Source organism: Pseudophryne corroboree, chromosome 4 (genome assembly GCF_028390025.1).
Source record: "Pseudophryne corroboree isolate aPseCor3 chromosome 4, aPseCor3.hap2, whole genome shotgun sequence".
In the NCBI taxonomy this organism is placed as follows: domain Eukaryota; kingdom Metazoa; phylum Chordata; class Amphibia; order Anura; family Myobatrachidae; genus Pseudophryne; species Pseudophryne corroboree.
Window position 1 is genome coordinate 563,933,478 of NC_086447.1, and position 576,716 is coordinate 564,510,193.

The 576,716-nt window shown below is 47.4% G+C and overlaps 3 protein-coding genes across 10 annotated transcripts in view; 2 read left to right on the forward strand and 1 right to left on the reverse strand.

Annotated features, from left to right (window-relative positions):
* The window catches only part of CCDC28A (coiled-coil domain containing 28A), a 70,383-nt gene extending 52,281 nt beyond the window's left edge, over window positions 1-18,102 (forward strand). For both annotated transcript variants that reach the window (XM_063917438.1, XM_063917437.1), the window contains exons 5-6: window positions 8,902-8,924; window positions 16,768-18,102. In XM_063917438.1, coding sequence (XP_063773508.1) covers window positions 8,902-8,924; window positions 16,768-16,822 — 78 coding nt within the window. In that variant the 3' untranslated portion in view covers window positions 16,823-18,102. The remainder of the gene's footprint in view (window positions 1-8,901; window positions 8,925-16,767) is intronic.
* Window positions 18,103-49,244: 31,142 nt separating this feature from the next.
* Window positions 49,245-306,977, forward strand: ECT2L (epithelial cell transforming 2 like). 2 transcript variants are annotated; one of them, XM_063917439.1, is made up of 23 exons: window positions 49,245-49,332; window positions 56,699-56,889; window positions 78,080-78,192; window positions 83,688-83,850; window positions 95,220-95,472; window positions 125,472-125,605; window positions 157,535-157,662; window positions 165,730-165,868; window positions 165,955-166,123; window positions 167,009-167,137; window positions 181,974-182,066; window positions 185,149-185,334; window positions 187,410-187,513; window positions 191,308-191,418; window positions 207,079-207,165; window positions 209,713-209,927; window positions 211,644-211,791; window positions 212,700-212,773; window positions 216,144-216,300; window positions 216,678-216,743; window positions 257,212-257,300; window positions 262,569-262,741; window positions 306,777-306,977. In XM_063917439.1, exons 2-23 carry the CDS (start codon window positions 56,707-56,709, stop codon window positions 306,899-306,901), a joined length of 3,039 nt encoding a protein of 1,012 aa, XP_063773509.1. In that variant the 5' UTR covers window positions 49,245-49,332; window positions 56,699-56,706; the 3' UTR covers window positions 306,902-306,977. The 2 variants fall into 2 exon arrangements, with proteins under 2 accessions (XP_063773509.1, XP_063773510.1); XM_063917440.1 differs by lacking the exons at window positions 262,569-262,741; window positions 306,777-306,977 and adding an exon at window positions 257,789-258,112.
* A 22,643-nt stretch (window positions 306,978-329,620) lies between these two features.
* REPS1 (RALBP1 associated Eps domain containing 1) overlaps window positions 329,621-576,716 on the reverse strand; it is a 403,472-nt gene continuing 156,376 nt past the window's right edge. For 2 of the 6 annotated variants that reach the window (XM_063917444.1, XM_063917441.1), the window contains exons 7-20: window positions 564,599-564,662; window positions 545,740-545,894; window positions 538,801-538,919; window positions 530,528-530,608; window positions 526,899-526,986; window positions 515,289-515,390; window positions 500,155-500,227; window positions 446,061-446,179; window positions 415,821-415,885; window positions 391,212-391,394; window positions 390,914-391,003; window positions 356,729-356,868; window positions 342,046-342,151; window positions 329,621-330,905 (exon numbers count right to left, since the gene is read on the reverse strand). In XM_063917444.1, coding sequence (XP_063773514.1) covers window positions 330,837-330,905; window positions 342,046-342,151; window positions 356,729-356,868; window positions 390,914-391,003; window positions 391,212-391,394; window positions 415,821-415,885; window positions 446,061-446,179; window positions 500,155-500,227; window positions 515,289-515,390; window positions 526,899-526,986; window positions 530,528-530,608; window positions 538,801-538,919; window positions 545,740-545,894; window positions 564,599-564,662 — 1,454 coding nt within the window. In that variant the 3' untranslated portion in view covers window positions 329,621-330,836. The remainder of the gene's footprint in view (window positions 330,906-342,045; window positions 342,152-356,728; window positions 356,869-390,913; window positions 391,004-391,211; window positions 391,395-415,820; window positions 415,886-446,060; window positions 446,180-500,154; window positions 500,228-515,288; window positions 515,391-526,898; window positions 526,987-530,527; window positions 530,609-538,800; window positions 538,920-545,739; window positions 545,895-564,598; window positions 564,663-576,716) is intronic. The other 4 variants (XM_063917443.1, XM_063917442.1, XM_063917447.1 and 1 more) reach the window with 4 other exon arrangements.

Sequence of the window (576,716 nt, forward strand, 5' to 3'; positions counted from 1 at the left end):
GATTCCGAGTTACTTGATGTGGTCAGGGCTTTGAAAATTTACGTGGCCAGAACGGCTACAGTCAGGAAAACTGAAGCGCTGTTTGTCCTGTATGCATCCAACAAGATTGGTACCCCAGCTTCAAAGCAAAATATTGCTTGCTGGATTTGTAACACGATTCAGCAAGCGCATTCTACGGCTGGATTGCCGTTACCAAAATCGGTCAAGGCCCATTCCACTAGGAAGGTGGGCTCTTCTTGGGCGGCTGCCCGGGGGGTCTCGGCACTACAGCTGTGTCGAGCTGCTACTTGGTCGGGTTCAAACACTTTTGCAAAATTCTATAGGTTTGATACCCTGGCTGAGGAGGACCTCATGTTTGCTCAATCGGTGCTGCAGAGTCATCCGCACTCTCCCGCCCGTTTGGGAGTTTTGGTATAATTCCCATGGTCCTTACGGAGTCCCCAGCATCCACTAGGCCGTTAGAGAAAATAAGATTTTACTTACCGGTAAATCTATTTCTCGTAGTCCGTAGAGGATGCTGGGCGCCTGTCCCAAGTGCGGACTTCTTCTGCAATACTTGTATATAGTTATTGCTTCAATAAGGGTTACGTTATAGTTGCATCGGTCTTGCACTGATATGTTGCTTTCATACTGTTAACTGGGTAGTTATCACAAGTTATACAGTGTGATTGGTGTGGCTGGTATGAATCTTGCCCTTGGATTAACAAAATCCTTTCCTTGTACTGTCCATCTCCTCTGGGCACAGTTTCTCTAACTGAGGTCTGGAGGAGGGGCATAGAGGGAGGAGCCAGTGTACACCAGGAACTAAATTCTTTCTTAAAGTGCCCATGTCTCCTGCGGAGCCCGTCTATCCCCATGGTCCTTACGGAGTCCCCAGCATCCTCTACGGACTACGAGAAATAGATTTACTGGTAAGTAAAATCTTATTTGCTCTGACGTCCTAGTGGATGCTGGGAACTCCGTAAGGACCATGGGGAATAGCGGCTCCGCAGGAGACTGGGCACAAAAGTAAAAGCTTTAGGACTACCTGGTGTGCACTGGCTCCTCCCCGTATGACCCTCCTCCAAGCCTCAGTTAGATTTTTGTGCCCGAACGAGAAGGGTGCATACTAGGTGGCTCTCCTGAGCTGCTTAGAGTAAAAGTTTAAATTAGGTTTTTTATTTTCAGTGAGTCCTGCTGGCAACAGGCTCACTGCACCGAGGGACTAAGGGGAGAAGAAGCGAACTCACCTGCGTGCAGAGTGGATTGGGCTTCTTAGGCTACTGGACATTAGCTCCAGAGGGACGATCACAGGCCCAGCCATGGATGGGTCCCAGAGCCGCGCCGCCGGCCCCCTTACAGAGTCAGAAGACAGAAGAGGTCCGGGAAATCGGCGACAGAAGACGTCCTGTCTTCAATAAGGTAGCGCACAGCACCGCAGCTGTGCGCCATTGCTCTCAGCACACTTCACACTCCGGTCACTGAGGGTGCAGGGCGCTGGGGGGGGGGCGCCCTTAGACGCAATAAAAACACCTTAGATGGCTAAAAATACATCACATATAGCTCCTGGGCTATATGGATGCATTTAACCCCTGCCAGTTTTTCCTTAAAAAAGCGGGAGAAAGGCCGCCGAGAAGGGGGCGGAGCCTATCTCCTCAGCACACAAGCGCCATTTTCCCTCACAGCTCCGCTGGAAGGACGTCTCCCTGACTCTCCCCTGCAGTCCTGCACTACAGAAACAGGGTAAAACAAGAGAGGGGGGGGGGCACTAATTTGGCAGATTAATAAATACAGCAGCTATATAAGGGAAGAACACTTATATAAGGTTATCCCTATATATATATATATATATATATATATATATATATATATATATATATATATATATATATATATATATATAGCGCTCTGGTGTGTGCTGGCAAACTCTCCCTCTGTCTCCCCAAAGGGCTAGTGGGGTCCTGTCCTCTATCAGAGCATTCCCTGTGTGTGTGCTGTGTGTCGGTACGTTGTGTCGACATGTATGAGGAGGAAAATGGTATGGAGGCGGAGCAATTGCCTGTAATAGTGATGTCACCCCCTAGGAAGTCGACACCTGACTGGATGGTCTTATGGAAGGAATTACGTGATAGCGTCAGCACTTTACAAAAAACTGTTGACGACATGAGACAGCCGGCAAATCAGTTAGTATCTGTCCAGGCGTCTCAAACACCGTCAGGGGCTCTAAAGCGCCCATTACCTCAGATGGTCGACACGGACACTGACTCCAGTGTCGACGGTGAGGAAACAAACGTATTTTCCAGTAGGGCCACACGTTACATAATCACGGCAATGAAGGAGGTTTTGAACATTTCTGATACTACAAGTACCACAAAAAAGGGTATTATGTGGGGTGTGAAAAAACTACCCGTAGTTTTTCCTGAATCAGATGAATTAAATGAGGTGTGTGATGAAGCGTGGGTTTCCCCCGATAAAAAAACTGCTAATTTCTAAAAAAATTATTGGCATTATACCCTTTCCCGCCAGAGGTTAGGGCGCGTTGGGAAACACCCCCTAGGGTAGATAAGGCGCTCACACGCTTATCAAAACAAGTGGCGTTACCGTCTCCTGATACGGCCGCCCTCAAGGAGCCAGCTGATAGGAAGCTGGAAAATATCCTAAAAAGTATATACACACATACTGGTGTTATACTGCGACCAGCAATCGCCTCAGCCTGGATGTGCAGTGCTGGGGTGGCTTGGTCGGATTCCCTGACTGAAAATATTGATACCCTGGACAGGGACAGTATATTATTGACTATAGAGCATTTAAAGGATGCATTTCTATATATGCGAGATGCACAGAGGGATATTTGCACTCTGGCATCAAGAGTAAGTGCGCTGTCCATTTCTGCCAGAAGAGGGTTATGGACGCGACAGTGGTCAGGTGATGCGGATTCCAAACGGCATATGGAAGTATTGCCGTATAAAGGGGAGGAGTTATTTGGGGTCGATCTATCGGACCTGGTGGCCACGGCAACGGCTGGGAAATCCACCTTTTTACCCCAGGTCACCTCTCAGCAGAAAAAGACACCGTCTTTTCAGGCTCAGTCCTTTCGTCCCCATAAGGGCAAGCGGGCAAAAGGCCACTCATATCTGCCCCGGGGCAGAGGAAGGGGAAAAAGACTGCAGCAGGCAGTCTCTTCCCAGGAACAGAAGCCCTCCCCTGCTTCTGCCAAGTCCTCAGCATGACGCTGGGGCCTTACAAGCGGACTCAGGTACGGTGGGGGGTCGTCTCAAGAATTTCAGCGCGCAGTGTGCTCACTCGCAAGTGGACCCCTGGATCCTGCAGGTAGTATCTCAGGGGTACAAATTGGAATTCGAGACGTCTCCCCCTCGCCGGTTCCTGAAGTCTGCTTTACCAACGTCTCCCTCCGACAGGGAGGCGGTATTGGAAGCCATTCACAAGCTGTATTCCCAGCAGGTGATAATCAAGGTACCCCTCCTACAACAGGGAAAGGGGTATTATTCCACGCTGTTTGTGGTACCGAAGCCGGACGGCTCGGTGAGACCTATTTTAAATCTGAAATCATTGAACACTTACATACAAAGGTTCAAATTCAAGATGGAGTCACTCAGAGCAGTGATAGCGAACCTGGAAGAAGGGGACTATATGGTGTCTCTGGACATCAAGGATGCTTACCTCCATGTCCCAATTTGCCCTTCTCACCAAGGGTACCTCAGGTTTGTGGTACAGAACTGTCACTATCAGTTTCAGACGCTGCCGTTTGGATTGTCCACGGCACCCCGGGTCTTTACCAAGGTAATGGCCGAAATGATGATTCTTCTTCGAAGAAAAGGCGTCTTAATTATCCCTTACTTGGACGATCTCCTGATAACGGCAAGGTCCAGGGAACAGTTAGAGGTCGGAGTAGCACTATCTCAAGTAGTACTACGACAGCACGGGTGGATTCTAAATATTCCAAAATCGCAGCTGATTCCGACGACACGTCTGCTGTTCCTAGGGATGATTCTGGACACAGTCCAGAAAAAGGTGTTTCTCCCGGAGGAGAAAGCCAGGGAGTTATCCGAGCTAGTCAGGAACCTCCTAAAACCAGGCCAAGTGTCAGTGCATCAATGCACAAGGGTCCTGGGAAAAATGGTGGCTTCTTACGAAGCGATTCCATTCGGCAGATTCCACGCAAGAACTTTTCAGTGGGATCTACTGGACAAATGGTCCGGATCGCATCTTCAGATGCATCAGCGGATAACCCTGTCTCCAAGGGCAAGGGTGTCTCTCCTGTGGTGGTTGCAGAGTGCTCATCTTCTAGAGGGCCGCAGATTCGGCATTCAGGACTGGGTCCTGGTGACCACGGATGCCAGCCTGAGAGGCTGGGGAGCAGTCACACAGGGAAAAAATTTCCAGGGCTTGTGGTCAAGCATGGAAACGTCATTTCACATAAATATCCTGGAACTAAGGGCAATTTACAATGCCAAGTCAAGCAAGGCCTCTGCTTCAGGGTCAGCCGGTGTTGATCCAGTCGGACAACATCACGGCAGTCGCCCACGTAAACAGACAGGGCGGCACAAGAAGCAGGAGGGCAATGGCAGAAGTTGCAAGGATTCTTTGCTGGGCGGAAAATCATGTGATAGCACTGTCAGCAGTGTTCATTCCGGGAGTGGACAACTGGGAAGCAGACTTCCTCAGCAGACACGACCTCCACCCGGGGGAGTGGGGACTTCACCCAGAAGTCTTCCACATGATTGTGAACCGTTGGGAAAAACCAAAGGTGGACATGATGGCATCCCGCCTCAACAAAAAACTAGACGGATATTGCGCCAGGTCAAGGGACCCTCAGGCAATAGCTGTGGACGCTCTGGTAACACCGTGGGTGTACCAGTCAGTGTATGTGTTCCCTCCTCTGCCTCTCATACCCAAGGTACTGAGAATCATAAGAAGGAGAGGAGTAAGGACTATACTCGTGGCTCCGGATTGGCCAAGAAGGACTTGGTACCCGGAACTTCAAGAGATGCTCACGGAGGACCCGTGGCCTCTACCTCTAAGAAAGGACCTGCTCCAGCAGGGACCCTGTCTGTTCCAAGACTTACCGCGGCTGCGTTTGACGGCATGGCGGTTGAACGCCGGATCCTGAAGGAAAAAGGCATTCCGGATGAAGTCATCCCTACCCTGATCAAAGCCAGGAAGGATGTAACCGTGCAACATTATCACCGTATTTGGCGTAAATATGTTGCGTGGTGTGAGGCCAGGAAGGCCCCTACAGAGGAATTTCAACTGGGTCGTTTCCTGCATTTCCTGCAAACAGGACTGTCTATGAGCCTAAAATTAGGGTCCATTAAGGTTCAAATTTCGGCCCTGTCGATTTTCTTCCAGAAAGAACTGGCTTCAGTTCCTGAAGTTCAGACGTTTGTCAAAGGGGTACTGCATATACAGCCTCCTTTTGTGCCTCCAGTGGCACCTTGGGATCTCAATGTAGTTTTGGGGTTCCTAAAATCACATTGGTTTGAACCACTCACCACTGTGGACTTAAAATATCTCACATGGAAAGTGGTAATGCTGTTAGCCCTGGCTTCAGCCAGGCGTGTCTCAGAATTGGCGGCTTTATCCTATAAAAGCCCTTACCTAATTTTTCATACGGACAGGGCAGAATTGAGGACTTGTCCTCAATTTCTCCCTAAGGTGGTTTCAGCGTTTCACTTGAACCAGCCTATTGTGGTACCTGCGGCTACTAGGGACTTGGAGGACTCCAAGTTGCTGGACGTAGTCAGGGCCCTGAAAATATATGTTTCCAGGATGGCTGGAGTCAGAAAATCTGACTCGCTGTTTATCCTGTATGCACCCAACAAGCTGGGTGCTCCTGCTTCTAAGCAGACTATTGCTCGTTGGATTTGTAGTACAATTCAGCTTGCACATTCTGTGGCAGGCCTGCCACAGCCAAAATCTGTAAAAGCCCATTCCACAAGGAAGGTGGGCTCATCTTGGGCGGCTGCCCGAGGGGTCTCGGCTTTACAACTTTGCCGAGCAGCTACTTGGTCAGGGGCAAACACGTTTGCTAAATTCTACAAATTTGATACCCTGGCTGAGGAGGACCTGGAGTTCTCTCATTCGGTGCTGCAGAGTCATCCGCACTCTCCCGCCCGTTTGGGAGCTTTGGTATAATCCCCATGGTCCTTACGGAGTTCCCAGCATCCACTAGGACGTCAGAGAAAATAAGAATTTACTTACCGATAATTCTATTTCTCGTAGTCCGTAGTGGATGCTGGGCGCCCATCCCAAGTGCGGATTGTCTGCAATACTTGTACATAGTTATTGTTACAAAAATCGGGTTATTATTGTTGTGAGCCATCTTTTCAGAGGCTCCTCGGTTATCATGCTGTTAACTGGGTTCAGATCACAGGTTGTACGGTGTGATTGGTGTGGCTGGTATGAGTCTTACCCGGGATTCAAAATCCTTCCTTATTGTGTACGCTCGTCCGGGCACAGTATCCTAACTGAGGCTTGGAGGAGGGTCATAGGGGGAGGAGCCAGTGCACACCAGGTAGTCCTAAAGCTTTTACTTTTGTGCCCAGTCTCCTGCGGGGCCGCTATTCCCCATGGTCCTTACGGAGTTCCCAGCATCCACTACGGACTACGAGAAATAGAATTATCGGTAAGTAAATTCTTATTTTTATAAAACCATTAACACAATGAAATAAAACTCCCAGAGATTAGCTTGCTTTTAATTACATATTATGTTTTAAAGTATTAATGTAATGATGATGAATGCTAACTACAAGTATTGAAGAATAACTCAAAGCAAATAATCTTTTCATCAAGAATGGTCACTAATGCAGTGGACTTGAACTGTAAATGTTAAAATTAATAATAGTGCCAAATGTGTTTACTGGCCGAGTTCAGCACTGGTCATATTATTAAGCCACTGGTCGCATCTTCCAGAATCTGAAATGGTGTACTGAAGTGATAACTTGTGATACATTTCGGTCGCTGCTGATGTGACTGGAAGTGACGTGCCTAGTCTCACTGTCAAGAGACCAGAAATGAAGCGTTTACGTTGCGGACTACTGGACTCCTTGAAAATGGACATTATTCAGCACGGGTTGGAGATGCGTTGCATTCGCATACTCTCGACGCGCGCTGTAATGCGCGAGCGCGGGCTGGCATCCGGAAGGATGAAACTGCAACATGATTGACAGCGGCAGGTGTCATGTGGGCATCGACTCAGCATTACTGGGGGCGGTGTGGGGAAAACTGCGGTGGGGCGGTTTTTCGGTCTGTCCACCCTGCGCTTGCTTTCGCAGCCAGGCTGTGGAGGCAGGGGGCTTCCAAAATTCACATTGCAATCACATTGCTGCCGCGTATTTGCATGCTGGGTGGCATTGCCCTGTGCTGGGCGGCCCCCAGCACGTGATCGCAGCCAGTTGCGGTTTTGCTAAAATACTATAACTGCAATTGAAGCTCAATATGGTCCAAAAGCAGGCACTGTTTTAGCTGTGATTAAAAAAAAACTGTAATTATTAAACTGGGGGGGGGGGGGGAGCATTAAAAAAAAAAAAATTTAAATATATATATATTTTTTATAGATAGATGCATATTCTCCGGAATATAGATTCTTATAAGACTTTTAGGTTTTTACAACATAGTAATAGTCGCACCCACATTCTGTTCGGTATATAGCATATGTTGTGTTACAGGTTACTAGGGATCTTCATATTTTTTTTGCTGTTTTTAATTATTCTGGACAAAAAAAAAATAGCGTGAACAGGCTGCTAACAGTTGCATCTTATGTAAGACAAACAAGTGCAGCAGATCTTGTTACTTGATATTATAACAGTGATCTCCTGTTTTATTAGCTGCTAGTACAGGTTGAGTATCCCATATCCAAATATTCCAAAATACGGAATATTCCGAAATACGGAATATTTTGAGTGAGATAGTGAAACCTTTGTTTTCTGATGGCTCAATGTACACAAACTTTATTTAATACACAAAGGGGGTCATTCCGAGTTGTTCGCTCTGTATTTTTTTCTCGCAACGGAGCGATTAGTCGCTAATGCGCATGCACAATGTCCGCAGTGCGACTGCGCCAAGTAAATTTGCTATGCAGATAGGTATTTTACTCACAGCATTACGAGGTTTTTTCTTCGTTCTGGTGATCGTAGTGTGATTGACAGGAAGTGGGTGTTTCTGGGCGGAAACTGGCCGTTTTATGGGTGTGTGCGGAAAAACGCTACAGTTTCTGGGAAAAACGCAGGAGTGGCTGGAGAAACGGAGGAGTGTCTGGGTGAACGCTGGGTGTGTTTGTGACGTCAAACCAGGAACGACAAGCACTTAACTGATCGCAGATGCCGAGTAAGTGTGGAGCTACTCAGAAACTGCTAAGAGGTGTCTATTCGCTATTTTGCTAATCTTTCGTTCGCAATTTTGATAAGCTAAGATTCACTCCCAGTAGGTGGCGGCTTAGCGTGTGCAAAGCTGCTAAAAGCAGCTTGCGAGCGAACAACTCGGAATGACCCCCAAAGTTATTAAAAATATTGTATTAAATGACCTTCAGGCTGTGTGTATAAGGTGTATATGAAACATAAATGAATTGTGTGAATGTACACACACTTTGTTTAATGCACAAAGTTATTAAAAATATTGGCTAAAATTACCATCAGGCTGTGTGTAAAAGGTGTATATAAAAACATAAATGCATTCTGTGCTTAGACTTGGGTCCCATCGCCATGATATCTCATTATGGTATGCGATTATTCCAAAATACAGAAAAATCTGATATCCAAAATACTTCTGGTCCCAAGCATTTTGGATAAGGGATATTCAACCTGTAATACATTTCATAGTAGACTATTTTAATTGGTGATATCATTATTATATGAATTTAAATTGTTGGTGTTGTTTTAACTACTTTCTCATTTTTATTTGTAGCTGGAAGAACTCAATTCTTCTATGTATCCTTTTTTTTTTGTTATATTTGCCAAACCTTATTGTGTCACATTTTATGTATTGTAGAGTTTAGCAGTTCAACGGTTCTTTTGATTTGGCAGAATACTGCCATTTTACCTTTATAAAAACCTCAGAGTAATTTAATCATTTTTATCTGGACCTATTAAATCGGTGCTGTATCCCGTGCAATAACCCTCAGAAGGTGCACTTTGCGCAGAATCTGTGGGTTAATGTGCTTTACCCCACAGGAAAAATGCAATACTAATTGAATAGCTCCACCCATGAAACCAACAGCTTTACCCGTGCGGTAAACACTGCAGATAACTGAAGCTGCCCCTTTGTGTACATATATTGCTAGCACTTTGAAATAGTACACACCATGGACCCTATGCCGAGTTGGATGATTATCAGGGCAGAATTTGTCTACAGACTCAGTACACTGTACACAGTACCCACACTGGCAAAAACAGCCTTGAAACGGGTTTCTCTCCATTTTAAGCACCAGATTACCTCAGCCAGTATAAAAAAAGCAGGAAGACTGTGCGCCATAGAAGGGGTGGGGCCTTCACTATGAGAGGATCCAGCAGCTCACTAGCACCATTTTCCATCTGCAGTGGACACAGATGCTGACTGACAGGGACACGCAGCTCCTCCGGAGAGACTCCAGATTATCTCGGCGGTACCAGGGGGGTCATAGCATGGGGGGAGAGATTATTAGTGTACTAAGTCCCCTATCAGGGTACTTAGTCTGCGACTCGGCTAAGCTTGGAATTAGCAATAAGGGCGCGGTGGGGGCTGGCTCCAAATAACACTGTGTCTCTCTGAAGGGCTCTTTGTGGGTTAATTGTTCTTAACCTTTTCCTGTGTGTGAGTGTGTGTGCTGTCACAGTTACATTATGTCAGGCAAAGAGTGTGTTTCTTGTACAGCGGAGTGTTCCTCTTCCCCAGGGGGCTCACTACTGGGTACTCAGGGCAGTGCACCTTCCCAGAATAGCGGGGCTGAACCGGAGTGGGTTAGTTCCATTAAGGGAATGATCTCAAATATTTCTACAAAACTATCCTGCAATGAGAAAGAGACTCAATACTTAAGACAGACTGTGGATGAGTTTATGAACAGAGACTCGGTCCCCAAACCAGCATCTCAATCCCCTCCCATTTGTCCGATCACTGGCCCTTATCCTGCAGTCTGACTCTGACGCTGATGGGTCAGACATGGAGGAGGGTGAGGTGGATTTGGAGGGGGGAGGGTGCTACTCTGTCACAGGGAATGGAGGCTCTTATAGAGGCTATCAGATGTTCTGCAAATTCCTGATAAGGTGTCAGAGGAGTGTGAGGAATCTTATTTTAATGTAAAAAAGAAGTCCTCGGTCACTTTTCATGCCTGTTTAAAGAACCGTGGGTTAATCCTGATAAGATATTTCAAATCCCTAAAAGGTTGCTCTCATCTTTTCCCTTTTCTCTGGAGGATAGGAAAAAAATGGGAAAATCCACCGATAGTGGACGCATCAGTGTCTAGGCTGTCACGAAAAAATTGTATTGCCTGTTCCTGGTGCAGCCTCCCTAAAAGATACGGCTGATCTCAAAAATGAGACTACACTCAAATCATTGTACACAGCTGCTGGGGTGGCCCAGAGACCCACTATTACATGTGCGTGGATCACAAAAGCCATTTCTAAATGGTCAGGTAACCTAATTGAGGGGTTGGATTCCTTGTCTAGGGGGATGTTGTTTTACTCCTGCAGCATATACAGGACTCTGCAAGCTTTATGGTGGAAGCCATAAAAGAGATTGGTTTGCTTAATGCACGCACCACCGCTATGGCAGTGTCAGCACGCAGGGTCTTGTGGCTACGCCAGTGGACTGCTTATGCGGACTCCAGGAAAGGCGTGAAAGGCCTACCATTCACAGGAGAGGCCTAGTTTGGAGATGAACTAGACAAATGGATCTCCAAAGCTACTGCGGGTAAGTCTACGTATCTTCCTTCTGCAGCTCCCCCAGCCAGGAAAGTTTATTCAGCTTCACGTTTACAGTCCTTTAGGACAGCCAAGTTTAAGGGAAAATCCACAGGTGCCTCCAGAGGCGCAAGAGGTAAACCACGCAAACCAGCAACTTCAGGTGCTCAGGAACAGAGCTCAGGCTCTGATTCCTCAAAGCCTTCAGCATGACTGTGGAACGCGATGCCTGGAGGGCTGTCAGGTGGGAGTCCGACTAAAATTCTTCAGTCACATCTGGTCAAGTTTGTGCCGGGATTCCTGGGTCATAGATCTTATTTTCCAGGGCTATAGACTGGAGTTTCAAGAGCTTCTACCTCACATATTCTTCAAATTAGGCTTACCAGCTTCACAAGAGGCAAGTATAACTTTACAGCAGGCCATCCAAAAACTGGTACAGACTCAAGTCATTGTTCCAGTTCCAACTCATCTGCACAACAAGGGGTACTATGCCAACTTGTTTGTAGTACCAAAACCGGACGGTTCGGTACAACCAATTCTGAACATCAAGTCCTTGAGGTTCAGTTCATAAAAGTGTTCAAGTACAAGATGGATTCTCTGAGAGCGGTGATCTCAGGTCTGGAGGAAGGGGAATTTCTAGTGTATCCTGATATCAAGGATGCGTACCTTCACATTCCGACCTGACCGCCTCATCAGGCTTGTCTACGGTTTGCACTGCAGGACTGTCACTACTAGTTCCAGGCCCTGCCATTTCATCTCTCCACGGCACCGAGGGTGTTCACCAAAGTGATGGCAGAGATGATGTTTATACTCTGCAAGCAGGGAGTGAACATAATTCTGTACCTGAACGATCTTCTGATAAAGGGGCCGTCCAGGGAGAGGTTGCTGGACAGCATTGGTCTCTCAACCAAACTTCTCCAGGATCACGGGTGGATTCTAAAACTTCCAAAATCTCACCTGGAGCCAACACGGAGGCTTCCATTCCTGGGAATGATACTGGAAATGGAGTCACAAAAGATGTTCCTTCCGTTGGAAAAGGCATTGGTAATCCAGTCGATGGTTCGGAATGTCCTGAAGCCAACCCAGGTGTCGGTGCATCTGTGTATTCGCTGTTTGGGGGAAATGGTGGCCTCTTACGAGGCACTTCAATACGGAGGGTTCCGCAAAGACCCTTCCAGCTCAATCTGTTGGACAAATGGTCCGGATCGCATCTTCACATGCACCAGAGGATCCATCTCTCGCCAAAAGCCAGGATCTCCCTTCTGTGGTGGCTACAGATTTCTCACCTCGTCGAGGTTCGGAATTTAGGACTTGATCCTGTTAACCACGGATGCAAACCTTAGAGGTTGGGGAGCAGTCCCCCAGGGGTGCAGTTTCAAGGAAGATGGTCAAGTGAGGAAGTCATCCTTCCAGTCAACATTCTGGAACTCAGGACCATATACAACGCCCTTCTACAGGCCTCTTCTCCTATTCATGATTGGGCCATTCAGGTCCAGTCGGACAATGTGACGGCAGTGACATACATAAACCGACAGGGCAGAATGAAAAGCAGAGCAGCAATGTCAGAGGTGTCAAGAATTCTCTTCTAAGCAGAAAAAACGCTGTGGCGCTGTCAGCGGTCTTCATTCCGGGAGTAGACAACTGGGAAGCAGACTTCCTCAGCAGACATGACCTGCACCCGGGGGAGTGGGGCCTTCACCCGGAAGTGTTCAGGTGCTTGACACGTCGGTGGGGCTATCCACAAATCGACATGATGGCCTCTCGTCTCAGCAAGAAGCTCAAGCGGTATTGTTCCAGGTTGAGAGACCCACAGGCAGTGGCGGCAGATGCTCTGAAGACTCCATGGGTCTATCAGATGGTTTACGTGTTTCCTCCTCTTCCTCTGATCCCAAGAATTCTAAAAAGAATAAAAAGGGAAAAGGTTCAAGCAATACTCATTGCTTCGGACTGGCCAAGAAGGGCCTGGTACGTGGACCTTCTGGAGATGCTCCTTGAAGGTCCGTGGCCTCTACCTCTTCACGTGTATCTTCTGCAACAGGGCCCGGAAGAGGGATCCCTAGCAAAGTTATCCTGACTATGATCCAAGCCAAGCCTGGAAGGGGGTAACGTCTAAACATTACCAACGTTTTTGGAAGAAGTACATAACTTATTCTGCGGCGGAATTTCACCTGGGACGTTTCCTGCTTTTTCTGCAGGCACGTGTGGATGTGGGCCTACGTCTGGGCTTCATAAAAGTCCAGATTTCGCCCATGTCCATTTTCTTTCAAAAACAATTGGCTTCTCTCCTTTGAGGTCCAGGCATTTTTGAAAGGTGTTCTGCGCATCCAACCTCCCTTTGTGCCTCCCACGGCACCTTGGGATCTCAATTTGGTACTGCGGTTCCTCCAATCGGAATGGTTTGAACCATAACAGGAGGTGGACGTAAAATATCTTACGTGAAAGACTGTCACACTGTTGGCCTTGGCTTCAGCAAGACGTGTGTCGGAGCTGGGGGCTTTGTCTCACAAAAGCCCATATTTAATTTTCCATGTGGACAGAGCTGAACTCAGAACTCGTCAGCAATTTCTTCCGAAAGTGGTGTCTGCGTTTCACATCAACCAACCTATTGTGATTCCGGTTATCACCGACACTTCTGCTACTTCAAAGTTTTTGGATGTTGTGAGGGCTTTGAAGGTATGCATAAAGAGGACAGCTCGTCACAGAAAATCTGACTCGCTGTTCGTTTTCTGTGATCCCAATAAAATTGGGTGTCCTGCTTCAAAGCAGACAGTTGCATGCTGGATCAGGCTCACTATCCAGCATGCTTATTCCACGGCAGGTTTGCTGGTTCCAAAATCTGTACAGGCCCACTCTACTAGGTCGGTGGGTTCTCCCTGGGCGGCTGCCTGGGGTGTCTCTGCTTTACAGCTCTGCCGAGTGGCTACTTGGTCTGGTTCAAACTCGTTTGCGAAGTTCTACAAGTTCGATACTTTGGCCTCTGAGGACCTTCAGTTTGATCAATCGGTTCTGCAGGAACTTCAGCACTCTCGCACCCGGTTTGGGAGCTTTGGTACATCCCCATGGTACTAAATGGAACCCCACTATCCTCTAGGATGTAAGAGAAAATAGGATTTTAATTACCTACCGGTAAATCCTTTCCTCGTAGTCCGTAGAGGATACTGGGTGCATGCCCGATGCTTTGTTCTTCCTGCACTGTTATTTAGTTAAGTATTGTTGGTTCAGCTGTTGCTGTTCCTGTTTAAAGTTGGGTTAGCGTAGCTTTCCTCTGTTTGTGTGTGCTGGTTCGGAATCTCACCACTATCTTTATCCATCCTTCTCTCAAAGTATGTCCATCTCCTTGGGCATGGTTTCCTAGAATGAGTCTGGTAGGAGAGGCATAGAGGGAAGAGCCAGCCCACACTATCCAATTCTTAAAGTGCCCATGGCTCCTAGTGGACCCGTCTATACCCCATGGTACTAAATGGAACCCCAGTATCCTCTTCGGTCTATTAGAAAAGCATTTACCGGTAGGTAATTAAAATCCTATTTTCGGAGTAGCCCAGGACTTACTCAGCCGCTGCGATCACTTCAGCCTGTCCGGGACCGGAATTGACGTCAGACACCCGCCCTGCAAACTCTTGGGCACGCCTGCGTTTTTCCAACCATTCCCAGAAAACAGTCAGTTGCCACCCACAAACACCCTCTTCCTGTCAGTCTCTTTGCGATTGGCTGTGCGAATGGATTCTTCGTAAAATCCTTCGCACAGCAACGATACGCTTTGTACCCGAGCGACGCGCCTGTGCATGCGCAGTTCTTGCTCTTGTTCCATTGCAGTGCATGCGCAGTTCTGACCTGATCACGGCGCAGCGAAAAAAGCTAGCGTGCGATCAGGTCTCAATCACCCCCTAAGGGCGATATCCTATTAGCTGCGGTACAATACCGCATCTAATGGAATCCCCTGGGGCACTTATGCAAAGCAGAATCCCCGATAAGCAACCCCAGGAGACAGTTTTTCATCCAATAACACATGGGTCCAGGAACTTATCATGGATCCCTTGTGTTACTGGGCAATATCTGGTAATTTATCGAACCGTTAAAAATGGGCTGTAATTGTATAGCCCGAAAGTTTTTTGTTTTGTTTTTTTTCCGTTCGGTAAAGTACCGCATGTAATAGGATACCACCCTAAGGGGTGTATTCAATACCAGACAGGTCAGTATTCAATGCCGGGTTTGGCCCGTTCTGAAAGTAGCAATCCAACTTTCTTTTAAAGTCAAATTGACATTGTCTGAAACGGGGCTAAAACCTGTCTGGTTTGGCTGCGCTTCCGACAGCCAACGTGGATTCCGACAATTCGGGAATTCCCTACTTGTCAGAAAAAAGCTGGCGGCATTGAATAGGTCGGAACCCCTTCCGACCTATACCTGTTGGAAGCTGCCGTCTTTGCGACAAGACGGCAGCTTCCGACAATTATTGAATACACACCTGTGTGTTTATACTAGAATGTATCACCCTTACCTTTTGGTGTAACTTTAATCTACTGTTACACATCACCATATTATTCTGTCAAACACTCTCTTGACAAAGTACTATCTCATCAAAATCCTATGAGAGAAGAGACTCTGTGTTTACCAGTTGTACAATTTTTGCTGATTTAAAAGAAATTGTCAGCTTCTATTTAAATATGAACAGGACTTGTCTCCTTGTCTTCTGATGTAACTGAAATGAGCTACTGATACAGTATCTTCATCACCGAACATTTTGTGTTCCTAACTAATATATTTCACCATTGGACCAAGTGCATCCTCAGCTTGCACAATAGTTCTTATAACTGGACAATTTGTGTCTTATAGAAAAGGTAATAACTATATATGGCAGAGGTTCTCAAACTCGGTCCTCAGGACCCCACACAGTGCATGTTTTGCAGGTCTCCTCACAGAATCGCAAGTGAAATAATTAGCTCCACCTGTGGACCTTTTAAAATGTGTCAGTGAGTAATTAATACACCTGTGCACCTGCTGGGTTACCTGCAAAACATGCACTGTGTGGGCTCCCGAGGACCGAGTTTGAGAACCTCTGATATATGGCATAGGTCTACAAACTCGGTCCTCATTACCCCACACAGTGCATGTTTTGCAGGTCTCCTCACAGAATCACAAGTGAAATAATTAACTCCACCTGCAGACCTTTTTAAAATGTGTCTGTGAGTAATTAATACACCTGTGCACCTGCTGGGTTACCTGCAAAACATGTACTGTGTGAGGTAATGAGGACCGAGTTTGCAGACCTATGATATATGGAATTTGTTGGTGCTTTTAACATATGTGTATACTTTGTGTTGATTGGGCAGACTAATCATTCTTCATGGAGTCTGGATGCTCCTTTTTTCCCGTTATCACTATTATTATTGTCCTTCACTAGTATAGCACTGTAATTATGGAAAGCAACTTGATATTTTTTATTTTAGTAATGCACAGGTATTCATATACACTATCTTCCATTACTGGGTTTACAACATGGACATAGCTATAGTGGGTGCAGGGAGTGCCATTGCTAAGTGCACTAAGGTTATTATGTTGCCTACCATGTTCCCAGATTGCCCATTAAGCACCGTGTGGCATAATGTGAACTGGTGGAACTGTGTGGCATGTGTACTGGCAGCAGTACAGTATGGCATATTGTTAACTTAGTGCACTACAAAGTGCCCTAATGTGAATGGTGGTATAACACTGTATGGTATAATGTGAACTAGGGCACTTTTTTCCAGTATGGGAACCACTGCATAGCCTATATTTTAAATGGCCCCTCCTGGTTGGCACTACATATGTTATTCAGTGTAATATTGGAAAACTGCCCCATTGTTAGTGAAATTTGCTATAATCATAATCTTTACTGACCAGCCTTAACAATATGAATCAGACAAAAGCTTCACCTGGCAGATGTCCAAGATATCCCAAAAACTACAGCTAATTGAAGACTCTATTGCCTAGGACTGTTTTCTGACTTTACACATTCTCATCTTCAATACCTCATACTTTTACATTTGTGAAATAGATTTTTATGGTTTTGGCGTTTTCATTTCCAGGTTCAGAAAGTTGGGGTAATGTGGGCTGATAACTGTGGCATAACAACATCCTTGATCTGAGTGTAGTCAAAAGTGTTTGTGGATTAAGCAGTGATCCTGTAAATGTCCTCCTGTCAAATGGCTTGTTTAAAACTAATGCAACTTTTTTTTTTTTTTTCCTCGACTGTTCTGAAACCCAATTATTTCCATTCCTCTCATTATTTTGTGGTGAATAAGAAATGACTTGTCTACATTGCCAAGCAACTGCACTGGAACAATCTACTGCAGACCTGGACAAGCTGTGCTCTCCAGGTGTTGTGAAACTACAAGTCCCAGCATACTGAGCCAGCTGGTAGGTGATCCTGGAATTTGTGTTTCACAAATCCTGGAGAGCCGCTGGATATCCAGGCCTGATCTACTGTGTAACTTGTCCAAATATGGGAAGTTTTCACAGTTTGTTGAACTTGATGCTTTTATTATTATGTTTGTTATGCTCCAAAGCTATTGCCTTGTTATTAATTACGGTGGCATACACTGCCCAGCTTATTTATCTTCATTGTTTACATGTTGACAATCAAAATGCTACTGAGTTTAATGTATATTCTTGTGTATGTTTACTTTTTAAACAAATAGTTCTACGCATAGCTTGTGTATGCAGGCTAAAAAGTATTTTTTTTTTATTTTTTTATGTGATTTGCTCCTAACAGCAGTTTTGATACTGTATGTTTCATTTTGTGTTAAAATATACTAATATTTGGTGAAATTACTCTATATCATACTGGCCAAATAAATTCAAAATACATTGCGAAAAGTGTAAGATTTAAATAAAAAAAAAAATGCTTTAAGTTGCATATCCTTTACTGCAGGTGCTGTTTTAGTAATGGGGGAAAAAAGGTAAGATCAATGGTTGTGATACCTATTTGGATCCCAGTCATAGTTCTTCTTCATGTGATGTACAATATATTTTACAATAACTGCTACATTGGTCACAAAATAAAACCAATAATTTTTCATTCTTGGCTGAATGTTTTGTTTAAAGTGTTGGTCTTATGTTGTTACTATGTGATGTCAGTGCTTTGTACTCTATCTTCAGGTACATTTTAGGATATAAATGAACAGCCTAACATATGCCAACATGTATACCAAAATTATACATGCAGTTTTCTAATAAAATCTGATATTTCAGTTTCCATGTGATACTGTGTTAACTAATATTTAGTTGCTGTTATATATTATGTTGTAGAGATACAGCTGTAGGTTCATTTTATTTAATAGAAAAGTAAAAAAAATGTATCCATCTATATTTATCATATATTTACAACAGATTGACTGGAGGCCATTTTCACGCCTTAGGGGTGTATTCAATAACTGTGTGAAGCTGCCGTCTTGTCGTAAAAGAGGGCAGCTTCCAACAGATTTCAGTCGGAAGAGGTTCCGACCTATTGAAAAAATGAATTTTTTTTCCGATAAGTTGGGATTTCCTGACTTGTCGGAAAACACATGGATCGTCGGAATAGCCGCCGTTCCGCGTGCTTCTGTCGGAAATGGGGCCAAATCCAACAGGTTTTGGCACCCTTTCCGACAAACTCAATCCGACTTGAAAACAAGTCGGATTGAGGTGAGGATACGGGGAGCGGTGCGGCGGGATACGGGGAGGAGAGGTACCTTGCCTGGCCATCCCCCGGCCGGGCACCTCTCTCCCTGCAGCACCTTCCCCCCCCACCCCACCGCTGCAGACGCTGGCAGCTCCCCCTGCCTCGCTGACCCAGTCTCTGCCTCGCTGACCCAGCCAAGACACTGCCCTGCTGCTATGACACTAGGCCTTGGGATTGTCCACGTGGCCTTTCCCAGCTGGGATCGCCAGCTTGCAGGTGAAGGAGGAACTGCATCCATGTCGCTCGCTCCGGCTCTGATCACCCGCTGGCAGGAGGAGACGCTGGCAGCTCCCCCCCGCACAAATCACCGCCGCAGATGCTGGCAGCTCCCCCTGCCACCCGCAGCCATCACCTCCCCCTGCCGTCTGCCCCCTCCACCGCAGCTGGCAGTGCACCCGGCACCCACTGACAGCAGCGGCAGGACAGGACCCCAGGTACGGCCAAATCAAACAGTCTGATTTGGCTCAAATCCGACAGTCTGATTTGGATGTCCATTGAATAGCCCTTGTCGGATCCATTCCGACAAAATGCATGTCGGAATGGATCCAACACTTATTGAATATACCCCTTAGTGACTTGTGGGTATTTTGTAGCTTTGTAATTAGACAAATATTTTTTTTTAAAGAGTAATTATGTGTCTTATACTATAACTGCAAATGCTCATCCTCAGTATAACAAAAAGAAGAAAAAAAATCAGTCTATATGTAGAAAATATAGTTTGAAAATCTGGCATCCTATTTTCGGAAGCTCTCCAGATGTTTTATGTTAATATACAATAATATATAATGATATAAAATAGACAAGCTCTGGGTTTTTGTTTTTGTTTTTTTTGTGTGTTTCATGGTAATGACAAGTGTTATGTCACTTCTCCAGTCCACATGTGTTTGTGTTACTGCCAGGGCATGCCATAGGCATTTTGATTTCAGGACCAGCAGTGCTAGTGACAAACATCTGCAATGACACATCTGGAAATGTAGTTGTAACGTACAGAATTCCTCTAGGAATTTATTGTAAAATGTAATCTCAAATTTCACTAGAAATGGGTAAAAAAAAAATAGATTTTTTTTTTTTTTTTTAATGTCTCAGTTTAGTAGCTTATTTATCCTCAACATTCTAGATCTCTGGTCTAGTAATTGGGTCCTCTCTGCTTATTTTTGTAGTCAAATTATTTTATTTTTTTTACAAGGTTTATTTTGTCTATATACTATCTGCAGAGATTCTATAGAACAAAACATCATAAACAAACTAAAGATTACCATATCTAATAAACTACACCACCTCCCCGAAGGAAGTCATTTTGGGGATATATTGCAAAACTTGTTCCTGTTTGGCTTTCTTAAACTTTACTGGGAGCTGGAACAAAAACTATTTTATTTATTATATACACTTTTTTTCATTTTCTCTTAAACTGTGTCACTTTAACAGAATTATAAATATAAGCATCTGATAATAAAGTCCCAAATGTATATATTGTGCTGCTATTCCTTTGAACAGTGATTTACAAAATGTGTTCTGTATTACTTGACCAATCATGCTAGTGTTAAGAACCAAGGTGTGTATTTCTTAGACTTCACATATGTTGACTGTATTAAACATTGCAGGCCAAGAACAACAAATACATCATAAAGTGTTCTATGATCAACCCGACCACAAAGTTATTTATGCAGGACATTATAAAAATGTTGTACACTTGTTGTCTTAATCAGCTTTGTTGTATTTTTTTTTTTTTTAATAAAGATGTTTTTTTTTAATAATAATTCCTGCACTTCAGTAGGTTTGTCGCCCATGCACATTTGAAATAAAATACCCATAATGTACATGTCTCCAGCTGTTTTTCAGGCTTATGTAGAAATGTTTTCTTTTTAAGTTGCTCAGGATCCACCAAGACATCAGGTACAAACTTGTATTTCTGAATTAGGCCCCTGTTCTGCCTTCCCAGTAAGGTTAACAATAAGAAAAAGATGCTGCAAATGTATATTTCGAAAAGGTTAATGTAAATAATTATTATTGTGTTGTGATCGGGTGGGGGTTGGAGGGTTTGCAATATATAGGGGTTTTTAACCACTATTACAGTACTTGCCAAAAAAGTTATGCTTTTGGACAGTTTTTGAAAATGAATAGTATAGCAAATTTTAAAGGTCAGTTATACTTGCAGACAATGTTACTTAATTTGTTGGGTGCGGAAATTTGTGGGGACTAGTTCCTACGTATAGTTCTATATACTACCCTTATATTTTCCCTGAAAATGGTGGTTAAAGTAATAAACTATAGAGTTCAGTATGTTACATTTTAGAGCAGCCATTAATAGGATTTGAAGACAGCTTGGATAATAACATTGACTATCTGGAACAGTCATGGCCTGTTCTTTGGTCGCCTTTGTAGTAGCAGATCGGTATGAAATGCCGGCGGACAGGATCCTGGCTGTCATCCTGACAGCGGGATCCCATCTGCCGTAAGGCCGACAGCAGGGCGAGCGCTAGAAAGCCCCTTGCAGGCTCGCTGCACTCGCAACAGGTTCTATTCTTCCTATATGCGTGTAGTGGACACCCACAGAGGGAGAAAAGCCTGTCGACGACAGCGTTTCCACCACTAGTCGGGATCCCGGCGTCTCCATTGTGACCGCCGGGTTCCCGACCAGCTGTATTTTAACCACTTCCCTGTAGTACTACAGGAGGTAAAATAGGAAATGTCTTTAGACGCTGCCTGTGATATTCACTGTGGTAGATTTTTTTGGGAAGGTTTTTCTCTAGTTCTCAAATTCCTCTTTCAATAATACTTCTGAATTGCATACTGTAACGTGGATTAACTAAATCAGGCCTGGACAGGCTATGGCTCTCCAGGTGTTGCGTAACAGCAAATAGCAGATAAGTGATAGAAAGCAATATATGCTATCTGGCAAAGCATGATAGGGCTTGTAGTTTCACAATGAGCGGCTCATGTTATCCAGGCCTGAACTTAAATGATCACTTTTGATCTATTGATAGATATGTTTAATTAGCTTTTTATATTGTCATGACAAAGAAGGGCCTTAAGCATTGGTCTGAGGGTTTTTAAGGTAGGTACACACTATCAGATTTTTTTTGTCAGCCCGATAATCTATTTTTCAGGAATTTGTAGGCACCATAATCTGAGCTACACGCTTGAAGATTTATTTTTTTTTTTTTCCATTACCAGTTTTCTACCACGTGACACTGCATTTGCTTATGTCCGCCCACGAGGCGGATGACATAGTGACATTAAAACATTGGAAATAGGGGCAGATTATTAAGAATGCACATACTGCTCGATATCGGGAGATTGTGGCCGAGATTTTTGGTTTAGGACGACAGATCGCAAAATCGATCGTGTGTGTGGGCAAGATTATCCAGAATTATCGGCGAAACGATCGTTCGTACACACTATACGATAAATTAGGCCAATGTCCCAATAATTAGCAAATCGGCCCAATAATTGTATAGTGTACTTAGCTCCTTCTGTGTTTGGCATAGTACCGTATATACTCGAGTATAAGTCGACCCGAATATAAGCCGAGGCATCTAATTTTACCACAAAAACCTGGGAAAACTTATTGACTCGAGTATAAGCCTAGGGTGGGAAATGCAGCTCTACCCGTACACAGGCTCTCCTGTGTGTCTCCGGCGGCAGCGGCGTGTTAAAGGAAGTGCAGGTTTGTGCACTTCCTTTAACGCACACCCTGGGGACACAGGAGAGCCACGCGCTGTGCTCTCCGTGTCCCTCCTAACGCTGACTCGAGTATAAGCCGAGGTGGCTTTTTCAGCACAAAAAAAAAAGTGCTGAAAAAGTCGGCTTATACTCTAGTATATACGGTATATATTATTTATAAAGGATTTTTCATATCTCTGTCCCTAATTCTGCAAATTGATATATGGGTGAGTGTTAGTATGAAGACTACTTTATAAAGTAACTTTAAGGCCAAAAATGTTAATACAGTGAAAGGCAACTTAAAAAGGTATGGTATTCTCCTTTTACATAATTTTTCAAATAGCTTGAATCCTCCTGAACAGATAAGTAGCAGATCCAAACTCCCCTTCTTCCACGAGGGCTCAAATGAAAGCAAAATAGTACAACATAGTATAATCCTGATTTCTCTTACGTCCTAGAGGATGCTGGGGACTCCGTAAGGACCATGGGGTACAGACGGGCTCCGCAGGAGACATGGGCACCTAAAAGAACTTTCTAGTATGGTGTGCACTGGCTCCTCCCTCTATGCCCCTCCTCCAGACCTCAGCTAGATCTTGTGCCCAGAGGAGATAGGGTGCATTACAGGGAGCTCTCCTGAGTTTTCTGTAAAAAGAATTTCTCTGACGTCCTAAGTGGATGCTGGGGACTCCGTCAGGACCATGGGGAATAGCGGCTCCGCAGGAGACAGGGCACAAAATTAAAAGTTTGACCACTAGGTGGTGTGCACTGGCTCCTCCCCCTATGACCCTCCTCCAAGCCTCAGTTAGGTTTTTGTGCCCGGCCGAGAAGGGTGCAATCTAGGTGGCTCTCCTAAAGAGCTGCTTAGAATAAAAGTTTGTTAGGTTTTTTATTTTCAGTGAGTCCTGCTGGCAACAGGCTCACTGCAACGCGGGACTAAGGGGAGAAGAAGCGAACTCACCTGCGTGCAGGATGGATTGGCTTCTTAGGCTACTGGACACTAGCTCCAGAGGGACGATCACAGGTACAGCCTGGATGGGTCACCGGAGCCGCGCCGCCGGCCCCCTTACAGATGCTGAAGAGAGAAGAGGTCCAGAAATCGGCGGCTGAAGACTTCCCAGTCTTCTTAAGGTAGCGCACAGCACTGCAGCTGTGCGCCATTGCTCTCAGCACACTTCACACCGCGGTCACTGAGGGTGCAGGGCGCTGGGGGGGGCGCCCTGGGCAGCAATGTAATTACCTTTACTGGCTAAAAATACATCACATATAGCCCCTGGGCTATATGGATGTATTTAACCCCTGCCAGGATTACAGAAAAAACCGGGAGAAGAGCCCGCCGTGAAGGGGGCGGGGCCTATCTCCTCAGCACACAGCGCCATTTTTCCCACACAGATCCGCTGGTGGGAAGGCTCCCAGGCTCTCCCCTGCACTGCACTACAGAAACAGGGTTAAAACAGAGAGGGGGGGCATTTTTTGGCGATATTATTATATATTAAGCTGCTATAAGGGAAAACACTTACTATAAGGTGGTCCCTGTATAATTATAGCGCTTTGGTGTGTGCTGGCAAACTCTCCCTCTGTCTCCCCAAAGGGCTAGTGGGGTCCTGTCCTCTATCAGAGCATTCCCTGTGTGTGTGCTGTGTGTCGGTACGTGTGTGTCGACAGGTATGAGGACGATGTTGGTGTGGAGGCGGAGCAATTGCCTGTAATGGGATGTCACCCCCTAGGGAGTCGACACCGGAATGGATGGCTTTATTTATGGAATTACGTGATAGTGTCAACACGCTACAAGGTCGGTTGACGATATGAGACGGCCGGCAAACCAATTAGAACCTGTCCAGGCGTCTCAAACACCGTCAGGGGCTTTAAAACGCCCATTACCTCAGTCGGTCGACAGACACGGACACTGACTCCAGTGTCGACGGTGAAGAAACAAACGTATTTTCCAGTAGGGCCACACGTTACATAATCACGGCAATGAAGGAGGCGTTACATATTTCTGATACTACAAGTACCACAAAAATGGGTATTATGTGGGGTGTGAAAAAACTACCTGTAGTTTTTCCTGAAATCAGATGAATTGATTGAAGTGTGTGATGAAGCGTGGGTTACCCCCGATAGGAAGTTGCTAATTTCAGAGAAGTTATTGGCATTATACCCTTTCCCGCCAGAGGTTAGGGCGCGCTGGGAAACACCCTCTAGGGTAGATAAGGCGCTCACACGCTTATCAAAACAAGTGGCGTTACCGTCTCCTGATATGGCCGCCCTCAAAATCCAGCTGATAGGAGGCTGGAAAATACTCTAAAAAGTATATACACACATACTGATGTTATACTGCGACCAGCAATCGCCCCAGCATGGATGTGCAGTGCTGGGGGGGTTTGGTCGGAATCTCTGACTGGAAATATTGATACCCTGAATAGCGACAATATTTTATTGACTATAGAGCATTTAAAGGATGCATTTTCTTTATATGCGAGATGCACAGAGGGATATTTGCACTCTGGCATCAAGGGTAAGTGCGCTGTCCATTTCTGCCAGAAGAAGTTTATGGACGCGACAGTGGTCAGGTGATGCGGATTCCAAGCGGCATATGGAAGTTTGCCGTATAAAGGGGAGGAATTATTTGGGGTCGGTCTATCGGACTTGGTGGCCACGGCAACAGCCGGAAAATCCACCTTTTTTACCTCAGGTCACCTCCCAACAGAAAAAGACACCGTCTTTTCAGCCTCAGTCCTTTCGTTCTCATAAGAACAAGCGGGAAAAAGGCCATTCATATCTGCCCGAGGCAAAGGAAAGGGTAAGAGACTGCAGCAAGCAGCTCCTTCCCAGGAGCAGAAGCACTCCCCCGCTTCTGAAAAGTCCTCAGCATGTCGCTGGGGTCTTACAAGCGGACTCAGGTCCGGTGGGGGGGTCGTCTCAAGAATTTCAGCGCGCAGTGGGCTCACTCGCAAGTCGACTCCTGGATCCTGCAGGTAGTATCACAGGGGTACAGATTGGAATTCGAGACGTCTCTTCCTCGCAGATTCCTGAAGTCTGCTTTACCAACATCTCCCTCCGACAGGGAGACGGCGTTGGAAGCTATTTACAAGCTGTATTCCCAGCAAGTAATAGTCAAGGTACCCCTACTACAACAAGGAAAGGGGTATTATTCCACGCTGTTTGTGGTACCGAAGCGGACGGCTCGGTGAGACCTATTCTAAGTCTGAAATCTTTTGAACACTTACATACAAAGGTTCAAGTTCAAGATGAAATCACTCAGAGCAGTGATAGCGAATCTGGAAGAAGGGGACTTTATGGTGTCCTTGGACATCAAGGATGCTTACCTCCATGTCCAAATTTGCCCTTCAAACCAAGGGTACCTCAGGTTCGTGGTACAAAACTGTCACTATCAGTTTCAGACGTTGCCGTTTGGATTGTCCACGGCACCCCGGGTCTTTACCAAGGTAATGGCCGAAATGATGATTCTTCTTCGAAGAAAAGGCGTATTAATTATCCCTTACTTGGACGATCTCCTGATAAGGGCAAGATCCAGAGAACAGTTAGAGGCCGGTGTAGCACTAACCCAAGTAGTGCTGCAACAGCACGGGTGGATTCTAAATTTTCCAAAATCCCAGCTGAGCCCGACGACACGTCTGCTGTTCCTAGGGATGATTCTGGACACAGTTCAGAAAAAGGTTTTTCTCCCGGAGGAGAAAGCCAGGGAGTTATCCGAGCTAGTCAGGAACCTCCTAAAACCAGGAAAAGTGTCAGTGCATCAATGCACAAGAGTCCTGGGTAAATGATGGCTTCTTACGATGCGATTCCATTCGGCAGATTCCACGCAAGAACTTTTCAGTGGAATCTGCTGGACGAATGGTCCGGATCGCATCTTCAGATGCATCAGCGGATAGCCCCGTCTCCAAGAACAAGGGGGTCTCTTCTGTGGTGGTTGCAGAGTGCTCACCTTTTTGGAGGGCCGCAGATTCGGCATTCAGGACTGGGTCCTGGTGACCACGAATGCCAGCCTGAGAGGCTGGGGAGCAGTCACACAGGGAAGAAATTTCCAGGGAGTGTGGTCAAGCCTGGAGACTTCACTTCACATAAATATACTGGAGCTAAGGGCAATTTACAATGCTCTAAGCCTGGCAAGACCTCTGCTTCAGGGTCAGCCGGTGTTGAACCAGTAGGGCAACACCACGGCAGTCGCCCACATAAACAGACAGGGCGACACAAGAAGCAGGAGGGCAATGGCAGAAGCTGCAAGGATTTTTCACTGGGCAGAAAATCATGTGATAGCACTGTCAGCAGTGTTCATTCCGGGAGTGGACAACTGGGAAGCAGACTTCCTCAGCAGACACGATCACCACCCGGGAGAGTGGGGACTTCATCCAGAAGTCTTCCACATGATTGTGAACCGTTGGGAAAATCCAAAGGTGGACATGATGGCGTCCCGCCTCAACAAAAAACTGGACAGGTATTGCGCCAGGTCAAGAGACCCTCAGGCAATAGCTGTGGACGCGTTGGTAACACCATGGGTGTACCAGTCAATGTATGTGTTCCCCCCTCTGCCTCTCATACCCAAGGTACTGAGAATTATAAGGCGAAGGGGAGTAAGAACGATACTCGTGGTTCCGGATTTGCCAAGAAAGACTTGGTACCCGGAACTTCAAGAGATGCGCACGGAGGATCCGTGCACTCTACCTCTAGACTTACCGCGGCTGCGTTTGACGGCATGGCGGTTGAACGCCGGATCCTGAAGGAGAGGGCTCCGACGGAGGAATTTCAACTGGGTCGATTCCTACATTTCCTGCAAACAGGATTGTCTATGGGCCTCAAATTGGGGTCCATTAAGGTTCAAATTTCGGCCCTGTCGATTTTCTTCCAGAAAGAATTGGCTTCAGTTCCTGAAGTCCAAGCTTTTGTCAAAGGAGTACTACATATACAGCCCCGGTTGTGCCTCCAGTGGCACCGTGGGATCTCAATGTAGTTTTGGGATTCCTCAAATCCCATTGGTTGAGACACTCAAATCGGTGGATTTGAAATATCTTACATGGAAAGTGACCATGCTACTGGCCCTGGCTTCGGCCAGGAGAGTGTCAGAATTGGCGGCTTTTTCGTACAAAAGCCATATCTGATTTTCCATTGGGACAGGGCAGAACTGCGGACGTGTCCTCAGTTTCTCCCTAAGGTGGTATCAACACCTGAACCAACCTATTGTAGTGCCTGCGGCTTCTAGCGACTTGGAGGACTCCAAGTTGTTCGACGTTGTCAGAGCCTTAAAAAAAAATATATATATATATATATATATATATATATATATATATATATATATATATATATTTCAAGGACGGCTGGAGTCAGAAAGTCTGACTCGCTGTTTATACTGTATGCACCCAACAAGCTGGGTGTTCCTGCGTCTAAGCAGACGATTGCTCGTTGGATTTGTAGCACAATTCAACTTGCGCATTCTGTGGCAGGGCCTGCCACAGCCAAAATCTGTAAATGCCCACTCCACAAGGAAGGTGGGCTCACCTTGGGCGGCTACCCGAGGGGTCTCGGCATTACAACGCTGCCGAGCAGTTACGTGGTCAGGGGAGAACACGTTTGTAAAATTCTACAAATTTGATACCCTGGCTAAGGAGGACCTGGAGTTCTCTCATTCGGTGCTGCAGAGTCATCCGCACTCTCCCGCCCGTTTGGGAGCTTTGGTATAATCCCCATGGTCCTGACGGAGTCCCCAGCATCCACTTAGGACGTCAGAGAAAATAAGAATTTACTTACAGATAATTCTATTTCTCGTAGTCCGTAGTGGATGCTGGGCGCCCATCCCAAGTGCGGATTGTCTGCAATACTGGTACATAGTTATTGTTACAAAAATCGGGTTATTATTGTTGGAAGCCATCTTTTCAGAGGCTCCTCTGTTATCATGCTGTTAACTGGGTTCAGATCTCAAGTTGTACAGTGTGATTGGTGTGGCTGGTATGAGTCTTACCCGGGATTCAAAATCCTTCCTTATTGTGTACGCTCGTCCGGGCACAGTATCCTAACTGAGGCTTGGAGGAGGGTCATAGGGGGAGGAGCCAGTGCACACCACCTAGTGGTCAAACTTTTAATTTTGTGCCCTGTCTCCTGCGGAGCCGCTATTCCCCATGGTCCTGACGGAGTCCCCAGCATCCACTACGGACTACGAGAAATAGAATTATCGGTAAGTAAATTCTTATTTTTGTTAGGTTTTTTATTTTCAGGGAGCTCTGCTGGCAACAGACTCCCTGCATCGTGGGACTGAGGGGAGAGAAGCAGACCCACTTCTTAAGAGTTAAGGGCTCTGCTTCTTAGGCTACTGGACACCATTAGCTCCAGAGGGAGTCGGAACACAGGTCTCACCCTGGGGTTCGTCCCGGAGCCGCGCCGCCATCCTCCTCACAGATGCCGTAAAAAGAAGCCAGGTGAGTATGTAAGACATAAGAAGACATCAGGCGGCAGAAGACTTCAGATCTTCATGAGGTAAGCGCGCAGCAGGAAGCTGTGCGCCATTGCTCCCACACTTACACACACACATGGCACTGATGGGTGCAGGGGGGGGGGGGGGTTAGGCTGCGGAGGCAGTAAACTAAGGATCCCCGCCATTTTTTTCAAATTCACGAGCGGGACCGAAGCCCGCCGCGTGAGGGGGTGGAGCTTGATCCCTCAGCACTAACCAGCGCCATTTTCTCCACAGAGGCTGCAGGGAACGCTGGCTCCCCGGACTCTCCCCTGCTGAGCAGCAGAGGGCTGAAAAAAAGAGAGGGGGGCACATAATTAAGGCGCAGTGAGTGGAGAAATCTATATATATATATATACATACATACATACATATATATATATATATATATATATATATATATATATATATATATATATGCGCTCTCTGGGGGGTTTTTCCCCTGGGTCAGTTGGCGCTGGGTGTGCTGGCATACTCTCTCTCTGTCTCTCCAAAGGGCCTTCTTTAGGGAATTGTCCCCTTATAGTTATATCCCAGTGTGTGTGGGGTGTTGGTACGTGTGTCGGCATGTCTGAAACGGAAGGCTTATCCAAAGATGAGGTGGAACAGATGAGTGGTGTGTCTCAGTCGGCGGTGCCGACTCAGGATTGGATGGATATGTTAAATGCTAGTGTAGCTTCACTGCATAAAAGACTGGACAAAGCAGAGTCCAGTGCGTCGGCAGGTAATCAATCTACGGATTATACCGACTCACAGGACCCGTCGGGGTCTCAGAAACGTCCCTTCTCACAAATATGGGATACCGACACGGACTCTGATTCCAGTGTCGACTATGATGAAGCAAGATTGCACCCCAGGGTGACAAAAAGTATTCAGTGCATGATTATTGCAATAAAAGATGTTTTACATATCACTGATGAGCCCTCGGTGCCCGACACGAGGATACACATGTTTAAGGGAAAGAAACAAGTTATAAACTTTCCTCCTTTCCATGAAATTAATGAGTTATGTGAAAAAGCATGGGAAACTCCAGATAAGAAACTGCAGATTCCCAAAAGGGTTCTTATGGCGTACCCTTTCCCTACACAGGACAGGGTACGTTGGGAATCCTCTCCCACAGTGGACAAAGCCTTAACACGACTTTCCAAGAAGGTGGCGCTACCGTCCCCTGACACAGCGGCCCTCAAGGATCCTGCGGACCGCAGGCAAGAGACTACACTAAAGTCTATCTACACTCATACTGGTACTTTGCTTAGACCGGCAATTGCGTCGGCATGGGTATGTAGTGCAGTAGCAGCTTGGACGGATACACTGTCAGCTGACCTTGATACCCTAGATAGGGATACAATTTTGTTAACATTAGCTCATATTAAGGACGCAGTCTTATATATGAGGGACGCTCAAACAGACATTGGTTTACTGGGTTCAAGAGCCAATGCTATGGCTATTTCGGCAAGAAGAGCCTTATGGATCCGCCAATGGACGGGGGATGCAGACTCAAAAAGGCATATGGAGGTTTTACCTTACAAAGGTGATGTGTTGTTTGGGGACGGCCTCGCGGACCTGATCTCTACAGCTACCGCGGGTAAGTCGACCTTTTTACCTTTTGTTCCCCAACAGCAAAAGAAACCCCCACAATATCAGATGCAGTCCTTTCGGTCGCATAGATCCAGAAGAGGTCGGGGCTCCTCTTTCCTCGCCAGAGGTAAGGGTAGAGGCAAGAGGACACCTGCTGCGGCTGGTTCCCAAGAGCAGAAGTCCTCCCCGGCTTCCGCTAAGTCTACCGCATGACGCTGGGGCTCCCCTGCGGGAGTCCGCACAGGTGGGGGCACGCCTTCGACTATTCAGCCAAGTCTGGGTTCAGTCAGACGTGGACCCTTGGGTGATAGAAATAGTCTCCCAGGTCTACAAGCTGGAATTCGAAGAGGTGCCCCCACGCCGATTTTTCAAGTCGGCCTTACCAGCTTCTACCCCAGAGCGGGAAGTAGTGCTAGCTGCAATTCAAATGCTGTGTCAACAACGAGTGATCATCAGGGTTCCCCTGAGCCAACAGGGAAAAGGGTATTATTCAACCCTATTTGTGGTTCCGAAGCCGGATGGTTCGGTAAGGCCCATTTTAAACCTAAAATCCCTGAACCTGTACCTGAAAACCTGAAAAGATTCAAATTCAAGATGGAATCGCTCCGAGTGGTGATAGCCTGCCTGGAAGGGGGGGATTTTAGGGTGTCACTGGACATAAAGGATGCTTACCTTCATGTCCCCATATATCCCTCTCATCAGGAGTACCTGAGATTCGCGGTACAGGATTGTCATCAGTTTCAGACGTTGCCGTTTGGGCTGTCCACGGCCCCGAGGATTTTCACCAAGATAATGGCGGAAATGATGGTGATCCTGCGCAAGCGAGGAGTCACAATTATCCCATACTTGGACGATCTCCTGATAAATGCGAGATCAAGAGAGCAATTACTGGAGAACGTGTCACTCTCAGGGAGTGCTTCAACAACATGGGTGGATTCTCAATCTACCAAAGTCACAGTTGGTTCCGACAACTCGACTACCGTTCCTAGGCATGATACTGGACACGGAACAAAATAAAGTTTTCCTCCCGTTGGAAAAAGTCCAGGACCTCTAGAACATGGTCCGAGAACTACTAAAGCCGAAAAGAGTGTCAGCTCATCAATGCACTCTGGGGAAAATGGTGGCAACTTACGAGGCCATTCCCTTCGGCAGGTTCCATGCAAGGACGTTTCAATGGGATCTTCTGGACAAATGGTCCGGATCCCATCTACAATTACATCAAAAAATAACACTGTCCCCCAGGGCCAGGGTGTCTCTTCTATGGTGGCTACAAAGTGCTCACCTTCTAAAGGGTCGCAGGTTCGGCATTCAGGACTGGATCCTGGTAACCACGGACGCGAGCCTCCGAGGATGGGGAGCAGTCACCCAAGGAAGAAATTTTCAGGGACTATGGTCAGACCAGGAGTCCTATCTACACATCAACGTGTTGGATCTAAGGGCCATATACAACGGCCTTCGACAAGCGGAGAATCTTCTTCGTAACCTACTGGTTCTGATTCAATCAGACAATGTCACAGCAGTAGCTCATGTGAACCGCCAAGGCGGGACAAGAAGCAGAGTCGCGATGGCGGAAGCCACCAGGATTCTTCGCTGGGTGGAAAATCACGTAAGCGCTCTGTCAGCTGTCTTCATTCCGGGAGTGGACAACTGGGAAGCAGACTTCCTCAGCAGACACTATCTCCATCCAGGACAGTGGGGACTTCATCAAGAAGTCTTTGCAGAGATAACGGGTCTCTGGGGAGTTCCTCAAATAGACATGATGGCGTCACGCCTCAACAAGAAGCTTTGGAGGTATTGTGCCAGGTCCCGGGACCCTCAGGCAATAGCAGTAGACGCTCTGGTAACGCCATGGGTGTTCCAGTCGGTCTATGTGTTTCCTCCGCTTCCTCTCATCACAAAAGTGTTGAGGATCATAAGACGAAAAAGAGTACAGACAATACTCATTGTTCCAGACTGGCCTCGAAGGGCCTGGTACTCAGATCTTCAGGAGATGCTCACAGAAGATCCTTGGCCTCTTCCTCTAAGAGAGGAACTGTTACAGCAGGGGCCCTGTCTGTTCCAAGACTTACCGCGGTTACGTTTGACGGCATGGCGGTTGAACGCCGGATCCTAGCGGAGAAGGGTATTCCGGAGGTGGTCATACCTACTCTAATAAAGGCTAGGAAGGAGGTGACGTCAAAACATTATCACCGTATCTGGCGGAAATATGTCTCTTGGTGTGAAACCAAGAATGCTCCTACAGAAGATTTCCATCTGGGTCGTTTTCTCCACTTCCTACAGACAGAAGTGGATATGGGCCTAACGTTAGGCTCTGTTAAAGTACAGATTTCGGCTTTGTCAATATTCTTTCAGAAGGAATTGTTTTTTTTCCCAAAAGTCCAGACTTTTGTAAAAGAAGTACTGCACATCCAGCCTCCTTTTGTGCCCCCAGTGGCACCATGGGACCTGAACGTGGTGTTGCAGTTCCTTAAATCACACTGGTTTGAACCCCTTAAAACGGTGGAGTTAAAATTTCTCACCTGGAAGGTGGTCATGTTGTTGTTAGCCTTGGCATCTGCGAGGCGTGTGTCAGAATTTGGCGGCCTTGTCTTACAAGAGCCCTTACTTGATTTTTTCATGTGGATAGAGCGGAATTGAGGACTCGTCCTCAATTTTTACCCAAGGTGGTGTCTTCATTTCATATGAACCAACCTATAGTGGTGCCTGTGGCTACGAGTGACTTGGAGGATTCCATGTCCCTGGATGTAGTCAGGGCCTTAAAAATGTATGTAGCCAGGACGGCTAGAATTAGGAAAACAGATGCATTGTTTGTCCTGTATGCTGCCAACAAGATTGGCGCGCCTGCTTCGAAGCAGACTATTGCTTGCTGGATCTGTAACACGATTCAGCAGGCTTATGTTACGGCTGGATTGCCGTTACCACATTCAGTAAAGGCCCATTCCACTAGGAAGGTGGGCTCTTCTTGGGCGGCTGCCCGGGGCGTCTCGGCATTACAGCTTTGCCGAGCAGCAACTTGGTCGGGGTCAAACACTTTTGCTAAATTCTACAAGTTTGATACCCTGGCTGATGAGGACCTAGCATTTGCTCAGTCGGTACTGCAGAGTCATCCGCACTCTCCCGCCCGATTGGGAGCTTTGGTATAAACCCCATGGTCCTTACGGAGTCCCCAGCATCCTCTAGGACGTAAGAGAAAATAAGATTTTAAACCTACCGGTAAATATTTTTCTCCTAGTCCGTAGAGGATGCTGGGCGCCCGTCCCAGTGCGGAAAATCTGCAAGACTTATATATAGTTATTGCTTACATAAGGGTTATGTTACAGTTAGAATCGGTCTTGGACCGATACTGTTGTTTATTCATACTGTTAACTGGTTAGGTGTATTCCAGGTTATATGGTATGATTGGTGTGGGCTGGTATGAATCTTGCCCTTAGATTAACAAAATCCTTTCCTCGTATTGTTCATCTCCTCTGGGCACAGTTCTCTAACTGAGGTCTGGAGGAGGGGCATAGAGGGAGGAGCCAGTGCACACCATACTAGAAAGTTCTTTTAGGTGCCCATGTCTCCTGCGGAGCCCGTCTATACCCCATGGTCCTTACGGAGTCCCCAGCATCCTCTAAGGACTAGGAGAAAAAGATTTACCGGTAGGTTTAAAATCTTATTTTCTCTTACGTCCTAGAGGATGCTGGGGTCCACATTAGTACCATGGGTATAGACGGATCCCTTGGGAGCCATGGGCACTTTAAGAGTTTAATAGTGTGGGCTGGCTCCTTCCTCTATGCACCTCCTACCAGACTCAGTTTAGAAAACTGTGCCTGGTAGAGCCGGTCACAGTTAGGGGAGCTCCTTGGAGTTTTTCCAGTTATTGTTTTTCTAAGAGTGTTAAGTACAGGAAGGCTGCTGGCAACAGGCTCCCTGCTTCGTGGGACTTAGGTGGGGGAGTAGGAACCAACTCTACAACTTACTGGTTCTCTATCTCTGCTGACAGGACACTGAGCTCCTGAGGGTGCTGATTGCAAGCCCACAAGGTGACCGCTCACTCCCGCAGCACGCCCGCCACCCCCCAACAGAGCTAGAATATAGAAGAGTGGTGAATATGATGCCGGTGACCCGGTAAGTGGGACGCCAGCGGGAATGGCGGCAAAAGGGTGTGAGCGTAGTACTTAATGTGAGGGGCACCCTGGGCCAGTGCAAATACCCTACACTGGTCACATATACTAACGGGCTAATCTCACTGTTAGCAGCTAAATCACCTCAGGACAGTATAATCTGTGAAAGTGGGAAGATGCGCCATTACAAGGGACGGGGCTTCTCCTCAGAGCAGATCCAGCACTCACCAGCGCCATTTCCTCCCTGCAGATCACACTGAAGAGACGCTGACGGGGAGTGCTGCCCTCCACATAACTCCAGCATACCTCTGCGGTACCAGGGTGTTATAGATGGGGGGGGGGGGGAGAGAGTGTAATAATCACTGTTTAATCTATTAAGTTTATTCAGTCAGCGCCGGCAATTTAATGTATTAACTGCCTACTGGGGCACTGTGTGGCTGGCTGCCTATACTCTGTCTCTCTGAAGGTACTCTGGGGAAAACTGTCTGCATTTTTCTGTGTGTGTGTGTCTCACATAAACATGTCTAGGAACTCTGTGTCTTGTGCTGCACAGTGTGTATCTTCTCCCGAAGAGTCTATTCCATGTACTCAGGACTGTAATATACTGTCTCAGCCTTCTGAATCCGAACCCCCATGGGTGGATTCTATTAGGGGAGTGATATCCCAGATTTCATCTCGGATAGCTCAAAATGAGACTGAAACACAGGTTTTGAGAAAGTCTGAGGTTTTGTCATTCAGCTCCCACTACCTCATCAATGACTCCAATTGTTACCCTAAAAAACGTGCTCTTGCCCAATTAATGCAAGCTGACACGGATACTGACTCTGATACAGGGGGCGGTGATGGGGATATGCATCCCTTGCTAAGGGGGTGCAACTCATGATTGAGGCTATTAGGGACATTTTACACATTACTGATAAGGTACCTGAGCAAGTAGAGGATGCTTACTTTACTGACAATAAGAAATCCTCCCATACATTCCCTACGTCTAAGGAACTAAACGCATTGTTTGAAAAATCCTGGGAAAACCCAGAGAAAAAATTCCAGATCCCAAAAAGGGTTCTCATTGCTTTTCCTTTCCCTGAGGAGAGGAAAAAGTGGGAAATCCTGCCTGTAGTAAACGCTTCTGTTTCTAGGTTGTCAAAGAAGGTAATTTTACCTGTCCCTGGGTCCACCGCTTTAAAAGAGCCGGCTGACCGCAAGATTGAGACTACGCTCAAATCACTATACACAGCTACTGGTGTAGCTTTAAGACCCACTATTGCCTGTATGTGGATTTCTGAAGCCATAGCAAAGTGGTCAGGCACATTACTAGAGGAATTGGATTCTATGGATAGAAGTGACATTGAATTGTTTTTATGTCACATACAGGATTCTGCAGGTTTCATGGTGGAGGCCATGAAGAACCTTGGCCATCTTAATGTGAGGGCTTCTTCCATGGCTGTCTCGGCACGTAGGGGACTCTGGTTGCGCCAATGGTCTGCAGATGCGGAATCCAAGAAAAGTGTGGAGAACCTGACCTTCACAGGTCAGGCTCTGTTTGGGGAAGCATTAGATGTGTGAATCTCCACGGCAACTGTGGGTAAGTCAACCTTCCTTTCCTCAGTAACACCGCCGACTAGGAGATCTTATCCTACGTCTACTATGCAGTCCTTTCGGAACGCTAAAGTTAAAAAGTCCAAACCCCCTTCCACTTTCTTTAGAGGAGGTCGGGGGAAATCCCGAAAACCTGCACAGACAGGTTCCCAGGAACAGAAACTTGGTTCTGCTTCCTCAAAATCCTCGGCATGATGGTGGACCTCCCAGCCTGGAGATCGGGCAGGTGGGAGCAAGACTAAAAAATTTCAGTCATGTCTGGGCGTCATCATGTCTAGACCCCTGGGTACAAGATATTGTTACCCAGGGGTACAGACTGGAGTTTCAAGAACTCCCACCTCACATAGTCTTCAAATCAGGCTTACCAGCTTTGCTGACAGAAAGTGCTATCCTACAGGAAGCCATTAAAAAATTGCTAAGGTCAAATGTCATTGTTCCAGTTCCACCTCACCTAACAAACAAGGGTTATTACTCAAACTGTTTGTGGTACCGAAACCGGATGGTTTGGTCAGGCAAATATTGAACCTAAAGTCATTGAACCCTTATTTGAGGGAATTCAAATTCAAGATGGAGTCTCTGAGAGCGGTGACCTCAGGTCTGGAGGAGGGGGAATTTCTGGTAACCCTAGATATCAAGGATGCGTACCTTCACATTCCGATCTGGCCACTTCACCAGGCTTATCTAAGATTTGCGCTGCTGGACTGTCACTATCCGTTCCAGGCATTGCCGTTTGGCCTCTCCGTGGCACAGAGGGTGTTCACCAAGGTCATGGTGGAGATGATGCGGGTGTGAACATAATTCCTTATCTGGACGATCTGCTGATAAAAGCATCTTCCAGGGAGAAGCTGTTAGAGAGCATTGCTCTCTCAACTCAACTACTCCGGGATCATGGATGGATCCTGAATCTTCCAAAGCCGCATTTGGAGCTGACAAGGAGACTGTCCTTCCCGGGGATGATCCTCGACACAGAAGTACAGAGGGCGTTTCTGCCGGTGGAGAAAGCGTTGGTGATACAAACAATGGTACGGGATGTCCTGAAGCCAGCCTGGGTATCTGTTCATCAGTGCATTCGCCTTCTGGGGAAGGTGGTTGCCTCCTATTAGGCTCTACAGTACGGAAGATTTCATGCACGGTCTTTCCAACTGGATCTCCTGGACAAATGGTCAGGATCTCATCTTCACATGCGCCAGAGGATATGTCTGTCACCGAAAGCCAGAATCTCGCTCCTCTGGTGGCTGCAAACTTCTCACCTACTAGAGGGCCACAGGTTCGGGATCAGAATTGGATCCTCCTAACCACGGATGCAAGTCTCAGAGGTTGGGGTGCAGTCACCCAAGAGAAAAACTTCCAAGGAATGTGGTCAAGTCTGGAATCCATCCTTCCGATAAACATTCTGAAACTAAGGACAAAAAGACTTCTACAAGCGCCGCATCTTTGAAAGATCAGGCCATTCAGGTTCAGTCAGACAATGTAACGACAGTGGCCTACATAAACCGTCAAGGCGGAACGAAGAGCAGAGCTGCAATGTCAGAGGTAACAAGAATCATCCTCAGGGTGGAAAAGCACGCGGTGGCGCTGTCAGCGATCTTCATTCTGGGAGTGGGCAACTGGGAAGCAGACATGCTCTCCATCCAGGAGCGTGGGTCCTACACCCGGAGGTGTTCGTGGAGGTGACAAGTCATTGGGGTGTACCCCAAATAGACATGATGGCCTCCCACCTCAACAAGAAGCTTCGGAGTTACTGTTCCAGGCCGAGAGACCCACAGACAGTGGCGGTGGATGCCCCGGTAACTCCGTGGGTGTTCCAGTCAGTGTATGTGTTCCCTCCACTTCCACTCATCCCAAGGATTCTCAAACTAATAAAAAGAACAAGAGTTCAGGCAATCCTCATTGCGGGACTGGCCAAGAAGGGTTTGGTACGCGGATCTTTTGGAGTTATTGCTGGAAGATCCGAGGCCTATTCCTCTTCGCAAGGTCCTTCTGCAACAGGGGCCGTTCGCTTATCAAGACTTACTGCGGCTACTTTTGACGGCATGGAGGTTGAACGCCAGATATTAGCTCGGAAGGGCATTCTGAACAAGGTTATTCCTACCCTGATACAGGCTAGGAAAGGAGTAACGTCTAAACATTACCATCGGATTTGGAAAAAGTACGTGTCTTGGTGTGAATCCAAGAAGTTTCCTACGGTGGAGTTTCAACTAGGGAGGTTTCTCCTCTTTATGCAAGCAGGTGGGGATGTGGGTCTGCATTTGGGCTCCATAATAGTCCAGATTTCGGCCTTGTCCATTTTCTTCCAGAAACAACAGGTTCAGACTTTCTTGAAAGGGGTTCTGCACATCCAGCCTCGCTTTGTGCCTCCTAGCACCTTGGTATCTTAATGCGGTGCTGCAGTTCCGGCAGTCGGATTGGTTCAAACCTTTACAGGAGGTTGATGTCAAATTTCTTACTTGGAAGGCGTTCACACAATTGGCATTGGCATCTGCTAGACATGTGTCGGACTTGGGGGCATTGTCCTGCAAGAGCCCCTACTTGCTTTTACATGAAGATAGAGCTGAGCTCAGGAGGTGTCAGCAATTTCTTCCGAAGGTGGTGTTGGCTTTTCATATCATCCAACCTATTGTGGTGCCAGTGGCTACTGACTCCTCAAATACTTCAAAATCCTTGGATGTTGAAAGGTCTTTGAAGATTTATGTGAAGAGAACTTCTTGTCACAGAAAGTCGGACGCTCTGTTTGTCCTTTATGATCCCAACAAGGTTGGTTGTCCGGCTTCTCAGCAGAGATTCTCGCTGGATCAGGTTTACTATCTAGCATGCTTATTCTACGGCAGGCTTGCCGTGTCCAAGATCTGTTAAGACCCACTCTACTCATAAAGTGGGTTCTTCCTGGCCGGCTGCCCAGGGTGTCTCGGCTTTACAACATTGCCGAGCAGCTACTTGGTCGGGATCGAACACGTTTGCAAAGTTCTACAAGTTCGATATTTTGGCTTCTGAGGACCTAAAGTTTGGTCAGTCGGTTCTGCAGGAGCCTCTGCGCTCTCCCTCCCATACTGGGAGCTTTGGTACAGCCCCATGGTACTAATGTGGACCCCAGCATCCTCTAGGACAGTGATCTCCAACCCGTAGCTCGCAGTAGTATTTTCGGTAGCTCACAGAGCACATGGGCTTGGGCAGTCATTGGCACTCCTCCTCCCTTCATTTTTAATATGGTGCCGGCCATCAGCCAATCAGAGCTCGTGGACTGGCAGTGGCGGCACCTGATTGGCTGCCGGACCGCAGATTTTGATTGGCTCACTTACAGGCACCATATTTTAAATGTCCGCCGCCACTGGAGACTGTCACCCTCACCGCAGCCGTTCTCCGGACTTCACAGGAGAGGTGCGCGCTGGGCTCTCCTCCCCTTCCATCCGTCATACAGGAGGAGCAGCATCGGCGGCAGTAGAAGAAGCCAGCAAGGGTTAGCACTGTGTGGGGCACTGTATCGGACACTGCGGGGAAGGGGGGGGGGCAATTTATCTGGCGCTGCGGAGAGCATTTTAAATGGCACTGTTGGGGGCATTGTGTCTGGCACTGCTGGGGGGCATTATTGGAATATCCGGCACTGCTGAGGGGCATTATTTGTGTGTCTGGCACTACGTGGGGTGGGGGGGGGGGGGGGGGAGCATTACTTGGAGGTGTAAGGCCTCACCCACTTTTGCAGGAATGCACACGCATTGGGGGGAGGGGGTAGCTCCTTCAGAGGTTTTATTTTCCGAAAGTAACTCACACCCCAATTAAGGTTGGAGACCACTGCTCTAGGACGTAAGTAAAAAATAAGATTTTACTTACCGGTAAATCTATTTCTCGTAGTCCGTAGTGGATGCTGGGGACTCCGTAAGGACCATGGGGATAGACGGGCTCCGCAGGAGACATGGGCACTTTAAGAAAGAATTTAGGTTCTGGTGTGCTCTGACTCCTCCCTCTATGCCCCTCCTCCAGACCTCAGTTAGAGAAACTGTGCCCAGAAGAGCTGACAGTACAAGGAAAGGATTTTGGTAATCCAGGGCAAGATTCATACCAGCCACACCGTATAACTTGTGATAAACTTACCCAGTTAACAGTATCAACCCCGATGCAACCATAACATAACCCTTATTGAAGCAATAACTATATACAAGTATTGCAGAAGAATTCCGCACTTGGGACGGGCGCCCAGCATCCACTACGGACTACGAGAAATAGATTTACCGGTAAGTAAAATCTTATTTTCTCTAACGTCCTTGTGGATGCTGGGGACTCCGTAAGGACCATGGGGATTATACCAAAGCTCCAAAACGGGCGGGAGAGTGCGGATGACTCTGCAGCACCAATTGAGCAAACACAAGGTCCTCCCCAGCCAGGGTATCAAACTTGTAGAACTTTGCAAAAGTGTTTGAACCTGACCAAGTAGCCCAGGCCTGGCCAACCAGTGGCTCTCCAGCTGTTGTAAAACTACAAGTCCCATCATGCTTAGCAAAACTGTAGCAATTAGGGAAGGCTAAAACTGTGGCAGGGCATGCTGGGATGTGTTGTTTCACAACATCTGGAGAGCCACAGGTTGGCCAGGCCTGAAGTAGCCGCTCGGCAAAGCTGTAAAGCCGAGACCCCTCGGGCAGCCGCCCAAGAAGAGCCCACCTTCCTTGTGGAATGGGCCTTAACTGATTTTGGCAGCGGCAATCCAGCCGCAGAATGAGCCTGCTGAATCGTGTTACAGATCCAGCGAGCAATAGTTTGCTTTGAAGCAGGAGCACCAAGCTTGTTGGAAGCATAAAGGATAAACAAAGACTCTGTTTTCCTGACCCTAGCCGTTCTGGCTACATAAACCTTCAAAGCCCTGACCACATCAAGCAACTCTGAATCCTCCAAGTCAGTAGTAGCCACAGGCACCACAATAGGTTGGTTTATATGAAAGGATGAAACCACTTTCGGCAGAAATTGTGGACGGGTCCGCAATTCTGCTCTATCCGCATGGAAAACCAGATAGGGGCTTTTATGTGATAAAGCCGCCAACTCTGACACACGCCTAGCCGAAGCCAAGGCTAATAGCATGACTACCTTCCACGTGAGATATTTCAACTCCACCGTTTTGAGTGGTTCAAACCAGTGGGATTTCAGGAAACTCAACACCACGTTAAGATCCCAAGGTGCCACTGGAGGCACAAAAGAGGGCTGAATATGCAGCACTCCCTTTACAAACGTCTGAACTTCAGGTAGAGAAGTCAATTCCTTTTAAAAGAAAATGGATAGGGCCGAAATCTGGACCTTAATGGAACCCAATTTTAGGCCCAAATTCACTCCTGACTGTAGGAAGTGAAGGAAACGGCCCAGCTGGAATTCCTCCGTAGGGGCATTCCTGGCCTCACACCAAGCAACAAATTTTCGCCATATACGGTGATAATGTTGAGCTGTCACGTCCTTCCTAGCCTTTATCAGTGTAGGAATGACCTCATCCGGAATGCCTTTCTCTGCTAGGATCCGGCGTTCAACCGCCATGCCGTCAAACGCAGCCGCGGAAAGTCTTGGAACAGACAGGGGCCCTGTTGCAAGTCCTGTCTTAGAGGAAGAGGCCATGGGTCCTCTGTGAGCATTTCTTGGAGATCTGGATACCAAGTCCTTCGTGGCCAATCTGGAACAATGAGTATTGTTCTCACTCCTCTTTTTCTTATTATTCTCAGCACCTTGGGTATGAGAGGAAGAGGAGGAAACACATAGACTGACTGGAACACCCACGGTGTCACCGGGGCGTCTACAGCTATCGCCTGAGGGTCTCTTGACCTGGCACAATACCTCTGTAGTTTTTTGTTGAGGCGGGATGCCATCATGTCCACCTGTGGCAGTTCCCACCGACTTACAATCTGTGCGAAGACTTCCTGATGAAGTCCCCACTCTCCCGGGTGGAGGTCATGTCTGCTGAGGAAGTCTGCTTCCCAGTTGTCCGCTCCCGGGATGAACACTGCTGACAGCGCGCTTACGTGATTTTCCGCCCAGCGAAGAATTCTGGTGGCTTCCGCCATCGCCACCCTGCTCCTTGTGCTGCCTTGTCGGTTTACATGAGCCACTGCGGTGATGTTGTCTGACTGAATCAGAACCGGTTGGTCGCGAAGCAGGGTCTCCGCTTGACGTAGGGCCTTGTATATGGCCCTTAGTTCCAGGATGTTGATGTGAAGGCAAGTCTCCTGACTTGACCACAGACCTTGGAAATTTCTTCCCTGTGTGACTGCTCCCCACCCTCGGAGGCTTGCATCCGTGGTCACCAGGACCCAGTCCTGAATGCCGAATCTGTGGCCCTCGAGAAGGTGAGCACTCTACAGCCACCACAGGAGAGACACCCTGGCCCTGGGGGATAGGGTGATTAACCGATGCATCTGAAGATGTGATCCGGACCACTTGTCCAGTAAGTCCCATTGAAAGGTCCTTGCATGGAACCTGCCGAAGGGAATGGCCTCGTATGATGCCACCATCTTTCCCAGGACTCGAGTGCAGTGATGCACTGACACCTGTTTTGGTTTTAGTAGGTTCCTGACTAGTGTCATGAGTTCCTGAGCTTTCTCTATCGGGAGATAAACCCTTTTCTGGTCTGTGTCTAGAATCATGCCTAGGAAAGGCAGACGAGTCATAGGAACCAACTGCGACTTTGGAATATTTAGAATCCAGCCGTGTTGCCGTAACACCTCCAGAGAAAGTGCTACGCTGATCAGCAACTGCTCTCTTGATGTCGCTTTTATGAGGAGATCGTCCAAGTATGGGATAATTGTGACCCCTTGCTTCCGCAGGAGCACCATCATTTCCGCCATTACTTTGGTCTCTCCACGGCTCCGAGAATATTTACCAAACGGCAACGTCCGAAATTGGTAATGACAATCCTGTACCACAAATCTGAGGTACGCCTGATGAGGTGGATAAATGGGGACATGAAGGTATGCATACTTTATGTCCAGAGACACCATAAAATCACCCCCTTCCAGGCTTGCAATGACCGCTCTCAGCAATTCCATCTTGAACTTGAACCTTCTCAGGTACATGTTCAGGGATTTTAAATTCAATATGGGTCTGACCGAACCGTCCGGTTTCGGGACTACAAACATGGTCGAATAATAACCCCTTCCTTGTTGAAGGAGGGGAACCTTGACCACCACCTGTTGAAGATACAATTTGTGAATTGCAGTTAACACTATTTCCCTCTCGTGGGGGGAAACTGGCAGTGCCGATTTGAGGTATCGTGAGGGGGCATCTCTTCGAATTCCAGCTTGTATCCCTGAGACACAATATCTATTGCCCAGGGATCCAACTGGGAGTGAACCCACCTGTGGCTGAAATTTCGAAGACGTGCCCCCACCGGGCCTAGCTCCGCCTGTGGAGCCCCAAGCGTCATGCGGTGGATTTTGTGGAAGCCGGGGAGGACTTCTGTATCTGGGAACTAGCTGTGTTGTGCAGCTTCTTTCCTCTGCCCCTGCCTCTGGCAAGAAAGGACGCACCTCGGACTTTCTTGTTTTTCTGTGAACGAAAGGACTGCATTTGATAATACGGTGCTCTCTTAGGCTGTGAGGAAACATATGGCAAAAAATGTGACTTTCCAGCAGTAGCTGTGGAGACCAGGTCCGAGAGACCCTCCCCAAATAATTCCTCACCCCTGTAAGGTAAAACCTCCATATGCCTTTTTGAGTCGGCATCACCTGTCCATTGCCGAGTCCACAGGACCCTTCTGGCAGAAATTGACATAGCATTTATTCTAGAACTCAGTAGACTAATGTCTCTTTTGAGCATCTCTCATATATAGGACAGCGTCTTTAATATGCCCCAAGGTCAACAATATAGTATCCTTGTCTAAGGTCTCAAATTCCTCAGATAAGGTATCCGTCCATGCTGCTACAGCACTACACACCCAGTCCGACGCGATCGCCGGCCTCAGCAAGGTACCCGAATGTGTATAAATGGACTTCAGGGTAACCTCCTGTTTGCGATCCGCAGCATCTTTGAGGGCCGCCGTATCCTGTGACGGCAGGGCTACCTTCTTGGATAAGCGTGTTAAAGCTTTGTCCACCTTAGGGGAGGATTCCCAGCGTAACCTGTCCGTTGGCGGGAAAGGATACGCCATAAGAATCCTTTTGGAGATCTGCAGTTTTTTATCTGGAGATTCCCAAGCCTTTTCACATAACTCATTTAGTTCGTGTGAGGGGGGAAAGGTTACCTCCGGCTTCTTTTCCCCATACATATGTACCCTCTTGTCAGGGACTGGGGTTTCCTCTGTGTTGTGCAACACATCCTTAATTGCTATAATCATATAACGGATGGATTTAGCCAATTTAGGCTGTAACTTTGCATCATCGTAATCGACACTGGAGTCAGAATCCATGTCAGTATCTGTGTCAAAAATTTGGGATAGTGGGCGCTTCTGAGACCCTGACGGCCTCTGCGACATAGGATCAGGCACGGGTTGAGACCATGACTGTCCTGAAGCTTCAGCTTTTTCTAACCTTTTATGCAAGGAATTAACATTATCATTTAAAACCTTCCACATATCCATCCAATCAGGTGTCGGCGGAGACACCACATTCATTTGCTCCCGCTCTGCTTCCACATAGCCTTCCTCATCAAACATGTCGACACAAGCGTACCGACACACCACACACACAGGGAATGCCCTTTTTGAAGACAGTTCCCCCACAAGGCCCTTTGGAGAGACAGAGAGAGAGTATGCCAGAACACACCCCAGCGCTATAAACCCAGGAATAACACAGTAACTTAATGTTAACCCAGTAGCTGCTGTTTATATTGATTTTTGCACCTAATTATGTGCCCCCCCTCTCTTTTTACCCTCTTCTACCATGTATCTATAGGGGAGAGCCTGGGGAGCTTCCTCTCAGCGGAGCTGTGGAGAAAAAATGGCGCTGGTGAGTGCTGATGAAGAAGCCCCGCCCCCTCAACGGCGGGCTTCTGTCCCGCTTAAATATGCATTTTCTTGGCGGGGGCTCATACATATATACAGTGCCCAACTGTATATATGTGTACTTTTGCCAAAAAGAGGTTCCAAATGCTGCCCAGGGCGCCCCCCCACCCCCCTCTGCGCCCTGCACCTTTACAGTGACCGGAGTATGTGAGGTGTGTGTGAGCAATGGCGCACAGCTGCAGTGCTGTGCGTTACCTCAGTGAAGAACAGAGTCTTCTGCCGCAGATTTCGGAGTCTTCTTGCTTCTCATACTCACCCGGCTTCTGTCTTCCGGCTCTGCGAGGGGTACAGCGGCGTGGCTCTGGGATCGGACGGCGAGGGTGAGATCCTGCGTACGATCCCTCTGGAGCTAATGGTGTCCAGTAGCCTAAGAAGCAGGACCTAGCTTCAGAGAGTAGGGCTGCTTCTCTCCCCTCAGTCCCTCGATGCAGGGAGTCTGTTGCCAGCAGAGCTCCCTGAAAATAAAAAACCTAACAAAATACTTTCTCTCAGCAAACTCAGGAGAGCTCACTGAAAAGCACCCAGCTCGCTCTGGGCACAGTATCAAACTGAGGTCTGGAGGAGGGGCATAGAGGGAGGAGCCAGAGCACTCCAGAACCTAAATTCTTAAAGTGCCCATGTCTCCTGCGGAGCCCGTCTATCCCCATGGTCCTTACGGAGTCCCCAGCATCCACTAGGACATTAGAGAAATAGGATTTTAATTACATACCGGTAAATCCTTTTCTTGTAGTCGGTAGAGGATGTTAGGCGCCCGCCCAGCGCTTCGTTTTCCTGCATTGTTACTTGGTTAAGTACTGTTGTTCAGCCGTTGCTGACTTGTTTGAAGCTGTTTAGCTTGATCCTTGTTATGTGTGAGCTGGTGTGAATCTCACCACTATCTGTATTTCCTTCTCTCGAAGTATGTCAGTCTCCTCGGGCACAGTTTCTAGACTGAGTCTGGTAGGAGGGAGATAGAGGGAGGAGCCAGCCCACACTTTTAAACTATTAAAGTGCCCATGGCCCCCAAGGGACCTGTCTATACCCACGGTACTAATGTGGACCCCAGCATCCTCTACGGACTACGAGAAAAGGATTTACCGGTAGGTAATTAAAATCCTATTATTACTTATAAGCAAATGGTAAAGATGTATATTAGGACTCCTACACGTAATGAGTCTATACAAATTGGTGGACTAAAATGCATTTAGAGTCCGTGTACTACTCCAAACGTTCATTCTACCAGTTTTCATTCACCAGATGATAGTGGATATAGTCCTCAGGATAGTGTAACACTGTTTGTTGTTAAAACATTTAAAAACAAAAAATTCATACATAATCGAGTAAAATCATGGACTCCTACCAGATTTTGAGTCTACACAAACAGGTAGACATAAGGCAATATGCTGAGAATAGAACCAGGTATCTTGGATACAGATGATGAAAAGGCAGATAGGATCCCAAAGTTCTCACCAATGCATTTTGATGCCATATGGCAGTGATTCTCAAACTGTGTGCTTAGGTGCCATGGGCTACTTGCAGGGGTGCCCCGGGTTGGTAGTCCAGGACCAGTTCTAATTATTTACGGTCCATGTAATAGGCACAAAATAGTGCTTGTGGCTTCCAATAATAAAATGTGTACAAACAGAAGTGAATTCTATCCTTCCCCACATAACTTACACTTAAAGCCCATACACACGGTGAGATTCGGGCTATGCCCTATTGTCACTATGCGACAGGGGCTAGATCAGGACATAGTCAGTATCGCAAGCACACTCAGTATGTGCTTGCGATACTATGTGCGATTTTGGCTAAGTGTAAATTTTAACTCTCTTCTACAGAGATAGTCAAAATTGACTTGCCTGCACAGTCTATCTATTCTTGCGATGCTGACCGCGCATCGAATCGATATCGCAAGGTGACTTTCACCTTGCGATCTGCACTAACTTTTCTTACGATTTTGACAATATAGTCAAAATCGTAAGAAAATATCTCACCGTGTGTACACACCATAAGGATGACCTATAAACACAATTTACTTCATTTAATATTTTTTTTCTGAATTTCTCAAGATACTTTTGGCCTAAGGGTGCAGTGAAAAAAATTCTGATACTATAGGGCCCCGTGACTCAAAAAGGTTTGGGAACCACTGCCATAAGGTATAAAAAGATATGGTAGGATCCTGCCTTTTCCTCTGGAGCTGTTGTAGAATGCCTTTTATTGAGGCAGCACCATGCTTACACAAGAAATCATTCAACTTGTGGCAGGTTGATGGTGGTAGAAAATTTAATTGATGTTCATAGACCAGTGGTTCCCAATCAGTGTTACCAGGCCACCATAATGGTCCAAGTTTTAAGGATAACCATGATTGAGAACAGGTGACTTAATTAGTTAGTCATTTTTATTAAACCATATGTGCTCCCCCATGGATAACCTTAAAACCTGGACTGGTATGTGCTTTGAGGTTCATGTTTGGGAACCACTGTACTGGAATATCATATAAATGCCCAATTCAGTTCAGACCTGAGAGGTCTATGGCATATGGATAACCTCAGTGTCATGTTGAAACCATTGGATGGCTTCACCTGCCCTATGGATAGGGCAGAAGTTCCCAAACGCAGTCCTCAAGGCACCCCAACGGTTCAGGTTTTAAATGTATCCATGCTTGGCCACAGGTGACTTAATTAGCACCTCAGTCAATTTGATTTAACCATTTGTGCTTGAGCCATGGATATACCTAAATCCTGGACTGTTAGGGTGCCTTGAGGACCACGTTTGGGAACCTCTGGGAAAGGGGAATTTTTCACCCTAGAAGACCCGTCCCCACACGCACCCATCAGAAAAACAATTCTAAGTACCAGCACTTAGTAGCAGTAATCAGCAATAAGCATTAACTTTGCCTTCTAAAGAAACAACTAAACCCATACAATATCTGGAAAATGTTTGCTGCAGCTTTACAGAACCACCAAATCTGTCACATATGTAAACAAACAGAGGGATGCAGAGATCTTTAGGTAGATGCCATTTGTGCACTTTTCCGTTTATTGTGAACATGGTGAAAGATTATTCATCTGTGAATATCGCCTTCCTTCATTGTTCAGTAGTCCAGTGCTTTTCAAATCCAGTCCTCAAATATCCCTGACTAGTCATGTTTTACAGAATTTCTTTAAAAAACAAAAAAATAAAGATGAGTAAATACAGTCTAGACTCTACATGGTCAGTCTTTATTTCACCTACTTCCACAGAACCGAAATCCCGAAAATATGACTTGTTGGAGGAATTTGAGGACTGAAGTAGTCCATTGCCTGTGCTCTATGCTTCTCTGATTGCGCACGTGATGACCATTGTATGCACTGCAAATTATGATATTTTTGCAGCTCTTGCTGGGCTGTTTGGATTTCACTTGCTACTTTTACCACAGGTTGGAATTTGTAGTCCATGTGACTTTGGGTGGAATTCAATTGTGACGCACACTGCCCCCGGAGTGGCAAGCTGAAATGCACGAAAAGTGACTAGTTTGGGTGCCCAAACATCACTTTTCGCGATCGTGCCCAGCACTTTGTTCGGGTTTAGCTGCTTTCAGCACGAAAAAAACAATTGAATTGCACCCGCAATCTCCCAATTGCCCAAAGTGAATACAATTTGTTTTTGTTTTGTACTATCATGAAATATGCAGATGCCCTTTGCAGAGGATTTAATTGAGATTTTTTTTTTAGTGCTAACGATCACCAGTCTTATATAACCAGAGGTTCTCAAACGCAGTCCTCAAAGCACCCCAACTGTCCAAGTTTTAAGAATATCCATGGCTTAGCACAGATGGTTAAATCAAATTGACTGAGGTGTTAATTAAGTCACCTGTGGCCAAGCATGGATATACTTAAAGCCTGTACTGTTCGGCTGCTTGAGGACCTCAGGGTTTTTTGTGGCCTGATGTGAAATGAAAAAAAAAAAAAACTATAAAACGTACACTCTCCATGGCCAGAAGTAATTTGGGGATCATGTGACAATACTGTAACAAACCACCTCTGTTGCAGTAACACTAGTTATCAAAACAAAGCGGCATTTAACTAAAGCTCTTCCCCCAGTGTACAGCCTTTCCTTTTCTTCTCTTGCACGTATAGCTAAAGAAGAAAATAAAATAAAAATATATACTGAGTCTCCCTGCAAACCTGTCAAATTTTTAATACACTAAAAAGCTGCTGGAAAAGTTGTCCTTTCTGTCGCATGTTGCATGCAAAATATTTGCACAGTACTTATTATAAATGAACTATGCTTCTGAATCTGAATACCCTGACAACTCTGTCTTGTAATCAAAGCTAGAATCACACCAATAGCACCCGACACTGGGGCAGGGGGCGTGTCCTACGTCACCTAGGTAACAGGATGCGACCCGCCCCCTGTAAGTACACAGAGCTCTGAGCGAGGTAAGGCTGGAAGTGGCAGGTCATGTACGCAGGCACAGGGCGCTGTGCAGAAAGGGTAGTGGTATGGGTGCAGTTACACGTAGCTTGCATGAGTTCTTTGGCACTCACTAATTGATTAATATGTAGTATTAGTACAGGAGTACAGAACATGACTATTGTACTTTATTGGCTGTGTAAAGTACAGGAGATGTGTTCAGTTCATGTGGTTTGCGCTTGTATTTGTAACATTAATCATATGTTCGTTCCACAGAAATAATGTTGCTAATGTTAATGAGGAATAAAAGGCATATTGGCAGATTTAGAAAGAGGACAGTAAAGACCTGACATACAGTGGGCTTTATAAAGTACGCGAATAAACCAATAACAGAAGGGCAGACTAGAAAGAGACATCTACTGGTTATAACTTTGTTGTTCTCCTGTAAGAAAAAACTTGCATACAAAAAGTATCAAACTAATAATGTGTCACTGAGAGCTGGAAACCCCTTTTCTAACTGCCTAATCATGGCTGTGCGGCTTCTGCCTCCTTTAAAAATATGTGTCAGTAAGAAAAATGTGTGGGGAAATTGTTAACCTTGCTGTTAAAATTCTGTGAGCTCTAAGTACACAGCATGCATACCCTCCAACTGTACCTTTTTAATAGGTACAGTACCTTTTTTTGATGGTCTGTACCGATTTTTAGCTATTCAAGCTTCCATTGAAAGTATAGGAAAAGGGACGTGACCACGCCTCCTTTACCCGTGGCCACGCCCCTTTTACTACTTTGTACCGTATACCGTGCCAGGTATATGACCCCAGTGCCAGATCTGCCCCCCACAGTGCCAGGTATATGCCCCAAGTGCCTGCTCCCCCCCCCCCCCCCCGTGTTGGAGGGACACGGAGCGCATCGCGCGTCTCTCCTGTGACCCTCCTGGCTCTCCCCCGGCTGGTCTAATAAAGGAAGTGCCGGTTCGTGAGCAAATCAGAGCTCACGAACGGTACTTCCTTAGACCGGCCGGGGGAGAGCCAGGGAGGGACACAGGAGAGACGCGCGATGTGCGTTCCGTGTCCCTCCAACACAGCAGGGAGGGAGAGGAGACCGCAGATTGACATGCGGACGCTCGTCCGCATGTCAATCTGTTCTTAATCAGTGGCGCCCCCGCAGCCCCTCGCCCCCAAGCCACCGCGAGGACTGCGGGGGCAGTAGTTAAGCCACTGATATACACTGCTCAAAAAAATAAAGGGAACACTAAAATGACACATCCTAGATCTGAATGAATGAAATATTCTTATTAGATACTATGGGGCAGATGTATTAACGTGGAGAAGGCATAAGGAAGTGATAAACCAGTGATATGTGCAAGGTGATAAAGGCACCAGCCAATCAGCTCCAATATGTAAATGAACAGTTAGGATCTGATTGGCTGGTGCCTTTATCACCTTGCACATATCACTGGTTTATCACTTCCTTATGCCTTCTCCACGTTAATACATCTGCCCCTTTGTTCTTTACATAGTTGAATGTGCTGACAACAAAATCACACAAAAATTATCAATGGAAATCAAATTTATTAACCCATGGAGGTCTGGATTTGGAGTCACCCTCAAAATTAAAGTGGAAAAACACACTACAGGCTGATCCAACTTTGATGTAATGTCCTTAAAACAAGTCAAAATGAGGCTCAGTAGTGTGTGTGGCCTCCACGTGCCTGTATGACCTCCCTACAACGCCTGGGCATGCTCCTGATGAGGTGGCGGATGGTCTCCTGAGGGATCTCCTCCCAGACCTGGACTAAAGCATCCGCCAACTCCTGGACAGTCTGTGTTGCAATGGATGTTGGTGGATGGAGCGAGACATGATGTCCCAGATGTGCTCAATTGGATTCAGGTCTGGGGAACAGGCGGGCCAGTCCATAGCATCAATGCCTTCGTCTTGCAGGAACTACTGACACACTCCAGCCACATGAGGTCTAGCATTGTCTTGCATTAGGAGGAACCCAGGGCCAACCGCACCAGCATATGGTCTCACAAGGGGTCTGAGGATCTCGTCTCGGTACCTAATGGAAGTCAGGCTACCTCTGGCGAGCACATGGAGGGCTGTGCGGACCCCCAAAGAAATGCCACCCCACACCATTACTGACCCACTGCCAAACTGATCATGCTGGAGGATGTTGCAGGCAGCAGAACGTTCTCCTTGGCGTCTCCAGACTCTGTCACGTCTGTCACATGTGCTCAGTGAGAACCTGCTTTCATCTGTAAAGAGCACAGGGCGCCAGTGGCGAATTTGCCAATCTTGGTGTTCTCTGGAAAATGCCAAACGTCCTGCACGGTGTTGGGCTGTAAGCACAACCCCCACCTGTGGACGTCGGGCCCTCATACCACCCTCATGGAGTCTGTTTCTGATTGTTTGAGTAGACACATGCACATTTGTGGCTTGCTGGAGGTCATTTTGCAGGGCTCTGGCAGTGCTCCTCCTGTTCCTCCTTGCACAAAGGCGGAGGTAGCGGTCCTGCTGCTGGGTTGTTGCCCTCCTACGGCCTCCTCCACGTCTCCTGATGTACTGGCCTGTCTCCTGGTAGCGCCTCCATGCTCTGGAGACTACGCTGACAGACACAGCAAACCTTCTTGCCACAGCTCGCATTGATGTGCCATCCTGGATGAGCTGCACTACCTGAGCCACTTGTGTCGGTTGTAGGGAGGTCATACAGGCACGTGGAAGCCACACACACTACTGAGCCTCATTTTGATTTGTTTTAAGGACATTACATCAAAGTTGGATCAGCCTGTAGTGTGTTTTTCCACTTTAATTTTGAGGGTGACTCCAAATCCAGACCTCCATGGGTTAATAAGTTTGATTTCTATTGATAATTTTTGTGTGATTTTGTTGTCAGCACATTCAACTATGTAAAGAACAAAGTATTTAATAAGAATATTTCATTCATTCAGATCTAGGATGTGTTATTTTAGTGTTCCCTTTATTTTGTTGAGCAGTATGTGTATATATATATATATATATATATATATATATATATATATATATATATATATATGTATATATATATATATATATATATATATATATTGTCAAAGTCGAAAAATATTGCAGTACACACATCACGTACAAACTATGCACAGATGGCCTCCGTGCGCGTACTTGCTCTGCTGTGCGGGCGCATATTCGCAATTTGCGTATGGTCGCTCCCGCGGTCCTGCGTATTAGCGCGTGGTATGAGTACAGTAGAGTTTGTGAACGCATGGAAGGCTATCAAAACATATTACATATTTAATCCAAATAGTGCACAATGTACACATAGTTTCCCTGCACCACATCAGAAAGTAACAGCAGTTTAAATGGTATCAGAACAAAGGGATTCACCTTTACAGGATAGGAGGGGACAGAACAAGGTGGTGTTTGGTATCCAGCTGAAGGGTATTTTAAGGGTAACATTCCGGTGTTCGTTTGAGAAAGATCGCATGTTCCTGCGGATAGTTATGTGCAGGAGCAGAATATAGATATAAACTGTATTTACTGTACATTATGTATGCGGCGGGAATCCAGAGGAGACCACCCACAAGAGCAGTTGGAAAAGACATCGCCTACCTATTCAAACCGACCTATGACCTCTCCTGTACTGTAAATGACCATCCCTCTGTCCAATGGACAAAGAGATTACAGTATCCATTGTGTTATGTTTTGGATGAATTGTATAAAGAGAGCCTGCAGCAGGCCTGGTCAGACACAAGACTCACAATGTTATCTATCAGATGACGGAGGACAAGACTGGGTAGCGCGGCGAATCCACTCACGTATGTAACATTGACTGTAGCCATTATTCTGTTGTATTGTATTGTTTATATTGTAACCCCCTTTCAGCAATAATACGCTGTGGTGTCGGAACCCAGTGGTTTAGCCACAGACTGGTGTCATGTCTTTCTTTCCCTGCTAAGGTTTAAAGTGTAATAGCATCACACTGCATTGCTGAATAAGGTTTAAAGTGTATTAGTAGTGCATCACATTGCTGTATAAGGTTTAAAGAGTGTTCATTGGGTGTACATTGTACCGTCAGCGCGGCGTTTGTACGCTAAGTCTGTACACAGCACGGGACTTTGTACGCTAATAGCGTACAAAGTACGTAGAGTGTGTATTAAGTACAGCGGCCGCAGCGGCTCCATGGTAAAGTGTATTTAAGGTGTGTTTAAGGTATAGCTTTCATTCCTGCATATAAAACGGCATTGTCAATATATATATATATATATATATATATATATATATATATATGTATACACACACACACACACACACACACACACACACACACACACACACACACACACACTTTTTGTCTGTTTTTGGGAGCATCAGGTGGAGTTAATTATTTTAATTGTGATTCTGTGGAGAGTCATGGAAAACATGTACTGTTTGGGTCTTGAGGATCTAGTTTGAGAACCAATTACCTAAATAGGATGTAAAATAAAAAATAGGCAAGTAGTGTAATGTCGCTATGTACCTGTGCACTTGCTGAGTGACCTGGAACCCTGAACTGTTTGTGGCCCTGAGGACCGAGATTGAGAACCACTAAGTTCGCACAATTGTGACTCGAGTCCAAAATATATGTGGATTTTTTTTCCATTGTACACATAGGTGCACAGGGAGTGCCTGGTGCGCACATGCACCTCCTAATGTCCGGCACCCCACACACGCCACGCCTGCTACAGAACCCGCTGAGACCTGGACTTCTGCTCATTGCTGCACTCACTGCGCCTCCAACCACGCTGCGCCTGTGCCCGCCGCGGACGCTATACAGTATACTGTATATCCAGCCACACGAGGAGGGAGGGGGCTGATGTTGCACTTTGCGTTGCGATGTGACATGTTGATGTCACACTGCGCACCCTCCATCCCCGCCCGCGCTCTCAATGCACTGTGTGTGTGTGCCCTGACCCTGTGGCAATGCGCCACTTGGGAGGACTTGGAGCTGCTGTCGGACCAAAGGACACATGTCAGTGTCACTGAGGCAGTAAGTCACCACACACTGTGTGCTGCAGGAGAAAGAGGGGGGGCCAGGCCAGCCAGGGGGAATGAAATGATATATATATTTAAGGCAATACATTATGTAATCCCCTTTTTGTTTTTTTGTTTTATATATATATATATATATATATATATATATATATATATATATATTAGAGTGCACCTATAGTCTATAGGTGCCCTCAGGAAACTACTGAATGCTTGGCTCAGCTAGTATATATATGTAAACCTTCTTTTCTTTTTCTTTTTTTTTTTTTTCATGAGTGTACCCACAAATCTAATTTCTTTTAGATTTCATTCTTTTCTGTTTTTTTGATGAGAGTGATGATACTCATACCGTGTGATATAATGTGTATCATAATGTGAATTTTCGGCTCATACTGTGTGGCGTAATGTGAATTTCGGCTCATACCGTGTGGTGTAATGTGAATGTGGCTCATACTATGTATCATAGTATGAATTTTCGGCTCATACTGTGTGGCGTAATGTGAATGTGGCTCATACTATGTATCATAGTATGAATTTTCAGCTTATACTGTGTGGCGTAATGTGAATTTCGGCTCATACCGTGTGGTGTAATGTGAATGTGGCTCATACTATGTATCATAGTATGAATTTTCGGCTCATACTGTGTGGCGTAATGTGAATGTGGCTCATACTATGTATCATAATATGAATTTTCAGCTCATACTGTGTGATGTAATGTGAATTTTGGCTCATACCGTTTGACGTAATGTGGATCATACTGTGTGGCATAATGTGAATTTCGGCTCATACCGTTTGGCGTAATGTGAATGTGGATCATACTGTGTGGCATAATGTGAATTTCGGCTCATACTGTGTTGTGTAATGTGACTTTTGAATAATACCGTTTGACATAATGTGAATTTTGGCTCATTCTGTGTGACATATTACAAATGTTGGTTCATACTGTGTGACATAATGGGAATGTGGATTATACCGTGTGACATAATGTGAATTTCATCTCGTACCATGTGACATATTGCAAATTTTGGTTCATACTGTGGCGTAATGTGAATAAGGGGCACTACTGTCAGTAGCTGGTGAGCATGGTGACGTGTGACAAATGCTGGTGTCCTACGGCGGAGGGGTCTGAAGGCATAGAAAGAGGCAAATGTGGCTCTGATGACACATGTGTACATTTTAAACTTTAATTCTGTTATATTAAAACTCAAATGTTCGTCCCCTAAATCTCCCGTACATTTCAGAGTGGCCCACTCAAAATCAGGGTGTAGGTGCTGGGGTGCAAGGGGGGGGGATGCTTACGTACCTTGGCCCGCCACTATCTAGTTCCGCCATTGAGTCAGGGATAGGTTGGGGAAGTGTAAGCCGCGATAGAGTGCATCCGCAGCTAGGACTCACGGTTATGCTGTAGCGGACAGTCAGTGCTGGCTGGTGGACGCACCATTATGTTTTATTTTCTTTCTCTGGTGCGTATTATATCTACTTTCTTATTAGGATCTACAGAGAAATTAGATTAAGCCACTGATTTTACTGAGAGAATGTAAAATGGTGCTAGACACGCCCAAAAGGCGGTGCTAGACCCGCCCCTTTCCCTGTAATAAAATTAGCTACGCATGCCTATGATTGTTTACATTCACATCAGTCCATGCCCATGTGGAGAATCTGTATATCGTATGAACACATGTGCACACTTTTTTGTCAGAAGTCATTTAATCTTTCAGTATGTTTTTTGGATTATGGGTTGAAACCAGATAACCTGTGTAAACCTACTAAAACATAGAGGCTTCGCATACATAGGGAGTATCCTATACATTGCGCCGTCATCCACTGCATCCTGCAGTGTGTATGGGCGGCGCAATGTATTATGCCGTTGCATTAGGCCAGGTACACATCAGAACGGCGGCCAATGATCGGGACGTTTTCCATTCGTCACGGACCATCCCCAATTGACCATACACATCAGATGATTTAACAAATGATGGAACAATGTTGCTCTGTCCTTTATTAATATGCACAGTGCCGCATGTGATATCGTCCGGTTGGCCGCGCAGCACGGCCAGCCAGGAGTTATTGCATGCAACCCATGTGAGCGCGCAATCAAGCGTACACATCAGATGTGCCCATATTGGCCTGATGTGTAACCATCCCTAGAATTCTTCATTCAGTCACTGTTTCCTAATATCTCATACATACAGAGTATTGCACTGTGGTGTTTAGGGTTTATGGAACTGTGATTATTTATGTAAAGCATGGGCGGATCTAGTTGATGTATTGAATATGCTTGGCAGTTTAGTCATTGCAGCATACAGTATGTAGTACATCCTATACCACATGAACTTTTTCATGACGTCACATGTATTTGTATTTGTAAAGCAGACACTATGACCAGTTCTCGGAGACACAATCCTCATAGTGTTAAACGCTGGCAGCTGGAAAGTATGGGGATCCAAGCTGGAGAGACAGACCTGTCTATGAGAAACAGCACTCCGTTAGATCAGACTATGAGCAGTCAGACACGCTTTAGTTCCTGGACACCAATGGCAAGCACATCTTTCAACAAACAGGTAAATGAACTATAATCTAAATGTGAGATATTGTAACTTGCAGATTGTGATCACAAAAGAGAGACGTTCACATTAACCATCAATTTACATCAACTGCAAAACTCTACACTGTGAGTAGACCATTTAGTCTTAATAATTTAAATGACAGAATTTAAGTGTGCAGACATTAACTGACAGATTGGCAGACTTGCCCTGCAGACAGGGACGTAATAAATATTTTTCTACCGCCGTAGCAAATGTTTGTAAGGACACTTTTGTACCAGACAACTGTGAAAAATGTATACAACACATGGAACTTTGACAGGGAAGATGGACCGCCCTCAGTCCTGGGCCCCATAGCAGCTGCACTCTCTGCATCTATGGTATATTTACACCATTGCCTGCAGAAATATACTGAATAGACAGGTTGCTTCATACAAGGGAAAGGCCAGTGATGTTACTGCAGCTGAAATGACTTTAGCTTTTTGACTTAATTCATATCCTAATAAGTAAAAGTCTAGAGGGACTTCTGCAGTGTGTAATGCAGTGGGGATATAATACTTGGCTTATAACAGAGCTACAGTCAGGTTAACAATGAATAATATATGTTTCCCCTTTGTTCCTGTCTGGAATTTTAATTTGGGTTTAGATGTCCTTTAAGGTGAACTTGAAATTAAAGTTTTCATAAAGCCTTTCAAATAACATTAATATTTTGGAACATATTCTAAAGAAAATCACTTAATTTTCTGTAATTTAATTAGTTTATGACCGAATGCAGGTAGATACAATTATGCAATAATCCACTTTCAGCACCATGCTATTATGTAAATAACATTACAAGAATGAAAAAGGTAACAATAAAAAAGTACAATCATTAAAATAATAAGATTTTAAACCTACCGGTAAATCTTTTTCTCGTAGTCCGTAGAGGATGCTGGGACTCCGTAAGGACCATGGGGATAGACGGGCTCCGCAGGAGACATGGGCACTTTAAGAAAGACTTTGACTCTGGGTGTGCACTGGCTCCTCCCTCTATGCCCCTCCTCCAGACCTCAGTTAGAGAAACTGTGCCCAGAGGAGATGAACAGTACGAGGAAAGGATTTTTGTTAATCCAAGGGCAAGATTCATACCAGCCACACCAATCACACCGTATAACTTGTGATAAACTACCCAGTTAACAGTATGAACAAACAACATAGTCTCGGTCCAAAACCGATGAAACTACAACATAACCCTTATGTAAGCAGTAACTATATACAAGTTTTGCAGAAGAAGTCCGCACTTGGGACGGGCGCCCAGCATCCTCTACGGACTACGAGAAAAAGATTTACCGGTAGGTTTAAAATCTTATTTTCTCTAACGCCCTAGAGGATGCTGGGACTCCGTAAGGACCATGGGGATTATACCAAAGCTCCCAAACGGGCGGGAGAGTGCGGATGACTCTGCAGCAACGATTGAGCAAACATGAGGTCCTCCTCAGCCAGGGTATCAAACTTATAGAACTTTGCAAAGGTGTTTGACCCCGACCAAGAAGCAGCTCGGCACAGCTGTAGTGCCGAGACCCCTCGGGCAGCCGCCCAAGAAGAGCCCACCTTCCTAGTGAAATGGGCCTTAACCGATTTTGGCAACGGCAACCCTGCCGTAGAATGCGCCTGCTGAATCGTGTTACAGATCCAGCGACCAATAGTCTGCTTTGAAGCAGGAGCGCCAATCTTGTTAGCCGCATATAGAACAAACAAAGCTTCTGTCTTCCTGACCCTAGCTGTTCTGGCCACATAAATCTTCAAAGCCCTGACCACATCAAGGGACTCAGAATCCTCCAAGTCACGCGTAGCCACAGGCACTACAATAGGTTGGTTCATATGAAAAGATGAGACCACCTTAGGAAGGAAGTGAGGACGAGTCCTCAATTCCGCCCTATCCACATGAAAAACCAGATAGGGGCTTTTATGTGACAAAGCCGCCAATTCTGAAACTCGCCTTGCTGAAGCTAAGGCCAGCAACATGAACACCTTCAAAGTGAGGTACTTCAACTCCACCGCGTTGAGTGGTTCAAACCAATGTGACTTAAGGAAACTTAACACCACGTTAAGGTCCCAATGCGCCACCGGAGGTACAAACGGGGGCTGAATATGCAGTACTCCCTTCAGAAATGTCTGAACTTCAGGAAGAGAAGCCAATTCCTTTTGAAAGAAAATGGATAAAGCCGAAATTTGAACCTTTATGGACCCTAATTTTAGGCCCAAATTCACTCCAGTTTGAAGGAAGTGAAGGAAACGGCCCAAATGGAATTCTTCCGTAGGAGTTTTCCTGGCCTCACACCAAGAAACATATTTTTTCCATATGCGGTGATAATGTTTCAATGTCATGTCCTTCCTAGCCTTAATCAGGGTAGGAATGACCTCCTCCGGAATACCTTTTTCCGCTAGGATCCGGCGTTCAACCGCCATGCCGTCAAACGCAGCCGCAGTAAGTCTTGGAACATACAGGGCCCCTGTTGCAGTAGGTCCTGTTGAAGAGGAAGAGGCCACGGATCTTCTGTGAGCAACTCCTGCAGATCCGGATACCAAGTCCTTCGTGGCCAATCCGGAGCAACGAAGATTGTTCTCACTCCTCTTCATCTTATTATTCTCAACACCTTGGGTATGAGAGGAAGAGGAGGGAACACATAGACCGACCTGAACACCCAAGGCGTCACCAGGGCGTCTACCGCCACCGCCTGAGGGTCCCTTGACCTGGCGCAATACCGCTTTAGCTTTTTGTTGAGACGGGACGCCATCATGTCTATTTGGGGCAGTGCCCACCGACCCACGATCTGTGCGAAGACTTCCTGATGAAGTCCCCACTCTCCCGGATGCAGATCGTGTCTGCTGAGGAAGTCCGCTTCCCAGTTGTCCACTACCGGAATGAACACTGCTGACAGTGCGCTTACATGACCTTCTGCCCAGCGAAGAATCCTGGTGGCTTCTGCCATTCCCACCCTGCTCCTTGTGCCGCCTTGGCGGTTTACATGAGCCACTGCTGTGACATTGTCCGACTGAATCAGAACTGGCTTGTTGCGAAGTAATGCCTCCGCTTGACGTAGAGCGTTGTATATGGCCCTCAACTCCAGGACGTTGATGTGGAGACAAGTCTCTAGACTTGACCAGAGACCTTGGAAATTTCTTCCCAGTGTGACTGCTCCCCAACCTCGGAGGCTTGCGTCCGTGGTCACCAGGATCCAGTCCTGAATGCCGAACCTGCGGCCCTTTAGGAGGTGAGCACTGTGTAGCCACCATAGGAGAGATACCCTGGCTCTGGGATACAGGGTGATCATTTGATGCATTTGTAAATGAGACCCGGACCACTTGTCCAGTAGGTCCCATTGAAAAGTCCTCGCATGGAACCTGCCGAAGGGGATGGCCTCGTAAGATCCCACTATCTTCCCCAGGACACGTGTGCAGTGATGCACTGAAACCTTTTTTGGCTTCAATAGGTTCTTGACCAGAGCCATGAGCTCCTGAGCCTTTTCCATCGGAAGAAAAACCTTTTTCTGGTCTGTGTCCAGAATCGGGCCCAAAAAGGTCAGACGCGTTGTAGGAACCAGCTGTGACTTCGGAATATTGAGAATCCAGCCGTGTTGCTCTAATGTCTTCACAGACAGTGATACGCTGTCCAGTAACTTCTCTCGAGATCTCGCCTGTATGGGATAATTGTGACACCCTGCTTGCGCAGGAGCACCATCATTTCCGCCATTACCTTGGTAAAAATCCTCGGGGCCGTGGAAAGCCCAAACGGCAACGTCTGAAATTGGTAATGACAGTCCTGTACCGCAAATCTCAGGAACGCCTGATGAGGAGGAAATATCGGAACATGAAGGTATGCATCCTTTATGTCTAGGGAAACCATCTTGAACTTGAACTTTTTTAAGTACAGGTTCAGGGATTTTAAATTCAAAATGGGTCTGACCGAACCGTCCGGTTTCGGTACCACAAACAGGGTTGAGTAATACCCCTTTCCTTGTTGCAGAAGGGGAACCTTGACTATCACCTGTTGAAGATACAATTTTTGAATTGCATTTAACACGAACTCCCTCTCTGAAGGAGAAGCTGGCAGAGCCGACTTAAAAAACCGTCGAGGAGGCACCTCTTCGAATTCCAGCCTGTATCCCTGAGAAACAATCTCTAGTGCCCAGGGATCCACCCGTGAGTGAACCCAGATGTGGCTGAAAAATCGAAGACGTGCCCCCACTTGAGCTGACTCCACCAGGGAAGCCCCAGCGTCATGCGGTGGATTTTGCCGACGCAGGGGAGGACTTCTGCTCCTGGGAACTAGCTGTGTGCAGCTTCTTCCCCTTGCCCTTACCTCTGGCAAGAAAGGACGATCCCCGTACCTTTTTGCCTTTATTTAAACGAAAGGACTGCATTTGATAATGAGGCGCCTTCTTTGGTTTCGGGGGAACATAAGGCAGAAAATTAGATTTACCTGCTGTAGCAGTAGAGACAAGGTCCTTGAGGCCTTCTCCAAACAACTCTTCCCCCTTGTAAGGCAACGACTCCATATGCCGTTTTCAGTCGGCATCCCCCGTCCACTGCCGGGTCCACAAGAGTCGCCTAGCAGAAATAGACATAGCATTTAGTCTAGAGCTTAGTAAACAAATGTCTCTTTGAGCATCCCTCATATATAACGCAGCATCTTTTATATGCCCTAGGGTCATTAAAATGGTATCCTTATCCAGAGTTTCAATCTCTGCTGATAGGGAATCAGTCCATGCTGCGACAGCACTACAAACCCAGGCCGATGCCATAGCCGGCCTAATAATAGTACCAGAATGCGTGTAAATGGACTTCATGGTAACTTCCTGCTTGCGATCAGCAGCATCTTTGAGGGTAGCAGTATCCTGGGATGGCAGTGCTACCTTTTTTGATAAGCGTGTTAACGCCTTGTCCACCTTAGGCGAAGATTCCCATTGTATCCTGTCCTTTTGTGGGAAGGGATACGCCATAAGAATCCTTTTGGGAATTTGCAGTCTCCTGTCTGGAAATTCCCAAGCCTTTTCGCACAATTCGCTTAGCTCATATGAGGACGGAAAGGTGACCTCAGGTTTTTTCTCTTTATACATGTGTACCCTCGTGTCAGGGACAGGGGGTTCCTCCGTGATATGCAAAACCTCTTTTATAGCAATAATCATATAACGAATACCCTTAGCCACTTTTGGCTGTAATTTTGCATCCTCATAATCGACACTGGAATCTGAATCCGTGTCGGTATCTGTGTCAGTGATTTGGGATAATGTGCGCTTCTGAGACCCGGAAGGTCCCGGTGCCACTGGGACAGGCATGGTCTGACTACCTGCCTGTTCCCTAGCCTCAGCTTTGTCTAATCTCTTATGTAATAAATTTACATTAGCACTCAAGACATTCCACATATCCATCCAGTCCGGTGTCGGCGCTGCCGATGGCGACCTGACATTCATGCACTCCCCCTCCTCCTTAGGTGAGCCTTCAGCGTCAAACATGTCGACACACACGTACCAACACACTGCACACACACAGGGAATCTCTTTTCTCAAGACAGGTTCCCCCTAGGCCCTTTGGAGAGACAGAGAGAGAGTATGCCAGCACGCACCCCAGCGCTATAACCCAGGAAAAAAACACAGTATGTTCCTTCCAATAGCGCTGAAACACCTGTATACCGCCAATTATGTGCCCCCCCTCTTGAAAACCCACTGTCACCGTCTGTAAGCAGGGGAGAGTCCGGGGAGCTTCCTCTCAGCGCTGTGCTGTGGAGAGAAATGGTGCTGGTGAGTGCTGAGGGAGAAGCCCCGCCCCCTCGGCGGCGGGCTTCTGTCCCGCTCAAAATATGTAAAACATGGCGGGGGCTCTTTTATATACATGTACAGTGCCCAACTGTACATGTATATATCTCTGTTTGCCATAGGAGAGGTTTATATTGCTGCCCAGGCGCCCCCCCTGCGCCCTGCACCCTTACAGTGACCGGAGTGTGTGAGGTGTATGGGAGCAATAGGGCACAGCTGCAGTGCTGTGCGTTACCTCAGTGAAGCTCACGAAGTCTTCTGCCGCCTTTGAAGCCTTCTGTCTTCTCATACTCACACGGCTTCTTTCTTCTGGCTCTGTGAGGAGGACGGCGGCGCGGCTCTGGGACGAACGTCCAGGACGAACCTGTGTTCCAATCCCTCTGGAGCTAATGGTGTCCAGTAGCCTAAGAAACAAGACCTTGCAACTCAGAGAAGTAGGGTTGCTTCTCTCTCCTCAGTCCCTCGATGCAGGGAGTCTGTTGCCAGCAGTGCTCCCTGAAAATAAAAAACCTAACAAATATACTTTCTTAGCAGGAAACTCAGGAGAGCTCCCTGCAGTGCACCTGTGAGAGGTGCGGCTGCGGTGTGGTGGTGCCTGCTGCCGAGCAGGTGTAAATTCGGTACTCACCAGGCGCCGCTCCCTCTCACCTTCAGGTACCTAAACCTTCAACGGACCTGGCAATCTTCAATCGGATCCGGCGATTCCCTCTCGGAGCTGACCGACGACCGAGCTGAGGAGAGAATAGTTTACCTTAAAGGGGGGTATCGACCCTTCTTCCACTGAAAAAGGGGATACCTCAGGGGTGACCGCGACCTTCACCGGTTGGGTGAAAGGTCATCACCGGCACAAAGCCTCAGCCACCCAGATTTCACACACTCGCGCTCTCGCACGTAGTGTGATGAAAAGGATTCTCACGTCCGTGAGCAATCCCGACTCCGGCGCTCGGGGACAGACAAGGGACAAACGTACACGGATGCTACTCACCGTCACAAGTCTTGTACTCCGTTCTTCTCCACTTACAGGTCCCTGGAAGGAGGCAAAGAGAAACAGCCGTGCAGGGCCAAGAACTACCCTAGTGTGCGTCCGCTACACTAGCTACATAGACAGAGCCCTCAAACTAGCTCGTGTGAGTGGTGCAACACAACTATGCACAACTTAAACAAACAGACACTTTGCCCCGCACGGTAACATCATACATCACAATATCGGAATACAAGATCACACGGTGCTGTCCCTTTAAATCCCTACCTCTGGAAAGGGGGTGGACGCCGCACGGCCGACCCACCTCCTGTACCTTCCCTTATGTGGGCCCCAGGCTTGCCTACCTAAATACCTCAGGGTGGCCTGGGCCTAGCGCCCAGTGCCACCTGTACTCACCTCGGGGGTCTTATTCACTGGGCCTAGCGCCCCCCTAGCTGCACACAGGCCGGAGGCCTGATTTCACCCACGGGCCTAGCGCCCGCCTAACCTGTCACACGCGGGGTGACCTGGTCCTAGTACCCAGCGTCACCTTTAGATATCCCTAGCTGGCCAAAATACCCTAGGGCCTAATGCCCTCTAATGCCCCACAGGCCTATTGCCTGATATGCCCCCGGGCCTAGTGCCCGCCTAACTGGTGCCAAAGGGAGAGGGTGGCTTGGGCCTAATGCCCAAACCACCTAATCAAATAATGGCCCCCAATCTCCTATCTGCGCCCAGGCCTAGTGCCCGAATTGTGCCCTCGGGCCTAATGCCCGTCCCTGGTGGTCGAGGGAGGAAAAGGGGAGGGGGAAGGATAGCCTCACTGAGGCCTCACCTAATCCGGGGGTCTCCGGCACCCTCTTCTGCCGCTGACCCGTCCTGGCCAGCGGCGCCTCTGCCTCTTCTCCGCGTCCAGCCGCCGCTGGACATCTTCTTCAAGGGGCCTGGCGTCTTCTGGCCTCTTCCGCGGCCTCGGGACCTCTTCTTTCCACGGCCGTCGTCTTCTTCCCGTCGCGGCGTCTCCTCCGCTCACCCGCGCGGTCTTCTCCCTCCGAGTCCCGGACGCTTCTCTCCCGCTCTTCGGCGCGCTTCTGCGCCTCTTCGGCTCCCGCCCGGCGTCTGACGTCAGATGCCGGGGGCGGGGCCTATGACGCGGCGTGCGCCGATTGGCTCGCCGCGTCCCTCTCTGATTGGCTGCCGCTCCGGGAGCCGCGATTGGCTCCCGGAAGGCGCCAACATTCAAAGGCCTCCGCAGCCTCCGGTCCGGTGCAGGGAAAAGGGTAGTCCCTGCACCGGACACCCGCCGCCGCCACGCACCCAGCGCTGGGGACAGACAAGCTGCCCCAGTGCTGTCCCCAGCCAGCAACAGCACCACTGATGTGCCCACAGGGCACATCTCTACATTTCCCCCCCCCCCTTTTTCCTTTGTAGTCCCTACAAAGTTCCTCACGACGTCCATTGTCCGCGGATCAGGGAATTCCGAGGTCCCTCCGGCGAGGTTGTGTTCGAGGGCCCAGCCTGGACCGGCCGTGACCCCACACCCTTCCTCCTCCAGCTCCGGGTTCCTCTTACGTCCTGACCTCCATCGGCGGATCCTCTGGGGGAGTGGCATCTCCTCACGGTCGCTCGACGTTGGCCACCATGGGGAATCTTCCTCAACGGGGACAACAGTCACCCACTCTTGACCTCCGATATCGTCTGTGGCTTCGTCCCTGTATTCCGGGTGTGGTATCGACCACCACCCAACAGCGGAATCCTCCGGGGCATCCGTTTCCTCCCGGGCAACAGCCACCATATGTCGCATTTCCTCGTGGGGCATCTCCAAAGGTCCTGTGTCTTCCTCTGGAACGGGTCCTCCCACGGCATCACGATCCTGTCCCCGTACGTCCGTCCATTTCGGCACTCCCGGCAGGTACTCTTGCTCCAGGACTATCTCCTCCTCTTCACGGAGGGCATTCAACTGGGAGCATGACTCCACCCGATCCTGCCAGTCACTCTCGTCGGCGCTTCCGATGCCAGAGTCGTCCTCCATCTGTTCTGGGAGGGATTCGTCGGCGGACAGCTCACCGTAGTCCGAGTCCTCCTCCGATATCTGGACTGGGGTATTATTTTCCTCCTCAGCGTACTTAGTCCTTTACGCTGGCACCTCTGTTTCCTCAGCGTACTCCTTCGCTTCCGCTGGATTCTTTACTTCCTCAGCGTACTCCTTCGTTTCCGCTGGCATCTCTTGGTACCCAGGACACTCCTGTTCCGCACGTCCTGGTCGTGGACGGTTCCATCGCGGGGAGATTCCGGACGTCACAGTCACTGGGTCTTCACGCTTTTCTTCGCAGCGTGGTCTCTTCACCTCCCAGTCGTCCACCTCCGCCTTATGCGGGAAAGGATTCTGCCTTACTGGGGTCACTTTCTTGGGACAGAGTAGGTCCGCGGCATCTTCCCAGGGGCACTCACTGGCCGCATGTCCTGGTCGCCGACACTTCCAACAAGGGAGGGCAACTGCCACCTCCTCCAAGACGGGTTCCTGGTCCACCTCCTTCACTGGGGAATCTTCACCCGTTGGTTCCGGCTCAGAGGAAATGGGCACCTGCAAACTAACTTCAAGCAAGGCCTTCCGCTCCATTTCCCTGGTTTCCTCCTCCCATCTCTGGGCGCGACCATCCGCAATCATCCGGTCTTCATTCCACGGACAATCGGGAAGCGCATGTCCTCTCGCCTCGCAGAGCGCACACACAGGCTCTGCAGCCACCCGGTCCCAAAGTTGCTGACGAGACTCCGTCATCTGCTTCACCGTGGCCTCGTAGTCCGTCCTGTCTTCCGTCCATGGACATTCCAGGAGCCGATGTCGGGGATCTCCACAGCTTTCACACCGGGGATCAACCTCGTCTTCGCTCAACTCTTCGTCCCAGGGACAACTGTTGTGCTCATGCCCATAGTTTCCGCAGAGCAAACACCAGGTCTCCTTCTTCGCTTGGCCCTTCTGACGTCTTCGGTCCGCTTCCTGGACCACCTTCTTTGGGGACGTCTCTTGCCAAGTACACTCGCCGACAAAGTGCCCTGTTTGCCGACATTTCTTGCAGGGCGTCACAGCGGCCTTCTTGCGCCCCTTCTCCCGGCGCTCTTCCTTTCCACGCTGGACCGACCGCTGCACCATCTTCAGGAGGTCTGCCCCAGACACCGTCACCCAGTCGTTCTGGTCCGCACGCTTCCGTGGGTGAGTCTGTTCCGGAGCCATCCGCAGGGAGGTCTTCTTGGTGGCGTTCCACATCGTGTCCGTGATCCGGTCTCTCTGATCCTGCTGACTACGCGAAGTGTAACAGGTCTAGACGATGATGTAGTGCCTGCTGCCGTGCAGGTGTCGTCACTCCACCCACCTGTGCAACTCCCGTCACCGACGATGCCCGAAGCGTCAGGGGACTCCGCCTTCCTGACCTATCACCAGCGTGAACACCACCTTGCAGGGGGGTGATGCGGAACCTAGGAAGAAGGAACGAACCGGTTGAGACGTGCGTGTCGGCCTCCGTCCGGAGTACGGGGCACGTCAGGGGTAGCAGCGACCTTCACCGGCTGGGCAGAAGGTCTTCACCGGCCAGCAGGCCTCAGCTACCCAGTTCTCACACACTCGCACGTTGTGTGGTGAGGGGGGGTCCTCACGTCCGTGAGCAGACCCCCGACCGGTTATACGGGGTGATGACAAAACAGACACAGAGTAATACTCACTCCCGACTTGCTGGTCACCTTGATTGTCGCGCCTCTCCACTCCTGTTGGGGCAAGAAGAGCAGCCTCCCTAACTACAGGCTACACTAACGGCTAACAACAACTACAGCCAACTACGCCTGCCTGAACAAACAGTCTATGACAACTGAGGCTACTGGTTCTATCCCAAACTAGCAGAGACCGGACTAATTAAACACATTCACTAACCAGCAAGCCAGTAGAACAATTTCCCCGGCCCAAACGCGTACCCCGACTAACCAGTCCTACCTACCAGATGCTGGACACTGGCCACTGCCTTTTGCTCTCAATGGGGAATGGGGGTCCAGAGCAGACGGTTGCCCACTCCAGACGACCGGGGGATGGCGACGTGTGGGATGGGGACGTTACTCCACACTTCCGAATCCCCTGGAGTATACACCGCGTGGAGCCGGTCGGCTCCCAACACCGGCCACGGATCCCTCGGAAGCTGCCGCACAGCCCACTTCCAGCCGATCCGGGCCGGTCCACACAGAAATTGCCCCGGGTCCCGTGTACGGCAGTAGGCCTGGGAGCCTGACTGAGGGCACAGGCCGGAGGCCTGGGTGAGGGGCACAGGCCGGAGGCCTGGGTGAGGGGCACAGGCCGGAGGCCTGGGAATAGGGCACAGGCCGGAGGCCTGGGTGAGGGGCACAGGCCGGAGGCCTGGGAGTGGGGCACAGGCCGGAGGCCTGGGAGTGGGGCACAGGCCGGAGGCCTGGGAGTGGGGCACAGGCCGGAGGCCTGCCTACCGTGGGCACAGGCCGAGGGGGCCTGATTATCCCTGCAGGCCTAGCGCCTGTCCCTGGTGCTCTAGGGTGGACTCAGAGGTAGGTGGAGGTGGCCCAAGGCCGCCTACCTGTCTCGGAGGGAGAGGCTGCAGCGGGGAGCTTCGTTAGCTCTTTTGCTCTCCACACGCTGCAGCACTCTCCGCCGGACTTCCGCCGCTGGTCGCCGTCCTCCGCCGACACCTTCCGCCTCTTCTTCCTCTCCGCTGACGTCTTCCTCCTCTTCTTCCGCTCCGCCGCCGGATCTTCTGTCTTCCGCGGGAGGTCTTCTTTCTTCCTCAGGAGCTCTTCCTTCTTCTCCGTCCGACGCTCGACTGACTCTTCCCGCTCCGCAGCGTCTCTTATATGACGCTGGGAGCGGGCGGAGCTATGAAGCGGCGAGCTCCAATTGGCTCGCCGCGGTGGGCCCTGATAGGCCCGCCGCGGCGAGCTCTGATTGGCGGCCAAGGCACGAGCCCTGATTGGCTCGCGCTTGGCGCGCCGTTCAAAATCAGGCGTCGCGATTGGAGGGGCTTGAATCCTTTCGGATGCAAGCCCCTCCAGGCTAGGGCCTGCCCGCCGCGATGCACGGCCGGAGGGGGCAACCCCCTTCACATCCCCCCCCCCTTTGTCCTTTGTGGTCCCCACAAAGCAAGAGTCCGACCAGACAAAGTTTGGATCCGCGTAGCGAGGGCCCGGGACGCCCCTATTTGGACGCTGAGAACGTCTTGGCAAGGGGGAGGTAACTACATCGGCTGGGGGCTGAGTCTCCGATGCCTCCTCCGGCTGATTCTCCTCGACTGGCCACCACCATTCTTCGTCTGGCAGGGGGGCAGGAGCTCCCCAGGCAGGGGCCCCAACTCCATCCTCCTCCACAGGGGACTCGGCTTCACTAACCGGATCCAGGAAAGGACAAGGTCGCAGTTTACTCCGATGTAACGTGCGCAGGCGTCCCGTTCCGTCAGTAGATTCCACTTGATATACCGGACCACCCGGGGCCAAGCGACGGCGAACAAGGTATGGGGTAACCTCCCACCGTTCGGACAGTTTCCCCCCCGGGCGGACCTCTCGCACCAACACTCGCTGGCCCACGGCCAGTGGCCCAGGTTCGTGGGACCTCACAGGTGGATGTTGGTGGTCTGCGATAAGCCGTCTAGCCAACTCGTGGGCCGTCTTCAGCCGCAGGCGGTGTTCCTCGACCCATTCTGCGGGGGCTAGGGGTGTTTCTTCTTCAGTCCCGGACAGTTGTAAGTCGTGTGCCTCCCGCCGTGGTCGACCGAACAACAAAAAAAAAGGGGAAAATCCAGTGGTGTGATGAACTCTGTTGTTATAAGTCCAGACCAGTTCCTGCACATGCTCGGGCCATCGCTGCTTCTCAGCTCGTTCCAACACGCGGAGCATCTGCAGCAGAGTCCGGTTAAATCTCTCGCAGGCTCCATTTCCCTGCGGGTGGTAAGGCGTCGTGCGGGACTTTTGAACGCCATAACGCTGGCAGAGGCGTTCCATCAGCTGCCCCTGGAAACAGGCCCCTTGATCCGAATGGATCCGCTCGGGACAACCATACTGCCGAATGAAATGTTCAATGATCGCTTGTGTTGCTGACTCCGCAGTTTGATTTCGGGTAGGGACCACTACCGTGAACTTGGTGAAGTGGTCAGTCATTACCAGGGCATACTGGTGTCCACTTACTGACTCCCCGATCAACACGTAGTCGATCATCAGCATCTCCAGCGGCCGACTGGTCCGGATCGTCTGGATGGGCACATGCTGTTCCTGTGGCTTAACTACCGCACACCTCTTGCACTCGCGACACACCTGGTCCACGACCGCTTGCAGCCGGGGGGCGAAATATTGGCGTCTCAGCCAATGGTATGTTTTATAGGGTCCCAAATGGGCCCCCTGCTCGTGCGCCTCTTCCACCAATGACCGCACCCTGACTTCCGGCACCACCACTTGCTCAACAGTACGCATTTCCTGTTCCAAATAGCATTGCCTCCGTAGGGTACCAGCACAGACCCGCAATTGGTCCCAACGACGCACCACCTTCCTACAGAACCCGGTCAGCCCATCCTGCTCCCGTCGAGATGGCAGATGACCCCTCTGTATCCACTGTCGAATGAGGTCCAAACCTTCGTCGGCCTGCTGTTCCTGTGCCCAATCCGTCTCCGTGTACCTAAGTAAGGCAGTCTGAGCGTTCTGTCGACACAACTCTCCGCCCACGGGCTGCCGCACACGAGTTAGATCCGGCATTTCTTCTCCGCAGTCATCTTCTTCCCCACCAGGCTCGGATTTCCACTGGGAAGCGAGACAGGGCATCCGCGTTGGTATTACTCTTCCCCGATCGATAGCGAATCTTGTAGGAGAACTTGGCCAACCTGGCCACCCACCGTTGCTCCAAGGCACCTAACTTGGCAGTCTCCAGGTACGCCAAGGGGTTGTTATCCGTAAAAATATCCACGTGAGCGGCGGTCAAGTATTCCGCAAATTTCTCGGTTACGGCCCACACCACTGCCAGCAATTCCAACTTGAAGGAACTGTAGTTGTCTGGGTTCCTCTCGGTCTCTCGCAGGCTACGACTGCCGTAAGCAATCGCCCGCTCCTGCCCATCCTGAACCTGAGCCAAGACCGTGCCCAACCCCTGCAGACTTCCATCCGTGTATAAAACGAAGGGCTTCTCAAAATCTGCGTACCCCAACACCGCAGCTTCCGTGAGACTTTCCTTCAGTCAGTTAAAGGCCAGGTTCTGCGCTTCTCCCCAGGTCTCCAGGGTAGCTTTCTTCGTGGTCGCAATCCCTCGAAGCAAGGCATGTAGGGGTTCCGCGATCCGGGCAAAATCTTTGATGAAGCGTCGGTAATACCCCACCAAACCCAGGAATGCCCGCAGTTCCGTGACAGTGGTAGGCACCTTCCACTCCTGAACTGCCGCCACCTTGCTGGGGGTTGGGTACACCCCATCGCGAGACACCACATGCCCGAGGTACTCCAAACTGGATTTCAACAGATGGCACTTCCGGGGCTTGAGCTTCAGGCCGTACTCCTTCAACCGCTGGAGAACCATGTTGAGTCGAGCAAAGTGCTCCTCCAAGGTCGCGGCGAACACGATGATGTCGTCCAAGTAAATCAGCAAGGCCTCAAAATTCAAGTCTCCCAAACACCTCTCCATCATCCGCTGGAACGTGGCGGGCGCATTGTTCAACCCAAATGGCATGCGACAAAATTCGAACAACCCCATGGGAGTAACGAATGCGGTCTTCTCCCTATCCTGTGGGGCCACCGGTACTTGCCAGTACCCACTGGCCAGGTCTAAGGTCGAAAAGAATTTTGCATTGCCCAATGCGGCTATGGACTCCTCGATCCTAGGGAGAGGGTAAGCGTCCCGGACGGTGCAACTATTCAACTTCCGGTAGTCCACACAGAAACGGATAGTCCCGTCCTTCTTCCGGACTAGGACTATGGGTGCAGCCCATGGACTTTTACTCTCCTGGATCACGTGGTTGTCCAGCATCTGACGCAGCATGTTCTTTACTTCTTGGTACAACCGGGGCGGTATCAGCCGATACCGCTCCCGAACAGGGGGGGCGTCTCCGGTGCGGATCTCATGCTGCAGGTCCTCCGTGTATCCGAAATCCTCCTCATGCCGGGAGAACACTTTCTGCCGATTCCAGAGCATCTGGTCCAGCTTGGCTACGTCCCCGGCCGCGCACTCTTCCAGCGACACGTCCATCTGTGTTCGGATAATCGTACCGTTCCACTCGGGGCTGGCCCCCTCCTGCTCCTCCACTCGAACAGACAACGCCCATGCCTCGGAAGCCTCCGGCTGTAGGGAGAGTTTTCGCATCCCCTGAATGCTACCCTCGTGAATCGCCACCACCTGAGCAATGACTGTCCCGGCCGGGACTCGACAAAGCTGGTCGGTGAGATTACAAAGACGGACACCTTCCCCCCCGGTCACCACCGACACGGTGCGTGCCACCATCACTCCAGACCCTACCCCCAGCACATCAGTGGGTTCTACCATCACCTCCATGCCATTTAGGCTCTGATGAGTCCGTACCTCTAGAGGGATCAGGACCTCTTGGCGAGGGGGCAACTCCAGGCGCTGGTGGTGACCAACCTTCAGAAGACCCAGGTGCTCATCGATAGCCCCTAGGGCCCTGGCCCCCCGTCGTCCCACCTGTTGGAGAGCCTGCTGCACAGGACGCCGGACTCCCAGACTCTTCCAATATCGTGGCCCATTTTCCTGGAACAAGAGCTGATCGAGATGTCGGAGTACGTTCATCCCGAGGATCACCGGGCCATGGCTCAGCCCCGGGCTGCTGACTACCAGCAGCCCCTTCCTACCCAGCTCTTGACCACAAACTACCATTTCCATCCACACCACCCCCACCACGGGGATGGGTAGGTTATTAGCCGCCGTGAGGGTAATGAAGCTCTCAGACACCTCACTCTTAAGATGAGCGTAGTGCTCAAGGAAACAGGCCTCGGAAATGGTGGATACTTGAGAGCCGGTATCCAACAGGCAGGACTGATCTTTCCCACCAAGGCGGCTGACTACTACGGGACACTCTCCTACCAATTCAGCCTGTTCGTTAATGGCTGACTTCCCCTCATCGCTCTCCCCCACGGGTGGTCCCGTTACCGCGAGGGAGGTCAGTTTAACTGTGCCTCCGGGATCGCTTCGGTAGAGGTCCGGGCAATATGCCCGTACCGATGGCAGCGGTAACAACGAGGGCCCCGGCCCTCTCCAGGACGGCTATCGGGTCCCGTGCTTCATCCACGGGGCCGTCTGGTGTCCCTCTCACGGGACCGGGACTCCGTACCCTGTTGGTCACGCCGGTACACCTCATCCCTCAGCTGGGCGACCTCTTCCCTCATCTCCTTGGTCACCCAGAGGAAGATTTTTTTCAGGTCTTGCACACAGGTCTCTAATGGGTTGGTCTCCCTGCTAGCCACTGGCGCGGAGACCGGTTGCACCCATTGGGGAAATACAGCGTGTGGTCCGTAATTGGCATTGCGGTCCCTGGCTACGGCGTCGATTTACACCTGATGGAAGGTCAGGGTGTCATCCTGGGATATCTTATCCAGCATAACCTGCCTCAGGGGCACATTCCTGAGTCCCATGGCAAACTGATCCCGCAATATCTGACTAGTGTTGGTGAGTGCCCCAAACCCATCGGGATCCTTTCGACGTACTTCTCCCATCATCTCCTGGAGTGCGTTGGCGTACTGGGGTATGGACTCGTCCTCCCTCTGGAACCGGCCAAACAGACGCTGCCGGAGGGTCCCCGCCGAGGAGGTGTCCCCGTAGATATCTCCCAGGATAGTGTAGATCTCCTCCAGTTCTTCGCGTTCATCGTCGGGTCGTAAAAGGATCGTCCGACGAGCCTCGCCTTCCAGAGAATTCAGGGCGAGGGGCACCTGCAGGTTGTCGGGCACCCGGTAGATGAGGAACGTCGCCTCTAATCGGGCCTTCCAGTCCTCTAAGGTCATATTACGCCCGTCGTAACGGGGTAGGTGAGCGAGGGCTGGTCCGACGTTGAGTCGACGTGATGACCTTCGTCGCTCGTCGTCCGTTCCCCTCCGGGCCACCTCAGTGGAACTGGCGTTCGAGTCTCTCCGAGTGGGTCGTTTTGGCTCATCTCCCCACGGCTTCTCGGCTGTGGGTAGTGACTGGTCTCCGTCCATCCTGCCGACTACGCCAAGTGTGAGAGGTGCGGCTGCGGTGTGGTGGTGCCTGCTGCCGTGCAGGTGTAAATTCGGTACTCACCAGGCGCCGCTCCCTCTCACCTTCAGGTACCGGAACCTTCAACGGACCTGGCAATCTTCAATCGGATCCGGACACGGCGATTCCCTCTCGGAGCTGACCGACGACCGAGCTGAGGAGAGAATAGTTTACCTTAAAGGGGGGTATCGACCCTTCTTCCACTGAAAAAGGGGATACCCCAGGGGTGACCGCGACCTTCACCGGTTGGGTGAAAGGTCATCACCGGCACAAAGCCTCAGCCACCCAGATTTCACACACTCGCGCTCTCGCACGTAGTGTGATGAAAAGGATTCTCACGTCCGTGAGCAATCCCGACTCCGGCGCTCGGGGACAGACAAGGGACAAACGTACACGGATGCTACTCACCGTCACAAGTCTTGTACTCCGTTCTTCTCCACTTACAGGTCCCTGTAAGGAGGCAAAGAGAAACAGCCGTGCAGGGCCAAGAACTACCCTAGTGTGCGTCCGCTACACTAGCTACATAGACAGAGCCCTCAAACTAGCTCGTGTGAGTGGTGCAACACAACTATGCACAACTTAAACAAACAGACACTTTGCCCTGCACGGTAACAACATACATCACAATATCGGAATACAAGATCACACGGTGCTGTCCCTTTAAATCCCTACCTCTGGAAAGGGGGTTGACGCCGCATGGCCTACCCACCTCCTGTACCTTCCCTTATGTGGGCCCCAGGCCTGCCTACCTAAATACCTCAGGGTGGCCTGGGCCTAGCGCCCAGTGCCACCTGTACTCACCTCGGGGGTCTTATTCACTGGGCCTAGCGCCCCCCTAGCTGCACACAGGCCGGAGGCCTGATTTCACCCACGGGCCTAGCGCCCGCCTAACCTGTCACACGCGGGGTGACCTGGGCCTAGTACCTAGCGTCACCTTTAGATGTCCCTAGCTGGCCAAAATACCCTAGGGCCTAATGCCCTCTAATGCCCCACAGGCCTATTGCCTGATATGCCCCCGGGCCTAGTGCCCGCCTAACTGGTGCCACAGGGAGAGGGTGGCTTGGGCCTAATGCCCAAACCACCTAATCAAATAATGGCCCCCAATCTCCTATCTGCGCCCAGGCCTAGTGCCCGAATTGTGCCCTCGGGCCTAATGCCCGTCCCTGGTGGTCGAGGGAGGAAAAGGGGAGGGGGAAGGATAGCCTCACTGAGGCCTCACCTAATCCGGGGGTCTCCGGCACCCTCTTCTGCCGCTGACCCGTCCTGGCCAGCGGCGCCTCTGCCTCTTCTCCGCGTCCAGCCGCCGCTGGACATCTTCTTCAAGGGGCCTGGCGTCTTCTGGCCTCTTCCGCGGCCTCGGGACCTCTTCTTTCCACGGCCGTCGTCTTCTTCCCGCTGCGGCGTCTCCTCCGCTCACCCGCGCGGTCTTCTCCCTCCGAGTCCCGGCCGCTTCTCTCCCGCTCTTCGGCGCGCTTCTGCGCCTCTTCGGCTCCCGCCCGGCGTCAGATGTCAGACGCCGGGGGCGGGGCCTATGACGCGGCGAGCGCCGATTGGCTCGCCGCGTACCTCTCTGGCTCCCGCTCCGGGAGCCGCGATTAGCTCCCGGAGGGCGCCAACATTCAAAGCCCTCCGCAGCCTCCGGTCCGGTGCAGGGAAAAGGGTAATCCCTGCACCGGACACCCGCCGCCGCCACGCACCCAGCGCTGGGGACAGACAAGCTGCCCCAGCGCTGTCCCCAGCCAGCAACAGCACCACTGATGTGCCCACAGGGCACATCTCTACACACCCATCTCCTCTGGGCACAGTCTCAAACTGAGGTCTGGAGGAGGGGCATAGAGGGAGGACCCAGTGCACACCCAGAGTCAAAGTCTTTCTTAAAGTGCCCATGTCTCCTGCGGAGCCCGTCTATCCCCATGGTCCTTACGGAGTCCCAGCATCCTCTAGGACGTTAGAGAAAACCCACTTAACATTTTCACTAGTCAACTAAAGATACTGTTTTTTGTTTTCTCTTTTTTACTAATTATTATTTTTTGGGTTGCCTTGATTTCATGAAGAGGTCAGACAAATTAGGAATTAAGAGGCTGATTTAGTAGGGTGTAAATCCATTTGCAGCACCATAGATATGATGACTTGTAGCTATACTTTCAGTTAAGTATATCTTGTGCTTGTGTCCACTTGCACTTGCAAAAACAGCACATTCACTTGTAACTTCAATAGAGTAGGGGTTTGGAGACTTAAGTAAACCACAACCCTTTTAGGAGATGCATCTTTGTGTGTCCAATAAGCCTGGTGCATAGTTCTCAGTTGACGTGGTAATGGGCTACATTTTGGCATTGGACATACCTTTGAACCAGATAAAGTTAAACATACCAAAGTGCTACTTACCTACTTAGCATTTTTACCTTAACTCTAACTTCCTAAGTATATGATTGTTCCACATGTATTGCAGCTGTTTCTTCCTGAAACCTCTCTTGCATTATGTAAGTTACATAGGGGGAGATTTAGCAAAGCTTTGAGAGATATAAAGTACCAATCATTTTGCTCCTGTCATTTTTCAAACACAACCTGCAAAATGACAGGAGCTGCTTGGTATTTTATCTCTCTCCACTTAAAGGTCTATTTACTAAGCCTTGAATGGAGATACAATGGATGGAGATAAAGTACCAGCCAATCAGCTCCTAACTGTCATTTTTCAAACCCAGCCTGTGACATGGCAGCTAGACAGTGATTGGCTGGTACTTTATCTCGGGATACGGTCATTACTTTATCTCGGGATACGGTCATTAGGTCGACCACACTTAGGTCAATACTCATTAGGTCGACCACTATTGGTCAACATGCACTAGGTCGACATGAGTTTTTCACATAATTTTTTTCATTTTTTAAAACTTTTTCATACTTTACGATCCACGTGGACTACGATTGGGAACAGTAACCTGCCCGAAGCATGGCGAGTGAACATGGCGCACTAATTGCGGTTCCGTCACTTTCCGAAGAAAACGACATCAAAAAAAGAAAAAAAAACCTCATGTCGACCTTTTTCCATGACGACCTTGTTCATGTCGACCTAATGACCTTGTCGACTTAATGCATGTCGACCAATAGTGGTCGACCTAATGACCCATGCCCCTTTATCTCTGTCCACTTTATATCCATTCAAGGTTTAGTAAATAGAGCCTTTAATCTCTCTTCAAGCTTTGATAAACTTCCCCATAGCAGTGTCGGACTGGAGCATGAAGGGCCCACCGAGGCATGCAGTGGTAGGGGCCATACTTGCCTACATTCTGGCTGCTCTATGCGGGAGAGAGCAGCCAGGTCGTCTCAGAGGGCGGGCAGGGGAGGCTGTGACGTGGATGAAGGGGTGGACCGGAGGCGGGACGGGGGTGGAGTGGGGGCGGAGTCACAATGACACTGCCTTTAAGCCACGCCCCCACCCTGTAATGCCGCGATCACCGGCATTACACTGCAGGGGGCGTGGCTATGATGACGCGATTCAGCAAGAATCGCGTCATCAACTGCCCGGACCGCCCACTTTACACACTAAGTGGGCGGACGGGCAGGGGGACCCCGCTAATCGGGAGACTTGCCTGCTCTTCCGGGGGGCCGGGAGGGTCACCCGATTTTCGGGAGCCTCCCGGCCATTCCGGGAGAGTAGGCAAGTATGGTAGGGGCCCATGCTTAAAGGTGTGGCCAGCCTCCACAGGGGGTGTGGCCAGCCACCACAGAGGTTTGGCGAACCATTAGAGAGTACCTGGTCCTTGATAATTTATATAGTAAGTACTGCTAGTGCATGCATGATAATGTACCAGATTAATAACAGCAATGTACTGTAGAGAATACACCACAGTCCTGTGTAGTATAAGGTAACATATGTATAATGTATAATTCAAGTGCACAGTCTGGAACTTGATCCCTAGAGGAGGAGGGCCCCCAGGCAATGGGGCCTACCGGGGGTTACCCCTGTACCCCTGTGGGCCAGTCCGACCCTGCCCCATAGTATATATAATATAGTTATACACAAGTAACCAGCATATGTTTTGCAATGATAAGATGATATATAACTTTATTTTGCATATCTTAGGTATGAATGAGTAACATTCACCACAGTGAACATTCTGGCCCCAAGTAGACTAGATAACCGACAATACTCTTTTCTCATTGTCATATGTGCCTGAAACATAAGTTAGCAAAAGAGTTACCCCATTATGATCTTTAACACTTTCTTCTTCACAGCTCTTTCATGAGAGGGTTAATCTCATAGGGCACTGGTATGACTTATGGACAGACAAGCAGCGCAAACAATTTCTGCATTCTATTTTAACAAGGAGCAGCAGGTCACAGCTGAAGTAAGTGTGGAAACTGCTTTTTGGAGACATTGCGGTCCCATACTATTGCATGATGCGTGGATTGCACCAGGGCCAACTTAATGTATAGGCACACTGGACAACTGACCACGTGGTGGTGGGAGTGTGAGGACATCTGCCCGCTGTGTTAGTGCCTCCGTAGCTTCTTGGGATGCAGGTAGAAACTAGTGCCCAGCTGTTCTGATTGTGATTTATACACGCATTATCTGCCTGCCTCCCAGCCTGCAGCCAGACAGTTAATGACTGTCAGCATGCTGATTGGTGGATGACTGAACTAATCCACCAATCAAAGTGCTGACAGCCATTCACTGTATGGAAGCATGTGGAGAGGGTAATCTATGATATTTTCTTAATTTATTCCATGCAATGCTGTTAAGCAAGCCCTGGATTGCACCCATTTCTCATGCATACTATTCATATTAGTTTCTCAATGGTTTGTCAGTGATGACCTGTAAATGTCTGTTCATGGTAACATCTGTTTAGTATTCAGCTGGCTGCTTCATGAATTGGCCCTCCCCCTTCTAATAGAACTCTGTGCAGGGGTTAAAGTGAGCCAGACTGGGGCGGAACTGTGTTCTATCAGTTCCATTTGGAGACTGAACCAGTTACGCCTCCTCCAGCCTACCTAAGCTAGGATGTCAGCCCGGCGCCGCAGGCAGATGAGATTTTGTTACGAGTGAGCGCCTGGCTCCTTCCCCACAGCAGCAGCCAGAGGCAGGAGTTCAGTTCCTGAACTCTGGCTTCCGGCTCATGCAGTGTACACTATGGGAGAGACGTCCTGACTACAGGGGGCATTGCTTCTGGTGGCACCTCTAATGGGGGCGCTACTACAGGGGGCACTACTACAGAGCTTGCCATGACTACTTTGGTGCCCTAGGCAACATTTTGTCGGGTCCCCCCTCATATGGGAGCTTTTGCGCGTGCACATGAAAAAGCGGCATGGCTCCTCACAGTAAAGGTGCGGTCTCGTGGAAGGGCATTATGGGGATAAGCATATAGTAGTGGGGTGGAGCTAGGGGGTAAGGGTACAGGATAGAGTGCATGGTTAGGGATAGAAGCACAGTAGTGGGAGTAGTGAATGCAGGGTCAGTGGGGTAAGGACACAGTAGTGGGATATAAGGCTTCATAGGGCGGGATGTACTAAGCGGGAAATTAGGTAAACCCCCGTTTACTGCATTTTCCTAATGTACAAAGACCTGGCCACTGGGTCAGCGCTGCGGAGGGGTTTGTCAGCTTTTGCTGGCGATACCCTATAGAAGCCTATGGGCTTCTTTCCGCAGCGCTGTGTGAGGGATCTGATCAGATCCCTCCCAGCATGCCCTGCAGCCGGCCCCGTCATTCTGCACATGCGCAGAATGACAATACCCGGAAGTCAGAGAGATGCCAGGGATCGTGAAGGACAGCTCTTATCGGAAGAGCTGTCCTTCGCAATGCTAGGCGCATATGAAAGTACATATACGCTTAGTATCGTGCCGATGGGCAGCGATGTCACATAGCACATCCCGCCCATAGTGAGGTTTGAAGCAGCATAGTGCTGTGACTATAGTATGTGGATGCAATTCTGTGGGTGGTTTACAGGACAGGCAGAATATTAGGGTTCCAGGGAGAGCGGGAAGCTGTAGTGCATTATTGGCTGATAATGTAGACAGGACAGATAATGAGAGTGCAGGGAGAATATAGTACAGAGAGGTGTGTACGCACAGAGAAATAGAGATAAAGAGGAACAGAAAGTGACATACAGCAGTCAGAGAACAGGAATAATAGGAGACAAATAGGAAAGATAGCTTGGAGTAAAGAGCTATATAGAGAACAGACTGTGGAAATAAGAGGTCACAAAGGGAGAGCTGCAGCGTGGTTTGAATAGATGCAAGGGCAGTTTGACATGGTGGATGTGGATGTTAAACCCGCCCACTAACCCACCATGCGGGGTCCTGGGAATCCGTGCTCTACGCTTCTGCTCCTCTCCGGTGGTGCTCTCCCAAAGTATACTCTCCCCCTTCTGGTACCTGGCTGCAGTGATTTGTCTTAGAGTCCGCTGACCAGGAGGAGGAGAAGGAGTAGAGTGCTTTGGTCTGACACCTGTTGAAGCTACACTTAGCAGCGTATGTCTTGCAAGACGGCCCGCATCATGCAGCGGGATATTCTCCACCGGGCAACTCTAACTCTGTGACAGGTGCCGGTGGGTTGACTGCAAGTGCATCACATATATATTCATACACTTATACACATTCATGTAGTTACATACATGCACACATATAGTACATAAATTTATATAGTCACACATACAATTGTGTGTGTGTGTATATATATATATATATGTGTGTGTATATATATATATATATATATATATGTGTGTGTGTATATATATATATATATATATATATATATGTGTGTGTGTGTATATATATATATATATGTGTGTGTGTATATATATATATATATGTATGTATGTATACACACATACACAGTGGGGCAAAAAAGTATTTGGACAGCCACCGATTGCAAGTTGACCCACTTAAAAAGATGAGAGAGGTCTGTAATTTCCATCATAGGTACACTTCAACTGTGAGAGACAGAATCTGAAAAAAACAAACAAAAAAAACCCAGTAAATTATTATTTTTAAACAATTTACTTGTATATTCTTGTGGAAAATAAATATTTGGACACCTACAAGCAGCAATATTTGTGGCTCTCACAGACCTGTTACTTTTTCTTTAAGAAACTCTTCTATTCTCCACTCGTTACCTGTATTAATGGCACCTGTTTGAACTGGTTATCTGTATAAAAGACACCTGTCCACACCCTCAAACAGTCAGACTGCTACCTCTCCACCATGGCCAAGACCAGAGAGCTGTCTAAGGACACCAGGGACAAAATTGTAGAGCTGCACAAGGCTGGGATGAGCTACTAGACAATAGGCAAGCAGCTTGGTGAGAAAGGATCAACTGTTGGCACAATTATTACAAAATTGAAGAAATGCAAGATCACTGACAATCTCCCTCGACCTGGGGCTCCATGCAAGATCTCACCTCGTGGGGTATCAATGATCTTGAGAACGGTGAGGAATCAGCCCAGAACTACACGGAGGGACCTGGTCAAGGAGAGAGCAGGGACCACAGTCACAAAGGTTACCATTAGTAACACACTACGTCGTCATGGATTGAAATCCTGCAGCACCCGAAAGGTCCCCCTGCTTAAGCCAGGACATGTCCAGGCCCGTCTAAAGTTTGCCAGTGACCATCTGGATGATCCAGAGGAGGATTGGGAAAATTTAATGTGGTCAGATGAGAGCAAAATCGAACTTTTTGGTATAAACTCCACTCGCCATGTTTGGAGGGAGAAGAATAATGAATGGCATCCCAAGAACACCATACCCAATGCTTTTGGGGCTGCTTTTCTGCAAAGGGGACAGGACGACTGATCTGTATTAAGGAGAGGATGGATGGGGCCATGTATCGTGAGATTTTAGGCAAAAACCTCCTTCCCTCAGTAAGAGCATTGAAGATGGAACGTGGCTGGGTCTTCCAGCATGACAATGACCCCAAACACACTGCCCGGGCAACTAAGGAGTGGCTCCGTAAGAAGCATTTCAAGGTCCTGGAGTGGCCTAGCCAGTCTCCAGACCTTAACCCAATAGAAAATCTGTGGAGGGAGTTGAAAGTCCGCGTTGCCTGGCGACAGCCCCAAAACATGACCGATCTAGAGAAGATCTGCATGGAAGAGTGGGCCAAAATACCTGCCACACACACACACACACACACACACACACACACACACACACACACACACACAGTCACACACAGTCACACACAGTCACACACAGTCACACACAGTCACACACACAGTCACACACAGTCACACACAAACACAGACACACACACACACACACACACACACTTATAAACATTATAAATGGTGCCCTCCCCTTACCTTTACACATCACCTGGCAGCAGACTGTAGTTCATACAGGCGGCTCTGATCCTCCCTTTAGTTTCCCCCATTGCCCAGCAGCAGGCAGTGACTGCACACATAACCGTGTAGCCCCGCCACCTGATTGGACTCCCCTCTCTTTAGTTTGACTTTGAACAGCTTGCACGCTGCAGCTGTCTTCATACTGTAGTATGCCCAGGCTGCCCAGATGCCCCTAGGCTTCGCAAATGCCCTAGGCAATTGCCTATTGGCTAGGGCCGGCTCTGCACTACTACAGTGGGCACTACAACTAGGGGCACTACTACAGGGGGCATTACTATGGGGTCAGTATTACAGGGGGCATTTTTACTGGAGGCACTACTAGAGGGCATTGCATAAGGGCCACCATTCCTGGGGGAACTACATAAGGGGCACGGCTTATTGAGACTGTGTTAAGTGCATTCAATTACATTTAGGAACTATTAACAAGAAATAAATCGCTTAATTGCTTTACTAATAGGTCTATGTGCTATATATGTAATTTTTAAAAACAACGTTTTTTATATGTTTATTAGGTAATTATGGAAATATCCATGTGATTTTATGGTATTGCTATATATGTCTGATACATTTTTGTGAATAAAAACCCTATAATATTGGGACAGCACTTTCTAGTTTGCTTTTTTGTATATCCATGTGTTGAGGGTCAGCACCTCAATTTTGAAAGTGGCAGTCCCTATTAGAGGGTAAAATAATTAAAGGTAATAGGTGCATTAAGTGACAGACAAGCGCTTTCTTTATTGACTATTGTAAAAGAGGCACTACTGCTGTGGGCACTGTGTGTGTTGGGGCACTACTACTGTAGGCATTGTATATAAGGGGCACTAATGTGGGCATTGTGTATAAGGAACACTGCTGTGTGTCATAACATGAATAAGGTACACTACTATGTGGTGTAATGTGAATCAGGGGCACTATGTGCGGTGTAATGTAAATAATAAGAATGTGCTACTGTGTGGCGTAATTTGAATTGGGGCTACTGTTGTGTGATCACACCCCTTTTTTAAGACCATGCCTTTTTTCGTGGCGCATGGAGTCCCTTTGTTGAATGAGCACGGGGGTTGAGTTCCACCACTTCTCTAGAAAGCTTTAATCACTGACTAATTCAATAGAGATTGGTAACATCAATGTCCACGATGCATGCCCCTTAGCCATAAGGTACTGGTTGCCAGGGCTGCCAAGTGATTGGTTATGTTCTGGTACTAGGAGACGTGGCCACACACCGTCAGATGCACATACTAACAAAGGTGCTTTAAGTCTCAAGTCCATGCGCTGGACTTATTATATATGGCTCAATCAACAAAGTTGTCCATGTAAATTTATTTTGAATCAAATTAACTTTCAGATGGAAGGTAATATGAATACATAATAATGGGAGTCATGCATTATTTGATATGGTTTAACATGCTTTACTGTCTTAATGGGAAAATAACAATTTTGTAATTCCTGTTTCAATTTACTTTTGTAGTAATATCAGACTTACTAATAATTGTCCATTTCCTCATAGATTTGTATGGAGTTGCTTTACTGAGGAGGTTCCTGTTGCCAAATTAGACTTTACCACAGTTATGCCCAGGTTTCTCTCTCTGTACATTATGTCCTTCCTCAGTCCTCATGAACTTTGTTCGGCAGCACAGGTCAGCTGGCACTGGAAGTTCCTCTCTGAGCAGGTATAGTGCTACATTCTTCTTGCTAATCACATAAACATTCTCCAATATGGACTGCATTTGTTTGGACTGGTCAGGGGCGGCAGAAGCTCTGTGGGTGTGCTAGGTGGTCCCCACATTGCAGAACGACCCGTTCTCTTGCCAGGCAGGAAGGAAGTGGAGACACCATCTTCTGCTTCCTTCAGTTTGTGATTACGGTGCTGGGCATTGACATCATAGTCCTGTACCACTCTCCCAGCCTATCAGCAGCCAACATCTCCATGGTGGAAGTTTCCCAGGCTGCAACTCCTTCATATCAACAGCCACCGTTCCTTGTGGGGTGCTGCAGGGAAATTGTAAAATTGTATGAGTAACATTATGTTACACATCCAGTGTTATAGGCGTGCCATAGATGACCACAAAAGTTTGCCTCATGGTAGTTTCAGCCCTATGACTGCTATTCCATTCTGATATGTTTTTGGATGAAGAGTATAATGCAATAGTAATAAAAATAGCAGTACACTTTCAGAAATGTCAATCACAACTGTGTTTAGGTGAGTGGTAACTAGATGCTCTGCTACTACTCGGTTTACAACTGTGCCCAACATTTCTTGCCAAAGACAAAATACAGACAGGAGTATATAGAGAATGTCATGTGTGACTGTGGACTAAAAAAAAGGTAATCTATGAAGTACACCCAATGTGCCTACCTGCTGTCTACTCTCAGGTAACATCTCCACAAACTAGAAGTGTCCCTCGAAGCATTGTGCACAATTGTAAACTTCACTGGAACGTGCAACAACCTTCACTTTAGAGGAGCCTCTTTCTTTAATTAAACATCATTTTATAATTATTGCTTGATTTAAATTAATAATGAAAGTGAGAGGATATTTGAACTGTTTTATTATATGTGACCATTGTATGTAAAGCTTTAGATTACATTAAAATAAAAAAAATATATCTATAGTATACATAAGCGCTTAAAAGGAACTAAAATTACACTACCCTGGTTATATAATTAGTGTCAAGGTGTCCTCCATCTCCGTTTTTATCGTTTTTATGAATATTAAAATGTTCCGATTTCCGGTTCCGGAGCGGATGAGAGCTGCAGGAGCCGTCTGAGCTCCGTGGCCTCCCCAGCCCCAGCTAGGCCGCGCGCCGCGCAAAGTGCACACCAATCCGCCTGGACCCCACCACTATTGAGGGGAACCACTCTAGCTCCTGATGGAGCATTATCTGGCCGCCCCAGACGTGGCAAAACCTTTAAAACAGTGCGCCTCCAAGACACAAGGGGACTCCAAGATGTATGTAGCATATAAGTGCAGAACATGATTCTGTCAGCTCCCCTGATTGTCCCACTGCTTCAGTACATACAGTGCATTCTGATCCCCCTGCACCAGGCTTGCCTACCCTCCCGCATTTAGTGGGAGGCTCCCGATTTTTAATTGAGCCTCCCGCTACCCCGCAAACCTTGCTTTGCCTCCAGATTTTCAGGGTCTGTCTGTACTGCACATGTGCAAGTCCAGAAATTCTGGGGGCAGTGCTTGCATGGAAGACGTCACTGCCGTTGTTGTGTGTAGCTTCGTGCAGAAGCAGTCTGAGCAGAGGCTCTTCAGTGTTCTCGCTGCAGCCGTCCTCAGTGCTGCAGGTAGAGACTGGATCCTGCCACAGGTAAATTACGGTCCAGGATGTGCACTGTTAGAGGCCCGAGAGAGGGGTGGAAGGCTTAGCAATGCAGGGACACGCCGTGTTAGAGAGGCGCTCTTCCTGCTCCGCAGTATTAGCTGTTGAAGGACAGCGGTGTCAAGACTCTTCAGTGCTGATCCCCCCGACTGGATCGTCGGTCCCCATCCCCCTCCCCCCCCACAGAAATGAGAAGTTTTCTCATTGGTACAGGCTAAGGCAGCAGTGCCAGCCATCCCACAGCTGAGGCCCCACCCCTCACAGAGGCCCGTCCCCTCTGCGTCCTGTGATTTTTCCCCCTCGAAGTCCACACCATACTATGAGGTTCCACTGAACCGTTACGGTACAGGGCTCCTACGGGTAAGAGCTCATTGTTAATACTCACCATTTCCATTGTATGTAATTAATTATTTATTTATTTTAGATGTGAGTTAGGAAGGTTACCATTCAAGTGGGTGCTGTAGGTGGGAGGGATGACGCTTCAATCAGTCCCAAAATTTTGTGAAGAGAAGTTGTGGGATTAGAAACAAATAATAGCATATCATCTGTGAAGAGAGCGAGACGCAGGTCAACATCACCAGCTCGTATACCGGAAAAGTTCCCTGACTGTCTCAGAGCGATCGCCAGGGGCTCCAAAGCAATTGCAAAGAGTAGAGGTGAATGGGGACACTCCTGTCTGGTACCCCTGCCGATATCAAATGCTTTTTCAGCATCTAGGGAGAGTATGAAGGGGAGGTCAATGGGAGGTAAGGTATTAGCATAATATATTGCTATGAGCACCCGACGAACATTAATTTCAGAGTGTCGCCCTGCTATGAATCCGGTCTATGTATAATATGGGGACGTAGTGATTTAATGCAATCTGCCATGATCTTGGTGAGCAATTTGTAGTTGAGATTCAGGAGCGATATGGGACGATAGAAACCAGGGAGTGAAAGATCCCTACCAGGTTTCAGGAGAACTTTAAGGATAGCCGTATTAAAGTGGGAAGGGAGAGATGGGGAAGTAAGCAAGGTATTCAGAACCTGGACCAAGGTATCACCTAAATGAGGGAGAAGGATTTTATAGAAATCAGCACTGAAACTATCTGGGCCGGGTGCCTTGTCACGACTGAATTGACCAATAACCTGCTTAACTTCCAAAAGAGTAATAGGATCTAGAAGAGTCTGGACCATGGTCAGTGGAAGATGTGGAGTTGGAAGTGTGTCCCAGAACGTTTGGGGCCAGGGAGAGCCATCATGGGGACACAGGGAGGAAGGATTCATAGGGGTAGTGTATAGTTCCTGGTAAAAGAGTTTCATCACTTCAGAGATTTCCTTATTGCTAGTAGTAATAGCACCCGAAGAGGTGCGTAATGGGAGAGTGACCATTGGGAGGCGGGTGCCATTGAGTGGATTAGTCAATAATCGACCTGCTTTATTACCAAATTTATAATATCTATAATTCACAGAGAAAAGATATCGATCACCCATAGATTTCATAAATTCATCAAAATGTGTTTTGGCTTCAATGTATAATTGTCTAGATTGGGGGGTCAGGGAAGCTTTGTACTGCTGAAAGGCTGCCGTCAAGGACCCTTGAAAATCCATGTATTGGGAGGCATATTGTTTGTTCACGTTGGAGACATAGGAAATAATTTCACCTCGGAGGACTGCTTTCGCTGTCATCCAAAATAGGATGGGGTCACTGTCCAAATGGGCCAAATTATTGATCCTGTAAGATTCCCAGGCGGATTCTAAGCGTTGTTGGAATTTGAGAGATCTTGCAAGGTAGGAGGAAAATCTCCACAGTTTGGTGGAGGAGGAGGTGTCTGGAAGGTGAAGGGTGGCCGTGACTAAAGCATGGCCTGAGAGGGCTATTGTCTCAGTATAAGAATTCGTGACTTGTGGTAGGCGGTAGTGTAAAAGTAAAATATAATCTATCCTAGATAGAGTGTGATGAGCAGCGGATAAGCATGTATATTCCTTGTCGATTGGGTGAAATGCCCTCCAAATATCTACTGCCTGCAATCTCTCCACTAACAGGGGTACCCCCAATTTTGGTAAAGTAAGAGAACGAGTAGGTGTGTGAGAACAGTCTAAGTAGGCGGAAGAAATCAAATTTAAGGCACCACATAAAATTAGCGGGTCAGAAAGAAGTGGGGTAAATTTCGCAAGTAGTCTTTGAAAAAAGGACTTGGAGTACACATTTGGAGCATATACATAACATAGTAGGTAGGATCTATCCTGGATCTTAATCGAAAGAATGACATAACGGCCGTTGGGGTCCATGATAGTGGTGGTTATGACAAAGGGTAAATGGCGTTTGCTCAGAATAACAACCCCTCTAGCTTTAGAATTAAAAGAGCTTGAACCCAGTACTTGCCAGTTTAAACTGTTCAGTTTTGTAATCTCATCTGGCGTTAGATGTGTTTCCTGAAGAAATGCCAGGTCCACATGCTGCTTAGTGAGATAAAGAAGTATTTTACGTCTTTTAGCTGGTGAATTAAAACCACCTACATTCCACGACCCCACTTTTAGATCAGGCATTTACACAGAGGAGAGTGCAAAACAATGGTACCAGAACCGTGTGCAAATAAAATCAGTACAGAAATTTGTCCCAGCATAACGTAAAAGGGGGGGAGGGGGGGACGACGACAATACAAAGGAGAGAGGGGTTGGGAGGAGAGGGGGACATCAGCACATGTTGACTGTTAAGCATGAGTAATGGTAATAACAATAAAAGTAAGTATAATACAATTAAACTAGCCATAATCCTCCAGCTAGCAGACATGAAGGAGCGAGATAAATGCATGCAGCCCCTACACAGGTGCTAGTGACCGGATAAATGGGTAGGGGGCTCCGTCCAGCCACCCCGCTGTGGAAATAAACCATTAAAATAAAGGCAATAGAAATATTAACATTGCAGAAATAGGTAAACGGTGCTCCGGGAGGAGCTGCCAAGCACTAGCGCAATAAAACTAACATTGAACAAGAACAGTAATCCAAGTTGCCTGTGAAGAAGTTAAATGAGAATCATATCAGGGATATGAAAGTATGAAAAATAAAAAATTGAACAAGCATCATATCAGGGTTTGAGAGAAGCATATAGCTTGTAACCCATCGGTCAACAGGATGAGAGGTCGCAAGGAGATAACAGAACTGGCGAGAGAGGTCGGACGTCTGAAACTGTGGTCAGGACAGTAGGGAGCGAGACTCCTGTCTCACACAGGATATATAGGTGACATCAATTGAATAAACTAATGCAGGCAGTAGAGGTAATAGCGTTGCAACAGGAGAAGCCCTTTTAAGTGGATATAGTGGGTGGATCAGATATGTCAGAGTGATCCGCGTCAGCGTGATGGTGTAGGTAGGCTGTGGCATCCGCTGGCGACAAAAAGTCTTTGTGAGAAGTCCCCTCATACAGGCGTAAGCGGGAGGGGTATAACAGACCAAACTTGCGGCCCTCTGATACAAGCTGCGAGCATATGGGTGAAAAGGCTTTCCGGGCCCTGGTCAGTTCCACAGAGTAGTCCTTAAAAATGAAAAGCTTGTTTCCTTCCCATTGAATATTTTTCACTCTACGTGAAGCAGACAAAAACGCCACCTTGCGAAGATAATTTAGGCAGCGAAATAAAGTTACCCGCGGTCGCGGTCTGTTAGGAGTAGGAACAAGTCCCACACGATGGACCCGCTCGATAACCAGATCCTGACAATCTTGCTCTATACCCAGGAGGGACGGGAGGGTAATTCGTACTAAATAGGCAAATGCTGTGCCTTTTACAGATTCAGGTAGTCCCACCAGCCTTATATTCTTTCTCCTCGATCTGTTTTCGATATGGTCTAATTTATTCCAGATTTGGTCATTTTCAGACGTCAGAGATTTTACAGAATGGTGCAGCCCTTCTATATCATGGGAAGCAGCATGCATCTGAGATTCAATAAGAGTGACTGCTGTGTGAGGTGCTGCAGTTGCTGTGTGAAATCAGACACAGCCTGTAAGAAAAGGGGGGCCGTAGTAGCCCTAATTGCGTCTACAACATCCCCATATGTCACAGGGGCGTATGGTGCACGGCATACCTGGGAGGCAGGTGTCCCTGTGGCTTCAGCAGCCTTTTTCTTGGGTGCAGGGGAGAGCTTGTCAGCGCCAGCATCTGGCGCCATATTGCCAGCCGCGTGGCGCTTCTCCTGTCCCGCTGAGGCACCAGCGGGAGGCTGTGAGGCTGCAGCCACAGGCGTCACAAAGCGATCCATAGCGATCGCGGAAGATTCAGATCTGGTCCCGGGAGCTATGGAGGCTGAGTTCAGCCTAGAAAAGGTGGGTTAGCGGGTTGGTGGGGACGGAGCTCTCACTGTGTGCCCCCTATCCCATGAAGACCGGAACCAGAAGGCGGGGTGGTTATTTTAATTAAACGACAATTGCAGGTTGACCTCCACCCCGCCCAACCGGACCCTGATGATAGATTTTTAATTGTTGATGTTACTATTAATGCCACTCGCTTCCTTCTTTGTACTGTCTAGTCGGGAGGGGGGGCGCTAAGGGGTCACGTGCCCCGGGTGCCGGATTTTAGGGGGTGAGGCCAGGGACCTCTACCCGGCTCCCGCCTAAGTCCGCTGCTTCTCCGCCGCTGCGATCTGCCAGCACCTGCGAACACACGACACCCAGGAGAGCAGACGCCAACAGGGCAGAGACGGTAATTATGGCGCAGGCAGGAGGGGTTTGATTGACCCCCCCATGCGTGTCGACTCATTGCCAATGCCGCCCATGGCATACTAATCGGACACGGGCTGTGATCGGGATGCGGAGCTGCTGTGGAGTGAATATGGAGGACGCAGCCGCAGGGCAAAATTAAATATTGAGGCCTTGGTAACAGGAAGTGCCCAGCGCCTCCGTCCAGTCCTTCCCCACTCCCCCTGGGCTGTGAGGTAGGGCAGCGACCAGCTAGTAAACAGGTAGAAACGTCCCAGTTGCTCTAAGTGTGCTAGCGAGAAAATATTTGTCATCGCCACACCACTGATCCTTCTCTTCATTCCCTTCTTACATTAGGATTCGTGAGGTGTGTGTGTTAATGAGGGGTACTACTGTGCATTGTAATGAGAATAAGAGTGCACGACTGTGTGGTGTAGTTTGGAATCTATTGTTATATTTTTAATTTTTATTTACATTTTATTTTTATTTATTTATATATAATATTATTAGTATTATTATTAATTTTGTATTTTAAAAAAAAAAAATTTGTGTGTGTGTGTGTTGGGGGCTAAATTTTTGCCTTGCCCTGGGTGCCGGAAATCGTAGTTTCGGCCCTGCTACACACTCCAGGTAATCTGATACCACCCCATTTGAAAAATAGTGTGCTCTTTTGTGACAAATATGCAGCTTGGATTTCTATCAACAAACGGCTCAGTAGAGATTTCACTAGTACCCCCTACACTACATTTTTGGGAAACCCTAAATTTTCTCCTGATCTTGAAAATCCCTCGTACCTCACCTGGAAAGAAAAGGGTATCTCCTCTATCCGAATATATTTGATCCAGGAGGAACCATATACCCCTTTTCGACCCTGGTTACCAAATATACCTTATCTAACCGTCACTTTTTCATGTACCTACAAACTCGTCACTTTCCACAAACATTACCTCCTGCGACACCACTAGGGATCCTCTTGAGTCTCTCTTGCAATCAAACATTCTCCTTGGTTATCGGATACAAAATCTATATTCCATCCTTCTTGCTTCTAGGTGAGGTGTACTACAACCAGTGGCGTAACTACTGCCCCCGCAGCCCTCGCGGTGGCTTGGGGGCGAGGGGCTGCGGGGGCGCCGCCACTGATTTAGAGCAGATTGGCATGCGGACGAGCGTCCGCATGTCAATCTGCTGTCTCCTCACTAACCCGCCGCTGCTGTAAGGAGGGACACGGAGCGGAGGGCACAGCGCGCGCCTCTCCTGTGTCCCTCCTGGGTCTCCGGCGGGTCTATTAAAGGAAGTGCCGTTCGTGACCTCTGATTGGCTCACGAACCAGCACTTCCTTTAACAGACCTGCCGGAGACCCAGGAGGGACACAGGAGAGGCGCGTGCTGTGCCCTCCGTGTCCCTCCAACACAAAACAGTGGGGGGGCACTGGGGGAGCATATGTGGCACTGAGGGGGCATATATGGCACTGGGGGGGTGTATGTGTACCTGGCACATGGGGGGGAGCTATATTTGGCACTGGGGGTATGTGAGTACCTGGCACTGTTGGGGAATATCTGGCACTGGGGGCATATATGGCACTGGAGGGGTATATCTGTACCTGGCACATGGGGGAGGGCTATATTTGGCACTGGGGGCATGTGAGTACCTGGCACTGTGGGGGAATATCTGGCACTGGGGGCATATGTGGCACTGGGGGGATATATGTGTACCTGGCATATGGGGGGGGCTATATTTGGCACTGGGGGCATGTGAGTACCTGGCACCGTGGAGAAATATCTGGCACTGGGGACATATGTGGCACTGGGAGCACAGCCCTAGCAACAAGCACTACCCCCTAGCAACGAGCATGACACCCAGTGCATGAAACCCCTGGCAATGAGCATGACACCCTGAGCATGAAAACCCCTGGCACCGTGCATGGAACCAAGAGCATGAGACCCCTGGCAATGAGCAGGTAATTTAAAAGTAATTAGAAGCATTACTGTAGGACTTAATGTGTAATGGGCATTGCAGTGTGTGGCATAATGTATCACGGACATTGCGGTGTGTGTCATAATGTGTCACAGGCATTACGGTGTGTGGCATACTATATCACGGGCATTGTGGTATGTGGTATAATGTCTCAGGGTCATTGCAGTGTGGCATAATGTATAACGGGCAGTGCGGTGTGTGGCATAGGGTATAACGGGCATTGCGGTATGTGTCACAGGCATTACGGTGTATGGTATACTATATCACGGGCATTGTGATATGTGGTATAATGTCTCAGGGTCATTGCAGTGTGTGGCATAATGTATCACGGACATTGCGGTGTGTGTCATAATGTGTCAGGCATTACAATGTGTTGTATACTATATCACAGGCATTGTGGTATGTGGTATAATGTCTCAGGGTCATTGCAGTGTGTGTCATAATGTGTCACAGGCATTGTATGTGCTATAATGTTTTAGGGACATTGCAGTGTGTGGCATAATGTATCACGGACTTTGCGATTCCTGTCATAATGTGTCACAGGCATTACGGTGTGTGGCATAATGTGTCGGGGGCATTATGGTGTGTGCATATTGTGTCATGTGCATTACTGTGTGTGGCATAATGTCTAAGGGCCATTGCAGTATGTGGCATAATGTATACTGGGCATTACTATAAGGAGGAAAAATTACAAATAATGTAAGGGGCATGAATCAGGATTATTTTTCTTTCCTGTGGTGGCTAACGTCTGGGCGTGCAGGTTGCAAAACTGGGGTATAAGGTAGTCTTTTCCTGCAATGCCACGCCCCTTTATGTGAAGCCATGCCCATTTCAATGAAGAATTTTTTGGCTTGGGGGAGAAAAATTTCTAGTTACGCCACTGACTACAACAAAAACTTTACTCAAAATGGTTGCTTGAAATACCTGATCTTCCTCCTCTACCCGATTTATTGCATAAATTGCCTTTTATACATAAACACCTACGATCGGCGGCTTTGCAAGAAACACATCTTAAATTTTTGAATAGGGCATATGTATCCCCGAAAAAACATTCTTATTTTACTCTAGCTAGCTCTGGCTGCTGTTTTAAATGCAGCATGCCTAGTGCTACATACTACCATAATTTTTGAGGATGTGGGAAGATAAGAACCTTTTGGGACAAGTTGTTGAACTTCATTAATATTACCTTTTCACTTAGATTGTGTAAACACCCTGCTGCCTGTTTATTTTTATATTTCTTAGTGTGGGACTTAGGTCCACAGAAAAAAAGAGATTATACCTGCGCTCACAGTTATACTTACCATTGCTAAGAAACTAATTCTTAATCATTGGATACACAAACAATCTCCCTCTATCACAGAGATGAGAGCAACTTTGTTTAATACAATAGTTTATGAGAGACCGGCTACTGTTCCCGATGTGGAAAAAGGGGCTCCTAGATTTGATAAGAAATGGAATACTGTTATTCCAAGCTTTGGATGATTCGGTCCAGCTCCGAATACAGAAAATATTTGAAACAACCACTTGGTTTTTGCTACGTCAAATTACTTAATGTTTTGTCTATATGGCTTGCATTTGTCAGAATCCTCATAATAGTCTGCTCCTTGGGATTGTATACATGACCCTCATTATTACTTTTGATGTTAATTGGACTGGAGGGTGGTCTTCAGTATGCCGACTGTCGGGATACCGGCGCACAGTATACCGGCGCCGGAATCCCGACAGCCGGCATACCGATACTTTTTCTACCTCGTGGGGGTCCACGACCCCCCTGGAGGGAGAATAAAATAGCGTGGTGCGCCACTGTGCCCGCAAGGGGCTCATTTGCGCTCGCCACGCTGTCGGTATGCCGGCGATCGGGCTCCCGGCGCCGGTATGCTGGTCGCCGGGAGCCCGGCCGCCGGCATACTATACTACACCCTGGACTGGAGGTGCTCAGTGTCTTTGTCTTGTGTCTTCCCCCTCCCTCGCTTCTCTTCTTCCTCTCCCCCCCCCCCCCCCCCCATTTACTAATTCTGTATAGTTTTTTTTTTGTGTGTGTGTTTGATTGACAAGATTGTTTCTTATTACCAATGTTGGTTGACTAATCAGTCTTTTCTGTGCCTGTTCAACGCAACAGATTGCCTCTCAATTCGTATTTACTCGGTTTCAATTTGTTCAAATCTCTTATTCAGTGACTGGGTTTGTATAACCTTATATTCTATGTATATTAACTGAGACATTACACCAATGACTCTGATGTACAATTTTATTGATCTTTTTGTTACAATATACAGGTCATATTGTTGTCATGATGTACGTTCTAGATGTGAAATATACAATGCATCTCTGCTGATATTATTTTTACAACCAATGTTATTTCCCTTGTAAAAATCTTGAATAAAATGTTTTGGGGAAAAAAAAAAAATGTAACATGTTCCACCATTGTAAATGTATTAAAATGTCATTATTATTTTGTAGTTGACAGATGCAAAACAGATCTAGTGACATTCATTCTGTCTAAGTAGATGTCCCATAGATCCTGAGAAGCTGAGCTGCCTATTCATGAAACAATGTCCTACTGTGGTCCATAGTAACTAAACATAATGATCTTCTATATAAGATCCCAGTGGTTCCCAAACTTTTTGAATCACGGCGCCCTAGAGTATCAGAATGTTTTTCACATGCCCGCTAGGCCAAAAGTTTCTGACTGAGAAATTTAGATAAGAAATATTAAATTAAGTAAATTGTGTTTATAAGTCATCCTTAAGTTCAATTATGTAGTGAGGGACAAGATTTGCTTCTGTTTGTCCACATGATTGGCAGCCACAAGCACTAGTTTTGCCTATTACATTGACCATAACTAGTTTGAACTGGTCCTGGACCACCAACCTGAGGCACCCCTGCAAGTGTCCCTCGGCAGCCATGGCACACAGTTTGAGAACCACTGTAATATCCTATAGCTGTGTGACACAGTCACTGACAACAATATTGCATCTAACTTACCGTAAACCTATCCAGTCAGTTATTGGTTACTTTTACTGTCACTAAAAGATTAATGTAAATGTTCCCTGACATAAATTACACAGGATTGTCTGTGGATGCCGAAGTGCACAAAGTTTGGTTGGTTTTTGCCATATACTCCGCCAGACAATGAGTACGGAGCCTGGAAGAGACACTATATTTCCTGTGCATGTAGCCTAGATTATCTGACTCCGAGGGAAGCTGCTGAGACATATGGCACATTAAACGACCCTAAGGAAGATAAAGCAGAGCTTGAGGAAAGGCTGCAGGAGAAATGGCTACGCAAGATGCTTCGTGAAAGGCTGTCGCTGTATAAGAGTGAGTAGTGGTGTGCCTAGATCAAACTTCACAGACATTGCATGCATACAGATGTGTCTACTGACATCTAGCCTCCCTGCACGTTATACAGCCCTTCTAGTGACTTGGTAGCGCCGAGCGTCTTATTGTGCAAATTTTTTCATTAAAATTAATCTTATTTGCAAAAAAAGACACCTGACACTAATGGAATTGCACGGGACCTGTCAGCTCACTCATGCCAGGCTTCTCCCACTGCGTGGCATACTGAGGCAAGATGTATGAGGACACATCTGTATTAAGCTTTTTTTTCCCATCAATAGCTTTTATTGAAATTTTGACCCGTTGGACACGGAAGGGGGGAGGGTACAGAACAAAGAGAGGGGAAGGGAGCAAGGAGTCAACAGGTACAGTCACATAGAATATCATATGAACAAACAAGGTAACTGTCCACATATATGAAGCGAACAAAAACATTTTTACAAAATAAAAAAAGGCATGGTAACAGCATTGAGAATAGGCTAGTATAAAGCTAAAAATTGTTATCCTGCACTGGATGTTCAATATCTATGAAACATTTTTTACTGAAAACCAGCTACTCTTATTATTGGAGATAATCCTATCTGAGTCATAAACAGGCTGGAGGTGCTCCTGGCATTATGAAAAAAACTCATGTTCCAAAAATATTGTGGGGACTAGCCCCAAAGAAAATTCCTTTTTTGGAGCACTCTTTTGAAATAATTAGTGGTATAATATATAGAGGGTTAATGAATGATATTAATATTTAACTTTTATTTCTTACCAATCTAAAATAAAGGGGAGAGTGTTCAACCACATCTAATGTCTGACACTGAGGTAAGTATCACAAGTATTCAGTGAATGTCCCTATCTCCCATAATGTCAAATCAAAAATGAACAGTTGTGTTAATGCTAGTGTTAAATCATAAATAATGGAATCACAGCATATTTCGTATATGTCTCTAGGATTATTCGTCCCTATTTTAACGCACTCTCTGTGTAAACATACATTTATTGCCTGGTTTGATTATTTGAGAAAAAAAAGGGGATTTAATGCACTTCTTGGAGTGGCATTGGATTGAAATCCACTCTTTGGTAACACTTTTTACATATGAGCCATCACTTTTACTAGCTCAACAGTGTTCCTAACCACATGCTCAGCTTAATTGAAACTTCGTTACCATATCGCAAACTGTTGCAAAGCTGAATATTATCAAAACACTACAGTTACAGACAGATACACTGTATGTTTAACTTTTATCTTCCAGATTTACACTCCTCCTTAGAGTGGATACCGTGCTTTAGTCATGTGATTCTAATAAATACAGATCATAATTAACATTCAGTTAAAATATCTCTAAGCGTTTTTTCACACAGTTCTCATGTGGCACATCACTTTATCAACCCTACAGTATCCCTGAGCTCATTCTCAGCTCAAATTGGAACTATGTTGCCAATGGCAATTGCATGCCAGTAATGATTTCTCCCCACTATATTTCTAAATCAACCCACACACGGCCTCACAATTTTATAGAGACACTTAAACCCTTCACATATGATATATTGCACTGGGACATGTCATTGCCCATAAGTATTATAGAATATCATCTCTCTCACAGACATATATCTCCTTATCAAGTTTCACTAAAAGCATATCAACCCGCTACTTGACACATGAGAAATCATATATTGAATTTTTAAGTGTGGATTGTATTAGTCATTTGTATGGTAGGTAGAGTCTCTACCTACCATACAAATGACTAATACAATCCACACTTAAAAATTCAAATTGAGGCCTCAAATATTTAAATAAGAGAGGTGCACCTATGGTCTTAATTGACCAAATGTTTCTCAGACCGATCACACTGGTATAACGGTGAATGATAAGGAGACATATTGTCCCTCACCGCATACCATATGCGATTTAGTCCAGATATATGATTTCTCGTGTTAAGTAGCGGGGGCCGTGTGTGGGTTGATTTAGAATTATAGTGGGGAGAAATCATTACTGGCATGCAATTGCCATTGGCAACATAGTTCCAATTTGAGCTGAGAATGAGCTCAGGGATACTGTAGGGTTGATAAAGTGATGTGCCACATGAGAACTGTGTGAAAAAACGCTTAGAGATATTTTAACTGAATGTTAATTATGATCTGTATTTATTAGAATCACATGGCTAAAGCACGGTATCCACTCTAAGGATGAGTGTAAATCTGGAAGATAAAAGTTAAACATACAGTGTATCTGTCTGTAACTATAGTGTTTTGATAATATTCAGCTTTGCAACAGTTTGCGATATGGTAACTAAGTTTCAATTAAGCTGAGCATGTGGTTAGGAACACGAACACTGTTGAGCTAGTAAAAGTGATGGCTCATATGTAAAGTGTTACCAAAGAGTGGATTGCAATCCAATGCCACTCCAATAAAAGTGTATTAAATCCCCTTTTTTTTTCTCAAATAATCAAACCAGGCAATAAATGTATGTTTACACAGAGAGTGCGTTAAAATAGGGACGAATAGTCCTAGAGACATATACGAAATATGCTGTGATTCCATTATTTATGATTTAACACTAGCATTAACACAACTGTTCATTTTTGATTTGACATTATAGGAGATAGGGACATTCACTGAATACTTGTGATACTTACCTCAGTGTCTGACATTAGATGTGGTTGAACACTCTCCCCTTTATTTTAGATTGGTAAGAAATAAAAGTTAAGTATTAATATCATTCATTAACCCTCTATATATTATACCACTAATTATTTAAAGAGAGTGCTCCAAAAAAGGAATTTTCTTTGGGGCTAGTCCCCACAATATTTTTAGAATAGGCTAGTAGCAATATGACCTCTAACAACAAATCAATAACCTGTTTCAAGCAAGGTATCCAGCTCCCTCTCTCAAATTTGAGTATTCGTGCCAACTGAACCATTTAACTAGAGGGCATTTTGCGTTAATTGCATACAGTAAACCCTGGGTTTCTATTTCAAAGGCATAATTAATTTTACGGATAATTTTGAGGAGAGATGGAGGAGAGGGGTTTTTCGAGTTTTGAGCTATTGCGGCCCTAGTGGCCATCAAGATATGGCCAAGCACATAGTAATCCACCTGTGTGAGGTCCTTTGGAAAGATATGAAAAAGAGCTATGGAAGGAGATGCTTGGAGGGAAATTTTTAGAACTTTAGAAGCGAGAGTAAAATCATCACTCCAGAGGTGACGCAGCATGGGGCACGACCAAAATATATGAAAAATGTCTCCAATCTCAAAGCAATTCCTCCAGCAGAATTTTGTTTGATTAGACCAGATCTTATGCAATTTAGCTGGTGTGAAGTACAGTCTATGCAGAAGTTTAAAATGCATTTCGTTATGGTTATTGCATTTAGACATATTATGTGTAGTAAGATATATCGATTCCCATTGTTTCTGTGTAAACGTACAATTTAAATCCGCCTCCCAAGTTAATTGAGCAGTGGATTTGCCTTGTAGTGTATTATTCTGGCCTACACTGTACCAAAATCTAATGGTACCTCTGCCATTGCTGGATGGAATTTTAGTATATTAGGGAAAGTTAGTAGTAGTGGCCCTGAGGATCTTATCGAACTAGAAATCCAATGTATTATGTGATTATACATAAATATTTCTTTGTGAGGTAGACTGAATTGTCTTTATAATGTGGAGAATGGAGTAATAGTAGTTCCATCGACTGGATCAGCAATGGCGGTAATACCACAGGACAACCAATCAGAGATACTTAAATCTTGAATCAGCCTGAAGAGAGCAGCTAAGGACAATTTACGGCAGGGTAAAGAAATACTTTTTGCGCCAGTTACTGTAGCATCCCATGCTTTGAGAGAGTCTAGAATCGTACGTGGGGCAGTTTGTGGAGATGGGTGTTGTTGCATGGGAGTCCATAGAAGGTCTGAAAGGCTAAAGTGTGGATGCAGTTCTTTCCCCAAATCTACCCATTGTTTCATTCCAGTAGGTAAGTACCAATTGCTTATTTGAACCACTAAGCAAGCAATTTGATAAGCCTTCAAATCAGGCACCTCCAAACCTCACAATTTTCTAGACTTCGTCAGCCGGCTATAAACTATCCCGGGGGGTTTGTTTTACCAAATGTATTGGGTTATTACTGAGTGAACTTGGCTGATAAACCTTTGGGGGACCAAATAGGAGATCGTGCGAAATAAGTAAATTAATTTCGGGAGAATTGACAACCTGGCCAGCCATGATATCTCCAAGCCTCCCCACCTTTTAAGGATCGCTTCTGTCTGAGAGACTAAAGGGGTGTAATTAATCTCAGCTATTTTGGTCAACGTGTTGGGAATGTTGATGCCCGTATATAAAGGTTTTTTGATTAGACTTTTTATATATGTTTTTTATTTGATAAGATGGTTGTCACCTGTGGTGGAAGTAGTATAACGTTTTAAAGACTAAACCAAGCCTCAGAAGTCTGCTATAGGAAAGAGGGCCCATCTGAAACAAGAGAAGCCAATATGACATAGGGGCCTATTTTTTTTATAACAATTGCGGAATATTCCCCCGAAAACATAAATTTTTGAGTATACCTGCATATATTAAGTATATTAAATATTAAGTGTCACACTTATGTTATGAAGGAGAATGAGAGGAGGTTACCAGTGACTAGGCAAGGTGCAAGTTAGAGATAGAGCTATAAAGTACAGAGGAATAGTATTTTGTAGGATTTTGAGAGAGATGCTGTCAGGATCCCGACAGTCAAAATTCCGATGGATCACGAAGGTAAGCAAGGGCGTAGCTACCATAGGTGCAGGCAGTGCAGCTGCTATGGGGCCCAGAGCTGAGAGGGGCCCACATTCCCTGTCAAAGTTACATGTGTTATATACATTTTTGCCATTGGGTGGTATGAAGGGGTCCTTTCAAACTTTTTCCTTGGGGCCTGCAATATATCTAGGTATGCCCCTGGACATGCTCATTGTAGTATAGTAGAAAATGAACTGGAGGACATTTTAATGTTATATAATATGAACCGGGGCACTGCAATGAGGCACAATATGAATGGGGAGCACTATATATCATAATGTGAATTAGGGGTACTGTGCGGCATAATGTGTACTGGCAGCTCTGAAATGTGACATTGGGTGAACTTAAGCACTACTGTTATTCATAAGAAAACTAGGGCACTACTATGGGGCATAACATTAAATAAGGCTCTACTATGGTTCAGAAAATGAACTAGGGCACTATTATAGGGCATAAAATTAACAACTGCTGCAGAGAAGTGTCTCTCTAGCAGCATTGGGACGGGGACCCCTTCAAAATGTTGCTATGGGGCCCAAAAAGTTCTGGCTACGCCCCTGAAGGTAAGTACTGTCCTTGGGGTTAGGTACTAGAGGAGGGTTAGGATGAGGGCGAGGTGGGAGGTTAGGCTTAAGTTTAGGTAAGGATTGGGGTGTTCAGTGTAAGGGTTTGCAGGTGGGTGCAGCAGATGTAAAGCTACAAGAAAGGAAAACTCGCTGTTGTATCTAATATGGATTGAAGCTGGGATAAATGGGATACTTCACTATTAACTAATTATGAGTAATGAGCCAAGAGGTATGCTTAGACAGACTGAATGTTGATTTAGCCTAAAAAATGCCTGTCATCATTGTGTATGTGTCAGAACAGTGGCTTTGTGGTAGGCACATGGTGCAGTAAACTCGTTGGATGTAGGTACGTCTTGCGCATGAGGAACACAGAGAGATGATAATATCTTTAGGAATATTTATTGAAGATTTGCCACGGAAGAAATATTGCAATTGGATTAATCTTGAAACAGTCTAGGTTTGACCAAAGTCTGCACTTATGAAATAACTGGAACAGATGACAGCATGAAGAAGTATTAACTTGAACCGTACTCAAACCAGCGAGGCAACTGGAACTGGAGTCAGAACTAGAAGCGGATATACTTGAACCAGACTGGAACCGGAGAGACAGCTGGAACTGGAGTCAGCCTGGAAGCTGTTATACTTGAAGCGGACTGGATCCGGAGAGACAGCTGGAACTGCAGTACACACAAGTAGACACTGGATGGATTGCTGTGGGACTGGAATAGCAACACACTCTAGAACACACTGGAGAGAAAACGTAGCTCCTGGAATCACAGTACATGTATAAGTACTTAATACTGGAAACTGAGCTGGTAATGCTGCTAGAATCACAATACAGGTACAAGTACTTAGTGCTGGAAACACAGTGCGGGCGATGCTGCTGGAGTCTTAGGGAGTCATTCCGAGTTGATCGCTCGCTAGCAGTTTTTAGCAGCCATGCAAATGCTAAGCCGCCGCCCTCTGGGAGTGTATTTTAGCTTAGCAGAAGTGCGAACGAAAGGAACGCAGAGCGGCTACAAAAATAATTTTGTGCAGTTTCAGAGTAGCTCCAGACCTACTCCTAGCTTACGATCACTTCAGACTGTTCAGTTCTGGATTTGACGTCACAAACACGCCCTGCATTCGGCCAGCCACGCCTGCGTTTTTCCTGGCACGCCTGCGTTTTTTCGAACACTCCCTGAAAACGGTCAGTTGACACCCAGAAACGCCCCTTTCCTGTCAATCACTCTGCGGCTGGCATTGCGACTGAAAAGCGTTGCTACACCTTGTGTAAAGGTACATCGGCCGTTGTGAAAGTACGTCACGCATACGCATGCGCAGAAGTGCCGCTTTTTCACTTAATCGCTGCGCTGCGAACATTTTTCACTAGCGATCAACTCGGAATGACCCCCTTAGTGTAGGTGAAATACTTGGAGCTGAATCACAGTGCTGGTAATACTGCTGGAACTTAGAATCACTGGTAATAAACAGGACAACAGGAACATAAGATGAACACTGGAGTCTGAGCCTGAATACAGCTGAGATAGGGACATTGTTTTGGGCGATTTGCTAGAGCTTTGTCTAGCTCTTTTTATCCCCCCTGCTGGTTATCCATTGGACAGCGGAGCCATGTGACTAACCAATGATTGTGGTTGGAGGACTTGCGATCGGCTGATCCACAGCAACATGGTGGCACCCGTGACAATGGGGGGCCGGAGCAAGGTTCAGGGGTACTGGAGCCAGTGCAGCAGGAGGCAGAATGAAGGGTGCACCGGTAAATCATGAGATGCTAAATGCCAGTTCCTCACAGTATGTGACAGATATATTATCTGGGCAGGTGGTCACTCTTACAGGCTCCACCCTCCCTCCTGAAAATGGGCACCTCCATCCCTGCTGCCTCTTAACATAGACAGTATTGTCAGTTTAATAGAGAGTGTTAGTTTCCGGGATTGGCGCTGGGTGGAGGCTGCGGGAGGGGGATTGAGATTTCTCTCTTCTCCTGCTAATATGCTTCCATAGGCTAAAAGGAGTTTACACCATCTGAAGATGGCATAAACTATTGTGACCAGAGTTTAGTACATAGGGGTCAGATCGTAGTTCCCATTAATAATAATAATGGGGACTTCGATCTGTAATGCTAATTAAGATTCTGCAAGAGATTGTTATGAAATCTCCTGCATTATGCTATTAGTATATATAGCCACAAACCATAATTTTATGCAGAAACTTCAGTTTCTACATAATTTTATGGAAAAAGCTTGATACACAGGCCCCTTAGTGTTAGAGTATTATGGCTAGGGTCAGTGTTTGGATTAAGTGTAAGGATTGGGGTGTTAGTGTTAGGGTAATAGGATCAATTGTGAGGGGTTTGGGTATTAGTGTTACGGTTTAAGATTAAGGGGGAGGGTAGGAGTATAAGTGTTAGGGTATTAGGCTTAAGAGTGAGGGTTAGGGTATTAAGTGTTACAGGTTAGGATTATGTGTAATGGTTAAGGTATGTGGACAGATATTTACGGCCATATCACTGAGTACAAGCTGGGGAGCCATAGGGGAAGATTTAAAACAATCAGAGGTGTATCAAGCAAGTGTTTTGTCTTTTCAGTGTCCCAGCAGGGTGCACAGTAGTTGTGTCCAGGACATGGAGAAAGCAGGTGTTTTGTCCTTTCAGTGTCCCAGCAGGGTGCACAGTAAGTAGTGTCCAGGACATGGAGAAAGCAGGTGTTTGAACTGGAGAGAGGTCAAAGTGCAATTCTTCAAAGTAGTTATACAGTAGTAGAGATTTCAGGTTGACGGTTTTCCTCCTATTTCACTCATACCTGCACACACACAGCTTCAAAGACTGCAAAAACCTCTACATAAAACAAACATTGAGATAGCAGATTACCAACACTTTAGGAATTAAAGTCCCATTTTAGTACACACTAATAACTGGTAATATAAATGATGGCAAACAATCAATATTCAGTTATTAATCTGCACTATGATGGAACTTTAGTAGTCTATTTACTAAGCCTTGGATGGAGATAAATAACCAGCCAATCAGCTCCTAACTACCATGTCACAGGCTAGTTAGGAGCCGATTGGCTGGTACTTTATCTCCATCCACTTTATCTCTATCCAAGGCTTAGTAAATAGACCCCTTAATTCCTAAAGTGTTGGTAATCTGCTATCTCAATGTTTGTTTTATGTGGAGGTTTATTGCAATAATTGAAATTGGGGGAGGGTCTTTTTGCCTTGATTGTAAGCATCGAAAACACATGCATAGTTAGTATTCTTAAGTAGAACGTCCTAGGCGGTGTATTATTAGCATTATCCTTTATTTTTATGGTGCCACAAGAGTTCTGCAGCACCCAATTATAGAGTACATAAACGAATAATCTAAACAAGAAAACAGTGATTTAAGGGGGGTACACACATAGCGATTTTTACTTAATTTCTAAGCAATCTGACTAGACTGCTTAGAAATTAAGCACACATTGCTCCGTGTGTAGGGGTGCTGGAGACTGTGATGTGCAGTCCCGCGCGTCGCTATGACCGGCTCTAGATTTGCCAAATCTAGTTAGGGGGAAGTGAGTGCCTTCCCCTCCCTCGCTCAGTACACTTTGTGCTGTGTGCTGAGCGTTCTGTGATAGATCGCTCAGCACACATCTCCCCGTATGTACCCCCCTTTCTCTTACGTCCTAGAGGATGCTGGTGTCCAGTTTAGTACCATGGGGTATAGATGGGTCCTTTGGGAGCCACTGGCACTTTAAGAGTTTAATAGTGTTGGCTGGCTCCTCCCTCTATGCCCCTCCTATCAGACTCAGTTTAGAAAATGTGCCCGGAGGAGCCGGTCACAGCTAGGGGAGCTCCTAGGTGTTTTTCTAGTTTTATTAGTTTCTTGAGTTCGTTAGGTACAGGGAGGCTGCTGGCAACAGCCTCCCTGCTTCGTGGGACTTAGGGGGGGAGTAGGAACCAACTTCCTGAAGAGTTAATGGTTCTCTATCTCCACTGGCAGGACACTGAGCTCCTGAGGGTGCTGATCGTTAGCCCAAGAGGTGACTGCTCACTCCCGCAGCACGGCCGCCACCCCCTAACAGAGCCAGAAGATGTGGTGAGTTCAGCGCCGGCGTCCCGGTTAGCAGGTCGCTGGTGGGCATGGCGGCACATGGGTGGGAGCGCAACTCTGACAGGCTGCGCTCCGGGAATGCTCAGCAACACACTGTGTAGGCGCTGTGAGGGGCGTCCTGAGCCAGCGCGAATACACCCTACACTGGTCCAGAAGCTAACAGGTGCTAGTCCCGCTGTTAGCACTAACAAAACCTTAGGCCAGTTTAAACATTAGTGCGGGAACCAGTGCGCCATTGCAAGGGGCGGGGTTTCCTCTCAGAGCTGATCCAGCACTCACCAGCGCCATTTTCTCCCTGCAGATCGTAGGAGACGCTGACAGGTAGCGCTGCCCTCCCACATGCTTCCAGCTATACCTCTGCTGTAACAGGATTATAGACAGGAGGGGAGTGTGATAATATAACTAATTACCCTATTAGGGGTAGTTAGTCAGCGCCAGGTTTTTATCATAATAATTGCCTACAGGGGCGCTGTGTGGCTGGCTCCTTATACTCTGTATCTCTCTGAAGGTACTCTGGGGGAAATTGTGGCTGACATTTTCCTGTGTGTGTAAGTGTGTATATCCCACATTACCATGTCCAAGGACTCTGTGTCCTGTGCTGCAGACTGTTTATCTTCTCCTGAGGAGTCTATTCCATGTACTCAGGAATGCAATTTACTGTCTCAGCCTTCTGAATCCGAACCCCCATGGGTGGATTCTTTAAGGGGGATGATATCCCAGATTTCAAGTAGGATGTCACATTCTGAGAGGGAGACGCAATTTTTGAGAAAATCTGTGGAGGGCTTGCAGGCTTCGGCCCCCACTACTTCGTCTAAAAACCCACCTACATACCCACATAAACGTCCACTTGCCCAGATAATGCAAGCTGACACGGATACCGACTCTGATACAGGGGACGGTGATGGGGATATTCAAGGGGGGGGGGGGAAGGGGGGGATGCCTCCCTTGCTAAAGGAGTGCAACTAATGATTGAAGCCATTAGGGATGTTTTACACATTACTGAGAAGGTACCTGAGCAGGAAGAGGAGACTTACTTTACTGTAAATAAGACATCCTCGCTTACCTTCCCTGCTTCTAAAGAGTTAAACTCCTTGTTTGAAAAATCCTGGGAAAACCCAGAGAAAAATTCCAGATCCCTAAAAAAAAATTCTCATTGCATTTCCTTTCCCTGAAGAGGACAGGAAAAAAGTGGAAAAGGTGGTTTTACCTGTCCCCGGTTCAACCGCCTTAAAGGAGCCGGCTGACCGCAGGATAGAGACTACGCTCAAATCACTCTACACGGCTACAGGGGTGGCCTTAAGGCCCACTATTGCTTGTGCGTGGATTTCTAAATCCATAGTAAAGTGGTCAGGCACATTACTAGAGGAATTAGATACTATGGACAGGAGTGACATTGACTTGTTTTTACGTCACATACAGGATTCGGCAGGTTTCATGGTGGAAGCCATGAAGGACATTGGCCTGTTTAATGCAAGGGCTAATTCCATGGCAGTCTCGGCATGCAGAAGACTCTGGCTACGTCAATGGACTGCGGATGCGGAATCCAAGAAGAGCGTGGAAAATCTACCCTTCACAGGTCAGGCTCTGTTTGGGGAAGCACTGGGTGCGTGGATATCCACGGCAACTGCAGGTAAGTCGACCTTTCTTCCCTCAGCAGCTGCACCGGCTAGGAAATCTTATCCTATGCCTACACTGCAGTCCTTTCGGACCGTGAAATTTAAAAAAATCCAAGGGTCCCCCTACCTTCTTTAGAGGAGGTCTGGGAAAATCCAGAAAACCTGTACAACAGGTTCACAGGAGCAGAAACCAGGTTCTGTTTCCTCCAAGTCTTCAGCATGACAGTGGACCTCACAGCCTGGGGATCGGGCAGGTGAAAGCAAGACTAAAAGATTTCAGTGCCGTCTGGGTGGTGGCGTGCTAAGACCCCTGTGTAAAAGATATTGTTACCCAGGGATACAGACTGGAATTTCAAGTACTTCCACCTCACAGATTCTTCAAATCAGGCTTACCAGCTTCGCTGACAGAAAGTACAATTCTGCAGGAAGCCATTCAAAAATTGATACAACAAATGTCATTGTTCCGGTTCCACCTCACCTAAAAAAACAGGGGTTATTACTCAAACCTGTTTGTGGTACCGAAGCCGGATGGCTCAGTAAGGCCAATATTGAACCTAAAGTCCTTGAACCCATACTTACAAGTGTTCAAGTTCAAGATGGAGTCTCTGAGAGCGGTGGTCTCAGATCTGGAGGAGGGGGAATTCCTGGTATCCCTGGATATCAAGGATGCGTACCTTCCCATTCTGATCTGGCCACCTCACCAGGATTATCTAAGGTTTGCACTACAGGGCTGTCACTACCAGTTCCAGGCCCTACCATTTGGCCTCTCCACAGCACCGAGGGTGTTCACCAAGGTCGTGGTGGAGATGATGCTCCTTCTCCGCAAACAGGGAGTGAACATAATTCCATATCTGGATGATCTGCTGATAAAGGCATCTTCCAGGGAGAAGCTGTTGCAGAGTATTGCTCTCTCAACTCGACTACTCCAGGGTCATGGGTGGATCCTGAACCTTACAAAGTCACATTTGGAACTGACAAGGAGACTATCTTTCCTGGGGATGATACTCGACACGAAAGTGCAGCTATGTAGAAAGCGTTGGTGATCCAATCACTTGTCCGGGATGTCCTGAAACTAGCCCGGGTATCTGTTCATCAGTGCATTCGCCTTCTGGGAAAGATGGTGGCCTCCTACGAGGCTCTACAGTACGGAAGATTCCATGCACGGTTCTTCCAGCTGGATCTCCTGGACAAGTGGTCGGGATCACATTTTCACATGCACCAGCAGATACGCCTGTCGCCAAAAGCCAGGATTTCACTCCTCTGGTGGCTGCAAACTCCTCACTTGCTCGAGGGCCACATGTTCGGGATTCAGAACTGGATTCTACTAACCACGGATGCAAGCCTCAGAGGTTGGCGAGCAGTCACCCAGGGGTAAAGCTTTCAAGGAAGGTGGTCAAGTCAGGAATCTGTCCTTCCAATAAACGTTCTGGAACTAAGGGCCATATACAACGGCCTTATACAAGCGGCACATCTTCTGCAAGATCGGGCTATTCAGGTTCAGTCGGACAATGTCACAGCGGTGTCCTACATAAACAGGCAGGGCGGAACGAAGAGCAGAGCTGCAATGTCAGAGGTAACGAGAATCCTCTGGGCAGAAAAGCACGCCTGGCGCTGTCGGCGATCTTCATTCCGGGAGTAGACAACTGGGAAGCGGACTTCCTCAGCAGACACGATCTCCATCCAGGAGAATGAGGACTCCACCCGGAGGTTTTCGCAGAGGTAACAAGCCGGTGTGGCGTACCTCACATAGACATGATGGCCTCTCGCCTCAAGAAGCTTTGGAGGTACTGTTTCAGGTCAAGAGACCCGTCATCAGTGGCGGTGGACGCCCTGGTAACTCCGTAGGTGTTCCACTCGGTGTATGGATTCTATCCACTTCCACTCATCCCAAGGATTCTCAAACTAATCATAAGCACAAAAGTTCAGGCGATCCTCATTGCTCTGGACTGGCCAAGACGGGCTTGGTACGCGGATCTTCTGGAATTACTGCTGGAGGATACGAGGCCTCTTCCTCTTCGCGAGGACCTTCTACAACAGGGGCCATTCGCTTATCAAGACTTACCGTGGCTACGTTTGATGGCATGGAGGTTGAACGCCAGATTTTAGCTAGGAAGGACATTTTCCGAACAAGGTCATTCCTACTGTGATCCAAGCTAGGAAGGGGGTAACATCTAAACATTAGATTTGGAAAAAGTATGCGTCTTGGTGTGAATCCAAGAAATTTCCTACAGTGGAGTTTAAACTGGGACGTTTCCTCCTCTTTCTGCAAGCTGTGTGGATGTGGGCCTACGCTTGGTCTCCATCAAGGTCCAGATTTTGGCCTTGTCCATTTTCTTCCAGAAACAGTTGGCTGCTCTCCCTGAGGTTCAGACTTTCTTGAAAGGAGTTCTGCACATCCAACCACCCTTTGTGCCTCCTACGGCACCTTGGGATCTTAATGTGGTGCTGCAGTTCCTGCAGTCGGATTGTTTCAAACCTTTACAGGAGGTGGACATAAACTTTCTTACTTGGAAGACAGTCACACTGTTGGCATTGGCATCTGCAAGACGTGTGTCTGCATTGGGGGCATTGTCGCACAAGAGCCCCTACTTGATTTTTCATGAAGATAGGACTGAACTCAGAACACATCAGCACTATCTTCCAAAGGTTGTCGGCTTTTCATATCAACCAACCTATTGTGGTGCCAGTGGCTACTGACACCTCGATTACTTCAAAGTCCGTGGATGTTGTGCGGGCTTTGAAAATATATGTGAAGAGAACTACTCATCACAGGAAGTTGGACGCACTTTTTGTCCTTTATGATCCCAACAAGATTGGGTGTCCTGCTTCTAAGCAGACCATTTCTCGCTGGATCAAACTTACTATCCAACATGCTTATTCAACAGCAGGTTTGGCTTGTCCAAAATCTGTTCAGGCCCACTCTACACGTAAAGTGTGTTCTTCCTGGGCGGCTGCCCGGGGTGTCTCGGCTCTTCAGCTTTGCAGAGCGTCTACTTGGTCTGGGTCGAACACGTTTGCTAAGTTTTACAAGTTCGATACTTTGGCCTCTGAGGACCTAAAGTTTGGTCAATCAGTTCGGCAGAAATCTCGGCACTCTCCCTCCCGTACTGGGAGCCTTGGTACATCCCCATGGTACTAAATTGGACCCCAGCATCCTCTAGGACGTAAGAGAAAACAGGATTTTAATTACCTACCGGTAAATCCTTCTCTCGTAGTCCGTAGAGGATGCTGGGCGCCCGCCCAGTGCTTCGTATTCCTGCATTGTTACTTGGTTACGTTTGTTGGTTCAGCCGTTGCTGACTCATTCCAAGTTGGTTAGCTTGGCTTTCCTTTTTGTTATGTGTGAGCTGGTGTGAATCTCACCACTATCTGTGTATTTCCTTCTCTCGAAGTATGTCCGTCTCCTCTGGCACAGTTTATAGACTGAGTCTGGAAGGAGGAGCATAGAGGGAGGAGCCAGCCAACACTTTTAAACTCTTAAAATGCCAGTGGCTCCCAAAGGACCCATCTATACCCCATGGTACTAAATTGGACCCCAGCATCCTCTATGGACTATGAGAAAAAAGCAAATTATACTTATCGATAATTTCATTTCTCCGAGATACTTCATGGCAGCCCTTACTCTTGGGGATTGTATCCCATTCCTAACTTTTAGACAGGGATTTTTTTCCAACACTTTAGGACCACCCACTTTGGGTATATAGCCCTGCTCCTCCCCTTCCTCCATTAGTCTTTTGAGTGTCTCCTGTGACCAGGCTATATTTATACTTCACTAAGGGAGGGTATATTGTAGGCTGCCACGAAGTATCTCGGAGAAATGAAATTATCTGTAAGTCTAATTTGCTTTTTTCTCCTACACTACTTCATGGCAGCCCTTACTCTTGGGATATACCAACACTCAATATAGGGAGGGCAATATAAAAACACAAGAGACGTGTCAATGCCTAAAATTATAATTTGTTTAATTCAATGCCACATCAAAGACACGTTTTCCAAAGTGGGCATCAACAACATCTACCGCATAATGACTAGAGAATGTATGTATGGAAGACCATGTGGCTGCTGCACATATATCCTTCGCCGAGAGTCTCGCCTTCTTAGCCCAAGAAGCTGCCATGGCCCTGGTAGAGTGTGCCTTTAGCTGTTCCGGAACCTCCCGACCATTCTGCTTGTAAATAAACGCCAGGAGTTCTGTAATCCATCTGGAGATGGTCTGTTTCGTAGGTTTCTCACCTTTCCTTGCACCTGAATATAACACAAAGAGATGTTTTGTCTTACGGAACTCTTTCACTCTGTCCAGATACACTGAGACTGCTCTGATTAAATCCAAATAATGCATTCTTTCTTCCTCTTCATTCTGCGGATGCGGGTAGAACGATGGTAACACAATGTCCTGATTCAAATGGAAATCTGACACTACCTTAGGCAGAAAAACTGGATTAGTTCTTAGAACAAGTCTATCTGGAAGGAAATTAAGATAGGGCTCCTCGGACCACAGGGCCTGCAGCTCTCCAACTCTTCTGGCTGAGATAATGGCCACCAGAAATACTACTTTCCAAGTTCGAAATTTCATTGAGATGCCCTGTACTGGTTCAAACGGGGACAACATTAATGAATTTAAAACTAAATTTAGATCCCACGGGGCGAGAACCGACCTAAAGCGGGGTCTTATCCCTTTAATTGCCTGACAGAACTTCTTCACTAGACTCTTGTCGGACAATCTTCGCTCCAACAGGATACTCAGTGCTGCTATCTGGACCTTGATAGGGGATACCGCAAGCCCTTTCTCAAAACCATCAAACAAGAATTGTAGGACCTGAGACGTCTCTGCCTTCTGCGGGTTAAATCTTGAGCCGGACCAGGAAATGAAAGTCTTCCAGACTCTAAAGTAGACCTTAGAGGATACCTTCTTTCTCGACTGAATCGGCAAACTAATAACTTGCTCAGATAAACCCTTGTCTTTCAATAACTGCCATTCAATTTCCATGCGGTCAAATGAAGTTGCTGTAGATTCGGGTGCAGCAATGGACCCTGATGTAACAGATCCGTTACTAGCGGCAACGTCCAAGGTTCTCCTACTGCCATCCTCAGTACTGAGGGAAACCACACTCTCCTCGGCCAATATGGGAGAACTATTATGACCTGTGCCCTCTCTTCCCTGATCTTCCTTAGGATACGTGTAATCATTGGAAACGGAGGGAAAACATATGCTAGCCTGAACTTCCATGGGAGAGAGAAGACATCCACTCCGCCTGACCCTGGAAGATGATATCGGGAGAAGAACAGAGGAACTTTCGCATTGATGTGTGTGGCCATCAGGTCCACCTGTGGCTGGCCGAACTTCTGAACAATCTGTTTGAACACTGTGTTGTTCAATTCTCATTCCCCTGGTATCACTTCTTGCCTGCTGAGGAAATCCGCCACAGAATTGTCTACTCCAGGAACATGTAGCACTGATAGGGACTCGAGATGTCCTTCTGCCCAACGTAGTAAGTTTGACACCTCCTCCATCAACACCTGGCTTCTGGTGCCTCCCTGCCGATTGATATAGGCTACCACTGCTACATTGTCTGAAAATATCCTGAGATGTTTCCCCTGTAACTGCTTCTGGAAATATCTCATCGCCTTCCACACAGCTCTCATTTCCCTGTGCTTCGAAGACAATCTTTCCTCTTGCCTGCTCCATCTTCCTTGGCAGTTCTGCTGCGTCCCCCAACCAACTGCACTTGCATCTGTCGTTAAGATGAGGAAGTCTACTTGACGAACCAGAGGTAGGTAGAGCAGTGGACTACTTTACCGTACTGCTATATATTATATACTGGTGGTCAGCAAAATTATGCACTGTCCTCCTACTACTGCGCACAACAACTAAAATGCACCACAGGTATGGATGGATAGTATACTTGACGACACAGAGGTAGGTAGAGCAGTGGACTACTGTACCGTACTGATATAATACTGGTGGTTACTGGTCAGCAAAATTCTGCACTGTCCTCCTACTATATACTACAATGCAGCACAGATATGGAGCATTTTTCAGGCAGAGAACGTATAATACTGGTAGTCACTGGTCAGCAAAACTCTGCACTGTCCTCCTACTATATAATACTGGTGGTCCCCAGTCCCCACAATAAAGCACACTGAGCACAGATATTTGCAGCACACTGAGCACAGATATGGAGCGTTTTTCAGGCAGAGAACATAGATATTTTCAGCACACTGAGCACAGATATTTGCAAGCACACTGAGCACAGATATTTGCAGCACACTGAGCACAACTGAGAGTACGCTGCACACGTCCTCTCCCTATCATCTCCAATGCACGAGTGAAAATGGCGGCGACGCGCGGCTCCTTATATAGAATACAAATCTCGCGAGAATCCGACAGCGGGATGATGACGTTCGGGCGCGCTCGGGTTAACCGAGCAAGGCGGGAGGATCCGAGTCTGCCTCGGACCCGTGTAAAATGGGTGAAGTTCGGTGGGGGGGGGGGGGCGTTCGGATTCTCTAATCATCTCTAATATATATATATATATATATATATATATATATATATAAAACCTCTGCTTAGCTGTATAGTTTTTTATTAGAACTGTTGTTTTTTAAGTGTTCTTAAATTTAAAGACAATTGCCGACTTACACAGGACTTAAACATATAGCTTTACCTGTGGCAGGCATTGAAACATTGTGATGGGACGTTTGATTTCTCCTTCTCCATTCATTCACAGGTAATTGCAGCGGCGTCACTGGGTTCCCAGGCACCAAGTGTGGCCGAAAAAGACCCCTTTGTGCTACTGAAAAGGGGTGTGGCCTCGAGTGAAGGGTGTGTGGCCTCATAGCCTGAGCCGTTTTTATTACTCTGGGAATCCCTGGAGACGTATGGCTGCACTGGCGGCTTACTACACTGTGACAGGAGCCGAGTGTTGTATGTAATGTTGCAGTGCAGCACCCAGCTCCTATCACTTATGAGAATCCAGCGTTTTGGTATTACCCCTCGGAGGGTGTGGCCCACACTCTCTTATGATGCCACTGCACCCATGCACTGTTCTTAACTTAGCAGATGGGAGATGTCTGCTGCAGCATCTTTTGCCTGTCAGGGTGGTGGCATTCTGAGATGGGCTTTGTTCTTCTATCTATTTTTAAATATTTTCCATGCCCACTGGACTGTGCATGCGTGGGTTTTATTTATTTAATTATGTATGTATTTTTTTCCACTGCGCATGTGCAATCTTTATCTAACTCTCTAACAGTGCATGCGTTACAATTTATTTATTTATTTATTTATTAGCAGTTTCTCATATAGCGCAGCATATTCCGTTGCGCTTTACAATTAGAGCAACAGTTGTAGAACAAAACTGGGCAAAGACAGACAGTCATAGAGGTAGGAAGGCCCTGCTCGCATGCTTACAATCTAAAATCAATCTTCTACCAATCACCTTGTGCTATAAATGCGGACATGATGATTTCGCAATAATACAAAATAGCAATACAGGACTGCAGCGTATCCATCCCTAGGAGTGTGGCTCAGTTTCATACTTTACGATCCACGTGGACTACAATTGGGAACGGTAACCTGTGCCAGGCACAGCGAAGCACCTTGCCCGAAGCATGGCAAGCGATGCGAGCGCAGTGAGGGGACATGGTGCACTAATTGGGGTTCCCGGTCACTCTACGAAGAAAACGACACCCAAAAAATTAAAAACACTCATGTCGACTTTTTTCAGGTCGACCTTGTTCATGTCGATCTAATGCTTGTGTCTACCTATTTTGGGTGTTGTCTTAGTCACTGTCAACCAATAGTGGTCGACCTAGACACTGTCGACCTAAGTGTGGTTGACCCTATGAACCACACCCTCTGGCTTATGGCTGTGACCACTTTTAAAAGCAAAATGTTTTTTTTTCTTTGCAAGGTACTTTTTTTTATGGGATTGTTCCTTTAAATAGCAAACAACTCGGATTAAACAAACAAGGTTCACTCTTGTCCCCTACAAAGTATTTACATGTGTGATAACATTTCCATGGTTCCCAATTAGTCTAGTGATTAAACAGAGTTATCTTAATGCAAACTAAAAGTAACTTGGCAACGCAACCTTTTGACATTTGTGTCACTGTGTACATAACACAAAATGTTGCCTAACCAAGCTGCTTCGCACTATGTAGTACAGTACCAAGCCAAAGCCAGGAAATAAAGCTATCTAATTTCATCTATTTGTTGTCAGTGCAAATTTGTTTTTTTTGTTATTTACTGTTACGCTTACATCATTTATATACACGGTCATAAATTCTGAATGGAGAAGGAGATTAATAAAAAGAAGGGGCCTTGTATACTTGCCTACCTGACCCTCTCCATTAGGGAGAAAATGCTCTGTTCCTGGACTTTCCTGGTAATGTGTGATTGCCATCACCTGTGGTGAGCTAGTTAATTGATAAGAAAGGTGTTTCACCACAGGTGATGGCAATCATACATTACCAGGAAAGTCCAGGAACAGAGCATTTTCTCCCTCATGGAGAGGGTCAGGTAGGCAAGTATGCCCGGGGGCTTGTACTGATGGTGATTAATAATGGATAGGGAGTCAGCAGAAATTTGAAAGGAGTTAGTTTGTTGGTTAAATTGAAGGAACAATGGGAAAGTGAACACCTGAGGAATTATTATTATTATTTAGTTTCTTATATAGCGCAGCAGATTCTGTTGCGCTTTACAATTTGAAACAACTGTAATAGAACAAAACTGGGTAACAGACATAGAGGTAGGAAGGCCCTGCTCAAAAGCTTACAATCTGTAGGGAAATAAGCATTGATACACAAGGGGGGTAATTCACAGTTGATCGCAGCAGCAAATTTGTTAGCAGTTGGGCCAAACCAAGTGCACTGCAGATGTGGCAGATATAACATGTGCAGAGAGAGTTAGATTTGGGTGCGTTATTTTGTTTCTGTGCAGGGTAAATACTGACTGCTTTATTTTTACACTGCAGTTTTGCACATGTTATATATCTACCCCCCCCCCCCCCCCCCATGGTTTTGCCCAACTGCTAACAAATTTGCTGCTGCAATCAACTCTGAATTACCCCCAATGATAGGTGCTGTCTATTGCTTAATTGTCCAGCCAGATTGCAAAGGTTCTTAATGGGCTGTAGGCAGGGCCGGATTAAGGTCTGTGGGGACCCAGGACAACAAACTTGTAGGGGCCCCTATCAATAAGTGATATAATAACGATGTTATAAAGTATATATACATGTACATGTATATATAATATATACTATATAGAATACAAACACAGCACTATGTCTGGCTGCTGTGTGCTACAGCCAGGCACAGTACTGTGTTTGTATAGTGTATATACGTGTGTGTATAATATAACGTGGAATTGACAAGAAATAACACTCAGGTGCAACCCAGGCACCTCAATGCTGCAGGCAGCTGAGCTGTTGCACCACTGGGGGAAGCGGTGGGGGGGTCTAGCGCCACAGAAAACAAAGCAGCTCCAGTCCCAGCCAGTCACTCACCCACAGCCAGCGCCGCTGATGAAGGAGCTAAGAGTAAAATGGCGCATCCTCACTCTCAGCTCCTGGACATCACAGAAATGCCAGCAGCCGCGGCGGTGAGTGAAATCCCGTGAGAGTCTCTGACGTCTGCACTCTGCAGCAGAAGCTCAGTGGACGGAGCTGGCCAGCGGCCGCATACTGGGGAAATCGGCAGGGCAGCTATCAGAAATTGTGGGGCCCAGGACTGACAAAATAGGCAGGCCCCCTCCTGGTTGGGATTAAGGTCAGGGCAAGAGGAAAAGTGTTTGTGAGGGGCACAAGGGAAAGGTAGGTGGTGGGGACACAGTAGATGCAGGCAAAGGTAGGAGGGAAAAGAAAAAAAAATCACACAGGTGACTGATGGGATGCATACCTCCCAACATGACCCTCTCCAGGAGGGACACAATGCTCTGCTCCTGGACTTCCCTCTTAATTTATGATTGCCATCACCTGTGCACAGGCAGTCATACATTGCAGAGACAGCGGTGCAGCGCCAGCGGCATTTCACATAGCCGGCTGTGAGCCAATAGGAGCTTGCGGATGGCAGCCAATCAGGAGCCAGGCGCTCCTGATTGGCTGCCGTCCGCAAGCTCCTATTGGCTTGCAGCCAGCTCCTAATGTGAAATGCCGCTGGCGCTGCACCGCTATCTCTGCAATGTATGACTGCCTGTGCTGCGGCTGCAATCAGCGGCGGTGGTCTCAAAGCAGAGCTAGCGGCGGCAGGCGCAGTGCAGGGGGAGTGCGGGATAGTGGAGGGGGATAGTGTGGCCCCTGGACGACAGTCCCTGTCGCCCCTAGTTGGATCTGGCCATGGCTGTAGGATATGGTGGCCAAGGGTCAAGGAGGATGTGAAAGTGAATAAAAACAAAATATGTGAGGTTATGTGTGGACTGCATAGAGGGGATGTATTTGGGTAGGATAGTTTATGAAGATTATGTTGATGGGTCTGGAATCTGATAAACTTGCCTGAAGAGGTGAGTATTCAGGGAATACTTGAAGGTTTGGAGATTAGAGGAGTATTATTATGTGGGGGACAGAATTTCATAGAGTGGTTGCAGCACAAAAAAGTTGTGAGTGGGAACAGGTAGTGCGTGTGGATGAGAGAGACAGATCTTGTGCAGAGCGGAGAAGTTGGATTAGGAGATATTTTGAGATAAGTGCATGTTGGTGTAATTTAGTCAATAGCCTTGTGTGTAAGTATAAGTATTTTATATTGAATACAGAAGAAAACAGGTAATCAATGGAAGGACATCAGGAGATGATAAACAGTTGGTGAAGAAGATCAGCCTCACAGCTGCTTTCAAAATGGATTGTAGTGTCGATAATCTATTTTTGTGAAGACCAGTAAAGAGACTTGCAATAATCAATGCGGGAGTTAATAAGTGCATGGAATATAGTTTTTGCAGTGTTTTATGTAAGATATGACTGTGTTTTGGTTGTTTTTTAGATGCATGTAACATGGTTTTGAGACCGTTTAAATGTGAGGAACAAAGGACAGTTCAGAGTCAAGGATTATACCTAGGCAGCTAGATTGTATGGTACGGTTTATTGTCGAGTCATCAACAGTGATAGAAATATTAAGTTGGTAACTACTATTGGCTGGTGGAAATATAATCAAATCTGTTTTGGAAATATTAAGTTTGAGGTGGCGAGATGATATCCTAGGTGAAATGACAGAAAACCATTTAGTGATGCAGACCAATACATATGGTGACAAATCTGTGGAGGATAGGTAGATTTGAGTACCATCTGCGTGATGATACTGAAATCTGAAAGAGCTGATTAGTTTGTCAAGAGATGTGATATAGATATATATATATATATATATATATATATATATATATATATAGAAGCGTGAGCAGAGATGACAGATTGAAAATATATTTGTTTGGCTGTGTCCAGAGCAGTGGTGATTTTCCCTTTAGGCACATGAGGCACGTGCCTAGGAGTACCACTTGTTGGGGAGCAGCTCTTGGATGTTTGTGTTAGTACTGTCAGTCCGAAATTCAGTAACTACTACATATTTCTACTTTACTGTGCCATACACTGTCTTGAAGAGTAGAAACAGATAGGACATGTAGAGACTACCCCTTTATGTTGTCCTACTTACTAAATATGTATACATAATTAGAAATAAAACAAAAAGCCATAGTTATTTTTTTTTATATATATAACGAGTTTTATGGTAAGAACTTACCTTTGTTAAAACTCTTTCTGCGAGGTACACTAGGCTCCACAAGGAATGGACAATGGGATGTAGAGTAGGATCTTGATCCGAGGCACCAACAGGGTCAAAGCTTTGACTGTTCCCAGAATGCATAGCGCCGCCTCCTTTATCACCCCGCCTCCCTGCACAGGATCTCAGTTTAAAAGTTAACCAGTCCAATGCAGTAGCAGGAAAAGAGACGACAACGGTTAGTAGCCACAACACCGCATTCTCACGACAGGAGACGTGTCAGCGACTAATGCCATACCAACCCAAAGAAGCTAAGTGAGTCAGGGTGGGCGCCTTGTGGAGCCCAGTGTACCTCGCAGAAAGAGTTTTAACAAAGGGAAGTTCTTACCATAAAACTCGTTTTCTGCTGCGGGGTACACTGGCCTCTACAAGGAATGGACAATGGGGATGTCCTAAAGCAGTTCCTTATGGAAGGGGACGCACTGTAGCGGGCACAAGAACCCGGCGTCCAAAGGAAGCATCCTGGGAAGCGGCAGTATCAAAGGCATAGAACCTTATGAACGTGTTCACAGAGGACCACGTAGCCGCCTTGCACAATTGTTCACGGGCCGCACCACGTTGGGCCGCCCGAGAAGGTCCAACAGACCGAGTAGAATGGGCCTTAATGTGATCAGGAGCAGAGAGACCAGCCTTCACATATGCATGTGCAATCACCATTCTAATCCATCTGGCCAGAGTTTGCTTGTGAGCAGGCCAGCCCCGTTTGTGAAACCCAAACGCAACAAAACGAGAATCAGATTTCCTAATAGGAGCAGTTCTCTTCACATAGATACGGAGAGCCCGTACCACATCCAAAGACCGCTCTTTGGGAGACAGATCAGGAGAAACAAGTGCCGGAACTACAATCTCCTGATTAAGGTGGAACGAAGAAACCACCTTAGTTAGATAGCCGGGACGAGTCCTAAGAACCGCCCGGTCACGGTGAAATATCAGTTATGGGGAACTACAGGACAAGGCACCCAAATCCGACACTCTTCTAGCTGAAGCAATAGCCAGCAGAAACACCACCTTAAGGGAAAGCCACTTAAGGTCAGCTGAACCAAGAGGTTCAAACGGAGACTCTTGTAATGCCTCCAAAACCACCAAGTCCCAAGGAGCCACAGACGGGACATAGGGCGTGTTGCGTATCCAACCTCCCTGAGTAAAGGTATGCACATCAGGTAAGGTCGCAATTTTTCTCTGAAACCACACCGACAAGGCAGATATTTGAACCTTGAGGGAGGCCAGACGCTGGCCTAAGTCCAGGCCCTGCTGAAGAAAAGCCAACAACTTGGCTATACTAAACTTGGAAGCGTCATAATCGTTAGATGCGCACCAAACAAGGTAAGAATGCCAGACCCTATAGTAAATCCGAGCCGAAGCCGGTTTCCGGGCCCGCAACATAGTTTGAATGACCGCCTCAGAAAACCCTTTAGCCCTTAAGACGGAAGCTTCAAGAGCTACGCCGTCAAAGACAGCCGGGCTAGGTCCTGGTAGACACAGGGGCACTGAACGGGTATAGTACGGCTGACCGGCGGTCTCCTGACCGCCGGTCAGCTTACCGACGCCGGGATCCCGGCAGCATACCGACGCCGGGATCCCGACTGTCGGTCAGCTGACCGGCGGTCACATGAATACCACCCCCCTGAACGAGGAGGTCTGGGCGTTGTGGAAGTAGAATTGGACGCTCTGACGATAGGCCTTGCAGGTCTGAGACCAGTGCCATCTGGGCCACGCTGGAGCTATGAGAAGCAGAATTCCTTTTTCTTGCTTGAACTTCCGAATTACCCTGGGCAGGAGTGACACCGGAGGGAACACGTACGGCAGCCGAAACCTCCACGGTACCGCCAGCGCATCCACGAATGCTGCTTGAGGATCCCTTGTCCTTGCTCCGAAGACCGGAACCTTGTGATTGTGTCGAGACGCCTCCAGATCTACGTCTGGAAGGCCCCACCTTTCCACTAGGAGTTGAAACACTTCTGGATGGAGGCCCCACTCGCCGGCATGCATGTCCTGATGACTGAGAAAGTCCGCTTCCCAATTCAGGACTCCCGGAATGAATATTGCCGATATGGCCGGTAGATGGCGTTCTGCCCACTGTAGAATCCGTGAGACTTCCTTCATTGCTAGGCGGCTTCGAGTGCCGCCTTGATGATTTATGTAAGCCACTGTGGTGGCGTTGTGCGACTGTACTTGAACAGGACGGTTCTGAATTAAATGCTGGGCTAGGTTCAAGGCATTGAAGACCGCCTGCAACTCCAGAATATTGATTGAGAGGAGGGACTCCTCCTTAGTCCACCGCCCCTGAAGGGAGTGTTGCTCCAGCACCGCACCCCAACCTCTTAGACTGGCATCTGTTGTCAACAGGACCCAGTCGGATATCCAGAATGGACGGCCCCTGCACAGTTGTTGGTCCCGGAGCCACCAGAGCAGTGACAGACAGACCTCCGGAGTCAATGAGATCATTTGAGACCTGATCTGGTGAGGCAGGCCATCCCATTTGGCTAGAATCAGCCTCTGGAGAGGGCGAGAGTGAAATTGAGCGTACTCCACCATGTCGAATGCTGACACAATGAGGCCCAGCACCTGCATCGCCGAATGTATCGACACTTGCGGACGAGATAGGAAGCAACGAATCCTGTCCTGAAGTTTCAAGACTTTCTCCTGGGACAGAAACAACCGCTGGTTGTGAGTGTCCAATAGTGCTCCCAGATGCACCATGCTCTGAGCAGGGATCAGGGATGACTTCTTCCAGTTGATGAGCCACCCGTGGGCTTGCAGAAACCGTCACATCTAGATGACGCAGGTGAAGTTCTGGGGAATTTGCCAGGATTAACAAGTCGTCCAAATACGGCAGTTTCCTGACCCCTCGAAGGCGGAGTACCACCGTCATCACTGCCATGACTTTTGTAAAGACTCGCGGAGCCGTTGTTAAATCAAAAGGTAACGCCCGAAACTGGTAATGGCAGTTGCCAATCGCACATCTCAGGTATTGCTGATGAGACACTGCTATAGGAATATGCAGGTAAGCATCCTGTATATCCAGGGAGACCATGATGTCCCCAGGTTCCAAGGCCAGAATTATAGAGCGAAGGGTTTCCATCCGAAACTTGGAAACCTTCACAAACCTGTTCAATGCCTTGAGGTTGAGAATGGGCCGGGAGGACCCATTCGGTTTCGGGACTAGAAACAGCGGAGAATAGTACCCCCGGCCCCTCTGCGCAAGAGTCACCTGTACTACGACTCCTGTATCCAGGAGGGTCTGTACCACCGAATGTAGAGTGTTTGCCTTTGTCTTGTCCAACGGGACATCTGTCTGGCAAAATCGATGAGGGGGTCGGTTTTTGAAGGCTATGGCGTAACCTCGAGTGACGACTTCCCGTACCCAGGCATCTGAAGTGGTCTTCAACCATTCCTGGGTATACCTTAGAAGCCGGCCCCCCACCCTGGGATCCCCCAGAGGGAGGCCCGCCCGTCATGCGGCAGGCTTATCTGTCTTGGAAGCTGGCTGACGGGCCGCCCAGGCTCTTTTGGGCTTCGGCTTACCAGGTTTGGAAGTGCGGGTCTGCTTGTTGTACGCCTGACCTTTTGCTTTACCTGAAGGACGAAAGGGGCGAAAGGAAGTACCTTTAGCCTTCGACACAGAAGGAGCAGTACTTGGCAGACAGGCAGTTTTGGCAGTAGCCAAGTCAGCCACAATCTTATTTAAATCCTCCCCAAACAGAATATCTCCCTTAAAAGGGAGTACCTCCAGGGTTTTTCTAGAGTCCAGATCCACAGGCCAGGATCTCAGCCACAATATCCGGCGAGCCAGGACTGACTTAGTAGAGGCCTTGGCTGCCAGGATACCGGCATCAGAAGCCGCCTCTTTAATATAATGAGAAGCTGTGACAATATAAGACAAGCATTGTCTAGCATGGTCAGAGGAGATTTCAGCATCTAACTCCAAGGCCCATGCTTCAATGGCCTCTGCAGCCCAAGTAGCTGCAATAGTGGGCCTTTGTGCAGCACCCGTGAGGGTGTGAATCGCTTTCAGACAACCCTCCACACGTTTATCCGTAGGCTCTTTTAGAGACGTGACGGTGGTGACCGGTAGAGCTGAGGAAACCACCATCCTAGCCACATGTGAGTCCACTGGAGGAGGCATTTCCCAATTCTTAGACAGCTCCGGCGCGAGGGGATAGCGAGCCAGCATCTTCTTTTGAGGCACAAACTTCGTACCCGGGTTTTCCCAGGGTTTCTGACGTATATCAATTAGGTGGTCAGAGTGAGGTAAAACTTGTTTAATCACCTTCTGACGCTTGAACCTATCTGATTTCTTAGGAGGAACGGATGGCTCGGGATCATCGGTAATCTGTAAAATTAACTTAATAGCCTCTAAAAGATCAGGAACATCCACATGTGAACCACCCTCCCCATCAGCCGTATCTGAGTCAGAACCTGTGGGGTCAGTGTAAGTGCCGTCTTCATCCGACGAGGTGTCAGTGACAGCAGTGGATTGTGAGGAGACAAGCACTCGCTTAGAGGACCCCTTGGACGTAGGCGAGCGACGGTCAGACTTTTTAGTAGTCAGGGACTGGTTCAATTTCTTTATTTGAGCAGATAAATCATCCGCCCACGGCGGGTTAACTGCAGGGACCACAAACGGTTGCACCGGCATTGGGGGTCCTATAGGGGGTGTTAGTTTATGAACTAGCATATGCAGAAGCGTGGAAAAAGCGGCCCATGGCGGGTCATTATTTGCCCCCGTTGCCACCATCCCACTGGGGGGCAAGGAGCCCCCAGAACCAGAGCCCAAAGCTGCTATATTCTCCTCATAGGTATCTGCGGCTTCAGCAACACCGGCGGTGTGTTCAGCCCCAGAACCGTTACCCTCAGAAGCAGACATGATATAACTTGCAGTATCAGGTAACACCGTACAATTTGTCAGCAGCACAATACCTCTAGCCCAAACCCCTGCGCAGTGTAGTCAGCACCAGCAGATATAAAGGAGAGATATGGTGACTAAATCACAGAGAAAAATACGTAATACAGTATATCTTTGTGAAAATCCTATATTAAATAAAACCTGACGCACCAAGCCCCCTCAAGTTATAGAATATAGGGATAGCAGGTTGAGTGAAAGACACGAAATGGACACCACTCAGCTATCAAATGCACACACAAATAGTCAGTCTATACAATGCAGAGGTTATTACTAACAATAATACTGCACTGGACTAGCTTACACAGCTATATAACAATAGATATAACAGTACACAGTAAGAACTGGATGTATATCTCAGGGTAATTGTACTAGGAAACCCTGACTAAGTGCACTCTTTCTTAACTAACACTGACTAAAAAAGGCAGGTAGAATACTTGAGTGTCTTGTAAAGTCACAGCACTGACAACCAGGCGGCTTTACATAGGAGGATTTGCCCAAGCATTCCCAGGAACAGTGAACTGAGGGATAATGGCGCCGCAGACACTGCCAGGGAGTGAGGGAGAGACAGATATGCAGCTCCAGGGCGGGAACATTTGCAGAAAATGGCGCCCTGGGGCTGGGGGAGGGGCTTCAGGTCCAAGCTCTATCCCCCTGCTGGCAAAACTACCGTGTACTGCGGGCTCTAATAAAACGGTTTATAGAGAAAACATGACCTGTCCCATGCCCTGGTGATCTAGTGGGATCGCCTGTACTGCCACAGTGTCCACTGCCAGCGCGCTCGGCCCGCCTCCCACTGACGGTGCCGGATCGCAATAAAGACCGGGTCCCGCAAGCGGGACCCACTTACCACTTCCCGAAGCGCGGCCACGCGATCCCGGAGAGCCCCCGTCGTGTTTGCCTGACAAGAAAAAAACCGGAGCCTCCTGCTATAGTTACCCGGCAACCAGGGCTCGGGAGTGTACAGCGCCGCTGGGGAGAGCCGGTGCTGCAGCCGTGAATGTCCACTGACATGTAACACTGCTGCTGCCCTTGAAGTCTTCACTTTTTTCCTCAGGAAAAAAAGCTCTTCTTAGGGCTGCCTGGAGCAGCCCCTCTGTTAAGTGCCTGCTACTGCAGCACCAACTACAAAACTGAAATCCTGTGCAGGGAGGCAGGGTGATATAGGAGGCGGCGCTATGCATTCTGGGAACAGTCAAAGCTTTGAGCCTGTTGGTGCCTCGGATCAAGATCCCACTCTACACCCCATTGTCCATTCCTTGTGGAGCCCAGTGTACCCCGAAGCAGAAATATAATTAAATGAGGGCTTATAGCCAGTGAAAATAATAAAATTGGCAGAAGAGGCAGCCTAACCCCTAGGATTTAGGGTCACCCTAACCCCTAAATACACCCCATGTCTCTTACGATAGGAGTGGTAGATAGTCGTATATGTGAGGAAGTCACTTGGAGTAAGAGATTTATGCCACTGTTGTTGTTCTTTACGTGAGAGTTTTTGTAGGTGTCATGTTCTAGAGTCTGGTTCTGGTCTCAGGAGAAGTGAATGTAGAAATTGCAGAGTATAATTGTTGCAGAGAGGTAAATAGTTGCTGAAAATTAATAGCATTAAAAGCGCAATCTTTTTATGTGGTGGTCAGTTTGGGTGGTCAGTTTACTAATTTTTTTTATTGAATCAATTTTTTTTTTTTTATACAAGTGCTGTGGCTTTAATTTAGACAGTGCTGAACAATCTTTCATCCTAGTGACAGAGAGCATCATTGAGACTACCATACAATACAGAAAGCATCCTAGTGAACACCATAAAATAGCATTCTAGTGACATCCATAAATATGAAGAACAACTTAGTGACCACAATACAATACAGAAAGCATCATACAGACTGTGGTACAGTACAGAAAGTATGCTAATGACTGCCATATGATGCAGAGAGCATCCGAGTGACTGCCATACAGTACAGAAAATATTTTAGTTATATATTCACACAGCTACTTACCTGCCTGATGTACCATACTCCAGTCTTTTCTTTCTGCTACAACCTTATGTATTGGCAGCGCTCACTGAGGACCAGTCATACAGTGGGTACCACTGGCCTTTCATTATTTTCTATCCCCCTCCTCGTTTTCACTCCTTCATCCTTTTCTATCATCCTCAGTCGTGTTACCACTTAAAACTTCTCTCTCCTCCCCCTCTTTCTTTTTCCTTCTTTATTCATGTCTATCCTCCTCCTCTGCCATTATTATCTATCCCTTCCTCCATCATTCTCTGGAAAGACATTGCAACCCTGTTTTTCAGGAGAGCTCATTAAGACCAGACCTCCTTGGATGAGTGGAGAATGGAGATCAGCTATAAAATCCAAATTAGCATTATCAAACTCCATGAGCCTCTCCGACCAGAGTGCTGTGCAGGCTACACTATTACGGTTCAAGGTGAGTGAAATCTAAGTCTATGTTTTATCATACTTTGAAAAAAAGTCACTTTCTTTGTACACGTTTTTTTCACTGACTTTCCCATTATGCAGTGAGTACATATAATTATTGTTGAACTGAGATTGACAATTGATCTTTGCCGAATCTTAAGTTTTATAAGCAAATAGCTGTATTGCTTCACCAAGTATATATGTACTCAGTAAATATATAGCAACATAATAGAGTGCAATTAGGATGGGGCGGCATCCTGACCTTAAAAGAATAAAACATCTTGGATAAATAATTAGACTTATCTTTTTTGAAAACCAACAACACATCTATCCATTCCGACATTAGTCATAACCTTTTTCCTGCAAAACAGTTAGACATTTATGTTTTAATAACTAAAATCTACACACTGCAGCCCAATTTTTTTTCAAGGTAACAACTGAGCATGACCTTATAATGAAATAATTATAATTAGTTAATAAAACTTACACTGTATTATTTTAGGCTCAAATGTAAATGAATTTGGTATCAGGTAGCAGAAATGGGATAGTTTAACAATTTTGTTAATTGAATGACATTGTTGTACTTAACAGCTGCTTCTGTAACAAACTGTGCTATTCCTTCTGCAAATACATTTCTGTGCATTGTAAAGGCCATATTAGGGCCGAAACTAGCGTTTTTGGCACCCATGGCAAGGCAGAAATTTTGCGCCCCCAACCCCACCCCCCTCCAAAAAAAAAAAAAAAAATGCTTTATAACAGGTATAGATAAGAGTAACAACCTCTGTAAATATAGGTATAGATGATATGGGGTAGCAGTATGTGTGACACCCTCTGTGTAATATACTGTATACTGAGTACAGGTGACACCCCTGTATAATATATACACCCAGTACGGATAAGAGTGAAACCCCCTGTACATACATGTATAGATGAGATGGGGTAGTATACTGTATGTGACACACCCTGTATATATGTACCAGGTAGAATGACACCTCCTGCCCATTTCAGAGTGGGGGAGGGGGCACACAAAGCCCTGGCCCCGGTGTGAGCAGGGGAACGCTGATGTTGGCAGGATGCCAGTAGATATCTATTGTATGGGGAATACAATGCCGGGACCCAGCCTCCCCTCATTTACTTTCATCCTGTTCCGGCACTGCCTGAGGGTCCCTCGTAGCCCAGCTCTGACAGGGCCCGGGAGACCCAGTTGTACATGGCAGACCCAGGGGCCTTGGACTTGAAGATGGTGCCCCTCCAGCTGCTGGTACCGTGCCTCCCCCAGTCGCTCATTCCCCCACATGGCACTGAATGCGTTGGTCTATGCCGGGGTCCATGACATTCTCCGGTAGGCGGTGTAGAAGGACACGGAGGGGGAAAATTACAGGGCGCCACCATCTGCCCCCTATGTACGGCCAGAAGTGACCATGATGTGGCCTCTTGCCAGAAGTGGCCAGACCATGGCCCACCCAACTGAGGTGCCAGCTGGGGGTTGGGAGGAGAGCTGGATGGTCCGGGCAGGAGATAGATGGGGACAGTCATTGCATTGTCTGACAGGAGTACCCAAGAGAATCCTTTCACATATAGCTTCTTGGCGCCCCTTCAAATCTGGCATCCGGGGCACATTTATAGATGTACAAGTCACAGATTAAGCAAAATGGAAGTTGTCTCATTTGTACAAATATGGACATCAAATTGATCAGTGCAGTCTATTAAGTAGTTTTGTCTATTCCATTCATTTTGTTTGTGTGATGACACATATTTTGAGCGAATAAGATGCTTGGCGCAGCTGAATCACCCAGGACCTGGCAGGGTGAGGGGAGCTGTGTGGTTTGACTGAAGCCACAGTTTATGAGGACATCTGTGGATGATGCACTTTTTCAGTTTTAAATGGGAACTGCTTCAGAAACCTCAGCTGCGAGAGATTCCATTTAGAAATCACACCATTCTAAACAGGGCTGGCTCCAGACCTACTAGCACCCTGAGCGAAAAATTTAGAAGCGCCCCCTACCTCTCTAGCGCGCACTGCTGGAAAAGTGGGCGTGGCTTCGCAACTTTATATTCTCAAACTCTATATATTTATTTTCACACCCCCTCTACACACACAATTAGCAGCCTTACACATAATGCCCACAGTAGTGTTGCTTACATATAATGTCCCCAGTATAGTGTCGGATACACAAAACATTCCAGTAACATGCTACACTTACACCCCCAACAGTGCAGTGCCAGATGCATATATGCCCCCCGCAGTGCAATGCCAGATACACATTATATGCCCCCAGCAGTGCCATACCAGATACACATTATATGTCCCCACAGTGCTGCCAGATGCACTAATGCCCACACAGTGTTACCAGCTACACATTATATGCCCCCACAGTGCTGCTAGATACACATTATATGCCCCCAGCAGTGGTTCCAGATACACATTATATGCTCCCACAGTGCTGCCAGATACACAAATGAACCCACAGTGCTGCCAGATACACTAATGCCACCACAGTGCTGCGCTGCCAGATACACATTATATGCCCCCACAGTGCTGCCAGATGCACATTATCTGTCCCCACAGTGCTGCCAAATACATATTATATGCCCCCACAGTGCTGCCAGATACACATTATATGACCCCACGGTACTGCCAGATACACTAATGCCCCCACAGAGCTGCCATATACACTAATGCCCCCACAGTGCTGCCTGATACACTAATGCCCCCACAGTGCTGCCAGATACACTAATGCCAAATAAATACAGAAATGCCCCCAGTGCCAGATAACCGGATCCCAGTGCAGCGGGGATGGGCAGTGCGCAGTGTGCTGAGGTCAGGGACAAGCATCCCGAGCTGCTGTACACCCATCCCGGCCTCAACCCCGGGCTCACTCACCGCGATCATGATGTCTGGTCCGTGGAGCGCCCCCCCCCCCCCCTGTTCTCGGCCGCCAGTCATCTCAAATATGGCGCCAGTTCGTGAGCCAATCAAAGCTTGCAGCTCAGCAGCCAATCAGGAGCCGCCGCTGCCAGTGCGCGAGCTCTGATTGGCTGATGGCCGGCACCATATTAGAAATGGGCAGCCGCCCTTAAATAGCCAGCGCCCTGTTCGGCCGCTCCAGTCGAACGTGTCTGGAGCCGGCCCTGATTCTAAAGCACCCATTTAACATAATGGGCTAAGTGTAATAGCATGCAAGCTGCCGGTAGTATGGGACTTTGTGCAAGTCTGCCTGAATTTTTTTTTGTTTATGCAAATTGTGTTTTATTAACAGAGAAAATAAGGTTTTACTCGCCGGTAAATCTTTTTCTCGTAGTCCGTAGTGGATGCTGGGGACTCCGTAAGGACCATGGGGAATAGACGGGCTCCGCAGGAGACTGGGCACTCTAAAGAAAGATTTAGTACTACCTGGTGTGCACTGGCTCCTCCCTCTATGCCCCTCCTCCAGACCTCAGTTAAGGAAACTGTGCCCGGAAGAGCTGACATTACAAGGAAAGGATTTTGGAATCCAGGGTAAGACACATACCAGCCACACCAATCACACCGTATAACTTGTGATAACCTTACCCAGTTAACAGTATGAACAAAGAACATAGCATCAACCAAAGGATGCCAATATAACATAACCCTTTATTAAGCAATAACTATATACACGTATTGCCGAAAGTCCGCACTGGGGACGAGCGCCCAGCATCCACTACGGACTACGAGAAAAAGATTTACCGGTGAGTAAAATCTTATTTTCTCTAACGTCCTAGTGGATGCTGGGGACTCCGTAAGGACCATGGGGATTATACCAAAGCCTCCAAACGGGCGGGATAGTGCGGATGACTCTGCAGCACCGAATGGGCAAACACAAGGTCCTCCTCAGCCAGGGTATCAAACTTGTAGAATTTTGCAAAAGTGTTTGAACCCGACCAAGTAGCAGCTCGGCAAAGCTGTAATGCCGAGACCCCTCGGTCAGCCGCCCAAGAAGAGCCCACCTTCCTTGTGGAGTGGGCTTTCACTGATTTTGGATGCGGCAATCCTGCCGCAGAATGAGCCTGCTAGATCGTGTTACAGATCCAGTGCGCAATAGTTTGCTTTGAAGCAGGAGCACCCAGCTTGTTGGATGCATACAGGATACACAGCGAGTCAGTCTTCCTGACTCCAGCCGTTCTGTTAACATAAGTCTTCAAAGCCCGGACCACGTCCAGCAACTTGGAATCCTCCAAGTCACGAGTAGCCGCAGGCACCACAATAGGTTGGTTCAAATGAAACGAAGACACAACCTTTGGTAGAAATTGCGGACGAGTCCGCAATTCTGCCCTGTCCATATTAAAAACCAGATAGGGGCTTTTACATGACAAAGCCGCCAATTCTGACACACGCCTAGCCGACGCTAAGGCCAACAGCATGACCACTTTCCATGTGAGATACTTTAGCTCCACGGTCTTAAGTGGCTCAAACCAGTGGGATTTCAGGAACCCCAAGACCACGTTAAGATCCCAAGGTGCCACTGGTGGCACAAAAAGGGGCTGAATATGCAGCACTTCCTTAACAAACGTCTGAACCTCAGGCAGTGAAGCCAGTTCCTTTTGAAAGAAAATGGATAGGGCCAAAATCTGGACCTTTATGGACCCCAATTTTAGGCCCATAGTCACTCCTGACTGCAGGAATCGACCCAGCTGGAATTCCTCTGTAGGGGCCTTCCTGGCCTCACACCAAGCAACATATTTTCGCCATATACGGTGATAATGTTTTGCAGTCACGTCTTTCCTAGCCTTTATCAGCGTAGGAATAACTTCATCCGGAATGCCCTTTTCCGCTAGGATCCGGCGTTCAACCGCCATGCCGTCAAACGCAGCCGCGGTAAGTCTTGGAACAGACAGGGCCCTTGTTGTAACAGGTCCTGTCTGAGAGGCAGAGGCCATGGGTCCTCTGTGAGCATTTCTTGCAGTTCCGGGTACCAAGTCCTTCTTGGCCAATCCGGAGCAATGAATATTGTTCTCACTCCTCTTTTTCTTACAATTCTCAGCACCTTGGGTATGAGAGGAAGAGGAGGAAACACATAGACCGACTGGAACACCCATGGTGTTACTAGTGCGTCCACAGCTATCGCCTGAGGGTCCCTTGACCTGGCGCAATACCTGTTTATCTTTTTGTTGAGGCGTGACGCCATCATGTCCACCTGTGGGAGTTCCCATCGATTTGCAATCAGCGTGAAGACTTCTTGATGAAGTCCCCACTCTCCCGGGTGGAGGTCGTGTCTGCTGAGGAAGTCTGCTTCCCAGTTGTTGACCCTCGGAATGAACACTGCTGACAGTGCCTGCACGTGATTCTCCGCCCAACGAAGAATCCTGGTGGCTTCTGCCATCGCCACCCTGCTTCTTGTGCCGCCCTGTCGGTTGACATGGGCCACTGCAGTGATGTTGTCTGACTGAATCAGCACTGGTTGGTCTCGAAGCAGAGGCTCCTCTTGGCTTAGGGCGTTGTATATGGCCCTTAGTTCTAGGATATTTATGTGCAGACAAGTCTCCTGACTTGACCACAGCCCTTGGAAGTTTCTTCCCTGAGTGACTGCCCCCCAACCTCGGAGGCTTACATCCGTGGTCACCAGGACCCAGTCCTGCATGCCGAACCTGCGGCCCTCGAGGAGGTGAGCCCTCTGCAGCCACCACAGAAGAGACACCCTGGCCCTGGGGGCCAGGGTGATCAGCCGATGCATCTGAAGATGCGATCCGGACCACTTGTCCAACAGATGCCACTGAAAAATCCTGGCATGGAACCTGCCGTAGGGAATGGCTTCGTATGACGCCACCATCTTTCCCAGGACTCGCGTGCAGTGATGCACCGACACCTGTTTTGGCTTCAGGAGGTCCCTGACCAGAGTCACGAGCTCCTGAGCCTTCTCCTCCGGGAGAAATACCTTCTTCTGGCCTGTATCCAGAATCATGCCCAGGAAGGGAAGACGCTTCGTAGGGATCAGCTGCGACTTTGGAATATTCAGAATCCAGCCGTGCTGCCGCAACACTTCCTGAGAGTGTGCTACGCTGATCAGTAATTGCTCCCTGGACCTCGCCTTTATGAGGAGATCGTCCAAGTATGGGATAATTGTAACTCCTTGCTTCCGAAGGAGCACCATCATCTCCGCCATCACCTTGGTAAATATTCTCGGTGCCGTGGACAGGCCAAACGGCAGCGTCTGGAATTGGTAATGACAGTCCTGTACCACAAACCTGAGGTACTCTTGATGAGGCGGATAAATGGGGACATGCAAGTAAGCATCCTTGATGTCCAGAGACACCATGAAATCCCCCTCTTCCAGACTTGCAATGACCGCTCTGAGCGATTCCATTTTGAACTTGAATTTCCTCAGATAAATATTCAGGGATTTTAAATTCAAGATGGGCCTGGCCGAACCGTCCGGTTTCGGTACCACAAACATAGTGGAATAGTAACCCCTTCCCTGTTGAAGGAGGGGAACCTTTACTACCACCTGCTGGAGGTATAGCTTGTGAATTGCCGCCAGCACTACCTCCCTTTCCATGGGGGAAGCTGGCAAGGCCGATTTTAGGTAACGGTGAGGGGGCGTCACCTCGAACTCCAGCTTGTATCCCTGAGACACAATTTGTATAGCCCAAGAATCCACCTGTGAGCGAACCCACTGGTGGCTGAAATTTCGGAGACACGCCCCCACCGCTCCTGGCTCCGCCTGTGGAGCCCCAGCGTCATGCGGTGGATTTAGTGGAAGCCGGGGAGGACTTTTGTTCCTGGGAACTAGCTGCATGGTGCAGCTTTTTTCCTCTACCCCTGCCTCTGGCAAGAAAAGATGCCCCTCTGACTTTCTTGCTCTTTTGCAAACGAAAGGACTGCATTTGGTAATACGGTGCTTTCTTCGGCTGTGCGGGAACATAAGGCAAGAAATTTGACTTCCCTGCCGTAGCAGTGGAAACTAGGTCCGAGAGACCGTCCCCAAATAATTCTTCACCCTTATAAGGCAAAACCTCCATGTGGTTTTTAGAGTCGGCATCCCTTGTCGATTGCAGAGTCCATAAGACCCTTCTGGCAGAAATGGACATTGCGTTTATTCTAGAGCCCAGCAGGCAAATGTCCCTCTGGGCATCGCGCATATATAGGACAGCATCCTTGATATGTCCCAGGGTCAGTAGAACAGTGTCCCTGTCCAGGGTATCTATCTCCTCCGAGAGATTATCAGTCCAAGCTGCTACAGCACTACACATCCAGGCCGAAGCAATTGCTGGCCTCAGTAGAGTACCAGAATGTGTATAAACAGACTTCAGGATAGCTTCCTGCTTTCTATCCGCAGGATCCTTTAGGGCGGCCGTATCCTGAGACGGCAGGGCCACCCTCTTAGATAAGCGTGTCAACGCCTTGTCTACCCTCGGGGAGGATTCCCAGCGTAACCTGTCCGTTGGCGGGAAAGGATACGCCATCAGTAATCTCTTGGAAATTACTACTTTCCTATCAGGGGAATCCCACGCTTTTACACATAATTCATTTAATTCATGTGAAGGGGGAAAAGTCACTTCTCGCTTTTTCTCCCCATACATATAAACCCTCTTGTCAGGGACAGGGTTTTCCTCTGATATGTGCAATAAATCCTTCATTGCTATAATCATGTAGCGGATGGCTTTAGTCATTTTAGGCTGCAACTTTGCATCATCGTCATCGACACTGGAGTCAGACTCCGTGTCGGCATCTGTGTCAACCATCTGGGATAGTGGGCGCTTGTGAGACCCTGACGGCCTCTGCATTGTAGGATCAGGCATGGGTTGAGACCCTGACTGTCCCAAGGCTACAGCTTTATCCAACCTGTTATGTAAGGAGCTTACATTATCATTTAACACCTTCCACATATCCATCCAATCAGGTGTCGGCACCGTCGGCGGCAACACCTCATTCACCTGCACTTGTTCTGCCTCCACATATCCTTCCTCATCAAACATGTCGACACTGACGTACCGACACACCGCACACACACAGGGAAGCTCTGACTGAGGACAGGACCCCACAAAGGCTTTTGGGGAGACAGAGAGAGAGTATGCCAGCACACACCCCAGCACTATATAACCCAGGGATTACACTGTACCTTCGTGATGACCCAGTAGCTGCTGTTTGTGATCGTTTTGCGCCTAAATTTATATGTGTCCCCCCTCTCTTTTTACCCTTTTTGCACCTGGATACTGCAGGGGAGAGCCTGGGGAGCGTCTTTCCAGCGGAGCTGTGAAGAGAAAATGGCGCTGGTGTGCTGAGGAAGAAGGCCCCGCCCCCTCAGCGGCGGGTTTCTGTCCCGCTTCTATGTGTAAAAAATGGCAGGGGCTCGAACATATATCCAGTGCCTGACTGGATATATGTGTTATTTTGCCAAAAGGTACCTTAATTGCTGCCCAGGGTGCCCCCCCCCCTGCGCCCTGCACCCTACAGTGACCGGAGTGTGCGGGTGTGCTGCGGGAGCAATGGCGCACAGCTGCAGTGCTGTGCGCTACCTTAAGTGAAGACAGGAGTCTTCTGCCGCCGATTTCGATGTCTTCATGCTTCTGCTGCTTCTGTACTTCTGGCTCTGCGAGGGGGACGGCGGCGCGGCTCCGGGAACGGACGATCAAGGTTAGGTACCTGTGTTCGATCCCTCTGGAGCTAATGGTGTCCGGTAGCCTAAGAAGCGCAACCTAGCCGCAGTTAGTAGGTTTGCTTCTCTCCCCTCAGTCCCACGTAGCAGAGTCTGTTGCCAGCAGAAGCTCTCTGATAATAAAAAAACCTAAACTAAAATACTTTCTTCTTAGCAAGCTCAGGAGAGCCCACTAAAAGCACCAAGCTCTGGCCGGGCACAGATTCTAACTGAGGTCTGGAGGAGGGGCATAGAGGGAGGAGCCAGTGCACACCAGGTAGTACTAAATCTTTCTTTAGAGTGCCCAGTCTCCTGCGGAGCCCGTCTATTCCCCATGGTCCTTACGGAGTCCCCAGCATCCACTAGGACGTTAGAGAAAGAACAATATACAGCTCAAAGGTATAGCATGCAACACAAGAATTGTTGTAACAGGAACTGTCAAATCAATGGTAGACCAAAAATATCAAAAAAACACGAAATCATTGTATGTTAACTTTAGTCCACTTAATTTAAGACAGAGGTTCTCAAACTCGGTCCTCGGGGGCACACACAATGCATGTTTTGCAGGTAACCCAGCAGGTGCACAGGTGTATTAATTACTCACTGACACATTTTAAAAGGTCCACAGGTGGAGCTAATTATTTCACTTGCGATTCTGTGAGGAGACCTGCAAAACATGCACTGTGTGTGCCCCCGAGGACCGAGTTTGATTTAAGACATTAATCTGCATTGTCATCACATATTAATAACAAGACAAGAAACAGAGAGAGGGAAAGAGAAGGAAGAACCGCCATCACCATCACAACCCTAAGATGATGTAGGGGGAGAGAGTAGCAAATAAGTCTTGTATTCCAGCGTTCCCTTAAATTCCAGCCAATCAAACCAGATAGCTGCGAATTGAGATGTGGACCGCTCGGAAGAAGACGTCAGGTCTTCCATTGCCATATAGCAGGGGTTCTCAAACTCGGTCCTCAGGACCCCACACAGTGCATGTTTTGCAGGTCTCCTCACAAATCGCAAGTGAAATAATTAGCTCCACCTGCGGACCTTTTGAAATGTGTCAGTGAGTAATTAATACACCTGTGCACCTGCTGGGTTACCTGCAAAACATGCACTGTGTGGGGTCATGAGGACCGAGTTTGAGAACCACTGCCATATAGTAATCGATTCTTTAAAACCATTTGGCAATAGGAGGTTGTATCTGAGATCTCCAGAAGCACGGAATGGTAGCCCTAGCAGCATTCATTAAATGTCGCAATAGAGAGTTTTTAACCTGAGATAGGGGGAGATCTATTAAGTTAAGTAACCAAAACTCAGGCGTCTCCGGTAATGGGAGTCCCATGATATGACTAGTGATAGAATGAACCTGTTGCCAGAAGGAAGCCATTCCCAGACACTGCCACCAAATGTGGTAAGGAGTGCCATGAGACCGGTTACACCTCCAGCAGAGCTCCGAGACACTCGAAAACATTTAGTGAACCTGATCTGGACATCTATACCATCTTGAGACAACTTTATACTGTGTCTCCAGTACTTGGAGTGAAGGTGAACTAGCAAATGTATATTGAAAAATGCGAGACCATTGATCAGTGGTCAACTCCTTACCCAGCTCCTCATGCCAAGCCGTAATGAACGTCATAGGTCGAGTAGGAGTGCTCGCAAGACATTGTCTGTACAATAAAGATATCCGGTGTCGTGGCAAGTTCTCGGAGAGACACAATGAGTCAAAAATCGTCGGGCTCGATGCCACCGAGCGAGTCGGTATTGCAGTGACATAATGCCGAATTTGTAGGTAAGCCCAAAAAGAGTTAGGGGGTAGACCAAAAGATCGTTGCAAGGCTGCAAAGGGATGGAATCCAGCCGAACCAATCAGGTGACTCAGGCGAGATATGCCGACTTTAGCCCACACTGATGAGGGAGATAAGGAGAGGGGATTTGCAGGTAGGTCTGGGTTAAATAACATTGGTGTTGGCAAGGAGGGGCTCGGGCTAAAAGAGTCTAAGTGTCTAAATTTCTTCCACAGCTTAAGGGTCTGGTCAAGGGTGGGATGTTTTGTACGTGGGATTTTTTTAAGCCAGGGGAGAATAAATGAGGGAGTGCCCACAGCTGTTTCAGCTATTAGTGGCCATTGCTTAGTGTAGGGGAGTCTGGACAAATGTACAGCATAATAATAGCTAAATGATATATAATATCAATATAAAATGAGGTAATTGTAGACCACCTTCCTTACGAGTACGGGGCAGTGTGAATTGAGAGAGTCTGTGCTCCCTTCGTCCCCAAATAAAACGACCAACAGATGACTGCAAAGTAGTAAAGAAGTGAGTAGGTACTGTTATAGGCAAAGTTTGCAGTAGATACAAAACTTTAGGGAGAATTGTCATCTTTACCGTGTTAATCCTACCCAGCCAAGTAAGATGGAGTGCAGACCATTTATTAAGATCTGCAGTAATCTTATGCAGTAAAGGGAGAAAATTTACACGCTATAAATCAGTGAGGTCTTTAGTCAATAGACCTCCCAAATACTTTAGCTGAGTAGGATGCCACTGGAATGGGAACGAATCTCGAATGCCTTCAAGTACTCGTATGGGCATTGAAATATTCAAGGCAACAGACTTAGTAAAGTTTACCTTGAAATTTGAAAGTAAGTTGAACCTATTGAATTCTTGCATAAGAGCTGGAAGGGAAGTCACTGGGTCTGTCAAAGTAGCCAAAAGGTCGTCATCATATAGTGCCAGTTTATGCTCTTGATTTCCATCCCAAACCCCGTGAACATTCGGATTGGCCCGAATAGCTTTCGCCAGTGCCTCCATACAGAGAACGAATATAAGCGGGGACAGGGGGCAGCCCTGTCTCGTTCCGTTTCGTATCACAAACGGTTCGCAAAGGGCGCCGTTCACGCGGACCCTAGCTGATGGTAGCCTATAAAGGGTTAATATACGACTAAGACAGGTCGGACCCAGACCCATGTGCTCAAGAAGACCCTCCATGAATTGCCAGTCTATCCTATCGAAGGCCTTCTCCGCGTCATTGGACAGGAGGACCATATGGGAGGATCCAATCTGAGCAAGGTGAATAAGATCTATAACTTTGGAAGTGTTATCTTTAGCCTCCCGTCCTAGTATAAATCCCACCTGGTCCCCATGAACCACCGACGGGAGAAGGCGGCCTAAATGGCCCGCAAGTAATTTCGCAAAAAGCTTAAAATCGCAATTCAGGAGGGAAATAGGTCGGTAGCTCGAGCACTGGGTGGGGTCTTTGCCCTCTTTTGGGATCACAGTTATATGTGCTTCCAGGGCCTGTGGAGAAAATCCTTTCTCGGTAGAGATAGAGTTGCACGTTTTCAAGAAAAGAGGTAATAAGGATTGCTTAAAGCTTTATAGTATCCGACTGGGAAGCCATCCGGGCCGGACTCTTCCCAGCTGGTGTTGCAGCCAAGGCCCCTTCCAGCTCTTCAATGGTGAAGGGTTGATCCAGAGCATCCAGGTCTGGGTCAGGAAGTCTAGGAAAATCGACTTCTGCTAGATATCTCTGTATCAGGACCTTCAAATCAGAAGTGGCTTGAGGAGATTGATCCTTTCTAAGATTATAGAGAGAGTCATAATAATTTTGGAAGGGATGAGCAATCTGAGGCAATGGATGAACATAGGACTGCAGTCTTTGGGCCCTTAATGCCCAAGCAAGCATAGCACCGGGTTTATTCCCCCATAGTTAAAAATTTATGGCGACATTTAGTCATTCCTAGTTTCGTTTTATCCCACAAAAATGTATTAAGAGCTTGACAGGCTTCAGTTAGTTCTAGAAAACCCCCGGTATCAAGGGAGGATTGTGTTAGGTTCCTGGTGCTCAGAACAAGGGAGATGTTATGAAGTGAGTCCAGAGCACCAGGACGTAATACTGGATTTGGAGAAATGGAACGGGAATAGCCCCTGGCACCCTACCTCCGTTGTTTTACCTGTGTTGTCAATTCACGATTGCAGGACTATGGTTTCTTGGGCCCATGGCAGCCGCGTTTGAAGGGCGGATTAGGTCTGCCCAACTCCGATGCCCCCTCAGGTCTTAAAGAGAGACAAAGCGTGAACTGAGACAGGGTAATAACAAGGGGCCCTCTAACTGAAACAACCAAAGCCAGGGGCTACTAACTAGCCTAAAACTAAATGTATGTGCGGCTTGCCGCCAAAGGAAAAGAACAACAAAGGAAATGCTGACCACACGCCGACACAATACTTTTGTGTACCGGCGGTGACAGCATAAGCAGAACCCTCTGCAAAACACCAATGACAGATACAACCAAGGAATACAGCGGCCTAGGCCGACGGACGCGGCAAAGCCGCTACTCACGGAACCGGTACAAATACTGGCAAACGGACAGGAACCCCCAATGCTGCCGACACAGACTCTCAGAACTGGAGGACAGGCAGAATCCCAAACGACAGACCGGTGGACACCAAGAAGCCAGAAACTCGACCAGGCATAGGCAAAGCCACAGGACTTCAGGACAGGAACGCTTCACGGCAGGACACAGGATCAGACATAGGAATCGACACAGGAAATGACACTCAGGAACCGACACTCAGGAAGCAGCTAGACAGACACTGCTAGACAGGAGCTCAGGAACTGGCAGGAACAAGCTCAGAACTCAAGCACTCTGGAAGACTGGAAACCTAGAAATATCACCAGCGTCTGTGAATTGCACTCAGCCAGCATATAACAGAGAGGCCTAATTAATTATGTCAGAGCAACGGGAAATCCTGGCCTGCAAGACAACTTATAAACATAAAATAGGAATGAACTACTACCTGTGGTTCATAACAGTATCCTCTCCTTAAGGGTGAGATCCGAGCACCCCATGACACCCACGGGGAACATAAACAGAAGTATAACATAAAATACATAACCAAAATGCAAAAATGGAAATGAGCCACAGCCGTGGCTCATAACATTACCCCCCCCCTTGAGGAGGGGTCAAAGGACCCCAAAATTTAGACTATCCAACACAAGGGATAAAAAAAAAACAACCCTGAGACACTGGTCTAGCAGACAAGAAAACAGAAACAAGCTGTAACACCCTTGACGGTGGCCACTGGACACAAGATAAGGGGGGAAAAAAACTTTTTTTTTTTTTTTTTTTTTTATATATCAAGGCAAGAGTAAAAAAAAAAAATTATTTCTTTTTCTTCTTCCTCTTATTTTTACAAAGCTCTTTAGGTCTGACCAAGGTAATTCCCCAAACATTGTCTGAACTGATGGTGCCACCCAGCAAGGCTGCGTTCAAATCAGAGATAGGTTTCTTACCCTTGGGAGCTGAACTTTCAGGCAAAGTACTCCTATTAGAAGAAGAAGACAGAAAAACACATCCTGCAGTCAAAACAACGGGCTGAGACTCTTGTGCCGAGTTTACAGTATTTGGTGGACTCTCAGCAGACAAGACGGGTGACTTAGAGGAACCTGAACCAATTTCTTTGGAACCATATCTTTTAATAACTGCATCACTGAATGCTGGGGTATCCTGAAGAATGGGATCTTCAGCTTTCATTAGGCTGGTCGCCCACTCAAAAGGCTCTCCTCTAAAGGAATATATCAGATAGAGCACTAGGTTCTCTGAAGTGATGCCCAGAAATGGTCTAGACAACATAATGATGTAATAGTGTTTGTAAAGCGCCAGAAATTGGACTAAGTCCCCATCAAAGATTATGGATGTTGAGATATCAACAGAGTCAGGATCTGTTTCCTTCCCATCTGACTGACTAGAGTGCTTTGCTAGAACCTGGTCACTATTGACCTTACTCGAGGCTGAGACTCTCTGAACCCCACCTGGGGCAGTGACTTTCTGAACCCCACCCGGGGCAGTGACTTTCTGAACCCCACCCGGGGCAGTGACTTTCTGAACCCCACCCGGGGCAGTAACTTTCTGAATCCCACCCGGGGCAGTAACTTTCGAAACCCACCCGGGGCAGTAACTTTCGAAACCCACCCGGGGCAGTAACTTTCTGAACCCCACCCGGGGCAGTAACTTTCTGAACCCCACCCGGGGTAGTGACTTTCTGAACCCCACCCGGGGCAGTGACCTTCGGGAACCCCGCTGGGGTCAGCACCTCAGATTCTTTTACTGGGACCGAGCCGTCGGCCTCCCCCACTGGGACCGAGCCATCGGCCTCCCTCACTGGGACCGAGCCATCGGCTTCCCTCACTGGGACTGAGCCATTGGCCTCCCTCTCTGAGTCGATAATTATCGAAACTTCTCCCTGGACTATGACTTCCGGGACTTTTGCTGAAGCTATAACCTTCAGAACCTCCACAAATGCTATGCCTCTTAAGTTCTTTCCTGGGGAAGCGACCTCTAGACCCTTCTTTGAGGCTGCGTCTCTCGAGACCCCACTTGGGGATATTACTTCAAAGATCCCTTCTGGGGTTTTACTTCTCGAGTTCCCTTCTAGAACTATGGTTTCAGATCCCCTTTCTGGGGTTGCGCTTTTCAAGTCCCTACCTGGGGTAACAGCTTCTGAGACCCCTTCTGGTAAGGACACCTGAGCTATAAAATTTGACGTCCCTCTATAACCTAGAGCATCGGGTACCACTCCAGCGCTCAGGGCATCGGGTATCGCTCCAGCGCTCTGGGCATCGGGTACCGCTCCAGCGCTCTGGGCATCGGGTACCACTCCAGCGCTCTGGGCATCGGGTACCGCTCCAGCACTCTGGGCATCGGGTACCGCTCCAGCACTCTGGGCATCGGGCACCGCTCCAGCACTCTGGGCATCGGGCACCACTCCAGGGGTGTGCAACTCTGCTTGAACAGGAAAATCAAGAGAGGAGAGAAACATTCTCTTTTGATTCCTGAATCTATAATGGGGCTCCCTTGCCCAAGGACCCCAATTATAGGACAGAGAGCTTTTTAGTGTGGGTTGTGTGACAAGTACCTCTGCCACAGTAGAGACAGAAGTAGGTCTTGTATCCTGACTCAGCTTGGCCAGAGGGCAAGACTCGTCACCACACTTTGGCTTGCGCAACTCACAGGTCTGCAGATAGTGGCCTAAACCCCCACAATATAGGCATAAGTTTAAGTTTCTGCGACGCAGACGCTCCTCTTCTGAGAGCCTGGGCCGCAGAAAACTTTTAAACCTTTTCTCTTCAATTAAACCAGAGGATTCTCTTGTCACCATACTGTGAACAAGAGTCTCTTTAGAGATAGATGTACTCTCAACGACTTCTGGCAAGATGAGCAAGATTTTAGTCAGAAGGTTTTGCAGTTGCTTTAAGGATTGCTGCAAAACTTCTAGTCGCTCAGGTCTCAAAGCACTGAAAGCAGAGTTCAGGGCTGAGAGAGATGCCTGCAGGGCTTGCATAGTAGACATAGGAGGATTTAAAACTAGACAAGACAAGACAAGGCAATACTAGACAAGGCAAGACTGAATTTTTAAACTAGACAAAACAAGACTGGATTTTTTTTTTTTTTTTTTAAATACCGGATTGGATTCTGCACTCTGAGTTCTAGGACAGGACTGGATTTCTAAACACCGGACTGGATTCTGCACACTGAATTCTAGACAGGACTGGATTCTAAACACCGGACTGGATTCTGCACACTGAATTCTAGACAGGACTGAATTCTAAACGCCGGACTGGATACTAGACTAGACACTGGACTGGGCCAAAAAAGAAAAAAGTTTTATTTCTTTTTTGTGGTATGGCTGGTGATAATGTTAGGTTCCTGGTGCTCAGAACAAGGGAGATGTTATGAAGTGAGTCCAGAGCACCAGGACGTAATACTGGATTTGGAGAAATGGAACGGGAATAGCCCCTGGCACCCTACCTCCGTTGTTTTACCCGTGTTGTCAATTCACGCTTGCAGGACTATGGTTTCTTGGGCCCATGGCAGCCGCATTTGAAGGGCGGATTCAACTCCGATGCCCCCTCAGGTCTTAAAGAGAGACAAAGCGTGAACTGAGACAGGGTAATAACAAGGGGCCCTCTAACTGAAACAACCAAAGCCAGGGGCTACTAACTAGCCTAAAACTAAATGTATGTGCGGCTTGCCACCAAAGGAAAAGAACAACAAAGGAAATGCTGACCACACGCCGACACAATACTTTTGTGTACCGGCGGTGACAGCATAAGCAGAACCCTTTGCAAAACACCAATGACAGATACAACCAAGGAATACAGCGGCCTAGGCCGACGGACGCGGCAAAGCCGCTACTCACGGAACCGGTACAAATACTGGCAAACGGACAGGAACCCCCAATGCTGCCGACACAGACTCTCAGAACTGGAGGACAGGCAGAATCCCAAACGACAGACCGGTGGACACCAAGAAGCCAGAAACTCGACCAGGCATAGGCAAAGCCACAGGACTTCAGGACAGGAACGCTTCACGGCAGGACACAGGATCAGACACAGGAATCGACACAGGGACTGACACAGGAATCGACACAGGAAGCAGCTAGACAGACACTGCTAGACAGGAGCTCAGGAACTGGCAGGAACAAGCTCAGAACTCAAGCACTCTGGAAGACTGGAAACCTAGAAATATCACCAGCGTCTGTGAATTGCACTCAGCCAGCATATAACAGAGAGGCCTAATTAATTATGTCATGCAGCTGCCCTGTTGCATGACTCCAAACTGACAAGATGCAATTAGCAGCCAGGTGAGGCTGAACACATGGGAACAAGCTGCAATTACACAGACTCACCACCGGCAGTAAACAAGAGTATTCTTAAACAGAGCAACGGGAAATCCTGGCCTGCAAGACAACTTATAAACATAAAATAGGAATGAACCACTACCTACAGTTCATAACAGTATCCTCTCCTTAAGGGTGAGATCCGAGCACCCCATGACACCCACGGGGAACATAAACAGAAGTATAACATAAAATACATAACCAAAATGCAAAAATGGAAATGAGCCACAGCCGTGGCTCATAACAGATTGATGCGAGGCCTCCAAAGACGCTATTCGTTCAAGTAGCTGCCATCTCTGTGCCACTCGCTCCTTCTTGAGTTGAGAGCCAAGCTGTATACATCTACCTCGAATTACACATTTGTGTGCTTCACAGATTGTGACTGCACTAACATCTGGGGTGTCATTTGTTGCAATATAATCAGAAATGGCGGAGGTGAGCTTAGCCTTTAAACAAGGATCCTGAGTCAATGCATTATTAAACCGCCATGACCATGGTGTGTTGGGGGCTGAAGAAAGAGCAACAGATATATACACCGGAGCATGATCCGACCATGTAATATGACCAATGGTGCTTGAAGGAAATAAGTGCAAAAATCTATGCTCAGCCAAAAAGTAGTCTGGGCGTGAGTACTTAGTGTGAGGAAATGAGAAGAAAGTGTAATCCTTAACTGTCGGGTGCGGAGTTCTCCATAAGTCCATCAACTGAAACTTACGAAGAAGCCGGCCTACTCGACGGTGGTCCCGTGTCAACCGTTTAGTCAGTGAAGGAGAACAATTAATCCCAGGATCTAAGGACCAATTAAAGTTGCCCCCCATAATCAGATGCCCCTCTTTAATGGGTTCTATTTGCCGCAGTATTTTTGTAAGAAACTGTCTTTGGCATTGAAGAGGAGCGTATATATTAACAAGAGTATAAACCTGATTGTACATTGTGCATTTAACAACCTGGCACCGACCTTCTTCCAGAATTAAGTGAGAAATATCCGTAATCGGGACCCAACGTGCCACTAAGATTGCGACCCCTAGAGATTTATTAAGGGGGTTGTTGTTACAAAATGCCTGCGGATAATAATAATTTCCTAACTTAGGGGAGGCTTGACATTTGAAATGGGTCTCTTGGAGAAAAGCGATATCTATGCGCTCAGCCCAGAGCTCCCGTAGTAATGGGGACCTTTTTCGGGGATATTAAGTCCCTTAACATTGAAGGAACATAGTCTAAGGTCAGAAGGCATTAAAAAGTCTGAGATTGTATCCTACAATAAGTAGTAGAGGCAACATAAACTTACCGAATACGCAGGGAAGGCACAGGATCCGGTTGCATTGGGCACATCGGGCTGCAATGGTGAAAGGCGGAAAAGTCAAGAGAAGAAAGGAAGGGAGAAAGGGCGAGAAAAAGAATAACACAAAAAGAAAATCCAATACAGAGGACATAAGACTATTCAACAACATTAGTACAACTTGTAAAATAACAACAATTTCACCGCCGTTAAGTCACAGAGGAGTTATATCCACGACTTAAGAGCCAAGGCAGGCAGGCGGCAGACCCAACTGGGGCATAGTGGTGACAACACAGCCCAGGAACAAGAACAGAACAGAATATAACTAAGGAGACACAGGAAAGAATCAGCTAACTTCAGTATTATACATCAGAAGTCTCCCCATAATGTAGTAAACGCAACGGGAACAAGTATCTCTGCGTAAACAATCGGAAAGTAAAAACTGAAAGAAGACCATAGAATGCAGCAAATCTAAATAGCAAGAATGGTAGGGGCAGAGAGGGGGTACAATCATTAAAAGGCAATACCACAAAGTAATTAAACTTTAAAGCAATGTCTCTGGTGCGGAGGAGGACCAAAGGTATGGCGTTGAGCTTCCAAGATGGCTCAACCAGACAACAAAGGACCGGACAGAACCGATCAGAACTAGGCTGTCTCGGGTAACTTTATATCAATGAAAAGAAAGCATTATAAATCAGGTTCCAGCTTCGCCATGATCCAAAGGTGACCGTGTCGTACCCCTCTTCCTGTTGCTGACCGGGATCCATGATGGCCGGGGGGCAGGAGGCGTCGGAGGGTCAAAGCAGTGATACGATTGTGTCCAGTCCGTCAAGACAGGTTTGCTCATAGACAGTGCAGAACAAAAATTGTCCAAGTCGTCTGGCGTGTGTAGGATGACCTGTCGACCCTCATAGGTGGCTTGTATGTTAAAGGGGAAGCCCCACCGGAATCGTATACCCTTCTCTTTAAGAGCATCTGTTAGGGGCTTGAGAGATCTACGCTGTTGGAGTGTATACCATGACAAATCAGGGAAGATATGTATCACAGTATCGTTGAATTCCAATCGATCCAACTTGCTGGATTTATTAAGTATCTCCTCCTTTATGTGATAGTAGTGAAGACGGCATATGACGTCCCTGGGAGCCTCAGAGGAAAGACCTTTCGGCCGTAATGCTCTGTGAGCCCTATCAAACAATATGGTGTTGTCCGGTTTTGCATCTATGATCTCATTAAATATTTTTATTTTATTTTTTTTGAGAAATTTTTTTTATTGAATTTTATACTTTTAACAAGATATTCGTAAGGTATACATTACAGGTATCACACATTGGTACATATCGCAGTTAACTGTCAAATAGCGGCAGAATATCTACCTATGTACAACATCGAGTGAGTGAAGAATCAAACAGGCATGCATGCCTATGTATAGAGAGCTGTCAATAGATAGTGTAAAACATTTGGTATGTACCGTAGCTAAGGGCGAAGGAATAACTCTTAATGAAGCATTATAGCTTATAAAAGAAGAACAAAGATTAAACTTAACATTAGAAGTAGAAGAGAAAAGAGGCAAGGAGAGAGAAGAGAAAAGAAGGGAGGGAGGATTGGGAAGGGAGGTAAGGGAGGAATGGTCGGGCGGTCCCAGTCGCCTGGGCAGTGCGTCAGATTATCCTTAGTTGGATAGGGTATTGTGATGGTTCCCATTATCTTATATGGTAGTTAGTGGAGGTTCAGCACCGAAGTGTGACGTCCAGGGTGACCACGTATTGGTAAAATTATCTGGGGTGTCCCGGAGAACCGCTGTAATACGTTCCAATCTATAAGTTTGCCATATAGCATTAATGGTAGCAGGGGTTGTGGGGGGCGACAGAGATTTCCAGTTAGCCGCAATTTGGCATTTGGCCGTATTTAGGATATGCTTAATTAGCTTTTGTTGGTGGCGAAGGGTGTGAGGTATTGGGCGAGAGAGCAGGGAATAGAGAGGTGACATCGGGATCGTCAATCCGAGGACCTTAAAAATAAGTCTATGGACCCTAGTCCAATATCCCTTAATTTGCGGGCAGTTCCACCAAATATGCAGCAGGGTTCCGCGCTGGCCACATTGACGCCAACAGCTGTCCGAGCAGGAGGGGTAAATTGAATGGAGACGCGATGGTACCAGGTACCAACGGTAATATAATTTGTAGGCATTTTCTTTAATTCGGACCGAAATGGAGCTCGTGGAAATTTCCTGCCTAATCTCAGACCACTCATCTGTCGTCAGGGTTTCACCTACTTCCCGCTCCCACGCTACTTCGTGGGGTTCCTTCAGGGGTGAGTTGTGAGCTAATAAGATTTGGTATATAGTTGAGAGTAAGCCTTTAGTTGATCGGCAGGTGCAGCAGAGGGATTCAAAGCTCGTTTTACCTCCCACGGGCGGTGTTCCGGAGGTAGAGGCGAAAAAGTGGCGTATCTGCAAGAATTGATAAAAGGTTGAGCGTGGGAGCGAGAAACGGGATTGTAAGTCGTCAAACGTGGGGAATGTATGTAGAGGAGCGATGTCTAGAAGGAAGAGTGAGTTATGGCTGGTCCAGGAATCAAAAGCTAAGTGGTTCTCCCCTGGCGGGAATGCCGGGTTGTTCCACAGAGGGGTGAGTAGAGGGTGAAAGGAGCGTAGCCGGTAAAGACGTGAGCAAAGGTCCCATATGGCAAGGGTAAATTTCACTGTGGGCAACAGCGAGGAAGCGGGGGGACGGTTATTCGGTCGACACCAGAGCAAGCTGTAGGGGGAATATCTGTGGAGTGTGGTAGCCTCTAGCTGCGTCCAGATTCTGTGTCCAGGATTATCGTGCCAAAGGACACATGTGGTTAAGTGGGCAGCTCTATAGTATTTAAGGAGGTCAGGAACTCCTAGACCCCCTTCTAGACGATGCTTTTGGAGGATTCGCATCTTTACTCTGGGCTTTCGCCCTGCCCAAATAAATCTGGTAAGGTCTGCTTGGAGATTTTTAAGGATTGAGGTGGGGACGTGGATGGGAAGAGTTTGCCACAGATATAACAGACGGGGCAGTAGTGTCATCTTAACGGCTGTCATCCGTCCGAACCAAGATAGGATGTATTTATTCCACTTTGTCATATCGTGTTTAATAGAGGTTAAGAGTCTGGGAAAGTTGGCAGCATAGAGACCAGAGTAGGACTTAGTAAGATAGATGCCCAGGTATTTGAGTTTATCAGCTCGCCAAGCACATGGGAAGGAGGTCTGTAGGAGTCGAAGATCTGGGTCCGCGACATGTAGGGCCAATATTTCAGTTTTGTCTGAGTTAATGTTGTAATTTGAAAACCTGCTGTACGTAGCTATCTCCTCCATCAGATGTGGGAGGGAGGCAGGTGGGTCAGTCAGGGTGAGAATGACGTCATCGGCATATAGAGCAATTTTGTGATTGTGAGCTCCCGACATGATACCAGATATGTTACGGTTCAGCCTAATTCTAGCTGCCAACGGTTCCATAATGAGGGCGAAGAGTAGGGGGGAAAGGGGAAAGCCCTGTCGGGTGCCGTTGCGTATGGGAAGAGGGTCGGAGGAAAGGCCATTAATTAAGATAGAGGCTGAAGGATTCTGATACAGCGAAGTAACGCCTTTATAAAAGGCGCCATGCAGGCCCATATTTAGGAGTGTCTGTTGTAGGAATGGCCAAGCCACCCTATCGAAGGCTTTTTCTGCGTCGAGGGCCACGACTAGCGTCGGGACAGACTTGTCTTGTGCCAACTGAATGAGGTCAATGAGACGCCTAGTATTATCTGCGGCCTGTCTGGAGGGAATGAAACCGACCTGGTCGGGGTGAATAAGGGCGGGCAAGAATGGAGCAAGTCTATTAGCCAAGATTTTGGCGAAAAGCTTTAGGTCCACATTCAAGAGCGAAATGGGTCGATAGTTCTTCATCTCCATCGGGTCCCTGTCAGGTTTCGGAATGAGGATAAGGTTGGCCCTAGTGGTGGCTGCGTCGAATGAGTCCCCGTCTAGGATTGCGTTAAACAGAGATTGGAGCATGGGAAGTAAAGAGGTTGTAAATTTTTTATAATATAAAGCGGTAAAGCCATCAGGGCCAGGGGCTGCGGTGCGGCGTAACTGCTGAATGGCCACTGAAATTTCCTCTGTGGAAATGGGGGCATTGAGTGTCGATATGTCCGAGTCGGAGAGCTTAGGGAGTTTGCAAGTGGAAAGATAGTCTCGGAGTTTAGAGACGTGATCAGTATCTAGAGTGGAAGGGAGATTGTACAAGGATGTATAATAATCCCGAAATTGGGCGGCCATTCGCGAAGGATCAAACGTGGCAGACCCGTCCGCACAGCGTAGGGATACAATGCGATTTTGAGTGCGTTTCGCTCTTAGTTTTTGGGCTAGCAGAGTGTCAGCCTTATCTGATTTCTCATAGAACCTCTGGCGTGCCCATAAGAGTGCCTTGACTGCCTTTTTGGTGAGGATTTGGGATAGCTGACCTTTAACTGCTAGGAGTTTGGAATACGTTTTCTTTCTGGGGCGGCGCTGATGCAGAAGGGTCAAGGCGGCAAGTTCTGTTTCTAAAACTCGGATCCGTTGGGCTTCAGTTTTCTTTTGGGCAGCCGAAAGGCTTATAAGGTAGCCTCGGATAGTGGCCTTATGTGCTTCCCATATTAGGGAGGGAGGGACGTCTGGAGTCGCATTTTCCGCATAATAGTTAGCTAAGGCGGTGGCAATATCAGCTACGGTGCATTTTTTAAGCAGGAGAGATTCATTTAGCCGCCAGAATCTGGTGGGGAGGGGTGAGGAGGATGAGATCTCGAGCAGAACAGCAGAGTGATCCGACCAGGAGATAGGGAGCGTCTGGGCACTGAGGAGTTTACGAGTAGTGTCCCGGTCAACGAACATATAATCTATGCGGGTATAGAGGTCGTGAGGCGGGGAGTAGTGAGTGAAACCCTTCGCTGAGGGGTACAAGGTCCTCCAACCGTCATGCAGGTTATATAGTGATAAATGTGTCTGCAGACTCTTGGCCAGTTTGGCGGGAGTAGAAGCAGTAGAGGCGGGGCGAGATCTGTCATGGAGTGGATCCAGTGTGACATTGCAGTCTCCACCAATTATAGTCATGCCCGTAGGAAGGCGGGATAGGCTGTCAAAAAAGGCTGTATATAGAGAACCCTGCTGCGTATTAGGGGCATATATGGAGGCCAAGATCAGGGGAGCTTGGTTATAGGAACATGGGGGGTCCGAGACAGTATCGTGAACAGTTATAGGGAGGCCTCGACGGATCATAATAGCGGTTCCCCTTTGTTTGGTAGGCATGTTTGAATAATAGACATGTGGAAATTGTTTGCAGGACATAGAGGGGTGTGGGGGTTTAAAATGGGTCTCCTGAATTAGTACCACATCAGACTTTTGACTGTTAAAGAATTGGATGGCCATGGCTCGTTTGGTGGGAGAGTTAAGGCCATTAGCATTAACCGATATAATTTTCAGGGTCATGGTGGGAAGAGCTGTGGGCGACGCAAATAGAGGGACGGGATGGGACCGGTCCGACCATGGGGATGGAGAGGAGGAAAGGAGGAATAGAGGAGGAGAGAGAAGGGGAAAGAGTCTGTATGAGAATACAGAGGGGGAGAACCTTTTCCTGTAGAAGGGCCAGGTTTAACACTAAAAGGAAAAACGCCGTCCTGGCGTATCCTTCGGGGGGGGGGACGTGGCTTTGTGACAGAACGATAAGTAGGGTAAGGAGGAGCATAGGGGAGGGAGAGGTTGTAATAGGAACGACCAAGTGACAGGGGGAATAAAGGGAGCTAGGAGGATCGCATTATTAAGATAAATAGGAGTAGTGTGAGCGGTATAGACATAATGAGGGAGAAGGCTAAAGCATGTAGTGATGTCAGGTACTAAACCAACATCAGTCCTACCAGGAGATTATGAACAGTAACAAATGAGCGCCATGCTAATCATGGGCCAACATGAACAAACATGAAAACAGACTATAGAAAAAAAAATAAAAAAAAATAAACAACTTGACACTCACGTGTAGCCAAGCGGACCGCGCCGCCCATGGCGTCACAGCCAGTCGGCCACGCGGAGGGCCTGAGTAAACACATGCGATTACATAGCAAGTCAAGGTATTAAAGTATGCAGATTAGAGCATTCAGCAATTATACATATCACATTTAACAAGGATTGTATCATGGGGTGCCTGAGAGCAGTCAAGTAGAAGACCACGCCGGGGCCCTTGGGCTCGAGATTAAGGGCGACATCTGGTCTTGGGTTGATTCAGGGAGATCTTCAAAAATGCCGAAAGTTTTAAGTAGGTCAGCTCCTTGTGTTGGGGTCTTGACTATGAAGGTCTTTCCGTTCTGCGTCACTTGCAATAGGAAGGGGAAGCCCCATTTGTATTTTATGGAATGGGCCCGAAGAACTTTGGTGATGTGGGCTAGGTCTCTGCGCTTTTTGAGGGTGGAGGGGGCGAGGTCTTGGAACAACTGTAACTGGGATCCGGCATAAGAGACCGTCGAAAGTCCTCTAGCCGCCAGCATGACTCGCTCTTTGGTGGCGTAGTAATGAAAACGTATAATTACGTCACGTAGTGGTTGGGTCGGAGGCGGTCTAGGGCGGAGAGCCCTGTGGGCACGGTCCAGCTGGAGAAGGGCCTCGGAGACATCCGGCGTTAGTTGCAAAAAAAGGTTCTCCAGATACTCAGGAAGAGAGCTAGAAGCCACACTTTCAGGGATGTTGCGGACTCGGATGTTATTCCGACGGTTGCGGTTGTCCATATCTTCTAGTTGTTCTTTGTATGCTTCCATATCTGCCCGAATATCCGAAAGTTCCTGCTCCACCACCGTTTGAAATTGGCAGACGTCGTCCACTTTGCGTTCAAGTGTATCCGTGCGAGAGCCCAAGTCGGCTATTTCAGATCTAAACTCAGTTAAAACCGATCTCATTTCTGACTGGATCGTTTTCGTAACGATAGCCACCACATCTTGAGTGGTCAGTGGGCTACCGGAGGCGGCGATGTCAGCAGGGTCAAAGGATTGATCAGTTGAAGGCGAGCTCCGGGTGGAGGAGCCGGCCCTCTCCCAAGCACGCAGGACACTAGCTTTAGGTATCTGAGAGTTCTTGCGGTTCTTTTGTGACATTGTAAATGTTGCTTCTCGTGTCAGCGTGTTAGAATAATGCAATATGCACGGTAGAGCTCCCTGTCACTTCGTGGTCGTTATGCTTAAGGAGCCATGGGCTCCATGTGGCTCAGCTAGCGGGGAAGGGAGTTTGGTTTGGTAATATAGTACAGATCACACTTGCGGACCGTTTCTGTGGAGGGCAGGCGGTATTAAGGCTATCTATACACCCGCGATGTAGGACCGCTGTTATCTTTGCGGTTATCCGCCGGGCTCAGAGTGGCCGAGTGATCGTTGGCTCCCAGGGAGCGGCCTCCTCAAATGGTGAGGGGGGCAGCCAGGCGTGTGTGACGGAGGATAGGCCACAATCGTGTTCTGTAAGCCCGTACAGAGCGCGGGGTTCCCCGAGTATGCGGCGCAGGGTGCCGTGGCGCATAGGGCCCGGGAGTCCTGTGTCGCCGTCCCCGGACAAGTCGCTGTTCGCAGGGGTGAGGGAGAGGTATCGCGGGTCCCGCGTAAGGCTGCGGGTCGCGTGGGAACTCCCCCGCTGAGTCGGAGAGCGTGGTGCCCCCGCGTCTGATGGACTCTGCTGCGGGTTGAGGGTATATACTGGGTTCAGTGTATGCAGCACAGGCCAGGTGCAGTGTGTATGCTGCGGGTATATAGGCAAGAGATATGGATCAGCTGCTGGGAGTGTGTAAAGGTCCCTGCAGCACACACATCAACAGCCTGTAGCAACCTGGATAGGCCTGAGAGTGTGCACGCAGGAGTTCCTTATTTATAGCTGTTTCCCCTGTAGTAAGGGCTCACCTCACAGCCCACAAGATGGCCGCCGCCGCTCAGTGAGTGCTCCCAGAGGTCCTCCGTGCGCTCCGTTCCACGGCTCCCGGCGCTCTGTATAGGCGATGGGGTCCCCACAGTGAAAGGTGAGTCAGTCTCCAGTGGGCTATGTGGTCGGAGGCTCGGTCACAGGGCCTCCGTGCGCAGCGTCCCGGCCCGTCGTCAAAATTGAGTCCCCGACTTGGTAGACGTGGGAGGGCCGCAACCCGCGGAGACGGCCGGAGCCGGCTCCCGATTCCGCGGCACCTACCCACGAGTATGGGGATGTTAGGGAAAGGAGAGGGGGTGAGATGGGACTGGGAGAGGGGTGTCTGTGTGTGGATAAGGGACTTTTTGTAGCTCTGTAAGCCGGAGCTCCACACAAACACGTCCACTGCAGTTGCCAGCCAGGCCACGCCCCCCCTCATTAAATATTTTAGTGAGGGCATCGACTATCCCCGGACCTTGTATATCTTCCGGCAGCCCCCTGACGCGTAAGTTGTTTTGCCGACCTCTGTTGTCAAGGTCGTCCTGGCGTCGACACATCGCTTTCAATTCCTGAGCCTGAAGTGCGACAGTATCACGGAGTTTCCCTTGAAATGAGGAGACTTCATCTACGTGGTCTTCCATATCTGAAACCCGATGGGATATTTGAGAGAGATCTGCCTGAAGTACAGAGATCTCAGATTTAACCGTGTCCCGTATCTTTTGTTCCAGATCCAGAAAGTCTCTTTTGGTAAGCAAATCTTTTTTAGTAGGAAGAGAATGCAGATAGGTTAAAACATCAGCCATAGAGGCCTTACATCCCTGGTCAAGCGGCGTAGAGTCGGCTCCCGCCATCTGTATAGCGTCGTCAGGTGAGCCAGAAACAGAGGATGATGAACGAGCGTCCTCGCTTTCTAAGTCCGGTTGAAGATAGCGAAACAGATTAGATTGTAGAGACTTGTCACCGGGTTTCTTAGCCGCAGAAGATTGCCCTCCTTTCTTAGTTTTCCCCATCTGCAGACGTTTTACATAATAATATACAGTGAAACAGAGGAAAGTCACAGTAGTGGATCATCAGCATTCCATATCCATCTTGCAGAGTTCCCGCTGCTTTAAGAGTGTCCCAGGCTATGACATCAGCCACCAAACCCCATGGTATGCGGGTGATTCAGGGGGTCATGGCATAGAGCAAAAATAAATTTCAAGGCATTAATGCTGCAAAGGTGAGGTCTGAGTTGACTGTGAGTCAAGTATATATTTATCAATCAGAGTATGTACACAGACAGCAGGCACCACTGGGAGCAGCTAGAGGAAAATGCAGCTAAAGCCCTGAAGCAGCAGAAAGTGTGTAGGTAGGGAGCTGAGGTGAAGGCAGAACAAGCAGGGCTGCTGTGAGGAATCACTGCCTCTGTATTGGGAATATGTGCTGCTGGAAGCAAGGTAAGATGGCAGCCACTGTGAGGACATGCAGGGAGATCAGCGCAGTGTTCCTGGCGGGCCCAGGCCCTTAGGAGGATTCCCCTCCATTGTGAGGTACCTGATGGTCTGCAGGAGGTCTCCGCTGTGTGGGGAGTGTGTGGGTTGTCCATGGGCCGCTTCACGGGTCCCGCCGCCGCGCCCCGGAGCTCTTCGTCGGGCCACCTCCAAACTTGAGGCCCCGGCTTCAGGACAGGAGGTAGGCCACGCGTTCGCGGAGGCTAGTAGCGGCGCCCGGCTGCATGGGGCCGATCCACAGACTACCCAGGGCCGTAGGCAGACCTCAGGAAGGCAATGGAGATCAGAGGGAGCAGTAGGAAGGTAGTGTTTAGGGCAAGATATGCAGGAGCCCCTCTGCTGCACGTCTTCACGAGACCACAGCCAGGCCTCGCCCCCCCAGCCGGTATATTTAAAAGGGTAGCAACAGCACTGTGGCTCCTTCTTTGTGATTATTTTATTGAAGAGAGGTAGGCTGGGCTGTGTACCCGGGTGGGATATGAAAGAAGGGGCCAAGGGAGAGCCCTCCACAGCGTTGGTGGAAGCTCACCTCAGGTGCAGAGAAAGTCATCTTCCAGGAGTCCCAAGGTATCCTCCAAGGGACACAGTGCGGCAGCCAGCAGTTATTAGCAGACCCGAGTCCTCCTCTCCCTTCAGGGCCTCTGCAAGAAGGGGATCTAACAAGGGAGCTCCGTTTAAGATGGCCGCCGGGAGCTGTGGAGTGTCATGCCTGAATTTTTAAAGCGACAATCATTTACAAGTTAAAACCAGGTTGTTCCATTTCTGGAACATTTTTCAAGCAGGTGTTTGGCAGATTGGACTTCGTTTATAGCAAACCCATTAAACAGTGGTTATCATGGGGCTTCTGGGTTTGTGAGTAATGTCCCATTGACGTATGACATCTTTGAAATAGAATTCATAAACTATATGGCTATTCAGAGTTGTTGTGCTTTTCCATGAGCCGCAAAATGTATTTTTAACATGTTGATCGCAATTGTACTTGTAATGTTGGGTAGATAGTCCACCTCAAAACAGCCAGAAAATGAATCCACCAATACAAATTTCTCTCCACATCTCCACAATCAAAGATGTTTACAGCAACAATGGACCAGGGAAGGTCAGGCACGTTGTGGAGATTCCTTGGCGTGACGGGCTCAGGGAGAATTACAGGAAGCACAAGCAGCCATGATACACTCAATATCAGCTGAGATGGAAGGCCACAACAGAGCATCTTTGGCACTGCATATGGAACCTTGGCATTCCACCCCATGTGCACCTAATAATTGTGCAAACCATGGAAAATCTGGGAAATTACATATCATTGTTCCCCATTAGGTGGATATCATCAAAGAAGGTGAGTTCATCATGCTTGGCACAACTTAGGTCATGAGCAGGGATGGACTGGGGCAAAAAAAATCAGCCAAGCATCGTGTCTGTGCACCTACAGAAATGGGGGCATGGCCACACATTAAGGCACGGCCTGCTGGCCAAAACAGAAAGATGAGAGGCAGATCTGCTCAGCCAGGCCTCCAGGTGGCTGAACTGGCCTATCAGGCTATCGTCCTTCTGGCATTTGCTAGATGACCAGACCGGCCATGGTTGTGAGACAATTCCCAAAAACTTGAAGGCCAAGCATCAAGAACAACAAGTAATAAATGTCATCATTCAACATAGCTGCATGGAGCTCCTCCAAATGCATGGAGGACCATACATCCAGCTCCATCACATTAAAAAAGGCGAAAGCATTGAGCTTGTTGTGCTGCATGCAAACAGCACCCAGACCCTGCTAAGAGGCATCCATAGATATACAGTGCATCGGGAAAGTATTCACAGTGCTTCACTTTTTCCACATTTTGTTATTTTACAGCCCTATTCCAAAATAATAAATTCATTTTTTCTCTCAAAATTCTACACACAATATCCCATAATGCCAACGTGGGAAAAAAGTGTGTTTTTTTTTTTTTTAAGATTTTTGCAAATTTATTAAAAATAAAAATCTAAGAAATTACATGTACATAAGTATTCTCAGCCTTTGATCAATACTTTGTTGATGCACCTTTGGCAGCAATTACAGCCTCAAGTCTTTTTGAATATGATGCCACAAGCATGGCACAACTATCTTTGGGCAGTTTTGCCCTTTCCTATTTGCAGCACCTCTCAAGCTCCATCAGGTTGGATGGGAAGCGTCTGTGCACAGCCATTTTCAGATCTCTGCAGAGATGTTCCATCGGATTGAAGTCTGTGCTCTGGCTGGGCCACACAAGGACATTCACAGAGTTGTCCTGAAGTCACACCTTTTGATATCTTGGCTGTGTGCTTAGGGTCGTTGTCCTGCTGAAAGATGAAATGTCGCCCCAGTCTGAGGTCAAGAGCGCTCTGGAGCAGGTTTTCATCCAGGATTACATAAAATAGTGCTCTATATAATCAGATATAAAGAGGTAATCAGGTGCAACTATTAGCTTTAGCTAATAAAAACAGTTTAGTACTCTGGATAAGGAATGATGATTTAAATAAAGTTTTAGCGCTCTCTGTATATATTTATATACATATGTTTTCTTGTTTCATCCAGGCTATCTCTGTACATTGCTGCATTCAGCTTTCCTTCTAGCCTGACTAGTCTCCCAGTTCCTGCTACTGAAAAACATCCCTATAGCATGATGCTGCCACAACCATGCCTCACTGTAGGGATGGTATTGGCCTGGTGATGAGCGGTGCCTGTTCTCCTCCAAACATGACGCCTGGCATTCACGCCATAGAGTTCAATCTTTGTCTCATCAGACCAGATCATTTTGTTTCTCATGATCTGAAGAGTTCTTCAAGTGCATTTTGGCAAACTCCAGATGGGCTGCCATGTGCTTTTTACTAAGGAGTAGCTTCCGTCTGGCCACTCTACCATACAGGCCTAATTGGTGGATTGCTGCAGAGATGGTTGTCCTTCTGGAAGGTTCTCCTTTCTCCACAGAGGAATGCTGTAGCTCTGACAGAGTGACCATCGGGTTCTTGGTCATCTCCCTGACTAGGGCCCTTCTCCCCCGATCGCTCAGTTTAGACGTCCGGCCAGCTCGAAGAAGAGTCCTGGTGGTTTCGAACTTCTTCCATTTACGGATGATGGAGGCCATTGTGCTCATTGGGACCTTCAAAGCAGCAGATACTTTTCTGTACCTTTCCCTAGATTTGTGCCTCAAGACAACCATGTCTCGGAAGTCTACAGACAATTCCTTTGACTTCATGCTTGGTCAACTGAATTTACCACAGGTGGACTCCAATTAAGCTGTAGGAACATCTCAAGGATGATCAGTGGAAACAGGCTGCACCTGAGCTCAATTTTGAGCTTCATAGCAAAGGCTGTGAATACTTCTGTACATGTGATTTCTTAGTTTTTTTATTTTTAATAAATTTGCAAAAATATATAAAAAAAACTTTTTCACATAGTCTATATGGGGTATTGTGTGTAGAATTTTTAGGGAAAACATGAATTTATTAAATTTTTGAATAAGGCTGTAACATAATAAAATGTGGTAATAGTGAAGCGCTGTGAATACTTTCCGGATGCACTGTAAGTAGCTGAAGATACAGGTAAAAAAAAATCTAAGGATGTTACTGCTGGTTAACATAGACATCAGTTAGAGATAGCAAAATCATGTTGTACATTCCAGCATCACTCTGTGTCCAAGTGCAGATGACGAAGTGGATCTGTAACCTCACTGTAGCTGAGCATGATCTTGGAGAGGTAATTAGAAATGCCCAGAAAATGATAAACTTAGTATGTCATGATTTTGCAAAAGTAGCCTTCAAAGATGTGTGCTCCATGTTAAACTTTGTTAAACTTAACTGAAGTGCATCTGGCGTGTATGAGTTTACAAGGGAAGGGAGCACAAACACATCATTAAGATTTAAAATGCCTGCTCTCTTCTGCATACATTATACCCCAATGTATTTACAATGTTCTCCAATGGACCCACAGAAAGCATTTAATATAAGTAGTAATATATATTTATTATTTTTAGGGACAGAAAAAAGGCTCCGACAAGACTCTGACAAGTCAGCTGAAGGAGGAAGTCTACAACACACCAAGCTTCACGTTGGCTGTGGAAAAGGCGCTTGTCCAACAATCATTAGTCTCTTTGCCGAAAAGGTAGAAATTCAGCAATAAAATGTAGAGAATAACTGAGTCTGTAACCATGCTAGGCACACCTTACTGTTCTGTTCAGAGCAAGATCTTATTCTGTGTTCCCAAGTCACTTGGAACAGGAATATCAACATTTCTTGTTTTACATGAAATGCTTCATCTCCAATAGCATTACATTACCGTTCAGTGTGTTTAATGGTCCATTCCCACTGCTTTAACAAGATTTAACATACAATAGAGTAAAAAAAAAAAGACACTTACAGTAGTACATTTTTACAATAGTTTTACCAATAGAGTTGTAGTGTGACTGCACCAACTGTCACTGGCGTGCGCAGCACATTTTATTAGGGGGTGCACCGTTGGAGAGGTGTGTCTAGCACCGCCTTTTGGGCGTGTCTAGCACCATCTATTGATGGTCCACGCATATAAAATATCCACCCTTGTACCAATCCTAATAAAGCAGATTTATTGTCAGATGTTGTGATATGCACCAAACAAACACCCCTGATGGCAATCGCTGCAATTACACTGCTCCTCCTCAGCCTGGTCTGGCTCCCACTCTCTTTCCCATGCAAGCTGCAGCAGCTTACTTACAAGTCAGTCACTCACTGACAGTTGCAGACTAGTATTGCCACTGCTGGAAAAACGAGTGACGTGTCACTGTTGCTGCCGACCGCCTGCCAGTATTGAACTTGTCTTCCTAAGAGGAACGCTGGCTGCATGTTGCTCCTCATCAGTGGCTGGCGTTGGCATAGCATAGAAGGAGAGAGGTGGGCATGTGGCGGGTGTGACGGGTGGGCGTGCGAGCAGCATAACATAATCACATCACACTGTTTTTGTACATGGAGGTGGAGCCGGGAGTTTGAAAGCCGGTGGCAGTGGCACCCTTGATTGACCCAGGCGTTCAGTCAGTAATACAGTCCTGACAGGGTGCAGCGCGGAGGGGACAGTAATCTGCCTGCTCGGTGATTGCTGCATCAGGCATGTGAGATCGGGGTGCCAGACATTAGGGGGTGCCTGTGCGCACCAGGCACCCCCCCTGCGCACACCTATGACTGGTGGTCACTGGTCAGCAAAATTCTGCACTGTACTCCTCCTATATATTACTGCTGGTCCCCAGTCCCCACAATAAAGCAGTGTGAGCACAGATATATGCAGCACACTGAGCACAAATATGGAGCGTTTTTCAGTCAGAGAACGTATTATACTGGTGGTCACTGGTCAGCAAAACTCTGCACTGTACTCCTCCTATATAATACTGCTGGTCCCCAGTCCGCACAATAAAGCAGTGATAGCACAGATATATGCAGCACACTGAGCACAGATATGGAGAAATTTTCAGGCAGAGAACGTATAATACTGGTGGTCACTGGTCAGCAAAACTCTGCACTGTACTCCTCCTATATAATACTGCTGGTCCCCAGTCCCCACAATAAAGCAGTGTGAGCACAGATATATGCAGCACACTGAGCACAGATATGGAGCGTTTTTCAGGCAGACAACGTATACTGGTGGTCACTGGTCAGCAAAACTCTGCACTGTACTCATCCTATATAATACTGCTGGTCCCCAGTCCCCACAATTAAGCAGTGTGAGCACAGATATATGCAGCACACTTAGCACAGATATGGAGCTTTTTTCTGGCAGAGAACGTATAATACTGGTGGTCGCTGGTCAGCAAAACTCTGCACTGTACTCCTCCTATATATTACTGCTGGTCCCCAGTCCCCACAATAAAGCAGTGTGAGCACAGATATATGCAGCACACTGAGCACAAATATGGAGCGTTTTTCAGTCAGAGAACGTATAATACTGGTGTTCACTGGTCAGCAAAACTCTGCACTGTACTCCTCCTATATAATACTGCTGGTCCCCAGTCCCCACAATAAAGCAGTGTGAGCACAGATATATGCAGCACACTGAGCACAGATATGGAGCGTTTTTCAGGCAGAGAACGTATAATACTGGTGGTCACTGGTCAGCAAAACTCTGCACTGTACTCCTCCTATATAATACTGCTGGTCCCCAGTCCCCACGATAAAGCAGTGTGAGCACAGATATATGCAGCACACTTAGCACAGATATGGAGCGTTTTTCAGGCAGAGAACGTATAATACTGGTGGTCACTGGTCAGCAAAACTCTGCACTGTACTCCTCCTATATATTACTGCTGGTCCCCAGTCCCCACAGTAAAGCAGTGTGAGCACAGATATATGCAGCACACTGAGCACAAATATGGAGCGTTTTTCAGTCAGAGAACGTATTATACTGGTGGTCACTGGTCAGCAAAACTCTGCACTGTACTCCTCCTATATAATACTGCTGGTCCCCAGTCCGCACAATAAAGCAGTGATAGCACAGATATATGCAGCACACTGAGCACAGATATGGAGAAATTTTCAGGCAGAGAACGTATAATACTGGTGGTCACTGGTCAGCAAAACTCTGCACTGTACTCCTCCTATATAATACTGCTGGTCCCCAGTCCCCACAATAAAGCAGTGTGAGCACAGATATATGCAGCACACTGAGCACAGATATGGAGCATTTTTCAGGTAGACAACGTATACTGGTGGTCACTGGTCAGCAAAACTCTGCACTATACTCCTCCTATATATTACTGCCGGTCCCGAGTCCCCACAATAAAGAAGTGTGAGCACAGATATATGCAGCACACTGAGCACAGATATGGAGCGTTTTTCAGGCAGACAACGTATACTGGTGGTCACTGGTCAGCAAAACTCTGCACTGTACTCCTCCTATATAATACTGCTGGTCCCCAGTCCCCACAATAAAGCAGTGTGAGCACAGATATATGCAGCACACTGAGCACAAATATGGAGCGTTTTTCAGTCAGAGAACGTATAATACTGGTGTTCACTGGTCAGCAAAACTCTGCACTGTACTCCTCCTATATAATACTGCTGGTCCCCAGTCCCCACAATAAAGCAGTGTGAGCACAGATATATGCAGCACACTTAGCACAGATATGGAGCGTTTTTCAGGCAGAGAACGTATAATACTGGTGGTCACTGGTCAGCAAAACTCTGCACTGTACTCCTCCTATATAATACTGCTGGTCCCCAGTCCCCACAATAAAGCAGTGTGAGCACAGATATATGCAGCACACTTAGCACAGATATGGAGCGTTTTTCAGGCAGAGAACGTATAATACTGGTGGCACTGGCGTGCGCAGCACATTTTATTAGGGGGTGCACCGTTGGAGAGGTGTGTCTAGCACCGCCTTTTGGGCGTGTCTAGCACCATCTATTGATGGTCCACGCATATAAAATATCCACCCTTGTACCAATCCTAATAAAGCAGATTTATTGTCAGATGTTGTGATATGCACCAAACAAACACCCCTCATGGCAATCGCTGCAATTACACTGCTCCTCCTCAGCCTGGTCTGGCTCCCACTCTCTTTCCCCTGCAAGCTGCAGCAGCTTACTTACAAGTCAGTCACTCACTGACAGTTGCAGACTAGTATTGCCACTGCTGGAAAAACGAGTGACGTGTCACTGTTGCTGCCGACCGCCTGCCAGTATTGAACTTGTCTTCCTAAGAGGAACGCTGGCTGCATGTTGCTCCTCATCAGTGGCTGGCGTTGGCATAGCATAGAAGGAGAGAGGTGGGCATGTGGCGGGTGTGACGGGTGGGCGTGCGAGCAGCATAACATAATCACATCACACTGTTTTTGTACATGGAGGTGGAGCCGGGAGTTTGAAAGCCGGTGGCAGTGGCACCCTTGATTGACCCAGGCGTCCGGTCAGTAATACAGTCCTGACAGGGTGCAGCGCAGAGGGGACAGTAATCTGCCTGCTCGGTGATTGCTGCATCAGGCATGTGAGATCGGGGTGCCAGACATTAGGGGGTGCCTGTGCGCACCAGGCACCCCCCCTGCGCACACCTATGCCAACTGTACTATAGCAGTATTTAGAAATCATTAGTTTAGTTCCCAAGCTGCAGATGTGATCTGCTGAATGCCCTGCATGGCAATGCACCACAGGTACATTTGATACTTCCCTTAACATGTATCTTTAAGGCGACTTGTGCTAAGTTTTAATGGTCCTTTAATACATATGGGAATTATTATAATGCTTTTTTCAACTACAGGTTGAGTATCCCATATCCAAATATTCCGAAATACGGAATATTCCGAAATACGGACTTTTTTGAGTAAGACTGAGATAGTGAAACCTTTGTTTTTTGATAGCTCAGTGTACACAAACTTTGTTTAATACTCAAATTTATTAAAAATATTGTATTAAATGACCTTCAGTCTGTGTGTATAAGGTGTATATGAAACATAAATGAATTGTGTGAATGTACACACACTTTGTATAATGCACAAAGTTATAAAAAAATATTGTCTAAAATTACCTTCAGGCTGTGTGTATAAGGTGTATATGTAACATAAATGCATTCTGTGCTTAGATTTAGGTCCCATCACCATGATATCTCATTATGGTATGCAATTATTCCAAAATACGGAAAAATCCGATATCCAAAATTCCTCTGGTCCCAAGCATTTTGGATAAGGGATACTCAACCTGTATCACCTTCACCAACTTTAAGCAAAATATATTTTCCGATGCAACACACTGTTTTGTCTTATTGTTGCTTTAAACCCACTGGAAGAATCACACCCTCTTAAATAAATACTATGAGTGGATGTTTTATTGTCAAAGTCACCTGCAGTGTCAGAGCGCTGTTCTGGTTTTGTATCAATAAAAGCTTTCCTATCTCTCTTCATTTTTTACTATTCTTATAGCAAATTCTGTTCCAATGAATACAGATCTAGAAACAAACTATTTTATCATTTAACCTTTACAGTACTTGAAAAGATTTTGCAACACAATAATTTAATTCTAGTGAGTATTGTGAATTATCTAACATTGGATCACTCCCGCTACTACGAGTTGCTTTCTTTTGTTTCTGGAACTAGAATCCTTAAAATATTGATGGAATGATAGTGTTTGAAAAATAACTAGACAAAAAAAAAAAGGAAATAAACTGAAATCCTTCAATGTTTATATATACCAAAGAGTTTCATATATTGTAGAAATGTTTTGTTGGACTTTTAATAACATGAATGGCAATCAGATGACCGCCTTCCCAATGGCTTAAGGTAGTTCTTCAACAACAGGTCCTTAACAAAGCTCCATTTATGCAAGGAAATTACCATCAAAACCTGAAATAAAAGTATGATTATTTTAGATTAGGACTTAACTGGAGTAAAGTAGTCAATATATTATTATTATTATTATTACGAAGGCCAATCAAAATTACTAAACAAAATGTTATGCCAGCATGAGAAACAGTACCTGATACAATAGCTGGTTATTTGGAGGCAGAGAATCCAAGCTTATGGTGATATGGGTTGGGTATGAAATTCTGGTGGTTGGTATCCCAATAGATGGGATCCTTACAGCGGAATATCAATGCTCAGAATGCTGATGGATCCTGATAAGTATTTTACCCTACCCCTACCCCTGACCTACCCTTCCTGCAGCCTATCCCTAACCATCCCCTCCTGCAACCTAACTCTAACCTTGACCTACCCTTCCCGCAGCCTATCCCTAACCACCCCTCCTGTAGCCTAACCCTAACACTACCCCTTACCTATCCTTCCAGCAGCCTAACCCTAAATGTCTCCTCCTGCAGCCTTTCCTTAACCCTAACCACAGGGCTTGATTAAGCCTTGGAAGGGGGACGGGGGGGAGGGCGGAGTGTACATTAGATTGTGCAGAACTCTCAACTTGGACTTCCCTCTTAACATATGATTGGTGTCAACTGTGTTGAACTATTGCAAATTTGGCCATTTGTAGCAACATTTCCATAAAGCCACAGACAGACGACACCAACAGATGCTGCAATGTGCTCCTTTGATGTGACTCAGAATCAGGCACACTGTCCCACAGGAGAGCTAAGTTTAGTTTAAAAGTAGAAAGATACACAGAAGAGATTTTTCCCCAGCATTCCAGGAGGCAGGCATTAGCAATACAATTTGAAAACCTATATGGTAGTAGATTAATTCAGAGATTTTAGTTACATATATTTGCAAAAATATGATAAGCCTCCAGGCCAACATAAAGGCTTCTCTGAATCTGGAGGTCCCTACAATGCATGATAACAGTACCCACTAAGGGCCATAAACTTGTGTACTGTAAGGCTACTTGTAAACTTGTTACTATCATCATGTAGCCTTACAGTAGACAATTATATGGCCCAGAGTGGGTACTGTTATCATGCAGTGTAGGGAACTCCATATCAGAGAAGCCTTGACATTAGACTGGAGACTTAAGGCCGGTACACACTTAAGAGATGTGTGCTGAGCGATCTGTCACAGACCGCTCAGCACACATCTCTCCCCCGCGCTCAGCACATTGCGATGTGTGCTGAGCAAGGAGGGGGTGACAGGGGGCCGCTCATTTCACCCAGCGGGTGAAATGAGTGATGTGTTAGATTGTACCTGCATGCAGGCCAATCTAGCACCTTTGATAGCGATGCACAGGGCCGTGCATCACTATCGCTGTGGGGCATACACATCAGAGATCCGTGCTTAAAATCTAAGCAATCTAGTCAGATTGCTTAGATTTTAAGAACGGATCTCTCCATGTGTACCCCCCTTTACCATTATCTACTACCTGTAGTTTTTCACATTTTATTGCTAATGCCCCTGGGTGAGCTGGGGAAGATCTGTTTTGTGTATCTTTCTAGTTTAGAACAACACCTCCCTTTCAGCACCTGGGGGTATTACTAATTTGATTGAGCAGCTTTCATTTTATATTTGTTTAGTTTAAAGGTCAGTGTACACTTGGATGAACTACAGACAAGAATCTTAACTTGAGTTCATCCGTCCACACTATGGGGGTCATTCCGAGTTGATCGCTCGCTGGCTACTTTTAGCAGCCGTGCAAACGCATTGTCGCTGCCCACTGGGGAGTGTATTTTCTCTTTGCAGAAGTGCGAACGCTTGTGCAACAGAGCGCCTGCAAAATCATTTTGTGTAAAACAAGACCAGCCCTGTAGTTACTCTCCGTGTGCGTTGATTCTAACGACGGAGGGACGGCTTTTGAGGTCACACACCCGCCCAGCGAACGCCCAGCCACGCCTGCGTTTTTCTGCCATACCTGCGTTTTTCTAAGCACTCCCTGAAAACTGTTAGTTGACACCCAGAAACGCCCACTTCATGTCAATCTTCCTGCGTTCGGCCGTGCGACTGGGATGTTTGTTACACTCTGTGCAAACCCATGATGCTCATTGTACCCGTACGATGCGCCTGCGCACTGCGGTGTATGTACAGAAATGCAGATTTTTAGCCTGATAACTGCACTGCGAACAACGGCATCTAGCGATCAACTCTGAATGACCCCCTATATTAGCAAATTGTGCACTAAAACACAATGTGCTATTAAGTCAGTTATACATTTTGGGCCAGATTTAGAGTTGGACATAAGTCCTGTACCCAACCATAAAAATGTACTTGATCTTCAGCACATACCTTTACGTGTTGAAAAATAGTATATTTCAATGGATGGCCATATGAAAAGAAAGGAATGTGCTGTGCATGGCTAGTGCTTGGACACTGCACAAGGCCTTTATCTGTTAAATCCCCAACTGTATCTTCTATAATGTATATAAATATGGTGTGAGTAATGCATTCAGCTACATTTTTTAATATTTCATCCCATGTTCTGGTCTGGGAACCGTTAATCAATATCTCACCAAGTAAACTACATCAGTCCATCTAGAAATACAAGTTAACAATTTACATCTAATTCTAAGCACAGTGCCTGTGCCCAAACATCTGTGCCACAGTGTATCTTGCAGAATGTGAACACTTTACAGGTTTTTAAAGTTTGTTATAAATGGTAAATATACACATGTATCATATATATGATCAAAATAATAATAAAACAAAGTGTTACCTAATTTCCGATAAGGCAAAAGTATTCCAGTCTAGTCTCCTGAAGTATGAAAGCATCCAATACGTACTACTCTGATCACCCGTACTGATATCTGTAGCATTATTTGTGTGTTATAACTTTTCCCTGCTGATGTTTTCAGGCCAAGAGCAGCTGGAGATAATGCCCATACAGCTACATCTACCAGGCAACGTAGCAGTCTCCGCTATCAGTATACACAGCCCTGTAATTCCAGTCACCTTCATCTTGTGTTGATATCGTCCCACATACCGGCCTATGAGGTTCATTCTTCTACATATATCTAACTGCTGTGACTGTCAATATTCAGTGTAAATGTCAGTAAACTCATCCCGACTTGTTTCTGCAGGTGGTTCTTGATAGTGTAAAACCCGGTGTGATTCCTGTCGTATATGACTTCAGTGGGATGACGCCTGAAAGTCTACTCTTCTATGTGGAGAAAGCGCTGGATGGGCGTACCGCGCAGAGCATTGGGCTGATCACAGATGGGGATTCCCAGCAGATACACTTATTGCAGAGTTAGGACTGGTGCTGTATTCTCATTATATGGTGATGGGACATCAGGTGGAACAGCTTTGAAGCAATAAGCCAGGATCATTGACACAAGCAATACAGAGTAGAATATACAAATCAGTAGTAATATACAAACATAATCGCAGAAATGGAGCCAGGAGCTTCTACAAAATGTCACCTTTCATTCGGCATCTAGGTGAAAAGAGCAAGGAAACGTTGGGTTGAAATAGCTCTTAGATTTTCTTGATTCATTGCAAGAGGAATGATACATACAATAAGGATCTGGTTTTGCGAGTCTGACAGATACAGATATTAAGAGATCCAATAACAGCCCAGCTATGAATTACAATACCTTGGTTTAATTGTGTCATTTAGCCTAAACTATTATTACAATTTTACAGCTGTTAGTTTGAAATCTCATGGACCATACCTGCAGCACGTCCTGTGTTTAATACATCCACATTACATTATGAAATACTTAAAAAAATGAACAAAGCCTTCTAGCTTCAAGGTAATTTGCTGTGTTTCATGGGTCTAGCAGCGGGAGTGCAGGAGGAGTGGGATTGTGTGTCGGATGAAGGAGACGTGACTGGATCACAAATAGTCATCTTTTTCCATATCCCAGTTGCTGTTAGACATAGGGATCAGACATCGCACAGGGATTCTGGAGAAACCCCTTTTTGCATATCTTCATGAATTGGACCTATTAGAACTACATGACACACTATTTGTATCACAATAATTAGTGACGCACATTTTTATTTATACTGCAACTATATAAATAAATTACTTTTAGTCTTAAAGTACCAAGTATTGTTCTCTGACATGTAGAAAAATATACTACAGTTCATTTATATTTATAAATTTGTTTTTTGTTAACATATACACAGGAGTCATAATCAATTCTCAGAGCGTCCTAAGCCCTGACATTAGAGAGTTTTGGGAAAAGCTGGGGAGCTGTGTGGTGCCAGAGAAAGATGGTGGCCATATTGACGTATTTGTCCCGCTGGCATCTTCAGGTAAGGCAAATCTTATAGGCAGGTCATTTTATTACATGAGGGTTGCTCTAAACAAATATGGCTGCGAAAATGAAAATGATAAACTACATTTATGAAAGAACATGCATCCCAACATTGGTGAATTTATAATTGGGATTGGGTTGTGGCTGCGGAATTGTGGGGAAATGACAGTGTCGTTGTGACAATGCGTGCCATGCAGGCACCTAGATGCCACAAACCGGGACAGATGTGTTGATTTTATGACCGTCATCACAAACCTGAACTGTACCAACAAAACGTTATCTACAGCGTTTATCTTTATCATGACAGCCTGTTAGGTAATTTTAAGAACAGAAAAATGAACACTTAGCAATGCAAACAAAGCTGTGGACTCACTTTGTGTCTCAATTTGCATAAATGGACCAAACAATTACAGTAGGGCACATAGTTTTCAGAAACAAGATAGGTTGCATTTGCAAAGGAGCAATCTACATGGTGAGTAGATTGAAGGACAACCTGCTGAAGGAGCAGGCTCAACAGTGAGACTCGTGGAGCAGAGCAGCTATGTGATTTCATTCAAAATGACTGAATAAAGCAGTGAATAGAATACATTTCCAGATTATTCCCATATTGCAAAGTAAATCTGCAACTGCTCAGAGCTAGCAGAGTGGTCTTGTTCTTTAAGGATCCTAACTTTTCTAGGGTGCATGGCCCCTGATGATTGATTATCCAAATCAGTGAGTTGTGGCAGGAGTATATTAAAATACTAGATTAATATTGCTCTGGGTTGGTGGCGGCTGCCTCGGGTCCGACCCTGCAGTGTTAGTGCACATGCATAAACTGAGTTCACACATGCGCACTGCCAAAGGGGAGGCAATGCTGGAGTGGGTAAAGGGATCCGATCAGTTCTCTCTTCCCACTCCAAATCACAGCCAGTGTGGGAAAACACTTGTAACTGGCTTGCTAGAGGAGGGGAGTCATTTTTAGTCCTGGCACGACCATAATGTGATGGTGCACACTTGCCGATAAAATGAACGATGTTGCTCATTTTCTCCCTTCATGAGCGATGTTGTTCACTTTCTCGGCAAGTGGGTATGCCGGCGACGATGGCTGATGCGTGGCACCACGGGTTGTTAATGACACTGACCTGCAGGAGCTGCATGCACGGCCGGCTGCGTGACGTCACGTCAGTGTGTACAGGTGGAGGCCGACCGCCTGGCCCGGGAGGCGAATCACTAGACGGCGTCGCTCATAGAACGACGTCGTCTACAGTGTATGTAGCTTTTGAGTGGGCCACTTTTTCAATGTGTCCCCATCATTTGGGATACAACAGAAGGAAAATGTATTTACTTTATCTATCTATCTATCTATCTATCTATCTATCTATCTATCTATCTATCTATCTCTTACTTGAAGAGTGAACAAGGGTTTAGGGGAGTCTTTTTACCCCCCTACTTTTTCTGAGTAGTTTAGGGGCTTGAGTCTTGGTGGTAAAATTGTAATATGATAATCAGCATGGGACTGGTTTTACTATCACAGAATAGGGTGTGGTTTATTTTGTCGACATGCTGCATGTTGACATGACCATGTCAGCACTGATGAAATGTCAACATGATTAAAATGTGGACAAAACATCCCTGGCGGTTACTGGTGACTTTCCTAGTCTGGTGGGTCTAGCAGCTCCAGTGGTGTCTCTGGGGTTCAGCGGTGACATCAGGATAACTTCAGACAGAACCTGTAGCCAGTATGACTAACTAGTGCCCTGTGCCCTGCCTTTAGCGCCCAATCGTAACCCTCCCTTCTTTTAACCTAACCCTCCTCTCCCATAGCCTAAACTTGCCCCTTGTGCCTAACCCTAACCCTCCTCTCCCATAGCCTAAACTTGCCCCTTGTGCCTAACCTTAACCCACGTCTCCATTAGCCTAACACTAACTCTCAGCTGCCTGTCTGTACAGAATGTCGGCATTTCAGATGTCAACATTGTTAATAAGTCAACATTCTGTACATGCCATCATGTACTTCATCATGACTATATCCCATCATATTGTGTGTCTTATGATGGTATTTAAACTTTAATTTCTCTGACGTCCTAAGTGGATGCTGGGGACTCCGTCAGGACCATGGGGAATAGCGGCTCCGCAGGAGACAGGGCACAAAATTAAAAGTTTGACCACTAGGTGGTGTGTACTGGCTCCTCCCCCTATGACCCTCCTCCAAGCCTCAGTTAGGTTTTTGTGCCCGTCCGAGCAGGGTGCAATCTAGGTGGCTCTCCTAAAGAGCTGCTTAGAAAAAGTTTGTTAGGTTTTTTATTTTCAGTGAGTCCTGCTGGCAACAGGCTCACTGCAACGAGGGACTTAGGGGAGAAGAAGTGAACTCACCTGCGTGCAGGATGGATTGGCTTCTTAGGCTACTGGACACTAGCTCCAGAGGGACGATCACAGGTACAGCCTGGATGGGTCACCGGAGCCGCGCCGCCGACCCCCTTGCAGATGCCGAAGAGAGAAGAGGTCCAGAAACCGGCGGCTGAAGACTTCTCAGTCTTCATGAGGTAGCGCACAGCACTGCAGCTGTGCGCCATTGCTCTCGGCACACTTCACACCAACGGTCACTGAGGGTGCAGGGCGCTGGGGGGGGCGCCCTGGGCAGCAATGAAAGTACCTATTCTGGCTAAAAATACATCACATATAGCCCCTGGGGCTATATGGATGTATTTAACCCCTGCCAGGTTGTCAGAAAAACGGGAGAAGAAGCCCGCCGAAAAGGGGGCGGGGCCTATTCTCCTCAGCACACAGCGCCATTTTCCTACACAGCTCCGCTGCTAGGAAGGCTCCCAGGCTCTCCCCTGCACTGCACTACAGAAACAGGGTAAAAACAGAGAGGGGGGGGCACTTATTTGGCGATATTAATAATATTTAAGCTGCTATAAGGGGAACACACTTATTTAAGGTTGTCCCTATATATTTATAGCGCTTGGGTGTGTGCTGGCAAACTCTCCCTCTGTCTCCCCAAAGGGCTAGTGGGGTCCTGTCTTCTATCAGAGCATTCCCTGTGTATCTGCTGTGTGTCGGTACGTGTGTGTCGACATGTATGAGGACGATGTTGGCGTGGAGGTGGAGCAATTGCCTGTAATGGTGATGTCACCCCCTAGGGAGTCGACACCGGAATGGATGGCTTTGTTTATGGAATTACGTGATAGTGTCAGCACGCTGCAAAAGTCGGTTGACGACATGAGATGGCCGGCAAACCAGTTAGTACCTGTCCAGGCGTCTCAAACACCGTCAGGGGCTGTAAAACGCCCTTTACCTCAGTCGGTCGACACAGACACCGACACGGACACCGAATCTAGTGTCGACGGTGAAGAAACAAACGTATTTTCCAGTAGGGCCACACGTTATATGATCACGGCAATGAAGGAGGCTTTGCATATCTCTGATACTGCAAGTACCACAAAAAGGGGTATTATGTGGGGTGTGAAAAAACTACCTGTAGTTTTTCCTGAATCAGAGGAATTGAATGAAGTGTATGATGAAGCGTGGGTTACCCCCGATAGAAAACTGCTAATTTCAAAGAAGTTATTGGCGTTATACCCTTTCCCGCCAGAGGTTAGGGCGCGCTGGGAAACACCCCCTAGGGTAGATAAGGCGCTCACACGCTTATCAAAACAAGTGGCGTTACCGTCTCCAGAAACGGCCGCCCTCAAGGACCCAGCTGATAGGAGGCTGGAGAATACACTAAAAAGTATATACACACATACTGGTGTTATACTGCGACCAGCAATCGCCTCAGCCTGGATGTGCAGTGCTGGGGTGGCTTGGTCGGAATCACTGACTGAAAATATTGATACCCTGGATAGGGACAATATTTTATTGACTATAGAGCATTTAAAGGATGCATTTCTTTATATGCGTGATGCACAGAGGGATATTTGCACTCTGGCATCAAGAGTAAGTGCGATGTCCATATCTGCCAGAAGAAGTTTATGGACGCGACAGTGGTCAGGTGATGCGGATTCCAAACGGCATATGGAAGTATTGCCGTATAAAGGGGAGGAATTATTTGGGGTCGGTTTATCGGATTTGGTGGCCACGGCAACAGCCGGGAAATCCACCTTTTTACCTCAGGTCACCTCCCAGCAGAAAAAGACGCAGTCTTTTCAGCCGCAGTCCTTTCGTTCCTATAAGAACAAGCGGGCAGAAGGACATTCATATCTGCCCCGAGGCAAAGGAAAGGGTAAGAGACTGCAGCAAGCAGCTCCCTCCCAGGAGCAGAAGCCCTCCCCGGCTTCTGCAAAGGTCTCAGCATGACGCTGGGACCTTACAAGCGGACTCAGGGGCGGTGGGGGGTCGCCTCAAGAATTTCAGCGCACAGTGGGCTCACTCGCAGGTGGACCCCTGGATCCTGCAGGTAGTATCTCAGGGTTACAGGTTGGAATTCGAGACGTCTCCCCCTCGCCGGTTCCTAAAGTCTGCTTTGCCAACGTCTCCCTCCGACAGGGCGACGGTATTGGAAGCCATTCACAAGCTGTATTCTCAGCAGGTGATAGTCAAGGTACCCCTTTTACAACAGGGAAAGGGGTATTACTCCACGCTATTTGTGGTACCGAAGCCGGACGGCTCGGTAAGACCTATTCTAAATCTGAAATCTCTGAACCTATACATACAAAAATTCAAGTTCAAGATGGAGTCACTCAGAGCAGTGATAGCGAATCTGGAAGAAGGGGACTTTATGGTGTCCTTGGACATCAAGGATGCTTACCTCCATGTCCCAATTTGCCCTTCACACCAAGGGTACCTCAGGTTCGTGGTACAAAACTGTCATTATCAGTTTCAGACGCTGCCGTTTGGATTGTCCACGGCACCCCGGGTCTTTACCAAGGTAATGGCCGAAATGATGATCCTTCTTCGAAGAAAAGGCGTATTAATTATCCCTTACTTGGACGATCTCCTGATAAGGGCAAGGTCCAGAGAACAGCTGGAGGTCGGAGTAGCACTAACTCAAGTAGTGCTCCAGCAGCACGGGTGGATTCTGAATTTTCCAAAATCCCAACTGATCCCGACGACACGTTTGCTGTTCCTAGGGATGATTCTGGACACTGTTCAGAAAAATGTGTTTCTTCCGGAGGAGAAAGCCAGGGAGTTATCCGAACTCGTCAGGAACCTCCTAAAACCAGGAAAAGTGTCTGTGCATCAATGCACAAGAGTCCTGGGAAAAATGGTGGCTTCTTACGAAGCGATTCCATTCGGCAGATTCCATGCACAAATTTTTCAGTGGGATCTGCTGGACAAGTGGTCCGGATCGCATCTGCAGATGCATCAGCGGATAAACCTGTCGCCAAGGACAAGGGTGTCTCTGCTATGGTGGTTGCAGAGTGCTCATCTGTTAGAGGGCCGCAGATTCGGCATACAGAACTGGGTCCTAGTGACCACGGATGCCAGCCTGAGAGGCTGGGGAGCGGTCACACAGGGAAGAAACTTCCAGGGCGTGTGGTCAAGCCTGGAGACGTCTCTTCACATAAATATACTGGAACTAAGAGCAATCTACAATGCTCTAAGCCTGGCAAAACCTCTGCTTCAGGGTCAGCCGGTGTTGATCCAGTCGGACAACATCACGGCAGTCGCCCACGTAAACAGACAGGGCGGCACAAGAAGCAGGAGGGCAATGGCAGAAGCTGCAAGGATTCTTCGCTGGGCGGAAAATCATGTGATAGCACTGTCAGCAGTGTTCATCCCGGGAGTGGACAACTGGGAAGCAGATTTCCTCAGCAGACACGATCTTCACCCGGGAGAGTGGGGACTTCATCCAGAAGTCTTCCACATGATTGTGGTCCGTTGGGAAAGACCAATGGTGGACATGATGGCGTCCCGCCTCAACAAAAAACTGGACAGGTATTGCGCCAGGTCAAGAGACCCTCAGGCAATAGCTGTGGACGCTCTGGTAACACCATGGGTGTACCAGTCAGTGTATGTGTTCCCTCCTCTGCCTCTCATACCCAAGGTACTGAGAATTATACGGCAAAGGGGAGTAAGAACGATACTCGTGGCTCCGGATTGGCCAAGAAGGACTTGGTACCCGGAACTTCAGGAGATGCTCACGGAAGATCCGTGGCCTCTACCTCTAAGAAGGGACCTGCTTCAGCAGGGACCTCGTCTATTCCAAGACTTACCGCGGCTGCCAGGAAGGAAGTGACTGCACAACATTATCACCGCATTTGGAGAAAATATGTTGCGTGGTGTGAGGCCAGGAAGGCCCCCACGGAGGAATTTCAACTGGGTCGATTCCTACATTTCCTGCAAACAGGATTGTCTATGGGCCTCAAATTGGGGTCCATTAAGGTTCAAATTTCGGCCCTGTCGATTTTCTTCCAGAAAGAATTGGCTTCAGTTCCTGAAGTCCAAACTTTTGTCAAAGGAGTACTACATATACAGCCCCCGGTTGTGCCTCCAGTGGCACCGTGGGATCTCAATGTAGTTTTGGATTTTCTCAAATCCCATTGGTTTGAGCCACTCAAATCGGTGGATTTGAAATATCTTACATGGAAAGTAACCATGCTACTGGCCCTGGCTTCGGCCAGGAGAGTGTCAGAATTGGCGGCTTTATCGTACAAAAGCCCATATCTGATTTTCCATTCGGACAGGGCAGAACTGCGGACGCGTCCTCAGTTTCTCCCTAAGGTGGTGTCAGCGTTTCACCTGAACCAGCCTATTGTGGTGCCTGCGGCTACTAGCGATTTGGAGGACTCCAAGTTGCTGGATGTTGTCAGAGCATTAAAAATATATATTTCAAGGACGGCTGGAGTCAGGAAGTCTGACTCGCTGTTTATACTGTATGCACCCAACAAGCTGGGTGCTCCTGCGTCTAAGCAGACGATTGCTCGTTGGATTTGTAGCACAATTCAACTTGCGCATTCTGTGGCAGGCCTGCCACAGCCTAAATCTGTCAATGCCCACTCTACAAGGAAGGTGGGCTCCTCTTGGGCGGCTGCCCGAGGGGTCTCGGCATTACAACTCTGCCGAGCAGCTACGTGGTCAGGGGAGAACACGTTTGTAAAATTCTACAAATTTGATACCCTGGCTAAGGAGGACCTGGAGTTCTCTCATTCGGTGCTGCAGAGTCATCCGCACTCTCCCGCCCGTTTGGGAGCTTTGGTATAATCCCCATGGTCCTGACGGAGTCCCCAGCATCCACTTAGGACGTCAGAGAAAATAAGAATTTACTCACCGGTAATTCTATTTCTCGTAGTCCGTAGTGGATGCTGGGCGCCCATCCCAAGTGCGGATTGTCTGCAATAATTGTACATAGTTATTGTTACAAAAATCGGGTTATTATTGTTGGGAGCCATCGTTTCAGAGGCTCTTTTCGGTTATCATACTGTTAACTGGGTTCAGATCACAAGTTGTACGGTGTGATTGGTGTGGCTGGTATGAGTCTTACCCGGGATTCAAAATCCTTCCTTATTGTGTACGCTCGTCCGGGCACAGTATCCTAACTGAGGCTTGGAGGAGGGTCATAGGGGGAGGAGCCAGTACACACCACCTAGTGGTCAAACTTTTAATTTTGTGCCCTGTCTCCTGCGGAGCCGCTATTCCCCATGGTCCTGACGGAGTCCCCAGCATCCACTACGGACTACGAGAAATAGAATTACCGGTGAGTAAATTCTTATTTTATTTTATATATTGCAAGTCATTTTGTGGACTGTACCAGTATCGGGGAAAGCAGCCTATCATTATTACTGAGTGGTTTAGCTCACAAATGGTTAGGGGACCGGTGTTCCCTAATACACTTTATAGAACAGGGCTGGCCAAACCAGTCCTCGAGATCTACCAGCAGTTCACATTTCTCCGGCTGGGTCCACAGGTTATCCTCAGGATAACATTGGGATATGGCGGAGCGACAGCGGAAATGGCACCAAACAGTCACGAGCTTTCTGGCCTCCCAGGATGCATCGGGCTCCTCCATATAATCCCGCCCACCGACTCAGTCAAATCAGTTTTTTGTTTGGTGTGGCAGGAGCCGGACCATGGTCACAGGGCTGCTGTTAAGGCAGCCTAAGCTTTTGTTATTTTATTTTTATAGTCTTACTATGTTTTGAGTGATCTTTCTTAACAGCGCCTTAAACGCATGCTGGAAAGAGTCGCTCCAACGACTCCCCACCGGGTCGCAACAACGCTTACCCTCGGGTATTAGTGCTGTCTCGACGGGCGTCTGTGTCGGATGTTCTAGCAGGTCCAGCAGACGTTACCAGGCTGTGGCCGGAGCATGGGGGGAAGGTAAGGCATCGATTCCACTTACTAGAGGAATTTGGACACAGCCGCACTGTATTGGAGGAGACTACAAACAGTGGCTGACGTGCCGCCACTCTTAAGTGCTCCAGCGCTATGCTTCAGGGATCATAGGTGCCAGGACTAGGCTGAGGCTGCGATTCTTGGAGTTTATGTCAGCAGGGGGAGTCAGACGGTCTCCTGGTCGCCCCTCCCCCCAGTTCATGACCAGTTTCCGTGCGTCTCCCGTCCATGAACTGATGACCTCACTTCCGTCTCAGACGCTACTACGAGGGTACTCGGTCGCAGCTTAGATGCTGCAATTGTGTACACTAGGGGCCGCCGAGACCAGGTCGCAGACAGGAGCATCTGCATACACTCATCGTTCTCTGAGCGTCTGGGTCCGTTATTGAGTGTCTGTGTGTCTTACCAGTTACCGAAGCGGCAGTGTACACCAGTAGCGTCTGAATCCACTCAGCGTCTTACGGGCGTATTGATCAATTCTGGAAGTGGGGTGAGTATCCCTGTATCCCACTCTAACTGAGTAAGGGTTATACAGTACTAAAATTCTATCTACTTGTTAGTATGAATAGTTAATTTTGGTACACAATGCATATGAGACCTGTACAGTACTGTTGTTTTCTGCATAACATGTCTGAAAAAACTAGTGGTAACGGCTGTTTAAAAAACAGAGGTGCAGTAATTGTACTCCTACATACTAGAAAAGTATTTTGTGGTTGATTTATATTCTCATATGATAATGTCTAATAATTAACATGTGACTGCTAGTGTGATTGCTGACTTTTTTATGTTTGTCAAGTATTGTTTCTGAACCTCAATTCAGGTGCACGGATTGTGGTCAGATTGATATCATTTCTATATCTATATAGGTGATTTTCAGTCACAGAGAGTGTAGCTTTGGTAAAAACGGTTTATTTACCATGTCTGTGAGCGGCAAAAGTGACGAGGATACTTTATCAGGGGCTCCTAAACCCTTAACATGCTTATCTTGTAAAATAGGGATTTTGGATGGAATAGCCCAGTATCTTACTTATGAGGGGTTATGTGCAAACTGTTTTGCGTATAAGCAAACTAAAAAGCAGGCTCTAGTGCAGCAACCAGTAGAGCCACCATGGGGTGTGTTCGCACAGACTTTGTCTATAATAGCAGACAGATTAACACTTGCAGTTCCACCCCCGGGAATAGGTTACACTATTAACCCATACATGCAGCTCCCTTCTTATGGTTTGATGCCAACAGCTTCTACAAGTAGCCAGGCTATTATACCAGGGTAGATACATCCATGTTACAGACTACACAAGATGATACAACAGATGAGGATATATTGTATTCAAATACCCCATATGATGATCAGTCGGAGGGTTTCAGCACAGAGGATATAGCTGAGCTTATTGAGGCCATGAAGGCTATTCTGTGTCTGGAGGAACCAGCTAAGGCAGTGTCAAAATCCTAAAGCACCTGTGTTTAAACGTCCAAAATCGGTTAGGACTGAGTTTCCAGAGTCAGAGGATCTGACGGAAATTATGGAAGGACCTTGGGCTACACCCAATAAGAAGTATAAGATTCTGAAAAAATGGGATTAACATGTGACTGCTAGTGTGATTGCTGACTTTTTTATGTTTGTCAAGTATTGTTTCTGAACCTCAATTCAGGTGCACGGATTGTGGTCAGATTGATATCATTTCTATATCTATATAGGTGATTTTCAGTCACAGAGAGTGTAGCTTTGGTAAAAACGGTTTATTTACCATGTCTGTGAGCGGCAAAAGTGACGAGGATACTTTATCAGGGGCTCCTACACCCTTAACATGCTTATCTTGTAAAATAGGGATTTTGGATGGAATAGCCCAGTATCTTACTTATGAGGGGTTATGTGCAAACTGTTTTGCGTATAAGCAAACTAAAAAGCAGGCTCTAGTGCAGCAACCAGTAGAGCCACCATGGGGTGTGTTCGCACAGACTTTGTCTATAATAGCAGACAGATTAACACTTGCAGTTCCACCCCCGGGAATAGGTTACACTATTAACCCATGCATGCAGCTCCCTTCTTATGGTTTGATGCCAACAGCTTCTACAAGTAGCCAAGCTATTAGTACCAGGATAGATACATCCATGTTACAGACTACACAAGATGATACAACAGATGAGGATATATTGTATTCAAATACCCCATATGATGATCAGTCGGAGGGTTTCAGCACAGAGGATATAGCTGAGCTTATTGAGGCCATGAAGGCTATTCTGTGTCTGGAGGAACCAGCTAAGGCAGTGTCAAAATCTAAAGCACCTGTGTTTAAACGTCCAAAATCAGTTAGGACTGAGTTTCCAGAGTCAGAGGATCTGACGGAAATTATGGAAGGACCTTGGGCTACACCCAATAAGAAGTATAAGATTCTGAAAAAATGGGATTCTTATTAACCTTTTCCAGCTGGGGACTGTTCAAAAAGGGAAGTTCCTCCTAAGGTAGATGCACATGTTGTACGACTTGTGCGTAAGTTTGTTTTACCATTGCCGTCTACCTCACTGGATGATGTCACAGATAGAAGAGTAGATGGTTTCTTGAAAAATATTTTTTCTCTCTCAGGGGCGTTGGTAAAACCAGCTATGGCTTCAGCCTGGATGGCGAAAGCAATGGTAGAATGGGTGGAGAAACTGGAGAGTGGCCTCTTCGCACCTACCAGGGAGCAGGAGTCTCAGCTAGGCTATTTAAAACAACCTGCGCAATATTTGGAAGAAGCAGCAATTGATATGGGTATGATTGCTTCTAAAGCATCAGCCTTAACGGTAGCCGCGTGTAGAGCAGTCTGGGTACGTACTTGGAAAGCAGATGCAGAATCCAAGAAAGCTCTTGAAGTATTGCCTTTCACTGGGAATATTCTGTTCGGAAAGCAATTGACAGATATTCTGGAATCGGAGGCTGAATCCAAAAAGGTCAAGTTTCCGGCTAGTTATAACCCTAAACCGAGGGGGGTCAAAATTTCGGCCGTTTCAATGGCAGGGTAGATCAAAAGGAAAGGTTAAGGCTAACCAACCCCAGTACAATAAATCAGCTAGGGGTAAGAAGCAGTGGGCCAATAGACGGCCAGCTTCCAAACCAGTGCAGAAGCCATCAGTTTGAGGGTATGGGCCTCCGTCTGGAGGATTCCAGGGTTGGGGTTGACTCCTTCACTTTGCACACATTTGGCAGCAGTCGACGACAGATGCTTGGGTGCAGAAGGTGGTATCTCTCGGTTATGGTTTCCCTTTCAAGAAGCAGCCTCCTCAAAGGTTCTTTTGCACCAGCCCGTCTCGTATAGAGTCGAAGGCCAAGGCTCTGCAAGAAGCAGTTCAGAAATTGCTTCAGTCTGGGGTAATTATCCCGGTACCCCGGACACAAAGGGGACGGAAGTTTTACTCAAACCTATTTTTGATCCAGAAGCCAAATGGATCATTCTGACCAATTCTCAATCTCAAGAGGTTAAACAAATACATTTGGGTTCCAAAGTTTCACATGGAGACGTTACGCTCCATAGTTTTGGCCATGGAACCAGGAAATGACATGGTATCTCTGGATGTACAGGATGCTTACCTGCATGTGCCCATAGCACGGTCCCATCAGTGTTACCTCAGGTTTGCCATCCTCCAGCAACATTTTCAATTCCAGGCTTTGCCCTTTGGACTAGCGACAGCCCCCAGGGTACTTACCAAAATTATGGTGGTTATGGCAGCTTATCTCCGCAAGCAGGTAATAAGAATTTTTCCATACCTTGATGATCTTTTAATCCTGACTCAATCCCAGGAGATAATCTTAGACCATCTCCAACAGACAATAGCTTGTCTACAGAGACACGGATGGCTCATAAATTGGGAAAAGTCGTCATTGAGTCCATCCCAACGGATGGTTCATTTGGGGGCCATATTGGATTCAAGTCTACAAAGGATTATCTTACCGGAGAAGAAGATATCCAAAGTACAGGTAATGACCCAGGAATTGTAGCACAGTCAGACAGTTTCAGTCCATGCAGCAATGCGACTGATGGTGTCAACATTTGACATGGTGGAATATACACAATTCCACTCCAGACCCCTACAGCACCTCATCCTAACCAGATGGAATGGAAAACAACAGACAATAAAAAGACAGATGATAAAGCTTCCAGTAAATGTAAAAAGGTCACTAGCCTGGTGGCTACAGACGGAGCATCTAGACAAGGGGAGACCCTTTTGGATAGCAGATTGGCAAGTACTAACAACGGATGCCAGTCTTCAGGGCTGGGGAGCAGTGTTCGAAAATGTTTGGTTCCAGGGAAAATGGACCACGAAAGGATGCCTGCCAATAAATTTGTTGGAAATAAGGGCCATATACATGGCTCTAGCTCAGGCAAAGGACATTCTGCAGGTAAGACCAGTCCAGATCCGTTCAGACAATGCAATAGCAGTAGCGTACCTCAACCATCAGGGAGGAACTCACAGCAAAAGACTGATGGAAGAAGTAGCTCACATACTAAGATCGGCAGAACTTCATCTTCCGGCATTGTCCGCAGTGGTTGTGCCGGGAGTGCTAAACTGGGAAGAGGATTTTCTCAGTCGACACACCATTCAGGAGACCGAATGGGCATTACACCCGGAAGTATTTCAAACTCTAGTAAACAGATGGGGTCTGCCAGAGATAGATCTCATGGCGTCCCGTTGGAACAACAAAGTTCCGGCATACGGGTCGAGAACAAAGGATCCCGGGGCGAGCCTTGTAGATGCACTGTCAGGGTGTTACCCAGGGTGGTGAGGAAAATAAAGCAAGCAAATGGAGCCATAATTCTAATAGCTCTAGCTTGGCCCAGAAGGCATTAATATATAGATCTACTAAGGATGTCCGTGGAAGCTCAAATTTTGCTTCCTCAACAGCCAGATCTAATAGTGCAGGGGCCTTGTTGTCATGGCTGTCTTTGACGGCGTGGCTGTTGAAACCTCTATCCTAGAATCAAAAGGTTTTTCACAACAGGTAATTCAAACCATGCTTAGAGCAAGAAAGCCTTCTTCAGCTCGCATTTATCATCGAATATGGCAGGCCTATATTCATTGGTGTATCGAAGGAGGTATGAATCCAAGATCTTTTAAAGTATCACATTCAACTACCGTTTGTTCCTCCTGCATTACCCTGGGATTTAAATCTGGTTCTTAAAATCCTTCAGAGGGCTCCATTTGAACCACTTAAGAGAGCAGATCTTAAATGGTTGACGGCTAAAGTTCTCTTTCTACTGACAATGGCGTCAGCTAGAAGAGTGTCAGATTTAGGAGCACTGTCGTGTAAGTCTCCTTTTCTGATCTTCTATCCAGATAAAGCAGTTCTCAGAACTAGATCTGGTTATCTTCCGAAGGTGGTCTCAAAGTTTCACCTGAACGAAGAAATTGTAGTCCCGGCTTTTCAGGTATCAGTACTTTCTGCGGGAGAAGCGTCGCTGGACGTAGTCCGTGCATTAAGAATGTACGTGGATCGTACTAGTGCCATCAGAAAGACAGATTCTCTCTTCATTCTCTACGGATTTCACAAAAGAGTATGGCCTGCTACTAAACAGACGCTAGCAAGATGGCTTTGAATGACAATTTCAGAAGCATATTCTCGTGCTGATCTCCCTGTTCCGGCTAATGTCTCTGCACACTCTACAGATAGGGTAGGTTCTTCATTGGCAGCACAGCATGGTGCTTCAGCAGAACAAATTTGTAAGGCAGCCACATGGTCTTCCATTAAAACATTCATTAGACATAATGCCTTGGATACTTTTGCCTCTCATGATGCAGAATTCGGGCAAAAGATTCTCCTGGCTAATCAGGAGCGTCCCCACCACTAATAATGGCTTTGGGAATCCCAATGTTATCCTGTGGATAACCTGTGGACCCAGCCGGAGAAATATACCATTATGGTAAGAACTTACCGTTGATAACGGGATTTCTCCCATGTCCACAGGTATCCACAGGGATCCCACCCTGACGCACCTGATTTGGGGATCTTTACAATCACTAAACCTCTTCCCTCTTGTATGGAAGGGTGTGCATGTGTGTTCTTATCGCCTGAATAGGGTTCTACATGATACTCCTGCCTAATTGCTGTGAAAACAACTGATTTGACTGAGTCGGTGGGCGGGATTATATGGAGGAGCCCGATGCATCCTGGGAGGCCAGAAAGCTCGTGACTGTTTGGTGCCATTTCCGCTGTCGCTCTGGCATATCCCAATGTTATCCTGTGGATACCTGTGGACATAGAAGAAATCCCGTTATCAACGGTAAGTTCTTACCATAACGGTATATTTTCCAGGCCACCTAGCTGGTGCACAGGTGTAGTTATTACTAATTAAGATGTGCTGCATTCATTCCTAACTGACAATTCTACAGATCTCCAGGAGGCCTGGAAAATATGAACTGTTGGTAGATCTCCAGGACCGGTTTGGCCAGCCCTGTTATAGAATTATGCTGGAACCATTCTCTTTTCCCATATAGTTTTGTGCTCTGGTGTCAAAACATTTGTAGATTACTGTATGTACTTTAGTTGACAACATTACACACTGAATGCAGCCTATCCTCATGTTGTGTATCATATATTGCAGAGTCTGGAATGGAAATACTTGAGAATCTGTCTCAGCTTGTTGGTGTCTTCTTCTGTTCCCCAACTGGAATAGCCACAGGCTCTTACCAACATAGTAAGTTTAGGTGGGGTATGCAATGATTTTAGATCATATTGTCATTTTGTTTCCTTGCAATAAGTTGACATTTTCAATATGAGATGGCTTCCTCAGGCAACACATATATTGTCCTTGCTGTGCAATAGTGACTTTTAATCCTTGTCATGAGATAATTTGCACAAAACAAATTATTTGCTACAAAATAGAAAAATACTCTATACATTTTATTACAAAATATGCTATATATTTTTTTTTTTAAACTGCCCCTGTTGATGACAGCAATTAGAGTAACGGTAATCCCAAACAGACTTGGCATGAGAAAGCTTTGGCTAGAGGCCTGAGCTGCAATATTGGGCTAATTCGCTTCTATAAATTATCAGTGACCTTGAAGAATCATAATTATTTTTTATTTATTTACTGCCATATTTAACTCCTGCCCTGAATACGGTGGGAGGGGCTCGTCTTCACATGTACACCAAGACTTTGGCCTTCCCCTAGAAAACAATTACCTTGTCCTTACTGGTCAAGACGACCAGTCGGGACTCCCTGCAGTGGCCGGATCTAAAGCCCCAATCTTGTGTCATGGTCCACTTAGCAGTAGCGTACGTTTGCCCCAGTCGCCCGGAGGAATGATAAAATGTATAAACATATATATATATATGTGTGTGTGTATATTATATATATATATATATATATATATATATATATATATATATAGTGCTTAAAGTGGTCCTGGAGAGGAGGGGGAACTCATCTCCCCCACGACCCCTCCCACTTAGCACGCATGCCACAAAAGGGGCGTGGCTTCACATTGAAGGGGCATGGCCACACAAAAGTACCCCCAATTCAAAATAATGCCTCACAGTAGCACAATCTTATTCACATTGCTGGCACCACATACTAGTGCCCTTTACACACACAATGCCCACAATAGGAGAGCCACTTACACACACAATGCCCAAAGCAGTGCCCCCCTCCTAATTTTAGATTCGATTCACGATATAGCAGTATATGTTGAACAACCTTTGCTCACCTCTCTTATGTGTTCTATGTGTCCCTTCTGCTTTCTTGTTTCCTTTGTCTGTCACTCTCCTCATATGTCCATATCTTCATCCTTTGTTTCCCTTACTCCCTATATGCTCTTCTTTGGACTCAGGGGCTCGTGTGCACCGCACACACTGCACCCATTATAGAAAACGCCAGTGCACACACGCCTCTTTCACTTACACACTCAAGCCTCTTTCACTTACACACACACCTTTCACTTACACACACACAAACGCCTCTTTCCATTGCACAAGCCTATTTCCCTTACACACACACTTACACACACACACACACACACACACACACACACACACACACACACACGCCTATTTCCCTTACATATGCCTCTTTAACTTACACACACACACACACACACACACACACACACACACACACACACACGTGTGCCTTTCACTTACAAACACACACACACCTCTTTTACTGACACACACACGCGCAGCTCGTTCACTTACACACACACTCCTCTCATGTAAACATGCCTCTTTCACTTACACACGCCTCTTTCACTTACACACACACACCTCTTTCACTTGCACACGCCTGTCTCACACATGCCTCTTTCACTTACACACATACGCCTCTTTCACTTACAAACACACATACGCCTCTTTCACTTAAACACACAACTTTCCTTAAAAAAAACACAGACACACGCCTCACTTAAAAACACACACATAAACACACAGTGCTGCCAACATTTATTAAAGACACCCCTGGCACCCCCCACATGCGACACACACACACCGCAGCTTGAGGCAGATGCTGCCAGTGCCTACCTGTGGCTATCAGCAGGACGAAGCTCCTCCATCCAGCTGCGGCGATGGATCAGCGAGCAGTGGGAGACAATGGAGGAGAGGTGCCCCCTTCAGGTCAGGAGCCCGGCAGAAGCCGACTCCATTGCCTCCCACAGTTCCGCCACTGCTACTTATAAAACACACATTTACTAATATTTAACAATTAATATAAAAAAATCCTTCCGTTATTAAATGTGTGTTTTAGCCCATGAAACACAACATCGATTTAGATTTATTTTCATTGATTTGAAATTTAAGAAAATTGGTGAAACTCAACTAATAGTAAATATACCCCTAAGCATTTACATTGAGACAGGAATTATTTGCAAAAAATAAATAAATTCATTATTTCCAATTGGAGGGTTTATTTTTTGTGTGTGTGAACCTACCATAGAAGCCTGCTTTTTGTTGTTTTAGAAAGATTTTACTATGGAAACAAAAACAACAAAGTATTTATTTCTGAACACATTAAGTCTTCTTAAAGAAAACAAAAACAAGGTATAATTTGTGTGGGAATCGCATAAAATAAAATCAGTGATATTAATGTTGCAGAGTGATGAGCGCTAACATTGAAAAATGGCCTCAGCACAGGGGTGGGAGACCCTCAGTAAAAAAACATAATAGTGCTTTAGAGCCTGATTCAGATGGATGCTTTTGCACAGTGGTGCAGATGTTGTGCAAAAATATGCTAATTCCTGCAGGAGGTGTCTGAAGGAAAAAGCACGCATCCTACCGGCATCTCAGATCTGATGCCTGTGCCTGACAATGCAGCATCGGATTGGATCACCATCACAACCATCGGCCGTCTGAGTCAGCCTAAGCTGATTCAAAATGGCCACCTCCTGCTTGCTTTCGTGACCAGTAAATCTGAATCGAAAAACGCTAACACTGACTTTGCCACTCCCAGAAAAACAGGACTGACATGGTCCCTGTTTTCTGGAAATGCAGATAGCACCGCCTCATCCCTTCCCCCAAATGGAGCATGTTGCAGCTTGGGAGCACTGCTTGCGATCTCGCAGGATTCGGTCTGCATGTGCGCAGTCTCACAAAAATGGAAGATGTACGTAAACCATTTGGTTAATGTACATTTCTGAATCAGGCCCTAGATAAAGATGTCTGTCCTAAAAATAAATTATTAAGAAGAAACATGAGGATACTAAGTTTGTCGCCTCACTGTACTATCGACATTCAGCATGTATATGTTTTAAACATCATTAATGTAATGTGCTTATCGTCAGTTCTCAGTGAATGGAGGACTGTACCTGGAAGGAATGAATCCCCTCCGCTTCTATATTTCTGTGATGTGAAACTGCAGGCTTGGTGTAGACTGGCCAGTGTGATGGAGGATGCGCTGCACATGATCAGGAAGCAGATGAAACTGTACGTCAGTGATCTCCAGAGAAATGTATCTGGCAGGATAATAGGTAATGAGACGTATATGAAAATGTACAGAACATAGCTAGGTTTATGTTTAAGGTGCCAGAATTAGACCAGTAATGTAATCAGCATAATGAAGTCCAAAAAAAATAACAACAAGCCAGATTAAATTGTTTTTTTTTTATTTATACAAAGCAGTATAGCCTTAATATTTAATAATCACTATGTGCCTATACTCTTTTCTCATATACTAATGTAAATGGTAATCTTCTGACACTGAATGTATGTAGTCATAGAGAGCGGATTCAAGTGAAAAAGTTGTGGTGCTCTAATGAGCTGTATGGAGATCAGAAATCTAGCTGCTAAGGGGTCTATTTACTAAGCTTTGGCTGGAGATAAAGTGGATGGAGATAAAGTACCAGCCAATCGGCTCCTATCTGTCATTTTTTGAACACAGCCTGTGGCATAGCAGTTAGGAGCTGATTGGCTGGTGCTTTATCTCCAGCGACTTTATCTCCATCCAAGGCTTCGTAAATAGACCTAAGTTCTGGAGGTTTCCAGATCATCCTTAGCATAATTCATGTAATTACACCGTGCTCAGTATTATACCCCTTTTCCACTACAGTAGCACGGGTCGCAGCCGTGTCGCCTGACACGGCTGCGACCTGTGCTACAGCCCCCTACAGACAGCGCTCACCAACCCGGCAATTGCGCCGCCCTCCCATACACAGTGAAAGGGAGCCGTGTCGCCTCGACACGGCTCCCGTTCACACTAGACAGCTAGCCGGGTTGAACACGTGTTCAACCCGGCTAGCTACCCGGGTAGGATTCCCGGATCACTTGATCTGGGAATTTGCCGGTGGACCCTTTTCCACTAGGGAAAAACACGGGTAAATGCGCGCCCCGCGCATTTACCCGTGTTTTAAAAAGCTAGTGGAAAAGGGGTATTAGTGTTGTACATAAAATGAATGTGTTGAAATTGGAGTGTGCTACTCCGCAGACTCCATGTTGCTGCTCCTCCAGGGAAGATTCATTCCCTTTACCAAGATGGGCACTGAGGCTACTGTTGAACATGCGCGGATCCATTTTGAGACTGTGTGAGAGTGCCACAGTGGAAGACAGTAGTCTTCAACTTAGCTACAGTGAGACCGGCAAGTACCTCCTGTTTTAGAGTTTTAATCAAGAAACGCTGCCAAAATATAAATAAAATGTGCAATTATTTTTTATTTAATCAGTAATAAAATACAATAAAAATAACATTGCATAATTCATTTTTTATGCATTAAAGCATATACAACTACTGTATGTCCACATACAATTTCGGCCACAGAAAAAATATATAAAAAAATAGTTCCTTTTATGTACAGCAAATTTGATCCAAACAAGCTGCAATGCTGTTTCTAGCAGTTAGTATGTTAGTAGCATGGCATCCAGCAAAAGCAGGATAGTATTAGAAATCCTGTTATGGATATTACTTTAATAAACTTTTTCCTAAGTTATATACCTTTCAAGTTGCTCAGTTATATTATATGTGATTGACCCTCCAGTTCCCTGGATTGGCTGAATCCGCTTTCCAACCTCTCCGCTGCTAAGAATTTCACTTGCAGTCCAGAGCAAGGTGTTTTGCTCTTTAGGCCTAGAGCAGCCGTCTAATCACCATTTAGCCATGAGCTGTAATCCCAGGAGCTGTAGACCTTTTTCCGGCTGCTTCGTTCAGATGCCGTAGCTGTGCAGCAGTTTAGAAACACCAATAACGCGTTTCCCCGCCTATATACCTCGGTGGCTTCCTCAGATAGTGCTGTTTTAGACTACCCGGTACCTACATACACTCACCGGCTGGTAAGCTTTTGGACACCCTGCTCCTCTCTACCAGTGTGTATAACTGTGAGTACGGCTATACCGTCTTTATTTCCAATAAAATCGCTCTACTGGTTAAGTAACTGAGCTGTTCGTAGTTGTAAAGCAGCCACTATGGTGTAGAGAAACTCTGCTCGGTCCTCATGCCTGTACACACATTTCCGACATGATGTGCATAGGTGGAAAGCGTAGATAATGTGCTTATTATTAGTGATGCATAATGCTCTAGTAACAGACTGTAATATGTTTCAATTCCTGTGTACAGGGCAGTTCATGTATGACGCCATGCCTATGGTAAAGGTCCAAACCAATCATGAAGTTGCTGAAGCTTTAACTGAGGCTTTGGTGGAGCTTTCTAAAGAGAAAAATGTAAGGAAATATTAAATGCACATCTCAGTATAAATTGGACAGCTATTGCAAAGTACAAATTAATTCTGAGCCCATATAAAGTTATAAAGGTCTATCTACAGTACGAGTACAATGTGTATTACCTATTAATGCCGATTCAGCCATTGCTGGTTTAGGTGAAGACTACATGCACAATCTGTATATTTTATTCATACAGATATGCTTTTGTTCATCAAATAATCATGGGTGCGACAGTATATTGCCATTGCTAGTGTGCATGTTCGCGAGCACATGCGGCTATTCGTACCCACAATCCTTAGAAATTGTATTATGCAATCGCAGGTGTGAATAGTCGCACCAGGGCGCATATAGCGTCCATCCAGAAAGTATTCACAGCACTTCACTTTTTCCACATTTTGATGTGTTACAGCCTTTAGTTGCCCATACACCTAAAGATTTATCTATCAATCTGGCTGGTTGGAATGAAAATCTGGTAATGGATGGTAGCAAATGACAGTTGACCATCTGAAATGGTCAGCTGTCAATTGCTACCATCCATTACCAGATTTTCATTCCAACCAGCCAGATTGGAAGATAAATCTTTAGGTGTATGGGCACCTTTATTCCAAAGTGGAATAAATTATTGTTTCCCCTCAAAATTCTACACACAATACCCCATCATGACAACATGAAAAATCTTTTTTTTTTTTTTTTTTTTTAGATTTTTGCAAATTTATTAAAAATAAAAAACTAAGAAATCACATGTACATAAGTATTCTCAGCCTTTTCCATGAAGCTCAAAATTGAGTTCAGGTGCAGCCTGTTTCCACTGATCATCCTTGAGCTTAATTGGAGTCCATCTGTGATAAATTCAGTTGACCTAGGGGGTCATTCCGAGTTGTTCGCTCGTTTTTTTTTTTTCGCTACAGAGCGATTAGTTGCAAACTGCGCATGCGCAATGTACGCAGTGCGCCTGCGCCAGGTAAATTAGCACAAAAGTTTGGTAATTTACTCACGGCGTAACAAAGTTTTTTCATCGCTCTGCTGATCGTAGTGTGATTGACAGGAAGTGGGTGTTTCTGGGTGGAAACTGGCCGTTTTATGGGAGTGTGCGGAAAAACGCAGGCGTTCGAGTTGCAAAACGCAGGAGTGGCTGGAGAAACGGGGGAGTGGTTGGGCAAACGCTGTGTGTTTGTGACGTCAAACCAGGAATGAAAAGGACTGAGCTGGTCGCAATGGCTGAGTAAGTCTGGAGCTACTCAGAAACTGCTAAGAAATTTCTATTCGCAATTCTGCTAATCTTTCATTCGCAATTCTGCTAAGCTAAGATACACTCCCAGAGGGCGGCAGCTTAGCGTGTGCAATGCTGCTAAAAGCAGCTAGCGAGCGAACAACTCGGAATCACCCCCCAAGCATGAAGTCAAAGGAATTGTCTGTAGCCCTCCGAGACATGATTGTCTTGAGGCATAAATCTGGGGAAGGGTACAGAAAAGTATCTGCTGCTTTGAAGGTCCCAATGAGCGCAATGGCTCCATCATCCGTAAATGGAAGAAGTTTGAAACCACCAGGACTCTTCCTAGAGCTGGCTGGCCATCTAAATTGAGCGATCGGGGGAGAAGGGCCCTAGTCAGGGAGGTGACCAAGAACCCGATAGTCACTCTGTCAGAGCTACAGCATTCCTCTGTGGAGAGAGGATAACTTTCCAGAAGGACAACCATCTCTACAGCAGTCATGCCTGTATGATAGAGTGGCCAGAGGTAAGCCACTCCTTAGTAAAAAGCACATGGCAGCCCACCTGGAGTTTGCCAAAATGCACCTGAAGTACTCTCAGACCATGAGAAACAAAATTCTCTGGTCTGATGAGACAAAGATTGAACTCTATGGCGTGAATGCCAGGCGTCATGTTTTGAGGAAACCAGGCACCGCTCATCACCAGGCCAATACCATCCCTACAGTGAAGCATAGTGGTGACAGCATCTTGCTGTGGGGATATTTTTCAGCGGCAGGAACTGGGAGACTAGTTAGGATAGAGTGAAAGCTGAATGCAGCAATGTACAGAGGCATCCTGGATGAAAACCTGCTCCAGAGCACTGTTGACCTCAGACTGGGACGACGGTTCATCTTTCAGCAGGACAACGACCCTAAGCACACAGTCAAGATATCAAAGGAGTGGCTTCAGGACAACTCTGCGAATGTCCTTGAGTGGCCCAGCCAGAGCCCAGCCTTGAATCCGATTGAACATCTCTGGAGAGATCTGAAAATGGCTGTGCACAACGCTTCCCATCCAACCTGATAGAGCTTGAGAGGTGCTGCAAAGAGGAATGGGCGAAACTGCCCAAAGATAGGTGTGCCATGCTTGTGGCATCATATTCAAAAAGACTTGTGGCTGTAATTGCTGCCAAAAGTGCATCAACAAAGTATTGAGCAAAGGCTGTGAATACTTATGTACATGTAAATTCTTAGTTTTTTATTTTTAATAAATGTGCAAAAATCTCAAACACCTTTTTCATGTTGTCATTATGGGGTATTGTGTGTAGAAGTTTGAGGGGGAAAATGAATGGATTCCAGTTTGGAATAAGGCTGTAACATAACAAAATGTGGAAAAAGTGAAGCGCTGTGAATACTTTCCAGATGCACTGTAGTTGCTGCCGCGATTCATGCGTGACCCTTGCTCATGTTACATCACACAGTAGTGTCCCTTACTCACGTTACGTCACACAGTAGTGTCCGATATTCACAACACACCACAACGTATTGCTGCTTATTCACATTACACCACACAGTATTGCTCCTTATTCACATTACACCACACAGTATTGCTCCTTATTCATATTATACCACACAGTAGGGGATGCCGGCTGTCGGAATGCTGATGCCAGAATCCCGACACTGGTCAAAAGACTAGTGCTGGAACTCCGACATAGATCAAACTGCTGGTATCCCGATCTTAAGTGTTAGGGTCAGACTTAGGGGTGGGGAGGACAGGTTTAGGCTGCGGGGGGGAAGGGGGGGTTAGGGTTAGGCTGAGGGGGGGGGGGGGGGAGTTAGGGTTAGGCACCACCGAAGAGCATTAGGGTTAGGCTGCGGGGGAGGAAGGGTAAGGTTAAGGCTGCGGGAAGGGAGGGGTAGGGTTAGGCAGCACCAGGGAGGGTTAAGGTTAAATTGTGAGTTAAGGAAGGGGAGCTAAAATATAAAATGTATCCCTAATGCTCACGCAGCACCTAAACATCTTCCCTCCATCATAGCTGGATTACAATTGCGCAAACTCACTTACTCAAATTATACTAGGCATAGAGATGTTGCATTGTTTTATATAAATCTAGTTAAATGCTATCATCAATGCATGAAATGACCAATAGTTTACATTGTACAGTCAAATGTTTATATACATAAAATATAACAATTGACAGACCGTAGACACAGGCGCGACACAGGGGATGTGGGGGTTGGTGACATCAAATGCCAGCTCCACTGCAGTGACAGGAGCTGGGTGCTACAGTGTGAGATTAGCCTGCAGCATCTGGCTCCTATCACTAACAAGGAGCCGGCGTTGCAGGCACCAGTCCCCGGGGGCAGTCCAGCATCTCCAGGGATGTTGGACACACACCTGAGTGAGGTGATCAGGGACTTCGCACTACGCCATGCTATAGTGACATAGTACCGAGTGTCAACAATCCCGGTGCCGCCTCTGACAGTAGACTCCATTTTCAATGCTTGCCACCACCAAAGACATTTTGTTATATATGTTGCAGTGATTTTTAATTTTAATTTTATTCAGTACCCATTCATTTAACCTCTCTTTTTTATGTTTGTAGGATCATCCATTGGAGTTTATTTCTGGTTTTCTCCTAAAAAAATGTAGCAGGAAGAAAGTGCTCTTGTTGTCAGAAGGAAATACAGAAGACACACTATCGGCATTCCTGAAGGTGAGACCGGGGCGTATATATATGTGTGTGTGTGTGTGTGTATATATATATATATAAATATATATATATAATCTCCCATCATTTCATATAGTCAAAGGGTAACATTGGAGTGCTAACTAACCCTTTGTATCATGGTCAGTGGGAATGTGACAGCACACCCCTCCTGTGTCCCATAGTGGTACAATAATGCTGTGGTCACATGAAAGGGAGAAACTGCTTCCACCATATACTGTATAAGGTATATGACAACATTCAACTGCCTATATCTAACAATTGCATCAAAACTGGCAAATACTAGATTCTGTGAAATTTAAGGATTTCGGTTCTATTTCTTGCCTCAAATGGGATGCAGTTAAAATGCCGGCTGTCGGGATCCCAGCGTTCAGGATACCGACGCTGAAATTCCGACAGGCGACAATGCCGGCAGCCAGAATCCCGGAACACCAGGGCTATTCCCACTCTGTCATGTGTGTCCACGACACCCATAGTGGCAATAGATCCTCGTGAGCCACCGAGCCCGCAAGGGGACTCTTAGCACTTGCCACGCTGCCGGCATTCTGATGGACGGGATGCCACTGTCAGGATATTGACAGCTGGCATTCCGCCCGCCGGGATGACACATGTAACACCCTCAAATATATTAAATAATTTTATATGGTTAATGGGATTGGAATGATATTTTTGACAGTTATGCTGTCGACAGGATGCCGAAGGGAGAATGCTGACGCGGTAGTAATGTTATTTAAAGCATGATAACTATGCCTGCACTGATGATAGTAAAGCATTATGCTTAAATTTATAATGCCAACCATTAAAATGTTTAAATAACATAACTAGCATGTCGGCATTATCCCATCGACATTATGCGGTCAGCATTTTGTCAGCTGAATAAGTGTCGACTTTTTAACAACATCCTTTTCAGATGGGCTATTTTTGGGCCGGAACGCCGTTCCTGAAGGTCTTTTCTAAAATGACGTCACCAGGAATGGCGTTCCAGAACGTCTGCAGCCCGGCCCAGCACTTCCCTGCTGCTGCCTCTGCTTCCTCTGTGTCTGTGAACCTACCTGAGGGGAGGAGAGCGCAGCACGTGTCTCTCCTTCCCCTCGCTGTTACATAGTTGGTGAGGTTTGAAAAAAGACAAGATGTCCATCGAGTTCAACCTGTATCATAATATTATATATCACTTAGAAATATCCAAGGCTACAGCATCTATCAATTAGGAATTTATCTAATCCATTTTTTAACTTATTTAGTGAGTCCACCATTATTACCTCCTCTGGTAGGGAATTCCATATCTTTACTGTTCTTACTGTGAAGAACCCTTTCCTCCGTTGTGTATGAAATTTTTTTCTTCTAACCTCAGGGGGTGTCCTTGTGTCCTGTGTAGCGTTTTTTTGATAAACAGATCGTCTAATAAGTCCTTGTATTGTCCCTTTATTTTATAAATATTAATAATGTCCCCTCTCAGCCTCCTCTTTTCCAGTGTAAACATATCTAACCTTGTGAGTCTTTCCTCATAATTCAGTGCCTCTAACCCCTTAACCAGTTTGGTGGCTCGCCTCCGAACCCTTTCGAGTTCCAAGATATCTTTTTTTATAGTGTGGTGCCCAGAACTGTACACAACATTCCAGGTGTGGCCGCACCAATGATTTATACAGTGGCAGGATTACACTCTCATCCCTTTTCTCCATTCCCCGTTTTATGCATGCTAACATCTTATTTGCTTTTGTTGCTGCATTTTGACATTGCATACTGCTACTAAGTCTATTATTGATGAGAACACCCAAATCCTTTTCAACTGCGGTTATCCTTACATTTTCCCCATTTAATTTATAGGCTGCCTGATTATTCTTAGTCCCAAAGTGCATAACTTTACATTTTTCTATATTGAAACTCATTCTCCATTTCTCTGCCCAGATCTCCAGTCTGGATAAATCATTCCGCAGAGACTCAACATCCTTGTCTGAATTAATTACTCAACACAGTTTAGTGTCGTCTGTGAAAATTGACACTGTGCTTTCTAGGCCCACTCCGAGGTCATTAATGAATATGTTAAACAGCAATGGCCCGAATACTGAACTCTGCGGTATTCCACCAAGCACTGAGGCCCATTCAGAAAACATCCCATTTATCACCACTCGCTGTTCCCTGTTGTATAGCCAATTACTGTACTTACCCAAGTACAAATAGTGTTTTCCACCCCCCCGCTTTCACAATTTGAAAATTAGTCTCTTATGTGGCACTGTGTCATAGGCCTTAGCAAAGTCCAAAAAGAATGCATCCACTGCTTTACCCTGATCAATATTATCACTCACTTTATCGTAGAAGCTTACTAAGTTAGTTTGACATGACCTGTCCTTCACAAAACCATGTTGGTTCCTATTAATAACCTTGGAGGTATCTAAGTACTCTAGTATACTATCCCTTAATATTCCTTCCAGTATTTTCTAGTGATGAGCGGGTTCGGTTCCTCGGAATCCGAACCCCCCCGAACTTCACCCATTTTACATGGGTCCGAGGCAGATTCGAATCTTCCCGCCTTGCTCGGTTAACCCGAGCGCGCCCGAACGTCATCATCCCGATGTCGGATTCTCGCGAGATTCGGATTCTATATAAGGAGCCGCACGTCGCCGCCATTTTTCACTCGTGCATTGGAAATGATAGTGAGAGGACGTGGCTGGCGTCCTCTCACTTTGTTTCAGGGGGCTGCAAAAGTGCAAATATCTGTATTCTGGGGACCAGCAGTATTATAGGAGGAGTACAGTGCAGAGTTTTGCTGACCAGTGACCACCAGTATTATACGTTCTCTGCCTGAAAAACACTCCATATCTGTGCTCAGTGTGCTGCAGATATCTGTGCTCACACTGCTTTATTGTGGGGACTGGGGACCAGCAGTGCCTGAAAAACGCTTCATATCTGTGTTGCATTGTAGTATATAGTAGGAGGACAGTGCAGAATTTTGCTGACCAGTGACCACCAGTATTATATCAGTACGGTACAGTAGTCCACTGCTCTACCTACCTCTGTGTCGTCAAGTATACTATCCATCCATACCTGTGGTGCATTTTAGTTGTTGTGCGCAGTAGTAAGAGGACAGTGCATAATTTTGCTGACCACCAGTATATAATATATAGCAGTACGGTACAGTAGGCCACTGCTCTACCTACCTCTGTGTCGTCAAGTATACTATCCATTCATACCTGTGGTGCATTTCAGTTTTGCACAGTTTGCTGACCACCAGTATATAATATATAGCAGTACGGTACAGTAGGCCACTGCTCTACCTACCTCTGTGTCGTCAAGTATACTATCCATCCATACCTGTGGTGCATTTCAGTTGTGTGCAGTATATATAGTAGTAGGCCATTGCTATTGATACTGGCATATAATTCCACACATTAAAAAATGGAGAACAAAAATGTGGAGGGTAAAATAGGGAAAGATCAAGATCCACTTCCACCTCGTGCTGAAGCTGCTGCCACTAGTCATGGCCGAGACGATGAAATGCCATCAACGTCGTCTGCCAAGGCCGATGCCCAATGTCATAGTAGAGAGCATGTAAAATCCAAAAAACAAAAGTTCAGTAAAATGACCCAAAAATCAAAATTAAAAGCGTCTGAGGAGAAGCGTAAACTTGCCAATATGCCATTTACGACACGGAGTGGCAAGGAACGGCTGAGGCCCTGGCCTATGTTCATGGCTAGTGGTTCAGCTTCACATGAGGATGGAAGCACTCATCCTCTCGCTAGAAAACTGCAGTGCCACTCATAGATGGGCCAGGTGTTTGTGTCGGCCACTTGGGTCGCTTAGCTTAGTCACACAGCTACCCCTCATTGCGCCTCTTTTTTTCTTTGCATCATGTGCTGTTTGGGGACTATTTTTTTGAAGTGCCATCCTGTCTGACACTGCAGTGCCACTCCTAGATGGGCCAGGTGTTTGTGACGGCCACTTGGGTCGCTTAGCTTAGTCATCCAGCGACCTCGGTGCAAATTTTCGGACTAAAAATAATATTGTGAGGTGTGAGGTGTTCAGAATAGACTGGAAATGAGTGGAAATTAAGGTTATTGAGATTAATAATACTATGGGATCAAAATTACCCCCAAATTCTATGATTTAAGCTGTTCTTGAGGGGTTTTTGTAAAAAAAGACCCGAATCCAAAACACACCCGAATCCGACAAAAAATTTTCAGGGACGTTTTGCCAAAACGCGTCCGAATCCAAAACACGGCCGCGGAACCGAATCCAAAACCAAAACCCAAAACCCGAAAAATGTCCGGTGCACATCACTAGTATTTTCCCCACTATTGATGTCAAACTTACCGGTCTATAGCTGCCGGGATAAGTTTTAATTCTCTTTTTAAATATTGGGACTACCTCTGCTGTACGCCAGTCCTTTGGTATCTTTCCTGATGTAATTGTCTCACTGAAAATCAAATATAGGGGCCTCGATAGCTCTGTGTTAAGTTCCATAAGAACCCTGGGGTGTAGGCCATCCGGCCCAGGAGATTTATTTATCTTAATTTTTCTTAGTCTCTCTCGGACCACTTCCTCGTTTAACCAAGTACTTCACAAAGGGTCGCTATTATTGCTTATGTTGTGCACTTCTCCCGTCAACTGGTCCTCTCTCGTGAATACTGATGAAAATAATTTATTCAATAAATCTGCTTTTTCCCTATCATCATTAATCAAGACATCTAGCTCGCCCTTTAGTGGTCCAATATTCTCCTATTCTAGTCTTTTACCGTTTATATACTTAAAGAACTTTTTGGGGTTTGTTTTGCTCTCCTTTGCGATTTGTTTTTCGTTTTCTATTTTGGCTGCTCTGATTTCTTTTTTGCATTTTTTGTTACATCCCCTGTAGAACTGGAATGATTCCGCCTTCCCGTCAGATTTAAATGCTTTGAAAGGTCGCCTCTTTTTATCCATTTGTTCCTTGACCACCTTATTAAGCCACATTGGCTTGAGTTTAGTACTCCTGTTTTTGTTAACCTTGGGAATGAACAAATGAGTGTACTTATTGAGCTTAGTTGTAAAAACATCCCACATTTCAGCCGTATTCTTACCATGAAACACAATTTCCCAATTTATATCCTTCATTGCTTGTTTCAGCAAGTCAAAATTGGCTTTTCTAAAGTTTAAAGTCTTAGTTAGACCCCTATAGTGTTGTTTTTGGAAGCTGATATTGAATGTGATCATATTATGATCACTATTTCCCAGGGTCTCCCCTACTTTAGTATTTGATATTATCTCCAGACTATTAGTTAGTACTAGGTCCAGTGTAGCCATTGGCTCACAAGCTGGCACCATGTTACAAATAACCGCCGGAGACAGGACACATAGAGGGGAATGAGATACATGCACTGCGCTCTCCTCTCCTCAAGCAGGCTCACAGATACAGGGGAAGCGGTGGCAGTAGCAAGAGGCATGAGCTCTACTACTGGGGACTATATGTAACTGGCACTACTACTGGTGGCTATGTGTAACTGGTGCTGCTACTGGGGGCTGTGTGTAACTGGCACTGCTACTAGGGACTATGTGTAACTTGCATTACTACTGAGCTCTATCTGTAGCTGGCACTGCTACTGGGAGCTATGTGTAACTGGCACTACTACTAGGGACCATGTGTAATCGGCACTGCTACTAGGCACTATGTGTAACTTGCACTACTACTGGGAGCTATGTGTAGCTGGCACTGCTACTGGGGGCTATGTGTAACTGGCACTGCTACTGGGGGCTATGTGAAGCTGGCACTGCTACTGGGGGCTATGTGAAGCTGGCACTGCTACTGGGGGCTATGTGAAGCTGGCACTACTATTGGTGGCTATGTGTAACTGGCACTACTACTAGGGACTATGTGTAACTTGCACTACTACTGGGTGCTGTGTGTAGCTGGAACTGCTACTGGGAGCTATGTGTAACTGGCACTACTACTAGGGACTATGTGTAATTGGCACTGCTACTAGGCATTATGTGTAACTTGCACTACTACTGGGAGCTATGTGTAGCTGGCACTGCTAGTGGGGGCTATATGTAGCTGGCACTGCTATTGGGGGCTATGTGTAGCTTGCACTGCTACTGGGGGCTATGTGTAACTGGCACTGCTACTGGGGGCTATGTGTAGCTGGCGCTGCTACTGGGAGCTATGTGTAACTGGCACTGCTACTGGGGGCTATGTGTAGCTGGCGCTGCTACTGGGGACTATGTGTAGCTGGCACTGCTACTGGGGGCTAGGTGTAACTAGCACTACTACTGGGGGCTATGTGTAACTGGCACTACCACTGGGGGCTATGTGTAGCTGGCACTACCACTGGGGGCTATGTGTAATTGGCACTACTACTAGGGACTATGTGTAACTTCGACTATGTGTAACTTGCACTACTACTGGGGGCTATGTGTAACTGGCACTGCTACTGGGGTCTATATGTAGCTGGCACTGCTACTGGGGGCTATGTGTAGCTGGCACTGCTACTGGGGGCTAGGTGTAACTAGCACTACTACTGGGGGCTGTGTGTAACTGGCACTACTACTGGGGGCTGTGTGTAACTGGCACTACTACTGGGGGATGTGTGTAGCTGGCACTGCTTCTGGGGGCTATGTGTAACTGGCACTACTACTAGGGACTATGTGTAACTTGCACTACTACTGGGAGCTATGTGTAGCTGGCACTGCTACTGGGGGCTATGTGTAACGGGCACTTCTGGGGGCTATGTGTAACGGGCACTTCTGGGGGCTATGTGTAACGGGCACTTCTGGGGGCTATGTGTAACGGGCACTTCTGGGGGCTATGCGTAGCTGGCACTGCTACTGGGGGCTGTGTGTAGCTGGCACTGCTACTGGGAGCTATGTGTAGCTTGCACTGCTACTGGGAGCTATGTGTAGCTTGCACTGCTACTGGGAGCTATGTGTAGCTGGCACTGCTACTGGGGGCTATGTGAAGTTGGCACTGCTATTGGGGGCTATGTGTAACTGGCACTACAGGGGGCTATGTGTAGCTGACACTGCTACTGGGGGCTATGTGTAGGCACTACTATTGGGGGCTATGTGTAACTGGCACTACTACTGGGGACTATGTGTAACTTGCACTACTACTGGGAGCTATGTGTAGCTGGCACTGCTACTGGGAGCTATGTGTAACTGGCACTACTAGGGACTATGTGTAATCGGCACTGCTACTAGGCACTATGTGTAACTTGCACTACTACTGGAAGCTATGTGTAGCTGGCACTGCTACTGGGGGCTATCTGTAATTGGCACTACTGGGGGCTAAGTGTAGCTGGCACTGCTACTGGGGGCTATGTGTAGCTGGCACTGCTTTTGGGGGCTATGTGTAACTTGCACTACTACTGGGAGCTATGTGTAGCTGGCACTTCTACTGGAAGCTATGTATAACTGGCACTACTACCGGGAACTATGGGGGTCATTCCGAGTTGTTCGCACGTAGCAACTTTTGCTGGCTGTGCGATCAACTCGACGCCGCCTATGGGGGAGGCATTTTTTTGCATAGCAAGGCTGCGATCACTTGTGCAGCCCTGCTATGCAAAAAAAGTTTTGTGTAGAACTAGACCAGGGTAACAGTTACTTACCCTGTGCGATCGATCCAGCAATGCAGGTCTCGGAATTGACGTCAGACATCCGCCCTCCAAACGCCTGGAAACGCTTGTGTTGGACTCACCACTCCCAGAAAACGGTGAAATGCCACCCCGGAATGCCTTCTCGCTGTTAATCTTTTTACGATCGCGCGAGCAATCGCTTTCTTCATTCTTCTGGTCATTGTCCAGCGATGGCCGTCGCTGGGCAATGACGCACGTGCACATTGCGGCCGCCGCGCAGGCGCAGACCGACCCGTTCGCACCGCTGCGACAACCAGCAGCATGCACACGGGTCGGAATGACCCCCTATGTGTAACTAGCTCTACTACTGGGAGCTGTGTGTAGCTGGCACTACTAGTAGGGACTATGTGTAACTGGCAATAATGGGGACTATGTGTAACTGGCACTACTGGGGGCATTATTTGTTTAAAAAAAATGTTTATACACCAATTGATGACCCGTCCCTTTTGTAGCTCCACCCACATCCCCGCCCACAGTTGCTGAACCTATTTTCCTGCAAAAATAGCACTGCATGATAGTAACATTTGTACACTGCTCAAAAAAATAAAGGGAACACTAAAATAACACATCCTAGATCTGAATGAATGAAATATTCTTATTAAATACTTTGTTCTTTACATAGTTGAATGTGCTGACAACAAAATCACACAAAAATTATCAATGGAAATCAAAATTATTAACCCATGGAGGTCTGGATTTGGAGTCCCCCTCAAAATTAAAGTGGAAAAACACACTACAGGCTGATCCAACTTTGATGTAATGTCCTTAAAACAAGTCAAAATGAGGCTCAGTAGTGTGTGTGGCCTCCACGTGCCTGTATGACCTCCCTACAACCCACACAAGTGGCTCAGGTAGTGCAGCTCATCCAGGATGGCCCATCAATGCGAGCTGTGGCAAGAAGGTTTGCTGTGTCTGTCAGCGTAGTGTCCAGAGCATGGAGGCGCTACCAGGAGACAGGCCAGTACATCAGGAGACGTGGAGTAGGCCGTAGTAGGGCAACAACCCAGCAGCAGGACCACTACCTCCGCTTTAGTGCAAGGAGGAACAGGAGGAGCACTGCCGGAGCCCTGCAAAATGACCTCCAGCAAGCCACAAATGTGCATGTGTCTACTCAAATGATCAGAAACAGACTCCATGAGGGTGGCATGAGGGCCCGACGTCTACAGGTGGGGGTTGTGCTTACAGCCCAACACCGTGCAGGACGTTTGGCATTTGCCAGAGAACACCAAGATTGGCAAATTTGCCACTGGCGCCCTGTGCTCTTCACAGATGAAAGCAGGTTCTCACTGAGCACGTGACAGACTTGACAGATTCTGGAGACGCCAAGGAGAACGTTCTGCTGCCTGCAACATCCTCCAGCATGACCGGTTTGCCAGTGGGTCAGTAATGGTGTGGGGTGGTATTTCTTTGGGGGGCCGCACAGCCCTCCATGTGCTCGCCAGAGGTAGCCTGACTGCCATTAGGTACCGAGATGAGATCCTCAGACCCCATGTGAGACCATATGCTGGTGCGGTTGGCCCTGGGTTCCTCCTAATGCAAGACAATGCTAGACCTCATGTGGCTGGAGTGTGTCAGCAGTTCCTGCAAGACGAAGGCATTGATGCTATGGACTGGCCCGCCCGTTCCCCAGACCTGAATCCAATTGAGCACATCTGGGACATCATGTTTCGCTCCATCCACCAACGCCACGTTGCACCACAGACTGTCCAGGAGTTGGCGGATGCTTTAGTCCAGGTCTGGGAGGAGATCCCTCAGGAGACCAACCGCCACCTCATCAGGAGCATGCCCAGGCATTGTAGGGAGGTCATACAGGCACGTGGAGGCCACACACACTACTGAGCCTCATTTTGACTTGTTTTAAGGACATTACATCAAAGTTGGATCAACCTGTAGTGTGTTTTTCCACTTTCATTTTGAGGGGGACTCCAAATCCAGACCTCCATGGGTTAATAAATTTGATTCTCTGACGTCCTAGTGGATGCTGGGAACTCCGTAAGGACCATGGGGAATAGCGGGCTCAGAAGGAGACTGGGCACTGTAAGAAAGAATTAGGACTACCTGGTGTGCACTGGCTCCTCCCTCTATGCCCCTCCTCCAGACCTCAGTTAGAATCTGTGTCCGGCTCGAGCTGGTTGCACACTAGGGGCTCTCCTGAGCTTCTAGTAAAGAAAGTATTTATTAGGTTTTTTATTTTCAGTGAGATCTGCTGGCCACAGACTCACTGCAACGAGGGACTTAGGGGAGAGAAGCGAACCCACCTGCTTGCAGCTAGCTTGGGCTTCTAGGCTACTGGACACCATTAGCTCCAGAGGGATCGAACACAGGTCCAGCCTCGGTCGTCCGGTCCCGGAGCCGCGCCGCCGTCCCCCTTGCAGAGCCAGAAGCATGAAGATCTTCACGGAAATCGGCGGCTGAAGACTCCGGTCTTCATTAATGTAGCGCACAGCACTGCAGCTGTGCGCCATTGCTCCCTGTGCACACCACATACTCCGGTCACTGATGGGTGCAGGGCGCTGGGGGGGGGCGCCCTGGGCAGCAATTAGAGTACCTTAAAGTGGCTAATCACACATAATATAGCCTAAGAAGCTATATATGTGTAAAATACCCCTGCCACATTATTATTATAAAAGCGGGAGAAGTCCGCCGAAAAAGGGGCGGGGCTATCTCCCTCAGCACACTGGCGCCATTTCCTCTCACAGCTCCGCTGGAAGGACGCTCCCCAGGCTCTCCCCTGCAGTTTCCAGGCTCAATAGGGTAAAAAAGAGAGGGGGGGCACTAAATTTAGGCGCAAATACTATATATATAGCGGCTATAGGGTAAATCACTTGTGTAGTGTAACTCCCTGCATTATATAGCACTGTGGTGTGTGCTGGCATACTCTCTCTCTGTCTCCCCAAAGGACTTTGTGGGGTCCTGTCCTCAGTCAGAGCATTCCCTGTGTGTGTGCGGTGTGTCGGTATGGCTGTGTCGACATGTTTGATGAGGAGGCTTATGTGGAGGCGGAGCAGGTGCCGATAAATGTGATGTCACCCCCTGCGGGGTCGACACCTGAGTGGATGGATATGTGGAAGGAATTACGCGACAGTGTCAACTCCTTACATAAAAGGTTTGATGACATAGCAGATGTGGGACAGCCGGCTTCTCAGCCCGTGCCTGCCCAGGCGTCTCAAAAGCCATCAGGGGCTCAAAAACGCCCACTACCTCAGATGGCTGACACAGATGTCGACACGGATACTGACTACAGTGTCGATGACGATGAGACTAGTGTACATTCCAACAGAGCCACCCGTTACATGATTACGGCAATGAAAAATGTGTTGCACATTTCTGACATTAACCCAGGTACCAAAAAAAAAGGGTATTATGTTTGGGGAGAAAAAGCAACCAGTGGTTTTTCCCCCATCTGATGAGTTGAATGATGTGTGTGAAGAAGCGTGGGCTTCCCCCGATAAGAAATTAGTGATTTCTAAAAAGTTGCTAATGGCGTACCCTTTCCCGCCAGAGGATAGGATACGTTGGGAGACATCCCGTAGGGTGGATAAAGCGCTCACACGCTTGTCAAAGAAGGTGGCACTACCGTCTCAGGATACGGCCGCCTTAAAGGAGCCTGCGGATAGAAAGCAGGAGGCTATCCTGAAGTCTGTATATACACACTCAGGTATTATACTGAGACCGGCTATTGCTTCAGCATGGATGTGCAGTGCTGCTGCTGCGTGGTCAGATTCCCTGTCTGATAACATTGATACCCTCGACTTGGACACTATATTGCTAACCATAGAGCATATTAAAGACGCAGTCTTATACATGAGAGATGCACAGAGGGATATTTGCCGGCTGGCATCTAGAATTAATGCAATGTCCATTTCTGCCAGGAGAGGATTGTGGACTCGGCAGTGGACAGGTGATGCAGATTCTAAAAGGCACATGGAGGTTTTGCCTTACAAAGGTGAGGAATTGTTTGGGGACGGTCTCTCGGACCTCGTTTCCACAGCAACAGCTGGGAAGTCGACATTTTTACCCCATGTTCCCTCACAGCCAAAGAAAGCACCGTATTATCAGGTACAGTCCTTTCGGCCCCAGAAAGGCAAGCGGGTTAAAGGCGCGTCCTTTCTGCCCAGAGGCAGAGGTAGAGGGAAAAAGCTGCACCATACAGCCACTTCCCAAGAACAAAAGTCCTCTCCCGCTTCCTCTAAGTCCACCGCATGACGCTGGGGCTCCACAGGCGGAGCCAGGTGCGGTGGGGGCCCGTCTCCGGAACTTCAGCGACCAGTGGGCTCGCTCACGGGTGGATCCCTGGATTCTACAGGTGGTATCTCAGGGATACAAGCTGGAATTCGAGACGTCTCCCCCTCGCCGTTTCCTCAAATCAGCCTTGCCAACAGCTCCCCCAGACAGGGAGGCAGTGCGGGAGGCGATTCACAAGCTGTATTCTCAGCAGGTGATAATCAAGGTACCCCTCCTTCAACAAGGACGGGGTTACTATTCCACAATGTTTGTGGTACCGAAACCGGATGGTTCGGTGAGACCCATTTTAAATTTGAAATCCTTGAACACTTATATAAGATGGTTCAAGTTCAAAATGGAATCGCTCAGGGCGGTTATTGCAAGCCTGGACGAAGGGGATTACATGGTATCACTGGACATCAAGGATGCTTACCTGCATGTCCCCATTTACCCTCCTCACCAGGAGTACCTCAGATTTGTGGTACAGGACTGTCATTACCAATTCCAGACGTTGCCGTTTGGTCTGTCCACGGCACCGAGGGTATTTACCAAGGTAATGGCCGAAATGATGATACTCCTTCGGAAAAAGGGAGTTTTAATTATCCCGTACTTGGACGATCTCCTTATAAAGGCGAGGTCCAGGGAGCAGTTGTTGGGCGGCGTAGCACTATCTCGGGAAGTGCTACAACAGCACGGCTGGATTCTGAATATTCCAAAGTCGCAGCTGGTTCCTACAACACGTCTACTGTTCCTGGGGATGGTTCTGGACACAGACCAGAAAAAAGTGTTTCTCCCGAAGGAGAAAGCCAAGGAGTTGTCATCTCTAGTCAGAAACCTCCTGAAACCAAAACAGGTGTCGGTGCATCACTGCACGCGAGTCCTGGGAAAGATGGTAGCTTCCTACGAAGCAATTTCATTTGGCAGGTTCCATGCAAGGATCTTTCAGTGGGATCTGTTGGACAAGTGGTCCAGATCGCATCTTTAGATGCATCGGCTGATAACCCTGTCTCCAAGGACCAGGGTGTCTCTGCTGTGGTGGCTGCAGAGTGCTCATCTTCTAGAGGGACGCAGATTTGGCATACAGGACTGGGTCCTGGTGACCACGGATGCCAGCCTTCGAGGCTGGGGGGCAGTCACACAGGGAAGAAACTTCCAAGGACTATGGTCAAGCCAGGAGACTTCCCTACACATAAATATTCTGGAACTAAGGGCCATTTACAATGCCCTAAGTCAGGCAAGACCCCTGCTTCAACACCAGCCGGTGCTGATCCAGTCAGACAACATCACGGCGGTAGCCCATGTAAACCGACAGGGCGGCACAAGAAGCAGGTTGGCGATGGCAGAAGCCACAAGGATTCTCCGATGGGCGGAAAATCACGTGATAGCACTGTCAGCAGTGTTCATTCCGGGAGTGGACAACTGGGAAGCAGACTTCCTCAGCAGACACGACCTCCACCCGGGAGAGTGGGGACTTCATCCAGAAGTCTTCAAAATGATTGTAAACCGTTGGGAAAGGCCACAGGTGGACATGATGGCGTCCCGCCTCAACAAAAAACTAAAAAGTTATTGCGCCAGGTCAAGGGACCCTCAGGCGATAGCTGTGGACGCTCTAGTGACACCGTGGGTGTACCAGTCAGTTTATGTGTTCCCTCCTCTGCCTCTCATACCCAAGGTACTGAGAATAATAAGAAGGAGAGAAGTAAGAACTATACTCGTGGTTCCGGATTGGCCAAGAAGAGCTTGGTACCCAGAACTTCAAGAAATGATCTCAGAGGACCCATGTCCTCTGCTGCTCAGACAGGACCTGCTGCAGCAGGGGCCCTGCCTGTTCCAAGACTTACCGCGGCTGCGTTGACGGCATGGCGGTTGAACACCGGATCCTAAAAGAAAAGGGCATTCCGGAGGAAGTCATTCCTACACTGATTAATGCTAGGAAAGATGTGACCGCAAAACATTATCACCGCATATGGCGGAAATATGTTGCTTGGTGTGAGGCCATGAAGGCCCCAACGGAGGAATTTCAGCTAGGTCGATTTCTGCACTTCCTACAGTCAGGGGTGACTATGGGCCTAAAATTGGGTTCCAGTAAGGTCCAGATTTCGGCTCTGTCGATTTTCTTCCAAAAAGAACTGGCTTCACTGCCTGAAGTTCAGACTTTTGTAAAGGGAGTGCTGCATATTCAGCCCCCTTTTGTGCCCCCAGTGGCACCTTGGGATCTCAACGTGGTGTTGGATTTCCTAAAGTCGCATTGGTTTGAGCCACTTAAAACCGTGGAGATAAAGTACCTCACGTGGAAGGTGGTCATGCTGTTGGCCTTGGCGTCGTTGGCCTTGGACTCGTTCCCAATTCCTTCCTAAGGTGGTATCAGCTTTTCATGTGAACCAACCTATTGTGGTGCCTGCGGCTACTCGGGACTTGGAGGATTCCAAGTTGCTGGACGTAGTCAGGGCCCTGAAAATATATGTTTCCAGGACTGCTAGAGTCAGAAAAACTGACTCGCTATTTATCCTGTATGCACCCAACAAGCTGGGTGCTCCTGCTTCAAAGCAGACTATTGCTCGCTGGATCTGTAGCACGATTCAACTTGCACATTCTGCGGCTGGATTGCCGCATCCTAAATCTGTAAAAGCCCACTCCACAAGGAAGGTGGGCTCTTCTTGGGCGGCTGCCCGAGGGGTCTCGGCTTTACAACTTTGCCGAGCTGCTACTTGGTCGGGTTCAAACACGTTTGCAAAATTCTACAAGTTTGATACCCTGGCTGAGGAGGACCTTGAGTTTGCTCATTCGGTGCTGCAGAGTCATCCGCACTCTCCCGCCCGTTTGGGAGCTTTGGTATAATCCCCATGGTCCTTACGGAGTTCCCAGCATCCACTAGGACGTCAGAGAAAATAAGAATTTACTCACCGGTAATTCTATTTCTCGTAGTCCGTATTGGATGCTGGGCGCCCATCCCAAGTGCGGATTGTCTGCAATACTTGTATATAGTTATTGCCTAACTAAAGGGTTATTGTTTGGAGCCATCTATTCGAGAGGCTCAGTTGTTGTTCATACTGTTCACTGGGTATAGTATCACGAGTTGTACGGTGTGATTGGTGTGGCTGGTATGAGTCTTACCTGGGATTCCAAATCCTTTCCTTATTGTGTCAGCTCTTCCGGGCACAGTTTCCCTAACTGAGGTCTGGAGGAGGGTCATAGTGGGAGGAGCCAGTGCACACCAGGTAGTCCTAATTCTTTCTTAGAGTGCCCAGTCTCCTTCGAAGCCCGCTATTCCCCATGGTCCTTACGGAGTTCCCAGCATCCACTACGGACTACGAGAAATAGAATTACCGGTGAGTAAATTCTTATTTTCCATTGATAATTTTTGTGTGATTTTGTTGTCAGCACATTCAACTATGTAAAGAACAAAGTATTTAATAAGAATATTTAATTCATTCAGATCTAGGATGTGTTATTTTAGTGTTCCCTTTATTTTTTTTGAGCAGTGTATTTTATTGTATGTACTTAGGGGCTTAACTTGTCATGCTTGTTAGCTGCTGAAGAGATCTGTAGTGTAAATGGTGATACTGAGGATTAATATCTTCTTTACATACTTAAAAGAGTTCTCTGCCTTTTTAAATGTAAATCTACCTATCCCTCAGAGCACTTTCATGTCCTGTCCAGAAGCAATAAATAAAAACCACTTTGCCTAAAATCTATAATATAGTGATGGACAAAATAATAGAAAGCATGAGTCATTAGGAAAAGTTTCAGAAGTGCATGTATAACCAATAAGTGAAAGTTGGCAGAAAGCATGTTAGTACCTCTGTGCCTGTGGTGTATATTGCAGCAGGAAGATGCCGGTGACGACTCATCTGATAAAGCTTTTCTCTCTCAGCGTCACTCTGAATCCAGGTTCCAGCAGCTGACATTGCTGGTAAGTCTGTAGATTATGTTTTCGGTTTGGAAATGTAACTCATAATGCCCTAATTTAATTAATTAATTCCATTTGATCCCGTAAAAAACAAACAAAAAACAAACAAATATGTATTAAAGACAGCCACAGCCAATGAACGATGCTGCCATAGAAACGTCCGCTGTCTGAGAGCCATCTAACTGTAAGCCAGTCAGGCATATAGCGCAGGAAACCACACGTTAAGTATTATTCAGGATGCTGTACTGTATGTATAGTACCAGTTGCGTAAGTTCGCCCCAGTCGCCCGGAGGCATGATAAAATGTTGGTGCCCCCCCCCACCCCTATACATATAGGGATATATATACATATAGGGATATATATATATATATATATATATACACATACGCCATATGTAGATATCTGGTACACAGGGTGAACAGTAGCAGCATACTCAGGTGCCTTTCAAAATAGTATAGATACACACACACACACACACACACACACACACACCTCTTTCACTTACACACACATGCCTCTTTTCTTTGCACACACACGCCTTTTTCACTTAAAACAAACACACCTCTTTCACTTACACACACACACACACACACACACACACACACATCTTTTTCACTAACTCGCACGCCTCTTTCACTTACACACATCTCTCATTTACACACACACCTCTTTCACTAACTCACACGCCTCTTTCACGTACACACGCCTCTTTCACTTACACACGCCTTTTTCACTTACTCACAATTACACACACGCCAATTTCACTTACATACACACGCCACTTTCACACAATTACACATACACACACGTGTCACTTTCACTTACACACACACACACACACAAATTACACAAATGCCTCTTTCACACACACACACACAATTGCACACACACCACTTTCACTTACACCCAATTACACACACACACACACACACACACACACACACACACACACACACACACACACACACACATCACTTACACACACAATTACACAAACACACACATGCCTCTTTCACTTACACACACACACACACATACACACACGCCACTTTTACTTACACACAATTACACACACATGCGTCTTTCACTTACACACACGTCACTTTCACTTACACACAATTACACACACGTCACTTTCACACACACAATTACACAAACACACACATGCCACTTTTACTTACACACAATTACACACACACACATGCCTCTTTCACTTAAACACACAACTTTCCTTTAAAAAAACACAGATACACACCTCACTTAAAAACATTCACACACATAAACACAGTGCTGCCAACATTAAAGATATCCCCCCCCCCCACAAACATACACCACACACACACACACACACACACACACACACACACACACACACACACACACACACACACACACACACACACAATGCAGCAGCTGGAGGCAGGTGGTGCCAGTGCCTACCTGTTGCTGTCCCCAGGACGGAGGAAGAGAGAGCTACAGCCGGCCAGCTCTGTTGGAAGTCCTGTGAGCAGCTGTGCGCTAGAGCTCCCCCTAGCTGCAGCCAGCTGTCAGCTGAGCTCTCGTCTCTGTGCATAGATACGAGGAGGCAGCTGCTGCTGCTGCCGTGTCCACAGCTCCTCCGTCCACTCGCGGCGATGGATTGTCGGATGGGAGGCAATGGAGAAGTGCCCCCTACAGGTCAGGAGCCCGGCGGCAGCCGACTCCATTGCCTCCCACAGTTCCGCCAATGTATAGTACAGCGTGTACGTGGGCTCGGAGAATTTTTTTATTTTTACATTTCCCCTGGATTTCTTCTGGATAAGGGGACTGACCACCTCCCATGAGCAGGTGAATATGTAGTGTGAGTGTGCAACAAAGGGTTAAATAATTTGGTGTGTAAGTCCTGTTTTTTAATATATTTTATTTACAGTGGAGGAACAGGTGCCAGCAGACCATTGCCGTCTGGGCATGCTGGCACGTGTGGTCCTCCAAGTGTTGGGATGCTAGGAAAGGCTGCCTGGGACCTGTAGTCCTACTGTAAAGAACAATATTATTTATATTTTTCACACTATGAACTCCGCACCCACCACCATCAGGAGTGTGGCGCATAAAACCAGGTTCACCCTAGACCTAGGGGATCGCAGGGATAGGGGACCTGTTTGCAAACACAAATCTTGGTAAATTTCCGTGTTCTGTGGTTTTCTATGGAAAGTACTTCCAAGTTTGGCCAGTGGTATACTGTATTTTATCATATATGTTTTCATTGTTTTTTCACCTGTATTTGGAAGTTCCATTCGATGCAATATTCCTGTGTTTGGCTTTAGTTTATGTCCATGTTTAAAAAAAGGCTAAACACACCCGAGCATGCAAACTCGCCAAACATGAATCTTTAAATTTACCACTAAATGTTCCGACGATGTCTAGCGTGTATAAAAGTCAAACACAATTCTTAGTAAATTCAGTGTCTATGAAAGTCTTCCTTTAAAATTTCTATATAGAATAATTTGAAAAACAATATTTCGGTAAATAGTAACAAATAATCAGAAAAGTAACATTTTTTGTGAACACAGGATAATAAATTAATGGCTGATCTAGGAGACAAGCGTTCAAGATGTGCTCGAGAAATCCTGAGGAGTGAGAGACAGTATGTGCAAGCCCTAGAGATTGTCAGAGATGTGTATGCTGCGCCGCTGAAATCTGCACTTTCATCAAACCGCGCCATCCTAAGCATCGCTAACATGCAGATCATCTTCTCCGATATCCTCAGTATTTTACAAGTCAACAAGTATGTGCTTTGTTTATTCCATGCTTAAGCTTTAGATATTTAGTTACATTCAGAAACCATATAGGATTCTCACCGATCAGCTTACACTGCTATTCATACTAGCCTATAAAGCTAAGTAGTAATTCCAGATATGGGGGCTAATTGAGGTTGGATTGTAAATCGCGATCCAACCGGAATTATTGCGATTGCCCCGCGGGCGCCCATCCTGCGCTCACACTTTCTGCGGGGGGCCGCAGAAAATGTGACTGTCTCTGCCTGTCAATCAGGCAGGAGGCGGGCGGGGGGGCGCGTCAACACTTTGTTTCCGGGGCGGAGACGGAGCGGTGCGGGGGTGGAGCTGGACAAACGGGGATGGGGGGATGCAGCGTGAACGGGAGCGTTAACGCGGTGGTGGCATGACTTCACACAGCCGCCTCGATGGGTAACATGGCGGCGGACCTCCTGCGTGCGCAGCTAAGCGCCGGCAGGAGGCATCCCTAATTCCTGTGATGAAGCAGAAATTGCGATGTGATTGCAAGTTCGGCTTCATCAAGGTGGGGAGACGGCGGTCAGCATACTGGGTGATCCAAAAGATTGCAAATTCTGCTAATTAGCAGAATTTGCAATCCTTACTGAATTAGCCCCATGGTACTCTTTAAGTCCTACACAGCAGAAACCATAATCTTGCACTGATAAGATCCAGTGGCTCCACAAATAGCAGAGGAAGAGGAGGGGTGGGGATTGGGGGGGACGGGATTAGCACAGTGTATCATTGCTGTGACTGCACCCGGAACACAGCAGTCAGTGTGTCCATTCTGTATCTGTCCATCCCCCAGACTCCTGTGTAACTAGCCAATGGCAGTCTGATGGGCAGGCAGATACAGGAAAAAGAAGCTGACTGCTGTGTCCCCGGTATAGCCAAAGCTGTGATATACTGACCCGCAGATATTAAAAACAATGATAAATGTACTGTAAGGGTTTTGTAGTAACTGACCCCCCTCTGCTATTTGTGGTCTGTGCTGCAGCCCTTGAGAGCAACCTCCCCTGATGAAATATAACAAGAACAAAACAGTCATTTTGAAAGTTGGATTTATAGCTATTCATCTCTGATGACATACATACATGCAAGTAATACCCCTTTCACACCGCCTGAGGTGGGTCGCACCCGCGAGCCTGACACGGGAGCTTCCAGTGTGCGTCCCGCCATCGCTGTAAACAACCCAGAATATTGCCATGTTGGTGACGCGCCAGGGGCAGTGCTTGGAAATCACATGATCTCCATGCGCCGCCTGTCCACACACAGTGAACGGGAAACGGGTTGCAACAGTTCACACCGCACAGCGAGCCGGCTTGAACACGTGTTCAAACCCGCTCGCTACCCCAGTTGGAATACCGGGTCAAGCTCGACCCGGTATTTCAACCCTGGCACCTTTCAGAGTGCAGTGCACATGAACACGGGTTATGCATGTTCATGTGCCAATAACCCATGTTCATAGCTAGCAGTCTGAAAGGGGTATAAGTCAGTGCTTCTGGATCATACTCTCCTGCAATAGCCAGGTGGATCCCGAATCCTAGGTGGTGGTCCTGGCCTCCCGGATGAGTATGCAGGTCTGCATAGTGCATTAGACCCTGTGGTCTAATACACCACAAATTATAAAATAACTTTCTATATAAGAAGTTAAAGTTTAAGATAAATATAACTTTACAACATATTTACCATATTTCATTTTACTTCAGCCAACTGTTGACAGAGTTGACAGAAAGGCTGCAGGAATGGGGACTGCTGCAGTGCTTAGGAGATGTTTTTCTGAAGTTCGGATCACAGCTGAAGACATACAACAATTTTTTCAACAACTACACAGTGATTCTAAAAACTATTGACAAGGTATTAATATTATTATCTTTTATCTATATGGTGCCATAAGGGGTTTGCAGCACCTTACAAAGTAAGTACATAAAGCAGAAACAATGCAAACAAAACAAGAAAAAGGTGTAAAAGGCTTCCAGTACAAAACCTTGCAGAACATGGGATATAAACTATATAAACACTGCTGCACGTGTTGTAGCACAGAAGCAGCACTGGCTGAATGCAACGGCTCGGCGCCAGTGGAGAGATGGTGATGGTAGAAGTCAGGGAGGGAAAAGCACCTGAGGGAAGAGGACCCTGCTTGTGAGAGCTTACAGTCTAAAGGGACTGGTAGACGGAGGTGACACAGAGATGGACAGTGAGAAGAATTATAGAGCAGTGGGTTAGGATGAGAACTGGAAAGCTTTAATTAAGAAGTGCATTTTGAAAGTGTGAGTGAAGCTTTGGAGAGAGGGGAGGAGTCTGCTAGGCAAAGGGAGAGTTCCAGTAATGGGGGCGGCATGGACAAAATCATTGAGACGGGAGGAAGGAGAGGCTGTCATAGGCTGAGCAAAGTGGACAAGAGTTTGTAGGGAGATGACTTTATAGGTGAATTAGAAGAGAAAGGAGAGCCAGTATAAAGCCTGATGAAGATGGGAGAGAGAAGCTCGGAAGATGAGCTTAGCAATAGCAAGTGGGATTGCAGTGGAGAGAAGCGGAAGCCAGACAAGAAGAGGCAAGGCCTTAACTATAATGGGTGCAGGGAGGGCAGTGCACGTGGGCTCATGTGTCCAGGGGAGCCTACACCACACCCTCTGCATCCTTTCAAGATACGTGCCACATAAATCACTGGGACAATGGTGTGGGTGCCATATTTATTAAAGCTTAAGCGTATTTCATGTCAAACAATTGGTAAAAACATATACAGCTATTTATTTTCTTTGTAGTGCCGGGAAGCAATGCCAATTTTCAGAGCCTTCTTAAAAAGACATGACCAGACTGTCCTAACTAAAATGATGAGGTTAGTTCACCATAATCTTGTTTTTTAAAACCATATAAGCATGTTTAATCACTATATTAGTAGTTTTATTGCTGTAGAATTCCAAACAGATAAATAATTTAAATATAAATGCATCCTCATACATCTAGCCTCAATACTGTATGTCATGCAGTGCGAGATGCTGGGGTGAGTGAGCCGCCAGGTCCTGTGAAACTCTGTTAACGTCAGACGTCTTTTCTTGTTGAAAAATTAATCTTAATGCAATACGACTAAAATGCACAAGGAGACTGTGCTGATTAATCTGACATATGACCAGTGGTGGATTTTACTTATGGGCTGCAGGACCCCCCTTCCCAGTAAAATCCGCTACCTCAGGCTCAGGGTCCGTGACTGCACTGGCTTCACTGTGACTGGCAGGGACTTCCTATTGGAAGTCCTACATGTCAGTCACAGACACAACAGGCAGGTGTTTTCTCCCTCTGGAGCTGCCAGACCGGGATGTGATTAGCAGAGAATGTGCTTCCAGTAAGAAGCCACTCCCTGCCTTTCATGTAGCCCAACCTGGCTTCTATGGGCTGCACCTGATGCAGTCCATAGAAGCCGGTATTTTGTGCATGCACAGTCTGGCCGCTGCTTGTGCGCATGTGCCGGTCCCGAGATCTGCCAGATCCAGTGCATAGGTGCTGGGACTCAGCTGACAGGGGCTGACTGTCTCCTCCTGTCCGGTCACCACAGGCTGGTAGGAGCTGTCGCTGTATATGACACTTGTGTATAGTGTGTGACTGAGTCTGCATATGGAGCAGAATAGAATTTGTATTGGAAAAAAACTGCAGCTGCTACATTGTAGCACTTTATATGCAGATTCAGAGACTCAGGGCTAAATTTACTAAAGCTTCTAAAACAGAGAACTTGTGATGTTGCCAATAGCAACCAATCAGGTGCTGTCTATCATTTTCTGAAAGGCAATAGAGAAATGATAGACAGCATCTGATTGGTTGCTACGGGCAACATCACCAACTCTCTGTTTTAGAAGCTTTAGTAAATTTACCCCTCAGTCGCACACAGGTATACATGTGTGTTATATCAAAATAATCAGCACAGGCTCCCAGTGCATCCTAATTGCATTGCCTTGCGGCTAAGACGCATTTTCAGCAAAAAAGATGCCCGACGCTAGAAGAGAGGGTGTTTGGTGTGACTGCAGCAATGTATGAGGGCATAGCTGTATGCAGCATCATGCAGTACTTTCTGGTTTATACCTAGTTGGTCGAGGGTACATCCAATTGCAATGACCCAAATTATGTCAGAACTACCTTTGAGAAATAGAACAATAGGCTTGAAATTATGGAATTACCATTAGTCACCAGACTTAAACCACATCAAGTTGGTTTGGGATTAGCTGTAGAGACTGGCATGGAGCAAGTAAAGTGGTACAGGGTGGTACTGCGTACCATTAAGAAATGAATGGCTGGTATGGCATACTCAAACCTACCACGTTACCGCCCCTCCAGCAGTTGAATATATATAAAATATAAAATATAAAAAATATAAAATATATATAAAAATATAAAATTGAATATACATTTTTGACCACTTAACAAACTTGTGGTATTATTTCTACAATGCAAATCAAATATTTTTCAGGAAGTTCTTCCCAACACTGTTGCAGAAGTTTCTAAAAATGTGTTGTACTTTTACAGGGGTTATGCTCATCACGCTGGGAACTGCTGAGCTGCCCCTAGTCACTCACAGCCCAGTGTCCATCTCACCACCAAGCACAGTGATTTATTCGGCAGCACAGCTAATGGCGTACCGCTCTGTACCACTTTACTTGCACCAATTATTATACTGTGCTTGGTGGTGAGATGGACACTGGGCTGTGAGTGACTAGGGGCAGCTCAGCAGTTCCCAGCGTGATGAGCATAACCCCTGTAAAAGTACAACACATTTTTAGAAACTTCTGCAACAGTGTTGGGAAGAACTTCCCGAAAAATATTTGATTTGCATTGTAGAAATAATACCACAAGTTTGTTAAGTGGTCAAAAATGTATATTCAATTTTGATAAACAAAATGATTAACTGCTTTTCTTTTTTGTTAAACTGCAATTGTTTATTTGTTGGGAGCCAAAAAAATAAATGAAAAAATAATACATTTGCAGCAAAGCAAAACATATTGTAATGCTTGGGATGCAAATATGTATATATATATTTATTATTGCAGGCATAGGCAGATCTATAATGGGGGCAAGGTGTGCGGTGCGCATGGGCCCCTAGGTCCAGGGGGGTCCACACTGCACCCATATAACTATACTACTCAGCCCACCGGAGTCCTGTGGTGGCAGCCGGCACTGCAGACATAACTCACTGAGAAGATGGCCATGGTAGCCTCTTTCCCGGTGATTTGGACATGCGCAAGAGAGATGTCCATGGGAACAAGACCTGCGAATGCGCAGTAGACTCATGATTTAGTCATGAAGCCAGAGTCTACTCTCTGCCAGAGAGAAGAGGCCACTTGCAGCCTGCACGTGGGCCCTCTCCTCTCTTAAATTGCCCCTGGTTTTACGTGTAGCCAACAGATGCTTTATTTTTAGATTTGAGCTGGGCATGCGTCCCTTAAATATTCTGTGCACATTTTAAATCTGCCCCACCTGGAGTGCACCCTGGTTTTGCCAAGATGGGAAGATAAGATGTATAGCACACAGTTTATCACAGGCAACTGCTAGACGATTCTGTGCTGAATACGGGATCCAGCCAGGATCCCAGCAGTCAAAATACTGATGACGGAATCCTGACACAACTCGGAATACCGGTGCTGGCATCCTGACAGAGATCACAACCCCAGTGCAGTAACCATGACCACCAGGATCCTGAGTGAGCGTTTGCTAGCCCGTCTGAGGGTTAGATTTAGGCTACGGGAAGGGGAGGTTAGGTTTAGGCACCACAACAGAGGGTTAGGGTTAGGCTGCGGGATGGGGAGGGAATCTCACCATCGGCATATCATTCCCAACCACTGAATACGGCCTTACCATACTCAAGCTGAGTGACATCTCTAAAGCTGGTCTATGATGTAAGTCACTCACATGATCGGGGAAAAGTTGGTGAATCTCATCTAATGCCCACTAACATATTTTAGATATTTGTGATTAATCTGAACTTAATCCCAACAATGACAGTTGTGAAGCAGAATAGTTCTCCCTGGATTTTGCACTGCCACAGTGGATGTTCTTCTAGAAGATACAACAATTAGGATACATTGCAATTACCCTTTGTGTTTTGTGAATGGTAAAGGAGGCACACATTGGCAAAGAGCCTAAAATGGTCTTGCTGGTACATCCACATTTATGATAACTCTTTCTTTTTGTAGCTTTGTTATTGTCATTGTGTTTTGCTGTAGTTTACAGGAGTTGTTGCTTTTCCCTTCTACCCGCTTTGAAGAGTATGTCAATCTTCTGTATGCTCTTCGCCTACATACACCTCCAGAGCATCCTGATCGTAAAGATTTAAATGCTGCCATAGGACAAATAAAACAGTACAAGGATTATATTGTACAGGTTGGTCTCTTCAATTTTATGATTCATACAGACTTTCAATGCGAATCATCTAAAAATGTTGTTCTAACAAATGTAACTCCTGGGCTTGCACTAATTGCATTAAGAATAACAGAAACATATTTTTACTGATATTTCAGAAATAATGAATATTAACTGAAAATATATTTATTCTGCTCAGTTCATTTTGCCTGGGTAAACTAAAACCTATGCCCTAACCCTTCACGTTGATAACCAGCTAAACATGGCCCAATGGGGAAAACACCATAGCCTGTGTGATGTTTTAATTATTAAAGCTGAATTCATTTAGGTCCTCAATATGATATATACTTCCTTTCACTGTGGTGACTATCTTAACTGTTAAATGTATTCTTTAATAGCTGACGGCTAGTTTGGAGGAAGACGCTGAGCTGGCACACATACAGAAACATATTCAGGGCTGCCCTGTAAGTAATACTGTTACTATTATTCGCTTGTAAATGAATGGATATGGTCTGTGTATGACAGATGAGATGTAACTTTATAAAGTATATGAATTAAGTTAAAAACATTTGTGAAAATAGGTACAGTAATACATACTAATATACATGGTAAATTCATTTTAGTAGGGAAAAAGGTGTTCAATAGGGCATTCAGATGAACAGGGTCAGACATCACCAGATCATGTTGGCACAGATTGTGGATTTACATGTTCTCCTTTTGCATATAGTAGTATATGGATACCCCTTAATAACAGTATATTTTTATAGATGTTTAAGGGGTGTGGATTAAAAGATCTATTTTTGGTATTTTAACTCTAATCCTAACCTTAACTCAAACCTAACCCTCCCCATAGTGCCTAACCCTAACTGTCCCCTTCCGCAGCCTAAAGCTAACCCTATGCCTAACCATCCCCTCTGGCGGCTAAACAGTAACTAGGGAGGCCAATCCCAGGCCATCTTTTTAATCCCGGGATTCGGGATTGAAAAATGCTTAATTTTCGGGATCCCGGGATTGAGTAGATTGTGGCACTAGCAGGCAGCAGCAGGACTCGGTTGCACTCCATCCTTCTCGCTGTTCCTCAGTCCTTATACTGTAGCTCTCTTTTTCCAACCCGCCTTGTCCTTTAATCTATATATATATATATATATATATATATATATTATATATATATTTCTCTGACGTCCTAGTGGATGCTGGGTACTCCGTAAGGACCATGGGGAATAGACGGGCTCCGCAGGAGACTGGGCACTCTTTAAAGAAAGATTAGGTACTATATCTGGTGTGCACTGGCTCCTCCCTCTATGCCCCTCCTCCAGACCTCAGTTAGAATCTGTGCCCGGCCAGAGCTGGATGCACTTAGTGGGCTCTCCTGAGTTCACTAGAAAAGAAAGTATTTGTTAGGTTTTTTATTTTCAGTGAGATCTGCTGGCAACAGACTCACTGCTACGTGGGACTTAGGGGAGAGAAGCAAACCTACCTGCTTGCAGCTAGCTTGTGCTTCTAAGGCTACTGGACACCATTAACTCCAGAGGGATCGAACACAGGGCCCGACCTCGATCGTCCGTTCCCGGAGCCGCGCCGCCGTCCCCCTTGCAGAGCCAGAAGACGGAAGATTCCAGAGAAAATCGGCGGCTGAAGACTCCGGTCTTTAATAAGGTAGCGCACAGCACTGCAGCTGTGCGCCATTGCTCCCACAGCACACCACACGCTCCGGTCACTGGTGGGTGCAGGGCGCTGGGGAGGGGGGCGCCCTGGGCTGCAATTAGTATACCTTACTTGGCAAAATGCACATAATACAGTTCTAAACTGTATATGTGCCTAATCCCCCGCCATAAATAATATTAAAAAAGCGGGAGAAGCCCGCCGCTGAAGGGGCGGGGCTATCTTCCTCAGCACAGCCAGCGCCATTTTCTCTTCACAGCTTCGCTGGAAGGACGCTCCCCAGGCTCTCCCCTGCAGTATACACTACGGAAAGGGTAAAAAAGAGAGGGGGGGGGCACATGAATTTAGGCGCAAATTGTGATAATAAGCAGCTATTGGGGGAAAATTAACTTTGTATTAGTGTATATCCCTCTGTTATATAGCACTCTGGTGTGTGCTGGCATACTCTCTCTCTGTCTCCCCAAAGGACTTTGTGGGGTCCTGTCCTCAGTCAGAGCATTCCCTGTGTGTGTGTGCGGTGTGTCGGTACGGCTGTGTCGACATGTTTGATGAGGACGCTTACGTGGAGGCGGAGCAGGAGCCGATAAGTGTGATGTCGCCCCCTGCGGGGCCGACACCAGAGTGGATGGATATGTGGAAGGTATTAACAGACAGTGTCAACTCCTTGCATAAAAGGTTCGATGACGTAACAGCTTTGGGACAGCCGGCATCTCAGCCCGCGCCTGCCCAAGCGTCTCAGAGGCCATCAGGGGCTCAAAAACGCCCTCTACCTCAGATGGCAGACACAGATGTCGACACGGAGTCTGACTCCAGTGTCGACGAGGATGAGACAAATGTACAATCCACAAGAGCCATCCGATGCATGATTACGGCAATGAAAAATGTGTTGCACATTTCTGACATTAACCCGGTTACCACAAAAAAGGGTATTATGTTTGGGGAGAAAAAGCAGCCAGTGACTTTTCCCCCATCTGATGAGTTAAATGAATTGTGTGAAGAAGCGTGGTGTTCCCCAGATAAGAAACTAGTGATTTCTAAGCGGTTACTAATGGCGTACCCTTTCCCGCCAACGGATAGGTTACGCTGGGAGACATCCCCTAGGGTGGACAAGGCGCTCACACGCTTATCAAAAAAGGTGGCACTGCCGTCTCAGGATACGGCCGCCTTAAAGGAGCCTGCAGATAGAAAGCAGGAGGCTATCCTGAAGTCTGTGTATACACACTCAGGTACTATACTGCGACCTGCTATTGCTTCAGCATGGATGTGTAGTGCTGCAGCAGCATGGTCTGATTCCCTGTCAGATAACATTGATTCCCTTGACAGGGATACTATTTTGCTAACCATAGAGCATATTAAAGACGTAGTCTTATATATGAGGGATGCACAGAGGGACATTTGCCGGCTGGCATGTAGAATTAATGCAATGTCCATTTCTGCCAGGAGAGTATTATGGACTCGGCAGTGGACAGGTGATGCTGATTCTAAAAGGCACATGGAAGTTTTGCCTTATAAGGGTGAGGAATTGTTTGGGGACGGTCTCTCGGACCTCGTGTCCACAGCAACAGCTGGGAAGTCGACCTTTTTACCTCAGGTTCCCTCACAGCCTAAGAAAGCACCGTATTATCAAGTACAGTCCTTTCGGCCCCAGAAAGGCAAGCGGGTCAGAGGCGCGTCCTTTCTGCCCAGAGGCAGGGGTAGAGGGAAAAAGCTGCACCAGACAGCCAGTTCCCAGGAACAAAAATCCTCCCCTGCTTCCACTAAGTCCACCGCATGACGCTGGGGCTCCACAGGTGGAGCCAGGTGCGGTGGGGGCCCGTCTCCGGAACTTCAGCGACCAGTGGGTTCGCTCACAGGTGGATCTCTGGGTTCTACAAGTGGTATCTCAGGGATACAAACTGGAGTTCGAGACGTCTCCCCCTCGCCGTTACCTCAAATCAGCCTTGCCAGCTACTCCCAAGGAAAGGGAGGTAGTACTGGCGGCAATTCACAAGCTGTACCTCCAGCAGGTGATAATCAAAGTTCCTCTCCTTCAACAGGGACGGGGTTACTATTCCACAATGTTTGTGGTACCGAAACCAGACGGTTCGTGAGACCCATTCTAAATTTGAAATCCTTGAAAACTTATATAAGGAAGTTCAAGTTCAAAATGGAATCGCTCAGGGCGGTTATTGCAAGCCTGGAAGAGGGGGATTTTATGGTATCACTGGACATCAAGGATGCTTACCTACATGTCCCCATTTACCCACCTCACCAGGAGTACCTCCGATTTGTGGTACAGGACTGCCATTACCAATTCCAGACGTTGCCGTTTGGTCTGTCCACGGCACCGAGGGTATTTACCAAGGTAATGGCCGAAATGATGATACTCCTTCGAAAGAAGGGAGTTATAATTATCCCGTACTTGGATGATCTCCTTATAAAGGCGAGGTCCATGGAGCAGTTGTTGGTCGGAGTAGCACTATCTCAGGAAGTGCTGCAACAGCACGGCTGGATTCTGAATATCCCAAAGTCGTAGCTGGTTCCTACGACGCGTCTGCTGTTCTTGGGTATGATTCTGGACACAGAACAGAAGAAGGTGTTTCTCCCGGAGGAGAAGGCCAAGGAGTTGTCATCTCTGGTCAGAGACCTCCTGAAACCAAAACAGGTGTCGGTGCATCACTGCACGCGAGTCCTGGGAAAGATGGTAGCTTCTTACGAAGCAATTCCCTTCGGCAGGTTCCATGCAAGGATCTTTCAGTGGGATCTGTTAGACAAGTGGTCCGGATCGCATCTTCAGATGCATTGGTTGATCACCCTGTCCCCGAGGGCCAGGGTGTCTCTGCTGTGGTGGCTGCAGAGTGCTCATCTTCTCGAGGGCCGCAGATTCGGCATACAGGACTGGGTCCTGGTGACCACGGATGCAAGCCTCCGAGGTTGGGGGGCAGTCACTCAGGGAAGAAACTTCCAGGACAATGGTCGAGTCAGGAGACTTCCCTACACATAAATATTCTGGAACTAAAGGCCATTTACAATGCCCTAAGTCGAGCAAAACCCCTGCTTCAAAACCAGCCGGTGCTGATTCAGTCAGACAACATCACGGCGGTCGCCCATGTAAACCGACAGGGCGGCACAAGAAGCAGGATGGCAATAGCAGAAGCCACAAGGATTCTCCGATAGGCGGAGAATCACGTGATAGCACTGTCAGCAGTGTTCATTCCGGGAGTGGACAACTGGGAAGCAGACTTCCTCAGCAGGCACGACCTCCACCCGGGAGAGTGGGGACTTCATCCAGAAGTCTTCCAGCTGCTTGTAAATCGTTGCGAAAGGCCACAGGTGGACATGATGGCGTCCCGCCTCAACAAAAAGCTAAAAAGATATTGCGCCAGGTCAAGAGACCCTCAGGCGATATCTGTGGACGCTCTAGTGACACCGTGGATGTACCAGTCGGTTTATGTGTTCCCTCCTCTTCCTCTCATACCAAAGGTACTGAGGATAATAAGAAAGAGAGGAGTAAGAACTATACTCATCGTTCTGGATTGGCCAAGAAGAACTTGGTACCCGGAACTACAAGAAATGATCTCAGAGGACCCTTGGCTTCTGCCGCTCTGACAGGACCTGCTACAGCAGGGGCCCTGTCTGTTCCAAGACTTACCGCGGCTGCGTTTGACGGCATGGCGGTTGAACGCCGGATCCTGATGGAAAAGGGCATTCCGGTTGAAGTCATTCCTACGCTGATAAAAGCTAGGAAGGATGTGACAGCAAAACATTATCACCGCATATGGCGAAAATATGTTGCTTGGTGTGAGGCTATGAAAGCCCCAACAGAGGAATTTCAGCTGGGTCGATTTCTGCACTTCCTACAGTCAGGAGTGACTATGGGCCTAAAATTGGGATCCATAAAAGTCCAGATTTCGGCCCTGTCTATTTTCTTTCAAAAAGAACTGGCTTCACTGCCTGAAGTTCAAACTTTTGTTAAGGGAGTGCTGCATATTCAGCCCCCTTTTGTGCCTCCAGTGGCACCTTGGGATCTCAACGTAGTGTTGGATTTCCTAAAATCACATTGGTTTGAGCCACTTCAGACCGTGGAGTTGAAGTATCTCACGTGGAAAGTGGTCATGCTTTTGGCCTTGGCTTCGGCTAGGCGGGTGTCAGAATTGGCGGCTTTGTCATGTAAAAGCCCTTATCTGATCTACCATATGGACAGGGCAGAATTGAGGACTCGTCCCCAATTTCTCCCTAAGGTGGTATCAGCGTTTCATGTGAACCAACCTATTGTGGTGCCTGCGGCTACTCGGGACTTGGAGGATTCCAAGTTGCTGGACGTAGTCCGGGCCCTGAAAATCTATGTTTCCAGGACGGCTAGAGTCAGAAAAACTGACTCGTTGTTTATCTTGCATGCACCCAACAAGCTGGGTGCTCCTGCTTCTAAGCAGACTATTGCTCGCTGGATCTGTAGCACGATTCAACTTGCACATTCTGCGGCTGGACTGCCGCATCCTAAATCCGTAAGAGCCCATTCCACGAGGAAGGTGGGCTCTTCTTGGGCGGCTGCCCGAGGGGTCTCGGCTTTACAACTTTGCCGAGCTGCTACCTGGTCGGGATCAAACACGTTTGCAAAATTCTACAAGTTTGATACCCTGGCTGAGGAGGACCTTGAGTTTGCTCATTCGGTGCTGCAGAGTAATCCGCACTCTCCCGCCCGTTTGGGAGCTTTGGTATAATCGCCATGGTCCTTACGGAGTACCTAGCATCCACTAGGACGTCAGAGAAAATAAGAATTTACTCACCGGTAATTCTATTTCTCGTAGTCCGTAGTAGATGCTGGGAGCCCGTCCCAAGTGCGGACTTCTGCAATACTTGTATATAGTTATTGCTTAACTATAGGGTTATTGTTCTGAGCCATCTGTTGAATGAGGCTCAGCTGTTGTTCATACTGTTAACTGGGTATAGTTATCACAAGTTGTACGGTGTGATTGGTGTGGCTGGTATGAGTCTTACCCTGGATTCCAAATCCTTTCCTAGTAATGTCGGCTCTTCCGGGCACAGTTTCCCTAACTGAGGTCTGGAGGAGGGGCATAGAGGGAGGAGCCAGTGCACACCAGATATAGTACCTAATCTTTCTTTAAAGAGTGCCCAGTCTCCTGCGGAGCCCGTCTATTCCCCATGGTCCTTACGGAGTACCCAGCATCCACTACGGACTACGAGAAATAGAATTACCAGTGAGTAAATTCTTATTATATCTATCTATCTATCTATCTATCTATCTATCTATCTATCTATCTCAAACCCGCCTCCCTCAGTCCTTATATCTCTTTCTCTCTCCCCTTCGTCTCTCAGTCCAAATATCTCCCCTCCCCCCAGTCCTTATCTCTCTTTCTACAGCGGGGTACACTGTATTCCACAGGGAATAACATTGGGGTGTAGAGTAGGATCTTGATCCAGAGGCACCAACAGCTAAAGCTTTGACCTTCTTCCCAGGATGCATAGCGCCGCCTCCTCTATAACCCCGCCTCCGTGCACAGGAGCTCAGTTTGTAGTTGGTGTCTGCACTAGCAGCATCTCAACAGCAGGGCTCCTCCTGGCAGCCCTGAAAAGAGCTTTTTCTTTGAAGAAAGAAGACTTCAAGGGCAGCAGCCAGTGTTGGATGTCAGTTTGACATTGCTGGCTGCTGCTCCATCACCTCCCCCAGCGGCGCCGCATACTCCCGCGCCCTGGTTGCCGGGTACTTGCGGCGGAGGCTCCGGTTTCTGTCAGGCACACACACACTTCGCCGCAGCTCTCCAGGATCGCGTGGCCATGTACAGAGAGGAGGTAAGAGGGTCCCCCAGGAGGGACCAACCGCAAACCGCGATCTGGCGCGGTCCGCGTGCGCTGGCGTGGACATTGTGTTAGTACATGGACCCCACTAGACCACCAGGGCAGGGCAGGGCAGGGCACAGGTCGGGTATTAACCCGTTTTATGCGGCCCGCAGTACCTGGTGATGGAAACCCAGCAAGGGGAATGTGCTCCGGCCTGTAGCACCTCCCCCAGCTCCGGGCACCATTTTACATAAATGTTCCCACCCTGGAGCTGCATACACTCTCTCTCCCTCACTTCCTGCTGCAGCCTGGCGCCATAAATACATGCTGGAGCTGTTCTGGGACTGCATGGGCAAATCCTCCTCTGTAAAGCCGCCTAATCCTCAGCGCTGTGCATTTACAGGGCGCTTAAGTATTCTACATACATTTTGGTAGTGTTAGTTAAGAAATAGTGCATTGTGTCAGGGTTATTTTGTACAAGTTCACCTGTGATATACATCCAGTCTTTACTGTGCATTGTTATATCTCTATACATATATAGCTTTACTGGTTATTACTTAGTATTGCTAGTTCAGTGCAGTTGATTGTTTGTCATTATTTCTGCATTGTACATGTGACTCCGTGTGTGTGCATATAGCTTCTGTGATATATCTATTCCATGTATACCACTCCTACTGCTATCCCTATATTCTATACCCTGGGGAGTTAAAAGTGTGTCAGGGTTTTTAGTGTAATATAGGCATTTCACAGGATATACTGACATAGTATTTTTCCCTGTGTGTTCCAGTCACCGCATACCCCTTGGATCCTCTGTTTGTGTTTTACATTGCACAGGGAATCTTGTGGGGTATTTCTTTCTGCATTTCTTGTACCGTGTTGCTCTGGGTATAGCCTCCACATCATGTCGGCTATGCAGGGTGACGATTCGAGGACCGATCCCGCAGTGTGCGGTGCTGACGTCACGGACCCATTAGAGGATAATATTGTAATATTGCAGCCGAGGGATCCAGTGCTGGGGGTTCCTTGTCTCCCCCCCCCCCCTCCCCTCCTCCAGTCAGATTGTAGCAACGGGGGCCCATCAGAACCCACCTTGGGCTACTTTCTCTTTCTTGTCAAAGTCAAAAAATATTGTAATGCATACACCATGTACTAACCCCACACACATGCCCGCTGCGCGTGCACATATCCGCAATTTGCGTATGATCGCTCCCGCATTCCTGCGCGTGGTATGGGTATTTACGGCGGCGTTTGTGAGCGCATAGAGGGTTATTAGAACATTACATATTTAACCCAAATAGTGCACATTTTACACATAGCCACCCCGCACCACATCAGCAAGTATCCACAGTTTAAACAGTTCCAGGACTAAGGGATTCGCCTTTGCATGATAGGAAGGGTCAGACTAAGGTTGGAAGGTGATGTCTAGTATCCAGCTGTAGGGTATTTTAATATAGATATAGACTGTATTTACTGTATATTATGTATGCAGCGGGAATCCAGAGGATACCACCCCCAAGAGCAGTTGAGAAAGACATCGCCCACCTTTTCAAATCAACCTATGACCTCTCCTGTAATGTAAAGATACATCTCTGTGTCCAATGGACAATGAGATTACAGTGACCATTGTATTGTGTATGTAAGTTGTGTATAAAAAGCCCGTTGCTGCCTAGCTGGTCAGAAGACTCTGACCGCTTTCTACCTGATAAGCGGAGGACTGGTCCAGGTTGCGCTTGCGAACCTTCTCACGTATGTACATTTCCTGTAGCCATTATTCTGTTTTAGATTTATCTGGTTAGCCTGTAGTGTATGATTTGTACTGTTTTACCTTTTGAAATTATCCACTGTGGCCTTAGAACCCTGTGGTTCAACTACAAATCGGTGTTGTGTCCTCACTTTCCTGCAAGGGTCTAAAGCGTATTTAACTGTATAAGGTTTATAAGTATTTATAAGGTGTACGCACTGCGGGTACTTTATACCGTCAGCGCTACTTAAGGTTTAAGGTATAATATCATCACAGTGCTTTACGGCACATGGTTTAGAGTGTAAGAATAATCATATCACATTGTACTACTACTATTAAGGTTTAAAGGTTATCAATTGTGTGTGCGCTCGTTGTGCGTACTCTGTACACTCAGCGCGGCGTGTGTACGCCTAGTACGTACCCCGTACGGGACTCTGTACGCAAATAGCGTGCAAAGTGCGTAGCGAGTGTATTCAGTCTAGCGGCCATAGCAGCTCCACGGTAAAAGTGCATCTAGAGGTATAGCTTTATGGTTTAAGATAATATCGACATTATCAATTGGGGGGCATCGTCCGGTTTATCCTCATACCCGCAGCCTAGCAGCTTTACGCAGACTTTATCTATCAGCAAAGGGCGGAAAGGTATCTCACGTAAGCCCTCTCCTGGTTGGTGGATACACTAGTGCTGATTAGATAAGCGTCTGCCCTGCATGGCTTGTAGGGATGCTGGAGGGATCCGTAAGGTAAGAATGCAAAAGCTATTTCTCTGACGTCCTAGTGGATGCTGGGAACTCCGTAAGGACCATGGGGAATAGCGGCTCCGCAGGAGACTGGGCACAAAAGTAAAGCTTTAGGACTACCTGGTGTGCACTGGCTCCTCCCCCTATGACCCTCCTCCAAGCCTCAGTTAGATTTTTGTGCCCGACCGAGCAGGGTGCAATCTAGGGGGCTCTCCTGAGCTTCTTAGAAAAAGTTAGTTTTAGGTTTCTTATTTTCAGTGAGACCTGCTGGCAACAGGCTCACTGCATCGAGGGACTAAGGGGAGAAGAAGCGAACCTGCCTGCTTGCAGCCAGCTTGGGCTTCTTGGCTACTGGACACCATTAGCTCCAGAGGGACCGAACACAGGCCCAGCCTCGGAGTCCGGTCCCAGAGCCGCGCCGCCGGCCTCCTTACAGAGCCAGAAGCAAGAAGAAGTCCGGAAAATCGGCGGCAGAAGACATCCGTCTTCAACAAGGTAGCGCACAGCACTGCAGCTGTGCGCCATTGCTCCTCAGGCACACTTCACACTCCGGTCACTGAGGGTGCAGGGCGCTAGGGGGGGGCGCCCTGAGCAGCAATATAAACACCTTGGCTGGCGAAAATACACCACATATAACCCCCAGGGCTATATGGATGTATTTTAACCCCTGCCAGAATTCAGCAAAAAGCGGGAGAAAAGTCCGCCGAGAAGGGGGCAGAGCCTATCTCCTCAGCACACTGGCGCCATTTTCCATCACAGCTCCGCTGGAAGGACGTCTCCCTGACTCTCCCCTGCAGTCCTGCACTACAGAAAAGGGTAAAAAAGAGAGGGGGGGCACTAATTTGGCGCAGTTTGATAATATCAGCAGCTATAAAGGGAAAAACACATTATATAGTGGTATCCCTGTGTATATATAGCGCTCTGGTGTGTGCTGGCATACTCTCCCTCTGTCTCCCCAAAGGGCTAGTGGGGTCCTGTCCTCTATCAGAGCATTCCCTGTGTGTGTGCGGTGTGTCGGTACGATTGTGTCGACATGTTTGAGGAGGAAAATGATGTGGAGGCGGAGCAATTGCCTGTAATAGAGATGTCACCCCCTAGGGAGTCGACACCTGAGTGGATGGGCTTATGGAAGGAATTACGTGACAGTGTCAGCTCTTTACAAAAGACAGTTGACGACATGAGACAGCCGGCTACTCAGCTTGTGCCTGTCCAGTCGTCTCAAAGGCCATCAGGGGCTCTAAAACGCCCGTTACCTCAGATGGCAGACACAGACGCCGACACGGATACTGACTCCAGTGTCGACGATGAAGAGACGAATGTGACTTCCAGTAGGGCCACACGTTACATGATTGAGGCAATGAAAAATGTTTTACATATTTCTGATAATACCAGTACCACTAAAAAGGGTATTATGTTTGGTGAGAAAAAACTGCCTGTAGTTTTTCCTGCATCGGAGGAATTAAATGAAGTGTGTGATGAAGCGTGGGTTTCCCCCGATAAAAAACTGATAATTCCTAAAAGGTTATTGGCATCATACCCTTTCCCGCCAGAGGATAGGGCACGTTGGGAAACACCCCCTAGGGTGGATAAAGCGCTCACACGCTTGTCTAAACAGGTGGCACTACCCTCTCCTGAGACGGCCGCCCTTAAGGAACCTGCTGACAGAAAGCAGGAAAATATCCTAAAATGTATATACACTCACACGGGAGTTATACTGCGACCAGCAATCGTCTCAGCCTGGATGTGCAGTGCTGGGGTGGCTTGGTCGGATTCCCTGACGGACAATATTGATACCCTAGACAGGGACAGTATATTACTGACTATAGAGCATTTAAAAGATGCATTTCTATATATGCGTGATGCACAGAGGGATATCTGCCGACTGGCATCAAGAGTAAGTGCGCTGTCCATTTCTTCCAGAAGAGGGTTATGGACACGACAGTGGTCAGGGGATGCGGATTCCAAAAGGCATATGGAAGTATTGCCTTATAAAGGGGAGGAGTTATTTGGGGTAGGTCTATCAGACCTGGTAGCCACGGCAACTGCTGGGAAATCCACATTTTTACCCCAGGTAGCCTCTCAACATATGAAGACGCCATATTATCAGGCGCAGTCCTTTCGGCCCCATAAGGGCAAGCGGGCAAAAGGTTCCTCTTTTCTGCCCCGTGGCAGAGGGAGAGGGAAAAGGCTGCAGCAAACAGCCAGTTCCCAGGAACAGAAGCCCTCTCCCGCCTCTGCCAAGTCCTCAGCATGACGCTGGGGCTTTACAAGCGGACTCAGGCACGGTGGGGGCCCGTCTCAAGAATTTCAGCGCGCAGTGGGCTCACTCGCAAGTGGACCCCTGGATCCTTCAGGTGGTATCTCAGGGGTACAAATTGGAATTCGAGACGTCTCCCCCTCGCCGTTTCCTAAAGTCTGCTTTACCGACGTCTCCCTCCGACAGGGAGGCGGTATTGGAAGCCATTCACAAGCTGTATTCCCAGCAGGTGATAATCAAGGTACCCCTCCTGCAACAGGGAAAGGGGTATTATTCCACGCTGTTTGTGGTACCGAAGCCGGCCGGCCCGGTGAGACCGATTTTAAATCTAAAATCCTTGAACACTTACATACAGAGGTTCAAATTCAAGATGGAGTCACTCAGAGCAGTGATTGCGAACCTGGAAGAAGGGGATTATATGGTGTCTCTGGACATCAAGGATGCTTACCTCCATGTCCCAATTTACCCTTCTCACCAAGGGTACCTCAGGTTTGTGGTACAGAACTGTCACTATCAGTTTCAGACGCTGCCGTTTGGATTGTCCACGGCACCCCGGGTCTTTACCAAGGTAATGGCCGAAATGATGATACTCCTTCGAAGGAAGGGAGTTTTAGTTATCCCTTACTTGGACGATCTCCTGATAAGGGCAAGATCCAGGGAACAGTTGGAAGTCGGGGTAGCACTATCTCAGGTAGTGTTGCGGCAGCACGGTTGGATTCTCAATATTCCAAAATCGCAGCTGATCCCGACGACACGTCTTCTATTCCTAGGGATGATCCTGGACACAGTCCAGAAAAAGGTGTTTCTCCCGGAGGAGAAAGCCAGGGAGTTATCCGAACTAGTCAGAAACCTCCTAAAACCAGGCCAAGTGTCAGTGCATCAATGCACAAAGGTCCTGGGAAAAATGGTGGCTTCCTACGAAGCAATCCCATTCGGCAGATTCCACGCAAGAACTTTCCAGTGGGATCTGCTAGACAAATGGTCCGGGTCGCATCTTCAGATGCATCAGCGGATAACCTTGTCACCAAAGACAAGGGTGTCTCTCCTGTGGTGGTTGCAGAGTGCTCATCTTCTAGAGGGCCGCAGATTCGGCATTCAGGACTGGGTCCTGGTGACCACGGATGCCAGCCTGCGAGGCTGGGGAGCAGTCACACAGGGAAGGAATTTCCAGGGCTTGTGGTCAAGCCTGGAGACATCACTTCACATAAATATCCTGGAGCTAAGGGCCATTTACAATGCTCTAAGCCTAGCAAGACCTCTGCTTCAAGGTCAGCCGGTGTTGATCCAGTCGGACAACATCACGGCAGTCGCCCACGTAAACAGACAGGGCGGCACAAGAAGCAGGAGGGCAGTGGCAGAAGCTGCAAGGATTCTTCGCTGGGCGGAAAATCATGTGATAGCACTGTCAGCAGTGTTCATTCCGGGAGTGGATAACTGGGAAGCAGACTTCCTCAGCAGGCACGACCTCCACCCGGGAGAGTGGGGACTTCATCCAGAAGTCTTCCACATGATTGTAAACCGTTGGGAAAAACCAAAGGTGGACATGATGGCGTCCCGCCTCAACAAAAAACTGGACAGGTATTGCGCCAGGTCAAGGGACCCTCAGGCAATAGCTGTGGACGCTCTGGTAACACCGTGGGTGTACCAGTCAGTGTATGTGTTCCCTCCTCTGCCTCTCATACCCAAGGTTCTGAGACTTATAAGACGGAGAGGAGTAAGAACTATACTCGTGGCTCCGGATTGGCCAAGAAGGACTTGGTACCCGGAACTTCAAGAGATGCTCACAGAGGACCCGTGGCCTCTGCCTCTAAGAAGGGACCTGCTCCAGCAAGGACCCTGTCTGTTCCAAGACTTACCGCGGCTGCGTTTGACGGCATGGCGGTTGAACGCCGGATCCTGAAGGAAAAAGGCATTCCGGAGGAAGTCATCCCTACCCTGATCAAAGCCAGGAAGGATGTAACCGCAAAGCATTATCACCGCATTTGGCGAAAATATGTTGTGTGGTGCGAGGCCAGGAAGGCCCCAACGGAGGAATTTCAACTGGGTCGATTCCTGCATTTCCTGCAAACAGGAGTGTCTATGGGCCTCAAATTGGGATCCATTAAGGTTCAGATTTCGGCCCTGTCGATTTTCTTCCAGAAAGAACTGGCTTCAGTTCCTGAAGTTCAGACGTTTGTCAAGGGGGTGCTGCATATACAGCCTCCTTTTGTGCCTCCAGTGGCACCTTGGGATCTCAATGTAGTTTTGGGTTTCCTCAAATCACATTGGTTTGAACCACTTAAATCTGTGGATTTAAAATATCTCACATGGAAAGTGGCCATGCTGTTGGCCCTGGCTTCGGCCAGGCGAGTGTCAGAATTGGCGGCTTTATCCTGCAAAAGCCCCTATCTGATTTTCCATTCGGACAGGGCGGAATTGAGGACTCGTCCTCAGTTTCTCCCTAAGGTGGTGTCAGCGTTTCACCTGAACCAACCTATTGTGGTGCCTGCGGCTACTAGGGACTTGGAGGACTCCAAGTTGCTAGACGTTGTCAGGGCCCTGAAAATATATGTTTCCAGGACGGCTGGAGTCAGAAAATCTGACTCGCTGTTTATCTTGTATGCACCCAACAAGCTGGGTGCTCCTGCTTCGAAGCAGACTATTGCTCGTTGGATTTGTAGTACAATTCAGCTTGCACATTCTGTGGCAGGCCTGCCACAGCCAAAATCTGTAAATGCCCATTCTACAAGGAAGGTGGGCTCATCTTGGGCGGCTGCCCGAGGGGTCTCGGCTTTACAACTTTGCCGAGCAGCTACTTGGTCAGGGGCAAACACGTTTGCTAAATTCTACAAATTTGATACCCTGGCTGAGGAGGACCTGGAGTTCTCTCATTCGGTGCTGCAGAGTCATCCGCACTCTCCCGCCCGTTTGGGAGCTTTGGTATAATCCCCATGGTCCTTATGGAGTTCCCAGCATCCACTAGGACGTCAGAGAAAATAAGAATTTACTTACCGATAATTCTATTTCTCGTAGTCCGTAGTGGATGCTGGGCGCCCATCCCAAGTGCGGATTGTCTGCAATACTTGTACATAGTTATTGTTAACTAAATCGGGTTATTGTTGCTGTGAGCCATCTTTCCAGAGGCTCCTCTGTTATCATGCTGTTAACTGGGTTCAGATCACAAGTTGTACGGTGTGATTGGTGTGGCTGGTATGAGTCTTACCCGGGATTCAAAAATCCTTCCTTATTGTGTACGCTCGTCCGGGCACAGTATCCTAACTGAGGCTTGGAGGAGGGTCATAGGGGGAGGAGCCAGTGCACACCAGGTAGTCCTAAAGCTTTACTTTTGTGCCCAGTCTCCTGCGGAGCCGCTATTCCCCATGGGTCCTTACGGAGTTCCCAGCATCCACTACGGACTACGAGAAATAGAATTATCGGTAAGTAAATTCTTATTTTTTAAAGTCTGTAAATTTCTGTTTGGCGCCAAATGCGCACACAACACACGCATACACCTGTATTTTGTACTTTGCATATCTGCTCGCATTATTGCCATAAGTAGCGATTATTAGATTCATTTTGACCTGTACTGAAAAATTTGTTGCTATTTAGTTAAAATATAGTTAATATTTAAGGAAGTAAGTGTAAGACGCACACGCAGCCTGGCCTAGTTGTAAAGGTTTATACAGAAGAAACTGTGTGTTGTGTTAAGTGAGCGATTATAGTTAAATATCGCTTACATTTATAGAAGTGTGGGATTTGTAGTACTGCGGACGTACGGCCTTTGTACACGTGTCTCGGACAAAGTACGGGACTGCGTACGCAACATAAAGGCATACACACGTGGCGTGTTTACGCAACGTGCGTAAAGGTACGACCGCCAAGTACAAATCACACAATAGCATTGTTTACTTTAGGCGCGAGACAGTAGCCACGCGATAATAGCACAAATTGATCAGTTTCCAATATTTAGTTTAAAAACCTTTTTTACTGTATTACCTCTGGCACTAAGGCTGTTTTATCTGAATGAAAGTTAATTTTCTGTACAGAAAAACCAAAGTGTATATGAGTGAACGAGCGTGAGTGTGCAAACAATAAAGGTTTTGTGGACCCAGGGAATTCGGGATCCCGTAGGAGACCACACCAGGTGAGTGGACACTTGGTGGCGTGAGAGTGGCTTGCTCACGTTAACATTGATTAAAGTACAAAGGAGCAAAGTAGTAGATATCGCAGACCAAAGGTCAGCGAAGGTTGAGAGTACCGCAGACCAAAGGTCAGCAGGGTTTTTGTTTAGAGACCGCAGCCCAAGTGGTTGGCGAAAAACCCATATAGGCCCGTTCAGATACGCTCCGGCTGAGGTTTTGCAGCCTGAAAAACGATTCCATTGGTAGTACGGCGGATAAGTAACAGTTACCTATACGCTGTGCGATTGGACCGCGCATTCGTGGGTGCAATACTTAGCACAACGTGATACCCTTTTACGAGCTTTGCATAATATCGCGGGATCATAAGCGCTAGGTGTAGCATACGCAAACGTGATTTGTGTAACATTTTTTTATTTTATTTTAAGGGAGTTTCTCTGGTCACTCAGGAAATCTCCAACGACAAATATTTACTGGGAAGGGTAAGTCACTCCCATATACTTCCAGTGAATAGAGGTTACACAGGGGCCCTAGGTTGGGTACATTGCCTGCGCTATCAACAGTGTGGGCGTGAGTGGGTGAGAGCACTCGTTAAACTTTCACCGTTGCCTTATATTGAGTATTTTGTTTTTTTGTAGGAATTAGCTGAGAAGGCAATACCTGCAAAATATGGGGGCCAGTTGCTCAAGTAAGGGACGTTCAACCAGGGTTCAGGTTGATGTTCCGCGGCCCAAGGGGTCAGCGAGGTACATAATGTGTGAGAAATATGGATCACACGCAGAGGTTTTATGCAATGAATGGGAACGTATGACTGCGGAAGATAGGGAACCATTCCCTAGGGTAGGCAGTTTTAGTCCAGAGGTGTTGCAGAATTTAAGGATTAGGATATGTCTGTTAAAATCCCGAAAACAAAGGGTCAGACACTTAAACTGTTTACATTTATGGCAACAAGAGGGCGTTATGCAGAGGGAACTAGCTCACGCAGCCGGTTCCAACCCTAGCAGGAAACTGATAGCAACTGCACCACCACCACCGTATATTACAGGGGAGAAAGTGGCTACAGACAATGGCATACTGATATATGATAAGAGTGAACTTGATAAATGTATTAATGCTAACCCGTGCAAGTTGTATCCCATCTTAAACTTCCCTCAGGACTGCGACCAAGAAGATGAGCCCAGCATGATATCGGCACTCTCTCTAGCAGCCACCATACAAGACACACAAGTGGGCACGGCCCAACCAGTAAGAGCAGTAGCAAAGGCCCCTAGCGGAGGTACAGATGAGGTCGTGTCCACAGGTAAGTACGGTACCGTACATTATGCAGAGACAATAGCACCTCAGATTGTAGAGTCAACACAAAATGATGTAATTGAACTAAATCCTGTCAGGGTGATCGCGGTCCCCAATGGGAAGACTGATGTTCAGGGAATCACTCCCATCAGGAACATTGCTATGCATTGTCCTTGGTCCCGGACAGAATTGAGGACAATTATGTCTGAATTTCCCGATCCCAGAAAGGATCTAGCCGCATGTCAGAGGTTTATTAGAGAATTAGGTAACGCCACCGAACCCACAAACAAAGATTGGCGAACAGTGCTACGGGCATGTTTACCCTCCAATATTGACCCTGCGAAATTCATTGCTGATTGTAAATTAGACGTAGAAGTACCTCTCACTGATGAATACACTCAGGAGAATGTACGACAGATCAATCTACAATTAAGAGTATATTTCCCTACTGTTGTCAAATGGAATAAAATCTTTTCCATAAGACAAAAAGAAGGTGAATCTGCTTCTGAATATTTCCATCGAGCACTGCAGGAAATGGCTAGATACACTGGGGTCGAGGACATTAAAGAAAATGTACATCATAGAGAGGTAGGTAGCTGTGTCGGTATTAATGGACGGGTTAAAAGAAACGTTGAGAACAAGGGTACAAACCACTCAACCTAACTGGAGAGGTATTTCGGTGGCTGCATTAAGAGAGTCCGCTATCGAGCACGATCGGAACATCATTAAGCACAGGGAGTCACAGGGGGATAAGCTGATGACAGTAAGTATGAAAGCCCTTACAACGAAGCCGCATCAGCCGAAACCCCAGACCCCTGATGGTAAGTCGTATGTAGTAAAATGTTATAACTGCCAGAGGGAAGGACATTACGCACGGAACTGTAATTATAAAGGCACACATAAGGTATATCGACCCCCTAGACCAGAACATGACCCACAGCATAACACACGTAATTGGGATCAGGGATCACATAGGAGGAGTTATGAGCCACATGCAGGGGAAACAAGAAGGTACCCACCTAGGAGGGACTGGCAGACCTCTGAAAATTCTCAGCTACCCCCCTCACATATTGTATCTGCCAGCGCGCTGCGGGAGGGCCACAATATACAATAGGGGTTAGGCCACACCTGTAGTCTGCAGCCAGTGAAGTTGATTGCTAGCCTTGGAAATGAACCCGAGGTTACAGTTGATGTAGCTGATAGATCACTACCTTTCCTTGTAGATACAGGGACGGCCAGGTCAGTGTTAAATTCAATGGTAGGTATGAAAACCACGGGGAAAACAATTTCAGCAATGGGGGTAACAGGAATAGTGCAACACTACCCTTTAAGTAGACCAGCGGAGATTACGAAAGGGCCTTTGCAGACCAAGCACTCCTTTTTGCTGGCTGCATCGGCTCCGACTAATCTACTTGGGAGAGATTTATTGTGTAAGATGAGGTGTGTCATATATTGTACTCCTGAGGGTGTCGTCTTAGATATACCCGAGAATCACGTTCAGGAAGTGCAGGATATGTTAGACACCCCACAAAGGTTAATGTCACACTCTGCTGTTATAGACAGGTGTCCATCCAAGGTAGAGGAAATTATCTCCCAGATACCGGAATCCCTCTGGACCAAAGATGGACAAGACACTGGATTGATGGCAAATGTAGCTCCTGTAGTAGTGCAAGTAAAAGATGGTAGGATAGCTCCAAAAATCCCACAGTATCCTCTGAAGCCAAAGGTGGAATTAGGAGTGTACCCAGTCATAGAGCGCTTGCTACAACAGGGCATCCTAGTTAGGACGTCCAGCACTGCCAATAGTCCCATCTTCCCTGTGAAAAAGAGTGGGGGGAGGGGTTACAGGCTAGTACAGGATCTAAGGGGGATAAACAAGATAGTTGAGAGCCAATTCCCCGTAGTACCAAATCCAGCTGTCATCCTCATGCAAATTCCCCCTACTGCGAAATTTTTCACTGTCATTGACCTCTGTTCTGCTTTCTTTTCGGTCCCTCTGCACCCTGACAGCCAATACTTGTTTGCATTTACATACAGGGGAGTACAGTACACCTGGACTCGCTTACCCCAAGGTTTCATTGACAGCCCAAGTATTTTCTCCCAGGCTTTGCATGACTGTTTACAATCCTTTCAACCTGAGAGCGGATCAGTTTTAATACACTATGTAGATGACTTACTGCTGTGTTCGGATTCACTCGAGTCGTCCTTGAAAGACACGAAACAGCTTCTGTTTCACCTTTCTAATACGGGACACAAGGTTTCAAAGGATAAGTTACAGTTGTGCCAGACCAAGGTAAAATATTTGGGACATTGCTTGACACAAGGACTTAGACACCTCACCGCTGATAGAATACAGGCGATTCGCGACATGACTCTGCCACAAACCCAGCAGCAGATCCGCACTTTCCTTGGAATGCGTGGGTACTGCCTAAAACTGGATCCCAGGGTTCTCCATGCTGGCTTTACCTTTGCAGGAAATGGTCTCCTCGAACAAACCAGATCGGATCTCTCCAACAGATGAGTCCGAACTGGCATTTGAGAGACTTAAACAATGCCTATCACAGGCACCTGCATTAGGCATGCCAGATTATGGGAAACCCTTTGAATTGTATGGTGTGGAAAGTGCTGGGTGTGCGGCAGGTGTCCTAACCCAGAGACATGGTGATGCCAGCAGGCCGGTAGCTTACGCCAGTGCACAGTTGGACACTGTAGCACGGTCTCTCCCCACATGCTTGCGGAGTGTTGCAGCGATAGCTTTGCTAGTGAGTAAAAGCGAAGACGTAGTGTTAGGACACAACCTGACCATCCATACACCTCATGCAGTGTCAGCCTTACTGAACTCTGCCCAAACAAGACATGTCTCATCAGCACGGTTTACAAGGTGGGAATTAGCACTAATGGCCCCTGTAAACATCACCATAAAGAGATGCAGTGCACTAAATCCTGCAACTTATTTACCAGGTGTGCCTGGACAGGCACAAAGGGTGGAAGATGAGAATGATGGTGAAGGAGGATTTAGTATAGACACTGACACACATGATTGTATGGAATATCTGAACCAAACTTTCACTGCAAGACCCGACATTAGTGACAACCCACTGGAAGGCGTAGATTTTACTTTTTACACTGACGGTAGTTGCCACAGACAGACGGATTCGGGAGACTTGTGTACTGGATACGCAGTCGTAGATGACCGAGGTATCATAGAAGCTGAGCCCCTGGGCCCACCGCACTCAACACAAGTTGCTGAGCTGGTCGCCCGAACCAGAGCGTGTGAATTGGCTAAGGGTAAGTCAGCCAATATATATACAGATTCTAGGTATGCCTTTGGAGTAGTGCATGATTTCAGGGCCCTATGGCCTATGACGGCAGCTGGCACACCTGTAGCGCATGCATCCCACATAAAAAGGCTTCTAACAGCGATACAGGAACCTGACAGAGTGGCTGTTATCAAGTGCAAAGCCCACACTTACAGTCAAGACCCAGTGTCACTTGGTAACAGCCGGGCAGACGAAGCTGCTAAATCAGCAGCCAGCATCCCCATACAAACAGATATCACATCACTGATGATATTCAACACAGTCAATACACAAAAATTAAGTGAAATGCAAAATTTGTGTTCTCCACAGGAAAAGGCAGTCTGGAGGTCAAAATGGTATGGCCAGGAGTCCTCAGGACTCTGGACAGATGGACAAGGTAAGCCAGTAGCCCCCAGAGCATATCTTCCAAGCTTAGCTGAGGCGGCACACGGTCTGACTCATCTGGGCAAAGAGGGTATGTGTAAGCTGGTGAGAGCCTACTGGTGTGCGCCAGGATTCTCTTCTCATGCGGGTAAGAGAGCAATGACATGTCTTATCTGCTTGAGGAAGAATATTGGAAAGTCAATACCAACAGAACCATCCCATATCCCGCCAACAGACGGCCCTTTTCAGGTAATACAGATTGATTTCATACAGTTACCACCCTGCAGAAATTTAAAATATGTGTTAGTCTGTATTGATGTGTTTTCAAATTGGGTAGAAGCGTTCCCCGCTGCCACAAATACTGCTACGTTCACTGCAAAGAAAATTGTGCAGGAATTTGTGTGCAGATATGGTATCCCTAGGATAATTGAAAGCTATAGGGGTACCCATTTTACAGGTGAAGTCTTTCAGGTTATGTGCAAACTGATGGGGATTAATAGCAAGCTGCATACTCCGTACCGCCCACAGGCGAGTGCGAAGGTGGAAAGAGTAAACAGCACTATTAAGAACAAGCTGAGCAAAGTGATGGCTGAAACTGGATTGTTGTGGACAGAAGCTTTGCCACTTGTATTGTACAGCATCAGAACCACTCCCAGGTCCCCCCTTAACCTATCACCCTTTGAGATTCTTTTTGGTCGACAACCCCATGTAATGATTGACCCCCAGGATGATTTGAAATGCAATAATGAGGTGACTGTAAAATATTTGGTTAAGATGAGCCAGCAGCTGAGGAATCAAAACAGAAATCTAAAGCTGGTGATTCCTGACCTACCAAACAGTAATTGTCATGACATTGAACCTGGGGATTATGTAATGATTCGAAATTTTCTACGCTCAGGTTGCCTCATTGACAGGTGGGAAGGACCGTACCAAGTCTTACTAACCAGCACGACAGCATTAAAGGTTGCCGAAAGAGAGACTTGGGTCCACTCGTCCCACTGTAAGAAGGTCGCTGACCCAGAGAGAACCCGTGACAAAGAGCAGAGTGTAGAGAACATCGTATCACTGGAGTGTCTGTTCCGGGAAGGTTGAGAGGCAGGACTGTTGTCACGGCACCTGAGCACGGAGAACTACAAGACCAGAGGCGGTTGTCGCACAAATTTTCTTTTTCCTTTTTATTATTTTATTCTTCGCCCATCACCCTCCTTTCCTCTCCCTTCTTGCTCCCTTTTCTCTCCCCTTAACAAGATGGACTTACCCCAAGAGACTGCATTCCGGGTTTTCCTGTTGACCCTGTTGTTGACCAGAGCAGTCTGTTTCGGTGAGAGTACCAGAGAGGTCGAGAGAGGATCTGGAATGGGTTCTGATGGCAAGGACGGATTTGTAGAATTCCAAGAGCAACACATCCACCGAGCAAAGGCGAGTATCAGAAAACGATCTGGTAGTCAAACTAGGAGGCACTGTGAAGGGTTATTGGCTGAGGAAAATTGTATCTGTAGAAATTGTGAAAACATAGTTGAGGACGGGTGCATCCAGAGATGTCAGTCCAGCCTTAATATCAACATGGACCGTCATCCATTGAGTGATTATCAGTCACTAGTGGATAAGGTTTTAAACCAAACAGAATGCTGGGTGTGCTCACAAGTACCTCAAGGTTAGAGCAAGTCAGGACTAGTACCGTATCCTTTAGCAATAGATGAGGTACTTGAATTACGGGGTGGGAGACCGGTGGACAAGAAATTTAATATTTTTAGACCCCCTAGTTTGAAGCTCCACCAATATCATGTGGATAGATCCTTGGTATGTTTCAACATTTCCAATTCCCGAAAGCCGGGAAATTGGGAGGTGACATGGAATAACCAAACCATGGCATTTTCACACAGACCTGACAGAATGCCCGTAGACTCTGAACTTATACGCCAAATAGCCGACGGTGGAAGGTATTTTCGGTATAGGTATACTCTAGGAAGTAAGACCATGCGGGTTGGAGAAGTATCACCAGGGTACTGTGCGCATATCATACAGTCTGATACGTGTACTGAACAGATGAGAGAACTAGGAATTGGGTTTTTCACTTGGAAAGTTTGCAATATGGTAATGTCATATTCTGTCCCATATGTTCTCCCCGATGATGCCTATTTCATATGCGGGAGGAAGGCGTATAAGTGGCTTGCCCCAAACTCAGAGAGATTGTGTTACATTGGAAGAGTGTTGCCAGAAGTTATGACCATAACCCATAATAAGATGAAAGACGTTCACCGCAGTGCTCAAGCTCCTTACACTCATACTCACTATGAACACATCGTTAAGAGACACATTATAGATGGGACAGAGCACGCAGCCTCTGATTTAATCCACGAATCCACCGGGATTCAATTCCTACTCGCGTTAGACATCACCCGTACCGCCAGAGGAATTATAAATTATAGGTATATCCATGCGCTAGCGAACCTGATAGATAATATCACCGAGATGTATGATGACACCTTTAGGTATACAGGAAGGGAGTTGCAAGCTTACAAAACGGAACTGATCCAGCACAGGATGGTTCTCAATTATATCACAGCGGTGACAGGCGCGTACTGTGTCACTTTGGCAACTCAGTATGGTGTGAAGTGCTGCACGTATATTACAAACAGCACTGATGACCCAACCGAGGTCATAGATCAAAAGATGGACGATATCTTGCAGTTGAAATGGGAGTTCCGAAGGAGACACAACCTTACTCTTACTGCTGTGAGTAATGAACTGACCGGCTGGGTCTCATGGTTGAACCCACTAAATTGGTTCTCAGGTTTAGGAGAGTGGGCCCAAAATGTTATCATGAGTGTGGGAAAGTTTCTCCTTTGTATCCTGGGAGTTGTCACAATTATTGGCTTGATATTTAGGTGTTTTAGAATTTTAACGCGGCGCAAGCACGGTACCAAAGTGATGAGTTTAAGGAGCGGGGGCATTGTTACAGCAACTGATTTAATTTATGACCCATCAATAGAGACAATGTTGTGATAAGACGTGATTCCACGGTCCGTTTCTTTCACCCGTTTCTCCTTTGTTTTCCCTCAGCAAAAATACACCCATCCGGAGAAGACTTCAATCAACACCCAAGAATGATTACGCAAATGTTATGTGAATGTATTTTTGATATGTTTCCTTTCTTCATCTCTACAACCTTTAGGTAGTGACACACATAGTCGACAGGTGATATCCACATATTAGCATTCACATGTGTTCCCCCTCCATGTATCATCAACTAAATGTGCACCCCATTTGTCGGAACAAGAAGCTGAAAAGAGCTCGGTAGTGTATGTTGTCCCACTTACAGACCCTTAATACGGGATAAGAAGGATTTAATGTATATTTCGCAATACCTCGAAGCTTATCTAAAACATAAGCGGCACGATGATACATGCCCCTCAGACATGGATTTCATACATACATGCTTTTACTATGCCACTAGGTCATACATTTCCCGCCTACACCTCTCCTCCTACCATCCAATTATCTGTGGATAATGTATTGTATATTTTTATCCAATCATCTGTAGATATTGTATTGTATATTTTTCTGTTTAATGTTTAGATAGTGGCAGTTATTGTTGACTGCCAAAGGGTGGACTGTCAAAGTCGAAAAATATTGTAATGCATACACCATGTACTAACCCCACACACATGCCCGCTGCGCGTGCACATATCCGCAATTTGCGTATGATCGCTCCCGCGTTCCTGCGCATGGTATGGGTATTTACGGCGGAGTTTGTGAGCACATAGAGGGTTATTAGAACATTACATATTTAACCCAAATAGTGCACATTTTACACATAGCCACGCCGCACTACATCAGCAAGTATCAACAGTTTAAACAGTTCCAGGACTAAGGGATTCGCCTTTGCATGATAGGAAGGGTCAGACTACGGTTGGAAGGTGATGTCTAGTATCCAGCTGTAGGGTATTTTAAGGGTAACATTCCGGTATTGGTTAGAGAAAGATCGCATGTTCCAGCGTATAGTTATGTGCAGAAGTAGAATATAGATATAGACTGTATTTACTGTATATTATGTATGCGGCGGGAATCCAGAGGATACCACCCCCCAAGAGCAGTTGAGAAAGACATCGCCCACCTTTTCAAATCAACCTATGACCTCTCCTGTAATGTAAAGATACATCTCTGTGTCCAATGGACAATGAGATTACAGTGACCATTGTATTGTGTATGTAAGTTGTGTATAAAAAGCCCGTTGCTGCCTGGCTGGTCAGAAGACTCTGAACGCTTTCTACCTGATAAGCGGAGGACTGGTCCAGGTTGCGCTTGCAAACCTTCTCACGTATGTACATTTTCTGTAGCCATTATTCTGTTTTAGATTTATCTTGTTAGCCTGTAGTGTATGATTTGTACTGTTTTACCTTTTGAAATTATCAACTGTGGCCTTAGAACCCTGTGGTTCAACTACAAATCGGTGTTGTGTCCTCACTTTCCTGCAAGGGTCTAAAGCGTATTTAACTGTATAAGGTTTATAAGTATTTATAAGGTGTATGCACTGCGGGTACTTTATACAGTCAGCGCTACTTAAGGTTTAAGGTATAACATCCTCACAGTGCTTTACGGCACATGGTTTAGAGTGTAAGAATAATCATATCACATTGTACTACTATTAAGGTTTAAAGGTTATCAATTGTGTGTGCGCGCGCTGTGCGTACTCTGTACACTCAGCGCAGCGTGGGTACGCCTAGTACGTACCACGTACGGGACTCTGTACGCAAATAGCGTGCAAAGTGCGTAGCGCGTGTATTCAGTCTAGCAGCCATAGCGGCTCCACGGTAAAAGTGTATCTAGAGGTATAGCTTTATGGTTTAAGATAATATCGACATTATCATTCTCTAAGCTGGTGGCTAATAGCACGTCCCCTATGGGACCGCCTGTGCCTCTGCAGCCACATTTTGTCCCTACAGTTAACCCACCGTGGGCAGATGCTCTGTCCTCTCAGTTACAGCAATTTCAGCAGACTATGGCAAAACAGAAAACTGACCCTTGCCCGCCTAAGGGGCCCTCTAAGCGGGCCCTTGTTTCCTCTCAATCCACTCCTGCGCCGGATACATCTTCTGACGAAGACGGCGCATATACTGATCCTGCAGACACTGATACAGATGTTTCTGATGGTGAATCGGTTTCTCAAGTGGATGTGCCTGATCTCCTGGAGAGGCCATCAGGCTCATTCTTCAGATCACTGAAGATAGCGATCCTCAGGATGCTTCTAAGAAACCTGATAGGTTCAAGCATCAGAAGGTGACCAAACTGGTTTTACCTCATTCTAACCACCTAGTGGACATACGTCAGGAATCCTGGGAAAATCCAGGGAAAAAGTTTACACCTCATAAGAAGATGCTTGCTCGCTATCCTCTCTCTGCAGAGCTGACTAAAAATTGGGAAAACCATCTCCAGTGGACTCACATGTCGCACGGATGGTAGTATCCTCTGCTCTGCCGATCACTACCGTCACTTCTCTGAAGGAACCGACAGATAAACGTGTTGAGGGCTGCTTAAAGTCTATTTATACTCTGGCAGGAGCAGTGCATAGACCCACTATTGCGGCTTCATGGGCTGCCGAGGCCATTACGGCCTGGGTTCAGGTGGTGGAGGAGGAACTACGATCCAACTTTTCTGACAATGCAAAACAATGCCTCTCCTATATTGTTACGGCTTCTCAATACATTCAGGAGGCGGCCTCCGATGCTGGTGTCCTGGCAGCCAAAGCGGCTACTACGTCCATTCTGGCTCATCGGATTCTCTGGTTACGGTCCTGGTCTGTGGATATGGACTCTAAGAAAACTCTGGAGGTTCTCCCGTTTAAGGGAAACATTTTGTTTGGGGAAGATCTCAACAAAATTGCTGCTGATCTGGCCTCTGCGAAGACTGCATGTCTACCTAAGTACTGCTCCTTCAACGTCAAAGGCTAAAAGTACTTCCTTTTGTTCCTACAGGCCTCCAGGTAAAGCGAAGGGTCGGTCGTACTCAAAACAGTCTCGCACTTCCAAGCCCGGTAAGCCCAAGCCTAAACAACCCTGGGCCGCCCGTCAGCCCGCTTCCAAATCTGAGAAGCTGGCCGCATGATGGGGTGGGCCTCTGGGGGACCCTAGAGTGGGATGCCGACTTCTAGGGTTTGCTCAGGCATGGTTAAAGACCACTTCGGATGCCTGAGTATGGGAAGTCGTCACTCAAGGGTACGCCATCTCCTTCAAGAAACGTCCCCCTCGTCGGTTTTGCTCAACAGACATCCCCTCAGATCTGACAAAGGCAAACGCTCTGCAAGTGGTGGTATGATCCTTCCTGGACATAGAAGTGGTAGTACCGGTACCCCTGTCTCCGAGAGGCAGGGGGTACTATTCCACGCTGTTCCTAGTCCCAAAGCCGAATGGGTCCTTGCGGCCCATTCTCAACCTCAAATCTTTCAACAAATTGGTGCGGGTATCCAAATTCCGTATGAAGACTCTCCGGTCTATTGTTCTGGCTTTGGAGCCAGGGGATTATATGGTATCCCTGGATATACAGGATGCTTACCTGCATATTCCTATTGCCATGTCGCACCAGCAATACCTGCGATTTGCTATTGGCAACCTCCATTATCAATTCCGGGCCTTGTCCTTTGGACTGGCGACAGCTCCGCGAATCTTCACCAAAGTCATGGCGGTGATGACGGATGTACTTTGCCGTCAGGGTATTAGGATCCTGCCTTATCTGGACGACTTGCTGATCCTGGCCAACTCGCCGGAAGTTCTCCTCCGTCATGTGGAACTGACGGTCAATTTTCTGCAGGCCCACAGGTGGCTCATCAACTGGAAGAAATCATCCCTGATCCCTGCTCAGAGCATGTTGCACCTGGGAGCAGTGTTGGACACTCACAACCAGCGGTTGTTTTTGTCCCAGGAGAATGTCCTGAACCTTCAGGACAGAATACGATGCTTCCTGTCTCGCCCAGGAGTGTCGATACACTCGGTGATGCAAGTACTGGGCCTCATGTTATCTGCTTTTGACATGGTACAGTATGCTCAATTTCATTCTCGCCCTCTACAGAAACTGGTTCTTGCCAAGTGGGACGGCCTGCCTCACCGGATGAGGTCTCAAATTATCTCTTTGTCTCCAGAGGTCCGTCTGTCACTGACCTGGTGGCTCCAGGACCAGCAGCTGAGCAGGGGTCGTCCCTTCTGGACTCCAACTGGGTCCTTCTGATGACAGACGCCAGTCTGAGGGGTTGGGGAACGTTGTTGGAGCAGCACTCCCTCCAGGGTCGTTGGACCTGGGAGGAGTCTCGCCTCTCGATAAATATTCTGGAACTGCGGGCGGCCCTGCCTCTGGTATGGAACAGGCCTGTTCAGGTACAGTCAGACCACGCCACCATGGTGGCATACATAAATCATCAAGGCGGCACTCGAAGCCGCATGGCAATGATGGAAGTGTCAAAGATTCTTCAAATGGCGGAACGCCATCTACCCGCCATATCGGCAGTGTTCATTCCGGGAGTCCTCAACTGGGAAGCTGACTTCCCCAGTCATCAGGACGTACACGCCGGAGAAGTATTTCAACTCCTAGTGGACAAGTGGGGCCTACAAGATGTAGACCTGATGGCATCTCGACGCAACAACAAGGTTCCGGTCTTCGGAGCAAGGACAAGGGATCCTCAAGCAGTGTTCGTGGACGCACTGGTAATTCAATGGAACTTTCGGCTGCCGTACGTGTCCCCTTCGTTGTCACTCCTGCCCAGGGTAATAAGGAAGTTCAAACAAGAAGGAGGAATCCTACTTCTGATCACTCCTGCGTGGCCCAGACGGCATTGGTTTTCGGACCTGCAGGGTCTCTTGTTAGAGCGTCCTCTTCTACTTCCACAGCGCCCAGACCTCCTCGTTCAGGGCCCCTGTGTCTACTAGGATTTGGCCCTACTGGCATTGACGGCATGGCTCTTGAAGCTTCCGTCCTGAGGGCCAAAGGTTTTTCTGAGGCGGTTATTCAAACGATGTTGAAGGCCCATAAACCGGCTTCTGCTCGGATTTATCATAGGGTTTGGAATTCCTATTTCACCTGGTGTGCCGATAGGAATTGCGATGCGTTCAAGTTCAGTACTGCCAATCTTTTGGCCTTTCTGCAACGAGGCCTTGACTCAGACCTTCGTCTGGCCTCCCTCAAGGTATATGTTTCTGCTTTATCGGTGTGGTTTCAGAGAAAAATTGCGACTCTTCCTGATGTTCACACGTTCACTCAGGGTGTTCTACGGATTCAACCTCCCTACGTGCCTCCTGTGGCTCCTTGGGATTTGTCGGTTGTGCTGAATGCCCTACAAGAGGCTCCGTTTGAACCTCTTGAGACTGTGGACCTCAAGTGGCTTACACTTAAGGTCTTGTTTTTGCTAGCTATTGCTTCGTCTAGACGGGTTTCAGACTGGGGTGCTTAATCCTGCAGATCTCCCTTTCTGATTTTTCACCGTGACCGGGCAGTTCTTCAAACGCGCCCTGGTTATCTTCCTAAGGTGGTGTCTTCGTTCCACCTTAACCAAGAGATTGTGGTTCCGGCCCTTAACTCTCCCGATCTGTCCTCCAAAGAGCGGTCTTTGGATGTGGATGTATCTATGTGAAGAGAACTGCCTCTATTCGAAAGTCTGATTCTCTCTTTGTACTGTTTGGTTTTCACAAACATGGCTGGCCTGCAAATATGCAGACCCTGGCCAGATGGATTAGAATGGTGATTGCACAAGCTTACGTACAGGCTGGTCTTCCAGCTTCTGCTACTGTCAGAGCCCATTCTACTTGGTCTGTTGGACCCTCTTGGGTGGCCCGCCGTGGTGCGACCCTGGAATAATTGTGCAAAGCGGCTACGTGGTCCTCAGTGAACACGTTCATAAGGTTCTATGCCTTCAATACTTCCGCCTCCCAGGATGCTTCCTTTGGACGCTGGGATCTTGTGCCCTCTGCAGTGCGTGCCCTCCCATGAGGAACTGCTTTAGGACATCCCCTATGTTATTCCCTGTGGAATACAGTGTACCCTGCTGCAGAAAAGGAGATTTATGGTAAGAAGTTACCCTTGTTAAATCTCTTTCTGCGAGGTACACTGGATTACACAGGGCGTACACCCCGACGCACTTGGCTTCTTTGGGTAGGTAAGGCATTAGCCGCTGATACCTTCTCCTGTCGTGAAAATTTGATGTTTGTGGCTACTAATACCCCTTTTCCACTAGCTAGCACGGGTCGCAGCCGGGAGCCTGACACGGCAGCGACCCGTGCTAGAGTCCCCTTCTACACTGCGCTCACCAACCCGGCATATTGCCGGATTGGTGACGCTGCTGGCATCATGTGATCTCCCAGCGCTGCCCTTCCATACACTGTGAACGGGAGCCATGTCGCATCGACACGGCTTCTGTTTACACTGCACAGCTTACCGGTAAGCTACCCGGGTAGGATTCCCGGATCACTTGATCCGGGAATTTGTAGGGGGGGGGCCGTTTCCACCAGAAAAAGACCCGGGTAAATGCGCGCCCCCGTACATTTACCAGTGTTTTTAGAGCTAGTGGGAAAGGGGTATAACTGTTGTCGTCTCTCTTACCTGCTACTGCATTGGACTGGTTAACAAACTGAGCACGGAGGCGAGGTTATAGAGGAGGCGGCGCTGTGCATCCTGGGAAGAAGGGCAAAGATTTAGCTGTTGGTGCCTCCAGATCAATATCCTACTCTACACCCCGATGTTATTCCCTGTGGAATCCAGTGTACCTCGCAGAAAGATTTAACAAGGGTAAATTCTTACCATAAATCTCCTTTTCTCTCTTTCCCTCTCCCTCCCCCCCCCCCCCCCCACACATCCCACTGCACACAGTCACACAGGGGGGATGGGGCAGTGACTGCTGCAGATGCTCAGTGCTGCCTGACATGAAATAATAATGAAAAAATAATAATTTTAGGCCAAAATCCTGGAATCGAGCCAATCCTGATCCTGGAATTGGCCACCCTAACACTAACCTTCCCCCAAGTGTCTAATCCTAACCCTAAAAACCATGAAAGATCAGGAAAAACCATATGTCTACCTTCCCCTTCCCCAAGTGCCTAACTCTAACCCTAAAAGTCTAGTAAATAGCAATGAAAACCAAATCTACCTTTTTTTTGCATCGACCATTTGCATGTCAATATTTTGACCCTGCCTATCTAAGTCCATGTCGTCCATTTAACTGTTAACCTGTTGACTGTTGATCATCTGGTGTCAACCTATTGACGCTCTATTTATTGTCTATGTATCTTCCATCTGGATACCTTCCTTAATAATCACCTGAATAGTTCAGTCTAACTTAGGTTTTGTACATCTGCATTTCATAGTTACGTTGTCTATCAAGACCAAGGGGGTCATTCCTACCTGATCGCACGCTGCCGATTTTCGCAGTGCAGTGATCAGGTCACTACTGCGCATGCACCGCAATGCGCAGGCGTGTCATACGGGTACAAAGCGGATCGTTGCTGAGCGATGGATTTAATGAAGAATCCATTCGCACAGCTGACCGCAAGGAGATTGACAGGAAGGGGGCGTTTTTAGGTGTCAACTGACTGTTTTCTGGGAGTGTTTGGAAAAACGCAGGTGTGTCCAAGCGTTTGCAGAGCAGGTGTCTGATGTCAATTCCGGGACCAGACAGGCTGAAGTGATCGCAGCGAATGAGTAAGTTCTGAGCTACTCAGAAACTGCACAAAAATAAGAATTTACTTACCGATAATTCTATTTCTCGGAGTCCGTAGTGGATGCTGGGGTTCCTGAAAGGACCATGGGGAATAGCGGCTCCGCAGGAGACAGGGCACAAAAGTAAAGCTTTCCGATCAGGTGGTGTGCACTGGCTCCTCCCCCTATGACCCTCCTCCAAGCCAGTTAGGTACTGTGCCCGGACGAGCGTACACAATAAGGGAGGAATTTTGAATCCCGGGTAAGACTCATACCAGCCACACCAATCACACCGTACAACTTGTGATCTAAACCCAGTTAACAGTATGATAACAGCGGAGCCTCTGAAAAGATGGCTCACAACAATAATAACCCGATTTTTGTAACTATGTACAAGTATTGCAGATAATCCGCACTTGGGATGGGCGCCCAGCATCCACTACGGACTCCGAGAAATAGAATTATCGGTAAGTAAATTCTTATTTTCTCTATCGTCCTAGTGGATGCTGGGGTTCCTGAAAGGACCATGGGGATTATACCAAAGCTCCCAAACGGGCGGGAGAGTGCGGATGACTCTGCAGCACCGAATGAGAGAACTCCAGGTCCTCCTTAGCCAGGGTATCAAATTTGTAGAATTTAGCAAACGTGTTTGCCCCTGACCAAGTAGCTGCTCGGCAAAGTTGTAAAGCCGAGACCCCTCGGGCAGCCGCCCAAGATGAGCCCACCTTCCTTGTGGAATGGGCATTTACATATTTTGGCTGTGGCAGGCCTGCCACAGAATGTGCAAGCTGAATTGTATTACACATCCAACTAGCAATAGTCTGCTTAGAAGCAGGAGCACCCAGTTTGTTGGGTGCATACAGGATAACAGCAAGTCAGTTTTCCTGACTCCAGCCGTCCTGGAACATATTTTCAGGGCCCTGACAACATCTAGCAACTTGGAGTCCTCCAAGTCCCTAGTAGGTGCAAGGCACCACAATAAGCTGGTTCAGGTGAAACACTGACACCACCTTTAGGGAGAGAACTGGGGACGAGTCCGCAGCTCTGCCCTGTCCGAATGGACAAACAGATATGGGCTTTTTTGAGAAAAAACCACCAATTTGACACTCGCCTGGTCCAGGCCAGGGCCAAGAGCATGGTCACTTTTCATGTGAGATGCTTCAAATCCACAGATTTGACTGGTTTTAAACCAATGTGATTTGAGGAATCCCAGAACTACGTTGAGATCCCACAGTGCCACTGGAGGCACAAAAGGGGGTTGTAAATGCAATACTCCCTTGACAAACTTCTGGACTTCAGGAACTGAAGCCAATTCTTTCTGGAAGAAAATCGACAGGGCCGAAATTTGAACCTTAATGGACCCCAATTTGAGGCCCATAGACACTCCTGTTTGCAGGAAATGCAGGAAACGACCGAGTTGAAATTTCTTTGTGGGGCCTTCCTGGCCTCACACCACGCAACATATTTTCGCCACATGTGGTGATAATGTTGTGCGGTCACCTCCTTTCTGGCTTTGACCAGGGTAGGAATGACCTCTTCCGGAATGCCTTTTTCCCTTAGGATCCGGCTTTCCACCGCCATGCCGACAAACGCAGCTGCGGTAAGTCTTGGAACAGACATGGTACTTGCTGAAGCAAGTCCCTTCTTAGCGGCAGAGGCCATAAGACCTCTGTAAGCATCTCTTGAAGTTCCGGGTACCAAGTCCTTCTTGGCCAATCCGGAGCCATGAGTATAGTTCTTACTCCTCTACGTCTTATAATTCTCAGCACCTTAGGTATGAGAAGCAGAGGAGGGAACACATACACCGACTGGTACACCCACGGTGTTACCAGAACGTCCACAGCTATTGCCTGAGGGTCTCTTGACCTGGCGCAATACCTGTCCCGTTTTTTGTTCAGACGGGACGCCATCATGTCCACCTTTGGTATTTCCCAACGGTTTACAATCATGTGGAAAAAAACTTCCCGATGAAGTTTCCACTCTCCCGGGTGGAGGTCGTGCCTGCTGAGGAAGTCTGCTTCCCAGTTTCCATTCCCGGGATGAAACACTGCTGACAGTGCTATCACATGATTTTCCGCCCAGCGAAAAGTCCTTGCAGTTTTTGCCATTGCCCTCCTGCTTCTTGTGTCGCCCTGTCTGTTTACGTGGGCGACTGCCGTGATGTTTTTCCCACTGGATCAATACCGGCTGACCTTGAAGCAGAGGTCTTGCTAAGCTTAGAGCATTATAAATTTACCCTTAGCTCCAGTATATTTATGTGGAGAAAAGTCTCCAGACTTGATCACACTCCCTGGAAATTTTTTCCTTGTGTGACTGCTCCCCAGCCTCTCGGGCTGGGCTCCGTGGTCACCAGCATCCAATCCTGAATGCCGAATCTGCGGCCCTCTAGAAGATGAGCACTCTATAACCACCACAGGAGAGACACCCTTGTCCTTGGATATAGGGTTATCCGCTGATGCATCTGAAGATGCGATCCGGACCATTTGTCCAGCAGATCCCACTGAAAAGTTCTTGCGTGAAATCTGCCGAATGGAATTGCTTCGTAGGAAGCCACCATTTTTACCAGGACCCTTGTGCAATGATGCACTGTTTTTAGGAGGTTCCTGACTAGCTCGGATAACTCCCTGGCTTTCTCTTCCGGGAGAAACACCTTTTTCTGGACTGTGTCCAGAATCATCCCTAGGCACAGCAGACGTGTCGTCGGGATCAGCTGCGATTTTGGAATATTTAGAATCCACCCGTGCTGTTGTAGCAGTATCCGAGATAGTGCTACTCCGACCTCCAACTGTTCCCTGGACTATGCCCTTATCAGGAGATTGTCCAAGTAAGGGATAATTAAGACGCCTTTTCTTCGAAGAAGAATCATCATTTCGGCCATTACCTTGGTAAAGACCCGGGGTGCCGTGGACAATCCAAACGGCAGCGTCTGAAACTGATAGTGACAGTTCTGCACCACGAACCTGAGGTACCCTTAGTGAGAAGGGCAAATTTGGGACATAGAGGTAAGCATCCCTGATGTCCCGGGACACTATATAGTCCCCTTCTTCCTGGTTCGTTATCACTGCTCTGAGTGACTCCATCTTGATTTGAACCTTTGTAAGTGTTCAAAAAATTTTTTAGAATAAGTCTCACCTAGCCTTCTGGCTTCAGTACCACAATATATTGTGGAATAATACCCCTTTTCTTGTAGTAGGAGGGGTAATTTAATTATCACCTGCTGGGAATACAGCTTGTGAATTTTTTTCCCATACTGCCTCCTTGTCGGAGGGAGACCTTGGTAAAGCAGACTTCAGGAGCCTGCGAAGGGGAAACGTCTCGACATTCCAATCTGTACCCCTGGGATACTACTTGTAGGATCCAGGGGTCCTGTACGGTCTCAGCGCCATGCTGAGAACTTGTCAGAAGCGGTGGAACGCTTCTGTTCCTGGGAATGGGCTGCCTGCTGCAGTCTTCTTCCCTTTCCTCTATCCCTGGGCAGATATGATCTTATAGGGACGAAAGGACTGAGGCTGAAAAGACGGTGTCTTTTTCTGCAGAGATGTGACTTAGGGTAAAAACGGCGGATTTTCCAGCAGTTGCCGTGGCCACCAGGTCCGATGGACCGACCCCAAATAACTCCTCTTCCTTTATACGGCAATACACCTTTGTGCCGTTTGGAATCTGCATCACCTGACCACTGTCGTGTCCATAACATCTTCTGGCAGATATGGACATCGCATTTACTCTTGATGCCAGAGTGCAAATATCCCTCTGTGCATCTCGCATATATAGAAATGCATCCTTTAAATGCTCTATAGTCAATAAAATACTGTCCCTGTCAAGGGTATCAATATTTTTAGTCAGGGAATCCGACCAAGCCACCCCAGCTCTGCACATCCAGGCTGAGGCGATCGCTGGTCGCAGTATAACACCAGTATGTGTGTATATACTTTTTATGATATTTTCCAGCCTCCTGTCAGCTGGTCCTTGAGGACGGCCCTATCTATAGACGGTACCGCCACTTGTTTTGATAAGCGTGTGAGCGCCTTATCCACCCTAAGGGGTGTTTCCCAACGCGCCCTAACTTCTGGCGGGAAAGGGTATACCGCCCATAATTTTCTATCGGGGGGAACCCACGCATCATCACACACTTTATTTAATTTATCTGATTCAGGAAAAACTACGGTAGTTTTTTCACATCCCACATAATACCCTCTTTTGTGGTACTTGTAGTATCAGAAATATGAAACACCTCCTTCATTGCCTTTAACGTGTGGCCCTAATAAGGAATACGTTTGTTTATTCACCGTCGACACTGGATTCAGTGTCCCTGTCTGTGTCTGTGTCGACCGACTAAAGTAAACGGGCGTTTTAAAACCCCTGACGGTGTTTTTGAGACGTCTGGACCGGTACTAATTGTTTGTCGGCCGTCTCATGTCGTCAACCGACCTTGCAGCGTGTTGACATTATCACGTAATTCCCTAAATAAGCCATCCATTCCGGTGTCGACTCCCTAGAGAGTGACATCACCATTACAGGCAATTGCTCCGCCTCCTCACCAACATCGTCCTCATACATGTCGACACACACGTACCGACACACAGCACACACACAGGGAATGCTCTGATAGAGGACAGGACCCACTAGCCCTTTGGAGAGACAGAGGGAGAGTTTACCAGCACACACCAAAAACGCTATAATTATATAGGGACAACCTTATATAAGTGTTTTCCCTTATAGCATCTTTTTTATATATTTCTAACGCCAAATTAGTGCCCCCCCTCTCTGTTTTAACCCTGTTTCTGTAGTGCAGTGCAGGGGAGAGCCTGGGAGCCTTCCCTCCAGCCTTTCTGTGAGGGAAAATGGCGCTGTGTGCTGAGGAGATAGGCCCCGCCCCTTTTTCGGCGGCCTCGTCTCCCGCTCTTAACGGATTCTGGCAGGGGTTAAATATCTCCATATAGCCTCCGGAGGCTATATGTGAGGTATTTTTAGCCAAAATAGGTATTCATTTGCCTCCCAGGGCGCCCCCCTCCCAGCGCCCTGCACCCTCAGTGACTGCCGTGTGAAGTGTGCTGAGAGGAAAATGGCGCACAGCTGCAGTGCTGTGCGCTACCTTTAGAAGACTGAGGAGTCTTCTGCCGCCGATTCTGGACCTCTTCTTACTTCAGCATCTGCAAGGGGGCCGGCGGCAAGGCTCCGGTGACCATCCAGGCTGTACCTGTGATCGTCCCTCTGGAGCCGATGTCCAGTAGCCAAGAAGCCAATCCATCCTGCACGCAGGTGAGTTCACTTCTTCTCCCCTAAGTCCCTCGTTGCAGTGATCCTGTTGCCAGCAGGACTCACTGTAAAATAAAAAACCTAAGCTAAACTTTTCTAAGCAGCTCTTTAGGAGAGCCACCTAGATTGCACCCTTCTCGGCCGGGCACAAAAATCTAACTGGCTTGGAGGAGGGTCATAGGGGGAGGAGCCAGTGCACACCACCTGATCGGAAAGCTTTACTTTTGTGCCCTGTCTCCTGCGGAGCCGCTATTCCCCATGGTCCTTTCAGGAACCCCAGCATCCACTAGGACGATAGAGAAATGTTTTTGCAGAGCTCGGCTGCACAGGCGTTCGTACACTTGCAAATCTAAAATACACTCCCCTATAAGCAGCGACTATCAGATCGAAGCGCTGCAAAAAGTAGCTAGCGAGCGATCAACTCGGAATGACCCCCCCCAAGATCAAACACCCCCAACTGTGTCATTTGCTAGCTATAAATCAACTGTGTCATTTGCTAGCTATAAATATTGATAGAATTCAGTGGGCGGAATTCAAATGTTTTGTCCGCCGGCAGCCACTAGCTGGCATGCTATTCATTTTTAGCTCCATTTGTGCACAATGGCTGCCGGTGTCTGCATTTCAGTTCACACTCCCTGCGGGTGGCGAGTTAAAATGCATGAAAAGTCACCCGTTTAGGCACCCGATAATTGGTAATTTCATACTTAGAAAGCAATTTTCCCTGCAAGTGTATTCAATGTAGGTAGCTAAACAGTCTTTTCTCCAGTAACAGTGGAAGCAATCTTGTTACCTGCACAGCCCTTAATGCAGAGTTTGTTCTTTTGTAATTAACTTTTAAAGGATGTAGTTACTATGTCAACATTCAAAACGTTGACACCATGTCAACAATGGTATTGCTAGCAGGTTCAAAATTGTCAACATGTTAAAAATGTCAGAATGTCGACCCATGAAATTAAGTTAGGCTGCAATTAGGATTATTCTGCAATTACCAGTTAGGATAATGTATGAGTGCTGGTATCCTGACTTGCGAAATTGACAAAATGATGTCAGTGTCGACTTTGTAAATGGTGCCACTATAATGAATGCCAAAATTACATACCACATCCACCTTGTATAAATTGTATAAATTAGGTCATCTCTTAATGCGCACTTTTCCCAATGTCGGCAATCTCAATTTCTACAGTCTTCTGTTCTAACATAGGGGGTTATTCAGGTTTGTTAGCAAACCAAAAAAGTTAGCAATTGGGCAAAACCATGTGCACTGCAGGTGGGGCAGATGTAACATTTGCGCAGAGAGTTAGATTTGCGTGGGTTATATTGTTTCTGTGCAGGGTAAATACTGGCTGCTTTATTTTTACACTGCAGTTCAGATTTCAGTTTGAACACACCACACCCAAATCTAACTCTCTCTGCACATGTAATGTAGCCCATACACAATATGGCAAACAATCCTTCGATTTTGATCGCATCTGTGCATGCACATATTAAGCACCATGCGACACGATGCGTGGGCACGCTGGTTGAATATCGCGTTGCAAGATAGTGCTGCACTTAATATCGCATTGCAGTGCGATTGCACGTGTTTTTAAAAACACATGCGATATATCGCACTGCGATGCGCGATTGGCACCCGCAGAGAGCGGCCAGAGGCCGCTCCCACTCGGCGGTGACGTGCCCATCACTTGATTACCATGCGATCTATCACATGGTAATCACTTTGGCAGTTCAGGTGCGATGTGACCTGCCGGTGCAATGCCCCGCAGCGGGGCATCGCACAAGTGTATGGGCACCATTACATCTGTCCCACCTGCAGTGCAACATGGGGGTAATTCAGAGCTGATCATAGCAGCAAATTTGTTAGCAGTTGGGCAAAACCATGTGCACTGCAGGGGGGGGCAGATGTAACGTGCAGAGTTAGATATGGGTGGGGTGTGTTCAAACTGAAATCTAAATTGCAGTGTAAAAATAAAGCAGCCAATATTTACCCTGCACAGAAACAATATAACCCACCCAAATCTATCTCTCTCTGCACATGTTATATCTGCCCCCCCCCCCCCGCAGTGCACATGTATTTGCCCAACTGCTAACAAATTTGCTGCTACGATCAAATCTGAATTACCCCTATGGTCAGAGCCGGCCATAGGCAAACTAGGCAATTGCCTAGGGCATTTGATATGCCTAGGGGCATCAGCAGCTTCTGCTGATTAAAATGATATGCAGCATGCCTATATTCTGTGTGTAGCATTTCATATGCAGATACAGCCACAGTCTCACACAGTATATAGGCATGCTGCATATCATTTTAATCAGCAGAAGCTGCTTGTGCTTCCTAGCCACATAGCAATGCAAATAAGATGCATTTTCATAAAAAAAAGGTGCACGACGTTAGCATTGAAGCAAGAATGATGAGAACACATCTGTATCCAAGCAGAGGCAGAGGTCACCGTGTTAGCGGCAGTGTGAGTGGTGTGTGCATGTGAGTGGGTTGGTTGTGCAGTAGTGTTCGGAATATGTGTAAGGAGCATTATGTGTGTCATGTAAAAATGCATTAATAATGTGCAACATATGTGTAAGGGGCACTATGTGTGTCATTATGTGTATAGGGGCACTAATAATGTGCAGCAAATGTGTAGGGGGCACAATGTGTGTCATGTGTGTAAGGGCATTAATAATGTGCGGCATATGTGTAAGGGACATTATGTGTAAAAGGGCATTAATAAAGGTTGTCATAATGTGTAAGGCCCATTATGTTTATAAGGACATTAATAATGTGTCTCATATGTGTAAGGAGCATTACGGTGCAGAATTATGTGTATAAATGCATTACTAATGTGTGGCATTGTGTGTAAGGTGCTCTACTATGTGGCATTGCATATAGAAAGAGCACTACTGTGTCGTCTAATGTGAATAAAGAGCAATAGGGTGTGGTGTAATGTGAATAAGGAGCAATTCAGTGTGATGTAATGTGAATAAGGGGCTCTACTGTGAGGAGTAACGTTTATAAGGTAAAGTGATACTACTGTGGGATGTAATGTGAATTATGGACACTATTGCATAATCAAATGTGAATAAAGTTGCAGTACTGTGTGGCATAATTTGAATTGGGGTTACTATTGTGTGGCCATGCCCCTTGCCAGCAAAAACACACCCCTTCTTGGGCTGTGCGCCAAATGTGCGAACTGTTCCTATTTAAAATATAGGGGGTACAAACACCAAAATAAGGACTGCTATGGGTGAGGGGTGATGGTGCTGGGAAAGAGGTGCAAGGTCAGAGGCGGAACCAGCGGTGGTGCTAGGGGGCACCAGCCAGAATCTTGCCTAGGGCATCATATTGGTTAGGGCCGGTTCTGCCTATGGTTTTGCCCATTTGTTAACTTTTTTTTGGTTTGCTAACAAACCCGAATAAGGCCCATAATCCTCCTGACATTTATAAATTGGGTAGTCTGCCACTGAGCCAATATAAGGTATTATAAGAGGGCGATTAACTTAGCGGCTTAGCCGTAATGTGTTGAGCTGGAAGGGCACATCTCAGACAGAAACCTTGTTAGCTTTTCCTGGTACCCCATAGATGTGCACAAGAAATATAGCGATATTGAACATAGCATTATAGGCAGATACAGATTATGCACAGCCGAACATCGTGGGATGTGCAGTGCCACATTGCAACTGATTGACCTTACATCTATGTTTTATTGTGGAAATAAATGTTTGATTTTTATGTTTTGTTGTAGAATTTAGTAGAAGCCAATAGACATCTTATTCGTGTGCAAGATGTATCTCTACTCAGCTGTACCAATGAGGACATTAGTGCATCCCTAAGGTAATGCAGGGCTTAAATCATTTGTTGTTTCTGCTAATTAATTTTCTATATTGTAATAATTTAATGCAAACACCAATGACTTCAGATAAAAATGTTTGTTTATTTATGTACTGTTGGACCACAATGTACCCGAAATGCTGGGTACACACGGAAGCGATGGCCATTTGTTCTGACATCGGAACGAATGCCCATCAGTGGGGATTGTGTGTACACACTGGCACAATGTTAATGAAGGATGGAATGTCAGGTTCTGTCTTTCATTAGCATACTACAGGTTGCTAGCGATATTGCTTGGTTTGATGTGCAGCACATCAAACCAAGCCTCCGTTGCTAGCGACCGCAAAAGCACACAATCCCTGGTGGTTGATGTAGGTGATATGTCGTTACAAAACGGCATATCGTGCAGTCATCACTCCATTGTGTACCCAGCTTAACACAACAGTATGGAATAAATCTATACTAGAGAAAGTGTCTCCATTTTTTAACAGGTCTGTATCCAGATCTATTCACTTTTGGTTTGAGGAGCTTGCCGTGTGGCCACCATAATCACCAGATTATAACAGATCGGAGCCACAAACACATTGGCCCCCACAGGAAAAAATAAAATACATTGGTCCTCACAGGAAAAACACACAGATTGGTGGCCACCAGAGGATTGTGAATTTCTAATTATTTTAAATAAACATTTCAATGCCAGCGTTAATATATACTGCGGATGCAAGCCACATCTTATTACCATATACGATAAAAGTGCGCTGAACGTCGCAGCACTATGTACCTTAAGAGAAAGCAAGCAGTCACACACATGGTATACTGAGGTCCAATGCTCAGAGATGTATATATTTGATATTAAAAGGATATGCATACAAAATAACATATGTACAGTATATCATTCAGTTATAATATATATAAATATTGTTGCAGAGTTACCGTTACAAAACAAGCAGTTGCAGTTACATAAAAATCAGTTACAGCCAATATACATACGCTTAGTTTCACTGGAATCAGGCAGCCAGTCATCAGTTAGGAGACTTCTGATAAGGGTGTGTGTGTGTGTGTATGAGAGTGAATGAGAATGTATATGTGTTGCCTGATTCTGGGTCCCTCTTTTTATACAGTAAAATAATGGGTGTATACAACAGTGAGTTTCATCTTCTTCCATTTGTCCAGAGGCCAGACCTCTCAAGAACTTGACGGCTCATAGGTCAGTGTGAGGGCTTTTGTCCTATGTTGCAAACACGTGTGTTTGCCCCCAGGGCCATGCTGTGAAGCCAGTTTCAAGTCTCAGGAAGTCCTTTGTATTCATACATTTGGTCATAACTAATCGTTGCAATGTGTTACAATTTACCCATAGCTATCAAATTAATCCACACATTCTCCTGATCATTTTGACACTAAGCATGATATGATTAACGTGTTCCGTTCCAATAATACATATATATCTGTTACACTCATATATATATATATATATATACATACAATTTAATACAAAATGGTGCTAAACATGTTTGTTTTTTTCTATGTGTTGTATGAATGTGTTGAATATGTCTTTGCGGCTTCTCTGAGTGAATGCGTATGCTACCGTATATACTGTGCACGCTGCGTGTATACGCACGAACAAAGACCTCTCTGTTTGGAGTTTGTATGTTGTGTGTAATATTTTTTACTTCGACAGGATACAAATAAGACACAATGGTGGAATTCAAATGTTATCGCCCCCAGATCTCCCGTCTAAAGTGACAGGAGATCGCAGGGGGCGATACACAAATGAGGTCCCATATCGCGCTGATCTGGCCCATTAGCGTCGGGTTTAGCAGCATAAAGCAGCTAAACTCAATTAAACTAATGGGCACGATCGGGAAAAGTGCCGTTTAGGTGCCCAAACAAGTCACTTTTCCCGCATTTCAGCTCGCCACCCCTGGGTGTAGCGAGCTGAAATGCTGCTGTCGCGCTCATCGGCAACAACATTCGAATAGCTGCTGGCGGGTGCGATAGGAGCCGGGAGGAGGCTGCAAGATTAGAAAAAAATTAAACATTTGTCCCCCACAGAAAAATGACCTGTCTGCAGTAATTGCTGACAATTTGGCTCTGTCCCCCCGAAAGCGATGTGTATTCAGCTGTTTAGTGCATGGCACAAGAGCTATCAACAGCTGTAGTTTATTATGATCACTGCAGTGCCCAGGCTGGCAACATTACCAACTTATGTAACCTGGGTTGGGGCAGTATGATGTCTAGGGGGCCGGGGGTAGGATGGGAAGTGTATGTCCCAGGGGCTTGGGGAAAGTGGTAGGGCATTCTATGTATGTTCCTGGCATGGGGGTACTGTATGTCTAGGGGTCAGGGTAGGGAGTTTATACTGGGCTCGGTGAAGGAAGGGTAGGAGGATAGGGCAGTTAGTGTATGTACCTGGGTGGGGGTACGGTGTCTAGGGGGCCAGGGGGGAAATAGGAAGTGTGTGTTTCTGGGGCCAGGGGCTGTAGTTTAGGTCTATGGGGCTAGGGTGATGTTGGGATATGGCTGTTAATCATGCAGCACAGAATGACATGTCAGACATACTCCCACTGGAGGCAATGCTGCTTCTTTAACTGTAGCTGACCATACTGCTCTGGCAGTAGTGTAGCCATGGGGGATATCATGGAGAGTTTCCCCACTAGCAAGGTGATTCAGAAACGGTGGGCCGCAGCATGCCATCAGGAGCGCCACTGCTCCCAGCTAATGGCACCCGGAAGTGCATGCTAGCCAGAGCAGATGACCGCTTCCAGTTTGCATTCCACAGTATGGAAGTACGGCAACCGTCCCGGCAGACACATTAATCAGCCTGGGCTGGTATGCATGGTGAGCTGCTCCAGCAGGCATGGTAAGCCGGCCTGGCAGAAAGATGAGTGGGAGCGGCCCAGTGGGAACTTAAGGTGGGTACACACTGGTAGATATATCTGACGACCAATTGATCGGCAGATATATCTATAGACGGATCGGGTGTTGAGCATACACATTGCCCGATCCGTCGGGGACGGACGTCATGAACTGGGCGGGCGTGTACACACGCCCGTCCAGTTCAGCTGTCAATCACCGCCGGCCACCGCAGCATGTGTACGGGCGGTCAGCCGACATGCCCATATATCGGTAGATATATTGTCCGTCGGCTGTGCTGCGGGGCCGACGCGATACGTCACTGAACGACAGAGTTCACAGACGTATCGGCCGTACACACTGGCCGACGGACCCGCGATAGATCGTCCGTTCAAGAGAACGCCCGATATATCGGCCAGTGTGTACCCACCTTTAGAGACCCTGTAAGTCTCCAGGTAGTGAGCTGGTAGGCATACAAAGAAAGAAATAATAGCAGCGCTAAATTCAATTAATTAATAAAAAGTGAGATGGATTGAGTGAAAACAGATTCAAATATTTATTAATAACTCTGATTAGTAACCAATAAAAAGTCAATATGACCACCGGCAGAATTAATGAACCAAAAATGTCCGTTCCTTTTAAATAACTGGACACCAGTTTAGGCAGAATATATAGGCTTAGGAGCTGATTGCACAGTCCCATGAGAATATTACCGCTTCTTAGGCCGCTGGAGGGAGAAATGTCCCATAGAAGATCCTTCTACGGTGATCAGAGTGCCACTCTGATCACCGTCGATTTGTTGCTGAACCAGTGCCCGGACCATACTGGACGTCCAAAGTTTGCTGCAATTTGGTGGATTCTAATAGGCATAATAAGGACTTTCCCGCAAGCCAAGCTCCGCATACTGGTGAGGATTGAGAACATGCTACCAACTCCCAACTGAAGGATCTTCTATGGGACATTTCTCCCTCCAGCGGCATAAGAAGCGGTAATATTCTCATGGGACTGTGCAATAAGCTCCTAAGCCTATATATTCTGCCTAAACTGGTGTCCAGTTATTTAAAAGGAACGGACATTTTTGGTTCATTAATTCTGCCGGTGGTCATATTGACTTTTTATTGGTTACTAATCAGAGTTATTAATAAATATTTTAATCTGTTTTCACTCAATCCATCTCACTTTTTATTAATTAATTGAATTTAGGGCTGCTATTATTTCTTTCTTTGTATGCATGTCCAGGTATCAGGATTGACTAATCCTGTTGTTTAGCAGCAGCATTAGAACAACATCCCATATCGCGCCCGAGCACCCCCCTTTTTTAGTGAGCTGGTAGGGTACACTGGGACTTGCAGTTTCACAACACTGGGAGAGCCACATGTTGTACAGACCTGCATTAGCAAGCATAATTTCTGGCTTTACCTAGTATAAGATACCAAAGACAATGATCAGAAGAGTTATGTTAATGTTGCAATAAGATATGCAGCTGTGTTTGTTTCCCATTATTTAGTTGAGCACCTGTAAATGGGATTCTTTCTTAGGGCCTGACTAGATTTCTCTTCTGTTCATTTCCTTCGCATTTTATTTATTATTATATTATTATTATTTATTACCAGTTATTTTCCGCATATTCCGCAGCGCTTTAGAGAGAATATTTGCCCATTCACATCAGTCCCTGTCCCAGTGGAGCTTACAATCTATATTCCCTATCGCATGTACACACACACACTAGGGTTCATTTTTTGTTGGGAGCCAATTAACCTACCAGTATATTTTTGGATTGTGGGAGGAAACCGGAGTACCCGGAGGAAACCCACGCAAGTACGGGGAGAATATACAAACTCCGCACAGGTAGGGACATGGTGGGAATCGAACCCATGACCTCAGTACTGTGAGGCAGTAATGCTAACCATTACACCATCCGTACTGCATTTTGTTAATTGATATAAAAATAAACTAATATATATATATATATATATATATATATATAATACAATACACCTACAGAAATCCTGCGTTTGCCCCTGAGTGCTGAGAATAATTCCGCTTAAGCACTGTAAGATCTACGTAGATCTAGGCCAATCGTTAGCTTTTGAACTAGTATTTTGGCTATGGAAGAATTTAACATTTGGCTGACATAGTATATATATTTATGCTTATTTACGTCTTCCTTATTTTATTTTTTGATAACTCATGGAAAACATAACCGTATACTTCTTAAAAAGTGATTGAAAAGGACAATTTGAATCTGATAACTTCAGCACAGGTGCTCATGATTTTGTCCTCCGTTCTATACATTTGTTCCTGGTAACCCTCTAACTGTTATCACTTGGAACATAATTGTGTGTTTTACTCTGAATGATCTCTTATGATTCCATAATGACACTATTCTGAAAATTGATTTTCGTACGTTTACATTAGGATCTACAACCACATCAGTGACTTGAGCCTTTTTCTATTAAACGATGCTCTGGTGATATCCAGCCGGCATATATCCTACATACCCTTCAAACGCACATCGAAGACCTCCCACCAATTTATGGCATCAGTTTCCCTTCCACGATTACTCATAGAAGACATTGCAGACACTAAATGTAAGTGTAACGTTTCACATACTAATACACCACTTAAGAATTACAGAACGTCATATTAATTTGAGTATTTCCAAAACGAATTCATTGTGAACAGTTGGTATAATATGACAGATTTGACAAGAAAATTTCTGTTCATAATCCTCTTGACAATGGGCTCTCATCAGGGGGAGCAGAACCAGCCCCATCACTTTTCGTCCTGTACAGAAAATTCTGGACTTTATCAGGGAGAGAGATCAATCACCCTGATAAAGTCCAAAATTTGATGTAAAGGACGAAATGCATTTTACTGTGGACTCTTCTCTGGCCAAATTGGGATTTATACCTAAATCCATATAAGCTAATTGTTTTTATCAGTAATGTATGCGTATTTTCTTGTTTAGTGCAATAAACTGTGTAAAATGTATTACACTATACTGATATCTATTTTCCTCTACATTTGGAGTCATATAAATTTATCAAAGGAGGGGCATTGCCGGTACTGGTCTTCTGTTGCACCAGAAAGCAAGTTAATTTCTGGAACTTAGGGGCCTATTTAAACACTTAACTGGCGTGGTCAGATCACGTGTACACATGTATGTATATATTCATACAGTATATATATCTATGTGTGTATTATTTTTATCATATGTTTAAACGGGATGCGGTTAATTTCCCGACACCAGAATCTCGACAGCCGGTGATATACCGTAGGTCGGAAGTCCGACCGAAGCTCGGAATTTCAACGCCACCACACGAGGGGTAATATAATAGTGTGCCGAGCTAAGCTGGTCACCGGGCCCGATGCATGGTGAACACAGCAAGCCCACGAGGGGACTCTCTGCCGGGATTCCGGAGTCTGTCTCCTAACTGCTGGGATCCCGACCGCCAGTAAATCATATTGAACCCGTTTAAACTACAATGTTTGTTATATCAGAAAAAAGAAAAAGAAAAAAAAAAGTGTTTTGCAATCTGGATTTTTAGCTATAAAATAAACTGCTTTATTTAAGAGTAATTAAAATAAGCATATATACGCACATAGATAGTATATACAAATTAATGCATGTATATCAAACATAAGCAACAATAAATATACAGAAATTACATGAAAATTACCAAGTAGCAGAGAGAATGAGTCCTATTTTTACTGTGTAGTATGGACCGGTCTGCAATTAGTTCTTGTGTTAGGTGCTATATTACAGCACTTGTTTTCAGCTCCCTACTGGAGTATAATTCCGATGTTATCACTATGTTGAAAAGTCATTGATTTGTGTGGTGTATTGTTACTTTGTTGTGAGTAAATAGCTCCTTTTAATTACTCCTAAAGAAAGCAATTTTTTTAATAAATAAAAATCCAGAATCCAATTTAGCCCGCCGGGAAGGTATTTCTTAAGTGAAATTTTCATCAGGAGTTATTTCACTTAAGAAATAGAAACGTTGAGATAAAACGGAGTCTCCGTTGTTCTTTGAGAAAATGCTGTGAGTGCCGCATGTTGGTTATGTGTATTATATAAAAGTTACTGATGGCACCCAGCTAAGATACAGCAGAAGTGGTGAGCGCCGAATCTTGGACAGTGATATATATATATATATATATATCTCAATAATTGAAAGTGTTTTCAAGTAATATATGATTCTTTTAATCTATTATTGTCAATTAGTGATGTAGCTCACAAAATAGTGTGATTTAACACACATACAGTAGTCTCCCTTGCATAAAGGTACAGTGTTACATGTCACTAGGTAAAATCACAATGTGTCCTATGTGTGTAATCAATAATTCAATGATCATACAGTTGTTCCAATAGCAGTCTATTCCAACCAACCGATATACAGTATATCACAGCGATAAATTGCTTGTTAAACAGAAGTTTGTCACAGTAGTAGATACATATGTCATACAGCTATTAAACGGCAGAGAAATGGTAGTATTTGTTTGAGTTACTCTAAGTGTCCCGGAAATGAGTAGTTACTGTATGGTAGACTTACCGTCGATAACTCTCTTTCTCCGAAGTCCACAGTATCCATAGGATATACCTTGGGATATCCGGTAACGACAGTGGATTGGCACCAACGACCTAAGCTTTTCAGACTCCCAGGATGCAACAGGCCAGTCCCCTATATCCTCGCCTCTTGGCTCTGGCAATTCAGTTGTTTTCCCAAAGCTCAAAGCAGGAGCATAAGAGAGCCCTAATCAGGCGTGAAGAACATACTAACCTCTTCCTTCTTGTATGGAAGTGTGTGTAAGTGTAATGCTGCCCATACACTTATGAGATAATCGGTGCTATCCTTCGATTTCGACCACATTTGTGAGAGAAATCGAAGGATTGTATGCACATTTTAGGTACCTTGAGACGCGATGCGCGGGCACGCTGGTCGAATATCGTGTCTCAAGATACTATGTGCTGCGCTTAATATTTCTCGCATCGCAGTGCGATCGCATGTGGTCTTAAGCCCACGAGATATATCGCACTGCGATGTGCGATGGGCACCCGCCAGGAGAGGCCGCTCCCACGCGGCGGTGATGTGCCCATCACATGATTACCATGCGATCTATCGCATGGTGATCACTGGCAGTTCAGGTGCGATTTCATTGCACCTGAACTGCCGGTTGCAATGCCCCGCGACGCGGGGCATCGCACAAGTGTATGGCCAGCATAAGGATCCTCAAATCAGGTGCGTCAGGGTGGGAGTTATCTACGGTAAGTCTACCATAATTACTCATTTCTCTGACGTCCTAGTGGATGCTGGGAACTCCGTAAGGACCATGGGGAATAGCGGCTCCGCAGGAGTCTGGGCACAACTAAAAGAAAGCTTTTAGACTACCTGGTGTGCACTGGCTCCTCCCACTATGACCCTCCTCCAAGCCTCAGTTAGATTTTTGTGCCCGGCCAAGCTGGATGCACACTAGGGGCTCTCCTGAGCTCTTAGAAAGAAAGTATAATTTAGGTTTTTTATTTTACAGTGAGACCTGCTGGCAACAGGCTCACTGCAACGAGGGACTAAGGGGAGAAGAAGCGAACCTACCTGCTTGCAGCTAGCTTGGGCTTCTTAGGCTACTGGACACCATTAGCTCCAGAGGGATCGACCGCATGGAACTGGCCTTGGTGTTCGGTCCCGGAGCCGCGCCGCCGTCCCCCTTACAGAGCCAGAAGAAGTCCGGAAAATCGGCGGCATGAAGACTTCTGTCTTCACCAAGGTAGCGCACAGCACTGCAGCTGTGCGCCATTGCTCCTCATACACACTTCACACTCCGGTCACTGAGGGTGCAGGGGGGGGGGGGGGGGCGCCCTGAGCAGCAATAAAAACACCTTGGCTGGCAAAACAATCACAATATATAGCCCCAGAGGCTATATATGTGATAATTACCCCTGCCAGAATCCTTAAAAAAGCGGGAGAAAAGTCAGCGAAAAAGGGGCGGAGCTATCTCTCTCAGCACACTGGCGCCATTTCTCCCTCACAGTTCCGCTGGAAGGAAACTCCCTGGCTCTCCCCTGCAGTCTACACTACAGAAAAGGGTAAAAAAGAGAGGGGGGGCACTAAATTTAGGCGCAGTAAATATTATAGCAGCTATAGGGGACATAATTCAGTTAGTCCCTGCATTTTATAGCGCTCTGGTGTGTGCTGGCATACTCTCTCTCTGTCTCCCCAAAGGGCTTCTGTGGGGTCCTGTCCTCTATTAGAGTATTCCCGGTGTGTGTGCGGTGTGTCGGTACGGCTGTGTCGACATGTTTGATGAGGAAAATTATGTGGAGGCGGAGCAGATGCCCATAGAAGTGATGTCACCCCCTGCGGGGCAGACACCTGAGTGGATGGTTTTATGGAAGGAATTACGTGCAAGTGTCGACTCCTTACACAAAAAATTTGACGACATGCCAAATGCGGGACAGCCGGCTTCTCAGCTCGTGCCTGCCCAGGTGTCTCAAAGGCCATCAGGGGCTCTAAAACGCCCGCTACCTCAGATGGCAGACGCAGATGTCGACACGGATACTGATACCAGTGTCGACGACAATGAGTCAAATCTAATGTCCACTAGGGCCATTCGTTGCATGATTGAGGCAATGAAGGAGGTATTACACATTTCGGATATAAACCCAGGTACCACTAAAAAGGGTATTATGTTTGGGGAGAAAAAACTACCCGTAGTTTTTCCCCCATCTGAAGAATTAAATGAAGTGTGTGAAGAAGCGTGGGCTTTCCCCGATAAAAGATTGGTAATCCCTAAAAAATTACTAATGGCGTTCCCTTTCCCGCCAGAGGATAGGGCACGTTGGGAAACACCTCCTAGGGTGGATAAAGCGCTCACACGTTTGTCTAAAAAGGTGGCACTTCCGTCTCCGGCCGCCCTAAAGGAGCCTGCGGATAGAAAGCAGGAGGCGATCCTGAAGTCTGTATATACACACTCAGGCATTATACTTAGACCAGCTATTGCGTCAGCATGGATGTGCAGTGCTGCCGCTGCATGGTCAGATTCCCTGTCAGAAAATATTGACACCCTACTAGACAGGGACACTGTTCTCCTAACCATAGAGCATATAAAAGACTCAGTCTTATACATGACAGATGCACAGAGGGAGATCTGCCGGCTGGCATCTAAAATAAGTGCATTGTCCATTTCTGCTAGGAGAGGCTTATGGACTCGGCAGTGGACAGGGGATGCAGATTCCAAAAGGCACAGGGAAGTTTTGCCTTATAAGGGTGAGGAGTTATTCGGGGATGGTCTCTCAGACCTAGTTTCCACAGTGACAGCTGGGAAATCAGCATTTTTACCCCAGGTTCCCTCACAGCCTAAAAAAGCGCCGTTTTATCAAGTACAGTCCTTTCGGACGCAGAGAAACAGGCGAGGAAAAGGCGGGTCCTTTCTGTCCAGAGGCAGAGGAAAAAGGCTGCAACAAACAGCAGGTTCCCAGGAGCAAAAGTCCTCCCCCGCTTCTTCCAAGTCCACCGCATGACGGTGGGGCTCCACAGGCGGAGCCAGGTACGGTGGGGGGCCGCCTCAAAAATTTCAGCCATCAGTGGGCTCGCTCACAGGTGGATCCCTGGATCTTGCAAGTAGTATCTCAGGGGTACAAACTGGAATTCGAGGCGACTCCCCCCCGCCGTTTCCTCAAATCTGCCTTGCCTACGACTCCCTCAGGCAGGGAGGCTGTGCTAGAGGCAATTCACAAGCTGTATTCCCAGCAGGTGATAGTCAAGGTGCCCCTACTTCAACAAGGACGGGGTTACTATTCCACACTGTTGGTGGTACCGAAACCGGACGGTTCGGTGAGACCCATTTTAAATTTGAAATCCTTGAACACATACATAAAAAAGTTCAAGTTCAAGATGGAATCGCTCAGGGCGGTTATTGCAAGCCTGGACGAGGGGGATTACATGGTATCCCTGGATATCAAGGATGCTTACCTGCATGTCCCCATTTATCATCCTCACCAGGAGTACCTCAGATTTGCGGTACAAAATTGCCATTACCAATTCCAGACGCTGCCGTTGGACTGTCCACGGCACCGAGGGTGTTTACCAAGGTAATGGCGGAAATGATGATACTCCTTCGAAAAAAGGGAGTTTTAATTATCCCGTACTTGGACGATCTCCTAATAAAGGCGAGATCCAGGGAGCAGTTGTTGGTAGGAGTAGCACTATCTCAGGAGGTGCTACACCAGCACGGTTGGATTCTGAATATTCCAAAGTCACAGCTGGTTCCGACGACACGTCTACTGTTCCTGGGAATGATTTTGGACACAGTCCAGAAAAAAGTGTTTCTCCCGGAGGGGAAAGCCAAGGAGCTGTCATCTCTAGTCAGAGACCTCCTGAAACCAAAACAGGTGTCGGTGCATCACTGCACGCGAGTCCTGGGAAAGATGGTGGCTTCTTACGAAGCAATTCCTTTCGGCAGGTTCCATGCCAGAATCTTTCAGTGGGACCTGTTGGACCAATGGTCCGGATCGCATCTTCAGATGCATCGGCTAATAACCCTGTCTCCAAGAACCAGGGTGTCTCTGCTGTGGTGGCTGCAGAGTGCTCATCTCCTAGAGGGCCGCAGATTCGGCATACAGGATTGGGTCCTGGTGACCACGGATGCCAGCCTTCGAGGCTGGGGGGCAGTCACTCAGGGAAGAAACTTCCAAGGACTATGGTCGAGTCAGGAGACTTCCTTGCACATAAATATTCTAGAACTAAGGGCCATTTACAATGCCCTAAGTCAGGCAAAACCCCTGCTTCAAAACCAGCCGGTACTGATCCAGTCAGACAACATCACGGCGGTCGCCCATGTAAACCGACAGGGCGGCACAAGAAGCAGGACGGCAATGGCAGAAGCCACAAGGATTCTCCGATGGGCGGAAAATCACATGCTAGCACTTTCAGCAGTGTTCATTCCGGGAGTGGACAACTGGGAAGCAGACTTCCTCAGCAGGCACAACCTCCACCCGGGAGAGTGGGGACTTCATCCAGAGGTCTTCACACTGATTGTAAATCGTTGGGAACGGCCACAGGTGGACATGATGGCGTCCCGCCTAAACAAAAAACTGGAGAGATATTGCGCCAGGTCAAGGGACCCTCAGGCGATAGCGGTGGACGCTCTAGTGACACCGTGGGTGTACCAGTCAGTTTATGTGTTCCCTCCTCTGCCTCTCATACAAAAGGTACTGAGAATAATAAGAAAACGAGGAGTAAGGACAATGCTCGTGGTTCCGGATTGGCCAAGAAGAGCTTGGTACCCGGAACTTCAAGAGATGATCTCAGAGGACCCATGGCCTCTGCCGCTCAGACAGGACCTGCTGCAGCAGGGGCCCGGTCTGTTCCATGACTTACCGCGGCTGCGTTTGACGGCATGGCGGTTGAACGCCGGATCCTAAAGGAAAAGGGCATTCCGGAGGATGTCATTCCTACGCTGATTAAAGCCAGGAAAGATGTAACGGTTAAACATTATCACCGCATATGGCGGAAATATGTTGCTTGGTGTGAGGCCAATAAGGCCCCAACAGAGGAATTTCAGCTGGGTCGATTTCTGCACTTCCTACAGGCAGGAGTGACTATGGGCCTAAAATTAGGCTCCATTAAGGTACAGATATCGGCTCTGTCGATTTTTTTCCAAAAAGAACTAGCTTCACTACCTGAAGTTCAGACATTTGTAAAAGGAGTGCTGCATATTCAGCCCCCCTTTGTGCCTCCAGTGGCACCCTGGGATCTCAACGTGGTGTTGAATTTCCTAAAATCACATTGGTTTGAGCCACTAAAGACCGTGGATCTAAAATATCTCACGTGGAAAGTGGTCATGTTATTGGCCTTGGCTTCGGCCAGGCGTGTATCAGAATTGGCGGCTTTGTCATTTAAAAGTCCTTATCTGATTTTCCATATGGATAGGGCAGAATTGAGGACTCGTCCCCAGTTTCTCCCTAAGGTGGTATCTGCTTTTCACTTGAACCAACCTATTGTAGTGCCTGCGGCTACTAGCGACTTGGAGGATTCCAAGTTACTAGACGTAGTCAGGGCCTTGAAAATTTATGTTTCCAGGACGGCTGGAGTCAGGAAAACTGACTCGCTATTTATCCTGTATGCACCCAACAAACTTAGTGCTCCTGCTTCTAAGCAGACTATTGCTCGCTGGATTTGTAGCACAATTCAGCTGGCGCATTCTGCGGCTGGACTGCCGCATCCTAAATCAGTAAAAGCCCATTCTACAAGGAAGGTGGGCTCATCTTGGGCGGCTGCCCGAGGGGTCTCGGCTTTACAACTTTGCCGAGCTGCTACTTGGTCAGGGGCAAACACGTTTGCAAAATTCTACAAATTTGATACCCTGGCTGAGGAGGACCTTGAGTTCTCTCATGCGGTGCTGCAGAGTCATCCGCACTCTCCCGCCCGTTTGGGAGCTTTGGTATAATCCCCATGGTCCTTACGGAGTTCCCAGCATCCACTAGGACGTCAGAGAAAATAAGAATTTACTCACCGGTAATTCTATTTCTCGTAGTCCGTAGTGGATGCTGGGCGCCCGTCCCAAGTGCGGATTGTCTGCAATACTTGTACATAGTTGTTGTTCACAAAAGGGTTATTGTTATGAGCCATCTGTTGAGAGGCTCAGTTAAATTTCATACTGTTAACTGGTTATGGTATCACGAGTTATACGGTGTGATTGGTGTGGCTGGTATGAGTCTTACCCGGGATTCAAAATCCTTCCTTATTGTGTCAGCTCTTCCGGGCACAGTATCCTAACTGAGGCTTGGAGGAGGGTCATAGTGGGAGGAGCCAGTGCACACCAGGTAGTCCAAAAGCTTTCTTTTAATTGTGCCCAGACTCCTGCGGAGCCGCTATTCCCCATGGTCTTACGGAGTTCCAGCATCCACTACGGACTACGAGAAATAGAATTACCGGTGAGTAAATTCTTATTATTTCCTTCAGGGTCCACAGTGGTATCCACAGGATATTAAAATGTCCCAAAGCAGAATTTAGTGGAGGGGACACTCCTGACTGCACAGAAGAATCCTTTGGCCGAAAACAGCGTCCTGAGAGGCAAAGATATCAAAGGAATAATGTCTAATGAATGTGTTAATAGATGACCATGTGGTTGCCAAGAAGGGCCTACCTTACGAGTAGAGAGGGCAGAGACATTAACCGGGATAGGGAGATCAGCTTGAGAATGCTTAAGAGATAGTCATCCAAAGCCATCTCGCCAGTGTTTGCTTATCAGCAGGCCATCCTCTCTTGTGAAACCTGTAGAGAACGAAGAAAGTGTCTGTCTTTCTGATAGCACTGGTATGATCCACGTAGATCCTTAAAGCAGGTACTACGTCCAATGATGCATCTCCCGCAGAGAGGCCCGATCCCTGAAAGGCCAAAACAACAATTTATTCGTTAAGGGAGAACTAGAAACCACCTTAGGAAGAGATCCAAAAAAAGGGATTACCAGCGCTGGCTGATCATGCTTATGAAATATAAATGTAAAAAACAATCTATGTTCCAAAAGGCTTATAATTAAAAAGACATATTTATTTCACATGTATAATCCTATAAAATAAATAATAAAAGGTGAATAAAAATACTCAATAAATTTTGCCACAATATCTTAATTGCTTATATATCCACATTTGGCTATTTGTAGTACTCAAGGGGACTGGAATCACTTGGAGATGTCCATCACTAATCGGTTATTTTTGCATAAAGCCGATAATTTGCAGATGTGAGGTATTTACCAGTGATCCTGAGAGCAGATAATGTCCACCTGATGTATGACTGGATCAAATTGTCCTCTTTGGCATGGAGGATTAGGTCCAGAGGGTGGATGCTGCTAGTAAAATGTCCCAAATGGTATGCACCAGAGTATCCGTAAAGCCAGTGGAGATGGTGGTATTGAGTGTCCAGATAAGTTTAAAAGCTCAACGCGTTTCGCTGGTTTGTATAGTCCAGCTTCCTCAGGAGCAAGTAAGATAGTGGCTATAGTGGAGCCTTTTTATACCGAATATGAGTGGCAATAATTGATTACACATGAATGAATCACATAAAATCATATGCATAAGCCTTTTGGAAAATTCATATAATGCTATATATATTGGAATATCCACTGGTCCCATATACTTAATATACCAAGAAATATTAAAAACGATTCTTTATTAAGTAAATATATACTTTTAAAGTGCATACATGTTTCTATAATATCCCGATCATGTGATTACCTATATCACGTGATCGGCGTCTATATCCAATGGAGGTATTGTGTTCGGGTCATGTGATATAACACGTGACCATAATAGAGTTGGTTGCTTAGTAACCAATCCGGAAGTGTTAGGGTAAAGCTTATGACGTTTATGTAGCGTCCCGATCACGTGACTATTTATGTCACGTGATCGGGTTGTTATCCAATAGAAAGGTATTGTATAAGTCACATGTATATGACGACGTGGGTTGCTAGGTAACAATTCTCCTGGGGGGAAGGAGGGGACGTCCTGTTAGATATCATAGCAGGGCGATCCTACAACCGGACTGGTGTTCTAATATTTAACTATTTCTTATCAACGTTTATAGTGTCTATAAACGTTGATAAGAAATAGTTAAATATTAGAACACCAGTCCGGTTGTAGGATCGCCCTGCTATGATATCTAACAGGACGTCCCCTCCTTCCCCCCAGGAGAATTGTTACCTAGCAACCCACGTCGTCATATACATGTGACTTATACAATACCTTTCTATTGGATAACAACCCGATCACGTGACATAAATAGTCACGTGATCGGGACGCTACATAAACGTCATAAGCTTTACCCTAACACTTCCGGATTGGTTACTAAGCAACCAACTCTATTATGGTCACGTGTTATATCACATGACCCGAACACAATACCTCCATTGGATATAGACGCCGATCACGTGATATAGGTAATCACATGATCGGGATATTATAGAAACATGTATGCACTTTAAAAGTATATATTTACTTAATAAAGAATCGTTTTTAATATTTCTTGGTATATTAAGTATATGGGACCAGTGGACATTCCAATATATATAGCATTATATGAATTTTCCAAAAGGCTTATGCATATGATTTTATGTGATTCATTCATGTGTAATCAATTATTGCCACTCATATTCGGTATAAAAAGGCTCCACTATAGCCACTATCTTACTTGCTCCTGAGGAAGCTGGACCATACAAACCAGCGAAACGCGTTGAGCTTTTAAACTTATCTGGACACTCAATACCACCATCTCCACTGGCTTTACGGATACTCTGGTGCATACCATTTGGGACATTTTACTAGCAGCATCCACCCTCTGGACCTAATCCTCCATGCCAAAGAGGACAATTTGATCCAGTCATACATCAGGTGGACATTATCTGCTCTCAGGATCACTGGTAAATACCTCACATCTGCAAATTATCGGCTTTATGCAAAAATAACCGATTAGTGATGGACATCTCCAAGTGATTCCAGTCCCCTTGAGTACTACAAATAGCCAAATGTGGATATATAAGCAATTAAGATATTGTGGCAAAATTTATTGAGTATTTTTATTCACCTTTTATTCTTTATTTTATAGGATTATACATGTGAAATAAATATGTCTTTTTAATTATAAGCCTTTTGGAACATAGATTGTTTTTTACATTTATATTTCATAAGCATGATCAGCCAGCGCTGGTAATACCTTTTTTTGTTCTGTTTGCACTACTACAGGGGATTTACCATCCCCATACCAGCTGCTATTGATAGCGCACCCCCCTCCCCCTTTCCATCTTTTAGGAAGAGATCCAGTTTTAGTTCGGAGAACTGCTCTATCTGGATGAAAAATCAGAAAAGGAGGGCGACATAATAACGCTCCTAAATCTGCGACTCTTCTAGCTGAAGCAATTGCCAGTAGAAAGAGACCTTTCCCTGTCAACCATTTCAAATCCACTTTATTCAGTGGTTCAAATGGGGCAACCTGAAGCGCCCTTAGGACTAAATCTAGATCCCAAGGGACTGTAGGGGGAACAAAAGGAGGTTGAATGTGGAGCATTCCTTGGAAAGAAGTGCGAACATCCTTTAGGTTAGCAATTTTCTTTTGGAACCATACCGTTAATGCCAACACTTGTACCCTCAAGGAAGATGCGCGGAGACCTTTGTCCATTCCTGCCTGAAGGAATGCTAGGATTTTAGAGACTCTGAAAGACCTAGGTTCATATTTCCTGACACTGCACCATTGAATATAAGCATGCCATATTCCATAATAAATGCGAGCAGAGGATGGTTTCCTTGCAATTACCTGTTGTGAAAACCCCTTTGCTTTCAGGATGACAGTTGTTCCAGGTGTTTGTAGAGACAAGGACCCTGGGACAGTAGATCTGGATGTTGAGGCAGTAGAAATGGAGTGTCTGCAGATCTGTGTACCAATGTCATCTGGGCCACGCCAGAGCTATTAATATCACGGCGCCCTTTTCTTGTTTGAATTTTCGAATCACCAGGGAGATTGTTGGAAACATAAAAGGCAGATGAAACTCCCATTTCACTGAAAGGGCATCCATGAAAATCGCTTTGGAATCCTTTGTTCTTCACCTGTCTGCGGGCACTTTGTTGTTCTGATGAGAATCCATGTGGTCTACTTCGGGTAGCCCCCACTGGTTTACCAGGATCTGAAAGACATCTGGGCGTAAGGCCCATTCGCTTGCCTGAGTGGCGTGCCGGCTGAGAAAGTCCGCTTTACAATTTAGCACTACCGGTATGAACACTGCGGACATGGCTGGATGATAAAGTTCTTCCCACCTTAACGTGTGGCTTACCTCCTTCATTGCCTTTCGGCCGCGGGTTCCTCCTTGGTGATTGAGGTACGCTACTACCGTCGCATTGTCTGAGCCAATATGAATCGGCTTGCCGTGAAGTAATTCCTTTGCCTACCTGAATGCCATGTATATGGCCCGAAGTTCCAGTATATGGATTGGCAGGCAACTTTCTTCTTTGGTCCACTGTCCCTGGAAGAAGCACCATTCTGTCATGGTTACCAATCCTGAAGACTGGCGTCCGTTGTCAGAACCTCCCAATCAGAGATCCAAAAGGGTCGCCCTTTGTCCAGATGGGATGTCTGTAGCCACCATGCTAACGACCTCCGTACTTCCTGAAGAAGAAGCATAGTCTGGGTTTTTATCATCTGATGCAGTCCATTCCATTTGGAAATAATCAGATGTTGAAGGGGCCTCGACTGGAATTGAGCATATTCCATCACATGTCGAATGTTGACATCATTGACCCCATTACTCGCATTGCTGCGTGAATGGATACTCTCCGACTGTGTAGTAGCCCCTGAATCTTCATCTGTATTGTGGATTTTGTTCAGAGGTAGACACATTGTCTTAAAACTGGAATCTAATATAGCCCCCAGGTGTGTCATCCGTTGTGACGGAACCAGGGATGACTTTGCCCAATTTTTGAGCCAGCCATGGCTTTGTAAGCAGGCTATAATCAGTTGAAGATGGCACTGCAGAGTTTCCTGAGACTGAGACAGGATTAGCAGGTCTTCTAGGTATGGGAAAATTCTTATCCCCCCGACGACGAAGATAAGCTGCCATCACCACCATAATTTTGGTAAACACTCTTGGAGCTGTCGCCAGCCCAAAGGGTAGAGCTTGAAACTGAAAATGTTGCCAGAGGATAAAAAACCTGAGATAACACTGATGGGACGGTGCTATAGATATATGCAGGTAAGCATCCTGGATATCTAGGGATACCATAAAATCCCCGGGCTCCATAGCCAAAAAAATAAGAATTTACTCACCGGTAATTCTATTTCTCGTAGTCCGTAGTGGATGCTGGGAACTCCGTAAGGACCATGGGGAATAGACGGGCTCCGCAGGAGACTGGGCACTCTAAAAGAAAGATTAGGTACTATCTGGTGTGCACTGGCTCCTCCCTCTATGCCCCTCCTCCAGACCTCAGTTAGGGAAACTGTGCCCGGAAGAGCTGACACAACAAGGAAAGGATTTGGAACCCAGGGTAAGACTCATACCAGCCACACCAATCACACTGTACAACTTGTGATAACCATACCCAGTTAACAGTATGAACAACAACTGAGCCTCATTTAACGGATGGCTCATAACAATAACCCTTTAGTTAAGCAATAACTATATACATGTATTGCAGAGAGTCCGCACTTGGGACGGGCGCCCAGCATCCACTACGGACTACGAGAAATAGAATTACCGGTGAGTAAAATCTTATTTTCTCCGACGTCCTAGTGGATGCTGGGAACTCCGTAAGGACCATGGGGATTATACCAAAGCTCCCAAACGGGCGGGAGAGTGAGGATGACTCTGCAGCACCGCATGAGTAAACTCAAGGTCCTCCTCAGCCAGGGTATCAAACTTGTAGAACTTAGCAAACTTGTTTGACCCCGACCAAGTAGCAGCTCGGCAAAGATGTAAAGCCGAGACCCCTCGGGCAGCCGCCCAAGAAGAGCCCACCTTCCTTGTGGAATGGGCTTTCACCGATTTTGGATGCGGCAATCCAGCCACAGAGTGAACCCGCTGAATCGTGCTATAGATCCAGCAAGCAATAGTCTGCTTCGAAGCAGGAGCGCCAACCTTGTTGGCTGCATACAGAATAAACAGCGAGTCAGACTTTCTGACTCCCGCCGTTCTGGAAACATAAATTTTCAAAGCCCAGACTACGTCCAGCAACTTGGAATCCTCCAAGTCCCTAGTAGCCGCAGGCACCACAATAGGCTGGTTCAAATGAAATGATGATATCACCCTAGGGAGAAATTGGGGACGAGTCCTCAATTCTGCCCTGTCCATATGGAAGATCAGATAAGGGCTTTTACATGACAAAACCGCCAATTCTGACACACGCCTAGCCGAAGCTAAGGCCAATAGCATGACCACTTTCCACGCGAGATATTTCAGCTCCACGGTCTTAAGTGGCTCAAACCAGTGGGATTTCAGGATATCCAACACAACGTTAAGATCCCAAGGTGCCACCGGTGGCACAAAAGGAGGCTGAATATGCAGCACCCCCGGAACAACGTCTGAACTTCAGGCAGTGAAGCCAGTTCTTTTTGAGAGAAAATGGATAGGGCCGAAATCTTGACCTTTATGGATCCTAATTTTAGGCCCATAGTCACTCCTGACTGTAGGAAGTGCAGGAATCGACCCCGCTGGAATTCCTCTGTAGGGCCTTCCCGGCCTCACACCAAGCAACCTATTTTCGCTATATACAGTGAAAAAGTCTTGCTGTCACGTCTTTCCTAGCCTTTATCAGCGTAGGAATAACTGCATCCGGAATGCCCTTTTCCGCTATGATCCGGCGTTCAACCGCCATGCCATCAAATGCAGCCGCGGTAAGTCTTGGAACAGACAGGGCCCCTGTTGCAACATGTCCTGTCTGAGAGGCAGAAGCCCTGAGTCCTCAGAGCATTTCTTGCAGCTCCGGGTACCGAGTCCTTCTTGGCCCATTCGGAGCAAAGAATATTGTTCTCACTCCTCCTTTTATTACAATTCTCAGCCCTTGGGTATGAGAGGAAGAGGAGGGAATACATAGACCGACTGGAACACCCACGGTGTTACTAGTGCGACCACAGCTATCACCTGAGGGTCCCTTGACCCGGCTTAAAACCTTTTTTAGCTTTTTATTGAGGTGGGACGCCATCTAGTCCATCTGAGGCAGTTCCCATCAATTTGCAAACTGCGTGAAGACGTCCTGATGAAGTCCCCACTTTCACGGGTGGAGGTCGTGCCTGCTGAGGAAGTCTGCTTCCCAGTTGTCCACTCCCGGAATGAACACTGCCGACAGTGCGCTTACTTGATTCTCCGCCCAGCGAAGAATTCTGGTGTCTTCTACCCTCGCCACCCTGCTCTTTGTGCCGCCTTGGCGGTTTACACGAACCCCTGCGGTCTGACTGGATCAGAACCGGTTGGTCGCGAAGCAGGATCTCCGCTTGACTTAGGGCGTTGTATATGGCCCTTAGTTCCAGGATATTGATGTGAAGGCAAGACCTGACCACAGACCTTGGAAATTTCTTCCCTGTGTAACTGCCCCCCACCCTCGGAGGCTTGCATCCGTGGTCACCAGGATCCAGTCCTGAATGCCGAATCTGCGGCCCTCGAGAAGGTGAGCACTCTGCAGCCACCACAGGAGAGACAGCCTGGCCCTGGGGGATAGGGTGATTAACCGATGCATCTGAAGAGGTGATCCGGACCACTTGTCCAGTAAGTCCCATTGGAAGGTCCTCGCATGGAACCTGCCTAAGGGGATGGCCTCGTATGATGCCACCATCCTTCCCAGGACTCGAGTGCAGTGATGCACTGACACCTGTTTTGGTTTTATTAGATTCCTGACCAGTGTCATGAGCTCCTGAGCGCTCTCTATTGGGAGATAAACCCTTTTCTTGTCTATGTCTAGGATCGTGCCTAGGAGAGGCAGATGAGCTGTAGGAACCAACAGCGACTTTGGAATATATAGAATCCAGCCGTGTTGCCGTTACACTTCCAGAGAAAGTGATACGCTGTTCAGCAACTGCTCTCTTGATCTCGCTTGTATGAGGAGATCGTCCAAGTACGTGATAATAGTGACACCTTGCTTCCGCAGGAGCACAATCATATCCGCCATTACCTTGGTTATGACAATCCCGTACCGCAATTCTGAGGTACGCCTAATGAGGTGGATAAATGGGGACATGAAGGTATGCATCCCTTATGACCCGATTCACAATAAAGTCTCCCTCTTTTTAGGCTTGCCCTGACCGCTCATAGCGATTCCATCTTGAACTTGAACCTTCTCAGGTATATGTTCAGGAATATTTAATTCGATATGGGTCTGACCGAACCGTCTGGTTTCGGGATTACAACATGGTCGAATAATAACACCCTCTTGTTGAAGGAGGGGACCCTTGACCACCACCTGTTAAAGATACAATTTGTGAATTGCAGTTAACACTGGCTCCCCCTCTTGGGGGGAAGCCCGCAGGGCCGTCGGTGAGGGGGCATCTTCTCACAGTCCAGCTTGTATCCCTGAGACACAATATCTATTGCCCAGGGACCTAACAGGGAGTGAACCCACTTGTGGCTGAACTTACGAAGGCGTGTCCCTACCGGGCCTAGCTCCGCCTGTGGAGCCCCAGCGGCATAGGTGGATTTTTGTAGGGGCCGGGGAGGACTTCTGTTCCTGGGAACTAGCTGTGTTGATCCCGGCTCTGACAAGAAAGGACGCACCTCAGACTTTCTGGTTTCTTTATTCGAAAGGCTGCATTTAATAATGTCGTGCTTTCTTAGGCTGTGCAGGAATACAAGGCAAACTAGCAGAATTAACAGCTATAGCTGTGGAGACCAGGCCCGAGAACCCTTCTCCACACAATCCTCAGCCTTCCATATGCCTCTTAAGTCGGCATCATCTGTCCAATGCATATTCTACAGGACACGTCAAGCAGAGATCGACATAGCTTTGACTCTAGGACCCAGTATACTCATGTCTCTTTGGGCATGCTTTATAACTATATATCTATCACTTAAGACAGCATCTTTAATATATTTACTAGGGTCTCAATCTCTGCTGATAAGGTACCTGTCCACGCTGCCACAGTGCTATAAACCCATGCCGACACAATCGCCGGTCTGGGTAGTATACTAGAATGTGCACGCTATCTGCAGGATCCCTGAGAATAGCAAGTGCTACCGTCTATGCAAACAGGACACCCTAGGTGAAGATTCTCAACACATCCTGGCCCTAGTGGGGAAAGGATACAGCCTGAGAATTCTCTTGTGGGAAGCTGCCGTCTCTTGTCTGGAGATTCCCGCTCTTTTTCCTCATGAGAGGAGGGAAATTTACCTCAGCATTCTTCCTCTTAAACATGTGTACTCTCGTGTCAGGGACAGATGAGTCATCAGTGATATGCAAATCATCTTTTATTTCAATATCATATATTGAATACCTTCTAGCCATCTTGGCTGTTACTTTGCATTATCGTAGTCGACAGTGGAGTTTCCTGTCTGTTCCCTAACCATTTGTGCAATAAATTCACCTTAGCACTTACACATATCCAAACAGGTGTCGGCGGAGACACCCTCTCACACACATATCCGCTCTATCACCTCCTTAGAGGAGCCTTTTACCTCAGACATGTCGACACACACGTACCGACACACCACACACACAGGGGATGCTCTATTTGAAGACAGTTCCCCCACAAGGCCCTTTGGAGAGACAGAGAGAGAGTATGCCAGCACACACCCCAGCGCTATATAACCCAGGGATTACACTACAACTCAGTGTTTACCCAGTAGCTGCTGTATATACAATTTTTGTGCCTAAATTTATGTGCCCCCCTCCCCTCCCCTCCCCCTCTCTTTTCACACTTTGTGTACCAGGATACTGCAGGGGAGAGCCTGGGGAGCTTCCTTCCAGCGGAGCTGTGAAGAGAAAATGGCACTGGTGTGCTGAGGAAGAAGGCCCCGCCCCCTCAGCGGGCTTCTGTCCTGTTTCTGACTAAAAATGGCGGGGGTTTTACACATACAGTCACAGACTGTATTATGTGTATTTTTATGCCAAAGGTATTTTTATTGCTGCCCAGGGCGCCCCCCCCCCCAGCACCCTACAGTGACCGGAGTGTGTGGTGTGCTGTGGGAGCAATGGCGCACAGCTGCGGTGCTGTGCGCTACCTTAATGAAGACAGGAGTCTTCTGCCGCCGATTTCATCGCTTCTCTTCTGTCTTCTGGCTCTGCAAGGGGGACGGCGGCGCGGCTCCGGGAACGGACGATCGAGGTCAGGCCCTGTGTTCGAACCCTCTGGAGCTAATGGTGTCCAGTAGCCTAAGAAGCACAAGCTAGCTGCAAGCAGGTAGGTTTGCTTCTCTCCCCTCAGTCCCACGTAGCAGTGAGTCTGTTGCCAGCAGATCTCACTGAAAATAAAAAAACCTAACAAATACTTTCTTTCTAGAAAGCTCAGGAGAGCCCACTAGGAGCACCCAGCTCTGGCCGGGCACATATTCTAACTGAGGTCTGGAGGAGGGGCATAGAGGGAGGAGCCAGTGCACACCAGATAGTACCTAATCTTTCTTTTAGAGAGCCTAGTCTCCTGCGGAGCCCGTCTATTCCCCATGGTCCTTACGGAGTTCCCAGCATCCACTAGGACGTCAGAGAAAATGGAATGCAAGGTCTCCATATGAAAAGAAGGCACCCAAATGAATTTGTTCAGAGCACTGAGATTGAGAATGAGCCGGTATGACCCATTCGGTTTCTGTACTAGAAACAGGTTGGAATAGAAATTTTGACCCTGCTGTGCAGGGGGAACCGGTATTATCACTCCTGTTTGTAACAACTTCTGAACTGCCTCTTGAAGCGCCCTGGCCTTTGTTTCCACTGACAACGAGCTGGTACAAAAAAACCTTTGCGGAGGGTGTTTCTTAAAGGCAAATGCAGTACCATGAGAAACCGCTTCTTGCATCCAGGCATCTGTGGTGGACTGCTGCCAGATCTGTGCAAATAGAAGAAGTCGGCCTCCCACCCTGGGTTCCCCCAGGTGGAGACCCGTGCCATCAGGCTGATGGCTTATCCTCTGATTTGGATGGCAGCCCTCTGGTTGCCCAATGCTTCTTAGTCTTCCCAGACTTATCTGATTGGGACTGTTTGCCGTATCCCTTTCCTTTTGCTTTTCCTTGTGTCTGAAAGGACTGAAAAGCCAGAAACCTGGGTTTAGGTTTATATTTTGAAGGAAACTTCACTTTCTTGGAGTCTGTTTCAGACTCCAGAATATTGTTCAATTCTGTACCAAACAGAATATCTCCAACAAATGGCAAAGACTCTAGTACCTTTCTGAATTCTGAGTCAGACTTCCATGTAAGCAGCCAAACAGCCCTGTGAGCTGCTACTGCTGAAGCTTGAGAAGCTACTGTACCCATATCCAAAGATGCCTCTTCCAGAAAGACAGCTGCCTTTTTAATATGTGCAATTTGGAACTTTTGTTCTCTAGTAGCCAATGAAAGATCATCTTCCAATGCATCAGCCCAGGCCACCACTGCTTTCGCCATCCAGGCTGTGGCCATGGCCAGTCTCACAACTGCCCCTGAAAGAGAAAAAACAGTTTTAAGAAAACCATCTCTTTTTCTATTTGTTACATAATTTAATGATGTTGAAGGCAGAGGTAATGTAGATTTACGCACCAGTCGAATAACATGTGCATCTACTTTGGGAGGAATCTCCCTTTTCAAACAGTCCCCAGCCGGAAGAGGATATTGAGAAGTCCATTTCTTAGGAATTCTGAACTTCATATTGGGTGTGACCCATGCTTCTTGCATGATTTCCTTCAGCTGTTCTGACTTTGGAAATTCTGTTCTGACGGCTTTGGTATGTTTAAACACAGGTGCCTTAGATTTTAACAAAGGCTCTGCTGATTCCTCTAAATAAAGACATAATGGCTTTCATAGCATTAATCAGCTGAGGTACGTTTACAGAGCTGGGACATTCATCATTTCTGTATGCAGACCCAGAATGTGAGTCATCATCTTCCTCTTCCAAAGTCTCATCTAAAACGTGTAGACTTTAAAGATGTTGTTTCATGTCTATGTGATATCATTTCTATAGGCCTGTGAGCCTGTTTTTGTTGAAAGGCTGCAGATCCCTGGACTGGATGTGTAATAACCCAGGGGGAATGTTGCATGTAAGGGTTACTTGGGTAACCAATCCCCGGTACTGGAGCTGGCATCATTTGCTCAGCTATATTGGATGTTTGTGCAAAAGATGCTCATGGAGGTTCTGCCTGAACCTGTGCCTGCCTTGGATTATTAAGGAGGCTTTGATGAAAGCTATAACATTTTGCACATAACCCATTTTGTACCAGATCTTGAGAGATTAACCCTGCTTTGCAGAACAAACATAATATTAATGTAGGTGCTGATATAGTGTATCCTCCTCACCCTTGCCTCTCTTAGACATGGCAACCTAAATTATACACACGTACGGTGTAAACTACACATTTTGTGACAGTATTCCCTTTATGTTTATTAAAGTGACATACAATGCACCAGCATTGAGGATCAGATATAAGAAAAAAGCAAAACTGACAGAAACATAGTATTAGTCAGCAGCCACACTAACAGACACATTGTTATACACTAGTATACATTAGCAATATGAGCACATATTCAACTACAGAATACATTTCAGGTATGTAGGAAAAACATATTACTGCATTACCTTATATAGGACTTGAACGTATTCAGATGCACAGTGAAAGATACAGCAGTAACAGTTTACAACCACTCATATGCATAAGGCACTTACACAACTACTCAGTACCCAAAGGGTAGGTAGAGACTCAGTGCTGTATCACCTGCCTCAGGAGAGCGGTATACAGGGAGACTTAGCCCCGCTTACAGGATCGATCATTGCACTAACGAATGCTGAGTGGATCCAGACGCTACCAGTGAACACAGACGCCCGTGTGAACAGACGTACCAGTGACACAGCCGCACCACGCTGAGACTGTGTTAGTTTGATTTTTTAGTGTCACAGATGAAAGTAGGGAAATCAGTTCATGGCAAAAAACTGGTCATGAACCGGGTGGAAGGGCGACCAGGGGAGCGTCTTATGCCCCACTGCTAACATCAACCCCAGGGATCAAAGCCTCATACTAATCCCTGGAACCTATGATCCCTGAGGCCTAGCGCTGGTGCACCTGAAGTGGCAGCCGCGTCAGCGACTGGTCGGTAATGTCCCCCCGAAACAGTACGGAACAGACGCCTTACCTTCTTCCCGTTCTCCAGCCACAGTCTGGTAACGTCAGTCTGGACTTGCTAGTACACAATCCTAGTTGACGCCTGCCGAAAAAGCACTATACTCGTGGGTAAGCGTTGTCGCGACCTGGCGGAAAGATGTTGGAGCGACTTTCTAAGGTGCGTACAGGACGCTTTTTAGAAGATCCCTCAAAAGCAAAATAAATTAAAAAAAGCTTATGGCTGCCAAAAAAACCCAGCAGCCCTATAGCCCGTGGTCTTGCTCCTGCCGCACCAAATAAAAAAACTGAATTGCCTGAGCCAGGAGACGAGGATATAGGGGACTGGCCCATTGCATCCTGGGAGTCTGTAAAGCTTAGATCGTTGGTGCCAATCTACTATCGCTACCTGATATCCCAAGGTATATCCTGTGGATACCACTGTGGACCCTGAAGGAGAAATACTTATTTAATTATAAGGAAAAACCAGACCTCTTGGTTCACCATACTTTTGCCAGGATAGATAAAATTAAAGGGAAGGAGGGAGAGGGAAAAGACAAGAAAGGATATTATTAATCAGTGAAAGACCACAGCAGTGTCATGCCAGTGGACTGCTGCTTCTTGCTAAGCACCTGGTGAGACATGCAGTACCAGGTATTCCCAGTTATTATCAACACTGATACTAACATGGCCCAATACATTTTTACTGCCAAGATCAGACGGAATTGGGTATATTACGTGTGGTTTGGCCACAGGGTATAAAGCAAGTGAGCGGGTCCGTTCTGGTATCCTGTATTTAGGGGTAAAGGAAGAGCAGTAGGTATCTGCTTTCAGCTATTCCGTATGGTGAACCCTGTTGAAAGTCAGAGCACGGTGGCACCCAGATAGGACAGTGATAAGAGTACCCTTAAATAGAGAATATAATGCTTAGTCCCCAGTTAGAAATAGCAGAAAAAGAGAGAAATAGAGGGCAGAAAGGGGAAAGGTTACCTGTCGGCTAACGGTTATGTGCTGAGAGAGTTACCCGCCATGTGGCTCCGAATCTATGGAACATGCTTCCCCGCACAGTTTGAGAGACCCCCACTCTAGAATTCTTCAGACTGAAGACTTTCCTGTTCACACAAGCATTGCCTTACTGTCCCTTTCTGTAGCGGGGTATACTGGGATTCCACAGGGAATAAATCGGGGTGTAGAGTTGGATCTTGATCCGAGGCACCAACAGGCTAAAGCTTTGACTGTTCCCAGGATGCACTGCACCGCCTCCTCTATAACCCCGCCTCCAGGCAATGGAGCTCAGTTTGTAAGTTGGTGCCTGCAGAGCAGGTCACTAACAGGTGGGGCTGCGCTAGGCAGCCCTGAAAAGAGCTTTTTAAGAAGACTTCAAGGGCCGCAGCACTGTTTATATCATTCTAACATCCTGTGTTGTGGCTCCATCACCTCCCCTGCAGCGCTGCATACTCCCGCGGCTGGGTTCCTGGGTACTTGCAGTGGAGGCGCACCGCTCATCAGGCACACCACCGCTGACGCTCTCCAGGATCGCGTGGCTGCACATCAGGGAGGCGGTAAGAGGGCCCCCCAGGTGGGACCCGCCGGTTAATCGCGGTCCGGTCGCAGGAGACGGACCGCGCTGCTGGCGTGGACACTGTACTGCACAGGGACCCCACTATATCCACCAGGGCAGGGAGCACAGGTCGTATTTACTAAAATCCATTTTACATAGGCTCCACAGTACCCGGTGGGGAGGACCAACATAGGGGATAAGGCGCTGACCTGTAGCCCCTCCTCCAGCTCCGGGCCTCATCTACTGCTGGTGTTCCCGCCCTGGAGCTGCATTACACTCTCCCTCACTCCCTAACAGAGATTTTGGCGCCATCTTCACTAATAGCTGAGCTGGTCTCCTGAACTGCAGGGCACTGTCTCCTCTGTAATGCCGCCTGTCTCATCAGCGCTGTGCTTTTACAGACACTTAAGTATTCTACATGTAATTTTAGACAGTGTTAGTTAAGAACAAGTGTACTGCTATCTGAATATTTAGTACAAGTATTCTGTGATATACATCCAGTATCTACTGTGCATTGTTATATATATATATATATTCATATATATCTATATGTAGTTTTACTAGTCCAGTGCAGTTTTATTGTTTATCTGTAATAACTTCTGCATTGTGCCTGTAGCTGCTGTGTGGATCTCAGTCTCGTGTATCACACTACTTGCTATCACTATGTTCTGTACCCTGGGGGGCTAGGTGCGTCAGGTCTCAATATATATATATATATATATATATATATACACACATACATACATGCATACATACACACATATATATATATATATATATATATATATACACACACACACACACACACACACACATATATATATATATATATATACACACACACACACACACACACACACACATATATATATATATATATATATACACACACACATACACTGCTCAAAAAAATAAAGGGAACACTAAAATAACACATCCTAGATTTGAATGAATTAAATATTCTTATTACATACTTTGTTCTTTACATAGTTGAATGTGCTGACAACAAAATCACACAAAAATTATCAATGGAAATCAAATTCATTAACCCATGGAGGTCTGGATTCGGAGTCACACTCAAAGTGGAAAAACACACTACAGGCTGATCCAACTTTGATGTAATGTCCTTAAAACAAGTCAAAATGAGGCTCAGTAGTGTGTGTGGCCTCCACGTGCCTGTATGACCTCCCTACAACCCACATAAGTGGCTCAGGTAGTGCAGCTCATCCAGGATGGCACATCAAGGCGAGCTGTGGCAAGGAGGTTTGCTGTGTCTGTCAGCGTAGTGTCCAGAGCATGGAGGAACTACCAGGAGACAGGCCAGTACATCAGGAGACTGCATCACGCAGTGCTGGGTGCCATACACATAGCAGTCAACCTGCTGCACCTGTGGCCAATCAGGACCCACCTTGGGCAGCGTTCTCAAGTAGGCAGAGTACGCTTGTGACACGTCTTACACCTCCTGTGCCATTACAGCCATATGTTGTCCCTGTAGTTAATCTGCCCTGGGCGGACACTGTCTACCCAGTTACAACAATTGAATCAATCTTTGGTTAGACATAAGTCTACCCCACGCCCCTCTGGGGCCAAGGGGTCATCTAAGCAGGCTAATTCTTCCTCACAATCCACTAATGTTTCGGATAATTCTTCTGATGAGGATGGGGAATATACTGATCCGTCAGACACTGATACAGTCGCTTCTGATGAGGAATCTTCAACCCAGGTTGATGTTCCTGACCTAGTGGAGGCTATTAAGCGGATTCTCCACATAGATGATGAGATCGAGCCCACTACTGCATCTAAGAAACCTGATAAGTTCAAACGTCAGAAGGTTACTAAAGTAGCCTTACCACATTCTGACCATTTAATTGACATACATCAGGAATCCTGGTCGTCTCCAGAAAAATAAATTTTCCCTGTCTAAAAAGATGCTAGCTCGTTATCCTATCCCTGCGGAGTTGAGTAACAAGTGGGAAACTCCACCGCAGGTGGACTCTCGCGTCGCCCGTCTAGTGGTGTCATCTACTCTGCCTGTCACCACTGTCACCTCACTGAAGGAACCGACGGATAAGCATGTGGAGGGTTTCCTGAAGTCTATTTACTCTCTTACCGGTGCTGTACATAGTCCAACTATGGCAGCCTCCTGGGCTGCAAAAGGGATTGAAGCATGGGTTCAGGCAATTGAGGATGAGCTGCCTCAGGATTTTTCTGACACTGCCAGAAAATATCTGCCTTATATTACCACTGCCTCCCACTATATTTAGGAGGCGGCCTCTGAGGCAGGTGTTATGGCGGCCAAGGCGTCTACTACCTCTATCCTGGCTCGCCGAATTCTGTTGTTGAGGTCCTGGAGGGTGGACCTGAACTCCAAAAAGACCTTGGAGGTGCTACCTTTTAAGGGAGACATCCTATTTGGGGAGGATCTGAACAAGATTGTGACTGACGTAGCGACTGCTAAGACTGCATTTCTCCCAAGTACTAATCCTTCTGCTCCAAAGGCTAAGAGCACCACTTTTTTCGTTCCTTTCGACCTCCAGGGAAAGCAAAAGGTCAGGCGTACCCAGAGACAGGCTCGTGCTTCCAAAACCACTAAGCCCAAACCTAAACAATCCTGGGTCGCCCGTCAGCCTGCTTCCAAACAAGAGAAGCCTGTTGCATGACGGGGCGGGCCTCCCCCTGGGGGACCCCAGGGTGGGAGGCAGACTTCTGCAGTTCACCCAGGCCTGGTTAAAGACCACTTCAGATGCCTGGGTGCGGGAAGTTGTCTCTCACGGGAACGCAATCTCTTTCAAGAGACGTCCCCCTCGCTAGTTCTGCTCAACGGTTATCCCCTTGGATCCATTGAAAGCGCAAGCTCTACACTTGGTTGTACAATCCCTCATGGAACACATGAGTGGTTGTGCCGGTACCTCTGTCCCAGAGAGGCAGGGTATACTATTCGACACGGTTTCTAATTCTGAAACCAAATGGGTCCTTCCGGCCTATACTCAACCTCAAATCATTGAACAAATTTGTGGCAGTGTCCAAATTCCGTATGGAAACTCTGCTGTCTATTGTACTGGCCATGGAACCTGAAGACTATATGGTATCCCTAGACATACAGGATGCTTACCTGTATATACCTATTGCCATATTGCATCAGCAATATCTGCGGTTTGCTATTGGCAGCCTACATTATCAGTTCCAGGCTCTGCCATTTAGACTGGCCACTGCCCCTCGGATCTTCACCATGGTCATGGCAGTGATAACGGCCCTTCTCCGCCGTCAGGGAATCAGGATCCTGCCGTATCTGGACGACTTGCTGATCCTGGCGAACTCCCAAGATGTTTTCCTCAGTCATCTGGAATTGACGGTCCAATTCCTACAAGCCCACGGTCGGCTCATCAACTGGAAAAAGTCCTCACTGGTCCCTGCTCGGAGCATGGTGTACCTGGGGGCACTACTGGACACGCACAGCCAGCGATTGTTTCCGTCTCCAGAGAATGTCCTGAAACTTCAGGACAGGATCAGATACTTCCTCTCTCGCCCAAGAGTGTCGATACACTTAGCGATGCAAGTACTAGGCCTCATGGTATCGGCGTTCGACATGGCGGAGTACGCTCAATTTCATTCCCACCCTCTGCAGAGGTTAATCCTTTCCAAGTGGGATGGCCTGCCTCATTGGATCAGGTCTCAAATGATCTCCTTGACTCCGGAGGTTCGTCTGTCACTGAGCTTGTGGCTACAGGACCAACAGTTGAGCAGGAGTCGTCCCTTCTGGATCTCCAACTGGGTCCTCCTGACAACGGACGTCAGTCTGCGAGGTTGGGGCGCAATGTTGGAGCAACACTCTCTCCAGGGTCGGTGGACCAAGGAGGAATCTCTCCTCCCGATAAACATTCTGGAATTGCGGGCAGTGTTCAATGCGTTGCCTCTTGTACAGAACAGGCCTGTTCAAATACAATCAGACAACGCCACCACGGTGGCGTACATAAATCAAGGCAGCACTCGAAGCCGCATGGCAATGCTGGAAGTATCAAAAATCCTCCATTGGGCGGAACGCCATCTGCCGGCAATATCGGCAGTGTTTATTCCCGGAGTCCTCAACTGGGAAGCGGATTTCCTGTCGTCAGGACGTTCACACCGGAGAGTGGAGTCTTCATCAGGAAGTCTTTTAACTCCTAGTGGACAAGTGGGGCCTACCAGATGTAGACCTGTTGGCGTCTCGACACAATCACAAGGTTCTGGTCTTCGGATCAAGGGATCCTCAAGCATCGTTCGAGGATGCACTGGCAATCTCATGGAACTTTCGGCTGCCATGTGTGTTCCCTCCAGTGTCACTCCTGCCCAGGATACTGCGGAAATTCAAGCAAGAAAGAGGAATGCTACTAGTCGCTCCAGTGTGGCCCAGACGGCATTGGTTCTCAGACCTGCAGGGTCTATCGATAGAGTGTCCTCTTCTACTTCCTTAGACCTCCTCGTTCAGGGCCCTTGTGTCTATCCGGACCTGGCCAGACTGGCTTTGACGGCGTGACTCTTGAAGCTTCACTCCTGTGGGCCAAGGGAGTCTCTGAGGTGGTTATTCAAACTATGTTGAAGGAGCGCAAACCGGCTTCTGCACGGATTTATTACAGGGTCTGGAACTCTTACTTCACATGGTGTGCTAAGAATTATGATGTCTATTCATTCAGAACTTCCAGGTTTCGGCTTTCTGCAACAAGACCTAGATTTAGGCCTTTGTCTGGCCTCCCCCAAGATTCATATATCTGCCTTGTCGGTGTGGTTTCAGAGAAAAATTGTGTCTATACCCGACGTTCATACTTTCACTCAGGGTGTTTTACGGATTCAGACTCTTTATGTCCCTCCTGCGGCTCCATGGGATCTGTCTTTTGTCTTAAATGCCCTACAAGGGTCTCCATTTGAATATCTTGAGACTGTGGACCTTAAATACCTTACGCTTAAGGTCGTGTTTCTGCTGGCTAGTGCCTCTGCTAGAAGGGTGTGGGACTTAGGCGCTTTGTCCTGTCGTCCACCCTTTCTAATTTTTCACCATGACCGGGCAGTTCTTAGAACTCGCCTCGGTTATCTACCTAAGGTATTATCACCTTTCCATCTTAACCAAGAGATTGTGGTTCCGGCTTTTATCTCTTCTGGTTTGTCCTCCAAAGAGCGGTCTTTGGATGTGGTAAGGGCTCTTTGTATTTATGTGGAGAGGACTGCCTCTATCAGGTCGTCGGATACCATTTTTGTACTTTTTGGTTTTCACAAAGGTGGCTGGCTTGTGAATAAGCAAACCTTGACCAGATGGATTAGAATGGTGATTGCACAAGCCTATGCGCAGGCCAGACTCGCAGCTCCTGCTGCTATCAAAGCCTACTCTACTCGGTCTGTTGGACCTTCTTGGGCAGCCCGCCAAGGCGTGTCCGCTGAACAATTGTACAAGGCGGCTACATGGTCCTCAGTGAACACGTTTATTAGGTTTTATGCCTTTGATACTTCCGCCTCCCAGTATGCTTATTTTGGATGCCGGTTTCTTGTGCCTGCTACGGTGCATCCCCTCCCATGAGGAACTGCTTTAGGACATCCCTGATATATTCCCTGTGGAATACCAATGTACCCTGCTGCAGAAAAGGAGATTTATGGTAGACTTACCATGGTTAAATCTCTTTCTGCAAGGTACACTGGATTCCACAGGGCGCCCACCCTGACGCACATAGCTTCTTTGGGTTTGTATGGCATTAGCCGCTGGTCCCTTCTCCTGTCGTGAGAATGTGGTTTTATGTGACTAACATCTGCCGTCTTTTACCTGCTGCTGCATTGGACTGGTTAACGAAACTGAGCTCCAGTGCCTGGAGGTGGGGTTATAGAGGAGGTGGTGCAGTGCATCCTGGGAACAGTCAAAGCATTAGCCTGTTGGTGCCTTGGATCAAGATCCAACTCTACACCCCAATGTATTCCCTGTGGAATCCAGTGTACCTCGCAGAAAGATTTAATTATGGTAAATCTACCATAAATCTCCTTTTCTCATCTCCATGCTCTCTGTATTTTATACATTTTTTTTTTCTGTACTGCATTGTTTCTGTACTGTATTATGTTCATTCCATATATTAAGCGCATTGAGTCTTTTTGGAGAAAGAGCACTGCATAAATCAAATTATTATTAATACATATTTTATTGTTTTTGACCATCATATGTACCTTTTAATAGACACTACTCACTTGTAAAGCAACTTGAATGTAAGATTTATTGGTCATTTAAGATAAAACTGCAAGAAAAATATCAAATAAATACAATGACCTTTATGATTACTATGGTAAATAATCGTTATGGTAGACTTACCGTTGTTATCACTTTTTCTCCTAAGTCCACAGGATAACATTGGGATATCGGGTAGCGACAGCGGATTGGCAACAAACGATCAAAGCTTTCGGCCTCCCAGCATGCAATGGGCCCGTCCCTATATCCCCGCCTCCTGGCTCAGACAAATCAGTAGTTTTCCAAAGCTCAAGGCAGGAGCATCATAGAGGGCCCTAATCAGGCGAGAAGAACACACATGTACACCATTCCGTACAAGAAGGAAGAGGTTAGTAAGTGAAAGGATCCTCAAACCAGGAGCGTCAGGGTGGGATCCCTGTGGATCCTGTGGACTTAGGAGAAATAGCATTATCAACGGTAAGTCTACCATAACGATTATTTTCAAATATGCCCAGCAGTACTATACCAGTATTGCATTTTTAGGGTCTGGCTGACACCTGTAATAAGGTTATGTGTGCTCTTTTATGGTAATTCTACGGCACTTTTAGTAGAATATATATATATATATAATTTTACTGAGATTCCATCTCACAAGTGGGGCGCTATGTTATCTTTTTTCTATACTTTTGTCCATTCCTGCCTGAAGGAATGCGAAGACTCTGGAAACTCTGAAAGACCTAATGGTCAAATTTCCGAACACTGCACCATTGAATGTAGGCTTGCCATATTCAGTAATAAATGCGAGCTGAGGAAGGTTTCCTTGCTCTGAGCATAGTTTGAATTACTTGTTGTGAGAATCCTCTTGCCTTCAGGATTGTGGCTCAAGAACCACGCCCATGAACTACAGTCGATCCAGGTGCTTGTAATAGCAAGGACCCTGAGACAGTAGATCTGGATGTTGAGGGAGTAATAATGGAGCATCCATCGACATCCTCTGCAGATCTGTGTATCAATGTCTTCTGGGCTATTAGTAGCATGGCACCCCTTCCTTGTCTTGCCTTTCACATCACCCTGGGTAATAGGGCAATTGGTGCAAACACATAAGCCAGACGAAAGTCCCATCTCACTGACAGGGCATCCACAAAGGTCGCTTTAGGATACTTTGTTCTTGACCCGTATGCAGGAACTTTGTTGTTTTGACGGGACGCCATGAGATCTATCTCCGGTAACCCCCGCTTGTGTACCAGAGTTTGGAAGACCTTGGGGTGTAAAGCCCATTCGTTTGTATGAATGCAGTGTTGACTGAGAAAATCCGCTTCCCAGTTTAGGACTCCCGGAATGAACACTGCGGACAAGGCTAGATGATGAAGTTCTGCCCACTTTAACGTGTGACTTAACTCCTTCATTGCTTTTTGGCTGAAAGTTCCTCCCTAATGGTTGAGGTATGCTACTGCCGTTCCCCTGAAGGATGTTCTTTACCTGAAGTTCCAATATATTTATTGGCAGGCAACTTTCTTCCTTGGTCCACTGCCACTGGAAGCAACTCCTTCCTGACACCGCTCCCCAGCCCTGAAGGCTGGCATCCGTTGTCCAAAAGGGTCTCCCTTTGTCCAGATGGGATGTCTGTAGCCACCAGGTTAATGACCTCCTCACTTCCAGCGGAAGGACCATGGAATGGTTTTCATCAAACAATAAAAAGGCAGACTATTTGGAAAGGATCAGACGCCTCGAGTGGAACTGAGCATACTACACCATGTCGATTGTCGACACCATCAATCCCATCACATGCATTGCTGCGTGACTGGATACCCTTTGATTGTGTAGCAGCTCCTGAATCCTTGACTGAACTTTGGATATTTTGTTCAGAGGTATAATTTCTCTCTGAAGACTTGAATCCAACACAGCCCCTAAGTGAGTCATCCGTTGTGACAGAACCAGGGACGACTTTGCCCAATTTATGAGCCAACCGTGTCTCTGTAAACTAACTATTGTCTGTTGTAAATGACACAGAAGCAATTCCTGAGATTGTGCCAGGATTAATATGTAATGAGGTATGGAAAATAGGATTTTAATCCACCCATCAGTAAATCCTTTTCTTGTAGTCCGTAGGGGATACTGGGAATCCATTTAGTACCATGGGGTATAGACAGGTCCACTAGGAGCCTTGGGCACCTCAAAAATTTGATAGTGTGCGTTGGCTCCTCCCTCCATGCCCCCCCACCAGACCCAGTCCGGGAAACTGTGCCCGAGGAGACGGTCATACTTTGAGAGAAGGATAGATAAGGAAAGTGGTGAGATTACGAACCAGCACACACAAAACAAGAGGAAAGCCATGCTAACCAAACTTGAAACCAGGAACAGCACCAGCTAAACCAAACAACATTACTGACCCAAGTAACAGTGCAAGAAGAACGAAGCACCGGGCGGGTGCCAGTATCCCCTACGGACTATGAGAAAAGGATTTACTGGTAGGTAATTAAAATCCTATTTTCTCTTACATCCTAGGGGTTACTGGGAATCCATTTAGTACCATGGGGAAGAACCAAAGCTCCCAAACTGGATGGGAGAGTGCTAATGTTCCTGCAGAACTGACTGACCAAACTGAAGGTCCCCAGAGGCCAAAGTATCGAACTTCTAAAACTTAGCAAATATGTTCGAACCTGACCAAGCAGCTGCTCGGCAGAGCTGTAAAGCTGAGACACCCCAGGGGCAGGCGCCCAAGAAGAACCCACTGACCTAGTAGAGTGGACCTGTACAGATTTTAGAACTGTCAAGCCTGCCGTGAAATAAGCATGCTGGATAGTGAGCCTAATCCAGCGAGCAATTGACTGATTCGAATCAGGACACTCAGTTTTACTGGGATCATAGAGAACGAACAGAGAGTCCGATTTCCCGTGACGAGCTGTTCTCTTCACATACACCTTCAAAGCCCTCACATCATCCAAAGACTTTGAAGTAGCAGAGGTGTCCATAACAACTGGAATCACAATAGGTTGGTTGATGCGAAATGCGGACACCACCTTAGGAAGAAATTGCTCTGTCCGCATAGAAAATTAAGTAGAAGCTTTTGTAAGATAATGCCCCCAGCTCTGACACAGATGAAATTCCACCACAGAATATTGTCTGCTTTCACACCAAGAGACCTATTTCTTCCAGATACGATGGTAATGTTTAGACGTTACCCCCTTCCTGGCTTTGATCATAGTCGGGATGACCTTGTCAAAAATTCCTCTCCTGGCTAGAATCAGCCATTCAACTTCCATCCCGTTAATCGTAGCCGCAGTGAGTCTTGATAGACAAACAGGCCCTGTAGTAGAAGATACTCGCGAAGAGGTAGAGGCCATGGATCTTCGATCGGCATCTCGAGAAGAACCGCGTACCAGGCCCTTCGAGGCCAGTCCGTAGCACTGAGTATTGCTTGAACCTTTTCCCTTTTTATACTCTTTGGAATTTTTGGGATCAGAGGAAGTGGAGGAAACACATACACCAGCTGGTAGACCCATGGAGTTGTCAGAGCGTCTACAGCCACTGCTTGTGGGCCTCTCGACTTGGAACAATACCGCTTGAGCTTCTTGTTGAGTCAAGAGACCATCATGTCGATCTGAGGATATCCCCACCGACGTGTCAACCACTGGAACACCTCCGGGTGAATGCCCCACTCCCCTGGGTGCAGGTCGTGTCTGCTGAGGAAGTCTGCTTCCCAGTTGTCTACTCGCGGAATGAAGACCGCCGATAAAGCCATGGCGTGTTTTTCCACCCAGAGGAGAATTCTTGACACCTCTGACATTGCTGCTCTGTTTTTCGTTCCGCCCTGTCGGTTTATGTACGTTAACGCCATCACATTGTCCGACTGGACTTGAATAGCCTGATTCCGAAGTAGAGAGGAGGCCTGCAGAAGGGTGTTGCAGATAGCCCTGAGTTCCAGGATGATTATTGGAAGGACGACTTCCTGACTTGACCATCTTCATTAAAACTGCACGCCCTGGGTGACTGCTCTCCAACCTCTGAGGCTTGCGTATGTGGTTAGCAGAATCCAATTCTGAATCCCGAACCTCCGACCCTCGACAAGGTGAGAAGTCTGTAGCCACCACAGAAGGGAGATCCTGGCTCTTGGCAACAGACTGATCCTCTGGTGCATGTGAAGATGCGATCCGGACCATCTGTCCAATAGATCTAGCTGGAAGGGCCTCGCATGAAACCCTCCGTACTGAAGCGCCTCACAAGAGGCCACCATTTTCCCCAGAAGGCGAATGCACAGATATCCATGTTGGTTTCAGGACAGCCCAAACCATCTACCGGATTACCATAGCCTTTTCCAAGGGAAGGAACACTCTGAGACTCTGTGTCCAGTATCATTTCCAGGAAAGGAAGCCTCTGTGAAAGTTCCATATGGGATTTCGGTAAGTTCAGAATCCACCCGTGATCCAGAAGTAGTCTGGTTGAGAGGCCAGTGCTGTCCAACAACCGTTCCCTGGACGGTGCCTTTATAAGAAGATCATCAAGGTACAGCATTATGTTCACTCCCAGATTGCGGAGTAGAAACATCATCTCCGCCATCACTTTTGTGAACACTCTCGGTGCCGTGAAGAGACCAAATAGCAGGGCCTGGAACTGGTAGCGACAGTCCTGCAGTGCAAACTGTAGATAAGCCTGATAAGACGGCCAGATCGGAATGTGAAGATATGCATCCTTGATATCCAGAGACACTAGGAATTTCCCCTCCTCCAGACCTGAGATCACCGCTCTCAGAGACTCCATCTTGAATTTGAACACTCATAAGTACGGGTTCAACGATTTGAGGTTCAAAATCGGTCTTGCCAAACCTTCCGTCCAGTTTCGGTACGACAAACAAGTTGGTATAATACCCCTTGTTTTGCAGATGAGGTGGAACTAGAACAATAACCTGAGTCTGTACCAGTTTTTGAATGGCGTCCTGTAAAGTTATACTTGCCTCTTGTGAAACTGGTAAGCCTGATTTGAAGAATCTGTGAGGTGGGAGCTCCTGGAACTCCAGTCTGTATCCCTGGGAAATAAGATCTATGTCCCAGGGATCCTGGCACGAACTTGACCAGATGTGACTGAAGAATTTTAGTCAGGCTCCCAGGCATCGCGGTCCACCGTCATGCTGAAGGTTTTGAGGAAGCAGAACTTGAGCTCTGTTCCTGTGAACCGGCAGTTGCTGGTTTGCGTGGTTTACCTCTAGCGCCCCTGGTGGCTGTAGAAGAACCCCTGGGTTTGCCCCTAAACTTGGCTGTCCGAAAGGACTGTAAAGTGGAACCCGAGTAAGCCTTCCTAGCTCGGGGTGCTGCAGAAGGAATATATGTGGACTTACCTGCAGTAGCTTTGGAGATCCATTTGTCTATTTCATCTCCAAATAAGGCCTCACCTGTGAAAGGTAGGCCTTCCATGCCTTTCCTGGACTCCGCATGCGCAGTCCACTGGTGTAGCCATAGACCCCTGCGTGCAGAAACTGCCATAGCTGTAGTGCATGCATTAAGCAAGCCTATTTCTTTTATGGCTTCCACCATAAAGTTTGCAGAGTCCTGTATATGTTGCAGGCGCAAAACAATCTCCCCTTGAGGTAAGGTATCTAACCCCTCAATTAGGTTACCCAACCATTTGGCAATGGCTCTTATAATCCACCCACATGCCATAGTGGGTCTCTAGGCCACCACAGCAGCTGTATACAAGGATTTGAGTGTGGTCTCAATTTTACGATCAGCTGCGTATTTCAGGGAGGCTACACCCGGGACAGGCAATACAATTTTTCGTAACAGCCTGGATACTGATGCATCCACTATTGGTGGATTTTCCCATTTTTTCCTATCCTCAAGAGGAAAAGATGATAGCAACCTTTTAGGGATCTGAAATTTCCTTTCAGGATTGACCCACGGTTCTTCAAACAGGGTATTTAGTTCCTTTGACACAGGAAAAGTGGCTGAGGATTTCTTTTTTATATTAAAATAAGATTCCTCACTCTCCTCTGTCATCTTAGCAGGGATGTGCAGAACCTCTCTGATAGCCTTTATAAGAGCCTCTATTCCCTGTGACAGAGTACCCTCCCCCTTCTCCATGTCTGTCCCCTCATCATCAGTCAGACTGTAGGATATGGGCCAAAGTACATTTTTGCAGACAAATGGCAGGGGACTGAGACGCTGGTTTGGGTACTGAGTCTCTTTTCATACACTCAGTCATAGATTGTCTTAAGTATTGCGTCTCTTTCTCATTACGGGACAATTTAGTAGAAATTGTGGAAATCATTACCCTAATGGAGTCCAGCCATGCTGGTTCTGCCCCGCTAGCCTGGGAAGGGACACTACGCTGAGTACACTGTGCCTTATATGAAACACACTCCTTGCCTGACATACTGTAACAGTGACAGCAGACACACAGGAACAGGTTAAATGCACAATTAACCCACAAAGAGCCCTTCCAGGGACAGACAGAGTATGGAGCCAGCACACGGCGGCCTTACCGTTAATACCAAGCTTAGCCAGGTCGCAGACTAAGTACCTAAATTAGGGATTTAGTACACTAATAACCGCTCCCCCCTGCTGTGACCCCCTGGTATCGCTGAGGTAATCTAGGGTCTCTCCGGAGGAGCTGCGCATCCCTGACAGTCAGCGTTGTGTCAGCTGCAGAGGGAAAATGGCGCAGGTGAGCTGCTGGATCCGCTCATAGTGAAGCCCCGCACCTCCAGTGGCGCTCGGTCTTCCCACTCTTTTTCATACTGGCTGTTACTGTCTGAGTACATAAAATGGAGACAGACTCCTTTTACGGCTTTGTTTCCAGTCTGTGTCCTTACACAGCGGGAGACGCAGTCCACCACGTTCAGAAGCTGTGCGTCTCCGTACCCTTATGCCGCCATAATGGCCGGTGACACGCTAACCGGGACACCGGCTTGGTACTCACCACTCTTCTTTCTTCTGGCTCTGTTAGGGGTGGCGGCGTGCTGCAGGAATGTGCGCTCGCCGTGGTGGGGTTTACGAATAGTTCCCTCAGGAGCTAGTGTCCTGTCAGCGGGGAATGGGACCATTAACCCTGAGAGAGGTTGGGACGTTCCCCCCCCACCGAAGTCCCAGGAAGCAGGCAGGCTGGTAACATCCAGTCCTGCCTGAAAATAACAAGCCTAAAATAAATGCAGAAAACTTCAGGAGTTTCCAAACACGTGACCAGCTCCCCCGGGCCCATTTTCTAAACGGAGTCTGGTGGGTGGGTGTGGAGGGAGGAGCCAGCACACTATCAAATTCTTGAGGTGCCCAAGGCTCCTAGTGGACCCATCTATACCACATGGTAATAAATGGATTCCCATTTTTAGGATGTAAGAGAAAAATCCTTATACCCTGCTGACAGAGATAAGCTGCCATTACCACCATAATGCTGCTACTGCTGAGGCTGATGCCCGAGAGGCAATTGTACCCATATCCAAGGCTGCTTCTTACATAAAAATAGTCGCCTGTTTGATGTGTGCAATATGGGATTTTTGCTCTCTAGATGCCATTGAAAGATCATCCTTCAATGCATCAGCCCAGGCTGCCACTGCTTTTGCCATCCAGGCTGAAGCCATGGCTGTGGCTGGTCTTATGATTGCCCCAGACAAAGAGAAAATGGTTTTTAGAAAACCATCTATTTTCCTATCCGTGACATCATTTAATGATGTTGAAGGCAGAGGTAACGTAGATTTTCGCACCAATCGAATGACATGCGTATCTACTTTGGGAGCCACCTCCCTTTTTAAACAGTCCCCAGCCGGAACTGGATAATGGGAATTCCATTTCTTTGGAATTCAAAACTTCTTACTGGGTGTAACCCAGGCCTCTTGCATAATTTCCGTCAGCTGGTCTGATCCAGGAAACTCAGTCCTGTTTTGGGACGTTTAAACACAGGTGCCTTAGATTTTAACAAAGGCTCTGCTGCCTCCTCTAAAGATAGAATGGCTTTCATAGCACTAATTAGCTCAGGTATGTCCAATGAGCTGAGGCCTTCCTCCTCATGTCTGTATGCAGACCCGGAGTGCGATGAGTCCTCATCCTCTGACAAGTCCTCATCTGAAACATGTGTAGACTGTGAAGATGTTGTTTCATGTCTATGTGATTTACTTACCAGCGGCCATTCAGCCTGTCTTTGTTGAGAGGCTGCCGATTCCTGTGCTGGATGTGATCAACCCCAGGTGGAATGTTGCATGTAAGGGTCAATAGGGTAACCTATCCCTGGTATAGGAGCTGGCATTATCCACACAGCTATACTGGATAATGTCTGTGCAAAGGTAGCCCATGAGGGTTCAACTTGAACCTGTGCCTGCCTCGGATTATTTAAGAGGCTTTGGTGAAAGCTAAAACAATTTGCACATAATCCACTTTGAACCAGATCCTGAGAGGTTAACCAGCTTTGCAAGACAAACGTGAAATGAGTGTTGCTGCTGCTGTGGAGTATATCCTCCTCACTTTTGCCTCTCTTAGACATGATAAATAAATCACACACCTGTACAGTGTTAATTACACAATTTGTGACTGCAATCACTTTAAAATTTGTTAAAGTGACATACAATCCGATCCCTCCCTGCTTTGCACCAGCATTGGGGATCAGAATACACAGAAACTGACAGAAAATAGTAAAGTCAGCAATCACACAAGTAATCAGTTACAGGTTATACATTAGTATAAATAGGATTTTAATTACCTACCGGTAAATCCTTTTCTCGTAATCCATAGAGGATGCTGGGGTCCACATTAGTACCATGGGGTATAGACAGGTCCACTAGGAGCCACTGGCACTTTAAGAGTTTGAGAGTGTGGGCTGGCTCCTCCCTCTATGTCCCTCCTACCAGACTCAGTCTAGAAACTGTGCCCGAGGAGATGGAGAACTTCGAGAGAAGGATATAACACAGATAGTGGCGAGATTTACACCAGCTCACACATACAAGGCAAACCCAGCCAACCAGCTTGAAAAATCAGCAACGGCTGAACAATATTACTTAACCACGTAACAAAACAGTACTTAACCAAGAACTAAGCAGTAGTGAACTAAGTAACCACTGTAGGATCACGAAGCGCTGGGCGGGCGCCCAGCAACCTCTACGGACTACAAGAAAAGGATTTACCGGTAGGTAATTAAAATCCTATTTTCTTTTACGTCCTAGAGGATGCTGGGGTCCACATTAGTACCATGGGGGTGTACCAAAGCTCCCAGAATGGGAGGAAGAGTGTGGAGGCTCCTGCAGAACTGATTGACCAAACTTCAGGTCCTCAGAGGCCACTCGGCAAAGCTGTAAAGCAGACACACCTCGGGCAGCCGCCCAGTAAGAACCCACCTTACAAGTAGAGTGGGCCTTAACAGACGTAGGACACTGCAATCCTGTCGAAGAATATGCATGCTGGATAGTGAATCTGATCCAGCGAGAGATCATCTGCTTAGAAGCAGGACACCCAAGTTTCTTGGGATCATACAGGACAAACAGAGTCCGATTTTCTGTGACGAGCAGTCCTCTTCACATAGATTTTCAGAGCCCTTACAACATCCAAGGACTTTGATGAAATTGAGGAGACAGTAGCAACTGGCACCACAATAGGTTGGTTGATATGAAATGCCGACACAACCTTTGGAAGGAACTGCTGAAGTGTCCGGAGCTCAGCTCTATCTACATGGAAGATCAAGTAGGGGCTCTTACAAGACAAAGCCCCCAATTCCGACACGTCTAGAAGAAGCTAAGGCCAACAAAGTGACAGCCTTCCACGCGAGAAACTTGACCTCAACCTCCAGTAGAGGGTCGAACCAATCCGATTGGAGGAACTGTAACACCACTTTAAGATCCCAGGGCGCTGTAGGCGGCACAAAGGGAGGTTGGATGTGCAGAACCCCTTTCAAGAAAGTCTGAACCTCAGGGAGGGAAGCCAATTGTTTCTGGAAGAAAATGGATAGGGCAGAAATTTGGACCTTTATGGATCCCAATCTTAGGCCCATATCCACACCTGCTTGCAGGAAGAGGAGAAAATGTCCCAGTTGAAACTCCACCATAGGAAACTTCTTGGACTCGCACCAAGATACATATTTTTTCCAAATATGATGGTAATGTTTAGACGTAACTCCTTTCCTAGCCTGTAACAGGGTAGGAATAACCTTGTTTGGAATGCCCTTTGGAGCGAATATCTGGCGTTCAACCACCATGCCGTCAAACGTAAGTCTTGATAAGCGAACGGCCCCTGCTGCAGCAGGTCCTACCGAAGAGGAAGAGGCCTCGGCTCTTCCAGCAGTAAATCCAGAAGATCCATGTATCAAGCCCTTCTTGGCCAGTCTGGAGCAATGAGGATTGCCTGAACTCTTGTTCTCCTTATGAGTTTTAGAATGAGTGGAAGTGGGGGAAACACGTACACCGACTGGAACACTCACGGAGTCACTAGGGCGTCCAGCGCCACGGCTTGTGGGTCCCTTGACCTGGAACAATACCTACGAATCTTCTTGTTGAGACGAGAGGCCATCATGTCTATTTGAGGTACACCCCAAAGATCTGTTACCTCCGTGAACACCTCCGGATGGAGTCCCCACTCCCCTGGATGGAGATCGTGTCTGCTGAGGAAGCCCGTTTCCCAGTTGTCTACTCCCGGAATGAAGAATGCAGACAGCGCCACCGCGTGCATTTCTGCCCAGAGGATGATTCTTGTTACCTCTGACATTGCAGTTCTGCTCTTCGTTCCGTCCTGTCGGTTTATGTAGGCCACCATCATTACATTGTCCGACTGCACTTGAATGGCTCGATCTCGCAGAAGATGAGCCGCTTGGAGAAGACCGTTGTAGACGGCTCTTAGTTCCAGAATGTTTATTTGAAGACTGGATTCCAGGCTTGACCACCTTCCTTGGAAGGTTTCCCCCCTGAGTGACTGCGCCCCAGCCCCGGAGACTTGAATCCGCGGCAAGAAGGACCCAGTCCTGAATCCAGAACCTGCGGCCCTCCAGAAGGTGAGGCATTTGCAGCCACCAGAGGAGTGAAATCCTGGCTTTCGGTGACAGTCGTATCCTCTGGTGCATGTGTAGCTGAGAACCCGACTATTTGTCTAGGAGATGCAGTTGGAAGGACCGAGCATGAAACCTTCTGTACTGTAGAGCCTCGTAGGAGACAACCATCTTCCCCAGAAGGTGAATGCACTGATGAACCGATACCCGGGTTGGCTTCAGGACATCCCAGACCATTGTTTAAATCTCCAACGCTTTCTCCTCCGGCAGAAACACCCTCTGCACTTCTGTGTCGAGGGTCATACCCAGAAAAGACAAATCTCCTTGTCGGCTCCAAATGTGACTTTGGAAGGTTCAGGATCCAACCGTGTTCCCTGAGCAGATGAGTCGTGAGGACAATGGACTGCAACAACGTCTCCTGGGATGATGCCTTTATCAGCAGATCGTTCAGATATGGGATTATGTTCACCCCCTGTCTGCGGAGGAGAACCATCATCTTGGTGGACACCCTCGGTGCTGTGGAGAGGCCGAATGGCAGTGCCTGAAATTGATAGTGACTGTAACAGTGCAAATCTGAGATAAGCCTGGTGTGGCGGCCAAATCGGAATGTGGAGGTATGCATCCTTGCTATCCAATGATACCTGGAATTCTCCCTCCTCTAGACCTGAAATCACTGCTCTGAGAGACTCCATTTTGAATTTGAACACCCTCAGGTAAGGGTTCAACGATTACAAGTTCAAAATTGGTCTGACCGAACCATCCAGTTTCGTTACCACGAAAAGGTTTGAATAATAACCCTTGTTTTGCATATGAGGTGGAACTGGGACAATGACCTGTAACTTTTCCAGTTTTAGGATGGCTTCCCGTATGATAGCCCTGTCTGTCAGCAAAGCTGGCAAGCCTGATTTGAAGAATCTGTGAGGCGGGAGTTTTTGAAACTACAGTCTGTACCTCTGGGACACAATATCCTGTACCCAGAAATCCAGGCCGGACGACACCCAGACGTGTCTGAAACGTCTGAGTCTCGCATCCACCAGCCCGTCCTCCAGGCTGTGTGGTCCACGGTCATGCTGAGGATTTTGAGGAACCGGAAGCAGACTTCTGGTCCTGGGAGCCTGCGGGTGCAGGCTTTTTGGATTTTGCATGACCACCTCTAAAGAAAGTGGTAGGAGGCTTGGACTATGTTGCCTTAGCGGTCCGAAAGGACTGCGATACAGCTGAAGAAAATGGTTTCTTCGTAGAAGGTGTAGCAGAGGGCAGGAAAGGTGACTTACCCACGGTTGCCGTGGAAATCCACGCATCCAACGCGTCCCCAAAAAGAGCCTGACCTGTGTAGGGTAGGTTCTCCACACTTCTCCTGGATTCCTCGCCTGCAGACCATTGGCGTAGCCAGAGTCCCCTGCGAGCTGAGACTGACATGGAAGATATCCGTGCAGTCAGCGTACCCAGGTCCTTCATGGATTCCACCATGAACCCCGCAGAATCCTGTATGTTACGTAGAAACAATTAAATGTCACTTCTATCCATTATATTCAAATCCTCTTGTAATGTGCCTGACCACGTTACTATGGCTTTAGAAATCCATGCACAGGCAATAGTGGGCCCTAACGCCACTCCTGAAGCGGTGTATATGGATTTGAGCATAGTGTCAATTTTACGATCAGCCGGTTCTTTTAACGCAGTTGATCCAGGGACAGGTAAAACCACCTTTTTAGACAGTCTGGAGACACATGCGTCAACTATGCGTGGGTTTTCCCATTTTTTCCTATCCTCCTCAGGAAAGGGAAAAAGCAACAAGAACCCTTTTTGGGATCTGGAATTTTTTCTCTGGGTTTTCCCAGGATTTTTCAAATATAGCGTTTAATTCTTTTGACGCAGGGAAGGTTAGCGAGGCTTTCTTATAGTCAGTGAAGTAAACCTCCTTAACCTGCTCAGGTGGCGTGTCATTAATGTTTAACACATCTCTAATGGCCTCAATCAAGAGTTGCACCCCCTTTGCAAGGGATGCCGCCCCCCTCAGCACGTCCCCATCACCGTATGCTGTATCAGAGTCCGTATCCGTGTCATCTTGCATAATCTGGGATATGAGACAAAACATTACATTCCTGTGTACATGAAATGGATTCCTCCTGAGAGGAAACACCCTCTGCAGCATATGACACAGAGTCCCTAGACATGGCTATGTGAGACAACAAACACCCACACACAGGGAAAGGTCAGACACAGTTTTCTCCCCCAAGTATGCCACAGAGACAGAGATTGGAGCCAACCCACACACAGCGCTTACTGAGGTAGATCTAATACAACTACCTAGCGCTTACTGTGTACTTTAATAGACTACACAGCCTCCCCCCATCTACAACCCCCTGGTACAGCACAGGATAGCTGGAGTTGCTTAGAGGGACAGCTCTCCCTGTCAGCATCTCTGTATAGGATCTGCAGGCAGGAAAATGGCGCTGAACACTGCTGGGTCCGCTCTGAGGAGAAGCTCCGCCCCCTGAACATGGCGCTGCTTCCCGCTCTTCCATTCTTAAAACGGGCTTGAGGATTTTTGCTGGCAGTGTAACCGAGGTCCCTGACAGGCTTGCTGACCAGTGTAGGGTATAGGCGCTGGCTCAGGGCGCCCCTCACAGCGCCGCACTATGTACCACTGAGCCTCCGGAGCGCAGTTAATACTGTGCTCCCACCCTGTTGCCGCCATCTTCACACTGGCTCCCCGCTTGCTGAGGGGGCCGGTGACTCACTCGCCACCGGAATCTTCTGGCTAAGTTAGGGGGTGGCAGCATGCTGCGGGAGTGAGCGATCGCCTGGGGCGGCTAACGATCATCACCTTCAGGAACTAATGTCCTGTCAGCAAAGATAGTGGCTCAAAACCCCCCCCCCAGGGCGGACACTACTTTCCCTCCCTCCCCCCCCCCCCCCCCCCAAGTCCCACGAAGCAGGGAGGCTGTTGCCAGCAGCCTCCCTGTGCCTAACTTAACTCTTAGAAAAATAATAAAACTAAAGAAGCTCTAGGAGCTCCCCAGCTGTGACCGGCTCCTCCGGGCACATTTTCTAAACTGAGTCTGGCAGGAGGGGCAGAGGGAGGAGCCAGCCCACACACTCAAACTCTTAAAATGCCAGTGGCTCCTAGTGGACCCGTCTATACCCCATGGTACTAATGTGGACCCCAGCATCCTCTAGGACGTAAGATAATTATGCAATATGAGCACACAATCAACTACAGATATATTTCAAGTATGTAGGAGAAACATATTACTGCATTACCTTATATAGGAGTTTAAATGCATTCAGTCACACAGCAATAATAGTTTACAGATGCATCAGGCACTTATAAAACTATTCGTTCTCAACCATTAGTGTACACAATCGCCCCCGTGAACCTACAGTGAAACCAGACACCCAAGTGAACACTGACAAACCAGTCACACAGCCGCCTATGCTGCGACTGGGTCCCTTTAGATACACAGTGTCTCAGACGGAAGCGGGAACTCAGTTCATGGCGGGAAACTCGGAGGAAACTGGTCATGAACCGAAGGGAGGGGCGACCAGGGGAGCGTCTTACTCCCCACTGCTGACATCAACCCTAGGGATAGCAGCCTCATACTACCCCTGGAGCCTATGATCCCTGAGGCCTAGCGCTGGTGCATTAGAGGTGGCAGCCGCGTCAGTGACTGTTCGGTAGTCCCGAAACAGTGCGGCTGTGAGTTGCGTTTCATACTAAGCAGAACCGATGCCTTACCTTCTCCCCGTGCTCCGGCCACAGCCTGGTATCATCTGCTGGACTTGCTAGTGCATCCTAGACAGACGCCCGCCGAAACAGCACTGTACACGTGGGTAAGTGTTGTCGCGACCCAGCGGGGAGTTGTTGGAGCAACTCTTTCCAAGGTACATATAAGACGCTTTTTTAGAAAGATCACTCAAAAAAAATAGTAAGACTATAAAAATAAAATAAAAGCTTATGGCTGCTAAAAACCAGCAGCCCATTGACCATGGTCCGGCTCCTGCTGCACCAAACAAAAAACTGATTTGCCTGAGCCAGGAGGCGGGGATATAAGGAGGGCCCATTGCATGCTGGGAAGCCAAAAGCTTTGATCGTTTGGTGCTAATCCGCTTTCGCTACCTCATATCCCAATGTTATCTTGTGGATAACCTGTGGACCCTGACTGAGAAATCTGAAGTAATGAGCATTTATTATTTTGCTTTTCTAGATGCAAAGAATGCGTTTGTTCTACGAGGACCAAAGCGTCAGTGGATCTGTTCTACTGTGACAGAAGAGGACAAGTTTACATGGCTCTCAGCAATTCAAAGAGCTATCCATGCCAGTATTAAGTGATACATCATACAAGAATGCATTGTTGGAATAATTTTCTAATTTTTGCTAAAATTAAACTAGAAACCATTACAATTAATATTTGCTTTCAATAGTATAGCACACCTTGACACGTGCGTCCCCCCCCCCCCCCCCCAAAAAAAAAAAAAAAAAAAAAAAAAAAACAACAAAACCCCCCCCAAAAAAAAACCCCCAAGAGCCAAAGCTGCTTATTCTGCAGATTCACTGGCATAGGAGAGATAATGAGACGCGTTGTCCTGGGCTGCTTTTCCTTTGTAGCACACAGTAGGAAAGCTGTAAGACACAGAGGAACCATAACGTTTTATTGTTTTTTTTTTCTTTCAAGGAACACTATGTACGATAATAATCAATATCAATTAATGTAACTCAAATAGAGCAAATGTTCAACAATGCTCACTTTAAAGAAATATATATTTTCCACTTACTCTTGTGAAGATGTGCATTATACATACTGCATTCAACACTCTAAAAAACATAGTTCACAGATGTAAAATGGATTAATAAATGGGCAGCTGACCCGTATAGGGTACATGCAGTGGGAGGGGTCTAACCGTATACATACAGTAAATACATTAATAGAAGAATTGCTTCTATTTCTTTTCCTAACAAAATATAATAGAATAATATTATATTCTTTGGGTTCGGTACGAAATCCTGGCAGTCAGGATCCCAATGGACAGATTCTTGACACATCCTGGTATTTTCACTCTACCCCTAATCCCAAATAAGCAACCCTCAAAGCCGCTAGAACACATGGGACACGGATACTTACCTCGAATCCCATGTGTTAGCAGGTGAAAACAGGACATTCTCTCCCTCCACCCCCCCCCCCCCCCCAAAAAAAAGGCTTTAATTGGATAGACTGATAAGGATCATCCGTCAAAAAACAGCCTGTTTTTATTGTGGAGAAAAATTAATCGGGGCTAACTGAATAATCTAAAGCAGTGGTTCTGAAACTACGTCCTCAGGACCCCACACGGTTCACGTTTTCCAGGTCACCCAGCAGGTGCACTGTGTATCACCAAGTGTCACATTTGAAAAATCTACAGGCGACCTGCAAAACATGAACTGTGTGGGGTCCTGAGGACTGACTCTGTGATCTAAAGGTTTTGCACGATCAATCATAAAAAATAAAATAAAATAGGATTTTAATTACATACCGGTAAATCCTTGTCTCGTAGTCCGTGGAGGATACTGGGGTTCCATTTAGTACCATGGGGTATAGAAGGGTCCACTAGGAGCCATGGGCACTTTAAGAATGATAGTGTGGGCTGGCTCCTCCCTCTATGCCCCTCTTACCAGACTCAGGCTAGGAAACTGTGCCCGAGGAGACGGACATACTTTGAGAGAAGGATCAAGATAGTGGTGAGATTCCGAACCAGCACACACATAACAAGAGGAAAGACATGCTGAACCAACAATACTTAACCAAGTAACAGTGTAGGAAGAACGAAGCATCGGGTGAGCCCCCAGTATCCTCTACGGACTACGAAAAAAGGATTTACTGGTAGGTAATTAAAATCCTATTTTCTCTTACGTCCTAGAGGATACTGGGGTTCCATTTAGTACCATGGGTATGTACCAAAGCTCCCAAACCAGGTGGGAGAGTGCTGAGAATCCTGCAGAACTGATTGGCCTCTGAGGGCCTTCAGTTTGGTCAAAGTATCGAACTTGTAGAACTTAGCAAATGTGTTCGAACCAGACCGAGTAGCTGCTCGGCAGAGCTGTAAAGCCGAGACACCCCGCGCAGCCACCCAGGAAGAACCCACCGAGCTAGTAGAGTGGGCCTATACAGACCTTGGAACCAGCAAACCTGCCGTGGAATAAGCATGCTGGATAGTGAGCCTGATCCAGCGTGCACTTGTCTGCTTTGAAGCAGGACACCCAATTTTATTGGGATCATATAGAACGAACAGCGAGTCGGATTTCCTGTGACGAGCTGTCCTCTTTACGTATACCTTCAAAACTCTCACAATGGGGGGGGGTCATTCTGAGTTGATCACACACTGCCGATTTTAACTGCGCCGCGATCAGGTCTCTACTGTGCATGCACTGCAATGTGCACGCGCGTCATACGGATACAATGCGGATCGTTGAACTATGAATTTAACGAAGAATAATTCACACAGCCGATCGCAAGGAGATTGACACAAATAGGGTGTTTATGGGTGTCAACTGACCGTTTCTGGGAGTGGTAGGGAAAACGCAGGCGTGTCCGGGCGTTTGGAGGGCGGTGTGTGACGTCAATTCCGGCACCAAAAAGACTGAAGTGATCGCAAGGGCTAAGTAAGTTCAGACCTACTCTGAAACGGCACAAAATGTTTTTGCAGAGCTCGGCTGCACAGGCATTCGCACACTTGCAAAGCAAAAATACACTCCCCTGTGGGCGGTAAATATGCATTTGGCACGGCTGCAAAAAACAGCTAGCGTGTGATCAACTCGGAATGACCCCCAATATCCAAAGACTTTTAAGTAGCGGAAGTGTCGGTGATAACTGGAACCACAATAGTTGGTTGATGTGAAAAGCAGACACCACTTTTGGAAGAAATTGCTGACGAGTTCGGAGTTCAGCTCTGTCCTCATGGAAAATTAAATAAGGGCTCTTGTGAGACAACGCCCCCACCTCCAACACACGTCTTGCTGAAGCCAAGGCTAACATTGTGACGGTCTTCCACGTAAGATATTTTACGTCCACCTCCTGCAATGGTTCAAACCAGTCCGATTGGAGGAACTGCAGCACCAAATTGAGATCCCAAGGTGCCGTGGGAGGCACAAAGGGAGATTGGATGTGCAGAACCCCTTTCAAAAACGTCTGGACCACAGGGAGAGAAGCCAATTGTTTCTGAAAGAAAATGGCAAGGCCGAAATCTGGACTTTTATAGAGCCCAGACGTAGGCCCACATCCACACCTGCCTGCAGAAAAAGCAAGAAACGTCCCAGGTGAAATTCCACCGCAGAATAAGTTCTGCTCTCACACCAAGAGACGTATTTCTTCCAAGTACGGTGGTAATGTTTAGACGTTACCCCCATCCTGGCTTGGATCAAAGTTGGGATAACTTTGTTAGGGATCCCTCTTCTGGCTAGAATCAGCCGTTCAACTTCCATGCCTTCAAACGTAGCTGCGGTAAGTCCTGATAGACAAACGGGCCCTGTTGCAGAAGATCCTCCTGAAGAGGTAGAGGCCACGGATCTTCGAGGTGCATCTCCAGAAGGTCCACGTACCAGGCCCTCCTTGGCCAGTCCGGAGCAATGAGTATTGCTTGAACCTTTTCCCTTTTTATTCTTTTGAGAATTCTTGGGATTAGAGGAAGTGGAGGAAACACGTACACTATCTGATAGACCCATGGAGTCATCAGAGTGTCTACCACCACTGCCTGTGGGTCTCTCGACCTGGAACAATACCGCTTGAGCTTCTTGTTGAGACGAGAGGCCATCATGTCGATTTGTGGAAATCCCTACCAAAGTGTCAAGCACCTGAACACTTCCGGATGAAGGCCCCACTCCCCCGGGTGCAGGTTGTGTCTGCTGAGGAAGTCTGCTTCCCAGTTGTCTACTCGCGGAATGAAGACCGCCGATAAAGCCATGGCGTGTTTTTCCACCCAGAGGAGAATTCTTGACACCTCTGACATTGCTGCTCTGTTTTTCGTTCCGCCCTGTCGGCTTATGTACGTTACCGCCATCACATGGTCCGACTGGACCTGAATGGGCCGATCGTGAATATAAGAGGCCTGCAGAAGGGCATTGTATATGACCCTGAGTTCCAGAATGTTGATTGGAAGAATGACCCTGACTTGACCATCTTCATTGAAACTGCACCCCATGGGTGATTGCTCCCCAACCTCTGAGGCTTGTCCTGAATTCCGACGAGCTGAGAAATCTGTAGCCACCACAGAAGGGAGATCCTGGCTTTTGGCGACAGATGGATCCTCTGGTGCATGTGAAGATGCGATCCGGACCATTTGTCCAACAGATCCAGCTGGAAGGGTCTTGCGTGAAATCTTCCGCATTGAATGCCTCGTAAGAGGCCACCATTTCGCCCAGAAGGCGAATGAATAGATGCACCGATATCCGGATTGGCTTCAGGACATCCCTAACCATCGACTGGATTACCAATGCCTTTTCCCAACGTGTCCAGTATCATTCCCAGGAATGGGAGCCTCCATGTAGGCTCTAGGTGAGATTTCAGAAGGTTCAGAAACCACCCGTGATCCTGGAGAAGTTTGGTTGAGAGACCAATGCTGTCCAGCAACCTCTCCCTGGATGGTGCCTTTATCAGAAGATCGTCCAGGTACGGAATTATGTTCACTCCCTGCTTGCGGAGTATAAACATCATCTCTGCCATCACTTTGGTGAACACCCTCGGTGCCGTGGAGAGACCAAATGGCAAGGCCTGGAACTGGTAGTGACAGTCCTGCAGTGCAAACCATAGATAAGCCTGATGAGGTGGCCAGATCGGAATGTGAAGGTACGCATCCTTGATATCCGGAGACAATAGGAATTCCCCTTCCTCCAGACCTGAGATCACCGCTCTCAGAGACTCCATCTTGAACTTGACCACTCTTAAGAACGGGTTCAAGGATTTGAGGTTCAGAATAGGTCGTACCGAACCATCCGGTTTCGGTACTACAGACAAGTTGGCATAGTACCGCTTGTTGTGCAGATGAGGTGGAACTGGAACAATGACTTGAGTCTGTACCAGTTTTTGAATGGCCTGCTGTAAAGTTATACTTGCCTCTAGTAAAGCTGGTAAGCCTGATTTGAAGAATCTGTGAGGTGGGAGCTCTTGGAACTCCAGTCTATAGCCCTGGGAAATAAGATCTATGACCCAGCGATCCCGGCACGAACTTGAGCAGATGTGACTGAAGAATTTTAGTCGTGCTCCCACGTGACAGTCCTCCAAGCATCGCGGTCCACCGTCATGCTGAAGGCGTTGAGGAAGTAGTGTCTGAGCTCTGTTCCTGAGCACCCTCAGTTGCTGGTTTGCGTGGTTTACCTCTTGCGCCTCTGGAGGCTGTAGAAGCACCTCTGGATTTTCCCTTAAACTTGGCTGTCCAAAAGAACTGTAAATTTGAAGCTAAATAAGCTTTCCTAGCTGGGGGAGCTGCAGAAGGAAGATACAGACTTACCCACAGTAGCTTTGGAGAGCCATTTGTCTAATTTGTCTCCAAACAAGGCCTCTCCTGTGAATGGTAGGCCTTCCACGCCTTTCCTGGAGTCTGCATCAGCAGTCCACTGGCGTAGCCACAAGCCCCTGCGTGCTTACAATGCCATAGAGGTGTTGCAAGCCTATATATTTTATGGCTTGCACCATAAAGTATCCTGTATATCAGGGGTGTCAAACACAAGGCCCGCGGGCCAAATCCGGCCCGCCAGACCTCGTCTGATGGCCCGCGGTGCCGCCGCCAGCCTTGCAGCCTCCCCTTTAATGGCTCAAGTTAAAAAAAAAAAATTACTTACCTTCCGGGACCTGGCCCGACTTCTTCCTGCCCCGCACTGCTCCCTGGGTGTCGGACGTGACGTCATCACGTGACGTCCGCCCGACATCTCCAGGGATCAGAGGAGCGGAGAGGAGCAAGTGGTATAGGGTCCCTACAATCAAATACCCCAAAAATGTCCAAAAAAAGAAAAGTTGATGCAGAGGGAAGGCAATTTCAGGAGAGATGGGAAAGTGAATACATGTTTGTGATTAATGGAGACAAGCCGGTATGTCTTATTTGCTATGAGGCAGTGGCAGTGATGAAGGAATACAATTTACGCCGGCACTTTGAGACCAAACATGGAGCCAAATTTGCTAACTTTAGCCCCCAGGAAAAGCAACAAAAGGTCCAAGAATTAAAAGGTAGCCTGCATTCTCAACGGAATATTTTTTCTAAAATGACAGCAAAAAATGATGCAGCAGTGAAAGCAAGCTATCTTGTGGCTGAAGAAATTGCACGAGCTTCAAAGTGCTTTTCAGAAGGTGCATTTGTAAAGAAGTGTATGCTGAAGGTATGTGAACAGGTGTGCCCTGAGCAGAGACAGGCTTTTAACAATGTCAGCTTGTCAAGAAACACCATCACAGACCGAGTCAGGGACCTAGCCTGTAATCTTAAAACAAAGTTGGCTGAAGAGACATGCAGTTATGTGGCATTTTCATTAGCCGTTGATGAAAGCACTGACAATACTGATACAGCTCATCTAGCTATTTTTGTAAGAGGTGTGAAGGAAGACTTGTCTGTCAGTGAGGAGCTCTTGGATGTGGTCGCCATGTATGGGACAACAACTGGGAGGGACATCTTCAATGCAGTGGAGGAATCCGTAAATAAAATGAAATTACCTTGGGAAAAGTTGGTGGGACTTACTACTGATGGCGCTCCAGCAATGCGTGGAGTGAGAAATGGCTTGGTTGGACTGTTAAAAGAGAAAATGGAAAAAAGTAATTGCCACACGCCGCTGATAACTTATCACTGCATTATCCACCAAGAAGCTCTGTGTGGCAAGGTTCTGCAACTGGATAACATAATGTCCACAGTCACGAAAACAGTGAATTTTCTGCGTGCACGGGGTCTGAATCATCGTCAGTTCCAACAATTTTTGAAGGAGGTGAGCATGGAACATACAGATGTGCCATACCATACAGAAGTAAGGTGGCTGAGTAGGAGCACCGTTCTCAAGAGATTTTTTGAGCTTTTGGAAGACATTAATCTTTTTATGCAAAGTAAAGGGAAGCCCTTGTCAGAACTGTCAGATCCAAACTGGCTGTGCGATTTTGCCATGTTGTGTGACATAACAGAGCATCTCGCCCAACTGAATCTGAGGCTGCAAGGCCGCAAACAAGTCATAACCTCAATGTATGACGCAATAACAGCTTTCCAGGAGAAACTGCGCCTATGGAAGTCACGGCTTGAAAAAGACAGTCTTGCCCACTTTCCTATCTGCCAGAGCATTTCAAACTCATTCCCAGGTACTTTTTCATGTGCTCGATTGGGTACCAAAGTGAATCGGCTGATTGATGAATTCAATCAACGCTTTTCTGATTTTTAAGAACAAAACTTAACCTTTACCAGCTTTGCCAATTCCTTCAACATCGATGTTGACAGTGCACCACATCACCTTCAAATGGAATTAATAGAACTTCAGTCCAACAGCAGCCTGAAAGCGAAGTTCCAGGATGCGACAGTCGACGACTTTTACCGTCTCCTCCCCCCTGCTTTGATGCCACAGCTCCGACTTCAAGCTGCACGTGTTCTGTCCATGTTTGGGAGCACTTATCTATGTGAACAGATGTTTTCAGTCATGAATCTGAACAAGACCAAGCTCAGATCACGCATCACTGATGATAACCTCCATGCTGTTTTGCGGATTGCTACAGCACAAGACCTAACGCCAAACATCGATGGACTGACCTTAGGAAAACGATGTCAGCCATCTAGTCAGAAAAGTTAAAAAAAAGGTAATGCCTTGTGTTTTCCATATGTTTAATAAACAGTGTTTGGCAATATTTGTATGTTTAAAAAAAAATTAATGTTTGTTACCAAAAAACATTTTTCAATACATTGTACAATAATTGTACATTTGAATATCTACTTGTCATTATTCTGACTATGTTTCTGCTTTCAGAGCTAGTTATTACTTACACATTATTACAAAAAACAGTAATAATTTATGATAATAAAGAGTGGACACATAGACCTACAGATACAACCGGCCCTTTGATGGGGACCAAACTGCTGATGCGGCCCCCGATGAATTTGAGTTTGACACCCCTGCTGTATATGCTGCAGGAGTAAAACAACATCCCCCCTAGACAAGGAATCTAACCCCTTAATTAGGTTACCTGACCATTTAGCAATGGCTTTTGTGATCCACTCACATGCAATAGTGGGTCGCTGGGCCACCCCAGCAGCTGTGAACAATGATTTGAGTGTAGTCTCAATTTTACGATCAGCCGTATCTTTTAGGGAGGCTGCACCAAGGACAGGCAATACAATTTTTTGTGACAGCCTAGAGACTGATATGTCCACTACTGGTGGATTTTCTAATTTTTTCCTATCCTCCAGAGGAAAAGGAAAAGATGAGAGCAACCTTTTAGGGATTTGAAATTTCTTATCAGAATTAACCCACGGTTCTTCAAACAGGGTATTCAACTCCTTTGACGCAGGAAAAAAGTGACCGAGGACTTCATTTTTACATTCAAGTAAGGTTACTCACACTCCTCTGACACCTTATCGGGAATCTGCAGAACATCTGATAGCTTCTATAAGAGCCTCTATTTCCTGTGACAGAGTAGCATCCCCCCCTCCAAATCCACCTCACCCTCCTCCATGTCTGACCCGTCAGAGTCAGACTGCAGGATATGGGCCAGAGATCAAATGAAGCAGGCAGGCTGGTGCCAACCAGCCCTGCCTGAAAAGAACAAACATAAAATAAATGCAGAAAACTCTTCAGGAACTTCCATAAGCATGATCGGCTCCTCCGGGCACATTTTCTAAACTGAGTCTGGTAAGAGGGGCATAGAGGGAGCAGACAGCCCACACTATCACATTCTTAAAGTGCCCACGGCTCCTAGTGGACCCGTCTATACCCCATGGTACTAAATGGAATCCCAGTATCCTCTAGGACGTAAGAGAAAAATAAAATCCTAGAATATATTAAACTAAAATCTGTCATTGCTGATATCACTGTTTTTTTCAGTCTATTGCATGGTCATATTCTTAATGTGGAAGAGATAGCATATACCTTAGAAAAAGTGCATTCCTTTCTTAACTGTAAAGGAGATTCTTATTAGGGCGGTATCCAATTACTGGCAAAAAAAATCATCGGGCACGAAAAACAAATTTTTCACAATGTTTCCAGATATTTTGCCAATATTGTTTTTAGGCAATCCTAGCAGGACGGGTGAAAAAAAAAAAATAAGATTTTAAACGTACCGGTAAATCTTTTTCTCCTAGTCCGTAGAGGATGCTGGGGACTCCGTAAGGACCATGGGGTATAGACGGGCTCTGCAGGAGACATGGGCACCTAAAAGAACTTTTAGTATGGGTGTGCACTGGCTCCTCCCTCTATGCCCCTCCTCCAGACCTCAGTTAGAGAACTGTGCCCAGAGGAGATTGACATGAGGAAAGGATTTTGTTAATCTAAGGGCAAGATTCATACCAGCCCACACCAATCATACCATATAACCTGGAATACACATAACCAGTAACCAGTATGAACAAACAACAGCATCGGTCCAAGACAGATTCTAACTGTAACATAACCCTTATGTAAGCAATAATTATATACAAGTCTTGCAGATTTTCCGCACTGGGACGGGCGCCCAGCATCCTCTACGGACTAGGAGAAAAAGAGTTACCGGTAGGTTTAAAATCTTATTTTCTCTTACGTACTAGAGGATGCTGGGGACTCCGTAAGGACAATGGGGTTCATACCAAAGCTCCCAATCGGGCGGGAGAGTGCGGATGACTCTGCAGCACCGACTGGACAAATGCTAGGTCCTCATCAGCCAGGGTATCAAACTTGTAGAATTTAGCAAAAGTGTTTAAACCTGACCAAGTCGCCGCTCGGCAAAGCTGTAATGCCGAGACGCCCCGGGCAGCCGCCCAAGAAGAGCCCACCTTCCTAGTGGAATGGGCCTTTACTGAATGCGGTAACGGCAATCCAGCCGTAACATAAGCCTGCTGAATCGTGTTACAGATCCAGCGAGCAATAGTCTGCTTCGAAGCAGGCGCGCCAATCTTGTTGGCAGCATACAGGACAAACAATGCTTCTGTTTTCCTAATTCTAGCCGTCCTGGCTACATAAATCTTTAAGGCCCTGACTACATCCAGGGACATGGAATCCTCCAAGTCACTCGTAGCCACAGGCACCACTATAGGTTGGTTCATATGAAATGAAGACACCACCTTAGGTAAAAATTGAGGCAGAGTCCTCAATTCCGCTCTATCCACATGAAAAATCAAGTAGGGGCTCTTGTGAGACAAGGCCGCCAATTCTGACACACGCCTCACAGATGCCAAGGCTACTAACATGATCACCTTCCAGGTGAGAAATTTCAACTCAACCGTTTTAAGGGGTTCAAACCAGTGTGATTTAAGGAACTGCAACACCACGTTCAGGTCCCATGGTGCCACTGGGGGCACAAAAGGAGGCTGGATGTGCAGCACTCCTTTTACAAAAGTCTGGACTTCTGGAAGAGAAGCCAATTCCTTCTGAAAGAATATCGACAGGGCCGAAATCTGTACTTTAACAGAGCCTAACTTTAGGCCCATATCCACTTCTGTCTGTAGGAAGTGGAGAAAACGACCCAGATGGAAATCTTCCATAGGAGCATTCTTGGTTTCACACCAAGAGACATATTTCCGCCAGATACGGTGATAATGTTTTGCCGTCACTTCCTTCCTAGCCTTTATTAGAGTAGGTATGACCTCCTCCGGAATACCCTTCTCGGCTAGGATCCGGCGTTCATGCCGTCAAACATAACCACGGTAAGTCTTGTAACATGCAGGGCCCCTGCTGTAACAGGTCCTCCCTTAGAGGAAGAGGCCAAGGATCTTCTGTGAGCATCTCCTGAAGATCTGAGTACCAGGCCCTTCGAGGCCAGTCTGGAACAATGAGTATTGTCTGTACTCTTTTTCGTCTTATGATCCTCAACACTTTTGTGATGAGAGGAAGAGGAGGAAACACATAGACCGACTGGAATACCCATGGCGTTACCAGAGCGTCTACTGCTATTGCCTGAGGGTCTCGGGACCTGGCACAATACCTCCGAAGCTTCTTGTTGAGGCGTGACGCCATCATGTCTATTTGAGGAACTCCCCAGAGACCCGTTATCTCTGCATAGACTTCTTGATGAAGTCCCCACTCTCCTGGATGGAGATCGTGTCTGCTGAGGAAGTCTGCTTCCCAGTTGTCCACTCCCGGAATGAAGACAGCTGACAGAGCGCTTACGTGATTTTCCGCCCAGCGAAGAATCCTGGTGGCCTCCGCCATTGCGACTCTGCTTCTTGTCCCGCCTTGGCGGTTCACATGAGCCACTGCTGTGACATTGTCTGATTGAATCAGAACCGGTAGGTTGCGAAGAAGACTCTCTGCTTGTCGAAGGCCGTTGTATATGGCCCTTAATTCCAACACGTTGATGTGTAGACAGGACTCCTGGTCTGACCACAGTCCTTGAAAATTTCTTCCTTGGGTGACTGCTCCCCATCCTCGGAGGCTCGCGTCCGTAGTTACCAGGACCCAGTCCTGAATGCCGAACTTGCGACCCTCTAGGTGGTGAGCACTTTGCAGCCACCATAGAAGAGACACCCTGGCCCTGGGGGACAGTGTTATTTTTTGATGTAATTGTAGATGGGACCCGGACCATTTGTCCAGAAGATTCCATTGAAACGTCCTCGCATGGAACCTGCCGAAGGGAATGGCCTCGTAAGCTGCAACCATTTTCCCCATTACTCGAGTGCATTGATGAACTGACACTCTTTTTGGCTTTAGCAGGTCTCGGACCATGTTCTGGAGGTCCTGGACTTTTTCCAACGGGAGGAAAACTTTCTTTTGTTCCGTGTCCAGTATCATGCCTAGGAACGCTAGTCGAGTTGTTGGAACCAACTGTGACTTTGGCAGATTGAGAATCCACCATGTTGCTGAAGCACTCTCCAGTAATTGCTCTCTTGATCTCGCTTTTATCAGGAGATCGTCCAAGTATGGGATAATTGTGACTCCTTGCTTGCGCAGGATCACCATCATTTCCGCCATTATCTTGGTGAAAATCCGCGGGGTCGTGGAAAGCCCAAACGGCAACGTCTGAAACTGATAATGACAATCCTGTACTGCGAATCTCAGGTACTCCTGATGAGAATATATGGGGACATGAAGGTAAGCATCCTTTATGTCCAGTGACATTATAAAATCCCCCCCTTCCAGGCAGGCTATCACCGCTCGGAGCGATTCCATTTTGAATTTGAATCTTTTCAGGTACAAGTTTAGGGATTTTAGATTTAAAATAGGCCTGACCGAACCATTCGGCTTCGGGACCACAAATAGGGTTGAATAATACCCTTTTCCCTGTTGGCTCAGGGGAACCCTGATAATCACTCGCTGTTGACACAGCGTTTGAATTGCAGCTAGCACTACTTCCCGCTCTGGGGTAGAAGCTGGTAAGGCCGACTTGAAAAATCGGCGTGGGGGCACCTCTTCGAATTCCAGTTTGTAGCCTTGGGAGACTATTTCTATCACCCAAGGGTCCACGTCTGACTGAACCCAGACTTGGCTGAATAGTCGAAGGCGTGCCCCACCTGTGCGGACTCCCGCAGGGGAGCCCCAGCGTCATGCGGTAGACTTAGCGGAAGCCGGGGAGGACTTCTGCTCTTGGGAACTAGCCGCAGCAGGTGTCCTCTTGCCTCTACCCTTACCTCTGGCGAGGAAAAAGGAGCCCCGACCTCTTCTGGATCTATGCGACCGAAAGGACTGCATCTGATATTGTGGAGGTTTCTTTTGCTGTTGGGGAACAAAAGGTAAAAAGGTAGACTTACCCGCGGTAGCTGTGGAAACCAGGTTCGCGAGGGCGTCCCCAAACAATACATCACCTTTGTAAGGTAAAACCTCCATATGCCTTTTTGAGTCTGCATCCCCCGTCCATTGGCGGATCCATAAGGCTCTCCTTGCCGAAATAGCCATAGCATTGGCTCTTGAACCCAGTAATCCAATGTCTCTTTGAGCGTCCTTAATATGAGCTAATGTTAACAAAATGGTATCCCTATCTAGGGTATCAAGGTCAGCTGACAGGGTATCTCTGTCCAAGCTGCTACTGCACTACATACCCATGCCGACGCAATTGCCGGTCTAAGCAAAGTACCAGTATGTGTGTAAATAGACTTTAATGTAGTCTCTTGCCTGCGGTCCGCAGGGTCCTTGAGGGCCGCTGTGTCGGGACGGTAGCGCCACCTTCTTGGAAAGGCGTGTTAAGGCTTTGTCCACTGTGGGAGAGGATTCCCAACGTACCCTGTCCTGTGTAGAGAAAGGGTACGCCATAAGAATCCTTTTGGGAATCTGCAGCTTCTTATCTGGAGTTTCCCATGCTTTTTCACATAACTCATTAAGTTCATGGGAAGGAGGAAAGTTTCTTTCCCTTAAACATGTGTATCCTCGTGTCGGGCACCGAGGGCTCATCAGTGATATGTAAAACATCTTTTATTGCAATAATCATGCACTGAATACTTTTTGACACCCTGGGGTGCAATCTTGCTTCATCATAGTCGACACTGGAATCTGAGTCCGTGTCGGTATCTGTGTCCCCTATTTGTGAGAATGGACGTTTCTGAGACCCCGACGGGTCCTGTGAGTCGGCACAATCCGTAGATTGACCACCTGCCGACACCTGCTTTGTCCAGCCTCTTATGCAGTGAAGCTACACTAGCATTTAACATATGCCACATATCCATCCAATCCTGAGTCGGCACCGCCGACTGGGACCCACCACTCATCTGTTCCACCTCCTCTTTGGATAAGCCTTCAGTTTCAGACATGCCGACCCACACTTACCGACACCCCACACACACAGGGATATAGCTATGAGGGGACAATTCCCTAAAGCAGGCCCTTTGGAGAGACAGAGAGAGAGTATGCCAGCACACACCATCGCCAAACTGACCCAGGAAAACACCCAGACAGCGCTTTTATATCATATATATATATATACACTGATTTTCCCGACTCACTGCGCCAATTATGTGCCCCCCTCTCTTTGTTTCCAGCCCTCTGATGTTCAGCAGGGGAGAGTCCGGGGAGCCAGCGTTCTCTGCAGCCTCTGTGGAGAAAATGGAGCTGGTTAATGCTGAGGTATCAAGCTCCGCCCCCTCGCGCGGCAGGCTTCGGTCCCGTTCGTATATTTGAAAAAAATGGCGGGGGATCTGTAGTTTACTGCCTCCGCAGCCTAACTACTTAATTTTATGCCCAAACGAGGATTATTGCTGCCCAGGGCGCCCCCCCCTGCGCCCTGCACCCATCAGTGCCCTGTATGTGTGTAAAGTGTGGGAGCAATGGCGCGCAGCTTACTGCTGCGCGCTTACCTCAGGAAGATCTGAAGTCTTCTGCCGCCTGACGTCTTCTTTCTTCTTTACTCACCCGGCTTCTTTTTTCCGGCATCTGTGAGGAGGATGGCGGCGCGGCTCCGGGACGAACCCCAGGGTGAGACCTGTGTTCCGACTCCCTCTGGAGCTAATGGTGTCCAGTAGCCTAAGAAACAGATCCCTTAAACTCTTAAGAAGTGGGTCTGCTTCTCTCCCCTCAGTCCCACGATGCAGGGAGTCTGTTGCCAGCAGAGCTCCCTGAAAATAAAAAACCTAACAAAGTTCTTTTACAGAAAACTCAGGAGAGCTCCCTGTAATGCACCCTATCTCCTCTGGGCACAAGATCTAACTGAGGTCTGGAAGAGCCAGTGCACACCCATACTAAAAGTTCTTTTAGGTGCCCATGTCTCCTGCGGAGCCCGTCTATACCCCATGGTCCTTACGGAGTCCCCAGCATCCTCTAGGACGTAAGAGAAAAGAACATTACCACGCGATAACACACAGGTTCAGTGAAACCTGTTCGCGTTTGCATTCCCAAAACGCTGGTGCACATCAGGATTTTTGTGCTAGCTTTTTGAGGACAATAGTATAGCCTGGGGCAAATCCATTAGCTGCAGTTAATTACAGCGGCTAATTAAAGTCTGTCTAATATAGTAATGCAGTTTTTTCCAACATATCTCTACCTTCTGACTTGTCCACACTGTGTCAATGTGATATATTCACCTCTGTAATAGTTTGATGCTGGTGATGTCCCCATAAGATATTTTCATTTAGGGGTATATTTTTCAATAATGCTTTTTACTAAAATAATGTGAAAACAGATGGTTTCACAATATTTTCACATCATTTTAGATTCACTGCAATCTATCACAGGGCTTTTGTATGCGATTTGGTACAGCTCTCCATGCTCCAATAATCTGATCTGCTCCAAGTGCTGGTTGCATTTCTCTTACCTCTAATGGAAAATGCGATCAGGTCAGAATTACCATTCCTGAATTGTGAAATAATATTGGAGGGATCCTCAGTAAACTAGCGCCATCTAGGGGATCTATGGGGGCTGCTTATCTGCCAAATTTACCAAGCCATCTAAATAGAAACCTATGGGGACGGCTGTTGTAAACAGAAAATAGGATTTTAATTACCTACTGGTAAATCCTTTTCTCGTAGTACGTAGATGATGCTGGGGTCCACATTAGTACCATGGGGCATAGACGGGTCCACTAGGAGCCATTGGCACTTTAAGAGTTTGAGAGTGTGGGCTTGCTCCTCCCTCTATGCCCCTCCTGCCAGACTCAGTCTAGAAACTGTGCCTGAGGAGACGGACAGCTTCGAGAGAAGGATTATACACAGATAGTGGCGAGATCACATCAGCTCACACACAAGGCAAACCAAGCTAACTAGCTTGAAATATCAGCAACGGCTGAACAATATTACTTACCAAGAACTAAGCAGTACTTAACTAAGTAACCACTGCAAGATCACGAAGCGCTGGGCGGGCGCCCAGCATCCTCTATGGCCGAGAAAAGGATTTACCGGTAGGTAATTAAAATCCTATTTTCTCTTACATCCTAGAGGATGCTGGGGTCCACATTAGTACCATGGGGATGTACCAAAGCTCCCAGAACGGGAGGGAGAGCGCAGAGGCTCCTGCAGAACTGATTGGCCTCTGAGGACCTGAAGTTTGGTCAAAGTATCGAACTTGTAGAACTTTGCGAACGTGTTCGACACACGTGTCCGACACACGTCTAGCAGAAGCCAAGGCCAACAAAGTGACAGCCTTCCACGTGAGAAACTTGACCTCCACCTCCTGTAGAGGCTCAAAGCAGTCCGACTGTAGGAACTGCAACATCACGTTAAGATCCCAGGGCGCCGTAGGCGGCAAAGGGAGCCTGGATGTGCAGAACTCCCTTCCAAAAGGTCTGAAACTCAGGGAGGGCAACTGTTTCTGGAAGAAAATGGATAGGGCCGAAATCTGGACCTTTACGGAACCTAATCTCAGGCCCATATCCACACCTGCTTGGAGAAAGAGGAGAAACCGTCCAAGTTGAAACTCCACCGTAGGAATTGTCTTGGATTCACACCAAGACACATTTTTTCCAAATGCGATCATAATGTTTAGACGTTACTCCTTTCCTAGCCTGTATCAGGGTAGGAATGACTTTGTTCGGAATGCCCTTCCGAACTAGTATCTGACGTTCAACCTCCATGCCGTCAAACATAGCCGCGGTAAGTCTTGATAAGCGAACGGCCCCTGCTGCAGCAGATCCTCCCAAAGAGGAAGAGGCCTTGGCTCTTCTAGCAGTAGATCTGCGTACTAAGCCCTTCTTGGCCAGTCCGGAGCAATGAAGATTGCTTGAACCCTTGTTCTCCTTATGAGCTTTAGCACTCTTGGAATGAGTGGAAGTGGAGGAAACATGTACACCGACTGGAACACCCACGGAGTCACTAGGGCGTCCACCGCCACAGCTTGTGGGTCCCTCGACCTGGAACAATACAGCTGAAGCTTCTTGTTGAGGCGCGAGGCCATCATGTCTATTTGAGGTACACCCCAAAGATCTGTTACCTCCATGAACACCTCCGGATGGAGTCCCCACTCCCCTGGATGGAGATCATTTCTGCTGAGGAAGTCTGCTTCCCAGTTGTCTACTGACGGAATGAAGATTGCTGACAGCGCCAACGCGTGTTTTTCTGCCCAGAGGATGATTCTTGGTACCTCTGACATTGCAGCTCTGCTCTTCGTTCCACCCCGTCGGTATATGCAAGCCACTGTCGTTACATTGTCCGACTGCACTTGAATGGCTCGATGTCTCATAAGATGGGCCGCTTGGATTAGACCGTTGCAGAAAGCTCTTAGTTCCAGAATGTTTATCGACAGGCCAGCTTCCAGACTTGACTACCTTCCTTGGAAGGTTTCCCCTTGAGTGACTGCGCCCCAGCCCCGGAGACTTCCATCCGTGGTTAGAAGGATCCAGTCCTGAATCCCGAACCTGCGGCCCTCCAGAAGGTGAGGCAATTGCAGCCACCAGAGGAGTGAGATCCTTGCCTTTGGCGACAGACGTATTCTCTGGTGCATGTGTAGATGAGATACCGACTATTTGTCCAGGAGATCCAGTTGGAGGGACAGAGCATGAAATCTCCCAAACTGCAGAGCCTCGTAAGAGGCCACTATCTTTCCCAGAAGGTGAATGCACTGATGAACTGACACCCGGGCTGGCTTCAGGACATCCCGAACCATTGTATGTATCACCAACGCTTTTTCCTCTGGAAGAAAAACCCTCTGCACTTCCGTGTCGAGGATCATTCCCAGAAATGACAACCTCCTGGTAGGTTCTAAATGTGAATTTAGAAGATTCAGGATCCAACCATGTTCCCTGAGAAGCTGGGTCGTGAGAGCTATGGACTGTAACAGCTTCTCCTTGGACGATGCCTTTATCAGCAGATCGTCCAGATATAGAATTAGGTTCACCCCCTGTCTGCGGAATAGAGCCATAATTTCCGCCATCACCTTGGTGAATACCCTCGGTGCTGTGGAGAGGCCAAATGGCAGGGCCTGGAATTGAAAATGACAGTCCATCAGTGCGAATCGGAGGTAAGCTTGATGCAGCAACCAAATCGGAATGTGGAGGTACACATCCTCGATATCCAGGGATACCAGGAATTACCCCTCCTCCAGACCTGATATCACCGCCCTTAGAGACTCCATTTTGAACATGAACTCCCTCAGAAAGGGGTTTAGTGATTTTAAGTTCAGAACGGGCCCAACCGAACCATCCGGTTTCGGTACCACAAAAAGGTTCGAATAGTAACCCTTGTTTTGCATCTGGGGAGGAACTGGTACAATAACCTGTGCCTCCACCAACTTATGGTTGGCTCCCTGTAGGGTAGCCCTGTCTGCCGGCAAAGCTGGTTTGAAGAACCGGTGAGGAGGGAGATCTTGAAACTCCAGCCGGTACCCCTGGGACACAATATCTTGAACCCAGGGCTCCAGGCCAGACGACACCCACACATGACTGAAATGTCTGAGTCTCGCCCCCACTGGTCCTACCTCCAGCCCGCGCGGTCCACCATCATGCTGAGGACTTTGGCGTACCTGAAGCAGGCTTCTGTTCCTGGGAACCTGCAGCAGCAGGTTTCTTGGATTTTGGTCGACCTCCTCTAAAGAAGGTGTTGGATGGTTTGGCCTTTCTTGTTTTAGCAACCTGAAAGGACTGTGATGTAGCCAAAGAAAAAGGTTTCTTCGTAGCAGGTGCAGCTGAGGGAAGAAAAGGTGAGACTTACCCGCTGTAGCCGTAGAGATCCACGCATCTAACACTTCCCCAAAGAGAGCCTGACCTGTGTAGGGTAGGGTCTCCACACCTCTCCTGGATTCCGCGTCTGCAGACCACTGGCGCAGCCACAGGCCTCGGCGAGCCGAGACAGACATGGAAGATATTCCTGCAGCCATTGAACCCAGGACTTTCATGGATTCCACATTAAATCCTGCAGAATCAGTATAAAATAAAAACAATTCAACGTCACTTTTATATATTGTATCCAAATCCTCAAGTAATGTTCCTGACCACTTTACTATAGCTTTGGAAATCCATGCACAAGCAATAGTAGGACGTAGTATAGCCCCTGAAGCCGTGTATATGGATTTGAGCGTAGTATCAATTTTGCGATCAGCCGGATCCTTTAAGGCGGTAGATCCAGGGACAGGTAAAACCACCTTTTTTGAGAGTCTGGATACAGACGCGTCCACTATGGGTGGGTTTTCCCATTTCTTTCTATCCTCCTCAGGGAAGGGGAATGCAACCAGAACTCTTCTAGGGATCTGGAATTTTTCTCCGGGTTTTCCCATGCTTTTTCAAAAATAGCATTTAATTCTTTGGACGCAGGGAAGGTTAGCGAGGCTTTCCTTTTATCAGTGAAGTAAGCCTCCTCAACCTGCTCAGGTGTTGTATCAGCAATATTCAACACATCCATGATAGCCTCTATCATCAATTGCACCCCTTTAGCAAGAGATGTGGCCCCCCTGAGCATGTCCCCATCACCGTCTGTGTCAGAATCGGTATCCGGGTCATCTTGCATAATCTGGGCAAGAGCACGTTTGTGGGAACCTACAGAGGGGGGCACTTAGGTAACAGAACCAGACCAAACTGCTATAGAGGTCTGTAAAACCTGAGTTGCAGATTCATTTTGTGCAACCCTAGTAGAAATCTGAGAATTTGATAGAGGATAACCATTCAGGCTCCCTTGCTGGTATCTGCGCTAAAACAGTGCAATCCTGATTACATGGAATGAGATCATCCTGAGAGGACATATCCTCTGCAGCATATGACACATGCTGGACATAGCTAAAAGGAGACCCCCCCCAAACACTCCACACACACAGGGGAGGATACACAGAGTTTCACCCCGAAGAATGACAAGAGAGAGACAGAGATTGGAGCCAACCCACACACAGCGCTTTCAAGGTATAGGGAGACCCCAACCAGCGCTGACTGTGCACCTTCTACAACCCCCTGGTACCGTAAGAGATAGCTGGAGTTGCTCTGGAGGGACTGCACTTTACTGACAGCGTTTCTGTAGGTAGGAAAATGGCGCTGAACGATGCTGAGTCTGCTCTGAGAAGCTCCGCCCCCATAATGGCGCGGTCTTCCCGCTCTTCAGAAGATTATACTGGCCTGAGGATTCATGCTGGCAGCGATCCCGGGACCCTGACAGGCTTTAGAGGTCAGTGTAGGGTGTAGGCGCTGGCTCCGGGCGCCCCCTGAGCCCTAGAGCGCAGTTAGAACTGCGCTCCATACCCTGTTGCCGCCATCTTCACACCGGCTCTCCGCTTGCTTGGGGGGTGGGGTGATTGACTCGCCACTGATCTTCTGGCTCTGAAAGGGCCTGGCGGCATGTTGCCGGGGTGAGCGATCCCCTGTGGCGGGGAACGTTCGATCCCTTCAGTACCTCAGTGTCCTGTCAGCGGAGATAGTGGCTCAGACCCCGCAGGGCGGACACTACTCTCCCCTTAGTCTCACGAAGCAGGGAGGCTGTTGCCAGCAGCCTCCCTGTAAAATAATAAACTCTAAAAATAAACTTTTTCTAAAGAAGCTCTGTAGAGCTCCCCTAGCTGTGACCGGCTCCTCCGGGCACATTTTCTAAACTGAGTCTGGTAGGAGGGGCATAGAGGGAGGAGCCAGCACACACTGTCAAACTGCCAATGGCTCCTAGTGGACCAGTCTATACCCCATGGTACTGTGGACCCCAGCATCCTCCAGGACGTAAGAGAAGTGGGTGATCTCAGCAGATATCTGCTGCACTCCCCAATATATACAATCAGGGGATACTTAATATTTGTAGGTACCCCATAAAACAAGGATTTCAGGAAAAGGCCTACTACACAACCAATAGGTAAATGCGGCACTCAAGGGACAATGGATTTTGATTGGATATCAAGTGTCCTATTTATCAGGAAACATCTGCCATGGTTCTTCCATTTCTGACTGCAAAGCATAGGTGTTTAAGAGGGCTGCTGTCAGATTTACTAAGCTTGGTACTGTAAAAACAACAATAGCCCCCCTAAGCTTGGCTACTGTAACGCCATCTAGCTTATGGGCTACTGAAGCGTAGACTCTTTTTGAAGCAGGATCTTCTGGATCCCTCTGCAGCTACTCCCAATGCTAAATGCACTGGACAACGGCTGCACATGCAGTACTTGCAGAAAACCCGGCAGCAGAGTGATGGCTTTCAGCTCTTCATCAGACAAGAGCACAATGCTAAATTTGTGAGAAAATTTACATTTTCATGTTGCAAATTTAGGTGAAAATTATTTCTCTGCATTAAATATATGGATTGTAATAAATAGAGCCCAAAACTAACACACAAATATGAGAATGAATATATATATATATATATATATATATATATATACATACACACACACATGCATATATTAACAAAAACAAAACCCACACACACACACACACACACACACACACATATACATATATATAGCTTTTAACTACAGCTTGCAGTATGGCATCTTGAAACAAAACTGAACAGTGGCAAGTACAGCCTTCTCTCACCATTTTATACATATGTCTCCATCCATCTATATGGGTGTGATACTGCTGCCACCCCACCACACCCCGCATCCTAACCCTAACCTTCCCCGCAGCATAACACTATCAGTGCCCTACATACTTACGTTCGGGATGCCAGCTGTCAGGGATCCGGCGTCTGTATTTTGGCACTGCTCTTTTGGCCGCATGAAGGGGATTCAGACTGGGTACCTATAATGCACTAGCTCTGATTAGATAGAATCTTCTTTGATATAAATTAACTAATTACCCGCTATGCCCAAAATATGCCCCTTGCCAGCTGAGACAGTGATAGAAAAGCCAGTAAAAAAAAGTTTTTCTGGGGAGCGCCTAATAAACTGAACACCTACTAGGATGGATTGTCAATCTTACTTAGTTAACAGTCAGAATAAAATGATTACCTATTAGAGGACTGATGTGATTCTCATCTCCTTATAACATATCTTCCAGAGTACAACCAATACAGTTCATCTCAAGTTCAAAAGTATAATTTAAAACAAGATTTAATTTCACAAAAAACTACTGTTAGAAGACTAGCACATGATACAAGTCACCATTGTAAGATACAGATTTTTGACGACATGATTTTTGAAGTCGATCAATCTGTTGCACTTTATGCGATATAGGGGTGACGCAATATATCGCATCAAGTGCAACAGATTGATCGACTTCAAATTTGCCCACTTCATCCTGTGTGAAGTTTTGGGAATTTTCATATCTTGGGAGTTATTTTTGCACCGCAGTAATGTCCTAATGCAACTGTTTTTATTAATATTAAGTTACCATTGGGGAACATGCATACATTTTCAGATCCTGTTTAAGAAAAACCTAGCAGCTACTGCTGAAGGTGATCTGTTGAAAATTACTTTTTGCAACTTCTGAAGCTAAAAAAGTGTGAAGTGTGTATGAATAAAGAAATCAAAATGTAACGTGTAAAGTTCCAGTAATGCAATGTGCTTTCCATCACACACTGCTATGAGGAGTATATAAGCGCAAGAATGGAGAGTAGATACCGGTAGAGGTGATGAGGTAAAAATGAGGGACAGAAATGAGAGAACAGAGAAGACAGAGGAGGAAACATAACACAGTAATGCTGGGCACAATAATTAACAACCCAGCGTTTGATGGATCCAAAATACTTCTACACACCCAAAAATCCCTCTGAGCGCAGACTGCATGTTAAGTAACTTCAGCATGTCAACCTCCTTCCATCCGTTGTTATGTTTTGATGGGTTTTACAGGATTTCATCAAATAAACAATACGGTAACCTAATAATATTTTTTGGTCACCTTAAGAAGATAATGTGCATGAAGACATGTTTAGAAACTGTCGAGCTGAATTTGATTTTTTTTTTTAAATTATATAACATTTGAAGATATGCGTTATGGCTGTAAAGCCAGAGAAATACATGTACAGTACCAGAGTGCATGAGATGGTGTCATGGTAGTAAATGCACAAAGTGATTATTGTCATACTTTAAGAACAGCCTCCACTCCTAATGAATACTGAGCACAGATCCTATAGAAGGATCAGCAGAAATGCTGTAAGTATACGCTGCGGACAGAAAGGAAAAAGGTCAGAAGGGTTAAAATATTGTGCTGTTTTATTGGTGTAAAAATCACACTTTTGCTAGTTCTGATTCTGCGGAGATAGATCCATGCACTGTAACATCTATGATCCCACAGCCAGAATAAGCTATTAAATACAATAATTGCTCTTAGTCAGCTTTCAATGCAAATTTACATATGAGATCAAAAGGTGTTTATCATACAATATAGAACAAAACCCTATTACAGTACATCAGTCTGAAGAGCAGGATACACTCAGGGAGTTTGTTGCTATTAGTAAAGCCTGTCTATGTCAAAAGAGTAAGGCCTTCAGGCAAGGTGGAAATAACCCAGAAACATACTGCTTTGGGAAAAACGGATTTGTCATAAAACAAAAATGGGTGAAAAGGGGAAAATAACACCCCCCCCCGTCTCAAAAAAACAAAACAAAAAAATAAAACATACTTTCCATATGCACGGGTGAGGGGATTGTTCAAGTTCATACTTCTGACGTGCAAACACAGAGTAGGAGGATACAAATGCTAGTTTAAAACTCATGTAGAGAATGGCAATGATTGGCAAATCACTTTAATATTCATTTATTTTATGCACTATGAAAGTTTATACTATTGGGTACTGTTCTGAAGTTAGTAGGTTTTAATACACTAATGGATCAAAACCATGTGTTCTGTAGAATATACATTAGGGTAGTAATGTGTTTGGTGCACAGACATCAATGTACAAAATAGAGGATTTCCCATCAGGATTGATAAAAACAATCTACAGCAGTTTCTCTAAGCTCGTTGAAGTGAATACAATTCATTGCACACGATTAAGTGTATATATGACTGATTCTATCAGGTGTATTTAGTAACATAGTGCAAATGTCTCTGGTCACTGTGGGCTACAAAATATTTATTTCCATTGTCTAAATTGAAGTAGATTGCTTAAAGCATAAGATCTGATTGATTGCAATGGGTTACAGCACGTGGTCTTTGCACCATATTATAAAATAAGACTTAAAGCATCTTGTGGTGTCCCATACACATATATGGAGCATTATGTGCATGCTAGGAGACACTGTAAGGGAGGCTTAGGGTTGGCATAGGTCAGACGGTTATCAGTTCTCTGAACTAGTGTGCAGTCATGGGAACATGGCAAAGGAACAGAGGCACATCATCGCTGTAGTGCTGGACTGGAAATCTGGGGCTGTTATAGAGCAGGGAGGCCTATTCTCAGATAGGGACCATTTGTTTAAAGGTGGGAAAATGGCCGCAGTTGTTCCAGTTGAACTTCCAAAGATATCCTTTCTTCAAGAACATCCTAAAACAAAATAAAATAGTATTCGCACATTAAATTATTAGATTCATTCTAAAATGGTTAAATACAGATGTGTGCTCACTCATTGTTGCTGGATATGAAACCAACAGCCCATCTCTGTGAGCCAGGTCCAGAGAAACTCCAGTGCCAGATGTCTTGTTGTGTTGTTTTACCCACAAATGCATATTAGTCACAATGCGATTTGACCAGGATTCTGTGCTAATTAATTTGTATATGCAACCAAGTCTCTGAATCTGTATACGAAGTGTGACTATACAGACACAGACTTAGGGGTATATTCAATTGAGGTCTGATGCATTCAGACATGCATTTGTCGGAATGGATCCGACAAGGGCTATTCAATGCCCATCTCAATTTGACTTTAAAAAAGTTGAATTTAGATGAGGGACCGGAGAGGGGGGAGAGCCGCGGACAGACAGGTGACAGCCGCGGGCAGACGGGGGACAGCAGCGCTGCAGGAGGATGTGGCACAGCCGCCAGACCTCACGGCAGCTGTGCCACATCCTCCTGCAGCGCTGTGCTGACGCGCTGCTGTCCCCCGTCTGCCCGCGGCTCTCCCTCGTCTCCTCCTCTCAGGTCCCTCATCTCAGTTCGGCTTTTTTTTAATTCGAACTGACACATTTTTGGGTAGCAGCCAGCGCTAGAAGATTAGCACAAACCTAGCAGCTCACACATGACATGCATCTCGTGCAATATGTCATATTGAGGCTAGCTGTAAGAGGACACATCTGTATGTAATTTAATATGAAGGGGTTTCCAGTGTTGCAGAGCTTCTATACTAGTGAGATGTCGTCTTATTTTGGCATGTTCATTACTCTCTCAAAGATTTGCTTTACTTCTCACTGCCTCAAGGTACATAAAATGATTATTTCTAATCTTATTCACTGATCTAATGTAAAACCATTACTGAATGACTCCAAGACAAAATATAGAAACATAAAAAGTTGTGTATGTTGTAAGTTCAGTTTAAAGTCCAGCATTATACCAATATAATAGAGGCTACATGTGTATATTGGTAATGGCAGACACTACAATAGGCTAAGGGATCTAATTACTAAGCCTTGAATGGAGATAAATCCGATGGAGATAAAATCCCAGCCAATCGGCTCCTAACTGCCATGTCACAGGTTGAGTTTGAAAAATGACAGTTAGGAGCCGATTGGCTGGGATTTTATCTCTGTCGGATTTATCTCTATCCAAGGCTTAGTAAATACACAGGTTACAATTCTCAAAAACATGTGGCTGCAACTTTCTTATTCGTTTAGAAATCTGTGTTACGTTAATGTAGATCTTACTAGAAGTTACTGTACATTTTAGTTTTCACAGCACCAGAGTAGGTGAAGGGGAAAAAATATTTAAAGGTAAAATGAGGATTTTTGGTCACTTACCATTGTATCCTATTCTCGTAAGCTGTGGGACACTGGACCATGGGATTGCAGGTTGGGGCTGGAGCTGGCACTAAATACTAACTTTAAAAAGTAAGCTCTTTCCCCCTGGAACTCCAGTACTACTTTAAGAGAGTTCGGTAAATAGCAGTAACCCTGGAACTCCAGTACTACTTTAAGAGAGTTCGGTAAATAGCAGTAACCCTGGAACTCCAGTACTACTTTAAGAGAGTCCGGTAAATAGCAGTAACCCTGGAACTCCAGTACTACTTCAAGAGAGTCCGGTAAATAGCAGTAACCCTGGAACTCCAGTACTACTTTAATAGCAGTAACCCAGTGAAAACTGTTAAAAAAAATAAAACAAGCCAGTATGGAAAAGATGGTCAAGAACCAAAACCCTGCACCACTAAGCATGAGGGAGGGAACAGTGTCCCCCAGCCTGCACAATAGAAAAGGATTCAATGATACAGTAAGTGATCAAAAATCTTCTTTTCTCTGACAGCAAGGCTCTGGACACTGGACCATTGGACATTAAACAGCCATCACCAGGTGGAGAACACTCCGGCTGTCTGACCGAAGAGCTGTACGCCCAAAGTGGGTGTTGCCGAAGACAAAAACATAAAAATGGTAAAAACGAGTAGACCAGTGGACAGAGAACCAGGTTCTGCTGTCTCCCTTCTCAGGACGTCGCCACTGCTCTAGTGGAAATCGCAGACACCCGGTCTGGTGCCGGTCGCCCCACACTACAATAGGCTTGAGTGATGACACTGGTCTGCTTTATAGCCAGCCAACTAGATTTATGTTGTAAAGAACAATGATAATCTGTGCAGTGGACAGAAGTCTTGTACAAGTAAATCCGCAGAGCATGGATTACGTTTTGCAGTGTCAAATCACACCGGTCCCAGGAGGTCGTTGAATGAGGAAACACTGAAGAGACAGTTTCCTGATTTAAGTGGAAAGCAGAAACCACCTTTGGCTAGAATGTAGGAACCTGGCATGACTGAGTTTGATAGAGAATCGCTCTATCGTCATGGATTACGAGAAAGGGCAGCTTGCAAGATAAAGCCCCTAAAATTGGAAACACACCAAGCAAGAGGAAGACCAGCTTCCAGGTAATGAACTTAAGATCTGCTGGTTCAAATTGAGCCTGCTTGAAAGTCGATAGGATCACATCAAAATCCCACTGTGTTACAGTGGGATGAAAGAGAGGTTGAATACACACCACACCGTGTAAAAAGGTGCATACCTCTGGAAGAAGGGAGACAAAGACCACTGGAAATAAACTGACAGGGCTGAAATCTGTACTTTCTGAATTAAGCTTTAAATCTGACTCTAAACCCCATGAAGGAAGTTGAACTTCCCTTCAGGGGATGTGAAAGCCAAAATGAAAGGCAAAACTTGGGAGGTATGAGATGTAGATTATCCATACTCTGTGGTCATTGTGTGACGAAACCGGTTTCCTGACTCGCAACATAGTACGGACGGGTGTGGCTCATAGGGTCGACAGCAAGTAGGGTGACAGTCATTAAGGTGACCACTATTGGTCGACAGTGACTAGGTTGACACCCGAATTATGTCGACGTGAACAAGGTCGACATGATTCCTCCCCCCCCCCCCCCCCCCCATTTTTTGGGCGTAGTTTTCATAGTAATGTGACTGGGAACCCCAATTAGTGCACCGTGTCCCCTCGCCATGTTAGTTACTATTCCCAATCGTAGTCCGCGTGGATAGTAAAGTATAAAAACGTCCAAAAAATGGAAACAAATTTGAAAAACTCATTGACCTTTTTCCATGTCGACCTAATGCATGTCAACCAATAGTGGTCGACCAAATGAATGTCCACCTAAGTGCAGTCAACCTAAAGACTGGATCCAGTACGGGCTGCCAAGACAGAAATACCTTCAGCCTTCAAATGCTCAATCTCAAAAGCCAGGCCGTTAAAGCCAGCAGAGGAAGGTCCTCGTGTAGAAACGGTCCTACTGACATTTTGAGAATGTCAGTATACCACGAACAGCTTGGCAAGTCTGAAGCAACTAGGATACAGTCACCCATTTGATCCTTGATGTGCTTGAGAATCCGAGGCAACAATGGGGTTGGGGGAAACAGATACGCTAGTTGAAAATCCCAGGGAAAAGTTATTGCAATAGCCTAGATATAGGAAATAAATATACAGGTCACTGAGAAACTGCACAAATCCCCAGATTAACAGAGGCAAAAATAGATAAAAAATACAGATACTTAGCTTTCCTGGGGGTATAACAGCTGGAGAGGAGAGGAATTGAGGAGAGACCTGCAGATTATATATATTACAGGTTGAGTATCCCTTATCCAAAATCACAAATTTCTGGTTCCCCTACTGAGATACTGACACATATATATGTATATTATATATCTATATAATATATTAATATGTGCACATAACTATATATATATATATATATACACTATCTCAGTAGGGGACCCAAAAATGTGAGATTATGATTTGAAATGGGAAAACTGAATACTCCAGTAAGGTATGGGTGAGGTGTGCTATCTTTTATGGTATGTACCGAACATGGGCACCATCTTGAATCTCCCATCTTGATTCTAAGTTAGTTTTTTTCAATTGGAAAGAGGGTTGTGTAACGCTGCAAACAGATTTGAAATAGCAGTTCCGGTTCAAAAGTCACAACACTTTTTGTTGCAGGTAACTGAAGAAGATGGCTTTGACAAAGGAGGAGAGAATTTAGGTAATTTTTTATGTCTGGAGAACGAAGTTTCCGTGTCATGGCTGCAGATTTTAACAACCGGCACACAGAAAGACCTCTAATTTCACATAACACTGTCAGGTGCCTAATTTCCAAATCCTGAGAAACTGGGACTGTGGCAGACAAGTCACGGAGTGGTCGTCCAAAAAGTGCTACTGACTAGACAATCTCAAAAATGGTTTTGGCCTTCGAATTTGTGTTGACCAAGAGGGACAACATGTTGAACACATTAAATGAATGTCCTTTATTGGAGAATAGTTCAGCCTGTAATTCCAACAAAAAAAGTGTTTTAACATTTGAACCATAACTGCTATTTCAAATCTGTTTGCAGCAATAAACTTTTCAGCAAATTCTGATGTTGTTTGGATTCAAGTCTGGGCTCTGGCTGGGCCACTCAAGGGCATTCACAGAGTTGTCCTGAAGCCACTCCTTTGATATCTTGGCAGTGTGCTGTGCTTAGGTTCGTTGTCCTGCTGAAAGATGAACAGTCGCCCCAGTCTGAGGTCAAGAGCGCTCTGGAGCAGGTTTTCATCCAGGATGTCTCTGTACATTGCTGCATTCACCTTTCCCTCTATCCGGACTAGTCTCCCAGTTCTTGCCCTGAAAAACATCCACACAGCATGATGCGGCAACCACCATGCTTCACTGTAGGGATGGTATTGGCCTATGATGATGAGCAGTGCCTGGTTTACTCCAAACATGACGACTGGCATTCATGCTAAAGAGTTCAATCTTTGGCTCATCAGAATCAGAGAATTTTGTTTCTCATGGTCTGAGAGTCCTTCAGGTCCATTTTGGCAAACTCCAGGCGGGCTGCCATGTGCTTTTTACAAAGGAGTGGCTTCCGTCTGGCCACTCTACCATACAGGCCTGACTGGCGGAATGCTGCAGAGATGGTTGTCCTTCTGAAAGGTTCTCCTCTCCCCACACAGGAATGCTGTAGCTCTGACAGAGTGACCATCGGGTTCTTGGTCACCTCCCTGACTAGGGCCCTTCTCCCCTGATCACTCAGTTTAGACAGCCAGCTAGCTCTAGGAAGAGTCCTGGTGGTTGCGAACTTCTTCCATTTACGGATGATGGAGGCCATTGTGCTCATTGGGACCTTCATGTCCAATTAACGGAATTTACTACAGGTGGACTCCAATTAAGCTGTAGGAACATCTCCAGGATGATCAGTGAAAACAGGATGCACTTGAGCTCAATTTTGAGCTTCATGGCAAAGGCTGTGGAAACTTATGTACATGTGATGTCTTAGTTTATTATTTAAATTTTTTTTAGCAAAAATCTGAAACTTTCATCACGTTGTCATTATGGGGTATTGTTTGGAGAATTTTGAGGGGGAAAAAAAAAAAGGAGTGTTATGGTAGACTTACCATGGTTTACACTCTGTGAGGTACATTGGTTCCACAGGAAAACATTTGGGTGTAGAGTATATCTTGATCCAGAGGCACTAACAGGCTATAGCTTTACGCTGTCCTAGGATGCACTGGGGCCTCCTCTATAACCCCGCCTCCAGGCACTGAGAGCTTAGTTTCGTTAACTAGTCCAATGCAGGAGCCGGCAAGAGAGAAGGCAGGTGTCACATAGAACCACATTCTCACGACAGGAGAAGGCACTAGCGGCTAATGCCATACAAACCCAAAGAAGTCTACCATAACACTCCTTTTCTGCAGCAGGATACACTGATTTCCTCAAGAAAACATCAGGGATGTCCCAAAGCAATTCCTCAAGGGAGGGGATGCGCCTTAGTGGGTATGAGAACCCTGCGTCCAAAGGAAGCATCCTAGGAGGCGGAAGTATCAAAGGCATAGAACCCAATAAACGTGTTCACTGAAGACCACGTAGCCGCCTTGCACGACTGTTCTGCGGACGCCCAAGAAGGTCCAACAGCCTGAGTAGAATGGGCTTTAATAGCTGGAGTTAAAAGTATCACGACACCATTACTTTCACATCCCCCTGGGTCACGGGGTGATTGGTGGAAACACCTAAGCCAGACGAAAGTCCCATCTCACCGATAGGTCATCCACAAAGGTCGCTCTGGGATCCTTTGTTCTTGACCCGTATGCGGAAACTTTGTTGTTCCGGCTCCTGCCACACCAAACAAAAAACTGATTTGCCTAAGCCAGGAGGCAGGGATATATGGATGGGACCGTTGCATAATGCTGGGAGGCCGAAAGATTTGACCAATTAGTGTAATACCAGTGTTGCGTCATCATATCCCAATGTTATCCTGTGAACCCTGCCGGAGAAAAGGGTATCTGACATCCTGATAGAGTCAGTCCTCTCTCTCTATATCTATCCATCCATCCACACACACACACACACACACACACACACACACACACACACACACACACACACACACACACAGAGAACTCTTGCCAAATCCAAAGACCACTCGTTGGAGGACACATCTGAAGAGATAAAGGCCGGAACCACAATCTCTTGGTTAAGGTGAAAAGATGACACCACCTTAGGTAAATAACCAAGTCGAGTTCTTAGCACTGTTACAGTGGAATATCAGAAAGTACGGACGACGGGACAAAGCGCCCAAGTCTGACACCCTTCTTGCAGAGACAATAGCCAGCAAGAACAGGACCTTGGCCTTGAGCCATTTCAGGTCCACCGGCTCAAGAGGTTTAAATGGAGACTCTTGCAGGGCATTCAGTACCACAGACAGATCCCACGGAGACACAGGAGGGACATAGGGAGGCTGAATTCATAGTACACCCTGAGTGAAAGTATGAACGACAAGGTATAGATGCAATTTTTCGCTGAAACCATACTGACAAGGCAGATATGTGAACCCTGAGGGAGGCCAGACAAAGACCTAGGTCAAGGCCTCGTTGCAGAAAACCCAGGATTCTGGACGTTCTGAATCATTAGGCATCATAATTCTTATCAGCACACCAGGTGAAGTAAGAAATCCAGACCATGTAATAAATCCGGGCAGATTCCGGTTTGTGGGTTTTCAACATAGTCTGGATAACTGTCTCGTAAAATCCTTTGGACTTCAGGAGCGAGGCTTCAAGAGCCACGCCGTCAAAGCCAGTCTCGGTAGAGACAAGGGCTCTGTACGAGAAGGTCCGGGCTCTGAGGAAGTAGAAGGGGATTCTCTGCCGATAGACCCTGCAGGTCTAAAGAACCAATACCTTTGAGGCTACGCTGGAGCGACTAGAAGTAGTATTCCTCCTTCTTGTTTGAACTTCCGTAGTACTCTGGGCAGGAGTGACACTGGAGGGAACACATAGGGCAACCGAAAGTTCCACGGTACCGCCAGTGCATCCACTAACGCTGCTTGAGCATCCCTGGTACTTGACCCAAAGACCGGAACTTTGTGATTGTGTCGAGACGCCATGAGGTCTACGTCCAGTAGGCCCCATGTATCCACTAGGAGTTGAAAGACGTCCGGATGAAGACTCCACTCTTTGGCATGCACGTCCTGGTGACTGAGGAAGTCCATTCCGGGCTTCCTAAACTGGGAAGCGAACACTGCCGATATGGCTGGCAGATAGCGTTCCGCCCAACAAAGGATTTTTGACACTTCCATCATTGGCATGCGGCTGAGTGCCGCTTTGATGTGATGGTTTGTGTATGCCACCATGGTGGCGATGTCTGACCATACTTGAACAGGCCTGTTCTGTACCAGAGGCAGGGCGAGAGATAATGCATTGAACACCGCTCTCAACTCCAGAATGTTTATTGGGAGGACTGATTCCTCCTTGGTCCAGCGACCCTGAAACGAGTGCTGCTCCAACATCACACCCCATTCCCTCAGACTGGCATCTGTTGTTAGCAGGACCCAGTCGGGGATCCAGAAGGGACGGCCCCTGCTTAAATCGCTGGTCCTGTAGCCACCAGGTCAGTGACAGACGACCCTCCAAAGTCAAAGTGATCATCTGATAGCTGATCCGATGAGGTAGGCTGTCCCATTTGAAAAGGATTAACCTCTGTATTGAGCAGAAATTAAATTGAGCATACTCTACCATGTTGAATGCCGACACCATCAGGCCAAGTACTTGCATCGCTGAGTGTATCGACACTCTGGGGCGACAAAGGAAGCATCTTATCCTGTCCTGAAGCTTCAGGACCTTTTCTGGAGACAGAAACAGCCATAGACTGTGTGTCCAGGAGTGCCCAAAGGAGCACCATGCTCTGAGCTGGGACCAGCGAGGACTTCTTCCTATTGATAAGCCACCCGTGGGCTTGAAGTTACAGTCAGTTGCAGATGACTGAGGAGGACATTGTGGGAATTTGCCAGAATCAGCAGGTCGTCCAGATACGGCAGGATTCTGACCCCCTGGTGACGGAGATGGGCCGTCATCACGGTCATGACCTTGGTGAAGATCCGAGGAGCCGTAGCCAGTCCAACCATGATGTGTTAAATGTGTGTATGTCTTGTTTGTTTATATTTCGCCTTTTAGTGATTGGAAGTTGAACTACTCAATTTTATATGATGATTGTTAATAAAAGTTACGTTTTATGCCCCCCTTTTTTTGTCCACTGTGATTTGGATATTATTTGTTTAAATTAGTGATGAGCGGATTCGGTTTTACTCGGTTCTCAAAACTGCATCTTATTGGCTCACGGATGTCACGTGTTTTGGATAGCCAATAAGATGCCGTTTTGAGAACAGAGTAAAACCGAGTAAAACCGAATCCGCTCATCACTAATTTAAATACACGAGTGCCCCGATATAGGAGAGTCTAGTGGCGTTCTTTCGTGGTAATTTTTCAGTCTCCGTATTCTACTCTCAGGGAGCAGCACCAGCCTTTTCCAGAAATTAACTATTTTTGCTACCTATCTGGATTGGATTTGGGCTGCAATTGTATTTAGATGATGTATGGACCTGCCTAGAGATCTGTGTGTCAGTATACTTTTTTTTCTTCATACAGTGCTGGCAGCCCAGAGAAGAAATTATCTTAGAAAGCTTTTTCAGGGCTGCCCAAAGCAGCCCTCCTGTTAGGTGACCTGCTGCTGCAGGTACCAACTCGAAAGAGAGTTCTCAGTGTGTGGAGGCGGGGTTATAGAGGAGGCCCCAATGCATCCTGGGACAGCCTAAAGCTTTAGCCTGTTGGTGCCTCTGGATCAAGATCCACTCTACACCCAGATGTTTTCCTGTGGAAACCAATGTATCCTGCTGCAGAAATGAATTTATTCCAGTTTGGAATGTGCGTGTGTGTGTGTGTGTGTGTGTGTGTGTGTATAATTTTTTTTGTGGGCTTCTCTTACGCGCTTTCTTTTCTGGTTACATTTTGTGATCTATGATGAACCATTCATTATGAAATATGAAATTGTGTTGTTTTTTTCTTCTGGATACCAGACCTGCCCCAGCTGTCCATGCATCCAGTAGAGAAGAGAGCGGGAGAAAGGCTTTCTGAGGGACTCCTACACAGCTGACTAGGTTAGCTGCACTCTCGTTCCTCAAGTGCTACTTGGCATGCCCTTACAATCAGGCTGTCCAAGGCTGGCGCAATGCTTGTAATGGAGCTGCCCCAGTAAAGCCGCCGTCTGGCACCCTCTAAAAGGGACAATACGATCACGACCCCGGGTCCAGGAAGTTTCTAGTGAGACTGAAGTGCTGTGGAGAGTCTCTGCCCTCAGCAACCCCCAATTCTGCCGCAGCTGAAATTCAGTGGGCGAAGGCCAGCTGCTGCACTCACTGAGTAGCGCACAGATACCTATATGTATTTTTTTTTAAATAACCTACTTTGTTAGACACCTTATGAAAACAGAAATTAAGGGGTTGCATGGGAGAGGAGCTTACGTTTTAAAGTTAAAGTACCAACTCCATCCCAAACCTGTAATCCCCATGGTCCAGTGTTCTCCAGCCTTGCTGCCGGAGAAATAATATGCCAATAACAACATGTCATTTTTCATATATTTTCTCTAGAAAGATTAACCAATGGTTGAATGTGACATATACTCTGGGGTGTTGCATTGATGGAATATTAGTTTTTGAACTTACAGATGAGAGTAAGTAGTATTTTTATTTATTTTTTAATATTGCCCATTGCATGTTTCTGATGTATCCCAGTGATGACACTGGTAAAGTAGGCAAATGAGGCCCTAAGTAACAAAAGATAGTATGGTTTGGTCATTTTTGTTTTTTAAATAAACACAGCATAGTAGGTGGTACATGAAAACATTGCGATACGTTCTAATTCAATATTTTGAGCATCTGCCAGGAAATGTTCACAGTATTTTCGGACATTTAAATGGATATGGGATTTGAATGGCAAGTCATTACAATACAGTCTACACAATAATTTTTTTAATACGGTCCATTTAAATGGACAAAGTCATAAAGGGTTAAAACAATTAAGAATCATACTACAGACATTTTTCTGTACCCCAAAATAATCTAGATGTTTTCATTTGGTGAAAAACACTTGCTTACTATAATTTTTCCCACTGTTAAGAAAAAAAGGTAAAAATCAGCCATTTGACAACTTAAGAACCTAAAATACTTTGCCTATGGCCGCAAATAAACTTCTATGGGGTGGTCTTCAGTATGCCGAATGTCGGTATCCCGGCGCACATTATACCGGCGCCGGAATCCCGACACCCGGCATACCGACAGCTATTCTCCCTCGTGGGGGTCCACGACCCCCCTGGAGGGAGAATAAAATAGTGTGGCGCACGTAGCGCGCCACCGTTCCCGCAGCGTGGCGAGCCCGCAAGGGGCTCCTTAGTGCTCGCAACGCTGTCGGTATGCCGGCGGTCGGGCTCCCAGTGCCGGTATGCTGGTCGCCGGGAGCCCAAGCGCCGGCATACCGTACTACAACCCTTCTATGCTGTTATTCAATCTTATTTTCCACTTTTCTGGATTTAATTCCTCCAAGGTCACCCTGTAAAATTGCGCAATTCGCAGGATGAAAATATCTACCAAAGTGTATGGTAATGTAACCCGCGGAAGGAGCCGATGGCTAACTGAATTGGTAACCCAGTGTCAGGGGTACACAAATAAGTGATTGCTAGTGGGGTTACCTTTAACTGTTGCTGTAATTCACTGTTCAGCCGTGCCAGAACTGTATTTGTTTCTTTATTGCGTCGAATTGAAGCCTGAATTGCTTTCTTGTCTTTTCCAGCTGATCTAAAATCACATAATAGGTTGTCACAATGTGGTTTAGCTGTAGCATATATGAATGGCATATATAAACAAGGAGTAATCGCACTCACCCCCTCTTTAGAGAAGAATGTAGGACCAGCACTCATGATAATCAGCAAAGAGTAGATTTATTGAAGTTCCATCATGAACAAAGTGTACAAAATGGAAGCAGAGGCCCAACAGTTCCAGTACAGTTTTCGCCCCTGATGAAAACCGCACTGGAGCAGTTTGCAACAGGCTGTTGGGCCTCGTCTGCTGTTTTGTACACTTTGTCCATGATGCACCTTCAACAAATATACTCGGCTGATCACCCTGAGTGCTGGTCCTGCCTTCTCTTTGGAGGGAATTAGTGTGAGATAATAGGATTTTGGTTACCTACCGATAAATCCTTTTCTCGTAGTCCGTAGAGGATGCTGGGGTCCACATTAGTACCATGGGGTATAGGACAGGTCCACCAGGAGCCATTGGCACTTTAAGAGTTTCAGAGTGTGGGCTGGCTCCTCCCTCTATGCCCCTCCTATCAGACTCAGTTTAGAAAATGTGCCAGAGGAGACGCACATCTTCGAGAGAAGGATTTTACACAGATAGTGGCGAGATTCACACCAGATCACATACATAAGGCACATCAAGCTAACCAGCTTGAAACTCAGCAACCGCTGAAACATTACTTACCAAGCAACAATGCAGTATTCAACTAAAACGAAGTCGTACTGAACCAAAAACGATAGCAGGAAAACAAAGTGCTGAGCGGGCGCCCACCATTTTCTACGGACTACGAGAAAAGAATTTACCGGTAGGTAACCAAAATCCTATTTTCTGTTACGTCCTAGAGGATGCTGGGGTCCACATTAGTACCATGGGGATGTACCAAAGCTCCCAGAACAGGAGGGAGAGCGCGGAGGCTCCTGCAGAACTGACTGACCAAACTTAAGGTCCTCAGTGGCCAAAGTATCGAACTTGTAGAACTGGCAAACGTGTCCGACCCAGACCAAGTAGCCGCTCGGCAAAGCTGTAAAGCCAAGACACCCCGGGCAGCCGCCCAGGAATAACCCACCTGACGAGTAGAGTGGGCCTTAACCGATGTAGGACAAGTAAATCTTGCCGTAGATTACGCATGCTGGATAGTGAACCTGATCCAGCGAGAGATTGTCTGCTTAGAAGCAGGACACCCAAGTCTCTTGGGATCATATAGGACAAACAGAGTCTGATTTCCTGTGACGATAAGTCCTCCTCACAAAGATTTTTAAAGCCCTTACAACATCGAAGGACTTTGATGAAATTGAGGAATCAGTCGCAACTGGCACCACAATAGGTTGGTTGATATGAAATGCCGACACAACCTTCGGAAGAAACTGCTGACGTGTCCGAAGCTCAGCCCTATCTTCATGGAAGATCAAGTAAGGGCTTCTACAGGACAAAGCCCCCAACGCCGACACACGTCTAGCAGAAGCTAAGGCCAACAAAGTGACAGCCGTCCACGTGAGAAACTTGACCTCAATATCCTGCAGAAGCTCAAACCAGGCCGACTAGAGGAACTGCAACAGCACGTTAAGATCCCAGGGCGCCGTAGGCGGCACAAAGGGAGGTTGAATGTGCAGAAATCCCCTCAAAAAAGTCTGAACCTCAGGGAGGGCAGCCAACTGTTTCTGGAAGAAAATGGATAGGGACGAAATTTGGACCTTTATGGATCCCAACCTCAGGCCCATATCCACACCTGCTTGCAGGAAGAGGAGAAAATGTCCCAGTTGAAACTACACCGTAGGAAACTTCTTGGACTCACACTAAGATACATATTTTTTCCGAATACGATGGTAATGTTTAGACGTAACTCCTTTCCTAGCCTGTATCAGGGTAGGAATAACGTTGTTCGGAATGCCCTTCCGAGCTAGTATCTGGCGTTCAACCTCCATGCCGTCAATTGCAGCCGCAGTAAGTCCTGAAAGGCGAACGGCCCCTGCTGCAGCAGGTCCTCCCGAAGAGGAAGAGGCTCTTCTAGCAGTAGATCCACGTACTAAGACCTTCTTGGCCAGTCTGGAGCAATGAGGATTGCTTGACCCCTTGTTCTCCTTATGAGCTTTAGCACTCTTGGAATGAGTGGGAGTGGTGGAAACACGTACACCGACTGGAAAACCCACGGAGTCACCAGGGCGTCCACCGCCACTGCTTGCGGGTCCCTCGACCTGGAACAATATCGACGAAGCTTCTTGTTGAGACGAGAGGCCATCATGTCGATTTGAGGTACACCCCAAAGATCTGTTACCTCTGGAAGATCGTTTCTGCTGAGGAAGTCAGCTTCCCAGTTGTCTACTCCCGGAATGAAGATTGCTGACAGCGCCAACGCATGTTTTTCTGCCAAGAGGATGATTCTTGTTACCTCTGACATTGCAGCTCTGCTCTTCGTTCCGCCCTATTGGTTGATGTAAGCTACTGTCGTTACATTGTCCAACTGCACTTCAATGGCCCGATTTCTCAGAAGATGGGCCGCTTGGAGAAGACCGTTGTAGACGGCTCTTAGTTCCAGAATGTTTATCGGCAGGCCGGCTTCCAGACTTGACCACCTTCCTTGGAAGGTCTCCCCTTGAGTGACTGGGACCCAGCCCCGGAGACTTGCATCCGTGGTTAGAAGGAACCAGTCCTGAATCCCGAACCTGCGGCTCTCCAGAAGGTGATGTAGTTGCAGCCACCAGAGGAGTGAAATCCTGGCCTTTGGTGACAGACGTATCCTCTGGTGCATATGTAGATGGGATCCCGATCACTTGTCAAGGAGATCCAGTTGGAAGGACCGAGCATGAAACCTCCCGTACTGTAGAGCCTCATAAGAGGCCACCATCTTTCCCAGAAGGCGAATATACTGATGAACCGACATCCGGGCTGGCTTCAGGACATCCCGGACCATTGTTCCTCTGGAAGAAATACCCTCTGCACTTCCGTGTCCTGGTTGGTTCCAAATTTGATCTTGGAAGATTCAGGATCCAACCGTGTTCCCTGAGCAGGTGGGTCGTGAGAAAGATGGACTGTAACAGCTTCTCCTTGGACGTTGCCTTCATCAGCAGATCGTACAGATATGGAATTATGTTCACCTCCTGTCTGCGGAGGAGAACCAACATTTCCACCATCACCTTGGTGAATACCCTCGGTGCTGTGGAGAGGCTAAATGGCAGAGCCTGGAACAGATAGTGACAGTTCAACAGTGCGAATCGGAGATAAGCCTGATGCTGCAGCCAAATCGGAATGTGGAGGTACACATCCTTGATATCCAGGGATACCCCCTCTTCCAGACTTGATATCACCGCCCTTAGAGACTCCATTTTGAACTGAACTCCTTCAGAAAGGGATTTAGCGATTTTAGGTTCAGTATGGGCCTGACCGAACCATACGGTTTCGGTACCACAAAAAGGTTCGAATAGTAACCTTTGTTTTGCATATGAGGAAGGACCGGTACAATAACCTGTGCCTCCACTAACTTCTGGACGGCTGACTGCAGGACAGCCCTGTCTGCCAGCAAAGCTGGCAGGCCTGATTTGAAGAATCGGTGAGGAGGGAGATCTTGAAATTCCACCCTGCACCCCTGGGACACGATATCTTGCACCCAGGGATCCAGGCAGGACGACACCCAGACGTGACAGAAAAGCCTGAGTCTCGCTCTCACCGGCCCCACCTCCAGGGCGTGCAGTCCACCGTCATGCGGAGGACTTCCGCATACCTGAAGCAGGTTTCTGTTCCTGGGAACCCGCCGCAGCCGTTCTCTTGGAATTGGGCCGGCCTCCCCTAAAGAAGGTGTTGGACGGTCTGGCCTTTCGTGGCTTGGCAGCCCGGAAGGGCTGTGATGCAGTTGAAGAAAAGGGATTCTCCGTAGCAGGTGCAGCTGAGGGAAGAAAAGGTGACTTACCCGCTGTAGCCGAGATCCACGCATCTAACGCTTCCCCAAAGAGAGCCTGACCTGTGTAGGGTAGGGTCTCCACACTTCTCCTGGATTCCGCGTCGGCAGACCACTGTCGCAGCCACAGTCCTCGATGTGCTGAGACAGACATGGAAGAAATTCCTGCAGCCATGGAACCCAGGTCTTTCATGGATTCTACCAGAAATCCTGCCGAATCCTGAATGTTACACAAAAACAATTCAACATCAGATTTATCCATAGTATCCAAATCTTCAAGTAACGTGCCTGACCACTTTACTATAGCTTTGGTAATCCAAGCACTGGCAATAGTGGGACGTAATATAGCCCCTGAAGCCGTGTACATGGATTTGAGCGTATTATCAATTTTACGATCAGCCGGTCTTTCAAGGAGGTGGATCCTGGAACAGGTAAAACCACCTTTTCTTGAGAGTCTGGATACAGATGTGTTATCAATGGGCGGGTTTTCCCATTTTTTTTCTATCCTCCACAGGGAAAGGAAACGCCACCAGGACCCTTTTAGGGATCTGGAATTTTTTCTCTGGGTTTTCTCATGCTTTTTCAAAAATAGCATTTAATTCTTTTGATGCAGGGAAGGTTAGCGAGGCTTTCATATTTTCAGTAAAGTTAACCTCCTCAACCTGCACAGGTGTTGTATCAGTAATATTCAACACATCCCTAATGACCTCTATCATCAACAGCACCCCTTTTGCAAGAGATGCTGCCCCCCTCAACACATCCCCATCACAGTCCTCAGTGTCAGAATCGGTATCCGTGTCATCTTGCATAATCTGTGCAAGAGCATGCTTTTGGGAAGATACAGCGGGGGGCCCTTAGGTACAGAACTGGGCCAGACTGCCATAGAGTTCTGTAAAGCCCGAGTTGCAGACTCATTCTGTGCAACCCTAGTAGAAATCTGAGAAATCATAGATTTGATAGAGGATTACCACTCAGGCTCCCTTGCTGGTATCTGTGCTAAAACAGTGCAATCCTGATTACATGGAATGGGATCATTCTGAGAGGACATATCCTCTGCAGCATATGACACAGAGTCCCTGGACATAGCTTAATGGAGACCACAGAGAGACACACACACACACACACACACACACACACACACACACACACACACACACACACACACACTCACACACACACACACAGGGGAGGACAGAGATATTCACCCCCAAGAATGGCAAGAGAGAGACAAAGATTGGAACCAACCCACACACAGTGCTTTTTAGGTAAAAGGGAGACCCCCAACCAGCGCTGACTGTGCACCTTAATAGGTTACACAGCCTGTATACAACCTCCCTCCCCCTTCCACAACCTCCTGGTACCGTGAGAGATAGCTGGAGTTGTTCTGGAGGGACTTGCTCTTCACTGACAGCGCTGTAAAGGCAGGAAAATGGCGCTGAAGGCTGCTGGGTCTGCTCTGAGAGGCTCCGCCCCCAAAATGGCGCTGTCTTCCCACTCTTCATAGGATTATACTAGCCGGAGGAATTGCGCGGGCAGAGATCCCGGGACCCCGACAGGCTGTGTGACCATTGTAGGCGCTGGCACAGGGCGCCCCTCACAGCGTCGCACTATGTACCGCTGAGCCCCGGAATGCAGTTAGTACAGCGCTCCATACCCTGTTGCCGCCATCTTCACACCGGCCCCCCGCTTGCAACGGGGGTCAGTGACTCACTGGCCACCAATCTTCTGGCTCTGTAAGGGGGTGGCAGCATGCTGCTGGGGTGAGCGATTCCCTGTGGCGGGGAACGATCAATCCCCTCAGGAGCTCAGTGTCCTGTCAGCGGAGATAGTGGCTCAGACCCCGCAGGGCGAACACTACTCCCCCACCCCCCTTAGTCCCACGAAGCAGGGAGGCTGTTCCCAGCAGCCTCCTTGTAAAATACACTCTAAAAAAAAAACCTCTCTCTAAAGAAGCTCTGTAGAGCTCCCCTAGCTGTGACCAGCTCCTCCGGCCACATTTTCTAAACGGAGTAGAAGGTGGAGGTGCATAGAGGGAGGAGCCAGCCCACACACTCAAACTCTTAAAGAGCCAATGGCTCCTGGTGGACTCATCTATACCCCATGGCACTAATGTCGACCCCAGCATCCTCTAGGACGTAAGAGAAATTAAATAATCTCTCTCTATTGACAGGTCATTTTATGAGAAGAGGTCCCAAGCCTGACTATTCATATACCTATACTTCACTCACACAAAATACCTGGAGATCTCACTTTCCTGTAACTCACACAGTATACTCAAATAGAATCAAACGGTAAACTGTAACACAGATTGAGTTTCCCACATCTGGAATGCTAGGGACCAGGAGCTTTCCGGATTTATTGGTGAAACTCAGAAACTAAGGTTATCCTGCAAAAGTTCATTTATTTCACTAATTCAACTTAAAATGTGAAACTAATATATTAGACTCATTGCATGCAAAGTGAGCTATTTCAAGCCTTTATGTGTTATAATTTTGATGATTGTGGTTTACAGCTTAAGAAAACCCCAAATTCAAAACCTCAGAAAATTAGATTACATAAAATCAATAAAAAAAATTAAAAATAAGAATTTACTTACCGATAATTCTATTTCTCATAGTCCGTAGTGGATGCTGGGGACTCCGTAAGGACCATGGGGAATAGCGGCTCCGCAGGAGACAGGGCACATCTAAAGAAAGCTTTAGGACTAACTGGTGTGCACTGGCTCCTCCCCCTATGACCCTCCTCCAAGCCTCAGTTAGGATACTGTGCCCGGACGAGCGTACACAATAAGGAAGGATTTTGAATCCCGGGTAAGACTCATACCAGCCACACCAATCACACCGTATAACCTGTGATCTGAACCCAGTTAACGGCATGATAACAGAGGAGCCTCTGAAAGATGGCTCACAACAATAATAACCCGATTTTTGTAACAATAACTATGTACAAGTATTGCAGACAATCCGCACTTGGGATGGGCGCCCAGCATCCACTACGGACTATGAGAAATAGAATTATCGGTAAGTAAATTCTTATTTTCTCTAACGTCCTAAGTGGATGCTGGGGACTCCATAAGGACCATGGGGATTATACCAAAGCTCCCAAACGGGCGGGAGAGTGCGGATGACTCTGCAGCACCGAATGAGAGATCTCCAGGTCCTCCTCAGCCAGGATATCAATTTTGTAGAATTTTACAAACGTATTTGCTCCTGACCAAGTAGCTGCTCGGCAAAGTTGTAAAGCCGAGACCCCTCGGGCAGCCGCCCAAGATGAGCCCACCTTCCTTGTGGAGTGGGCATTTACAGATTTTTGGCTGTGGCAGGCCTGCCACAGAATGTGCAAGCTGAATTGTACTACAAATCCAACGAGCAATAGTCTGCTTAGAAGCAGGAGCACCCAGCTTGTTGGGTGCACCAAGGATAAACAGCGAGTCAGATTTCCTGACTCCAGCCGTCCTGGAAACATATATTTTCAGGGCACTGACAACGTCTAGCAACTTGGAGGCCTCCAAGTCCCTAGTAGCCGCAGGCACCACCAATAGGTTGGTTCAGGTGAGACGCTGAAACCACCTTGGGGAGAAACTGAGGACGAGTCCTCAATTCCGCCCTGTCCGAATGGAAAATCAGATAAGGGCTTTTTCAGGATAAAGCCGCCAATTCTGACACGCGCCTGGCCCAGGCCAGGGCCAACAGCATGACCACTTTCCATGTGAGATATTTTAACTCCACAGATTTAAGTGGTTCAAACCAATGTGACTTTTGGAACCCAAAACTACATTGAGATCCCAAAGTGCCACTGGAGGCACAAAAGGAGGCTGTATATGCAGTACCCCTTTTACAAACGTCTGAACTTCAGGGACTGAAGCTAGTTCTTTTTGGAAGAAAATTGACAGGGCCGAAATTTTAACCTTAATGGACCCCAATTTCAGGCCCATAGACACTCCTGTTTGCAGGAAATGTAGGAATCGACCCAGTTGAATTTCCTCCGTCGGGCCTTACTGGCCTCGCACCACGCAACATATTTTCGCCAATTGCGGTGATAATGTTTTTGCGGTTACATCCTTCCTGGCTTTGATCAGGATATGGATGACTTCATCCGGAATGCCTTTTTTCCTTCAGGGGCCGGCGTTCAACCGCCATGCCGTCAAACGCAGCCGCGGTAAGTCTTGGAACAGACAGGGTCCTTGCTGGAGCAGGTCCCTTCTTAGAGGTAGAGGCCACGGATCCTCCGTGAGCATCTCTTGAAGTTCCGGTTACCAAGTCCTTCTTGGCCAATCCGGAACCACGAATATAGTGCTTTCTCCTCTCCATCTTATCAATCTCAGTACCTTGGGTATGAGAGGCAGAGGGGGGAACACATACACTGACTGGTACACCCACGGTGTTACCAGAGCGTCTACAACTATTGCCTGAGGGTCTCTTGACCTGGCGCAATACCTGTCGAGTTTTTTTAATCATGTGGACGACTTCTGGGTGAAGTCCCCACTCTCCCGGGTGGAGGTCGTGCTGAGGAAGTCTGCTTCCCAGTTGTCCACTCCCGGAATGAATACTGTTGACAGTGCTATCACATGATTTTCCGCCCCGCGAAGAATCCCTGCAGCTTCTGCCATTGCCCTCCTGCTTCTTGTGCCACCCTGTCTGTTTACGTGGGTGACTGCCATGATGTTGTCCGACTGGATCAACACCGGCTGACCTTGAAGCAGAGGTCTTGCTAAGCTTAGAGCATTGTAAATGGCCCTTAGCTTCAGGATATTTATGTGAAGTGATGTATCCAGGCTTGACCCTAAGCCCTGGATATTCCTTCCCTGTGTGACTGCTCCCCAGCCTCGCAGGCTGGCATCCGTGGTCACCAGGACCCAGTCCCGAATGCCGAATCTGCGGCCCTCTAGAAGATGAGCACTCTGCAACCACCACAGGATGGATACCCTTGTCCTTGGTGACAGGGTTATCCGCTGATGCATCTGAAAATGCGACCCGGACCATTTGTCCAGTAGGTTCCACCGGAAAGTTCTTGCGTGGAATCTAACGAATGGGATTGCTTCGTAGGAAGCCACCATTTTTACCCAGAACCCTTGTGCATTGATGCACTGAGACTTGGTTCGGTTTTAGGAGGTTCCTGACTAGCTCGGATAACTCCCTGGCTTTCTCTTCCGGGAGAAACACCTTTTTTTTCTGGAAACAGAAGACAAGTCGTCGGAACCAGCTGCGATTTTGGAATATTGAGAATCCAATCGTGCTGCCGCAACACTACCTGAGATAGTGCTACACCGACTTCCAACTGTTCCCTGGATCTTACCCTTATCAGGGAATCGTCCAAGTAAGGGATAACTAAAAATCCCTTCCTTCGAAGGGATATCATTTCGGCCATTACCTTGGTAAAGACCCGGGGTGTCGTGGACCATCCCTACGGCAGCATCTGAACTGATAGTGACAGTTCTGTACCATAACCTGAGGTACCCTTGGTGAGAAGGGTAAATTTTGACATGAAGGTAAGCATCCTTGATGTCCCGAGACATCATGTAGTCCCCTTCTTCCAGGTTCGCAATCACTGCTCTGAGTGACTCAATCTTGAATTTGAACCTCTGTATGTAAGTGTTCAAAGATTTTAGATTTTAGATTTAGAATCGGTCTCACCGAGCCGTCTGGCTTCGGTACCACAATAGTGTGGAATAATACCCCGTTCCCTGTTGCAGGAGGGGTACCTTGATTATCACCTGCTGGGAATACAGCTTGTGAATGGCTTCCAAAACTGCCTCCCTGTCAGAGGGAGACGTCGGTAAAGCCGACTTTTGGAAACGGCGAGGGGGAGACGTCTCGAATTTCAATATGTACCCTTGAGATATTACCTGAAGGATCCAGGGGTCTACTTGCGAGTGAGCCCACTGCGCACTGAAATTCATTGAGAACGGGCCCCCACCGTGCCTGAGCTTGTAAGGCCCTAGCGTCATACTGAGGGCTTTGCAGAGGCGGGAAAGGATTTCTGTTCATGGGAACTGGGTAATCTCTTCAGCCTTTTTCCTCTCCCTCTGTCACGAGCAGAAAAGAGGAACCTTTTGTCCGCTTGCCAACAAAGGACTGCGCCTGATAATACGGCGTCTTATAGAAATGCATCTTTTAAATGCTCTATAGGCAATAATATACTATCCTTATCTAGGATATCAATATTTCCAGTCAGGGAATCCGACCATGCCAACCCAGCACTGCACCTCCAGGCTGAGGCGATTGCTGGTCGCAGTATAACACCAGTATGTGTGTGAATACATTTTTGGATACCCTCCTGCTTTTGTATCAGCAGGATCCTTAAGGGCGGCCATCTCATGAGAGGGTAGAGCCCTTGTTCTTACAAGCGTGTGAGCGCCTTATCCCCCCTAGGGGGTGTTTCCCAACGCACCCTAACCTCTGGCGGGAAAGGGTATACAGCCAATACTTTTTAAGAAATTATCAATTGTTATCGGGGGGAAACCCACGCATCATCACACACCTCATTTTATTTCTCAGATTCAGGAAAACTACAGGTAGTTTTTCCCTCACCGAACATAATACCCCTTTTTGGTGGTACTCGTATTATCAGAAATGTATAAAACATTTTCCATTGTCTCAATCATGTAACGTGTGGCCCTACTGGAAATCACGGTTGTCTCTTCACCGTCGACACAGGAGTCAGTATCCGTGTCGGCGTCTGTATCTGACATCTGAGGTAACGGGCGCTTTAGAGCCCCTGACGGCCTATGAGACGTCTGGACAGGCACAAGCTGAGTAGCCGGCTGTCTCATGTCAACCACTGTTTTTTTATACAGAGCTGACACTGTCACGTAATTTTCAACAGTACATCCACTCAGGTGTCGACCCCCTAGGTGGTGACATCACTGTTACAGACACTCTGCTCCGTCTCCACATCATTTTTCTCCTCATACATGTCGACACAAACGTACCGACACACAGCACACACACAGGGAATGCTCTGATAGAGGACAGGACCCCACTAGCCCTTTGGGGAGACAGAGGGAGAGTATGCCAGCACACACCAGAGCGCTATATATATATACAGGGATAACCTTATATAAGTGTTTTTCCCCTTATAGCTGCTGTATGTTTTAATACTGCGCCTAATTAGTGCCCCCCTCTCTTTTTTTAACCCTTTCTGTAGTGTAGTGACTGCAGGGAAGAGCCAGGGAGCTTCCCTCCAACTGAGCTGTGAGGGAAAATGGCGCCAGTGTGCTGAGGAGATAGGCTCCGCCCCCTTTTCGGCGGCCTTATCACCCGTTTTTCTGTATATTCTGGCAGGGGTTAAATGCATCCATATAGCCCAGGAGCTATATGTGATGTATTTTTTGCCATGTAAGGTATTTTTATCATGTTTTATTGCGTCTCAGGGCGCCCCCCCCAGCGCCCTGCACCCTCGGTGACCGGAGTATGAAGTGTGCTGAGAGCAATGGCGCACAGCTGCAGTGCTGTGCGCTACCTTATTGAAGACAGGAACGTCTTCTGCCGACGATTTTTCCGGACCTGTTCGCTCTTCTGGCTCTGTAAGGGGGCCGGCGGCGCGGCTCCGGGACCCATCCAGGCTGGGCCTGTGATCGTCCCTCTGGAGCTAATGTCCAGTAGCCAAGAAGCCCAATCCACTCTGCACGCAGGTGAGTTCGCTTCTTCTCCCCTTAGTCCCTCGATGCAGTGAGCCTGTTGCCAGCAGGTCTCACTGAAAATAACAAACCTAAACTAAAACTTTCACTAAGAAGCTCAGGAGAGCCCCTAGTGTGCACCCTTCTCGTCGGGCACAGAAATCTAACGGAGGCTTGGAGGAGGGTCATAGGGGGAGGAGCCAGTGCACACCAGTTAGTCCTAAAGCTTTCTTTAGATGTGCCCAGTCTCCTGCGGAGCCGCTATTCCCCATGGTCCTTACGGAGTCCCCAGCATCCACTTAGGACGTTAGAGAAAAAAGGATTTTAAACACAGAAATGTTGGAACTCTGAAAAGTACAGTCATGTGGCTTTCGCCCCTTCTGCGTGAATTACTGCCTCAATGCGGCGTGGCATGGATTCTATCAGCCTGTGGCACTGCTGAGGTGTTATGGAAGACCAGGATGCTTCAATAGCGGCCTTCATGTCTTCTGCATTGTTCGTTCTTATGTCTCTCATCTTTCTCTTGGCAATGCCCCATAGATTCTCTTTTTTCTTTAGTCCAGGTAAGACGCTTCTAATGTTGTTTATTGTTCAGGAGCGGCTTGACAAGAGGAATACGACATTTGAAGCCCATATCCAGGATCTGTCTATGTGTGGTGGCTGTTGATGCACTAACTCCAGCCTCAGTCCACTCCTTGTGAAGTTCCCCCACTATTTTCTGATGAGAGCAAATTTTGCATCTTATTTGGAAACCAAGGTCCCAGAGTATGGAGGAAGAATGGAGAGGCACACAATCCAAGATGCTTGAAGTCCAGTGTGAAGTCTGTGTTGATTTGGGGAGCCATGTCATCTGCTGGTGTTGGTCCACTGTGCTTTGTTAAGTCCAGAGTCAACGCAGCTGTCTACCAGGACATTTTAGAGCACTTCATGCTTCCTTCAGCAGACAAGCTTTCTGGAGATGCTGACTTCATTTTCCAGCAGGACTTGGCACCTGCCCACACTGCCAGAAGTACCAAAACTTGGTTCAGTGACCGTGGGATTACGGTGCTAGATTGGCCAGCAAACTCGCCTGACCTGAACCCCATAGAGAATCTATGGGGCATTGCCAAGAGAAAGATGAGAGACATGAGACCGAACAATGCAGAAGAGTTGAAGTCCGCTATTGAAGCATCCTGGTCTTCCATAACACCTCAGCAGTGCCACAGGCTGATAGAAATCCATGCCACGCCGCATTGAGGCGTAAAAGGGGCCCAAGCCAAGTACTGAGTACATATGCATGATTATACTTTTCAAAGGGCTGACATTTCTGTATTTAAAAAAACTTTTTTTATTGATTTTATGTAATATTCAAATTTTCTGAGATTTTGGATTTGGGGTTATCTTAAGATGTAAGCCAAAATCATCAAGATTATAACAAAGAAAGGCTGGAAATCTCACTTTGCATGTAATGAGTCTATATAATATATCAGTTTCACCTTTTAAGTTGAATTACTGAAATAAATGAACTTTTGCACATATTTCTAACTTTCTGAGTTTCACCTGTAGGATTTTTCTGGTATTCAGAATACTGAATACAATGGGGTCAGGCAGCATCGGCGGGGGTCCAGCATAGTCACCAAGGTGCCCATCAGTGTCCACGACAAGGGTGCGGGAGTCTGGCGCCATCAGCGATGGGGTCCGCAACAGGTGTGCGGGAGTCCGCCAAGCCACTCCCAAGCGGGCTGTCATTACTTAGTGAAGTCCCAATGTCAGGACATGATGTGGTAGTAACAAAAAACTCTCTTTTTTTTTTTTTTTAAATATTTCGGATAATAAGACTTCAGAGTAAGGGAGACCTGACCTGTAATACTCTTTGGTGTAATGAGCTTTCCATTACACTGCTACGTACTCCATCCGAGCTGTACATTTCAAGCTTATAGCATAATCATCAAAGAGAACTTTATAAACAATAATGTAACAGATTGTCAGCTATATGCACAGCCAGGTTAAAATGATCTAAAACATTTTATGTGGCTGAAAAGCAAAATAAGGTACTATACGTACATATACATTCCACATAGGAGCACAATAACAAACAAAATGTTATTTGTCTAATAGTGTTTATTACAAGTATTGTAAGCTATAGATTGAGGTTATCCTCTGAGCCTGCTATCTAATATTTGTGATCAATAACTACAGGCCAATTACTACCAATACCCCTTTCAGACATACTTTAAAACCATGGGTTTTTGCACATGAACGCGCATCAGCCCAGGATATTTGTATGTATGAAAGGCACCAACCCGGGAACACATTCCCAGGTCAGCACCCCTGCTATTCACCACTATTTTTCCAGGGACTTTCGTCCCGGGTAGACAACCTGGGTATAGTGTGAATGATGCAACCTGGAATTTTACTCCCAGGTCGCACTCCGATAGGCTGTGCAGGCAGCCTGGAAGGAGCAGCGTCCGTGATACAGGGAAGGGGCAGTGACCATTATACAGGGAGGGGGCCATGTCTGTTATACAGGGAGGGGCAGGGGCCGTGTGCAATTGCTTGAATGTGTGTGACATGTGTGTGTGTATATGTATGATTGTGATGTGTGTGTGTATGACATGTATGCAGCCTGGCAGCCCTGACTTGTAGAATGCCTGGGCAGACCCGGCTTATGTGTGAAAGGGGACGACCCGGGAATTTCCCTGGTCTCAGGTGTAGTACGAAAGGGGGTCTCCAGCAAAAACCTGAGATTTTGATGAAATGAAAATCCCAGGTCAGAGCAGGGAAATTCCTGGTCATATGTCTGAAAGTGGTATAAGGCATGCTCTAAGCTGCCCTGTTACTGTGAATCGATTAGATAGGAAAAGAATATACAGAATAAGCAACTCCGTCAGCATACAAGGGGAAATACACAATGGTAACTCTACTTAGCATATTTATGGATAAAGCCATTAATCAGAATATTTATAAACAAACGTTATGTACATTAAATGAATACAACAAAAAAGGGCTTTTTGCTTGTGCCTGAAACACTAACAATAGCTGATATATCAGGAGTCGGGAAAAAAATCAGTATTTACTATAGCATTACCTTGGGATAGTTGGCTGGGGGGCAAGTACGTTGCTCTGTTTCTGGTTGGGTTCTTCAGCTTCCGGTCGGAGGTCATCTTCAGATTTTAATCGCCTACGAATAGGCTTAGGAGGAGGAGCAAGCGGTGTGCTGACCTTTCCCTGAGAATTTTGTAGGAAAGAAAGCCAAATTATAATTCTTCATAAAACATTTAGAGCAGAAACTAGCTATTACAAAATTCTAAATAGAAAATGCACTAAAAATAAACACATTTGAGCAGAAATGTTATTTTGATAGCTTAGGAGGGGTGGGTTTGAGGTTAAGGGTGGTGGAACACAAAATCTAAATGAACCTCCCCCATCCCAAAAAAATAAATAAACATGATTTTAGTACCTACCGGTAAATCCTTTTCTCCTAGTCCGTCCAGGATGCTGGGGACTCCGAAAGGACCATGGGATATAGACGGGATCCGCAGGAGCTTGGGCACACTGAAAAGACTTTGACTGGGTGTGAACTGGCTCCTCCCTCTATGCCCCTCCTCCAGACCTCGGTTATAGGAACTGTGCCCAGGAGAGACAGACATTTCGAGGAAAGGATTTTTGTTTAAACTAAGGGCTAGAAGCATACCAGCCCACACCACAACATACCGTACAACCGGAGTAACAGTAAACCAGATAACAGTATGAATTAACTACAGCAACAAGCTGAAACAACAAATACACAACCCGTGTGTAAACTAATGCAACCAGCAAGAATACACTGCAAGTAACAGTCCGCACTGGGATGGGTGCCCAGTATCCTCTACGGACTAGGAGAAAAGGATTTACCGGTAGGTACTAAAATCCTATTTTCTCTTACGTCCTAGAGGATGCTGGGGACTCCAAAAGGACCATGGGGTCTATACCAAAGCTCCAACACGGGCGGGAGAGTGCGGACGAGACTGCACCGACTGAGCAAACATGAGGTCCTCCTCAGCTAGGGTATCAAACTTGTAAAACTTAGCAAAGGTGTTTGAACCAGACCACGTAGCTGCTCGGCAAAGCTGAAGTGCCGAGACCCCTCGGGCAGCCGCCCAAGAGGAGCCCACCTTCCTGGTAGAATGGGCCTTTACCGATTTCGGCACCGGTAGCCCAGCCGACGAATGAGCTTGCTGAATCGTACTACAAATCCAGCGTGCAATAGTCTGCTTCGAAGCAGGATGACCAATCTTGTTGGAAGCATACAGGACAAACAGCGCCTCTGTCTTTCTGGCAACCGCCGTTCTGGCGACGTAGATCTTCAAAACTCTCACATCATCAAGAGATTTTGGAACTGCCACAGCATCCGTAGCCACAGGAACCACAATAGGTTGGTTAATGTGAAACGAAGAAATCACCTTCGGCAGAAATTGTTGACGAGTCCTCAATTCCGCTCTATCCGAATAGAAAATTAAGTACGGACTTTTGTGAGATAAGGCCGCCAACTCTGACACTCGCCTGGCAGACACCAGAGCCAACAGCATGACCACCTTCCAAGTGAGAAACTTTAACTAAACCTTACGCAAAGGTTCAAACCAGGAAGACATAAGAAACTATAAGACCACTTCAAGATCCCATGGTGCCACAGGGGGCACAAACGGAGGATGGATATGCATCACTCCCTTCACAAACGTCTGAACCTCTGGGAGGACAGCCAATTCCTTCTGAAAGAAAATAGATAAAGCCGAAATCTGCACTTTGATGTAACCCAATTTCAGGCCAGCATCGACGCCTGCCTGCAAAAAATGGAGAAACCAACCAAAGTGAAATTCTTCCGCAGGAGCAGTTTTAGTCTCACACCACGAAACATACTTTCTCCAAATACGGTGATAATGTTTCGCCGTAACCTCCTTCCTCGCCTTAAGTAGAGTGGGAATGACCTCCCCGGGAATACCTTTTCGAGCTAAGATTTGGCGCTCAACTTCCATGCCGTCAAACGCAGCCGCGGTAAGTCTGGAAACACGCATGGTCCCTGCAATAACAGATCCTCTCTTAGAGGGAGCGGCCAAGGATCTTCCACAAGTAATTCCTGAAGATCTGGATACCAGGCCCTTCTTGGCCAATCTGGAACGACAGGAATCGCTTGAACCCTTGCTCGTCGAATGATTCCCAGTACCTTTGGAATGAGAGGAAGTGGAGGGAACACATACACCGACTGAAACACCCACGGAGTTACCAGGGCGTCCACTGCACTGGCTTGAGGGTCTCTTGACCTGGAACAATACCTCGGAAGCTTCTTGTTGAGGCGAGACGCCATCATGTCGATCAGCGGAATTCCCCAACGCTTCGTCACTTCTGCAAATACCTCTTGGTGAAGAGCCCACTCTCCCGGATGGAGATCGTGTGTGCTGATGAAGTCTGCTTCCCAGTTGTCCACTCCCGGAAGGAAGACTGCTGACAGAGCGCTCATGTGTTGTTCCGCCCAGCGAAGGATTCTTGTGGCCTCCGCCATAGCCGCCCTGCTCCTTGTTCCTCCTTGACGGTTTATATGCGCCACCGCTGTTATGTTGTCCTACTGTATCAGGACAGGCCGACCCTGAAGAAGGCTTGCTTGTAGCAGGCAGTTGTAAATGGCTCTTAACTCGAGAACATTTATGTGGAGACAAGATTCCTGAAGCGACCATTTCCCTTGGAAATTTCTTCCTTGGGTGACTGCGCCCCAGCCTCGGAGACTTGCATCTGTTGTCAACAGGACCCAATCCAGGATACCGAATCGGCGCCCTCCTAGGAGGTGAGAACTTTGTAGCCACCACAGGAGAGAAATCCTGGCCCTGGGAGATAGACTTATCTTCCGGTGCATGTGCAGGTGAGACCCGGACCATTTGCTCAGCAGATCCCACTGAAACACCCGGGCATGAAACCTGCCAAACGGAATGGCTTCGTACGCCGCAACCCTTTTCCCCAGAACCCGAGTACATTAATGAATCGACACACTTGTCGGCCTCAGAAGCTGCCTGACCATCGTCTGCAGTTCCAGAGCTTTGTCTTCCGGAAGAAACACTCTCCGTAAGTCCGTGTCCAGAATCATGCCCAGAAAGGGCAGCCGAGTGGTCGGAATCAACTGAGACTTTGGCAAATTTAGTAGCCAACTGTGTTGTCGCAGAACCGACAGAGACAAATTCACATTTCTCGGCAACCGTTCCTTGGACCTCGCCTTTATCAGGAGATCGTCCAAGTACGGGATAATTGTGACCCCTTGCTTGCGAAGGAGAACCATAATTTCTGCCATGACTTTGGTGAAAATCCTCGGGGCCGTGGAAAGCCCAAACGGCAACGTCTGAAATTGGTAATGAGAATCCTGTATCGCAAACCTGAGGAAAGCTTGATGCGGAGGATATATCGGGACGTGTAAGTAGGCATCCTTTATGTCGACTGACTCCATAAAATCCCCCCCTTCTAGGATGGAAATCACAGCTCGAAGAGATTCCATCTTGAACTTGAAAACTTTCAAGTATGTATTGAGGGTTTTAAGTTCAGAATCGGTCTGACCTAACCGTCCGGTTTCGGTACCACAAAGAGGCTCGAGTAGAACCCCTCCCCCCGTTGGGTTGGGAACAATGACCCTCTGTTGACACAGCTTTTGTATTGCTGCCTTCACCACCACCTCCCTGTCCGGAAGAGACATTGGTAAGGCCGAAATGAAAAACCGTTGAGGGGGCACCTCCTGGAACTCCAGCTTGTATCCCTGAGATACTATATCTAGGATCCAAGGATCCAGGCCTGATTGAACCCAGACCTGACTGAAGATCCGCAGACGGCCCCCCACCGGTCCGGACTCCCCCAGGGAAGCCCCAGCGTCATGCGTGGACTTGGTAGAGGCAGGGGAGGACTTTTGGTCCTGGGCGCCTTTTCCACGCTTGTATTTGTTAGGACGAAAGGACTGCATCTGCTGATGTGGTGCCTTTTTCTGTTGTGTGGGAACATAAGGAAGAAAAGACGACTTACCCGCAGTCGCGGTAGACACCAGGTCAGCCAAGCCGTCACCAAACCAGACATTACCTTTAAAGGGGAGAGCTTCCATAGCTCTCTTGGAGTCGGCATCAGCATTCCATTGATGGATCCACAGCGCCCTCCTGGCCGAGATCGCCATGGAATTGGCTCTTGATCCCAAGAGACCAACATCCCTCGCCGCATCCTTCAGGTAATCTGCAGCGTCCGTGATATAACCAAGAGTCAAAAGAACATTATCTTTATCAAGGGTATCCATATCCCTATCCGTTTGATAGATAGACAGTGTCTAGTTAGACAGTCAATAGATAGACACCATATATTAGACAGACATTAGGTCGAGAGGGTCAAAAGGTCGACAGGTCAAAAGGTCGACAGGGTCAAAAGGTCGACATAAAAAAGATAGACAAATGTTTTTTTTTTTAATGTAACATGTTTTTGGATTATTTCATACTTTCTCTATCCATGTCGGCATAGAGTTGGTTATAAACCTTGTGTCGAGCGCAGCGAGCCACCGTGCCCGAAGCGTGGCGAGCGAAGCGAGCCCCGCGAGGGTATGCCTTTCTACAATTGGGGATCCCTGATGACAAAACTATCCACACAAACCACAAAAATGCAAAAAAATAAGCATTTACTCACCGGTAATTCTATTTCTCGTAGTCCGTAGTAGATGCTGGGAACTCCGTAAGGACCATGGGGAATAGAGGGCTCCGAAGGAGGCTGGGCACTCTAGAAAGATTTATGACTACCTAGTGTGCACTGGCTCCTCCCACTATGACCCTCCTCCAAGCCTCAGTTAGGACACTGTGCCCGGACGAGCTGACATAATAAGGAAGGATTTTGAATCCCGGGTAAGACTCATACCAGCCACACCAATCACACTGTACAACTCGTGATACTATATCCAGTTTGACAGTATGAAAAACAACTGAGCCTCTCAACAGATGGCTCAACAATAACCCTTTAGTTAGCAATAACTATTTACAAGTATTGCAGACAATCCGCACTTGGTATGGGCGCCCAGCATCCACTACGGACTACGAGAAATAGAATTACCGGTGAGTAAATTCTTATTTTCTCTGACGTCCTAGTGGATGCTGGGAACTCCGTAAGGACCATGGGGATTATACCAAAGCTCCCAAACGGGCGGGAGAGTGCGGATGACTCTGCAGCACCGAATGAGAGAACTCTAGGTCCTCCTCAGCCAGGGTATCAAATTTGTAAAATTTTGCAAACGTGTTTGCCCCTGACCAAGTAGCTGCTCGGCAAAGTTGTAAAGCCGAGACCCCTCGGGCAGCCGCCCAAGATGAGCCCACTTTCCTTGTGGAATGGGCATTTACAGATTTTGGCTGTGGCAGGCCTGCCACAGAATGTGCAAGCTGAATTGTACTACAAATCCAGCGAGCAATAGTCTGCTTAGAAGCAGGAGCACCCAGCTTGTTGGGTGCATACAGGATAAACAGCGAGTCAGATTTTCTGACTCCAGCCGTCCTAGAAACATATATTTTCAGGGCCCTGACAACGTCTAGCAACTTGGAGTCCTCCAAATCCTTAGTAGCCGCAGGCACCACAATAGGCTGGTTCAGGTGAAACGCTGACACCACCTTAGGTAGAAACTGGGGACGAGTCCTCAATTCTGCCCTATCCATATGGAAAATCAGATAAGGGCTTTTACATGATAAAGCCGCCAATTCTGACACTCGCCTGGCTGAAGCCAAGGCCAATAACATGACCACTTTCCATGTGAGATATTTTAGATCCACGGTTTTAAGTGGCTCAAACCAATGTGATTTTAAGAAACTCAACACCACGTTGAGATCCCAAGGTGCCACAGGGGGCACAAACGGGGGCTGAATATGCAGCACTCCCTTCACAAATGTCTGAACTTCAGGTACTGAAGCTAGTTCTTTTTGAAAGAAAATCGACAGAGCCGAGATCTGTACTTTATCATCAATAGTTTTTATTGAATTTTTTTTTTTTTTTTCATTGCAAACAGGGGTACAAAAGGAAGAGAGAGGGAAGGGGGGGGGGGGGTGTAGGTACATAAACATATAAGAGAACGTCACAATAGACATGTGCAAACAAGTGCATACAGTTCAAAGTCGATCACACAAGTACATCGTAAGGAAAACAAAAAAAAGAGAAAAGGAAAGGCATTTATAGAGATGAAAGGGTGGCAATGGGCCCACTATAAATACAACCCAAATAGGGGTTCATTGTGGTCTTAGAAGGGGGGGAAGGAGGCCCCATCAGCCGATGGGGCTGGGAGGTGGCTGTCCAGGGGGGAGGGGGCGTAACATCAATGCAGCACCTTCACCTTCCGTGGTAAACAGATGCCAAGGCATCCAGCGCACAAAAGGAGATTTGGCAGTGAAGGAGTATGGGATGTGTTCAGTCTCCATCAAGAAGTGCAGCTGTATTTTGTGTATTACCTTCGACAATGGAGGTAGCGTGGTCTGTTTCCAGTTTTGGGCTAAAGCCGCCCGCACGGCTAGACAGATGTGGCCTAAGACATAATGTAGATGTACACCCACGCCTCGCGGGTATATATTCAGTAAAGCTATAAGAGGGGATGGGGACAAGTCGAGATTCAAAACTTTATTGATAAGGCCAAATATCTCTGTCCAGTACGCCTGGACATGGGGGCATGACCAAAAAATATGATAGAGGTGGCCTACTTCTCCGCATAGGCGCCAACAAAACTTCGAACATGCAGGCCAGATCGTATGGAGCCTTTCCGGTGTAAGGTATAATCTATGGAGTAGCTTAACATGCATTTCGGAGTGATTCAGGCATTTAGACATGGAGAAAGATGACAAAAAAATGCGTTGCCATTGAGAATCCTGGAGAACACATCCCACATCTACCTCCCACCTGATTTGGGCTTTAGATTTAGGAACAGGGAGTAATGAGAGCAATGTTTTATACCAGAAGGAGATCTCCCCTCTAGAAGTGGGACTGGAGAATCGGCCTATAGCTTGCTGAATACCAGGTGGCGGTGGGGAGGGGGAGAGGTGGAGGCTAGTCCACCAGTGCTGTATTTGGTAATATCGAAGCCTCTCAGAGTCAGGCAGAGAGAAGCGTCCCTGTATATCAGAAAAGGAGGCGAGCACAGATCCATTAAACAAGTCCCCCAGGACCTCCATCCCCCTGGACCTCCAGCCCGCCAGGTTAAGATTAGGGATCAGGGCGGCCACCGTGCGTAGCGATATCAGGGAGAAATTATGATATGAAGGGGATAGGGCCGCAGTCAATTTGTCCCAAACCTGGAGCGTGGCTCGGGTAGAGGGGAGGAGGTTTAAGCTGCGTGGGCGGAGGGTTCTAGGGATCGAAAAAAGATCTTTCAGGGGAAAACGGGGGCAGGTCGCCTCCTCTAAACACGTCCACCCCGGAGGCACGTTTTTGTAGAATTCTTTAATCTGGGCCAGAAGGGAGGCCTCTTGGTACAGTGATAGATTGGGCATATCCAGGCCACCCACTCTCCTTGGTAGAGACATCCTCGCACGGGCAAGTTTAGGCGGTCGCGAAGACCATATATAATTAGTGAGGATTTTAGTGGCTTTATCTAGATACTTCTTGGGGAAGATAAAAGGAATAGTGCGAAACAAGAACATTAATTTGGGGAGCAGCGACATCTTGAAGGCGGCCAGCCGGCCCATCCAAGAAACCTCATAGTTGAGCCATGATTTGGTAAACAACTGAAGGGAGGACAGCAGAGGAGGAAGATTGACCTCAAATACAGAAGAGGAAGATGGAGGGATATATATACCCAAATATCGTATCGAGGATGTTTGCCAATTATATGGATACTTAGCACGTAGTGGGGGCAAAGAGTTAGAGAGGTTGATGGGCAAAGCATCTGTCTTGGAGGCATTTAATTTATAATACGATGCTGCAGAGTACCCATCTAAAACATTGTGTAAGTGGGGGAGTGTTGTGGCTGGATCTGTTACAAATAAAAGAACATCATCTGCGAACAGACATAGTTTGTGCGACGTGACGCCCAACCTCAGTCCAGGGAATTGCGGGTCCGCACGAAGCTTAGCCGCCAGTGGTTCTATGGCCAGAACGAATATGAGAGGGGAGAGAGGGCAGCCCTGGCGGGTACCATTATAGATTGGAAAAGAACTAGACAAAAAACCATTACTGAATACCCGGGCCGTCGGGGAGCTATATAAAGCTAATATTGACGAGAGGATATGGTCACGTAGGCCAAATTTTAGTAGGACTTCTCGCATATAAGACCAGTTTAAGCGATCAAAGGCCTTCTCTGCGTCCAAAGATAGCAGTAGGAGACCCTGCTTGGGGGTTAGAGAATCGACAAGGTTGAATACCCTGCGTGTATTGTCGGACACCTGTCTTCCCGGGATAAAGCCAACCTGGTCCGGATGTATCAGGGAGGGGAGGAGGGTGTTCAGTCGAGAGGCGATTAATTTAGCATATATTTTAACATCCCCATTCAGTAACGCAATGGGGCGATAATTTTGACAGAAGGTCGCATCTTTGCCCGGTTTAGGGATCGTGACAATACGTGCTTCGAGCATCTCCTGAGGGATGGTGCCCTGTGAGGTAATGTCGGTGTAGACTGCCACCAAAGAGGGAGCTAGAAGGTCTTGGAACGAAACATAGAAGTCATTAATAAAGCCATCAGGGCCAGGCGCCTTACCTTGAGGGAGGGACTTGATCACCTGGAGGGTTTCTGATAGGGACCATGGGGCATTCAGTAATGCTAGTTGATCATCTGAAATATGTGGAAGGTTTAAATCCGCTAAGAAGGAATTGATAGAGGAGGGGGTAGGTTGTGGGGTGGCAGGGTCTGACGCGAGGTTATAAAGTTGGGAGTAAAATTTGGCAAATTGATTCGCTATCTCTCTTGGGTTAGAAATTTTGGTGCCTGTGGGGGATATAATGAGCTTGATTCTATTTCGAGCCTGTTGAGCCCTAAGCTTCCGGGCCAGCATTTTCCCCGGCCTATTCCCCGTTAGATAAAACTTCTGGCGTATCCTATTCAAGGAAGCCTGGGTGCGCGCCATTAGTAATGTCTGGAGTTGAGATCTAATATCGACTAACTGCTTCTGTAAGGATTTTGTAGGTCTAGATTGGTTTTTGTCCTCTAATTCCTTCAGTTTGAGCTCCAGATCAACCTGGCGTTGTAGGTTGAGTTTCTTGAGCTGTGCTCCCGCCTGAATCGCTGCTCCCCGTATGACAGCCTTAAGTGCGCACCAGAAGTTCAGGGTGGATGTGTCTGAGGGGGAATTAAATTCCATATAGGATGAAATACTGTCAACTATAATTTTTTTTGAGACTGGGTTGGACAGCAAATGTGGAGAGAATCTCCACGGGCGGGGGGGGGAGTGTTGGCAAGCTACACTCCATTTAAGAATCAACGGGGCGTGGTCTGACCAAGTTATAGGGAGAATATCTAAGGATCTGGCGAACTGGAGGGTCCATTTGTCCGAAAATATAAAATCAATACGGGAGTAAGAGTTGTGAACGGGGGAATAGTAGGTGTACTCCCGCCCTGTGGGGTTTTGTACTCGCCATATGTCATAGAGATCAAATTCAGCCAAGAGGTTACGAAATGCTAAGGAGTTGGCATTGGGGGAGGCAGAGGCGGGGGGAGAGGTCCTAGGAGACCTGTCCAACTTAGGATCAAGAACTAAATTAAAATCTCCCGTGAGCAAAAGGGAGCCCGTACGAATCCTCTGAATAGCCACACATAACTTTCGAATAAAAGCTACTTGGTTTGAGTTTGGTGCATATGCCGAGACCAGGGTGACCGGCTTGTCGTTTAAAAGGCCGCTCAGTATAAGGTACCGGCCATTTTTATCGGCTAACTGAGAGTGCAAAATGAAGGAGACGGAGTCCCTAAATAATATAGCCACACCGTTCCTCTTAAAAGGCCCATTAGCAAAATAACCTAGAGGGAATCTACGATCTTTAAAAATAGGGGGTGCTGCAGATGAAAAGTGTGTCTCCTGTAGGGTAACTATATCGGCTTTATTCCTATTAAAATAACCCAAAGCCAGCCTACGCTTATTAGGGGAATTCAGCCCCTTGACATTCATAGATAATATCTGGACCATCGGGGCAGGTTAAAGTACTTTGTTAGAGGTGAAGGACCTTGACATAAACAAAAATAGAAGTGTCTCAGGTAGCAGGTACCTACATCATAAAACAGAGGGTGGGGGAGGGAAGGAAGGGAACAGGGGGGCGAGGAAAACCAAAACGACCCAGTATATCGGGTCGGCATAACTACTGCAAGGAAGGTAAAAAAATGCAGTAGTATATTACCAGGGGGGAACATGTGACCTAGCGCCACCACCCACGGAACTAAACAGAAAAAGTAAGCGTAAGCAGAAACAGATATGCTTACCCACAATATACATGCGAACACATGAAAATAATAAATAAATAAAAATATAAAAAAAGACAAATAAACTCAGATATAACATGAAAGGCTAGTACACCGCCATCACAACAGGACGCAGGGCAACTCACGTGACCCCAACAGGGACAATGGTCAAGTCCATTCTGCGATGACGGTACCGGAGACAGTTCAATTTGAAATCCCAGGCTGGTTGTAACAGCATCAGGCGGTGACCCATTCCGAGCGGATGGTGGGCTGTTTCTTGGATCCAGGAGGGAGTGTAACAGAGATATCCCATTCCTCAAGTAATTTGACTCCAGTCTCCAATGAAGTCACCGTGTAAGACTTATTTTCATACGAGATGACGAGCTTCACCGGAAAACCCCATCTATACGTGATGTCTTGGTCGCGAAGTGCCAAAGTGACGGGGAGGAATGCTCGTCGTTTGGCCAAGGTGAGAGCGGAGAAGTCCGGGAATAGTTGTAAACCTCCAAGAACATCTGAGTCGGAGTCGCCTGCTTCTCTGGCCGCTTTCAGGATGCGTTCTTTGATTGTGAAGAAATGCACCCTCAGAAGTGTGTCTCTCGGGAGCGAGGGGGCAACTGAGCGTGGTTTAGGCAGTCTGTGAATTCTGTCGATAAGTAACTCTCTAGCATCGGTTTGAGGCAGAAGCTTCTGGAACAAGGCAGTAGCATAATTTTCCAACTCGGAGTTCTGCACGGAGTCGGGGATGCCACGGATCTTAATATTATTCCGCCGAGATCTGTCCTCTATATCTGCAATTTTGAGTTTAAACGCCTCCAGGTCACTTTGCTGCTGGTCGTGGGCCGTTATGAGGTCATTATGAGACGAGACCAATTCCTCTACTTTCTTCTCCAGATGGTCCGTACGGTCGCCTATAGCGTGCAGCTCCGTCTTAACCTCCCGGAGGGCCGCTGTGAGGTCCTGAGTCAGCTCAGATTTGAATGCTGAGAGGGCTTGGTACAGAGTTTTGACCGTGAGAGGTGCGTCAGAATCAGGGTCAAACCCCGGCAGGGAGGCAGGGCTGCTAGGGGTACTTTGCGGAGAAGCGGCGGCCAGGGACTTCCGCAAAGAAGAGGTGGCCCGTGACTTTTTCTGAGGCGGAAAAGATACTCTAGGGGGCAGCACCGCTTTGACTTTTTTAGAAGGCATTTCAATGGAGTGAGGTTCTGCAGGCAGAATGAGGATAATAATAAAGAAGCTCAGGATCTCGCAGAGTAAATGACGGAGATTTAGGTAAGCATAAAAAGACACGGGTGGTGGCGGGCAGGTGATCTGCGCTACATCAGAAGATCGATATCACATCTGTCCTGGCAGAGGGTCATCTCCATTCTGCGGGGTCCAGAAGAGAGGCTCCCAGCTGGGAGAGAGGGGTAAGCGGACAGGTACACACCTCGGGTCCAGCGGCGCTGTGCTTTAAATGCTGTGAAACAGCGCTGTAGTATGCTTCCCACCAGGTACCTCTCAATAGTGGAATCCAGCAGGCAGCAGGCAGGAGAGGGGTGAAAACACAGTAGCTGCTATCCAGGGGAGCAGGACCTCTGAGCAGGCTAATTGCATTGAATCCTGCAGCTTAAGCAAAAATCAAGATGGCCGCCGCACCTTCCTGGGAGTCTGTGTCCAGGGCCTCTCCACTTGTCAGGGGTCTCCCACGGCTAATAGCCCCACAAGGTAAGCTCCCTGAGGGTCAGAGGAGCTAACTGGGTGGCTGCAGAGGCTCCGGCGGGGTCCGCGTCTCTTTCCGGCGCCGCGGCTCCGCCGTGGAGCTCAAAACGCGGGTGCCGGGAGTACGCGAGTCCCCGGCTTCCGGATGTGCCTAGGCCGCAACCTGCGGGAGCCGTGAAAACAGCTCCCCGGCTCCGCGGCGGGTACTGCTGGGCACAGGGGGGTTGTAGATGGAGAGGAGAGCCCTCAGATAAGGGTTGGAGCGGACCAGGGGGGAGAATAAAGATATATATTACGGCTGGATAGAGGAGTGCAGCAGAAACAGGTCTGCTCTCTTCTCCAGCTAGGCCACGCCCCCCCGAGATCTGTACTTTAATGGAGCCTAGCTTTAGGCCCATATTCACTCCTGCTTGCAGGAAATGCAGAAATCGACCCAGCTGAAATTCCTCTGTTGGGGCCTTTTTTGCCTCGCACCATGCAACATATTTCCGCCATATGCGGTGATAATGCTTTGCAGTTACATCTTTCCTGGCCTTAATAAGCGTAGGAATGACTTCTTCCGGAATACCCTTTTCCTTCAGGATCCGGTGTTCAACCGCCATGCCATCAAACGCAGCCGCGGTAAGTCTTGGAACAGACAGGGCCCCTGCTGTAGCAGGTCCTGTCTGAGCGGTAGAGGCCACGGGTCCTCTGAGAGCATCTCTTGAAGTTCCGGGTACCACGCTCGTCTTGGCCAATCCGGAACCACGAGAATTGTGTTTACTCCTCGCTTTCTTATTATTCTCAATACCTTTGGTATGAGAGGTAGAGGAGGGAACACATAAACCGACTGGTACACCCACGGTGTGACTAGAGCGTCCACAGCTATCGCCTGAGGGTCCCTTGACCTGGCGCAATATCTTTTTAACTTTTTGTTGAGGCGGGACGCCATCATGTCCACCTGTGGTTTTTCCCAACGGTTCACCAGCATCTGGAAAACTTCTGGATGAAGTCCCCACTCTCCGGGGTGGAGGTCGTGTCTGCTGAGGAAGTCTGCTTCCCAGTTGTCCACTCCCGGAATGAACACTGCTGACAGTTCTAGTACATGATTCTCCGCCCATCTGAGAATTCTTGTGGCTTCTGCCATCGCCATCCTGCTTCTTGTGCCTCCCTGTCGATTTACATGGACGACTGCCGTGATGTTGTCTGACTGGATCAGCACCGGCTGGTGTAGGAGCAGGGATTTTGCTTGACTTAGGGCATTGTAGATGGCCCTTAGTTCCAGAATATTTATGTGAAGGGAAGTCTCCTGACTCGACCATAGTCCTTGGAAGTTTCTTCCCTGTGTGACTGCCCCCCAGCCTCGAAGGCTGGCATCCGTGGTCACCAGGACCCAGTCCTGTATGCCGAACCTGCGGCCCTCTAGAAGATGGGCACTCTGCAGCCACCACAGTAGAGACACCCTGGTTCTTGGAGACAGGGTTATTAAGCGATGCATCTGAAGATGCGATCCGGACCACTGGTCCAACAGGTCCCACTGAAAGATTCTGGCATGGAACCTGCCAAAGGGAATTGCTTCGTAAGAAGCCACCATCTTTCCCAGGACCCGCGTGCAGCGTTGCACTGATACCTGTTTTGGTTTCAGGAGGTCTCTGACTAGAGATGACAACTCCCTGGCTTTCTCCTCCGGGAGAAATACTTTTTTCTGGACTGTATCCAGAATCATACCCAGGAACAGTAGCCGTGTCGTCGGAACCAGCTGTGACTTTGGGATATTCAGAATCCAGCCGTGCTGGTGCAGCACCTCCTGAGATAGTGCTACTCCCACCAACTACTGTTCCTTGGACCTCGCTTTTATTAGGAGATCGTCCAAGTACGGGATAATTAAAACTCCCTTTTTTCGAAGGAGTATCATCATTTCCGCCATAACCTTGGTAAATACCCTCGGTGCCGTGGACAGTCCAAATGGCAGCGTCTGGAATTGGTAATGGCAATCCTGTACCACAAATCTGAGGTACTCCTGGTGAGGATGGTAAATGGGGACATGCAAGTAAGCATCCTTGATGTCCAGGGATACCATGTAATCCCCCTCGTCCAGGCTTGCAATAACCGCCCTGAGCGATTCCATCTTGAACTTGAATTTTTTTATGTATGTGTTCAAGGATTTCAAATTTAAAATGGGTCTCACCGAACCGTCCGGTTTCGGTACCACAAATAGTGTGGAATAGTAACCCCGGCCTTGTTGAAGTAGGGGTACCTTGATTATCACCTGCTGGGAATACAGCTTGTGAATTGCCGCTATCACCGCCTCCCTGTCTGAGGGAGCAATCGGCAAGGCAGATTTTAGGAACCGGTGGGGTGGAGACGCCTCGAATTCCAGTTTGTACCCCTGAGATACTATTTGAAGGATCCAGGGATCCACCTGTGAGCGAGCCCACTGATCGCTGAAATTCTTGAGGCGGCCCCCCACCGTACCTGGCTCCGCCTGTGGAGCCCCACCGTCATGCTGCGGACTTGGAAGAAGAAGCGGGGGAGGACTTTTGCTCCTGGGAACCTGCTGTTTGTTGCAGCCTTTTTCCCCTACCTCTGCCTCTGGACAGAAAGGACCCGCCTTTTCCACGCCTGTTTTTCTGGGTCCGAAAGGACTGAACCTGATAAAACGGCGCCTTCTTAGGCTGTGAGGGGACATGGGGTAAAAATGCTGACTTCCCAGACGTTGCTGTGGAAACTAGGTCCGAGAGACCATCCCCAAATAATTCCTCACCCTTATATGGCAAAACTTCCATGTGCCTTTTAGAATCTGCATCTCCTGTCCACTGGCGAGTCCATAAGCCTCTCCTAGCAGAAATGGACAATGCACTTACTTTAGATGCCAGTCGGCAGATTTCCCTCTGTGCATCTCTCATATATAAGACTGAGTCTTTGATATGGTCTATGGTTAGCAGGATCGTGTCTCTGTCTAATGTGTCAATATTTTCTGACAGTTTATCTGACCACGCAGCGGCAGCACTGCACATCCAAGCTGACGCAATAGCTGGCCTAAGTATAATGCCTGAGTGTGTATATACAGACTTCAGGATCGCCTCCTGCTTTCTATCAGCAGGTTCCTTGAGGGCGGCCGTATCCGGAGATGGTAGTGCCACCTTTTTAGACAAACGTGTGAGCGCTTTATCCACCCTAGGAGGTGTTTCCCAACGTGACCTATCCTCTGGCGGGAAAGGGAACGCCATTAGTACCTTCTTAGGAATCACCAATTTTTTATCAGGGAAAGCCCATGCTTCTTCACACACTTCATTTAATTCATCTGATGGGGGAAAAACTACAGGTAGTTTTTTCTCCCCAAACATAATACCCTTTTTAGTGGTACAGGTTGAGTATCCCATATCCAAATATTCCGAAATACGGAATATTCCGAAATACGGACTTTTTTGAGTGAGATAGTGAAACCTTTGCTTTCTGATGGCTCAATGTACACAAACTTTGTTTAATACACAAAGTTATTAATAATATTGTATTAAATGACCTTCAGGCTGTGCGTATAAGGTGTATATGAAACATAAATGAATTGTGTGAATGTAGACACACTTTGTTTAATGCACAAAGTTATAAAAAATATTGGTTAAAATGACCTTCAGGCTGTGTGTATAAGGTGTATATGTAACAAATGTATTCTGTGCATAGATTTAGGTCCCATCACCATGATATCTCATTATGGTATGCAATTATTCCAAAATACGGAAAAATCCCATATCCAAAATACCTCTGGTCCCAAGCATTTTGGATAAGGGATACTCAACCTGTACCTGTATTTATATCAGAAATGTGTAACACATCTTTCATTGCCTCAATCATGCAGTGAATGGCCTTAGTGGGCATCAGGGTAGACTCATAGTCGTCGACACTGGTGTCAGTATCCGTGTCGACATCTGGGTCTGCGGCGACGCCTGGACTGGCACGAGCTGAGAAGTCGGCTGTCCCACATTTGGCATGTCGTCAAATTTCTTATGTAAGGAGTCTATACGTGCACTCATTTCCTTCCATAAGCTCAACCACTCAGGTGTCTGCCCCGCAGGGGGTGACATCCCTTCTAAAGGCATCTGCTCCGTCTCCACATCATTATCCTCATCAAACATGTCGACACAGCCGTACCGACACATTGCACACACACAGGGAATGCTCCAACAGAGGACAGGACCCACAAAAGCCCTTTGGGGGGACAGAGTGAGAGTATGCCAGCACACACCAGAGCGCTATATAATGCAGGGACTAACTGAGTTATGTCCCCTATAGCTGCTTTTTTAATATAATTGTATACTGCGCCTAAATTTAGTGCCCCCCCTCTCTTTTTTTACCCTTTTCTGTAGTGTAGACTGCAGGGGAGAGCCAGGGAGCTTCCTTCCAGCGGATCTGTGAAGGAGAAATGGCGCCAGTGTGCTGAGGGAGATAGCTCCGCCCCTTTTCCGCGGACTATTCTCCCGCTTTTTCCTAGATTCTGGCAGGGGTATATTCCACATATATAGCCTCTGGGGCTATATATTGTGGTATTTTTGCCAGCCAAGGTGTTATTATTGCTTCTCAGGGCGCCCCCCCCCAGCGCCCTGCACCCTCAGTGACCGGAGTGTGAAGTGTGTGTGAGGAGCAATGGCGCACAGCTGCAGTGCTGTGCGCTACCTTGGTGAAGACTGATGTCTTCTGCCGCCGATTTTCCGGACCTCTTCTTGCTTCTGGCTCTGTAAGGGGGACGGCGGCGCGGCTCCGGGACCGAACACCAAGGACTGGGCCTGCGGTCGATCCCTCTGGAGCTAATGGTGTCCAGTAGCCTAAGAAGCCCAAGCTGGCTGCAAGCAGGCAGGTTCGCTTCTTCTCCCCTTAGTCCCTCGCTGCAGTGAGCCTGTTGCCAGCAGGTCTCACTGAAAATAAAAAAACTAATTTCTATCTTTCTTTCTAAAGGCTCAGGAGAGCCCCTAGTGTGCATCCAACCTCGGCCGGGCACAAAATCTAACTGAGGCTTGGAGGAGGGTCATAGTGGGAGGAGCCAGTGCACACCAGGTAGTCATAAATCTTTCTAGAGTGCCCAGCCTCCTTCGGAGCCCGCTATTCCCCATGGTCCTTACGGAGTTCCCAGCATCCACTAGGACGTCAGAGAAACATGGTGTCTACCTTTTTCATGTCGACCATTTTCATGTCGACCTTTTGACCCTGTCGACCTAATGTCTGTCTAACATATGGTGTCTATCTATTGACTGTCTAACTAGACACTATCTATCTTTCATACCGGAACCTCCATATCAGCAGCTAAATTCTCAGCCCATTTAGCAATAGCACTACTCACCCATACCGACGCCACAGCAGGTCTGAGCAATACACCCGTATTCGCGAAAATAGACTTCAGAGACGTCTCCAGCTTGCGATCCGCAGGATCCTTGAGAGCTGCCGTGTCAGGAGACGGAAGCGTCACCTTCTTAGACAAAGGAGATAGAGCCTTGTCGACATTTGGAGAAGACTCCCATTTTTCCCTGTCATCAGAGGGGAAAGGATACGCCATGTAAATTCTCTTGGGAATCTGCCACCTCTTGTCCGGCTACTCCCAAGCCTTTTCATTTCATGAGAGGGGGGAAACTTCACCTCAGGTTTTTTTTCCCTTTGAACAAACAAATCCTTCTTTCCTGCATCGCAGGTTCGTCAGAAATATGTAAAACATCTTTTATAGCCACAATCATGTACTGAATACGCTTAACTAACCGCGGGTGTAAAGCAGCCTCAGTGAAGTCGACATCGGAATCAGAATCCGTGTCGGTATCCGTATCTACCACTTGGGTAAACGGCCGCTTTTGCGACCCTGATGGGGTCTGCACCTGAGACAAAGCATCCTCCATGGATTTCCTCCACACCTGTGTCTGAGACTCCGGATTTATCTAACCTTTTAGACAAAGAGGCAACATTTGTATTAAGTGTACTTAACACTGTGAGTAAATCGGGTGTCGGCTGCGCCGACAGAGCCAATTCCAGACCCGCATCTGCTCCCCCAGCAACCTCCTCCGGGGAATAACACTCAGCCTCAGACATGCCAACACGGAATATCGACACACCGACACACAATGCCTCAGCTAGGGGACAGACCCACAAGGAAGCCTGGCTAGAGAAACACAGAGGGAGTATGCCAGCTCACACCCCAGCGCCCATATATCCCACCAAAAAATATATGTTGACAGCACTTCTAATAAGGACAATAATTATCCATCAAAAAACTGTGCCTAACCCCCCCCCCCCCCGATTAGCTCCCCGTTACTTGTAGTGGAGCTTGGAGGTCCCGAGCCAGCGTCTCATGCAGCGGCGTGGATGAGAGAAAATGGCGCTGGTGAGCCGTGCGGCTAAGCCCCGCCCCTTCCCGGTGCGCTTCAGCCCGCTAAAATTTGAAAAATTAAAATGCTGGCGGGGGTATGAAAAACGGTGCAGAGGCACCGAAAAGCATTCTGCCAGCTTCCCAGACCCAGTAACATGCTGCCCAGGGCGCTCCACCTCCAGCGCCCTGTGAGTGCCGTTGGTAAAGTGTGTGTGTGTACCTCCTTACTGAAGTCTTCTGCCGTCACTGAAGTCTTCTGCCTTCTGCATACTCACCCGGCTTCTTTCTACTGTGAGGGGGGTAACGGCGCGGCTCCGGGAACAAGCAGCTAGGCGCACCAAGTGATCGAACCCTCTGGAGCTAATGGTGTCCAGTAGCCTAAGAAGCAGAGCCCTTAACTAAGTAGAAGTAGGTCTGACTTCTCTCCCCTCAGTCCCTCGCTGCAGGGAGCCTGTAGCCAGCAGGCCTCCCTGAAAATAAAAAACCTAACAAAAGTCTTTTCTAGAGAAACTCAGGAGAGCTCCCCTAGTGAGTGTCCAGTCAGTCCTGGGCACAAAGTCTAACTGAGGTCTGGAGGAGGGGCATAGAGGGAGGAGCCAGTTCACACCCAGTCAAAGTCTTTTCAGTGTGCCCAAGCTCCTGCGGATTCCGTCTATACCCCATGGTCCTTTTGGAGTCCCCAGCATCCTCTACGGACTAGGAGAAAAGGATTTACCGGTAAGTACCAAAATCCTATTTATTCCAACCTGTTTGTAGTACCGAAACCGGGGCGTCTCGGCAGAGCTGTAGAGCCGAGACGCCCCGGGCAGCCGCCCAAGACGAGCCCACCTTCCTGGTAGAATGGGCTTTCACCGACTTCGGCACCGGTAATCCGGCCGAAGAATGAGCCTGCTGAATCGTACTACAAATCCAGCGTGCAATAGTCTGTTTTGAAGCAGGATGACCAATCTTGTTGGAAGCGTACAGGACAAACAGTGCCTCAGCTTTCCTGGCAACCGCCGTACGGGCGACGTAGATCTTCAACGCCCTCACTACATCCAGAGACCTGGGAACTGTCCCAGCATCCCTGGCCACCGGTACCACAATAGGTTGATTAATGTGAAACGAGGAGACCACCTTTGGTAAAAATTGTTGACGAGTCCTCAATTCTGCCCTATCCGAATGAAAGACCAAGGGCTTTTATGAGATAAGGCCGCCAACTCAGACACCCGCCTGGCAGAAGCCAGTGCCAACATGACTACCTTCCAGGTGAGAAACTTCAACTCAACCTTACGCAAAGGCTCAAACCAGGAAGACATGAGAAACTGTAAAACCACGTCCAGATCCCATGGGGCCACAGGAGGCACAAACGGAGGATTGATATGCAAAACTCCCTTCATGAACGTCTGAACCTCTGGGAGGGCCGCCAGTTCTCTTTGAAAGAAAATAGACAATGCCGAAATCTGCACCTTGATGGAGCCCAACTTCAGGCCTGCATCCACACCAGCCTGCAAAAAGTGGAGAAACCGCCCCAAATTAAATTCTTCCGCAGGAGCCTTCTTAAATTCACACCAGGAAACATATTTCTTCCAAATACGGTGATAATGCTTCGCCGTAACCTCCGTCCTAGCCCTGAGGAGAGTAGGTATGACCTCTCCTGGAATACCTTTACGAGCTAAGATCTGGCGCTCAACTTCCATGCCGTCAAACGCAGCCGCGGTAAGTCTGGAAACACGCATGGACCCTGCAACAACAGGTCCTCTCTTAGAGGAAGCGGCCAAGGATCTTCCACTAGTAATTCCTGAAGGTCCGGATACCAGGCCCTTCTTGGCCAATCTGGAACTACGAGAATCGCCTGAACCCTTGCTCGCCGAATGATCCCCAGTACCTTTGGATGAGAGGAAGTGGAGGGAACACATACACCGACTTGAACACCCACGGAGACACCAGGGCATCCACCGCACTGGCTTGGGGGTCCCTTGACCTGGAACAATACCTCGGAAGCTTCTTGTTGAGACGAGACGCCATCATGTCTATCAGAGGGAGTCCCCAACGCTTTGTCACATCTGCAAACACCTCTTGATGAAGAGCCCACTCTCCCGGATGGAGATCGTGTCTGCTGAGGAAGTCTGCTTCCCAGTTGTCTACTCCCGGAAGGAAGACTGCTGACAGGGCGCTCAGGTGTTGTTCCGCCCAGCGAAGGATTCTTGTGGCCTCCGCCATTGCCGCTCTGCTCCTTGTGCCGCCTTGACGGTTGATATGTGCCACCGCTGTAACGTTGTCTGTCTGTACCAGGACAGGTCGACCCTGAAGAAGGCTTCTTGCCTGTAGCAGGCCGTTGTAAATGGCTTTTAAGTCGAGAACATTTATGTGGAGACCTGCTTCCTGGAACGACCATTTCCCCTGGAAGTTCCTGCCTTGGGTGACTGCACCCCAGCCCCGGAGACTCGCATCTGTCGTCAGAAGTACCCAATCCAGGATATCGAACCGGCGTCCCTCTAGAAGGTGAGACTCTTGTAGCCACCACAGGAGGGAAATCCTGACTCTGGGAGATAGACTTATCTTCCGGTGCATGTGCAGGTGAGACCCGGACCATTTGCTCAGCAAGTCCCACTGAAACACCCGGGCATGAAACCTGCCAAACGGAATGGCTTCGTACGTCGCCACCATCTTCCCCAGAACGCGTGTACATTGATGGATGGACACAGCCTTCGGCTTTAGAAGTTCCCTGACCAACAACTGCAGTTCTAGAGCCTTTTCTTGTGGAAGAAAAACTCTCTGTAATTCCGTGTCGAGAACCATGCCCAGAAAAGACAGCCGGGTGGTCGGAATCAACTGAGATTTTGGTAAATTTAGCAGCCAACCGTGCTGTCGAAGCACCGACAGCACCAAGTCCACACTCCTTAGCAACCTTTCCTTGGACCTCGCCTTTATCAGGAGATCGTCCAAGTACGGGATAATTGAAACCCCCTGCTTGCGAAGGAGAACCATCATTTCCGCCATGACCTTGGTGAACACTCTCGGGGCCGTGGAAAGGCCAAACGGCAACGTTTGAAATTGGTAGTGAGAGTCCTGTATCGCAAACCTGAAGAAGGCCTGCTGCGAAGGAAATATCGGGACGTGTAAGTAGGCATCCTTTATGTCGACTGACGCCATACAATCCCCCCCTTCTAGGCTGGAAATCACAGCTCGAAGAGATTCCATCTTGAACTTGAAAACTTTCAAGTATGGATTGAGGGATTTTAGATTCAGAATCGGTCTGACCGAACCGTCCGGTTTCGGCACCACAAATAGGCTCGAGTAGAACCCCTCCCCCCGTTGTGCCAGGGGTACTGGAACAATGACCTTCTGATGACACAATTTTTGTATCGCTGCCAACACCAGCTCCCTGTCCAGAAGAGACACTGGTAAGGGCGAAACGAAAAACCGGTGAGGGGGCACCTCCCGAAACTCCAGCTTGTATCCCTGAGATACAATCTCTAGGACCCAAGGATCGAGGCCTGAACGAATCCAGACCTGACTGAAAACTCGGAGACGCCCCCCCACCGGTCCGGACTCCCCCAGGGAAGCCCCAACGTCATGCGGTGGACTTGGTAGAGGCAGGGGAGGACTTTTGGTCCTGGGCACCTGACACGGCAGGCGACTTCCTACCCCTTCCTTTACCCTTTGAAGCGAGGAAGGACGAACCCTTTCCACACCTGTATTTATTAGGACGAAAGGACTGCATCTGCTGATGCGGTGCCTTTTTGTGCTGTGTGGAAACATAGGGAAGAAAAGAGGACTTACCCGCCGTCGCGGTAGAGACCAGGTCCGCCAAGCCGTCCCCAAACAAGACATTACCTTTGAAGGGAAAAGCTTCCATAGCTCTCTTGGAGTCGGCATCAGCATTCCATTGATGGATCCACAATGCCCTCCTAGCCGATATTGACATGGCATTGGCTCTTGATCCCAAAAGACAAACATCCCTCGCCGCATCCTTCAGGTAATCTGCAGCGTCCTTGATATAACCAAGAGTCAGAAGAACATTATCTTTTTCAAGGGTATCCATGTCAGTGGCTAAATTCTCGGCCCACTTAGCAATAGCACTACTCACCCACACAGACGCCACTGCAGGTCTGAGCAATGCGCCTGTATTAGCGAAAATGGACTTCAGAGACGTCTCCAGCTTGCGATCCGCCGGATCCTTGAGAGCCGCCGTGTCCGGAGACGGAAGGGCCACCTTCTTAGACAAACGAGATAGAGCTTTGTCAACATTTGGAGACGACTCCCATTTTTCCCTATCATCAGAGGGGAAAGGATACGCCATGTAAATCCTCTTGGGAATCTGCCACCTCTTATCCGGCGACTCCCAAGCCTTTTCACAAAGAGTATTCATTTCATGAGAGGGGGGAAATTACACTTCAGGTTTTTTCCCTTTGAACAAACAAATCCTTGTTTCCTGCACCGCAGGTTCATCAGAAAGGTGTAAAACATCCTTTATAGCCATAATCATGTACTGAATACTCTTTACTAAACGCGGATGCAAAGCCGCCTCAGAAAAATCGACCTCAGAGTCAGAGTCCAAGTCGGTATCAGTACCTGCCACCTGAGTAAACGGCCGCTTCTGTGAGCCTGATGGGGTCTGCACCTGAGATAAAGCCTCCTCTATGGACTTTTTCCACACCTGCGTCTGTGACTCAGACTTATCTAACCTCTTAGATAACGAAGCTACATTCGTATTGATTGTAGTTAATAACGTGAGTAAATCAGGTGTCGGCTGCGCCAACAGACCCAAATCCAGACCCACAACTTCACCCCCTACAACCTCCTCCGGCGAATCACATTCAGCCTCCGACATGTCGACACGATTGATCGACACACACACAAAATGCCTCAGCTAGGGGACAGGCCTATAGTGAAGCCCAGAGAGAGACCCAGAGGGAGTATGCCAGCTCACACCCCAGCGCCTATATATCCCTATAGGGGATATATAATACCAGCGCTGCTAGAATAAACTAATGCACCACACTGCCCCCCCCCCCGAGAAATCTCCCCGTTACTTGCGGGGAGCGATGGAGGTCCGGCCCAGCGTCTCCTTGCCGCCGCGTGGAGGAGAGAAAGATGGCGCCGTGAGCTAAGCTCCGCCCCTTCCTGGCGGGCTTCAGCGCGCCTGATTTGAAAATGCCGGCGGGGGCCGATGAACGGTGCCAAGGCACAGACAGTGCTTCTGCCGGCTACCCGGACCCCAGTGACCTGCTGCCCAGGGAGCCCCCCTCCCAGCGCCCTGCGAGTGCCATCCGCGATGTGTGTGGGAGCATGGAGCGCAGCGTCTCCGCTGCGTTGTACCTGGTCACCGAAGTCTTCTGCCGTCCTGAAGTCATCTGATCTTCTCATACTCACCCGACTTCTTTCTTTTGGCTTCTGTGAGGGGGTGACGGAGTGGCTCCGGGAACAAGCAGCTAGGCGCACCAAGTGAGCGAACCCTCTGGCGCTAATGGTGTCCAGTAGCCGAGAAGCAGAGCCCTTAAACTAAGAAGAAGTAGGTCTGCTTCTCCCCCCTCACTCCCACGACGCAGGGAGCCTGTAGCCAGCAGGTCTCCCTGAAAATAAAAAACCTAACAAAAAGTCTTATACAGAGAAACTCAGGAGAGCTCCCCTGTGAGTGTCCAGTCAGTCCTGGGCACAAAGTCTAACTGAGGTCTGGAGGAGGGGCATAGAGGGAGGAGCCAGTTCACACCCAATCTTAAGTCTTTTCAGTGTGCCCAAGCTCCTGCGGATCCCGTCTATACCCCATGGTCCTTTTGGAGTCCCCAGCATCCTCTAGGACGTAAGAGAAATAACCCTGGTTTTGCAGCTGAAGTGGAACAATGACCTGAGTCTGTACCAGTTTTTGAATTGCTTCCTTTAAAGTCATACTTACTTCTTGAGAAGCTGGTAAGCCTGATTTGAAGAATCTGTGAGGTGGGAGTTCCTGAAACTCCAGTCTGTAGCCCTGGGCTATAAGATCTTTGACCCAGGGATCCTGGCATGACGTTTCCCATATATGACTGAAGAATTTTAAAACGGGCTCCCACCTGCCTGTCGTCCAAGCAGTGCGGTCCACCGTCATGCTGAAGGCTTAGAGGAAGCAGAACCGGGGGTTCTGTTCCTGTGAACCTGCAGTTGCTCGTTTTATGGGTTTACCTCTATTGCCACTGAAGGCCGTAGATGAACCTTTGGGTTTGTTTTTAAACTTCGCTGTCCGAAAGCACCGCAGAGTTGGAACAGTGTAGGATTTTCTAGCCGGGGGATCTGTGGAAGGAAGGTATGTAGACTTACCCGGCGTAGCCTTGGATATCCATGCATTCAGTTCATCTCCAAAAAGGGCTTAACCTGTGAAAGGTAAGCTTTCCACGCCTTTCCTGGAATCCGCATCCGCAGTCCACTGGTGTAGCCACAAGCCCCTGCCATGGCAGTGGTGAGTGCATTGAGTAAACCAATTTCCTTTATGGCCTCCACTATAAAGTTAGCAGAATCCTGTATACCACCACACTTTTATCAATGCACATCTGTGCTACAGGGACGTGCAGTCAGGGGAGGCAGTGCCTCCCCTGTGATTAATTATTAAAATAATATAAAGAAGATACTTATGACACATATTCTGTGTCATAAGTATCTTCTTTAATTAATTCTAATAATTTTTTGCGGCTTAAATGTGTTTGAGAGGCACTGATAGCAGTGCCTCTCATACAGAATTGAAACGGGACTGGGCGGGGCCAAGCACTGGGCTGTAAAAGCCCATTCAAAACAGATGGGGAAGCGGTACTTAAACAAGTGCCTCGCTGACAGGGACACCACCCCCATGTCAGCGAGGCACCTGTGATTGGACAGCGGATCCAGGGCTGGATCCGCTGGCCAATCACCCACACGCGGCGCTGGAGGCATCTGCAGTGTGTGCGGCTCCCGCCCCCGTCCTCCTCCGCCGATGACAAGAGTGGCGTTCTGCTGCTCTCCCCTTCCTCAGCCGGCACCCTCTCCGTGCGGCTCTCCCCTTCATCTGCCGGCTCCCTCCTCCGTGCGGCTCTCCCCTTCCTCCGCCGGCTCCCTCCCCCGTGCGGCTCTCCCCTTCCTCCGCCGGCTCCCTCCCCCGTGCGGCTCTCCGGCTCCCTCCCCGTGCTGCTCTCCCCTCCCTCCCCCGTGTGGCTCCCCCCCGTGCAGCTCTCCCCCTCCCCGGTGCGGCTCTCCCCCCTCCTCCGCCGGCTCCGTCCTCCCGGCGTGGCCCTGCAGTGTGTGCGGCTCTCCCCAGCAGCAGGTTAGTGTCTCTCTTTCTCTCATGTGTAAGTATAATTTTCATTTTTACAGGTCCCCCTACCCTATTGGATTCCACTGGACAAGTGGACGTGACCGGCGTGGGATGTAGGTAAGTATGTGTGAGTAAGTGTGTTTTAATAAATTTTTACTGTCACGGTGTGCGAGTTGTATTTTTATTTGTTTTTTGTTGTTGTTGTAGAACTACAGGTACCAGCGGGCCCGTTATTTCCCCGCATGCTGGTACTTGAGGTTCTCCAAGTACCAGCAAGCGGGGGAGGCTTGCTGGGCCTTGTAGTTCCACACTAAAAAACAATATTCTTTTCTTTACACACATGGCTATCAGCCTCCCATCCACCGCCCACGGATGGGGGGGGGACAACCTCGGGCTTCACCCCTAGTCCTCTGGTGCCTGGAGGAGGGGGGGGGGGTGTGACCCCTTGATTTAAGGGGTCCCCACTCCTCCAGGGAACCCCGGCCAGGGGTGACTAGTTGGGGGGGGGGGGGGGGGGGTGTAATGCCACGGCCGCAGGGACCTCCATATGTGGGTCCCCCGGCTGTGGCATTATGTCCCTGGCTAGTGGAGCCCGGTGCTGGTTTTAAAAATACGGGGGACCCCTACATCTTTTGTCCCCCGTATTTTTGGAACCAGGACCGGACTAAGTGCCCGGTGCTGGTTGTCTAAATACGGGGAACCCCTGTACAATTTTTTCCCAGTATTTAAACAACCAGGACCTGCTCAAAGAGCCCGAGGCTGGTTATACTTAGGAGGGGGGACCCCAAGCATTTTTTTTTTTAACCCATTCAGACCCTTCTCCATTAAGTTAATGGAAGCTCTGGACAACAAAATTGCATTCATGTCCTCCTCCCACTCCCTTCCCAAACACTCATTTTTTTTTCTTTCTATAAAAATGTACAATATCTCACAAGTATGATGAGCAGGCAGGCAGGCAGTGGGCATTGGCGGCATCGGACTGAGATGCACATTAGTGGCGGAGGGCTGGGTCAGTTGATGGTGGGCGAGTTTGTAAGCCATGGGTGGTGGCAGCAGACATCTGCTCGGCGGCGGTAGGGGTCATCGGCAGGATTCGGCGGACATTATGGCTGTAGTGCCTCACCAGCCACTGACCTCACCGCACGCTACTGCTGTGCTATTGGTCATGGACTGGGACTCCTTGGAGTGGGTAGATTGCATGCCCCTAGCAGGGCCATAACTAGAATTTTTGGTGCCCTGTTCCAGATAGAGAATTGGCACCCCCCTCCCCCTGATTTTTCCAATCGGGACATAAGGCCTCATGCCTAAAAAAACAACAACAAGTTTTATGGTAAGAACTTACCCTTGTTAAATCTCTTTCTGCGAGGTACACTGGGCTCCACAAGTCTGGACAATGGGGTGTAGAGTAGGATCTTATCCGAGACACCAACAGGCTCAAAGCTTTGACCTTCTTTCCAAGATGCATAGTGCCGCCTCCTATATCACCCCGCCTCCCAGCACAGGAGCTCAGTTTAGTTAACCAGCCCAATGCAGTAGCAGGTAAAGAGACGACAACGGTTAGTAGCCAGATACACCACACTCTCACGACAAGAGAAGTGTCAGCGGCTAATGCCATATCAACCCAAAGAAGCTAAGTGCGTCAGGGTGGGCGAGTTGTGGAGCCCAGTGTACCACGCAGAAAGAGTTTTAACAAGGGTAAGTTCTTACCATAAAACTCGTTTTCTGCTGTGGGGTACACTGGGCTCCACAAGTCTGGACAATGGGGATGTCCTAAAGCAGTTCCTTATGGGAAAGGACGCACTGTAGTGGGCACAAGAACCCGGCGTCCAAAGAAAGCGGCAGTATCGAAGGCATAGAACCTTATGAACGTGTTCCCGGAGGACCACGTAGCCGCCTTGCACAATTGATCAAGGGTCGCACCACGTTGGGCCACCCAAGAAGGTCCAACAGAGTAGAATGGGCCGTAATGTGAACAGGAGCTGACAGACCAGCCTTCACATAAGCATGCGCAATCACCATTCTGATCCACCTGGCCAGGGTCTGCTTGTGAGCAGGCCAGCCACGTTTGTGAAATCCAAACAAAACAAAGAGAGAATCAGACTTTCGAATAGAAGCAGTTCTCTTCACAGACACGGAGAGCCCGTACCACATCCAAAGACCGCTCTTTGGGAGACAAATCAGGAGAGACAAAAGCTGGAACCACAATCTCCTGATTAAGGTGGAACGAAGAAACCACCTTAGGCAAATATCCAGGACGAGTTCTAAGAACCACCCGGTCACGGTGAAAAATCAGATATGGGGAACTACAAGACAAGGCACCCAAATCCGACACTCTTCTAGCAGAGGCAATAACTAACAGAAACACCACCTTAAGGGAAAGCCACTTAAGGTCAGCTGAACCAAGAGGTTCAAATGGAGACTCTTGTAACGCCTCCAAAACCACCGACAAGTCCCAAGGAGCCACAGGCGGGACATAGGGAGGTTGAATACGCAACACACCCTGAGTGAAAGTATGAACATCAGGTAAAGTCGCAATTTTTCTCTGAAACCACACTGACAAGGAAGAAATATGAACCTTGAGGGAGGCCAGACGCAGGCCTAAATCTAGGCCCTGCTGTAGAAAAGCCAAAAGTTTGGCTGTACTAAACTTGGAAGCGTCATAAAGGTTAGATGCGCACCAAACAAAGTAGGAATGCCAGACCCGATGGTAAATCCGAGCAGAGGCCGGTTTCCGGGCCCGCAACATAGTTTTAATGACCTCTTCAGAAAAACCCTTAGCTCTTAAGACGGAAGCTTCAAGAGCCACGCCGTCAAAGACAGCCGGGCTAGGTCCTGGTAAACACAGGGGCCCTGAACGAGGAGGTCTGGGCTTTGTGGAAGTAGAAGTGGACGCTCTGACGATAGGCCTTGTAGGTCTGAGAACCAGTGCCGTCTGGGCCACGCCGGAGCTATGAGAAGCAGATTTCCTTTTTCTTGCTTGAACTTCCGAATTACCCTGGGCAGGAGTGACACCGGAGGGAACACGTACGGCAGCCGAAACCTCCACGGCACTGCCAGCGCATCACAAATGCTGCTTGAGGATCCCTTGTCCTTGCTCCGAAGACCGGAACCTTGTGATTGTGTCGAGACGCCATCAGATCCACATCTGGAAGACCCCACTTTTCCACGAGGAGTTGAAACACTTCTGGATGGAGGCCCCACTCGCCGGCATGCACGTCCTGACGACTGAGAAAGTCTGCTTCCCAATTCAGGACTCCCGGAATGAATATTGCCGATACTGCCGGTAGATGGCGTTCTGCCCAACGTAGAATCCGTGAGGCTTCCTTAATTGCCAAACGGCTTCGAGTGCCGCCTTGATGATTTATGTAAGCCACTGTGGTGGCGTTGTCCGACTGTACTTGAACAGGACGGTTCTGAATCAAATGCTGGGCTAGGTTCAACGCATTGAAGACCGCCCGCAATTCCAGAATGTTGATCGAGAGGAGAGATTCCTCCTTTGTCCACCGACCCTGCAAGGAGTGCTGCTCCAGCACCGCGCCCCAACCTCTTAGACTGGCATCTGTCGTCAACAGGACCCAGTTGGATATCCAGAAGGGACGGCCTCTGCACAATTGTCGGTCCTGGAGCCACCAGAGCAGCGACAGACGGACCTCCGGAGTCAAAGAGTTCATTTGAGACCTGATCCGGTGAGGCAGGCCATCCCACTTGGCTAGAATCAGCTTCTGGAGGGGGCGAGAATGGAATTGAGCATACTCCACCATGTCGCATGCTGATACCATGAGGCCCAGCACCTGCATTGCCGAATGTATCGACACTTGCGGACGAGAAAGGAAGTAACGAATCCTGTCCTGAAGTTACAGGACTTTCTCCTGAGACAAGAACAACCTCCCAGATGCACCATGCTCTGAGCAGGGACCAGGGAGGATTTCTTCCCGTTGATGAGCTACTCGTGGGCTTGTAGAAACCGGACCGTCATATCCAGATGACGCAGGAGAAGATCTGGGGAATTTGCCAGGATTAACAAGTCGTCCAGATACAGCAGTATCCTGACCCCTTGACGGCGGAGTACCACCATCGTCACGACTCGCGGAGCCGTTGTTAAACCAAATGGTAACGCCCGAAACAGGTAATGGAGGTTGCCAATAGCGAACCTCAGGTATTGTTGATGTGACACTGCTATAGGAATATTCAGGTAAGCATCCTGTATGTCCAGGGAGACCATGTAGTCCCCAGGTTCCAAGGCCAGAACTATAGAGCGAAGGGTTTCCATACGGAACTTGTAAACCTTCACAAACTTGTTCAGTGCCTTGAGGTTGAGAATAGGCCGGGAGGACCCATTCGGTTTCGGGACTAGAAACAGCGGAGAATAGTACCCCCGGCCCCTCTGAGCAAGAGGCACCTGTACTACGACTCCTGTTTCCAGGAGGGTCTGTAGCACCGAATGCAGAGTGTTTGCCTTTGTCTGACCCGACGGGACGTCTGTCTGGCAAAATCGATGAGGGGGTCGGTTTTTGAAGGCTATGGCGTAACCTCGAGTGACGACTTCCCATACCCAGGCATCTGAAGTGGTCTTCAACCATTCCTGGGTATACCCTAGAAGCCGGCCCCCCAACCTGGGATCCCCCAGGGGGAGGCCCGCCCCGTCATGCAGCAGGCTTATCGGTCTTGGCTGCTGGCTGACGGGCAGCCCAGGCTCTTTTGGGCTTCGGCTTACCAGGTTTGGAAGTGCGGGCCTGCTTATGGTACGCCTGACCTTTTGCTTTACCTGAAGGACGAAAGGGGCGAAAGGACGTGCCTTTGGCCTTCGACACAGAAAGAGCTGTATTAGGCAGACAGGCAGTTTTGGCAGTAGCCAAGTCAGCCACTATCTTATTTAAGTCCTCCCCAAACAGAATATCCCCCTTGAAAGGGAGTACCTCCAGGGTTTTTCTAGAGTCCAGATCCACAGACCAGGATCTAAGCCACAATATCCGGCGAGCCAGGACTGACGTAGTAGAAGCCTTGGCTGCTAGGATACCGGCATCAGAAGCCGCCTCTTTAATATAGTGAGAAGCTGTGACAATATATGTCAAGCATTGTCTAGCATGGCCAGAGGAGATTTCAGCTTCTAACTCCAAGGCCCATGCTTCAATAGCCTCTGCCGCCCATGTAGCTGCAATAGTGGGCCTTTGTGCAGCACCCGTGAGGGTGTAAATCGCTTTTAGACAACCCTCGACACGTTTATCCGTAGGCTCTTTTAGAGACGTGACGGTAGTGACAGGTAGAGCTGAGAAAACCACCATCCTAGCCACATGTGAGTCTACTGGAGGAGGCGTATCCCAAATCTTAGACAGCTCTGGCGCGAGGGGATAGCGAGCCAGCATCTTCTTTTGAGGCACAAACTTCGTACCCGGGCTTTGCCAGGGTTCCTGACGTATATCCACTAGGTGGTCAGAGTGAGGTAAAACTTGTTTAATCACCTTCTGACGCTTGAACCTATCTGGTTTCTTAGGAGGAACAGATGGCTCGGGGTCATCCGTAATCTGCAGAATTAACTTAATTAGCCTCCAAAAGATCAGGAACATCCACATGTGAACTACCCTCCCCATCAGCCGAATCGGAGTCAGAACCTGTGGGGTCAGTGTATGTGCTGTCTTCATCAGACGAGATGTCAGTGACAGCAGTGGATTGTGAGGAGACGAGCGCTCGCTTAGAGGACCTCTTGGATTTATGCGAGCGTTGGTCAGACTTTTTAGTAGTCAGGGACTGGTTCAACTTCTTTAATTGAGCAGATAAATCGTCCGCCCACGGCGGGTTAGCTGCAGGGACCACATACGGTTGTACCGGCATTGGGGTCCCATAGGGGGTGTTAGTTTATGAACTAGCGTATGCAGAAGCGTGGAAAAAGCGGCCCACGGCGGGTCATTATTTGCCCCCGTTGCCACCGTCCCACTGGGGGGCAAGGAGCCCCCAAAACCAGAGCCCAAAGCTGCTATATTCTCCTCATAGGTATCTGCGGCTTCAGCAACACCGGCAGTGTGTTCAGCCCCAGAACCGTTACCCTCAGAAGCAGACATGATATAACTTGCAGAATCCGGTAACACAGTACAATTTGTCAGCAGCACAATACCTCTAGCCCAAACCCCTGCGCAGTGTAGTCAGCACCAGGAGAGATAAAGGAGAGATATGGTGACTAAATCACAGAGAAAAATACGTAATACAGTATATCTTTGTGAAAATCCTATATTAAATAACACCTGACGCACCAAGCCCCCTCAGGTTATAGAATATAGGGGTAGCAAGTTGAGTGAAAGACACGAGATGGACACCACTCAGCTATCAATGCACACACAAATAGTCACAGTTTGTACAATGCAGAGGTTATTACAGACAATAATACTGCACTGGACTAGCTTACACAGCTATATAACAGTAGATATAACACTACACAGTAAGAAACTGGATGTATATCACAGGGTAATTGTACTATAAATCCCTGACTAAATGCACTCATTTTTTACCAACACTGACTAAAAAGGCAGGTAGAATACTTAAGTGTCATGTAAAGGCACAGCGCTGACAACCAGGCGGCTTTACATAGGAGGATTTGCCCAAGCAGTCCCAGGAACAGTGAGCTGAGGAGTAATGTCGCCGCAGACACGGACAGGGAGTGAGGAAAAGAGAGATGCAGCTCCAGGGCGGGAACACTTGCTGTAAATGGCGCCCTGTGGGAGGGGCTTCAGGTCTAAGCCTTATCCCCCTTGCTGGCAAAACCACCGGGTACTGTGGGCGATATTAAAATAGGTTTTAAGAGAAAACCTGACCTGCGCCCATGCCCTGGTGATCTAGTGTGATCGCCTGTATCCACAGTGTCCACCGCCAGCGCGCGCGGCCCGCCTCCCACTGACCGCGCCGGATCGCGATAAAGACCGGGTCCCGCGAGCGGGACCCACTTACCACCTCCCGGAGTGCGGCCACGCGATCCTGGAGAGCCCCAGCCGTGTGTGTCTAACATGAAGAAAACCGGAGTCTCCGCTGTAGGTACCCGGCAACCAGGGCCCGGGAGTGTACAGCGCCGCTGGGGAGAGCTGGAGCTGCAGCAGAGAATGTCACAAAACATTTACCACCGCTGCTGTCCTTGAAGTCTTCACTTTTTACCTCATAAAAAGCTTCTCTCAGGGCTGCTTGGAGCAGCCCCTCTGTTAAGTGCCTGCTTACTGCAGCACCAACTGACAAACTGAGCTCCTGTGCTGGGAGGCGGGGTGATATAGGAGGCGGCGCTATGCATCTTGGGAAGAAGGTCAAAGCTTTGAGCCTGTTGGTGCCTCGGATCAAGATCCTACTCTACACCCCATTGTCCAGACTTGTGGAGCCCAGTGTACCCAGCAGCAGAAAAAAAAAATGCAGTGGGTTCGAATCCCGGTATATCAGTATCTTCAAATGTAATAAAGGACAGTGTGACTGAATAACACAGAAATCTCAAGTTGAGTTCATGAATGTTGTATAGGTATTAGCGACAGAAGGGGTCAGGAAAGGAGACAGGGGTGGTCAGGAGATGTTGGGCTTCAAAAAGGGGGGGAAGCTGCAAGTGAAAGTAATTAAATCAGATAATTGGAAAGTGCCACCAACAGCGTCCACTACCCTGCAGCGCTATGTGCGGTGCCCCTTCCGCACACACCTAGTTACGGCCCTGGCTCCTAGTCAGTGTAAAGCTGGGTACACGCCAGGCTAATGGATCTAACGACTAGTAAGTGTATGCACACTTAGCAATCATCAGCCCGATGTGTCGTGCCTGACGTCACAAATGAGCAGGCATTAAATTGTTTACACAGCCAAATGCACCAATATATCTGTAAATATACTGGCAATCGGCTGTTCTGCAGGACCGATGCGATATGTCTATGGACAACATCATTCACAGACATATAAAGGGTACACACGCGCAGACGGGCGCGCGATATATCGGCCATTCCGCCCAATATATTGCTCTGTGTTTACCCAGCTTAAGTGACATATATGCTTGCTGTCTCGCGCACTCACAATGTCTGCCTGTTGCTTTTAAGCAAAGATAATGGAAAGTTCTAATCTAGAACATTGAGAAACTTAACACTAAATGACCAACTATTTACTACCCTGTATGGACCAATGAAGTACATATCATGCCTGCAAACTTTGCACTCCGCAAGTTATTAATTTAATGATCTAGTCGGCAGTATTATTGCAGATACAGTATCTGTGAAAACTGCATTAAAAAGAAAGGTTCCGACGACTTCTTGATATAAAGGATGTTAAATATGCAATTAAAAAATTGCTTATCTCAACAGATTTTAAAAAATCTGCAGCAACTGAAACCCCACTGCTGTAAGCAGCGCACTGCGTTATCAAATACAAAGGAGGAAACACAAAAGGAAGTAAACCCTACCTAAGGAGTAGTGCCCCATAAAACATGCCCAACTCGGGAGGGCACTTAAACCAAACTGGCGTAAAAACATAGTTTTAAGGGCAGGACTTCTATGGCCTCACCAGCAACCCCAAACTATAAGAGTCTCTCAGCCTGGATGTAGGAGAAATTATACTTATTCATATACCTGGGTCACAGGACTAGAACTGCAAGTATTATGCAGACAGCCACAAACCTACATACCAGATTGGTAGGGACAGCAGCAACCGGCTTATCCTCAACACGTCCATTTAACTTGGCACCTCGAATAGCGTCCGCTGGTGGCTTCTCAACCTATGGAGATATGAAGGTCATGTGCTTCTGTACCTTAAAAAATATCAACATTTTGATAGTAGGGGAGGGACCCAGATCAAGTTCTGAGCATTTTTAAATGTAATTGTATGTTATTACTGTAATAAACTTTTATAGAACATGACATGTTGCTCACAAGGTCACTAACTGTCAATTTATCCTTCCCCTACTGGCAGTATGAAGGACTAACCTGTGAAACGTCTGGATTTTTCTCCAAGTCCTCAGCTTGTTGCTCTGTTGCGCATGATGCAAATGCTTCAAACTGGCTAAAGTCTGCAAAATTTGGTTGCTCTGGTATTTGTTGAGGAGAAGTACTAGGCAGAGATAAAACACCTTCAGAGTCCACTGAGCGGTGTGTGTGTGAGCCGGATGTCTGAAAAGTACAAGAATAAGCACATAATGAGCAATGGGCACTGCACTCAGCAATATACAGTCGTACATACCTCACACAGAGAACCACTTTGCAGTGAACTGCTAATAATAAGATTTTACTCACCGGTAAATCTATTTCTCGTAGTCCGTAGTGGAAGCTGGGAACTCCGTAAGGACCATGGGGAATAGCGGCTCCGCATGAGACTGGGCACAACTAAAGAAAGCTTTAGGACTACCTGGTGTGCACTGGCTCCTCCCTCTATGACCCTCCTCCAGACCTCAGTTAGGATACTGTGCCCGGAAGAGCTGACACAATATAAGGAAAGGATTTGGAATCCCGGGTAAGACTCATACCAGCCACACCAATCACACTGTATAACTCGTGATATTATACCCAGTTAACAGTATGAAATATATCTGAGCCTCACTAACAGATGGCTCATAACAATAACCCTTTAGTTAGGCAATAACTATATACAAGTATTGCAGACAATCCGCACTTGGGACGGGCGCCCAGCATCCACTACGGACTACGAGAAATAGATTTACCGGTGAGTAAAATCTTATTTTCTCTGACGTCCTAGTGGATGCTGGGAACTCCGTAAGGACCATGGGGATTATACCAAAGCTCCCAAACGGGCGGGAGAGTGCGGATGACTCTGCAGCACCGAATGAGCAAACTCAAGGTCCTCCTCAGCCAGGGTATCAAACTTGTAGACTTTTGCAAAAATGTTTGAACCCGACCAAGTAACAGCTCGGCAAAGTTGTAAAGCCGAGACCCCTCGGGCAGCCGCCCAAGAAGAGCCCACTTTCCTCATGGAATGGGCTTTTACAGATTTAGGGTGCGGCAGTCCAGCCGCAGAATGTGCAAGTTGAATCGTGCTACAGATCCAGCGAGCAATAGTCTGCTTAGAAGCAGGAGCACCCAGCTTGTTGGGTGCATACAGGATAAATAGCGAGTCAGTTTTCCTGACTCCAGCCGTCCTGGAAACATATATTTTCAGGGCCCTGACTACGTCCAGTAACTTGGAGTCCTCCAAGTCCCACGTAGCCGCAGGCACCACAATAGGTTGGTTCACATGAAAAACGGATACCACCTTAGGAAGGAATTGGGAACGAGTCCTCAATTCCGCCCTATCCATATGAAAATCAGATAAGGGCTTTTGCATGACAAAACCGCCAATTCTGATACACGCCTGGCCGACGCCAAGGCCAACCGCATGACCACTTTCCACGTGAGGTATTTTAGCTCTACGGATTTAAGTGGCTCAACCCAATGCGACTTCAGGAAATCCAACACCACGTTGAGATCCCACGGTGCCACTAGAGGCACAAACGGGGGCTGAATATGCAGCACTCCCTTAACAAAAGTCTGAACTTCAGGCAGTGAAGCCAGTTCTTTTTGGAAGAAAATGTAGAGAGCCGAAATCTGGACCTTAACGTAACCCAATTTTAGGCCCGTAGTCACTCCTGACTGTAGGAAGTGCAGAAATCGACCCAGTTGAAATTCCTCCGTTGGGGCCTTCCTGGCCTCACACCAAGCAACATATTTTTGCCATATGCAGTGATAATATTTTGCGATCACATCTTTCCTAGCCTTAATCAGCATAGGAATGACTTCCTCCGGAATGCCTTTTTCCTTTAGGATCCGGTGTTCAACCGCCATGCCGTCAACACTGCCGTGGTAAGTCTTGGAACAGGCAGGGCCCCTGCTGCAGCAGGTCCTGTCTGAGCGGCAGAGGCCATGGGTCCTCTGAGATCATTTCTTGAAGTTCTGGGTACCAAGCTCTTCTTGGCCAATCCGGCACCACGAGTATAGTTCTTACTCCTCTCCTTCTTAGTATTCTCAATACCTTGGGTATGAGAGGCAAAGGAAGGAACACATACACCGACTGGTACACCCACGGTGTTACCAGAGCGTCCACAGCTATCGCCTGAGGGTCCCTTGACCTGGCGCAATATCTTTTTAGCTTTTTGTTGAGGCGGGATGCCATCATGTCCACCTGTGGCCTTTCCCAATGGTGTACAATCATTTTGAAGACTTCTGGATGAAGTCCCCACTCTCCCGGGTGGAGGTCGTGCCTGCTGAGAAAGTCTGCTTCCCAGTTGTCCACTCCGGGAATGAACACTGCTGACAGTGCTAACACATGATTTTCCGCCCATCGGAAAATCCTTGTGGCTTCTGCCATCACCATCCTGCTTCTTGTGCCGCCCTGCTGGTTTACATGGGCGACCGCCGTGATGTTGTCTGACTGGATCAGCACCGGCTGGTGTTGAAGCAGGGGTCTAGCCTGACTTAGGGCATTGTGAATGGCCCTTAGTCCCAGAATATTTATGTGTAGGGAAGTCTCCTGACTGGCATCTGTGATCACCAGGACCCAGTCCTGTATGCCGAATCTGCGGCCCTCTAGAAGATGAGCACTCTGCAGCCACCACAACAGCGACACCCTGGCCCTTGGAGACAGGGTTATCAGCCGATGCATCTGAAGATGCGACCCGGACCACTTGTTCCACAGATCCCACTAGAAGATCCTTGCATGGAACCTACCGAATGGAATTTCTTCGTAAGAAGCTACCATCTTTCCCAGGACTCCCGTGCATTGATGCACCGACACCTGTATTTGTATTAGGAGGTCTCTGACTAGAGATGACAACTCCTTGGCCTTCTCCTCCGGGAGAAACCCTTTTTCCTGTTCTGTGTCCAGAACCATACCCAGGAACAGTAGAGGCGTCGTAGGAACCAGCTGCGACTTTGGACTATTTAGAATCCAGCCGTGCTGTTGTAGCACTTCCCGGGATAGTGCTACTCCGACGAACAACTGCTCCCTGGACCTCGCCTTTATAAGGAGATCGTCCAAGTACGGGATAATTATAACTCCCTTTTTTCGAAGGAGTATCATCATTTCGGCCATTACCTTGGTAAATACCCTCGGTGCCGGGGACAGACCAACGGCAACGTCTGGAATTGGTAATGACAGTCATGTACCACAATTTTGAGGTACTCCTGGTGAGGAGGGTAAATGGGGACATGCAGGTAAGCATCCTTGATGTCCAGTGATACCATGTAATCCCTTTCGTCCAGGCTTGCAATAACCGCCCTGAGCGATTCCATTTTGAACTTGAACCTTCGTATATAAGTGTTCAAGGATTTCAATTTTAGAATGGGTCTCACCGAACCGTCTGGTTTCGGTACCACAAACATTGTGGAATAGTAACCCCGGCCTTGTTGAAGGAGGGGTACCGTGATTATCACCTGCTGGAAGTACAGCTTGTGAATTGCCGCCAGTACTACCTCTCCTCGAGAGCAGCAGGCAAGGCTGATTTGAGGTAACGGCGAGGGGGAGTCGCCCCGAAACTCCAGCTTGTATCCCTGTGATACTACTTGCAGAACCCAGGGATCCACCTGTGAGCGAGCTCACTGGTCGCTGAAGTTCCCGAGACGCACCCCCACCGCACCTGGCTCCACCTGTGGAGCCCCAGCGTCATGCGGTGGACTCAGAGGAAGCGGGGGAAGATTTTTGATCCTGGGAACTGGCTGTCTGGTGCAGCTTTTTCCCTCTTCCCTTGTCTCTGTGCAGAAAGGAAGCGCCTTTAACCCGCTTGCTTTTCTGAAGCCGAAAGGACTGTACCTTATAATACGGTGCTTTCTTAGGCTGTGAGGAAACTTGAGGTAATTTTTTTTCTTTCCCAGCTGTTGCTGTGGATACAAGGTCCCAGAGACCATCCCCAAACAATTCCTCACCTTTATAAGGCAGAATCTTCATGTGCCTTCTAAAGTCAGCATCGCCTGTCCACTGCCGGGTCCCTAATAGCCTCCTGGCAGAATGGACATTGCATTAATTCTGGATGCCAGCCGATAAAAATAGCCCTCTGTGCATCCCTCATATATAAGACGACATCTTTAATATGCTCTATGGTTAGCAAATAGTATCTCTGTCCTGACAGGGTAATAGACCACGCTGCAGCAGCACTATCCATGCTGAGGCAATTGCAGGTCTCAGTATAGTACCTGAGTGTGTATATACAGACTTCAGGATAGCCTCCTGCTTTTTATCAGCAGGCTCCTTCAAAGTGGCCGTATTCTAAGACGGCAGTGCCACCTTTTTTGACAAACGTGTGAGCGCCTTATCCACCCTAGGGGATATCTCCCAACGTGACCTATCCTCTGGCGGGAAAGGGTACGCCATCAGTAACTTTATAGAAATTACCAGTTTCTTATTGGGGGAACCCACGCTTCTTCACACACTTCATTCACTCATCTGATGGGGGAACAAAACACTGTCTGCTTTTTCTCCCCAAACATAAAACCCCTTTTTTTTGTGGTACCTGGGTTAATGTCAGAAATGTGTAACACATTTTTCATTGCCGAGATCATGCAACGGATGTTCCTAGTGGATTGTGTATATGTCTCAACCTCGTCGACACTGGAGTCAGACTCCGTGTCGACATCTGTGTCTGCCATCTGAGGTAGCGGGCGTTTTTGAGCCCCTGATGGCCTTTGAGACGCCTGGGCAGGCGCGGGCTGAGAAGCCGGCTGTCCCACAGCTGTTACGTCATCCAGCCTTTTATGTAAGGAGTTGACACTGTCGGTTAATACCTTCCACCTATGCATCCACTCTGGTGTCGGCCCCACAGGGGGCGACATCACATTTATCGGCATCTGCTCCGCCTCCACATAAGCCTCATCAACCATGTCGACACAGCCGTACCGACACACCGCACACACACAGGGAATGCTCTGACTGAGGACAGGACCCCACAAAGTCCTTTGGGGAGTCAGAGAGAGAGTATGCCAGCACACACCAGAGCGCTATATAATGCAGGGATTCACACTACCCACAGTGATTTTTCCCTTATAGCTGCTATAATACACAGATTTGCACCTAAATTTAGTGCCCCCCCTCTCTTTTTTAACCCTTTGAGCTTGAAAACTACAGGGGAGAGCCTGGGGAGCTGTCTTCCAGCTGCACTGTGAAGAGAAAATGGCGCCAGTGTGCTGAGGGAGATAGCCCCGCCCCTTTTTCGGCTGACTTTCTCCCGCTTTTTTATGGATCCTGGCAGGGGTATTTTTCACATATATAGCCTCTGGGACTATATATTGTGATTATTTTGCCAGCCAAGGTGTTAATATTGCTGCTCAGGGCGCCCCCCCCCCCCCAGCGCCCTGCACCCATCAGTGACCGGAGTGTGAGGTGTGCATGAGGAGCAATGGCGCACAGCTACAGTGCTGTGCGCTACCTTGTTGAAGACCGAAGTCTTCTGCCGCCGATTTTCAGGACCATCTTCATGCTTCTGGCTCTGTAAGGGGGACGGCGGCGCGGCTCCGGGAGCGGACGATCGAGGTCGGGCCCTGTGTTCGATCCCTCTGGAGCTAATGGTGTCCAGTAGCCTAAGAAGCCCAAGCTAGCTGCAAGCAGGTAGGTTCGCTTCTTCTCCCCTTAGTCCCTCGTAGCAGTGAGTCTGTTGCCAGCAGATCTCACTGAAAATAAAAAACCTAAAATATACTTTCTTTTCTAGGAGCTCAGGAGAGCCCCTAGTGTGCATCCAGCTCAGCCGGGCACAAGATTCTAACTGAGGTCTGGAGGAGGGTCATAGAGGGAGTAGCCAGTGCACACCAGGTAGTCCTAAAGCTTTCTTTAGTTGTGCCCAGTCTCCTGCGGAGCCGCTATTCCCCATGGTCCTTACGGAGTTCCCAGCATCCACTAGGACGTCAGAGAAAAGTTATTAGTATACATTTTAATCCTTTAATTTTAAAGTAAAAGTTTGCAACCAAACTTGTCATAATAGACTGAGGAAGAATGGTTGCAGGACAAACGTATGGTGCTCAGTCATCTGCACATGAAAAACAGGGTAGATGGACTGTAGCACTGTGACCCCAGGTATGGTACAGGAGATGGTAGGGATCATGGCATATAGAGTAGTGAGTAAGGATAGAATACTACCCACTATATCATGGCTGTTAATAAGCAACTCTTAGCTGGTCAAATTGTTGAGGGAAAGGCTGTAAAAAAAAAAAAAAAAAGAATGTTCAAAAAGAGCAGACTAGATTTAAAGCATCAGGCATCAGTGCGCTGGAGGATCTATTGCCTTTGGTAAGGGATGATGTACACATCATGAAGGCTCACCTCCTATAGAAATAAAATGTGCAACTTTGTGAATAGCACAAAAAGAAATATCAGGCATTTGGGGCTGCAGGAGGGAGCAGAAGCGACACACCAACACTTTGAGCCATGGCTCTCTAACACAAAGCTTTCGCAGATTGGGCATGCACTTTCAGTTGCCACCAGACAAATGCCATGGTTCCTTAGCTGCAGGGACTGAGTAGCATTCTGGCACCAGTCCATCAAGGATCTTATATTTAGTAACCAAACGTACATTTCTGACTAATCTCTAGCTCACCATAAACAGAAAGCAGCACCAACAACTGTAACAAGTCCGCTCTTTCTTTCGGCTTTGTTCTTAGTAAAGGTCAGTCCTGTAACATTCTTTGTTCTTAGAAACTCCCTTCTTCATACATTTACATGTCGATTAGTCAGTGTCAGTATCAGTGTGCCGCAGTCAGATTGGCTACATGGGTTTCCTGTGGCATGGTATGAGGTATTGTCTGCCAGTTACTATAATAGACTAATAGGGTGCTGGAGTATATGGGTGATTGCCACATTATGAGTGCAGCTTTGACAGTATGTATTGCACAGTAAATGTAACTTTTATTAGATATAATTAGAACAAGGGGTAGAGCACTGTACACAAGATATAGCACTGGTAGTAACCCTCTTGGTTTGTCCAGCTGCTCAGTCAGAGGAGACAATGGAAAATAAGATTTTACTTACCGATAAATCTATTTCTCGTAGTCCGTAGTGGATGCTGGGACTCCGTCAGGACCATGGGGATTAGCGGCTCCGCAGGAGACGGGGCACAAAAATAAAGCTTTAGGATCAGGTGGTGTGCACTGGCTCCTCCCCCTATGACCCTCCTCCAAGCCTCAGTTAGGATACTGTGCCCGGACGAGCGTACACAATAAGGAAGGATTTTGAATCCCGGGTAAGACTCATACCAGCCACACCAATCACACTGTACAACCTGTGATCTGAACCCAGTTAACAGTATGACAAAACGTAGGAGCCTCTGAACAGACGGCTCACAACAATAACAACCCGATTTTTTTGTAACAATAACTATGTACAAGTATTGCAGACAATCCGCACTTGGGATGGGCGCCCAGCATCCACTACGGACTACGAGAAATAGATTTATCGGTAAGTAAAATCTTATTTTCTCTGACGTCCTAGTGGATGCTGGGACTCCGTCAGGACCATGGGGATTATACCAAAGCTCCCAAACGGGCGGGAGAGTGCGGATGACTCTGCAGCACCGAATGAGAGAACTCCAGGTCCTCTTTAGCCAGGGTATCAAATTTGTAGAATTTTACAAACGTGTTCTCCCCCGACCACGTAGCTGCTCGGCAGAGTTGTAATGCCGAGACCCCTCGGGCAGCCGCCCAGGATGAGCCCACCTTCCTTGTGGAATGGGCCTTGACAGATTTAGGCTGTGGCAGGCCTGCCACAGAATGTGCAAGTTGAATTGTGCTACAAATCCAACGAGCAATCGTCTGCTTAGAAGCAGGAGCACCCAGCTTGTTGGGTGCATACAGTATAAACAGCGAGTCAGATTTTCTGACTCCGGCCGTCCTTGAAAAATATATTTTCAATGCCCTGACAACGTCCAGCAACTTGGAATCCTCCAAAATCGCTAGTAGCCCCAGGCACCACAATAGGTTGGTTCAGGTGAAACGCTGACACCACCTTAGGCAGAAACTGAGGACGCGTCCGCAGTTCTGCCCTGTCCGAATGGAAAATCAGATATGGGCTTTTATACGATAAAGCCGCCAATTCTGATACTCTCCTGGCTGAAACCAGGGCCAGTAGCATGGTTACTTTCCATGTAAGATATTTCAAATCCACCGATTTGAGTGGCTCAAACCAATGGGATTTGAGAAAATCCAAAACTACATTAAGGTCCCACGGAGCCACTGGGGGCACAACCGGGGGCTGTATATGTAGTACTCCTTTTACAAAAGTCTGGACTTCAGGAACTGAAGCCAATTTTTTCTGGAAGAAAATCGACAGGGCCGAAATTTGAACCTTAATGGACCCCAATTTGAGTCCCATAGACAATCCTGTTTGCAGGAAATGTAGGAATCGACCCAGTTGAAATTCCTCCGTGGTGGCCTTCCTGGCCTCACACCACGCAACATATTTTCTCCAAATGCGGTGATAATGTTGTGCAGTCACCTCCTTCCTGGCTTTTACCAGCGTAGGGATGACCTCTTCCGGAATGCCTTTTTCCCTTAGAATTCGGCGTTCAACCGCCATGCCGTTAAAAACAGCCGCGGTAAGTCTTGGAATAGACCCGGTCCCTGCTGAAGCAGGTCCCGTCTTAGGGGTAGAGGCCACGGATCTTCCGTGAGCATCTCCTGAAGTTCCGGGTACCAAGTTCTTCTTGGCCAATCCGGAGCCACGAGTATCGTTCTTACTCCCTTTTGCCGTATAATTCTCAGTACTTTTGGTATGAGAGGCAGAGGAGGAAACACCTACACTGACTGGTACACCCATGGTGTTACCAGAGCGTCCACAGCTATTGCCTGAGGGTCTCTTGACCTGGCGCAATACCTGTCCAGTTTTTTCTGCTGAGGAAGTCTGCTTCCCAGTTGTCCATTCCCGGAATGAACACTGCTGACAGTGCTATCACATGATTTTCCGCCCAGCGAAAAATCCTTGCAGTTTCTGCCATTGGCCTCCTGCTTCTTGTGCCGCCCTGTCTGCTTACGTGGGCGACTGCCGTGATGTTGTCCCACTGGATCAATACCGGCTGACCTTGAAGCAGAGGTCTTGCTAAGCTTAGAGCATTGTAAATTGCCCTTAGCTCCAGTTTTATGTGGAGAAAAGTCTCCAGACTTGATCACACTCCCTAGAAATTTTTTCCCTGTGTGACTGCTCCCCAGCCTCTCAGGCTGGCCTCCGTGGTCACCAGCATCCAATCCTGAATGCCGAATCTGCGGCCCTCTAGAAGATGAGCACTCTGTAACCACCACAGGAGAGACACCCTTGTAACCACCACAGGAGAGATAGGGTTATCCGCTGATGCATCTGAAGATGCAATCCGGACCATTTGTCCAGCAGATCCCACTGAAAAGTTCTTGCGTGGAATCTGCCGAATGGAATCGCTTCGTAATAAGCCACCATTTTTCCCAGGACTCTTGTGCAATGATGCACTGACACTTTTCCTGGTTTTCGGAGGTTCCTGACTAGCTCGGATAACTTCCTGGCTTTCTCCTCCGGGAGAAACACCTTTTTCTGGACTGTGTCCAGAATCATCCCTAGGAACAGCAGACGTGTCGTCGGCAAAGGCTGTGATTTTGGAATATTTAGAATCCACCCGTGCTGTCGTAGAACTACTTGAGATAGTGCTACTTCGACTTCCAACTGTTCTCTGGACCTTGCCCTTATCAGGAGATCGTCCAAGTAAGGGATATTTAAGACGCCTTTTCTTTTCCGGCCATTACTTTGGTAAAGACCCGGGGTGCCGTGGACAATCCAAACGGCAGCGTCTGAAACTGATAGTGACAGTTCCGTACCACGAACCTGAGGTACCCTTGGTGAGAAAGGCAATTTTGGACATGGATGTAAGCATCCCTGATGTCCAGGGACACCATATAGTCCCCTTCTTCCTAGTTCGCTATCACTGCTCTGAGTGACTCCATCTTGATTTGAACCTTTGTATGTAAGTGTTCAAAGATTTAGAATAGGTCTCACCGAGCCGTCTGGCTTCAGTACCACAATATAGTGTGGAATAATACCCCTTTCCTTGTTGTAGGAGGGGTACTTTGATTATCACCTGCTGGGAATACAGCTTGTGAATTGTTTCCAATACTGCCTTCCTGTCGGAGGAAGACGTTGGTAAAGCAGACATCAGGAGCCTGCGAGGGGAGACGTCTCGAATTTCCAATCAGTACCCCTGGGATACTACTTGTAGGATCCAGGGGTCCTGTACGGCCCCAGCGTCATGCTGAGGGCTTGGCAGAAGCGGTGAAGGGCTTCTGTTCCTGGGAATGGGCTGCCTGCTGCAGTCTTCTTCCCTTTCCTCTATCCCTGGGCAGATATGACTGGCCTTTTGCCCGCTTGCCCTTATGGGGACGAAAGGACTGAGGCTGAAAAGACAGTGTCTTTTTCTGCTGAGATGTAACTTGGGGTAAAAAAGGTGGATTTTCCAGCGTTGCCGTGGCCACCAGGTCCGATGGACCGACCCCAAATAACTCCTCTCCTTTATACGGCAATACTTCCATGTGCCGTTTGGAATCTGCATCACCTGACCACTGTCGTGTCCATAAACATCTTCTGGCAGATATGGACATCGCACTTACTCTTGATGCCAGAGTGCAAATATCCCTCTGTGCATCTCGCATATATAGAAATGCATCCTATAAATGCTCTATAGTAAATAAAATACTGTCCCTGTCAAGGGTATCAATATTTTCAGTCAGGGAATCCGACCAAGCCACCCCAGCGCTGCACATCCAGGCTGAGGCGATCGCTGGTCGCAGTATAACACCAGTATGTGTGTATATACTTTTTAGGATATTTTCCAGCCACCTATCAGCTGGCTCCTTGAGGGCGGCCCTATCTGGAGACGGTACCGCCACTTGTTTTGATAAGCGTGTGAGCGCCTTATCCACCCTGAGGGGTGTTTCCCAACGCGCCCTAACTTCTGGCGGGAAAGGGTATACCGCCAATAATTTTCTATCGGGGGAAACCCACGCATCATCACACACTTCGTTTAATTTATCTGATTCAGGAAAAACTATAGGTAGTTTTTTCACACCCCACATAATACCCTTTTTTGTGGTACTTGTAGTATCAGAAATATGTAACACCTCCTTCATTGCCCTTAACAATTAACGTGTGGCCCTAAAGGAAAATACGTTTGTTTCTTCACCGTCGACACTGGAGTCCGTGTCCGTGTCGGTGTCTGTGTCGACCGACTGAGGTAAAATGGGCGTTTTTATGCCCCTGACGGTGTTTGAGACGCCTGGACAGGTACTATTTTGTTTGCCGGCCGTCTCATGTCGTCAACCGACCTTGCAGCATGTTGACATTATCACGTAATTCCTTAAATAAGCCATCCATTCCGGTGTCGACTCCCTAGAGAGTGACATCACCATTACAGGCAATTGCTCCGCCTCCTCACCAACATCGTCCTCATACATGTCGACACACACGTACCGACACACAGCACACACACAGGGAATGCTCTGATAGAGGACAGGACCCCACTAGCCCTTTGGGGAGACAGAGGGAGAGTTTGCCAGCACACACCAAAACGCTATAATTATACAGGGACAACCTTCATATAAGTGTTTTTCCCTTATAGCATCTTAATATATATAATCATATCGCCAAATAAGTGCCCCCCCTCTCTGTTTTAACCCTGTTTCTGTAGTGCAGTGCAGGGGAGAGCTTGGGAGCCTTCCCACCAGCATTTCTGTGAGGGAAAATGGCGCTGTGTGCTGAGGAGAATAGGCCCCGCCCCCTTTTCGGCGGGCTTCTTCTCCCGTTTTTCTGAGACCTGGCAGGGGTTAAATACATCCATATAGCCCCAGGGACTATATGTGATGTATTTTTTAGCCAGAATAAGGTATTATCATTGCTGCCCAGGGCGCCCCCCCCAGCGCCCTGCACCCTCCGTGACCGCTGGTGTGAAGTGTGTGACAACAATGGCGCACAGCTGCAGTGCTGTGCGCTACCTTATGAAGACTGAAAAGTCTTCTGCCGCCGGTTTCTGGACCTCTTCACTTTTCGGCATCTGCAAGGGGGTCGGCGGCGCGGCTCCGGGACCGGACTCCATGGCTGGGCCTGTGTTCGATCCCTCTGGAGCTAATGGTGTCCAGTAGCCTAAGAAGCAAATCCATCATGCACGCAGGTGAGTTCACTTCTCTCCCCTAAGTCCCTCGTAGCAGTGAGCCTGTTGCCAGCAGGTCTCACTGAAAATAAAAAACCTAATAACTTTTTCTAAGCAGCTCTTTAGGAGAGCCACCTAGATTGCACCCTGCTCGGACGGGCACAAAAACCTAACTGAGGCTTGGAGGAGGGTCATAGGGGGAGGAGCCAGTGCACACCACCTGATCCTAAAGCTTTATTTTTGTGCCCTGTCTCCTGCGGAGCCGCTAATCCCCATGGTCCTGACGGAGTCCCAGCATCCACTAGGACGTCAGAGAAAGGGGGGTACTCACGGAGTGACAATCTAAGCAATCTGACTAGATTGCTTAGATTTTAAGCATGATCACTCCGTGTGTACCCCCCACAGCGATAGCGATGCGCAGCCCCGCGCATCGCTATCGCTGCTGCTAGATTGGCCTGGTCGCTGGTGCTAGATTGGCCAGGTCGCTCATTTCACCCGCTGGGTGAAATGAGACCCCCCCCCCCCCCCCCCCCCGTACGCTCAGCACACATCGCGCTGTGCTGAGCGGTGGGAGAGATGTGTGCTAAGCGGTTCACTCAACACACATCTCTCCCACATCGGCCCGTGAAAACGGGCCTTAAGTTTTCAGAAATCGCACTCACTATGTAGTCAGTGTAGATGGGAAGCAAAAGCCCAGGTCAGTAACTGGCACATTATCAGCCAGCACACAAATAACACACTGCATAAAAAGGTACCAACTTAAATCACTGTCTTCATATGCGCAAGAGCACAATTTTACATCTTGTTCCAATAATTGTATTACCGTATATACTCGAGTATAAGCCGACTTTTTCAGCACTTTTTTTTGTGCTGAAAAAATAAGATTTTACTTACCGATAAATCTATTTCTCGGAGTCCGTAGTGGATGCTGGGGTTCCTGAAAGGACCATGGGGAATAGCGGCTCCGCAGGAGACAGGGCACAAAAAGTAAAGCTTTCCGATCAGGTGGTGTGCACTGGCTCCTCCCCCTATGACCCTCCTCCAGACTCCAGTTAGGTACTGTGCCCGGACGAGCGTACACAATAAGGGAGGATTTTGAATCCCGGGTAAGACTCATACCAGCCACACCAATCACACCGTACAACTTGTGATCTAAACCCAGTTAACAGTATGATAACAGCGGAGCCTCTGAAAGATGGCTTCCTTTAACAATAACCCGAATTAGTTAACAATAACTATGTACAACTTATGCAGATAATCCGCACTTGGGATGGGCGCCCAGCATCCACTACGGACTCCGAGAAATAGATTTATCGGTAAGTAAAATCTTATTTTCTCTATCGTCCTAGTGGATGCTGGGGTTCCTGAAAGGACCATGGGGATTATACCAAAGCTCCCAAACGGGCGGGAGAGTGCGGATGACTCTGCAGCACCGAATGAGAGAACTCCAGGTCCTCCTTAGCCAGAGTATCAAATTTGTAAAATTTTACAAACGTGTTCTCCCCTGACCACGTAGCTGCTCGGCAAAGTTGTAATGCCGAGACCCCTCGGGCAGCCGCCCAAGATGAGCCCACCTTCCTTGTGGAGTGGGCCTTTACAGATTTAGGCTGTGGCAAGCCTGCCACAGAATGTGCAAGTTGGATTGTGCTACAGATCCAACGAGCAATCGTCTGCTTAGACGCAGGAGCACCCATCTTGTTGGGTGCATACAATATAAACAACGAGTCAGATTTTCTGACTCCAGCTGTCCTTGCAATATATATTTTTAATGCTCTGACAACGTCCAGTAACTTGGAGTCCTCCAAGTCACTTGTAGCCGCAGGCACTACAATAGGCTGGTTCAGATGAAATGCTGACACCACCTTAGGGAGAAAATGCGGACGAGTTCGCAGTTCTGCCCTGTCCGAATGGAAAATCAGATATGGGCTTTTGTAAGATAAAGCTGCCAATTCTGACACTCTCCTGGCAGAAGCCAGGGCTAGAAGCATGGTCACTTTCCATGTGAGATATTTCAAATCCACCTTTTTTAGTGGTTCAAACCAATGAGATTTTAGGAAGTCCAAAACCACATTTAGATCCCACGGTGCCACTGGAGGCACCACAGGAGGCTGTATATGCAGCACTCCCTTAACAAAGGATGAACCAAACCTGGCGCTGTGATTTACACAAATGTTTTGAAGCTGCTCTCTATAGGGCTATTGGTATATATGCCCCAAATATAAAGCACAAAAAAGAAAATCAAGAGAGCGCTAGTTCACATTTGATGTGGATATTTTATTTATATTAAATGAAAAAAAGTTATAAGAAAAATTTATTATTTCTCTAGCAATGTTTAAAACATTTCAACTTATTGCCGGCCGGCAGAAACACTCTCACCACATAAAAAATAATAATAATTCTAAAACAGGACAATTCCCTTTCTTAAAAAAGAACAATTTGCATGAATCCTAAAAATACAGCTATTTATATAGTAATCAGTGAATGCTTCACAATTTTTCTCACAGATTGTATATGTATTAATTTTAACCATGGATGTAATACTAGTCACATATTTTAAGCAAAGTCTCTCCAGAGAATTGAAACCTGTATTCAGTTGCTTTTTGAAATCTTGCTACAATGTAACAGTCCACGTATCAAAATTGTGAAGGAATGCTGAAGATATTCCTGGGTATGTTTATGAAACAATGAAACAACATTCAAATGAGCTATAATGATTAGTGGCAATTGCTTTCACTGGTAATTATTTGCTCTTAGATGAATATGCTCGTTAAGCCAATATACTTTCACAGATGTTTGAGCCAGTTATCCGTAGCCTGTACTAAATATATAGAATGAATGTTTTGTCATGCAAAAATGTCTCCGAAGCAATCACCGTGCGTGTGATAGTGCTCCCGGCTGATTGACTCACCGATCACCTGTTAGCTGTGGGACTTAAATTTCTCATCTATCCACGGCAGCAGACAGTTCGTCCTCCCGGCTTTTGATGGTAATATCTTGTACCTTTAGCCTTATCCGGAGTCCGTGAATTCAAGCTGGTGGTAGTTTTCCCTTCTCAGGTGGTGTCGGTTTACACCGATCAGGCTGGTGTGAGTTCCTCCGTATGGATTCCTCCGCTATCTGTGCGGGCAATGATAGACAGACGCGTTTCTCCGCCTACTCCTCAGTATCGGCGGCTTCCTCAGTGTCATACCTTTTTGATCACTTACTCTTTGTTCTCTATACTTAATGAGTAATTGCATGAGATGCCGGGAACAATTATCTAGCGTGGTATTCCACTCATCAGTGAAGGTCTTGTCCTCCTTGAAGGTGGATTCCTTCAGGATTCTAAGTCCTCTAGGGATGAGTCCCCCATCTAGATATTTTTGTAAGGATACCTGATCCCACCAGTGTTTGGTTTCAGATATACATAAATTCTCTAATTTGTTATATAGCCCATGCATCTCTGCAACTGCTCCAGTACCTTCATCTGCATTTATAATTTTGTTACCTTTCAGATAGAGATCCCTCCTCTCAAGTCTGTTTGTAATGCACATTAATTGAGCCATATTGTCTAAAAAACAATTAACCTCCAAAATAGTTGTGTGTGTCCTCTATATATATCAAAAACAATTAAATTACTATTTTTCCTCCACTATAAATCACAGCTGCCTGGATACCAATACTAGAAAGACCAAAGAATGAACCAAACCTGGCGCTGTGATTTACACAAATGTTTTGAAGCTGCTCTCTATAGGGCTATTGGTATATATGCCCCAAATATAAAGCACAAAAAAGAAAATCAAGAGAGCGCTAGTTCACATTTGATGTGGATATTTTATTTATATTAAATGAAAAAAAGTTATAAGAAAAATTTATTATTTCTCTAGCAATGTTTAAAACATTTCAACTTATTGCCGGCCGGCAGAAACACTCTCACCACATAAAAAATAATAATAATTCTAAAACAGGACAATTCCCTTTCTTAAAAAAGAACAATTTGCATGAATCCTAAAAATACAGCTATTTATATAGTAATCAGTGAATGCTTCACAATTTTTCTCACAGATTGTATATGTATTAATTTTAACCATGGATGTAATACTAGTCACATATTTTAAGCAAAGTCTCTCCAGAGAATTGAAACCTGTATTCAGTTGCTTTTTGAAATCTTGCTACAATGTAACAGTCCACGTATCAAAATTGTGAAGGAATGCTGAAGATATTCCTGGGTATGTTTATGAAACAATGAAACAACATTCAAATGAGCTATAATGATTAGTGGCAATTGCTTTCACTGGTAATTATTTGCTCTTAGATGAATATGCTCGTTAAGCCAATATACTTTCACAGATGTTTGAGCCAGTTATCCGTAGCCTGTACTAAATATATAGAATGAATGTTTTGTCATGCAAAAATGTCTCCGAAGCAATCACCGTGCGTGTGATAGTGCTCCCGGCTGATTGACTCACCGATCACCTGTTAGCTGTGGGACTTAAATTTCTCATCTATCCACGGCAGCAGACAGTTCGTCCTCCCGGCTTTTGATGGTAATATCTTGTACCTTTAGCCTTATCCGGAGTCCGTGAATTCAAGCTGGTGGTAGTTTTCCCTTCTCAGGTGGTGTCGGTTTACACCGATCAGGCTGGTGTGAGTTCCTCCGTATGGATTCCTCCGCTATCTGTGCGGGCAATGATAGACAGACGCGTTTCTCCGCCTACTCCTCAGTATCGGCGGCTTCCTCAGTGTCATACTCAGTATGACACTGAGGAAGCCGCCGATACTGAGGAGTAGGCGGAGAAACGCGTCTGTCTATCATTGCCCGCACAGATAGCGGAGGAATCCATACGGAGGAACTCACACCAGCCTGATCGGTGTAAACCGACACCACCTGAGAAGGGAAAACTACCACCAGCTTGAATTCACGGACTCCGGATAAGGCTAAAGGTACAAGATATTACCATCAAAAGCCGGGAGGACGAACTGTCTGCTGCCGTGGATAGATGAGAAATTTAAGTCCCACAGCTAACAGGTGATCGGTGAGTCAATCAGCCGGGAGCACTATCACACGCACGGTGATTGCTTCGGAGACATTTTTGCATGACAAAACATTCATTCTATATATTTAGTACAGGCTACGGATAACTGGCTCAAACATCTGTGAAAGTATATTGGCTTAACGAGCATATTCATCTAAGAGCAAATAATTACCAGTGAAAGCAATTGCCACTAATCATTATAGCTCATTTGAATGTTGTTTCATTGTTTCATAAACATACCCAGGAATATCTTCAGCATTCCTTCACAATTTTGATACGTGGACTGTTACATTGTAGCAAGATTTCAAAAAGCAACTGAATACAGGTTTCAATTCTCTGGAGAGACTTTGCTTAAAATATGTGACTAGTATTACATCCATGGTTAAAATTAATACATATACAATCTGTGAGAAAAATTGTGAAGCATTCACTGATTACTATATAAATAGCTGTATTTTTAGGATTCATGCAAATTGTTCTTTTTTAAGAAAGGGAATTGTCCTGTTTTAGAATTATTATTATTTTTTATGTGGTGAGAGTGTTTCTGCCGGCCGGCAATAAGTTGAAATGTTTTAAACATTGCTAGAGAAATAATAAATTTTTCTTATAACTTTTTTTCATTTAATATAAATAAAATATCCACATCAAATGTGAACTAGCGCTCTCTTGATTTTCTTTTTTGTCCCTTAACAAAGGTCTGGACTTCAGGGACTGAAGCCAATTCTTTTTGAAAGAAAATCGACAGGGCCGAAATTTGAACCTTAATAGATCCCAATTTGAGACCCATTGACAATCCTGATTGCAGGAAATGTAGGAATCGACCCAGTTGAAATTCCTCCGTCGGAGCACTCCGATCTTCGCACCACGCAACATATTTTCGCCAAATTCGGTGATAATGTTGCACGGTTACTTCCTTCCTTGCTTTAATCAAAGTAGGAATGACTTCTTCCGGCATGCCTCTTTCCTTTAGGATCCGGCGTTCAACCGCCATGCCGTCAAACGCAGCCGCGGTAAGTCTTGAAACAGACAGGGACCCTGCTGAAGCAAGTCCCTCCTTAGAGGTAGAGGCCACGGATCTTCCGTGATCATCTCTTGAAGTTCCGGGTACCAAGTCCTCCTTGGCCAATCCGGAACCACTAGTATCGTTCTTACGCCTCTTTGCCGTATAATTCTCAATACTTTTGGTATGAGAGGCAGAGGAGGAAACACATACACCGACTGGTACACCCAAGGCGTTACCAGCGCGTCCACAGCTATTGCCTGCGGATCTCTTGACCTGGCGCAATACCTGTCCAGTTTTTTGTTGAGGCGAGACGCCATCATGTCCACCATTGGTCTTTCCCAACGGGTTACCAACATGTGGAAGACTTCTGGATGAAGTCCCCACTCTCCCGGGTGAAGATCGTGTCTGCTGAGGAAGTCTGCTTCCCAGTTGTCCACTCCCGGGATGAACACTGCTGACAGTGCTATCACATGATTCTCTGCCCAGCGAAGAATCCTTGCAGCTTCTGCCATTGCCCTCCTGCTTCTTGTGCCGCCCTGTCTGTTCACATGGGCGACTGCCGTGATGTTGTCCGACTGGATCAATACCGGTTTTCCCTGAAGCAGAGGTTCTGCCTGGTTTAGAGCATTGTATATTGCTCTTAGTTCCAGAATGTTTATGTGAAGAGACGTTTCCAGGCTCGTCCATACTCCCTGGAAGTTTCTTCCTTGTGTGACTGCTCCCCAGCCTCTCAGGCTGGCGTCCGTGGTCACCAGGATCCAATCCTGTATGCCGAATCTGCGGCCCTCCAATAGATGAGCACTCTGCAACCACCACAGAAGAGACACCCTTGTCCTTGGAGACAGGGTTATCCGTAGGTGCATCTGAAGATGCGACCCTGACCATTTGTCCAACAGATCCCTTTGGAAAATTCTTGCGTGGAATCTGCCGAATGGAATCGCTTCGTAAGAAGCCACCATTTTTCCCAGGACTCTTGTGCATTGATGTACAGACACCTTTCCTGGTTTTAGGAGGTTCCTGACAAGCTCGGATAACTCCTTGGCTTTTTCCTCCGGGAGAAAAACCTTTTTCTGAACCGTGTCCAGAATCATCCCTAGGAACAGCAGACGAGTTGTCGGCATTAACTGGGATTTTGGAATATTCAGAATCCACCCGTGCTGTTTTAGCACTTCTTGAGACAGTGCTAATCCCATCTCTAGCTGTTCTCTGGACCTCGCCCTTATTAGGAGATCGTCCAAGTATGGGATAATTAATACGCCTTTTCTTCGAAGAAGAATCATCATCTCGGCCATTACCTTTGTAAAGATCCGAGGTGCCGTGGACAATCCGAACGGCAGCGTCTGAAACTGATAGTGACAGTTTTGTACAACGAACCTGAGGTACCCCTGGTGTGAGGGGTAAATTGGAACGTGGAGATACGCATCCTTGATGTCCAAGGATACCATAAAGTTCCCCTCTTCCAGGTTCGCTATCACTGCTCTGAGTGACTCCATTTTGAACTTGAACTTCTTTATGTACAGGTTCAAGGACTTCAGATTTAGAATAGGCCTTACCGAGCCATCCGGCTTCGGTACCACAAAAAGAGTGGAATAATACCCCTTCCCTTGTTGCAGAAGAGGTACCTTGACTATCACCTGCTGAGAGTACAGCTTGTGAATGGCTTCCAACACCGTCTCCCTTTCGGAGGGGGACGTTGGTAAAGCAGACCTCAGGAAACGGCGAGGTGGATCTGTCTCTAATTCCAACCTGTATCCCTGAGATATTATCTGCAGGATCCAGGGATCTACTTGCGAGTGAGCCCACTGCGCGCTGTAATTTTTGAGACGACCGCCCACCGTCCCCGAGTCCGCTTGAGAAGCCCCAGCGTCATGCTGAGGCTTTTGTAGAAGCCGGGGAGGGCTTCTGATCCTGGGAAGGAGCTGCGTGTTGCTGTCTCTTCCCTCGACCTTTGCCTCGTGGCAAATATGAATAGCCCTTTGCTCTCTTATTTTTAAAGGAACGAAAGGGCTGCGGTTGAAAAGTCGGTGCCTTTTTCTGTTGGGGAGTGACTTGAGGTAGAAAGGTGGATTTCCCGGCTGTAGCCGTGGCCACCAAATCTGATAGACCGACTCCAAATAACTCCTCCCCCTTATACGGCAAAACTTCCATATGCCGTTTTGAATCCGCATCGCCTGTCCACTGTCGCGTCCATAAAGCTCTTCTGGCCGAAATGGACATAGCACTTACCCGTGATGCCAGTGTGCATATATCCCTCTGTGCATCACGCATATAAAGAAATGCATCCTTTATTTGTTCTAACGACAGTAGAATATTGTCCCTGTCCAGGGTATCAATATTTTCAATCAGGGATTCTGACCAAACTACCCCCGCACTGCCCATCCAGGCAGTTGCTACAGCTGGTCGTAGTATAACACCTGCATGTGTGTATATACTTTTTTGGATATTTTCCATCCTCCTATCTGATGGATCTTTAAGTGCGGCCGTCTCAGGAGAGGGTAACGCCACTTGTTTAGATAAGCGTGTTAGCGCCTTGTCCACCCTAGGAGGTGTTTCCCAGCGCTCCCTAACCTCTGGCGGGAAAGGGTATAATGCCAATAATTTCTTTGAAATTATCAGCTTTTTATCAGGGGCAACCCACGCTTCATTACACACGTCATTTAGTTCTTCTGATTCAGGAAAAACTATAGGTAGTTTTTTCATACCCCACATAATACCCTGTTTAGTGGTACCTGTAGTATCAGCTAAATGTAACGCCTCCTTCATTGCCAAAATCATATAACGTGTGGCCCTACTGGAAAATACGGTTGATTCGTCACCGTCACCACTGGAGTCATCGCCTGTGTCTGGGTCTGTGTCGACCGACTGAGGCAAAGGGCGTTTCACAGCCCCTGACGGTGTTTGAGTCGCCTGGACAGGCACTAATTGATTGTCCGGCCGTCTCATGTCGTCAAACGACTGCTTTAGCGTGTTGACACTATCCCGTAGTTCCATAAATAAAGGCATCCATTCTGGTGTCGACCCCCTAGGAGGTGACATCCCCATATTTGGCAATTGCTCCGCCTCCACACCAATATCGTCCTCATACATGTCGACACACACGTACCGACACACAGCAGACACACAGGGAATGCTCCTAATGAAGACAGGACCCACTAGCCCTTTGGGGAGACAGAGGGAGAGTTTGCCAGCACACACCAAAAGCGCTATATATATATCAGGGATAGCCTTATAATAAGTGCTCCCCTATAGCTGCTTTGTTATATAAAAATATCGCCATAAATTTGCCCCCCCTCTCTGTTTTACCCTGTTTCTGTAGTGCAGTGCAGGGGAGAGACCTGGGAGCCGTCCTGACCAGCGGAGCTGTGAGAGGAAATGGCGCCGTGTGCTGAGGAGATAGGCCCCGCCCCTTTTCCGGCGGGCTCGTCTCCCGCTATTTTGAGAAATCAGGCAGGGGTTAAATATCTCCATATAGCCTCTAGGGCTATATGTGAGGTATTTTTAGCCTTTATAGGTACTCATTTTGCCTCCCAGGGCGCCCCCCTCCCAGCGCCCTGCACCCTCAGTGACTGCCGTGTGAAGTGTGCTGAGAGGAAAATGGCGCACAGCTGCAGTGCTGTGCGCTACCTTTAGAAGACTGCAGGAGTCTTCAGCCGCCGATTCTGGACCTCTTCTGTCTTCAGCATCTGCAAGGGGGCCGGCGGCGCGGCTCCGGTGACCATCCAGGCTGTACCTGTGATCGTCCCTCTGGAGCTTGATGTCCAGTAGCCAAGAAGCCAATCCATCCTGCACGCAGGTGAGTTGACTCCTTCTCCCCTCAGTCCCTCGCTGCAGTGATCCTGTTGCCAGCAGGAATCACTGTAACATAAAAAACCTAGCTAAACTTTCTCTAAGCAGCTCTTTAGGAGAGCCACCTAGATTGCACCCTTCTCGGCCGGGCACAAAAATCTAACTGGAGTCTGGAGGAGGGTCATAGGGGGAGGAGCCAGTGCACACCACCTGATCGGAAAGCTTTACTTTTTGTGCCCTGTCTCCTGCGGAGCCGCTATTCCCCATGGTCCTTTCAGGAACCCCAGCATCCACTAGGACGATAGAGAAAGCCACCTCGGCTTATACTCGAGTCAGTGCAGGCAGAGGCAGAGCAGTGTGAAGGAGGGACATGGAGCGCACAGCGCGCGGCGCTCCTGTGTCCCTCCTGCATCTCCGGCGGCAGCAGCGGCGGTTCTATTACAGGAAATACCCGTTCGTGACCTCTGATCACGAACCGGCACTTCCTATAATAGACCCGCCGCGGCCGCCGAAGATGCAGGAGGGACACAGGAGAGCCGCGCACGCTGTGTGCTTCGTGTCCCTCCAGAAGACAGCGCGGGATCGACGGAGGGGTAAGTAACAACACTGTGGGGCATACCTGGCACTTGGGGAGGGAACGTATCTGGCAGCACTGTGGGGGCATATCTGGCAGCACTGTGGGGGCATAACTGGCAGCACTGTGGGGGCATAACTGGCAGCACTGTGGGGGCATATCTGGCAGCACTGTGGGGGCATATCTGGCAGCACTGTGGGGGCATATCTGGCAGCACTGTGGGGGCATATCTGGCAGCACTGTGGGGGCATATCTGGCAGCACTGTGGGGGCATATCTGGCAGCACTGTGGGGGCATAACTGGCAGCACTGTGGGGGCATAACTGGCAGCACTGTGGGGGCATAACTGGCAGCACTGTGGGGGCATATCTGGCAGCACTGTGGGGGCATAACTGGCAGCACTGTGGGGGCATAACTGGCAGCACTGTGGGGGCATATCTGGCAGCACTGTGGGGGCATATCTGGCAGCACTGTGGGGGCATATCTGGCAGCACTGTGGGGGCATATCTGGCAGCACTGTGGGGGCATATCTGGCAGCACTGTGGGGGCATAACTGGCAGCACTGTGGGGGCATAACTGGCAGCACTGTGGGGGCATAACTGGCAGCACTGTGGGGGCATATCTGGCAGCACTGTGGGGGCATAACTGGCAGCACTGTGGGGGCATAACTGGCAGCACTGTGGGAGCATATCTGGCAGCACTGTGGGGGCATATCTGGCACTATGAGGGCATATCTGGCACTGAGGGCTGTGTACGGCTAGAGCTGCATTTCCCACCCTAGGCTTATACTCGAGTCAATAAGTTTTCCCAGGTTTTTGTGGTAGAATTAGGTGCCTCGGCTTATATTCGGGTCGACTTATACTCGAGTATATACGGTAATACAGATAGAATTTAAGCTTTACTTAGACTTTAGTATTAAATGTTAATTCTGTGGTTTCCTTTTTTTTTTTTTTTTTATTCCAGCATGATGAGTACAATGTAAGCTGCAAGCAATTAATGTGCAAGAAAACTGGAACCATTAAAACCCAAGGCAAGCTTTAGAGGCAGATTCAATTCCCAGCAGGAAAATAAAAAACCCTCATGCGTACGGTTTTTCCTACAGTCACATTCAACTGCAGCACTGAAAATGGGACATCTTCTTGCACGCACCTCCAGATCAAGTGTGAATCTTCCTCCAGCATCAGGATCTGGCCGCCTGCAGCAACGGTGAGTATGAAGCATGTGAGTGTGCATGAGTGTGTGTATAAAAAAGAAAGCGAGCGAATGTGCGTGTGATGTCATCCCCCTCCTCCAAGCATCCTTTGGGCCTCACAGCAATCACTGGGACTCCCAGCAGCCCTCTCCCCAGTGGGAAGATGTATGGGAGACAATTGGGAGCAGCAGAGACCAAAGGAGAGGAATCTTTACTGCAGTGTTTTCAGCGATGAATAAGACAAACAAGTCATTTACTAGTTAATTGGTGCTCTTTCGTTCCCAGTGACATGAAACATTGGTAGCATAATAAAAAAGAACTCTACCAGCAATAGAATGGACAGAAACTGAAACACGCAGTACTGTGCGGCTATACAGCACCAGTGAGTGAGTGTGTGAGAAAAGGACTTGTGGTTACACACATCAACAGACTAAAGCTCACAACCATGATGCAAATGTAATAGCGTCCGAATTTGCTGGAGGTGCAGGATTCTGGCAGATCTGAGTTTTTTTAAAGCAGAAATCATGTACAAGATTTTGGTAAATGATAGCCGCTTTAAAAAACAAAACAACAAAAAAAAAAAAAACTCACAAATCGTTTGGCACCTCCGGCAGACTTGGATCCCGTTACATATGCTACCATGTGTATGTTCCCGATGTGCAGTACACAACATCAAGGTAATTATTTACTGTAATATGTAATATTTCTGGGAAAATTGTAGCACGTCATTCTCCCTGAATCATAATGCACAGACGCAAGTTGCCCTATATTTAGAAGTTTATTTAACAGATCTTTAGAATACACACCTACAAACTTGGTTAGTACATTGTAGTGATACGTAACATTAGTTCAGAACTTAAACACACAATACTACATTGGTTCTGCACTATCACGTGACTATACCTGTGTAGGTAGTGGGCGAGGAGGAACAGCAGGAGGGTGCGTAACAGATGCGGCTTGTGGCTGTCCTGTTATCAAAAAGATACAACACTTACTGGTTTGCACATATCAGTTTCAGGATGGCAATTACGTAAAACTGAATTTAATGTTGTGTAATCTAAGTTCAGTTACAGAAAGGGGACTAGGAATTTGGCGCTAGCATTACAAAGGAAATAAATTATCTCGACACTGCAACCATGTTCAGGGCATGCTACTCAAAGCACAGGCTTATGCTGTTTCAGTACAGAGTACAAAATAAGAGAAAACTACTATTACACTACAGATAATGAAAGTGTCAGAGAACATAAGCCAGTGGCAACCAAACTTTTTTGAATCATGGCGCCCTAGAGTATCTTTTTTTTCTTCACAGCACCCCTAGGCCAAAAGTTTCTTTAAAAAAAAAATATATGACCACATATTTTATGATTGGAAGCCATAACCACTGGTTTTCTCTATTACATTGATCATAAATATGGTGATTTATGGTAGACTTACCATAGTTAAATCTCTTTCTGTGAGGTGCACTGGATTCCACAGGGAATACATCGGGGTGTAGAGCTGGATCTTGATCCGAGACACCAACAGGCTAAAGCTTGGACTGTTCCCAGGATGCACTGCACCGCCTCCTCTATAATCCCGCCTCCGGGCACTGGCGCTCAGTTTAGTTAATCAGTCCAATGCAGTAGCAGGTAAAAGACGACAGATGTTAGTCACATAGAACCACATTCTCACAACAGGAGAAGGGACCAGCGGCTAATGCCATACAAACCCAAAGAAGCTAAGTGCGTCAGGGTGGGCGCCCTGTGGAATCCACTGTACAAATGGAGCCAAGCTTATTTTGGCTTCTCTGCTGCGCCTAGGCACTCCATGGTTTATTAGCATACGGCCTTCATCTATTGTTCTCAGCTGCAATACAATACAGAGAGAACAAAACATCAGGGGATTAAGTCATTACAGCAGGGGATTACCTCTGAGTGCCCTGGCTCAATTATTCCTATTAAAGGCCAAGATAAAGATGGCTCCATCTGTACCTCGCAGAAAGAGATTAAACTATGGTAAATCTACCATAAATCTCCTTTTCTGCAGCGGGGTACACTGGGATTCCACGGGGAATACATTGGGGATGTCCTAAAGAAGTTCCTCATGGGGGGGGGAGACGACGCACCGCAGCGGGCACAAGAACCCGGTGTCTAAAGGAAGCATCCTGTGAGGTGGAAGTATCAAAGGCATAGAACCTTATGAGCATGTTCACAGAGGACCACGTAGCCGCCTTGCACAATTGTTCAGCGGACGTGCCACGGCGGGCCGCCCAAGAAGGTCCAACAGACCAAGTAGAATGGGCTTAGATAGCAGCAGGAGCTGGGAGTCCAGCCTGCGCATAAGCTTGTGCAATCACCATTCTAATCCATCTGGCCAAGGTTTGCTTATTCGCAGGCCAGCCACGTTTGTGAAAACCAAAAAGAACAAAAAGGGGATCTGACCTCCGGATAGAGGCAGTCCTCTCCACATAGCTACAGAGAGCCCGTACCACATCCAAAGAACAATCTTTGGAAGACAAACTAGACGAGAAGAAATAAAAGCCGGAACCACAATCTCTTGGTTAAGATGGAAAGAAGATAACACTTTAGGTAGATAACTGGGGCAAGTTTGAAGAACTGCCCGGTCATGGTGAAAAATCAAAAAGGGTGGACAACAGGACAAAGAGCTTAAGTCTGACACCCTCCTAGCAGAGGCAATAAGCCAGCAGAAACACGACCTTAAGCGTAAGGCACTTAAGGGTCCAGAGACTCAAGATGTTCAAATAGAGACTCTTGCAGGGCATTTAAGACAACAGACAGATCCCATGGAGACACAGGAGGGATATAGGGAGGCTGAATCCGAATAACACCCTGAGTGAAAGTATGAACATCAGGAATAGAAGCAATTTTTCTTTGAAACCACACCGACAAGGCAGATATATGAATCCTGAGGGAGGTCAGATGAAGGCCTAAATCTAGGCCTTGTTGCAGAAAAGCCAAAAGCCTGGAAGTTCTGAAGGAATAGGCATCATAATTCTTAGCCGCACACCATGTGAAGTAAGAGTTCCAGACCCTGTAATAAATCCATGCAGAAGCCGGTTTGCGGGCCTTCAGCATAGTTTGACTAACCACCTCGGAGAATCCTTTGGCTCTAAGGAGTGAAGCTTCAAAAGCCACGCTGTCAAAGCCAGTCTGGCCAGGTCCGGGTAGACAACGGCCCTGAACGAGGTGGTCTGGGCGTTGAGGAAGTAAAAGAGGACGCTCTATAAACAGACCTTGTAGGTCTGAGAACCAATGCTGTCTGGGCCACGCTGGAGTGACTAGAAGTAGTATTCCTCTTTCTTGCTTGAAATTCCGTAATGCCCTGGGCAGGAGTGACACTGGAGAGAACACGTATGGCAGCCGAAAGTTAGATGGAATTGCCAGTGCGTCCACGAATGCGCGCTTGAGGATCCCTCGTCCGTGATCCGAAGACCGGAACCTTGTGATTTGTGTCGAGACACCATCAGGTCTAGATCTGGTAGGCCCCACTTGCCCACTAGGAGTTGAAAGACTTCTGGATGAAGACTCCACTCTCCTGCGTGAATGTCCCAACTACTGAGGAAATCTGCTTCCTAGTTGAGGACTCTGGGAATGAACACTGCCGATATTGCTGGCAGATGGCGATTTTTGACACTTCCAACATTGCCCTGTGGCTTCGAGTGCCGCCTTGACGATTTATGTACGCCACCATGGTGGCGTTGTCTGGCTGTACTCGAACGGGTCTGTACTGTACCAAAGGCAAGGCCAGTGTCAACGCATTGAACACTGCCAGCAATTCCAGAATGTTTATCGGGAGGAGAGATTCCTCCCTGGTCAACCGACTAGCGTCTGTTGTCAGGAGGACCCAGTTGAAGATCCAGAAGGGATGGAACCTGCTCAACTGTTGTTCCTGTAGCCACCAGCTCTGTGGAGTCAAATAGATCATTTGAGACCTGATCCGATTGGGGCAGGCCGTCCCTCTTGGAAAGGATTAACCTCTGCAGAGGATGGGAATGAAATTGAGCGTACTCTACCATGTCGAAAGCCGACACCATGAAGCCTAGTACTTGCATTGCCGAGTGTATCGACACTCTTGGGCAAGAGAGGAAGTATCTGTTCCTTTCCTGAAGCTTCAGGACTTTCTCTGGAGACAGGAACAATCTCTGGCTGTGTGGGTCCAGCAGTGTCCCGAGGTGCACCATGCTCCGAGCAGGGACCAGTGAGGACTTTTTCCAGTTGATGAGCCACACGTGGTCTTGTAGGAATTGGACCTTGGGAGTTCGCCAGGATCAGCAAGTCGTCCAGATACGGCAGGATCCTGATTCCCTGACGGCGGAGAAGGGCCGTCAACACAGGCATGACCTTGGTGAAAATCCGAGTACCCGTGGACAGTCCAAATGGCAGAGCCTGGAACTGATGATGGAGGTTGCCAATAGCAAACCGCATATATTGTTGATGCGAGACAGCAATAGGTATATGCGGGTGAGCATCCTGTATGTCCAGGGATACCATATATAGTCTTCGGGATCCATGGCCAGTACAATAGAGCGCAGAGTTTCCATACGGAATTTGGACACGCTCACAAATTTGTTCGATGCTTTGGAGGTTGAGTATAGGCTAGAAGGACCCATTTGGCTTCGGAACTAAAAACAGGGTCGAATAATATCCCCTGCATCTCTGGGACGGAGGTACCAGCACTACCACTCCTGTGTCCAGGAGGGATTGCACAACCAAGTGTAGAACTTGCGCTTCGACGGATCCGAAGGGATAACCGTCGAGCAGAACTGGCGAGGGGGACATCTCTTGAAAGAGATTGCGTACCCGTGAGAGACAGCTTCCCGCACCCAGGTGTCCGAAGTGATCTGTAACTAGGCCTTAACGAACTGCAGACGTCGGCCTCCCACCATGGGGTTCCCCAGGGGGAGGCCCGCCCCGTCATGAAGCAGGCTTGACTTGTTTGGAAGCAGGCTGATGGGCGGCCCAGGATTGTTTAGGTTTAGGGCTTAGTGGATTTGGAAGTACAAGCCTGTCTCGGGTACACCTGACCCTTTGCCTTCCATGGAGGTCGAAAGGAACAAAAAGTGGTGCACTTTGCTTCGGTGCAGAAGGATTAGTACTTGGGAGAAACGCAGTCTTAGCAGTTGCCAAGTCAGTCACAATCTTATTCAGATCCTCCCCAAAAGGATGTCTCCCTTAAAAGGGAGCTCCTCCAAGGTCTTTTTGGAGTCTAGGTCCACCTTCCAGGACCTCAACCACAGAATTCGGCGAGCCAGTATAGACGTAGTAGACGCCTTGGCTGCCATTACACATGCCTCAGAGGCCGTCTCCTAAATATAGCGGGAGACTGTGGTAATATAAGACAGATATTGTCTGGCAGTGTCAGAAATATCATGAGGTAGCTCATCCTCAATTGCCTGAACCCATGCATCAATTCCTTTCGCGGCCTAGGAGGCTGCTATAGTGGGTCTATGTACAGCACCGTTAAGAGAGTAAATAGACTTCAGGCATCCCTCCACACGCTTATCTGTCGGTTCCTTCAGTGAGGTGACAGGCAGAGTAGATGACACCACTAGACGGGCGACATGAGAGTCCACCGGCGGTGGAGTTTCCCAATTGCTACTAAACTCCGCAGGAATAGGAAAACGAGCTAGTATCTTTTTAGACCGGGAAAATTTCTTTCCTGGAGATGTCCAGGATTCCTGACGTATGTCAATTAAATGGTCAGAATGTGGCAAGACTACTTTAATAACCTTCTGACGTTTGAACTTATCAGGTTTCTTAGACGCTGTAGTGGGATCGATCACATCATCAATTTGGAGAATCAGTTTAATAGCCTCCACTTGGCCAGGAACAACAACCTGGGTTGTAGATTCCTCATCAGAAGCGACTGTATCAGTGTCTGACGGATCGGTATATTCCCCATCCGCATTAGAAGAATTATCCGAAATATTAGTGGATTGTGAGGAAGAAATGGCCCGTTTAGATGACAGCTTGACACCAGAGGGGCGTGGGGTAGACGTTTGTGTAACCAAACATTGATTTAATTATTGTAACTGGGTATGACAGTGTGTCTGCCCAGGGCGGATTAACTACAGGGACAATGGGGGTAATTCCAAGTTGATCGCAGCAGGAATTTGGTTAGCAGTTGGGCAAAACCATGTGCACTGCAGGGGAGGCAGATACAACATGTGCAGAGAGAGTTAGATTTGGGTGTGGTGTGTTCAATCTGCAATCTAAATTGCAGTGTAAAAATAAAGCAGCCAGTATTTACCCTGCACAGAAACAAAATAACCCACCCAAATCTAACTCTCTCTGCACATGTTATATCTGCCTCCCCTGCAGTGCACATGGTTTTGCCCAACTGCTAAAAAAATTCCTGCTGCGATCAACTTGGAATTACCCCCAATATGTGGCTACAATGGCACAGGAAGTCCCACAGGGAGCGTAAGACGCGTCACAAGCGTATTCAGCATACTTGATAACGCTGCCCAAGGTGGGTCCGGATTGGCCACAGGCTGGCTGGGAGATCTATGGCACCCAGTGAACCATCAGCTAAAACTTCCCCCTCAGGTAAATCCTTGGTGCCAGCACTGCATGTTGCAGTAGCGTCCTTGGATTTTCCGCCCTGTGTGGCAAACATTATAGGGAATGTAGCCTTAGAGCGTAACAGTACAATATAGCCAGACAAACAATACCTGCAAGTAACCCCCTGATTTATGTGACAGTAAATACAGGGCACAAACAGAGGATTAAAGCAGGAGGTGGTGACTGAAATACACAGGAAAAAAAAAAACATACAATATATACTGTGTAGCTAGATAGATAGAGATAGATATAGAGATAGATATAGAGATAAATATATATATATATATATAGAGAGATAAATAAAGAGATAAATATATATATATATATATATATATATAGATATATAGAGAGAGAGAGAGAGAGAGAGAGAGAGAAAGAAAGAGGGAACATTGGGATTCCCAAGAGGTGTCTTGATAAAAGGGATCCGTCCCTGAAACGTCGACCTATCCAGCGGTGTGTCGTCTTTTTCTTTCTGAGTGCCTCCATTGGTTCTATGTCTGCATGCTCTGCGAGAGGTTGTAAACCAGAACAAGCTGATTGAAGTTGAACAGTGAGTGCCAGACATATGGTATTTATATATATATATATATATATATATATATATATATATATATATATATATATATATATATATGAATGACGTTATGGTAAGAACTTACCGTTGATAACGTGATTTCTCTCATGTCCACAGGTATCCACAGGATAACATTGGGATATGGTTGAGCGACAGCGGAAATGGCACCGACACGGTCACGAGCTTTCTGGCCTCCCAGGATGCATCAGGGCTTCCCCATATAATCCCGCCCACTGACTCAGTCAGATCAGTTCTTTCCACAGCGATTTAGGCAGAAGCATCAGGTAGAAACCTATTTAGGCGATAAGAAAACACATGCACACCCTTCCATACAAGAGGGAAGAGGTTTAGGGATTGTCAAGATCCTCAAATCAGGTGCATCAGGGTGGGATCCCTGTGGATATAAGAGAAATCACGTTATCAACGGTAAGTTCTTACCATAACATCTATTTCTCTGGCTGGGTCCACAGGATTATCCACAGGATAACATTGGCATTCCCAAAGCCAATTTTAGTGGTGGGGACACTCCTGATTACACAGGAGGACCTTTCGCCCAAAGTCTGCGTCATGAGAGGCAGAAGTATCCAAGGCATAATGTCTAATGAATGTGTTTATGGAAGACCATGTGGCTGCCTTACATATATGTTCTGCTGAAGCACCCTGTTGTGCTGCCCATGAAGGACCTACCTTACGTGTAGAGTGTGCAGAGACATTAGCCGGAGTAGGGAGATCTGCATGAGAATAAGCTTCTGAAATTACCATTCGGAGCCATCTCGCCAGCGTCTGTTTACTAGCAGGCCATCCTCTTCTATGAAACCCGTAGAGGATGAAGAGAGAATCTGTTTTCCTGATGGCACTAGTACGATCTATGTAGATTCTTAAAGCTCGGACTACGTCCAGCGACGCTTCTCCCGTGGATAGTCCCGATACCTGAAAAGCTGGGACTACAATCTCTTCATTCAGGTGAAACTTTGAAACCACCTTTGGAAGATAACCAGATCTCGTTCTGAGAACTGCTCTGTCTGGAAAAAAACTTAGGAAAGGAGACTTACACGATAACGCTCCTAAATCTGACACTCTTCTGGCTGACGCCATTGCCAGCAGAAAAAATAAGAATTTACTCACCGGTAATTCTATTTCTCGTAGTCCGTAGTGGATGCTGGGAACTCCGTAAGGACCATGGGGGGTAGACGGCTCCGCAGGAGACTGGGCACATCTAAAGAAAGATTTAGGACTATCTGGTGTGCACTGGCTCCTCCCCCTATGACCCTCCTCCAAGCCTCAGTTAGGACACTGTGCCCGGAAGAGCTGACACAATAAGGAAGGATTTGGAATCCCGGGTAAGACTCATACCAGCCACACCAATCACACGTATAACTCGTGATAGGAACCCCGGTTAACAGTATGATAACAAAAGGAGCCTCTGAACAGATGGCTCGCAATAATAACCCGATTTGTGTAACAATAACTATTTACAAGTATTGCAGACAATCCGCACTTGGGATGGACGCCCAGCATCCACTACGGACTACGAGAAATAGAATTACCGGTGAGTAAATTCTTATTTTCTCTGACGTCCTAGTGGATGCTGGGAACTCCGTAAGGACCATGGGGATTATACCAAAGCTCCCAAACGGGCGGGAGAGTGCGGACGACTCTGCAACACCGAATGAGAGAACTCCAGGTCCTCCTCAGCCAGGGTATCAAATTTGTAGAATTTTGCAAACGTGTTTGCCCCTGACAAAGTAGCAGCTCGGCAAAGTTGTAAAGCCGAGACCCCTCGGGCAGCCGTCCAAGATGAGCCCACCTTCCTTGTGGAATGGGCTTTTACAGATTTAGGCTGCGGTAGTCCCAACGCAGAATGCGCCAGCTGAATAGTGCTACAAATCCAGCGCGCGATAGTCTGCTTAGAAGCAGGAGCACCCAGTTTGTTGGGTGCATACAGGATAAACAGCGAGTCAGTTTTCCTGACTCCAGCCGTCCTGGAAACATAAATTTTCAGGGCCCTGACTACGTCCAGTAACTTGGAATCCTCCAAGTTCCCAGCAACCGCAGGCACCACAATAGGCTGGTTCAAGTGAAACGCTGATACCACCTTCGGGAGAAACTGAGGACGAGTTCTCAATTCTGCCCTATCCATATGGAAAATCAGATAAGGGCTTTTATAGGACAAAGCCGCCCATTCTGACACACGCCTGGCCGAAGCCAGGGCCAACAGCATGACCACTTTCCACGTGAGATATTTCAAATCCACAGTCTTAAGTGGTTCAAACCAATGTGATTTCAGGAACTCCAAAACCACATTGAGATCCCAAGGTGCCACTGGGGGCACAAAAGGAGGCTGAATATGCAGAACTCCCTTGACAAAAGTCTGAACTTCAGGTAGGGAAGCCAGTTCTTTCTGGAAGAAAATCGACAGGGCCGAAATCTGGACCTTAATGGACCCCAATTTGAGGCCCAACGTCACCCCTGCTTGTAGGAAATGCAGGAATCGCCCCAGTTGAAATTCCTCCGTTGGGGCCTTCCTGGCCTCACACCAAGCAACATATTTTCGCCAATGCGGTGATAATGTTTTGCGGTGACATCCTTCCTGACTTTGATCAGGGTAGGGATGACTTCCTCCGGAATGCCCTTTTCCTTCAGGATCCGGTGTTCAACCGCCATGCCGTCAAACGCAGCCGCGGTAAGTCTTGGAACAGACAGGGCCCCTGCTGCAGCAGGTCCAGTCTGAGCGGCAGAGGCCAAGGGTCCTCTGAAAGCATCTCTTGAAGTTCCGGGTACCAAGCTCTTCTTGGCCAATCCGGAACCACGAGTATAGTTTTCACTCCTCGCCTTCGTATTACCTTGGGAATGAGAGGCAGAGGAGGAAACACATAAACTGACTGGTACACCCACGGTGTTACTAGAGCGTCCACAGCGATCGCCTGAGGGTCCCTTGACCAGGCGCAATTCCACCTGTGGGCTTTCCCACCTGTTTACCAGTATTTGGAAGACTTCTGGATGAAGTCCCCATTCTCCCAGGTGGAGGTCGTGCCTGCTGAGGAAGTCTGCTTCCCAGTTGTCCACTCCCGGAATGAACACTGCTGTCAGTGCCAACACATGATTTTCCGCCCATCGGAGAATCCTTGTGGCTTCTGCCATTGCCCTCCTGCTTCTTGTGCCACCCTGTCTGTTTACATGGGCGACCGCCGTGATGTTGTCTGATTGGATCAGTACCGGCTGGTTCTGAAGCAGGGGCATTGCGTAGCTTAGGGCATTGTAAATGGCCCTTAGCTCCAGAATATTTATGTGAAGCGAAATCTCCTGATTTGACCACAGTCCTTGGAAATTTCTTCCCTGTGTGACTGCCCCCCAGCCCCGAAGGCTGGCATCCGTGGTCACCAGGACCCAGTCCTGTATTCCGAATCTGCGCCCCTCTAGTAGATGAGCCCTCTGCAGCCACCACAGCAGCGACACCCTGGTCCTTGCCGACAGGGTTATCCGCTGTTGCATCTGGAGATGGGACCCGGACCATTTGTCCAACAGGTCCCACTGGAAAGTCCTTGCGTGGAACCTTCCGAATGGAATTGCTTCGTACGAAGCTACCATTTTTCCCAGGACTCGTGTGCATTGATGTACCGACACCTGTCCCGGTTTTAGGAGGTCTCTGACTAGAGATGACAACAACTCTGCTTTTTCCACTGGAAGAAACACTTTTTTCTGGTCTGTGTCCAGAATCATTCCCAGGAACAGAAGACGTGTCGTCGGGACCAGCTGTGACTTTGGAATATTGAGAATCCAGCCGTGCTGTTGTAGCACTTCCCGAGAAAGTGCTACCCCCACTACCAACTGTTCCTTGGACCTCGCCTTTATCAGGAGATCGTCCAAGTACGGGATAATTAAAACTCCCTTCTTGCGAAGGAGTATCATCATTTCGGCCATTACCTTGGTAAAGACCCTCGGTGCCGTGGATAACCCAAACGGCAGCGTCTGGAACTGATAGTGACAGTCCTGTACCACAAATCTGAGGTACTCCTGGTGAGGGGGGTAAATGGGGACATGTAGGTACGCCTCCTTGATGTCCAGGGAGACCATGTAATCCCCCTCGTCCAGGCTCGCAATAACCGCCCTGAGCGATTCCATCTTGAACTTGAACCTTTTGAAATAAGTGTTCAAGGATTTTAAATTTAAGATGGGCCTCACCGAACCGTCCGGTTTCGGTACCACAACTGTTTATGGGGCCGAAAGGACTGTACTTGATAATACGGTGCTTTCTTTTGCTGTGGGGTAGCCTGTGGCAAAATGTCGATTTCCCAGCCGTAGCTGTGGAAACGAGGTCTGAAAGACCATCCCCAACAGTTCCACCCCTCAGCAAAATATTGTCCCTATCCAGGGTATCAATATTATCCGACAGGGAATCTGACCACGCAGCAGCAGCACTGCACATCCATGCTGATGCAAACGCTGGTCGCAATATAATGCCCGTGTGTGTATATATAGCTTTTAGGGTAGCTTCCTGCTTTCTATCAGCAGGATCCTTTAGGGCGGCCGTATCCTTTTAAAGCCCCTGATGACATTTGAGACGCTGGAACAGTCACAAGCTGAGTAGCCGGCTGTCCTATGTCGTCAAACCTTTTATGTAAGGAGCTGACACTGTCACGTAATTCCTTCCATAAGTCCATCCACACAGGTGTCGACCCCTCAGGGGGTGACAACACATTTACAGGCATTTGCTCTGCCTCCACATCATTTTCCTCATCATACATGTCGACACAGCGGTACCGACACACAGCACACACACAGGGAATGCTCTGACAGAGGACAGGACCCCACAAAGCCCTTTGGGGAGACAGAGGGAGAGTATGCCAGCACACACCAGAGCGCTATATACCACAGGGATATCACCTATAAAGAGTGCTTTCCCCATATAGCTGCATATATACTGCATATATATATTATACTGCGCCTAAATTTGTGCCCCCCCTCTTTTTTACCCTTTCTGTAGTGCAGGGCTGCAGGGGAGAGCCAGGGAGCGATCCTTCCAGCGAAGCTGTGAGGGAAAATGGCGCCAGTGTGCTGAGGGAGATGGCTCCGCCCCTTTTTCGGCGGGCTTTCTCCCGCTATTTTAATATTTCTGGCAGGGGTTAATATACACCTATATAGCCTCTGATATATATGGTGTCAGTTTGCCAGCCAAGGTGTTTTTGATAAACGTGTAAGCGCTTTATCTACCCTAGGGGATGTTTCCCAACGTGACCTATCCTCTGGCGGGAAAGGGTACGCTGCCAATAACCGTTTAGAAATTATCAATTTCTTATCGGGGGAAGTCCAGGCTTCCTCACACACCTCATTTAATTCCTCAGATGCAGGAAAAAACTACTGGTAGTTTTTTCTCACCGAACATAATACCCTTTTTTGTGGTACCTGGGGTACTATCAGAAATGTGTAATACATTTTTCATTGCCTCAATCATGTAACGGGTGGACCTATTTGGAGGGTACACTTAAATTATACTTTCTTTCTAGGAGCTCAGGAGAGCCCCTAGTGTGCATCCAGCTCAGCCGGGCACAGAAATCTAACTGAGGCTTGGAGGAGGGTCATAGGGGGAGGAGCCAGTGCACACCAGATAGTCCTAAATCTTTCTTTAGATGTGCCCAGTCTCCTGCGGAGCCGTCTACCCCCCATGGTCCTTACGGAGTTCCCAGCATCCACTAGGACGTCAGAGAAAGTACTTTAGCCGTTAACCATTTAAGATCTGCTCTCTTAAGCGGTTCAAATGGAGGACCCTGGAGGAATTTAAGAACTAAATCCAAATCCCAGGGAGCTGCAGGAGGAACAAATGGGGGTTGAATATGTACTACTCCCTGAAAGAAAGTACGTACAGCCTGTAAATCAGCAATCTTTCGCTGAAACCATACAGTTAATGCCGATACTTGAACTCTCAAGGAAGCCACTTTCAAACATTTAGCCAATCCTGCTTGAAGGAAATCCAAAATCCTGGATACTTTAAAAGATCTTGGATTCAAACTTTTTCCAGTACACCAATGAATATAGGCTTGCCATATTCTATGATACACACGAGCTGAAGAAGGTTTTCTTGCTCTAAGCATAGTTTGGATTACTTGTTTTGAAAATCCTCTAGCTTCTAAGATAGAGGTTTCAATAGCCACGCCGTCAAAGACAGACGATCCAGATGACTGTGACAACAAGGACCCTGCATTAGTAGATCTGGACGTTGAGGGAGCAGTATTGGTGCTTCCACGGACATCCTCAGTAGAACTGTGTACCAATGCCTTCTTAGCCAAGTGGAGCTATTAGAATTATGGCTCCCTTTGCTTGCTTTATTTTTCTCACTACTCTGGGTAACAGAGATATGGGAGGGAACAGATATGCCAGATGAAATTTCCATTCTACTGACAGTGAGTCTACAAGGACCGCTCCGGGAACCTTTGTTCTCGATCCGTATCTCGGAACTTTGTTGTTTAGACGAGACGCCATGAGATCTATCTCTGGTAGACCCCATCTGTTCACTATTGCATGAAATACTTCTGGTTGTAATGCCCATTCGGTTTCCTGAATGGTGTGTCGACTGTGAAAATCCGCTTCCCAGTTCAGTACACCTGGGACAACACTGCTGACAATGCTGGGAGATGGAGTTCTGCCCATTAGAATGGGAGTTACTTCCTCCATCAGTCTCTTGCTGTGAGTTCCTCCTTGATGATTGAGGTACGCTACTGCTGTCGCATTGTCTGAGCGAATCTGGACCGGTCTTCCTTGCAGACTGTCCTTTGCCTGAACTAAAGCCATGTAAATGGCCCTTATTTCCAACAGATTTATTGGCAGGCGACTTTCCCTTGCGGTCCATTTTCCCTGGAACCAAAGACTTCCGAGTACCGCAACCCAGCCTTGCAGGCTGGCATCTGTTGTCAGGACTTGCCATTCTCCTATCCAAAACGGTCTCCCCTTGTTTAAATGGTCTGTCTGTAGCCACCAAGCTAGAGACCTTTTTACGTTTACTGGAAACTTTATCATCTGCTTTTTTATCAGCTGATGATTTCTGTTCCATTTGGTCAGAATAAGGTGCTGCAATGGTCTGGAGTGGAATTGCGCATATTCCACCATGTCGAAGGTTGATACCATCAGACCCAACAGTCGCATTGCTGCATGGACTGATATTGTCTGGGCGTGCAACACTTCCTGAGCCATGACCTGCACCTTGACTATCTTTTTCTCTGGTAAGAGAACTTTTTGTAGGTCTGAATCCAATATGGCCCCAAATGAACCATCCGCTGTGACGGATTCAGAGACGACTTTTCCCAATTTATGAGCCACCCGTGTCTCTGTTAAACTATTGCCTGTTGAAGATGGCTCAAAAGTAAATCTTGCGAATGTGCTAAGATGAACAGGTCGTCGAGGTATGGGAATATTCTTATCCCCTGTTTGCGCAGACACGCTGCCATAACCACCATAATCTTGGTAAACACCCTGGGTGCTGTTGCTAGCCCGAAGGGCAAGGCTTCGAACTGAAAATGTTCCTGGAGGATGGCAAACCTGAGGTAACACTGATGAGACAGTGCTATAGGCACATGTAGGTAAGCATCCCGTACATCCAGAGATACCATGTAATCTCCCGGTTCCATAGCCAGCATTATGGAGCGTAACGTCTCCATGTGGAACCTTGGAATCCAAATGTATTTGTTCAACATTTTCAGATTGAGAATTGGTCGAAATTACCCATTTGGCTTCTGGATCAGAAATAGATTGGAGTAAAACCCCTGTCCCCTTTGTGATGGAGGTACTGGGACAATCACACCTGACTGCAGTAATTTTTGGACTGCTTCTTGCAGGGCATTGGCCTTTGACGCTATACGAGACGGGCTGTTGCAAAAAAATCTTTGAGGAGGCTGCCTCCTGAATGGGGACCCATACCCCTGAGATACCACCATCTGCACCCAAGCATCTGTTGTTGACTGTTGCCATATGTGTGCAAAATGAAGGAGTCGGCCCCCAACCCTGGAATCCTCCAGGCGGAGGCCCGTCTCTTCAGGCTGATGGTTTCTGTTCAGGCTTGGAAGCTGGCTTTTTGCTAGCCCACTGCTTCCTACCCCTGGTTTTGAACTGGGGTTGCTTAGACTCCTCTTTAGCTTTCGCTTTGCCAACGAAATGAGCGAAACTTTGAACCCTTAGATTTAGGGTTATAAGTAGCCGGAAATCTGACCTTCTTTGATTCGGCCTCTGATTCTAGGAAATCAGACAATGGTTTCCCAAACAATATATTACCCACGAAAGGCAATGCTTCCAACTCTTTCTTGGATTCCGCATTTGCCTTCCACGTACGTAGCCAAACTGCTCAGCGAGCAGCTACTGTCAAGGCTGAAGCTTTAGAAGCAACTGTACCCATATCAATTGCTGCTTCTTCAAGTATTGGGCAGATTGTCTTAAACGGCTTAAATGATACTCCTGCTCCCTAGTAGGAGAAGAGATGTAATTCTCTAGTTCCTCTATCCATTCGCCCATTGCCTTTGCTACCCAGGCCGAAGCCATAGCAGGTCTTACCACTGCTCCTACTAGAGAAAATACCTTTTTCAAGAAGCTATCTACCCTTCTGTCTGTGACATAATTTAGGGAGGTAGATGACAGTGGTAAAGCAGATTTATGCACAAGTCGCAGTACATGTGCATCTACTTTTGGAGGAACTTCTCCTTTCGAACAATCCACAGCTGGAAATGGATAATAAGAATCCCATCTTTTCGGAATCTTATACTTTTTACTGGGCGTCGCCCAAGACTCATCCATCATTTCCGTCAGCTCCTCTGACGCTGGGAATTCAGTTTTAACTGTCTTTGTTCGTTTAAACATAGGTGCTTTAGATTTTAACACTGTCTTGGCTGGATCTTCCAAGGAGAGAACAGCCTTCACAGCATTAATAAGTTCAGCTACATCCTCTGAACTGAAACTCTGTGACTGATCATCATACGGAGTATTTGAATATACTGTATCATCATATGTTGTATCATCTTGTGTAGTCTGCCACATAGACGCATCTGTCTTAGTCTTACCTGTCCCTTGGTTGCTTGTAGAGGCTACTGGAACCAAGCCGTAGGAAGGGAGCTGCATGTATGGGTTAATAGTGTAACCTAACTCTTGAGGTGGTGCTACCGGAGTTAACATGTCCGCTATTGAAGATAGAATCTTTGCAAACATATTCCATGGTGGCTCTGTTGGTGGTTGAACCAACTCCTGTTTTTTACTTTGCTGAAAAGCAAAACAATTCGCACACAAGTCCTCATAAGTGACCAATTGGTCCATACCAATTAACCCTGTTTTACAAGATAAGCATGTTAGGGATGTAGGAGTGCTTGATAAATTCTCGTCACTTTTGCCGCTCACAGACATGGTAATAATAAGAATTTACTTACCGATAATTCTATTTCTCGGAGTCCGTAGTGGATGCTGGGGTTCCTGAAAGGACCATGGGGAATAGCGGCTCCGCAGGAGACAGGGCACAAAAAAGTAAAGCTTTACTAGGTCAGGTGGTGTGCACTGGCTCCTCCCCCTATGACCCTCCTCCAGACTCCAGTTAGGTACTGTGCCCGGACGAGCATACACAATAAGGGAGGCATTTTGAATCCCGGGTAAGACTCATACCAGCCACACCAATCACACCGTACAACTTGTGATCTAAACCCAGTTAACAGTATGATAACAGAAAGGGCCTCTTAAAGATGGCTCCTTAACAATAACCCGAATTAGTTAACAATAACTATGTACAAGTATTGCAGATAATCCGCACTTGGGATGGGCGCCCAGCATCCACTACGGACTCCGAGAAATAGAATTATCGGTAAGTAAATTCTTATTTTCTCTATCGTCCTAAGTGGATGCTGGGGTTCCTGAAAGGACCATGGGGATTATACCAAAGCTCCCAAACGGGCGGGAGAGTGCGGATGACTCTGCAGCACCGAATGAGAGAACTCCAGGTCCTCCTTTGCCAGGGTATCAAATTTGTAAAATTTTACAAACGTGTTCTCCCCCGACCACGTAGCTGCTCGGCAGAGTTGTAATGCCGAGACCCCTCGGGCAGCCGCCCAAGATGAGCCCACCTTCCTTGTGGAGTGGGCTTTTACAGTTTTAGGCTGTGGCAGGCCTGCCACAGAATGTGCAAGTTGAATTGTGTTACAAATCCAACGAGCAATCGACTGCTTAGAAGCAGGTGCGCCCAACTTGTTGGGTGCATACAATATAAACAGCGAGTCAGATTTTCTGACTCCAGCCGTCCTTGAAATGTATATTTTTAAGGCTCTGACAACGTCCAACAACTTGGAGTCCTCCAAGTCGCTAGTGGCCGCAGGCACCACAATAGGTTGGTTCAGATGAAATGCTGATACCACTTTAGGGAGAAAATGCGGACGAGTCCGCAGTTCTGCCCTATCCGAATGGAAGATTAGATAAGGACTTTTATAAGATAAAGCCGCCAATTCAGATACTCTCCTGGCAGAGGCCAGGGCTAGTAACATAGTCACTTTCAATGTGAGATATTTCAAATCCACCTTTTTCAATGGTTCAAACCAATGGGATTTGAGGAAATCTAAAACTACATTTAGATCCCACGGTGCCACCGGAGGCACCACAGGAGGCTGTATATGCAGTACTCCCTTGACAAAAGTCTGGACCTCAGGGACAGAGGCCAATTCTTTTTGGAAGAATATTGACAGGGCCGAAATTTGAACCTTAATGGATCCCAATTTGAGACCCATAGATAATCCTGATTGCAGGAAATGTAGGAAACGACCCAGTTGGAATTCCTCCGTCGGAACACTCCGATCCTCGCACCACGCTACATATTTTCGCCAAATGCGGTGATAATGTTTCACGGTGACTTCCTTCCGTGCCTTAATCAAGGTAGGAATGACTTCTTCTGGAATGCCTTTCCCTTTTAGGATCTGGCGTTCAACCGCCATGCCGTCAAACGCAGCTGCGGTAAGTCTTGAAAAAGACAGGGACCCTGCTGTAGCAGGTCCCTTCTCAGAGGTAGAGGCCACGGTTCGTCCGTGAGCCTCTCTTGAAGTTCCGGATACCAAGTCCTTCTCGGCCAATCCGGAACCACTAGTATTGTTCTTACTCTTCTTTGCCGTATGATCTTCAATACCTTTGGTATGAGCGGCAGAGGAGGAAACACATACACTGACTGGTACACCCAAAGAGTTACCAGTGCGTCCACAGCTATTGCCTGTGGATCTCTTGACCTGGCGCAATATTTGTCCAGTTTCTTGTTGAGGCGAGACGCCATCATGTCTACAATTGGTCTTTCCCAACGGTCTATTAACATGTTGAAGACTTCTGGATGTAGACCCCACTCTCCCGGATGAAGATCGTGTCTGCTGAGGAAGTCTGCTTCCCAGTTGTCCACGCCCGGGATGAACACTGCTGACAGTGCTATCACGTGATTCTCCGCCCAGCGAAGAATCTTGGCAGCTTCTGCCATTGCACTCCTGCTTCTTGTGCCGCCCTGCCTGTTTACATGGGCGACCGCCGTGATGTTGTCCGACTGAATCAACACCGGCTTTCCTTTCAGGAGAAGTTCCGCCTGGCTTAGAGCATTGTAGATTGCTCTTAGTTCCAGAATGTTTATGTGAAGAGACTTTTCCAGACTCGTCCATACTCCCTGGAAGTTTCTTCCTTGTGTGACTGCTCCCCAGCCTCTCAGGCTGGCGTCCGTGGTCACCAGGATCCAATCCTGAATGCCGAATCTGCGGCCTTCTAATAGGTGAGCCTTCTGCAACCACCACAGAAGTGACACCCTTGTCTTTGGTGACAGGGTTATTCGCAGGTGCATCTGCAGATGCGACCCTGACCATTTGTCCAACAGATCCCTTTGGAATATTCTTGCATGGAATCTGCCGAATGGAATTGCTTCGTAAGAAGCCACCATTTTTCCCAGGACTCTTGTGCATTGATGTACTGACACCTTTCCTGGTTTTAGGAGGTTCCTGACCAGATCGGATAACTCCTTGGCTTTTTCCTCTGGAAGGAAAACCTTTTTCTGAACCGTGTCCAGAATCATTCCTAGGAACAGCAGACGAGTTGTCGGGATTAAATGGGATTTTGGAATATTCAGAATCCACCCGTGTTGTCTTAGCACCTCTTGAGATAGTGCTAAAGCTGTCTCCAGCTGTTCTCTGGACCTTGCCCTTATTAGGAGATCGTCCAAGTATGGGATAACTAATACGCCTTTTCTTCGAAGAAGAATCATCATCTCGGCCATTACCTTGGTAAAGACCCGAGGCGCCGTGGACAATCCGAACGGCAGCGTCTGAAACTGATAGTGACAGTTTTGAACAATGAACCTGAGGTACCCCTGGTGTGCGGGGTAAATCGGAACGTGTAGATACGCATCCTTGATGTCCAAGGATACCATAAAGTCCCCTTCTTCCAGGTTCGCTATCACTGCTCTGAGTGACTCCATCTTGAACTTGAACTTTTTTATGTAGAGGTTCAAGGACTTCAGATTTAGAATAGGCCTTACCGAGCCATCCGGCTTCGGTACCACAAATAGAGTGGAATAATACCCCTTTCCTTGTTGTAATAGGGGTACTTTGACTATCACCTGCTGAGCGTACAGCTTGTGAATGGCTTCCAACACCCTCTCCCTTTCGGAAGAGACGGTTGGTAAAGCAGACTTCAGGAAACGATGAGGAGGATCCGTCTCTAATTCCAACCTGTACCCCTGAGATATTATCTGCAGGATCCAGGGGTCTACCTGCGAGTGAGCCCACTGCGCGCTGTAATTTTTGAGACGGCCGCCCACTGTCCCCGAGTCCGCTTGAGAGGCCCCAGCGTCATGCTGAGGTTTTTGCAGGAGCCGGGGAGGGCTTCTGTTCCTGGGAAGGAGCTGCCTGTTGGTGTCTCTTCCCTCTTCCTCTGCCTCGTGGCAGGTACGACAAACCCTTTGCTCTCTTATTTTTGTAGGAGCGAAAAGGCTGCGGTTGAAAGGTCGGTGCCTTTCTCTGTTGGGGAGTGACTTGAGGTAAAAAAGTGGATTTCCCGGCAGTAGCCGTGGCCACCAAGTCTGATAGACCAACTCCAAATAACTCCTCCCCTTTATACGGCAAAACCTCCATGTGACGTTTTGAATCCGCATCGCCTGTCCACTGTCGTGTCCATAAGGCTCTTCTGGCTGAAATGGACATAGCACTCACCCGAGATGCCAGTGTGCAAATATCCCTCTGTGCATCACGCATATAGATAAATGCATCCTTTATTTGTTCTAACGACAGTAAAACATTGTCCCTATCTAGGGTATCAATATTTTCAATCAGGGATTCTGACCAAACTACTCCAGCACTGCACATCCAGGCAGTTGCTATAGCTGGTCGTAGTATAACACCTGCATGTGTGTATATATTCTTTTGAATAACTTCCATCTTTCTATCTGATGGATCCTTAAGTGCGGCCGTCTCAGGAGAGGGTAACGCCACTTGTTTAGATAAGCGTGTGAGCGCCTTGTCCACCTTAGGGGGTGTTTCCCAGCGCGCCCTAACCTCTGGCGGGAAAGGGTATAATGCCAATAACTTTTTTGAAATTATCAACTTTTTATCAGGAGCAACCCACGCTTCATCACACACGTCATTTAATTCTTCTGATTCAGGAAAAACTGTTTGTAGTTTTTTCACACCATACATAATACCCTGTTTTACGGTATCTGTAGTATCAGCTAAATGTAACGTCTCCTTCATTGCCAAAATCATATAACGTGTGGCCCTACTGGAAAATACGTTTGAATTTCTACCGTCGTCACTGGAGTCAGTGCCTGTGTCTGGGTCTGTGTCGACCGACTGAGGCAAAGGGCGTTTTACAGCCCCTGACGGTGTTTGAGGCGCCTGGACAGGCATTAATTGATTGTCCGGCCGCCTCATGGCCTCAACTGACTGTTTAAGGGAAGATAAACCATCACGTAATTCCACAAATAAAGGCATCCATTCTGGTGTCGACCCCCTGGGGGGTGACATCTGCATATTTGGCAATTGCTCCGCCTCCACACCAATATCGTCCTCATACATGTCGACACCCCGTACCGACACACACCGCAAACTCACAGGGAATGCTCTAATGAAGACAGGACCCACTAGCCCTTTTGGGGAGACAGAGGGAGAGTCTGCCAGCACACACCACAAAGCGCTATATATACAAGGGATATCCTTATATTAAGTGCTCCCTTATAGCTGCTTTAATATATAATATATATATATATAGCCATTAATGTGCCCCCCCTCTCTGTTTTACCCTGTTTCTGTAGTGCAGTGCAGGGGAGAGACCTGGGAGCCGTCCTGACCAGCGGAGCTGTGACAGAAAATGGCGCCGTGTGCTGAGGAGATAGGCCCCGCCCCTTTTTCGGCGGGTTCTTCTCCCGCTATTTTTCCAGTCAGGCAGGGGTTAAATATCTCCATATAGCCCCTATGGGCTATATGTGAGGTATTTTTAGCCTTGTATAAGGTTTATATTTGCCTCTCAGAGCGCCCCCCCCCAGCGCTCTGCACCCTCAGTGACTGCCCAGTGAAGTGTGCTGAGAGGAAAATGGCGCACAGCTGCAGTGCTGTGCGCTACCTTATGAAGACTGAGGAGTCTTCAGCCGCCGGTTTCCGGACCTCTTCACGCTTCAGCATCTGCAAGGGGGTCGGCGGCGCGGCTCCGGGACCGGACTCCACGGCTGGGCCTGTGTTCGATCCCTCTGGAGCTAATGGTGTCCAGTAGCCAAGCAGCAAATCCACTCTGCATGCAGGTGAGTTTACTACTTTCCCCCTAAGTCCCACGTTGCAGTGATCCTGTTGCCAGCAGGACTCACTGTAAAGAAAAAAAAACCTAAACTAAACTTTCTCTAAGCAGCTCTTTAGGAGAGCCACCTAGATTGCACCCTTCTCGTTCGGGCACAAAATCTAACTGGAGTCTGGAGGAGGGTCATAGGGGGAGGAGCCAGTGCACACCACCTGACCTAGTAAAGCTTTACTTTTTTGTGCCCTGTCTCCTGCGGAGCCGCTATTCCCCATGGTCCTTTCAGGAACCCCAGCATCCACTTAGGACGATAGAGAAAATCTGTTAATGACTACACAATTTGTGACTGAAAATCACCTATATATGAGTATATCGAAGTGAAATCAATCTGACCACAGTGCACCTGAATTGAGGGTCAGAACAGGACTAACGTTACACAGAAAAGTCAGCACACATACTAGCAGTCGGTCACATGTTAAAGCATTAGACATTGTCATATGAGAATACAACCCCCATAACTTATACATAAGTAGGAAAATTGTACTTCTGTTTCAACTGGTTCTTTTTCAACATAACATGCAGAAAACACAGTAATATACAGATCTCATATGCAATATGTACTAAAAAATAAGAATTTACTTACCGATAATTCTATTTCTCGTAGTCCGTAGTGGATGCTGGGGATTCCGTCAGGACCATGGGGAATAGCGGCTCCGCAGGAGACAGGGCACAAAAGCAAGCTTTTAGGATCACATGGTGTGTACTGGCTCCTCCCCCTATGACCCTCCTCCAAGCCTCAGTTAGGTACTGTGCCCGGACGAGCGTACACAATAAGGAAGGATCTTGAATCCCGGGTAAGACTCATACCAGCCACACCAATCACACCGTACAACTTGTGATCTGAACCCAGTTAACAGTATGATAACAAGGAAGTAGCCTCTTAAAAACGATGGCTCACAACAATAATAACCCGATTTTTGTAACAATAACTATGTACAAGTAATGCAGACAATCCGCACTTGGGATGGGCGCCCAGCATCCACTACGGACTACGAGAAATAGAATTATCGGTAAGTAAATTCTTATTTTCTCTAACGTCCTAGTGGATGCTGGGGACTCCGTCAGGACCATGGGGATTATACCAAAGCTCCCAAACGGGCGGGAGAGTGCGGATGACTCTGCAGCACCGAATGAGAGAACTCCAAGTCCTCTTTAGCCAGAGTATCAAATTTGTAAAATTTTACAAACGTGTTCTCCCCTGACCACGTAGCTGCTCGGCAAAGTTGTAATGCAGAGACCCCTCGGGCAGCCGCCCAAGATGAGCCCACCTTCCTTGTGGAGTGGGCTTTTACAGTTTTAGGCTGTGGCAGGCCTGCCACAGAATGTGCAAGTTGAATTGTGCTACAGATCCAACGAGCAATCGTCTGCTTAGACGCAGGAGCACCCATCTTGTTGGGTGCATACAAGATAAACAACGAGTCAGATTTTCTGACTCCACCTGTCCTTGAAATATATATTTTCAATGCTCTGACAACGTCCAGTAACTTGGAGTCCTCCAAGTCGCTAGTAGCCGCAGGCACCACAATAGGCTGGTTCAAGTGAAAAGCCGAAACCACCTTAGGGAGAAAATGAGGACGTGTCCGCAGTTCTGCCCTGTCCGAATGGAAAATCAGATATGGGCTTTTGTACGATAAAGCCGCCAACTCTGAAACTCTCCTGGCTGAAGCCAGGGCCAATAGCATGGTTACTTTCCATGTAAGATACTTCAAATCTACCGATTTGAGAGGCTCAAACCAATGAGATTTGAGAAATTCCAAAACTACGTTTAGATCCCACGGTGCCACTGGAGGCACAATTGGGGGTTGTATATGTAGTACACCCTTGACAAAAGTTTGTACTTCAGGCACTGAAGCCAATTCTTTCTGGAAGAAGATTGATAAGGCCGAAATTTGAACTTTAATAGACCCCAATTTGAGGCCCATAGACAATCCTGCCTGCAGGAAATGTAGGAATCGACCCAATTGAAATTCTTCCGTTGGGGCCTTCTTGGCCTCACACCACGCAACATATTTTCTCCAAATGCGGTGATAATGTTGTGCGGTCACTTCCTTCCTAGCTTTAATCAAGGTAGGAATAACTTCCTCTGGAATGCCCTTTTCTTTTAGAATCCGGCGTTCAACCGCCATGCCGTCAAACGCAGTCGCGGTAAGTCTTGGAACATACAAGGTCCCTGCTGAAGCAGATCCCTTCTTAGAGGTAGAGGCCACGGATCTTCCGTGAGCATCTCTTGAAGTTCCGGATACCAAGTTCTTCTTGGCCAATCCGGAGCCACTAGTATTGTTCTTACTCCCCTTTTCCGTATAATTCTCAGTACCTTTGGTATGAGAGGCAGAGGAGGAAACACATACACTGACTGGTACACCCACGGTGTTACCAGAGCGTCCACAGCTATTGCCTGAGGGTCTCTTGACCTGGCGCAATATCTGTCCAGTTTTTTGTTGAGGCGAGACGCCATCATGTCCACCTTTGGTTTTTCCCAATGGTTCACAATCATGTGGAAAACTTCCGGATGAAGTCCCCACTCTCCCGGGTGAAGGTCGTGTCTGCTGAGGAAGTCTGCTTCCCAGTTGTCCACTCCCGGGATGAACACTGCTGACAGTGCTATGACATGATTTTCCGCCCAGCGAAGAATCCTTGCAGCTTCTGTCATTGCTCTTCTGCTTCTCGTGCCGCCTTGTCTGTTTACGTGGGCGACTGCTGTGATGTTGTCCGACTGGATCAACACCGGCTGACCCTGAAGCAGCGGTTTCGCCAAGCTTAGAGCATTGTAGATCGCTCTTAGCTCTAGTATATTTATGTGAAGAGACGTCTCCAGGTTTGACCATACACCCTGGAAGTTTCTTCCCTGTGTGACTGCTCCCCAGCCCCGTAGGCTGGCATCCGTAGTCACCAGGACCCAGTCCTGTATGCCGAACCTGCGGCCCTCTAACAGATGGGCACTCTGCAACCACCACAGGAGAGACAACCTTGTCCTTGGTGACAGTGTTATCCGCTGATGCATGTGCAGATGCGATCCGGACCATTTGTCCAGCAGATCCCACTGAAATATTCGTGCATGGAATCTGCCGAATGGAATTGCTTCGTAAGAAGCCACCATCTTTCCCAGGACTCTTGTGCATTGATGTACTGACACATTTCCTGGTTTTAGGAGGTTCCTGACAAGTTCGGATAACTCCCTTGCTTTCTCCTCCGGGAGAAACACCTTTTTCTGAACCGTGTCCAGAATCATTCCCAGGAACAGCAGACGTGTTGTCGGGGACAATTGAGATTTTGGAAGATTCAGAATCCACCCGTGTTGTTGAAGCACTACTTGGGTTAGTGCTACACCGACTTCCAGCTGTTCTCTGGACTTTGCCCTTATCAGGAGATCGTCCAAGTAAGGGATAATTAATACGCCTTTTCTTCGTAGAAGAACCATCATTTCGGTCATTACCTTGGTAAAGACCCGAGGTGCCGTGGACAAACCAAACGGCAGCGTTTGAAACTGATAATGACAGTCTTGTATCACGAACCTGAGATACCCTTGGTGTGAGGGGTAAATTGGGACATGCAGATAAGCATCTTTTATGTCCAGGGACACCATGAAGTCCCCTTCTTCCAGATTCGCTATCACTGCTCTTAGTGACTCCATCTTGAACTTGAATTTCTGTATGTACAGGTTCAAGGATTTCAGATTTAGAATAGGTCTTACCGAACCGTCCGGCTTCGGTACCACAAATAGTGTGGAATAATACCCCTTTCCCTGTTGTAGGAGGGGTACCTTGACTATCACCTGCTGAGAATACAGCTTGTGAATGGCTTCCAATACCGTCGCCCTTTCTGAGGGAGACGTTGGTAAAGCAGACTTTAGGAAACGGCGAGGGGAAATCTTTCGAATTCCAACATGTAACCCTGAGATACTATCTGCAGGATCCACGGGTCCACCTGTGAGCGAGCCCACTGATTGCTGAAAATCTTTAGTCGACCCCCCACCGCTCCTGAGTCCGCTTGTAAAGCCCCAGCGTCATGCTGATGGCTTTGTAGAACCCGGGGCGGGCTTCTGGTCCTGGGCAGGGGCTGCTTGCTGCCCTCTCTTACCCTTTCCTCTGCCTCGTGGCAGATAAGACTGTCCTTTTGCCCGCTTGTTTTTATAGGAGCGAAAGGACTGCGGCTGAAAAGACGGTGTCTTTTTCTGTTGGGAGGGGGTCTGAGGTAAAAAAGTGGATTTGCCGGCAGTTGCCGTGGCCACCAGATCCGATAGACCAACCCCAAATAATTCCTCTCCTTTATATGGCAATACTTCCATATGCCTTTTGGAATCCGCATCACCTGACCACTGTCGCGTCCATAAACTTCTTCTGGCAGATATGGACATCGCACTTACTCTCGATGCCAGAGTGCAAACATCCCTCTGAGCATCTCGCATATAAAGAAACGCATCCTTTAATTGCTCTAGAGTCAATAAAATACTGTCCCTATCCAGGGTATCAATATTTTCAGTCAGGGAATCCAACCACACTACCCCAGCACTGCACATCCAGGCTGAGGCTATTGCTGGTCGGAGTATAACACCAGTATGCGTGTATATACTCTTCAGGGTAGTTTCCAGCCTCCTATCTGCTGGATCCTTGAGGGCGGCCGTATCTGGAGACGGCAACGCCACTTGTTTTGATAAACGTGTGAGCGCTTTATCCACCCTAGGGGGTGTTTCCTAGCGCGCCCTAACCTCTGGTGGGAAAGGGTATAATGCCAATAACTTCTTAGAAATTAGCAGTTTTCTATCTGGGTTAACCCACGCTTCATCACACACGTCATTCAATTCCTCCGATTCTGGAAAAGCTACAGGTAGTTTTTTCACCCCCCACATAATACCCCTTTTTGAGGTACCTGCAGTATCAGAGATCTGCAAAGCCTCCTTCATTGCCGTGATCATATAACGTGTGGCCCTATTGGAAAATACGTTTGTTTCTTCACCGTCGACACTAGATTCATCTGTGTCGGTACCTGTGTCGACTGACTGAGGTAAGGGACGTTTTAGAGCCCCTGACGGTGTCTGAGACGCCTGAGCAGGTACTAACTGGTTTTCCGGCCGTCTCATTTCGTCAACTGACTTTTGTAATGTACTAACATTATCACGTAATTCCATAATTAAAGCCATCCATTCCGGTGTCGACTCCCTAGGGGGTGACATCACCATTACCGGCAATTGCTCCGCCTCCACACCAACATCGTCCTCATACATGTCGACACACACGTACCGACACACAGCAGACACACAGGGAATGCTCTTATCGAAGACAGGACCCCACTAGCCCTTTGGGGAGACAGAGGGAGAGTTTGCCAGCACACACCAAAAGCGCTATAAAATGTATATAAACAACCCTAAAAGGTGTTGTTTTTGTTATATGCGCTTTAAATATATAAATATCGCCAAAATATGCCCCCCTTCTCTTTGTTACCCTGTTTCTGTAGTGCAGTGCAGGGGAGAGTCCTGGGAGCCTTCCTCACAGCGGAGCTGAGCAGGAAAATGGCGCTGTGTGCGGAGGAGAATAAGCCCCGCCCCCTATCCGGCGGGCTTTTCTCCCGGGTTTTGAGATATCTGGCCTGGGTTAAATACATACATATAGCCTCAATGGCTATATGTGATGTATTCTTTGCCATCAAAGGTATTAAATATTGCTGCCCAGGGCGCCCTTAGCAGCGCCCTGCACCCTCCGTGACCGTTCAGTGTGAAGTGTGTAGCAACAATGGCGCACAGCTGCAGTGCTGTGCGCTACCTTCATGAAGGCTGAAGAGCCTTCTGCCGCCTGTTTCCGGACCCTCGATCTTCAGCATCTGTAAGGGGGATCGGCGGCGCGGCTCCGGGACGAACCCCAGGGTGACCTGTGTTCCGACTCCCTCTGAAGCTATGTCCAGTAGCCTAAGACTCCAATCCATCCTGCACGCAGGTGAGTTGAAAATCTCTCCCCTAAGTCCCTCGATGCAGTGAGCCTGTTGCCAGCAGGACTCACTGAAAATAATAAACCTAAAAACTTTTTCTAAGCAGCTCTTTAGGAGAGCCACCTAGATTGCACCCTGCTCGGACGGGCACAAAAACCTAACTGAGGCTTGGAGGAGGGTCATAGGGGGAGGAGCCAGTACACACCATGTGATCCTAAAAGCTTGCTTTTGTGCCCTGTCTCCTGCGGAGCCGCTATTCCCCATGGTCCTGACGGAGTCCCCAGCATCCACTAGGACGTTAGAGAAATTAACAATTCATACTAACAAGTAGAGAGAACTTTTAGTACTGTATATCCTTCCTCTGTAGAGCGGGATACAGGGAGCCTCACCACACTTCCATATCCAAGCAAATGCACTCGTAAGACGCTGAGTGGATTCAGACGCTACTGATGTACACTACCGCTCCTGATAACTGATAACGGACACAGTTGCTCACTGACTGACACGGACGCTCAGCAACTTCCACGTGTATGTAGACGCTAAGGCCTGCGACTCGGTCTAGGCGGGATCTCTAGTGTACACAACCGCAGCGTCTAAGCTGCGACCGAGTACCCTCGTGGTAGCCTCTGAGACAGAAGTGAGGTCATTTAGTTCATGGACGGGAGACGCGCGGAAACTGGTCATGAACTCGGAGGAGGGGCAGCCAGGAGAGCGTCTGAATCCCCCTGTTGACTTAAACTCAAAGGATCGTGGCCTTTACCTAGTCCTGGCGCCTATGATCCCCAGAGCGTAGCGCTGTCGCACTCGAGATGTTCGGCGCATCAACACACTGTTTGTAGTCTCCACCAATACAGTGTAGCTGTGTCCTGACCCCTCTAGTAAGAGGAAATCCATAGACTTGCCTTCCCCCCATGCTCCGGCCACAGCCTGGTTACGTCTGCTGGACCTGCTAGAACATCCGACACAGACGCCCGTCGAGACAGCACTGTACCGCGAAGGTAAGCGTTGTTGCGACCCGGTGGGGAGTTGTTGGAGTGACTCTTTCCAGTATGCGTTTAAGACGCTGTTAAGGAAAGTCGCTCAAAAAAATATAGTAAGTCTATAAAAATAAAATAATAAAAGCTTGATTCACAGCAGCCCTGTGACCATGCGGCTTCCTGCCGCACCAAGCAAAAAACTGATCTGACTGAGTCAGTGGGCGGGATTATATGGGGAAGCCCCGATGCATCCTGGGAGTCCAGAAAGCTTGTGACCCTGTTGGTGTCATTTCCGCTGTCGCTCAACCATATCCCAATGTTATCCTGTGGACCCAGCCAGAGAAATATATATATATACACACACACACACACACACACATATATACACACACACACACACACACACATATATATATATATATACATACATACATACACACACATATATACATGAGACCCTGACGCACCTAGGACCCCAGGGTACAGAATATAGTGATAGCAAGACGCGTGATACACTAGAATGAAATCCACACAGCAGCTACAGGCACACTCAGTCACAGGAACAATGCAGAAATTATTACAGATAATCAATTAAACTGCACTGGACTAGTAAAACTACATATAGATATGTATGTATATAGATATAACAATACACAGTAGATACTAGATGTATATCACAGAATACTTGTACTAAATATTCAGGTAGCAGTACACTTGTTTTTAACTAACGCTGTCTAAAATGATATGTAGAATACTTAAGTGCCTGTAAATGCACAGCGCTGATGATACAGGCAGCTTTACAGAGGAGACTGTGCCCTGCAGTCCCGGATATCAGCCAAGCTACTTGTGTAAAGATGGCAACAAAATCTGTCAGGGAGTGAGGGAGAGTGAAATGCAGCTCCAGGGCGGGAACACCAGCAGTAGATGGCGCCCGGAGCTGGGGAGGGGCAACCGGTCAGCGCCTTATCCCCTATGCTGGTCCTCACCACCAGGTACTGTGGAGCCTATGTAAAATGGATTTTAGTAAACCCGACCTGTGCTCCCTGCCCTGGTGGATAAAGTGGGGTCCCTGTGCAGTACAGTGTCCACGCCAACAGCGCGGTCCATGTCCTGGGACCGCGATTTACCGGCGGGTCCCACCTGGGGCACCCTCTTACTTCCTCCCTGATGTGCAGCCACGCGATCCAGGAGAGCGTCAGCGGTGGTGTGCCTGAAGACCAGTGCGCCTCCGCTGCAAGTACCCGGGAACCCGGCCGCGGGAATATGCATCGCTGCTGGGGAGGTGATGGAGCCTCAGCACAGAATGTCAGAATGAAATAAACAGTGCTGCAGCCCTTGAAGTCTTCTTATAAAGCTCTTTTCAGGGCTACCTGGTGCAGCCCCACCTGTTAGTGACCTGTTCTGTAGGCACCAACTTACAAACTGAGCTCCAGTGCCCGGAGGCGGGGTTTGAGAGGAGGCGGTGCAGTGCATCCTGGGAACAGTCAAAGCTTTAGCCTGTTGGTGCCTTGGATCAAGATCCAACTCTACACCCCAATGTATTCCCTGTGGAATCCCAGCGTAACCTGCTGCAGAAAATTTGAATTGGCCCTGGTCTACCAACCCAGGGCACCCCTGCAACGGTCCCGAAGCACCCCAGGGTGCCTAAGCACGCAGTATGAAAACCACTGACATATGTAATTCATATCTATATTATAAATTCTGAAACAAACATTATACGTGTATGTAATATATATATATATATATATATATATATATATATATATATATATATATATACACACACACACACAGTTTTCTGAATGAAGTAGATCACAGCTTGAAATAAGCATTGGATGTAGGTTCTAAGTATAGGTGTATGGTTGAAATGCTATTAAAAGAAATGTTGCAACACAACAGTCAGGCTGTGAGAAGCATAAAAGGTCACAAATGGTCCTAAATACAGTATCCTGTCCGTAACGCACTAGCCTGCTCTGTTTATATGGATGACTAGGGTACAATTTTTTTTTCCTGAATATCCTAAATCCCTGGTGCACAAAATTTCCTTCATGTTTCACTATAGGGGGGTTTGTTTTGATAGACATATGGCCATCAATGAAATGAAGGGGAAAGGACTTTGGGTGTGTTTTCCCCCTTTCTAAAATCTTCTACAAGCACACCAGTTGCAAAAGGTATGCTCCATCTTAATCATGGAATAGTTCCTCTACTTAATAAATGATAGACCAAGGAGGCAATGGTGCAATCCACAATTGTAATTTCAAGTTATGTGCTAGTTGTACAGGAGTCAGGGGGAGAGCCTCACCTGTTGTGGCTGCAAATGTCCTGTTCATGTCCAAAGATGAGGAGCGAGAATGTGAGGCATGAGGTCTTGGAGGAGGGGGTGGCGGTGCTATATTATCTGGAGAAGTGCCTGAATGGGACCTGTAACATAAACAATGACATTTGAACCAATGAAATGTGTACAGATCAAGACATTAAAATTACTAGTAACTCACCTGTATAATCACCTCTTCAATTTGTACATTTCTTATAACGTAAATGTATTTAGAAGGAGAAATTGTAGTTCTCTGCTCTGATGAATAGGAAAGTCACTTTTAAACTCTTAGCCTTACACCAGTCATTCCCAACCACGGTCCTCAAGGCACACTAACAGTGCAGGTATTAGTGATATCCAGGCCTCAGCACAGGTGACTTAATTAGTACCTCAGTTATTTTGATTTAACCATCTGTGCTGCAGCCTGGATATCACTAACTTCTGCACTGTTGGTGTGCCTTGAGGACCGTGGTTGGGAATGCCTTCCTTACACCTATAAATGATGGAATATACACTGTACACCCACACAAGTCTTACAAGTCTAGAAAGCTGCAAGGAGGGGAACATGTGTTTAACACCGCAGCTCACTCTGCATCATTGAAGTCATCTAGCTAAACTACAGTGTAGCTGGATCTAAATTTACAGAGCCAAGCTGCCATAGAAACAAGTTCTATTGGGGAGTTTGTTAAATATCACATACAGGTACTGTACAGAAATTATTTCAACATCAGATACTGAGACAACACCTCTGTTTACACACAACACAAACTACAATTTAATTAAAAATACATATTAGCACTAATTGTCATTTAAAGGTTCCACGTAATAGCCCTTTTCCAGCCCCTTTCACACTGCACCCGTGTGCAATCTCTGCTCATCCGGCACTTGGAGATATCATATGCATCGGTGATCCGGCACTCCCTATGCTTTAAATGGGACCCAGGTCACCCGTTTAAACTGCATAGTTAACTGGGTTATTTTTTGGGAAACTTTTCCACTGTGCCAGGTTTGCCCTGGCAATAGCATGGGTTATAGCTGCAATGGAAAAGTATCGGTGGTGTATCATACAGATAACAACCATAGCCACTGGCAAAGCAGTGTAAGGTAGCTAATACGTATAGCATAAGTAAAAAATAAACTGAAATGTAATAATCACAAAAATATTATGCATTATATACGCACGTTATATATACAAAAACAGACAAAACAAATTATTTAAAAAAAACTCTCAGTTGTCAAATGGGTGCAAAATTATGTACTATTTACACGATTTAGAACTCTATGCCCTTGCTTACCAGCAAATCAATGTTCTCAATAGTTAAAATAAGAATTTACTCACCGGTAATTCTATTTCTCGTAGTCCGTAGTGGATGCTGGGAACTCCGTAAGGACCATGGGGAATAGCGGGCTCCGAAGGAGGCTGGGCACTCTCGAAAGAATTAGGACTACCTGGTGTGCACTGGCTCCTCCCACTATGACCCTCCTCCAAGCCTCAGTTAGGACACTGTGCCCGGACGAGCTGACATAATAAGGAAGGATTTTGAATCCCGGGTAAGACTCATACCAGCCACACCCATCACACCGTACAACTCGTGATACTATATCCAGTTTTACAACATGAAAACAACAGAGCCTCTCAACAGATGGCTCAACAATAACCCTTTAGTTAACAATAACTATTTACAAGTATTGCAGACAATCCGCACTTGGGATGGGCGCCCAGCATCCACTACGGACTACGAGAAATAGAATTACCGGTGAGTAAATTCTTATTTTCTCTGACGTCCTAGTGGATGCTGGGAACTCCGTAAGGACCATGGGGATTATACCAAAGCTCCCAAACGGGCGGGAGAGTGCGGGTGACTCTGCAGCACCGAATGAGAGAACTCCAGGTCCTCCTCAGCCAGGGTATCAAATTTGTAAAATTTTGCAAACGTGTTTGCCCCTGACCAAGTAGCAGCTCGGCAAAGTTGTAAAGCCGAGACCCCTCGGGCAGCCGCCCAAGATGAGCCCACCTTCCTTGTGGAATGGGCATTTACAGATTTTGGCTGTGGCAGGCCTGCCACAGAATGTGCAAGCTGAATTGTACTACAAATCCAGCGAGCAATAGTCTGCTTAGAAGCAGGAGCACCCAGCTTGTTGGGTGCATACAGGATAAACAGCGAGTCAGATTTTCTGACTCCAGCCGTCCTGGAAACATATTTTCAGGGCCCTGACAACGTCTAGCAACTTGGAGTCCTCCAAATCCCTAGTAGCCGCAGGCACCACAATAGGCTGGTTCAGGTGAAACGCTGACACCACCTTAGGGAGAAACTGGGGACAAGTCCTCAATTCTGCCCTATCCATATGGAAAATCAGATAAGGGCTTTTACATGATAAAGCCGCCAATTCTGACACTCGCCTGGCCGAAGCCAAGGCCAATAACATGACCACTTTCCACGTGAGATATTTCAGATCCACGGTTTTTAGTGGCTCAAACCAATGTGATTTTAAGAAACTCAACACCACGTTGAGATCCCAAGGTGCCACAGGAGGCACAAACGGGGGCTGAATATGCAGCACTCCTTTCACAAACGTCTGAACTTCAGGTACTGAAGCTAGTTCTTTTTGAAAGAAAATCGACAGAGCCGAGATCTGTACTTTAATGGAGCCTAGTTTTAGGCCCATATTCACTCCTGCTTGCAGGAAATGCAGAAATCGACCTAGTTGAAATTCCTCTGTTGGGGCCTTTTCGGCCTCGCACCATGCAACATATTTCCGCCATATGCGGTGATAATGATTTGCCGTAACATCTTTCCTGGCTTTAATAAGCGTAGGAATGACTTCTTCCGGAATACCTTTTTCCTTCAGGATCCGGCGTTCAACCGCCATGCCGTCAAACGCAGCCGCGGTAAGTCTTGGAACAGACAGGGCCCCTGCTGTAGCAGGTCTTGTCTGAGCGGCAGAGGCCACGGGTCCTCTGAGATCATCTCTTGAAGTTCCGGGGACCACGCTCGTCTTGGCCAATCCGGAACCACGAGAATTGTGTTTACTCCTCGCCTTCTTATTATTCTCAATACCTTCGGTATGAGAGGCAGAGGAGGGAACACATAAACCGACTGGTACACCCACGGTGTCACTAGAGCGTCCACAGCTATCGCCTGAGGGTCCCTTGACCTGGCGCAATATCTTTTTAACTTTTTGTTGAGGCGGGACGCCATCATGTCCACCTGTGGTTTTTCCCAACGGTTTACCAGCATCTGGAAGACTTCTGGATGAATTCCCCACTCTCCCGGGTGGAGGTCGTGTCTGCTGAGGAAGTCTGCTTCCCAGTTGTCCACTCCCGGAATGAACACTGCTGACAGTGCTAGTACATGATTCTCCGCCCATCGGAGAATTCTTGTGGCTTCTGCCATTGCCATCCTGCTTCTTGTGCCGCCCTGTCGATTTACATGGGCGACTGCCGTGATGTTGTCTGACTGGATCAGCACCGGCTGGTGTAGGAGCAGGGATTTTGCTTGACTTAGGGCATTGTAAATGGCCCTTAGTTACAGAATATTTATGTGAAGGGAAGTCTCCTGACTCGACCATAGTCCTTGGAAGTTTCTTCCCCGTGTGACTGCCCCCCAGCCTCGAAGGCTGGCATCCGTGGTCACCAGGACCCAGTCCTGTATGCCGAACCTGCGGCCCTCTAGAAGATGGGCACTCTGCAGCCACCACAGTAGACACACCCTGGTTCTTGGAGACAGGGTTATTAAGCGATGCATCTGAAGATGCGATCCGGACCATTTGTCCAACAGGTCCCACTGAAAGATTCTGGCATGGAACCTGCCGAAGGGAATTGCTTCGTAAGAAGCTACCATCTTTCCCAGAACCCTCGTGCAGTGATGCACCGATACCTGTTTTGGTTTCAGGAGGTCTCTGACTAGAGATGACAACTCCCTGGCTTTCTCCTCCGGGAGAAATACTTTTTTTTTTTTTTTTTTGGACTGTATCCAGAATCATACCCAGGAACAGTAGACGTGTCGTCGGAACCAGCTGTGACTTTGGGATATTTAGAATCCAGCCGTGCTGGTGCAGCACTTCCTGAGATAGTGCTACTCCCACCAACAACTGTTCCTTGGACCTCGCCTTTATTAGGAGATCGTCCAAGTACGGGATAATATAAACTCCCTTTTTTCGAAGGAGTATCATCATTTCCGCCATAACCTTGGTAAATACCCTCGGTGCCGTGGACAGTCCAAACGGCAGCGTCTGGAATTGGTAATGGCAATCCTGTACCACAAATCTGAGGTACTCCTGGTGAGGATGGTAAATGGGGACATGCAAGTAAGCATCCTTGATGTCCAGGGATACCATGTAATCCCCCTCCTCCAGGCTTGCAATAACCGCCCTGAGCGATTCCATCTTGAACTTGAATTTTTTTATGTATGTGTTCAAGGATTTCAAATTTAGAATGGGTCTCACCGAACCGTCCGGTTTCGGCACCACAAATAGTGTGGAATAGTAACCCCGGCCTTGTTGAAGTAGGGGTACCTTGATTATCACCTGCTGGGAATACAGCTTGTGAATTGCCGCTAGCACCGCCTCCCTGTCCGAGGGAGCAATCGGCAAGGCAGATTTTAGGAACCTGTGGGGTGGAGACGCCTCGAATTCCAGTTTGTACCCTTGAGATACTATTTGAAGGATCCAGGGATCCACCTGTGATCGAGCCCACTGATCGCTGAAATTCTTGAGGCGGCCCCCCACCGTACCTGGCTCCGCCTGTGGAGCCCCACCGTCATGCGGCGGACTTGGAAGAAGAAGCGGGGGAGGACTTTTGCTCCTGGGAACCTGCTGTTTGTTGCAGCCTTTTTCCCCTACCTCTGCCTCTGGACAGAAAAGACCCGCCTTTTCCACGCTTGTTTTTCTGGGTCCGAAAGGACTGAACCTGATAAAACGGCGCCTTCTTAGGCTGTGAGGGGACATGGGGTAAAAATGCTGACTTCCCAGACGTTGCTGTGGAAACTAGGTCCGAGAGACCATCCCCAAATAATTCCTCACCCTTATAAGGCAAAACTTCCATGTGCCTTTTAGAATCTGCATCTCCTGTCCACTGGCGAGTCCATAAGCCTCTCCTAGCAGAAATGGACAATGCACTTACTTTTGATGCCAGCCGGCAGATTTCCCTCTGTGCATCTCTCATATATAAGACTGAGTCTTTGATATGGTCTATGGTTATCAGGATCGTGTCTCTGTCTAGTGTGTCAATATTCTCTGACAGTTTATCTGACCACGCAGCGGCAGCACTGCACATCCATGCTGACGCAATAGCTGGCCTAAGTATAATGCCTGAGTGTGTGTATACAGACTTCAGGATCGCCTCCTGCTTTCTAAAAGCAGGTTCCTTGAGGGCGGCCGTATCCGGAGACGGTAGTGCCACCTTTTTAGACAAACGTGTGAGCGCTTTATCCACCCTAGGGGGTATTTCCCAACGTGACCTATCCTCTGGCGGGAAAGGGAACGCCATTAGTACCTTCTTAGGAATTACCAATTTTTTATCAGGGAAAAGCCACGCTTCTTCACACACTTCATTTAATTCATCTGATGGGGGAAAAACTACGGGTAGTTTTTTCTCCCCAAACATAATACCCTTTTTAGTGGTACCTGTATTTATATCAGAAATGTGTAACACCTCTTTCATTGCCTCAATCATGCAGTGAATGGCCTTAGTGGGCATCAGGTTAGACTCATCTTCATCGACACTGGTGTCAGTATCAGTGTCGACATCTGCGTCTGCGGTCTGATGTAGCGGGCGTTTCAGAGCCCCTGATGACCTTTGAGACGCCTGGACAGGCACAAGCTGAGAAGTCGGCTGTCCCACATTTGGCATGTCGTCAAATTTCTTATGTAAAGAGTCTATACGTGCACTCATTTCTTTCCATAAGCACATCCACTCAGGTGTCTGCCCCGCAGGGGGTGACATCCCTCCTAAAGGCATCTGCTCCGTCTCCACCTCATTATCCTCATCAAACATGTCGACACAGCCGTACCGACACACCGCACACACACAGGGAATGCTCTAACAGAGGACAGGACCCACAAAAGCCCTTTGGGGGGACAGAGTGAGAGTATGCCAGCACACACCGGAGCGCTATATAATGCAGGGACTAACTGAGTTATGTCCCCTATAGCTGCTTTTTCTATATAACTGTATATTGCGCCTAAATTTAGTGCCCCCCCTCTCTTTTTTACCCTTTTCTGTAGTGTAGACTGCAGGGGAGAGCCAGGGAGCTTCCTTCCAGCGAAGCTGTGAGGGAGAAATGGCGCCAGTGTGCTGGAGATAGCTCCGCCCCTTTTCTGCGGCCTATTCTCCCGCTTTTTTCTGGATTCTGGCAGGGGTATTTACCACATATATAGCCTCTGGGGCTATATATTGTGGTATTTTTGCCAGCCAAGGTGTATTTATTGCTTCTCAGGGCGCCCCCCCCCCAGCGCCCTGCACCCTCAGTGACCGGAGTGTGAAGTGTGTGTGAGGAGCAATGGCGCACAGCTGCAGTGCTGTGCGCTACCTTGGTGAAGACTGATGTCTTATGCCGCCGCTTTTCCGGACCTCTTCTTGCTTCTGGCTCTGTAAGGGGGACGGCGGCGCGGCTCCGGGACCGAACACCAAGGACTGGGCCTGCGGTCGATCCCTCTGGAGCTAATGGTGTCCAGTAGCCTATGAAGCCCAAGCTGGCTGCAAGCAGGCAGGTTCGCTTCTTCTCCCCTTAGTCCCTCGCTGCAGTGAGCCTGTTGCCAGCAGGTCTCACTGAAAATAAAAAAACTAATTTCTATACTTTCTCTCTAAAGGCTCAGGAGAGCCCCTAGTGTGCATCCAACCTCGGCCGGGCACAAAATCTAACTGAGGCTTGGAGAAGGGTCATAGTGGGAGGAGCCAGTGCACACCAGGTAGTCATAATTCTTTCTAGAGTGCCCAGCCTCCTTCGGAGCCCGCTATTCCCCATGGTCCTTACGGAGTTCCCAGCATCCACTAGGACGTCAGAGAAATGATGTTTTCTGTAATAGCATGTATAACAGACAACAGAAAATTATCCCATGTAGTAGCTTTTGTTAATACATTTTAATATATGAGCGTTTGCAGTAATATATGTGAAAACTACAGTACAGATCGCTAATTCATAACTGGAAAGAATCAACACTTCATTGGTATTCACTACAGCAACATTTTTCTGGAAAAGGCAACATGCATTAAATGGCTGTTGCTGTGACAATGTTTCCTTCTCATTCTTACTTATGTTTCATGAAACCAATTTGTTACAAAAATATTAATTTTTTAAGTTTTAAGTGCCATTAATATTTCCTGACACATTTCTATATTTGTTTGTTGGTAGTGATCTTTATTTGCTGCTGAGAATGGACCTCCCAGGTCTCTGAATTTGTCCCTTCTCTGGCTGCCTACACATGGACCCTTGCTGCTGCATTCACAACACAACTCCCTGGTCCACAAGCTGCTTTGGCTGTCATCCTTTACATTAATTTACCCTATAATCCTGTTGGTTTTAGCCTGTTCCCTCTAACTTTTTACTACTTGCTATAACACTAAATACTTAATAGTACTATTTTTGTTTTCGATGTCAGTAAAGCGACTTTTAGTCCTGCTAGAGAAAAGCGCAATATATATATAAAATGTATATTATTGTATTATAATTATGCAAATAATGAGCTTCAATAAATTGTAACTCCCACCACTTACAAAATGAGAACACAGACAATAACCTACAGCAATCGGAATATAAGGCATTGCAATATAAGGGGATAGGGACATATGCTGAGAGTTATACCTAGTTTGCTGCACGAGAAGAAAACAGACTGTGTTACTATGCGACTGGTCACTGGGCTTCACGAGATACCTTTCTGGGGGTAACACAGATTGGGAAATAAGGCAAAACAATAGATTGGGTCTAATCATTTATTGTGAATCAGTCATATCTTGCAGGATCTATGGAGGGGAAGAACACTTATTAAGTTCTAGAACTTTGATACCCTGGCCAAAGAGGGTACCCAGTTTGGGCAGGTGCTGCTGCAGCAGTCTCCGCACGTAATGGAAACTTTGGGACGTCCCTATCGTACTAAGGCTCCCCAATATCCCTTATAGATGCCAGAGATAATAGGTTTTTAATTACCTACCGGGAAATTCTTTTCTCGTAGTCCATAAAGGGATATTGGGCGCCCGCCTCAGTGAGTTGACTTTTCTGCAGGTTGTCTTTTCTATAGTTACCTGTTCAGCTGTGCTGTTTGGTTGCCAGCCGTTGCTGGTTGATTTATGTTGTGCTGGTGTATAAATCTCACCACTCATTGTTATGTTCCTTCTCATATGTGCGTCCTCTCTTCTACGGACACTGTTTTACCTATAAATGCCTGTGGGAGGGGGCATAGAGGGGAGGAGTCAGCACACCCAGTGAAGAAATTTAAAGTGCACCGGCTCTTTTGGACCCTGTCTATACCCCATCGTACCAAGTCTCCCCAATATCCCTTATGGAATACGAGAAAAGGATTTACCGGTAGGTAATTAAAATCCTATTTGCTTTTGTTTAGTATCTCAAGGAGGTTGAGTAAGCCTCCACTGGGAGCAGCAGAAAACTACGGACATTGGGGGTCATTCCGAGTTGTTCGCTCGCAAGCTGCTTTTAGCAGCTTTGCACACGCTAAGCCGCCGCCGCCGCCTACTGGGAGTGAATCTTAGCTTATCAAAATTGCGAACGAAAGATTAGCAGAATTGCGAATAGACAGTTCTTAGCAGTTTCTGAGTAGCTCCACACTTACTCGGCATCTGCGATCAGTTCACTCAGTTTCGTTCCTGGTTTGACGTCACAAACACACCCAGCGTTCGCCCAGACACTCCTCCGTTTCTCCAGCCACTCCCGCGTTTTTCCCAGAAACGGCAGCGTTTTTTCACACACTCCCATAAAACGGCCAGTTTCCGCCCAGAAACACCCACTTCCTGTCAATCACACTCCGATCACCAGAACGAAGAAAAAAACTCGTAATGCCGTGAGTAAAATACCTAACTGCATAGCAAATTTACTTGGCGCAGTCGCACTGCGGACATTGCGCATGCGCATTAGCGACTAATTGCTCCGTTGCGAGAAAAAAATAACGAGCAAACAACTCGGAATGACCCCCATTGGGGATAATTCAGAGTTGATCGCAGCAGCAAATTTGTTAGCAGTTGGGCAAAACCATGTGCACTGCAGGGGGCAGATATAACATGTGCAGAGAGAGTTAGATTTGGGTGGGGCGTGCTCAATCTGAAATCTAAATTGCAGTGTAAAAATAAGGCAGCAAGTATTTACCCTGCACAGAAACAATATATCCCACCCAAATCTAATTCTCTCTGCAAATGTTATATCTGCTCCACCTGCAATGTACATGGTTTTGCTAACAAATTTGCTGCTGCGATCAACTCTGAATTACCCCCTTAATGCAGACATTCTTCAAACTTTACTTGGGGGGCAGGGGGGTGATGCGCCTGGTATTACAAAAACATATTTTCCTTGGTTATGTAACCAGGCAGTTAACTTGATGTACATTATCAGACCGGTTAAAGTAGGTATGATTGAGATACATTCTTTGCGCAACAAAACCGCCCTGACTGACCTGATTTACATAAAGGTAGATGCTATTCTTCTGTAACCTTTGCCCGCTAGCAGTGGGTGATCTCAAAATAATAAGTGCTGTTACAAACTGAACTTTTAATAAGAAAAGGCCTGTGTAAACTGACCTGCTGTTGATGGCTACCCAGACAGGAGTACCCTTACTGATAGGTCAGTTACCATAAGAAAAATGTATAGGCCACCAGAGGTAAACATTTTCCAGTCCTGGACCATTTTAAGTTTACATAGCTGAAAACCACTCTTGTCAGGCTAGAAAAAAAGGTCAGATGACAACCTCAGAATCTACCCCAACAGACTTGAGAAAACTGTCCTAAGACCAGCTAGTGGATCTCTAAATGACGCTGAACCCAACAGGATAAGGTTGAGCCAAACTTGCAAATGCAACCAACACTATGGGAGCAAGTTCCACCATATCCGGGTTGGCTTCAGGACATTCGGAACCAATCGACTGGATTACCAATGCCTTTTCCAACGGAAGAAAAACTTTCTGCGACTGTGTGACCAGTATTATTCCCAGACATGGGAGTTTTCTAGTTGGCTCTAAGTGATATTTCGGAAGATTTAGAATCCACCCGTGATCCAGGAGTAGTTTGGTTGTGAGGTCAATGCTGTTCAACAACCTCTCCCTGGATGGTGCCTTTATCACAAGATCGTCCAGGTACGGAATTATGTTCATCCCCTGCTTGCGGAGGAGAAACATCATCTCTGCCATCGCCTTGGTGAACACCCTCGGTGACGTGGAGACCAAATGGCAGGGCCTGGAACTGGTAGTGACAGTTCTGTAGTGCAAAGCGTAGATCAGCCTGGTGAGGCAGCCAGAATGGAATATGAAGGTATGCATCCTTGATATCCAGAGACACTAGGAATTCTCCCTCCTCCAGACCGGTGATCACCGCTCTCAGTGACTCCATCTTCAATTTGAACACTCATATAAGTACGGATTCAACGATTGTAGATTCAAAATCGGCCTTACCGAACCGTCCGGTTTCGGTACTACAAACAAGTTGGAATAATGGGGGTCATTCTGAGTTGATCGCTAGCTGCATTAGTTCGCTGTGCAGCAATGAGGCAAAAAACCGGCACTTCGGCGTATGCGGCGCAATGCGCACGCGCAACGTATTATTAAAATGAACGATGTAGTTTCACACAGGGTCTAGCGAAGCTTTTCAAATTGCACTGCTGGCCGCATAGTGATTGACATAAAGTGGGCGTTTCTGGGTGTCAACTAACTGTTTTCAGGGAGTGTTCGGAAAAACGCAGGCATGCCAGGAAAAACGCAGGCGTGGCTGGGCGAACGCAGGGCGTGTTTGTGACGTCAAAACAGGAACTGAACAGTCTGAAGTGATCGCAAGCGCTGAGTAGGTTTTGAGCTACTCTGAAACTGCACAAAAAACAACAACTTTGTAGCCGCTCTGTGATTCTTCTGTTCGCACTTCAGCTAAGCTACAATACGCTCCCAGTGGGCGGCGGCATAGCGTTTATACGGCTGCTAAAAACTGCTAGCGAGCAATCAATTCGGAATGACCACCAATATCCCTTGTTTTGGAGAGGAGGTGGAACTGGAACAATGACCTGAGTCTGTACCAGTTTTTGAATGGCATCCTGTAAGGTTATACTTGCCTCTTGTGAAGCTGGTAAGCCTGATTTGAAGAATCTGTGAGGTGGGAGCTCCTGAAACTCCAGTCTGTAGCCCTGGGAAATAAGATCTATGACCCAGGGATCCTGGCATGTTGTCAGAATGTGACTGAAATGTTTTAGTAGGGCTCCCACCTGCCAGTCTTCCAGGCCCACCATCATGCTGAAGGCTTTGAGGAAGCAGAACTGGAGCTCTGTCCCTGACAACCGGCAATTGCTGGTTTGCTTGGTTTACCTCTAGTGCCTCTGTTAGCTGTAAAAGATCCTCTGGCTCTTCCCTTAAACTTAGCAGTCCGAAAGGACTGTAGAGTAGGTGCTAAGTAGGTCTTTCTGGTTGGGGGAGCTGCAGAAGGAGGATATATAGACTTACCTGCAGTAGCTTTGGAGAGCCATTTGTCTAGTTCATCTCCAAAAAAGGCCTCTCCTGCGAAGGGTAGACCTTCCACGCCTTTCCTGGAGTCCACAGTCCACTAGCGTAACCATAAGTCCCTTCGTGCTGACACTGCCATAGCAGTGGTGCATGCATTAAGCAAACCTACTTTTTTTATGGCTTCCACCATAAAGTTCGCAGAGTCCTGTATATGTTGCAGGAGTAACACAATCTCCCCCCTAGATACGGAATCCAACCCTTCAATTAGGTTACCTGACCATATAGCAATGGCTTTAGTAATCCACACACATGCTATAGTGGGTCTCTGAGCCACCCCAGCAGCTGTGTACAAGGATTTGAGTGTAGTCTCAATCTTACGATCAGCTGTGTCTTTCAGGGAGGCTGCACCAGGGACGGGTAACACAATCTTCCGTGACAACCTGGACACAGATGCATCTATCATCGGTGGACTTTCCCATTTTTCCCTATCCTCAGGAGGAAAAGGAAAAGATGAGAGTAACCTTTTAGGGATTTGGAATTTCTTATGAGGATTAAGCCAAGGTTCTTCAAACAGGGTATTCAATTCCTTTGACACAGGAAAAGTGACTGAGGACTTCTTTTTTACATTAAAATAATGCTGCATTCACACCGCAAATGCCGGGTCCTACCCGGTAAGACAAACGTGTACTTACCGGGTGGGATCCGGCATTTGCGCTCCGTTGCAGGCTTCCCGACCCGGCAATATACCGGGTCGGTTGCCATGACAACGGAGGCCGCAGCAGCAGCAGGGGCGGAGGTGGAGGCGGCGTCGGGAGATGAGCTCATCTCCAGCGCCGCCTCTCCCTATCTTGTGAATGGGAACCGTGTCGCATCGACACGGCTCCCATTCACACCGCACCTGACCCGGTAATCAACCCGGGTAAAACCCTTCTTTTTTACCGGGTTGATTTACCGGGTCAGGCGACCCGCTAAATCGCCCAGTGTGCTTTCACATCGCACACTGACCCGGTTCGACACGGCAATATGCCGTGTCGGTACCGGGTTATTTGTGCGATGTGAAAGGGGTATAAGATTCTTCACACTGCTCTGACACCTTATCAGTAATTTGTAGCACGTCTCTGATAGCTTCTATAAGAGCCTCAATTCCTTTTTTTTTTAAATATATTTATTGAATTTTTTAGATAAAGAGACATGTACACGAAAAAACATGAATTGCATAAAATGTATCGAATGCGACTATAGAATACAAAGTGGTAGCATTATGCAAAAGAGACAATGAGGACAATTAGAACAATTTGTACAAAGTGTCCAAAAGTGACAATGAGGTCCCAATTGCTCTGAAGGATAGAAAGAGAAAAGTTGTGGTGCTTCAGGACCTTCTCAGTAACATCAACAGAAAGTATCGCCTAAAAATGGGACACGACAGCATAAACATGAAAAGTGATAGCTAAAATAAGATTTTACTCACCGGTAAATCTATTTCTCGTAGTCCGTAGTGGATGCTGGGGACTCCGTAAGGACCATGGGGAATAGCGGCTCCGCAGGAGACTGGGCACAGCTAAGAAAGTTTAGGACTAACTGGTGTGCACTGGCTCCTCCCACTATGACCCTCCTCCAGACTTCAGTAAGGATACTGTGCCCGGAAGAGCTGACACAATAAGGAAGGATTTTGAATCCCGGGTAAGACTCATACCAGCCACACCAATCACACCGTATAACTCGTGATAATATACCCAGTTAACAGTATGAACACAACAGAGCCTCTCAAAAGATGGCTCAACAATAACCCTTGTAGTTAACAATAACTATATACAAGTATTGCAGACAGTCCGCACTTGGGACGGGCGCCCAGCATCCACTACGGACTACGAGAAATAGATTTACCGGTGAGTAAAATCTTATTTTCTCTGACGTCCTAGTGGATGCTGGGGTCTCCGTAGGGACCATGGGGATTATACCAAAGCTCCCAAACGGGCGGGAGAGTGCGGATGACTCTGCAGCACCGAATGAGAGAACTCAAGGTCCTCCTCAGCCAGGGTATCAAATTTGTAGAATTTTGCAAACGTGTTTGCCCCTGACCAAGTAGCAGCTCGGCAAAGTTGTAAAGCCGAGACCCCTCGGGCAGCCGCCCAAGAAGAGCCCACTTTCCTCGTGGAATGGGCTTTTACAGATTTAGGGTGGGGCAGTCCAGCCGCAGAATGTGCAAGTTGAATCGTGCTACAGATCCAGCGAGCAATCGTCTGCTTAGAAGCAGGAGCACCCAGCTTGTTGGGTGCATACAGGATAAATAGCGAGTCAGTCTTCCTGACTCCAGCTGTCCTGGAAACATATACTTTTCAGGGTCCTGACTACGTCCAGTAACTTGGAAAGTCCCAAGTAGCCGCAGGCACCACAATAGGTTGGTTCACATGAAAAACTGATACCACCTTAGGAAGGAATTCGGAACGAGTCCTCAATTTTGCCTTTCCCATATAAAATACAGATAAGGGCTTTTGTCAATTCTGATACACGCCTGGCCGACGCCAAGGCCCACAGAATGACCACTTTCCACGTGAGGTATTATAGCTCCACGGATTTAAGTGGCTCAACCCAATGCGACTTCAGGAAATGCAACACCACGTTGAGATCCCACGGTGCCACTGGAGGCACAAACGGGAGCTGACTATGCAGCCCTCCCTTAACAAAAGTCTGAACTTCAGGCAGTGAAGACAGTTCCATTTTGGAAGAAAATCGATAGAGCCGAAATCTGGACCTTAATGGAACCCAATTGTAGGCCCATAGTCACCTCTGACTGTAGGAAGTGCAGAAATCGACCTAGCTGAAATTTCTCCGTTGGGGCCTTCCTGGCCTCACAGTACGCAACATATTTTCGCCATATGCGGTGATAATGGTTAGCGTTCACTTCTTTCCTAGCTTTAAATAGCGTAGGGATAACTTCCTCCGGAATTCCCTTTTCCTTCAGGATCCGGCGTTCAACCGCCATGCCGTCCAACGTAGCCGCGGTACGTCTTGGAACAGACAGGCCCCCTGCTGCAGCAGGTCCTGTCTGAGCGGCAGAGGCCATGGGTTCTCTGAGATCTTTGTAACTTTTAGTTGAGGCGGGATGCCATAATGTCCACCTGTGTCCTTTCCCAACGGTGTACAATCATTTGGAAGACTTCTGGATGAAGTCCCCACTCTCCCGGGTGGAGGTCGTGTCTTCTGAGAAAGTCTGCTTCTCAGTTGTCCACTCCGGGAATGAACACTGCTGACAGTGCTAACACAAGATTTTCCGCCCATCGGAGAATCCTTGTGGCTTCTGCCATCGCCATCCTGCTTCTTGTGCCGCCCTGTCGTTTACATGAGCGACCGCCGTGATGTTGTCTGACTGGATCAGCACCGGCCGGTGTTGAAGCAGGGGTCTAGCCTGACTTAGGGCATTGTAAATAGCCCTTAGTTCCAGAATATTTATGTGTAGGGAAGTCTCCTGACTTTTCCATAGCCTTGGAAGTTTCTTCCCTGTGTGACTGCCCCCCAGCCTCGAAGGCTGGCATCCGTGGTCACCAGGACCCAGTCCTGTATGCCGAATCTGCGGCCCCCTAGAAGATGAGCACTCTGCAGCCACCACCACAGCGACACCCTGACCCTTGGAGACAGGGTTATCCGCCGATGCATCTGAAGATGCGACCCGGACCACATGTCCAACAGATCCCACTGGAAAATCCTTGTATGGGACCTGGCGAATGGAATTTCTTCGTAAGAAGCTACCATCCTTCCCAGGGCTCGCGTGCATTGATGCACCGACACCTGTATACGTATTAGGAGGTCTCTGTCTAGAGACGACAACTCCTTGGACTTCTCCTCCGGGAGAAACCCTTTTTATCCTGTTCTGTGTCCAGAAACATACTCAGGAACAGTAGACGCGTCGTAGGAACCAGCTGCGACTTTGGATATTCAGAATCCAGCCGTGCTGTTGTAGCACTTCCCGAGATAGTGCTACTCCGCCGAACAACTGCTCCCTGGACCTCGCCTTTATAAGGAGATCGTCCAAGTACGGGATAATTATTTCGGCCATTACCTTGGTAAATACCTCGGTGCCGGGGACAGACCAACAGCAACGTCTGGAATTGGTAATGACAATCCTGTACCACAATTTTGAGGTACTCCTGGTGAAGAGGGTAAATAGGGACATGCAGGTAAGCATCCTTGATGTCCAGTGATACCATGAAATTCTCCAGGCTTGCAATAATCGCCCTGAGCGATTCCATTTCGAACTTGAACCTTCGTATATAAGTGTTCAAGGCTTTCAATTTTAGAATGGGTCTCACCGAACCGTCTGGTTTCGGTACCACAACATTTTGGAATAGTAACGCCGGCCTTGAAGGAGGGGTACCTTGATTTCACCTGCTGGAAGTGCAGCTTGTGAATTGCCGCCAGTACTACCTTTCTCCGAGGGCAGCAGGCAAGACTGAGGTGAGGTAACGGCGAGGGGGAGTCGCCTCTAACTCCAGCCTGTATCCCTGTGATACTATTTGCAGAACCTAGGGATCCACCTGTGGGCAAACTCACTGGTCCCTGAAGTTCCCGAGACGCGCCCCTGCCGCACCTGTCTCCACCTGTGGAGCCCCAACGTCAAGCGGTGGACTCAGAGGAAGCGGGGGAAGATTTTTGATCCTGGGAACTGGCTGCTGGTGCAGCTTTTTCCTTCTTCCCTTGTCTCTGTGCAGAAAGGAAGCGCCTTTGACCCACTTGCTTTTCTGAAGCCGAAAGGACTGTACCTGAAAATACGGTGCTTTCTTAGGCTGTGAGGAAACCTGAGGTAAAATTTTTTCCTTCCCAGCTGTTGCTGTGGATACGAGGTCCCAGAGACCATCCCCAAACAATTCCTCACCCTTATAAGGCAGAATCTCCATGTGCCTTTTATTGGCAGCATCACCTGTCCACTGCCGGGTTTCTAATACCCTCCTGGCAGAATGGACATTGCATTTATTCTGGATGCCAGCCGGCAAATATCCCTCTGTGCATCCTTTATATATAAGACGACGTCTTTAATATGCTCTATGTTAGCAAACTATTATCCCTGTCTTAGAGTATTAATATTATCTGACAGGGTATCAGACCACGCTGCAGCAGCACTATTTATGCTGAGGCAATTGCAGGTCTCAGTATATAACCTGAGTGTGTATATACAGACTTCAGGATAGCCTCCTGTTTTTTTATCAGCAGGCTCCTTCAAGGTGGCCGTATCCTAAGACGGCAGTGCCACCTTTTTTGACAAACGTGTGAGCGCCTTATCCACCCTAAGGGATATCTCCCAACGTGACCTATCCTCTGGCGGGAAAGGGTACGCCATCAGTAACTTTTTAGAAATTACCAGTTTCTTATTGGGGGAACCCACGCTACTTTACACACTTCATTCATTCATCTGATGGGGGAACAAAACACTGGCTGCTTTTTCTCCCCAAAAATAAAACCCCTTTTATGTGGTACTTGGGTTCATGTCAAAAATGCGTAACACATTTTTCATTGCCGAGATCATGTAACGGATGTTCCTAGTGGATTGTGTATATGTCTCAACCTCGTCGACACTGGAGTCAGACTCCGTGTCGACATCTGTGTCTGCCATCTGAGGTAACGGGCGCTTTTTTGAGCCCCTGATGGCCTTTGAGACGCCTGGGCAGGCGCGGGCTGAGAAGCCGGCTGTCCCACAGCTGTTTTACGTCATCCAGCCTTGTAAGGAGTTGACACGGTTAATACCTTCCACCTATCCATCCACTCTGGTGTCGGCCCCACAGGGGACGACATCCCATTTATCGGCCTCTGCTCCACCTCCACGTAACCTTCCTCATCCCACATGTCGACACAGCCGCACCGACACACAGCACACACACAGGGAATGCTCTGACTGAGGACAGGACCCCACAAAGTCCTTTGGGGAGACAGAGAGAGAGTATGCCAGCACACACCAGAGCGCTATATAATGCAGGGATTAACACTATAACTGAGTGATTTTTCCCCCAATAGCTGCTTGTATAAACAATATTGCGCCTAAATTTAGTGCCCCCCCTCTCTTTTTAACCCTTTGAGCCTGAAAACTACAGGGGAGAGCCTGGGGAGCTGTCTTCCAGCTGCACTGTGAAGAGAAAATGGCGCCAGTGTGCTGAGGGAGATAGCTCCGCCCCTTTTTCGCGGACTTTTCTCCCGCTTTTTTATGGATTCTGGCAGGGGTATTTATCACATATATAGCCTCTGGGGCTATATATTGTGATATATTTGCCAGCCAAGGTGTTTTTATTGCTGCTCAGGGCGCCCCCCCCCCCCCAGCGCCCTGCACTCTCAGTGACCGGAGTGTGAAGTGTGTATGAGGAGCAATGGCGCACAGCTGCAGTGCTGTGCGCTACCTTGGTGAAGACTGATGTCTTCTGCCGCCGATTTTCCGTATTCTTCTTGCTTCTGGCTCTGTAAGGGGGCCGGCGGCGCGGCTCCGGGACCGAACACCAATGGCCGGTTCCATGCGGTCGATCCCTCTGGAGCTAATGGTGTCCAGTAGCCTAAGAAGCCCAAGCTACCACCAGTTAGGTAGGTTCGCTTCTTCTCCCTTTAGTCCCTCGCTGCAGTGAGTCTGTTGCCAGCAGATCTCACTGTAAAATAAAAAACCTAAAATATACTTTCTCTCTAGGAGCTCAGGAGAGCCCCTAGTGTGCATCCAGCTCAGCCGGGCACAGGATTCTAACTGAAGTCTGGAGGAGGGTCATAGTGGGAGGAGCCAGTGCACACCAGGTAGTCCTAAATCTTTCTTAGCTGTGCCCAGTCTCCTGCGGAGCCGCTATTCCCCATGGTCCTTACGGAGTCCCCAGCATCCACTAGGACGTCAGAGAAAGAGGAATGACCCCTAATCAACTAGAAAACAGGACATGTCGGACATACAAAGACAAGACAAGGCAGGGAGGGGAAAGGGGGTAGAGAGGGGAGGGGGGATAAGGCACATGCGCTTAATTGTAAAAGAAAACAATAGAAAGAAGTGCATGTTGTTCACAGTTTAAGGTGGGTTCGATTAGCCATATATCATCATTGCAATGCTAGTAATAATCCTGCGACACTAGTGATGATCCAGAAGTAGAAACAATGTAATTTCAATTATAAAATTAGAATATGCGATTGCGTGTGTGCATCAAGGATATCAATAAAGTGACCATTTCTGTAAAAATTTATGTCTGCCAGATTGCATGTCTAATCGTGCATATTTTCTATCGAAATACAAAATCTGTAACATTTTCTGCTTTACTTCCGCCAGTTGTGGAGCCGATTTCCGAGTCCAGTGCATGGGCGGATCCAGAAAAAAATGACAGGGGGGGCACCATGACTTGGGGGGTACTTTGTGCGCCAAAGGCAAGCACGCTCCTGGGAAAGTGGGTGTGGCCCACAATAATAAGCGTGGCTTCAAAGGGAATGCTGTATCCATGAGCTAGTGGGTAACAGGAATGGTAGACACGGAGACACAGTGGGTGACAGGGAAAAGTTGACATGGAGAGGGAGAGGGTGATGTTTTGAAGAGGGTAACAGGAGAGAGAGGCGGATGTCGAGATAGTGATGCAGGGGAAAGGCAGTGTGTGAAAGGAGAGGGTGACAGGGAGAGGAAGTGGATGATGAGAGGGAGAAGGTGACGGCAGAGGCAGTAGGAGACAGGGAAAGGTAGTGGGTGACATTAAAAGGGTGACAGGGAGAGACAATGGATGATACCAGATAGAGGTTGATGGGGAGAGGCAGTGGATGATATATAGGGGGGCACTGGGCTGAATGGGAATAGGCAATGACATGGTGGGAAGGGGTGGCACTATGCTGGAGAAGGGGGTACACTGGGCTTAATAAGGGAGGGAATACCCAGGGCTGGTAGGGTGGGAGACATTGGGATGGGAGGGGGGCCAGTGAGATGGTGGGGGACGCTAGGCAGGATGGGAAGGGGGCAGGGGGATCCCTGTGACTGAACTGGCAAGTAGGTTCTAGGTGGGGGGGCAATGACATCGATGGGCGCAGTGGGCTGGTGGGGGGAACACAAAGAATTACCCCTACCCACTGATATACCACCCCTGTACCCCCACACTAACACTGTTGATGGCCCCCTGCTATGGAAACTGTTCCCTGGTACTGGCATTGAGAAGAGTGGATGGAAGGTACCAGGGGTAGGATGGGGAGCGGACCTTTACCTGATGTCAGATATGGAGATCTGGCTGCAGCAGGGCCGGTGCTAGGGTGTTCGGCGCCTCCCTGCAAACTATAAATTTGCGCCCTCCCATAATCCTTTGGCGCGCCGGGAAAAGGGGTGTGGTCTCACAAGTAAGGGGCATGGCAACACAATAGTACCCCCATTTAAATTTACGCCAAAATGTAGCACAATCTTATTTATCTTATACATAATGCCTCCCCAGTAGTAGCGTCCTTATACGTAATGCCTCCCCCAGTAGTAGTAACATCCTTATACATAATGCCCCCCAGTAGTAGTAGCGTCCTTACATGTAACGCCCGCCAGTAGTAGTAGCGTTATACTTAATGCCCCCCCTCTAGTAGCGTCCTTATACGTAATGCCCCCCCAGTAGTAGTAGCGTCCTTACAAGTAATGGCCCCCCCAGTAGTAGTAGCGTCCTTACATGTGATGCCCCCCCAGTAGTAGTCAAGTCGTTATACGTAATGCCCCCCCAGTAGTAGTAGCGTCATTATATGTAATGCCCCCCCCCTGTAGTTGCGTCCTTACACGTAATGCACCCCCCCAGTAGTAGCGTCCATAAAACGTGTGCGCACACACACAATTCACACACAGACACACACACACACACCCACCCACCATATATACACACACACATTTCTCTGTCACCCACCACTTACCTAAGCCACTGTCTCCCTCAGTACAGCACTGCAGCAGCCTGGTCTGTGTAGCGCCGCCCCTTCCGTCCCGTTTAGCTCCGCCCATCCGGTCCGTGTAACTCCGCCCCCTCCTTTGATATGTACCGAGCCACTGACACACAGGTGAGGGGTCAGGTGAGGGGTGGGGAGTGGGCTTTTCATGCTGCCAGCGCCGCACAGCAGCTGGCAGCAGTACGGGTGTCAGGACGGCACTCAGCAGCAGGACGCGGACCGGACAGAGGGGGACTTCAGTGCAGTCTAGCAACAGGACTGCACCATCTCCCCCCGGCCCCCGTACAGCAGGGGGCCGCCGCCGCGTCCCATTTTCCCTTACAGTGTCGTGCAGAGCACTATCAATTAAAAAAAATCTTCTTCTAAACGACAGGGGGGGCACGTGCCTTGGTGCCCCACCCCTGGATCCGCCACTGGTCCAGTGTATTAAAATACATTTTCTAGCAATCGTTAGGATTGTAATTAAAAGTGAAAATCCAGGTGATTTGATAGAGAAAAAAAGACCAGGATTTGTAATTCAGTCCCATACAAGCTAAGGGGTCAGGCTGAAAATGTGAGTGAAAAAATAAGATTTTACTTACCGATAAATCTATTTCTCGTAGTCCGTAGTGGATGCTGGGACTCCGTAAGGACCATGGGGAATAGCGGCTCCGCAGGAGACAGGGCACAAGAATAAAAGCTTTAGGATCAGGTGGTGTGCACTGGCTCCTCCCCCTATGACCCTCCTCCAAGCCTCAGTTAGGATACTGTGCCCGGACGAGCGTACATAATAAGGAAGGATATTGAATCCCGGGTAAGACTCATACCAGCCACACCAATCACACCGTACAACTCGTGATCTGAACCCAGTTAACAGTATGATAAAACGAAAAGGAGCCTCTGAAAAGATGGCTCACAACAATAATAACCCGAATTTTTGTAACAATAACTATACACAAGTATTGCAGACAATCCGCACTTGGGATGGGCGCCCAGCATCCACTACGGACTACGAGAAATAGATTTATCGGTAAGTAAAATCTTATTTTCTCTGACGTCCTAGTGGATGCTGGGACTCCGTAAGGACCATGGGGATTATACCAAAGCTCCCAAACGGGCGGGAGAGTGCGGATGACTCTGCAGCACCGAATGAGAGAACTCCAGGTCCTCCTCAGCCAGGGTATCAAATTTGTAGAATTTTGCAAACGTGTTTGCCCCTGACCAAGTAGCTGCTCGGCAAAGTTGTAAAGCCGAGACCCCTCGGGCAGCCGCCCAAGATGAGCCCCTTTCCTTGTGGAATGGCTTTTACAGATTTTGGCTGTGGCAGGCCTGCCACAGAATGTGCAAGCTGAATTGTACTACAAATCCAACGAGCAATCGTCTGCTTAGAAGCAGGAGCACCCAGCTTGTTGGGTGCATACAGGATAAACAGCGAGTCAGATTTTCTGACTCCAGCCGTCCTGGAAACATATTTTCAGGGCCCTGACAACGTCAAGCAACTTGGAGTCCTCCAAGTCCCTAGTAGCCGCAGGTACCACAATAGGTTGGTTCATGTGAAATGCAGAAACCACCTTAGGTAGAAATTGAGGACGAGTCCTCAATTCTGCCCTGTCAGAATGAAAAATTAAGTAAGGACTTTTATATGATAAAGCCGCCAATTCTGACACACGCCTGGCTGAAGCCAGGGCTAACAGCATCGTCACCTTCCATGTGAGATATTTGAAGTCCACAGTGGTGAGTGGTTCAAACCAATGTGACTTTAGAAAACTCAACACAACATTGAGATCCCAAGGTGCCACTGGAGGCACAAAAGGAGGCTGTATATGCAGTACCCCTTTTACAAATGTCTGAACTTCAGGCATTGAAGCCAGTTCTTTCTGGAAGAAAATCGACAGGGCCGAAATTTGAACCTTAATGGACCCTAATTTTAGGCCCATAGATAGTCCTGTTTGCAGGAAATGGAGGAAACGACCCAGTTGAAATTCCTCTGTAGGGCCTTCTTGGCCTCACACCACGCAACATATTTTCGCCAAATGCGGTGATAATGTTTTGCGGTTACGTCCTTCCTGGCCTTGACCAGGGTAGGGATGACTTCATCTGGAATGCCTTTTTCCCTCAGGATCCGGCGTTCAACCGCCATGCCGTCAAACGCAGCCGCGGTAAGTCTTGGAACAGACAAGGCCCCTGCTGGAGCAGGTCCTTTCTCAGAGGGAGAGGCCACGGTTCGTCCGTGAGCATCTCTTGAAGTTCCGGGTACCAAGTCCTTCTTGGCCAATCCGGAGCCACGAGTATAGTTCTTACTCCTCTCCTTCTTATGATTCTCAGTACCTTTGGTATGAGAGGCAGAGGAGGGAACACATACACTGACTGGTACACCCACGGCGTTACCAGGGCGTCCACCGCTATTGCCTGAGGGTCCCTTGACCTGGCGCAATGTCTGTCTAGTTTTTTGTTTAGACGGGACGCCATCATGTCCACCTTTGGTTCTTCCCAACGGTTTACTATCAGGTGGAAGACTTCTGGGTGAAGTCCCCACTCTCCCGGGTGGAGGTCGTGTCTGCTGAGGAAGTCTGCTTCCCAGTTGTCCACTCCCGGAATGAAGACTGCTGACAGTGCTATCACATGATTTTCCGCCCAGCGAAGAATCCTTGCAGCTTCTGCCATTGCCCTCCTGCTTCTCGTGCCGCCCTGTCTGTTTACGTGGGCGACTGACGTGATGTTGTCCGATTGGATCAATACCGCCTGACCCTGAAGCAGGGGTTTCGCTTGACTTAGGGCATTGTAAATGGCCCTTAGTTCCAGAATGTTTATATGAAGAGATGCTTCCATGCTTGACCACAAGCCCTGGAAATTTCTTCCCTGTGTGACTGCTCCCCAGCCTCTCAGGCTTGCATCCGTGGTCACCAGGATCCAATCCTGAATGCCAAATCTGCGGCCCTCTAGTAGATGAGCACTCTGCAGCCACCACAGAAGAGACACCCTTGTCCTTGGCGACAGGGTTATCCGCTGATGCATCTGAAGATGCGATCCGGACCATTTGTCCAGTAGATCCCACTGAAAAGTTCTTGCATGGAATCTTCCGAATGGAATCGCTTCGTAAGAAGCCACCATTTTTCCCAGGACCCTCGTGCACTGATGCACTGACACCTGGCCTGGTTTTAGGAGGTTCCTGACTAGCTCGGATAACTCCCTGGCCTTCTCCTCCGGGAGAAACACCTTTTTCTGGACTGTGTCCAGAATCATTCCTAGGAACAGTAGACGTGTCGTAGGAATCAGCTGCGATTTTGGAATATTTAGGATCCACCCGTGCTGACGTAACACTACCTGAGATAGTGCTACTCCGACTTCTAACTGTTCCCTGGACCTTGCCCTTATCAGGAGATCGTCCAAGTAAGGGATAATTAAGATGCCTTTTCTTCGAAGAAGAATCATCATTTCGGCCATTACCTTGGTAAAGACCCGAGGTGCCGTGGACAACCCAAACGGCAGCGTCTGAAACTGATAATGACAGTTTTGTACTACAAACCTGAGGTACCCTTGGTGAGACGGGTAGATTGGGACGTGGAGATAAGCATCCTTGATGTCCAGAGACACCATATAGTCCCCTTCTTCCAGGTTTGCTATCACCACTCTGAGTGATTCCATCTTGAATTTGAACCTCTTTATGTAAGTGTTCAAGGATTTCAGATTTAAAATTGGTCTCACCGAGCCGTCCGGCTTCGGTACCACAAACAGCGTGGAATAATACCCCTTTCCCTGTTGTAGGAGGGGTACCTTGATTATCACCTGCTGGGAATACAGCTTGTGAATGGCTTCCAAAACTGCCTCCCTGTCGGAGGGAGACTTTGGTAGAGCAGACTTCAGGAACCGGCGAGGGGGAAACGCCTCGAATTCCAGTTTGTACCCCTGCGATACTACCTGTAGAATCCAGGGGTCCACTGCGCGTTGAAATTCTTGAGACGGGCCCCCACCATGTCTGAGTCAGCTTGTAAAGCCCCAGCGTCATGCTGAAGACTTGGCAGAAGCAGGGGAGGGCTTCTGCTCCTGGGAAGCGGCTGCATGGTGCAGTCTTTTTCCCCTTCCTCTGCCCCGGGGCAGGAAGGAATGGCCTTTAGCTCGCTTGTACTTATGGGAACGAAAGGACTGAGTTTGAAAAGACGGTGTCTTTTTCTGCTGATGTGAAGTGACCTGGGGTAAAAAGGTGGATTTTCCAGCCGTTGCCGTGGCCACCAGGTCCGATAGACCAGCCCCAAATAACTCCTCCCCTTTATACGGCAATACTTCCATATGTCGTTTGGAATCCGCATCGCCTGACCACTGTCGCGTCCATAACGCTCTTCTGGCAGAAATGGACATAGCACTTACTCTTGATGCCAGGGTGCAAATATCCCTCTGTGCATCACGCATATATAGTAATGCATCCTTCAAATGCTCTATAGTTAACAGTATATTGTCCCTATCCAGGGTATCAATATTTTCAGTCAAGGAATCCGACCACGCGACTCCAGCACTGCACATCCAGGCTGAAGCGATTGCTGGTCGCAGTATAACACCAGTATGTGTGTATATACTTTTAAGAATATTTTCCAGCCTTCTATCTGCTGGTTCCTTGAGGGTGGCCGTATCAGGAGACGGTAACGCTACTTGTTTAGATAAACGTGTGAGCGCCTTATCTACCCTAGGGGGTGTTTCCCAACGCGTCCTAACCTCTGACGGGAAAGGATATAGTGCCAATAATTTTTTAGAAATTAGCAGTTTTTTGTCGGGGGAAACCCACGCTTTATCACACACCTCATTTAACTCATCTGACTCAGGGAAAACTATTGGTAGTTTTTTCACACCCCACATAATACCCTTCTTTGTGGTACTTGTAGTATCAGAAATGTTCAATGCCTCCTTCATTGCCGTGATCATGTAACGTGTGGCCCTACTGGACATTACGTTTGTCTCCTCACCGTCGACACTAGACTCAGTATCTGTGTCTGGGTCTGTGTCGACCCACTGAGGTAACGGGCGTTTTAGGGCCCCTGACGGTGTCTGAGACGCCTGGACAGGCACTAATTGATTTGCCGGCTGTCTCATGTCATCAACCGTTCTTTGCAAAGTGCTGACATTATCACTTAATTATTTAAATACGATCATCCAGTCAGGTGTCGACACCCTAGGGGGTGACATCACTAACCCAGGCAATTGCTCCGCCTCCACATCATTTTCCTCCTCATACATGTCGACACACACGTACCGACACACAGCACACACACCGGGAATGCTCTGATAGAGGACAGGACCCCACAAGTCCTTTGGAGAGACAGAGGGAGAGTCTGCCAGCACACACCAAGCGCTATATATATATATATATATATATATATATATATATATACAGGTATAACCTTATATAAGTGTTATTCCATTATAGCTGCTGTTTATATAATTTTTAGCTGCCAATAGTGCCCCCCCTTCTCTTTTTTACCCTGATTCTGTAGCAAGTCTGCAGGGGAGAGTCAGGGAGCCGTCCTTCCAGCGGAGCTGTGAGGGAAAATGGCGCTTGTGTGCTGAGGAGATAGGCTCCGCCCCTTCACGACGTCCTTATCTCCCGCTCTTTTCTGTAAAAATGGCAGGGGTTAAAATACATCCATATAGCCCAAGAGCTATATGTGATGTATTCTTTTGCCAACCTAAGGTATTATCTGTTATATTGCGTCTCAGGGCGCTCCCCCCCAGCGCCCTGCACCCTCAGTGACCGGAGTGTGAAGTGTGCTGAGAGCAATGGCGCACAGCTGCGGTGCTGTGCGCTACCTTAGTCTGAAGACAGGATCGTCTTCTGCCGCCGATTTCACCGGACCTCTTCGCTCTTCTGGCTCTGTAAGGGGGCCGGCGGCGCGGCTCCGGGACCCATCCAGGCTGAACCTGTGATCGTCCCTCTGGAGCTAATGTCCAGTAGCCTAAGAAACCCAATCCACTCTGCACGCAGGTGAGTCCGTTTCTTCTCCCCTTAGTCCCACGATGCAGTGAGCCTGTTGCCAGCAGGACTCACTGAAAATAAAAAACCTAAAATACACTTTTATTCTAAGCAGCTCAGGAGAGCCACCTATCCTGCACCCTTCTCGTTCGGGCACAAAAATCTAACTGAGGCCTGGAGGAGGGTCATAGAGGGAGGAGCCAGTGCACACCAGGTAGTCCTAAAGCTTTCTTTAGTTGTGCCCAGTCTCCTGCGGAGCCGCTATTCCCCATGGTCCTTACGGAGTCCCAGCATCCACTAGGACGTCAGAGAAATAGTGTTGAGAAAAGAAATTACTTTACACCAAAAAGTCTTAATTTAAAACAATCCCACAGTGTGAGAAATCCGCAAATATTTTTCCACATTTGAGACAACTGCCATCCTCGTCAGCAGACATATGGCGTCTCTGATGAGGGGTGATGTAGGCCCTATGGAGTGTGCGTAAGGCCACTTACTGTAGATAACTAGACTGCAAGACCTTGAGAGACATCAGTTGGTAGGAAAGAATATCTTCTAACGTCATTACAGACGAGATGTCTCTTTTCCATTTGTGGAGTAGCAATTCCCACTGTGGATGATTTTCAAAACAGGATTGCATAAGTAGTGTGTATAATAGTTTAAGTTTGTATTTCTTATTCTGCAGGTAATGTAGCAAATGATTCACAGAATCAATAGTTGATAAAGTAATAGTTGGAGGTAAGGTAGATAGGGTAGGTGCTTTAATAGTGGTGAGGTAGTGTCTCATTTGAAAATACATAAACCTATGCGTATAGGGTAATTGATATTGACGGGCCAAAACATGGAATTCAAATATGGTCCCTCCCGGGTCAAATACCTTATGTGAAGAATCCAATCCCTTACTTTTCCAAAAGCGAAACAGAAAATTTGTTAGCGATGGAGTAAAAATAAGATTTTAAACCTACCAGTAAATCTATTTCTCCTAGTCCGTAGAGGATGCTGGGGACTCCGTAAGGACCATGGGGTATAGACGGGCTCCGCAGGAGATAGGGCACCTAAAAAGAACTTTGACTATGGGTGTGCACTGGCTCCTCCCTCTATGCCCCTCCTCCAGACCTCAGTTAGAGAACTGTGCCCAGAGGAGATGGACAATACAAGGCAGGATTTAGCAATCCAAGGGCAAGATTCATACCAGCCCACACCAATCATACCATGTAACCTGGAACATACATAACCAGTTAACAGTATGAACGAACGACAGTAACGGTCCAAGACCTATTCCAACTGTAACAGAACCCTTATGTAAGCAACAACTATATACAAGTCTTGCAGAGTTTCCGCACTGGGACGGGCGCCCAGCATCCTCTACGGACTAGGAGAAATAGATTTACCGGTAGGTTTAAAATCTTATTTTCTCTTACGTCCTAGAGGATGCTGGGGACTCCGTAAGGGTCCATGGGGTTTATACCAAAGCATCCAATCGGGCGGGAGAGTGCGTATGACTCTGCAGCACCAACTGAGCAAACGCTAGGTCCTCATCAGCCAGGGTATCAAACTTGTAGAATTTAGCAAAAGTGTTTGACCCCAACCAAGTCGCCGCTCGGCAAAGCTGTAATGCCGAGACGCCTCGGGCAGCCGCCCAAGAAGAGCCCACCTTCCTAGTGGAATGGGCTTTAACCGAATTTGGTACCGGCAATCCAGCCGTAGAATGAGCCTGCTGAATCGTATTACAGATCCAGCGAGCAATAGTCTGCTTCGAAGCAGGTGTGCCAATCTTATTAGCAGCATACAGGACAAACAGAGCCTCTGTTTTCCTAATTTTAGCCATTCTGGCTACATAAATCTTTAAGGCCCTGACTACATCCAGGTATCTGGAATCCTCCAGGTCACTTGTAGCCACAGGCACCACAATAGGTTGATTCATATGGAATGAAAAAACCACTTTAGGCAAAAATTGCGGACGTGTCCTCAATTCAGCTCGATCCACATGCAAAATCAAGTAGGGGCTTTTGTGTGACAAAGCCGCCAATTCAGACACTCGCCTTGCTGATGCCAAGGCCAACAACATGACCACCTTCCAGGTAAGAAATTTCAACTCAACCTTGGTAAGCGGTTCAAACCAGTGTGATTTTAAGAACTGCAACACCACATTCAAGTCCCATGGTGCCGCTGGAGGCACAAAAGGGGGCTGGATGTGCAGCACTCCCTTTACAAACGTCTGGACTTCTGGAAGAGAAGCCAATTCCTTCTGAAAGAAAATCGAGAGGGCCGAAATCTGTACCTTAACAGAGCCTAATTTCAGGCCCATATCCACTCCTGTCTGTAGGAAGTGGAGAAAACGACCCAGATGAAAATCTTCCGTAGGCGCATTCTTGGACTCACACCAAGACACATACTATCACCAGATACGGTGATAATGTTTCACCGTCACCTCCTTCCTTCCGGAATCCCCTTTTTCGATAGGATTCGGCGTTCAACCGCCATGCCGTCAAACGTAACCGCGGTAAGTCTTGAAATACACAGGGCCCCTGTTGCAACAGGTCTTCCCTGAGAGGAAGAGGCCAGGGATATCCTGTGAGCATCTCTTGTAGATACAAGTACCAGGCCCTTCGAGGCCAGTCTGGGACAACGAGTATCGTCTGTACTCTTCTTCATCTTATGATCCTCAACACTTTTGTGATGAGAGGAAGAGGAGGAAACACGTAGACCGATCTGAACACCCACGGTGTTACCAGAGCGTCTACTGCTACTGCCTGAGGGTCCCGAGACCTGGCACAATACCTCCGAAGCTTTTTGTTGAGGCGTGACGCCATCATGTCTATTTGAGGAGTTCCCCAAAGACGCGTTACGTCTGCAAAGACTTTTTGATGAAGTCCCCACTCTCCTGGATGGAGATCGTGTCTGCTGAGGAAGTCTGCTTCCCAGTTGTCCACTCCCGGAATGAAGACAGCCGACAGAGCGCTTACATGATTTTCCGCCCAGCGAAGAATCCTTGTGGCTTCCGCCATCGCGACTCTGCTTCGTGTCCTACCTTGGCGGTTCACATTAGCCACTGCTGTGACATTGTCTGACTGAATCAGAACCGGTAGGTTTCGAAGAAAACTCTCCGCTTGTCGAAGGTCGTTGTAAATGGCCCTGAGTTCCAACACATTGATGTGTAGACAGGACTCCTGGTCTGACCAAAGACCCTGAAATTTTTTTCCCTGTGTGACCGCTCCCCATCCTTGGAGGCTCGCGTCCGTGGTAACCAGGATCCAATCCTGAATTCCGAACCTGCGACCATCCAGGAGGTGAGCACTTTGCAACCACCACAGGAGGGACACTCTGGCCCCTGGGGACAGAGTTATTTTCCGATGTAAGTGCAGATGGGACCCGGACCACTTGTCCAGAAGGTCCCATTGAAAAGTCCTTGCATGGAACCTTCCGAAGGGAATGGCCTCGTAGGCCGCCACCATTTTTCCCAGATTCAGGTCTGAACTGACCCAGGCCTGACTGAAAAGTCGAAGACGTGCCCCCACCGGTGCGGACTCCCTCAGGGGAGCCCCAGCGTCATGCTGTGGGTTTTGGAGGAGCCGGGGAAGACTTTTGTTCCTGGGCACCTGCCGAAGCAGGTGCTCTTTTGCCTCTGCCCTTACCTCTGGCGAGGAAAGAGGATCCCCGACCTCTTCTGGACTTGTGCGACCGAAAGGACTGCATCTGATAGGGTGTTACTTTCTTTTGCTGTTGGGGAATATATGGTAAAAAAATTTGATTTACCTGCTGTAGCTGTGGAAACCAGGTCCGTCAGCCCATCCCCAAAACAATACATCACCCTTACAGGGTAGTACTTCCATATGATTTTTGGAATCCGCATCACCCGTCCATTGGCGAGTCCATAAGGATCTTCTCGCTGAGATAGACATGGCATTGGCCCTAGAAGCTAGCAATCCAATGTCCCTTTGAGCATCCCTCATAAATAAGACTGCGTCTTTTATATGGGCTAGAGTTAAGAATATAGTATCCTTATCCATATTATCAAATTGATCTGTCAGCTCATCTGTCCAAGCTGCAATTGCACTACACACCCATGCCGACGCAATTGTCGGCCTTAGCACAGCACCTGTATGAGAATAAATACACTTTAAGGTAGCTTCTTGCCTGCGATCTGCAGGGTCCTTAAGGGCCGCTGTGTCAGGAGACGGTAGCGCCACTTTCTTGGACAGGCGCATCAGGGCCTTGTCCACAGTGGGGGGTGATTCCCAAATCTCCCTGTCCTGCTTAGGGAAGGGGTATGCCATATAAATTCTTTTGGGGATCTGCGGTCACTTTTCCGGAGTCTCCCAAGCTTTTCCAAAGAATTCATTTAATTCATGAGATGTGGGAAAGTTAATAACCTGTTTCTTTTCCTTAAACATGTGTACCCTTGTGTCGGGGACCGAGGGTTCATCCTCAACATGCAACACATCCCTTATTGCCACAATCATACACTGAATGGTTTTAGTCACCCTAGGGTGCAATTTTACTTTGTCGTAGTCGACACTGGAATCAGAATCCGTGTCGGTAGTAGTGTCTTGTGTTAAGGGACACTTTTGAGACCCCGACGGGCCCTGTGAGTCGGTCCAATCCGAGGATTGACCCCCTGATGTCCCCCCTAATTCAGCCTTATCAAGCCTTTTATGTAAAGATGCCACACTTGCATTCAACATATGCCACATGTCCATCCAATCCGGAGTTGGCACAACCGACGGGGACACACCACTCATTTGCTCCACCTCCTCCTTGGAGAAGCCTTCCGCCTCAGACATGTCGACACGCACGTACCGACACCCCACACACACAGGGATTAACCTATAAGGGGACAAAACCCCAACCAGGCCCTAAGGAAAGGCAGAGAGAGAGTATGCCAGCACACACCAGCGCTTAAAAACACTGGAAAAAATATGACCAGATAGCGCTTTTCTATATATAATACACCAATTCCCACTCACTGCGTCGCTAATGTGCCCCCCTCCTCTTTTTTCCAGCCTGTGAAGTTCAGCAGGGGAGAGACCAGGGAGCCAGCGTTTTCCTCATGCAGCTTCTGTGGAGAAAATGGCGTTGGTTAGTGCTGAGGATCAAGCCCCGCCCACCCGTCGGCGGGCTTCGGTCCCAGTGATTTTTCAATTAAAATGGCGGAGGATCATAGATTTACTGCCTCCGCAGCCTAATCAATCTGCATGTGCCCAAATGTGAGGTTTATTGCTGCCCAGTGCGCCCCTCCCCCTGCACCCTTCAGTGCTGCTCTGTGTGTGTGTGTGACTGGGAGCAATTGCGCGCAGCTTACCTCACTGATGTCTTCTGCCGCCTAAGATGTCTTCTGCCTTCTCATCCGGCTTCTATCTTCAGCATCTGTGAGAAGGACGGCGGCGCGGCTCCGGGACGAACCCCAGGTGAGACCTGTGTTCCGACTCCCTCTGGAGCTAATGGTGTCCAGTAGCCTTAGAAGCAGTGCCCAACTTGACAAGCCAGCTCTGCTTCTCTCTCCTCGGTCCCACGATGCAGGGAGCCTGTTGCCAACAGGACTCCCTGAAAATAAAAAACCTAACAAAATTCTTCTTCAACAGAAAACTCTGGAGAGCTCTCTGCAGTGCACCCATTCTCCTCTGGGCACAAGATTTAACTGAGGTCTGGAGGAGGGGCATAGTGGGAGGAGCCAGTGCACACCCATAGTCAAAGTTCTTTTTAGGTGCCCTATCTCCTGCGGAGCCCGTCTATACCCCATGGTCCTTACGGAGACCCCAGCATCCTCTAGGACGTAAGAGAAAGATGGATTGCCCCATAGAGGTATATAGCAAGATAAGTGAGGGTTTCTGTGACAACATTTGTTGATTGAGAACCATGAGTGATGTGTCTTTAAACAAGATGTGTGTTTTTATCCTCGCTGGGATGGTAGAATGTAAAGTTTGAAGCAATGCCCCAGGTGCGAATGGGTGGAATATAGCTCGATCTAGGTTTGAGTCAGTGTATGGATTGTTATTCAACATCCAATCAATCACTTATATATCTAAAAAATATGGACAACGAATATGACGCTAAATCTGGGCATCCCAATCCACCCATTGCTTTAGGAGTTTTCATTTTAGCCTTGGCAATGCGAGGCCGTTTATTTTGCCAGATGAACTTTGAAAATAAATTATCTAGTCTAGCCATATCAGGCCTCTGCAGGGCAATAGGCAGCATCTGCATAAAATATAAAATTTTTGGTAAGATAATTGACTGAATAATTGCTACAGGGATACAGGGAGTTCAGACCATGCTTCCAGTTTAGTGGCAATTTGAGTTATCACCTTCGAAAAATTGGACACATAAAGCTGCGATAAATTAGAACATATCTGGACGCCTAAATATTTAAAGGAAGCATGTGCTATAGAGAGTGGAATATGAAGATCCTCCAAAAAGTCAGAAGTAGTACTTCCAAGCAGCAATATCTCTGATTTCGTTAAATTACCCTTATACCCCAAGAGCAACCCAAATGACTCAATGAGTTTAAGCAGAGCGGGCAGTGAATGAATGGGGTTAGAAAGAAATATCAGGGTATCATCCGCAAAAAGGGCTATCTTTAGTTCTTCAGAATGAATAGTGATACCCTGTATGATAGGTGAAGTACGAACAGCAACAGCAAGAGGTTCAATGGCAATCGCGAAGAGGAGGGGGGGGAAGTGGGCATCCTTGACGTGTCCCTCTACCTAAGACAAAGGGGGGGGGGGAAAGAATACCATTGCAGGCTACCCGCGATTGAGGGGAGGAATATAAAGTATTTAGTAAACCTATAAAAGAGGGAGGAAAACCAAAATTTTCCAGGGTTCGAAATAGGGGAGGCCATAAAACTAAATCAAAAGCCTTTTCTGCATCTAATGTCAGCACCAAATTAGAGGAGGAGGGGGGGGGGGGGAGGGGGAGAGAGGCTGAGTTAACATGTTGTATAGCTGCAAGTATACGTCTGACATTGACCACAGAATGACGTCCAGAGATGAATCCCGTCTGGTCTTTATGAATGATTAAAGGCAAGATGGGCTTCAGTCTCTCCGCCATTATTTTCGTAAGGATTTTGTAGTCAGTATTAAGGAGAGAGATCGGCCGGGTTGTGCAAGGTCGCGTCCTGGCTTTGGGAGAACCTTTATTACAGCATCTGAAAAATATAACGGTAGGGAGCCCTGCTTTATAATAATATTGAAACAATCTGTCAGTGGTTGTATAAGTTGGGGGGCCATGAGTTTGTAAAACTCGTTAGAAAAACCATCTGGTCCAGCTGCTTTAGATAATGCCAATTTCCCTATAGCCCAAGAGACCTCCGTAGGTGTAATAGGCGCAACTAATTTTTGAGCCAGTAAGTCAGGTACTTGAGGTAGAAATAACGAATTCCAATAAGAAAGGGGGTGTGAAGGTGAAAGGGGTGTAGTAGAAGAAATAGAGAGAGATGAGCCAGTCGGGTTACTCTCTGGGGTAGCGTATAAGTTTTCATAGAAATCCCTCATAACATTCACAATCTGAGCATCATAGGTAGTGGGATGTCCTGTCTTTGATAAGAGGGTGGACCGTAGTTCGCTGCCTAGGGCCCTGCAGAAGACCAGTGAGCAATCTGCCCACTTTGTTTCTAAACTTATAAAATTTAGAATGAACGTTAAACATGTATTTATTCCCATTTGACTGAAGAAATTCATTATAAAGTAGTTTAGCTTTCTGGTAATTAGTTTTAGTTTCAGCCGATGGGGTCAATTTGGGGTGGTCTTCTGTTTGCCGGCGGTCGGGCTCCCGGCGCTCAGTATACCGGCGCCGGGAGCCCGACAGCCGGCATACCGACAATTATTTTCCCTCGTGGGGGTCCACGACCCCCATAGAGGGAGAATAAAATAGTGTGGCGCGCGTAGCGCGCCACCGTGCCCGTAGCGTGGCGAGCGCAGCGAGCCCGCAAGGGGCTCATTTGCGCTCGCCAAGCTGTCGGTAAGCCGGCGGTCGGGCTCCCGGCGCCGGGATGCTGGTCGCCGGGAGCCCGACCGCCGGCCAGCCGTAGTGAACCCGTCAATTTGTACAGCTGAAATGCTTCTGACAACTGACTCTGCAAATCAAGATAATAAGATTTTACTTACCGGTAAATCTATTTCTCGTAGTCCGTAGTGGATGCTGGGGACTCCGTAAGGACCATGGGGAATAGACGGGCTCCGCAGGAGACAGGGCACTTGAAGAAAGAATTTGGATTCTGGTGTGTTCTGGCTCCTCCCTCTATGTCCCTCCTCCAGACCTCAGTTAGAGAAACTGTGCCCGGAAGAGCTGACAGTACAAGGAAAGGATTTTGGAATCCAGGGTAAGACTCATACCAGTCACACCAATCATACCGTATCACTCGTGATAAATTTACCCAGTTAACAGTATGAACAACAACGGAGCATCATATCAACCCTGATGCAACCAAACATAACCCTTATTTAAGCAATAACTATATACAAGCATTGCAGAAGAAGTCCGCACTTGGGACGGGCGCCCAGCATCCACTACGGACTACGAGAAATAGATTTACCGGTAAGTAAAATCTTATTTTCTCTAACGTCCTAGTGGATGCTGGGGACTCCGTAAGGACCATGGGGATTATACCAAAGCTCCCAAACGGGCGGGAGAGTGCGGATGACTCTGCAGCACCGAATGAGCAAACACAAGGTCCTCCTCAGCCAGGGTATCAAACTTGTAGAACTTTGCAAAAGTGTTTGAACCTGACCAAGTAGCCGCTCAGCAAAGCTGTAATGCCGAGACCCCTTGGGCAGCCGCCCAAGAAGAGCCCACCTTCCTTGTGGAGTGGGCTTTTACTGATTTTGGAAGCGGCAATCCAGCCGCAGAATGAGCCTGCTGAATCGTGTTACAGATCCAGCGAGCAATAGTTTGCTTTGAAGCAGGAGCACCCAGTTTGTTGGATGCATACAGGATAAACAGCGACTCAGTTTTCCTGACTCTAGCCGTTCAGGCTACATAAACCTTCAAAGCCCTGACCACATCTAGTAACTCGGAATCCTCCAAGTCCCGAGTAGCCACAGGCACCACAATAGGTTGGTTCATATGAAAAGATGACACCACTTTTGGCAGAAATTGTGGACGGCTCCGCAATTCTGCCCTGTCCATATGGAAAACCAGATAGGGGCTTTTATGTGACAAAGCCGCTAATTCTGACACACGCCTAGCCGAAGCCAAGGCTAATAGTATGACCACCTTCCACGTGAGATATTTTAACTACACCGTTTTGAGTGGCTCAAACCAGTGTGACTTCAGGAAACTCAACACCACGTTAAGATCCCAAGATGCCACTGGAGGCACAAAAGGGGGTTGAATATGCAGCACTCCCTTTACAAACGTCTGAACTTCAGGAAGAGAAGCCAGTTCTTTTTGAAAGAAAATGGATAGGGCTGAAATCTGGACCTTAATGGAACCCAATTTCAGGCCCAAAGTCACTCCCGACTGTAGGAAGTGAAGGAAACGGCCCAGCTGGAATTCCTCCGTAGGGGCATTCCTGGCCTCACACCAAGCAACATATTTTCGCCATATACGGTGATAATGTTTAGCCGTCACGTCCTTCCTAGCCTTTATCAACGTAGGAATGACCTCATCCGGAATGCCTTTTTCTGCTAGGATCTGGCCTTCAACCGCCACGCCGTCAAACGCAGCCGCAGTAAGTCTTGGAACAGACAAGGCCCCTGTTGCAACAAGTCCTGTCTTAGAGGCAGAGGCCACGGGTCCTCTATGAGCATTTCTTGCAGATCTGGATACCAAGTCCTTCTTGGCCAATCCGGAACAATTGTTCTCACTCCTCTTTTTCTTATGATTCTCAGCACCTTGTGTATGAGAGGAAGAGGAGGGAATACATAGACCGACTAGTGCGTCTACAGCTATCGCCTGAGGGTCTCTTGACCTGGCGCAATAGCTCTGTAGCTTTTTGTTGAGGCGGGATACCATCATGTCCACCTGTGGCAGTTCCCACCGACTTGCAATCTGCGTGAAGACTTCTTGATGAAGTCCCCACTCTCCCGGGTGGAGGTCGTGCCTGCTGAGGAAGTCTGCTTCCCAGTTGTCCACTCCCGGAACGAACACTGCTGACAGTGCTCTTACGTGATTCTCCGCCCAGCGAAGAATTCTGGTGGCTTCCGCCATCGCCACCATGCTCCTTGTGCCGCCTTGGCGGTTTACATGAGCCACTGCGGTGATGTTGTCTGACTGAATCAGCACCGGTTGGTCGCGAAGCAGGGTCTCCGCTTGACGTAGGGCGTTGTATATGGCCCTTAGTTCCAGGATATTGATGTGAAGGCAAGTCTCCTGACTTGACCACAGACCTTGGAAGTTTTTTCCCTGTGTGACTGCCCCCCACCCTCGGAGGCTTGCATCCGTGGTCACCAGTACCCAGTCCTAAATGCCGAATCTGCAGCCCTCGAGAAGGTGAGCACTCTGCAGCCACCACAGGAGAGACACCCTGGCCCTGGGGGATAGGGTGATCAGCCGATGCATCTGTAGATGTGATCCGGACCACTTGTCCAGTAAGTCCCATTGAAAGGTCCTCGCATGGAACCTGCCGAAAGGAATGGCCTCGTATGATGCCACCATCTTTCCCAGGACTCGCGTGCAGTGATGCACCGACACCTGTTTTGGTTTTAATAGGTCTCTGACCAGTGTCATGAGCTCCTGAGCCTTCTCCATCGGGAGATAAACCCTCTTCTGGTCTGTGTCCAGAATCATGCCCAGGAAGGGCAGACGAGTCGTAGGAATCCGCTGCGACTTTGGAATATTTAGAATCCAGCCGTGCTGTTGTAACACCTCCCGAGAGCGTGCTACGCTGATCAGCAACTGCTCTCTGGACCTCGCCTTTATGAGGAGATCATCCAAGTATGGGATAATTGTGACCCCTTGCTTCTGCAGGAGCACCATCATCTCCGCCATTACCTTGGTAAATATTCTCGGTGCCGTGGAGAGACCAAACGGCAACGTCTGGAATTGGTAATGACAATCCTGTACCACAAATCTGAGGTACGCCTGATGAGGTGGATAAATGGGGACATGAAGGTACGCATCCTTTATGTCCAGAGACACCATAAAATCCCCCCTTCCAGGCTTGCGATGACCACTCTGAGCGATTCCATCTTGAACTTGAACCTTTTCAGGTATATGTTCAAGGATTTTAAATTCAATATGGGTCTGACCGAACCGTCCGGTTTCGGTACCACAAACATGGTCAAATAGTAACCCCTTCCCTGTTGAAGGAGGGGAACCTTTACCACCACTTGCTGAAGATACAATTTGTGAATTGCAGCTAACACTATTTCCCTCTCTAAGGGGGAAGCTGGCAGGGCCGATTTGAGGTAACGGTGAGGAGGCATCTCTTCGAATTCCAGCTTGTATCCCTGAGACACAATCTCTATAGCCCAGGGATCCACCTGGGAGTGAACCCAGTGGCTGGGAGTGGCTGAAATTTCGGAGACGCGCCCCCACCGGGCCTAGCTCCGCCTGTGGAGCCCCAGCGTCATGCGGTGGATTTAGTGGAAGCCGGGGAGGACTTCTGTTCCTGGGAACTAGCTGTATTGTGCAGCTTCTTTCCTCTACCCTGCCTCTGGTAAGAAAGTACGCACCTCGTACTTTCTTGCCTTTTTGTGATCGAAAGGACTGCATTTGATAATACAGTGCCTTCTTAGGTTGTGAGGGAATATATGGCAAAAAATTTGACTTTCCAGCCATAGCTGTGGAGACCAGGTCCGAGAGACCGTCCCCAAACAATTCCTCACCCTTGTAAGGTAAAACCTCCATGTGCCTTTTTGAGTCGGCATCGCCTGTCCATTGCCGAGTCCACAGGACCCTTCTGGCAGAAATCGACATTGCATTTATTCTAGAGCCCAGTAGGCTAATGTCTCTTTGAGCATCTCTCATATATAGGACAGCGTCTTTTATATGCCCCAGGGTCAGCACTATAGTATCCTTGTCCAAGGTATCTAGTTCCTCAGATAAGGTATCTGTCCATGCTGCTACAGCACTACACATCGAGGCCGACGCAATCGCCGACCTTAGTAGGGTACCTGAATGTGTATAAATGGACTTCAGGATACCCTCCTGCTTTCTATCCGAAGCATCTTTTAGGGTGGCCGTATCCTGTGACGGTAGGGCTACCCTCTTGGATAAGCGTGTTAAAGCTTTGTCTACCCTAGGGGAGGATTCCCAGCGTAACCTGTCCGTTGGCTAGAAAGGATACGCCATAAGCATCCGTTTGGAAATCTGCAGTTTTCTACCTGGAGTTTCCCGAGCCTTTTCACATAACTCATTTAATTCATGTGAAGGAGGAAAGGTCACCTCTTGCCTTTTTTCCCCATACATATAAACCCTCTTGTCAGGGACTGGGGTTTCCTCTGTGATGTGCAACACATCCTTCATTGCTATAATCATGTTACGGATGGCTTTAGCCATTTTAGGCTGTAACTTTGCATCATCGCCATCGACACTGGAGTCAGAATCCGTGTCGACATCTGTCTCAATAATTTGGGATAGTGGGCGCTTCCGAGACCCTGACGGCCTCTGCGACATAGGATCAGGCATGGGCTGAGACCCCGGCTGTCCCAAGGCTTCAGCTTTATCTAACCTTTTATGCAAGGAAGTAACATCATTTAAAACCTTCCACATATCCATCCAATCGGGTGTCGGCGCCGTCGGCGGCGACCCCACATTCATTTGCTCCTGCTCTGCTTCCACATAGCCTTCCTCGTCAAACATGCCGACACAAGCGTACCGACACACCACACACACAGGGGATGCTCTTTTTGAAGACAGTTCCCCCACAAGGCCTTTTGGAGAGACAGAGAGAGAGTATGCCAGCACACACCCCAGCGCTATATGTCCCAGGAGTCACACAGTAACTTAGTGTTAACCCAGTAGCTGCTGTATATATTGTTTTTGCGCCAAATTTATGTGCCCCCCCTCTCTTTTTACCCTCTTCTACCGTGATTCTGCAGGGGAGAGCCTGGGGAGCTTCCTCTCAGCGGAGCTGTGGAGAGAAAATGGCGCTGGTGAGTGCTGAGGAAGAAGCCCCGCCCCCTCAGCGGCGGGCTTCTGTCCCGCGTTTGTGTGTAAAATAATGGCAGGGGCTCATGCATATATACAGTGCCCAACTGTATATATGCTACTTTATGCCATGAGGTTCCTAATTGCTGCCCAGGGCGCCCCCCCCCTGCGCCCTGCACCTTACAGTGACCGGAGTATGTGGGTTTAGTGTGGGAGCAATGGTGCACAGCTGCAGTGCTGTGCGCTACCTCATATGAAGACTGGAGTCTTCTGCCGCCGATTTCGACGTATTCTTGCTTCTGACACCGGCTTCTGTCTTCTGGCTCTGCGAGGGGGGCGGCGGCGCGGCTCCGGGATCGGACGACCAAGGGTGCGATCCTGTGTACGATCCCTCTGGAGCTAATGGTGTCCAGTAGCCTAAGAAGCAGGACCTATCTTCAGTGAGTAGGGCTGCTTCTCTCCCCTCAGTCCCACGTAGCAGAGAGCCTGTTGCCAGCAGATCTCTCTGAAAATTAAAAACCTAACAAAATACTTTCTTATAGCAAGCTCAGGAGAGCTCACTAAGTAGCACCCAGCTCGTCCGGGCACAGACTGAGGTCTGGAGGATGGACATAGAGGGAGGAGCCAGAACACACCAGAATCCAAATTCTTTCTTCAAGTGCCCTGTCTCCTGCGGAGCCCGTCTATTCCCCATGGTCCTTACAAAGTCCCCAGCATCCACTAGGACGTTAGAGAAAAGTGTGTTTTTGCTGTTTCTTAACATGAGAGACATAAGACATCAGTTCACCTCTAAGTACAGCTTTCGCAGTCTGCCAAAAAATGGGGGGATTGGACGCAGCAACAGTTATGTTCGAGAAGCTATAATCGTTCCATGCGGAAAGAAGTTTGTCACATAGCATTGGGGATTGAGATAAGTGTGAGGGGAATCTCCACTGGGGTGTGCTTTTAGTAGATCTTCCAAGGTCTAAAATAATACATACCAGTCCATGGTCAGATAAAATCGGGGGGGTCTATGGAGGCTGAAATAAGGGAAGGGAAGGGAAAAGAGGTTCTGGAATCAGTATGTAATCTATCCGAGACCAGGTATTGTGTGTCAAAGACAGGCAGGTAAACTCCCTGTCTGTGGGACTGAGAGCTCGCCAACTGTCCACCAAATTGAAAGATTTAACCAGAAAGGGTACACCAATTTTAGGCAGGGATGACGTGTCTCGGAGCAGGAGACCTGTCCATGTATTTGGAAGTTATTAAGTTAAGGTCACCACATAGGAATAATGTAGTAGGATCATATGTGTGTAATTTGGACATTAATGTAATAAAAAAAAGACTTCTTATACTGAGTAGGAGCATATAAGTTGCATATAGTGAAAACATGACTTACAACAGTTATACCAACTATCACAAATCTGCCCTGAGGATCTGCATATATGGAAGACACCTGAGCATTCAGAGTTTTTTTTCGCTAATATTGCTACTACACAGGATTTAGCATTTAAAGAAGCAGAGCCCAAAAGACACCAACCCATCATTTGTAACTTTTGCACTTCAATGGGCATCAAGTGCGTTTCCTGCAGACAAATTATATCTATAGCTTGCTTATTGAGATGCGTGAACAATTTCCTACGCTTTGCTGGCGTGTGAATACCTCGTATATTGAGGGAACCTATCTTAAGCGACATTTGAACATCTGAAAAACAATAGATAGTTGCGGGTCACAAAGCACCTTGAACCAGGGACGGGGAAGGAAATAAACATAAGGAGGGTAAGAGACAGAGACACACATGGAAACATAAATTGAGCAGATGATTTTAAAGTAATCAATAACTTCCAGTAATAGTCTAGAATCAGCACTATCCAGAGTGCACCTAGTAGACATGTGATAATCCTCACAACCAAATCAGTGCGGCTAGGTTCCGACTCCCCGCTTCAACCCACAACTATAAGAACAGTAAAATTTACGGAAAACCCACATCCAGAAATATTCTAATATTTAAAGAAATCAAAGTATTTGAGATAATTGAGACAATGGAAACAATTGAAACATACCCCTCCCCAAATTAGGATTTTGAATGCAATAGCAAAACTCTCTCCTAGTCATACGTTATTACTTCATTACGTCTGACTCATAGTGAGAATTAGGCAAGCATCTAACAATAATATAAAACAGTAAGAAAATATCCTATTACTGCTTTGGTAACGACAGCCATTAGGCAGGGTGGGGGGGTGGGGGGGGGGAGGGCAATGACTATCCAGGGGAAAAGTCTGCAATGTCCTCAGTCACATCCGGCACTTTCTTCCTTCATGTAGGCTTCAGCGTCATCAGCAGTAGTAAAGTCACGAAAACCAGAATCCGTGAAAATTCTGAGTCTTGCAGGGAACATCATATAGAATTTGCGTTTAGCTTGTACCAATGCAGTGCAGACTGTTGAAAAAGAACGTCTGGCCCTGGAAAGTTCAACAGAAAAGTCTTGGAATATGCGTAGGGTACATCCTTCCCACTGAATATTAACCTTTCTGGAGGCCGACCAAATGGCTTGCTTATGTAGAAAATTCAGGGTTTTAAATATCACCACTCTCGGTCTTTGTGGCGTTTGAGATGTCAGGTTGCCAATTCTATGGACCCTTTCTATTACCATGTCAGCACAAGTTGATTCAATGTGCAGCAGTTTGGGAAGTGTGTTATATACAAAATGATCCAGCTGCTGGCCCTTTACCGACTCAGGCAACCCAGAAAGCCTTAGATTATTTCTACGTGTCCGGTTTTCAATATTATCTATTTTTTCCGATAGGCGTTTATTATCAAGTTCCAAATTGCGTACTGATGTCTGCGAAACGTGTATGTTATCCATGTTTTCTCCTATATGTGTTTCCGCTACTTGCACCCTGTTGGTGAGGTGACTGATTTATTCAGAAATGTCAGTCACTGCTTTCTGAAGCAAGGGTGACATGGTAGTTTGTATCGCGGATACTAAGTCTGCATAAGACAAGGAGGAAATACTTGTGCTTGCTGTGTCTCTGACGGGGGAGCAATCAGGGCCTGAGATCTGCTTCTTTGCCGCGGGCGTCCCCTGGGCGTTGTCAGTGTCCGGCGCCATATTGTGGTCTCCTCGCCGCTTCTCCTGCGGCGTGGGATGTTGCTTCAGCGGCGTTTGGACCGTTACAAATTTGTCCATCGTCGCTACCGAGTGGCGGGGGGAGCGGGAGCGGTGAGTGCGTGGGGCTGACAGGGTGGGTAGTTGTGCGGGCCAGGGCGGGGAGCGGAGCCGTGAGGAGAAGCTGCTCACTCTCCCATGCCGGAACCGGAAGTCAAGAGACTCAATTCCTTGAGGCAAATCAGCATCCACCCCTTCTGAATCCACCTCCGCCATGTCTGACCCCTCAGCGTCAGATTCAGACTGCAGGATATGGGCCAGAGTTCGTTTTTGTGGGCAAATGGCAGGGGATTGAGATGCTTGTTTGGGGACTAAGTCTCTGTTCATAATCTCATCCACAGACTCTTAAGTATTGCGTCTCTTCCTCATTGTGGGACAATTTATTAGAGATACTGGAAACTATTCCTTTAATGGAATCCAGCCATGCTGGTTCAGCCCTGTTAGTCTGGGAAGGAGCACATAGAAATGAGTTCCCTGGGGAAGAGGAACATTCTGCCGTACATGAAACACACTCTTTGCCTGACATATTGTAAATGTGACAGCACACACACAGGAAAGGTTAAAAATAGGATTTTAATTACCTACCGGTAAATCCTTTTCTCATAGTCCGTAGAGGATGCTGGGGTCCACATTAGTACCATGGGGCATAGACAGGTCCACTAGGAGCCATTGGCACTTTAAGCGTTTGAGTGTTGGCTGGCACCTCCCTCTATGCCCCTCCTACCAGACACAGACTAGAAACTGTGCCCGAGGAGACAGACGTCTTCGAGAGAAGGATTACACAGATATAGTGGCAAGATTCACACCAGCTCACACACAAGGCAACCCAAGCTAACTAGCTTGAAACATCAGCAACTGCTGAACAGGCTTACTTACCAAGTAACAAAACAGTACTTACTAAGAACCAAGCAGTACTGAACTAAATAACCACTGCAGGATAACGAAGCGCTGGGCGGGAGTCCAGCATCCTCTATGGACAACGAGAAAAGGATTTACCGGTAGGTAATTAAAAATAAGAATTTACTCATCGGTAATTCTATTTCTCATAGTCCGTAGTGGATGCTGGGGACTCCGTAAGGACCATGGGGATTAGCGGCTCCGCAGGAGACTGGGCACAACTACAAAGAAAGCTTTAGACTACTGGTGTGCACTGGCTCCTCCCACTAAGACCCTCCTCCAGACCTCAGTTAGGATACTGTGCCCGGTAGAGCGGACACAATTAGGAAGGATTTTGAATCCCGGGTAAGACTCATACCAGCCACACCAATCACACCGTATAACTCGTGATACAATACCCAGTTAACAGCATGATAACAACTGAGCCTCTCAACAGATAGCTCAACAATAACCCTTTAGTTAAGCAATAACTATATACAAGTATTGCAGGCAATCCGCACTTGGGATGGGCGCCCAGCATCCACTACGGACTATGAGAAATAGAATTACCGGTGAGTAAATTCTTATTTTCTCTAACGTCCTAAGTGGATGCTGGGGACTCCGTAAGGACCATGGGGATTATACCAAAGCTCCCAAACGGGCGGGAGAGTGCGGATGACTCTGCAGCACCGAATGAGAGAACTCAAGGTCCTCCTCAGCCAGGGTATCAAATTTGTAGAATTTAGCAAACGTGTTTGCCCCTGACCAAGTAGCAGCTCGGCAAAGTTGAAGAGCCGAGACCCCTCGGGCAGCCGCCCAAGAAGAGCCCACTTTCCTCGTGGAATGGGCTTTTACTGATTTAGGATGCGGCAGTCCAGCCGCAGAATGTGCAAGCTGAATCGTACTACAGATCCAGCGAGCAATAGTCTGCTCAGAAGCAGGTGCACCCAACTTGTTGGGCGCATACAGTATAAAAAGCGAGTCAGTCTTTCTGACTCCAGCTGTCCTGGAAACATAAATTTTCAGGGCCCTGACTACATCCAACAACTTGGAAGCCTCCAAGTCATTTGTAGCCGCAGGCACCACGATAGGTTGGTTCAGATGAAAAGCTGATACCACTTTGGGGAGAAACTGGGGACGAGTCCTCAATTCTGCCCTATCCATATGGAAAATCAGATAAGGGCTTTTACATGACAAAGCCGCCAACTCTGAAACATGCCTGGCCGACGCCAAGGCCAACAACATGACCACTTTCCACGTGAGATATTTTAAATCCACGGTTTTCAGTGGCTCAAACCAATGTGACTTTAGGAAATCCAACACCACGTTGAGATCCCAAGGTGCCACTGGAGGCACAAAAGGGGGCTGAATATGCAGCACTCCCTTAACAAAAGTCTGAACTTCAGGTAGTGAAGCCAATTCTCTCTGGAAGAAAATCGATAGAGCCGAAATCTGGACCTTAATGGAACCCAATTTAAGGCCCATAGTCACCCCTGACTGTAGGAAGTGCAGGAACCGGCCCAGCTGAAATTCTTCCGTCGGGGCCTTCCTGGCCTCACACCACGCAACATATTTTCGCCATATGCGGTGATAATGGTTCGCGGTTACTTCTTTCCTAGCTTTTATCAGCGTAGGAATGACTTCCTCCGGAATGCCCTTTTCCTTCAGGATCCGGTGTTCAACCGCCATGCCGTCAAACGCAGCCACGGTAAGTCTTGGAACAGACAGGGTCCCTGCTGCAGCAGGTCCTGTCTGAGCGGTAGAGGCCATGGGTCTTCTGACATCATCTCTTCACGTTCCGGATACCACGCTCTTCTTGGCCAATCCGGAACAATGAGTATAGTTCTTACTCCTCTTCTCCTTATTATCCTCAGTACCTTTGGTATGAGAGGAAGGAACACATAAACCGATCGGTACACCCACGGTGTTACCAGAGCGTCCACAGCTATCGCCTGCGGGTCTCTTGACCTGGCGCAATATTTTTCTAGCTTTTTGTTTAGGCGGGACGCCATCATGTCCACCTGTGGTTTTTCCCACTGGTTTACAATCATTTGAAAGACTTCTGGATGAAGTCCCCACTCTCCCGGGTGGAGGTCGTGTCTGCTGAGGAAGTCTGCTTCCCAGTTGTCCACTCCCGGAATGAACGCTGCTGACAGTGCTAAGACGTGATTTTCCGCCCATCGGAGAATCCTTGTGGCTTCTGCCATCGCCGTCCTGCTTCTCGTGCCGCCCTGTCGATTCACATGGGCGACTGCCGTGATGTTGTCTGACTGGATCAGTACCGGCTGGTTTTGAAGCAGGGGTTTTGCCTGACTTAGGGCATTGTAAATGGCCCTTAGTTCCAGAATATTTATGTGCAGGGAAGTCTCCTGACTTGACCATAGTCCTTGGAAGTTTCTTCCCTGTGTGACTGCTCCCCAGCCTCGAAGGCTGGCATCCGTGGTCACCAGGACCCAGTCCTGTATGCCGAATCTGCGGCCCTCTTGAAGATGAGCACTCTGCAGCCACCACAGTAGAGATACCCTGGTCCTTGGAGACAGGGTTATCAGCCGATGCATCTGAAGATGCGATCCGGACCACTTGTCCAACAGGTCCCACTGAAAGGTTCTTGCATGGAACCTGCCGAATGGAATTTTGCTTCGTAAGAAGCTACCATTTTTCCCAGGACTCGTGTGCAGTGATGCACCGATACCTGTTTTGGTTTCAGGAGGTCTCTGACTAGAGATGACAGCTCCTTGGCTTTCTCCTGCGGGAGAAACACTTTTTTCTGTTCTGTGTCCAGAACCATCCCCAGGAACAGTAGGCGTGTGGTAGGAACCAGCTGTGACTTTGGAATGTATAGAATCCATCCGTGCTGTTGTAGCACTTCCCGAGATAGTGCTACTCCGACCAACAACTGCTCCTTGGACCTCGCCTTTATAAGGAGATCGTCCAAGTACGGGATAATTAAATCTCCCTTTTTTCGAATGAGTATCATCATTTCTGCCATTACCTTGATAAAGACCCTCGGTGCCGTGGACAGTCCAAACGGCAGTGTTTGGAATTGGTAATGGCAATCCTGTACCACAAATCTGAGGTACTCCTGGTGAGGATGGTAAATGGGGACATGTAGGTAAGCATCCTTGATGTCCAGGGACACCATGTAATCCCCCTCCTCAAGGCTTGCAATATCCGCCCTGAGCGATTCCATCTTGAACTTGAATTTTTTTAAGTATGTGTTCAAGGATTTCAAATTTAAAATGGGTCTCACCGAACCGTCCGGTTTCGGTACCACAAACAGTGTGGAATAGTAACCCCGTCCTTGTTGAAGTAGGGGCACCTTGACTATCACCTGCTGGGAATACAGCTTGTGAATTGCCTCTAGCACAGCCTCCCTGCCTGAGGGAGTTGTCGGCAAGGCAGATTTGAGGAAACGGCGGGGGGGAGACGCCTCGAATTCCAGCTTGTACCCCTGAGATACTACTTGAAGGATCCAGGGATCCACCTGTGAGCGAGCCCACTGATCGCTGAAATTTTTGAGGCGGCCCCCCACCGTACCTGGCTACGCCTGTGGAGCCCCCGCGTCATGCGGTGGACTCAGAGGAAGCGGGGGAAGAATTTTGATTCTGGGAACTGGCTGACTGGTGCAGCTTTTTCCCTCTTCCCTGTGCAGAAAGGAAGCGCCTTTGACCCGCTTGCTTTTCTGAAGCCGAAAGGACTGTACCTGATAATACAGTGCTTTCTTAGGCTGTGAGGAAACCTGAGGTAAAAATTTTTCTTCCCAGCTGTTGCTGTGGATACGAGGTCCCAGAGACCATCCCCAAACAATTCCTCACCCTTATAAGGCTCTATGTGCCTTTTAAAGTCAGCATCACCTGTTCAGTGTCGGGTCTCTAATACCCTCCTGACAGAATGGACATTGCATTAATTCTGGATGCCAGCCGGCAAAATATCCCTCTGTGCATCCCTCATATATAAGACGACGTCTTATGTTCGCAAAATAGTATCCCTGTTTGACAGGGTTACAGACCACGCTGCAGCAGCACTATCTGCAGGTCTCAGTCTAGTACCTGAGTGTGTAAATACAGACTTCAGGATAGCCTCCTGCTTTTTATCAGCAGGTACCTTCAAAGTGGCCGTATCCTAAGATGGCAGTGCCACCTTTTTTGACAAACGTGTGAGCGCCTTATCCACCCTAGGGGATATCTCCCAGCGTAACTTATCCTCTGGCGGGAAAGGGTACGCCATCAGTAACTTTTTAGAAATTACCAGTTTCTTATCGGGGGAACCCATGCTTTTTTACACTTCATTCACTCATTTGATGGGGGAACAAAACACTGCCTGCTTTTTCTCCCCAAACATAAAACCCTTTTTTAGTGGTACTTGGGTTAATGTCAGAAATGTGTAACACATTTTTTATTGCCGGGATCATGTAACGGATGTTCCTAGTGGATTGTGTATATGTCTCAACCTCGTCGACACTGGAGTCAGACTCCGTGTCGACATCTGTGTCTGCCATCTGAGGGAGCGGGCGTTTTTGAGCCCCTGATGGCCTTTGAAACGCCTGGACAGGCGCGGGCTGAGAAGCCGGCTGTCCCATAGCTGTTACGTCATCCAGCCTTTTATGTAAGGAGTTGACACTGTCGGTTTATACCTTCCACCTATCAATCCACTCTGGTGTCGGCCCCACAGGGGGCGACATCACATTTATCGGCATCTGCTCTGCCATCACATAAGCCTCATCAAATGTGTCGACACAGCCGTACCGACACACCGCACACACACACAGGGAATGCTCTGACTGAGGACAGAACCCCACACAGCCCTTTGGGGAGACAGAGAGAGAGTATGCCAGCACACACCAGAGCGCTATATAATTTTGGGATTAACACTATATTGAGTGAATTTTTCCCAATAGCTGCTTGTATATACAATATTGCGCCTAAATTTTGTGCCTCCCCTCTCTTTTTAACCCTTTGAGCCTGAAAACTACAGGGGAGAGCCTGGGGAGCTGTCTTCCAGCTGCACTGTGAAGAGAAAATGGCGCCAGTGTGCTGAGGGAGAAGCCCCGCCCCTTTTTCAACTGACTTTCTCCCGCTTTTTCTGGAATACTGGCAGGGGTAATTTTACATCTATATAGCCTCTAGGACTATATATGATGTAGATTTGCCAGCCAAGGTGTCATATATTGCCCTCAGGGCGCCCCCCCCAGCGCCCTGCACCCTCAGTGACCGGAGTGTGAAGTGTGCATGAGGAGCAATGGCGCACAGCTGCAGTGCTGTGCGCTACCTTGGTGAAGACCGAAGTCTTCTGCCGCCGATTTTCCGGACCTCTTCTTGCTTCTGGCTCTGTAAGGGGGACGGCGGCGCGGCTCCGGGAACGAACACCAAGGCCAGTTCCATGCGGTCGATCCCTCTGGAGCTAATGGTGTCCAGTAGCCTAAGAAGCCCAAGCTAGCTGCAAGCAGGTAGGTTCGCTTCTTCTCCCCTTAGTCCCTCGATGCAGTGAGCCTGTTGCCAGCAGGTCTCACTGTAAAATAAAAAACCTAAAATAAACTTTCTTTCTAGGAGCTCAGGAGAGCCCCTAGTGTGCATCCAGCTCGGCCGGGCACAGAAATCTAAATGAGGTCTGGAGAGGGGTCATAGTGGGAGGAGCCAGTGCACACCAGATAGTACCTAATCTTTCTTTTAGAGTGCCCAGTCTCCTGTGGAGCCCGTCTATTCCCCATGGTCCTTACGGAGTGCCCAGCATCCACTAGGACGTCAGAGAAACATTATAGTAAGTCTATAAAAATAAAGTAATGAAAACTTGAGGCTGCTCTCCCAGCAGCCCTGTGACCAATGCGGCTTCCTGCCGCACCAAGCAAAAAACTGATCTGACTGAGTCAGTGGGCGGGGCTATATAGTGGAGGCCCCAATGCATCCTGGGAGGCCAGAAAGCTCGTGACCGTGTTGGTGCCATTTTCGCTGTCGCTCGACAATATCCCCAATGTTATCCTGTGGACCCAGTCAGAGAAATATATATATATATATATATATCATATATATATATATATATATATATATATATATATATATATATATATATATATATATATGTTGACCAGTCAGGTGGCACTCCATGAATATCCAAATATTTCAAACAGCCGGTGCCTTCCCAATAGGAGAGGAATGAACCTCCCTCAAAAATACCACATCTGTATAGGCGGCACTCTCGGCGAATAAATCAAGACAAAACTTCCAGGATACTGTCTGTCAGACAGTATCCTGGAAGTTTTGTCTTGATTTATTCGCCGAGAGTGCCGCCTATACAGATGTGGTATATATATATATATATATATATATATATATACATACACACACACACACACACATATATATATGGTATGGTATACCGCCACTTCTTCCACTGACCCGGAAATGCAAGTGCAGCAGGAGGCGAGGGAAGTGGCCATCCTGCTGCACATTGTACTCCTGTCCCTGCGCGGCGGCCGTGTAGAGCGCTGTACTCGCTCACCGCCGCCAGCCGCCTTGCACTCTCCCCGCCGCGGTCCGTCTGCTCTGCTCCCTCCACTCAGTGATCCGCCTCCGGCCTCAATCAGCTGCCGTTCAGTGCTCCAGGCTCCCTCCTTCAGAAGCAGCGCTATCAGTAAGTCGATGCATATAGCTGTTGCCCTCGGTTATATACATTGCTGGCATAGGCCAGCAATGTATATACCGTACCACTGGCCACCAATGCTTATGCTTTTTTTTATTTTTAGCCAGTAATGTATACATTGCTGGCACAGGCCAGCAATGTATATATTCCTGTCACCACTGCCCACCAATGATCAATAAAGCAGTAATATATACATTGCTGACACAGGCCAGCAATGTTTATATTACTGGCACCACTGGCCACCAATGATCAATACAGCAATAGTCAGCCGCTCACCGCCGCCAGCCACTCACCCGCAACAAATGGCGGTCAGAGGGACCTCACCGCACCAAAGGCCTCCTTATCACCGCCGCTGCCTATGGGTGCCTCCGCCGACCACAGTCAGGTAATGTTCCCCTGCTGTCACACTCTCTCTCCCCGTCGTCACTCTCTCTCTCTCTCCCTGCAGTCACAATTTCGGCTCATTCCGTGTGCTACAATGTGAATTTCGGCTCATTCAGTATGCTACAATGTGAATTTCGGCCCATTCAGTATGCTACAATGTGAATTTCAGCCCATTCAGTGTGCTACAATGTGAATTTCGGCCCATTCGGTGTGCAACAATGTGAATTTCGGCCCGTTCGGTGTGCTACAATGTGAATTTCGGCCCATTCAGTGTGCTACAATGTGAATTTCGGCTCATTCAGTGTGCTACAATGTGAATTTCGGCTCATTCAGTGTACTATAAAGGTGAAAGGGGCACCAGTACTAGATAGTATAAGGGTTTCTACTACACTGGACACGCCCCCTTTGGGTGACCACGCCCCCTTTTCTATAGATATCACAGCTCAGTTAGTGACCGAAGGCTATATCAAATTACTCGTACAGTATGTTCTAGAAACAGTACACTCTCTCTCAACTAACACTCTCTGTATAAAGACATGTAGCATACTCAAGTGTTTGTAAAGTCACAGCGCTGTATACAGGCGGCTTTACAAGGGAGACCTTGCACTGCAGTCCCGGAGACCAGCCGCAACTATGCTCAGAAGATGGTGCCCAGCGTCAGGGAGTGAGGGAGAGTGTGAGGCAGCTCCAGGGCAGGAAATGGCGCCCTGGGCCGGGGGAGGGGCTACAGGTCAAGCGCCACTTCCCCTATACTGGACTTCCACCCCGGGTACTGTGAGTCTTATTAAATGGGGTGTTAGTACACCCGACCTGTACTCAGACACACAAGAGGTCTAGTGGGGTCCCTGCTTGGTGACAGTGTCCACGCCAGTGCGCGACCCGTCTCCATAGGTCGCGCTTACAGAATGCGATTTAATGGCGGGTCCCGCCTGGGGTACCCTTTTACCTCCTCCCTATAGCAGCCACGCGAAACAGGAGAGCAGTCTTCGACTGTGTGCCTAAGCCAGGACACCTCCGCCGCAATTACCCGGGAACTGAGCCGAAGGATTATGTGATGCCACTTGGGAGGTGATGGAGCTGTAGCGCTGAAGTGTCACCCTGACATACAGCTCTGATAGCCCGGAGAAGAAATCATCTTTCAGAAAGCTTTTTCAGGGCTGCCCAGTGCAGCCCTCCAGTTAGGTGACCTGGTGCTACAGGCACCAACTTGGAACAGGGCTCTCAGTGCCTGGAGGCGGGGTTATAGAGGAGGCCCCAAAGCATCCTGGGACAGCCTAAAGCTTTAGCCTGTTGGTGTCTCTGGATCAAGATCCATTCGACACCCCGATGTTTTCCTGTGGAAACCAGTGTATCCTGCTGCAGAAATAGTCTATATTGCCTAGTTTGAATGCAGAATTGCACTCTCCCGCATGCAACATTGTCTGGGCGCCCATGCTACACAATCTGACAATATTATTTGCCCGCGCCATTTACTGTAATGAAGGATGGAATGAGGTATCAGTCAGTCTCCCATTACATCATTTAGTGCATACGGCCAATCTCACATGGTCAGGGCCTGAGGATATTCATACGGACCACTGACCATTGTTCTGGTGTGTAGCTGCACTTCGTACCAACCATCAAAAAATCTCCTTTGCTAATGAGAAAACACAAAACTATGGGTAAACGTATTAAGCCTGGAGAAGTGATTAATAAGTGATAAGTGAAGGTGATAACGCACCAACCAGCCAATCATTACCGGTTTAAAAAATGACTAACTGATGCGCTATCACCTTCCACTTATCACTTCTTTATCACTTCCCCAGACTTAATTCATTCATCTTAATTCACAAATCTAAGGGACACTACTCTATACTTATTCTACTTGATCTCTCTGCTGCTTTTGACACTGTGGACCATCCTCTCCTACTGCAAATTCTTCACTCCATTGGTCTACGTGACACTGCCCTCTCTTGGCTGTCCTCCTACCTTTCTGACCGTTCTTTCCGTCTCCTCTCATGACTCCACCTCCCCCTCACTTCCACTAACTGTAGGGGTACCCCAAGGTACTGTCCTTGGTCCTCTTCTCTTCTCTCTCTATGCGTCCTCACTAGGTAAGCTCATTAGTTCTTTTGGTTTCCAATATCACCTCTACGCTGATGACACCCAAATCTATCTTTCCTCTCCAGACCTCTCCCCTGCTCTCCTCACTCGTATCTCCAACTGTCTCTCTGCTCTCTCTTCCTGGATGTCCCAGCGCTTTCTTAAACTTAACATGTCTAAGACCGAGCTGATCATCTTCCCTCCCTCCCGCATAACCTCACCTCCTACAATCTCATTATCTATTGATGGCACTACTATCTCCTCTAGCCCCCAAGTGCGCTGTCTTGGAGTAATCCTTGACTCCTCCCTCTCCTTCAAACCACACATTCAGCACCTCTCACAAACCTGCCATTTTCATCTAAAAAATATTTCCAGGATCAGACCCTTTCTGACCCAGGATGCTACTAAGACTCTTATCCACTCACTGGTCATCTCCAGACTGGACTACTGTAATCTGCTCCTGACTGGCATTCCTGACAAATACCTCTCTCCACTCCAATCTATCCTCAATGCTGCTGCCCGGCTCATCTTCCTCACCAAACGCACTACGTCCACCTCTCCTCTCTTACTAGACCTTCACTGGCTCCCCTTCCCTTTCAGAATCCATTTCAAGCTTCTCACACTCGCTTACAAAGCCCTCACCCACTCCTCTCCCATCTACATCTCTGACCTTATCTCCCTTTACACTCCCACCCGTCCTCTTCGCTCTGCTAATACACGCCGACTCTCCTGCCTACGGATTACTTCCTCCCACTCCTACCTCCAAGATTTCTCACGTGCAGCACCACTTCTTTGGAATTCCCTACCTCTCCCCCTCAGACTCTCCACCTCTTTACAAAACTTCAAACGGGCTCTCAAGACCCACTTCTTCACCAAACCCAGCCAAATCTCATCCTAACCCTCTGTTCTACGCTCTCTATGTACCCCAACTGTGTCACCCCTGTCTGTCTACCCCTCCCCTTTAGAATGTAAGCTATCACGAGCAGGGCCCTCTTCCCTCATGTGCTTATCCTTTCTTACTTTAATAATCTTCAACTGCACCAATTTCATCAGTTTTCTGCCACCTGATACTTATTCCAGTGTCATCTCCTGATGTAACTATGTTTATTTACCCTGTACTTGTCCTATACTGTCATCAACTGTAAGTTGCTGTTTTCCTGTTTGATTATTTGTTTATGTACTCTGTAATTGGGCGCTGCGGAACCCTTGTGGCGCCATATAAATAAAGGATTATAATAATAATAATAATAATAATAATAATAATAATAATAATAATCTGCCCCATAGAACAAACTGCACAGATCAGGAAACCTGTACACAAACAATAAATAGCTTTTAAACATATAACAGATATACTGTAAATAATTTATATGTTTATATGGTAAACAAACTCAAAATGCATACAAGCCATATAACCATGTACATAGCAAGATAATAAAATACATAATATAATACTCACCGCTGTCTAGCAACCACATTTCCAATCTCTTCAGGATCAGAGTTGTAGCTGTCTGAGCTGCTATAGCCATCTACTAAAGAAAATACAAAACAAGAAGAAATAAACTTTAATACTACAGTAGTTTGAAAGATGGTATGGGTTATAAAGTGTAATAAGTATACTAATAGAGCGTACATAACCAAAAATGGAGATTTATGGTAAATTTACCATTGTGAAATCTTTCTGCGAGGTACACTGGATTCCACAGGAAATAACATCGGGGTGTAGAGTTGAATCTTGATCCGAGGCACCAATAGGCTAAAGCTTCGACTGTTCCCAGGATGCACTGCATCGCCTCCTCTGTAGCAATGCCTCCAGGCACTGGAGCTCAGTTTTGTTAACCAGTCCAATGCAGTAGCAGGTAGATGTTAGTCACATAGACCCACACTTTCACGACAGGAGAAGGGACTAGCGGCTCATGCCATACAAACCCAAAGAAGGTAAGTGCGTCAGGGTGGGGCGCCCTGTGGAATCCAGAGTACCTCGCAGAAAGAAATCTAACAATGGTAAGTCTACCATAAATCTCCTTTTCTGCAGCGGGGTACACTGGTATTCCACAGGGAATAACATCGGGGATGTCCTAAAGAAGTTCCTTATGGGAGGGGACGCACTGTAGTGGGCACAAGAACCCGGTGTCCAAAGGAAGCATCCTGGGAGGTGGAAGTATCGAAAGGCATAGAACCTGATGAACATGTTCACTGAGGACCACGTAGCCGCCTTGCACAATTGTTCTGCGGACGCGCCACGGCAGCCCGCCCAAGAAGGTCCAACAGACCGAGTAGAATGGGCTTTGACAGCAGCAGGAGCTGGGAGCCCAGCCTGCGCATAGGCTTGTGCAATCACCATTCTAATCCATCTGGCCACGGTCTGCTTATTCGCAGGTAAGCCACGTTTGTGAAAACCAGAAAGTACAAAAAGGGAATCTGACCTCCTGATAGAGGCAGTCCTTTCCACATAAACAAAGAGAGCCCGTATCACATCCAAAGATCTTTCTTTGGAGGACAAACCAGAAGAGATGAAAGCTGGAACTACAATCTCCTGGTTAAGGTGAAAAGATGATACCACCTTAGGCAAATAACCTGGGCAAGTTCGAAGAACTACCCTGTCACGGTGAAAAATAAGAAAGGGTGGACGACAGGATAAAGTGCTCAAGTCCGACACCCTCCTTTGAAGAGGCAATAGCCAATAGAAATACGACCTTAAGTGTAAGCCATTTAAGGTCCACTGACTCAAGAGGTTCAAATGGAGACTCTTGTAGGGCATTTAGTACAACAGACAGATCCCATGGAGCCACAGAAGGGACATAGGGAGGTTGAATCCGTATAACACCCTAAATGAAAGTGTCAACGTCAGGAAGAGACACAATTTTTCTCTTAAACCACACCGACAAGGCAGATACATGGACCTTGAGGGAGGCCAAACGAAGTCCCAAGTCTAGGCCTGGTTATAGAAAAACCAGAAGCCTGGAAGTTCTGAAAGTATATGCATCATAATTCTTAGCAGCACACCAGGTGAAGTAAGAATTCCAGACCCTGTAATAAATCCGAGCCGAAGCTGGTTTACGGGCCTTCAATATAGTTTGAATGATCGCCTCAGAGAATCCTTTTGCACTCAGGAGTGAAGCTTCAAGAGTCACACTGTCAAAGCCAGTCTGGCCAGGTCCGGGTAGACACAAGGGCCCTGAACGAGGAGTTCTGGCCACTGAGGAAGTAGAAGAGGACGCTCTATTGAGAGACCCTGCAGGTCTGAGAACCAGTGCCATCTGGGCCACGTTGGAGCGACTGGAAGTAGTATTCCTCCTTCTTGCTTGAACTTCCGAATTACCCTGGGCAGGAGTGACACTGGAGGGAACACGTATGGCAGCCGAAAGTTACACGGAAATGCCAGTGCGTCCATGAACGCTGCTTGAGGATCCCTTTTTCGTGCTCTGAAGACCGGAACCTTGTGATTGTGCCGATACGCCATCAGGTCTACACCTGGTAGGCCCCACTTGTCAACTATGAGTTGAAAGACTTCTGTATGAAGACTCCACTCTCCGGCGTGCACGTCCTGATGACTGAGGAAGTCCGCTTCCGGGTTGAGGACTCCCGGAATGAACACTGCCGATATGGCTGGCAGATGGCGTTTCGCCCAACAAAGGATTTTTGACACTTCCATCACTGCCATGCGGCTTCGAGTGCTGCCTTGATGATTTATGTACGCCACCGTGGTGGCGTTGTCTGATTGTGCTTGAACAGGCCTGTTCCGTACCAAAGGCAGTGCCAGTGACAACGCATTGAACACTGCCAGTCATTCCAGAATATTTACCGGGAAGAGAGATTCCTCCCTAGTCCACCGACCCTGAAGAGAGTGTTGCTTTAACACCGTGCCCCAACCTCGCAGACTGGCATCCGTCGTCAGTTCTAGATGACTGAGGAGGACATCTTGGGAGTTCGCCAGGATCAGCAAGTCGTCCAGCTACGGCAGGATTCCGATTCCCTGACGACGGAGATGGGCCGTCATCACAGCCATTACCTTGGTGTAGATACGAGGTCAATCCAAATGGCAGAGCCTGGAATTGATAACGGAGGTTGCCAATAGCAAACCACAGATATTGCTGATGAGACATGGCAATAGGAATATGTAGGTAAGCATCCTGTATATCCAGCTATACCATATAATCCATGGGTTCCATTGCCAGTACAAGAGAGCGTAGAGTTTCCATACAGAATTTGGACACTTTCACACACTTGTTCAAGGATTTGAGGTTGAGGACAGGCCGGAAAGACCCATTTGGTTTAGGGACTAGAAACAGGGTCGAATAGTAACCCCTGCCTCTCTTAAAACAGGGGAACCGGCACTGCCACTCCTGTTTCCAGGAGGGATTGTACAACCAGGTGTAGAGCTTAAGCTGTCAAAGGATCCGAAGGGATAATTGTTGAATAGAACTGGCAAGGGGGACGACTCTTGAAAAAGATTGCGTATCCATGAGAGACAACTTCCCGCACCCAGGTGTCTGAAGTGGTCTTTAACCAGGTCTGGGCGAACTGCAGAAGTCGGCATCTCACCCTGGGGGAGACCCGCCCCGTCATGCAGCAGGCTGATGGGTGGCCCAGGATTATTTAGATTTAGGTTTAGTGGTTTTGGAAGCACGAGCCTGTCGCGGATACGCTTGACCCTTTGCTTTCCCTGGAGGTCAAAAGGAACAAAAGGAGGTGATTTTAGCAGTAGGATTAGTATTTGGGAGACATGCTGTCTTGGCCGTAGCCAAGTCAGTTACAATCTTGTTCAGACTCTCCCCAAATAGGATGTCTCCCTTAAAAAGGAGTACCTCCAAGGTCTTTTTGGAGTCCAGGTCAACCTTCAAGGACCTCAACCACATAATTCGACGAGCCAGTATAGACGTAGTAGAAGCTTTGGCCGCCATTACTCCTGCGTCAAAGGCCGCCTCCTGAATATAATGGGAGGCTGTGGTAATATAAGACAACTATTGTCTGGCAGTGACAGAAAAATCCTGAGGCAGCTCATCTTCAATTGCCTGAACCCAAAGCTTCAATTCCTTTTGCAGCCCAAGAGGCTGCCATAGTGGGTCTATGCACAGCACCAGTAGGAGTGTAAATAGACTTCAGGCAACCCTCAACACTCTTATCCATTGGTTCCTTCACCGAGGTGACAGGCAGAGTTGATGACACCACAAGACGGGCGACATGAGAGTCCACCAGCGGTGGAGTCTCCCATTTGTTACTCAACTCCGCAGGGATAGGGTAACAAGCTAGCATCTTCTTGGACAGGGAAAACTTCTTTCCTGGAGATGCCCAGGATTCGTGACAAATGTCAATTAAATGGTCAGAGTGTGGTAAGACTACCTTAGCAACCTTCTGACGTTTGAATTTATCAGGTTTCTTAGATGTAGAAGCGGGTTCAGCGTCATCCTCCATTTGGAGAATCAGCTTAATAGCTTCCACTAGGTCAGAAACATCAACATGTGTTAAAAAATCCTCATGAGAAGCAACTGTATCAGTGTCTGACGGATCAGCATATTCCCCATCTTCAACAGAAGAATTGTCCGAAATATGAGTGGATTGGGAGGAAGAAATGGCCCCTTTCGAGGGGCGAGGGGTAGGTTGAGCAATCAAAGATTGATATAATTTTTGCATCCGTGTAGATGGTGAATCCGCCCATGGCGGGTTCACCACAGGGACAATATGTGGCTCTAATGGCACAGGAGAGCCCACAGGGTGCGTGAGACGCGTCACCAGTGTAGGTAGCATATTTGAAAATGCTTCCCAGGGTGGTTCCTGTACCAGTAGCTAAAAACTTCCCCCTGTGTAGCAGACATTATAAGAAATGTAGCCTTAGAGCGTGACAGTACAATATAGCCAGACAAATAATAAGATTTTACTCACCGGTAAATCTATTTCTCGTAGTCCGTAGTGGATGCTGGGACTCCGTAAGGACCATGGGGAATAGCGGCTCCGCAGGAGACTGGGCACAACTAAAGAAAGCTTTAGGACTACCTGGTGTGCACTGGCTCCTCCCTCTATGACCCTCCTCCAGACCTCAGTTAGGATACTGTGCTCGGAAGAGCGGACACAATAAGGAAGGATTTTGAATCCCGGGTAAGACTCATACCAGCCACACCAATCACACCGTATAACTCGTGATACTATACCCAGTTAACAGTATGAAATATAACTGAGCCTCTCAACGGATGGCTCAACAATAACCCCTTAGTTAACAATAACTATATACAAGTATTGCAGACAATCCGCACTTGGGATGGGCGCCCAGCATCCACTACGGACTACGAGAAATAGATTTACCGGTGAGTAAAATCTTATTTTCTCTGACGTCCTAAGTGGATGCTGGGACTCCGTAAGGACCATGGGGATTATACCAAAGCTCCCAAACGGGCGGGAGAGTGCGGATGACTCTGCAGCACCGAATGAGCAAACTCTAGGTCCTCCTCAGCCAGGGTATCAAACTTGTAAAATTTAGCAAATGTGTTTGACCCCGACCAAGTAGCTGCTCGGCAGAGTTGTAAAGCCGAGACCCCTCGGGCAGCCGCCCAAGAAGAGCCCACCTTCCTCGTGGAATGGGCTTTCACTGATCTAGGATGCGGCAGTCCAGCCGCAAAATGTGCAAGCCGAATCGTACTACAAATCCAGCGAGCAATAGTCTGCTTTGAAGCAGGAGCACCCAGCTTGTTGGGTGCATACAGGATAAAAAGCGAGTCAGTTTTTCTGACACTAGCTGTCCTGGAAACATAAATTTTCAGGGCCCTGACTACGTCCAACAACTTGGAATCCTCCAAGTCCTTAGTAGCCGCAGGCACTACAATAGGTTGGTTCAAATGAAAAGCTGATACCACCTTAGGGAGAAACTGGGGACGAGTCCTCAATTCTGCTCTATCCATTTGGAAAATCAGATAAGGGCTTTTATAATGACAAAGCCGCCAATTCTGACACACGCCTGGCCGAAGCCAAGGCCAACAGCATGACCACTTTCCACGTGAGATATTTCAAATCCACGGTTTTTAGTGGCTCAAACCAATGTGACTTTAGGAAATCCAACACTACGTTGTGATCCCAAGGTGCCACTGGAGGCACAAAAGGGGGCTGAATATGCAGCACTCCCTTAACAAATGTCTGAACATCAGGCAGTGAAGCCAGTTCTTGGAAGAAAATCGACAGAGCCGAAATCTGGACCTTAATGGAACCCAATTTTAGGCCCATAGTCACCCCTGACTGTAGGAAGTGCAGAAAACGGCGCAACTGAAATTCCTCCGTTGGGGCCTTCCTGGCCTCACACCACGCAACATATTTTCGCCATATGCGGTGATAATGGTTTGCGTTCACTTCTTTCCTAGCTTTAATCAGCGTAGGGATGACTTCCTCCGGAATGCCCCTGTCCTTCAGGATCCGGCGTTCAACCGCCATGCCGTCAAACGCAACCGCGGTAAGTCTTGGAACAGACAGGGCCCCTGCTGCAGCAGGTCCTGTCTGAGCGGCAGAGGCCATGGGTCCTCTGATCATTTTTTGAAGTTCTGGGTACCAAGCTCTTCTTGGCCAATCCGGAACCACGAGTATAGTTCTTACTCCTCTCCTTCTTATTATTCTCAGTACCTTTGGTATGAGAGGCAGAGGAGGGAACACATACACCGACTGGTACCCCCACGGTGTTACCAGAGCGTCCACAGCTATCGCCTGAGGGTCCCTTGACCTGGCGCAATATCTTTTTAGCTTTTTGTTGAGGCGGGACGCCATCATGTCCACCTGTGGCCTTTCCCAATGGTGTACAATCATTTTGAAGACTTCTGGATGAAGTCCCCACTCTCCCGGGTGGAGGTCGTACCTGCTGAGGAAGTCTGCTTCCCAGTTGTCCACTCCGGGAATGAACACTGCTGACAGTGCTAACACATGATTTTCCGCCCATCGGAAAATCCTTGTGGCTTCTGCCATCGCCATCCTGCTTCTTGTGCTGCCCTGTTGGTTTACATGGGCGACCGCCGTGATGTTGTCTGACTGGATCAGCACCGGCTGGTGTTGAAGCAGGGTCTAGCCTGACTTAGGGCATTGTGAATGGCCCTTAGTTCCAGAATATTTATGTGTAGGGAAGTCTCCTGACTCGACCATAGTCCTTGGATGTTTCTTCCCTGTGTGACTGCCCCCCAGCCTCGAAGGCTGGCATCCGTGGTCACCAGGACCCAGTCCTGTATGCCGAATCTGCGGCCCTCTAGAAGATGAGCACCCTGCAGCCACCACAACAGCGACACCCTGGCCCTTGGAGACAGGGTTATCAGCCGATGCATCTGAAGATGCGACCCGGACCACTTGTCCAACAGATCCCACTGGAAGATCCTTGCATGGAACCTGCCGAATGGAATTTCTTCGTAAGAAGCTACCATCTTTCCCAGGACTCGCGTGCATTGATGCACCGACACCTGTATTTGTTTTAGGAGGTCTCTGACTAGAGATGACAACTCCTTGGCCTTCTCCTCCGGGAGAAACATTTTTTTTCTGTTCTGTGTCCAGAACCATACCCAGGAACAGTAGACGCGTCGTAGGAACCAGCTGCGACTTTGGAATATTCAGAATCCAGCCGTGCTGTTGTAGCACTTCACGAGATAGTGCTACTCCGACCAACAACTGCCCCCTGGACCTCGCCTTTATAAGGAGATCGTCCAAGTACGGGATAATTATAACTCCCTTTTTTCGAAGGAGTATCATCATTTCGGCCATTACCTTGGTAAATACCCTCGGTGCCGGGGACAGACCAACGGCAACGTCTGGAATTGGTAATGACAGTCCTGTACCACAATTTTGAGGTACTCCTGGTGAGGAGGGTAAATGGGGACATGCAGGTAAGCATCCTTGATGTCCAGTGATACCATGTAATCCCCTTCGTCCAGGCTTGTAATAACCGCCCTGAGCGATTCCATTTTGAACTTGAACCTTCGTATATAAGTGTTCAAGGATTTCAATTTTAGAATGGGTCTCACCGAACCGTCTGGTTTCGGTACCACAAACAGTGTGGAATATTATCCCCGGCCTTGTTGAAGGAGGGGTACCTTGATTATCACCTGCTGGAGTACAGCTTGTGAATTGCCACCAGTACTACCTCCCCTCGAGGGCAGCAGGCAAGGTTGATTTGAGGTAACGGCGAGGGGGAGTCGCCTTGAACTCCAGCTTGTATCCCAGTGATACTACTTGCAGAACCCAGGGATCCACCTGTGAGCGAGCCCACTGGTCGCTGAAGTTCCCGAGACGCGCCCCCACCGCACCTGGCTCCACCTGTGGAGCCCCAGCGTCATGCGGTGGACTCAGAGGAAGCGGGGGAAGATTTTTGATCCTGGGAACTGGCTGTCTGGTGCAGCTTTTTCCCTCTTCCCTTGTCTCTGTGCAGAGAGGAAGCGCCTTTGACCCGCTTGCTTTTCTGAAGCCGAAAGGACTGTACCTGATAATACGGTGCTTTCTTAGGTTGTGAGGAAACCTGAGGTAAAACATTTTTTCTTTCCCAGCTATTGCTGTGGATATGAGGTCCCAGAGACCATCCCCAAACAATTCCTCACCCTTATAAGGCAGAATCTTCATGTGCCTTCTAAAGTCAGCATCGCCTGTCCACTGCCGGGTCCCTAATACCCTCCTGGCAGAATGGACATTGCATTAATGCTGGATGCCAGCCGACAAATATCCCTCTGTGCATCCCTCATATATAAGACGACGTCTTTAATATGCTCTATGGTTAGCAACATAGCATCCCTGTCCTGACAGGGTAATAGACCACGCTGTAGCAGCACTATCCATGCTGAGGCAATTGCAGGTCTCAATATAGTACCTGAGTGTGTATATACAGACTTCAGGATAGCCTCCTGCTTTTTATCAGCAGGCTCCTTCAAAGTGGGCGTATTCTAAGACGGCAGTGCCACCTTTTTTGACAAACGTGTGAGCACCTTATCCACCCTAGGGGATATCTCCCAACGTGATCTATCCTCTGGCGGGAAAGGGTACGCCATAAGTAACTTTTTAGAAATTACCAGTTTCTTATCGGGGGAACCCACGCTTCTTCACACACTTCATTCACTCATCTGATGGGGGAACAAAACACTGGCTGCTTTTTCTCCCCAAACATAAAACCCCTTTTTTGTGGTACTTGGGATAATGTCAGAAATGTGTAACACATTTTTCATTGCCGAGATCATGCAACGGATGTACCTAGTGGATTGTGTTTATGTCTCAACCTCGTCGACACTGGAGTCAGACTCCGTGTCGACATCTGTGTCTGCCATCTGAGGTAGCGGGCGTTTTTGAGCCCCTGATGGCCTTTGAGACGCCTGGGCAGGTGCGGTCTGAGAAGCCGGCTGTCCCACAGCTGTTACGTCATCCAGCCTTTTATGTAAGGAGTTGACACTGTCGGTTAATACCTTCCACCTATCCATCCACTCAGGTGTCGGCCCCGCAGGGGGTGACATCACATTTTCGGCATCTGCTCCGCCTCCACATAAGCCTCCTCATCAAACATGTCGACACAGCCGTACCGACACACCGCACACACACAGGGAATGCTCTGACTGAGGACAGGACCCCACAAAGCCCTTTGGGGAGACAGAGAGAGAGAGTATGCCAGCACACACCAGAGTGCTATATATACACAGGGATTAACACTGTAACTGAGTGATTTTCCCAATAGCTGCTTGTATACACAATTTTGCGCCTAAATTTAGTGCCCCCCCTCTCTTTTTTACCCTATGTAGTCTGGAAACTGCAGGGGAGAGCCTGGGAGTGATCCATCCAGCGGAGCTGTGAGGGAAAATGGCGCCAGTGTGCTGAGCGAGATAGCCCCGCCCCTTTTTCGGTGGACTTCTCCCGCTTTTTTATGGATCTCTGGCAGGGGTATTTTTCACATATATAGCCTCTAGGACTATATATTGTGATTTTTTTGCCAGCCAAGGTGTTAATATTGCTGCTCGGGGCGCGCCCCCCCAGCGCCCTGTACCCATCAGTGACCGGAGTGTGAGGTGTGCATGAGGAGCAATGGCGCACAGCTGCAGTGCTGTGCGCTACCTTGTTGAAGACCGAAGTCTTCTGCCGCCGATTTTCAGGACCATCTTCTTGCTTCTGGCTCTGTAAGGGGGAAGGCGGCGCGGCTCCGGGACCGGACGATCGAGGTCGGGCCCTGTGTTCGATCCCTCTGGAGCTAATGGTGTCCAGTAGCCTAAGAAGCCCAAGCTAGCTGCAAGCAGGTAGGTTCGCTTCTTCTCACCTTAGTCCCTCGTAGCAGTGAGTCTGTTGCCAGCAGATCTCACTGAAAATAAAAAACCTTAATTAAACTTTCTTTTTCTAGGAGCTCAGGAGAGCCCCTAGTGTGCATCCAGCTCAGCCGGGCACAAGATTCTAACTGAGGTCTGGAGGAGGGTCATAGAGGGAGGAGCCAGTGCACACCAGGTAGTCCTAAAGCTTTCTTTAGTTGTGCCCAGTCTCCTGCGGAGCCGCTATTCCCCATGGTCCTTACGGAGTCCCAGCATCCACTTAGGACGTCAGAGAAATATTACCTGCAAATAACCCCCTGTATTATGTGACCGTAAATACCAAACACAGAGGACTTGAGCGGTAAAAGGTGACTGAAACACACAGAGAAAAATACAAAATAGTATATCCTGTCTAATAATATACACACACACACACACATATATATATATATATATATATATATATATATATATATATATATATATATATAGTTACTTATATAGCGCAGAAAATTCCGTTGCGCTTTACAATTTGAAACAACAACAAACTGGGTGATAATAAACAGTCATAGAGGTAGGAAGGCCCTGCTCGCAAGCTTACAATCTATAGATACATACATACATACATACATACACAGTGGGGCAAAAAAAGCAAAAAATTTAAGAAATACAAGATTACTGACAATCTCCCTCGACCTGGGGCTTCATGCAAGATCTCACCTTGTGGGGTATCAATGATCTTGAGAACGGTGAGCAATCAGCCCAGAACTACACGGGGGGACCTGGTCAATGACCTCAAGAGAGCTGGGACCACAGTCACAAAGGTTACCATTAGTAACACACTACGTTGTCATGGATTGAAATCCTGCAGCGCCCGAAAGGTCCCCCTGCTTAAGCCAGCACATGTCCACGAACTACGAAGAATGTTTGACCTCTGTATTTGCCACCAAGGTCATATTACAAAGTATTGAGTTAAACTTTTTGATTGTCCAAATATTTATTTTCCGCAAAAATATACAAATTGTTTAAAAATCACACAATTTGATTTCCTAGATTTTTTTTTTAGATTCTGTCCCTCACAGTTGAAGTGTACCTATGATGGAAATTATAGACCTCTCTCATCTTTTTAAGTGGGTCAACTTGCACAATCGGTGGCTGTCCAAATACTTTTTCGTGTGTGTGTGTGTGTGTGTGTGTGTGTGTGTGTATATATGTGTATGTATGTGTATATACACTGCTCAAAAAAATAAAGGGAACACTAAAATAACACATCCTAGATCTGAATGAATGAAATATTCTTATTAAATACTTTGTTCTTTACATAGTTGAATGTGCTGACAACAAAATCACACAAAAATTATTAATGGAAAGCAAATTTATTAACCCATGGAGGTCTGGATTTGGAGTCACACTCAAAATTAAAGTGGAAAAACACACTACAGGCTGATCCAACTTTGATGTAATGTCCTTAAAACAAGTCAAAATGAGGCTCAGTAGTGTGTATGGCCTCCACGTGCCTGTATGACCTCCCTACAACGCCTGGGCATGCTCCTGATGAGGTGTCGGATGGTCTCCTGAGGGATCTCCTCCCAGACTTGGACTAAAGCATCTGCCAGCTCCTGGACAGTCTGGTGCAACGTGGCGTTGGTGGATGGAGCGAGACATGATGACCCAGATGTGCTCAATTGGATTCAGGTCTGGGGACCGGGCGGGCCAGTCCATAGCATCAATGCCTTCGTCTTGCAGGAACTGCTGACACTCCAGCCACATGAGGTCTAGCATTGTCTTGCATTAGGAGGAACCCAGGGCCAACCGCACCAGCATATGGTCTCACAAGGGGTCTGAGGATCTCATCTCGGTACCTAATGGCAGTCAGGCTACCTCTGGCGAGCACATGGAGGGCTGTGCGGCCCCCCAAAGAGATGCCACCCCACACAATTACTGACCCACTGCCAAACCGTTCATGCTGTAGGATGTTGCAGGCAGCAGAACGTTCTCCTTGGCGTCTCCAGATTCTGTCATGTCTGTCACATGTGCTCAGTGAGAACCTGCTTTCATCTGTGAAGAGCACAGGGCGCCAGTGGCGAATTTGCCAATCTTGGTGTTCTCTGGCAAATGCCAAACGTCCTGCACGGTGTTGGGCTGTAAGCACAACCCCCACCTGTGGACGTCGGGCCCTCATACCACCCTCATGGAGTCTGTTTCTGATCGTTTGAGTAGACATGCACATTTGTGGCTTGCTGGAGGTCATTTTGCAGGGCACTGGCAGTGCTCCTCCTGTTCCTCCTTAAACAAAGGCGGAGGTAGCGGTCCTGCTGCTGGGTTGTTGCCCTCCTACGGCCTCCTCCACATCTCCTGATGTACTGGCCTGACTCCTGGTAGTGCCTCCATGCTCTGGACACTACGCTGACAGACACAGCAAACCTTCTTGCCACAGCTCCCATTGATGTGCCATCCTGGATGAGCTGCATTACCTGAACCACTTGTGTGGGATGTAGGGAGGTCATACACACACTACTGAGCCTCATTTTGACTTGTTTTAAGGACATTACATCAAAGTTGGATCAGCCTGTAGTGTGTTTTTCCACTTTAATTTTGAGTGAGACTCCAAATCCAGACCTCCATGGGTTAATAAATTTGATTTCCATTGATAATTTTTGTGTGATTTTGTTATCAGCACATTCAACTATGTAAAGAACAAAGTATTATTTATATTTTTATTTTTTTTGAGCAGTGTATGTATATTATATATATATATATATATATATATATATACGTGGTGATGTGGGCGGCACTCCAAACAGACTTCACAGCGTAAGTAAACAATACTTTATTGGCCTAATAAAGTATTGTTTACTTACGCTGTGAAGTCTGTTTGGAGTGCCGCCCACATCACCACGTTTGTCTATCCGGGACTCTGTGTCCCTGACTGGGAGGGCACCACAGCAGTTGTCTACATTTGGAGTGGAGTGCCGGGCTGTTCCTGTTTGTTATATATATATATATATATATATATATATATATATATATATATATATATATATATATACACAGGTTGAGTATCCCTTATCCAAAATGCTTGGGACCAGATGTATTTTGGATATGGGATTTTTCCGTATTTTGGAATAATTGCATACCATAATGAGATATCATGGTGATGGGACCTAAATCTAAGCACAGAATGTATTTATGTTTCATATACACCTTATACACACAGCCTGAAGGTCATTTTAGCCAATATTTTTTATAACTTTGTGCATTAAACAAAGTGTATCTACATTCACACAATTCATTTATGTTTCATATACACCTTATACACACAGCCTGAAGGTCATTGAATACAATATTATTAATAACTGTGTATTAAACAAAGTTTGTGTACATTGAGCCATTGAAAAAACTAAAGTTTCATTATCTCACTCTCACTCAAAAAGTCCGTATTTCGGAATATTCCGTATTTGGGATATTTGGATATGGGATACTCAACCTGTATATATATAAATCTAAAAGACCCTGACACACCTAGCCTCCCAGGGTACAAAATATAGTGATAGAGAGTAGTGTGATACACAAAACTGGAATCCATACAGCAGCTCCAGGCACGCACAGTCACATGTACAATGCAGAGGTTATTATATATAAAACTGCACTGGACTAGTAATTTGCATATTACTATGTATGTATACAGATATAACAATGCACAGTAGATACTGGATGTATATCACAGTATACTTGTACTAAATATTCAGATAGCAGTAAACTTGTTCTTAAAACGAACGCTGGCTAAAATGACATGTAGAATACTTAAGTGTCTGTAAAAGCACAGCGCTGATGGGACAGGCGGCTTTACAGAGGAGACATAGCCCTGCAGCCCCGGAGATTAGCAAAGCTAGTAGTGAAAATGGCGCCAAAATCTCAGTCAGGGAGGGAGGGAGAGTGAAATGCAGCTCCAGGGCGGGAACACCAGCAGTAGATGGCGCCCGGAGCTGGGGGAGGGGCTACAGGTCAGCGCCTTATCCCCTATGGTGGACTTCACCATCGGGTACTATGGAGGCTATAATAAACGGATTTTAGTAAATCGGACTAGTGCTCCCCTGCCCATGTGGTCCCTGTGCAGTACAGTGTCCACGTCAGCGGTTCGTGATTCGGCGGGTTCCACCTGGGGGACCCTCTTACCTCTTTCCTGATGTGCAGCCACGCGACCCAGGAGAGCGTCAGCGGTGGTGTGCCTGAAGTCCGGTGCGCCTCTGCTGCAAGTACCCGGGAACCAGGCCGCGGGAGTATGCAGTGCTGCTGGGGGAGGTGATGTAGCCGCTGCACAGTATGTCAGAATGACATATAAAGTGCTGTGGCCCTTGATGTCTTTTAAAAAAGCTCTTTTCAGGATTGCCTAGTGCAGCCCCATCCTGTTAGCAGCCTGCACTGCAGGCACCAACTTACAAACTGAGCTCCAGTGCCTGGAGGCGGGGCTATGGAGGCGGCAGTGCAGTGCATCCTGGAAACAGTCAAAGCTTTAACCTGTTGGTGCCTCGGATCAAGATCCAACTCTACACCTGGTCACTCCCTGTGGAATACCAGTGTACCATGCTGAAGAAACAGATCATGAGCTTATTGCATACAAAATGGAGAGAAATGCATCAAATTCTATATTAGGCATATTGTAAAAACAAAAGCAAGCTCTGGGAGATTTCTAAAGCTGGGTACACACTAGACGACATGTGTGTGTACCCAGCCGATCCAAAGGGCCAGATGCCGGGTCCGACAAGGAAAGCCACACGACATGCTGCTCTCTCCAGCTTGTCATCGCTAGCTACAGTGACGACAGGGGATGACAATAGCTACCTGCAGGAGCACGCCTATCATGGGTACACATTAAACTATGTACCAAATATGTCGCTCCGATCCGCAGGATCGGGTGACATATCGTCTAATGTGTATCCAGCTTTAGGTTTGCTTCTCATTGTTGTAACCTTCCTAGGTATGTACATGTTCAGATTTACAGCCAAGACATAGGTTATCAATTCATTATGCAAATACTGTAGATAAAATATTCACAAACAAAACATTTGCCAGTTGATCTTACTGGTCCAATATGAAAATGTAGTAATTTTGGAGGATTAGCATTTGCTGAACGGCATTTTATTATGTATTCAGGACAAAATTGCTGCATATGCTGCCAGCGCTGTTGACTTTCAACGTCACTACGAAGTTAGAACCACATACAATATATGAAGTGCTTTATCAATCCAAGTTCTTACGTTTTTGAACATACATTAGTAAAATATATAAAAACACATTATATGCATAGATTTAAATATTATGGAACTTAAATTAACAAAACAAAACAGAAAAACCAATCATTACTTACCAACAGGATTCCCAGAAACAAATTTAACAGAGGAACTAATGCTGCTTTCTTCTGTGAGCTCTTGTGGTTTTATGTTCATAGGACTTGTGGGATTAGCTGTATCTAAAAAATATAAAACAAACCCAAACAGATTATGGGGGGAATTCAATTAGATGCGAAAAATAAGAATTTACTTACCGATAATTCTATTTCTCGTAGTCCGTAGTGGATGTTGGGAACTCCGTAAGGACCATGGGGGAATAGCGGCTCCGCAGGAGACTGGGCACAAAAGTAAAGCTTTAGGACTACCTGGTGTGCACTGGCTCCTCCCCCTATGACCCTCCTCCAAGCCTCAGTTAGGATACTGTACCCGGACGAGCGTACACAATAAGGAAGGATTTATGAATCCCGGGTAAGACTCATACCAGCCACACCAATCACACCGTACAACTTGTGATCTGAACCCAGTTAACAGCATAACAGAGGAGCCTCTGGATAGATGGCTCACAACAACAATAACCCGATTTAGTTAACAATAACTATGTACAAGTATTGCAGACAATCCGCACTTGGGATGGGCGCCCAGCATCCACTACGGACTACGAGAAATAGAATTATCGGTAAGTAAATTCTTATTTTCTCTGACGTCCTAGTGGATGCTGGGAACTCCGTAAGGACCATGGGGATTATACCAAAGCTCCCAAACGGGCGGGAGAGTGCGGATGACTCTGCAGCACCGAATGAGAGAACTCCAGGTCCTCCTCAGCCAAGGTATCAAATTTGTAGAATTTAGCAAACGTGTTTGCCCCTGACCAAGTAGCTGCTCGGCAAAGTTGTAAAGCCGAGACCCCTCGGGCAGCCGCCCAAGATGAGCCAACCTTCCTTGTGGAATGGGCTTTTACAGATTTTGGCTGTGGCAGGCCTGCCACAGAATGTGCAAGCTGAATTGTATTACAAATCCAACGAGCAATAGTCTGCTTAAAGCAGGAGCAGCCAGCTTGTTGGGTGCATACAGGATAAACAGCGAGTCAGATTTTCTGACTCCAGCCGTCCTGGAAACATATATTTTCAAGGCCCTGACTACGCCCAACAACTTGGAGTCCTGCAAGTCACTAGTAGCCGCAGGTACCACAATAGGTTGGTTCAGATGAAACACTGAAACCACCTTAGGGAGAAAATGAGGACGAGTCCTCAATTCCGCCCTGTCTGAATGGAAGATCAGATAAGGGCTTTTACAGGATAAAGCCCGCCAATTCTGACACGCGCCTGGCCGAGGCCAGGGCCAACAACATGACCACTTTCCATGTGAGATATTTTAACTCCACAGATTCAAGTGGTTCAAACCAATGTGACTTTAGGAACCCCAAAACTACATTGAGATCCCAAGGTGCCACTGGAGGCACAAAAGGAGACTGTATATGCAGTACCCCTTTTACAAACGTCTGAACTTCAGGAACTGAAGCTAGTTCTTTCTGGAAGAAAATTGACAGGGCCGAAATTTGAACCTTAATGGACCCCAATTTTAGGCCCATAGACACTCCTGTTTACAGGAAATGCAGGAATCGACCTAGTTGAAATTCCTCCATCGGGGCCTTACTGGCCTCGCACCACGCAACATATTTTCGCCAAATGCGGTGATAATGCTTTGCGGTTACATCCTTCCTGGCTTTGATCAGGGTAGGGATGACTTCATCCGGAATGCCTTTTTCCTTCAGGATCCGGCGTTCAACCGCCCTGCCGTCAAACGCAGCCGCGGTAAGTCTTGGAATAGACAGGGTCCTTGCTGGAGCAGGTCCCTTCTTAGAGGTAGAGGCCACGGGTCCTCCGTGAGCATCTCTTGAAGTTCCGGGTATCAAGTCCTTCTTGGCCAATCCGGAGCTACGAGTATAGTTCTTACTCCCCTCCGTCTTATAATTCTCAGTACTTTTGGTATGAGAGGAAGAGGAGGGAACACATATACTGACTGGTACACCCACGGTGTTACCAGAGCGTCCACAGCTATTGCCTGAGGGTCCCTTGACCTGGCGCAATACCTGTCCAATTTTTTGTTTAGGCGGGACGCCATCATGTCCACCTTTGGTTTTTCCCAACGGTTTACAATCATGTGGAAGACTTCTGGGTGAAGTCCCCACTCTCCCGGGTGGAGGTCGTGCCTGCTGAGGAAGTCTGCTTCCCAGTTGTCCACTCCCGGAATGAACACTGCTGACAATGCTATCACATGATTTTCCGCCCAGCGAAAAATCCTTGCAGCTTCTGCTATTGCCCTCCTGCTTCTTGTGCCGCCCTGTCTGTTTACGTGGGCGACTGCCGTGATGTTGTCCGACTGGATCAGCACCGGCTGACCTTGAAGCAGAGGTCTTGCTTGGCTTAGGGCATTGTAAATGGCCCTTAGCTCCAAAATATTTATGTGAAGTGATGTCTCCAGGCTTGACCACAAGCCCTGGAAATTTCTTCCCTGTGTGACTGCTCCCCAGCCTCGCAGGCTGGCATCCGTGGTCCCCAGGACCCAGTCCTGAATGCCGAATCTGCGGCCCTCTAGAAGATGAGCACTCTGCAACCACCACAGGAGAGACACCCTTGTCTTTGGTGACAGGGTTATCCGCTGATGCATCTGAAGATGCGATCCGGACCATTTGTCCAGCAGGTCCCACTGGAAAGTTCTAGCGTGGAATCTGCCGAATGGAATTGCTTCGTAGGAAGCCACCATTTTTCTTAGGACCCTTGTGCACTGACGCACTGACACTTGGCCTGGTTTTAGGAGGTTTCTGACTAGTTCAGATAACTACCTGGCTTTCTCCTCCGGGAGAAACACCTTTTTCTGGACAGTGTCCAGGATCATCCCTAGGAATAGAAGACGTGTCGTCGGGATCAGCTGCGATTTTGGAATATTGAGAATCCAACCGTGCTGCCGCAACACTACTTGAGATAGTGCTACCCCGACTACCAACTGTTCCCTGGATGTTGCCCTTATCAGGAGATCGTCCAAGTAAGGTATAACTAAAACTCCCTTCCTTCGAAGGAGTATCATCATTTCGGCCATTACTTTGGTAAAGACCCGGGGTGCCGTGGACAAACCAACGGCAGCGTCTGAAACTGATAGTGACAGTTCTGTACCACAAACCTGAGGTACCCTTGGTGAGAAGGGTAAATTGGGACATGGAGATAAGCATCCTTGATGTCCAGAGACACCATATAATCCCCTTCTTCCAGGTTCGCAATCACCGCTCTGAGTGACTCCATCTTGAATTTGAACCTTTGTATGTAAGTGTTCAAGGATTTCAGATTTAAAATAGGTCTCACCGAGCCGTCCGGCTTCGGTACCACAAACAGCGTGGAATAATACCCCTTTCCCTGTTGTAGGAGGGGTACCTTGATTATCACCTGCTGGGAATACAGCTTGTGAATGGCTTCCAATACCGCCTCCCTATCGGAGGGAGACGTCGGTAAAGCAGACTTTAGGAAACGGCGAAGAGGAGACGTCTCGAATTCCAATTTGTACCCCTGAGATACCACCTGAAGGATCCAGGGGTCCACCTGTGAGTGAGCCCACTGCACGGTGACATTTTGAGACGGGCCCCCACCGTGCCTGAGTCCGCTTGTAAAGCCCCAGCGTCATGCTGAGGACTTGGCAGAAACGGGAGAGGGCTTCTGTTCCTGGGAACTGGCTGTTTGCTGCAGCCTTTTTCCTCTCCCTCTGCCACGGGGCAGAAATGAGGAGCCTTTTGCCCGCTTGCCCTTATGGGGCCTAAAGGACTGCGCCTGATAATACGGCGTCTTCTTATGTTGAGAGGCTACCTGGGGTAAAAATGTGGATCTCCCAGCCGTTGCCGTGGCCACCAGGTCTGTTAGACCTACCCCAAATAACTCCTCCCTTTTATAAGGCGATACTTCCATATGCCTTTTGGAATCAGCATCACCTGACCACTGTCTTGTCCATAACCCTCTTCTGGCAGAAATGGACAGCGCACTTACTCTTGATGCCAGTCGGCAAATATCCCTCTGTGCATCACGCATATATAGAAATGCATCTTTTAAATGCTCTATAGTCAGTAATATACTGTCCCTATCTAGGGTATCAATATTGTCAGTCAGGGAATCCGACCAAGCCACCCCAGCACTGCACATCCAGGCTGAGGCGATTGCTGGTCGCAGTATCACACCCGTGTGAGTGTATATACATTTTTAGGATATTTTTCTGCTTTCTGTCAGCAGGTTCCTTAAGGGCGGCCGTGTCCGGGGACGGTAGTGCCACCTGTTTAGACAAGCGTGTGAGCGCTTTATCCACCCTAGGGGGTGTTTCCCAACGTGCCCTATCCTCTGGCGGGAAGGGGTATGATGCTAATAACTTTTTAGGAATTAACAGTTTTTATCGGGGGAAACCCACGCATCATCACACACTTCATTTAATTCCTCAGATGCAGGAAAAACTACAGGCAGTTTTTTCTCACCCAACATAATACCCTTTTTAGTGGTACTGGTATTATCAGAAATATGTAAAACATTTTCCATAGCCTCAATCATGTAACGTGTGGCCCTACTGGAAGTCACATTCGTCTCTTAATCGTCGACACTGGAGTCAGTATCCGTGTCGGCGTCTGTATCTGCCATCTGAGGTAACGGGCGTTTTAGAGCCCCTGATGGCTTTTGAGACACCTGTACAGGCACAGGCTGAGTAGCCGGCTGTCTCATGTCATCAATCTTTTGTAAAGAGCTGACACTGTCACGTAATTCCTTCCATAAGCTCAGCCACTCAGGTGTCGACTCCCTAGGGGGTGACATCTCCATTACAGGCAATTGCTCCGCCTCCACACCATTTTCCTCCTCATACATGTCGACACAATCGTACCGACACACAGCACACACACAGGGAATGCTCTGATAGAGGACAGGACCCCACTAGCCCTTTGGGGAGACAGAGGGAGAGTATGCCAGCACACACCAGAGCGCTATATATATACAGAGATAACCTTATAGAAGTGTTTTTCCCCTTATAGCTGCTGTTTTATTAATACTGCGCCTAATTAGTGCCCCCCTCTCTTTTTTAACCCCTTTCTGTAGTGTAGAAACTGCAGGGGAGAGCCAGGGAGCTTCCCTCCAACGGAGCTGTGAGAGAAAATGGCGCCAGTGTGCTGAGGAGATAGGCTCCGCCCCTTTTTCCGCGGACTTTTCTCCCGCATTTTTATGGATTCTGGCAGGGTTTAAAATACATCCATATAGCCCTGGGGGTTATATGTGATGTATGTTTGCCAGCCAAGGTGTTTTTATTGCTGCTCAGGGCGCCCCCCCCCCAGCGCCCTGCACCCTCAGTGACTGCAGTGTGAGGTGTGTATGAGGAGCAATGGCGCACAGCTGCAGTGCTGTGCGCTACCTTGGTGAAGACTGATGTCTTCTGCCGCCGATTTTCCGGACCTCTTCTTGCTTCTGGCTCTGTAAGGGGGCCGGCGGCGCGGCTCTGGGACCGGACTCCGAGGCTGGGCCTGTGTTCGGTCCCTCTGGAGCTAATGGTGTCCAGTAGCCAAGAAGCCCAAGCTGGCTGCAAGCAGGCAGGTTCGCTTCTTCTCCCCTTAGTCCCTCGATGCAGTGAGCCTGTTGCCAGCAGGTCTCACTGAAAATAAAAAACCTAAAACTAAACTTTCACTAAGAAGCTCAGGAGAGCCCCTAGTGTGCACCCTTCTCGGCCGGGCACAAAAATCTAACTGAGGCTTGGAGGAGGGTCATAGGGGGAGGAGCCAGTGCACACCAGGTAGTCCTAAAGCTTTACTTTTGTGCCCAGTCTCCTGCAGAGCCGCTATTCCCCATGGTCCTTACGGAGTTCCCAGCAACCACTAGGACGTCAGAGAAAGTGTGAATTAGCCGCTGCTGAGGCGTTTTTCCACGTCTGCAACGGTAGTCCGATTCACCCCCTTCGCTCGGCCAGTCGCATTCGCCTATAAGAGCTCACTGGCAATGGCCAAATCCTCCCCACATCTAACTGAATTACCCCCAAAAAATTCAATACAATTCTCAAAGTTCTGCCAAAATTGTAATCAACTTTAAAGCAATATACACTTTTTTCTACTAACATTTATTATATGGTCACTGCTTAAAAGGTATATTAAACAGGAAATTTTAATTACCTATCGGTAAATCCTTTTCTTGCAGTCCGTAGAGGATACTGGGGTTCCAGTTAGTACCATGGGTATAGACGGGTTCACTAGGAGCCTTGGGCACTTTAAGAAATCAATAGGGTGCTCTGGCTACTTCCTCTAAGCCCCTCCTACCAGACTCAGTCTAGAAACTGTGCCCGAGGAGACGGACATACTTAGAGATAAGGATTTAAAAGAACAGTGGCGAGATTCGAACCAACACACACACACAAACAAGAGGAAAGCCATGGTAACCAAACAAGAACAGGAACAGCAACAGCTGTACCAACAACAATACTGAACCAAGTAACAGTGCAGGAAAACATGAAGCACTGGGCGGGCGCCCAGCATACTCTATGGACTACGAGAAAAGGATTTACTGGTAGGTAATTAAAATCCTATTTTCTCTAACGTCCTAGAGCAGGCCTGGCCAACCTGTGGCTCTCCAGCTGTTGTAAAACTACAAGTCCCATCATGCTTTGCCACACTTTTGCCATTAGGGAAGGCTAAAACTGTGGCAGGGCATGCTGGGATGTGTAGTTTCACAACATCTGGAGAGCCACAGGTTGGCCAGGCCTGTCCTAGAGGATACTGGGGTTCCATTTAGTACCATGGGGATGTACCAAAGATCCCAAACTGGGTCGAAGAGTGCTGAGGGTCCTGCAGAACTGATTGACCAAACTGAAGGTCCCCTAGAGGCCAAAGTAACGAACCTGTAGAACTTTGCAAACATGTTCGAACCTGACCAAGTAGCTGCTCGTTAGAGCTGTAAAGCCGAGACACCCTGGTCAGCCGCCCAGGAAGAACCCACCGATCTAGTAAAGTGGGCCTGTACAGATTTTGGAACCGGCAAACCTGCCGTGGAATAAGCATGTTGGATAATGAACCTGATACAGCGTGCACTTGTCTGCTTTGAAGCAGGACACCCAATTTTATTGGGATTATATAGAACGAACAGCGAGTCGGATTTCCTGTGACGAGCGGTCCTCTTTACGTACAGTATACCTTCAAAGCCCTCACAACAGCCAAAGACTTTGAAGTAGCGGAAGTGTCGGTGATATCCGGGACCAGAATAGGTTGGTTGATGTGAAACGCACACACCACTTTTAGAAGAAATTGCTGACGAGTTCTGAGTTCAGCTCTGTCCTCATGGAAAATTAAATAGGGGCTCTTGTGAGACAAATTCCCCAGCTCCGACAAACGTCTTGCTGAAGCAAAGGCCAACAGTGTGACAGTCTTCCACATCAGATATTTTACGTCCACCTCCTGTAATGGTTCAAACCAGTCCGATTGGAGGAACTGCAGCACCAAATTGAGATCCCAAGGTGCCGTGGGAGGCAGAAAGGGAGGTTGGATGTGCAGAACACCTTTCAAGAACGTCTTTGGCCTCAGGGAGAGAAGCAAACGGTTTCTGAAAGAAAATGGACAAGGCCGAAATCTGGACTTTTATGGAGCCCAGACGTAGGGCCACATACACACCTGCCTGCAGAAAAAGCAGGAAACGTCCCAGGTGAAATTCCACAGCAGAATAAGTTCTGCTCTCAGACCAAGAGACATATTTCTTCCAACTATGGTGGTAATGTTTAGATGATATCCCCCTTCCTGGCTTGAATCATAGTCGGGATAACTTTGTTGTTAGGGATCCATCTTCAGCAGTTAAACTACCATGCCGTCAAACGTAGCCGCGGTAAGTCCTGATAGACGAACGGGCCCTATTGCAGAAGATCCTCGCAAAGAGGTAGAGGCTACTAATCTTCGAGGAGCATCTCCAGAAGGTCCGCATACCAGGCCCTTCTTGGCCAGTCTGGAGCAATGAGGATTGCTTGCACTTTTTTCCCTTTTATTCTTTTGAGAATTCTTGGGATCAGAGGAAGTGGAGGAAAAACGTACACCACCTGATAAACCCATGGAGTCGTCAGAGTGTCTACCACCACTGCCTGTGGGTCTCTCGACCTGGAACAATGCCGCTTGAGCTTCTTGTTGAGACGAGAGGCCATCATGTCGATCTGTGGATATCCCCACAGACGTGTCAAGCACCTGAACACTTCCGGGTGAAGGCCCCACTCCCCCGGGTGCAGGTCGTGTCTGCTGAGGAAGTCTGCTTCCCAGTTGTCTACTCCTGGAATGAAGACCGCTGACAAAACCACAGCGTTTTTTTTCTGCCCAGAGGAGAAATCTTAACACCTCTGACATTGCTGCCCTGCTTGTCGTTCCGCCCTGTCAGTTTATGTACGTCACTGCTGCCACATTGTCCGACTGGACCTGAATGGCCTGATAGTGAAGATACGAGGCCTGCAGAAGGGCATTGTAAATGGCCATGAGTTCCCGAATGTTGATTGGAAGGATCCGACCCTCGACGAGGTGAGAAATCTGTAGCCACCACAGAAGGGAGATCCTGGCTTTTGGCGACAGACTGATCCTCTGGTGCATGTGAAGATGCGATCCGGACCATTTGTTCAACAGATCCAGCTGGAAGGGTCTTGCGTGAAATCTTCTGTATTGAAGTGCCTCGTAAGAGGCCACCATTTTCCCCAGAAGGCGAATGAATAGATGCGCCGATATCCGGATTGGCTTTAGGACATCCCTAACCATCGACTGGATTACCAATGCCTTTCCCCAACGGAATGAACACTTTCTGCGACTCCGTGTCCAGTATCATTCCCAGGAATGGAAGCCTCCATGTTGGCTCTAGGTGAGATTTCGGAAGGTTCAGAAACCACCCGTGATCCTGGAGAAGTTTGGTTGAGAGACCAATGCTGTCCAGCAACCTCTCCCTGGACGGTGCCTTTATCAGAAGATCATCCAGGTACGGAATTATGTTCACTCCCTGCTTGCAGAGTATAAACATCATCTCTGCCATCACTTTGGTGAACACCCTCTGTGACGTGGAGAGACCAATGGCAGGGCCTGGAACTGGTAGTGACCGTCCTGCAGTGCAAACCGTAGATAAGCCTGATGAGGCGGCCAGATCTGAATGTGAAGGTACGCATCCTTGATATCCAGAGAGACACTAGAAATTCCCCTTCCTCCAGACTGGAGATCACTGCTCCCAGAGACTCCATCTTGACTTTGAACACTCTTAAGAACGGGTTCAAGGACTTGAGGTTCAGAATTGGCCGTACAGACCCGTCCCGTTTCGGTACTACAAACAAGTTGGAATAGTACCCCTTGTTGTGCAGATGAGGTGGAACTGGAACAATGAAATGAGTCTGTACCAGTTTTTGGATGGCATGCCACAAAGTTATACTTGCTTCTTGTGAAGCTCGTAAGCCTGATTTGAAGAATCAGTGAGGTGGGAGCTCCTTAAACTCCAGTCTGTAGCCCTTGGAAATAAGATCTATGACCCAGGGATCCCGTCATGAACTTGACCAGATGTGACTGAAGAACTTTAGTCGGGCTCCCACCTGACAGTCCTCCAGGCATCGCAGTCCACCGTCATGCTGAAGGCTTTGAGGAAGCGGAGCCTGAGCTCTGTTTCTGAGCACCTGCAGTTGCTGGTTTGCGTGGTTTACCTCTTGCGCCGCTGGAGGCCGCAGAAGCATCTCTGGATTTTCCCTTTAACTTGGCTGTCCGAAAGGACTGTAAATTTGAAGCTGAATAAGCTTTCCTGGCTGGGGGAGCTGCGGAAAGAAGATACGTAGACTTACCCGCAGCAGCTGTGGAGATACATTTGTCTAGTTCGCCTCCAAACAAAGCCTCTCCTGTGAATGGTAGGCCTTCCACGCCTTTCCTGGAGTCCGCATCAGCAGTCCACTGGCGTATCCACAAGCCCCTGCGTGCTGACACTTCCATAGCGGTGGTGCGTGCATTATGCAAACCAATCTCTTTTATGGCTTCCACCATAAAGTTCGCAGAGTCCTGTATATGCTGCAGAGGAAAAGGAAAAGATGACTGCAACCTTTTAGGAATTTGAAATTTCTTATCAGGATTAACACACGGTTCTTCAAACAGGGTATTCAATTCTTTTGACGCAGGAAAAGTGGCTGAGGACTTATTTTTTTACAATAAAATAAGATTCCTCACACTTCTCTGACACCTTATCAACAATTTGCAGAACCTCTTTCATAGCCTCTATAAGAGCCTCAATTCCCTGTGACAGAGTAGCATCCCCCCCCCCCCCCCTCCAAATCCACCTCACCCTCCTCCATGTCTGACCCGTCAGAGTCAGACTGCAGGATATGGGCCAGAGGTCGTTATTGCGGCCTCTGGGAGGGAGGGATTGAGACACTGGTTTGGGGACCGAGTCTCTGTTCATAAATTCATCCACAGTCTGTCTTAAGTATTGCGTATTTCTCATTGCGGTATAGCTTTGTAGAAATATTTGAGATCATTTCCTTAATGGAATTAACCCATTCCGGTTCAGCCCCGCTATTCTGGGAAGGTGCACTGCCCTGATTACCCAGTAGTGAGCCCCCTGAAGAGGAACACTCCGCTGTACAAGAAACACACTCTTTGCCTAACATAATGTAAATGTGACTGCACACACGCAGAGGAAAAGGTTAAGCACAATTAACCCACAAAGAGCCTTCAGGGAGACACAGTTATTTGGAGCCAGCCCCCACCGCGCCCTTATCGCTAATGCCAAGCTTAGCCGGGTCGCAGACTAAGTACCCTGATAGGGGACTTAGTACACTAATAGTCGCTTCCCCCCTGCTATGATCCCCTGGTACCGCTGAGGTAATCTGGAGTCTCTCTGGAGGAGCTGCGCGTCCCTGTCAGTCGGCGTCTGTTTCCACTGGAAAATGTTACTGGTGAGCTGCTGGATCAGCTCATAGTGAAGCCCCGCCCCTTCAAAGGCACACGGTCTTCCCGCTTTTTTTTATACTGGCTGAAGTAATCTGGTGCTTAAAATGGAGAGAATACCTTTTCAAGGCTGTTTCTGCCAGTGTGGGTACTGTGTACAGTGTACTGATACGCAGTTGTGAACTGTGTCTGGAGACGCATTCCGCCCCAGTTAGAAGTCGTGCATCTTCATACCCTCATGCCACCATAATGACTAGCGACCTGCTAGCCGGGCCCCGGCTTAGTACTCACCACTCTTCATTCTTCTGGCTCTGTTAGGGGTGGCGGCATGCTGCGGGAATGTACGCTTGCCGTGGTGGGGCTTGAGAATAGTTCCCTCAGGAGCTCAGTGTCCTGTCAATGAGGAACAGGACCATTAACCCTTCAAGAGGTTGTGCCATCCAACCCCCAAGTCCCACAAAGCAGGCAGGCTGGTGCCAACCAGCCCTGCCAGAAAATAACATATAAAATAAATGCAGAAAACTCTGCAGGAGCTTCCATAAGCGTGACCGGCTCCTCCGGGCACATTATCTAAACTGAGTCTGGTAGGAGGGGCATAGAGGGAGGAGCCAGCCCACACTATCAAATTCTTAAAGTACCCATGGATCCTAGTGGACCAGTCTGAACCCATGGTACTAAATGGAACCCCAGTATCCTCTAGGATGTAAAAGAAATTATACTTTAATTAAAAACAGGAAACACATGGGAAGTACAGATCACTCACCACTTCCAGTTCTCTTTAGCTCCATTTCCTGCATATGTATTTTACTTGGAGTCATTCTTATGGGGACAGGGTGAACAATAGCAGTGTCCTGCAAAAATAACGGACATGCGTTTCAGGTAAAAACTATGTGAAAGGAAAAAAAAAAAGTGTACGCAATTAACCAGTGTGTTCTGTATATATGTTAAAGCTCTGTAAACAATACTAGGTACAAATTCAACTTTTATTTTAAACCGTGCATGAACATATTAAATATTGGGTATATGCAATTCCGGGCGAATTGCGGCTTTTTTTCGCCCGTTTTTAAATTCAACGCAATTCGACCGTCGAATCACGGCCGGCGGGTGCCGGAATTCGACATATTCAATTAAAAACGGATTTGACAGTCCCGCTGTCGAAAAACGGTCCAATTGACGGATAAGTGCGTCCTGGATACGACTTATCGGACGGCACAAAAATGGTTAAAAACCCCTAAAAAAAATTGCGTGGGGTCCACCCTCCAAAGCATAACCAGCCTCGGGCTCTTTGAGCCGGTCCTGGTTGTAAAAATACAGGGGAAAAATTGATAGGGGATCCCCCGTATTTTTAGAACCAGCACCGGGCTCTGCGTCCGGTCCTGGTGCAAAAAATACGGGGGACAAAAAGCGTAGGGGTCCCCCGTATTTTTTAACACCAGAACCGGGCTCCACTAGCTGGTGAGATAATGCCACAGCCGGGGGACACTTTTATACCGCTCCCTGCGGCCGTGGCATTAAATCCCCAACTAGTCACCCCTGGCCGGGGTACCCTGGAGGAGTGGGGACCCCTTAAATCAAGGGGTCCCCCCCCTCCAGCCACCCAAGGGCCAGGGGTGAAGCCCGAGGCTGTCCCCTACATCCAAGGGCTGCGGATGGGGAGCTGATAGCCTTGTGTAAAATAAAAGAATGTTGTGTTTTGCAGAAGAACTACAAGTCCCAGCAAGCCTCCCCCGCAAGCTGGTACTTGGAGAACCACAAGTACCAGCATGCGGGGGGAAACCGGGCCCGCTGGTACCTGTAGTTCTACAGCAAAAAAATACCCCACCAAAAACAGGACACGCACACTGTGAAAGTAATCTTCAATGGTGGGAACTTTGCGGTCAGCGTCTGACCGCGGGTAACCTCACCGCTGACCGCAAAGTTCCCACCATTGAAGATAATGGAGAGGCTGTGCGATGCGCTGTCTGTCAGCTCAGACGCGCATAGCCAATCAGGAGAGTGCCACGACGTGGCGCTCCCTGATTGGCTGAAGGGACCCTCTGTGACAGGAGTCACGGAGGGTCTCAGCATTCGGGGAAAGGGGTCCCATGTGTAAACATGGGACCCCTTTCAGTGCGTGGATCGGGTATGCGGTATGTTTTTTTTGCCAAGTATGTGGATTACAAAAAAAAGAACAGGACACACTGAATTTAGGCGAGTATAATTTTATTTATTTTATTTTCAGGTACACCGCGGATTCTACTTGGAGAAGTGGACAGAGGTCGGCGTGTGAACAGAGGTAAGTATGTGTGTGTCGGCATGTATGTAATAAAGTTTTACTTTCACGGTGTGCATGTCCTGTTTTTATTGGGGTATTTTTCCCCAGTAGAACTACAGGTACCAGCGCGCCCCCCCCCCCCCCCCCCCCCGCATGCTGGTACTTGTGGTTCTCCAAGTACCAGCTTGCGGGGAGGCTTGCTGGGACTTGTAGTTCTTCTGCAAAAAACAACATTCTTTTATTTTACACAAGGCTATCAACCCCCCATCCGCAGCCCCTGGATGGGTGGGGTGGGGAAACAGCGTCGGGCTTCACCCCTGGCCTTTGGGTGGCTGGAGGGGGGCACCCCTTGATTTAAGGGGTCCCCACTCCTCCAGGGTACCCCGGCCAGGGGTGACTAGTTGGGGATTTAATGCCACGGCCGCAGGGACAGATATAAAAGTGTCCCCCGGCTGTGGCATTATCTCTCCAGCTAGTGGAGCCCGGTGCTGTTGTTAAAAATACGGGGGACCCCTACGTCTTTTGTCCCCCGTACTTTTTGCACCAGGACCGGACGCAGAGCCCGGTGCTGGTTCTAAAAATACGGGGGATCCCCTGTCAATTTCCCCCCCGTAATTTTACAACCAGGACCGGCTCAAAGAGCCCGAGGCTGGTTATGCTTAGGAGGGGGGACCCCACGCATTTTTTTTTTCAGGATTTTAACCCATTCCCACCCCTTCCCACTGAAAACCATGCTCTCTCTATTAGTCAGTTAAAAAAAAAAAATCTTTTAAAAAATATATAAATAATACGTGTCTCCTAATAGACAAACCAAGTACATAATCCCTTCTAATATAAATAGATATGCTATTAGCAATAAAAAAAACACAAAAAAACCCCCCATTTTTGTAAAATTTTTTATTAGATTCCGCCACCAAAGTGAGGCGGAATGAAATTGACAAAATTACTGTCGAAAAGCTCTGTTGTCGAATCGACATTCTTCAATTGAATATACTTTTGTCGAAAAGCCGCATTTTTACCACTGCAGACATGTCGAATTTTAAAAATGTCGAGTTGCAAAAAGTCGAATCTGAAACGTCCGTTTTTTTGTCGAAAAGGACTGTATTGTATTGTCGAATCCAATTCGACATGTTTTTTTTTGTCGAAAATGCCCCGTTTTTCGACTTTTGCGGCAATTCGACCGCAATTGCTTATACCCTCATATATGGCATAATGTAACCAAAGAATACTGTGAACAGAACATATAAAAGAACAAAGCTGTTATCATGGCACAGTGGACTTTGATCATCCATAATAAATGTGCATTATTATATAGAATACACAAGTTTTAGTTATTGAACACTAGAGTTCAGTTTATGCAGATATTATTTCAGTGTGCATGCACTGGCGGTCTCCCCTAATTAACAATCAGCGATATAGCGGATTGCCAACTAGCTGAGGTTGCCCAGTGTGCACTTATCTTAACTCTTCATTCATTTTATGAATGACAGGAAATATGATGCACACACTTGTAGATGTAAAGAGAAAGTGAATAAAAAATACAAAAACACAATGGGGCAGATTTATTAAGCTCAGTGAAGTGATAAAGTCGAAGGTGATAAAGGACCAGCCAATCAGATCCTAACTACAGTATCACAGGCTGGGTTTGAAAAATGACAGTTAGGAGCCGACTGGCTGGTACTTGATCTCCTTCCAATTTATCACTTCACCGAGCTTAATAAATCTGTCCTAATGTCTGCTAAGTTTCTCAGACATTTGATCTATATATAGTTGCAGTTATTCACTACAGCAATTTACTAATTTCTTTAGGTTAGGTCTTTAATAATCCTAAAAGAACAAGATTACTGGTTTGAAGCTCTGTCTAGGGAAATGTATCCTAGGAATTCTAATTAAATGCATTTTATGTTTGTTCATGTCATATTACTATGACCAGTATACTACTGGAAGAAACCGTAAATGCAGAGAGGAAGATGAACCATTACATTCCAGCAGAAATATGAATATAATAATCAGAACTGTCCACCAATAGCAGCAGTCAATGATCATGCAATAAAGAATTATTGAGCTCATATAATGTACAGAATTCAGTGTTAATACATTGATTAATTTCAAACAAGCAAGCTACGTGATTGACTTACAGGATCAGCTGGTGCAATGTTAGAATCAAATTGGGTCAGAGTTTGTGAGCTTGAAGAGCGTTCGCTAAATGTCTCCCACTGCTGAACAGACAGAGGAGACACAGGTCAGCATGATAAAGAGGAAAGGAAAAGATCCAAGCAGAAATAAACCCACAATCATGAGTTACACTGTAAGGTGCACCAGTTATACTGGCTGCGGGGGACAGAAGGACGAACACTAATCTTATACTGGAACCAATATCAAAGTCAAGTGCTATGCATACAGATTTTTTTTTTTTATATATATATATATATATATATATATATATATATATATATATATATATATATATATATATATTTATATTAGTTTGGGGTTCCCCCCCATATTTTAATGTCTTTGGACATACAGGATTCTTTTTGTAACTGGTAAATCCAAATACTTATCAGTGTAACCCATTTTTCCGCAGAGATTAAACTTGTTGATATCATAGATTAATGAGACAGGATAACAAGAACTGTGTAATAATGAAGGAAAACAAATTGTAACGTGTAAAGTCCCAGTAATGCAATGAGCTTTCCATCACACACTGCTGTTGTGAGGAATATATAAGCGCGAGAGGACTTCCAGGCGACAAGCCAGGACAGAGGTTATGTATCATGCAAAATATAGATGCATTGGTCACACCAAGTATAAGGCAAACCAAGTGCATCTAACAAAATAATGAAACATGCTCATCCTTTATTATTAAGTTCATATAAAAGATTAGATGTGTGCTATTTATGTAGTGAGGGAAAGGCAGCAATACACAGCCAGAATGAAGTGACAGAACTGTGTATCAATTCAGTATAACTAGTAGATTAGCAAGGCATTTAAAGGGCAAAAAGGTTTACATAAAGATACAGCTATACTACAGTGCCATTATTAACAATGTGACTAAGACAAATGTGTGTATAAGCAGTTTCACTACTTCTGCCCAAAGAAATATACATATATGAGAGGACACAGGGAACATAACAGGCAGTGCTGAGCGGCAGCGGGATGATATATGAGCACACATTTCATTATTTTTAAAGTGAGGAACATGCACAATCACCCAAAAAAGACCATCAAGCATAAGCACACGTACAAACAAAGTTAACGTATTACTTCGCACCTACAACTATGATTTAAACAATAGGATATATAATATAGGTCTCTGCATTATGGGGGTTGAACAGAGAATTGACAAAATACACATAACCAATACCTTTTCACTATAAAGCAAAACATATGCAGTCTTTGACTTGTTTAAAACGTTTCTGTACAGATTCAGATTAGAATGTTGACCGAAAAATACCATAAAAATGTACCAGTAAACTTTACCATTCCACTTACTTATGTTAGAGGTAGGCACTTCACCCCAAAGCAATTCCTTTACAATTGTACATCCAGCTACATCTTCTGAAAATGTATCTGAAGTACAGTACTGTGCAAAAGTTTTAGGCATGTGTGGAAAAAAATGCTGCAAAGAATGCTTTCAGAAAAAGAGGTGTTTATAGTTTATTTTTTATCAATTAACAAAATTCAAAGCGAATGAACAGAAGAGAAATCTAAAATTAAGATTTGGTGATGTTTGGAACAACCTCCCTGCAGAGTTTCTTCAAAAACTGTGTGCATGTGCACCTAGAAGAATTGATGAGGTCTTGAAGGCAAAGGGTGGCCACACCAACTATTGATTTGATTAAAATTTCTCTTTTGTTCATTCACTTAGAATTTTAATTGATACATTTTTATATATATATATATATATATATATATACACACACACACACACACACACATATATACATACATATATATATATATACACATACATAAATATATACATATATATATATATATATATATATATATACACACACATAGATATATATATATATATATATATATATAAGAATTTACTTACCGATAATTCTATTTCTCGTAGTCCGTAGTGGATGCTGGGGACTCCGTCAGGACCATGGGGATTAGCGGCTCCGCAGGAGACAGGGCACAAAAGTAAAAGCTTTAGGATCAGGTGGTGTGCACTGGCTCCTCCCCCTATGACCCTCCTCCAAGCCTCAGTTAGGATACTGTGCCCGGACAAGCGTACACAATAAGGAAGGATTTTGAATCCCGGGTAAGACTCATACCAGCCACACCAATCACACTGTACAACCTGTGATCTGAACCCAGTTAACAGCATGATAACAGCGGAGCCTCTGAAAAGATGGCTCACAACAATAATAACCCGATTTTTGTAACAATAACTATGTACAAGTATTGCAGACAATCCGCACTTGGGATGGGCGCCCAGCATCCACTACGGACTACGAGAAATAGAATTATCGGTAAGTAAATTCTTATTTTCTCTGACGTCCTAAGTGGATGCTGGGGACTCCGTCAGGACCATGGGGATTATACCAAAGCTCCCAAACGGGCGGGAGAGTGCGGATGACTCTGCAGCACCGAGTGAGAGAACTCCAGGTCCTCCTCAGCCAGGGTGTGCCCCTGACCAAGTAGCAGCTCGGCAAAGTTGTAAAGCCGAGACCCCTCGGGCAGCCGCCCAAGATGAGCCCACCTTCCTTGTGGAATGGGCATTTACATATTTTGGCTGTGGCAGGCCTGCCACAGAATGTGCAAGCTGAATTGTACTACACATCCAACTAGCAATCGTCTGCTTAGAAGCAAGAGCACCCAGTTTGTTGGGTGCATACAGGATAACAGCAAGTCAGTTTTCCTGACTCCAGCCGTCCTGGAAACCTATATTTTCAGGGCCCTGACAACATCTAGCAACTTGGAGTCCTCCAAGTCCCTAGTAGCCGCAGGTACCACAATAAGCTGGTTCAGGTGAAACGCTGACACCACCTTAGGGAGAAACTGGGGACGAGTCCGCAGCTCTGCCCTGTCCGAATGGACAATCAGATATGGGCTTTTGTGAGACAAAGCCGCCAATTCTGACACTCGCCTGGCCGAGGCCAGGGCCAACATCATGGTCACTTTCCATGTGAAATATTTCAAATCCACAGATTTGAGCGGTTTAAACCAATGTGATTTGAGGAATCCCAGAACTACGTTGAGATCCCACAGTGCCACTGGAGGCACAAAAGGGGGTTGTATATGCAGTACTCCCTTGACAAACTTCTGGACTTCAGGAACTGAAGCCAATTTTTTCTGGAAGAAAATCGACAGGGCCGAAATTTGAACCTTAATGGACCCCAATTTGAGGCCCATAGACACTCCTGTTTGCAGGAAATGCAGGAATCGACCGAGTTGAAATTTCTTCGTGGGGCCTTTCTGGCCTCACACCACGCAACATATTTTTGCCACATGTGGTGATAATGTTGTGCGGTCACCTCCTTCCTGGCTTTGACCAGGGTAGGAATGACCTCTTCCGGAATGCCTTTTCCTTTAGGATCCGGCGTTCAACCGCCATGCCGTCAAACGCAGCCGCGGTAAGTCTTGGAACAGACATGGTACTTGCTGAAGCAAGTCCCTTCTTAGCGGCAGAGGCCATGAGTCCTCTGTGAGCATCTCTTGAAGTTCCGGGTACCAAGTCCTTCTTGGCCAATCCGGAGCCACGAGTATAGTTCTTACTCCTCTACGTCTTATAATTCTCAGTACCTTAGGTATGAGAAGCAGAGGAGGGAACACATACACCGACTGGTACACCCACGGTGTTACCAGAACGTCCACAGCTATTGCCTGAGGGTCTCTTGACCTGGCGCAATACCTGTCCAGTTTTTTGTTCAGGCGGGACGCCATCATGTCCACCTTTGGTCTTTCCCAACGGTTCACAATCATGTGGAAGACTTCCCGATGAAGTCCCCACTCTCCCGGGTGGAGGTCGTGCTGAGGAAGTCTGCTTCCCAGTTGTCCACTCCCAGAATGAACACTGCTGACAGTGCTAACACATGATTTTCCGCCCAGCGAAGAATCCTTGCAGTTTCTGCCATTGCCCTCCTGCTTCTTGTGCCGCCCAGTCTGTTTACGTGGGCGACTGCCGTGATGTTGTCCCACTGGATCAATACCGGCTGACCTTGAAGCAGAGGTCTTGCTAAGCTTAGAGCATTGTAAATTGCTCTTAGCTCCAGTATATTTATGTGGAGAGAAGTCTCCAGACTTGATCACACTCCCTGGAAATTTTTTCCTTGTGTGACTGCTCCCCAGCCGTTCAGGCTGGCATCCGTGGTCACCAGGACCCAGTCCTGAATGCCGAATCTGTGGCCCTTTAGTAGATGAGCACTCTGCAGCCACCACAGAAGAGACACCCTTGTCCTTGGAGACAGGGTTATCCGCTGATGCATCTGAAGATGCGATCCGGACCATTTTTCCAGCAGATCTCACTGAAAAATTCTTGCGTGAAATCTGCCGAATGGAATCGCTTCGTAAGAAGCCACCATTTTTCCCAGGACCCTTGTGCAATGATGCACTGACACTTTTCCTGGTTTTAGGAGGTTCCTGACTAGCTCGGATAACTCCCTGGCTTTCTCCTCCGGGAGAAACACCTTTTTCTGGACTGTGTCCAGAATCATCCCTAGGAACAGCAGACGTGTCGTCGGAGACAGCTGAGATTTTGGAATATTTAGAATCCACCCGTGCTGTCGTAGAACTACTTGAGATAGTGCTACTCCGACCTCCAACTGTTCTCTGGACCTTGCCCTTATCAGGAGATCGTCCAAGTAAGGGATAATTAAGACGCCTTTTCTTTGAAGAAGAATCATCATTTCGGCCATTACCTTGGTAAAGACCCGGGGTGCCGTGGACAATCCAAACGGCAGCGTCTGAAACGGATAGTGACAGTTTTGTACCACGAACCTGAGGTACCCTTGGTGAGAAGGGCAAATTGGGACATGGAGGTAAGCATCCTTGATGTCCAGGGACACCATATAGTCCCCTTCTTCTTGGTTCGCTATCACTGCTCTGAGTGACTCCATCTTGATTTGAACCTTTGTATGTAAGTGTTCAAATATTTCAGATTTAGAATAGGTCTCACCGAGCCGTCTGGCTTCAGTACCACAATATAGTGTGGAATAATACCCCTTTCCTTGTTGTAGGAGGGGTACTTTGATTATCACCTGCTGGGAATACAGCTTGTGAATTGTTTCCAATATTGCCTCCCTGTCGGAGGGAGACGTTGGTAAAGCAGACTTCAGGAACCTGCGAGGGGGAGACGTCTCGAACTTCCAATCTGTACCCCTGGGATACTACTTGTAGGATCCAGGGGTCCACTTGCGAGTGAGCCCACTGCGCGCTGAAACTCTTGAGACGACCCCCCACCGCAGCTGAGTCTGCTTGTACGGCCCCAGCGTCATGCTGAGGACTTGGCAAAAGCGGTGGAGGGATTCTGTTCCTGGGAATGGGCTGCCTGCTGCAGTCTTCTTCCCTTTCCTCTATCCCTGGGCAGATATGACTGGCCTTTTGCCTGCTTGCCCTTATGGGGACGAAAGGACTGAGGCTGAAAAGACGGTGTCTTTTTCTGCTGTGACTTGGGGTAAAAAGGTGGATTTTCCAGCTGTTGCCGTGGCCACCAGGTCCGATGGACCGACCCCAAATAACTCCTCCCCTTTATACGGCAATACTTCCATGTGCCGTTTGGAATCTGCATCACCTGACCACTGTCGTGTCCATAAACATCTTCTGGCAGATATGGACATCGCACTTACTCTTGATGCCAGAGTGCAAATATCCCTCTGTGCATCTCGCATATATAGAAATGCATCCTTTAAATGCTCTATAGTCAATAAAATACTGTCCCTGTCAAGGGTATCAATATTTTCAGTCAGGGAATCCGACCAAGCCACCCCAGCGCTGCACATCCAGGCTGAGGCGATCGCTGGTCGCAGTATAACACCAGTATGTGTGTATATACTTTTTAGGATATTTTCCAGCCTCCTATCAGCTGGCTCCTTGAGGGCGGCCGTATCTGGAGACGGTAACGCCACTTGTTTTGATAAGCGTGTGAGCGCCTTATCCACCCTAAGGGGTGTTTCCCAACGCGCCCTAACTTCTGGCGGGAAAGGGTATAACGCCAATAATTTTCTATCGGGGAAAACCCACGCATCATCACACACTTCATTTAATTTATCTGATTCAGGAAAAACTACAGTTAGTTTTTTCACACCCCACATAATACCCTCTTTTGTGGTACTTGTAGTATCAGAATTATGTAACACCTCCTTCATTGCCCTTAACATGTAACGTGTGGCCCAAATGGAAAATACGTTTGTTTCTTCACCGTCGACACTGGAGTCAGTGTCCGTGTCTGTGTCGACCGACTGAGGTAAATGGGCGTTTTAAAGCCCCTGACGGTGTTTGAGACGCCTGGACAGGTACTAATTGGTTTGCCGGCCGTCTCATGTCGTCAACCGACCTTGCAGCGTGTTGACATTATCACGTAATTCCCTAAATAAGCCATCCATTCCGGTGTCGACTCCCTAGAGAGTGACATCACCATTACAGGCAATTGCTCCGCCTCCTCACCAACATCGTCCTCATACATGTCGACACACACGTACCGACACACAGCACACACACAGGGAATGCTCTGATAGAGGACAGGACCCCACTAGCCCTTTGGGGAGACAGAGGGAGAGTTTGCCAGCACACACCAAAACGCTATAATTATACAGGGACAACCTTTATATAAGTGTTTTTCCCTTATAGCATCTTAATATATATAATCATATCGCCAAATAAGTGCCCCCCCTCTCTGTTTTAACCCTGTTTCTGTAGTGCAGTGCAGGGGAGAGCCTGGGAGCCTTCCCACCAGCATTTCTGTGAGGGAAAATGGCGCTGTGTGCTGAGGAGAATAGGCTCCGCCCCTTTTTCGGCGGGCTTCTTCTCCCGTTTTTCTGAGACCTGGCAGGGGTTAAATACATCCATATAGCCCCAGAGGCTATATGTGATGTATCTTTTAGCCAGTATAGGTATTTCATTGCTGCCCAGGGCGCCCCCCCCAGCGCCCTGCACCCTCAGTGACCGCTGGTGTGAAGTGTGCTGACAACAATGGCGCACAGCTGCAGTGCTGTGCGCTACCTCATGAAGACTGAAAAGTCTTCTGCCGCCGGTTTCTGGACCTCTTCACTCTTCGGCATCTGCAAGGGGTTCGGCGGCGCGGCTCTGGGACCGGACTCCATGGCTGGGCCTGTGTTCGATCCCTCTGGAGCTAATGGTGTCCAGTAGCCTAAGAAGCCAATCCATCCTGCACGCAGGTGAGTTCACTTCTTCTCCCCTAAGTCCCTCGTAGCAGTGAGCCTGTTGCCAGCAGGACTCACTGAAAATAAAAAACCTAACAAAACTTTTACTCTAAGCAGCTCTTTAGGAGAGCCACCTAGATTGCACCCTTCTCGGCCGGGCACAAAAATCTAACTGAGGCTTGGAGGAGGGTCATAGGGGGGAGGAGCCAGTGCACACCACCTGATCCTAAAGCTTTTACTTTTGTGCCCTGTCTCCTGCGGAGCCGCTAATCCCCATGGTCCTGACGGAGTCCCCAGCATCCACTTAGGACGTCAGAGAAATACATATACACACTTCTATTTTTGAAAGCATTCTTACTTTGCTTCATTTTTTCCACACCTGCCTAAGACTTTTGCACATTACTGTAACTATTGCCTGTACCTATTTGTAAACCCTATTTTCAAAACACTTGCACATTCGTCCGGGTAGCATGAGCTCATCGTTTATTCTGGAATTTTTTACTAAAGCATTCTTCCCTTCTAGGCAGAGCTAAAGGCCTGAATTTAAATATCGAATGTGCATTCGACCCACTGTCTTCTCCAGTGTAACATATACATAATTAAATTCCATTACCCGGTTAAATTTGAGGTTTGCAACCCAACTGGAGTGTTGAAGCGACCTGCTAGCTGACAAGATACTAAACATAAGTGATCTGGTTACTTACTTCTACGGATATGAGCCTGTGTCACTTCATGGACAAATCTGGCATCCATATATTCAAATTTGTATTAAATTTAGAAGGCACCACAAAGTGTCCGCAGTGCCATATAAGTTAACAATGAAAACATTTCAAAATTGCAGAGTAGCAGACTAACTAAAATACACATGCGCTAAGCCAATCGCATAATTACCAAACATAACTATAAGTACACAGACACTCTCTTGGAAACCGTTTCTTTAGGTTAAAGGAAACAAGCTTATATGTTCACTGCAATTAGAATTATATCAATTATAAGAAGCAAATAACATCTTAATATCTTAAAAATAGATCATGTGACATTTCCACAGTATAAGCTATACAAAGTTTTCTTACCTCACTACTTTGGTTCATTTCAGGCCATGTCTGGTTCAAAGATGGCATGGAAGGTGATTTACTCGGGGGAGGATCTGCTGGAGAACTTGAAAATCCTACCTCACCGGACTGTTCACCAGCTAAGAATGCATACAAAACAACAAGAGTTTTTTCATTTTTATTCTAACCATTATTTATTTATTTATTTATTAATAGTTTCTTATATAGCGCAGCATATTCCGTTGCGCTTTACAATTAGAACAACAGTAATAGAACAAAACTGGGTAAAAACAGACAGACAGAGGCAGGAAGGCCCTGCTCGCAAGCTTACAATCTATAGGGAAATAGGCATAGATACACAAGGATAGATGCTACCTATTGCATAATGGTCCACCAGATTGCTAGGTTCTTAATGGGTTGTATAATGATACCCCACAAAGTTATCCAAGTGTCAGGAGGGTGTGAGACTAAAGAAAGACAAGATATGTGATGTTATGAATACTCTACAGAGGATGTAATTAGATAGGGAAGCACTGAAGGTTATGTGGGTGGGTCTGGAATTTGATAGGCTTGTCTGAAGAGGTGAGTTTTCAGGGAACATTTAAAGGTTTGGAGACTAGAGGCGAGTCTTACTGTGCGTGGGAGGGCATTCCACAAAGTGGGTGAAGCCCGGATAAAGTCCTGTAATTTTGAGTGTGAACAAGTAATGCGTGTGGATGAGAGACGTAGATCTTGTGCAGAGCGGAGAGGTCGGGTAGGGAGATATTTTGAGATGAGTGAAGAGATGTATGTTGGTGCAGTTTGGTTAATAGCCTTGTATATGAGTAAAAGTATTTTATATTTAATATGGTAGAATACCGGTAACCAATGGAGGGACTGACAGAGCGGATCTGCAGACGATGAACGTCTGGCAAGGAAGATTAGCCTCGCAGCTGCATTCAAAATGGATTGTAGTGGTGAGAGCCTATGTTTGGGAAGACCGGTCAGGAGACTATTACAGTAATCAATGCGGGAGATAATGAGAGCATGGATTAGAGTTTTTGCGGTGTCTTGTGTAAGATAAGGGCGTATTTTGGATATGTTTCTTAGATGTATGTAACATGATCTTGAGACAGATTGAATGTGGGTAACAAAGGACAGTTCAGAGTCAAGAATGACACCTAGGCAGCGAGCTTGTGGGGTAGGGGTGATTGCAGAGTTCTCAACAGTGATAGAGATATCAGGTTGAAAACTACTATTGGCCGGTGGAAATATAATTAATTCTGTTTTGGAAATATTAAGTTTGAGGTGGCGAGATGTCATCCAAGATGAAATGGCAGAAAGGCATTCAGTGACACGGCCCAATACAGATGGTGACAAATCAGGGGAGGATAGGTAGATTTGAGTATCATCCGCATACAGATGGTACTGAAACCATCTAAATACACACAAAGAATAATCATCCTTATACAATATTGTGAGTGTTGGAGTGTAAAAATAGGTCAACAACTAAAAAGAAAATCACGAATAAGGTTTTATTGGCTTACTGACACCATAGTTTACAGTATATCCTTAAACAATCCCAGCATTTACCCTGGATGCAAAATTATAAATTTATTTCCATCGCTTGCAGCACAACATAGTTTGTCCGGGTGCAAAGTTAAGTGCTATTTATTATGCTTTGCTCTCAAATCAGAATCAGACCCATAGAGTGAACAAGTTGAGATTTGAGAAGTGGAGGCCGGGTGCACCTAGGCGCAAATACAGCAGCTCTCTATTTGCGATAAATGGGTGAGAGGGACATTGAAACATAATACATTTATTTTTGCAAGGCAAGTTACACTATGAAAAACAATACTGTATACAAAATGTTTTAATGGTTGTTTTTTCTTACTACAGTATAAACTGGGCCTTTTAATTGTGAATTTATATCATGAAATACCAAATGTTTTACCATTCCCACTGGACTCTGTAGAGTCACTGAAAGTATAAATTGCTGTATATAGTATGATGCGTCTAGCTAAAATAAATGCATTATATTCCAATACTCAAACCCCTCACAGCCATTTATCACAAACAGAGCTGCTGTTTTGGCGCCTAGGTTACTTAATTTTATAAAAAGAAAGAAAGATCATCAGCACCCACCATAAGGCAGCATACCCTCTCTTGCACAAATGTAGTGAGCACACACATACTTGTTCTATATTCTGGAGATTTGAGAAATTCTTGGCCATAATGAGAATCTGATCATTCATGCCCACATACTGTACACTTGCACAGAAAAAAGGTAGGAAATTACTGATCACTTGGTTTCAAAAGAATCAATAGATCACATTTAAATTTTACAAAGGTCATTAATGTGAATACATTTAACAATGCAAACTATTATATTTATTGAATTCTTGTAATTCAGAGAACAGGATATATTAAAACGTTTTTGATCCACTACATAATACAGGTTGAGTATCCCTTTTCCAAAATGCTTGGGACCAGAAGTATTTTGGATATCGGATTTTTCCGTATTTTGGAATAATTGCATAACATAATGAGATATCATGGCGATGGGACCTAAGTCTAAGCACAGAATGCATTTATGTTTCATATACACCTTATACACACAGCCTGAAGGTAATTTTAGCCAATATTTTTAATAACTGTGTATTAAACAAACTTTGTGTACATACACACAATTCATTTGTTTCATATACAACTTATACACACAACCTGAAGGTCATTTAATACAATACTTTTAATAACTTTGTGCATTAAACAAAGCTTGTGTACATTGAGCCACCAGAAAATAAAGGTTTCACTATCTCATCAGTCTTACTCAAAAAAATTCCGTATTTCGGAATATTTGGATATGGGATACTTAACCTGTATCTCCATAGGTAGCTGAACGATGATAACACTTAAATCTTTATTGTTGGATGTATCCTATTACTGCTATGTTTAAGCAAAGACTAAGGGGTATATGCAATTGCGGTCGAATTCCCGTAAATGTCGAAAAACTGGACATTTTCGCCAAAAAACAACAACATTCGACAATGCAATACAGTACTTTTCGCCCAAAAAACGGCCATTCCAAATTCGACTTTTTGAAATTCGACATTTGTCAAATTCGACATTTCTGCAATGGTACAAATGCGGCATTTCGACAAAAGTATATTCAATTGAAGTTTGTAAATTCGACAACAGTGCTTTTAGACAGTAAATTCGTCATTTTCAATCCGCCACACTTTGCTGGCGGAGTCTAATAAAAAATTTTAAAAACATGTTTTTTTTGTGTTTTTTTTTTATTGGTAATAGCATATCTATTTATATTAGAAGGGATTAGGTACTTGGTTTGTCTATATAGGAGGCACAAGTATTATTTATATGTTTTTAAAAATATATATTTTTTTAAAAATGTTTTTTAATGGAATGGTGTAAAAATCAGAAAAAAAAATGCGTGGGGTCCCCCCCCTCCTAAGCATAACCAGCCTCGGGCTCTTTGAGACGGTCCTGGTTGCCAAAATACGGGGGGGGGGAAAATGACACGGGATCCCCCGTATTTTAACAACCAGCACCGGGCTCTGCGCCTGGTCCAAAAAATACGGGGGACAAAAAGAGTAGGGGTCCCCCGTATTTTTTGTACCAGCACCGGGCTCCACTAGCTGGATAGATAATGCCACAGCCGGGGGTCACTTTTATACAGCGCCCTGCGGCCGTGGCATTAAATACCCAACTAGTCACCCCTGGCCGGGGTACCCTGGAGGAGTGGGGACCCCTTCAATCAAGGGGTCCCCCCCCAGCCACCCAAGGGCCAGGGGTGAAGCCCGAGGCTGTCCCCCCCCATCCAAGGGCTGCGGATGGGGGGCTGATAGACATGTGTAAAAATGAACGAATATTGTTTTTTGCAGAACTACAAGTCCCAGCAAGCCTCCCCCGCAAGCCGGTACTTGGAGAACCACAAGTACCAGCATGCGGGGGGGAAATGTGCCCACTGGTACCTGTAGTTCTACTGCAAAAAAATACCCAAATAAAAACAGGACACAGACACCGTGAAAGTATAACTTTATTACATACATGCCGACACACATACTTACCTATGTTGACACGCCGACTCTGGCCTCGTCTCCAATGTCGACGTCCGGGGTACCTGAAAATAAAATTATACTCACCTGATCCAGTGTCCAGTTCTTTTATTATAATCCACGTACTTGGCAAAACAAAAAAACGCATTAACCCGAACCAGACGGACTGAAAGGGGTCCCATGTTTACACATGGGACCCCTTTCCCCGAATGCAGAGACCCCCCGTGACTCCTGTCACAGAAAGGTCCCTTCAGCCAATCAGGAAGCGCCACTTCGTGGCACTCTCCTGATTGGCTTTGCGCGTCTGAGCTGGCAAACAGCGCATCGCACAGCTCCCTCCATTAGTTTCAATGGTGGGAACTTTGCGGTAAGCGGTGGGGTTACCCGCGGTGGTGACCTCACCGCTGACTGCAAAGTTCCCACCACTTAAGATAATGGAGGGGGCTGTGCGATGCGCGTCTGACAGCTCCGACGCGCATACAGCCAATTAGGAGAGTGCCACGAAGTGGCGCTTCCTGATTGGCTGAAGGGACCTTTCTGTGACAGGAGTCACGGGGGGTCTCTGCATTCGGGGAAAGGGGTCCCATGTGTAAACATGGGACCCCTTTCAGTCCGTCTGGTTCGGGTAAATGCGTTTTTTTGTTTTGCCAAGTACGTGGATTATAATAAAAGAACTGGACACTGGATCAGGTGAGTATAATTTTATTTTCAGGTACCCCGGACGTCGATATTGGAGACGAGGCCAGAGTCGGCGTGTCAACATAGGTAAGTAAGTATGTGTGTCGGCATGTATGTAATAAAGTTATACTTTCACGGTGTCTGTGTCCTGTTTTTATTTGGGTATTTTTTTTGCAGTAGAACTACAGGTACCAGCCGTTTCCCCCCCCGCATGTTGGTACTTGTGGTTCTCCAAGTACCGGCTTGCTGGGACTTGTAGTTCTTCTGCAAAAAACTATATTCTTACATTTTCAACAAGGCTATCAGCCCCCCACCCGCAGCCCTTGGATGGGGGGGGACCTCTTGATTGAAGGGGTCCCCACTCCTCCAGGGTACCCCGGCCAGGGGTGACTAGTTGGGTATTTAATGCCACGGCCGCAGGGCGCTGTATAAAAGTGACCCCCGGCTGTGGCATTATCTGTCCAGCTAGTGGAGCCCGATGCTGGTACAAAAAATACGGGGGACCCCTACTCTTTTTGTCCCCCGTATTTTTTGCACCAGGACCAGGCGCAGAGCCCGGTGCTGGTTGTTAAAATACGGGGGATCCAGTGTCATTTTTTTCCCCGTATTTTGGCAACCAGGACCGGCTCAAAGAGCCCGAGGCTGGTTATGCTTAGGAGGGGGGACCCCACGCAATTTTGTTTCGGGTTTTTTGACCATTTTTAAAAATCGGATCAAAATCCGTCAAATCGGCCGTTTTTTGACAGCGGGACTGTCGAATTCGTTTTTTATTGAATTTGTCGAATTCCGGCACCCACCTGTGTCGAATTTAAAAACGGTCGAATTCCACCCGGAATTCGACCGCAATTGCATATAACCCTAAGTTTGTATTTCCTCTTCTACTCAAATACTGTTAACTCCCACAAAACAATGATTCCACTATGTCGGACTCATTTAATATCTCTTTATGACCTCACACCTGTGAGTTACCATTGCTGAGCCAATTACTTTCCTGTACATGATATAACGTAATCATTTTTCATTTCAATTACTCGCACGTACAGAGCAGTCAGACATCAACTTGTTTCTCCCAACACAATTCCCAATTGTATTATTTTCTTACCAGTTTTACTTTCTGTTTTGAAAGTTATTACTTTTGTATTATTATATTGATACATCAAATACATTGTACTATTATCTTGCATCCTTACAGCTATCGTGTTATAATTAGTTGATAGATATTGAATATTCATATGTGTCTTCATGTTTACTTGTGTGTTTATTGAAAATTTTAATACAAAGAAGTAAAAAAAAAAAAAAAAAAACCCAATGATAAGTATAACCTTTATAATGGAACAGACTGTTGTAGAAGAGTCCCGGGCACTGAGAAACTAAAATATATGCAAGTGTGTCTACAGACTATTCCAGCTTGTTAAGAATTAGAACAACTTTCATTTTTGGAAACCACAGATACAAAATCCTAGGAGTTTGTGTTACTCGGATTTATTGTAATGTCACAGTCTGTGCAAGTGGATTATACTCAACACTAGTATTATGGAGCAGTCATCAGATGGATTGCTAGCTATTGTGCACCCCCTCTCCCCATTTCTCGCTCTCTTCCTCCTTGTTCTTACGCACTCTTTTACAACCCATTCTTGCTCTGTCTCTCTCCCACCTTGCCCACCCCTCTCTTCCTCCCCATTCTTTCCCCCCTTTCTCTTACATACCATTCACTACCCACCTTTCCTTCGCTCTTTCAGACATTAAAATGATCCTTGTAAACCAGCAGATTTGTTATAAGTACAGCACATGGAAGCGGGAGATCATAAGCCCAGCAGCAGCGCCAGCCTCCCTAGGCTTGCACCAGGCCCACCTTCTGCCACCTCTTCCAGGGCTCTGAGGAGAGTGCACACCCACTACAGAGAGGATTGCACCCATCTGAGACTTGTAGCCAAGCCGTGGATGGCAGAATAGGCTCAAGTACTGTATGTAGTTCTCTGCTCTCCAGCTGCAGACAGCACCAGAGCAGTTACCACTGTAACCCCTGATCTAAGAAGCATGGCTGTGTGACATGGTACAGCAAGAGGCATCAGGCTGCAGCACCTCCACAGCCTGAAGGTAGCAGCAGCTCCAGGTACTAAAGGCAAGGATCTTCGCAGCTGCCCTACAATGTGCTCGACAGCCACGATACATTATCAGCTAGATTACGGGTGCACGGAAGTCATAATGTAAAGCTAGTCTGAAATACCTGCAGAGTCTTCTAAATCTATAAGTTTAGGCATTAAGCTTTCGGGCAGTTTTTCAGGTAAATCATATCCATTTTTTCGAGCCACTACAAGATGAAAAGCAGCACAGAATTCATCCAAAGTCAATGCCCCATCCTTATCAAAATCTGACAGTTCCCTGCAATGAAGAACAATACACAGTAAATAAAAATAAGAAATTCTACAGCAGATAAAAATAAAATAATGCAAGTAACCAAATAACATAGCTCATATGCTATGGGGAAAAACATCTAACTTATGATAGTATTTTATTCTTCAAGAATTTTACAAATGCCAAATACAGATGTGTACCCATACATCTTTGCTATATCCCACCATCATGTATGGCACGGTTTTGCATGCCATAAAATCAACTTTAGCCATGCCTTGTGATTTTTTTGAATTTGCTTCTTTCATGTTACTTTATGCACATTCTATTAAGGCAAACAAAAATTGTATAGTACACAATTTAAATGGATGATGAAAATGTAAAAAACCTGTATGCTCTAAAATATGAACTAGTTGAATTGCATATTCTTATATCTCATTTAAATTGCAGCTTTCGCGTGCAGTGTTTGTAAATCACCCAAATGCTTTAATCTATATATCCCTATAGATTGTAAGCTTGCGAGCAGGTCCTTCGTACACCTCTATGTCTGTCTGTTTTTAGCCAGTTTTGTTCTATTACTGTTAGCACAACGGAATATGCTGCACTATATAAGAAACTGTTAATAAATAAAACAAAATATGATGACAAATAAGAACCACTTGACCCATCTACTCTGCCACTTTTTTTAACCATATTGTTACCTCAAACGCTATTTGATCATTATTTCTTTGTAAGGATATCCTTATGTCTATCCCAAGCATGTTTAAATTGCTCTACTGTGTTAGCCTCTACCGCCTATGCTGGGAGGCTATTTCACTTGTCCACTACCCTCTCCGCAAAGTCATTTTTCCCTCAAGTTTCTCCTGAACCTATAACCCTCCCGTTTCAGTGCATATCCTCGTGTTCTAATACTCCTCTTCATTTGAAGAATGTCTACCTCTTGTACCTTGTTAAAACCCTTGATATGTTTTAAAGTTTTTATCATGACCTCTCTTTCCCTTCTCTACTCCAAACTATACATGTTAGTTTTTCCTGGTAAGTTTTGTGATGTAGGCCGTGCACCATTTTAGTTCTTTGTATCATCTCTAAATGCATTTATATCCTTCTGGAGATACGGTCTCCTGAACTGGACACAGCATTTCAGATGAGGCAGTACCAATGACTTATACAGTGGCATTATTACTACTTTATTTCTGCTGCTGATACCTTCCACTATGCAACCAAGCATCTGACTTGCCTTCCTCATTGCTTTGTTACATTGTTTACCTGCCTTCAAGTCACGTTAAATAGTGACTCCTAGATCCCTTTCCTCCTCAGTAGTTCCCAATATAGTGCCATTAATACTAAATTAACCCTTTGGATTCTTGAGACCGAAGTGCATGATTTTGCATTAAACTTCAGTGCCAAGTTCTTGACCATTCCTCTAATTTATCTGATAATCAACATCATTAGCCCTCCTGGGTTGTCTACCCTATTGAATACCTTTGTGTCATCTGCAAAAAGGCATCCTTTCCCTTCAATACCACTTGCAATGTCACCAATAAATATATTAAAAAGCACTGGTCCAAGTACAGATCCCTGGGGTACTTCTCTGTTAACAATTCCCTCCTGTGAATACTCCATTTACTACAACTCTGTTTTCTATCTCATCCAATCAACCAACTTAACAGCCAATCAAATGCTTTCAATTTTATTTTAAAGTCTGCGATGCAGGACAGCGCTAAAAGCTTTACTAAAGTCTAGATAAACTTATCTACGCCACCATCAGCCCACTATTATCTATTACTTTAGTTATCCAGTCAAAAAAAAAAAAAAAAATCAAGAAGATTTGTTTGACAAGATCTCTCCCCAGTAAATCCATGCTGTTTGGGATACTGCAACTTGCTGGATTTGAGATAATGTGCAACTCTTTCTATTAAGAGAGTGTTTCCATCAATTTCCCTACTACTGATGTAAGGATCACTGGTCGGTAATTGCTTGCCTCTTCCTTGCTTCCACTTTTGTGCAGTGGGACTATGAAGGTTATTCAGGGTGGATTGCAGATTCTGCTAAAAAGCAGAATATGCAATCCTTTTTTTCGCATGCCGGAAGTCACCCATCGCAGGGCAAGGCTGCCCAGCATACTAAATGGCCTGCCCAGCATCTGCGACCACAATTTAATCGCGGTAGCAGCAACTGTGGACAACCAACTGTGCATGCAGGTGGTCCGCTGCCATTTTCTTAATCGGAGCAATCGTGTGTGACGTCACGCTGTCAACCTGCCCCCATTTTCGACGCACCACCCCTGCCACACACTGTCGCCACCCCAGAAACACCTCCGCCCGTCAATCAGGCAGAGGCATTAGCTGCTAGCGCACATGCAGGACAGGACCTGCAAGTGCGCACTGCCACCGGGGGTTATTGCAGTCGCATCGATTAGTGATGTAACCTGAATAAACCCCTATGTTCACTCTTTTTCAGTAATCTAGAATTACTCCTGTATGACTGGTTGAATAATTCTATTAATGATATCACAAGCACTCCTTTAAGCTCTTTTAGTATCCTTGGATGTATCCTATTCTAGCCCCATTGATTCAACCATGTTCAGCTTTGAGAGTTCTGTTAGGACCTTCTCCTCTATAAACGTACTTGTTTCTACCTTTTTCTCTGAATATACCTACAACTTAACTGTGGCCCCATCCCTTCTCTTTCAGAAGTGAATACTGAGCAAAAATAATTATTAAGATGATCCACTATTACACTGTCTCCCTCAACAAGACTCCCAGTCTCTGTCTTTAATCTTATTATTCCACCTTTTGTTTTACTCCTTTCACTTATATACTTAAATGTTTTGTTCTCTTTACCCACTGTCAATTTTTTCTTCTGCTTGTGCTTTTGCACATCTGATTACCTTCCAGAGGTATACTCAATTAGAGTCGGAAACTGCCGTCTTGTCGGAAAGACGTCAGTTTCCGACTGGAATAGGTCGGAAGGGGTTCAGACCTATTCAATCCGAGCTCAGTGTTTCCGACAAGCCGGGAAATCAGACTTGTCGGAATGCTGTTGGTATACACACGGATAGGCTGCTTCAGTCGCCGAGCCGTGTGTATTGTCGTTAGTGTCAGACAATGTCAATCCAACTTTTTTTTTTTAAAGTCGTATTGACACTGTCGGGAACGGGCCAAATCCAACAGGTATTGAATAGAGAGCAGTCGGGTCCTTTATGTCGGAAAGGACCCGACAGAAATTCAATATACCCCTTAGTCTCCTAACAAGATACACCTCTTTGTCTTTCTCATTTTACGTCTGCTTTCAGGCCATCTTTTTGCTTTCATAACACTTACTACTTCTTTTGCAAACCACACTGGCTTCCATTTCCTTGTGTTTTGCCTAACCCCTTTGATACAAAGGTCTGTTTCCTTTAGTGTTGAACTTTTTAATTTGTCCGACCTCTTCTGCACTCCAAGTTCCTCCACTCTTCCAAAGAATCGCTTACACATTCTCCCATCCCTACAAATCAGCCTTCCTAAAATAACACCTTTGGTTTTGTATGGGACGAGTCAAGCTCTGTATTTATTCTTAACCATACTGCTTGATGATTACCGGAACCCAGGTTTTCACCCACTTTTAAGTCAGATATTCCATCTCCATTTGTAAATATTAAGTCTAATATTGCGTCTTTCCAAGTGGCCTCTCTCACCAATCCCTGAACTGAATTCAGAAGGTCTCTACTTCTAGTGGAAGTTAAGACCCCTCCCAGTTTACATAAGGTAGATTAAAGTCTCCCATGATTACACAGGCCTCTGATGAAAAAGATTTTTTAATGACTTTATGTGATACTTATAGATTTGTGGCTTCTGAACATAAAAATGACTACCGATTTTGCAAATCACATCACGATTTCTGCTAAACGTGCATTTATGAATGTCATTTTTTTTATATTTATTAAAGTAATAAATGTATTCTACCTACATTTATAAAATATTGTTTTAAATGAATTCAGTCCGAAGTATAGAACGTTGCAATTCAATTCTCGTCATAAAACTTTCCCCAGCGCAGTGCCAGATTAAGGTCCACATGGGCCTGGAGCTAAATTTACAATAAACCCCATACTGTCTAAAGGAACATTGCACTCACACAACTACAACTACAAGGTGAGCTTGGCGAAGGTGGAACCAAACACAACAGATGCACCACAAATTTGCCCTGTGCCATTTTAACCCCTGCCTACCACCACATATACACATAGCATTTTTATAGGCCCTGACATTAGAAAGTTAATAGAAGATAAACATTTCAGGTGTGTAATGAATTATTGTGGAACTTTTAGCATGGACTTCATTCAAACAAGTGATTTAAAAAATTTTAGGCAATGTCAAGGATCTAAACAACAAAGAAATGGTCAGGGAAATGCTTAATAGTTACAGAAACCTTGGCTGCAGTATGAGTTTAAAGGTACATTTTTTGAATTCCCATATTGAGCATTTCTCGAATAATCTCGGAGACTACAGTGAAGAAAAGGGTGAACGGTTCCACCTAGACGTTAAAGATGTAGAAAGAAGATACCAGGGTCGTTGGGACGTCAGCATGATGGCTGACTACTGCTGGATGATACACAGAGACGACACAGAAAAAACGTAAGAGAAAAGCGACAAAATGAAGTTTGAAGACAAAAAACCCCCCAAGATATTAACAATTGTTTCAATAATTATAGTTTTGTTTCTATTAGTTTGATTTTGTTGTTATTTTATTATGTAATAAAGGCAAAAACACAGTGATATCTACACTTCTTCGTATTTCACAATATGTCAAGCACAATTAAACTTTTTCTTACAAATGTATGTAAATGTACATAAACCAACAGGATTAAGATGCTCCCGCTGCCGTACATATGGAGGGGCAATCAGCGGCATTGTATGGGCACGGGTAGCGGGTAGGTATGCTACCGCTACCCGTAGTTATGTCTATGTGTTTCCACGCACAAACCCACAACTGGTATGCATTACTATAATCGCGGCAACGCCACTCCACTTCCTCTTCCAGACCTGGTGGTCTGTAGATCACCCCAATACGAATAATTGCCTTCTCCGGTTTGTACAGTCACCGCCAGTCACAATACATCCCGCTACATCCCGCCCCCTTACAATCCCGACAGTTTGCATGCCGACTAGCAGGGATTATTCCCACTCGTGGGTGTCCACGACACTGGGAATAGAACCTGTGGCAAGCGCAGCTTGCCAACAAACCTGCAAGGGGCTTTTTGCGCTCGCCCCCTCTCCTGACCGCCGGTCACGCATACTCAATCCACCAAAAGGGCCTCAGTTTTTCCTTCAATACTTTGTATTAAGTTAGTATTTATACTTTTTTTGCACATACATTGCTACCCCTCATCCAATTTTTTTCCCATTCTGTCCTTCCTAAATAAAGAATATCCCGGTATAGCTATGTTACCAGTCATGATTTTCATTGCACCATGACTCTATAATAGCCACAATATCCACATCATCCCGTGTCATTATGGCAATTACTTCAGGGATTTTATTTCCTAAGCTCCTAACTTTAAGAGCGTTATAATGCTCCTCGGTTTTCCTCAATCATATCCAGGTACAAAGCTAATCACACAGGACCAATAACAGAGTTGATCTCGGGACTATAGCCTCAGTAAAACAATGTGCGATAAAACTGTCACTTTACTGAATCTCCTACTTGAGGGGGAAAACTATGATGGTTTGATGACATTTTGCCTTTAATTGTAACCTTCAAAACATGGTGTACATGGTGGTCATTAAAAACAAAACCTACATATAGATGCCATACATTATGATATTTGCGGATTTTCCAACAATAAATCAGTCCATGGAAGAGAGATAACTAAATGGAAACCCATCACTTATAAGTACATGTATTATACTGTGCTAGGTGCAATGCTCGTCCATATTTTGGCTTCCTTTACTTACACAACTTGGTATGACATGGGTGCAAAAGGGTCCTTGATCATGGAATGGAAAATCAATTTGATATTTTTTAAATTTGTAACTGAAATCAATTTGGTAAACAGCTAGTTCATACCCTTGTGTAAAGAAGGCCATACTCAGCAGGGTTGGGGTGACGGGCCCCAATAAAGCCCAGGAGTTCTATAATTGGCAGCTAAACATGTCTGAGCCTCCAGGAGTTCAGCAGGCCAAAATAACCAAAGCTAAGCAGGAATGGCAGCCAGTACCAGACCCCAGTTTCCCATTGCTAAGGAAAACCTCCTGCCTCCTAAAGTGTGTTTTGACTATCCTAAGCAGGGTGAGCCGATGGATTGCAGCGTGGGGAAAGCAACTCGACCTGTGGTCAGCATGGCTGCTGAAACCTTTCCCCCCGGCAAAAATGGTGCAGCTGGACGACCGGGAGATCTGGGCATTAGTTGACACTAGCAGTGCATTTACCATCGTCTCTGCTGGGTCAACTACGTTATGCCAGCTGTTGGCATACCAGCGCTGGGATCCTGACCGGTAGCATGCTGGCAGTGGGGCGTGCGCAAAAAAAGCCCCCTTGCGGGCCCGCTGCACTCGCCATGCAGCGGGCACAGTACTTATTCTCCCTCCAGGGGTGTCGTGGACACCCCAAGAGGGAGAATAGTTGTCGGGATCCCGACAGCTGGCATATCAAATGGCTCCCGTCTCCTCCTAACCTGGTTCCTCCAAGGGCTGACCAGGTTTTACCCCGTTCAAAAGGTGGTTACATGGCACGAGTACAGCAAACGGTCAACAGTTGAGGTGTCCTTGGAGCAGAGGACCATTGGTTCCCAGAACACGGCGATCGTGAAAGCTTCCTTGGCTGGAGAATCGCAGCAGGAAGCAAAGACTGAGGCCCAGTGGTCCCGTTTGTAAGCAAGTGTCTTTAAGAGGACTTTGGCAGAGACCAACAGGACGATAGAAATCTGATTAATGCTTTTGAGAATATGGAAGTAGTTAACTGTAAAGTGGTTGCTGCTCTGCAACCAGGTGTACCATATTTTATTCTAAAAAATGATTTGTTGTACAGTGTAACCTCTCACCAGGGTAAAAGGGTAGACCAGTTATTAGTTCCCCGGAAACACAAACAGTTGGTATTGGGGGCGGCACACATGCATCTGTGGAGTGTCCATTTAGGGGAGGAGAAAACTCTTCAGAGCACACAGTTAAGATTCTTTTGACCTGGCATTCATACCGCAGTAAAGAGATATTGTCAGGAATGTCCAGTGTGTCAGAAGACAACGTCCTGGCCAGGGTTTAGGGCGCCCCTGATTACTTTCCCTGTCACTTCAGTCCCTTATAAGAAAGTTGGTGCGGATTTGATAGGGACGGTGAAGAAATCTGTTCGAGGGCATCAATGCATATTAGTGGTAGTGGACTATGCCACCAGAAACCTAGAGGCCATACCACTACGGAATATTAAATCTAGCACCATTGCCTGGGAATTATTAACACTGTACACCTGCCTGGGAAAACCAAAAGAGGTCTTAACGGACCAAGGTACCCCATTTGTCTCTAAATTAATGAAGGATATGTGCCGACTGTTAAAGGTGGATAGGATGACTACCTCAGTTTACCACTGCAAAAAGACGGCCTGGTAGAAGGTTTTAATCAGACCCTTAAACAGAGGATAAAAAGGGCGGTGTCTGAAGAAAAGCGAGATTGGGACTTACTCCTATCCTATTTAGTGTTTGCAGTATGAGAAGTGCCCCAAAGCTCTATAGGCTTTAGTCTTCAAACTCATCTATGGAAGGTGACCTAAAGAGGTTTTAGATCTGTTAAAAGCAGGGTAGGAACAACAGTCATGTCAAGAACCTAACATTGTTCAGTTTGGGTCACAATTGTATGGCCGTTTAAGGCAGATTGCGCCACTCCTGATCGAGCACAACAGCATCAAAAACTTAATTATGACATGACCGTGGTCATCCATTCTTTTAAACTGGGAGACAAGGTACTGGTTCTTATGCCCACCTGTGAAAGCAAAATATATGCCCAATTGGGAGGCCCTTATGAAGTCATAGAGGCAGTGGGGCCTGTTAATTACAGGGTCCGACAGGAGGGTAGTAGAAGGAAGGAGGTACAAATCTACCATGTAAACCTGTTCAAATCTTGGAAAGAGAGTGACGTGTCAGCAGACTTTGGTAGTCACAAAAACCCCAGAATGTCACGTACCAATTGAATATACCCTTAATCCTAGCCAGAAACAGGAAGTGGTGAATTTAGGGACACGGACAAAGATGTGTTCTCTGCCATTCTTGGAAAACTCAAATTATCCAGCATAATATTGTTACTCCTCCCTGGGTGGTAATAAAACAGAGGCCATACAGTGTACTCGAGGAAAACCAGGCAGCGGTAAAACGATATGTAGAGGAGATGCAGCGGCTAGGGGTCATAGAGGAATCAAACAGCAAATGGAATAATCCCATTGTTTTAGTGCCTAAGCCTTTAGGTGCTTTAAGATTCTGTATCTCACCACTCTGGATTTGACAAAAGGATATTGGCAGATTCATTTAACTGAGGCTGCTAAGGCTAAAAACAGACTTCTCTACCCCAGTGGGCTTATTTCAGTACGAAGTGCTGCCTTCCGGTTTTTATGGAGATTCAGCAACTTTACAGTGAGCCAAGAACAAGTTGCTGCGATCTCATTGAGAATATGCAGCTGCATATCTAGACAACAGTCATCTTTAGTTCTGACTGGGAATTACACCTTCCAAGGGTATAGCAGTGTCACAGTCTTTATGGGCACACAGGTTTACTGCGAATCTTGAGAAGTGTGCCATTGGAATGGGGGAGGCAAAATACTTGGGATATGCTGTAGGGAGAGGGGAGGTAAAACCTCAGCCCAGTAAGGTGGAGGTGGTCCTCACATGGCATAAACACAAATGTAAATTCCAGCTCAGAACATTTCCTGGTCTGGTGCTACTACTGCAGAGTCATTCGTGATTTTGCAACTAGGGTGGCACCGTTAACGGAGTGTCTGAAAAAATAAGAATTTACTTACCGATAATTCTATTTCTCGGAGTCCGTAGTGGATGCTGGGGTTCCTGAAAGGACCATGGGGAATAGCGGCTCCGCAGGAGACAGGGCACAAAAAGTAAAGCTTTAGGATCAGGTGGTGTGCACTGGCTCCTCCCCCTATGACCCTCCTCCAAGCCTCAGTTAGGATACTGTGCCCGGACGAGCGTACACAATAAGGAAGGATTTATGAATCCCGGGTAAGACTCATACCAGCCACACCAATCACACTGTACAACCTGTGATCTGAACCCAGTTAACAGTATGATAACAGCGGAGCCTCTGAAAGATGGCTCACAACAATAATAACCCGATTTTTGTAACTATGTACAAGTATTGCAGATAATCCGCACTTGGGATGGGCGCCCAGCATCCACTACGGACTCCGAGAAATAGAATAATCGGTAAGTAAATTCTTATTTTCTCTATCGTCCTAGTGGATGCTGGGGTTCCTGAAAGGACCATGGGGATTATACCAAAGCTCCCAAACGGGCGGGAGAGTGCGGATGACTCTGCAGCACCGAATGAGAGAACTCCAGGTCCTCCTTAGCCAGGTTATCAAATTTGTAGGATTTTACAAACGTGTTTGCCCCTGACTAAATAGCCGCTCGGCAAAGTTGTAAAGCCGAGACCCCTCGGGCAGCCGCCCAAGATGAGCCCACCTTCCTTGTGGAATGGGCATTTACATATTTTGGCTGTGGCAGGCCTGCCACAGAATGTGCAAGCTGAATTGTATTACACATCCAACTAGCAAAAGTCTGCTTAGAAGCAAGAGCACCCAGTTTGTTGGGTGCATACAGGATAACAGCAAGTCAGTTTTCCTGACTCCAGCCGTCCTGGAACCTATATTTTCAGGGCCCTGACCACATCTAGCAACTTGGAGTCCTCCAAGTCCCTAGTAGGCGCAAGACACCACAATAAGCTGGTTCAGGTGAAACACTGACACCACCTTAGGGAGAGAACTGGGGACGAGTCCGCAGCTCTGCCCTGTCCGAATGGACAAACAGATATGGGCTTTTTTGAGAAAAAAACCACCAATTTGACACTCGCCTGGTCCAGGCCAGGTCCAAGAGCATGTTCACTTTTCATGTGAGATGCTTCAAATCCACAGATTTGACTGGTTTTAAACCAATGTGTTTTGAGGAATCCCAGAACTACGTTGAGATCCCACAGTGCCACTGGAGGCACAAAAGGGGGTTGTATATGCAATACTCCCTTGACAAACTTCTGGACTTCAGGAACTGAAGCCAATTCTTTCTGGAAGAAAAATCGACAGGGCCGAAATTTGAACCTTAATGGACCCCAATTTGAGGCCCATAGACACTCCTGTTTGCAGGAAATGCAGGAATCGACCGAGTTGAAATTTCTTCGTGGGGCATTCCTGGCCTCACACCACGCAACATATTTTCGCCACATGTGGTGATAATGTTGTGCGGTCACCTCCTTTCTGGCTTTGACCAGGGTAGGAATGACCTCTTCCTGAATTCCTTTTCCCTTAGGATCCGGCGTTCCACCGCCATGCCGTCAAACGCAGCTGCGGTAAGTCTTGGAACAGACATGGTACTTGCTGAAACAAGTCCCTTCTTAGCGGCAGAGGCCATAAGTCCTCTGTGAGCATCTCTTGAAGTTCCGGGTACCAAGTCCTTCTTGGCCAATCCGGAGCCATGAGTATAGTTCTTACTCATCTACGTCTTATAATTCTCAGTACCTTAGGTATGAAAAGCAGAGGATGGAACACATACACCGACTGGTACACCCACGGTGTTACCAGAACGTCCACAGCTATTGCCTGAGGGTCTCTTAACCTGGCGCAATACCTGTCCCGTTTTTTGTTCAGACGGGACGCCATCATGTCCACCTTTGGTAATTCCCAACGGTTTACAATCATGTGGAAAACTTCCCCATGAAGTTCCCACTCTGCCGGGTGGAGGTCGTGCCTACTGAGGAAGTCTGCTTCCCAGTTTCCATTCCCGGAATGAAACACTGCTGACAGTGCTATCACATGATTTTCCGCCCAGCGAAAAGTCCTTGCAGTTTTTGCCACTGCCCTCCTGCTTCTTGTGCCGCCCTGTCTATTTACGTGGGCGACTGCCGTGATGTTTTATCCCACTGGATCAATACCGGCTGACCTTGAAGCAGAGGTCTTGCTAAGCTTAGAGCATTATAAATTTACCCTTAGCTATATTTATGTGGAGAAAAGTCTCCAGACTTGATCACACTCCCTGGAAATTTTTTCCTTGTGTGACTGCTCCCCAGCCTCTCGGGCTGGCCTCCGTGGTCACCAACATCCAAAACTGAATGCCGAATCTGCGGCCCTCTAGAAGATGAGCACTCTGTAACCACCACAGGAGAGACACCCTTGTCCTTGGATATAGGGTTATCCGCTGATGCATCTGAAGATGCGATCCGGACCATTTGTCCAGCAGATCCCACTGAAAAGTTCTTGCATGAAATCTGCCGACTGGAATTGCTTCGAAGGAAGTCACCATTTTTTTACCATGGCCCTTGTGCAATGATGCACTGATTTTAGGAGGTTCCTGACTAGCTCGGATAACTCCCTGGCTTTCTCTTCCGGGAGAAACACCTTTTTCTGGACTGTGTCCAGAATCATCCCTAAGCACAGGAGACTTGTTGTCGGGATCAGCTGCGATTTTGGAATATTTAGAATCCACCCCTGCTGTTGTAACAGTATCCGAGATAGTGCTACTCCGACCTCCAACTGTTCCCTGGACTTTGCCCTTATCAGGAGATCGTCCAAGTAAGGGATAATTAAGACGCCTTTTCTTCGAAGAAGAACCATCATTTCGGCCATTACCTTGGTAAAGACCCGGGGTGCCGTGGACAATCCAAACGGCAGCGTCTGAAACTGATAGTGACAGTTCTGTACCACGAACCTGAGGTACCCTTAGTGATAAGGGCAAATTTGGGACATGGAGGTAAGCATCCCTGATGTCTCGGGACACCATATAGTCCCTTTCTTCCCGGTTCGTTATCACTGCTCTGAGTGACTCCATCTTGATTTGAACCTTTGTGAGTGTTCAAATTTTTTTAGATTTAGAATAGGTCTCACCTAGCCTTCTGGCTTCAGTACCACAATATAGTGTGGAATAATACCCCTTTTCTTGTTGTAGGAGGGGTAATTTAATTATCACCTGCTGGGAATACAGCTCGTGAATTGTTTCCCATACTGCCTCCTTGTCGGAGGGAGACCTTGGTAAAGCAGACTTCAGGAGCCTGCGCAGGGGAAACGTCTCGACATTCCAATCTGTACCCCTGGGATACTACTTGTAGGATCCAGGGGTCCTGTACGGTCTCAGCGTCATGCTGAGAGCTTGTCAGAAGCGGTGGAACGCTTCTGTTCCTGGGAATGGGCTGCCTGCTGCAGTCTTCTTCCCTTTCCTCTATCCCTGGGCAGATATGACTCTTATAGGGACGAAAGGACTGAAGCTGAAAAGACGGTGTCTTTTTCTGCAGAGATGTGACTTAGGGTAAAAACGGTGGATTTTCCAGCAGTTGCCGTGGCCACCAGGTCCGATGGACCGACCTCAAATAACTCCTCTTCCTTTATACGGCAATACACCTTTGTGCCGTTTGGAATCTGCATCACCTGACCACTGTCGTGTCCATAAACATCTTCTGGCAGATATGGACATCGCACTTACTCTTGATGCCAGAGTGCAAATATCCCTCTGTGCATCTCGCATATATAGAAATGCATCCTTTAAATGCTCTATAGTCAATAAAATACTGTCCCTGTCAAGGGTATCAATATTTTTAGTCAGGGAATCCGACCAAGCCACCCCAGCTCTGCACATCCAGGCTGAGGCGATCGCTGGTCGCAGTATAACACCAGTATGTGTGTATATACTTTTTATGATATTTTCCAGCCTCCTGTCAGCTGGCTCCTTGAGGACGGCCCTATCTATAGACGGTACCGCCACTTGTTCTGATAAGCGTGTGAGCGCCTTATCCACCCTAAGGGGTGTTTCCCAACGCGCCCTAACTTCTGGCGGGAAAGGGTATACCGCCCATATTTTCTATCGGGGGGAACCCACGCATCATCACACACTTCATTTAATTTATCTGATTCAGGAAAAACTACGGTAGTTTTTTCACATCCCACATAATACCCTCTTTTGTGGTACTTGTAGTATCAGAAATATGTAACACCTCCTTCATTGCCCTTAACGTGTGGCCCTAATAAGGAATACGTTTGTTTATTCACCGTCGACACTGGATTCAGTGTCCCTGTCTGTGTCTGTGTCGACCGACTAAAGTAAACGGGCGTTTTAAAACCCCTGACGGTGTTTTTGAGACGTCTGGACCGGTACTAATTGTTTGTCGGCCGTCTCATGTCGTCAACCGACCTTGCCGCGTGTTGACATTATCACGTAATTCCCTAAATAAGCCATCCATTCCGGTGTCGACTCCCTAGAGAGTGACATCACCATTACAGGCAATTGCTCCGCCTCCTCACCAACATCGTCCTCATACATGTCGACACACACGTACCGACACACAGCACACACACAGGGAATGCTCTGATAGAGGACAGGACCTACTAGCCCTTTGGAGAGACAGAGGGAGAGTTTGCCAGCACACACCAAAAACGCTATAATTATATAGGGACAACCTTATATAAGTGTTTTCCCTTATAGCATCTTTTTTATATATTTTTAACGCCAAATTAGTGCCCCCCCTCTCTGTTTTAACCCTGTTTCTGTAGTGCAGTGCAGGGGAGAGCCTGGGAGCCTTCCCTCCAGCCTTTCTGTGAGGGAAAATGGCGCTGTGTGCTGAGGAGATAGGCCCCGCCCCTTTTTCGGCGGCCTCGTCTCCCGCTCTTAACGGATTCTGGCAGGGGTTAAATATCTCCATATAGCCCCCGGAGGCTATATGTGAGGTATTTTTAGCCAAAAATAGGTTTTCATTGCCTCCCAGGGCGCCCCCCTCCCAGCGCCCTGCACCCTCAGTGACTGCCGTGTGAAGTGTGCTGAGAGGAAATGGCGCACAGCTGCAGTGCTGTGCGCTACCTTAAGAAGACTGAGGAGTCTTCATGCCGCCGATTCTGGACCTTCTTCTTGTTTCAGCATCTGCAAGGGGGCCGGCGGCGAGGCTCCGGTGACCATCCAGGCTGTACCTGTGATCGTCCCTCTGGAGCTAATGTCCAGTAGCCAAAGAAGCCAATCCATCCTGCACGCAGGTGAGTTCACTTCTTCTCCCCTAAGTCCCTCGTTGCAGTGATCCTGTTGCCAGCAGGACTCACTGTAAAATAAAAAACCTAAGCTAAACTTTTCTAAGCAGCTCTTTAGGAGAGCCACCTAGATTGCACCCTTCTCGGCCGGGCACAAAAATCTAACTGAGGCTTGGAGGAGGGTCATAGGGGGAGGAGCCAGTGCACACCACCTGATCCTAAAGCTTTACTTTTTGTGCCCTGTCTCCTGCGGAGCCGCTATTCCCCATGGTCCTTTCAGGAACCCCAGCATCCACTAGGACGATAGAGAAAACAGTGCCCAGAAAATAATATGGTCTAGACCAGCAGAGGCTCCATAGCAGGATTTAAGGCATGCCTTGTGTGCAGAGCCTGTTTTGCAGGCTCCTGATTTCAAGAAGCAATTTATATTGCAGACAGATGACTCAGATATAGGGTTGGGGGCAGTCCTTTCCCAAATGGTAGAATGGGAAGAGAAACCCATCCTCTTCCTTAGCCAGAAATTGAAGTCCAGGGAATGCAAGTGCTCAATTGTAGAACAGGAGTGCTTGGCAATCAAGTGGGCAGTAGACTAAAAATATTATTTGTTGTTGCAGGAGCTCTTACTAATTACACATCATGCGACTCGCTGGTTTTTGGCCTTGCAGCCATTCAAATTTGAGGTACAGCATCGTCCGGGGAAACAGCACCTCGATGCTGATGCCCTTTCCAGAAAGTTTATAGGTACTGATCTTCCAGGCAACCCTATGGTGAAGCTAGGGGAGGTGGAGGAAGAGGGGGAAGTAGGTGAACTCTGGAAAATGGTAGCGGGTTGTGTACCGGGACGGATGGCACAGATGTGGCAAGGCAGGGAGCTCGCCTGAAAAGTTCTTAGCCTCACCAGGGTTATTGAAGCTAAGGGGGGATGAAGTGTGGCAGACAGCATAGTTCCACATGGAGTTAATGTAGAACAGCAGGATGTTCTAGGTTTAGCAGAGCAGCAGGACTGAAGTGTCCAGTCCAAGTTTTGCCTCTATCAGTTATCAGCAAAAGCTAGGCTAATTAACAGCACATGTAATCTGCCTTTTTGTATGTGTTCAGCGCACAGAGACTTTGCTCCTGAAGGCAGTTTGTGCCCAGGCAATAGGTGGGAGTGTGAGGTAAAGTTAAGAGCCATTTGGAACATACACTGTTTGGGACTACAACTATTTGGACTGTTATCTGCTGTGTTTAGAACTGCCTGTAAACCTGACCTACAATTCCTGCGTATGAAGCTGTATCCTGTCTGAGGTGGAAATAAAAAAAGTGTGCTGGATTTAACAGTCTGTGTGATTTTTGTCAAATGATTATATTACATATGTGCTGGAATCTCTTCACCGTCTGCAGTTGAAGGTGGGTTTTTTAATTACTGAACTAACCCTCATATACAAGTGCTTCTGTTACTCCTAATAACACAAAATAATGGGATCAGTATGAAATCCCGGTGATTGGTATCGCGGCCGTCAGTAGACAGACAGCGGGATCCTGGCCACCAGTATGGCGGCAGCGGAGCGAGCGATGAAAAGCCCCTTGCGGGCTCGCCACAGGTTATATTCTCCCTCTATGGATGTCGTGGACACCTATAGAGGGAGAAAAGCCTGTAGCGCCGGTAGTTCACTGCTAGTCGGGATTCCGGCATCGGCGTAGTGACCTCGGGGATCTCAACTAGTGGTATTGTAACCACTTCCCAAAATAATTATGCTTTTCAGTGATCGCGCGGAGCAAAAGAATTTGTGGGTCCTGGGGACCACTCACTTGAAAAAATGTGGGTCCTACGCCACTATTTCTGGGTCCCATCACATATTATGGGGGATGAGGGCAGAAAGCAGATGGGACAGTGCTGGGGAACAAGGAGAGGGTTAGCTACATCCTATGGAGGGGGTAAGGGTATAAAGCACTTTGGGGAGTACTGGTGGGAAAGGAAGTGATTGACGAGTGATACGGCCACTGAGGAATGATCGGGTCCTGCATTACGCTCTGTGAGTCAGAATCCTGTGTGCACCTCAGTCAATACCATTCCTTAGTATTGGCTGAGGCACACACAGGACTCTGACTCACAGCGTGTCCTGCTGTACCCGGTCTGTTGTCCTCTAGTCATTGCAGAGGGGTGGCACTCGTTATACCGGCAGTCGGGATCCCGGCGCTCAGCATACCTGCACTGGGATCCCGACTGCCGATATATTCACAAATTATCTTCCTCTTGGGGTGTCCATGACACCCCTGGAGGGAGAATATGCGCGCCACCGTGCCTGTAGCTTGGCGAGCGCAGCGAGCCCGCAAGGGGCTCTTTTGCGCTCACCCTGCTGCCAGCATGCCGGCTGTCGGGAACCCAGCGCCATTATACTGGGCGCCGGGATCCAGACAGCCGGCATTTCGTAGTACACCGATTGAAGAGCTATAAATAATTGATACTAATAATGCAATGCCCAGCATGCCCCCAGTAAAAGGCTTTCTCTATTCTAACATCCAGATTTACCTGAGCTACTATCTACAGTATATAAAAACAAAACAGGTCAGGCTGCAGGGGAGGTATGGTTAGATTTAGGCAGCAGGGATGGGGGTGGTTAGGGTCAGACACTAAGGGGGGAGGTTAGTCTGCGGGAACAGAGTGTTAGGGTTATGGAGCAGGGGGATATACCATCTACTCACCCCTGTCTGTATTTTATATATCAGGATTCTGGCATCGGTGTCATGAACGCCGGGATCCCATGCTCTGGCATTACATATTGATTCCCCATAGGCCAGATACACAACCTGCTCAGGCTCCCAGGTGCAGTAACAATCAGTAAGCCTGGGTCTTGTACCTGCACCGTAGCCATAGAGAGCCACAGGTTGCCTCCTCCTGCTGTACAGGCCAGAGAGGGAGCGAACAGAGCAACATGGGAAAGGGACCTGGGACGGCTGTATGCATGTATGTGCGCCCCGTGGTCACATGAACGGGTGACGGAGCCCCCTTCTGTGACAGCGTCGCCATACCCTGTTACCTGACCCTGCTGTTCGTGCAGTAGTGGGGAGATAGATACGCACCCCCGCAGCGCTACTGAGGACGCAAAGCACACCACAAATACCACTCCCCACCTGCTGTCAGCTATTGCTGGGTCAACCAACAGTCTGGATTGCCACCCTGATATGACTGACACATGATCACGCAGCCTGTATATGGCATGTGCAGATAAACACAGCGCGGTGGTTGTCAATCATCCTTGCCCATGCAGAACCTGCGTGAAGCTCAGAACCAGCCAGTTGCCCATGCTGATACTACTCAGCGCCCAGCCAGAGACACACCAGGGCGCTGAGTAGTATCAGCATCATGCCCATATCAGCATCATGCCCATTGACCGCACTTGCCTGCACGTCTCCCGGGAAGTAAACAACGTGGTACAGCCGCTACCCTCTCCCCCGCGGTGGGCACAGAAGCACGTCATTAAAACTGCTGGGCTCAGCCCCGGCCACCGCCGGCAGCCAGAGCAGCGGGACGGCCTCAGGCGCGCGGAAACATCTCCACACACATGCTCATCACACTGGCCACAGCCCGAAGCAGCAGCTTCACACACACACTGGCCCCGCCCCCTCTTCTCAGTTACAAGAAGACGGATGCATGCTGCCAGCGGTGAGTGACAGGGGGGACGGCCACTGAAGAATAAGCAGGTCCTGCATGACGCGCTGAGTCCTGTGTGCGCTTCATCCAATAGCATTTCAGTATTGGCTGAGGCGCACACAGGACTGACTCACAGCGCGTCCTGCAGGACCCGCTCATTTTTAAAAAGTGAGTCCCTTGTGTGCTGTAGCGCGTAAAAACGCGCTACAGCGCGTATTTTGCGATCACTGCTTTTAAGTGGCTTAATAATTTTACACTCCATACATTAAAGCAGCAATATACCATACCTCCCAACTGTCCCGATTTTCGCGGGACAATCCCGTTTTTTGGGGACTGTCCCGCTGTCCCACCCGCGGGCCGCAGTGTCCCGCGGTGGGGGGGGGGGGGGGGGGGGGGGGGCAGTTGGGAGGCTCTGTCTGTCGCTGCCCTGCTTAGCAGAGCAGCGGTGAATAGATGCTGCGTCTATTCACTGAAGTCAGAGGGAGAGGGGGCATGCCAGCGGCTCACAGAGCGCTGGGCATGCCCCCTCAGTGACGAAAACGGGGGTGTGGCTCGCGATCGCGGGTCCTCCCGCGAAGCCACACCCCTTTCCTTAGACCATGCCCCTTTTTCGGGAGCACGCGCATATGTCCCGCTTTAGTAAGAAGAAATGTTGGGAGGTATGAATATACCAAATCTAAAGCTGGCCATACATTTGGTTTTCGGAGCATGCATGATGTAATATTGGGCATTCTGAATGTCAGCATAAGTACTACATTAAGAACCATTCCATAAACGGACTGCACATTGGCTTAAAAACGGTGTCTAAACTGAATGGCTAAATGTGGTAGCCATGTGAAAGCCGAGCAAGCCCAAAACACATGAACAAAGAAACCAAGTGTCCTGTACATCAATAACAAAAAACAAAACAACTTACCAAATATGAGAAAGCTCTGGAATAGGAAGTTTAGACTTTGTAAAGAATTCCTTTGCAGCAGATCCTAGATAGAAGACAGATTATATATTATACAAAGAAAAAAAAATTCTAACAAACTAATTTGCAACTGGTACAATTTTAAAGAGTATAAGTATGTGCTTCCATGTTCCATAAATCCTTGTTTATGTTTTCACTGGTTAACACCACAGTACTTCTAACTTTATAACTAAAAATACTGCATTTATTTTACTAACACACACACAAAAAGCACTTTAAGATTCAAGTTTTGCATAATAATGCAAATAATCATTGAGCTTTTATTTATGTCGAAAGAGCAGTTTGTCCAGTTTTTAATAACTAATAGGTCTTACACAATAATGCTACAATAAATCTAGCTTTAAATTACCTCAATCATTCCTAGTAGCATAAGAATGCTGACCGGTTACATTGCCATTCTGAATATCTTATATCGGTGGTTGTTTATAAACTGCTAATAAAGTGGCTACTAAGTGTGCATAGGAGGCCTACCACAGGGAAGCCTGGTGAATGGAAGGCCAGAACAACAATTTCCTTGTTGAGATGGAAGCCGGATACCACCTTGGTGAGGTAGCCCTGTTTGGTCCATAGGATGCACTCTTATGATGAAAAATTACAAAAAATAAGATTTTAAACCTACCGGTAAATCTTTTTCTCCTAGTCCGTAGAGGATGCTGGGGACTCCGTAAGGACCATGGGTAATAGATGGGCTCCGCAGGAGACATGGGCCCTATAAAGAACTTTTAGTAAGGGTGTGCACTGGCTCCTCCCTCTATGCCCCTCCTCCAGACCTCAGTTCGAGAACTGTGCCCAGAGGAGATGGACAATATGAGGAAAGGAGTTTGTTAATCTAAGGGCAAGATTCATACCAGCCCACACCAATCAAACCATATAACCTGGAATATACGCAACCAGTTAACAGTATGAACAAAAAACAGTATCAGTCAAAGACCGATTCCAACTGTAACATAACCCTTATGTAAGCAACAACTATATACAAGTCTTGCAGATTTAGTCCGCACTGGGACGGGCGCCCAGCATCCTCTACGGACTAGGAGAAAAATTTACCGGTAGGTTTAAAATCTTATTTTCTCTTACGTCCTAGAGGATGCTGGGGACTCCGTAAGGACCATGGGGTGTATACCAAAGCTCCCAACCGGGCGGGAGAGTACGGATGACTCTGCAGCACCGACTGAGCAAACGCAAGGTCCTCACCAGCCAGGGTATCAAACTTGTAGAATTTTTGCAAAAGTTTTTGAACCCGACCAAGTAGCTGCTTGGCAAAGCTGTAATGCCTAGACGCCTCGGGCAGCCGCCCAAGAAGAGCCCACCTTCCTAGTGGAATGGGCCTTTACCGAATTTGGTAACGGCAATCCAGCCGTAGAATGAACCTGCTGAATCGTGTTACAGATCCAGCGAGCAATAGTCTGCTTAGAAGCAGGAGCGCAAACCTTGTTGGCTGCATACAGGACAAACAGAACCTCTGTTTTCCTAACCCTAGCCGTCCTGGCTACATAAATTTTTAAGGCCCTGACTACATCCAGGGACTTGGAGTCCTCCAAGCCCCCCGTAGCCACAGGCACCACAATAGGTTGGTTCATGTGAAAAGACGAAACCACCTTAGGCAGAAATTGAGGACGAGTCCTCCATTCCGCTCTATCCACCTGGAAAATCAGATAGGGGCTCTTGTGAGACAAAGCCGCCAATTCGGACACCCGCCTTGCAGATGCCAAGGCCAATAACATGACCACCTTCCAAGTGAGAAATTTCAATTCAATTGTTTGAAAAGGCTCAAACCAGTGCGATGTAAGGAACTGTAACACTACGTAAAGGTCCCATGGTGCTACTGGGAGCACAAAAGGAGGCTGGATGTTTAGCCCTCCCTTTACAAAAGTTTGGACTTCTGGCAGAGAAGCCAATTCCTTCTGGAAGAATATAGACAGGGCCGAAATCTGTACCTTAATGGAGCCTAACGTTAGGCCCATATCCATTCTTGTCTGTAGAAAGTGGAGAAAACAGCCCAAGTGGAAACCATCCGCAGGATCATTCTTAGCTTCACACCAAGATACATACTTTCTCTTACTTTCTCTTTTTGATAATGTTTCGCCGTCACTTCCTTCCTAGCCTTTATCAGAGTAGGGATGACTTCTTCTGGAATACCCTTCTCCGCTAGGATTCAGTGTTCAACCGCCATGCCATCAAACGTAACCGCTGTAAGTCTTGGAACACGCAGGCCCCTGCTGCAACAGGTCCTCTCTGAGAGGAAGAGGCCACGGATCTTCTGTGGGCATCCCCTGAAGATCTGAATACCAGGCCCTTCGAGGCCAATCTGGAACAACGAGTATTGTCAGTACTCTTTTCCGTCTAATGATTCCCAATATTTTTGAGATGAGAGGAAGAGGAGGAAGCACATAGACCGAATGAAACACTCATGGTGTCACCAGGGCGTCCACCGCTACTGCCTGAGGGTCCCTTGACCTGGCACAATACCTCCAAAGCTTCTTGTTGAGGCATGATGCCATCATGTCTATTTGAGGAAGCTCCCAATGACTTGTTATCACTGCAAAGACTTCTTGATGAAGTCCCCACTCTCCTGGATGGAGATCGTGTCTGCTGAAAAAGACTGCTTCCCAGTTGTCCACTCCCGGAATGAATATCGCTGACAGAGCGCTTACGTGATTTTCTGCCTACCACAGAATCCTGGTGGCTTCCGCCATTGCCACTCTGCTCCTTGTACCGCCTTGGAGGTTTACATGAGCCACAGCTGTGACGTTGTCTGATTGTATCAGAACCGGTAGGCCGCGAAGAAGATTCTCCGCCTGTCGTAGGCCGTTGTAAACGGCCCTTAATTCCTGTATGTAGATGTGTAGGCAAGCCTCCTGGCTTGACCACAGTCCCTGAAAATTCCTTCCTTGTGCGACTGCTCCCCATCCTCGGAGGCTCGCGTCCGTGATCACCAGGACCCAGTCCTGAATGCCGAACCTGCGACCTTCTAGAAGATGAGCACTCTGCAGCCACCACAGGAGAGACACACTGGCCCTGGGGGACAGGGTTATCTTCTGATGTATTGGAAGGTGAGACCCGGACCACTTGTCCAGAAGGTCCCAGGGGATGGCCTCGTAGGTCGCCACCATTTTCTCCAGTACTCGAGTGTATTGATGGACTGACACTCTTTTTTGTTTTAAAAAGTCTCTGACCCTGTTCTGGAGTTCCTGGGCTTTTTCCATTGGGAGAAAAACCCTCTTCTGTTCTGTGTCCAGAAGCATGCCTAAGAAAGACAACCGAGTTGTTGAAACCAACTGTGACTTTGGTAGATTTAGAATCCAGCCATGTTGCTGCAGTACTCTAAGGGAGAACGACACGCTTTTCTGCAACTGTTTCTTTGATCTCGCTGTTATCAGGAGATCGTCCAAGTACGGGATAATTGTGACTCCTTGCCTGCGCAGGAGTACCATCACTTCCGCCATTACCTTGGTGAAAACCCTTGGGGCCGTGGAAAGCCCAAACGGCAACCTCTGAAATTGGAAATGACAGGCCTGTACAGCGAATCTCAGGTACGCTTGATGAGAAGGATAAATGGGGACATGAAGGTATGTATCCTTTATGTCTAGTGACACCATAAAATCCCCCACTTCCAGGCTGTAGATCACTGCCCTGAGCGATTCCATCTTGAACTTTAACCTTTTTAAGTACAGGTTCAGGGATTTTGAGTTGAGAATGGGTCTGACCGACCCATCCGGTTTCGGTTGCCCCAAATAGGGTTGAATAGTACCCTTTTCCCTGTTGCATTAAGGGAACCCTGATAATCGCTTGCTGTAGACACAGCTTTCGAATTGCAGCCCACACTATCTCCCTCTCTGGGGGAGACGTTGGTAAAGCCGATTTGAAGAATCGGCGGGGAGGCACGTCTTTGAATTCCAGCTTGTAACCTTGGGACACAATTTCCATCACCCAAGGATCCACATATGACTGAACCCAGTCGTGGCTGAAGAGTCGAAGACGTTCCCCCCCACCGGTGCGGACTCCCTCAGTGGAGCCCCAGTGTCCTGCGGTGGATTTAGTAGAAGCCGGGGAGGACTTCTGTTCCTGGGAACTAGCCGTAGCAGGCATTCTTTTTCCCTCTACCCTTACCTCTGGCGAGGAAGGAAGAGCCCCGACCTCTTCCGGACTTGTGCGACCGAGAGGACTGCATCTGATACTGCGGCGTTTTCTTTTGCTGTGGGGGAACATAAGGCAAAAAAGGTAGATTTACCCGCGGTAGCTGTTGAAACCAGGTCCGCGAAACCTTCCCCAATTAAAAGCTCACCCTTGTAAGGCAAAATTTCCATATGCCTCTGAGTCGGCATCACCCGTCCACTGGCGGGTCCACAGCATATATAAGCCTGCGTCTTTGATGTGACCTAAGGTCAATAAACTAGTATCCCTATCTAGGGTATAAATATCAGCTGACAAGGTATCTGTCCAAGCTGCTACCGCGCTACAAACCCAAGCCGATGCTATAACCGGTCTGAGCAAAGCCCCCATATGTGTATAAATTGATTTTAAGGTAGTTTCATGCCTGCGATCCGCAGGACCTTTTAGCGTCGCCGTGTCCGGGGACGGTAGGGCCACCTTTTTGGACAAGCGTGTTAAGGCCTTGTCGACCGTGGGTGATGATTCCCACCGTAACCTGTCCTTTGAGGGGAAAGGATACGCCATAATAATTCTTTTGGGAATCTGCAGTTTTTTGTCTGGAGTTTCCCAAGCTTTTTCAAATAATGCGTTCAGCTCATAAGATGGGGGAAACGCTACCTCAGGTTTCTTTACCCTAAACCTGTGTACCCTCGTGTCAGGGACAGAGGGGTCATCTGTGATATGCAAAACATCTTTTATTGCAATAATCATATAATGAATACTTTTTGCCACCCTTGGGTGTAACCTTGCATCGTCATAGTCGACACTGGAGTCAGAATCCGTGTGGGTATCAGTGTCTACTATTTGGGACAGGGGACGTTTTTGAGACCCTGAAGGGCCCTGTGACACAGTCAAATCCTTGGACTCTGCTTTGTCCAATCTCTTATGTAATAAATTTACATTTAAAATATTCCACATGTCCAACCAATCAGGTGTCGGCGTTGCCAACGGAGACACCACAATCAACTGCTCCACCTCCTCCTTAAGATGAGCCTTCCGCTTCAGACATGCCGACACACACGTACCGACACAACCCCACACACAGGGATATTATATGGAGACAGATCCCCAATAAGGCCCCTTGGAGAGACAGAGAGAGATTATGCCAGCACACACCCAGCGCCACTGACACCGGAAATAGAATTCCCAGATAAAACGGGGCTTATATATATATATAATAAGAATTTACTTACCGATAATTCTATTTCTCGGAGTCCGTAGTGGATGCTGGGGTTCCTGAAAGGACCATGGGGAATAGCGGCTCCGCAGGAGACAGGGCACAAAAGTAAAGCTTTTACAGGTCAGGTGGTGTGTACTGGCTCCTCCCCCTATGACCCTCCTCCAGACTCCAGTTAGATTTTGTGCCCGGCCGAGAAGGGTGCAATTCTAGGTGGCTCTCATAAAGAGCTGCTTAGAGAGTTTAGCTTAGGTTTTTTATTTTACAGTGATTCCTGCTGGCAACAGGATCACTGCAACGAGGGACAGAGGGGAGAAGAAGTGAACTCACCTGCGTGCAGGATGGATTGGCTTCTTGGCTACTGGACATGAAGCTCCAGAGGGACGATCACAGGTACAGCCTGGATGGTCACCGGAGCCACGCCGCCGGCCCCCTCACAGATGCTGAAGCAAGAAGAGGTCCAGAATCGGCGGCTGAAGACTCCTGCAGTCTTCTTAAGGTAGCGCACAGCACTGCAGCTGTGCGCCATTTTCCTCTCAGCACACTTCACACGGCAGTCACTGAGGGTGCAGGGCGCTGGGGGGGGGCGCCCTGGGAGGCAAATGAAAACCTTTAAAAAGGCTAAAAATACCTCACATATAGCCCCAGAGGCTATATGGAGATATTTACCCCTGCCTAAATGTACTAAATAGCGGGAGACGAGCCCGCCGAAAAAGGGGCGGGGCCTATCTCCTCAGCACACGGCGCCATTTTCTGTCACAGCTCCGCTGGTCAGGAAGGCTCCCAGGTCTCTCCCCTGCACTGCACTACAGAAACAGGGTATAACAGAGAGGGGGGGCAGAATAAATGGCAATATATTAATATAAAAGCAGCTATAAGGGAGCACTTAATCATAAGGCTATCCCTGTCATATATAGCGCTTTTTGGTGTGTGCTGGCAGACTCTCCCTCTGTCTCCCCAAAGGGCTAGTGGGTCCTGTCTTCGTATAGAGCATTCCCTGTGTGTCTGCTGTGTGTCGGTACGTGTGTGTCGACATGTATGAGGACGTTATTGGTGTGGAGGCGGAGCAATTGCCAAATATGAGGATGTCACCTCCTAGGGGGTCGACACCAGAATGGATGCCTTTATTTGTGGAATTACGGGATAGCGTCAACTCGCTTAAGCAGTCGTTTGCCGACATGAGGCGGCCGGACACTCAATTAGTGTCTGTCCAGGCGCCTCAAACACCGTCAGGGGCTGTAAAACGTCCCTTGCCTCAGTCGGTCGACACAGACCCAGACACAGGCACTGATTCCGGTGGTGAAGGTGACGAATCAACCGTATTTTCCAGTAGGGCCACACGTTATATGATTTTGGCAATAAAGGAGATGTTACATTTAGCTGATACTACAGGTACCACTAAACAGGGTATTATGTGGGGTGTGAAAAAACTACCAGTAGTTTTTACCGAATCAGAAGAATTAAATGACGTGTGTGATGAAGCGTGGGGTGCCCCGATAAAAAACTGCTAATTTCAAAGAAGTTATTGGCTTTATACCCTTTCCCGCCAGAGGTTAGGGAGCGCTGGGAAACACCTCCTAGGGTGGACAAAGCGCTAACACGCTTATCAAAACAAGTGGCGTTACCCTCTCCTGAGACGGACGCACTTAAAGATCCATCAGATAGGAGGATGGAAAATATCCAAAAAGGTATATACACACATGCAGGTGTTATACTACGACCAGCTATTGCGACTGCCTGGATGTGCAGTGCTGGGGTAGTTTGGTCAGAGTCCCTGATCAAAAATATTGATACCCTGGACAGGGACAATATTTTACTGTCGTTAGAACAAATAAAGAATGCATTTCTTTATATGCGTGATGCACAGAGAGATATCTGCACACTGGCATCACGGGTAAGTGCTATGTCCATTTCGGCCAGAAGAGCTTTATGGACACGACAGTGGACAGGCGATGCGTAGAGGAGTTATTTGAGGTCGGTCTATCGGATTTGGTGGCCACGGCTACGGCCGGGAAATCCACCTTTCTACCTCAAGTCACTCCCCAACAGAAAAAGGCACCGACCTTTCAACCGCAGCCCTTTCGTTCCTTTAAAAATAAGAGAGCAAAGGGCTATTCATATCTGCCACGAGGCAGAGGACGAGGGAAGAGACAGCAACAGGCAGCTCCTTCCCAGGAACAGAAGCCCTCCCCGGCTTCTACAAAAGCCTCAGCATGACGCTGGGGCTTCGCAAGCGGACTCGGGGGCGGTAGGCGGTCGTCTCAAAAATTACAGCGCGCAGTGGGCTCACTCGCAGGTAAATCCCTGGATCCTGCAGATAATATCTCAGGGGTACAGGTTGAAATTAGAGACAGAGCCACCTCGCCGTTTCCTGAAGTCTGCTTTACCAACGTCCCCCTCAGAAAGGGAGACGGTTTTGGAAGCCATTCACAAGCTGTATTCTCAGCAGGTGATAGTCAAGGTACCTCTTCTACAACAAGGGAAGGGGTATTATTCCACTCTATTTGTGGTACCGAAGCCGGATGGCTCGGTAAGGCCTATTCTAAATCTGAAGTCCTTGAACCTATACATAAAGAAGTTCAAGTTCAAGATGGAGTCACTCAGAGCAGTGATAGCGAACCTGGAAGAAGGGGACTTTATGGTATCCTTGGACATCAAGGATGCGTATCTCCACGTTCCAATTACCCCTCACACCAGGGGTACCTCAGGTTCGTTGTACAAAACTGTCACTATCAGTTTCAGACGCTGCCGTTTGGTTTGTCCACGGCACCTCGGGTCTTTACAAAGGTAATGGCCGAGATAATATTTCTTCTTCGAAGAAAAGGCGTATTAATTATCCCATACTTGGACGATCTCCTAATAAGGGCAAGGTCCAGAGAACAGCTAGAGATGGGTTTAGCACTATCTCAAGAGGTGCTAAAGCAGCACGGATGGATTCTGAATATTCCAAAATCCCAATTAATGCCGACAACTCGTCTGCTGTTCCTGGGGATGATTCTGGACACAGTTCAGAAAAAGGTTTTTCTTCCCGAAGAAAAAGCCAAGGAGTTATCTGACCTGGTCAGGAACCTCCTAAAACCAGGAAAGGTGTCTGTACATCAATGCACAAGAGTCCTGGGAAAAAATGGTAGCTTCTTACGAAGCAATCCCTTTCGGCAGATTCCATGCAAAGGGATCTGTTGGACAAATGGTCAGGGTCGCATCTTCAGATGCACCTGCGGATAACCCTGTCGCCGAGGACAAGGGTATCCCTTCTGTGGTGGTTGCAGGAGGCTCATCTATTGGAGGGCCGCAGATTCGGCATACAGGATTGGATCCTGGTATATATATATATATTAAAAAAAAAAAAAATTATGTATGTATATATAAAATCACATTATATACACTCACTGCTGCCAATAAGTGCCCCCCCCCCCCTTTGTTTTGCTCTGTGTCTTCAGCAGGGGAGAGTCCGGGGAGCCAGCTCCATGCTGTGGAGAAAATGGCGCTTTCCGTGCTGAGGGATTAAGCTCCGCCCCCTCACCGGCGGGCTTCGGTCCCGCTCATTTTTACAATACTGGCGGGGGTTATGATATATAGTGCCTCTGTAGCCTATATATGTATGTTTGCCAGCACTAGAGGTTTACTGCTGCCCAGGACGCCCCCCCCCCCCCCCCTGCGCCCTGCACCCATCAGTGCCTTGTGTGTTGTGTGTGGGAGCAATGGCGCGCAGCGTTACCGCTGCGCGCTTACCTCAGTGAAGATCTGAAGTCTTCTGCCGCCTTGCTGTCTTCTTTTCTTCTTATACTCACCCGGCTTCTATCTTCCGGCTCTGCGAGGAGGACAGCGGCGCGGCTCTGGGACAAACGGCGGGGTGAGACCTGCGTTCGACTCCCTCTGGAGCTAATGGTGTCCAGTACCCTAAGAAGCAGGGCCTATCACTTAAGTAGGTCTGCTTCTCTCTCCTCAGTCCCACGATGCAGGGAGCCTGTTGCCAGCAGTGCTCCCTGAAAATAAAAAACCTAACAAAATTCTTTTTCAGAGAAACTCAGGAGAGCTCCCCTTTAATGCACCCTATCTCCTCTGGGTACAAGATCTAACTGAGGTCTGGAGGAGGGGCATAGAGGGAGGAGCCAGTGCACACCCATACTAAAAGTTCTTTATAGTGCCCATGTCTCCTGCGGAGCCCGTCTATACCCCATGGTCCTTACGGAGTCCCCAGCATCCTCTAGGACGTAAGAGAAAATAGAGAGCGGTAGGAAAGTGCTCCTAAGTTTGAGACCCTGCGTGCAGAGGTAACTGCCAGAAGAATAAGAGTCTTCGGGGTCAACTATTTGTTTCAAAAAGGAGACTGATTCCAATGTTTCAAAAGGAGACTGCTGCAAAGCACAAATAACTAATGACAACTCCAAAGGAGCCACTGAAGGGAGGTTGAATCCTGTGTACACCCCCTGAAGGAAGGTAGGCACATCCGACAATTGAGCAATTCTTCTCTGGAACCAGATGGACAGAGTTGAGACTTGTACCTTAAAGAAGCAAGGCGGAGGCCCATGTCAAGGCCCGCCTGGAGAAATGCCAGTAGTCTAGAAATCCAAAACACCAGGGGATTATAGTGACAACGAGCGAACCAATGGAAGTAAGAATGCCATAAGCGGTAATAGAAACGAGCTGATGCTGTCTTTCCATACTCGGAGCATAGTTTGAATCACAGAACTGGAAAAACCCTGATCTCATAAGAGGGATGACTCAAGAGCCATGCCGTCAAAGATGGTCGAGCTAGGTCCGGGTGTAGACCGGGACCTTGTGACAAGAGGTCCAGTCGTAGATGAAGAGGAAACGGTACATCTATGTAGAGACTTTGAAGATCCGTGAACCAATGGCTTCTGGGCTACTTCCTTGAATTTGCAAAGCACCCTTGGAAGGAGAGATACCAGAGGAACGTTATATGCCAGACAGAAGGGGTATTCGAATGTCAAGGAGTCTGCAAAGACTGTGTCTGGTTCCCTTGTCTTGCTTGGACTTGTACACGGCTACTATGTAGTTGTGCCGGGAGGCCATGAGATCCACCTCTGGAAGAACCCATTTGTCCACTAGAAGCTGATAATATCGTTGTCGTTAAAATCGCCCAGTGTGTAGGGCCCTTAAGGGTGTAAAAAGACACGCGTCTAGCTGCCCATCTGGTACATTATTCAGGGAAGACACCGTAGGTATAGGTAAAGTTGAGGTCTTTACCAAGCGTGTCACAATAGTGGGATTTTCCCACTTAGTACAAACAGTAGCTGGAAGCAGATAATAGAAACTTAGCCTTTTAGGTAAATGGAATTTCTTGCTAGGAGGAGTTTTCCACGCTTCGCCCATAGCATTAGCGAAGTGGTCAGAGTGGGGGAATTCCGCCACAACTACTTTCTGGTATTTACACAAAGGATATTCAATTTTGACTTAACCTCTTCCTCCCCAGAAGGGGAGTCAGCATCAGAGAGGCCTGCATTTTCCACCTCACCAGAAGATTCAAGACAATCTGAGAGTGGCGTAGATTGTGATGAGGGTACAGTACGCTTGGTGGTAGCAACAGTAGGCAAGGGTATCTGGTCCTGTATCATATGGTGAAAGGCATCAGACGAGGCTACAAGGATCTGCACAGAGGCAGAAAACAAGTCCATCCATGGGGGAGAGACAGATGGGGCCGGTATAGGGTGATAAATTTGTTGCGGCAATTACAGAGGCAGACCCATAGCTATGGCTCGGGCTGCAATATGGCCCGTAATTATGGCCAGCATCTGAGTAAAAGAAGCCCAAGTAGGCTCTTATGCTGGAACCGGCGGGCTGACTGACCCGGTGGAGCATAACAATTGGCACACTGACCATATTGTAACGTATCCTGAGGAGGTAAACCTGCTGAACAAGTTCTACAGGACACCAGTGTAGGGGCCAGAGCCTGTTTAGGTCATTTACCTTTGCAAGACATAGCTGTAAGGAGAGACGTACACACAATATGGTTATGTGCAGTGTGTAAAACCATATGGTATGTGACAATAATAGTCCACATATACAGTATCTTGTCTTGTGGGTAAAGGCTGGGTACACACTTGCCGATGTCAGTTCATCGTGCAAAATCCCCCGCAAACAATATCGTTCATACACACTGAATGATATAGTGTCTCATACAGGGCCATGCCGTCTCGTACCATGGGGGTCATTCCAAGTTTATAGCACGCTGCAACTTTTTGCAGCCAGTGCGATCAACTAGACGCCGCCTATGGGGGAGTGTATTTTTGCATAGCAAGGCTGCGATCGCTTGTGCAGCCAAGCTATGCAAAAAATGTTGTGCAGATGAGGAGTAGGTCTGGACTTACTTACCCACTGCCATGACTTCAGCGTCTCAGGTCCCGAAATTGACATCAGACACCCACCCTGCAAACGCCTGTATACACTTGCGTTCGGATCTCCACTCCCCGAAAACGTTCAGTTGCAACCCCAGAACGCCTTCCTCCTGTCAATCACGTTACGATCGTGCCCATCGTCAGCCAGCGACACGCCTGCGCATTGCACCCGCTGCGCATGTGTATTTCGGACCCGTTCGCACGGCTGCGAAAAAAAACAGCGTGCCAACGGGTCGGAATGATCCCCAATATCTTTAGATTTTAAGTAGAAAACAAAAGATATTGTACTTCGTTAACAACCCGCGAGAGCGCGCATCGCTAATATAGGGTATACACACTTGCCGATGTATACGATATATCATCCGATTCGCCA

What these genes read in the sequence shown, in the direction of transcription:
- ECT2L (XM_063917439.1), top strand. Translation starts at nt 56,707, where the DNA reads ATGACCAGTTCTCGGAGACACAATCCTCATAGTGTTAAACGCTGGCAG. An exon ending in AGTATTTTACAAGTCAACAA is followed by an intron (nt 209,928 to 211,643) that starts GTATGTGCTTTG and finishes ATTTTACTTCAG; the next exon opens with CCAACTGTTGACAGAGTTGA. An exon ending in GACATTAGTGCATCCCTAAG is followed by an intron (nt 257,301 to 262,568) that starts GTAATGCAGGGC and finishes CGTTTACATTAG; the next exon opens with GATCTACAACCACATCAGTG.